Source organism: Microcaecilia unicolor, chromosome 14 (assembly GCF_901765095.1).
Source record: "Microcaecilia unicolor chromosome 14, aMicUni1.1, whole genome shotgun sequence".
NCBI lineage: Eukaryota > Metazoa > Chordata > Amphibia > Gymnophiona > Siphonopidae > Microcaecilia > Microcaecilia unicolor.
The window spans coordinates 43,267,829-43,684,134 of NC_044044.1; the positions used below are offsets into that span (position 1 = coordinate 43,267,829).

At 43.8% G+C, this 416,306-nt stretch overlaps 9 protein-coding genes across 17 annotated transcripts; 5 read left to right on the forward strand and 4 right to left on the reverse strand.

Annotated features, from left to right (window-relative positions):
- Nucleotides 1-31,768: 31,768 nt before the first annotated feature.
- On the reverse strand, nucleotides 31,769-36,210 carry LOC115458381 (ras-related and estrogen-regulated growth inhibitor-like protein). Its single transcript, XM_030188304.1, has 4 exons — nucleotides 35,975-36,210; nucleotides 35,434-35,487; nucleotides 33,971-34,047; nucleotides 31,769-32,778 (listed from the first exon to the last, which is right to left on the reverse strand). Exons 1-4 carry the CDS (start codon nucleotides 36,093-36,095, stop codon nucleotides 32,356-32,358), a joined length of 675 nt encoding a protein of 224 aa, XP_030044164.1. The 5' UTR covers nucleotides 36,096-36,210; the 3' UTR covers nucleotides 31,769-32,355.
- A 25,833-nt stretch (nucleotides 36,211-62,043) lies between these two features.
- On the forward strand, nucleotides 62,044-82,977 carry LOC115458293 (toll-like receptor 2). 3 transcript variants are annotated; one of them, XM_030188156.1, is made up of 3 exons: nucleotides 62,044-62,128; nucleotides 69,982-70,081; nucleotides 77,912-82,977. In XM_030188156.1, the coding sequence occupies exon 3, from the start codon at nucleotides 77,944-77,946 to the stop codon at nucleotides 80,464-80,466; it is 2,523 nt and encodes an 840-aa protein (XP_030044016.1). In that variant the 5' UTR covers nucleotides 62,044-62,128; nucleotides 69,982-70,081; nucleotides 77,912-77,943; the 3' UTR covers nucleotides 80,467-82,977. The 3 variants fall into 3 exon arrangements, with proteins under 3 accessions (XP_030044016.1, XP_030044017.1, XP_030044015.1); XM_030188157.1 differs by lacking the exon at nucleotides 69,982-70,081 and having other exon boundaries at nucleotides 62,104-62,128; XM_030188155.1 differs by lacking the exons at nucleotides 62,044-62,128; nucleotides 69,982-70,081 and adding an exon at nucleotides 69,653-69,680.
- Nucleotides 82,978-116,871: 33,894 nt separating this feature from the next.
- On the forward strand, nucleotides 116,872-166,234 carry ITGA10 (integrin subunit alpha 10). Its single transcript, XM_030187649.1, has 30 exons — nucleotides 116,872-116,991; nucleotides 131,254-131,365; nucleotides 132,558-132,667; nucleotides 132,857-132,945; nucleotides 134,567-134,681; nucleotides 135,171-135,298; nucleotides 139,976-140,124; nucleotides 140,761-140,911; nucleotides 142,333-142,498; nucleotides 142,887-142,960; nucleotides 143,285-143,429; nucleotides 143,727-143,875; nucleotides 144,232-144,375; nucleotides 144,832-145,035; nucleotides 145,833-145,963; nucleotides 146,727-146,893; nucleotides 147,293-147,435; nucleotides 147,980-148,090; nucleotides 148,780-148,865; nucleotides 148,967-149,108; nucleotides 149,211-149,303; nucleotides 149,716-149,792; nucleotides 151,149-151,238; nucleotides 151,737-151,821; nucleotides 159,642-159,755; nucleotides 161,548-161,643; nucleotides 161,867-161,980; nucleotides 163,182-163,277; nucleotides 164,851-164,964; nucleotides 165,356-166,234. The coding sequence occupies exons 1-30, from the start codon at nucleotides 116,940-116,942 to the stop codon at nucleotides 165,422-165,424; spliced, it is 3,516 nt and encodes a 1,171-aa protein (XP_030043509.1). The 5' UTR covers nucleotides 116,872-116,939; the 3' UTR covers nucleotides 165,425-166,234.
- A 5,660-nt stretch (nucleotides 166,235-171,894) lies between these two features.
- On the reverse strand, nucleotides 171,895-221,275 carry RNF115 (ring finger protein 115). Of its 2 annotated transcripts, XR_003940018.1 has the most exons (10): nucleotides 221,098-221,275; nucleotides 205,606-205,664; nucleotides 201,836-201,887; nucleotides 193,191-193,402; nucleotides 190,978-191,049; nucleotides 181,575-181,647; nucleotides 181,115-181,208; nucleotides 179,105-179,220; nucleotides 172,528-174,867; nucleotides 171,895-171,906 (listed from the first exon to the last, which is right to left on the reverse strand). XR_003940018.1 is itself a non-coding variant. In XM_030187652.1 (9 exons), the coding sequence occupies exons 1-9, from the start codon at nucleotides 221,188-221,190 to the stop codon at nucleotides 174,736-174,738; spliced, it is 903 nt and encodes a 300-aa protein (XP_030043512.1). In that variant the 5' UTR covers nucleotides 221,191-221,275; the 3' UTR covers nucleotides 171,914-174,735. The 2 variants fall into 2 exon arrangements, 1 of the variants encoding a protein (XP_030043512.1); XM_030187652.1 differs by lacking the exon at nucleotides 171,895-171,906 and having other exon boundaries at nucleotides 171,914-174,867.
- A 66-nt stretch (nucleotides 221,276-221,341) lies between these two features.
- POLR3C (RNA polymerase III subunit C) lies at nucleotides 221,342-247,741 on the forward strand. Of its 2 annotated transcripts, none has more exons than XM_030187650.1 (15): nucleotides 221,342-221,429; nucleotides 222,386-222,555; nucleotides 223,837-224,092; nucleotides 226,875-227,063; nucleotides 227,836-227,933; nucleotides 229,452-229,556; nucleotides 231,135-231,227; nucleotides 231,591-231,671; nucleotides 233,396-233,447; nucleotides 234,462-234,522; nucleotides 235,406-235,556; nucleotides 236,227-236,328; nucleotides 237,060-237,109; nucleotides 245,171-245,320; nucleotides 247,051-247,741. In XM_030187650.1, exons 2-15 carry the CDS (start codon nucleotides 222,409-222,411, stop codon nucleotides 247,127-247,129), a joined length of 1,614 nt encoding a protein of 537 aa, XP_030043510.1. In that variant the 5' UTR covers nucleotides 221,342-221,429; nucleotides 222,386-222,408; the 3' UTR covers nucleotides 247,130-247,741. The 2 variants fall into 2 exon arrangements, with proteins under 2 accessions (XP_030043510.1, XP_030043511.1); XM_030187651.1 differs by having other exon boundaries at nucleotides 221,343-221,429; nucleotides 226,878-227,063.
- Nucleotides 247,742-249,757: 2,016 nt separating this feature from the next.
- On the forward strand, nucleotides 249,758-257,276 carry NUDT17 (nudix hydrolase 17). Of its 2 annotated transcripts, XM_030188424.1 has the most exons (8): nucleotides 249,758-250,053; nucleotides 250,816-250,938; nucleotides 251,629-251,812; nucleotides 251,990-252,015; nucleotides 253,139-253,231; nucleotides 253,549-253,647; nucleotides 255,269-255,396; nucleotides 255,737-257,276. In XM_030188424.1, the coding sequence occupies exons 1-8, from the start codon at nucleotides 249,979-249,981 to the stop codon at nucleotides 255,897-255,899; spliced, it is 891 nt and encodes a 296-aa protein (XP_030044284.1). In that variant the 5' UTR covers nucleotides 249,758-249,978; the 3' UTR covers nucleotides 255,900-257,276. The 2 variants fall into 2 exon arrangements, with proteins under 2 accessions (XP_030044284.1, XP_030044285.1); XM_030188425.1 differs by lacking the exon at nucleotides 253,549-253,647.
- Nucleotides 257,277-262,599: 5,323 nt separating this feature from the next.
- Nucleotides 262,600-305,935, reverse strand: PIAS3 (protein inhibitor of activated STAT 3). Of its 4 annotated transcripts, XM_030188423.1 has the most exons (15): nucleotides 305,734-305,935; nucleotides 292,530-292,605; nucleotides 281,103-281,568; nucleotides 279,317-279,401; nucleotides 277,453-277,503; nucleotides 277,264-277,354; nucleotides 276,347-276,481; nucleotides 275,664-275,769; nucleotides 275,162-275,235; nucleotides 273,901-274,061; nucleotides 273,164-273,300; nucleotides 266,429-266,600; nucleotides 265,583-265,716; nucleotides 263,556-263,593; nucleotides 262,600-263,357 (listed from the first exon to the last, which is right to left on the reverse strand). In XM_030188423.1, the coding sequence occupies exons 3-15, from the start codon at nucleotides 281,563-281,565 to the stop codon at nucleotides 263,076-263,078; spliced, it is 1,929 nt and encodes a 642-aa protein (XP_030044283.1). In that variant the 5' UTR covers nucleotides 281,566-281,568; nucleotides 292,530-292,605; nucleotides 305,734-305,935; the 3' UTR covers nucleotides 262,600-263,075. The 4 variants fall into 4 exon arrangements, with proteins under 4 accessions (XP_030044283.1, XP_030044281.1, XP_030044280.1 ...); XM_030188421.1 differs by lacking the exon at nucleotides 292,530-292,605; XM_030188420.1 differs by lacking the exons at nucleotides 292,530-292,605; nucleotides 305,734-305,935 and adding an exon at nucleotides 300,281-300,307 and having other exon boundaries at nucleotides 262,600-263,354.
- An 11,386-nt stretch (nucleotides 305,936-317,321) lies between these two features.
- Nucleotides 317,322-368,567, reverse strand: ANKRD35 (ankyrin repeat domain 35). Its single transcript, XM_030188148.1, is given in 29 exon segments — nucleotides 317,322-318,210; nucleotides 319,198-319,264; nucleotides 322,633-322,676; nucleotides 322,679-322,721; nucleotides 327,366-327,514; nucleotides 327,547-328,307; nucleotides 328,309-328,434; nucleotides 328,490-328,574; nucleotides 328,577-328,676; nucleotides 328,769-328,850; nucleotides 328,852-328,936; nucleotides 328,939-329,112; nucleotides 329,115-329,955; nucleotides 330,006-330,205; nucleotides 330,208-330,243; nucleotides 330,246-330,527; nucleotides 330,530-330,599; nucleotides 330,601-330,827; nucleotides 330,830-330,893; nucleotides 330,895-331,059; nucleotides 331,579-331,610; nucleotides 337,340-337,521; nucleotides 339,905-340,011; nucleotides 343,136-343,209; nucleotides 347,750-347,807; nucleotides 349,871-349,935; nucleotides 350,980-351,068; nucleotides 351,545-351,678; nucleotides 368,308-368,567. Coding segments are annotated over 29 exon segments (4,452 nt in total). The 5' UTR covers nucleotides 368,347-368,567; the 3' UTR covers nucleotides 317,322-318,139.
- Nucleotides 368,568-401,019: 32,452 nt separating this feature from the next.
- RXFP4 (relaxin family peptide/INSL5 receptor 4) lies at nucleotides 401,020-402,357 on the forward strand. The gene has a single exon (XM_030186882.1). The coding sequence runs from the start codon at nucleotides 401,020-401,022 to the stop codon at nucleotides 402,355-402,357; it is 1,338 nt and encodes a 445-aa protein (XP_030042742.1).
- Nucleotides 402,358-416,306: the final 13,949 nt, after the last annotated feature.

Genomic DNA, 416,306 nt, shown 5'->3' on the forward strand with positions numbered 1-416,306 from the left:
CTCCAGCCAAACAGAACAGTGATGAGTTTGGTCACTTTGAAGCGGAGATGAAGCTGAAGCTGGTTGCAATTCTTGGTGAACAGATATATGTCTCTACCACAACAGACTGCTGAACATCCCATGGAAAATTTTACATTGGGGTGACTGTCATAAGAACATAAGAATAGCCAAACTGGGTCAGACCCAATCGTCTGTGTAGCCCAGTATCCTGTTCCCAATAGTCGCCAACCCAGGTCACAAGTATCTGGCAGAAACCCAAATAGTAGCAACATTCCCCATGTCTATCTTAATAGTAGACTATGGACTTTTCCTCCAGAAACTTGTACAAACCTTTTTTTAAACCCAGATACGCTAACCGCTGTTACCGCATTTTTCGGGAAAGAGTTCCAGAGCTAAGCTCTTCGTTGAGTGAAAAAATATTTCCTCCTATTTGTTTTATAAGTATTTCCATGTAACTTCGTTGAGTGTCCCCTAGTCCTTATACTTTATGAAGGAGCAAAATAATCTATTCACTTCTCATTCTACACCATTCATGATTTTGTACACCTCCATCATACCTCCCCTGAGCTGTCTGTTTTGCAAGTTGAAGAGCCTTAACCTCTTTAGCCTTTCTCTTATGAGAAGAGTTAATTTATCATTTTGGGTGCTCTTTTTTTTTAACTTTTTCTAATTGCGCTATGTCTTTTTTTGAGATATGGTGACTAGAACTGAACACATTACTCAATATGAGGTCGCACCATGGAGCAATACAGAGGCATTACAGTATTCTCAGTCTTATTTACTATCCCTTTCCTAATAGTTCCTAGTAACCTATTTCCTTTTTTGGCTGCTGCCTCACACTGAGCAGAAGATTTTAGTGTATTGAACCCCCCCCCCCCCCCCCCCTCAGCTTGCTTTTCCAGCCAAGCCATTGCCGTATTTAAACATTCAAAGGCTTCTGCATGTGTTGGTCCCAAATCAGAATTAACCTGGTGATCTTCATCGATTTCTGATTCTTCTCTTGTACTGATGCCACGATTTCATCATCTGTTAAGATCTGACATCCTGGATCATTAGTTTCACTGCATATCCATTCCTGACATTCTCAACATCACAATTGGCGAGCCAAGAACCTGTAAAATATCATTAGCAATGTTTTAAGGACATCCATTTTCTTCTTCTTCTCCCTCTCCCTGTCTTTCTGATTTGTTTAGAATAATGTTCGATGCATTTTTCAGGGTTTGGTTTATAACTTGATTCCAAGTATCAGCAACCATGTAGGATCAATCTTTTATGTTCAGTTCTCTTATGAATTGGATCATACCACATTCATCTTCAACATCAGCCAGTAGAAGTTTTTGTAGCAGTTGTTTCCTGTAAAGTCGTTTCAGTGAAATAACTCCTTGGTCCACTGGCTGCATTATAGTTATCACATTTGGTGGCAAAAAAGCACTTTGAATCTACTTTCCTCTTGCTCTAGGCTTTCAGCCATGGGATGTGATGACGCATTGTCCAACTATAAAATTACATTTCCACCTTTTCTTGTACGAAGCTGAAATTTTTTCACCTCTTGTATGAAATAGTTGACAATAGCATCACTGTCTTTTTATACTGTATATTGTTGATGTTCCAGCACCATATTCTTCTGCCAGATTTTTCCTCCAACACTCCCTTTCTCAACTTCTCCACAAAATCAGTTTTATCTTTTAGTGATAAAATGTGCCTTTTCTTGCTTTGACGCCATTTTAAATACAGCACTGTACTGTTGAAACCTTTCTGCATGGGAGTCTCTGGCCGTCTTCAAATCTAAGCTAAAAGCCCACCTTTTTGATGCTGCTTTTAACTCCTAACCCTTATTTCATCATCCTCACTTTAATATTCCCTTATCTCTTATTTGTCCTGTTTGTCTGGCCTAATTAGATTGTAAGCTCTGTCAAGCAGGGACTGTCTCATCATGATCAAGTGTACAGCGCTGCGTACGTCTAGTAACGCTATAGAAATGATAAGTAGTAGGAGGAGGAGGAAAAGGAAAGGGTAGGGGTTTTTCTCTGCTGCGTCCATGCTCTCGTTGATGTCATTTCCTAAAGGACAAGCACAGGCCGTGAGGATGAATCGCTGGGAAGGTACAGTAGAACATGGTAGATTTAGAGAGGAGGATCATACTGGGCCACTGGCAGAGGAAATGGAGATGGGGGTTGACGCGCTTCTGCTGGGTGGGCCTGTTCCTACCATGGTCCACCCGTTGCTACGCCGTGGTGCACAAGTCTGGATAATTGGACATCCGGATAATCAGCGTCCTACTGTACTTTGAACAACACTGGTTCCTGAGAACTCAGAGTGATGTATGTGATTATAACATAAAGACAGATAACAACAGAATACTGTATATAAAGGGCCTGATATTCAGCTGGCGACAGGCAGTGCTTTTGCTTTCCGCTGCTGGTGTTAAACCTGGATATTCAATGCTGGGCCATTTTCGGCATATCCAGACCAGAGCATCTTGATTACAGATGAGATATTCTCTATTTAGATTCCCTGCATTCATGCAATGAAATTATATCCTGCTTAATACAAAAGCGTCTTCCTGGAAGTTATAGATCCAGGAGTGCATCATCCTGCTTGAATATGTATTAGGGAAGTCAGGAGGATGAAAGTAGGGGATAGTTATTTTATAAATGAAGAGAGAGAGAGGAAGGGAAACTTCATTTACAATAATTCCAGTATTTGGATAGGGTTTTATTTTTTAATTTTATCCACTTCTTTGGATGGTGTGTGGAGGTCCTCAGGGTCCCCATTGGGAATATCTTTGGCATTCCAGATATTATTCAACTAGGAAGTGATCACACAATTCCAGATCTATCATGGGAAAACTGAAAGCCACACATGGCAATATTTGTGTTCACAGTAGCCTAAATATACACCCTCTCCTTCCTCCCCTCTCCAACAAAAAACTTTAGTGTAGTAACACAGCCATACACCCTGGAGCTGCTAGTTCTCCCCCTTTTTACCTCTTACCCTTGTCTTACTGCCATCTCTTTCCCACCCCACTAGTCATACCCATCAATAACAGGCAGTCTGTAGTACAGCTTGTGTTTTGAGGACAACATAGGAAAATTCCATCTGTCTTTAATATGAAGGTGATTAAAATAAGGAGGTATTATGTCCTTACAAAGCAGAGTGTCCTGCTTAGGCAGCTTTGCAGCTGTAGGAGTGCTTGAGAAATCACAGGCCTGCAAAGGGTTTCTCATGCTGTACAAAAGAGGCTTAAGCTGGGGTGGCCCTTTCAGGGTGCTGAGGGCACATTCACATTAGTGCCATCTCCCAACTGTGTGGCCCAGCCTGTTTTGCAGTCTCTCCCCAGAGGCCTCCTGAATTGGTTGCAGAAGGGGAACTACAGTTTTTCTTATCCGTCCCCTCCCCTCCCTCCCTCCTGAAAGATGGACCAATGTCTTTGCAGTAAGGTGGTTCATTGGATATGCTGCTGCGTCTGACTGGCCTAGGAAGGAAAATTTTACAGACTGGAGCCGTACGAATTCCTGAGGAGGAGTTCCAGGAATCAAAGCATCTTTAGGTCCATGGTCTCCATGGAAAATGCCCCTTTCCATGCTCGTTATGTAGCCCCCTCTCTCCCTGCAGTGCTGAGATAGAGTGTGGCTTATGTGTACGGTGGTGGACGTGCAGGATGTGTTGTCCCTTTTCCCCTGGTGCCACCAGTGCTATTTCCTGCCCAATCTGAGATGTGGCAGCATTAATGTGTGATTGATGAGAGAGTGGAGCTTTACTGACAGGGAGATGGGAACAGGGAGAGACTGGTAGGACCTGAGTGATTACTGGGAGAATGGAAGCAGAGAGAAACTGGTAAGGCCTGACTGATGATTGGGAAACATGGGTGCAGGGAGAGATGGGAGCAAGGAGAGACTGGTAGAGCCTGAATGATGACTGGGAGAGATGGCAGGGAGATGCTGGTAGAGCCTGAGTGACGACTGGGAGAGATGGGAGCAGGGAGAGGCTGATAGGGCTTGAGTGACGAATGGGAGAGATGGGATCAGGGAGATACTAGTAGGGCTTGAGTGATGACTGGGAGAGATGGAAGCAGTGTAGACTATTAGTGGCTGAGTGGTAATTATGCTGAACTCCATGCACAAGAAGCAGCTGCTCTGAGATTCTCCCTTCTCCTCCCTGCACCTCTGCAGTTTTCCCAGTAGGAAGGGGACTGGGTGGGGTGTTGGGGAAAATGTCATTCCTTCAAACTCAAAAGGCAATTTTACAAGCAGGTGCCTACATTTTGGTGCCAACAGTGTGCTGAGGGTATAGAACAGGAGCACTTTTGTGCGTGATTGGCAATTGCATGTGTAAGTGCTTGGCGCTGTTCTCTAAATCGCTTTGCGCACAGCTGTAAGAGGGGTGTGTCATCAAGTAACACACACCCCTTATAGAATACTATCACATCGCATGGCCCATTTATGGCAGCCATTGATTTTCTGTACTTGATTACGCCTAACCGACACAGCTTAGTGCTGGACTTCCACAGCAACTTAGGTGCCCCCTGAAGCTAGTCTAGAATTGGCATTAAGTTCACCCCATCGCGGCACTTTCATCCTGGCACCAGTTTCTTGAATCAGTCTCATGCCTGCACTCTGAAAATGTTTTGCCTTTTCAATTTTGAGGACAAATGGCTTGTTAGGGCTGAGGTATGTACAATCTATGATTCAATGGTGATAGTGTTTGTGTGTGTTGGGAGTGGGAATGGGGGGAGGATTCATGCAATTCTGCCCCTAAACAGAGCTCTTTCACCCTTCAGACCTTTATTACTTCCTTCCCTGGGGAAACATATCATTACTGTGAGCTAAAGACATTTCCAGCAGATCTCACTGGGACCAGATGAAGCTGAGTTATGAACCTCAGCTTCTGGAAACAATTCTTGCCACTTTGTTGTTTTTCCAACTTTCTGGTCTTTATTGTGGTAGGACTAAAAAGGAATTAGAGAACACAGATCACTAGCTGTTACCCATCCCGAGGCCCCTCATCGGTCTGAGACCTATCCAGGGCTGCTGTTAACCAACAGCTCTGTACATAAGAATATAAGCATCTTCTTACAGGGACAGACTGATGATCCATCTAGCCCAGTATCCTGTTTTCAACAGTGGCCAATCCAGATCACATGTACCTGGCAAGATCCCAAAAGAATAAAACAGATTTTATGCTGCTTATCCCAGTTAATAATGACTTAGAGATGTCTAAGAACTTGTCCAAACCTTTTTTTTTAAACTCTGCTATGCTAATGTTTTACCACACTCCAGAATTTAAGCCGCATTGAGCCTGCCATGAGTGGGAAAGCGCGGGGTACAAATGTAATAAAATAAAAAATAATAATAATAATTACACGTTGATTAAAGAAATATTTTCCCTGATCTGCTTTACATTTACCACCTAGTAGCTTCATTGCATGCACCTTAGCCTTTGTTTTTTTGGAAATGTAAACAAGCGATTTACATCTACTTGTTCCACTCCAGTCTGGCATTAAATAAATAGAGTGAATGTTTTATTAATATGAGCATACTCCCTTGCAAAACCTCCTTTCCTCATATCTACTTTACATGTCTTTGTAACAATGGGAGTTTAATGGAGGTCTGCTCTTCAGTTGTCTATGCTGTATGCATGCTTTATGTGTATCAGTGTAACACCTGCATGGAGCTCTGATGAAGCTCTACACTTCAGCAGTCTGTGCTGTATGCATATTTTGCATGTATCAGTGTGACACCTGCATAGAGAGCTTTCAGAGGAAGAAGATTACAGTACCATTCCCCAATTTACTCAGCCTCGTAACAGTGGGCATAACAGAGTTGTATTCCCTTTCGGAACAAAAATAGTGGATGGGCGAGGAGTATTGTCTTCAGGATTTTGCATTAAATGCCCACTGAACTATTTGCAAAAAAGGAAGTTCCTCATTTGCTCGCACTGTGGTTATCCTTCACTGTGTCAGTCCTACCCTCTGAAGCGAAGTGGGTACACTTGAAAGAGGTCTCTTGTCTTTCTGACAGAAACAGATGCATTGATTTCTTTTGGCCAGTTGGTGGGTAGTAAACAGAGGCTCCCCAACAGGAGCCTGGTGAGAGACGCAGAACAAAGGTTCCTCCTCATCACGGCACATCAGCAGGTCTTCCATGTGAGCTCTACCACTGACTTCATTAAACCCTTCCTGCTGGTATAACTCGGGATTTATTTCAGAGACTCAAAATTGATATACATTTTAGGAGACTTGGATGTAGGTTTTAGTGTTTGTTTGCCAGTCAGTTCAGCTGGTGGATACTGTACATATAATCCAGGCAGTTGTTTCTCAAAATGGCATGCAGGGCAAGGGCTTCTTGTGGCACCCCTCTTCCCTTGCAGACTCATAGGCTAGCAGGCATTGCCCTGGGCAATTGCTCTGTTTGCTCAAGTATTGTGACAGCCTTACAAGTATGTCACATCACATGCAGTTCTGCTTGTGACTTCTGTGATGTAGATTCCCCTCTCACTGATTCTGCAGAGAATCAGAGAAACCAGAACTACAATTCCCTGCATGCCATTGGACAAAACCAGGACTGGATCACGAGGGAGTTGCTTGCAGGGACATGGGTTTGGAGAGAGAGGTGTGGCAAGGGACAGGTGTATTCCCTCTCTCCTACAAGTTTTGTGGGGAGAGGTGATTGGAACAGGAACATGGCTTTGCAAGTTCCAAAACCTGAGTTCTTCCCCTCCCCGACTTGGAATTTAATATTTTGGTTTTATCTCACTCCTTTTTATTGGTAGTTCAAGGTGAGTTACATTGAGGTCTACAAAATCCTGAGTGGAGTAGAACAGGTAAAAGTAAGCCTGTAATGTTTCTCATATCTCACACTAACACTATCTACTTTTTCTCACCTACATAAGAACATAAGTAATGCCACACTGGGAAAGGACCAAAGGTCCATTGAGCCCAGCATCCTGTCCACGACAGCGGCCAATCCAGGCCAAGGGCACCTGGCGAGCTTCCCAAACATTCTATACATGTTATTCCTGGAATTGTGGATTTTTCCCAAGTCCACTTAGTAGTGGTTTATGGACTTGCCCTTTAGGAAACGTCTAACCCCTTTTTAAACTCTGCTAAGCTAACCGCCTTCACCACGTTCTCCAGCAACGAATTCCAGAGTTTGTTTATGCGTTGGGTGAAGAAATATTTTCTCCGATTTGTTTTAAATTTACTACACTGTAGTTTCATCGCAATCCCCCTAGTCCTAGTATTTTTGGAAAGCGTGAACAGACGCTTCACATCCACCTGTTCCACTCCACTCAATATTTTATATACCTAGACTGTAAACCGCACTGAACCCTGGAAAGGGGATATTAGCGGTATACAAGAATTGAATTGATTTTTCACTCTTTCAAAAAATACAAAGACCAGAGGACACTCAATGAAAATACATGGAAATATTTTTTCACTCAAAGAATAGTTACATTCTGAAACTTGTTGCCGGAGGATGTGGTAAGTTAGCATATGTTTTGAACAAGTTCCTGGAGGAAAAGTCCATAATCTGTTACTGCTTGCTCTGGGATTGGTAGCATGGAATGTTGCTACTATTTGGGTTTCTGCCAGGTACTTGTGACTTGAATTGGCAGTTGTTGGAAGCAGTATAATGGGCTAGATGGACCATTGGTCTGACCCAGTATGGCTATTCTTATGTTTTTAGGTACACTCGGTAATTCCCTGTCCCCAGAGGGCTCATAATTTAATTTTCTACCTAGTAGTAGGGTCTGAACTAGGTTTCCCTAGTTCTCATCCTGATCCTCTAACCACTAGGCTACTCTTCTGCTTTGTCAGGCTTCTAGTGGACTCCGGCATTATAAGATTCTCGTTTCCATTTACCCAGAGTATTTCCCCTATTTTTATAAACTGCCCTTCTCCCAGTGTAGCCCTGATGTTGCAGTGTTTGTTCTTGGCTAGGAGGTGGCTCTGTTTGAAACCCGGTATACAAATATCTTGGGTTTAATCAGTAGGTGTCATCATTGAGCCATGGGAAAAAGCCCCTCCCCCCCAAGCATCCCAGGGAATAGAAATATGACCAAGAAATTGAACCCATGTCCTTTGCATAATAGCCTTTTCCTGCCCTTTGAGCCTCCTACCTGGCTGTCTCCATTCTGAACCCAGTTCTCCCATTGACTCTCTGTGAGTGATCCTGGATAGGCCATTTTCTCTCCTTGTACTACAGGTCTAATCCCACAGCACTGAGGTCCACAGACTGGACCAGAGCATGCTCCTTTTCCAGAGCTTTCCAAACTGCCTTTTTTGGTTACTGGTTTCTGTCAACAGGACCGGAAAGCTAGGAGGTGCTTTGATGGCTGGGAAGTGGCCTGTGATACAAAATAAAGCCCTGGCTGCAGGAAAAGATAGAAGATGTCTTGGTTTCCAGGTATGGAGGGCTCCGCAGAGCCATTTGGGAAAATATCTGCATGTGTATATGTGTGTGAGACAATGCAGTAATACTGAATGAGGTAATTCATGTGGCCAGCACAGGGAGGATACAGTGTGGACAGGCCAGGTGTTGCTTTACTGAACTCTCAGGCACATTGTAAGCCCCTTTTCCATAGAACTTAGAGATGTCTGACATACACACGCGTACACACACACTCACACCTGCACTGCTCCTGTGGGGGTCCTTATGGCATCTTAGGAATGTCCTTCCTAATTCCACTCTGCAGGTAAACAGGAGTCAGGAATGCAGCTAGAGATTGCCAGTTGCACAACACAGTGTGAGCTCATATCCTTCCTGCCCCTTGTCACCCAGAGTACTACCCTTTAACCACATAGAGGGAGTGCCAGGATGGTATGGTCAGCTCTCTTTTCTGGGAGGGGTCCAGCCCAGTGAGAGAAACCATCAGGGCTGGGTGAGATCAGTAACATAAGTGAGATGGATCATGACAGCAGGACACCTGAAGCAGAAAAGCGTGGTCTGCACATTGTTCCTTGTCAGGGAACAGCACTTTGTCTCTTACTATTTAATTTCCTGTCTCCCTGTTTTCACCTCTCATTGCTCCTCTGAGCTGCTGCCAAGCCCCCCTGAGGCAGCTTCAAAATGGTCATAAGCAAGGAACTGAATGAGTCATCGGGGAAATGACCCCTTTCCGCTTCTCTACCCCTGCCAGCATAAGGGACACACAAGAGCATGGATAGCAACTTCTGCAGGTTCAATCTATTTCCATCTTTGGGGCTGTTGATCTGGTCAGCTGTTCAGCTTATCCATAAACAATTATTCTTTGGTTGCAGTCTGCACACATGTGAACCCAAAAGCCAAGCTTATTTTTTGTACTTTATCTTCTGAAAGTGGATCTGATTGAGCGTCCTGAGTCTGCTTTCAGGTAAATTCCCTTTTGGAGACAAGATTCCCGTGGAATAATTCATGGTTCACATTTTCAGCAAAACAGCTGGGCCACTGGAAGAGATTTTATAGTAGGGTAGGAAGGAGAGAGGGGCAGAAAGTTCCTTTGGACCCCTGTGAATAATAAGTCAACATTTCTGTTCTTATCCCTTTCTAAAATCCATGGTAAAACATGTCTGTCATGGAGGGAACATCACTATCACGAAACCATCATGGTTTGGTGCAATATACAAGTGATTGGACCCTCCATCTCTACCAGTTATTTTCAAGTCTAGAACAGGGAGCTCTATGTCTCTGTTTCTCTTATCACAACCAAGAGAGCTGATCTATTTCTGTGAGGGGAGGAAGCAGTCCCTCCACCCCTCTTACTACAATGTCTTCCTCCAACCTCTCCATTCCCCCCACCCCCACCTGTCTTCCAGCTGTGAAACTATGAGATGAGGGAGTGCCACATCCCTGTTGTCTGGTGCAGTCTTGGCAGGTGGGCTGAGGAAGGGGATCAAGTGATGGCAGAGATAGAGCACACAGCCTCTGCGGATGAATAAGCAGGTCACTCTTCAGGAATGCAAACTTCTCGAGCTATGCTTAACTGGTGAAATTCTGGCACCTTTCTCTACAGCACAGGCGCATGCTAGAACGCTACGAGGGGCATTTTCGATATGACGTTTAAATCTGACTTTAGACATTTTGCTTAAAACATCTGAAATTCAAGTAGAGAAAGTAATGATTTTTGAAACAGAAAAACGTTTATCTTTTTGTTTCGAAAAAAAGCCATCTGTGAGATATTTTTGTGCTCTGTGTGTCTATCTTTTTGGACTCTTTTTGAAAAAAAAAACCCCGTTTAAGTGCAAAACACACAACATCAAGCCATTGGGATGTAGGAGGACCCAACATTCTTAGTAGACTGGCCACACAGACATCCCAGCAGAGCAGCGGGGCACCGTAGGGGACACTGCAGTGGGCTTCACATAAAAGGCCCCAGGTACACATCTCACTGTTACCCCCTTGTATGGTGAGCCCTCCAAAACTCACCAAACACCTATTGTACCCACTGTATATAAGTACATAAGTACATAAGTAGTGCCATACTGGGAAAGACCAAAGGTCCATCTAGCCCAGCATCCTGTCACCGACAGTGGCCAATCCAGGTCAAGGGCACCTGGCACGCTCCCCAAACGTAAAAACATTCCAGACAAGTTATACCTAAAAATGAGGAATTTTTCCAGTCCATTTAATAGCGGTCTATGGACTTGTCCTTTAGGAATCTATCTAACCCCTTTTTAAACTCCGTCAAGCTAACCGCCCGTACCACGTTCTCCGGCAATGAATTCCAGAGTCTAATTACACGTTGGGTGAAGAAAAATTTTCTCCGATTCGTTTTAAATTTACCACACTGTAGCTTCAACTCATGCCCTCTAGTCCTAGTATTTTTGGATAGCGTGAACAGTCGCTTCACATCCACCCGATCCATTCCACTCATTATTTTATACACTTCTATCATATCTCCCCTCAGCCGTCTCTTCTCCAAGCTGAAAAGCCCTAGCCTTCTCAGCCTCTCTTCATAGGAAAGTCGTCCCATCCCCACTATCATTTTCGTCGCCCTTCGCTGTACCTTTTCCAATTCTACTATATCTTTTTTGAGATACGGAGACCAGTACTGAACACAATACTCCAGGTGCGGTCGCACCATGGAGCGATACAACGGCATTATAACATCCGCACACCTGGACTCCATACCCTTCCTAATAACACCCAACATTCTATTCGCTTTCCTAGCCGCAGCAGCACACTGAGCAGAAGGTTTCAGCGTATCATCGACGACGACACCCAGATCCCTTTCTTGATCCGTAACTCCTAACGCGGAACCTTGCAAGACGTATAATACTACAAAAGCCCTTGTTTATTAATTATTTATTTGTTACATTTGTATCCCACATTTCCCACCTATTTGTAGGCTCAATGTGGCTTATACAGTGGTGGAAATAAGTATTTGATCCCTTGCTGATTTTGTAAGTTTGCCCACTGACAAAGACATGAGCAGCCCATAATTGAAGGGTAGGTTATTGGTAACAGTGAGAGATAGCACATCACAAATTAAATCCGGAAAATCACATTGTGGAAAGTATATGAATTTATTTGCATTCTGCAGAGGGAAATAAGTATTTAATCCCTCTGGCAAACAAGACCTAATACTTGGTGGCAAAACCCTTGTTGGCAAGCACAGCGGTCAGACGTCTTCTGTAGTTGATGATGAGGTTTGCACACATGTCAGGAGGAATTTTGGTCCACTCCTCTTTGCAGATCATCTCTAAATCATTAAGAGTTCTGGGCTGTCGCTTGGCAACTCGCAGCTTCAGCTCCCTCCATAAGTTTTCAATGGGATTAAGGTCTGGTGACTGGCTAGGCCACTCCATGACCCTAATGTGCTTCTTCCTGAGCCACTCCTTTGTTGCCTTGGCTGTATGTTTTGGGTCATTGTCGTGCTGGAAGACCCAGCCACGACCCATTTTTAAGGCCCTGGCGGAGGGAAGGAGGTTGTCACTCAGAATTGTACGGTACATGGCCCCATCCATTCTCCCATTGATGCGGTGAAGTAGTCCTGTGCCCTTAGCAGAGAAACACCCCCAAAACATAACATTTCCACCTCCATGCTTGACAGTGGGGACGGTGTTCTTTGGGTCATAGGCAGCATTTCTCTTCCTCCAAACACGGCGAGTTGAGTTCATGCCAAAGAGCTCAATTTTTGTCTCATCTGACCACAGCACCTTCTCCCAATCACTCTCGGCATCATCCAGGTGTTCACTGGCAAACTTCAGACGAGCCGTCACATGTGCCTTCCGGAGCAGGGGGACCTTGCGGGCACTGCAGGATTGCAATCCGTTATGTCGTAATGTGTTACCAATGGTTTTCGTGGTGACAGTGGTCCCAGCTGCCTTGAGATCATTGACAAGTTCCCCCCTTGTAGTTGTAGGCTGATTTCTAACCTTCCTCATGATCAAGAATACCCCACGAGGTGAGATTTTGCGTGGAGCCCCAGATCTTTGTCGATTGACAGTCATTTTGTACTTCTTCCATTTTCTTACTATGGCACCAACAGTTGTCTCCTTCTCGCCCAGCGTCTTACTGATGGTTTTGTAGCCCATTCCAGCCTTGTGCAGGTGTATGATCTTGTCCCTGACATCCTTAGACAGCTCCTTGCTCTTGGCCATTTTGTAGAGGTTAGAGTCTGACTGATTCACTGAGTCTGTGGACAGGTGTCTTTCATACAGGTGACCATTGCCGACAGCTGTCTGTCATGCAGGTAACGAGTTGATTTGGAGCATCTACCTGGTCTGTAGGGGCCAGATCTCTTACTGGTTGGTGGGGGATCAAATACTTATTTCCCTCTGCAGAATGCAAATAAATTCATATACTTTCCACAATGTGATTTTCCGGATTTAATTTGTGATGTGCTATCTCTCACTGTTACCAATAACCTACCCTTCAATTATGGGCTGCTCATGTCTTTGTCAGTGGGCAAACTTACAAAATCAGCAAGGGATCAAATACTTATTTCCACCACTGTATAGTTCCGGAGAGGCGTTTGCAGACTCCGGTGTAAACAAATACAAAGTGATGTTGTGATAAGATAAAGTTCAAACAACTACAGAGTGATGTTGTGGCATAGCCATATAAGGGAATCATACAGCAGAAGAGTTGTGTTAAGTCCATTACGTATTTTAGTTTTGTCGTGTAGCAGAGATTGGCATTTATGTTGGATTGGTAGGGTATGCCTTTTTAAGCAGGTGAGTTTTTCTTTCTTCGGAAGTGTAAGTGGTCATACGTAGTTTCCAAGGCTTTTGGTAATGCGTTCCACATTTATATGCTTATGTAGGAAAAACTAGATGCGTAGGTTGACTTGTATTTGAGTCCTTTGCAGCTTGGGTAGTGCAGATTTAGTTACATTCGCGTTGATTCAGATGTGTTTCTAGTTGGTTGATCAAGTCTGTCATGTACCCCGGGGCTTCACCATAGATAATTTTTTAAACCAGAGTGCAGATTTTGAAAGCAATTCGTTCTTTGATTGGGAGCCAGTGTCGTTTTAAGCGGAGGGGTTTTGCGCTTTCGAATTGCGTTTTTCCGAAGATAAGTCTAGCTGCCATGTTTTGAGCGGTCTCAAGTTTCTTTAAAGTTTGTTCTTTGCATCCCGCATAAATTCCATTGCAATAGTCTACATGGCTTAGTACCTTTGATTGTATCAGGTTGCAAATTGTTTCACGCGCTTGAGTTTCCACATTGAGCCTGCAGCCATTTCCTTATGGCTGCAGGTGTCACCTGTATGTAGGTACAGTAGGTTTTTAGTGAGTTTTGGAGGGCTCACACTTTCCACCACAATTGTTAGAATGGGATATGCATACTGGTATTTTGTTCCATTCGGTTGGAGTTGTTGCTGGTATCCCCATTATCCACAATGTTATTGTATAGTAGAAGATCCATGCCTTAGGTTGGCCAGTTTGGGGGGTTACTTCTGCGGCAGTGAATATTTAGGCAAGTGGGAAGATCACATCAAGAGTGCCTTAGTAGCTGCACAGCATGTGAGCTGTGTGATCGCAGGAGTAGAGTTTAAATCGGGCCGTTTGGCGCTCTGTGCAGCTTGGGGAAGAGCACCTTTTTTTTTTTCATTAGTTTGGTGCTCCAATGAGCAAACTACTTGCTTGGAGAGTGTAGGATGCTGTGGTTAATCGTGGCAGGCAAGCGGAGCAGCGTAGAGGACACATACTTTCCGCATCACCCCCAGTGAGAAGTCTTGGTTCTAGGCTGCCATTCTTCAATGGTGGATTGTGAAGCTCCAAATAGGGTGGCTGCAGTGCGGGTGATGGGCCATCCAGTAGCAGCTCACCTTTCACAGTACATCTGCATCCAGTGTTCCCGCAACCTCAGGGTGCACCGCTGTGCTGACTCCACGACTGGTCATTGCAGAGCGTGATGAGAGTGAGACTACGCCATCCTTCTGGGCTTGAGTGCGCTGTGGTGTGCCAATGTTTGATTGCACTGCCAATCCGCGTCTATCTGCTCAGGTCCGCCGGCACCGGACTGTTCTATCAAGCCACGTGGTCTAGTCAGTCCACGGGATGAGGACGGCTTTCCCATTAATTTTGCTCCTAGGTTCCTCTGGACAGGTTGTAGTGTCGCTCTTTGTCTGATTTGACAATTTCCTTTGTTTGCTGTTTGAATGAAGGTTACAAATGCCCAGTTCTCTATTTTAAGTTGCCGGTTTAGAATTAGGAATTGCAGTTATGGTTTCATCATTATGCGGTTCCTGAATCCTGGTGTTTGATGATCCAATTGATGCAGATGCAGATCATTGGAGGCTTTTTCGTTTGTTGTTGATCCAGCTTATCACAGAGAGGTTGCTTGCTTGTATATGTTGTTATTAGGTATGGATGATTTGTTTGTTTTTTCCTGTATTTTATGGCATTCTTTGTTATTAGTTTAATGAATTTTTTTGTTTTGTTTTATGGAATTTAATTTTGTTTTGTAAACCATTCTGATTTGCTTGGCAATAAGTAATGAATAAACGAAATGCCGCTTTATGCCACTTTTTCAATGATGTTCTCTTTTGAAAATGAGCCCCTAAGGCTCAAAGCTAGCAAGGCTACCAGTTTTATTTATTAGGATTTATTAACCACTTTTTATGAAGAGATTCACTCAAGGCAGTGCACAGCAGGTACAGCTTGATGTAAAACGTAATAATAGTAAAATAATAAATATAGTCAATGAGGTAAACTAGAGGATGGCAAATTCAGAATCAGAAATATAAATATTTAACAACACAGGAAAGCAATTATGTAACAGAAATATGATAAATATCAACAGAATACGAATGATACCTTAATAAGCAGCACAGTAGAGCATTCATATAGCGTAGAAATGATACGATGTTAGCACAATACAAGGAACATCTTAATATGTAGTCAAGGGGGAAGTGCAGTGAAGATATATAGATGGGACAGCTGAATAAGATATTTTTAAAAATGGCTGAAGCTAGTCCAGATGTGGAGTGAGTGACTTGGGAGGAGGCGTTCACCTGCTCCCAGAAGAGTTTACATATCCCTCTGGGGGTGAGTTCCAGAGTGTGGGAGCTACTCCTGATTCTAGAGAAACATTGAAAAAGTCAGACAGTGGTGCCCTTGGATGTATTTTATTTTTTGTTACATTTATACCCCGCGCTTTCCCACTCATGGCAGGCTCAATGCGACTTACATGGAGCAATGGAGGGTTAAGTGACTTGCCCAGAGTCACAAGGAGCTGCCTGTGCCTGCAGTGGGAATCGAACCCAGTTCCCCAGGACCAAAGTCCACCACTCTAACCACTAGGCCACTCCTCCACTAGCAACATTCCATGTAGAATCTCAAATAGTAGCAACATTCCATGTAGAATCTCCAATAGTATCTATTTTATTTTTGTTACATTTGTACCCTGCGCTTTCCCACTCATGGCAGGCTCAATGCGGCTTACATGGGGCAATGGAGGGTTAAGTGACTTGCCCAGAGTCACAAGGAGCTGTCTGTGCCTGAAGTGGGAATCGAACTCAGTTCCCCAGGACCAAAGTCCACCACCCTAACCACTAGGCCACTCCTCCATCTGACCCCATTGCTTTGTCTATCTTTAGTTTAGCTAGCTCCTCATGAACAGAGTCTTCTGAAAATTGTTCAGTATCTACCACACTTCCATTACTATTTGTTTTTGTCTTCCGTGAACACAAAACAGAAATATTTGTTAAGCAATTCTGCCTTATCAGCTTCTACATATTGCTCCCCTTCACCCTGGAGTCTCACAATGCCACTTTATCACTAACATATCTAAAACACGTCTCTCTTCCCATCATTTTACCATATTGGTTATTTTTTTTTCTTCCATTTGCATCTTTGCTTTCCTGACTACTCTACCAGCTTTTCTTAGCTTTTCCAGATATTGTCACCTGTCTTTCTCGCTTTGCGATCTTGTGTAATTTATAAAGGCTAACCTCTTTTTCCTTACCTTTTCAGCTAACTTTAAGAACCGAAGCAGGTTCCTTTTTCCTAACAAAAAGGTTTGTGGCCCTTTAAATACCTCCTTTCAGTTTTGCCCACTGCTTTTCTGCTTCCCCAGCTGTTCCCATCCATCTCCTTGAAAACAGCAGGGCCCAGGTAAAAGGTCTGAGAATTCCTTTACATTTTGTCTAGCCTGTTCTGCACTCCACCAATAACACCTCATAAATCCAGCAGCACTTGTTAATCATGCAAAGATAGTACATGAATTTTAGGGCACACGTAACTGTAGTTTCTATGACAGTAAAGTATCAATTGGCAATTACTCTTTGTGCTATTAATTTCAAAGTCTGTGTGGTGCATAAATCCTCCGTGCCAATTCATTCTTGAGTACAGTTGCTGCCACTTGCCTGGGAGAAGGCCAAATTCCTCTTGGTTAAATAGTTACTCATTCAGTATGGAAGAAAATTTGCTGGATTGAAAGGTGCTGAGGCTAGCAAGAAGCTGTCTCTCAGGAGGTTCTTGGGTCCTGCCTGTCACTGGGGAGGTGCTGAGAGTGCAGTGACCATGTGAACTTGTAAGGCGGGTGGTATGTGAAAACAGGTAGCAGTCCCTTGCCAATTTGATCCCTTGGTAGAGTGGGGGCATGAGCAGCGGCCAGGCATGGAGGGGCCTCCCCCCACTTCTCAAAGCTGAGATTCAGCTGGTTCAGTTACCATGTGGGACAGTTGCTGCTGTTGCCCAGTGTGTTGGTTTAGAAATGAGAATTTATATATTCATCAAACCACAAAGAAAGAATATCAACTAGGCTGACTGGATAGACCAGCTGGTCTTTATCTGCCGTGGGACTTGAGGTGCAGGAAGAGACAAATGAAGTCAGATGTAGGAATGGGAGTCTGTTATCTGGAATCCAGCGATATGTCTATGTTACACAAACAGTTAAAAGCCCCTCAACAAACTTTTGGCTCTGCATCCCCTAAATTATGTGTTAGACCTCTCGTTCCCCCACCCCCTCCAAGATTTTATTTCTTCAGCTCAACAATCATGATCACACAAACAGATCCCCTTTCAAAAATGTTTCCGTAAAAATGCCTACTTGGACATCATACTTCTTGCAGTTCTAGTTTGTGTCGTGTACAGACATATTCTCCCTAATTTGATAAATTTGTGCACTCAGTTTTGGCTTAGTGTGCAAAGTTGCCTGTGCAAGTTAAAGAATATTTATTTATTTAGATTTTGCTCACACCTTTTTCAGTTGTAGCTCAAGGTGAGTTACATTCAGGTACTCTGGATATTTCTCTATCCCAGGAGGGCTCACAATCTAAGTTTGTACCTGAGGCAATGGAGGGTTAAGTGACTTGCCCAAGATCACAAGGAGCAGCAGTGGGATTTGAACCAGCCACCTCTGGATTACAAGACCGGTGCTCTAACCACTAGGCCACTCCTCCACTCTGTGGCCTAGTGGCAATTTTTTATTCAGAATTTATTAATTGGACTGTGTCAGCTTTTGGAAATGTGTATCTGTGATATTTTGCATGTAAGTTTCAATTTTTCTGGTATTGCTGCATGCTGAGTCTGACTTCTTGAGTTAACTTTCCAGTTCAGTATTTTGCCTTCATATTTTTTGATTTCTAGTTCCTTGTGTCATGTCTGTTGTGTCATGTGTTTTTCATGTGTGATCAAGGTGCAGTATTCTTCTAGCGTGTAGTATTTGCAGCCCTTTTTGTTTTGCTTTTTTTTCACGAGGTAGTGCTAATATGCTCAGGTCACTTCACTGGCTTCCAATCAGATACCGCATACAGTTCAAGCTTCTCCTTCTTACCTACAAATGCACTCAGTCTGCAGCCCCTCATTACCTCTCTACCCTCATTTCCCCTTACGTTCCCGTCCGTAACCTCCGCTCACAGGACAAATCCCTCCTCTCAGTACCCTTCTCCACCACCGCCAACTCCAGGCTTCGCTCATTCTGCCTCGCCTCACCTCACCCTATGCTTGGAATAAACTTCCTGAGCCCTTACGCCAAGCCCCCTCCCTACCCATCTTCAAATCCTTGCTCAAAGCCCACCTCTTCAATGTTGCTTTCGGCACCTAACCTTTATACCTTTCAGGAAATCTAGACTGCCCCTATTTGACTGACTGTACATTTGTCCTTTAGATTGTAAGCTCCTTTGAGCAGGGACTGTCCTTCTATGTTAAATTGTACAGCGCTGTGTAACCCTAGTAGCGCTTTAGAAATGTCAAGTAGTAGTAGTAGTCTTTTAGAGCCTGGTGTAATTACAGTTCTGCCTTTTCACGCATAAGGTTGTAGCTCATCCTGTCCTTGGAATTAGTGCTGTTATGGTTTGCTAAGGTTATGAGTGTGTTTTTGTACAAGTTTGTGTATAGCGTTTTGCAGTGGAGAGATTGTGTGTTGGCCTTACTGAGGTGGCACCAAGATATCAGTAAGGGTGTAGAGCCTAAATCATGACACACACTACCTCTTGAAGGATCTACATATAGAGCCTATGCATTTCTAAGGTCAACACTGGCATGGTATGGGAAAGGGGGTGGGGAAATACTACTGGAGAGGAAGAAGGAGTGCTGGGTAAGGAGAAAAGAAGCAAGGAAGGGAGAAAGAGCTGGCTTGATATCTCATACATATTCATTATGGTTATTCCCCAAAAAAGCCAGCTCTTTTTCCCTTCCTTCCTCCATATTAGCATATTCATTTGTGTGTGTGTGTGTGTGTGTGTGTGTGTGTGTGTGTGTATATGTATATATGTATATATATATATATGTATATATGTGTATGTATATATATATATATATATATATATATATATATATATATAAACAAATTCTAATGCAACTATTAGTACTTATAAATCTTTATTCCATTATTACACATTTTACATGTTCACATTATTGTTCATTATTTATTAAAACCCACAAATATCACCATTCATTCTTCATTCATACATACATAACTTATACATTTTTAAACATATTCAAATACCCTAATACAAAATATATTTTCTCAAAACTTGCCAATCAAGTCCAACAGTGGTTAACCTAACCAGCTAACAGTGCACTCAATGCGATTATACACAATATATTGCTAAAAGGTTCTTCCAAGGACCCAATCATTTTGAAGTTATCCAAAAACTGGTATCATTCCGATGTAAGCAAATTTTTCATTATGCACCAAAATCCACTGTTACTTCACTTAATAGGCAGAATTGTCCTTAAAATATCTTTCACTCCGAGACCATATACCTCCTGGAAAATTCATGTAATTTTCACCATCTTAATTCAGTCAGCTACTAGCACATAACTGCTTGCACTGTTCCTCGTAACTGAAGACATGAAGACATCACTGGTTTAGATTTGGCAATACAATCTCTTTTTCACCAGGACCCAACACGCACGTGTTTCGCTCCTCCGAGCGTCTTCAGGGGTCACAATCGGCTATCGCAGACTGTTGGGCACTCGAGACCAGTCATTCGCTAGGTCGTCACTTCGGACGCCCACACATGCCCATATATATGCAAATGACTATGCTAATATGCTCTGCCCCATCCTTTGCCCCCCCCCCCCCCCCCCAATGAAACAGTCAAACTACGCCCATGATCCTGATTCTATAAGCTGCTTCATTTCTTTTTATCAAAATAGCTGTATTGATACTCAACAACTATGGGCGTATGATTTGGAAGATACTTCGCCTGATCGGCTTTGGTTCAGTTTTAGTTAAAAGGTCCACATTCTTCTTTTTCTGCTTCAGTTACCCAGTCATTTGTACTGTCGTTCATTATGGACTCCCATTAAATCTTTAAGATCTGGAGCCATGTCATCAGGTTTATGCTGGCCTTGCTCTGAACAAACTGATACTTTTCTCCATGTGATATGTGATTGTGCCATAGGGCGGTTGTTCAGGTCAGAAGTATGGGGGGGAAATTGTGAAATTCTATATATTTATGTAAATATAGATATCTCTCCTAAGATTGTAATTTGGAAATCCTTGGCTTTACCATTTACTTTATCTACTCATGACACTCATTTGATTGATTAACTTCAACCCAATAGAAATAAAATAATTATTAATCACTGGAAAGATAGTTCCTTTCTTTCATGAACATTATAATGGAATTGGATATCTCTTTTTAGGAAATATGAACATATCCTAGAAGTTAAATATCTGACTTGTTGCATGTTTGGTAAAAAATGGAAAACATTGGATGAATATATTAAGTCACATGACTTAACAGTTGTTTAATAATTTTTTTATATTTTTGTATTTAATGATACTCATCTCTCTGATTTATTCTATTTGTTTTATTTTGTCCTTTTTAAAATTAATAAAAATGATTTGAACACAAAAAATAAGCCAAACTGTGCAACTTGAGTAGGGGCAGAATTCATGTTACCAGTTAGTGACATCATTAGGAAACAAGATGGCTTCCACCACGTTAGCCAAGTTGCCTATTGCATAATGCTTGATTTACAGCTGATAAGTAGGCCTTTGCTGGAAAAAGTGGTACCCTGGGCAGAGGCTGCTTTAGGTACTCTCTTCCTTTTTGGGTTCTTGTAGAAGCAGACTTGCAGACTGATTCAGAAGAGCACCCAGGCTTATCATTTTTCTTGTTCATTCCTTGGTACAGTCCTGTTGACAAATGCATCTGAAGAAGGGACCTGAATAGGGGGTCTCAAAAGCTCACACACAGGCTTTTTGGCCGTGTCTCCTGTTCATCAAAACCCGCACAGAATTCCTACTATCCTGATAAAAGGCTAAATTATTTCCACCTGGCACTTTGCTTGAGTTTCCACTGCAAGGATAGCTGTGGGTGAGGATTATATGTGTCTTGTTCTTCTGCTGCCCGTATCCCTTGCGAAAGGCAGTTCAGTGTGGTATAATAATACTGGTCCAGGAATGACTTCACTTGAAGTCATCACCAGAAAGGTCAGGGGCAGGGCGCCAAGTGCAGTCTGCTGTGGGGAACTAACAGGCTTATTTTCGAAAGAGAAGGACGCCCATCTTTCGACACAAATCGGAAGATGGGCGTCCTTCTCACAGGGTCGCCCAAATCGGCATAATCGAAAGCCGATTTTGGGCGTCCCAAACTGGTTTCCGTCGTGGGGACGACCAAAGTTCCAGGGGGCGTGTCAGAGGCGTAGCAAAGGTGGGACTGGGGTGTGCCTAACACATGGGCGTCCTCGACTCATAATGGAAAAAAAGGGCGTCCCTGATGAGCACTTGGACGACTTTACTTTGTCCTTTTTTTGTTACGACCAAGCCATGAAAAGGTGCCTGAACTGACCAGATGACCACCGGAGGGAATCGGGGATGACCTCCTCTTACTTCCCCAGTGGTCACTAACCCCCTCCCACCCTCCAAAAAATAGTTTAAAAATATTTTGTGCCAGCCTCTATGCCAGCCTCAAATGTCATACTCAGGTCCATCGCAGCAGTATGCAGGTCCCTAGAGCAGTTTTAGTGGGTGCAGTGCACTTCAGGCAGGCGGACCCAGGCCCATCCCCCCCTACCTGTTACACTTGTGGTGGAAATGTGAGCCCTCCAAAACCCACCACAAACCCACTGTATCCACATCTAGGTGCCCCCCCTCACCCATAAGGGCTATGGTAGTGGTGTACAGTTGGGGGTAGTGGGTTTTGGGGGGGCTCAGCACACAAGGTAAGGGAGCTATGTACCTGGGCGCTTTTTCTGAAGTCCACTGCAGTGCCCCCTAGGGTGCCCGGTTGGTGTCCTGGCATGTGAGGGGGACCAGTGCACTATGAATGCTGGCTCCTCCTACGACCAAAGGGCTTACATTTGGTCATTTCTGAGATGGGCGTCCTTGGTTTCCATTATTGCCGAAAATCAGAAACGACCAAGTCTAAGGACGACTATTTCTAGGGGCGACCTAAATGTCAAGATTTGGGCGTCCTAGACTGTATTATCGAAACAAAAGATGGACGCCCATCTTATTTCGATAATACGGGTTTCCCCACCCCTCCGGGCGTCCTGCGAGGACGTCCTCAGAAAAATTTGGGCGCCCCTTTCGATTATGCCCTTCCACGTCACCCAAAGCAAGTTAATAAGGAAGAGCAGTACAGAAAAACATCATCCAGTTAATGACTGGAAGTACTGCAGCTGCCCATCTGTGACAAAACAGAGCTGAAATCTTCCTGGTCAGTGCAAAATTATTACCCCAGCTCCATAGAATGTAATAGCAGTAAGGAAGGGAATTTTGACATGATAGCGCAGTTCACGCAAATTAAATCATAGTGCCTTTCGATCTGTGCAGCCACCTCTGCGCTGGACAGTCTGGTGGTAAATTTCCACTGTACAGACTGTGTGACAGCTGCAAGGGGAGCGTAAAAAAAACCCCTCAAAAACAAATTGAAGATACTTCTAGCCACTGGTGAATGGAAATTTTTTAAACCTGCTGAATATAATGAAAAAAACAAAAGCATTGAATTGCTCTCCTGTCAGTGTGGGCTAAGTTTAGCTTGCTGCCAGAGAAGCTTGTCTGTAGTCTTCTCATCCTGCTGTGTTACGGATGTATCGGATTATTCCAACCTCTTCCAGCTGTAATGAGTACAACCCTTGATTTTAGCTCCAGAAACAGGTGTCAAACCACTTTAATTGGCTTCAGCTGACTCAGATGTGCATGAAAGTGAAATAATGTATGATTGTATATGATTTTTATGTTATGTTGGTGCTGTTGTGGAAGTGACAGACTCATCTTTCCCTAAGTGTATGTCCCAGTACGTATACTCCCATCTCCTGTCTGCAGTCATTCCACACAGAGGTCATAACTTGTTTGAGGCCACATAGTAAGATTTGGTGGCAGCAGTGGGATACAATGCTTGATGTTCATGTACACCCCGAAATCCCAAAACGTGAGCATTAGAGTACCCAGCTCTGCACAAGATAATCCACAAATAACAGAGAACATAAGAGTAGCCATACTGCGTCAGACCAGTGGTCCATCTGTCCCAGTATCCTGTTTTCCAAACAGTGGCCAAGCCAGGCCACAAGTACCTGGCAGAAACCCAAATAGTGGCAACATTCCATGTAGAACCCCAAAGAATAGCAAGATTCCGGGATCCTAAAGAGTGACAAGATTCCATGCAGAATCTCAGAGTAGCAACATTCCATGTAGAACCCCAAAGAATAGCAAGATTCCGGGATCCTAAAGAGTGACAAGATTCCATGTAGATCCCCAAAGAATAGCAAGATTCCAGAATCCTAAAGAGTGACAAGATTCCACGCAGAATCTCAGAGTAGCAACATTCCATACTACAAATCCCAGGGCAAGCAGAGGCTTCCCATGTCTGTCTCAATAACAGACTATGGACTTTTACCATTTTATGTTTGGGAGATTAAAGGGTCCTTTTACTAAAGCTTAGTGCAAGCTTAGTATGTGCTAACGGGCATCACTCTAAGCTGAGTTCTAAGAAGCCCATTTTATTCTTGTCTATGTATGTTTTCTATACTGCCCACATTTAAATAGGATTCTTAGCTGTTAAAGGAGGTGATAGTACCCTTGTATAAGTCTCTGGTGATGCCCCGTTTAGAGTACTGCATGCAATTCTGGAGACCGCACCTACAGAAAGATATAAACAGGATGGAGTCGATCCAGAGGACGGCTACTAAATTGGTCAGCAGTCTCCATCATAAAACATATAAGGACATGTTTATGAACCTCAACATGTATACGCTGGAAGAGAGGCAGGAGAGAGGGGATATGATAGAGACGTTTAAATACCTCCGTGGCATTAATGTACAGGAGGACAGCCTTTTTCAAATGAAGGAAATCTCTGGAATGAGAGGGCATAGGATGAAGTTATGAGGAAATAGGCTTAGGAGGAATCTAAGAAAACACTGTCACAGAAAGGGTAATGGATGCAAGGAATGGCCTCCCGGTGGAAGTTGTGGAGATGAAGTCTGTGTCAAAATTTTAGCACCTAGAGATTTTGGTAATGGAGTCAAGATTGTCTCCTACTCTCACCCTTTTATCTGTCATATCCTCAATATCTCTCTTTCCACTGCGACCGTTCCTGATGCCTTCAAACATTCTGTGGTCACACCGCTCCTGAAGAAGCCTTCACTTGACCCTACTTGTCCTTCCAATTATCGACCCACCTCCCTCCTCCCCTTTCTTTCCAAATTACTTGAACGTGCTGTTCACCACCGCTGTCTTGACTTTCTCCCATCTCAAGCTGTTCTTCACCCACTCCAATCTGGCTTTCGCCCTCCTCATTCAACTGAAACTGCACTTACAAAAGTTTCCAACGACCTGTTCCTGGCCAAATCCAAAGGTCTCCATTCTATCCTCATCCTTCTCGATCTATCTGCCGCTTTTGACACTGTTGATCACAGCCTACTCCTTGATACGCTGTCTTCATTTGGATTCCAGGGCTCTGTTCTTCCTGGTTCTCCTCCTACCTCTCGCTTTGCACCTTTAGTGTACACTCTGGTGGATCCTCTTTCACTTCTATCCCTCTACCAATCAGTGTACCTCAGGGTTCTGTTCTTGGTCCTCTCCTGTTCTCCATCTACACTTCTTCCCTTGGCTCTCTGATATCATCCCATGGCTTTCAATACCATCTCTATGCTGATGACTCCCAAATCTACCTCTCTACCCCCGAAATCTCAACCAGCATCAAGACCAATGTTTCAGCCTGCCTATCTGATATCGCTGCTTGGATGTCTCAACGTCATCTGAAACGTAACATGGCCAAAACCGAGCTTCTCATCTTTCCCCTTAAACCCACCTCTCCTCTCCCCCCTTTCTCTATTTCTGTGGATGGCACTCTTATTCTCCCTGTCTCATCAGCTCGTAACCTTGGGGTCATCTTTGACTCCTCTCTCTCCTTCTCTGCTCACATTCAGCAGCTTTCTCTATAACATCAGCAAAATCTGTCCCTTCATCTCTGATCACTCTACCAGAACCCTTATCCACACTCTTTATCACCTCTCGCCTAGATTATTGCAACCTGCTTCTAACCGGTCTCCCATTTAGCTATCTCTCTCCTCTTCAATCAGTCCAAAACTCTGCTGTGCCACTCATTTTCCACCAAAGTCGCTATGTTCACATTAGCCCTCTCCTTAAGTCACTTCACTGGCTCCCTATCCGTTTCCGCATTCAATTCAAACTTCTCTTATTGACCTATAAATGCATTCACTCTGCTGCTCTCCAGTACCTCTCCACTCTTGTCTCTCCCTTCGCCCCCCTCTCCCCTCGGGTACTCCGTTCTGTTGATAAATCTCTCTTATCTGTCCCCTTCTCCTCTACTGCTAATTCCAGACTCCGTTCTTTTTATCTTGCTGCACCTCATGCCTGGAATAGACTTCCCGAGCCCATGCATCTAGCCCCCTCTTTGGCGGTTTTCAAGTCCAAACTAAAAGCCCACCTCTTTACCACTGCTTTTGACTCCTAACCACTGCTCACATGCCCTGTCCTTTTATCCTCACCTCTTTATTCCCTTACCCCTATTGTTCTGTCTGTTTACCTGTCTTATCTAGATTGTAAGCTCTTTGAGCAGGGACTGTCTTTTTGTGTATGGTGTACAGCGCTGCGTATGCCTTGTAGCGCTATAGAAATAAGTAGTAGTAGTTAGGTTATCTGAATACTAACCATTTTGTAAAGAGAAATTTCCAAAGGAGCTTCTTCCAATAGATAAGAAGGGCATGGTTTGTTAACAAATTTTTTCAAAGTCTTCTTAACTGATTCTAAAGAAATGTTATAAAAATTCCACCCTATCCTATTTCCAGGGATATTATTAATTTGGTCAGTCAAAGTTTTCATTTTTAATTCAACAGAAGAAAATGATTGCCTAATTTTGTTTACTTTCGTTTGAAAAAACTGTGCTAGGTCTTCAGCATTAGGTTGCAAAGATTCAGGAGTCATGAGCAATCTGTCTGTATTAGGTAATTATCAAATATTTTAAAAAGTGTTTTAAAGGACTTGTTTGAATTTTGTAAAAGAGCCCCTGACTGAATGATTTGTAAGGGGGTTGGGCAGTTGGGTTTTATTGGGGGTTTTTAATGCTTCATCTGCTTATCTGTAGCTGGACTGTTCACACATAATAATGCGTTTTCAGTGCCTTTATCCATGTTATGCAACACAGATCAAACATCTACCTACGCACTTGGAGGGGGTAGGGAGAGATCAGAGGAGCAGAAGGAAGCCGGGTATGTGTGCATCTTTCTGTGCAACCTGCTACTGGCACCAGACCCCCTGCTGTGTGAGTTCAGACCTCGTCTAGGCTCAGATGTGTTTCGCCTCCTGCCAAGAAGAACAACCTTTGCAGGGGGTGAATCCAGCCCTGGGTGGTCAGTATTTACAACCTGTCAGGGAACGAGTGGGACTCAGTAGAGGAGAGTCAGACACCAACATTTCAAAATGATTGGAGGTGCTAAAGCACTATAGAAATGACCCCTCCCTAGACGCAATGAAGGAGCTTGATCAATATTGGGGTTGCTCAGCAACCACAGAGCTGCCTCCTGTGTATGGTACATATCCTCTCCCAAGATGCGTCATGGAATAATACACATTTTTATTTATTTTAGATTTTGCTCACACCTTTTTCAGTAGTAGCTCAAGGTGAGTTACATTCAGGTACTCTGGATATTTCTCTGTCCCAGGAGGGCTCACAATCTATGTTTGTACCTGAGGCAATGGAGGGTTAAGTGACTTGCCCAAGATCACAAGGAGCAGCAGTGGGATTTGAACTGGCCACCTCTGGATTGCAAGACCAGTACTCTAACCACTAGGCCACTCCACCACTCCACATTAAAGGTATTCTTATGGAATGGCCTGATCAAGAGGCATTTCAACCTAGCTATCTCAACCATAGTTCTCAAGGTTGCATAGTGCAGTGGTGCTGAAAAAGATTAACAAGTTTGGTTTGTTTGTTTTTTGGTGGGGGGCATTAACCTTGGTTGAATGTGTATGGAAATGGGGTTGGTGTTCCCAGCACAGTTAAGTACATAAGTAATGCCATACTGGGAAAGACCAAAGGCCCATCAAGCCTAGCTTCCTGTTTCCAACAGTGGCCAATCCAGGTCACAAATACCTGGCAAGATCCCAAAAAAGTACAAAACATTTTATACTGCTTATCCCAGAAATAGTGGATTTTTCCCCAAGTCTATTTAATAATGATCTATGGACTTTTCCTGTAGGAAGCTGTCCAAACCTTTTTTTAACCTCTGCCAGGCTAACCGCCTTTACCACATTCTCTGGCAAAGAATTCCAGAGTTTAATTACACGTTGAGTGAAGAAACATTTTCTCCGATTCGTTTTAAATTTACTACATTGTAGCTTCATCACATGCCCCTCCTAGTCCTAGTATTTTTGGAAAGCGTAAGCAGACGCTTCACATCTACCCATTCCACTCCACTCATTATTTTATAGACCTCTATCATATCTCCCCTCAGCCGCCTTTTCTCCAAGCTGAAGAGCCCTAGTCGCTTTAGCCTTTCCTCATAGGGAAGTCATCCCATCCCCTTTATCATTTTCGTCGCCCTTCTCTGCACCTTTTCTAATTCCACTATATCTTTTTTGAGATGCGGCGACCAGAATTGAACACAATATTCGAGGTGCGGTCGCACCATGGAGCGATAAAAAGGCATTATAACAACCTCATTTTTGTTTTCCATTCCTTTCCTAATAATACCTAACATTCTATTTGCTTTCTTAGCCGCAGCAGCACACTGAGCAGAAGGTTTCAACGTATCATCAACGATGACACCTAGATCCCTTTCTTGGTCGGTGTCTCCTAACGTGGAACCTTGCATGACGTAGCTATAATTCGGGTTCCTGTTTCCCACATGCATCACTTTGCATGCAGTTGTTCTTTCTTCCCTGGCCTCAACCAGAATTGGGACCTCTCCAATTTCACACATGTTGGCCTGAAATCCAGAGATGTGCAAGGATTTGTGTCCTTTAGTGTGGGAGATTGATGGAAGAGTAATGGCTGCCACAGGATCCAAGACATCTCTGTGGTAGTTCTTCTCAACTTTCAACCCTGGAGACTCACTTAGCCAGTCAGGTTTTCTGGATTTCTACAATAAATATGAGTGAGATAAATTTGTATATATTGGAAACCCATTGCATCCTGATGACTCTGAGCATTTTTAAAAATTGCAGTTCCCCTTGCCATCAAAGGTTATATATAAAACAGAATTTGTATTGACATTTCCTTACCAAATGACTAAATGGTGCAATAGTCTTCCCAATTATATACAATCCTTTTATTAATATTGCTATAGGCTTTTTGAGCTTGTAAAACATTTTTTTCAAGTTGCCAGTTTTGACTGATCCCATTTATATATACAGCATCAGGCTAATTATATGTTGCTTAAAACGTGACTTTTCCAGATCACCCTGTCCTTTATTGATTGTAAAATGTGTGGATCTAATTATTGTTTAGAAAATCACTTAAGCCTGAAAAGACATTGCAAAACTCTTTCTCTCTACGAATCCCCAACATGTCTATAACACGTGAACCTTCTTCGACCACTATAACTGTTTGTACGCCTCTATGGTATTATGTAAGCCACATTGAACCTGCAAATAGGTGGGAAAATGTGAGATACAAATGTAATAAATAAATGATTGATGTTGGTCTTATTTTATGGTATTGTACATTCTGAGGTTATGCCCTTATCTTTGAGTCATGCTGACCCAATCATGGTTTTTGCGGGATACAAGCATTGATTGTAATATAATGTATTCACTGGCTAGTAAGGTGTGCTTCCAGGAGACGGTTTCAGAAGCCCTATGCTGTGATATCAACCAAGGATGGATTAAGGGGGTCTTGGATCCTGGCCATGAGTTTACTGCACTGTTTCTTCCCAGTCCCATTCACATCCCCAAATCAATAAACCTTTATCTTTAATCCTTCCTGTCTAGACTCCTTTAAAGCTGCCACATCCACCCTCTCTACTACTTGACATTTCTAAAGCGCTGCTAGGGTTACGCAGCGCTGTACAATTTAACATAGAAAGACAATCCCTGCTCAAAGAGCTTACAATCTAAAGGACAAATGAACAGTCAGTCCGATAGGGGCCGTCAAATTGGGCAGTGTATGTGGGTTTAACATAGTAACATAGTAAATGACGACAGATAAAAACCTGAACGGTCCATCCAGTCTGCCCAACAAGATAAACTCATTTTACATGGCTAAGTTTCCTGTGCACTCCGGACTCTTCTTAGTGTGGCTCTAAAATGGCTGAAATTCTATTTCTGCCATTAATGGTCAAACGTTAATTTCTACAGTAGCATGTGGCCATTGCTTCCTGAGCCCTTACCTCTTCTTTAGTAGGCAGTAAGGGGCTTATGTGCTGCTCATGTGGTAATTGGACAGCACGAGGGAATGTGCCCGTGCGGCCCGATTACCACTGGAAACGCCTACTCCTCACCCCACCCCCATACTAGAAAATAAAGAGCACCTATCTGTGCAGTGGAAATGAACTGTTTCTCATGTGTTTCTGGTTTGTTTAGTTTTGTATTTTGCACTTCTGTATTATGCAAAGCAGACCACAACATTTAGAAGGAAGGGGAAAAAAACCCATCAAAACAGCCAAAGATATAATGTAACATTTGCAAACTTTATTTTTATCCAATGGAAAAATAACGATTGTTATTTCTTTTAATAAACATTTGAAATGTGCAAATTAGAAAACATAAAAGGTTTTCAAGCTGTAAACAGGTACTGAATTTTATAATAAGTTAACATTATTTACAAATATACAGTGACAGATTGCCAACTTCTCCCTACGATTTCTGACCCTCTGCCGGCAAAGTCAGGAACAGGTCACTATTACTGAAGGCACTAACAAGCACAAAGCCACAAAGCTATATTAGTACATGTACTGATGGGCAGTAAGAAAAATAACAAACTAAAATTGATATGTCCATAAAAGTAAATTATTCAGTAAAAACGTCTTGAGGAATGGGGCTTGTGTCTCCGTGCTACAGTACTTGGCACAGTTGGGGGAGGACAGACTTGGTGAATAAAGGGCCAACCTCAGTAATGCATATCTCTTTCAAACAGTTACACTTGCTGTTCACTTAGGATGGTGGTGTTACAAAGAAAATGTCTTGCTTGAATGAAATCTTGTTCTTAGACTGAAACCTCTGGAAGCTGGCCTGTTCCGAAAGATAAGACCCAGTAGTTTTTCTTGTTCTCTGACCATAAATTAGTGCAATTAATTTTCCCAATTGGCTTCCTTCTCTCCCTCCCCCCCCCCCCCCCCCCCCAATCTGACCTGATATTCTAAGCTTTGGAACAGAGCTGTACTGTATATAAGATGTAATTAAGTGTTAGAATGGTTTCCGGCTCTGCCAACCCCAGAGTGGATTGGAAAGGGTAATGTAGGTCACCTCCAAGAAATTCTTCCTAGCACTAATCTAGGTAGTTTAAATCTGATAGAGAGGGAAAGGGGAAAAGTTTCAACTAACTCAGTGTTCAAATGAGCTGGCTTTGAAGGCAGACATGTCTAATGAATATTTGCTCTGTGTGTGCTGAAGAAAATAGCCTGTCAGAGTTTCCTCATGTCTTCAAGGGGTGGATGTAGGAAATGCCTGGTTTATCCCAGTGCATGTAGGGAGTTGGGGTTCTGAATTCCCTAAGATCAATGGGAATTGCAAGTCTTTGCCTGCTAACAGGAGACTGGTTAAGTCTGTCCTTGATAGTCCGTAGCAGAAAACAGGTTTTTTGTTTGTTTTTTTGTTACATTTGTACCCCGCGCTTTCCCACTCATGGCAGGCTCAATGCAGCTTACATGGGGCAATGGAGGGTTAAGTGACTTGCCCAGAGTCACAAGGAGCTGCCTGTGCCTGAAGTGGGAATCGAACTCAGTTCCTCAGTTCCCCAGGACCAAAGTCCACCACCCTAACCACTAGGCCACTCCTCCACTCGGAAGCCTTTTGGGAAGCCTGTAGCTTCTTGGCTTCTCCCTAACAGCCTGGGTTTTTGAAAGGGCTTTCCCAAAGTATACAACTCCTGTAGTGGAATTAGCTGAAATCCTGACCTCTGCCCTGCACTCTCTTGCAGGGGCTTAGCCAGACAACAGATTTTGGATGGGCCTAGGGAAGAAGTGGGTGGGTACCAATTGTTTTCCCCTCCCCCCCCCCAACCACCACCCAAAAAATATCTCAGCTGGTGGGAAAACGCTTCTTTTCACCTTGGCAGTCTGCAGCAGGCATTTGCTGAAAATTGAACATACGCAGGTGCCGGTATCATGGAGAGTAGCGTTTTCGTTACCATCTGGAGGAAGTCTTCAGCTGGCCGAGCTTGGGATCCCACAGCTACCACTAAACGTGTGCTACTATTGGGTGGGCCCTGGCCCACCTGTGGCTACACCACTGCTCTCTTGTGCTGTGGTACTTGAAGTCCTGAGTTTTGTTGGTTTTTTTTGGATGGGAACAGGACCCCCCCCCCCCCCCCAATTCAAGTTTAGACCTGCTTTGGTAAGTAGTTCATTGGATATTTAACTGCATATGAAGTCCCAACCCTTCTGTTCAACATAGAAGGTCAAAAGACACTTCATTAAGACCAGTCCTTTGCATTTTTAAACAAGTCTGTTTAAAAAGGGCAGGATTACCACCATAACAGAACCATATCGATCCGGCATCGTGCCCTGTGCAATATGCCCCTATCTTGCCCATTGCGCCACTGCCAAGAAGAAGAGACCATGGATGGGGAGCAATTTTGGCATGTCCGCCTCCCTTGTGCTCTGTGTGGCCAAACCAGTCACAGCCCTCGGTATGGTCCTGTACCATAGGCTCGTCTCCCATTGCTCAAGCTCCTGAACAGTCCAAGCTTGAGTTAGTGTCGCTGGTGCTCTCCCTTGATCTATGCCTTGGGAGCCAAGTGCTAACCACAGATAAAATGTGGCTTATGTCCATAGAGTCTGATGGCTGTGCCCTTTAGGTTGGCCATTTTCTTTTTATATGGCTTCGGGATCCAAAGGCTACTTCTTTATTCTGTTCTCCTCCTCCCAAAGACAGCAGACATGCTGCGAACGATGCCCTTCAAACCCACTGCCTTTTTGCTGGCGTTTCTGCTATCCCGGACAGACTCCAGTAGCTGATGAAAGATAACCAAGGAACCGTGGTATGTCTCGGCGGCCGAGGTCTCAAAGAAGCTGGAGTTGGTGGAGAGCGCCAGGAGACGACCCTCCTCGCTGGTCACAGCCCGGCCGTTCTGCAGGTCCCTCTTGTTACCCACGATGATGACGGGAGCCACTTTCTCCACGCCACTGCGCTTCTTCAACTGCCGGATGCACTGCAGCTGCTGTCGCACTATGTTGAAGCTGGCCCGATCACAGATACTGTACACCAAGATGAAACCGTCGGCCCACCTCAGCTGTTCCTCGCTCACACATCCTTGCAGGCTTGGATTCTAGAAAACCAACCAATGGATAACAGAATGAATAAACAGCAACATTTTAAAAACACATTTCTGTACTAAGGACACGGATGCAAGGTTCAACACAGTCTTTCAGCAGGTACTATTACTGCCCTACCAATAATTCCCATTAGAGTAGGGACAGAGCATTGACAGGAATTTGTTATTATGGGATGCATCCATGAGAAAAAAAGGGACCTTCTAGGAAAATGTGTGCTCATGGCAAAGAGAGAGGTGGGATGTGGAGAAAAAAGGTAGAGGAAGGAACTGTGAGTCCAGATTGCTCCTGGGACTCCTGAGTTCAGATCTAGCTCTAAGTACATAAGTATTGCCACACTGGGAGAGACCAAAGGTCCATCAAGCCCAGCATCCTGTTTCCAACAGTGGCCAATCCAGGTCACAAATACCTGGCAAGATCCCAAAAAAGCTCAATACATTTTTTGCTGCTTATCCCAGAAGTAAGCAGTGGATTTTCCCCAAGTCAATTTAATAATGGTCTATGAACTTTTCCTTTAGGAAGCCATCCAGACCCTTTTTAAGCTCTGCTAAGCTAACCTCCTATATCACATTCTCTGGCAACGAATTCCAGAGTTTAATTACATGTTGAGTGAAGAAAAATTTTCTCCGATTCGTATTAAATTTGCTACTTCTCCACCAGCTCTCCCAATTTATGATCTTGGAAAAGGCACGTTACCCCCGCCCTGTGCCTCAGCTAGAGACATGCAATCAGATAATAAAAACAGCAGTTTTGTCTCTCCCCTTTTGCAGCAGCCATCCAAGTCAAGTTTCAGACTTGGCAGCCTGGTTTTCCAAACCGGAGATGGCTGTACATGTGTATCTGAGATAATGCGCTGAGAAGCATGCTGGCATTCTCTTCAAATAAATCAAGTTATTATCGCTGTTCTTGCCAGCGTTGGCTGGCTTTCCTACACTGCGCATGACTAACCTTTCTGTGTTATTCTCCTGTCTGTGACTATTAATATCTCTGTCATTAAAAAGAAATCAATTTCCTCTTTATTGTAACCTAATTGGCCAAAGCACCATGGACAGCATGATATGGTAGGCTGTACTGACTGATTAGAATAACTGGCCGGACACATGGGAGCCCCACGAGCCCTATTATTTCTCTAAGAAGGCATCTTGGAAGTCTCGGGAATGCTAGGTACACCCATCTCCATCCACTCACCTGTGGGTAGACAGAATCCCAGACACTGAAGCAAATCTCTCTGCCGTCCACCATCTCATTGTGGGTATAAATTGATTCTAGAGAAAGGAGAGACACAGGGAGAAAACGTTTTATAGGGTGAGCTGAAAGGTTGTAGTGTAGGTTTTCAAAGTAAGGACTGCATCGGTTTCCGACATTAAGTGGACAATTCCATAATTTGGTGCCAAGGTGTGGGTGCCACCAAGGAGGTTTGATGACAGAAAATGGCATGATGTCACAAGGCTGAAGCAGGTCTCCACCCACTCTACCCAAGGAGGCTTTAATTCTCCCTAATGCAGCCACTGCCATCTTGGTACACCCAAAACAAAGAAATTGGTAGGGCAACAAGCTCCACCTACTGTCTTCAGCCCACATAATGGGCCAGATAGGCTCATATTGTCTCCTGTTATCAACGCTCCTTGGGCGCCAGAATACTAGCACAAAGCTATGACGGTTCACTGTGATGCGCCTATTATGATAGGTAAATGGCCAGTGTAAGTTGGCAGCCCAAGAACGCCATTCAATACGCGTAACTGCTAGTTTTCTATAAATTATATGTGTCACATCCCAGGCCGCCTATGCTTTGCCCACATGCACGCACTCACATTTACATTCTAAGTGATATTGGTATATACATTATACAATAACGCCTCATACTTATACACGTAACTACCAGTTACTGGCTCCTCGGATGCATGAAAATGATTTTATTCTACAAAATATGCGCACTTGGGGAAGATTCTATAAATAGCGCTCAAAAATTGGTGTTAAGCACTATTCTATAAAGAGTTCTCACCTTTTATCGAATCATGCGTAGCACCGATTCCCTCACCTAACATTGGGTGCCAGACTTACGCCTGCTGAAATCCAGTGTACCTGCTGGCACCCAAGTTAGGCGCACTGAGCCAGTTTTCTGTGACTGCATGTGTAACTGTTCGGATTGCCCGACACACCCTTGCCCCTCCCATGGCCAAGCTCCCTTTGGGATACACGCTGTGGGAGTTAGGTGCCCTGCCTTATAGAATAGTGTGAAGCCAGATGCATGTATAAATTTTAATGAATGCCAATTAACATCTGTAATTAGTTGTTAGCACCCAATTATTGATGCTTAAAAGCTTGTTAACCAATTAATTCGTACGCACATCTCAGCAGGATGCCCAGAAATGGGCACCATGTATAGAATCCCAGGCTTGGTGCCTAACATTAGAATTACTCTTTAAAAGCTTACAAGGAGCTGCTGGCATCTTACAGACGTAATGGATTTAGGAAGGTTTGAACTTCCGAGGGCAAGAGGCCAGTTCATTAGATACGACAACGGACCCTTGTACTCCGAAAGTTTATGCCTCACTAATTTGGTTAGTCTGTAACATGGCACTAGCCTCTCTGTTGTTTTTCTTGTTGTACACTACCTTAGCTAACTCTCTGGAAGTTTTTTTAACACTTACCGGTGTCGCCGTATTCCCCGATGAACCTCCGAGTGAGGAACCGGACTGTCAAGGCTGCAAAGAGAAAAATCCAAAAGATTACAAATTTGTCTGACACTGGCAAGTAAATACACAAAGACCAAAATAAAGACAAAGCGAAATGGATCCATCAGTCACCACAGCTGGGTGGCTCTGTATTTTGTGGGACTGGAAGCATTGCAATCCTAGAGGAACCAGTGCCCAGGAAAAGGGTTGCTTTTGGTTCCCCCTCCTTTTCTTTTGGGCTCCTGTGATTGGAAACTCAGTCTGACTGTAAAAGGCAGCCTTGCATTCCTCAGCCCCCTGAGGTTACCACACAGGGTAGATTCTCTGTATACAAAGAACCTGACACCCGAAGGGTTCAAATGTGGGCAGATGTTTCAGGAAAGAGGCAAAAATACTGTAATGGAGCAGAGGAATGACATAAAACCAAGGAGAAAGTTGGAGAGAGAAGGGGAGGTTTATAATTCAGTTCACTGGGGGCTTGGAGGGGAGTGAAAGTGGTTCGGGATGAGAAGCTTACCAGATTTCCCCACGCTCTCGGCCCCCAAGACCAGGATGTTGGCTTCCACTTTGGGCTGGTGGCTACTGCCTTCAGACATTTTACGGGATGGCTGCTGTCTGGCCACGATTTGAACAACCATTTGTAATCCGTTTGAAAAGCTGAGTGGGTGCTTAGAAATGCACAAGATGGATCAAGTTGGGCAAAAAAAAATACACACACAAAAGAAAGAAACTCAGAGATGGTTCTGTGTGCAGTTTTCCTCTGTGCTTTGGAGGGAGGGAAGAGGAGAGCCTGTCATATATAGGGAAGAGGGAGGGCTCAGTCTGCATCTGACTCACCAATCAGCCTCTTTCCTCATTGCAAATGTTCTCTCTCCTGGAGGCAAACTGGATGCTTTCTGATGTCTCAGTTACTGTGAGCTCTCAACCATGAGGGAAGGTGGAGGTGGTTGTGGGGGGTATCTTCTCCCTGCTTCTTCATGCGTTCCTGAAGCATTTAACAGTAGCAAAATAAATAGAGCATGCGGTATAAAAACATAGTGACACTGTGATGGCAGACAGACTGAAATGGTTCCATCTAGTCTGCCCAGTGAGCTGTGTAGTGTTGGAACTGATGATCTGTGCAGGTTACCCCATGCACACATTTAGGGCTTTAAAGTAGGCACGGGATAAAAGCGGTAAATAAATCCTAATAAAGAAATAAATAACCAAAGTCTCGATCATTCAGTTTATGCAAGTATGACCACCAACTTGGAAATTACTACTACTGCTATTATTAATCACATCTACATAGTAACATAGTAAATGACAGCAGATAAAGACCTGTACGGTCCATCCAGTCTGCCCAACAAGATAAACTCATGTTACATGGTATGTGATACTTTAAATGTATACCCGAGTTTGATTTGTCCTTGCCTTTCTCAGGACACAGACCGTAGAAGTCTGTCCAGTACTGTTCTTGTACTAATTTCTGAAGCTAACGTCGAAACCCCTTAAAATTTACACTCCAGCCCATCCCTATCAGTCACGATCAGGGTGTAGATTTTGTTGAATTCCATTACCATTTTCATCTCCACCACCTCCCGCGGGAGGGCATTCCACATATCCACCACCACTACTTCTACTACTTAACATTTCTAGAGCGCTACTAGGGTTACGCAGCGCTGTACAGTATAACAAAGAAGGACAGTCCCTACTTAATGGAGCTTACAATCCTCTCTGTGAACAAATACTTCCTGATATTAGTCCTGAGTCTGGCCCCCTTCTACCTCAATTCATGCCCTCTAGTTCTACTGCCTTGTCTCCGGAAAAGGTTCATTTGAGGATTAATACCTTTCAAATATTTGAATGTCTGTATCATATCACCCCTGTTTCTCCTTTCCTCCAAGGTATACATATTCAGGTCAGCAAGTCTCTCCTCGTATGGTTTGCAACGCAAATCCCATACCATTTTTGTAGCTTTTCTTTGCACCGCTTCCAGTCTTTTTTACATCTTTAGCAAGATACAGCCTCTAAAACTGAACACACTACGCCAAGTGAGGCCTCTTATAAAAACCGTTCTATAAGAGGTATATGGTAGCATAAATTGAAACCAGAGCAGTCAGTTACCCCAGAGTAAGTATAGAATTAAATTTTAACTGCCAGACCCTCAACCATTCTTCAAAACGTTCGGAGATCACCTTCTCATCATTTCTACTCCCTCCAGGGTATCCACTCTATTGGCTATTTTTGTGTCATCCGCAAAAAGGCAAACCTTTCCTTCCAACCACATCAATAGCGCTACTAGACTTACGCAGTGCTGTACACATTATATGCAGGTACTTTCTCTGTCCCTAGAGGGCTCAAAAATCTACGTTTTTGTACCTGAGGCAATGGAGGATTAAGTGACTTTCCCAAGGTCACAAGGGGCTTCAGTGGGAATCGAACCCAAGTTGCCAGGATAAAAGCCTGCTGCACTAACCATTAGACTACTCCTCTCCAGGACCAGCTGATATTCAGACTGGAACCCAGTAAACTTTGCACATAACGTTAGGACCCGCTGTTTTCCTGGCCTAGCTTTTATGTGCTTTCTTTGTTGGCTAGCGGACTGAAAATTGCTGCTAACTGGCTACATTTCTCTTTTCCTTAACTCTGCCCACGGACCGCCCATAAACTAGCCCATTTTGGCATAGGCAGTTAGGATATTCAGCAGCCTCTTTTGGACGTTTAAATCTCTTTATCAACCCCATAGAAAATAATGGCAGATAAATACCATATGGCCTATCCAGCAGCCTCCTATACATACTGTCGCTTCCTCTCCCGTAGAGATCCTCTAGGTTTGTCCCACACTTTCTTGAATTGAGATACAGTCAGTGTCTCCACCACCTCTACCAGGAGGTTGTTCCACGTATCCACCACCCTTTCCATAAAGAAGTATCTCCTTAGATTGCTCCTGAGTCTGTGTCCTTTCATCTTCATCCTATGCCCCTACCCTACAAATTTTATTCTAGCTGAAGGGCATTGTTTGGTGGCTGAGGAGATCTGGATCCTTCACATGCTATTTCAAGGCTGGCTAGCTCCTGTGCATTCCGTGCCCATCCACAACACCCTACCATCCGCCATCCGGCTAATGTCACTGGCCAGGATGTGTAGCTGATTAGAGAAATGAGTAACCAGTTTGGTTATTGCTGCCCACACTGCCAAGTAGAGGCCTGCCGAAACTGCTACTGAAACTGTCTAACCACTTTCGACCGCAACTTATCGCCTGGTTTCAGCTGAAGCCGAAACCAAAACTGAAAACTAAAGTTTGTGTGAATGTGAACCAATGAGGCACACTGGGGATCATCAGAGCTTACAGTTGGTAGCTCTCTGCTAAACCCAAAAGAGATTATTACCTTCCAGTCCCAAGAACTTCAAGCACAGGCTGCCAACTGGGAGAGTCATTTTAACTACGATGTTTAGGTTCCCAAGTAAACGCAGATGTAGTTAAATATCCTTTGAGACAGGAACTTTTTGAGAACATGTAAAAGAAAAATATGATTGCCAGCTTTTTATGCTTACCCAAACTGTGCACAAACAAGAGGAAGAGGCATTGAGATGTTTCCTGTTTCTATTCAGTTACAAAACTGATTTAAGGACAAGCATAATGTAGATTCTTACTAAAATAGGGTAAAGGAGTCTAGGCACTGATCTATATTTCGGACATTATACCAGCCTGATGCACAGTCCAGAATAAAAAAGCACATTGATGTCTCTGAATGCAAGGACTATATGTTCTGAAAAAATTACAATCAAGAGTAATACATTTCTCAAATTATTTTCTAATATTTTAACTCCATTTCATTGTAATATTTCCTACTAACACTATATAAGCTGACCAGTACTTGAAAGCAATCACTGCAAGTTCCTTTCTGATATAATCTAGCTTCTCACACCACAAGTTTGATTAAAATCTTCATCTTATCCAACAGAGCTTGGAAATTCTTTAGAATCATCAGAAATCAAACAAAATAAAACATGGAAAAGAAAATAAGATGATACCTTTTTTTTATTGGACATCACTTAATACATTTCTTGATTAGCTTTCGAAGGTTGCCCTTCTTCGAAAGCTAATCAAGAAATGTATTAAGTGATGTCCAATAAAAAAGGTATCATCTTATTTTCTTTTCCATGTTTTATTTTGTTTGATTTCTATTGATAACCTTTAAGAGTGGACTAACACGGCTACCACACCTCTCTACTTTAGAATCATCCAAATAGTATCCAAGTCAGAATATATATAATAATTTAAATAATGAAAGACCATATTTTACCTCCAAGCAAAATAGCCTCCACACACATTGTCCTCAGCTAAACAGGTGCCAGGGGATCATTAGATAGTTCCAGTTCATTGGGGAACAGGCCGAACCATTTCTGGTTTATTCCTTTTCTTTTATGGACTTCTCTAGGAAGGGCACATCAATAGATGTTACAGAGAAAAATGAGGGTGACGGACTCAATGCCATCTCCAGGTCTTTCCAGCCTGGTCTATGATTCTAGGGATACTCTCAAGCTCCCTTCCAGCCCTGTTTTTCTATAGATCTAGGACTTTAGGTTTTCAAGAGAGCACCCTTGACCATTGTTATGGACAGACCAGATCACCGGGATAATTTTCTTGGGTTCCAGAATTGTCAATATCTACAAGTAGCCAGGAGGCACATTTTGAAGATCTGTCTGCATGGACTATCGTTTCCCTTTCTAATAGGGGCAGAGCGTTGCTGTAGCTAACTGGGTTATGATGTCTCACTACGGCTATAAAACATGAGTGGGAGCTGCAGTGCCTGTATTATTAAAAGCATTCAAAAAGGACATTTTCAGGGGCATTGGGGAAGAAAGAATTTGTGCAAATCTGCTTTTTCAAACCTGCACCTGTGGGTTTTCCCCTTTTCCTGCAGCCAAGTAAAATGGAGATGTGAACTTGATAGCACTTTCATCACTGAGAGCCTACATAAGGGAATTTTCAGAAGAAACGCCATGCCTGGATTTTGCATCTGAAAGTTGCCTTAGTATTTCATTGTGGGATGCATCCATGAGGGCTGTCCCTCGGAGAACATTTTCTGACAGCAAAGAGAAAGAGAATGGATGTGTGGGAGAAAGCATAAGCCCGCTCAGAAATACACCAGGCTTCTGGCAATATTTTATTCTGATCCAACAAAAATCAATCCATTTGTGGAAAAATAGCTGCTATAATGGGGCACTGTCTCTTTGACAGAGGGATGTTAGGACGGTCTGTAGACGCCTGTTATTTTTTAAACTTCTGTTTCAAAATATTCTAGGATCCTACTGCTACCATTAAAAATCAAGTGAAAAGAGACTGTGAAGGAGCTAGATAATAAACTCATATATGTATGATACTAATGTTGTAATGTATGTGCTCTGGACTACTAAATTTCATTCCTAAAGCAACGAGGTGGCAATCCTCAAAGTTACATGAGACTACAAGTTCTTCCTGTAATAAATGACTGGATGGGCAACAGAGGGCGGGTGCTGCCACCTCGTGCTTAATATGGGCAGTGCATCGTAGGCCAGTTACTTGTCTACTGTATCTGTTGTGAGAGTCTTGGCGCACCTGTCAAGAGAAGAGTGGAACCACTAGCCAAAAGATTGCCACCTGACTCCAGGACAACAGAGCAGGCCGATCCAGCCCTAGTTTTGCCCCACTGCCTCCAGGGAACTTGTAATTCTGAGATTCTGAACATGCTCAATGAGGCAATCACAATGGCAAACCCAGGATTCGATTAGCCTGTTTGGTTGGTATGTGGTGAGGTGGTAATTGTATCTAAACAATAAAAAGAAGTCATAAACACTACCCTCACTGACTGTCCCCTCCATGCCCAGCCACCTGGGGCATTCAATAGGGTCACAGAAGAGGCTTTTGAAAAAATCTTGGAAGACCTATGACAAACATCTTCTCCCCTAGACCCTTGCCAACAAAAATAGTGAATTCCTCTCCTCTTGAGGTGTCCATATGCGTTAAACAATCAGCATCACTGATAGAGGGTTGCAAGTAGTGTGACCACATCACACACCTAGGACAAAAACTGCACTGGCCAATTTAAAATTCTATCTCTGATTTTCATGCCTCTAAGGCAAAATGGGCCAAAGTACCTAAAGAATAAGTTAATCCTCTACACATCTTTGATGCCTCTAAGGTCCTCTCAAGGACCATATCTATCTGTACCCTCGTCCAAAGAAATTGCACATTGTGTACCCTCCAGCAAGCCTTCTTGGTAGTACCCTCACATTCTCGAACTTACTCCCAGGGAAACTACGTCTAACTCAAGACCACCTCTACGTCAGGAAGCGGGTGAAAGCCTGGCTGTTCTTCCAAGCCTTTAATACATGTGATGACTGACTATCCACTCACTCTGAACCTGGACTATCTTGCTGCACATTCTGTAACTTAGATTAATTCATGATGTCTTATTCAACTGTACATATAATTTGCCTTTGGTTTAGCCACTCACTTATTTATCTCAATGCTTTTGTCTTACCCATCTTGTCTATCTATAGGGACTAACTGCACTTGTACCCTCTGCTCTCTATTATGATGTTTCATTGCATTGTACTGACTTTGTGAGTATCATATCTATGTTATTATATGAATGTTCTACTGTATAAGGTGTATAATTTGTGTTTTGATGATTTTTACCATATTTCTGTTGTATAAATGTTCTACTGTACTGTTTTAATGTGTACGATACTAGCACTATCATATTATTGCTATTATTAAAAATTGCCTATTTCCAAGTTGACCTCATTGTTCTAATTGTATATTATGTTGTCATAGTAACATAGTAGATGACGGCAGAGAAAGACCTGCACGGTCCATCCAGTCTGCCCAACAAAATAACTCATATGTGCTACTTTTGTGTATACCTGACCTTGATTAGTATCTACCATTTTCATGGCACAGACCATAGAAGTCTGCCCAGCACTAGCCCCGCTTCCCAACCACCAGCCCCGCCTCCCCCCCCCCACCCCCACCGGCTCTGCCACCCAATCTCCGCTAAGCTTCCGAGGATCCATTCCTTTTGAACAGGATTCCTTTATGTTTATCCCATGCATTTTTGAATTCCGTTACCGTTTTCATCTCCACCACCTCCCACGGGAGGGCATTCCAAGCATCCACTACTCTCTCCGTGAAAAAGTACTTCCTGACATTTTTCTTGAGTCATTTGGTCATTTTACTATTGTTATGCTGTTACTGTAATGTCAGTTGCCTGTGTTGGTCTACACCTGTTGTACAGCGTCTTGAGTGAATCTCTTCAGAAGGACAGTTAATAAATCATAATAAATACACAAATAAATTAGACCATTGGTTCTCAACGCAGGTCTCAGTATACAGCCATCCAGTCAGTTTTTCTGGATATCTGTAGTGAATATGTATGAGATAGGTCTACATATACTACCTCCAATGTATGTAACTGTCTCATGTATACTCATGTGGAAATCCTGAAAGCCCGACTGCCTGAGTGTTCTCTAAGGACTGTATTGAGAACCACTGCATTAAACTGTTAGTAGAAACAGTATTTTAGGTGCTCATTACTTTATCATGTGCTTTCCAGCCCAAAAGGATATTACTGTGACTTTCCATAATCTGTTTGTTAACCAGAGTGAAGAGTAACTCATTTCTTTTCAGACTATTCACCTTGGACAATTACCATTGATCCAGCAAAAAGACAAATCCTCCTAGACTTTCAGTCAAGCATTATAAACTCTCCCCTAATTCTTATGGATCCCAAGAATGTGATTGGAACAAATCATTGGATGAGGGGATTTATCAAATGTATCTACCCTGAGAGGTCATTTTATGCAGGAGTATGGACTACAAAATGACCCTTCAAAGACCACATCACAGTCCTGTTGTGTGATTCCAAAATCCAATGGCTTTTGCATGCTCTCAGGGTGCAAATTTTGCCCAAGAGTGAAGTGAATTGGAGTTCTGATCGTATTCTGAAGATAAGATATTTATTAAACACATCTGGGGCTGGTATTTGAAGAATATGAGGTTTGAAGCATATGAAAGAGAAAAACATCTCTTTAGCAAATTCACCTTGAACTTCGAGCCTGTACACAAACAGGTGAAGCTATTTAATTCCAACAAAGAAGAAGCTCTTCCCTTGTTCCACGTTTTGTTGTCTGCTTTCTCTGTAGCAGCAGTCAGGGTGAGGTTATTATGATAAAAATAGGAATGAAAAAAATCCAGCACAGTTGTAGCTCACAGGCTCAAAAGTCCTTACTAGAATCATCACATGTATCGCCATGTGCTGTATCCATGAGCCAAGCAGGAGAACTATTCAGACAACTACATGGATGTGACCCGTGGATAATCAGAAACACACACTTTCTTTTTTTAATCTCCTTTTGGATGCGAGTCTCAAGGTCCTTTCTACAGATGCAGATTAAGAGAGAGGTTTTAGTGAATCGGTCCGTTTATCTTTCAGTTTCTCTTATTTTTTTTATTTTATGTTTCATCTTTCTGTCTCAGACAGGAGAGCTGGTATGTGTTATTCCCGCTGGCTATCGATCACTGAAGTTGTATGAAGATACAGAATGCATTAGCGTAGTCGAGAACACGCGTTGGAAAATTACACTATTAACTCCCTGAGAAGCAGCTGCTTTCAGTGTGTTTACTGGGGATCGTTTTCCCCTCGTTGGTATACAACGTGTAACGCTCTTGCCGCTGTTCCCTGTGCTGGGCTGCGGAAGGGTGGGATGAGTCATGGTCAGCAGGAATCTCCATTCACATTCGTGGCCCAACACGTGGCTGCTCCGTCCTTCCTCCCCACCAAGAAACAAAGAGACGTGTCACTTGTGTAGGACCAACTGTCATTCTACAAAGGTTTCCAATATTTGTTCCTAAATTAGACATTGATAATTGACAAAGGGCAGTTTTGTGATTTAGAGGGGAAATGAACCGTGATTTTCTTATAAAAGTGGGATGATGGTAAAATGGTGCTCCTCTGACTTTGTGTTAATGTGTCTTCATAGCGGGGCTAATTTTGTGGGTGCTAAAACGGAGGTTAACGGTAATTAAGCAGCAATTTGAGGGGGGAGTACAGGACAGAATGGTAGTTAAGTGCCTAAGTGCACTATCAGGTTGATATTCAAAGCAATTTGACCTTCCAGAAATGGCTCCTGGCCAGTTAAATCGTCTCTTCAGGCCTGACGGGTCATTTTTATTGCCACTTATTGAAATAACAAATTACTGCAAACTGGTTATTTTAAGGCCATTTCGGGGGTGGAGTCGGCACTTGACTGGCCTTGATAACCGCATAAATAGAACCACATACAAGTCAGTCTTATCTTTATGTGGTAACCCATGGCCAGTTAGGTGCTGAATATCACACTTAACCGACTACACGTTAGCCAGCGCTGCGAAACCGGAAGTTCAATGCCAGTGCCTGGACATGGCTGGCATTGAATTTCCGAGTTTAATGCCAGCAGCAGGAAGCAAAACACGGATCATCGCTGGCTGAAGGCAGGGCTCTTAGGTGCTAATTCTATAGCTGGCTGCCTAAGTGTTCTAGCAAAGGTGTTAATAAGGGTGGGGCACGGGTGTTCCTTTATTAAAGACTGCCAGTTAGATGCCTTAGTGCTGTATTTAGGTGGTGACATTTACACCTGCCACACAGCAGGCATAAGACTTACACTAGATTCTATATGGAGTGGAAGAGTGGTCTAGTGGTTAGAGCACCAGTCTTGCAATCCAGAGGTGGCCAGTTCAAATCCCACTGCTGCTCCTTGTGATCTTGGGCAAGTCACTTAACCCTCCATTGCCTCAGGTACAAACTTAGATTGTGAGCCCTCCTGGGACAGAGAAATATCCAGAGTACCTGAATGTAACTCACCTTGAGCTACCACTGAAAAAGGTGTGAGCAAAATCTAAATAAATAAATATATATATATAGTGCCAAAAAGTAATACACCTAGGCATATTCTATAAACCATTGCCTAACTTTAGGCACGATTTATAGAATATACCTAGAGCCTGTCCATGTGACTAAATCTAGTCGCAGGAATTTATGCCAAGTAAAACTTTGTTTAAATGCAGATGACTAAGTTAGGGATCGGAGTGGGCATATTCTATAACAGCACGCGTACATTTTTAGTAACACCCACAATCTGCCCATTCCACGCCCATGGCAACACCTCCTTTTCAACAGCACGTGTTAGAATTTACGAGCATCAAAGCCAATTAGTGTAAATAATTCCCTGTTAATTGGCACTTATCGGCACCGATTGGCTTGTTAAGATAATTAAGTTGCACACAGAATACAGAATACAACCTGAATTGCGTGCACAACTCAAGTCACACTCTATAGACTCTGGAGGTCAATGCACAAACTTACATAGGTACATAGCCACACTGGGACAGACCAAAGGTCCATCAAGCCCAGCATCCTGTTTCCAACAATGGCCAATCCAGTCACAAATACCTGGCAAGATCCCAAAAAAGTACAAAACATTTTATACTGCTTATCCCAGAAATAGTGGGGCTGGATCCCTGCACCTAGCTGGTTGGCACAGACATAGTAATACTTAGGGCGGGCCAAGTGTGGCCCCCTTCCTGCTGCCCCCTTCCTGTGAAAGGTCTACCTAACCTCTTTGTGAAGGGACACCTGTGATGGGAACTTTGTTCCAGGCTCCAGCATGGAGCTGGTATCTACAAATGCTTATATGTCACATTACATCCAGCTCCATTAACCCCAACTGTCCCACAGACCAGATCTCTGCAGGCAGCATTAGGCACAGCTTGTGAACCCCCAGGGGAGAGATGGCTACAGAGTGCAATGGTGATGTAGATGGTCAGTCAGCCCTATCCTCTGACCCACAATGCTGTTCCTCTGCACTGCTTTGTCTTCTCATGTCCAGGTTACTGTAGCTACATAGGGGGAGATTGGCATTGTTTGGTTTAGTTGGCCACCCTTCCCCAACTCACTAGAGGGACACTGACTGGGTTGTGGCTGCAGGGCTTTGAGAGGGAGCTTTCCTGAGGTGAGATCTTGGGCCAGATATGCCTCTGCCAGTTCCTGGGGGCACCCTGGCCCCTCAGGTGGTGAGGAGATGCCCAAGGAATCTGTCTGAGAGAGATGTGCAAGCTACTGAAAAACACATTGGGCCCAATATTCAGACTGCTGGAGTTAGCCTGGCTGACTCTTGCGGTCGGTGCTAAGCCCGGGATATTCAATGCTGGGACCTTTCCAGCAACCTATGCTTGGAATAAACTCCCTGAGCCCATACACCAAGCCCCCTCCCTGCCCATCTTCAAATCCTTACTCAAAGCCCACCTCTTTGATGTCGCCTTTGGCGCATAACCATTACACCTCCATTGAGGAAATCTAGACTACCCCAACTTGACAATTCGTCGTTTAGATTGTAAGCTCCTTTGAGCAGGGACTGTCCTTCTTTGTTAAACTGTACAGCGCTGTGTAACCCTAGTAGCGCTATAGAAATGTTAAGTAGTAGTAGTAACCGACATGAATATCCAGGTGGTTTTGATCCAGTTTCAACTTAACCAACCAAGCTGATGTTCAGCGCTGGCCGGTTAAGTTGAAACTGGACAAAGATAGACCTGCTATTTCGGTGGTCAAATTTGTCTGCCAGTCTTAGCCAGCAATGCGTTGAATATTAGCGGATAGCTGGTTATATCACGCAATATAACTGGTTATACGCTAAGCGCTAACCGGCAACTCTCACTGAATATTGCTGGATAGTCAGTTAAATGGTTTTAAATATTGGGCAGTTTTATGCGTTGTGTGGTATTTTGCATGTTTGTGTGTGCTAAGCGCATGTTAACTACTTCCTAAAAATATTTTTTCACAGGTGGTGAGTCATGGGTAGAGAGTAGGCGTTGCCACGTTATCCAGCCAGTACATCCGCATTAAGGTACACTGACTGGATATAGGGTCAATATGCATCTCCTAAGTAGGAGGAAATAAAGGGTCCCACATTATTATTTTGCAGGCGCCATGCGCTAATGGTGAAAAAAAAAAGAAAATGCACAACTTTAATGCCCTGGTAAATCTGGGCTTAGCGCATGGGAAGGTCCTGCGTTAAAATATACAAAGCCCAGATTTCATAACTCCTTAGTAAAAAGGCCCCTTACATTGTAAATCGTCCGGACATGGGGGGGCAAAAAACCTACTGTACCTCGCCTTGAGCTACAACAGAAGAGGGCTAAATACAAAAGCCCACAGGACACCCCCCCCCCCCCCCCCCAGAAACCAAATGATTTGGCTTTAGACTAATTTGTTGGGCTTCACAGGTTCACTTTTTAATAATTTATGTATTATTTTAGGGTGTATTACAGTACATAATTAGATTTTTGCCACATCTCTGGTATTTGATTCTCACTTTCTCTCAGTGCTTAATTTAGTTTGAGAGTTTTGTTGATGTTTAATATGATGACTTGTTGTTAAGATATGGTTTTATTTTATTTATTTATTTGTTACATTTGTATCCCACATTTTCTCACATATTTGTAGGCTCAATGTGGACAAATACAAAGTGATGTGATAGGATAAAGTTCATGTGGCACAGTCACATTTAGGGAAACATACAGCGGAAGAGTTGTTATGTAAATTATCTGTTCTTTATCTGCTTTTATAATGATTATCCTCCAGTTTGACGTTAACAAAATGAAAATTCCCATAGACAACACAGAAAACTAAATAAATAAGACAAAAATATCTGGGCCGCAGCCCCATTGCAGTTCTCCTCTCCCTCTCCCCACCCCCCCTCAATACGTGTTCTTCATGCTAGCATTTGCAGCTGGATAAATATGTTATCTAGGACTAGCCAGTGAGAGTTATACTCCCTGCAGTCGCTCAGTGCCAAACAGGTAGACTGGAGAAAGAGTACACACATGTACGACCTTCCCGAACAATCTTGTGCACTGACTTTTATTTCTCAGCATTAAGTGGAGTTAGCATGTGAAAAACCATGAAATGCTGTTAAATGTTAGCTGCAGATGGCAGTGTAACCCCAGGAGTATAACAGGCACACAGCTGCCAGCCTGTGAATACGACATTAAGGTGCGCTAGTTCCAACCTGAGGGCTTCAAGTGTTTTCTGGATGAGATGCATGGCAGAACTCCAGATGGGTTACTGTACATGAATCTTCCAGGGCTAACGTGGTGCCAGGGTCAGGCAGCTGTGAGCCAGAGAACCTGTGTGACCTTAGCAATGTTTCCTTCTGCTCAAACTCAGATTATACGCTCGTTGGGCTGGGCCATTGTGGACACACGAATGGTCGTGCACAACTGCCAAGTTACCCGGCTCCAGGAGGAGAGACTTTGTATCAAATCCTGGTTTTGAATTTACATCCCAAAGCAGTATGGGATTTGGGATTTTTTTGGATTTACCTTGTGCTTTTCTCAGTTGTAGCTCAAGGCAAGTTGCATTCAGATATAGTAGTATTTATATGGTGTGAAGCCCTGCCCAGCGCATCCCAGGATACACTGGACAGGGCTGGGCGCCGCCATTTTGCAGGTGGCGTCGAAGGAAGAGGAGGGAGGCAGGCTACCTCCCTCCTCCAACTCATGGTAGGAGGTGGTGGGGGTAAGGGGATTGACACTGGACCACCATGGACCCCTAGTTAATGTTAGTGGGTAAGGGGGGGCTGGAGAACCACCAGATCTCCAGCCCTCCCTGAACTGTGTCGGGGGGGACCAGAGGTCCGGCGGACCTCCAGCCCCCTTGTCGCTGGGGGGCGGGGGCGGTCGCCCACTGGGCCACCAGGGACCTTTTAGAAATGCTGAGGGGAGTTGGGGGGGGGCTGGAGACTCACTGGATCTCCAGCCCTCCTTGAACCCGGGGGGTGATTGTTGGGGGGACTGGAGGTCCGCTGGACCTCCAGCCCCCTGTTGCTGGGGGGGGGGGGGTCTTTGGTTCCGGGGGGGTTTGCTTCGTTGGGGGGAATGGGGGCCTGCTGGACAGGACTCACCATTCCTCCCCAATGGTCTGCAAACCCTAACGCAAGCTCGAAGCTGGCATAGGTTTTGCCGCGGCCAGCGACCCAATCTTTGGCGCTGGTCGCTGATCATTGGGGATGAATAGGTTTAGCCCTGTTTTGCATGCATTTGCATGCTAATTGCTTTCAGAGCCCTCGAGCATGTTGTTTCACACGCTCAGGGACTCTGATCATGGGGCAGTAGCAAACGCAGGCGCTAGTAAGTCGCTAATAGTCTCTAGCACTGGCGTTTGCTTCTGATCATCCATATGTAAGGGACTGATAGAAGAGTAGACGGCATGAATGGGCAGAATGGATAGGCCATATGGTCTTTATGTGCTGACATTTTCTATATTTCTATAAATGAGTTTTGGAAATTGTCTTCCTGTAGGGTGATCATGATCATTGAATTTATAATCAAAGTATTGGTGGACGAAGGATGCTTGGACTTGAAAATTGAGGGACAGGGGCGTAATGCTGAAGGTTTGCTTAGGGTGCTCAATATCCTTGCACCAACCCTAGAAACTTTCCTTATACTGAAGGGTGGCTCCTAGTGGTAGTACTACAAGAGTACCACTAGGGGTTACGGCAGCCATTTTGCATTCCAGCACAGTCTTTGATGGGATCAGAGAGGTGCTGCTCCCGCCCGCCTGACCTGAGCTACCAGTGCAAACCCATGGGCAGGTCCAACCCCTGGGGGGAGGAGATATTCAGGCCTGGGGGATGGGGTTTGTGAGTGGAGGAGTAGCCAAGAACCTGGGGAACCAGGTTCGATTCCCACTGCAGCTGCTTGTGACGCTGAGCAATCTATGGAGTCGCAGATTAATAGTCTAGTTTGGAAAGACTATTTTAAATGAAAACAATTGCGTTTGTTGCGTTCTTATTTTTTACAAGATTATTTTAGAATAATTGTGCAATTAGCGATTTTAACACTGTTAGATTATGGAAACGCTTTATATTTAGGTCTAACATCTAAATTGATTTCAAAAATTCAAATGATTCGACATTTGGCTGCTAGACTGATCTGGTAGTAGGAGGCGGGCTGGAGGTTGGGAGGCGGGGATAGTGCTGGACAGACTTATACGGTCTGTGCCCTGAAGAGGACAGGTACAAATCAAAGTAGGGTATACACAAAAATTAGCACATATGAGTTTGTCTTGTTGGGCAGACTGGATGGACCGTGCAGGTCTTTTTCTGCCGTCATCTACTATGTTACTATCTTGCCTGGATCATGTTACTCCTTTGCTGAGAGAGCTACATTGTTTGCCGGTTCAGGCTCGGATTGATTTTAAGGTGCTCTGTTTGGTTTTTAAGTTTCTAGATGGTGCCTGTCCGGAAAGTGGCCACAAATTGATAAGAATGATAAATGTTAAAACAACATCTAGGAGGGGTTATAACTACCTTTGTTTGGCTTTTCTCTCAACTACACGGCAATAAAACAGAAGAACACAAACCCTTGCAGTCACACAAAGAAGTCAAACACAGCCAGGATGGGTGACAAAATCTTTGAACAGCAGATGATGTCCAATGTATTGTAGCTTTATTTACAACATCTCTGATGTTGTAAATAAAGCTACAATATATTGGACATCGTCTACTGTTCAATCATTTTGTCACCCTCGCTGTTTTCCCTCAACTAAAAATGTGAGATTTAAAGCTTTATTTTCTCCCTTCTTTTTCTTTTTAGCCATCTGCTTTATGGAATAATCTTCCTGATGAGTTATGTTGCTTACTAAGAAATTATTATTCATTTCGCAAAGCTTTGAAAACCCACTTGTATACCAGTTTATAAGGTTTGAAGTATAGTAATTTTATTCTTTTTTGTAATTTCTGATGTTCTGTATCAGTACTAAGTTCTATTCTGTGTAACTTGCCTTCAATCTCAAATGAGAGAATTGGTGAGAGACAAGTCCTCCATAACATAACACTTAACTCTCCATTGTCCAGGGGTATAGCCAGTCATTGAGGTGGGGGGGCACATTTTGGTCACCGTCCTGCCGCCGCCGCTCCCCCCTCTGCTGCCCACTGCCACCACTGTACATCTTGGCTGCAGGGCCGCCGAGAGGGGAGGCAGGGAGAACAAAATTCCCAGGGCCTCCAAGGGGGGGCCGGCGCCGCAGTCCCCTCCACGTCCACCACGGGGCCGGGCCCCCCTGAATTCAAATCATAGCGCCTCACCTCGACCTCGCTCCGTGTGAAAGAAGCGCAGCAGCGGCAGTCTACAGATCGCCTCCCTTTGGCCTTCCCTCCCTGTGTCCCGCCCTCAGCGCAAGTTACGTCAGACGAGGGCGGGACACAGGAAGGGAAGGCCCAAAGGGAGGTGATCTGCAGACTTCCGCTGCTGCGCTTTCACAAGGAGCGAGGTCAAGGTGAGGCACTATGATTTGAATTCAGGGGGGCCCGGCCCGGAAGGGGGCGGGTGGAGGGGGGGTGGCGATGACTACGACCTCGGGGGACGGCCTTGTCCCGGGCCCGGACCAGTCCAGTCTCTCAGCAGCCCTGCTTGGCTGGCGGGGGTCCCCAACCCCCACCAACTGAAGACTTCAGAGCTGGTCTCCGGTGCCGCCACATTGCCTGCCCTGCTTTCTCTTCCCCTTACATCCAGCATGCTCCTTTTAATGAAACTAAGCATGCTCAATTTCACTAAAAGGCGCTTGCCTGATGTGAGGGGAAGAGAGAGTAGGACAGGCAATGCAGTGGCGCCACCACAGACCAGCGCTGGATGAAATCTTCAGCTGGCGGGGTTGGGGCCCAGAGCGAATTAGGGGGGAGCCCAGGCCCCCGTGGCCCCACCTAGCTACACCATTGCCCCAGGTACAAAATAAGTACTTGTATATAACATAGTAACATAGTAGATGACGGCAGAAAAAGACCTGCACGGTCCATCCTGTCTGCCCAACAAGATAAACTCACATGTGCCACTTTTTATTTGTACCTGTCCTCTTCAGGGCACAGACCGTATAAGTCTGGCCAGCACTATCCCCGCCTCCCACCACCAGCTCTGTCACAGACCGTATAAGTCTGCCCAGCACTATTCCCGCCTCCCAACTACCAGTCCCACTTCCCACCACCAGCTCTGGCACAGACCGTATAAGTCTGCCCAGCACTATCCCCCCCTCCCAACTACCAGTCCCGCCTCCCTCCACCAGCTCTGGCACAGACCATATAAGTCTGCCCAGCACTATCCCCGCCTCCCACCACCGGCTCTGCCACCTAAACTTGGCTAAGCTCCCAAGGATACATTCCTTCTGACATGTATACTGCTTTAATTGTAACCACAGGAAGGCAGTATATCAAAATCCCATCTTCTTTCCCTTACCTTCTGGGGCAGGATGTGAGCCAGTGGAATGGATCGGAGATGTGAGGTTTGCCTGGAGGGATCAGATGTTGGGGGAGATATGTCATGGTGGTGGGGGGGGGGGGGGGGACAACAGTGCTGTTGAAATCATCTATATAATTAACATCTATATTAAAAAAACAATGGGCCCTGTTTACTAACTCTTCCTCTCTACGATTCCCTAATGTGTCTGTACACATGAACCTTATTCTACCACAACATTACTGTATTTGTTCATACCGGAATTGGCAAAAGCCTTTCCGGTACTATGTAAGCCACATTGAGCCTGCAAATAGGTGGGAAAATTTGGGATACAAATTTAACAAATAAAATAAATAAATAACCGTGTAGATGCCCATAATATTCCAGTGGGTTTCTATTTAGCATGCGCTAAAAACGCTAGTGCACCCGCCCCTTTCATGCCCTCGCTCCGCCCCCTGTCACATTTTTCCCTCCCCCCCTGTCACCCCGTCACTCCACCTCCCCGTCACCCCCCCCTCCCCTTACCTTACTACTGCCCTGGTGGTCTAGTGACCTCTTTGGGTAAGGAAAGAGCCCCCTCTTCCCTGCCCGGAGCGCTGCCCTGCATGCATCCTTCCTGTTCATGATCTCGGCGCTGATTCAAAATGGCCGCCGAGAGTTGCCAGGTCACTTCAACTCTCAGCAGCCATTTTGAATCAGTGCCGAGATCACGAACAGGAAGGATGCATGCAGGGCAGTGCTCCAGGCATGAAAGAGGGGGCTCTTTCCTGCCCCAAAGGTGGAACAGGTCACTAGACCACCAGGGCAGTAGTAAGTAAGGGGAGGGGAGGCTAGCAATCTGCTATAGGACGGCCCGCCCACCAGCCTGCCCCTTTGTCCAGAAATTCAGACAAACGGGCAGATTGGCAAAACCCGCCCGGTTGCCCGGACATGTCCTCAAAAAGAGGACATATCCAGGTAAATCCGGACATATGGTAACCCTAACCTTAGTAAACAGGGCTCAGTGTGTAGAACAGCCTCCCGCTGGAGAGGAGGATTGTGTCAGAATTTAAGAAGGCCTTGGAAGGGCACGTGGGATCTCTTAGGAAAAGGAGGAGTTAGTGGTTACTGAGGATGGGCAGACTGGATGGGTCATTTGGCTCTTATCTACCGTCTTGTTTCTTTCTATGCATATATTCCACAAATGCATACGGCAATGCCAGAGTTCTCAACCCAGACCCGGGGACACACCCAGCCTCTCAGGTTTTCAAGATACCCAAATCGCATGCGGATCTATCTCGTGCATATTCATTGTGGTATCCTGAAAAACTGACCGGCTGGTTGTGTCCCCAGGACTGGGTTGAGAACCCCTAGCACAATTTGCTCTGTATCCAGTCCAGCCCAGCCTTTCGGGATATGCAAGAGGGTCCACGAGAATCCTTCAGCAATAGCTGGTTTATCCTGGCTCCACGGAGGTGCACGCATTCTGGAAAACAGGCTCCATTATTTGTGGCCTGTATGTTTTAATGCACACAAAAGCTTGGTTTACAACTGTTAGTATAACAAGCAGTCAGTGATGGGAAAAGGATGGGAAAATAGTCATCTGAGCTCATATATCTTTCAAAACAAGGCTTGCAAAGGTCAAATTGAACACTTAAGGGTTCAATTAAAACAAAGGGGCCTTATCAAAGGTAAACAGCTCAGCACTACCACTGATTAACCAGTCACCATGCCAGTAAAACATTCAATAGTGGTGTGGGGGCAGGGAATGCAGCCAGCCTGGGACAGATCAGTATAAACCTTCCTTCTCCTGCCCCACCATGATCTGTGCTATATTCTGGTCTGGGGGCAGGGTCTCACAGTTGGCTCTCTACCCACCCGATCTCCCTCACACATCTTAGCTATATTCTGGTCTCAGGGCAGGGTCTTATAATTTATTTAACCCCAGCTCTGCCCCACCCCCCACCCCACTTCTGCTGTACTCTGGTCTGGGGGCAGGGTCACCCCCCCCCCCCCACCTTTTGCCGGAGCTGCCAAGTGACCCAGTTGTAGGCTGGAGACATTTTGGCCAGGCCTGGTTTTGAACTTACATCCCAAAGCAGTATGGGATTTGTAGTGCCTGATCCTGCCCATTAAAGTCAGCACCACAAGTCCCATAATGTAGCTGGATGGGGTCGCTGAAATCCAGGGCCAACCTTACAGCTCCCTCCTGCGTGCCTTGGCAGTTCTGCATTGCCAGTGTGACCTTGGGGAGTGTCACCTAAAGTCCCTGTAAGGTCTTTGGGACAGGGATGTAGGGAACACTTGTGTGGTGCTGTGTATTCTGGCAACTGTGGCTCCTGAAACAAAAAGGCAACACTGGGCCTTCAGGATTGAGATGATCAAAGTTTCTTATTTATTAATTGACGGATAGACCCAACACAGGCCGTGTTTCGGCACACTGGCGCCTGCCTCAGGGGTCAGCTAATCCTGATAAAAAAAATTGTAGGTGGTACTGTCACAGTGTAGCACCTTTGATGTGGAATGGAGTCTCAATTGCTCCGAGAGCCTAATCAGCATGGACAACACTGTCGGTCTAAAAAAACCCGCCAAACTCTGGCTCCTGACCAGGTTCTGCCCAGTAGAAGAGTCTGTCAAGAGAACAAAAGGAAATGAGTAGATCACCCTCAAACCAAGATAAGGAGCCTTGGCAAACACTGTCTGAGCCAAAATACATTGGAAACGGATCCAAATGGAATACCAAGTCTCCAAGAATAAACAGATAGGAAACATTCTGGTATGTGGATATCTGTGCATACAAAGGAAATTTGGAGATATTTGCACCCCCTGCTATTCAATAATGCACACTCCCTGGCACACACAGCTCTGCCAATGCCCCTCAGTGCTGCCCTGAAGCACCTCCTGCTATTCCAGTACTGAGACCCCACTCCCCACAGCTCTGCCAATGCCCCTCACTCCTGCCCTGCAGTACCCCCTGCTATTCCAGTACTGATACCCCCCCCCCCCCCCTAACACAGCTCTGCCAATGCCCCTCACTCCTGCCTTGCAGCACCTCCTGTTATTCCAGTACTGAGCAGGGCTGATGCAAGAGTGTTAGGCACCCTAGGCAAAATATTGGCCTTGTCCTCATTAACTTTCCAGTTCCTCCTGAGATGATAATAATTAAAATCAATGATCATAATCATCACAAAACCACTGTCCTAGAACAATTCTCTAACAATGCAGAATTGGACATCACAATTAAACACTGAGGGCTGTTTATTTATTAATTGTCTATGCAGAACTACTGTATGTCAAAGGCTTTGCTAAAATCTAAATACACCACATCTAGCACTCTCCTTCAATCCAACGCTCTGGTCTCCAAGTCAAATAATTTTATTTATTTATTTGTTGCATTTGTATCCCACATTTCCCCACATATTTGTAGGCTCAATGTAGCTTACAAAGATCCGGTGAGGCGAGTACAAACTCCGATGGACAAATACAGAGTAGAAGTACAATTAATTAGATTTGGCGTGGATTGTCCCATGCAGTTTGCAAGAATGAGATTGTGTGGAAAGGGACTGAGTGTTGTCAAATTTGTCTGCCAAGACCTGCTTTGGGTTCTGTAATGCATTGCACAGGAGCCAACTCTGTGGATGCCAGTGGGTGCTGAGCACCCACAATATTGAGCAATCTCCTTCACCGTGTCTAGGGAGGGATAATTTGCATTGTATTTGGGCACCTCCAGTCATTTTGAAATGTTGCCACCTATGACCCATTGGATTCCAATAATCTCATTATTCTGTATAGATGTCTGATACAGTATCTCTGTAAACCTCGGTATATGATGTGAAAAGGGAACCCAAGGTGCGTACAGCAAGTGTTCTTCAAACAGCTCATAGCAGGGACATTCTTGTACCTGCTTCCTTGCGCAATCAGGAACATTAGGTACCCTGGTATTTAAACTCCCTGCTCTCACACTCCCTGGCTATTAAACATTTCAATAAAATCCACTGTTTACTTCCCTTGCATGCTAGTCTTAACGTGACTCCTAGGGCAGTGGCTATTGCCTTTTCTAGAAACGAAAAAAAGCAACACTGGGCCTTCAGGATAGAGATAAACGCCATCCTGTGAAAAAAAAAACACCAAAAGCGGCATTCTGTTTGATTAAACGACAATCACGATGGAATGGACAATATGCCCTAACTTCGTGGTTCATTTCCATTATTCCATATTATACACCATAAGAACCATTCTGACCCCTGAGGCAGGCGTTTGTACGCCGAAACACGGCCCGTGTCGGGTCAATTTTCAGATTAAAGGACGACCGTTATCTCTATCCTGAAGGCCCAGTGTTGCTTTTTTTCTGGTTTTCGTTTATGCTTGTATGCTGTTTTTACCCTCTCTTCTGTTGACTGTGTATTGCCTTTTCTAAACATCCATTCCCATCAGATTAAACAGTCAGTGTTTCCTGTGAGTTGGACGCAGGCGTCTGAGGACAAAGTCTTTCTTCTTCCATAGCATCTTGGTAGCTTGTCCTGCTATGGAGAAGACGAGAGGAGCTAAATCTTGAGTAAATCTCTCTCAGCCCTCAGACCAAAAGGCCCATCCAGTCCAAGTGACAAACACCCTGAAGGGTCATAATGATCAGATCCGTTCTTTATTGCTCATACCCAGATATGAATGGTGGCTTTCTCAAGTCCACATTGTTAAGAATGGTTTATGGACTTTTCTCCAGGAACTTGTCTAAAACTATTTTAAACCCAGCTATTTTAACTGCCTCGTCTATCTATTCAGGCAACAAATTCTACAGCTTACTTTCTCTCATTTATTTTAAAGTACTACTCATTAGTTTCATGGTGTATCTCCATGTCCCAGTACAATTTGACAGGTTAAGCACATGTTCCCTACTAACCCATTTCCCTCAGCTGTCTTTTCTAACTTTAGCCTTTCCTCATAGGAGACTCATTTCATCCCCTTTATAATTTTGGTTGCCTTTAAGAACATAAGAATAGCCATACTGGGTCAGACCAATGGTCCATTTAGCCCTATCCTATTCCAACAGTGGAACTGGTTATTGGACAGAAAACAGAGAGTAGGGTTAAAAGGCCATTCCTCTCAATGAAGGAGGGTGAAAAGTGTAGTGCCACAGGGATCTGTACTCGGACCGGTGCTATTTAACATGTTTATAAATGATCTGGAAATTGGAATGACAAGTAAAGTGATTAAATTTGCAGATCACACAAAAACTATTCAAAGTTGTTAAAAACATGCTGACTGTGAAAAATTGCAGGAAGACCTTAGGAAATAGGAAGACTGGGCATCCAAATGGCAGATGAAATTTAATGTGCACAAATGCAAAGTGATGCACATTGGGAAGAATAATCCGAATCATAGTTACCTGATGCTAGGGTCCACCTTGAGAGTCAACACTCAAGAAAAAGATCTAGGTGTCATTGTAGACAATACTCTGAAATCTTCTGCCCAGTGTGCGGTGGCAGCCAAAAAAAAGCAAACAGGATACAGGAATTATTAGAAGGGATGCAAAATAAGATAAAGAATAATATAATGCCTCTGTATCGCTCAATGGTGCAACCTCACCTTAGAGTTCTGTGTTCAGTTCTGGACGCCCATATTTTAAAAAGATATAATGGAATTAGGAAAAGTTTAAAAAAGATATAATGGAATTAGGAAAGTTCAAGAGAGTGACCAAAATGGTAAAGGTGGTGGAACTCCTCTCATATGAGGAAAGGCCTGAAGAGATTAGGGATCGTCAGCTTGGAAAAGAGACGACTGAGATCCTGAGTGGTGTAGAACAAGTAGAAGTGAATTGATTTTTTACTCCTTCAAAAAGTACAAAGAGTAGGGGACACTCAATCAAGTTACATGGAAATACTATTTCTTATGAGGAAATATGTTTTTACACAACCAATAGTTAAGCTCTTGAACTCTTGGCCGGAGGATGTAGTAACAAAGGCTTGCGTATCTGGGTTTAAAAAAGGTTTGGACAAGTTCCTGGAGGAAAAGTCCATAGTTTGCTATTGAGACAGACATGGGGAAGCCACTGCTTGCCCTGGGATTGGTAGCATGGAATGTTGCTACTGACAGGTACTTGTGACCTGGATTGGCCACTGTTGGAAACAGGATACTGGGCTAGACAGACCATTGGTCTGACCTAGTATGGTTATTCTTATGTTCTTATATAATCTGAGCCAGTTGATCATTAATTAACAGCTGCTTACTAATTTTATTGATTAATGCCATCAAGATATAGACTGGGTTAATGAAACATCGGTACACGCAAGGGAGGTGAAATTTCTTGATGAAATCAAGGACGGCTTCATGAAACAGCTGGTTCAGGAGCCGACAAGAGAAGGAAAATACCAGACTTAATCATTAGTGGAGCTCATTATCTGGTGCGAGGCCCACTTGATAACAGTGATCATAATATGATCGTTTTGATATTGGCTATGAAGTAAGTGAACTCAGGAAATCAAATACACTAGCGTTTAACTTAGAAAAGGAGACTACAATGAAATAAGAAGATCGGTGAAAAAAAGACGAAGGGAGCAGCTGCAAGGGTAAAAAACGTGAATCAGGCGTGATGCTGTTCAAAACACCATCCTTGAAGTAACAGGACAATATATTCCGCGTATTAGAAAAAGAGGAAAAAAAGACCAAACTTCAGCCGGCGTGCCTAAACAGTAGGTAAAGGAAGCTATTAGAGCCAAAAAACAATCCTTCAGAAAAAGGAAAAGGGAACCGACTGAAGACAATAAGATAAAGCATAAGGAATGTCAAGCCAAATGCAAAAAGGAGATAAGGAGGGCTAAGGAGGACTTTGAAAAAAAGTTAGCGTTAGAAATAAAAACAGATAGCAAAATTTTTTTTAGGTATATTAAAAGCAAAAAGCCGGCTAAAGAATCAGTAGGGCCGCTGGACGACTGTGGTGTTAAAGGGGGCGATCAGGGAAGACAATGCTGTAGCGGACAAATTAAATGAATTCTTTGCTTCGATCTTCACCGAGGAGGATTTGGGAGCGATACCGGTGCCGGAAAAGGTATTTGAAGTGGACCAGTCAGAAAGACTAAATGATTTCTCTATAAACTTGGAGGATGTAATGGGGCAGTTCCGCAAACTGAAAAGTAGTAAATCACCGGGACCAGAAGGTATTCATCCCAGAGTATTAATAGAGCTGAAAAATGAACTTGTGGAGCTACTGTTAGTAATATGCAATTTATTCCTAAAATCAGGTGTGGTACCGGAAGATTGGAGGATGGCCAATGTAACACCGATTTTTTAAAAGGGTTCCAGAGGCGATCCGGGAAATTATAGACCAGTGAGTCTGACATCGGTGCCGGGAAAAATGATGGAGGCTATTATTAAGAATAAAATTACAGAGCACATACAAAAGCATGGGCTACTGAGACAAAGTCAGCACAGATTTAGTGAAGGGAAATCTTGCCTCATAAATCTACTGCATTTTTTCGAGGGGGTGAACAGACATGTGGACAAGCGGTGGATATTGTATATCTAGATTTTCAGAAGGCGTTTGACAAAGTGCCTCCCCCTCCCACCAACAAAATATCTCAGCTGGTGGGAAAATGCTTCTCTCCACTTTGGCAATCTGCAGCGGGCATGTGCTGAAAACTGAGCATGCGCAGGTGCCAGTATAGTGGAGAGCAGCGTTTTTTGTTACCATCAGGGGGAAGTTTTCAGCTGGCGGAGCTTGGGATCACCACTAGCTACTGCCAAACATGTGCTACTGTTGGGTGGTCCTGAGCCCTAAGTGGGTGGGCCCCAGCCCACCTAGGCCGACCTGTAGCTACGCCACTGGGGGGTCACTAGATTACCATGGCACCTTTTTTAATATAGGGTAAAAGAAGGGGTCAGGTTGGGAGGGGAGCCACTGCAGAAACTATCTGGGGCTGGATGGTCAGGTTGGGGTGGGAGAGTGTGTTCCATTAGACACCCACTCCTCACTCTATGCAGCCCTGTATCTGGCATACAGTTTCCCTCACACAATGCACAGGAAAGCTTTTTTTTTTTAATTGCATGACTGCGGAATCTATAATGACCGTATTACCATGCATTTTATGTTGTCTGTGGTAAGGTAGAAACCTTACCACAGACAGCATAAAATGCATGGTAATATGGTGCAAGTTAACACCTGTGCTGAAAACCCTTCCTGTATTGCTTAGCCAGTAAAACCCACGGTTTAACCATGTTAAACCGGTGGGAGCGTAGATTAATTTAGTGTGGATAATCAAAGCACTACTGCACAAAATATATACCAAAATTCACTAAATGAAAAATAACTGTGTGTTATATCAAAAGGAAGGAAAAAGCCTCAAAGAGCTCGAATCTAAGCAGATTGACAGAGCTGCAAGGATCTAGATGATCTCTTACTCTTTCATCATTGGCAAAAAAAACTTCCAGTTTCTGATATAAATACCTCAAAACTGCAGAAAAATTTCTGTATTCAAAAAACGTTTCAATAGGTAAACAAAATATGTCCAGAGACAAAAAAAAAACAGTCCAAAACATGAGCACGTATCTTAAAAGACTAGGTGGTCTGTAGGACGCAGGAACTGAGCCCAACCATTGCTTCTCGGATGGCATGCAGTGCCCTTGGGCCAACGATGACCAGCGTTTCGCTTCACTGCGTCAGGGTCCCAAATGGCAACAAATCTTAGCCTTCATCACAGTTAGCCTTTAATAATCCCTTAAACTTAATCAAAGTGGGTTCCATTCTGAAAGAGAGTGATTCCAAAGGATAGGAATTTGCCCCCAAAAGGCAGTCTGACAAGTTACCTTCCACTGAGCTTTCGTGACCACGTAGAGTGTTAAGCCTTTCCTGGCACGTAAGGAAGAACCAATGACTCTAGGTATGCGGAGACCTGATGATAATGGGCTTTATGAACCACGATAAGCAATTTAAAATCAGTTTGATACTTTATAGGTAAATGTAAAAAGGGGTAACACAATCAAATCTTTGAGCATTTCGTAATAACCTCATGGCTGTATTCTGTAGCATCTGTAGTCTTTTCAGACTCATAGCAGGGAGATTAGCAGCATACACCACTGTTACCAGAATCGGCCCCTACCTTCAAGGAGTAAAGGGCAGGGACAGATCAGGTTCATCTGAAGCAGTGAACTCATTTGAGCTGCTGGTCCAAAAGTAGATTTGACAGCTAAGTAGAGTTCTTTTCTGCCCTGAATCTGGGAATGGCAGTGTGGGCTCAGGCTGTGTTCGTCACTGGAGGGGAGGGATAAAGAAGGATCCAGCCCTATGGCAGTTCAGGAGGAGGTGCTGGGACTCTCAGTAGAGAAAGGTAAAACTTGTGTCAAAAATGTGAGAAATCCAGTCTCCAGCCAGAGGCCCAGAGAGGAGAACAACCCTGCTTCTTTGCTCACCAGGTAACACTTCACAGGCACAAACACAAGCCTTACAAGAAGGAAGCTTGCAGGAAAAGCAGTGCTTAATGCCTCCAGCAACCCCAGGGGGGCGTAGTCAGGAGACAGTGCCTGGGAGGCTTAATCGGAGACTTGACAGTTCTCTCACAGGCTAGGCAGAGACACCCCTTCCTCACCTTTCCTGTCTCTTCTCTCTTCTACTTCTTACATCCCCTATCCCTCACCCCTCCCTTCTCAGAGGTACGGAACTCCCCTCCCATTCTCTTATTCTCATGGTCGTGGCCACTGCAATTCCACCTTGTCATCTCCTCTTATAGCTGGCGAATGTAGATAAAACAACTAGAAGCTGTATTCATGCTTTACAAGGAGAGAGAACTGCTGAAATGGGGGGGGGGGGGAGTAAGTTGTGTCTTTATGCTTGGCCAGACTAGATGGACCATTCAGGTCTTTATCTGCCGTCACTATGTTACAAGGATTAGTGTGATGCCTGTGTTGGGCGTTGAAAAAGTTTCGCTCTTCAGCCATCCATGCTGTGTTCATGGTTTTCATGTATCAGTGTGATATGTTTAAAAGGCTTTGAAGAATTCCACGTTCCAGCCATCAGTGCTGTGTTCCTGATTTGCATATATCACTTTGATGCATGTGACTTAGATGAAGATCAGTTTTTCAGTTCTCCATGCTTTAGTCTTGCTTTACATGTGTCAATGTGAAGTCTGTATGGTACTCTGCAGAAACTCCTCTCTTCAGTTGTCCATGCAGAATTCATGCTTTTTAATGTGCCTGGTTAACACCTGCATGGGACACTGATAATGAGCATATGATTTATACAGCTCTCAGTACTGTATTCGTACTTTCTGTGCAGCCATGTGATGCCAGCATGAGGAGGTTCTAATGACAATCAGCATAGCAGCACCTAATGTACTTAGCGTTAAACAGGAAGAATAGTTAAGGAGGGGGACCTTTTTAAAACGTTTAAAAACTGCAAAAGTGGACCAACAGCTGTTTCCTTGTAAATTAAGTATTGTTTTTTGGGTGAGCTCCTGGCTCAGAGCTGCAAAACCCTTGACTACATAACAGTTTCTGGGATGTGGCCTCTGCTCTGTTTGCAGTCTGCAGTTGCATTAAAGAGGAAGGGGAGATAACTGTCTTTACAGACATTCATTATTTAAGACAGGGTAATCAGTGCACTTAATCTTTCCTGAAAAGTTATTTTAAGCAAAATATAATTTGCCATGTTACTAAAGCAGTTACTTCAACAAAAACAAAATTAGCAAGAATTTTGCTGTTTAGAATCCTGTTTAGAAGAAATGGATCCACGGAATCTTAGAGGAGATTTGGTGGTGATGCCAGTAATTGGGAAGCAAAGCCGGTGCTGGGCAGACTTCTATGGTCTATGCCCTGATTGTGACTGGATAGGGATGGGCTTGAGTGTAAATTTTAAGGGGCTTTGACGTTAGCTTCAGAACTTAGTACAAGAACAATGCTTGGCAGACTTCTATGGTCTGTGCCCTGAGAATGGCAAGGAAAAGTCAAACTCGGGTATACATATAAAGTATCACATACCATGTAAAATGAGTCTATCTTGCTGGGCGTACTGGATGGATCGTTCAGGTCTTTATCTGCCGTCACTTATTATGTTACTATGTAAGAATGTTAGATGCTCCTAAATCTTCTGTAACAAACAACACGAATTAGTAAGTCCCTAAATTGTTTGGTTACTTAGAGGTATCCATCCCAGCTCAGGTTTTATTTCAGATTTACAAACAAATGAACTAGCCAAAGATGTAAAAATGAGATTGGGAAAGCACCGAAGAAGTGGAGACTCAGTTACCACCTGGTCCCAATTGTAAGTACTTTGTTAGTGGTATCTGAGTTCTTGTGTCTGGGAAAGTCGTACAAAATTTAACACAAGTTCAGATTGCTGTAGAACTGAGCCAAGTATTCAAATACCTTAGTGCCATGTGAGAAAAGAGTTCAGTTATTCACACAGAACAAGTTCAGCATTCAGCCCTTGGCAAAGAGGTTCTGGAAAGCTCTGGTGTCTGGCCCAGTTTCACTATTCTGTAGCCTCTGGTATAGTAAATAGCTTGACCAGTACAATGTCTTAACTACCTAAGGGGTCTTTACTAAGATGCGGCAGCGTTTTTAGCTCTTGGTAGAAATCAGTTGGTGGTAAACACCGAGATACCCAGAGGAATATAATGGGCGTCTTGGCGTTTACCCACTGATTTCTACCGAGAGCTAAAATCGCTACCACAGCTTAGTAAAAGACCCCCTTAAGATAAGTCAGACCAAGATCTACCTGGATCACAAGTACCTGGCAGCAGGTTTGTGCGAGTGGTGTGGCCACACAGGGCACAGGAGACACAGAGAAACAAAATTGCTCCCCATCCATTGTCCCCCATGCAGTGACTGGTCTTAGGTTTACTCCATTCATCTTGGTGTTGTGCAAGAAAGCTGGGATATGCATGATGGCTCCTGTATGAACACTAAGTTCTAAATCAAAAGCAAAGATTCTTCTGGTGTCGGTTCAGGCGATCCAGAAGAGAAGGTGGGCATCAGGCTATAGCATCATCAGACCCAGCTCCGACTTTGTAGATTCTCTCCCTGACACGATTATAGCGTGAACCCACCTCTCACCACAAACCTTCAGCTCAACAGATAATCTACTCAAACATGCTTGGCAAGTATCCTATCGTCTCTGACTCAAAAGCAAAGAATTAATTGGAGGAACGTGCGATTTTTCTGTGAATTGTGCAGTGGGAAGAGGGCTGCTGGTGCCTTCCCTTTTGCAATCAAATCATGTACTGTAAAAGAACAAACTTAAAGCTGAGTCATTACAGTTGCCAAAAATACTTTACAGTGGGGGAAATAAGTATTTGATCCCTTGCTGATTTTGTAAGTTTGCCCACTGACAGACATGAGCAGCCCATAATTGAAGGGTAGGTTATTGGTAACAGTGAGAGATAGCACATCACAAATTAAATCCGGAAAATCACATTGTGGAAAGTATATGAATTTATTTGCATTCTGCAGAGGGAAATAAGTATTTGATCCCCCACCAAGCAGTAAGAGATCTGGCCCCTACAGACCAGGTAGATGCTCCAAATCAACTCGTTACCTGCATGACAGACAGCTGTCGGCAATGGTCACCTGTATGAAAGACACCTGTCCACAGACTCAGTGAATCAGTCAGACTCTAACCTCTACAAAATGGCCAAGAGCAAGGAGCTGTCTAAGGATGTCAGGGACAAGATCATACACCTGCACAAGGCTGGAATGGGCTACAAAACCATCAGTAAGACGCTGGGCGAGAAGGAGACAACTGTTGGTGCCATAGTAAGAAAATGGAAGAAGTACAAAATGACTGTCAATCGACAAAGATCTGGGGCTCCACGCAAAATCTCACCTCGTGGGGTATCCTTGATCATGAGGAAGGTTAGAAATCAGCCTACAACTACAAGGGGGGAACTTGTCAATGATCTCAAGGCAGCTGGGACCACTGTCACCACGAAAACCATTGGTAACACATTACGACATAACGGATTGCAATCCTGCAGTGCCCGCAAGGTCCCCCTGCTCCGGAAGGCACATGTGACGGCCCGTCTGAAGTTTGCCAGTGAACACCTGGATGATGCCGAGAGTGATTGGGAGAAGGTGCTGTGGTCAGATGAGACAAAAATTGAGCTCTTTGGCATGAACTCAACTCGCCGTGTTTGGAGGAAGAGAAATGCTGCCTATGACCCAAAGAACACCGTCCCCACTGTCAAGCATGGAGGTGGAAATGTTATGTTTTGGGGGTGTTTCTCTGCTAAGGGCACAGGACTACTTCACCGCATCAATGGGAGAATGGATGGGGCCATGTACCGTACAATTCTGAGTGACAACCTCCTTCCCTCCGCCAGGGCCTTAAAAATGGGTCGTGGCTGGGTCTTCCAGCACGACAATGACCCAAAACATACAGCCAAGGCAACAAAGGAGTGGCTCAGGAAGAAGCACATTAGGGTCATGGAGTGGCCTAGCCAGTCACCAGACCTTAATCCCATTGAAAACTTATGGAGGGAGCTGAAGCTGCGAGTTGCCAAGCGACAGCCCAGAACTCTTAATGATTTAGAGATGATCTGCAAAGAGGAGTGGACCAAAATTCCTCCTGACATGTGTGCAAACCTCATCATCAACTACAGAAGACGTCTGACCGCTGTGCTTGCCAACAAGGGTTTTGCCACCAAGTATTAGGTCTTGTTTGCCAGAGGGATTAAATACTTATTTCCCTCTGCAGAATGCAAATAAATTCATATACTTTCCACAATGTGATTTTCCGGATTTAATTTGTGATGTGCTATCTCTCACTGTTACCAATAACCTACCCTTCAATTATGGGCTGCTCATGTCTTTGTCAGTGGGCAAACTTACAAAATCAGCAAGGGATCAAATACTTATTTCCCCCACTGTATGTTCCTTAATTTAAAAGAAAAAAAAGCATAAAGCTTTCCACAAATGAAAAAAATGACATTCTTAAAAGTGTCTCCTGCTTGGTAGTAATCTGGAGACAAGCCAGCCAGAGTGCTGCTGGTCTGTTTGTCATCAGAAATCAGGCAGCATCACCTATGGTATTCAAAGCATGTAGAAGGCAGACAACAGCTGAAGAGCAGCCTTGGTTGAGGAGATGTTAAACAGACTGTGACAACTATAGTCTTAACAAAAGAAGCATACCTTTTTCTATAGGAGAACTAAGGTCTGATGCCGAACAGACTTCTACAGTCTGTGTTCTACAAATGGCAAAGGACAGGTGAAACTACAGCAACTCCAGTGCTGTAGATCACTTTATTGTCAAGTGCTGTGAGTAAGGGTGCTGTGCAGCTCAGGGGGGAGGGGAAGGCATCTTGACTGGTAAGTTTAAAACTGTCAGCAATACTTGAGGATGAATTAAGGTTATGACCAAGATTCCATCATGTTTGGCTGCCTATATGGCTTGCATGGTGGAGACTTGACAACCAGTGTTTTAAGTGTGGGTGGCTGGGACCCACACGGAGTTGCAAGAGCAGCTCTGGCCACGTTAAGAACATAAGCACCGCCATACTGGGAAAAGACCAAGGGCCCATCAAGCCCAGCATCCTGTCTCCGACAGTGGCCAATCCAGACTTCAAGAACCCAGCAAAACCCATAAAAAAAAAAAAAAAATGTAATTATTGGGCATGGGAATGATAATAGCAGATCAGTGATAGATGTGCAAACTTTATTCATGCAAATATCACTGATCTGCTATTATCATTCCCATCTTGGAGCTTGTGGATCAATCACCTTGTTGGGCAGACTGAATAAACCGTGCGGGTCTTTATTTGCCCTGTTACTGTGTTTCACTGACATGTAACATTAAAAAAAACAGGAGAAATAAAAACAGTTTTAAAAGAAATTAAAGAGGGAGGAGAACTAGTATTAAGAACAGTGGGAGAGAGAATAAGAAGAACCAATAACTTGGAAAACAGGAAGCACATTTTATAATCATCCACTTATTGAAAGTCACTTATTGAAAATATCTCTTAAATTTGTTAGAAAACTCCAGTTTAGTTTTTACACATTTCTGTCCCGCAGCAATAGATTGCTGTGGACCATAGGACATACAGCTTGCTCATCTGGGAATGAGCGGTGGCAATTTCAAAATGATTGTATTTTTGCAAACGTTGCTGTTTGCTGATCCTGTTAGGGTGGGCAGTAGGAGTGACTAGAGTGCATAGGACACCTCTGAGAACAACTGATCCCCCAACTCTCGCCTTCCCATTATGTAAAATTTCACATGACGTAACTAGAAAAAAAATCCCGTTTAAAAAAAAAAAAAGAGAGAAGTCAATTCTGCCTCCTGAATATGTTCTCATTTCTTTTCCTGTTTGCTGACTTCAGTTTCTGTGTGTTTCTAAGTAGCTATTAGTGTATAAACGTTTTGACAACTCCTTCCCCTGAGCCATTTCTCCCTCATTATGGATCTAAGTAAGTTGCAGATGCAGCTTGGCTGTTTGTCATCAGATATCACACTTACACACGCGGAACATGAATACTGTGTGAACAACATTAGCATATCCTTCTAAGGAGTGGAATAGGCCTGTTGCACAGAGTAAACGCCTTTCATTTCTCAAAAAGTAGAAAAAAAACCTTTCAGAAATAAAATCTATCAGGAAGAAAAACAGGAAAGGAGAGCCAGGGATATGATCCAAAATAGGAGTAGACAGAGTGAAGTATATTGAAGGCTTCAGTCAGGTTTGCTGCTTTAAATAGGTGAATAATCTTCTGTATGGTTTCTAGGAAGTTCAGTGCAACTACAAGCCTGGGGCTGGTATTTATTTATTTAGACTTGTTCACACCTTTTTCAGTAGTAACTCAAGGTGACTTACATTCAGGTCAGGGGTGTAGCTATGTGGGGCCACGGGGGCCTGGGCCCCTGTGGATTTGGCCCTGGACCCCCCTGCCGATGACCCTCTCGAACCCCCCCTCCCGCCGTCAACCTGCCGTCGCCTACCTTTGCTGGCGAGGGACCCTAACCCCCGCCAGCCAAGGTCCTCTTCTTCCTTCATTCTGTTTCTAAGTCTGATGTCCTGCACATACAACGTACAGGACGTCAGACTCAGAAACAGAACGAAGGAAGAGGAGGACCTCGGCTGGCGGGGGTTGGGGTCTCCCTCCAGCAAAGGTAGGCGACGGTGGGGGAGGGGGTCGAGAGGGTCGTCAGCAGTGGGGAGGTCAAGGTGGTGGTGAGGGGTGTCGGCAATGGCGGGGGGGGGTCGGCAGTTCCAGGGGGGCTAAAACGTCCCCCCCCTACCTCGGGCTCTGGACCCCCCTCCCGCCGAAGTCTGGCTGCGCCCCTGATTCAGGTATACTGGATATTTCTCTGTCCCATTGCCTCAAGTCTGTACTTGAGGCAATGGAGGGTTAAGTGACTTGTCCAAGATCACAAGGAGCAGCAGTGGGGTTTGAACCGGCCACCTCTGGATTGCAAGACTGGTGCTCTAACCACTAGGCCACTCCTCCATTCACTTTATAGACAGACACACAACACAAGTCTTGTAGCTCTCTGGTCTCAGAGTCGTCATCTGTTGTCAAAGGAGCAGGCCTACAATTTGGTGGAAAAGGGTAGAGCTATTCTGGTTCATGTCTTTTTTTAGTATTTGAAATTGTGTCCAATTCAACCCAATTTAAGGAAGGGGAGGTGCAGAAGAACTGGACTTTGACATTTCTAAAAGCCTTTGAATAGCTGATGTCTTACTCTGCGGGGAATGAATTTTTGCATGTCTTGTTGGGTCAGGGTTAAATTCCATGTTCATTGCAGAAGCCACTCAATGGGCTCCCCCCCAGAACAGGTTGTCTGCCAGGAATCCATCATGTGGTATACCTCTGGGAAGCCAGTGCATGCCTCCTACACACTCGTACATCTATGAGCAACAGCATTACCCAACCAGCCTTAATAATTAACACAGTTCACCGCCAGACTCTACAGCACCATGCAGTGATTGGAATTAATAAGGGGGTGTGGGAAGCACTAGCAGGATGGCATCCCGAACAGAGGGTGAGCATGAGACAGGAGAAGATACTTTGTTTAGAAATAAGCTCTTAATAACTTTAAGATTCTCTGTTACTCAGCTTCTGGGTGATAGAACTTTTATATCAAATCCCAGTCTTTGTCTTCTGAATATGGATTCAGAGGTTCAATCTGGACTATATCATTTGGATGTCAGCATGTATGGGCAGAACACAGATGGAACTTCCGATGCAGTTTAACTGAGTAGTATTACAATCAAAGTCTCGCCTGTCCTGGCTGCTAAGTCCCTCACTATAGAAATGTTTGATTCATTTGTTTTTCCTTCCAGTATGGGATGGGCATAGAGCATTGGCATAGGAGACACGGACCAGGACTGCCCATCTACGACCTAGGGAGCCTGCTGAACTGTGACTGACGTGTTTCACTGAGTGAGTAAATTCTGCAGAATTCAACAGCTTGAGTCAAAGAGGAGGAAGAGCCTAGTGGTTGGTTTCCAAGTGGCGTAGAGCCGAGAGGTTAAGGCGATGGACTAGAAATACATAGGAGCCGATATTGAGACCACAGGAGGGAGCTCGGCTAACTTCCGCGGTTGGCGATAAACCCGCAATTTCAATGCCAGGGCTGTATCCGGCGACCGGCATTGAATTTCTAAAACGTAGCTGATTAATCTGACATTCATCGGCTGACTGGCTAAGTTATAACAGCCAAAAATAGACCTACTACTACTACTATTTATCATTTCTATAGCGCTATAAGGCATACGCAGCGCTGTACACCATACACAAAAAAGACTGTAAGCTCTTTGAGCAGGGACTATCTAGATAAGACAGGTAAACAGACAGAACAATTAAGGGTAAGGGAATAATAGGTGAGGTTGAAGGACAGGGCAAGTGAGTAGTGGTTAGGAGTCAAAAGCAGTGGTAAAGAGGTGGGCTTTAAGTTTGGACTTGAAAACGGCCAAAGACGGGGCTAGACGCACAGGCTCGGGAAGTCTATTCCAAGCGTGGGGTGCAGCAGACCTGCTATCTTACGTGGGTCTGTCTGGCCACTAAACTTAGAAGCTAGCCCAGACACCAGCTATGTCACGCAACATAGCCAGTTAGCGCCAATATTCATTGGCTGACCGACTAAGTGCGGATATTTAGCCAAGATAGCCAACTATCTCACGTTGAATACTAGCACACAGCCGGCTATAGCCTATTCAACCTGGCCAGTTAAATAGTTTTAAATATCGCCCGGCTAGAATGTAGAGATCGGAACTGAAACATCTGGGTCGGGACTGCTCTGTTTCTATGGCAGTTTAGAACAGGGGCTTTGTCTGTAGTATTTTCCCCTCTGGAGCAGCCGCTGTACAAAGATGCACATTGAAAAGATGAACAGCAGCGACCCGGCAGCCTCCACTTGTTTTCATTATGGAGGTGGATATAAGCTACATGAGATTAATAACAATGATTCCCTCAGTTCCTCATGTAAAGTCTCTCATGTGTGCCTTTGAGCTGGTATAAAACTCAGCATGGAATTTTGTTCCTATAACATGCATAACTCCAGTAGTTGGAACGTAAGAACAGGGCCAGGTGGACTTCTATGGCTTATGTTCCAGAAACGCCAAAGAAAGACCATGATCAAGTGTTCTACATCACATTCATTGTTGATTTAATCATGAATTGATAATGAGTATGACAGTTGGGCAGACTGGATGGACTGTTCAGGGTTTTATCTGCCGTCACTTACTTTGTTACTATTCCCTTTATAAAATGGGAAACATGCATGTAGATTTTGGTCCTGCCCGAACCACACCCTCTTGAAATCTTTGCATGCTGTGGACCTCCATGTGTAAAATAGCGGCTTTCTGACATTGACATTTTATACATGAATGTATTATACCAGGGGTTCTCAACCCAGGACTCACCCAGCCAGTCAGGCTTTCAGCAAACTCACAATAAATTTGCATACAATAGAGGTAGGGCATTCAAATCTATCTCATGCATATTCATTGTGGATATCCTGAAAATCTGACTGGCTAGGTGTGTCCCAAGGACCAGGTTGAGACAGTGGTGTACCGAGGGTGGGGACGATCCGCCCGGGGTGCATGCTGCAGGAGGTATGCAGGCAGCAGCCGTGCGGCTGTTGGCTCTGCTGGTTCCCTGCTCCCTCTGCTGTTACTTCCTGTTCTGGGGCACAGGGAGCAGGGAACCAGCGGAGCTGACAGCCACGCAGCTGCTCCCTGCACCGCAGCAGGTAGGAAGAATGCACCCGGAGGAGGGGTGTCGTGCTGCACCCAGGGGGATGGACGACCGAGTGCAGCGGTGATCCGCCTCAGGTGGCAGCCAACCAAGGAACGCCACTGGGTTGAGAACCCCTGTATTATACACAAAATGCTGTTATTTCCGTGTGTCCAGTATGTTCCATGCGTTCCTCTTCAAAACATCACCCTGTCACGCTCAGCTTTACCATTAGGCAGGCCGTGCAGGTGTCTAGCACAGTACTTCTCAACCCAGTCCAGTTGTGTTTTCACAATATCCACAATTAATATGCATGAAGTAGATTAGCATACAATGGATCTTGACTGTATACAAGTTTATTTTAGGTATATTCATTGTTGTGATCCTGAAAACCTGGCTGGTAAGATCTACCTCCTGGAGAGGATTGAGAAGCATTGGTGTAGGGCAATGCTTCTCAACCTAGTCCTCAGGGCAGTGGTTCCCAAACCTGGTCCTGGAGGCACCCCAGCCAGTCAGGTTTTCAGGATATCCACAGGATATTCATGAGATAGATTTGCATACAACGGAGGCAGTGCATGCAAATCTCTCTCATGAATATTCATTGCGGGTATCCTCAAAAGTTGACTGGCTGGGGTGCCTCCAGGACCAGGTTTGGGAACCACTGCCTCAGGGCACACCCAGCCCATCAGGTTTTCAGGATACCTACCAAGGAGGTAGTGCATGCAAGTCTCTATCGTGCATATCTATTCTTGATGTCCTGAAAACCTAACTGGACTGGACTGAGAAGCACTGTGCTAGGGCAGGATTTCCCAAGATGATCCTGGAATATCATCTTTCCAGTCAGGTTTTCAGGATAACCACAATGAATATGTATGAAAGATTTGCATATAATGGAAGCAGTGTATGCAAATCAATCTCATGCATATTTATTGTGATATATACTTATATATTTATTTTAGTTTATTTTATGCTTATTTGAAATCATTTGTAAACAAAATAATTTTCCCATAACTTTTATCATACCTTGTTTTTCCTCCACCAATCATTCTATCCATTCACTCCATTCAATCATATTCTATACATCTTATTAATATACATTCCATATGTGATACATAACTTTACAGAATTCCAAGACCATAAAGTTCAACAAATTTCAACAATCTTTTTCTAACAAGTGTTCATTCCAATGTCCCAGTTTTCCTACTGTAGATCTCTAGGCACTATATGTTGATATGTTCAATCAAATCTTCAGACCACTCTGGTACATCCCCTCCGTATATTCATCAATCCTTACATTAAACCGCTACTTCATGTTGTCCTTTAATGCTTCCTTTAAACAGTATATATGACACTGACAACCAACTAACCGAGAATTTAAACATGTGATCGAAAGTTGGCAAGAAGCGATTGTTATTCTGGATACAAATACAGACCAGGACTGTTAAGGGAAATAACAGTAATTGGAGTGGAGGAGTGGTCTAGTGGTAAGGGTGGTGGACTTTGGTCCTGAGGAACTGAGTTCGATTCCCACTTCAGGCACAGGCAGCTCCTTGTGACTCTGGGCAAGTCACTTAACCCTCCATTGCCCCATTGAGCCTGCCATGAGTGGGAAAGCACGGGGTACAAATGTAACAAAAAGAAAATAGATACTATTGGAGATTCTACATGGAATGTTGCTACTATCGGAGATTCTACTTGGAATGTTGCTATTCCACTAGCAACATTCCATGAGAAGTCGGCCCTTGCAGATCACCAATGTGGCCGCGCAGACTTCTGCTTCTGTGAGTATACGTGCAGGACGTCAGACTCACAGAAGCAGAAGCCTGCGCGGCCACATTGGTGATCTGCAAGGGCCGACTAGGGTGGTGGACTTTGGTCCTGGGGAACTGAGGAACTGAGCTCTATTCCCACTTCAGGCACAGGCAGCTCCTTGTGACTCTGGGCAAGTCACTTAACCCTCCGTTGCCCCATGTAAGCCGCATTGAGCCTGCCATGAGTGGGAAAGCGCAGGGTACAAATGTAACAACAACAAAAAAAAATAATTGTTCCAAAGACATTATAATTACAGATATGTCAGTGTCATATATACTGTTTAAAGGAAGCATTAAAGGACAACATGAAGTAGCGGTTTAATGTAAGGATTGATGAATATACGGAGGGGATGTACCAGAGTGGTCTGAAGATTTGATTGAACATATCAACATATAGTGCCTAGAGATCTACAGTAGGAAAACTGGGACATTGGAATGAACACTTGTTAGAAAAAGATTGTTGAAATTTGTTGAACTTTATGGTCTTGGAATTCTGTAAAGTTATGTATCACATATGGAATGTATATTAATAAGATGTATAGAATATGATTGAATGGAGTGAATGGATAGAATGATTGGTGGAGGAAAAACAAGATATGATAAAAGTTATGGGAAAATTATTTTGTTTACAAATGATTTCAAATAAGTATAAAATAAACTAAAATAATTATATAAGTATATATCATGATAATGGTGGTTACTTAGGCGTAAACTAGATAAGATAATTGGTAACCTTAAAAGCAGAGAGAGCTCAGATTTAAAGACAATGCATATTTATTGTGGATATCCTGAAAACCTAACTGGCTAGGACGTACTCCAGGACTAACTTAGGAAACACTGGTCCAGGGGAAGCTGTAGGATCTATTCTAAAGGACATTTATGTATTTATTTATTTGTTTGTATTCCACCATATTCCAAGGAAGTAAACTTAAAAGCAACATCTCAAAATACTTTTTCACCGAAAGGGTGGAGGATGCCTGGAATGAACCTCGTGGTGGAGGTGGTTGAGACAAAAAACAGCCACAGAATTCAAAAAGGTGTGGGATAAATACAAAGGATCCTTATGGAGCAAGAGGGTGGGATCAAAGCAAAATAAATGACATAGAGGGGAGTAACCTGCACAGAGTGGCAGCTACAATCTGAAAGCGGCAGGTGCAATCCTAAACAAAGTTACAGAGGAGGTAACATGCACGTTCTGTACAGAAAGGCATGTACAACTCTGGCCACCTCGCTGGACAGACTGGATGGAGCATGTAGGTCTTTATCTGTTGTCTGTAACTGTGCTGAGGATGGCAACTTTAGGAGGGTGCCAAAGAGCAGCTGCAATGAAACCAAAACAAGAAGGTCCCGACAACCCCACAAATACGAAAAAAAAAACATTATTGCATTCTTTTATGCACAGTCAGTTTTCAAATTGCCCATTTATCCAGATAAGTAGCCACTCACTTATATAAATGGTTTTTGGGAACGACATTCATAATGGCATCATTTTATAAGGGGTCTGACTATATAGAGACAACATGTTAGATGTTGAAGTAGACATAATGCCATAATTGGAGGCTTCTGTGGGGCTGCATTTTTCCCCTCATCCTATATAATAATTTTCACCTCCAGCGTTCTATGCATCTGGCTGCCTGTGTGCGTGGCTTTCTTCAGAGTTGGTCTGCTAGGCTCCGAAGCCCAGGCTGACGTCACACGCAGCACTGACCAACCGCAGGACAGCAGCATGAGGCCCCGCCCCTGCCGCCCTTGCCACCACGCCCCTCCCCCAAGGTCGCCACCGCTGCTCACCCCTCCATCCCCCCCAAGGTCGCCTCCCCCTCCACCCCCCACGAGGTCGCCGCAGCCTCTGCTGCCCCCTCCACCCCCCCCCAAGGTTGCCGCCCAGGCCCAGCCACTTTCTCTCCATGCCCACCCACCCAACAGACCTGCCAAGTCTCCCGCGAAATACGTGGCGCCAGCTCCCATTTCCAGCCACTGCTGCTTCTCCTGTTGAGCAGCAGCAGCCGCTACAAAAACAAAATGAGCTATTTAAAGCACCAAAAATGCTTTTAAAAAGCAAGCGCGGCACTGCAGGCAGCCATCAGGCATTGGCTGTCGGCTCTGCAGTCGCTCCTCTCGCCTCTCACGTCACTGCCCCTGGAGCAGACCCCGGAGGAGCGCAACGACGTGAGAGGTGAGAGGAGCGGCTGCAGAGCCAACAGCCAATGTCTGATGGCTGCCTGCTGTGCCACGCTTGCTTTTTAAAAACATTTTTGGTGCTTTAAATAGCTCTTTTTGCTTTTGTACAGGCCGCTGCTGCTCAACAGGAGAAGCAGCAGTGGCCGGAAATGGGAGCTGATGCCGCGTGTTTCGTGGGAGACTTGGCAGGTCTGTGTTGGGTGGGCGGGCCTGGATGAAAAGAAAGGGATAGAGAGAGAGGCACGGGATGGAAGAATCGGGAGAGGGGGGTAGATGGATGGAAGGATGGGGAGAGAAAGACACGATGGAAGGATGGGGAGAGAAAGGGGGAGATGGATGAATGGATGCAGAGAGAAAGGGGAGAGACTGGAAGGATGTGGAGAGAGAAGGGACACTAAACAGAAAAGGTTAGAGAGATGAACACTGGATAGAAGGAGGGGGAGAGAGACAGATGGAAGGATCAGGAGAGAGGGTAGATGGGTGGAAGGATGGGGAGAGAAAAAGGGAAGATGCTGGATGGAAGGGTATGGAAAAAAAAGGAGACACTGGATGGAAGGATGCAGAAAGAAAGAGGGGAGACATTGGGAGGGGGTCCTGAGAACAGAGAGGGGGAGGGGGTCTAGAGAGGGGGGTGGTCCCGAGACCAGAGTGGAGGGGGTCCAGAGACCTGAGAGGGGAGGAGGGAAGGGGGTCCTGAGACCAGAGAGGGAGGGGGGGGGGAGATATCTCTGTCACACACACACTCTCTCTCTCTCACAGTCAGTGTCTTTCTCTCTCTCACTCTCACACACTGTCTCTCACACACTCTGTTTCACACCGTATCACATTCACTCTCTATGTGTCACAGTCACTCTCAAACACTCTCTCGGTCTTACAGAGAGTCTGTGTATCGCACACATACTCTCACACTCTATCTCACACACACTCTCTCACAGACATACCCGCACCCACACTCACTCTCTCTGTCACACACACACACACACACACACACACACTCACACATTCACTCTCTCTCACACACACTCTCTCAAACATACACACTCTGGGGAAAACCTTGCTAGCGCCCATTTCATTTCTGTCAGAAACGGGCCTTTTTTTACTAGTATTTGATAAAACATGGTGAATAAAATGAAGAATTAGACTGAGAATATTATGACAATGTGCTGAATATTGTGTTCATTTCTGGTTGCCTTACCCCAAAAACAACTACAGCAGAATTGGAAAAGGTGCGGGGAAAGGCAACCATAATGATAAAGGGGATTGAACAGCTGCCTTCTGAAGAAAAGCTAAAGAAGTTTGGGCTCTTCATCTTGGAGAAGCACTGACTGAAAGGACGTATGATAGATGTTTTCAAAATCATTAGAAGTGTGAGACAGGTAAAGAGGGAACAGTTCTTTCTGCCTTCAGATGTATCTATGGAATTTGATACCAGAGAGTTTAGACAAATTCCAAGAGAAATGAATAAATGTTAGCCAATTAGACCTCGGAAAGCTGCAGGTCATCCATGGATCGCTTCTTTGGGATTTACCAGGTACTTTCTAGTAACCTGCACTGGCCACTGTTGGAGGCAGAATGCTGGGTTTGATGGACCCTTGGTCTGACCCAGCATGTCTTCTCATATCTGATGTTATCTAGTTGTGCATTTACATCTGAAAGTCTCTCACCTGTACAGGTATAGGTGAGAGTATCTTATTTGCAAAGGTATAACAGAAACCTGATAACGATTCAGGTATAACTAAGAATATCTTAGTGGTACCAGTATAGATGACACCAGTGTGTCTCTGGTTTGAAACAAAATTTGGATCATCTCAATGTGTTTTGCAGCACAATGTAGTCTTTCAGTACAACTGTATGATATGCCATATTATGTTGTATTTACAACATTGCCCCCTGAAACAGAAAAAAAAAGTTTTCAAAAAAACTGAATAAAATGAAAATTTGTGTAAGCAACTTGGGGAACCAAACAGAACAAACATTTTGGCTTATACACCTCTGTACTGTATGTAACATCTTTTTTTTTCTTTTCCTCATTCTTCCCTTTTAGAATTTCGGATCAAAAATGTGAAGATTACCAAAATGGTTTCACTGAATGAAGCATGGCTACAGCTGTGTTTTATGCTCATTAGACTTCCAGAAAGCATCAAGGGCGAAGGACCCTGTATCATCTCTGCCGACAGAAAGATGGCTGGGTGCTCAGGCAGGAGCCTAAAACAGGTACCCAAGGGGCTGCCTCCCCAACTGGAACATTTGGATCTGTCCTACAATAAACTTCAGCAAGTAACAGGCAAGGATTTTTCAAACTTACCCAACCTGCAGGTTTTGAATTTAGGTTACAACAACATTTCAGTGATTGAGGACAATACTTTCAAATTTAATGTTCTTCTGGAGGCACTCATAATTTTCAACAATTCTTTACCTGAAATTCCTATGCCAGCTCTGAGGCCTCTGAGAAATCTGAAAAAACTGGATATGTCCAATAATTTATATAATTATTCAACCCTTGACAAGGACTTTCACACCCTCAGCAACCTGAAGGACCTCTCCATGGGTGGACCAATGATCAGGGTGGTTCGTCAGAATGATTTCTTGCCTCTGAAATACATTCCTTTGCAAAGATTTGCTCTGAAAACCACTTCCAGCCTGGCACATTATGAACCAGGGGCGTTCGCTGTACTCAACACCAGTGTTCTTTGGTTTGATATTGCCTTGGACACCAATGCTAAGGCTCTTCGGGAAATCCTGAGGGACCTGCAGAACAAATCCCTAGCATGTCTCCGGTTCCGAAATCTGTTTGAGTTCACCTATTACACTGATTCCTTGGACCTGTTTGCTGGACTGGCAGACATCGATGTGAGAACGCTTGTTTTCTTCCGTGGCAAATTCAATGAAAATCTTCTGCGCTTGGCCTTGTTGAATGTGCAGAAGTCTCTAATCACCAACATGGCCCTAATGTCCATAGATTTTGCCAGGTCCTTGAATTCCTCAATTTCCGAAATAAGGATCAATAGCTTGACCTTGAATAACCTGGTTCTGATGGATATTAGTAATCCTGACATCCTTAGGTTTGACTGGACTTTCACTTGGTTTAACCAGGTCACCAACCTGTCCATCATCAATGTCAACTTCAACTTTGTCCCCTGTGATGCTTGGGATGAAATGAAAAATGTGGTTCTTCTGAATGTGTCTAACAACCGTCTGAAAGATGACAGCATCTTCAATCCAACATGCCTTTACCAAAACATAGTCCCCAAAATGGAAGTGTTCATTGCTAGCAACAACCAGTTGACCAGCCTGAAAGCCGTTTCTCTACTGACCAGCAGTTGGCCTAAAATTACTTATGTCAATCTTGGCTATAATTCCCTTGGAGCTCTCAATGAGTCTTGTGTCTGGAATCCATCAATCACCACCTTTATCCTACACCATAATGTGGTCAACACAAATGTATTCAAATGCCTGCCTACAAGTTTAGAGTATCTGGATATGTCCAACTCACAGCTAGAACGGTTGGACATGGAATATTTTAGCCAAACCCAGAACCTAAGGGAACTCTGGCTGAGCAGTAATAAAATAAAATTTATCCCTTCCACTTGGAAGAGTCTCAGCCTTCAAGTGCTGGCAGTGGATGGCAATTCCTTTGGTGTCATCAACACCAAGTCCTTTGATAACATGCCCCAGTTGAATATACTGAAGGCAGGGAACAACCCATACCACTGCACTTGTGATCTCAACAGCTTTATCAAAAAGATAATGCAAAATGGCCAACTCAGGCTTCTGAACTGGCCTGAGGACTATACCTGCTACCACCCGCAAGCCCTCCTTGACACAAGAGTAGAGCTGTTCTCTCCCAGTCAACTTGAGTGTGATGTCAATTTAGTCGTTGCAATTTCTGTCTCTGTGACAGCCGCTCTGGTCATCCTATGTATGCTGCTTTGCTGGAAGTTCGATATCCCTTGGTATCTGAAAGCCACGTGCCAGATTGTGCAGGCCAAGTACCGCTCCCGCCAGGACACATCAACCAGGACTTACACCTACCATGCTTTTGTCTCCTACAGCCACTCAGATGCAGACTGGGTAAGGGGGGAGCTTCTTTACCGCCTGGAAAACTCCAGCCCCCCTTACAGTATCTGCATCCATGAGAGGGATTTTCTGCCAGGCAAGTGGATCATTGACAACATTATTGAAAACATTGAGAAGAGCCGAAAGGTCATCTTGGTGCTGTCCCGGAACTTCGTAAACAGCGAGTGGTGCAACTATGAGCTCTACTTTGCCCATCAACGAGCTATCGGCCATGCATTCGAGGACGTCATCCTCGTGGTCATGGAGACCATCAGCCTGGATTCCCTGCCCAACAAATTCTGCCGGCTGCGGAAGATGCTCAGCACCAAGACATACTTAGAATGGCCTGCGGAGCCCAACCGGCAGCCCTTTTTCTGGATGCAGTTGAAAAATGTCTTAGGAAAAGCCTCAGTGGCTGTGAGACCACAGGGTGGCTTCTCTCTGGTGAACGAGAATGTGGCCCCTGACCTGCCTACAGTCTCTGGGAACATGGACCCTTCTGTTGGCAGCCTGCCTTCTGGCTTCTCCATAGACATAGCCTAAGGGTGCTACAGTATTACATATGTGCCTAGAGCACATTAACCCTTTGCTCTGTTACTTCCATACCTTGAGCTTCTTTCTGGTGTTCTGAAGTTTGAGGATTTTCTGTGGCAGGTGACCAAACATTTTGACACAGACAACTACACATAGGAAGTCGGATTTGTCATAGATCGCACATGTGTAACTTGTGTTTTATCGGTGTGTTGTTGGCAAAAGTGTTCTGAGCACTGATCTTGTATTTTGGTGCAAACTTTTGATGGTTTGTAACTTTGGGGTTATGACCAGGGTCTGTTTCTTTTGTAAACAGGCCAGTCCTGGTCAAGCCTGGCTGCATAATAATAATAAGACCTGCTTGCCCCATGATTGGTAGAGTTTCTGCCAGGTACTTGTGACCTGGATTGGCCACTGTTGGAAGCAGGATACTGGGCTAGATGGACCATTGGTCTGACCCAGTAGGGCTATTCTTATGTTATGTTAACATGTAATAATTCTTTGCTCACTTTTCCAACTGTTAAGTCAAGATGACTTGTAGCATTTTTAGAATTCAACCGTAAAAGTCCTTGCTCTGAAGACCTTATAAGCTAAGAGAAGACCTGAGCCCATGGATAATAAAGTGATTTGGACCAGATAACAAGGAATATCGGAGTTGAATATTGTAGCCACTGCTTTAACCAGTAGATATCAGTTGATGAATTTAAAGCTCAGGAACAGGGGATCTCTTCTTGGTCACTGCATAGGGTGTGTGTTGCTGCCACAACAAATTCTTCTCATAGATCTGAATGCTAAACCCGGCAAACTCCACTTGTGCAGTGATAGCACAGATGAGGTCCGGCTCCTGGACTATCTCGGGAGGAAAAATCACAGAAGAGAGAGAATGTGTCAGAGGCTTTTTCTCAAAGATGCACTTTATAAAGAGAAGGATTAAGCCTTTCCATTGTAGGAAGGAAAAGTTCTTGCTCTGAATTATATTGCTGTAGTGGAACATGAAACAGTATTTGGTTACTTTTCCTTAATGTTACAGGTGGTTATGCTATCTCTACTCTGTAATCTTTAGAGAGATTATTTAAAGGTCACTGCAAAATAATTTGTTTAATTGACTAAAGGGTGACAGTTGTGTGTCCATTCCCTAAGACCTCCGGTCCTAGAGATGACAGGCTCTGAATCCCTGTGTCTATCCCCTCAGCCCTCCAGTCCTAGAAGTGACAGGCTCTGTATCACTGTGCCCATCCTGTGAGCCCTCCGGTCCTAGAGGTGACAGGCTCTGTCTCCCTGTGTCCATCCCCTCAGTCCTCCAGTGCTAGAGGTGACAGGATCTCTCACCCTGTGTCCATCCCCTCAGTCCTCCAGTCCTAGAAGCGACAGGCTCCGTCTTCCTGTGTCCATCCCCTGAGCCCCCATCCTACATATGAAGAAATGTTTGTAGAACTGGGTGTGGTCCTGATAAAAGTGGCACATCACTTACTCCCAAATGAATTTCATTTCATTTATAGACCACTTGTCATTACATCTAATATATACATAAAAATCTACAACCTAAATACAGGCCAAGCATGTGACTTTTTAGGAAAGTGTAGAAGCCCCTGCTCTGCTCTCAACTCCAGGATCACTCGTTCCAAGTCTGTGTTTCTAGTACTGGAAAAATACCATTACAGACCTCACTGTAGTGAGGGATGGACCAAGTGCTTCTGTTAATGAGATTGCCCAAAACGCTGTAATTAAGCTGAGAGCTTTGTTTGATTAATTGTTGTCAGTGTTTTGAAGCTGAAATTGCACACAGTACATTATGGGTAACCTGTGGAGATGTAGCAGTGTCCGAGCAATAGAATTGGTTTATTGTACTCTTAAGAGATAACACGTGCTGTTGCATTTAGTGTGATATGCAGAGGGTTCTATCAAGTTAACCTATAGACACTGAGGGCTAACATTTAACCCAGGGTGCTTAATGCCGTGGGTTTATTAGCCCTGGATATTCAGCACTGGGTCATACTCGGATACCGGTGCTGAATATCAGATTAGCTGGTGAGTGCCGATGTTCAGCACCAGAGCGAACTCCAGACAAGTTAGGGCAGCTGTTTTGCTGTCCTAATTTGCTCTGACAATTATCCAGGTCCCGGCACTGATTATTGGTGATACCTGGATAACTTCTGGCTCCCCTGGACCATCCCAGCACTGCCGAGGCAATCAGACATGATATTGAATGTCCGTATCTGGGAAACGCTGCGGAATACCACTGCCTGTGCTCGCTGGGCACTATTTATCCCACTACCCGATAACTAATTTTGAATTTCAACCCCTGAATTGCAATAATCTACTGATACCACTAAACGAAACTGTCAGAATTTATGATTGGTAACAGCTGTATATTAAAACACCTCTTCTGGACTTTTTCATTATCTGGGTGTGCAATGATTAGTCAAGATACTGAATCTCTGAGCTTACAAGAATAGAAACTCCATCGATCGTATTGACAGAAAAGTGACACCATGGTAAATTCAGAATGAGCCTATTGGTCGATAACAAAGTCTGAATCATTTTAAATCCCTTACCCTTTATGGAGAAAGGGAAGGGGTTTGAATTTAGCTCACATCCTTTTCAAGGCAAATTACATACTCTGTCTGAATATTTTCTGATCTTGAGGGCTTTCAGGCTAAGGTTTGAGGGTTAAGTGACTGCCCAAGTGGAATTTGAACCCTGGCTTCCAGAGCTGGCCCAACCACTAGGCAAGACCAGGTAGTTGCCTAGGGCAGGCACCTGCTTTCCTTTATAGAATAGGCACCATATAGGTGCACTGTTATAACCCCGTATATGTGGAAGTTGCAAAAGTGTGGTGCTGCATTTTATTTACGTGTAGTGCTGTAACGTCAGTGCATCCCCTGTATGTTCCAGCACATACACATATATTACTGACGTTCTTTTGACCTGATTTTTTTTTTCAGTTCAAGAACTTCATTAGCCTTATCCTCAAAAACATTCCAAAAGAAAAACAAAACAAGTCATATGGCAATATTTCCTAAGATATAAGATGAGTGTGAGCAGAGGAATCAACCCTCTCCCCCCCATATACCCCTTGGGGACAACTATAAAAAAAACAGTCCTTTTACATGTTTTACAAAAGGTTTGGCAGAGCCTTTTATAAAATACCCAAGGACTTGCTATGCAAAGTGGAGCCTCATGTTTTTCCAGATACCCCTGCAAACTTGCTCTATCGCTTTACCCTGCAGGGGGAGGCTGGATACAGGACAATAATTGCTACAATCGCTAGGGTCTGTCAGAGACTGGCATCTCACTTTCTGTAAATGAGATGTAGCAAAACGGAGAGGAATGAGGATCTCATAGTCTGGCTTTATTGATGACACAGAAATAGCCTGTTTTAGCTCAGATGGATGGAGAAATTGAAACAAAAGTTGCCAGCTCAGCAGGGTGATATGTTGTAACAGCTCTTTCATCCACTTTATAAGATAGGCAACCGTGACATCTTACCCCAACCCCTTTTGCACTTTGAACCCAAATTAATAAATCACAACATATACATTTTGTTAATTACATGGAAACAATTTGGCCGCAGCTTTATTAAAAGACATGACTGTGTCAAACAACAATGAACAGGCTACCTGAACTAAACTGTAAGCTCCTACAAGCTACAAATAGTGCACTCATTCCACTTCCAGAAGCAAGACTGAACAATCACAAAAGTAAAAGCCCTTAGAAATGCACCTAGATGTCAACTGAACCATAACGCTTCGGCACTCCCAAAAGGCATGCATAGGAATGGATATCAGCTGCTCCATCCCGTCCAGACCCCGGCTGCAGGCTTAACAATGTTCAATTCAATTAAATTTTCACTGCTCAGTGTACTGGTTCCTTGTGCGTCCACCTCTGCAAGCCAAACCTTGTCCAGAACCTCCTGAGGACAAAATGGATTGACTTCAGAATGAGTACGTAACAACATGTGTCTTCAAGGCACCTCTCTTTGGATTCAGATAGTGACAAATTTATCCCCAGAGTCTGCGGAAAAGGGGTCATATAAAAGGTCTACCCCAATAGGGGATGCTCTTGGTGACTACGGCCAGCTGTATCACCATACCGATATATGTGCATGTATAGACACTTCCATCACTATGAGTCTCTTCTGTCCTGGTTTGACTTTGGAACTGCCTGCTTGGACAGAGGAAGCTGGTACTTCCATACCTTCAGTCTTTAACATCCACCCAAAACAATCAAATCAGGGAGTCATGTACAGAACCAGAAACAGTTTGACGTCTTCCCGTACTTACCTTAATTTACACCTTCCCAACTGCAAAGGTATTAAGTACAGATCCTCTTATGCATCCAATTTTTCCTTTTTGGGTAGCCAGCTTTGGAATGCTCTACCAAGACCCATCCGAACAATCAACGACCATTTGCCCTTCAGAAAAGCATTGAAAACCCATCTCTTCAAGAAAGCCTACCCCAATGTTTCAACTTAGCTAAAGCCTACCCACATGATTCTGTACCGATGATTGTTATGCATTGACCATGTCTCTCATTCTCCTTATTGCTACCCCCTATCTTTTCTTCTCCATCCTCCCTACGCCTACCTCCAAACGCTCAATTCCTTCTACACTCAATTCCTACTATGTTCAATTTACTTATTCATTAACCCCATTATTATTATGTTTACTAAAATTTGTATAATATTCTTAAAGACTTTGTAATTTTTTTTACTGTTACTATGTAAGCCGCATTGAGCCTGCTATATGTGGGAAAGCGCGGGGTACAAATGTATTAAATAAATAAATGGTACTGCGCACTGGTCCTGATACAACCAGCAGGCTGTAAGGAGTTTTGATCTACTGAGGAAATAGGACATCTCCATCCCAACAACCCACAGTGAATATTCTCCTGTTTATTCGTGATGAAAATACAGCCTACTTAAGATCCCTGCAGCACCACACTGATGTCTTGAGAGCACGTACACCCCCACCTGCAAAGCAGTAGCTGCCTGAATTAGGATTTAAAAGAGACCATAAAAAAAAACAAATTTGCTTCACTGGGTCTTGACCTCAACAGAATCCATATTCCCATAACTGCATAGCAAGAAAGAACCACTGACCTTTGGGTTACCACAAGGATCGGTATTGTCACCTATTCTGTTCAATATCTACCTCAAGCCACTAGCCAAGCTAATTAGGTCAATGGACACTCAGTTCTATATTTACACAGATGATGTGCAGCTACTCATACTCACTGAACCTGACTTACCTACAGCCCTGAATAAACAATCAGTTCAAAAATGGGCTAAACACAACAAACTTTGCCTGAATCTAATTGTATATTTTCTAACTGTATTTCCACTTATCACGATGTATTGTAAGCCACATTGAGCCTGCAAAGAGGTGGGAAAATGTGGGATACAAATGCAATAAATAAATAAATGTAAAACCATGCTTCTCTGGGTGAAGATCTTCTAGAAGGGATATGAGGACCGTTTCTGCTCCATAACTGGGTCTGAATCCAGAATGACATGGATCTAGCCAGTTTCTGTCTTCTAGCCAATCACTAAGTTGAACACAGACTATTCTATAAGTTTCCCTAGAAATGAGATGTTAGTTCTCAGTGAGACCAGGTCATCGTGCAAAGTATTATCTGAAAGCTAAGGCTCTCCTCATTGGGGTTTTTCCCTTTTATGATTCATGCTGTTGCCGGGGAAGTCTTTATAGCCCCCTTTACATTGGACATTAGGAAGAATCATTAAGTTCTTCCTCCCTCATCTTTACTGTTATAATGATTCTGCACTTTTCTTCGAAGAGAACATGAGTGGCTGGCTTTGAGCTGTTTGCCAAAAGACAACTCCCCAGTCCCCCTCTCTCTCACTAAGCCCCATACTGAGTTGATGGGGCCATCTGGTTGGTCATCATTCACCCCCCTCTGCCGTACGCACCTGCAGCTGCCTGTGCTGTTTAAATGGGCCAAGTTGAAGAAGCGGTGGGCAAAGGCCAATCATGTAGGGTTTGAGAGTCTGCTGTGTCAGTGGCTTCTGAGATTATCAGTACATGCACATGCAGGGCTAGGCTGTCCCACCCCCACAGGCTTAGGGAGTACCCACTGGGGCAAGGAGCTGCAGTGGGCCACTCTGAAACTAAGTCAGCTCTAAGCAAACAACAGCAATTCCTAAAGGAAACCCACTGCAGGTGAGTGGGGGCAGAACACAAACTTCCCTGGGAGCAGGGCAGCTTACCAGTGATCAGTAAGTGCCTGAGGCAACAGGATGTGTCGGGCAGTGGCGAAACCCACCCCAACATGGCAGGGTTCAGACCACAGGAGGATGGGCCGGGACCCTTGGCAGCACTCTGTGGCTCCTCTTTGCTCTGGGGGCAGCCTGCACACACCATGCCTGCCATCAAGAAGGAGAGACTGGATTGGGATGAGCTGTCCCTCTGGCTGGCTTTAACCAGCCCATGGACACCTTGCTGAGCTACCTGGCTGCCGTGCCAGTGTTGACCCCCTCACCCACCAGCTTACCAGTACCTCTTCAACTATCCTCCCCCTATCACCTGCCTGGGCCTGTCTGAGCCACCCCCCACCACACAACCTGCCCCAAGGAACTGCTGCTAGAGCACTTCTCGTCCATCCTCGACTTCCAGCCCTTCTCGGACAACGGCGAGTCCTGCATTGAAGTAGAGTGTGGTGAGAACAAGATGCATCTCTAGCATCCACAAGTTGTACCAGGGCAGGACTGGAAGCGCAGCGTCCGGCATAAAGAGGAGCACATGGAAAAGGCTGCTCCCCTTCATGTCCTTGGGTACAAAGAGGTCTCTTCCAGTAAGCTTGTGGACTCCAGCACCTTCCTTCCCAGCGAGGAGCCCATGCCACCAGGACTCTCCCCGCAGCTAGGACGTGGGTTCATGGCGCCATGTTAAGGATGGCTTCGGGCACTTCAGCCCTCCACCTTATTACGATTCCTGCTTGTTTGAGTTTCCTGTACTAACACTGTCATAACTGGGTCTGTGTGTGTCTGGGAAAACCATTCAAAATCCAGATGGGATCCATTTGGCTTTCTGTCTCTTTTCTGGACTTTGCTCAGATTTTTCTTACAAACAAGCAAAACAGCAAAGTTCATGACTGTTCTTATGATCCAGCTGTACAAAAACTTGTTTATCAAACATAGTGGGTCTTTCTACATTTTTATACCTTTATAAAAGAGCCAAACGTACAGCAGAGACTTACATCTGGCAGGATTCAGAAATCACGTACACTTACCAGCTGTGATAATGTGAGCCTTTTACCTTATACAAGGGGGTGATGAGGGGGTTGTACTGGGGTTAAAATAAATTTATTGCAAATGGGAGAAATGTTTTAAAACAAGTTTCCTGTGTAGCAGCTGTACTGTTAGTGCCAGTGAATCTTCCTATAAATGTGTGAGGCACAACTTCTCTTCCAGTGCACTGGGTTATAATTGCAGGGGTCTTCAGCACCTTTGGAGTACAATGGATAAAAAACAGACATAGTCCAGGATCAGGAGAAATCTTGCATATGGGCACATTTGGTGACTGGCAGCTGGGATGTGTCCTTAACTGTGTGGACAGGAGAGCTGCACCATCTGGATGAGCCAGGTGGTGTCTTTCTGCTATCAGTCACTATTGGGTCAGTACTGACCCCAAATCAGCCTAACTCTGGCCGCCACGGACTTTTCAATACTGGGTATTGATACCCAGACACCAGCACTGCATATCGGGTTATTAGGTGGCTGCTGGGAGTTACGTCAGCTACCTGGTTAACATAAGAGAGTGCTTTTTTCTGTCCTAAATTAATCAGGTAGGGAGCTGGGTACTGCCAGATCAGCAGCACTTGGATATCTCCCAGCAAAACCCAGATTCTGCATAGCCCAGATAACGCCAAGGCAGTCCGCCTAGAATTGTATAGACACTATCCATGTAAATGGCACTGAAAATCAGGGTCAGACATAATGTAGCTTAACCAGTTAAATCACTCTGAATATGAACCTCTATGTTACTCTGGGGTCCTTTAACCGAAGTGCTTAAAGTATTGCACCTACTGTATGGTAAATACAAGGACCATGTGGTATCCGTTGGTGGAATTTCAAGCATCTTCCCATACAGTTAGCACACAGAAAAATACTTTACCATGCTGTATGTGTACAGTACGATGCCGATTATCCGGACCAATTCGGTCAGAGTGGGAACATGTCCACCCACATCACCCCTTGTCTCATTTCCCTCGCCTGTGGCCCATTATCGTTCCCCCTTGTAAATCTACTCCTGGATTCAAGTCCTCTAAAGAACATGTCACACTGTTGATTGGGGGAAATGCAACCGGTACTCATAAGTTGGAGTTTTTGCTGATTGGTAAATCTAAAAATCTTTGTGCATTCAACAAAAGGCAAAAAAAAAGAAAAGCCTGGATGAGTTTTGAGGTTTTTCTCAACTTGTATGACACTTGATTTATACCGGAGGTGAAAAGATTTTAGCTTCTTACAGAAAAAAATGCAAATGATGCGCCTTCACGTCCTACAGCAGAAAGCCTAAAGCGAGAGGAAGGTAGATTCAAAGTGCTTTTTTTGCCCCAAAATGTGACATGTGTAATGCATGGATCAAGGAATATTGTTTCATTGAAATGACTTTACATGAAACAACAACCACAAAAACTTATTTTGGCTGACAGAGAGAACATAAAAGATTGTTCCTACATGATTGCTGATGCTTGGAATCAGGTTAAAAATGAAACCCTGAAAAATGCATGGAACATAATTCTAAACAAATCAGAAAGACACAGAGAGGGAGAAAAAGAAGACGATGTCCTTAAAAAGAGTTTCTGCAGGATCCTGGTTGCTCTCATAGTGATGTTGAGAATGTCAGGGAATGGATATGCAGTGATGCAAATGATCCAGGATATCAGATCATAACAGCCGCTGAAATCATGGAATCAGTACAGGACAAGGAACGCAAAGAATCAAGAAACTGATGATCACCAAGTTAATGCTGATGTGGGACTGATAAATGCCGAAGCCTTTAAATACAACAATGGTTTGGCTAGAAAAGCAGGAAGAAAGCAGTGCAATGAAGAGACTACATGATCTTTAAGCAGAGAAATGAAAATCAGCCTTGAAACAATTAGGAATTACTTCCTTTTTTAAATAGAAATACAGTACTGCATTACAGTGTACTTCATTTTTTTACATAAATACAGTAGTGCAGTGGTTCTCAGACCTGGTCCTGGAGGCACCTCAGCCAATCAGGTTTTCAGGATACCTACAATGAATATTCATGAGAGAGATCTGCAAGCAGCGTCTCAGCATTTACCGCCAGCTGATTTCTACCAAGAGCTAAAAATGCTACTGTGGCTTAGTAAAAGACCCTCATGGGCGTGTCAGTGTTTACCGCCAGCTGATTTCTACCATGAGCTAAAAACACTACCGTGGTTTAGGAAAAGACCCCCCACTGTGCACCAACTCAGGTGCTCGTTGCTTAGCTCTCATTAGTAAATGGGCCTCCACATTTTCTCAGGATCCAGCTGTGTGCGGGAGTTGTAGAGCACTGTCAGCCTTGGAGCCCTTCATCTCATACTTAGAGGCCTTTTTACCTTCCCCCCCCCCCCCCCCCCCCCCAGATTCTGCAAACTTGAGTGTGCAAAATTGTGCATCATATGCACCTAATGTAATTATTAGGCATTAAGTACCAGTAATGGACCTCAGCCTTAATTGGCGTTAATTGCCACTAATTAGCACCTAAGTTCAATAGCGTATAACTGCAAAGGGGGAAATACATAGGCAGATCTGTGGTGTGTCTCCCATGCGTAATTATAGAATATTACCACTTATGCATGCAGCAGCAACATTTTGGCACATTCATTTATGCCATTCTTTCACCTAAACTGGTTGCGAGAATGCCGATAGCTGCTGGTATTATATAACTGCAATTGTGCATGTATTACTGTTCTAGAATTGATTCTTAGCACCCACAGGCACCTAACGTTTGGGGGGAAAAAAGAAGAAAAAATGGAGGAGGACTAATTAGTAGAGGAGTGGCCTAGCGGTTGGAGCACAGGTCTTGCAATCCAGAGGTGGCAGGTTCAAATCCCACTGCTGCTGCTTGTGATCTTGGGCAAGTCACTTAACCCCATTGCCTCAGGTACAAACTTAGATTGTGAGCCCTCCTGGGACAGGGAAATATCCAGAGTACCTTGAGCTACTACCTAAAAAGGTGTGAGCAGAACCCAAATAAATAAATTGAATTCCAACACAAGGGTAACTTGTTTAATAAAATCAAAACAAATAGGCCCCAATGTGACCAGTTTCATTCTTAAATTGGAACGTCAGACGCCTTTCCACATTGCTGTTTGCAGATAGCGTCAATGTGATTTCTCTGCATGGTTCTTGCCATCTTTTTCACATATTGCTGGTGCTATAGTTGTACTTTTTGTTTGGACTTCTAGACTGAATTACTTGTGATCCCTGAAGTAGGTGCCTTTTGCGCCGAAACACAGGACTGCATCAAGTCTATTGAGTCTGATCGGTTCACTGTCAATAAGAAAGACTATGTGGCTTTCTTGCACACATTTCGGCCTATTTGGTTGTTTTTTTTTTTTATTAAACAAGTTACCCTTGTGTTCCAATTCTATTGGTCATCCCCTATTTTTTCTTTATTGGTTTGCTTGGGGGTATCTTCTTCTTTTTGTATAAATTTGTTGTTCGTTGAAGCCTAACTTCTGGTGCATTTTCTTCAAATTTACCCCTTAATACACATATTGGTGCACTGCTTCTCCACAAATGTGGGGGTGCCATTATGTTTATCATTAATGCGCACTAATTTGCATGTTCGGGGCTAGCCAAGGCATAGGCGGAGAGAGTAAATTGCAGCTAACTAGCTTTCTCTTTTGGGGCATAGGGGGGAGGGGAACCCACTGACTCAGTCCTGGGGCCGGTTTTGTCCTCTTTGCATGCATGATGACTGATGTTCCAATTTCAACTTTTAAAAATAGCTGCAGTGGGATGGGAGGGGTGCATTAAATTAAGACTGGGTCCATCTGTTCCTGGAGCGGGCTGCTAACTGTAAAACTCATCATTAGGTGAGCAAGGGGGAGGGGAGGAGTAAAACCAAGGCTACTGTCATTGGTGCTGATAAACAAAATGAAGCCATTGCGAAAGAGTGAGGGTTTTAAGTTTGGGATATCAAAACAAGGGCCTTATAAACACAGTCATGGGATGCTTGAGGGCTGACTCACTGAGCCACACAGAAAGAGTCTGCAGGGAGTGAGGCGTTAGTGCTTCTGCCCTCTGTTTCTTCCTGAGTTTTAAGAGATTGTTCCTGTTCTTTCTGAATTTCATACATAAGGCACAGGGGCAGCCCGGATAGTTTACAAGTGGGTGTGTTTTGAATGTCTTTTTGGTGGCCAAAAAAGTGAGCACCTACTTTTGGTTCCATAACAGTAATACATGTAGACTGTAAAAAAAAATCTGACTATCGGTATTTAAACTGTGCCAGGTAACTTTTTGTGTGGACCTGGGCTTTGCACCAGTGATTCAGGAGGTGATTATGCTGACTTCTTGTGTTTAAAACCACCTAAAATGGTTTAAAAAAATAAAAATGTTCTTACCTGGCTCTTCCTGGACAGCCCATTTAGTGAAATCTACAGCTATGAGTTCAAACCCGCTAATGATGCCACCATAGTAGCCAGTGCTGTGGGCGCTTAAACACCCCCAATATTGAACAAACTCCTTGACTGTGTCCAGGGAGAGGTCATCTCTGTTCAGTTTAACACCCCCAATCATTTTGAAAAGTTGGCTCCTATGGATACCACACTTCTTTTTGAGTACAGAGATGTGATAGCCGTGTTAGTCCACTTTTTAAGGTATTAATAGAATAAAATAAAACATAGAAAAGAAAATAAGATGATACCTTCTTTATTGGACTAACTTAATACATTTTTGATTAGCTTTCGAAGGTAGCCCTTTGTCAGATCAGAAATAAGGGCTACCTTCGAAAGTCAGTCCCGTGGCCCATCTATACAGTTAGGGTGAACACCTGGGCACCTCTGCAGGAAGAATCCCCAGCCTACATGTACAATCTGATTGACCTTCCTACCAGGAATCGCTCTAGATCTTCTCGAACTTATCTAAACTTACATCTTCCCAACTGTAAAGGAATCAAGTACAAAACATATTATGCATCCAATTTCTCCGTTATAGGCAGCAAGCTGTGGAACGCCTTACCAAGATCGATTCGAATAGTCAGTAACCATTTATCCTTCCGGAAGCTGCTGAAAACTCACCTTTTCAAGCAAGCCTACACATATGACTTGACTTAAATTAGAAATCCATCTGCGATACCTGAATTTGACTACTTGACAGAACTTAAAATATGCTTTTATCCTTTTTTAATTCATCCCTCTTCGAACCATTATTATACATTCTTCCTTATTTATAACACATTATCCCAATTTACTACTACTACTACTATTAAACATTTCTATAGCGCTACTAGACTTACGCAGCGCTGTACAAATTAACATGAAAAAGACAGTCCCTGCTCAACAGTGCTTACAATCTAAATTGGACAGACGAACAGACAGCTAGGGGTGGGGAAATTGCAGTGGTTTAGTGATAAGTGAGGGTGTTGAGTAAGAGAGTCATGGTTAGGAGACGGGACAGGGAGGATGAGAGTGTTATCCACCGAAATAGAGAACGGGGGGGGGGGGGGGAGAGGAGAAGCAGCATCCCTACCTCTACCACCTTCCTCCCTTATCCTTTTTATTGTCCACCTCTTTATATACTATATTTAGATGTTTTATCCATTTTGTGTTATCTTGTAAATCTGTTATATTATGTAAGCCGCATTGAGCCTGCTAACAAGTGGGAAAGCGCGGGTTATAAATGTTACAATACAATACAATTAGGGTAAGCTATGTGGGAGATGAGGTGGTAGTGGGGGGGGGGGGGGGGGGACTGACCCTTCTGGGATTGGTTTAGTTTATTCCCTGAACAGAGGAAGCGACAGGCATGTATCCAGATTGTAAGCTCTTTTGAGCAGGGACTGTCTTTTCTTCATGTTCAATTGTGAAGCGCTGCGTACTACTGGTAGCGCTATAGAAATGATTTATAGTAGTAGTAGTAGTAGATACTCATTTGTATATGATTTGAATAGGCGGCCAAAAAAGCAAACAGGATGCTAAGAATTATTAGGAGAGGGATTCAAACTAAGACCAAAAATATTATAATGCCTCTGTATCGCTCCATGGTGTGACCTCACCTTGAGTATGTTGTTCAAGTCTTGTCGCCGTATCTCAAAAAAGATATAGCAGAATTAGAAAAGGTTAAAAGAAAAGTGAGCAAAATGATAGAGGGGATGGAACTGCTTCCATATGAGGAAAGGCTAAAGAGATTAGGGCTCTTCAACTTGGAAAAAAAGACGGGGGGGGGGGGGGAGATATGACTGAGGTCTACAAAATCCTGAGTGGTGTGGAACAGGTGGAGGTGAATCTAGTTTTCACTCATTCAAAAAGTACAAAGACCAGGGGACACTCGATGAAATTACATGGAAATACTTTTAAAACAAATAGGAGGAAATATTTTTTTCCGTCAAAGAATAAGTTCTGGATCTCGTTGCCAGAGGATGTGGTAATGGCATTTAGCATATCTGGTTTAAAAAAAAAAATTAACAGGCAGGTAATAAATGGTTTACATCAGAGTTAATGGACCTAAAGCATAATTGTAGGTCTTTAGAGAGACTGTGGAGAAAGAATAAAATTAATCTAAACAGATTGAAGTGCAGGAGCACTATAACTGCATATAAGAAAGCTATACTTAATGCAAAGAGGAAACATTACAGATATAATGGCTAGAGATATTATTCACACTGATAAGCTATTTCAAATAGTTAATTCTATAACCAATATAGCGCACATATCTGAAATATCTAGAAATATACTACTCACTTCCAATCAGTTAGCTAAATATTTTAATATAAAGATAAAATTGCTCTATGAATCTTTACAACTACATGACAACTGTATAGACAATCTCTATTTGAATTTATAATCTGAAGAGGGACGTTTAGTAAATTGGGATTGGAGTAAGTTTTATAAGGTAACCATAGATGAGCTGGACATCACGTGCTTGAAATTTGCTAAATCTCATTGTTACCTGAATAGTTGCCCAACATATATGATTAAATTTGTTGGATTGAGGTACATTTTGATGCTAGTAGTTTTCCAGAAACTTTCTCTAAGATTATTCTAACAAATTCAGCAGTTTCAAGGGGAAATACAGCTAAGTGGAGGAGTGGCCTAGTGGTTAGGGTGGTGGACTTTGATCCTGGGGAACTGGGTTCGATTCCCACTTCAGGCACAGGCAGCTCCTTGTGACTCTGGGCAAGTCACTTAACCCTCCATTGCCCCATGTAAGCCGCATTGAGTCTGCCATGAGTGGGAAAGCGCGGAGTACAAATGTAACCCCCCCCCCCAAAAAAAATTAGCCGGTGGAGTCTATTCCCTACTTTGTAAAGATAATGGAGGCCTCGGTGACAAAACAGTTGGTGACTTATTTGGATAAGTTTAACCTTTTACACACATCACAGTCAGGTTTTTGTGCTGATTACAGCACTGAGACTCTCTTAATCACATTATTAGATCACATGAGAAAATATCTATCTAAGTTCAAGTTGTCCTTATTATGCAACTGGATTTATCCAGTGCTTTTGATCTGGTGGACCATAGGATATTACTGGAAATTCTGGATAAGTATGGTATATCAGGTAACGTCTTATCCTGGTTTAAGGGATTCTTAACCTATTGGTCTTATTGTGCAAAGTTCCAGGGAGAAATATCTGAGAGCTGGTCTCTGTCCTCAGGAGTACCCCAGGGCTCACCATTATCACCAGTTTTATTTAATGTTCTTTTTTTTTTTTACTTTATTGAATTTTTTAACAGTTACATAGTAACATAGTAAATGACGGCAGAAAAAGACCTGCATGGTCCATCCAGTCTGCCCAACAAGATAAACTCATATGTGCTACTTTTTGTGTATACCCTACTTTGATTTGTACCTGTCCTCTTCAGGGCACAGACCGTATAAGTCTGCCCAGCACTATCCCCGCCTCCCGCCACCGGCTCTGCCACCCAATCTCGGCTAAGCTCCTTAGGATCCATTCCTTCTGAACAGGATTCCTTTATGTTTATCCCACGCGTGTTTGAATTCTGTTACCGTTTTCATTTCCACCACCTCCCGCGGGAGGGCATTCCAAGCATCCACTACTCTCTCCGTGAAAAAATACTTCCTGACATTTTTCTTGAGTCTGCCCCCCTTCAATCTCATTTCATGTCCTCTCATTCTACCGCCTTCGCACCTCCGGAAAAGGTTCGTTTGCGGATTAATACTTTTCAAATATTTGAACGTCTGTATCATATCACCCCTGTTTCTCCTTTCTTCCAGAGTATACATGTTCAGGTCATCAAGTCTCTCTTCATATGTCTTGTAACGCAAATCCCTTACCATTCTCATAGCTTTTCTTTGCACCGCTTCAATTCTTTTTACATCCTTCGCAAGGTACGGCCTCCAAAACTGAACACAATACTCTAGGTGGGGCCTCACCAACGACTTATACAGGGGCATCAACACCTCCTTTCTTCTGCTGGTCACACCTCTCTCTATACAGCCTAACAACCTTCTAGCTTCGGCCACCGCCTTGTCACACTGTTTCGTTGCCTTTGGATCCTCAGATACTATCACCCCAAGATCCCTCTCCCCGTCCGTACCTATCAGATTCTCCCCGCCTAACACATACATCTCCCGAGGATTTCTATTCCCTAAGTGCATCACTTTGCATTTCTTCGCATTGAATTTTAATTGCCAAACCTTAGACCATTCTTCTAGCTTCCTCAGATCCTTTTTCATGTTTTCCACTCCCTCCCGGGTGTCCACTCTGTTACAGATCTTAGTATCATCCGCAAATAGGCAAACTTTATCTTCTAACCCTTCGGCAATGTCACTCACAAATATATTGAACAGAATCGGTCCCAGCACCGAGCCCTGAGGCACACCACTACTCACCTTTCCCTCCTCCGAGCGAATTCCATTCACCACCACCCTCTGGCTTCTGTCCGTCAACCAGTTCCTAATCCAGTTCACCACTTCGGGTCCTATCTTCAGCCCATCCAGTTTATTTAAGAGCCTCCTGTGGGGAACCGTGTCAAAAGCTTTGCTGAAATCTAAGTAGATTACGTCCATAGCTCGTCCCTGATTCAATTCTCCTGTCACCCAATCAAAGAACTCAATGAGATTCGTTTGGCACGATTTCCCTTTGGTAAAACCATGTTGTCTCAGATCTTGCAACTTATTGGCTTCCAGGAAATTCACTATCTTTTCCTTCAGCATCGCTTCCATTACTTTTCCAATAACAGAAGTGAGGCTTACCAGCCTGTAGTTTCCAGCTTCTTCCCTATCACCACTCTTGTGAAGAGGGACCACCTCCGCCGTTCTCCAATCCCTCGGAACCTCTCCCGTCTGCAAGGATATGTTAAACAAATCTTTAAGAGGACCCGCCAGAACCTCTCTGAGCTCCCTCAATATCCTGGGGTGGATCCCATCCGGTCCCATGCCTTTATCCACCTTTAGCTTTTCAAGCTGTTCATACACACTCTCTTCCGTGAACGGTGCTCTATCCACTTCATTCTCATTTGTACTTTTTGCAGTCCATCGTGGTCCTCCAGGATTTTCTTCTGTGAAAACAGAACAAAAGTATCTATTTAGCAAATTTGCTTTTTCTTCATCATTATCCACATAGTGGTTCGCAGTATCTTTTAGTCTCACAATTCCCTTTTTAGTCATTCTCCTTTCACTTATATACCTGAAGAAATTTTTGTCACCCCTCCTTACATTTCTAGCCATTTGTTCTTCCGCTTTTGCCAGACGTATCTCTCTCTTGGCTTCTTTCAGTTTCATCCTGTATTCCTCCAGTTTTTTAACATCATAGCCAACCAACTCATATTTAACCTCAAATACCATACAAAGGCGTTCCTTTCCGCTAAAAATCAAACACATAACATATCATATCCTGTATTCCCTCCTCCCATCGCTTCTTTCCCCCCCTCCCCCCCCCCCCATTCCCCGGTGGCGATCATACAGTTTTATTTAATGTTCTTATGTCCTTCTTAGGCCATATTCTGGAGAAAGAGGGTTATGTAAGCGCCATCTATGTTGATGACATTACTTTTTTTTTTTTTTTTTTTTTATTTATTTATAGAAATTTATACATTTATAATCAAGCAAAATACTTGTTTGAAAAGCAATACATTTCAATCATTTCAAAGAAAATATAACAAACAAATACTTATTTGAAATTTCTTGCTCAAGTCCACTTTATGAGACAAGATTTAAAGAAATGGAATTATTTATAAACATAAATTTTCAAAGATAGAGCACTAAATGATAGCAGCCATCATTACACAGTGTTTCACATATTTAACGGGACAGAATGTTTAAATACCTCTATTTTGCCTTGAGGTAAGGAATATTGTCAGCTGTGTTGGATCAAAAAACACATACTTGTTTGCCTGGTATCTCACCACACACTTGCAAGGATATCGCAAGTAAAATGTTGCACCCAGTTGTGTTACTGCTGGTTTCATCAAAAGAAAAGATTTCCTACGCTTTTGTGTCTCTCTGGAGATGTCGGGAAACATTTGTATTTTCTGACCAAGAAATGATTTATCTTTATTCTTAAAATACATAGACATTAACCACTGTTTGTCAGGTGCCAATGCCACTGTAATTATTAATGTTGATGGAATTACATTCTCATTGTCTGATGATTCCAATAAATCAGTGACATTTAATGGTTGTTCTTGGCCTGTTATTTTTTGATCACCTTTAACTGGAAGATAATACACTTGGGAGAAAGGAGGAATTAAATCCTCCCCTACACCTAAAATTTCCATTATATATTTTTTTAACATTTCCCTAGGAGATATAACAGTTTGTCTGGGAAAATTTATCAGACGTAAATTATTACTCCTAATATTGTTCTCAAGCAATTCAGTTTTCCTTCTTAATGATGTCAAATCTTTAATCATGACCTCCTGTTGGGTAAGCAACCTTTTCATGTCCAAATCTTTTTGTTCTTGTGTCTGTTCCAGTTTCACAATTTTTAAGTCCATGTTGTTTATTTTTTCCTCTTGTTTTAACATTTCCTGGTTTAATCTATTTATTTGTGGGGTAATTGATTTCCCTAGATCTACAATCAGAGTCCACAAAGAGTCTAGAGTAACTTCTGCTGGCTTATGTATATCAAAAGAAGAAAATGGTGGTCCTACCAGGCTCAAGTTTGCTGAATTCCCCACCGAGTTAGTTGTAATATTCGGTGTAGCCATCAAGGCTTCCTGCCCTCCGGTCAGAGGATGATCTGCCTCCCGATTGAAGCCAGTCTCTCCCCTTCTGGGGGACTGATTCGAAGTCGACTCTGACGGGGTGCTACAGCCCAACGGCTGAGGGGGTGGGTCCCTTGTGTCGGGGCTGAGCGTGAGCTCTAGCCCTGGAGACGCCGCCGTGCCTCCATTCGCACCGGCGCGTATCAGCGGGCTACCTCCCGGCACTCCGAGCACTGCAGTAGATGGAACTGCTGGCGTCTGAAGAAAAGAACGGATGTCATGCGAAGTAGGAGCCGATCGCTGTGGAGCACTGGAGGCGGACTTGCCCCTTCGCTTCGGCATCGTAAGGAAATCAGAGAGCAGTAGTAAATGGTGGCTGCTAGCAGGCACACTCAGCGGCCATCTTGTCTCCCAAGATCTGATGACATTACTTTAATCTTCCCTGTTACCACCACTTTTCAGAGCTTAATTGACACTGTCTCTCATTGCTTTTTCACTATTACTAACTGGATGCTATCTCACCATCTGAAATTGAATAAGGAAAAAACTAAGGATCCCTTTTACTAAACGGTGGTAAAGCCCAACGCGGGCTTACTGCTTGCTAAACAGCAGCCCAGCGGTACTTCCCACCCCTAGGGTGCTGTCATAGCCGGTCCAGTTACCACCAGGTTAGCACAGAAGCCCTTGCTACCACCTCAGTTGGTAGTGGTAAGGACCCCCCCTCAAATGAGTACACGGGAAACTGCTTTACTTGCTGCACAGCCATTTCCTGCAGGAAAGAAAGACTTCCCTTTTACCTGCTACGGTAAAAGGGGGCCTCAGCGCACTCAAAAAACACACGCTGACACCAGCACAGGCCCCCTTTTGCCGCAGCTTGGTAAAAGGGGTCTTAAATTCTTATTAGTAGGGCACAACAGAATAAAGAACTAAGATCAGATTTGCTGATTGATGGGAACTGTTTTGCGTTTGATAAATCCATAAAAATTTTGAGTGTTATACTAGATAATAAGTTATTCATGGGGCATCAAATAAATTCCATAGTAAAGAGTGCTTTGTATACAATGAGAAAATTAAGAGCAATTCGTAAATATCTAACAGTAGATTTGTTTGTTAGTGGTGCAGGCGTTGATTCTTAGCAAACTCGACTATTGTAGCATAATCTACTTGGGTTTACCAAAACATGTATTAAGAAAAATTCAAACAGTTCTAATTGTGGCTTTATGCCTAATATTCTCTCTACATAAAACAGATAGAATTACTCCCTGCTTTATTAGGATTCATTGGTTGACTATTGAGATGAGGATATTTTTTAAGTTGGGCTGTTTGCTATAGAAAATTACATTTGGACAAGTTCCATTATATATGACCACACTTGAGCATTATACATTGGCGAGTTCTTTGTATAACTTCCAGAAATCGGCATTATTTGATCTCCTGAGTCCTAAAGGTATTACCTGAAAGAAGCTTTTTAATTGTTTGCTTTTCAAGTTGCAAAATTTTGGAAATTCTTACCAGATAATCTTAGAAATATTACTAACTATACCATGTTTAAGAAAGGTCTGAAGACGTTATTGTTTCAAATTTTTGTGACAAATAATATGGTTATAATTACTTTCATATTTTATCATTATTATTATAAGATACTGCTTTAAGGTTTAAGTATTATTTTGTATTTACATTATGTAACTTCCTAGACTATTGTAACATAGTAACATAGTAGATGACGGCAGAAAAAGACATGCACGGTCCATTCAGTCTGCCCAACAAGACAAACTCGTATGCGTATACCTTACCTTGATTTGTACCTGCCTTAGTCAGGGCACAGACCGTACAAGTCTGCCCAGCAGTACTTCCCGCCTCCCAACCACCAGTCCCGCCTCCCATCACTGGCTCTAGACAGACCATATAAGTCTGCCCTCTGCTATCCTCGCCTCCCAACCACCAACCCCTCTTTCACCCACCTGCTCCGCCACCCAATTTTGGCTAAGCTTCTGAGGATCCATTCCTTCTGCACAGAATTCCTTTATGCATATCCCACGCATGTTTGAATTCCGTTACCGTTTTCATCTCCACCACCTCCCGCGGGAGGGCATTCCAAGCATCCACCACCCTCTCTGTGAAAAAAATACTTCCTGACATCTTTCCTGAGTCTGCCCCCCTTCAACCTCATTTCATGTCCTCTCGTCCTACTGCCTTCCCATCTCCGGAAAAGATTTGTTTGCGGATTAATACCTTTCAAATATTTGAACATCTGTATCATATCACCCCTGTTCCTCCTTTCCTCCAGGGTATACATGTTCAGGTCAGCAAGTCTCTCTTCATATGTCTTGGAACGCAAATCCCGTACCATTCTCATAGCTTTTCTTTGCACCGCTTCCATTTTTTTAACATCCTTCGCAAGATACGGCCTCCAAAACTGAACACAATACTCCAGGTGGGGCCTCACCAATGACTTATACAGGGGCATCAACACTTCCTTTCTTCTGCTGGTCACACCTCTCTCTATACAGCCTAGCAACCTTCTCACTACGGCCACCGCCTTGTCACACTGTTTCGTCGCCTTCAGATCCTCAGATACTATCACCCCAAGATCCCTCTCCCCCTCAGTACCTATCAGACTCTCCCCGCCTAACACATAAGTCTCTCTTGGGTTTCTACTCCCTAAGTGCATCACTTTGCCTTTCTTCGCATTGAATTTTAATTGCCAAACCTTAGACCATTCTTCTAGCTTCCTCAGATCCTTTTTCATGCTTTCCACTCCCTCCCGGGTGTCCACTCTGTTGCAAATCTTAGTATCATCTGCAAATAGGCAAACTTTACCTTCTAACCCTTCGGCAATGTCACTCACAAATATATTGAACAGAATTGGCCCCAGCACCAATCCCTGAGGCACTCCACTACTCACCTTTCCCTCCTCCGAGCAAATGCAAGATGCAAGACGTAAGGCATCAGAACCAGCTGATCACAGCAGGAACTTCGTTGAACGAAGGCGCTACTCCGGTGCTGAACTGAAGAAGACTCTCTTCGGCTGCAGCAAATGAGGTATCTGAGGTGGTGGCGGGAGGGTGGTTCAAGGGGGTCATCGGCAGGCGGGTCCCATGCAGTGGAGCAGCTGGGGGGGCGGCTAAACAGTGCCTCCCCACCTCGGGCTCTGGCCCCCCCTCCCAGCGAGGTCTAGCTACGCCCCTGGACCTAGTATGGCTATTCTTATGTTCTTATGTTCATAAGGTGCAGAAGGGAGGAAAGACCTCTGCTGGGCCAAGTGGGAGGGTCCTTGGGGGATCTGTAGGGGGTGGGTTGCTAGGTAGGCCCCAACTCACCCTGACTAGAAAGGGGGACTCATTGCAAGACCTCCAGACTACTGAACCCAAGGAATTGGAGATGGTTCTTGCTCCTTCTTGAAGGTGAGAGACCTTACTGGAGAAAGATCGTGGACTACCTGTTGATGGTCTAACCTTTGTCTTGGATTATTGCCTTTATTTTGGGTCTTTTTACCAAGGAATAATGAACTCACCTTGGCTTTGGAATTATTGTCTTTGTTCTGGATTGTTGCCTTTGTTTGGAGTTAAGAATACTCAGCCCACACCTTCTGGTGGACGGTGGTGCAACAAGGATACTCAGCCCACACCTTCTGGTGGACGGTGGTGCAACAAGGATACTCAGCCCACACCTTCTGGTGGACGGTGGTGTAACAAGGATACTCAGCCCACCTTCTGGTGGACAGTGGCGTAACAAGGATACTCATTCCACCTCTTTGGGTGGGCAGCAACGTGACAAGGATACTCGGCCCACATCTTTGAGTTGTTGGTGGTGCAACAAGGATACTCATTCCACACCTTTGGTTGGGCAGTGGCGTGACAATGAGATGATACATTGTTTTGTTTTATTTCAATTATTACTTTTAAAATACTCAGAGGCATATTTTCAAAGCACTTAGACTTACAAAGTTACATAGTAACCTCTGGAACTTTGTAAGTCTAAGTGCTTTGAAAATGAGCCCCTCAGGGAATTGTTCACATCCCAACCTGGATGTTCGAAATTCCTACCTTATGCACAATCCTCCTTAATGACTAGAGAGCAATGAGAAGTATATAAATCCAGTGTATATATACAGCTTTCTGAGATTCCCTGCACAGGGAAAGAGAGAACTAATGTAACCAAATTGGTCAGGGCCTTTAGGTCTCATGCTGTGTTTTCCAACTGTCCATGGGTGCCTCAAAAGAGGTCAACAACACTAACTAATCAATTCCAAGGAGCTCTCTCCTCCTACCCCGCGCATTACTGAAGAAAATCAAAAGGAAAAATCTCTCACATTTTCCTAATTCAGCTCGCATTTGAATGACTTTTCCCCCTGTGTAACCCAACATGTTCTTATGTTTTCCAATGGTCTCTGATTTGGTTTAAAAAATCTTTTTAAAAAATCCCAGTTCTAGGGGATCCACTTTAAATATGTCGACCTACAATAGTCTGGACTTTGGCAGCTTAGATTTAATGCTGAAAAATGTAGGGTCATGCATTTGGGATGCAAAAACCTGAGGGAACAGTACAGTTTAGGGGGTGAAGAGCACGTGCATGAAAGAGGAGTGGAACTTGGATGTGATCATATGTGATGATCTTAAGGTGGCCAAACAAGTAGAAAAGGCAACAGCAAAAGCTAGAAAGATGCTTGGCTGCATAGGGAGAGGAATGGCCAGTAGGAAAAAGTAGGTGATGATGCCCCTGTATAAGATTCTGATGAAACCTTTTTTAGAATACTGTGTACAATTCTGGAGACCAAACCTTCAAAAAGATATAAACAGGATGGAGTTGGTCCAGAGGGCAGCTACTAAAATGGTCAGTGGTCTTCGTCATAAAGTGTAGGGAGATAGACTTAAAGATCTCAATATGTATAAATGTGGGAGATATGATAGAGATATTTCAATATCTATACGGCATAAATGCACAGGAGGTGAGTCTCTTTCAATTGAAAGGAAGCTCTGGAATGAGGGAGCATTGGATGAAGGTGAAAGGGGATAGACTCAGAAGTAACCTGAGGAAATACTTCTTCATGGAAACGGTGGTAAATTCATGGAACGGTCTCCTGGTGGAACTGGTGGAAGAAAACAGTATCTGAATTCAAAAGAGCTTGGGACAAGTACATAGGATCAAGGGAGTGATAGGGAGAGAAGATGGCATGGATGGGCAGACTGGATAGGCCATATGGTCTTTATCTACCTACATTTATCTATGTTTCTCAGGTTCCCCCCAGTTTTTAACTGTGCTCTCCTCACCCCTCCCCAAAAGACTGTCCAAGAGCAAAAAAAAAAAAAAAAAAAAAAACAGTGTCAAAATTAAAAATGATATATACAAAAAATGTCATTAAAAATCTACAAACATCTAGGAGGCAAAGGAGGATGCTCTGCTGGAGTCTGGCATTTTCAACTTTGAATGCCCTTTAAAATATGCAGCCTGACTGGCAGCCTGTGCCAAATGCAGACCTGGGTGACTTAATGATCGCCTCTGTGGTGAGGGTGCCAGAGTCATTCTTCTCTGGTGTTTGCACACAAAGCATTTATCAGACTCCTCCTGTCCGCAAACTCTAATGTTTACTTTCCAGTGTAATAAAAAAGAACTAACATAGCTGGAGCCTCTGTAAAACCTGCTTTCCTCAATCCTCACAAAGGATTAACCGATCTGACAAACAACCCAGGAAGTATTAATGTGAACGTCTCATCCTTTAGAATGGGAGGTTTATGGCTGCTGGCAGAAAGCGATAGCACAGATAAATATGCACTCCATGTGTTATGATTAAGAGATTCGATTCACTGTGTCTATACCATGTGTTGCTTTTATGTCTTCTTAAAGTGCTGTTGACCAAGGAGGTCTCTGAAACCTGAAAACAACAGGCCATTAGGAGGCACACAGCATGGCAAAGTGAGTCCATGAAAGAGCATGAGATTGAGGTTAAAAGTGGTATGTCTCTCTGTGGGACATACCAGCAGACCCTAGTATTTTTATTTATTTGTTTTGATTTTGCTCACACCTTTTTCAGTAGTAGCTCAAGTTACATTCAGGTACACTGGATGTTTCTCTGTCCCAGGAGGGCTCACAATCTAAGTTTGTACCTGAGGCAATGGAGGGTTAAGTGACTTGCCCAAGATCACAAGGAGTAGCAGCGGGATTTGAACCGGCTACCTCTGAATTGCAAGACCGGTGCTCTAACCACTAGGCCACTTCTCCACTCAAGGATTGGGTTCAAAGATTTATTATATTGGCTAATTAATATTCTCTTTTTTAAAATCAAATAGCTTTCTGATCTTTGGTGACTCGGCGTCTCCGTTTTTTAATTACAAAAGCAACTATACATCAAATCAAAACAAACAGCAACAACAACCAACCTATACATCACAGAGCAACGTAGGATGAAGATGAAAAGAAACAAAGAAACAGACTCAGGAGCATCCTGGGAAATATTTCTTCATGTAAAAAGTGGGGAATTCGTGGAATGGCCTCCGGGTGGAGGTGGTGGAGATGAAAACTGTATCTGAATTTAAGGAAGCTTGGGACAAGTACATAGGACCTTTAAGGGAGAGGAAAGGAGAATAGATGGCATGAATAGGCCATTTGCTCTTTATATTTTTATGTAAGAGGCACAAGGGTCCTGTTTTGGGATCTTGCCAGATACTTGTGACCTGGATTGGCCACTGTTGGGAAACAGGATACTGGGCTTGAAGGACCTTCGGTCTGTCCCAGTATGGCAGCACTTATGCACTTATCTACTTAAGGGTATATGTTACTCCTCCAAAACCTCCTGAAAAAGAAGTGCCTTCAGCTTCCTTCCAAAAGACATGTCATCGCTTTCTTCACACAGAACCCCTGGAAGATTGTACCACCATGGTAGAATTGCTGTGCTTTGGATTTTGGTCGCCTGCATCTCCTTATAAGATGGGTGAAAAGTAATTAGTCAGAATAAGAGAAAGCAAATTCTGAACATATTTACGAAATAAATCACACCGCAAAAAGATGGAAAATTAGGACAAGAACTGTAAACCTGATAGGCTAGCATATATTCTTCAGATAATAGGGAACTGGTACGGATCTGGTCAGTAGTATTCTGGACCAGATCTAGGGTTTTCCTCAAAAACCTAGGAAGGGCAAATGACAATAAAGCAGGCCCAACAGTGCAGAGGCCTGGGATAACAGATCTTGATGTAATCAACGGAGAGAGCGATTTTAACCTCCTGAGATGGCACCACAAAGGAGGGTAACTGTATAACCTGGTACTAGGTGAAGATAACAAATGCACCTTGAATGTAAGTGTAAATTTTCATGAGTACAGTTTGCAAGTGCATTAAAGTGTTTTATAACCATTGAGCATATTTCCGAATTCTGCCCATATCCACCCAAACTGAACCCCTGGCTGTGCCTATCAGCAAAGGACACCTCTTTTGACAAGGACACGCACATTTAAGCCAGTTGTTCTTTCACATGCATGTGGGACCACCTACACAAAACAAGACTTTATAAATTACTCCCTAAGAGGGTAATTTGGCTCTTATTAAATTAAGTCATGCCTATAAACCTCCTTGATTTGTAAGTTAGCAAAGGCTGCATAGCAAATGAAAATAAACTAAACTAAACTATAGGTAGAGACTATTATAAAGAACAAAATACAGAGCATATTCAAAAGCATGGATTAACCAGACAAAGCCAACATGGACTTAGTGAAGGGAAATCTTGCCTCGCCGATCTACTACATTTCCTTGAAGGGATGAACAAACGTGGATAAAGGTGAGCCGGTTGATATTGTGTATCTGGATTTTCAAAAGGCCTTTGGCAAAGTACCTCATGAAAGACTCCAGAGGAAATTGGAGAGTCATGGGATAGGAGGTAGTGTTCTATTGTGGATTTTATTTATTTTATTGCATTTGTATCCCACATTTTCCCACCTATTTGCGGGCTCAGTGTGGTTTACAATACATTGTAATGATGGATTAAAAACTGGTTAAAAGATAGAAAGCAGAGAGTAGGGTTAAATGGTCAGTATTTTCAATGGAGATGGGTAGATGGTTCCCCAGGGGTCTGTGCTGGGACTGCTGCTTTTTAACATATTTATAAATGATATCGAGATGGGAATAACTAGTGAGGTAATTAAATATGCTGATGACACAAAGTTATTCAAAGTTGTTAAATTGCATGTCTGGATTTAAAAAAGGTTTGGACAAGTTCCTGGAGGAAAAGTCCATAGTCTGCTATTGAGACAGACATGGGGAAGCCACTGCTTGCCCAAGAATTGGTAGCATGGAATTTAGCTACTATAATTGGGTTTCTGCCAGATACTCGTGACCTAGATCAGCCACTGTTGGAAACAGGATACTGGACTAGATGGACCATTGATCTGACCCAGCGTCCAGGTCTTGCACAGTTTTAAGATGTGTTAGCATTCAATATTCAATTGGCAAAGTACTAAAATATTTTAAAATTTAAAAACTTAAGAACAGTGATATTTAAAAGTTAAAATTGAATTGAGTAAACATATAAGGTAACGGAACCGATGAGGAGGCAGGTGAGTTATAGGCTTACATGCTCATATGAAACAAGTCGCCGCTGAGGTCCATTGAATAATTTGAGAAATGTGCCATTTGGAAAGGTTACTATAAAGATCCTTTTCTTGCTGGGTAAAGTATTTATGATTGAAGGTTTCCACATATAAGTACTGACCATTAATTATATTTATGGAAAAGAAACAACAGGCAGATGAGAATATCAATGAGCCCTTTCTGAAGTAGATGGAGCACTAACCTTAAGGGAAGAGCCAGGTTTTTACCTTTTATGTGAAAGAAAAAGTCATTTTGTTCCAAATCCAGCTTAAAACACTCTCACCCTAGTCTTAATATTTTTCAGGACAGGACAGATGCTCCTTCTTCCTGCCCCCACCCAAACCTGGTTCTCATCCCATGCATGGGTGGTTCACTCTGATGTTTAAGATGTATTTTTTAATTTGTAACATATTTTTCATTGTACTTCATCTTGATGATTCTGGGAAAGTTATGCAATAACTAATTAACTAAATAAATCAAGGAGTGTAAAGTTATGCAATTACTAATTAACCAAATAAATCAATAAATCACTGATGATGTCCCTTCTCAGATCCTCCCCTGTTGCCCATTCCTACCTGTCTCTCCAGAACCTTTCCTGTACTGCCTCTCAATACTTCCATGTCAACTCTTCTCTCAGTTTCCCTCTGTTTCACCCCCATCTTCTCTATCTTTATAACCCCCCCCCAATCCCAGGAAGGATCTCTCCACTATATTTCTCTCACCACCTTCCAATCGTTTTCCGCACATCTCCCCCACCTGATCCCCTTGGCCTGAACAGTACAGTCACTCCTATTTTCATCCTCCACCAATGCACGACAGCAGCGAGATTAATGCTTAATGATGTGCCATCTTCATGTGCCACATGGGCCCAGTCTCATTCCAAGAATACACAGGTCATTTCACAAAATTGGCTCTGCATGCCACAAGCATTGACTGCACCAGGAGAGCAATGAGAAGGGCAGAAATCTTGTGCCAGTCTGTCCCTGCTGGAAATTGAGGACATGAAATTGGGGGGAGAGGGGGATATTTGAGCTGATAACATTGGTCCCAAATCAGAGACCATCCCTGAAAATCAGGGATGTCCAACAGAATCTCATGTAGGCATCACACTGATACACATAATGCATGAATATGGCATGGACAAATGAAACTCAGATCTTCATCAGAGGCTCACACAGGTGTCACTTTGGTATGTCCAAAGCATGAATACAACAGAGACATTTTGTGTTCTTGCTGTCACACTGCACTGGATGGTGTTTTGCATGTGAAAGTTGTCAGTAGATTGCATTCTGGAACTAGGATAATTTTTTTTCAAAAGTAATCAGAGCACATGCGAAGCTGCTGGCTCATCATGATCAGGAAATTTTATGGAGAAATCATGCATGTTTGTTTCTTGGTGCCTTGAGCTACTACTGAAAAGGTGTGAGCAAATCTAAGTAAATAGATTATAAACCCCTGGTGGAGGGGTTCTGGGCTAGAATATATGGCAATATAACTGAATCTGTGCAGTGTGGCACACTGTCCAGCAGGTGGCAATGTACCCCAGGCTGTGCACAGCAGGTCTCTCAGCAGTGCTCCAGGCTCTGTCCCTTGGGACTTTCACATATTTCTCTCCATTCCTTTGGTTTGGAGTTGTTTTACAAAGAATGAACTGAACACCTTTAAGCTGAAGTGGGTTTTCGTTTCTGGTATTCACCTAGCGGAGGAATTTGCCAGAAGCTATTTAGTCACACAAGTGGTACGGTGACCTGGCTTCTGATTCCAGGAAGGTTTCAGGCTTAGCCCCTGCCTGGGACCTCAAAAGGAGAAAAGTGTGCATTTGTTTAAGAAATGCTTTGATTAGGCTGGTTGTTTTATTAATGCTCCTTCTCTTTTCATCTGTTATCACTATATAATTTAATCTTGATTTTATCCACTTTGAACCTATATTTGGGAGTTGGCGGACTACAAGCATCATTACCATTACCAAGTGTACATGTAACATATCCCGCCTATCAGCAATGCCAGCTAGGCGGCTTACAGACTATATAATAATAGAGAAGAAGAAGGAAGCAGGAAAAAGACAAACAACATAAATGCGTAAGGCGGAAGAACTACAATAATCATGATATGAAAGTAGGGGGGGGCAAGAAGCACACATCAGGAAGGGGAACAAACCCAGAACCCTGTGGCACTTGTGTCTAGCATCAGCGAAATGCCTCCAGAAAGAGGTAAATTTTAAGGTCAACCTTAAACCGGTCAAGAGATAACTGAGATCTGAGGTGCTCTGGCAGCTGGTTCCAGAGCTCAAGGCCTTGTACTGAAAAAAATACAGCACCGAATTCTAGCATGAGTGACATTTCTGATTGTGGGGACAGTCAAACGTTGCTGTTTCGACGAATCAGAGGGGAGGAGAAAGGATAGAAGAAGACAAGCAGGCAAGAAAGGCAGGCTCCCCAGTGGACCTAATTTTAAATACCAAGAGCAAGATTTTGTAAAGCTAGCATGAGTGCTTGCACCTACATAAGTAATGCCACACTGGGAAAAGACCAAGGGTCCATCGAGCCCAGCATCCTGTCCATGACAGCGGCCAATCCAGGCCAAGGGCACCTGGCAAGCTTCCCAAACGTACAAACATTCTATACAATCAAGCCTTTGTGACATCACTAATGAGGTTGGCTCTTATTGGTGGAATGAGCCACTATGACATCACAATAGGTTAAATAACTGCTCTATGTAATAAAAGTGAGCCAAGTAGAGGACATAAGTACATAAGTAATGCCACACTGGGAAAAGACCAAGAGTCCATCGAGCCCAGCATCCTGTCCACGACAGCGGCCAATCCAGGCCAAGGGCACCTGGCAAGCTTCCCAAACGTACAAACATTCTATACATGTTATTCCCAGAATTGTGGATTTTTCCCATTTAGTAGCGGTTTATGGACTTGTCCTTTAGGAAACCATCTAACCCCTTTTTAAACTCTGCCAAGCTAACCGCCTTCACCACGTTCTCCGGCAACGAATTCCAGAGTTTAATTACGCATTGGGTGAAGAAGAATTTTCTCCGATTTGTTTTAAATTTACTACACTGTAGTTTCATCGCATGCCCCCTAGTCCTAGTATTTTTGGAAAGCATGAACAGACGCTTCACATCCACCTGTTCCACTCCACTCATTATTTTATATACCTCTATCATGTCTCCCCTCAGCCGTCTCTTCTCCATGCTGAAAAGCCCTAGCCTCCTTAGTCTTTCTTCATAGGGAAGTCGTCCCATCCCCGCTATCATTTTAGTTGCCCTTCGCTGCACCTTTTCCAATTCCACTATATCTTTCTTGAGATGCGGCGACCAGAATTGAATACAATACTCAAGATGCGGTCGCACCATGGAGTGATATAACAGCATTATAACATCCTCACACCTGTTTTCCATACCTTTCCTAATAATACCCAACATTCTATTCGCTTTCCGAGCCGCAGCAGCAAACTGAGCAGAAGGTTTCAGTGTATTATCGACGATGACGACACCCAGATCCCTTTCTTGGTCCATAACTCCTAACTTGAAACCTTGCATGATGTAGCTATAATTAGATGCTAAAGTTAGATGCGTAACTGCAGACTTACGCTAACATTCTGTAACAGCAATTATAGAATTCATGCTTAATAAACATCATCGTGGTACCTAGATTTTGGTGATCTATAGAGAATCACCCCCTATCCCACAGAGTCTATTAAGGACGCCCAAAAAATGGTGCAGATCCCAGATTTAATAATTGGAGCTAACAATTAGCGCTAATTATGATTTGGCCACCAATCCGGCTACACGTTAATCTGTAAAAATGGTGCCTAAATTGGATTGTGCGCAACTCAAAAGGGGGTGTGTCCACGAGAGGGGCCTGGACGGGTCAGGGGTGTTCATGAAAGATGTTCACAGTGTTACAGAATAGCAGGGATCTGCAACCAATTTGTGCACCAGGATTTGTGCCAGATTTCATCTGGCGTTAAGTCCTCGCACCTGACGCCATTTAGAAACTATGCATATATTTACAAAATAAAGTTTAACTTTAAAGTATGATGTCCAAATAAATTTTTATAGGATTGTTCTGGGAGTGGTGGTGTTGGGATGATCCTGATTTTTGAGTTTAGTTCTCAAAACCTTGGGAGTTTGCTTGGAATAGAAAAGTTCATTTAGAGGAGCCTCAAAGCTGGACGTTCACCTGCCTTGCCTCCTCGCCCCCCCCCCCCCCCCCTTGCCCCCTCGCCCCCCCCCCCCCACCGCCTCACCTTGCCCCCTCACAAACAAATACCTTTGCTGGCGGGGGTCCCCAACCCCTGCCAGCCAAAGCCTTCTTCAGCGTGGTCTCTGGCACAGCTGCGTTCACTGCCTGCCCCTACTGTTCTTTCTTCTTGCTCCTGTGCACGCTGATGCTCAGAACAAAAAGAAAGAAGAGCAGGGGGCGGGCAGCAAACGCGGCTGCGCCAGAGACCACTGAGTGTCAGCGTGCACAGGAGGAGCAAGAAGAAAGAAGAGCAGGGGGCAGGCAGCAAACGCGGCTGCGCTGGAGACCGCTGAGCGTCAGCATGCACAGGAGAAGCAAGAAGAAAGAAGAGCAGGGGCGGGCAGTGAACACGGCTGCGCCGAAGACCACTGAGTGTCAGCGTGCACAGGAGGAGCAAGAAGAAAGAAGAGCAGGGGCGGGCAGCGAACGCAGCTGCGCCGAAGATCATGCTGAAAAAGGCTTCAGCTGGCAGGGGTTGGGGGACCCCTGCCAGCCAAACCAGGGGCCCGGATGAAATTTGTGGGGGCCCAGGCCCCATGCCCCCCCCCCCATAGCTATGCCCCTGAGCGGAACCATAAATAGAGAAGAGCTGTCACATTTGACTGCTCTAAGAAACAGAAATTAAAAGCTTATGTGATACATTGGAGGAAAAAGACCTGAGAACTTGCATAGACCCCTTACTCTCGAAGATGTTAACCGGCTTTGAAGCTATCATCAAGGATCATAAAACACCTCCACTATATATATAATTCTGATATAGTATTTTACTTCAATGCTTTGGTCTAAAATCATGAGATTTGTTCATATTTCACTAACACCCGATGATGACCATCGTTTCACTCTAAACTGAGCTGCACTTTGCACTGTTTATAGAGCTTCTGTGCTAGAAAGTAAAAATAAAATTCACATCTGCATGTACAGGGCTGGTTTAACCATTAGGTAAGACTAGGGAGTTGCCTGGGGTGGCAAAGAACAGCTGGAGTCAAAGCAAAACAATAGATTTGGAAATTTTACTGCTGTGCCAGATTGGCTCAGTTTGGGACTCATTCAGCTGAAAAAGCTGGCCACATATGGCTTGTGTCGCTGAGAGAGGGATCTGTCTGTACCCCTAATGTGTTTCAGTTTTTCAATTCCCCATGCAGTGTCAGGCCCAGCTCTGGCCATTCCGTCACCCTTTAGCCTTTAGATTCAAAATGTTAATATTCCTAGGACTTGCATGATGAAAGTCCACAGAGTGCCAGAAGTGGAGGTGGGGATGAGATATCCGCTGTCTGCCTCCAGGATGACAGGAGGGAGTTGCAACTCTGTGTGGTTAATGCATTAAAGCAGCTCAATTCTCCTGCCTGGTTTTGCAATTTCTGATCAGATGCTTGGTAATAGCAGTTATCTCAAGTTCAGGGTGTGCTGCAGTTCCAGTAGAGTGGGTGCTTCCCCTGGCCCAGAGAGTCCTGTTTATAAAGACGAAAAGGGAGAAAACCTTTAGTAAACAGAGCCCTAAATTTGTACCTAGACAACAGAGAGTGAAATGACTTGCGCAAGAGCACACAAAACACCAGTGGGAAACTGGGATTTGAATCCTAGCTCACTGTGCTCATTACCATGCTCTGTCGCCCTGTCCTGAAGATCCTCTGTCTGAACATTGCAGATCTATGAATATGTGTGAGTGTGACTGTGTGTGTGTGTATAAGTAAGCATGTGTGTGTATGAGTGAATGTGGCTGTGTAAGCAAGTATGTGTGACTGTGTGTATAAGTGTAAGCATGTGTGTATGTATGTGAATGTGACTGTGTAATCAAGTATGTATGTGTGATTGTGTGTGAGTGTAAGCATGTTTGTGAGTGAATTTTATTTATTTATTTGTTACATTTGTACCCCACATTCTCCCACCTATTTGCAGACTCAATGTGGCTTACATATTTATTTTATTTTATTTATGTTAATTTATATACCGTATCTTATTGCAACTGCAAAACAGAACGGTTTGCATATGTATAAAAACAGCTAATGTATACAAACAAACATAGGAACTCCATTCATGACAGGAAAGCACAGCAAATCAGAATAAACTGCACAATAAAAACAATACAAATTAAAAATCTAATATACAGTTAAGCTACCCCCTTTTCAATGAAAAAAATACAAAGTGATGTTATTATCAAAGAGGTTCATGTGTTACAGATACGTTAGGAGAATCGTAGAGAAGAGTTATATAGTGATCATTACGGGCTTAGGTTTCATTGTGTTGCTGGATTCAGGCATTTAAGTTGGGTCAGCAGGGTATGCCTTTTTGAACAAGATGGTCTTCAGTGATTTCCGGAAGCTAAGGTGGTCATGGATTGTTTTCACAGCTTTTGGGAGGCCGTTCCATAGTTGTGCACTTATGTAGGAGAAGCCGGATAAGTAAGTTGTTTTGCATTTCAAGCCTTTGCAATTTGGGTAGTGTAGATGTAAGTATGATCTAGCAGAACCAACTCTTGTTTCTTGTTGGTAGATCTATGAGGTCTATCATGTATCCTGGGACTACACCATATATGATTTTGTGGACCAGAGTGCAAATTTTGAAGATGATCTGCTCCTTGATTGGGAGCCAGTGCAGTTTTTCTCGAAGGGGTTTGCCACTGTCGAAGCGTATCTTGCCGAATATCAATCTGGCTGCTGTATTTTGAGTGGTCTGGATTTTTTTTTGTTAGTTGTTCCATGCATCCCGCGTAGATTCTGTTGCAGTAATCTGCATGACTTAGGACCATTGACTGTATTAGGTATCGAAAGGTTTCCCTTGGGAAGAAGGGTTTTAGTTGTTTGAGCTTCCACGTTGCATGGAACATTTTCTTTATTACAGAATTTACTTGGCTCTCGAGAGTTAGGATGCGATCGAGTGTGACACCGAGTATTTTCAAAGTGTCTGATGTAGGGAGGGTGTGACCTGGGGTAGTTAATGTCGTGGGTTTGTATTTGTTATGTTGAGAGGTAAGGATGAGGCAGTGTGTTTTTTCAGTGTTCAATTTCAATTGGAATGAGTTTGCCCAGGAGTCCATGATGTTCAGGCCATCGTTGATTTTATTGGCTATTTCTTTCATGTTATGTCTGAAGGGGATGTAGATACTAACATCATCTGCGTAAATGAATGGGTTAAGTCCTTGATTAGATAGGGACTGTGCCAATGGAATCATCATCATGTTGAAGAGTATTGGTGATAGTGGTGATCTGTGAGGTACTCCACATACTGCTTTCCACGGTGGAGATATGTTTGATTTTTCTTGATAAGTTCTGGTGGTTAGAAAACCTTTAATCCAATTAAGTACGTTTCCTTCAATCCCAAAGTGGTTAAGTAGCCTTAGAAGTATATTGTGGTTTACCATGTTGAATGCTCTCGACATGTCGAACTGGAGGAGGAGGAGTGACTGTGTAAGCATGTAGTATGTGTGACTGTGTGTATAAGTGTAAGCATGTGTGTGTGTATGTGAATGTGACTGTGTAAGCATGTATATATGTGTCTGTGTGTTAAGTGAATGTGACTGTGTGTAAGTATGTATGTGTGTGTGACTGTGTGTGAGTGTAAGCATGTGTGTGTATGTGAGCATTGTGTGTTTGTGACCACTTGTGTCTGTGAGAATATGTGAGTGTGAGCATGTGTGTATGCATGTGTGTGCAGAGATCCCAAGGGTAAGATTTACCACCTCAAGGACTGAGACTGAAGGCTAAAGAGCGAGGTTTGTCAGATGCTACATCCAGCGTATAAATATTTATTTATTTATTGCATTTGTATCCCACATTATCCCACCTATTTGCAGGCTCAATGTGGCTTACATAGTTTTGTTATGACATTGTCATTACAGAATATAAAATGGTTTAATTTTAGTATTGCTTTGCAAGTGAATCAAGGCAGCATTAAATGATACTGTTTTTTCTTTGGAGTCTTTGAAAGAATACAGACAAAGTGGGGATCAATTTGGGTACATTTTTTGAGCTGAAAATTGTCTTCCACCCAGTAGTTAAAAGTATGTATTCAGATTTCTTCCTACTGGTTGGACCACTTGCTTTTTACATCTCTAAGGGGGTCTTTTACTAAGCCACAGTGGCGTTTTTAGGTCGCGATAGAAATCAGCTGTCAGTAAACACCGAGATGCCCATTATATTCCTATGGACATCTCAGTGTTTACTGCCAGCTGATTTCTACGGGGAGCAGCTTAATAAAAGAACCCCTAAGGCTTCCCTCTCATGAAAGCAGTGATCGGGATCAGTGCACTGGTACTGAAGCTCTGACGAGTGAGAAATAGGGTTCAAAGAGTGTGAGAGTGAGAGAGCTTTCAAATGAGTGTGACACACTTTTATGTCTTCAAGTTTTGGTCTTATGCTTGTGTCTTCTCTTATCTTCCTCCCCTAAATATTTTATTTTCTTATATTTTTATTTGCGTGTATGTTTTTTTTTTAAGAGGTACACATTGATGATTATAGCTACATCCTATTTTTCAAACTCTACCCTGTTCCTTCCCCACTTTTAACCTGTCCCTGCCATAGTCCTGTTTTATCCATGCCGGGGGGGGGGGGGGGGGGGGTCCTGCACAGATTCTGATAACCAACAGGGCAGCAGCACCTTGGTCAACTTAAAATTCAGAATGGGCAAAACAGAAGAAGGCCTCCTAATCTTTAAAACATAGGCTATCTCCTAAGGAATACAATAGAATTCAGAATGAAATAGGAAGGTCACAACAGGTTTGTGTCTTTTATTTTTATTTGGTCCTCTTTCCCTCTGGCAACCTCACGCAGGCCCCTGTGTGATTTTGAAATAAGGAAACCACTGAGTGTTTTTCATGGATCTGTTTGTAGGTGAAATACGAAGAAAAAAAAATAAGCAGGAAACTAGTTTCAAACTGTAGCACAGTATAAAAAAAACCCAATATATACACAGAGCAAGACAGTTTACAAAGATCAGAGGGAGGGAGAAAAAAAAAATACAGGGGGAATAAAGGGAACCCCAAAGAAGAATCAAACAGGAACAGGGCTGCAAAAGAAATGCCTTCTACATTGAAAACAATATTTATATAAATCTACACACAAATGTACAGGGCTGGGTTGCTTTTTCTTTTCTTTTTTTTTAGTAACATCTCTGCCCAAAAAGCCCCAAACAGGACTTATTAATAGAAGCCAATGAAAACTTTCTGCAGGGATGGAAAAAAAGAGGCAGTATCCTTGTGCTGAGGAGGAGAGACAGAGGGATCTTTGATGCTGTGAGCCAGGGCGGCTTGTTCTCTGCTCTCCCCAGTCCCACCTTCTGGACCTTGCACCATGGAGCTCCACAGATCCTCACTTCTCTCCTGCCTTCTCCTGCTCCTGAAAGGTAAAAAAAAAAAAAAGTCCTTCCCTGCCTCTGACCTGGGTTTTGCATTTATGCATCAAGCATCCTCATCATCAGGCATAGGATGAAGGATGCCTAAGAAACAAGTTTAAGCTGTTTGCAGGCCTTGAGTAGCAGCTGCAAAAGAGAATTTTCTTGTTTTCTTCTGTGGCTTTTGGCAAATTTAGGGGGCCAGAGCTGGGACAAAAATGTTCCCGTTTTCTTGAGTCTGTACTTGTGATTATGTTTTTGAAAACCATGTGGGATGCTTGGCTATGTCCAGAGATACTTTTCTACTAGGTATGGCGAGGGAGGATTAATGCTTGTATCCGTGCTGACCCACAAATATGTCTCCAAAAATGCTAGGGCTGGAGAAAGGTGATTTTGATGATGATAATAATAAGGAAAGCATATTTTTATTTTCTGTGACTGGAAACAATTTGAAGTTGCAGAATCAGTTCAAATTCCTCAGAATAGCAAGTTCTCCTTTGTTCCCTTTCCCATTCAGATTTTCCTCCTTAGTTTTCTGCTTTGTATGTTTTAATTCTGATTTTAGACTTTTTATTTTCTGTTGGAATAACAGGTGTACACTTTTTATTATGGCCACACCTTCTGCTTTTCAAGGTTTTCCTTCATTGGATCAGCTCTTCAGCTGTCTGTGCTGTGTTCATGCTTTACATGTATCAGTGTGTTAGTGTGACACTTGCATGGGGATCTGATAAAGGTCTATTCTTCAGCTGTCTGTGCTGTGTTCATGTTTACATGAATCAGTGTGACACCTGCATGGGGATCTGATAAAGGTCTGCTCTTCAGCAGACTCTGCTTTTATTTGTGCTATAGGTGCATCACTGTGATGCCTGCACAAGACTCTAAGGTCTGCTCTTCAGCTGTCTGTGCTGTGTTCGTGTTTTACTTGTAACAGTGTGGTAGCTGGAGGTTCGGATCATGATTGGCACAGTTATATCCTGAAGTTATTCATTTCCCTAATAGACAGTGTGACGCAGAGAGAGGAACTTTGCAGAACCCACAGCACAGGAGGGAGGACAATGGTTGTAATGATAAAATTTTGTAAAGAACCTTTTGCTGGTACCACTGCTGTAAGGTGAGGAGATCTTCCTGTGTTCTGCACTGTGGTAAGAGTAGCCGAGACACAGCTAAATTAATAGGAATGTCAAGTCAAAAGCAAAGCGCTGATAAGGAAGACTAAGAGGGACTTCGAAAAAAAGATTGCGTTGGAGGCAAAAACACATAGTAACATTTTTTAGGTATATTAAAAACAGGAAGCCGGCAAAAGAATCGGTTGGACCGCTAGATGACCGAGGGGCAATCAGGGAAGACAAAGCCGTAGCGGAGAGATTAAATGAATTCTTTGCTTCAGTCTTCACCGAGGAAGATTTGGGAGTGATACCGGTGCCGGAAATGGTATTCGAAGCTGACAAGTCGGAGAAACTTAATGAATTCTCTGTAAACCTGGAGGATGTAATGGGGCAGTTCTACAAACTGAAGAGTAGTAAATCTCCTGGACCAGTTGGTATTCATCCCAGAGTACTGATAGAACTGAAAAATGAGCTTGCGGAGATATTGTTAGAAATATGTAATTTATCCATAAAATTGAGTGTGGTACCGGAAGACTGGAGGGTGGCCAATGTAACGCTGATTTTTAAAAAAGGTTCCAGAGGAGATCCAGGAAATTATAGACCGGTGAGTCTAACATCGGTGCCGGGCAAAACGGTAGAGACTATTATTAAGAACAAAATTACAGAGCATATTCAAAAGCATGGATTAATGAGACAAAAAGTCAACATGGATTTAGTGAAGGGAAATCTTGCCTCACCAATCTACTACATTTCTTTGAAGGGGTGAACAAACATGTGGATAAAGGTGAGCCAGTTGATATTGTGCACCTGGATTTTCAGAAGACGTTTGACAAAGTACCTCATGAAAGACTCCAGAGGAAATTGGAGAGTCATGGGATAGGAGATAGTGTTCTATTGTGGATTAAAAACTGGTTAAAAGTTAGAAAACAAAGAGTAGGGTTAAGTGGTCATTATTCTCAATGGAGAAGGGTCGTCAGTGGGGTTCCCCAGGGGTCTGTGCTGGGACCACTGCTTTTTAACATATTTATAAATGACCTAGAGATGGGAGTAACTAATGAGGTAATTAAATTTGCTGATGACACAAAGTTATTCAAAGTCGTTAAATCACGGGAGGATTGTGAAAAATTACAAGAGGACCTTACGATACTGGGAGACTGGGCGTCTAAATGGCAGATGACGTTTAATGTCAGCAAGTGCAAAGTGATGCATGTGGGAAAGAGGAATCCAAATTACAGCTACGTCATGCAAGGTTCCATGTTAGGAGTCAAGGACCAAGAAAGGGATCTAGGTGTCGTCGTTGATGATACGTTGAAACCTTCTGCTGCTGCTGCGGCTAACAAAGCAAATAGAATGTTAGGTATTATTAGGAAAGGAATGGAAAACAAAAATGAGGATGTTATAATGTCTTTGTATCGCTCCATGGTGCGACCGCACCTTGAATATTGTGTTCAATTCTGGTCGCCGTATCTCAAAAAAGATATATTGGAATTAGAAAAGATGCATAGAAGGGCGACGAAAATGATAAAGGGGATGGGATGACTTCCCTATGAGGAAAGGCTAAAGCGGCTAGGGCTCTTCAGCTTGGAGAAAAGGTGGGTGAGGGGAGATATGATAGAGGTCTATAAAATAATGAGTGGAGTTGAATGGGTAGATGTGAAGCGTCTGTTTACGCTTTCCAAAAATACTAGGACTAAGGGGCATGCGATGAAGCTACAATGTAGTAAATTTAAAATGAATCGGAGAAAGTTTTTCTTCACTTAACATGTAATTAAACTCTGGAATTCGTTGCCAGAGAATATGGTAAAGGCGGTTAGCTTCTTTAGCGGAGTTTTAAAAAGGTTTGGATGGCTTCCTAAAGGAAAAGTCCATATACCGTTATTAAATGGACTTGGGGAAAATCCACTATTTCTGGGATAAGCAGTATAAAATGTTTTGTACATTTTGGAGATCTTGCCAGGTCTGGAAACAGGATGCTGGGCCTGATGGACCTTTGGTCTTTCCCAGTATGGCAATACTTATGTACTTATGTAGGTAATATGAATTGAGGCTTGACCTAGACACATGAGGAGGAGTGAACCAATGGTGAGATCAATGGTCTGAAAACCAGAGGAACCAGCGTTAAAATCCCATTTCTCCCAGTGTAACTCATTGTGACCTTGGACAAGTCCCTCTGGGGGTAATTTATAAGCGGCACCTCAGTGCTGCAGGGTGAAGCCATCTCTAAATGGCATTTGGGTGCCCGGATTCTCTTATAGAGAATCTGGTATTGGGTCACCTGGAATCTAGACGCCCGCAGTTATACTATCCATAGACCTCACATAAGTACGACAAGCAAATTTGGACACTGATCCCACATCCGCTAGTAAGCTTATTAGTCAATTAGGAGTCAATAATCAGTTATTGGAGTTAAGAAGCACTTCATTGGCAATAATTAGGAGTTACGCGTGGATCTGCCCTACGCCCTATCCTACAATATGCGTGCAGCTGAAAAGGGGATGTGGCTGTGGGTGGGGCTTGGATGGGTCATGGCCGTTCCAAGAATTTTGTTTGGTGTTACAGAATACCTGCATTTCTGCACCTAACTGCCAACAGTTGGATGCCAGGATTTATACCAGCCTTTGGCAGGCGTCAATGCTGGCGCCCAAAAAGGTACAAAATGCACGCTTGGGTAGTATTCTATAAAGAACGCTTGCACAGAACACCCTTTTAGATCAGTGTTTGCCAAGTCCGGTCCTGGAGTACTTCCTGGCCAGTCAGCTTTTCAGGATAACCACAATGAATATACATGAACGAGATTTGCATACAATGGAGGCAGTTATGCAAATCAAGGTCAAGACACAAAAAGCAGAACAGATTAAGAAATCTATACGAAGATGAACTTATTCAACCAACAAGGCCTTGTCAGTTGAATAAATTCATCTGCATATAGATTTCTTCGTCTGTTCTGCTTTTTGTGTGGCCATCTTGGATCTTGCAGATAGACTGCCCTGTTATTTTCTTGGACCTTACAAATCAAGTTCATGCATATTCATTGTGGATATCCTGAAAACCTGACTGGCAGTGGAGTACTCCAGGACCGGACTTGGCAAACGCTGCTTTAGCTTAGTGCAGGTCATCCCAGCACCTAACTTTGTGGCATAATTTCTTGAATCTGCCCTTACAAAATAACACTTTGCCCCTTATGCGCTAACATTACATTCACACGTGCACATAACACTTAACTGTGACACCCTGTTATAGGATTAGCCCTGAATTCTAATGAGGCGAGGCCCTGTCATGAACATCCTTTGGAAGGTGGACCAAAAATTATTTCTCATGTGGTGCAATGAGCAGCTCATGTTAAACTCACTCTCTTTGCAGTGGTACAGCAGGGTCTTCTTATTTCCGTTGGCTTAATTCATTTAGGGACCCTTTTACTAAGCCATGGTAGCGCTACCACATGAGTAGCATGCACCAAATCGACTCCATCGCCAGGGTAGCATGGGTGCCCGGCGGTAGTTTCGAAGTTGGCACTCACAATTTTCCATGGTGGGGGGGGGGGGGGGAGAATTCCTGGCAGTAATTGGCAGCATGGCCACATTACGGCATGCTGCCTGATTACCACACAAGTAGTGAGTAAGCCCTTACCACCTTCTAAATAGGTGGCGATAAGGGCTCAGGCAGTAGACAGCCACACACTAATTTTAATATTAGTGCACGGCCATTTACTGCCCCATTTAAAAAAAAAAAAAAAGCTTTTTCCTGCCGAGGTAAAAAATGGCCCAGTTCGCACCAATTTCACATGCCAAAACTAGTGCAGGCCACTTTTTACTACAGCTTAGTAAACGGGCCCCTTAATAAACTCAGAGTGTCAGAATTAATCCTATTTGGTAATAGCCGACTGTGGGTTAGTGTTACATTCTGACAGAGGACCACCTGAAAGACCTCAGACATCTGTAAGCTCAGGATCACGCCTGTCCTAACAGTACAGAAACCAGGACTGACTGAGGTGATCCTGCAAGATTTCGGATATAGTGGTACGTACAGATGGTATTTCCCTGTCCCCAGAAGGCTCACAATCTAATTTTATAACTGAGGGAATGCAGGGTTAACAAACAAACAAACAAAAAACTCTGGAAATTTGTACTACAGCATGAGCTTACCATGAAGAGTGGACAAAAAAAAAAAATCTTTTCAAAGGCTGCAATTTTAGTCAGCAAAATGTTGGGTTATAAAGTGAAGCAATAAGGTTTTAGAACATGAGAACAGGGAAGCAACAGGTATCATTGGACCATGGTACCATGACCCAACATCATCAGAGCCCACTGACCCATGGCACTATGACCCAACATCATCAGAGCCCACTGACCCATGGCACTATGCTCTCAGGACTCAATGGTACCATGATTTCACTGCCTCACTGAAATCTGGCATCCCTGCATGGAGTTCTGAATGTGCAATGTATATTGTATATACACTAGGGCAAAAAGTGTTAGTTAATTCTGTTGGAGATTTAAAGAAAACAACCAATTAATACTGCACATCTTCATTCTGACATAGACCTCACTACTAGGAATGCTTTACTGTTTAAATTTACGTTAAAGCCTTCCTGCTAAGCTGTTCCCACCATTGTGAATGAAAAAAAGTCAGAGACTACTGTTGCAGTGTTTGCCATCAGAAACCTCCCCCACCCCTCCTATATCACACAAAGTGTGAAGACAGCACAGACAGCTGAAGGGCAGATCTTCACCAGTTCCATTTGGACAAAACAATGATACATATAAAGCAGGGGTTTTCAACCCAGTCCTCCAGACACATCTAGCCAGTCAGTTTTTCAGGATTCCACAAACGAATATGCATGAGATAAATTTGCATACAATGAAGGTAGGGCATGGAAATCTAACTCATGCATATTCATTGTGGATATCCTGAAAACCTGACTAGCTAGGTGTGTCCTGATGACTGGGTTGAGAACCCCTGATATAAAACAAGAGCACAGCATCAACATCTGAAGTGTGGATCTTCATCAGACTTCCATGTGGAGGTCACATACATATACAGCATGAACGCAGCACGGATAGCTGAAGAGCAGATCTTTCAGAGTCCCTTGTGGATGTCATACTGATACATGTAAAGCAGGAATACAACACAGGCAGTGAAATTGTGGACTAGATTGCATCTTCTTCAAAATACGGCACCTCATTTAATTTTTGGAGCTAAAAAATATGATCGAGTTACTCCACTTTTGCGACAATTGCATTGGCTCCCTATCAAGGGAAGAGATGATTTTAAATTGGTAACATTAATATATAAAATCTTATATGCAATGGGTCCAGAAGGTTTGGTCCACTAACGTATAAATTCTTGCTACCAATCCTTAGCTTTCCTTCAATAAAATCTGTTTGTTTAAAATTGTTATTTGAAGGTGCCTTTTCAGTAGCTGGGCCTTAAACTTCCAGGTACTCAGAGACTTTGTGCAAATGTTTATCAGTTTAAGAGGTACTTCAAGGCTCACTTATTTTGTGAAAGCATTTTTGGAATGAGAGCTAAAAGAAAACCCTTCAGAAAATGGAAGAAGGAACCAACTGAAACTAATAAGAAACAGCATAAGGAATGTTGTCAAATGCAAAGCGCTGATAAGGAAGGCTAAGAGGGACTTCAAAAACAAGATTGCGTTGAAGGCAAAAACACATAGTAAAAATTTTTTTAGGTATATTAAAAGCAGGAAGCTGGCAAAAGAATCGGTTGGACCGCTAGATGACCGAGAGGTAAAAGGGGCAATCAGGGAAGACAAAGCCATAGCGGAGAGATTAAATGAATTCTTTGCTTCAGTCTTCACCGAGGAAGATTTGGGAGAGATACCAGTGCCAGAAATGGTATTCGAAGCTGACGAGTCGGAGAAGCTGAATGAATTCTCTGTAAACCTGGAGGATGTAATGAGACAGTTCTACAAACTGAAGAGTAGCAAATCTCCTGGACCGGATGGTATTCATCCCAGAATACTGATAGAACTGAAAAATGATGTTGCGGAGCTATTGTTAGTAATATGTAATTTTACCTTAAAATCGAGTGTGGTACCTGAAGATTGGAGGGTGGCCAATGTAATGCCGATTTTAGACCGGTGAATCTGACATCGGTGCCAGGCAAAATGGTAGAGACTATTATAAAGAACAAAATTACAGAGCATATTCAAAATGTAAGCCACATTGAGCCTGCCATGAGTGGGAAAGTGTGGGGTACAAATGTAATTAAAAAAAAAAGCATTGATTAATGAGACAAAGCCAACATGGATTTAGTGAAGGGAAATCTTGCCTCACCAATCTATTACATTTCGTTGAACGGGTGAACAAACGTGGATAAAGGTGAGCCAGTTGATATTGTGTATCTGAATTTTCAGAAGACGTTTGACAAAGTACCTCATGAAAGACTCCAGAGGAAATTGGAGAGTCATAGGATAGGAGGTGCTGTCCTATTGTGGATTAAAAACTGGTTAAAAGATAGAAAACAAAGAGTAGGGTTAAATGGTCAGTATTCTCAATGGCGAAGGGTAGTTAGTTGGGTTCCCCAGCGGTCTGTGCTGGAACAGCTGCTTTTTAACATATTTATAAATGACCTAGAGATGGGAGTAACTAGTGAGGTAATTAAATTTGCTGATGACACAAAGTTATTCAAAGTCGTTAAATCGCGGGAGGATTGTGAAAAATTACCTTACGAGACTGGGAGACTGGGCGTCTAAATGGCAGATGACGTTTAATGTGAGCAAGTGCAAAGTGATGCATGTGGGAAAGAGGAACCTGAATTTTAGCTACATCATGCAAGTTTCCACTTTAGGAGTCACTGAGCAGGGGGAGTGTTGAGAAGACGCTCCGAACTACGTACCTTAAATTTCCTTGGAAAAAGTTTATCCTTTTTTCGTATAATGCCTAAAAGGAGGGGAAGGCAGAGAACAAGACCCGCGGTCTCTGCTTCGCTGGTACTTGGTACTTTGGAGCACTTCTTCGGTCTGGGAACGGCGTCGGGTGCAGGAACTCTGTTGATGGAGAGTGCAGGGAGAGGTGAACCACCCCTCCATCTAGAGATAAAAATAACATTAAGCCCCGAATAGCGGTCGGCTCCTCCCATGCCGGCAGACACGCCGAGGAGGGCCTGGGAAATCCAAGTTCCCAAGAGGTGATGGGGTTTCCCGGCACGGGACCCAACCCGGATGGAAGTCTACCGATAGCAACCGCACATGAAGTGCTGGAATTAAGGGAAGGAGAAGTCTTGACTGGGAACCAGCTGATGAAGGAAGCGGGGCCGAAAGAGGAAACTTTGCTTGCAGATTTATCAAGTAAGTTCGTTTTGGGGGAAAAACCAGATAATATTACCCTGGAAGCCATCTAGGAAGTTTTAAAGAACCTGGAAACCTCACTATCACAAAACATTTCCTCGTTATTTGATCAATTTCAGACTCCATTAAATAAAATACCAATACTAGAAGCAAAGGTACAAACTTTGGATAAATCAACGGAGAATAATATGAAAGAAATACAAAATCTTCAACAGGTACAAGCTAATCTAATTAAAGAAAATTCATATCTTCAGAATAAAATAGAAACTTTGGAGAACGCTCAGCGGTCTAATATATTAAGACTGATAAATTTTCCAAAACAGGCCTTGATAGCCCCACTAATAACTTTTAAAAGATACTTGAATTAAGTTCTGAAGATACCAGAGAAGGCATATCTTCCAATATCAAAAATTTACTATTACCATATAAAAAAAGGAGAAGGAGCAATTGGAGGATGAAAGAACTGAAATACCATTTGATATTCTGGACTTGAATTTAACACAAACTTTAGAAGATGACAATTTAGGCTTAATACCAATGCGTTTAATAGTCTCTTTTGTATTACAACCGGACAGAGATTGGATCCTTAAACAGTTTTTCCTCCATAGAGATCAGCTCTTTATGAACTACAAAATAAGAATGTTTCCGGATGTTTCTAAAGCAACCCAGAAAAGGTGCACTTTTCTGGTTAAATTTTCCATGTAAATGTGTAGTAAAATTGAATTCTGTTAAATATGTGTTTTTTGATCCTAAACAATTTAATCTTTTTTTTTTTTACTCTAAAATAGCCTTGTTACCTTCAGAACAGTCAAGACTAATCGTTACATCTACTCCGTGAAATAGTTAGAAATTCCTGGAACTCCCCCCCCCCCCCCCCCCCCCCCCCCAGTTTCCTAATTTACTTTAAGTATTCCTTGGATGTTGTGACAGGCCTCCCATGTTGTGGACTATAGATGAATAATATAATGGAAGTATAAAATATTTTTATTTTATATTGTAAAACCACTAGTATAATTACTTTGATTCTTTCCTTTTATGATACATTACCTGTCAATATAAGATGGAAAATATATAGAATTATTTTTCTTTTCTTGTAAATCATCTTTACTAAATCAAGATTGTATCTTGAAATTATTGTAAAATTTTAAAAACAAAATAATAAAAAAAAACAAGGAGTCACTGACCAAGAAAGGGATCTAGGTGTCGTTGTTGATGATACGTTGAAACCTTCCGCTCAGTGTGTTGTGGCGGCTAAGAAAGCAAATAGAATTATTATTTTATTATTATTATTTATTGTATTTGTACCCCACATTTCCCACCTTTTTGCAGGCTCAATGCTAGGTATTATTAGGAAAGGAATGGAAAACAAAAATGAGGACGTTATAATGCCCTTGTATCGCTCCATGCTGCGACCGCACCTCGAATACTGTGTTCAATTCTGGTCACCGCATCTCAAAAAAGATAGTGGAATTAGAAAAGGTGCAGAGAAGGGCGACGAAAATGATAAAGGGGATGGGACAACTTCCCTATGAGGAAAGGCTAAAGCGGCCAGGGCTCTTCAGCTTGGAGAAAAGGTGGGTGAGGGGAGATATGATAGAGATCTATAAAATAATGAGTGAAGTAGAACGGGTAGATGTGAAGCATCTGTTTACGCTTTCCAAAAATACTAGGACTAGGGGGCATGCAATGAAGCTACAAATTAGAAGGTTTGGACGGCTTTCTAAAGAAAAAGTCCAAAGACCATTATTAAATTGGACTTGGGGAAAATCCACTATTTCTGGGATAAGCAGCATAAAATGTTTAGTACTTTTTCAGGATCTTACCAGTTATTTGTGACTGGATTGGCCACTGTTGGAAACAGGATGCTGGGCTTGATGGACTTTTGGTCTGTCCCAGTATGGCAATACTTATGAGTAGTAAGTGTTAGTCACTGCCATTTGAACTTTCTGAATTTTGTTATATCTACTGTAAGTGTTTATGGTTTTATTATATATGTTAATTTTGTCGGGATGTAAATGTAAAAATAAATATCAGGGACCCAAGCAGTGGAATGAGCGCCAGGCGGATTTAAGACAAATATCTTACTTTCTCTTTCGAAAAGTTGTGAAAACTTATTTTTTTAATCATTATTATGATGTAATTGTCTAAATTGTAACCTGCGATTGTTGTTAATCTCTGTATTGGATCAGATGGTTTTGGTTTGTTATCTGCCTAGAATCTACTGATGAGATTAGGGCAGATTATAAATCGCAAGAATAGAATAGGTGCAGATTCATGGAAGGAGAATTTTTAGCAGCAGGGCCGTGTGACTGCACCACTTAATCCTTCACAAAGTAAAGAAGTGTACAAATTTAATAATTACTGGCACAAAAATGTTAACCCCGGGATAAGACTAAGGAAGAGGCAGTAAGGGGAAGAAACAGACAAGTTGGTGCTCTCATTCTTTTAACTGGTGGTTCTGCTTTAAATAAATAACTTACCCACCCCACCACCGTCCCCCAGGAATCCTGCCCAAAGCCTTTTCTTGTCTGCTCTATAATTCACATGTTTGTGTTTTCCAAACGAAACTGCTTATTTGGAAAGCATTTATGAATGTGTTTAAACAACCCTAACAGGCCAGGATGGCCACTTTCACTGCTCGATTCTTCCCCCCCCTCTGCCTCTTCCAGGCCTCATTTCCACTTTCTTAAAATACCCAAGAATGTTAATGGCTGGGTGAAATCTTATGGCAATTGCACTGTTGGCTGGTGATGTGCTCACCCGCACCTATTATACGTGCATCGAGGAGGGCCTGAGGGTGATTTTCTTTTTCTTTTCATTTTTAGGAGTTGGAACTACTCCCTCTAGTAATTGCTGGTATGTTTTGTCTGAGGTTTGGGTGACTCTCTGGGCTCTGCTATGCCTAAGACAGAGGTCTGCTGTATACAAAGGCTGTGTGGCTTCACCCAGTCTGTGGAATAAAAATGGGTGTGGAGGGGGGGGGGGGGGGGGTAGGTAATCCACCTCGGTGGATGAACAACAAAATCCCACGGAGAGACTAGACACAGAAGAAGTGGACCAATGACTCCAGAAACTGGGGCACCTGCGTTGAACAAAAACAAACTTTATTGCAGACTCGACACAGACTCACGTGAACAACACAACCAAAAAGATGTTCTACTCCATGTGGAAACTGAAAAGAATTAAACCATTCTTTCCGAGATCTGTCTTCCGCAGCCTAGTGCAATCACTCGTACTCAGCCATCTGGACTACTGCAAGTCATTATATGCAGGTTGCAAAGAGCAAATATTGAGGAAACTTCAAACAGCCCAGAATACTGCAGCCAGACTCATCTTCGGAAAGCCAAAATACGAAAGTGCAAAACCCTTAAGTGAGAAACTACACTGGCTCCCACTCAAGGAACGTATCACCTTTAAAGTATGCACCTTAGTTCACAAAATCATTCACGGTGAAGCCCCTGCATACATGTCTGACTTAATAGACCTGCCACCCAGAAACGCTAAAAGATAAGTACATAAGTACATAAGTAGTGCCATACTGGGAAAGACCAAAGGTCCATCTAGCCCAGCATCCTGTCACCGACAGTGGCCAATCCAGGTCAAGGGCACCTGGCACGCTCCTCAAACGTAAAAACATTCCAGACAAGTTATACCTAAAAATGCCGAATTTTTCCAAGTCCATTTCCTCAATCTCCACTTCCCTAAGTGCAAAGGCATAAAATACAAAGTACTGCACGCATCAACCTTCTCTTATATGAGCACGCAACTCTGGAATACACTACCACGCAACCTGAAAACGATCTACGAATTAACCGACTTCCGCAAGATATTGAAGACTCATCTCTTTGAGAAAATTTACTGTAACGTTCTATCGTCTTATCATCTCCCTTTGTTACACTCCATTGATATATCCCCAAATGATATTCTGAATTGACTTTGTCTTCCCTTAACTCTTCACAATGTAACCCAAAATTGTATTGTAACAAATTGTACTTCCATCAATCACAATGTATTGTAAGCCACACTGAGCCCGCAAATAGGTGGGAAAATGTGGGATACAAAAGCAATAAAATAAATAAAATAAAATAAATCTGTGTTTCGGCCACAGGCCTGCCTCAGGAGTCTTTGATGGTCTGTATTCGGATGTAGAGTCCTAGTCTAAAAGGGGGTCTTTAAAAAGACCTTTGTAATTTGAAATAAAGAAACAGCGCTGAGCATAGCTCGTATCCGCAAGTTAGAAGCAAAACAGTCAGTGCCAGGCTTCTTGGCCTCCTGGCTGAAGCTGCAGGCCCGGTGCAGAGGTGGCCAACTCCACTCTTCTAGAGCCGCAGGTTCAGTTTTTAGAAGGTCACTAGGGATGTGCAGTCCTTTGAAAAGAGACATATCCGAGGTTGTTTCATGGCGTTTTCAAAACAGGATGATAGAAATCCAAAATTTTGCCACTGTGTGGTAGATTACATGCAGTACATTAGTGCGTGCTATTTTGAAATAGAGCACATTCCTTGATCAGTAGATGCTATTTAAAATAGCGTGCACTAATAATGAAAAGGGAATAACCACAATTAAAAGCTTCTTAAAACGAACCAAAAAACAGAAACCATGCAAAAAATGAAAGACAAAATCTTCCAGTGTACACCCTATATCTGCTGGGAATATGCATGAGATTCATTTCCATACAAAGGATATTGCCTTCAAACTGCCTTTTCAACTTTCTCTCCATTCCTGGGATTTCTCAGTGGCTTATGTCCATTTGGTTTACTGATGTAAAAAAAAAAAAATTTAAGTGTCAGGAACTGCAGAGTTAAATTAGAGGTGAAAGGTCAGAATGTGTTTTACCTACCCTGATCTCAACAAGCCTGTCACTATTCCTGGATGCCCAGCTGGATGTCTAATGAGAGGGTGGGGATGTGAAAAATGTGTTTTTAAGTAGTAATCTAAACCAATGGTATGAGAACATTGCAGAAGTTCTATTTATTTTGGCCTTTTTCAGTAGTAGCTCAAGGTGAGTTACATTCAGGAAAAAGTAAGTAGTTCTGTGTCCCTAGAGGTCTTACAATCTAAGTTTGAACTTGAGGCAATGGAAAGTTAAGGGACTTGCCCAAGGTCACAAGGAGCCACAGTGGGATCTGAACTGGGCTTCCCTGGTTCTCAGTCCCCCCCTCTGTCCATCAGGCTACCCCTTCTGTATGTGTGAATTTAACCTAAAGCTATCAAACTATAATTCCCATGCACATTTTGGATAGACATGATTAATGAATGAGTTAATATTCCTGTCTGGGGAAGAATGAGTCAGCCTTTTGCAGTGGCTTTGCCGTGTGCTGGGGACTCATTCAGGTCTGACGGTTACCCATCCCTGTCTGCTCTCCATAAATAGCCCCTGCTTCTCACCAGGGCATTGGTGGCAGATTAAAATGGTGGCGTGTTGGCCTCTGCTGGGGGAGGATTCCTCCAGCCTGCTGCCTCACGATTCTTGAGGTCCACAGCACAGTTTGGCACCTTCCAGGCTTTTGTGGATGGACTGAATTCTGTATTTCGTCTAACGCTGTTTACGGTACTATGTAAGCCACATTGAGCCTGCAAATAGGTGGGAAAATGTGGGATACAAATGTACCAAATAAATAAATAAAATAAATTTCAGTAAGGAGGATGAATAGACTGAAATCTGTCTGGCCTGGTGCAGCTCCTAGAGATCCTCCTACCCCTTCTCTTTTTAGACTTTCAGTACTGAATATTTGCCAGACATACCCTATATGTCCATGCATTATATTCATGCCCACTCTGTATGAGTGATATACACAGTGGCAAAACTCTCTCTCTCTTACCTCCCCCATCTCACTATCCCTCTCCTCTGCACCCTAGGACTGTGTTCACCCTTCAATATTGATGTGAAGAAGTTTAAGGTTTTCCATGGGTCATCGGAGGCTCAGTTTGGCTACAAAGTGCTGCAACATGAAGCAGAGGGTCACAAATGGTAAGTTTTCCACCAGAAACCCTTTTGGGCTCCACAATTTGCTTGTGCCAATGGCAGATGCCAGCTTCAGTGGTCAGCTGGTGCGCAGAATAAACCAGGGCTGAAGAAAACACGTATCCACTTCTCTGTCCAGAGTTGCAGCCAGATGCTGTAAATACCTGAGCCAAGTTACGGAACAATATGATTGGGTATTAAGCAGAACTGAGCTCCTTCTGTATAATAAGGGCATGTACTGAGCTCCTTTCGTATAATAAAAACAGGCATTGAGCTCCTTTTGCATAATAAGGACAGATACTCGAGTTGTTTCTGTATAATAACAGTTAGTGTGTTTTTTCTAGCAAAAAAGGTGCCGGTACTCAAATGCTAGGCCACCCTTCAGGAGTGGGATGATCACTGAGGGACCCACCTCACAACAGCCAGGCCCCCTGCAAGCAGTCAGAGAATCTATGAAAAGGCAAAATTAGTGTGTAGAGCCTGAGCTCTTTCATTAAAATTTGGGGTCCATGGGTCAATTTTAGCAGACAATGGAAAAGGTGCCGGTACTCAGTACCCCCCAAGTACCCCCTCAAAAAAAGCCCAGTAGAAGTGAGCTCCTATATTATGAGGACAGGAATTGAGTTTCTTCTATATAATAAGGACAAAAACTGAGCTCCTTCTTCTGTATAATAAATGTTGGGCCAAGCTTCTGTGCACTGACAAAGCTGAGATTTAAACCAGTCCTATATTTCCAAGAACAGTATCCTGATGTATTATGGGACCTGAGTGCTGATTTTAGAAGGCAAAATAAGTTAGTGCAGATACCAGCATACACTGGGATGTGAGTTGAAAACCAGGACTGGCTAAAAAAAAACCCCATATCCTTTCTGGACCCGGTAGCTTGGTAGCTCTGGAATAGAAATAGTGCCAAGGTTGCTACCTAATCCAGGCCCGCCCACTATGCCTGACTGATCCAGTCCTGGTTTTACCTCAGTGCATGTAAGGACTTGTAGTTCCAGTGTCTCTACAAGTACATGGAGACAAAACCAGGAATGAATTGAACTTGCAGCCCCAGTACAGGTTGTGGGCTGAGCTTTCATGAATTGTGACAGGAAAACAGATATCCTAGAGAAATGCAGAGAACTAATGACGTACACTGACTCGTTCTGTATAGAAAGTTCCAGAAAACAGCACTCACTCTTGCTTCCCCTAACAGGATGCTTGTGGGTGCACCATGGGATGGAACAGCCGACAACAGACAAGGGGATGTGTACAGATGTACATTGGAAATTGAGAAGAACAACACTTGTACCAAAGTTGGCTTAGGTAACACAGGGCTGTGGGTTCAGTTTCTACTCCCTCCATCGTTCCTTCCCCTCCCTCAGAGGTTATTACTTATCTTTTTTGCCTCCATCCTAGGTTTGTAGAAATTTTGTTGCTGGCTGGAGGAGGCCAAGGAATGCGCACTATGATAACTTACCCTAGATTTTTCTTTTCTCTCTGGTCTAAATTCAGGTGAAACTGCCCTTCAGAATGTCTCCAGACAAATCACAAACATGCACTTTGGAATGACTCTCATGGACAGTGAGAAGGAAGGTTTTGTGGTGAGCCATTTATCCTGCCAGTAGAAACCAGAAAATGCAGACTAAGGGTTGGAAATATACATGGTAGCCTAGAGCTGTGTTATCTAGGGCTGATGCAGGCTTTCTTCCAACTCTAGAGTAAGGCTGCCAGCTGGATCCAGATTTGCAGGACAGGGTTGATCCAGTCCTGGGTGGGGAGGGGGTACTTGTAGTTCTGATTTCCCTGAGAACAGCAAGACTACAAGTCCCAGCATGCACCGGGGTGAATCCAGGACTGGATCAAACCTGTCCTGTGAATGTGGATCCAGTTGGCAGCCTTACTCTTCTAGGGTTGCCAGTTTACCCCCAAGTTGACTAAACAAGCTGATCCAGTCCCTTTTGCGGTAAAACATTTTATTGAATTTTTATAACAAACAAAATACAACAGAGGAGAAGTATATAAAACATAAAGGGAAGAAATACTACAATCATAATCAGTTTATAATGAACAGAAAAGCAATCATAATACCCATTGATAAGATAATATATTAAATCCGTGAAAGATAAGTTTCAAGAGGTTTCCAAATCTTACACATTTTATAGTATGTATTGTTTTTCCCGCAGCCTTAAGTTCGTATTTATAGATAAGATAATTGTATGCCACCAAAAGATATTATTCAGAGTTGTGGCAGTCTTTCATCATGTTTAATGTGGGATATAAATGTCATAAATAAGTAAATAGATAGATAGCAACTCTGAATGTTGAGCACCTGATTCTCATAACATGATGTCTGTTTTAGTGGCCCTTTACCAGGAGCAAAAAAATCTCTGCACAAATATGACAGTGCTAGGGTGTCCCTATTACCAGCCCCTCCAAATGGCACACTGATTACGATTTATAACAAATTACTACTCTACCTATGAAAAGTTTTTTTTCCATTATTATACTTCCTCTGTGTACATCCGTCTGCTGCACAAGCTGGCATTTTTGAAAATATGAGTGAGATTAAATAAAAATGCTACCAACAGTAAAGAACGACTATGTGGATGCAGCAGCTCATAGGTTTGTTTGTTTTGTTTTGAGTATATGCAGAATGTGCGGGGAAGGGGAAACAGAGATAAATCTAAGTGGCTTCAGTTTTTTGATGTCATGCCGTCTTCTTTTCTCAATCCTCCTTGTCAACATTGGTGCTGAAAGTCCCATAATGCATCATGATAGGGTTGTCAGAAAAACCAGGACTGTTCCTTCTTTTATTGGCTAACTTGGAAGCTCTGTATTCACTACTCTTTCACTGACTAGTCACCCATATTGACTGATCCAGGCCTGGTTTTGCTGCATTGCTTGCTGGGAGTTGTAATTTTGATTATCCACTTAATGGTTATAAGAACATCTCAACTGTAAGTCCCTGCATGCAATGTAGCAAAAACAGGACTGGATCAGCCTGTTTTGGCAACCCTATCTCCCATCCTAGCTTTACCAGTGGGTCCCAAGTCCTCAGGGTGGCCGAGCCAGTGCTGGTTTTGTCTCCTCTGTCTCTGTGGACCTGTAGTCCTGTTTTTTCTTTTGGATACCATTATCAGACACGCAGGTCTAACTTTGATGTGTGTGCTTTGATATGTGTGCCGAGTATACCATTCTGCCTCTTTTTCCTTGTCACAACAGGCATGTGCCCCGCTCTGGTCCCAGGAGTGTGGCACCTCCACCTTCAGCACCGGGATTTGCACCAAACTGGACAGCGGCTTCCGGCCAACTGAAAACATCAACCCCACAGCTCAAAGTATGTACTTTTCTCACCTGCTCTGTACGATCAAAGTTCAGTCATCAGAGACCGGCTGAGCGGGTCCTGATTTAAAGCCCACATCTTGTAATTCCGCTGTCTCTAAACCAAAACACTACAAGTCCATAGATGCAATGGGAGTTAAAATCAGGACTGGCTCAGCCTGTCCCTATGATCTGGAGCAATCAGAGGATTGGCATGATATTGACTGATGTCTATGATGACAAACAGTTCAGCACCACCTAGTACTGGATTTCATGCATATTCATTGGGGAAATTCTGAAAACCCGACTGGGTTGCTGACCTCAAGGACCGAGGTTGCTTACCCCTGCAGTAAAGCACAATATCAAATTCTGTTCCAGAAGGAGTAGTTTTCTGAACTGCAGAACACGCTACACTTTCAGATGTGTTCAAGAAGGAGTGAGAGATTTTACTCCACCTACTGGACGATTTTATCCAGTACTGTGTTTTGCCTTCTTCCTACTTCAGGGTGCTCCACTTACATGGACATCGTAATTGTCCTAGATGGATCCAACAGTATCTACCCCTGGTACGAGGTGCAGAACTTCTTAAGAAACATCCTGAGCAAATTCTTCATTGGGCCTGATCAGATTCAGGTAAGTCCCACATTGCAAGAGAGATGACCCTTCCCTCCTCTCCTCCCCAAGCTTCCAGGCCACAGAAGTGACTGCAAGTGTTAGAACTACAGTACCCAGGATATTGATTTTAAACATTAAGATGATGCCCACTGGAAACTACTCTTTCCATGATGAGCTGCTCTTCAGTGAAGATTATAAGGGAAGAGATTTTGGATTTTGCTCTCACCTTTTTCAGCAGTAGCTCAAGGTGAGTTACATTCAGGTACCCGATGCTCAAAGCTCTGGTGCTGAAGCGAACAGCGCTGGCCCCATACCACGGGAACAGCACGGAGACATAGTCCTCCAATGCTCAAAGCTAATGGAATTGAAATTATAGGCGTGCTGTAAAAGTGAAAGCAAGGGGGAGGAATGCACTTGGTGCATGCGCAGATGAGTTTTGCAGTAAGCGTAGTTCTTGTGCTTCGGGCCCCAGGAGCATAGCCAGACCTTGAAGGGAGGGAGGGCCAGAGCGTGCACAGCGACTGAAAACAGGACAGGGTGCCAGGCAATGTGAGACCAGCACAGGACAAACGCTTTAGCTGGCAGGGGTTGGGGACCCCCACCAGCCAAACTGTAGCTACGCCACTGTCGGGCCCTAAGTTTGTATCTGACGCAACAGAGGGTTAGGTGACTTACCCAAGATCATGAGGAGCGGCAGCAGGAGGAAAAATGTCAGGAAGTACTTTTTCACGGAGAGAGTGGTGGATACTTGGAATGCCCTCCCGCGGGAGGTGGTGGAGATGAAAACGGTAACAGAATTCAAACATGCGTGGGATAACCATAAAGGAATCCTGTTCAGAAGGAATGTATCCTTGGGAGCTTAGCCAAGTTTAGGTGGCATAGCCAGTGGTGGGAGGCGGGGCTGGTGGTTGGGAGGCGGGGATAGTGCTGGGCAGACTTATACGGTTTGTGCCAGAGCCGGTGGTGGGAGGCGGGGCTGGTGGTTGGGAGGCAGGGATAGTGCTGGGCAGACTTATACGGTCTGTGCCCTGAAGAGGACAGATACAAATCAAGGTAAGGTATACACAAAAAGTAGCACATATGAGTTTATCTTGTTGGGCAGACTGGATGGACCGTGCAGGTCTTTTTCTGCCGTCATCTACTATGTTACTATGTTATTTTAATTCTTAGTCCTGTTCTATTAGGCTACTCTGCCATGGATGGTGGTTGTTAAAAACTAGTGCACAGACCTGTCAGCGCTCCCAAATCAAAGGCTACCAGTGGCAAGATGGGTGGGGAAAACTCGGCCCTGCAGGAAGGAAAGGGAATGGGACTTGATATACTGACAGTCTGTGGTTTTTGCAACTACATTCAAAGTGATCTACAAGGTACCTATTTGTACCTGGGGCAATGGAGGGTTAAGTGACTTACCCAGAGCCTCATAAGAACCATGGGTCACCCTGCGTAGCGGAGGAACCACAGCAGAGCAAAAGAGCATATCACCACTGGCTCTTCTAGGAAGATGGGAATCCGTGTGGCCTGGAAAGTTTATGTAAAATCACCTTTGGGGACTCTTGCATTGGTCTGATACAAGGGAGAAAGTGGTTTTCAGCAGAACGGGTCCCCAGTGATACAGCACCCCTTGGTAATCCATGAGTGAGGATGTAAGGGCTTGATGAGGCTGCAAAGCTGAGTTCACACTGTGTGAAAATCTCCTGCTTGTTTCTCCCCACCCTGCTCTTTCTGTTGTTTTCTGAGCGGGGTTTAGATAGGAATTATAGGTTAGCTCTCCTTGTGGGATAAGGCAAGCAGCCTGCCCATGGAAAGGCATTAAAGCAAAATGCCTGTGGGGGCTTGTGTTCCACTTTATTGTGGTCAGAGAGCTGCCAGGTCAGCACATGCTGAGTCTGCTGTGCTCTCTCATAATGAGGGGAAGGCAAGAGAGGGAGAAAGGGAACAGAAAGGAGAGAGAGAGAGAGAAGGAGATTAGAGGAGAAGGGAAGGACAGATGGAAGCAGGGAATGAAAGAATGGAGAGGAAAGGTAGAAGCGAAGGAGGGAGTGGGCAGAGTCAGTGCTAGGGACTGGTACCCCCCTGCAAACTATCAGTCGGTGCCACCCTCCCATCCCAGTATCTCCTTTCTATCTTCTCCCACCCCCCCTTTTCCAAGCCAATTATTTCTTCCACTTCATCTCCCCACCCCCACCCTTTTTCCAGCATCTCCTCTCTTTTGAACTCTTACTCCCCCCCCCCCCCCCCCCCACCTCCATCTGGTGTCTCCCTCACTTACATGGTCTAACTTAAAAAATATTTTGTTCTAAGCAGAGGGTTTCCATCGCGGAGGAGCGATACAAACGTGCTGCCTTTGGCCTCCTCGGCACTCTCTCTCTGCCACTGTCCGCCTCACCTCTGATGCAACTTCCTGTTTCCACATGGGCAGACTGCGGAAGCAGAGGGAGAGTGCCGAGGAGGCCAAAGGCAGCATGTTTGAATCGCTCCCACGCCGGAAACCCTCTGTTTAGAAAAAAAACCATTTTTAAGTTAGAATGGGCAGGTGAGGGAGACGCCAGATGGGGGTAGAGAGAAGGGGACGATATGCTGGCCCAACGCACGCCATTTCTGGTGGCCCCAAATGTTGGTGCCCCCCTGCCGTGCATACCCTACTTACTGCATTCTGCCAGCCCTGGGAGTGGGAAGGAAGGCAAGAGAGCAGGAGGAAGACTGTTTGAAGGAGGGGAGGAGAGAAAGAGAGAGGGAGTGAGAAGGAGGACAGGAAGGAGAAGGGAAGGAGTTGGAAGGAAAGCAGGAGAGAGGGGGAAGGGTGGGAAGAAGGGCAGAAAGGAAGGTGAGGAAGTAATCTACAGAGTGAGGCAAAAAAAAGTAACCCCCTAGAAATTTTTTGTCATTTTCTCAGTAACTACTTTGAATTTCAATGAGAAATTTTACTTACTTATTTAGTCATCACACTTATGTATTACTATTAAACAACATGTAATTATCTTGAGCTATATTGATGTTACTGGCATTTTAGTGTTACTTTCTAACGACTTTTGCGCATTAAAAATGTTTGCGCTAAAACACAGTAAAATAACTTCATGTAAACAATACAATTTATAATGTGCCACAATTTTACAGTCATTGTGAATGCTCAGTGTCCACTCCACCCCCAACTTTAACATAGGTCTTCAGTTGCTTTGGGAAGTTCTTAACAGCCATGTTGATCGGTCCTTTGGTGGTCTCACCAAAATGTCTGTAACTTTTTCCATATTTAAAGACAATCTTATTCCGCTTGGCACATAAATGTAGATAGTAACAATACATAAAGCTGTAAAATTTCACATTTAAATTTCAAGCAGTTGCTAAGAAAACAGCAAAAAACTCTAGGGGGTAACTTTTTTTTTCTCCCATCCTGTTCAGTCTCAATTTCCCTCCCATGCACATTAATTTTTCTCTACAATCTGGACTCCTGAAGGATTTCTTCAATAAAGCTACCAAAAATCATCACATTTTAAAATCCCCGAGTTAGGCTCTTTGTTCATATTACTCTAAAGTGCTTTCGTTAGATGAAGAGCAGTATAGTTATCTAAGCACAAAATATTATTATAACAATCACACGATGGACTCTGTGATTTCAGATCCTGAAGTTACTGTTCTACATGTTACGGATGTTGAATCAGTAGCGTACCAAAGGCTGGGTGTTGGGGGTGGTCTGTCCCTGGTGCAGGCAGCAGGGGGATACATGGAGCAGTTGAGCAACTGTCAACTCCTCCGGTCCCCTGCCCCCTCTGACGTTACTTCCTGTTCTGGGGCAGGGGACCAGCGGAGTCTTGTAACTGCTCCATGCACCCCTTTTGCTAGGAGGAAGGGTGGTGGGGGTGATACACTTCGGGGTGTGGGTGGGTGATGCGCTTCCGGGGGGGGGGGGGGGGGATTGCAGTGGTGACCCGCCCCGGGTGGCAGGCAAGCAAGCTATGTACGCCACTGTTTATAATAAAGTCTGTAGCATCTTGCATCTCCCAAACTTTCTCGTAATGGGAGAAGCTAAATCCTATATAATAATTCTCACCTCCAACGTTCTGACTTGCCTGAGACCGTGGCTCATTCCGAGTTGGTCTGCTAGGCTCCGTAGATCAGGCTGACATCACCGTAGCCATTATGATGTCAACTTCAGAACCCGGGGGAAAAAAAAAACATGCCTCACAGCTGATCAATGTCCAGAGGAGGGTCGCTGGACATGGGTGGCTGGAGGGGGGGCAGGGGGTCGCTGGACATGGGTGGCTGGGGGGGGGGGGCAGGGGAGAGAGGAGGTTCGCTGGACATGGGTGGCTGCAGTGGGCGCAGGGGGAGAGGAGGGTCGCTCGACATGGGTGGCTGCAGGGGAGCCGAAGAAAACCTTACTAGCGCCCGTTTCATTTGTGTCAGAAACAGGCCTATTTTACTACTAAATACATAATGTAGATCCCTTTTCAAAGAATGTGTTGTTATCTACACCCTACATCACGTTGGGAATGGCATAATAGTACTCCAACTTAAATAGTTTACAGTTTATTTACTACTTGATATACTACTAGGTAAAGGCTGACATAGCAGCTTTAAAAAGTATACAAATTTTAAATGAGAGAGAGAGACCATTGTGACACTGGTTTCTCCCAGTTTTACGGAGATGGAGAGAGACCCTAAGGTCCTGATGTCTCACCGCCCTTATGCCCTCTGTAGGTGGGACTGCTGCAGTATGCGGAGCTCGCTGTCCATGAATGGTCGCTCAGTGACTACCAGACCTCAGAGGAAGTGCTGAAGGCAGCCAGGAACCTGAGTCGGCAAGAAGGCCGTGAGACTAGGACAGCCTACGCAATCCATAAGGCATGGTGCGTGAGTCCCCTGGAATTCCATAGGATTCAGCAGACACGCAGAGCTCTGTGCTGGAGCCTCTCTCTTTCTGTCTAACATTTTTATTTTCTTCTCCATGCTAGAACCTGTTCTTCCTAAAGCAGATGTTATTTCAGAGACTCCATTTTCATGCGGTACATTCTGAATGACCTTTTCATAAAGCCGCTCATATTGCAGCCGGTGAAGTTTAAGCACATTTTCACCTGTAATCTTGCTGATAACTTGGTTATGGGTGAAAGCTATCCTAAATTTAGCCAGATATTCCTTGCACATAGTATAAACTGTGTAATTTAGCAAACTAGCCCTGAAATCTCAGTGGTATTGACTGAATATCCCTTGTCCCTCCTTCTAATTGAGCCACTCCTCCCAGATTGTTCAGTTTTAGAGCATCTGCATGTAACCAGGTATGGAAACCAGGCTAGATTTTCACAGTGCTGGATTTAGCTGCCCAACTACCTAAGTTAGGTGACTAAGGCCTTTTCAGAATGCCCAATTTAACTGAATGACACATAATCAATCCAACAGCAAGAACTTTATATGAGAGACAGTCAGATTTAATGCCTAGAGAAAAATACTTTGTGGATCTAAGCGCATCTTTCCTTTAACCCTTTCAGTACAGAAGCCTTCAGCTCTGAGCGAGGAGGGAGGGAAGGTGCCACCCGGCTGATGCTGGTGGTGACGGATGGGGAGTCTCATGATGGAGAGGAGCTGCCTTTAGCGCTGGTGGAGTGCGAGAAGCGGCATATCACTCGTTACGCCATCGCAGTAAGTACCACGGCTCGGTTACAATGGCAAATCTTCCGTCTGGCCTAATGTGCCAGCACTGTTATGAGAGGGCTCCCTCCCCCCTGAGCCACAGGGTGAATTAGCCTGTCATTCTTCACTGCACTGCAATCTTTCATGAGGCATTAAACCCCCTCTGTAGGGTTAAGGATTACAGGACACTTGGTGCAAGAGAGAGAACATTAACATTGCTTCTGCTATGTCTAAATCTACTACTTACTACTTAACACTTCTAAAGCACTACTAGGGTTACGCAGCGCTGTACAGTTTAACAAAGAAGGACAGTCCCTGCTCAAACGAGCTTACAATCTAATGGACAAAGTATGCAGTCAATCAAATTGGGGCAGTCTAGATTTCCTGAATAGAGGTATAATGGTTAGGTGCCGAAGGCGACATTGAAGAGGTGGGCTTTCATCAAGGATTTGAAGATGGGCAGGGAGGGGGCTTGGCGTATGGGCTCAGGAAGTTTATTCCAAGCATAGGGAGAAGCGAGGCAGAAAGGGCAGCGCCTGGAGTTGGCGGTGGTGGAGAAGGGTACAGAGAGGAGGGATTTGTTCTGTGAGTGGAGGTTTCGGGTAGGAGCGTAAGGGGAGATAAGGGTAGAGAGGTAATGAGGGGCTGCAGATTGAGTGCATTTGTAGGTTAGTAGGAGAAGCTTGAACTGTATGCGGTACCTGATCGGAAGCCAGTGAAGTAACTTGAGGAGAGGGGTGATATGAGCATATCGGTCCAGGCGCAAGATAAGATGTGCAGCAGAGTTCTGAACAGATTGAAGGGGGGATAGATGGCTAAGTGGGAGGCCAGTGAGGAGTAGGTTGCAGTAGTCAAGGCGAGAGGTAATGAGAGAGTTGGCGAGAGTTTGGGTGGTATGCTCAGAGAGGAAAGGGCGAATTTTGCTGATGTTATAGAGAAAGAAGCGACAGGTCTTGGCTATCTGCTGGATATGCGCAGAGAAGGAGAGGGAGGAGTTGAAGATGACTCCGAGGTTGCGGACAGATGAGACGGGGAGGATGAGGGTGCCATCGACTGAGATAGAGAGTGGAGGGAGAGGAGAAGTGGGTTTGGGTGGAAAGACGATAAGCTCTGTCTTGGCCATGTTCAGTCTATTTACAGAAATCCTGCCTATGATAAGACAAGAATCCAGGGAACTGCAGAAAGCATTCTGTCCCATTTCTGGCCTAATCACTTCTGCTGGATCCCTGGGATGAGAGCTCTCCGGAGTTAGCATTAATCCAGCCTGGATCTTCATGCTGTGTCTTCTAACATTCCTGTCCGTCACATGTACTTTGGTATTCTACCTGAGCCCTGTGTTATAAGTGGAGCTTCGCCCCAGTTCTCCCAGCACAGAACCAGTGCTGACCGGTCTCTATTCTCTATCTCCTTCCTCTCTCCCCCTCCCACAGGTCCTGGGGCACTACATGCGCAGACAGCAGGACCCCGATGCCTTCATCAATGAGATCAAATTCATTGCCAGTGACCCTGATGAGAAATATTTCTTCAATGTCACTGACGAGGCTGCATTAAATGACATCGTGGATGCATTGGGAGATAGGATATTTAGTCTGGAAGGTAATGGGGGGAGTGAACATAGTTTTCCTGTGGCAGGAGAGAATGTGGTGGAGTGGTTTAGAGTAATAAAATGGGAATCAGTAGACCCCTGTTCAAATCCTGCAACTTTGGGCAAGTTTTTTCTGTTACCTACTTAGACTCATTATTTTTACATTGTCTTCATTCAGGAGCAACACACCTTACAGTTTAATATTTCCTTACCTACAGCCAAATCTGGGGTGAATAGTTTGGGAACATGTTTTTCTGCAACCTGAACTGCAATGTCACAGAGAGGAAAGAAGGACAGAAATATGAATATTCTCAGATCTTTTTATTTTTAGAGATCTCTTTTATTTTGCTTTCCAGACTTTACTATTCCCTTAGGTGTTTGCTGCATTTTTCTCTGCAGGGACTCACGGTTATAATGAGAGCTCCTTCGAACTTGAGATGTCTCAGATCGGTTTCTCTACCCATATTCTTGAGGTAAGCTGGGTTGTAGTTAAGGGAAGCCACTTGTTGAATAATGGTTTTAGAGTTGGAATAGATGAACACATTCTGAGATTTGTAATCCATTGTTGTACCAAGAAGCCAGTGTATGCAGATTGATCTCATGAATATTAATTGTGTATATCCTGAAAACCTGACTGGCTGGCATTCCCCCAGGAGAGGTTTGAGAATCAGTCTTATGTAATAGGTTCCAGGAGGGATCACATCACCTTCTGTGTGCCAGCTCAGCTCTGTCCTCCTGCCTGTCCACTCCAGCTGTTATAATGTTTTTCTACCCCCTCCACCCTATTTTCTTTACAGGATGGGATTCTCTTTGGCATGGTGGGAGCCTACGACTGGAACGGGGCAGTTCTGAAGGAGAGTCAACATGCACGGATCATCCCTTCCAGGGAAGCCTTTCAGAAGGAATTTCCAGTGGAGCTGAAGAACCATGCTGCTTACCTGGGTAATAATATATAAGCCTCCCCTCTCCTGCCATTTAGTTCTGCTGTTCTTTTTCCTTTTTGATGTTAATTTTAGGTGCTCTTGAACAGTGACAGAACAGGTGACCTGCATATTTTGAAAGGTATCATGCTATTGGTTAAGATTTGATGATGTCATGTTGCTCTTTTCTGAGACTGTAATGATCACATGTCCTTTCTGACCAATCACAGCTGATTAATCACAGAACAAATGGAAATTGTAACCCACCTTGAATAACCATCCCTTTCCAGTTAACATCCCTGTACTTTCCTATCTGCAGGATACACAGTGTCTTCACTCAAGCTGAGAAGCGGGAAATGTCTGTATGTCGCTGGCGCTCCCAGGTTCAAGCACAAAGGGAAAGTGATTCTGTTCACCATGAGCCGAAACAGCAGCGTGACTATTTCTCAAGCTCTGACCGGAGACCAGGTAGAGATAGCTGTGGCTGTGGTCATTTCTGGCTGTGCTGTATCCTGCTTTTTGTGTATCAGTGTGAGGCTTTCATGGGACTCATGAGTAGAGAGATGTGGTAGCCGTGTTAGTCCACATTTAAAGGTAATCCACAGCAATAAAATAATATATCTTTCTAATATGGGACTCTGAAAATCTACTTTGCATGTTTCATTTGCGGGGGGGGGGGGGGGGGGGTCTGATGGATTATCAGTAGAGCAATACTTTCAGCTGTCCATGCTGTGTATTCATGCTTTACATGTTTCCATGGAGGTCTGATGATGATCCGTACGATGGTGCTCCCTGGTTTATTTAATGGCTTGTTGCTTTCCCAGATTGGATCTTACTTTGGGAGTGAGGTCTGCCCCGTAGACGTTAATGGTGATGGAGTTACAGATGTGTTACTGATTGCTGCTCCCATGTACCTCGGAGCTCAGCACAGAGAAACAGGACGGGTCTACATTTACAGACTGGGCCAGGTAATCAGCACCCAAATCCCCTCACAGATCTAGGATTACTGACCGGTCACTCCACCAGTCCTATCTGTTTTACCTGACCAGACTGAGCAGGTTCTGGATTTACTATACAGTATCTGTGGACTTTGGATCTGCCTCTCAATGCTGGAACAATGGGGCAAAGCACAGAGTGGCTTATGCTGTCTACCTTACCTGGAACCATTGATAACCCTAAGAAATGCCAGGTTACCCTACAAAAGCTGGTCCTGCGTTTTGCACATCCATCCTAGTGTATTGTGCATCTGCCATTTGACCTCAGCCCAAAGTGTCTTTTTTTTTTAACTACTGGCCCCACAGAGAGAACAGCTGGTTTTGGTTGGGGTTTTATGCAAAGATCTTCCTGCTGAAGTTCTCCCTCCACTACACATGTATGTGTACCTTCATTCCTTGCATCTCATAGGTTTGTTTTTTAACCCCCAGATGTTACTGACCTATAATGGCACCCTTCATGCAGACAAGAAGCCTCAGGACTCTCGCTTTGGGTACTCGTTGGCTGCAGTCTCTGACCTCAACCATGATGGGTTCAATGACGTGGTGGTGGGGGCTCCTCTGGAGGATGATCATCGGGGGGCAGTGTATGTCTACCATGGATACCGGCTCACCATCCTGCCAAACTACAAGCAGGCATGTCTTGGCACAGGGTTGCACCACACCTCAGAGACCTGTTCATCTTAGATCAATTAAGCCTCAGCTCTGATTGAATCTTTCTGAGGCGTGAGCAGAGAATTTGTCCCCTCCTTTTGCTTAAATCATGTTAAAACCCCAGAGTCATTTTACATCTTAAGACTGCTGTATCCAGTCTTGCAAAACCTTTTGTTATAGGCACAGGAGTGAGAAAACCATTAGGGCCTGGTGGGTTACTATTGTGAGTGATTAACCCCCTAAATCTATGAAATTGGGCACCCAACTTTATGCTCAGCGTGCAAAGTTTGTAAAAAAGATCAGTTGCACAAAACTTAATTTAATAATTGGTGTTAACAGCCAATTGGTGTTAATTAGCACCAGTTGGCAGTTGCGCATTCAACTGACTTTAGTCACTATTCTAGAAGCTGTGTGCACAATTTTGCCGTGCGCAACTTCTAGGGGGCGTGGCCATGGGAGGGGCATGGGCGGATCATAGGTGTACCTAAGAGTTACATGCGCGGGTTATAGATTAGGGATTACGCACCTAATTTGTGACAGTTACACTTACACACGAAACGGTGGACTTATGCTAGTATTCTGCAATGCAATCCCGTGCGGAGTTGCCATTCTAGAATCTGCGTTCAGTGCGCAGGCATCCTGGCACCTAAATTTCCGCACCATTTATTAAATGTACCCCTTATTGCTGGTCACTAACTTCAGTTAGCTTTGCTCTTGCACAACAGTAGTTATGACAGGTTCAGTATGACACTGGGCATGTTTGTTATGATTCCTTTCAGAGAGTGGAGTCCTCTGCTTTCCCCCCACGCCTACGCTACTTTGGACGCAGTGTGACTGGGCAGATGGACCTGGATGGGGACGACCTGGTGGACCTGGCCATAGGTGCCCAGGGAGCTGCTATAGTGCTGAGGTCAGTGCTGGGTGATCTAATCTGCTAGGAGGGAACACATGTTTGCGGCAGCCTGGTATATAGGGAGTTAATACCACAGCCCTGGGAATATTTCTTCCTCTGCTGTGCAGCCACCTCTGAGACATGGGGTTTTGGTACAGCTCTGAACTAAACAACTCTGCATTTGATTTACAAAGCATCCTTAGAGGGTGGGAGCACGAGGGCATGCAGAAAGCTGATACCATGTTATAGAACAAGGCGGCTTGTAAATGAAAGGTTTTCGCAAAACCCATGAAAGATGCCAGGCAGCCTCAGTAACTGTCCCCAGAACAGCGCTTCTCAAAACAACCATAACCTTGACATCTGGCATTTTTCAGCCAGAGAAACATTTCGGTCCCTGAGTTCTGATCAGTGGTGGCATGATAACTTAAACCTTGTTGTAAACAGAAAGCAAACACAAGAGGCTGGAAAGCAGGAATTATGTGGGGACTTTGCCAACAAATATAATCTGCACTTATAGTCAATTGCCAAGGAGGTACCTTCAAAAGAAACTTCTTTAGGATGGTCATTGGAGAAAGAGTGATTGAGCTTCAGGGGAGCCGGGACAGCCTGAGACAGGCCTGCATGAAAATATAGCTCGGATTTTCCCTGCTCAAACCCAGGCCTAGCTCACATTGTCCTTCTGACAGTTTACATTGAAGGGCTCTGCTTCTTATCCAAATAATCGTGCCAGACACTCCGTATACCATCATCTGTGCTCTTTTTCTGCATCTGCACGAAACAGGTCTCGGAGCATTGCGCAAGTGAATACTTCCATCACCATCAACCCCTCATCCATCAACGTGATCCAGAAAAACTGTCAGCGGCATGGCAAGGAATCTGTGTGCTTATCGGCTACTGTCTGCTTTAGGGTGCTGTCCAGGTCCCCGGGGAAATGGGACACTCAGTTCGGTAAGTTGCATCGCAGAAGGTGTGTGTTAGCAGTTGTCATGCAGGAGCTCTGGGTCGGCTGTCATTAGACATAGGGCTTCTCTGGTTTTTTGGGGGAAGGTGGGATTTTTATTTAGTTAGGCACTTGAGCTAGCAGCAGCAAAAGAAGACCATCTCGGTGACCATTGTGGTCTCCAAGACCAGAAGTACAATCACTACTCTCTTCCCCCAACCCCCCTTAAAAGATGACAGAGAAAAAGCTAGGAGCCCATCCCCTCAGCGTCCCAGTAGGTAAAGAACTACATGACCCAGAATGCAGTGGGATGAGTGCTTTAAGCACAGCATGGCTGGAGCCTGGGAGCTGTAGCTGTTCTGACTGTTCCCTCCCCCCCCCCCTTTTTTTTTTGCATCTGGGCTCAGACATACGGTACAACGTGTCACTTGATGACAGGAAAGTCAGCACCAGGGCAGTGTTTGATCAGAACTCTCAGAAGCTGCTCCAGAAAGGGCTGCGAGTGCACGTAGGCAACACGACCTGCCAAACGCTGGACTTCCACGTCATTGTGAGTATTGCTTTTTCATCCATCCTGGAGAGAACAAGATACTCGGAAGGATTCGATTTCTCTCCTTTAGCCAATATAGGAACGATCTAAAGATAATGAGGCGCACGAGACTCTTTAGTGATCCTGCACACTCATCATGTCTGCCCACTTGTGGTGGTAGAGCATGCTGTGGCCCAGGACTGGCTTTAGCTCAAGGGCAACCAGCACCTCCCTCTATACCCTTCCACAGTATGTAGGGAAAGGGAAAGGCATGGGGTGGGGGAAATAGCAAGAAGGGGTGCTGGGTAGGGAGAGAGAAAGAGGGAGCCTCTGTCACGACAGGAGGGATTGTGTGCTGGAGCTTCTGTCACGACAGGAGGGAGCGTGTGCTGGAGCCTCTGTCATGACAGGAGGGAGCGTGTGCTGGAGCTTCTGTCACGACAGGAGGGAATGTGTGCTGGAGCTGTCGCTGAGGGAGATTGGTGATGCCCTTTTTAATTTTTGCACAGGTCTTTCATTAGCCTAGAACATGCCCTGCTAAGGCCAGACTGCTCTCTCCCCACAGGACACCTCCGACTACCTGAGGCCAATTGGAGTCACAGTGCGCTTCGTCCTCGATGAATCAGACTCTGGCCCGGTGCTGGATGAGAAGTGTGCCACTATGGTTAGAAAAATGGTGAGACCTGAGCTGATTCCCCAGAGTGGAGGAATAGCCTAATGGGTAGAGCAGAGGGATGAGAATTAGGCCATCCAGGGTTCAACTCTAACTTCAGCTCCTTGTGATCTTAGGCAAGTCACCTAATCTTCCACTGCCTCAGGTAGAAACCTAAGTTCTGATACTGAAAGCTTGCAAGGGATAGTGTGACATCTGTGCACAGTTTTCTAAGTGCATGATGCAGCAAAGAATTGTGTACTCAAGACACCATCACACAGCCTATTAAAATCCATGGTAAAAAACCTATTAGCTTTCAGTCCTGATGCTGAGAAGTGTGCGGAAAACTAGAACTGTGCATTACACAGTAGCTTTAATGGAGACGTAGAAAGGGTTAGTTCACTCTCTTACATTGGTGCGGGCTTCATGAAGTTGAAACAACGTAGGCAGGAGTCGCAGAGGGAAGCTCCGATGCTGCCAACCTCTTTCAATCGCTGCCTGCACCGTTCGTGCTGCCGAGTGCAACGTAGTAGTAAGTAGGGGAGTGAGAAGAAGGGTGCAGGACTCGCCAGGGGGAAAAAAGGTGCCGGCACAAAAAAAGCACTGCCTCTATGTTTAAACACATGGGGTGGGGTGGAGTAAAGCTTGTAGCTGTGCTGCATCTGCTCGGTGGTGTGAAAACACTAACCCCGTATCTTATCGGCTCATTTCAGGTACCTTTCTTTAAAGACTGTGGCAACGACAATGTGTGTGTCACCGATTTAATGCTCCAGGCCCACACGGATATCACTGGCACAAGGTAAGGGACAGAGCATGATCAGGCCAAAACTTTCTCACCTTAATATAGATTAGGCAGAAAAATGGGTAACCTAGGGCAAAATAACTACTCTGTCCTTTCAGGCAGAAGCCTTACACTATCCATCAAGGTAGGAAGAAGCTCGCCATGGACATCCTTTTGGAGAACCGGGGAGAGAATGCCTACAACACCAGTCTAAAAGTTTGGTTTTCCAAAAATCTGCACTTTGCCAGCCTGTCAGTCAAGGTGAGTCAAGCCTCCTGCCTCTCTGTTTTTCCTCTTACGGCCTGGGGACAGTCGAGGTGCACTTGGCACCTCATCTTACCTAATTCTTTATCTGTTTGTTAGGGGGACTCGCAGCTGAAAGTTGAGTGCACAGCCGTTTCAGGCAATACCAGGTCCTGTACCGTAGGCTATCCTGTTTTCCGAGCCTCTGCAAAGGTGAGGGGATCCTAGGTCAGATAGGTTTTCAGGCCCAGCTGATAAGTACCATTGTCACAAGAGTAGTGTTTCATGGGTGAGGAATAGCTTGCAGTGCCTTTAACACTAGGCCCCCAGTTCAAATCCTACTCATTTCACCTATGATATATTTGGTGGCCTGGGTAAAATGAATCAGTTCAGGTCCAGTGGAAAAGTCTCCTATGACAATATTGTGGTAATCTTGGCAGATAGATCAATGATTAGAGGCCTGGGTCTGGGGACCAGATTATCCTCTCCTCTTAAGAGGAAGACTCTCCAGATCTAGGGCAAGGTCCATATCACAAGGGATCAGAACCAAACCAGAATACAGATTCAGCAGGGCAGGGAGATCTTCTTCCTCACCAGGCAGTCACAGCTGCTCATCTCTCCACAGGTGAGCCTCCTGCTGGACTTCGAGTTCAGCTGTTCCACACTGCTGAACCGCCTGCACATAAAGCTAACAGCAACTAGGTAAGAAAGATGCAGGGCTGCTGAGAGAGAGAGCCTGGTCCAGAGCAGGGCCACGGCCACTGCAGTCCCCCCCACTTGGGCCTCCACCGCCCCTCGCCCCCCCTTACCTTCCTGCATCTGCTCCTTCCTCAGTCTGTCACTCTTCTGTTCCTGCGTGCTGGGACCCGGGTTATCGTGTTAACAGAATCAGCCAAGTCCCGACACACAGGAGAAGGAGAGACAAACTGAGGGAGCAGAACCTTCTGGCGTTGGGCCCGGAGAATCATGCCCCCACCTCCACCCCACCCCCACCTCTGCCACCCTGGAAAGAAGTGTCCACTGGCTTCAGTCAAACTTCTATTCTGCAATGAAGCTGAAGTGCATGAAGAATCCTGTAGCACAGCTGAATTTCCCCCAGGCCCATCCCTGGCAGTGGTCATTCGATTTTCAGCCACTGCCATGAATGAGGCCACAATGTCCATAATCTGAAAACAGTGGCACCACACGGTCTAATTCCTTCTCGGACTAGGGTGGGCTTCAGTATAAGCAGATGATGATCCCTGACCTGGGATAGAAATGAACAATTTTCTGGCATGTGGTAGGTTGTAGTGGAGATAACTCAAAATTTAGAGTAAAAGGAATTTATTATATTTTTAATAACAGATAACTAAGGGACCTTTTCAGAGAACTACACTTCCCAGCATGCAGCAGGGTAAAAAAGTTACTGGCCTTGGTATGCAAGCAGGGAAGGCGGAGGGAAAGGGGGAAGCTGAATTTAAGCTTAAGCATTGGTGATGGAATTGGGAGTAAATGGACATAAAGACAGAAACGTTGAAACACTGTGCCATTCTCTGCAGAGAGGGGTAAAACCCGGCCTGGCTCAGCTCAGCCTCTGCCACCAACATATCCTCTGGGAACACACATCCATTCAGGATATTCACAAATGAATATGCATGAGATAGATTTGCATGCACTGCCTCCTTGGTATGTGAATCTATCTCCTGCATATTTGTTGTGGATATCCTGAACCCCTGAGGTCTGGGCTGAGACTTGTAAAGCTGCATGGCTTATGCTATTAACCACTGCCCTATGGTGACACTTGCTCCAAACCAGATGTTTTCTCCCAAGACCCCCATAACAGGACATAGACCTGTTTGTAACTGAGAACGAGGAATTATTATGAATGAAGAACTGGGGGGGAGGGGGGCTGCAGGACATGGAATTAAGATACACAAATATTTCATGGAAACAGCAAGCTGGGAGCTAGTTCTTGCCTCTTGGCTGCATTTTCTTCTGCATATCTCTGTCTTTGCCTCCATTTTCTCAGCTGTTTTTTTGTTTTTTTTTTGACTGAGGTCTTGCTTCCGCCCTTTGCAGTGACAGCACAGAGAGGAACGAGACACTGGCTGACAACACAGCCCAGCTATCGGCCTTCATTCGCTATGCACCAGAACTTTTCATATCCAGGTGAGGAGGAGGGAGCAACAGGGAAGCGCTTACCCCCTCACATGTCCTGGCCATTTCCCCAGGGCAAAGATGGCTTTCACTTTTGCTGAGCAGCTTGCAATGTGCATGGAGGCTGCAGTTCTCCAGGATCCGCTGTCAAGTTTGGTAGTGGGCTGCAATCAAGGGCCATGATGGACAAGCTCACTCAACTCAAGATGGCCTCTCTCCTCTCCTATTAGCAAGGGATGCAATTGGTGCCCACATGCACAATATTAGCGATCAGATGCAGATAGGAGGGAATAGGTCAAAGAGAAATAAATAAAAGTGGGTGATGTGAGAATCCTAATAAGCACAATGGATTGTGTAAACACTAATAGCAGCAGTCAGAAGGCAGCAAACTCTAAACTCACCTTTGCACCTTAAAGAAGTTAAATTTCAGTATAATTTCTCTGCCTCCTGCCCCCATGCCTATTTGTTGGTGTTCATTGAACTAGGTCTATCTGTGTCTTCCCTACACAGTGAATCAACCCTCAACCGCTATGAAATCCAACAGTCTCGTAGAGCACAGCAGGGCTCTGGACCTGAATTCAGAACCACCTTCAAGGTAATGTTTTATTTCTTCCTGCAGCCACCCTCTCTAGCCTGTGAAAGATTATAGGTCACACCTGTGTTTCTTGTACAAGCACTCTACAGTATAAAGTCCTTCCCCAATGGAGTTTTAGGAGGTTGAGGGGTCTCGACCATGGGCTGCTTCATAATTTAAGGTCTTTGGCTTATGTCTTTAAGAAGTCAGTGGTCTGATGATGTGCGATATCTCCATGTCTGATGAAAGGTGGGAGGCTGGTGCACCTTAGGGTCTGCCCAGTAAACCTCTGACAGGCTTGGGCTGGAATTTAACCCCAAAGCAGTGGTCTTTAACCTCTCCTCAGTGACCCAGTTGTGTTTTCAGGTTATCCACAACAAATATCCATGAGAGATTTACACATTTATTACAGATAGCCTGAAAACCTGACTGGTCATGTAGGCCTGAGGTCTAGCTTGAGAACCCCTGCCCTAGAGAACCTGTATCATTATTGGGTAGTCTCCATGGCCTAATCACACTTGCCTGGGTGTGGCCAAGATATCTCTCCATCATGTGAAGGAATGCCTTTACACTCGCAGGAGAGTGTTTTCAACTAAGAGTGTTTTCAACTATGTGCTTCCTAGTCCCTTTTGAAGAATTTGATGACCCTTGATAAAGGCTATTGCCAAAACTTGGCCAAGTTGGGTCCTTCTTCAGTAAAATGTTAATGATTACATTATTGGTTGTTCATCCTCCCTTGGACTACCTGTGCTGTTTTTTGCATGGCGAAAATATCACATATCACAGTCCCTGTGAGGAGGCTCTGGTTGCATAGTGAGCTGGATTCACTAATAGCACGGGAAGGGATCTGGGAAATTTGAAGGTTGTTAAAGTAGTTCAGGATCAAATATTAAAAACTGCATTGATAAATGTTGGTTTAGTTAACACTAGATCTGTGAAGAATAAATTAGTAATGATTCAAGATTTTGTGGAGGATATGGATTTAGTTTATTATGCACTACAGAATCATGGCTGTTAAATTCTGATAAGGTACTTGTGAATCAATGTTGTCCACCTGGCTTTCATTGGGAAAGGGCGGATGCATTTCAGCTAAAACTTAATGCAGAAAAAAACACAATGTTTTATACTCACCTCACAACATAACACAAATAATGTATGTTACAATTCATTTTATTTTTGTTACATTTGTATCTCGCGCTTTCCCACTCATGGCAGGCTCAATGCAACGGGCAATGGAGGGTTAAGTGACTTGCCCAGAGTCACAAGGAGCTGCCTGCGCCGGGAATCGAACTCAGTTCCTCAGTTCCCCAGGACCAAAGTCCACCACCCTAACCACTAGGCCACTCCTCCACTCCAATCTATCACTCAAGAACCAATATACAATACTATAATGTATTCTTCTTTTCCGTGTATGTATGCACCTTAATGCAATGCCTTTGTAATTCTGTTACCCGGAAATGGCAACCACCATTACGGCAAATGTAAACCACATTGAGCCTGCAAATCGATGGGAAAATGTGGGCTACAAATGCTACAAATAAATAAATAAATACTCCACCATAACCACCCCAAACTTCTCCCTTCCCGCCTCAAACACTCTGAAAATTCTTGGAGTTACCATTGATCGAAATCTCACACTTGAAACCCACGTGAAGAATACGATTAAGAAAATGTTCCACTCCATGTGGAAACTCAAAAGAGTCAAACCTTTCTTCCCAAGGGCCATTTTTCGAAACCTGGTACAATCAATGGTACTAAGTCACCTGGACTACTGCAATGCACTCTACGCTGGCTGTAAAGAACAGATCATCAAGAAACTTCAAACTGCCCAAAATACCGCAGCCAGACTTATATTTGGAAAAACAAAATACGAAAGTGCAAAACCCCTAAGAGAGAAATTACATTGGCTCCCACTCAAAGAACGTATCGTGTTCAAGATCTGCACAATTGTTCATAAAATTATTTACGGAGACGCCCCGTCATACACGTTAGACCTCGTGGACCTCCCACCCAGAAATGCTAAAAGATCTGCCCGCACTTTTCTTAATCTCCACTTCCCCAGCTGCAAAGGACTAAAATACAGACTGACACATGCGTCCAGTTTTTCCTACATGAGCACGCAGTTGTGGAATGCACTAACAAATCACTTGAAAACAATTAACGAAATAACTAACTTTCGCAAATCTCTGAAAACCTATCTCTTCAACAAAGTCTGCCACGAGAATCCATAACTAACCACAATACATCACCACTCCTCCTTTATTCTGAGTATCTTCTTCCTATAATTACCTGAACAGATCATCTCGTTATCCTTGTTATATTTGTAACACCAATTGTATCTTTTGTACCCTGAAATGGCGATGCCATAACAGGTCTTTGTAAGCCACATTGAGCCTGCAAGCAGGTGGGAAAATGTGGGATACAAGTGCAATAAATAAAATAAATAAATAATAAAGTACAAATGTGGGGGTGGGTCATTGAGTCTTATGCGGAAGAATCTAGATTTAAAGTTGTGTTGTGCTCAAGTGACTGATTTTTGGAAATCCTAGTAGTGACTGGTACTAGCATGAGTCTATGTGTAGCTAGCCACTTAGAATAATGAAGGGTAATTGCTCTCCTTTTTTCAAAAAATGTTAAGTGGTTTGCCTATTACATTGGATAGGCTTTGTATTCTAGGTGATTTTAATATACCTGTTAAGATGGATGAAGGTTTGTTGCATGGGTCTGAACCAGTGTTGTTGTAGATGCTTAAGGTGTTGTCTTTTTGTCAAGTAATTAATGGTTCTATATATGTGGCAGGGAATATTTTAGATTTTTTTTTTTTTTTTTATCTCCTGCATTTTTGCAGGAACTTTGTCAGCTACCGAAGATTGATGTAGTTGGCTGGTCAGATAATGCTGTTTCAAGAAAGGGGTTAGTGAGACCAAATTTCACAATTAGTGATTTAAAAGAACTCTGGATGCCGTTGTTAAATTTTGATGAGCAGAGTTTATTTTATGATTTGGTAGACGAGTGGTATGATTCTCTTGGTTTAGCATTGAAGGAAGACTCAGGCAGTTTTTCAGCTAAGAAGAGAGTTATGACAAATTGAAAGAGTGTGGTGGAAATAGATTTTGAAAGTTACAAGCTTAGGTTGACAGAATATTTGAAGTTCTGTGAGGAGGAGAGAAATCAATATTTTAAAAAGATTCACACAGCTATGAATAAACCAAAAGAACTATTTTATACAGTAAAACAACTAGTAGAAGGTCATGATTGTGATAACCTGGTCCTGAGGCAGAGACCCTTGCATGGCTCTTGGTACAGAAGTTGGAAAGGTTGGATAGTTTTGTTCTGTTTTCACTGAAGAAAACCCTGGGGAAAGACCGAGAGGGACTGGCAAAAGTACACCTGAGAATGAGGTGCATAGAGCGCCGTTCACAGAAGAGAGTGTGTATCAACAACTTGGAAAGCTAAAGGTGGACAAAGCCATGGGGCCGGACGGGATCCACCCCAGAATACTGAGGGAGCTCAGAGAGGTTCTGGCGGGTCCTCTTAAAGACTTGTTTAATAAATCCTTGGAGACGGGAGAGGTTCCGAGGGATTGGAGAACGGCGGAGGTGGTCCCTCTTCACAAAAGTGGGGATAGGGAAGAAGCTGGAAACTACAGGCCGGTAAGCCTCACTTCGGTTATTGGAAAAGTAATGGAAGCCATGCTGAAGGAAAGGATAGTGAATTTCCTGGAAGCCAATAAGTTGCAAGATCCGAGACAACATGGTTTCACCAAAGGGAAATCATGCCAAACGAATCTCATTGAATTCTTTGACTGGGTGACAGGAGAATTAAATCAAGGACGTGCTATGGACGTCATCTACTTAGATTTCAGCAAGGCTTTTGACACGGTTCCCCACTAGACGGCCTGAAGATAGGACCCGAAGTGGTGAACTGGATTAGGAACTGGTTGACGGACAGACGCCCAGAGGGTGGTGGTGAATGGAGTTCGCTCGGAGGAGGGAAAGGTGAGTAGTGGAGTGCCTCAGGGATCGGTGCTGGGGCCGATTCTGTTCAATATATTTGTGAGTGACATTGCCGAAGGGTTACAAAGTAAAGTTTGCCTTTTTGCGGATGACACCAAGATTTGCAACAGAGTGGACACCCCGGAGGGAGTGGAAAACATGAAAAAAGATCTGAAGAAGCTAGAAGAATGGTCTAACATTTGGCAATTAAAATTCAATGCGAAGAAATGCAAAGTGATGCACTTAGGGAGTAGAAATCCAAGGGAGACGTATGTGTTAGGCGGGGAGAGTCTGATAGGCACGGACGGGGAGAGGGATCTTGGGGTGATAGTATCTGAGGACCTGAAGGCGACGAAACAGTGCGACAAGGCGGTGGCCGTATCTAGAAGATTGCTAGGCTGTATAGAGAGGAGTGACCAGCAGAAGAAAGGAGGTTTTAATGCCCCTGTATAAGACGTTGGTGAGGCCCCACCTGGAGTATTGTGTTCAGTTTTGGAGGCCGTATCTTGCGAAGGATGTTAAAAAAATGGAAGCGGTGCAAAGAAAAGCTACGAGGATGGTATGGGATTTACGTTCCAAGACGTATGAAGAGAGGCTTGCTGACCTGAACATGTACACCCTGGAGGAAAGGAGGAACAGGGGTGATATGATACAGACGTTCAAATATTTGAAAGGTATTAATCCGCAAATGAATCTTTTCCGGAGATGGGAAGGCGGTAGAACGAGAGGACATGAAATGAGATTGAAGGGGGGCAGACTCAGGAAAGATGTCAGGAAGTATTTTTTCACGGAGAGGGTGGTAGACGCTTTGAATGCCCTCCCGCGGGAGGTGGTGGAGATGAAAACGGTAACGGAGTTCAAACATGCGTGGGATATGCATAGAGGAATCATGTGCAGAAGGAATGTATCCTCAGAAGCTTAGCTGAAATTGGGTGGCGGAGCAGGTGGGGGGAAGAGGGGGTGGTGGTTGGGAGGCGAGGATAGGGGAGGGCAGACTTATACGGTCTGTACCAGAGCCGGTGATGGGAGGCGGGACTGGTGGTTGGGAGGCGGGAAATACTGCTGGGCAGACTTATATGGTCTGTGCCCTGAAAAGGACAGGTACAAATTCAAGGTAAGGTATACACATATGAGTTTGTCTTGGGCAGACTGGATGAACCATGCAGGTCTTTTTCTGCCGTCATCTGCTATGTTACTATGTAGCCGATGTGTCTTTATTCCAGAATAATAATGTGGCGTCTAATGATATTTGGACAGAATTTAAATTGCCAACTGAAAGGTAAGTAGAAGGAATTATTTCAGCGTTGACTCCTACTCGACCTTTGGTGGATCCTTGTTCAACAGTCGTGGTTAGGAGTCTAACTTCTTCTGTATCCCTGTGAACTCAACTGCGATTAAATTTTTATATTTGGGGAAAGTTCCTGAAAAGTGTAAGCCTTCTACAGTGAAACCTTTGATAAAGGGAGTGTCATTGGATGCATCAGTTTTAAGTAATTATAGGCCCATCTCTGTTGTACCTGTGATCATGAAGGTGGTTGAAAAATTAGTTCTCAAACAGTTGGTGGAATTTGTAGACAGTGTGGCGTGTTTGGATAAACATCAGTATGGTTTTCGGATGGGCCATGGTGTGAAGATTCTATTCTTGTCAACTTTGGATGCGATTAGAAGAGGAAATGATAAAGGTCTGACATATTGTTTTACATCCTTGGATGTGTCAGTGGCTTTTGACACACTAGATGTTGACCTGTTGTCACAATTGAAAATGATTGGTGTGTGAGATTGGTTTACCTCATATTTGAAGGGAAGGTCTTTTCAGGTGTTTAGTAAAGGACAAACATAACGAGTTGTGACTTTATTTAAAGGAGTGCCGCAGGGTTCAGCTCTTTCTGCTTTACTATTTAACATTTATATGTCAGCTTCAGGTAGAATATAGCATATATGCTGACAATATTCACTTTTTCTTTCCAGTACAAGGAGGTTTGGGTTATGTTGTGAGTAGAATAAACGTATGAATGAAATTCACCAATGGATGACTTCTCACTGACTTATGTTAAACTTGAAAAAAACTGAGTTGATATTCTTTGGAGATGATAAATCTTTGAAGCAATGTAAATTTTATTTTTTTAAATTTTTTGTTACATTTGTACCCTGCGCTTTCCCACTCATGGCAGGCTCAATGCGGCTTACATGGGGCAATGGAGGGTTAAGTGACTTGCCCAGAGTCACAAGGAGCTGCAGTGGGAATCGAACCCAATTCCCCAGGACCAAAGTCCACCACCCTAACCACTAGGCCACTCCTCCACTCCTACTCTCACTCAGTATGTGTGAGAGATTTGGTATTGGAAGTTAAGGACAACATGAGGGTAGTTGGTGTGATATTAGACGCAGAACTATCTCTGAAAAATCAAGCGTTGGCAGTTGTTAAAACTGCTTCTTTTCTGCTTCATTTTCTGAATAGGTTTAAACCTATGTTATCACGGTGTGATTTTCGGTCTGTGATACAGAGCATGGTAGTTTCTCTCATTGATTATTGCAATGCTGTGTATATGGGTATTGCAAAATCTAGATTACAAGCGCTACAAATGATACAGAATGCTGCGGCTTGCTTACTGAGTGGTATTTCTCATTTTCAACATGTAACACCTGTTCTTTGCACTGGTTACCCATTCAGTTTAGAGTTCTATATAAAAGTGCAAGCTTAATTCATCAAGCATGATATGCACTTTTTGTTCCCTGGTATTTGAAAAATTGTTCCCTGGTATTTGAAAAATTCTATTGTTCTGTACAGGCCATTGAGGACCTTGAGGTCAGAGCAGGCAATGTTATTGGTAACTGGAGATTTACACTCTGTATGATATGTTTGTACTTGGAATTAGATCTTCTCACTTGCTGGTTTGCAAATTTGAAATGCACTACCTGGAGTCATTAAATTGTGTAGTAATATGACAACTTTTCGTAAACTACTGAAGACACATGTGCAGGCATGGAGCTAATGTGTTTCAACATTTTACTTTGACACAACTAACTGTTTTATTTGAAATTGCTGAGATTATTTTTTGTATGAGTTATCATGGGGCTAATATGTTATATTTTTATTTGTTTTGATTTGAAGTTTGTTTACCTTGATTATGGATGTGATATTCCGCTTTTTTGTAGGTGGAATATACATTTTTAAATAAATAAAATTATTTAAGCCAACCAATTGTTATTGTAATAGATGTACAATAGCAGCCAGTTCAAGGGATTTCAACCATTTCCTATCAGGGAAAATGCATAAATACATCATTTGACAGAGGAATTTTCTTATCCTAGAGGAGACATAGCCAGATATATTTTGGGTGGGCTTGAACCCAAAGTGGGTGGATGCAGCACCCCCCCCCCCCCCCCACGCTTTCTGCCCCCACTTCCTGCTCTAGCAACCACTAACAAATACCTGAGCTGGCATGGATCCCTATGCCCCACTGGCTGAAGGTCATTCTACTTGCTGCAACCGGTGGCACTATCCACATACTACTACCGCACCAACCTCTCCCCTCCGCTTAGTTTTCCTGCATGTGCAAGCACTGAGCTTGCACTAGGGGGGGAGGGAGGTGAGGATATGGTGACAATGTGTGGATAGTGCAGAAAGTAGGAGAATGACATGTTCTGGCCACCCGAGGGCTTGGGGATTGCCACCAGCCATAACAAAGGTGCCAGAATGTTGGGGTGGGCCGAAGCCCACCTCTGGCTATGCCACTGTATCTTAGTTATATGACTGCTCTGGAGAGTAAAGAGCACCAAACAAATCTTATTAAAACCATTTTTAGAAAGTGGATGTCTTGCTACTTCTAAATTTTCTCTGGACAGATCCAGTATTTGGGCTGCTATCCACTCACAAACCTGTCAGCAAACATTCATCTCCCTGCAGCTGCCTACGGGAGAAACACTTTCTTATCTGTCACCCGAGTGATTGCAGACAATGTAAGTACAATATCAGTACCACAGTAAATGCTGGGACAATCATGTCAGCTTGGTGCATGCTGGAAAGTATAATTCTTCCTCACTGGAGGAAACCGCATCACAGATCCCAGAAATAAGCAGAACAGAATGCCCTGAGTCATTCCTGGCTTTACTTCTATTGAAGATGTGCAGACATAGGCCTTGTTGTGTATAGGGAACTACAGCTCACTGCATGCACTGGGATAAACCAAGCCTAACTACTGTGAAAGGTGCTGATTATTTAGTACGGGGTACTCCAGGACTGGACTTGGGAAACACTGGCTTAAGGTAGTGGTTCCCAAACCTGGTCTTGGAGGCACCTCAGCCAGTCAGGTTTTCAGGATATCCACAATGAATATGAATGAGATTTGCATGCACTGCCTCACTGCATGCAGATGTCTCATAAATATTCATTGTGGATATCCTGAAAACCTGACTGGCTGGAGTACCTCCAAGACTTTGGGAACCACTTGCCTGAGAACACCCCGTGTACAATAAATACCTATGTATAATATGTAAACTGCTTCAATTGCTACACCTCCTCTGTGGTTACAAATCCCATCCCCATCCCCTGGGTTGAGAACTCATGCTGCAAACCATCCCTGGTCCCAGCTACCTTCCCTGCCTGGGCACCTGACAGTCTATTTCAATGGAGTAATGGTACCCTTAGGGCACCTTCCAGCCCTGCCTCTTGCCATGGAGAAGAGAAAAATGGCCTTATGCCAGTGATTCCCAAACCTGTCCTTGGGAATCCGAGCCACTCAGGTTTTCAGGATATCCACAAGAACTATGCATGAGATCCATTTGCATACTCTATTTAGTATGCAAATCACTCATGCAAGGCCAGCACAGGTTTTCAGGATATCCCTAATGAATATGCATATGAGAGACATCTGCATGCCTACTACTCCATTGTATGCAATTTTTTTTTTCATGCGTATTTAGAGAAATTCTGAAAACTTGATCCAGTAGTGGCCCAAAGACACCTTTGGTGCAATGCTTCTGAACCCACTCCTGGAGGCAGAATGAGCCAGCTGGCGTTTCAAGGTTACCTCATTACATATGTATGAGCTATACCCTTGTAAGATGGACCTCCATTATCGGCAAATGGCTCATGTATAGTTATTGTGATAATGCTGAAAAACTAAGAAGCATTCCCTGAGGGCAGGGGTGGGTAACCTCAGTCTAAGGGCCACAACCTAATTAGGTGATCCAGCTTTCTACAATGAATAGAAATATGAGATTGATTTGCATGTACTGCCTCCATTGTATGCAAATATATATCTCATGCATATTCATTGTAGAAATCTAGAAAAGCCCACTGGGTTGTGGCCTTTGAGGACAGTGATTACCCATCCCTGCCTTAGGATGTGTCTCTATGTAGCTCCAGGTTACCTCAGTAAGGCAGGTCCTGGTTTGCCGCCTTGCTTTTCCTACAGCAGCAAGAATTAGTAACCAGGACCAAGTAACTGGAGCTAGTTGGTAACCCTGCACTAATACATCTCCCCCCCCCCCCCACCCCCCAAAAAAAAAAAAATCTTCTAGAATATACCTCACCCCCTTTTCTTCAGGTATTCAGATTGGATTATGAAGAAATTCTGGAACATTCCTTTAATCAAAGCTGCCATGCCTACTTTGTGGAAAGTACCCCTGAGCAGATCTGCCCTGTATACTAAAAAGGTGGCATCTGGGAGCACATCTGGAGTGATCAGGTTTCTTCAGGTCCTCCCAAGCCCTGCTGTATTCTGACTTTGCACGATTTTGTGTCTTAAAGGCCACATGCACTATACGTAACATGACAGAGGAAAAGAGGAGGGAGCATGGGGTGAGCCCCATTCACCCCCAAGATCTCATGCATGCAGACAGACTGGTAAGGAAAATGTTCACAGTTGAGAAATACACTTCAGCTATATGATGGATTTCAACAAATCTACTAATACACAGCTCTACAGTATACACAACCATGCCATTCAGCCTACCAAAGTCAGGTTCACGTCATTCCTAGCAGACATGATTTGAGCATTCTTTGACTCCCCACCCCCCAAAGAAAATTAGCCTAACATGTGCATTCCTATTCCTACCTGTATCCCCAGAACTGCAGCAACAGCTGGTGTGAAACAGTGACCTGCCAACTGCAAGCAGTGGGCCATAAAACAGAGATTACACTGGCTGTCCTCCGGCTCATTCATGATGACTTCTTTGCAAAGGTGAGGTTAGTCTGGGAGAGTGCCCACCACTCAGGCTTCTTCTCCACTCACCCCTCATCCTTATACCTCCTAACCCTAAGTAACTTCAGCACCTGGATCCCTCCCCAACCAGGTAAACCCATTTTCCAGTATATCAACCCTATAATAACCATTCATCATATCAACCATCTTCACATTCACTGTCACAGCAAGCTGGCTGTATAGTGACAGTTCAACCACCTTGTCAATACTCTCTATTCTGCCCATAGGACCTACTTGCATTAGTTCTGGATCTGGCTACCATCTTTAGTGATAACTATAACCTAATTAAAGCAGGAGGGCTGAGAACCAGGACACCTGCTTCAAAGCTTACTGCCACTCCTCGAGCTCTTGAGGAAGTCAATTCTCCCTCCATTGTCACAGCTGCAGTCAAAATCGGCCTTAGCGTGCCCTGACACAGGTCTTTTCCATGCATTAAGGCCATGGTTACAGCAGCTGTAAAAACCCAGATTTTCTATTTTGTGCATTAAGAACCTTGTGCATGTGTTGCCATCAGCATGTGGCCATTTGAAATGGACGCACAACTTCACCACATAAGGAGAACAGACAACCTTTATTCAGAGTTTGGTGCTTTGAATAAAGATTGTCTGTTCTCGTTACACATGTGAAACTGTGTGTCCTCTACTCTTGGAACCCAAGTTGAATAGGATTTTAAAAAAGGAAAGACATAGCACCTGTCCTGAAAGGGCTCCAGTGTTATCCGTGTACTAACCAGTTACCGTGCAGTAATATAGATGAACTAACTACTTAGGACAGGAATACCTACTCTCCACCCAACACGCTGCCTCAAAAAATAAAATAAAATCATTAGAATGCAGTTAGCACATGTACATTTCAAAACTGCCTGCTTCCTGCAATAGCCTTTAACATGTGCCTAATGCAGCTTAGTAAAGGGCCCCTCCCATAACTGAATGAGACTCATTTTGAACAATTAAGAAAGGTGTGGGTTAAGTCCAAATTCACATCTATGGTCCTATACAGCTTATGTACTATGCTATAGCTCTTAGAAAGGGGGGGGGGGGTGCACTTCCAGAACTGCTTGAGCCTGTGCTCCCACGTGGCAGCAGCTTGGTGGGGAGAAAGAAGGGGGAGAGTGTCTGCCTTTCCTCTTCCAAGAGCTTTACCCCATCACCACACCACACTCTTTTCCCATTTGCAACAGGCACAATTCAAGTCTGTGAAAGTGACAAGCGAGTTTGTACTGGAGGCGAGAGACAACAGCGTCCTCTTCCTTATGGAAAGCATGCGGCGGAGAGAGGTAGGAAAGATGGATGATCCTTTGCACCGATATTAAAAATACTTATGAAAATAACATTAAATAGATGACAGAAGGACCAATGAACAGAGTTATTGCAGGTTGATTTATTGTAAGAGCACTGAAATGAAGGTCTGTGATGATATGTCCCCATGCATTCTGGGTACAATACCCAGAATGTTGTACATAAGTACATTAAGTGTTGCCATACTGGGACAGACCAACAGTCCATGACGTCCAGTGACAAGTACCTGGCAAGATCCCAAAACAGTATATACATTTTATGCTGCATATCCTAGATGTAAGCAGTGGATTTTCCCCAAGTCCATCTTAATAATGGCTTATGGACTTCTAGAAGTTAGCCAAACCTTTTTTTAAACCCCCGCTAACTGCTTTTACCACATTCTCTGGCAATGAATTCCAGAGTTTAATTACATGTTGAGTGAAGAAATATTTTCTCCAATTTGTTTTAAATGTACTACTTTGTAACTTCATTGCATGCCCCCTAGTCCTAGTATTTTTAGAAAGAGTAAACAGACACTTCATATCTACCCGTTCCGCTCCACTCATTATTTTATAGACCTCTATCATATCTCCCCTCAGCTGTCTTTTCTCCAAGCTGAAGAGCCCTAGCCACTTTAGCCTTTCCTCATAGGGACGTCATCCCATCAACTTTATCATTTTTGTCACTCTTCTCTGTACCTTTTCTAATTTCACTATATTTTTTTTGAGATGTGGTGACCGTATTCTAAGTGCAATCATACTATGGAGTGATATAAAGACCTCATTTCTGTTTTCCATTCCTTTCCTAACATCATCTCACATCCCTGCACTGAACTGTTTGTGTCTCTACCATGAAAGAGTGGGGTGGGGGGGGGGGGGGGGGGTGGAGTTTGATGGGAAGAGAAATCAAAGGAAAGAAAATGGCAAACACAAGATAAGCCAGACTTGTTAATTTTTTGTGCATGGTGAACAGTTACCTATTTAAAATGCTGTTTGTTGTTAGCCAGTTCAAGTGGGGAGAGGATAATTACAGATGTTATATGGTGAAGCAGCTACCACAAGAATAATGAAGAGGGATGCAAGTTAATGGGCCCTGTCCTCACTGCTGCTGACTGCACATCAATCATCACACAATAATCGTATTTGGTATTGTACTTTTGTAGGTTTTATCTAGAGGTGATTTACAGGCAGAACCACCTTATTTTATTTATTTTTATTAGAATTTATCTAGCAAGGGAAGGAGGCTAGGCTCACCTTAGAGCTACTGTCAAAGATTACAGATAGTGGCAGCAGACAGCATACACTGGCTGAAAAGCAAATGCATTTTTTTCTTACATTTGTACCCCGCGCTTTCCCACTCATAGCAGGCTCAATGCGGCTTACATATTATATACAGGTACTTATTTGTACCTGGGGCAATGGAGGGTTAGGTGACTTGCCCAGAGTCGCGAGGAGCTGCAGTGGGAATCGAACCCAGTGCCCCAGGACCAAAGTCCACCACTCCTTTCTAAAGTTTTCTCCTTTCCAATAAAAAAAACAAAACCCCAACAACATTCTTTTCTTCTGTTGCCAGACGGTTCTGGAAGTCATTCAGGCCAAGATGATCCCCCTGTCCCTGTGGATTCTCATCGGCAGTGTCATAGGGGGACTCCTGCTGCTAACCCTGATAATAATTATTCTCTGGAAGGTAAAATATGAGAAACGTTTCAAAGTTTGTGTAGGAAAAACCTAACTGACAATGCCAGAGCTCCAGCCCAGTAATTGCTGTGGCAAAATTAGATAACTTGTCAGGCACTAAATCTTAAAGCAACCAGGTCAGGGACTGAGGCATTTCTGTGCCTATCAGAACATATTAACAGCTGGTATTAGAACTGTGAGCGGAACCTGTCTTTTGCAAACTTAAACACCATGCCATTATTAGTTCCTAAACAGTGATGCATAAAAAAAAAATGGAGGGAATCTGCACTGAGCATAAGTTACAATCCTTTTAGCCTTATTTAGTAGGTTACACTATACATCCACCAACAGAATTTTTGTTATGCTTTTGAGTGCACTGACAGTTTGCCTCTCTCTAACAGTTTGGATTTTTTACCCGCAAGACGCAAGAGGAGGGGAAGGAAGAAGCAGAGAAAAAGCAGGAACAGTGAGCTGCCAGACTGCGCTGCTCCAATCTTCAAAAACCAGAACAAACATGCCTTAAAGTTCATCACCAGCACGTGCATAAAAATGCAGGGAGGGAGAGTGTTATAGGTCCACTCGGGCCAGGCTGCCAGTACCTTCCTCACAAAGTATCTGAGGCCCAGTCTTCTAGACAGGGCCATGGCATTACCACTTACTTCCAACTGCTTCCAATAGAGGTCCATGTTCAGAAAGTTCACGCCAAGCTGGCTATGAGAGACTGATGTAGCCTCCAGTGTGGGTTCTCGAAGGACACAGGCAGATTGATACCTTGTCCTTAGTATGAGAAGTACGAAAGGCTCTTTCTGACAAAGTGTAGGAGGGTGAGGGTATGCCCGATTGGAACCTTGTCCTGTGAAACAAGAAGTACTGCTGTAGTCCTAGCTAAAAGGGAAAAGCCCCAGCCAGGAGCCTAAACATTCAATGGGCCACTCAAGTCCATCTCTCCTGCTTTCTGACATCTGTGATCAGAAAGCTCCCCTGCACCTTCTACAAAATCATTTCTTAAACATCTGTTTGTAGAGTGCCATCTTCCCCCAAATCAGCTCCCAAAGTCCTACTTTTGTAAATCTGAACATAACAGAACCAGCAAAGGATTATCAAGTGGCAGTGTTTTAGAAGGTGGAGCTGTATTATCTTCTGATGTCAGCATCTTATCCAAGTCTCAATACAGGAGAGAAGACATGGAAGATAAAACCCCCTACTTCAATAATTTGGTGTGGCTGTAACAAAGAGCAATAAAGATTAAAATATGTCACTCTCAGATCTTTAGCTATTTTAAGTAGACTGTGGTTGTACTGAACTGTAGCTACAGGAGGATAACAGACACCTCCCCCCCCCTAGTCCCAATATATGTTTCATCTCATTTGATTTCATATTTGCAAGTATTAAACAGATTCATTTTAGATTTAAATTACAGAAGGGTTGATGAGTAAATACTTTAACTGAGCCAAACCAGATCTTAATACTTTGATAGAGCTTGGCTAGAGTTTTGGATCAGCAACCCAGGCCGAGGGGCAGGGAACAGTGGCGGACACAAGAGCAGATACTATCAACGTTCACAAATTGGAGGGGGGAGGGAAGCAGTTGTGAATACCAGAAAGCCTTTTATTCAACTTTAGTTCATATGTTTTCTTTGGTTGCTCAAGGTTAGTTTCATGCAGATCGAGTATGTACTTCTCTATCCCTAAAGGGCTTGTAGTGACGTGACTTGCCCAAGGTCACCAGAAGCATCTTATAGCTTCCCCGGCTCTCAGCCTGCTGCTCTAACCACTAAGCTATTCCTCAACTTTGTATGACAAAAAACAGATTGACATTCACTCAATTCCAAACTCAGCGGCTGCTAGAAAAGATAGGGTTTCTGAGCAGATACAGCTTAATCAATGTGGTCTAAACACCACTACAGTCAACAGCATGGCTCAAGAGCCCTGGGCCAGTGGTAATGTGCCCTACAACTCGGTTCACTGGATCAAATCAGTCCCATCTGAATGCTGTCAATGCTCACCATCTGGCTATGAAACTGTCTACAACTGGCACTACTTCTGCCAAGAGTGAAGTGATCAAATTATCTTCTTGGCTGTGACTTACTGTGAATGATGTCTGCACAGATGCCATCCTACACCATAAGTACATAAAGTATTGCCATACTGGGAACGACCAAAGGTCCATCAAGCCCAGCATCCTGTTTCCAACAGTGGCCAATCCAGGTCACAAATACCTGGCAAGATCCCAAACAAGTACAAAACATTTTATACTGCTTATCCCCGAAATAGTGGATTTTCCCCAAGTCCATTTAATAATCATCCATGGACTATTTATTCCTTTAGGAAGTCGTCCAAACCTTTTTTAAACTCCAGTAAGCTAACCGCCTTTACCACATTCTCTGGCAACAAATTCCAGAGTTTAATTACATGTTTGAGTGAAGAAAATTTTTCTCCAATTAGTTTTAAGTTTACTACATTGTAGCTTCATCGCATGCCCCCTAGTCCTAGTATTTTTGGAAAGCGTAAACAGACACTTCACATCTACCCGTTCAACTCCACTCATTTTATAGACCTCTATCATATCTCCCCTCAGCAGCGTTTTCTCCAAGCTGAAAGCCCTAGCCGCTTTAGCCTTTCCTCATAGAGAAGTCGTCCCATCCCCTTTATCATTTTTGTCACCCTTCTCTGTACCTTTTCAAATTCTACTATATCTTTTTTGAGATGCGGCGACCAGAATTGAACACAATATTCGAGGTGCGGTTGCACCGTGGAGCGATACAAAGGCATTATAACATCCTCATTTTTGTTTTCCAGGCCTTTCCTGATAATACCTAACATTCTATTTGCTTTCTTAGCCGCAGCAGCACACTGAGCAGAAGGTTTCAACGTATCATCAACGACGACACCTAGATCCCTTTCTTGGTCCGTGACTCCTAATGTGGAACCTTGCATGATGTAGCTGTAATTCGGGTTCCTCTTTCCCACATGCATCACTTTGCACTTGCTCCCATTAAACGTCATCTGCCATTTAGACGCCCAGTCTCGTAAGGTCCTCTTGTAATTTTTCACAATCCTCCCACGATTTAACGACTTTGAATAACTGTGTCATCAGCAAATTTAATTACCTCACTAGTTACTCCCATCTCTAGGTCATTTATAAGTATGTTAAAAAGCAGCGGTCCCAGCACAGACCCCTGGGGAACCCCACTAACTACCCTTCTCCATTGAGAATACTGACCATTTAACCCTACTCTCTGTTTTCTATCTTGTAACCAGTTTTTAATCCACAATAGAACACTACCTCCTATCCCATGACTCTCCAATTTCCTTTGGAGTCTTTCATGAGGTACTTTGTCAAACGCCTTCTGAAAATCCAGATACACAATATCAACCAGCTCACCTTTATCCACAGGTTTGTTCACCTTTTCAAAGAAATGTAGTAGATTGGCGAGGCAAGATTTCCCTTCACTAAATCCATGTTGACTTTGTCTTATTAATCCATGCTTTTGAATATGCTCTGTAATTTTGTTCTTAATAGTCTCTATCATTTTGCCCGGCCCAGACGTCAGATTCACCGGTCTATAATTTCCCGGATCTCCTCTGGAACCTTTTAAAAAAAAAAAAAATCGGCGTTACATTGGCCACCCTCCAATCTTCTAGTACCACGCTAGATTTTAAGAATAAATTACATATTACTAACAATAGCTCCACAAGCTCATTTTTCAGTTCTATCAGTACTCTGGGATGAATACCATCCGGTCCAGGAGATTGGCTACTCTTCAGTTTGTAGAACTGCCACATTACATCCTCCAGGTTTACAGAGAATTCATTATGTTTCTCCGACTCGTCAGCTTCGAATACCATTTCTGGCACCGATATCCCACCCAAATCTTCCTCGGTGAAGACCACAGCAAAGAATTCATTTAATCTCTCCGCTACGGCTTTGTCCTCCCTGATCGCCCCTTTTACTCCTCGGTCATCTAGCGGTCCAACCGATTCTTTTGCCGAGTTCCTGCTTTTAATATACCTAAAAAAAATTTTTACTATGTGTTTTTGCCTCCAACACAATCTTTTTTTCGAAGTCCCTCTTAGCCTTCCTTATCAGCGCTTTGCATTTGACTTGACATTCCTTATGCTGTTTCTTATTTTCAGTCAGTTCCTTCTTCCATTTTCTGAAGGATTTTCTTTTAGCTCTAATAGCTTCCTTCACCTCACTTTTTAACCACGTCGGCTGTCATTTGGTCTTCCGTCCTCCTTTTTTAATACGCGGAATATATTTGGCCTGGGCTTCTAGGATGGTGTTTTTGAACAGCATCCATGCCTGATGTAAATTTTTGACTTTCGCAGTTGTTCCTCTTTCTTTTCACCGTTCTTCTCATAGTCTCCTTTTTTAAAGTTAAATGCTAACGTATTTGATTTCCTATGTGTACTTCAAAGCTAATATCAAATCCGATCATATTATGATCACTGTTATCAAGCAGTCCCAGCACCATTACCTCCCGTACCAGATCATGCGCTCCACTAAGGACTAGGTCTAGAATTTTTCCTTCTCTCGTCGTCTCCTGTACCAGCTGCTCCATAAAGCTGTCCTTAATTTCATCAAGGAATTTTACCTCCCTAGCGTGCCCGATGTTACATTAAATATGATCACCCATTATTATTGTGTTGCCCAGTTTGTTTGCGTCCCTAATTTCCTTTATCATTTCTGCATCCATCTGTTCATCCTGGCCAGAATTTTCAATCTATTTGATTCAAGGCTCTCGTTAATATACAATGCCACCCCTCCACCAATTTGATCCACCCTATCACTACAATATAATTTGTACCCCTGTATGACAGTGTCCCACTGGTTATCCTCCTTCCACCAGGTCTCAGAGATGCCTATTATATCTAATTTTTCATTTAGTGCCAATACATTCTAATACTCCCATCTTATTTCTTAGGCTCCTGGCATTCACATATAGACATGTTTGTTGTTCCTATTTACATGATGCTTAGTACTTGACAGTATTAATTTGCAATCTTTTGTCTGATTTTTATTTTTAAGGACACCTGATCTACTACGGTCTCTTTTTGCAACCTCACTATCAGGATACCCTATCTTCCCTGTTTTGGTGATATCTTTGAAAGATACCTTATCCCGAACCATGCACTTTTGAGCGACTGTTGGCCTTCCCCCCATTTCTAGTTTAAATAAGTGACACCAAGTTTACAAGCTCTGATGCGACACTTCAAACAATGAGCTAAAACAGCAGCACACAAAGCAAAGATACAGATTGCTTGGATCAGAGGGCAGGCTGCAAGGCATGAAACAGGAGGGGATCAGTTTTACTAAATAATTCAGAAAAGAAGTGACCATACAAAAATAAAGCATCTTGCTTTAAGGCTAAGTAGCACTTTGTCTCCTTTTAGAGAGTGCAGACCCAGTTTTAAAAGTCAAGCCTAATTACCGTGGTAGGGCAAGAGGCTCTAAAGCGGGTTAAAAAAACAAAAAAGCCACCACATCAGAAATTCTGAGGGGGGGGGGCACCCCACACACTTCAAGAAAATTCAAATTGCCCTATGGGGGAGGGGGAGTCAGTATCAAAACCCTGTGCCTATAGATACCAGGATGATATTCTTGTGCTAATGTATCACTCAGCAACCTTCAAGAGGCACAACTTGACCCAAAATGGATAGAGGCTCAAGAGAGTCTATATGCTACAACATACCACTTGCTCTTCAGAGGAAGATCTCTAAAATATTCTAAATGTCTCTGAACAAGAGGGAGGATGAGCAATGATCCACATCTGGAGTTCAGAGGTATTCCCCTGCAAAGCCTAAGAGTGGTGAAATTATTTGTGGGCCATGTTTACACCTGGGGGAATTGCACAATGCAGAATTTGCACAGAATATGAGATTTCATCTGCACAGCCACAAGAGTAAGGAAGCACCAAGGTCAGTCAACAATGAGGTCTGCCCGCACAGCTGGAAGAAGAAGCACGGAAGTCAGTCCTACAGCCCACGGATGAAGCTGCAGCTGAAGAGTCAGGGACTGAACCAGGATCAATGAAGCAGATGTGGCTTGAGGGGATTTTTGAGTCCGAGTCAGAAGAGTAGCTGGCAGGTTGGGGTGAAGAGATTAACCTTTTGGGGGAATCAAGTACAAGGTAGAGGGAGGCAGAACAGGCAGGCCTTAAGGTCTTTTTTTTTTTTACAGTACCTGAGTGGATTCTTCCTTTGACTAATAAAGGAAAAAAGGTATTACTCAAAAGACAGTGATTATACTGTATTATGGATTTTGCACATCATCTGAGGCAAGAGATGCATCCAGTCTGAGCAGTACAGATGTTTGATCATGAATCTGTCTTGGAACAGATCACATTGTGTCTCATGAGTGTATTACAGTTATGTCCATATGTAAAGGAAGAATTTCTATGAGAACTTTCTATTACAGGGGTGTAGTTGAGATCTGAAGGTTATTGAATGGAACCATCACTGTATCTTGTTCATTTAAGCATCTTACAGGGACCCTTATAGCATAATTTACTGCTCCTTTAACTCATAAGAGCAACCTACAAGCCTGCAGCCCATTTTATTGATCTAGATAGGACATATTTCAGCACAATTTTTCATACAAGATGGGGGAGTGTACACCGAAAGAGAATGACTTTTATAAGAGTGTAACGGAAAAAGTGTTAAAATATACTTTATACATCCCGTTTGGTGAGGGGGGGGGGGGGGGGGGGGAGAAGAATGACAAGCCCCTTACCTCAGGAAATAAAAGGAACAAAACCCAAAAGTCTATAGCATATTCATCTAAAGAGCCAAAAACAGACATGCTTCATTTTGCAAATCTCAATCAAACCTATCACGCAGATAAACTGCTCCTCACCTGCTGTGGCTTAATCAACCCCAGCATATAAAAACTGCCACCCACTTCAAGCACATCTGCAGATTAAGCCTCAATATAAAAAGACAAAACACACCTAGAAATAAGCATGTGTAAATTAACATTTATTATTACAAATGTACAGGCAAAAAAAGGTATGACGACAGAACCAGTCAAAATGTGGCTCCCGAGTTCACATTCAAACACCTTCTATAGGTCACACGAGAAGAGCTCAGTCACGCCATTCAATGTGGAGTAAGAGGAAGGGGAAAGGACAAAATAAATACCACATAAAAGGGCAGGTGAGAAAAGTGTGGTGGAGCGGAGCAGAGCGAAGGTGTGCGCCTCCTGGATTGTACCAGAAGAAACAAAAACCTATGTCTTTATACAGCTAAGAATTGCTTTTAATGATATACTAAAAAAACAATACTAAAAAAACAAACAAAAAAAAACAGCAAACCATGAAAGCAGTTCTAGTTAGGAACCAGGGGAAGGGAGGGTCCAGAACACACACATACAAATACCTAAAAAAACAAAACAAAAAAAAATTAACTATCATATCACAATCGTATTTTGGAGTGAGGGAGGTAGCAGTAGATGGTGAATCTTACTCAAAAATTAAACACTCCACCCCCCCCCCTTCCCTTTTTGGTCTTCTACCTTGAACGCTATAGATTTAGGTGAAAAGGGCTCCAACACACTGGAAAGAACCAGGGACAAAACGTAAGAATCAAAAACAAGGTTTGGCTCTATATTTGAGACCTTTTATAAATTGCTATGGGATTTGGATTAAAAACAACCAATAAAACAACAAAAGACAAAAAGAAACAACACAACCAAACCAAATAATGTTAAAAAGGCAAATCATGGAGCAATGCTGCCACCCTGTGCATGACTACAGTACTGTGTGCCTCAGAAAGCACAGCAGGGGAATGGTGGGGAGTATGTCAACACACACACATATATATATATTAAGACAACTTGTTTTTCCAGATCACACTGGAGCTAAGGAAGCCAAAATCTCTAAATTACTAGAGTCTGCTTGAAATGCAGATGGAATGAAGAGAATTTTTAAAAGACATTCACGTTTTATTCATTATTTATTAAAAAAAAAAAAATGAAAACTTAAATCTGCAGCAATGACTGGGTTATTTATCCCGATGCCTCTAGAGTTTATTTCTTAGAAAATGGCCGTCTTGAATGGGCAACCATGAAGATGGGGGCCAGGAAGTGACAGTATAACACATTCAACAGCATTATACCTTCCATGTATCACTCACTATACCGAGTACACACCAGGGCCTTAATTTTAAAAACATGCCATTCTTAATCTCTTTCTCCTTGAATCCTGGGATGAGGGTGGGGCTAAGATGAGTATCACAAAATGACCTCACACGGAACGTCATCCGGGAAATAAAGCCATGAGGGCCAGATTTATACCACAGCCAGTATGGAGCTGTCATGTCCAGAGAGCATTAAGTTAGTTATTTTGAAACAAGTGCTTACAAGGATGGGCTGCTACCATGGGTGCAGGGGAAGAGGAATAATTTTAACTTTAAGTCAGTCAGAAAGGTAAGGTGAGCACAGAATAGCTTAAGTGATCCAGAAGCAGCACAGCTAGTTGTCATGCAGCACAGAACACGCACACACACAGACAGCAGGTGCAACTTTCACTTAAAGTTCAAATCTCCTGCACTAATAGTTTTTTTAAAAAGTAAGCAGTGCCCTTTAAACTTAGATCACTGTGAGCTTGCAGAATCATGAAAAACTTTTAGTGCAGGGAATTAAACTGAAAATCAGAGCTGGCAGCATTTCACTCAATGGATTATTTGACAAAAAAGAATGAAAATAACTTGGAAAACAAAAACAAAGGTGGAGGGGGGGGGGGGGGGGGGGGAGAGGAAAGTTTTAGAAAGGGTATAGAGGCTCCAGGAATGCAGCAGCCAGAGAACCAATCCTGTGGTTGGAAATACTTTTTAACATAAGCAGAACCGTGCACTCAGGACACTAGAACAAATACAGAGTGCCCCTCCACCTCTTAGCTAGGCGTGTTTAAGGGGGGGGGGGGTCTCTTGCCCTCCCCCAAGCAGATGCAAGAGGTTGAGAATACAACTAAAACCCTTCCAGCCCCATCCAATCATTTCAGTTCTGATGACCTGGCCAAGCTCTTCCAGAAATATTTTTTTTTAATCCAAAATGACAACATATGGCAAGTATTGTTTTCTTGGCTACGGTACTGGAACATGAAATCAGGAGAGATCCTAGGGATACGAGTCCTAATCCCAAGAAGTTACTTCCTGGCTCTGAGCCACTGCTTACCCATAGGTTTTTATTTTTGCCCCACCCCACCCCCTTAGTTTTTTAGGAGAAGTAAATGCCTGAAATCTCTCTCTGCATGCACTTGTCTGAAAACATCAGGAGTGCAATGAGCTTTAGGATACTGTTGGGATGAAGGGCAGTACATGGACCCAAATTATACCTGGCTGGGTTTCTCTTTACCACCCCCCTTCCACTTTACGTAAAATGCAAAATGAAGGGGGTGGGGAGGGGAAGAATCCCCACCTCATCAGCAAGACAACACCAGTTGGACCTTTCAGGACAAGCCACCCCACTGCAGAACGAGACCAGAAATTTCACATGTATAAAATCAAGTTGAGCACTCGTGATGTAGCATTTTATCTCCCCTTTTTATGGTAAAGGGCCAAGCGTCACTGCTGATGGAATTATGATTTGATCTGTGAACGCTAATTGACGTTTGGAGGAGAGGGAGGGTGATCACCAGTCATAACATATGCCTTCTGGTAAGGGTGCATATTAAGTTCTCTCTCACCCTACTCCCCTCCCCCCTCCCTTTTCTGCTACTTCTGTTCTCATTCTTCTTATATTATTTATTTTACACTGGTGGGCTGAAGGCTCCAGTTTCAGTTCAGAAAGTCCATCGATCTGGGAGCGGGCTGTCGCTGCTAAAGCTGTGACTTGCCATGGCCTCTGGATTCCCTGTTTGTTGGCTGGAATCTTCCCCATTTAAGCTCTTCCTACACACTGGACATGTGTCATGCTGGAAAGGAATTTAGAGAGACAGTTACTACCACATCTGTACAAAATTCCCTCCTAAGTCAACCAAGGAGAAATTAGATCTTACCTGCTAATTTTCTTTCCAGACCAGTCCTATCAAGCAGGTGTATGCTCTCCTACCTGCAAAATAGACAAATCAGCACTGGATGTGTGTCATTATCCTTTAAGGACCCGATGTAGCCCAGCACCTGATGGGGCTGGGCTACACAGGTCCCTTAAAGGATGACATCACACATCCAGTGCTGCTTTGTGTCCATCTGCTGGTAACGGCATATATCCACTTGTCAGGACTGGTCTGAAAAGATGAGGAGGAAAATCTTTTTCATCCACATGCATACATTTCTTAGTAATGAAAGATAGGCTTGAAAGGAACTTCAAGGGAGTGTTTCCAAGTGTATTCCTCACTTCCAGGCAGGCATGACTTCCAGCAACAGATTCTACCACTTCCCTAGGGAGCTCCTTGTGGTGCCCAATACTTGTTTTAGAATTGAAGCTCATGACTTCTTGTGGGGAAGAAGCCCTGAACTCCACCTGCTGTAGGAGCAGATCAACTTGCAGCATCTCTTTCAAGCTGCAAGAAACCCATGTATTTACCCTACCTGCAGTGCTCACATTTAATTAGCCCTCATTTGTGGCTGTTCTTCTCTAGACTCTCTCAAGACATGTGGAACCCAAACCTAAATATAGTGCTCTGACAGGTTGGACACTACAAGTCTTGCACATACTATGTTGGGGGGAGGGGTGCGTGGAACGCAATTCTGCAAAATATGTCCTTCTGTGTTACAGTAGCCCTGGATGATACTTTTGGGTTTCAATGATGCCATCTTTCCTAAATACTTTCTCAGACTACTAAAAATCAAAAAGTAAAATAGTCTAGACTTGGAGAACTGTCACCAACATAATGTCAACCTTAACATGAAATTACTCATTATAGCCAACTGGCTTTCTTCTGCAAAACTAAAATTAAACCCTGAGGGGAAAAAAACAAAGGAGACCAAACCATATGCCTTACTAATTTCTTGCACCAAATCTCCCAGTTTTGATCTTCCCATCTCCACTATAGGATCCCCAGTTTATTTTGAACCAACTTGTACAATCTTCGGTGTCATTTTGGACTCAAATCTCACTTATTCGTACACCTCAAATATAGTACAGCACTCATACTTAAATTCAAAATGATCTTCTCAATACGTCATCTATTTACAAAACAAACACTTCGGGTTTCACTCTTTAGTAATCACTAACAGTGCTGGAACAGCCTCCTACATTTTCAAAGCTTAGATGTTTTCAACTACTACAGAATACAACAATAAAACTACTAACTGGATCAAAACCAAAATTTGGCATTACCCCACTCCTTTCAAGAGACCCATTGGTTGCCCATTATGTATTGGATTATCTTTAATACCCTCAGTTTGGTTCATTAAATTCACCACTCTGGTATCCCACTGTAATGCAGCAACGTGGTTTTTAAACCAGTTCTAGCCAGTCTAGCGAGCAAGTAGTAAAACAGGACATGCACAAAAGGGTTCTCCGAGCCATTTTCCTGTCACGGTAGCAGCTAACAAAAACTGAATGCAAATGATCTAAAAGTTGTTATAATGAGCTAATTAGTATTATAATGCGCATGCAAGGCAGATGCACAGCCGTTTCCCGACCCCATGCCTTTGGTCCCTAATTTTAAAAGCAGAGTTGATCCCAGGTGAAGGTCACACAGCAAATAATTTATTAAAAAAAAAAAAAACCCCGACGTGGCTGTGCTGTGTGGTAAAAATGCTGCCACTCTGAGGAGGATCTGCAGCTCTGCTATTTTATTTATTTAATTAGGATTTATATATCGCCTTTTTGAAAGAATTCACTCAAGGCAGTGCACAGTAAGAATGAAACAAACATAAGCAATAGACAATTACAGCAGTAAACATATTCAAATAATACAAAGTATGGCATAGTATACTACTTGCAAAGTCAACACAATATATAATAGAACATTTTAATAGACAACACAGGATATAAGTAAAGATGAACGTATAGATAGGTAACAGAGTAAAAGGAGTTAGAAAATAAGGTCACTAATTTAAAGAAAGTTGCACATGAGGTCAGAGATGATTAAATGCCATCTCAGCTAGGGTAGGAGTGGATAAGCATATCCTGCTGCAGTATGTGCAGCCTGTGTCACTCCTTCCATTAAAGGCCTTGTTGAAGACCCAAGCTTTCACCTGCTTCCTGAAGTAGAGAGAGTCTTGTGTTAAGCGGAGCCTTTCAGGCAGTGCATTCCAGAGTGTGGGGGCTACTCTGGAGAAGGCTCGCTTGCGGCTATCACATCGTGTAATGTCTTTTGGAGAGAGTGTGGTTAGGGATATCCCTTGGGAGGACCTTAGTGTTCTTGCAGGTGTGTACGCAATGCTGTACACGAAGAGACAGTTCCTGCTCGACAGACTTTACAATCTAACGAGGACTGACACGGGAATTACTAAGGTGGGAATTATATGAGAGAGAGTGAGAAAGAGAGAGATGGAGCTGATGAGACAGGGAGGATGACAGTGTTATAGAGAACGACACGGGGACAAAGCTTGCGGGGATGGGGCAGGGATAAACTTTGTCCCCATGTCATTTTCTTCTTTGAAGCCTGTTAATGAACTGGACTATTATTTATGTTTGAGTGATGCAGACATTTTGATTTTTTTTTGAAAACTCAAGCAAACATGCTGGCTACAACTAGCAAAATTTGCATGGGGAATCTTGTACATCCTGCTACCAGCACATCTTCTATTGCAGGAAGGACTGTGGAAGACAGGAGAGCTAGACTAAATCCTGAGATTGTTTATGACTTCTTATTAATCCACAGAATAAAAAATCATAACAGTGCTTCATAGGGTATATTTCTCCTCTCTAGGGCATACAGAACAGGTTGTACTGTGTACCCCTGGACATTTTAACAGGGTGGATTAGGATTCCTTGGGTTAGCAGAAATCAGCTATTGTTGGGGTTGGAAGGGTAGAGGGTGGTGGTGAGGAGGGTTATTATAGCTGCTCGCTGTTATTATTGTGTTCTATTTGTAATTTATACACAATAGTTGCACAGCATATTGTTCTTTTTTATACTTTAATAAAAAAAATTAAATATAAAATCATAATTGTTCAAGGCTTCTGCTAAGGACAGAACCCATAGGCACGGGGCAGGGACAAACTTTGTCCCCGTGTCATTCTCTATTATCCACAGAGATAGAGAATGAGGAAAGAGGAGAGGTTGGTTTAAGGGGGAAGATAAGAAGCTCAGTCTTGGTCATGTTTAGTTTCCACTTGTGTTAGGGACCCAGAGAAGCTCGTTTTTAATTGGGTCCAGACAAATTTTGTTGCGTTTAGCCCGTTCTTGAATTGATGTTAGACAGGTAATTATTCAGAGCTGTAGGTAAGTCAGGTTCAATGCGTATGAGTAGCTTGCACATCATCCACACAGATGTAGAAACTGAGTGTCCATTGACCTAATCAGTTTTAGATTTATTTGGCTAATAGGGGAAAGTTTGGTATTACCCCCGCTGCAGCCTTTGGGCGAAACATGGCCACTACAGGTTATCTTTTTTTTATTTGCTTTGTGACCTGTTTCTGTTCTTTGGTTTGTGATGATCTTTTATGGATCCATAGTGCCTCTTTTGTTTGGGTTGGCCCTAAGTTTTAGTTAGGCCCTCTGCTGTTGTGACTTTCAAAAGCTAGACAAGGGAATACCTGCATGTTTTACCTCAAGATTTTCTCTGTCAACAGTAGTATCTACAAATGGAGTTCCTTGTTTTTGTTTTTCTTTATTCTCTCTTGTACTTGATTTTATATTATGTAAACTGCAATGAAAGATCATTCTCTAGGGCAGTTATCTAGTTTTAATAAACCTGAAACCAAAACCTATCTATTCAGTTTTCATTTGTACAGTCCAACCCATCCTGGCATATTCAATTTCAGAGAAACACATTTGTTCGTCTCTGGGTCCAGGGAGAGGTTTGGTGCATAGGAGGAATCCACAGCACTGAATTTTATTGAGCTGTGACTTTCCGCCCCAGATGTAACTGCACACGCGCACATTCAGAAAAGGTGATGTAGAGGTTCTGACTGTGACAAACCACTACAGATTGAGGGCACTGAGGAGTAAGGCTGCAGATACACTTTGTGGAATAACTCCTATTAGAGACTATCCATCCCCAAACTGCTCAGAAAGGCGATTAAGACCCTTACCAGTTCTAACCAGGGCACGATGCAGTCGCTGTGGAAGAAGTGACTACAGGGTAGCTGCCGAACCTGTTCCGTTGCTGTGTAATCCTCTTTACAAACAGGACACTCCAACCCCATATCTGTAACACACACACAAAGGGCAGTCGGCATGGTATACTCAGAGCAGTTTGGCACCACTTATCAGTCCAAGGGAGATGCAGGCCTCTTATCTGCATCTCTTTCCTACTGCACACATCCACTGAACATTTAAACTAAATTGACATAAAACAAAGCTAAGTGCTTTTTTTTAAATATATTTAAAAATTGGATATAAGAATTTAATACGTAATTGAATAAATGTTTTATAGATCAATGATGAGTTCAGTGAATCACAAGAAGTGTCTTATATGCACAAAAAAACAAAACAAAAGTCACTGCTGAGATTGGTGTTGGGTTTAGAAGATTGAGTGCCTGGATTAGAGCAGAGGGATAGTCCAACAGTTAGAGCAGTGGGGTCGAATACAGCCCACAGCAGTCGGCACCTTTTACATCTGCTGACTGCCACAGACTGAGTATCAGTGGGACTGTATTTAAAAACAGAAACTAGTGTCTTAGTTGTTCTAACAATTCAGGAACCAGGAAATGAGTAAAATCAGTTGCCACAACACTCTTGGAGAGGCCGATCAAAACTGCTTTTTTCAGTTTCGGCTGAAACAGAAACCTGAAGTTTGGTTGTGTGAATGTGAACCAGTGAGGCTGCTGGGGACTGTCAGAGTTTGCAGTCTGCATCCGTCCACTAAACCCATAGTGTTACCATATTTGCGGAGACAAAAAAAAGGACACAAAAATAAAATGCTGCCCCAGCCCTGCCCTTGATGCACAGTCACCTTGACCCCCTCCCAAAGAAAAACAGATTCTGTAAATAAAATTAGAAAAGATGTACATTTCCAAAAAGCAGCTTGCCCCCTTCTCTCCTTCCCGTCCACATGCAGCTAACCTTCTTTCCCTCCCAGACCTATTTTACAGCCCTGGTGGTCTAGTGGCCTCTTGGGGCAAGAAAGAACCTCACTCTTTCTTGCCCGCTGCTCTCGCTTCTTGAAAATTGCTGCTGAGACTTCAAGAGGTGGCCTTGCAAGACTTCAGTGAAATCTCGGCAGCCACTTTAAGAAGCGGCGGCAGCAGGCAGGGAAAAGCGAGGTTCTTTCCTGCCCCGAAGGTGTGCACTATGGTAGGTTCAGGGGGAGGAAGGCCAGCCTGCCTGCCCAGAAATGTAGGCAAACGGGCTGTCTGGAAAAAAAACGTCTGGACCCCCTTAAAAAGGACATGTCGGGGAAATCCGGACTTATGGTAACTCTATCCACAGTATGCAAGGCAGAATATAAAATGCGGTCTTTTGTTATTTATTATCTCCAAGCAAAATAGCCTCCTCCAACATGAGCTCGAGCTCATGAAAAAGTAAAAACCATAGTGCTTTTATGGTGGCTGACTGTGCTACACTTGAGTAACAGCTGATGCCCTATCTCCACAGAAAAGCTACTTCCTATCATACCAAAATTTACAGACAAATTCCTGCTGAACTTTGTATTAAAAGCATTTGGTGCACTTTACCATATAAACTGTTGTGCAAGATCATAACTACATTACTTGCAATCACAGTATAAAAGGAATGCAAAAAGTAGCTCCCTCCCCCCCACACACACCTTACAATCTGTTAGTGTAATCAGAGTAGAAGCGATACCCCAGTTATCAGTCATTATGACAGCAGTTGGAATGGGCAGAAGTAACTGGGGACCGCTCCTAGATCACCAGGGATTATAAAATAGCCTATGCGTGGAATCTTTCAGCCGAAACCAAAACCAGGTAGAAAAAGGATTTGGTATCGTAATCAAAACCAAAATTCAGTCAGCCTCTAAACAGCTGCTCGGTCCAACATATACCGAAGGCCGCTGTAAGAAAAAACCACCCACTACCATGACAGCCTGGTAAACTGTTGAGAATAAAGGTGGGGTGAGAGTTTAAATATATCCAACCTACCAACTTGTTCCTGAGTTACTGTCACTGTGGGAAGAGAAGTGATCTTGTCCTTGTCAGCTGGGGGAGGGCCGGTGTTTTCCAACTGTCCCAAAAGCTGAAAAGAGAAAAGGCAAACATTCGGTACCAACCAGACTGGAGACTGGAGTGCTCTTCAATATACCCCTACACACTTGGGAAAACGCTGGAGCTGATGCACGCATTTGTCCCCCATCTTCAAGCGACAAAGATGCAGTGCCAGGAATACAACAGAAGTTAAATAAAAACCAGACAACATATCTGCAAGATCTTCAGAGAGTTAATTAAACCAAGCATTTTCCTGAATCCCCTTCTCCCCCCAGCACAGTGCTGACACAGCCACAGCTTCCACACCACCTGTTGGATTGAAGGTGAAGAGACTCGGTACAGTCCTTGAAGGCTCATGGTTAAAATAAACCATAAAAGAAGCAGGCAGTACTATTACCTGGGTTACAATAGCATCCAGACCACTCTGTCCCCATGCATAGTCCCCAGGGTTGGAGTGCAGCATACCACTCCTGTGAACAGTATTAAGTGTAGTTAATATGGCATCGAAAAAGCCTTCATTCAAAAGCAAATACACATTCCTTTAGAAGACACATCACCAAGACAATATAACTCTCACTAACTGTCCTCAGCTCACAGAAAAGCACTGCCCCCGAAAAGCCAGAACATGGTAACTCAAAGTTTTGTCAAAACTAAGCTAACTCACCAGATGTCCTGTAGTTAGCTGTATTTCTTAATATGGAAGCCATTAGCAAAAGTCCAAAACAAAGTTCGCTTGATAAAATGGGAGATATTAAGCCAGAACACAGTACTGTATTACTTTTGGTCAAGAATTATATTGTGGGAATTTATTCAAAGAAATCAGATTTTTGGACTTTTCTGGTATTAACATTCTCCACTGTTAATGCATTTTGGCTTTTCAGGGCAGTTTAGGGAGTTCATGTATTGCTACTGAACCCCTATAATGGCCCTGCAGTGACTCACCAGCTACTGATAAGCAGAGGGAAGTCTTATGGCGCAAAACTGTGGCAGCTTTTCTTGAGGAAGAGAAACCTGCCCCAAACCTTTGGTCATGCCTGCTTCTACGATCATTACAGCATTCTTTTCCCTGTTCCCTTGGCAGGAGCTGGTGCCAACTCAAAAAAGTTACAAGAAGAGGAAGAGACTCCTTTGCATGTCTGGCTCTGCTTTACACTTTTAAAAGCTTTGGGCAGCAGACAAGACAAGATGTTTGTTTTACAGATGTCGATTAACAGGTAAAAAACAAACACACACGTCTGTCCTACAGCTTAAGTTATAGAACAACAGAAAGGTTTACTTCTGATTTGGGCCACTATTGCTCATCCTCTACCTGGCTCAAACTCCCATCCAGGAAAAGAGCATGTGAAGCTTTTTGGTCTGTGAGGTGAGAAAACAAACCTTTTTAAAGCCAGTTTAAAACTCAACTCACAAGGATGAGCTGAGAAGGGCCAACACCCAACGTGTAATTAAACTCTGGAATTCATTGCCGGAAAATGTGGTGAAGGCGGTTAGCTTAGCAGAGTTTAAAAAGGGGTTGGACGGTTTCCTAAAGGACAAGTCCATAAACCGCTACTAAATGGACTTGGAAAAATCCAAAATTCCAGGAACAACATGTATAGAATGTTTGTACGTTTGGGAAGCTTGCCAGGTGCCCTTGGCCTGGATTGGCCGCTGTCGTGGACAAGATGCTGGGCTCGATGGACCCTTGGTCTTTTCCCAGTATGGCATTACTTATGTACTTCTAGTCCTGCATGACAATTTCCTTTCATATGACTCAAGGGACCATTACCCTGGGGATGGAGATTATAGCTCCACAACAGCACTGGAGCCCTCTGTTACACAATTCAAACCAAAAAGGTAGTAACTTCTATAACTATATGTCTCGTTACAATATTAGTGTTCCTTTTTTCTTAGAGGAACTGGAAGAACAAGATTTCCCCAATATCTACACTGACCAGAAGCAATGACATAATATGGAGGACCTAGGCAAAAAAATTAGGAGTTCCAAAGCTTGCTGTACCTTCTTCAGTTTTGAGCAGGGTTGGGGCCCAGACAATTGCTGGCCTGATACAGACTGAAAATAAGCATTTTCGGTGCATTCTGATAAGTCATTTACACATCACGTAGGAAGATGCTCACATGCTTGTTTTTCAGGTCAGACCAGACAGGTTTTCTCTTCTCCAAACACAAATAGGAAGGAGAAATTACGTCTCACCTGAATTTTCTTTCCATTAGTCCTTCCCGCTATTCCAGAACCTGTGGAATAATTGTGTCTATCAACCAGCAGGTGGAGATAAAGACCTGAAAATTGAGCTGAGACATCTCTCTTGGCATCCAGTGCAGCTCCTCAGTATTTACTTAGACGAGCAGTAAGGAGAACCTCAGAATAAAAGCCACCACCTTAAACAATTCACCAACCTAACACTAACCAGATGAGCAAATGTTTGGACCTCTCATCACTAGACAACTTGCAGAGAACGAGATATGCAAGAAGAACCATGCAAGGTGGCAGTTATTTGACCCATTACTTTGTACCCACGAAACACATAAGAAACCTCAGACGGGCCTCTGGAATAGTGGGAAGGACTAATTTCTCCCTCCATTATGTAGCTTCTCACTGTTCCAGAACCTGTGGGATGTTCAAAAGCAACGCCTAGAGTTGATGGGATCCTGGCGCTGCCACCCAGAGGACCGAAGCCCCAAAACAGACTTCCAAGCGTGCTGCAATGTACACCCTGTAGTGTTTGGCGAAAGGTATGCAGTGTTGATCACATCGCTGCCTTGTAAATATCCGCCAGATACAGTAAGGTAGTCTCCGCCCACGATATCGCCGTATACCTTATAGAACGAGCCTGCAAGACCTAGTCGTTTCCCCGCAAGCAAATAAGCAGACGCAAAAGTCTCCTTCAACCATCTAGCAACTGTGGGCTTGGAAGCCATGAGGCCAAGCCTCTGCTTACCAAAAAGCATAAAAACAGTCCGACCAATTAGTGAAACTCATTTGCAACTTTAAGATACCTAATAAGGGGACACTACGCATCTCAAGAAGCTCCAAGGAAGAATACAGAGCCTCTTTGTCCTCTTTTCGAAAGGACGGAAGCACCACAGATTGAGATGATTGCCGATACCAATTTTGGAAGAAAGGACGAAACTGTGCCGTAAAACCAAAGGGGCACGGATCCTCCATGAACACTAGATCTTGCTTCAGTAGGCCGTGTATCTGCAGAGGACAGAAAGAAGCCCGGTTCAGCAGTTGAATCGGGTCAGCATACCACGGCCTCAGCAGCCAATCTGGGACTACAAGAATTATTCAACCCCAGTGCAGTACAATGCAATGCAGTAGTAGTAGTAGTAGAGATGTCCCCTGCCAGGGCTGCACTAGGCATTGATCCCCATCAAGCCCAGTTCTTTCTGATAGCTGAAGAACTTGGGCACGTTGGCATTCCTTTTTGTCACCATCGAGTCCAGAAGCGGAGAACACCATCAGTCCACTATCAGCTGAAAACCTTGGCTGGATAGTTCCCATTTTCCCATATCTAAGTAGAACCTGCTGAAAGAGTCCGCCTCCACATTCAAGGATCCCACGATGTGAACTGCTAGCAAACGTACAAGATTTTTCTTTGCCCAACTCACGAGGGAGGCAGTGTCCACTGCCATTGGACCTTGCGGTCCCGCCTTGCTTGTTATAAGCCACCACCATTGCATTATTGAAGAAAACATGGACCGGGGCCCCCACCAGAAAGGGAACAGAGTCGTGCAAGGCATTCTGCACAGCCCTAAGTTCCAAGTGATTTATCGACCAGATGGAACTTGTATGTAATGAGCTCCCCAACCTGACTTGCTGGTGTCCATTGTCATCACCCTTATTGGAAAGGGAGCTCCGACGGTCAAATTCGTGGGTGACCACCACCACTGCATACTCCTGCATACTTCTGGCAACAAGTGTCCAAGGAAGATGAAGGTCTTAATTCTATGACACCAGAAACCAGCAGCTGAGAAGAGATTCCTGTAATGGCTGCATGAGTCCTTGCCCATGGCACCACTTCCATTGCCACCATCATTGATCCCAGAACCTGGATGCAGTCCCAGACCCTGGGCTTGCCTCAACTGAGATGACGAATCTGTTGAACCAGGTTCAACCTCCTGCATTACGTGAGGAAGATGCTCTCCCATGCTGTGTTAAATAGAATGCTAATACTCCAGCATCTGCGATGGAGTTAATCTGCTCTTTTCAAAACTGATTGCCCAATCCAACTGCAGAATACTTCGGAATTGGAGGCAACGTTCTCAATTAGTTCAAGGGGTTCCTAACCACATGATCATACCAAGTGACATGTAATTCGACTACATCAGCTACATGGATACCTGAAAATTGGAGTTCCACAGGAATCCCCCCTCTCACTAACCTTATTCAACTTAATGATGATACCCTTGGCCAAACTACTATCAAATCAAAACTTTAACCCATACATATAGGCAGACGACGTAACGATCTACATCCCATTTAATCAAAATCTAAAGGAAATTTCCAATGACATCAACCAAAGCCTACATATCATGCATACATGGGCGGATGCATTTCAGCTGAAACTCAATGCAGAAGAAACCCAATGCCTAATATTTACCTCGCAACATAACACGAACAAATCCACCACCATTAACACACCAAAACTGAATCTTCCAATTTCAGACACCCTAAAAATTCTTGGAGTTACTATTGATCGACACCTAACACTTGAGAATCATGCGAAAAACACAACCAAGATGTTCCATTCAATGTGGAAATTAAAAAGAGTAAGACCTTTCTTCCCAAGGACCGTTTTCCGCAACCTGGTACAGTCAATGGTACTCAGTCATCTAGACTACTGCAACGCACTCTACGCTGGTCGCAAAGAGCAAATAATCAAGAAACTTCAGACAGCTCAGAACACTGCAGCTAGACTAATATTCGGCAAAGCAAAATATGAAAGTGCTAAACCCCTACGAGATTTTTAAGAAGGGTTCCAGAGGAGATCCGGGAAATTATAGACCGGTGAGTCTGACGTCGGTGCCGGGCAAGATGGTGGAGGCTATTATTAAGAATAAAATTGCAGAGCATATACAAAAACATGGACTGATGAGACAAAGTCAGCACGGATTTAGTGAAGGGAAGTCTTGCCTCACCAATCTAATGCATTTTTTTGAGGGGGTAAGCAAACATGTGGACAATGGGGAGCCGGTTGATATTGTATATCTGGATTTTCAGAAGGCGTTTGACAAAGTGCCGCACGAAAGACTCCTGAAGAAATTGCAGAGTCATGGAATCGGAGGTAGGGTATTATTATGGATTAAGAACTGGTTGAAAGATAGGAAACAGAGAGTAGGATTGCGTGGCCAGTATTCTCAGTGGAGGAGGGTAGTTAGTGGGGTCCCGCAGGGGTCTGTGCTGGGTCCGTTGCTTTTTAATGTATTTATAAATGACCTAGAGATGGGAATAACTAGTGAGGTAATTAAATTCGCCGATGACACAAAATTATTCAGGGTCGTCAAGTCGCAGGAGGAATGTGAACGATTACAGGAGGACCTTGCGAGACTGGGAGAATGGGCGTGCAAGTGGCAGATGAAGTTCAATGTTGACAAGTGCAAAGTGATGCATGTGGGTAAGAGGAACCCGAATTATAGCTACGTCTTGCAAGGTTCCGCGTTAGGAGTTACGGATCAAGAAAGGGATCTGGGTGTCGTCGTCGATGATACGCTGAAACCTTCTGCTCAGTGTGCTGCTGCGGCTAGGAAAGCGAATAGAATGTTGGGTGTTATTAGGAAGGGTATGGAGTCCAGGTGTGCGGATGTTATAATGCCGTTGTATCGCTCCATGGTGCGACCGCACCTGGAGTATTGTGTTCAGTACTGGTCTCCGTATCTCAAAAAAGATATAGTAGAATTGGAAAAGGTACAGCGAAGGGCGACGAAAATGATAGTGGGGATGGGACGACTTTCCTATGAAGAGAGGCTGAGAAGGCTAGGGCTTTTCAGCTTGGAGAAGAGACGGCTGAGGGGAGATATGATAGAAGTGTATAAAATAATGAGTGGAATGGATCGGGTGGATGTGAAGCGACTGTTCACGCTATCCAAAAATACTAGGACTAGAGGGCATGAGTTGAAGCTACAGTGTGGTAAATTTAAAACGAATCGGAGAAAATTTTTCTTCACCCAACGTGTAATTAGACTCTGGAATTCGTTGCCGGAGAACGTGGTACGGGCGGTTAGCTTGACGGAGTTTAAAAAGGGGTTAGATAGATTCCTAAAGGACAAGTCCATAGACCGCTATTAAATGGACTTGGAAAAATTCCGCATTTTTAGGTATAACTTGTCTGGAATGTTTTTACGTTTGGGGAGCGTGCCAGGTGCCCTTGACCTGGATTGGCCACTGTCGGTGACAGGATGCTGGGCTAGATGGACCTTTGGTCTTTCCCAGTATGGCACTACTTATGTACTTATGTACTTATGTACACTGGCTCCCACTTAAAGAACGCATCACGTTCAAAACATGCACCCTAGTTCACAAAATCATTCACGGAGACGCTTCAGCCTACATGTCAGACCTGATAGACCTACCACCCAGGAATGCTAAAAAATCATCCCGCACATTCCTTAATCTTCATTTCCCCAACTGTAAAGGTCTAAAATGCAAACTAACGCATGCGTCAACCTTCTCCTACCTGAGCACATAATTCTGGAACACGCTGCCGCGCAACTTAAAAACGATCTATGAACTAACTACCTTCCGCAAACTACTGAAGACCCATCTCTTTAACAAGGCATACCAGAAAGATCAACAAATGTGAACTCCTATACATATCTCCAGAACTGTCTTACAATATTTGCTTGTTGAACTACTATCATGTTTTATCAATATCATGTTACCCAAGTTCCTTCTGTAATACTACATGTATATTTTTCTTATGTATTTCCACCATTCATGATGTATTGTAAGCCACATTGAGCCTGCAAAGAGGTAGGAAAATGTGGGATACAAATGCAACAAATAAATAAATAAGAGACAACTTTGTCTGTTGCTGCCACACTGTTCAAATAGAACAACGCACAAATGAGCCAGTCATCGAGAGACGGATGAACTCTTGATTCCCTGGCACGGAAGGAAGGCTGCCACCACCACCACCACCACCATAACCTTGGTAAACATTCTTGGAGCTGTGGCAAGACTGAAGGGGCAAAGCCCTGAACTGGAAGTGACAGCCCAGTACGACAATACATAGAAACCTCTGATGCGGCGGTGAGAAATTCTCCCACTTAAACCAAGGCTATAACTACTCTTAGTGTCTCCATGTGAAGCAGGACACTCAGAGGCAGCAGTCTAGATCTTTGAGGTCTAAGACCGGATGAAAGGTGCCTTCCTTCTTTTTGGTACAATGATGTAGACAGAGCATCTGCCTTGTCCCTGTTTGGCCTAGGGAACTGGAACAGCCTGGAGCGCCAGAAAAGAATCTACGGTGGCCTGAACCTCAACCGCCTTGGCTCCCTTTTGACAATGAGGCTGTAAGAAGAGAGGAGTGACTGTGCGGGAGAAATCTAACTTTTAACCTTCTATAAGAACATCCAGAACCCACTAGTCTGATGTGATTTTGGCCCACTCCTCCTGAAACTCCCGAGGACACCCTCCCACCAGAAGAGTGGACAGCCTCACATCATTGCAAAGCTCTGGAGGCATTGGGCGCTCTGACTGAGAGGACTTCATATCCACACAAAAGGAAGATTGGCGTGCCTGAAAGCGGGACTTCTGATGACCAGGCTGGTACCCTCCGTTTTGAAATAGAAATCGAGAGCCCCCTGAAGACCAGAGGCTTTTGGCTTATTTTTCCCCCAGTTCTTTCACCAAGTTACTGAGATCTTCTCCAAATACCTACCTGCCCTGAAAGGGTAGTTTAACTAGCCACGTCTGATGCTGCATTCACCATCCAATGCCACAACCAGAGCTGCTGACGTGCTGTGATGGCCAAAGATATACTGCAGGCTTTAACCTCTTAGTCATAAATAGAATCCGCCAAATAGGTGGACCCCGCTTCCAGCTGGGTGTTATGGAGCCAGTCTTAGGTTGCTGACACCACTTCAGGCATGCTTTTGCCACAAATGAGCTGTATACTTGTCACTTGAAGGCCCAAAGAGGCCACGTCAAAGGCTTGTTTCAGCAAGACTTCTAGCTTCCTATCCTGTAGGTCATTTCGAGCAATGCCCCAATGGCAAGGTGGTCTTAGTTACTGCTGTAACTAGGAAGCCCACTTTGGGAAGCTGAAATTTATCTTTCTCCTCCAGAACTAACAGGTAAGAGGTAAGCTATGGTTCTTCCCACTCTCAGCCCTGTATCCAGTGAGACCCATTCTGCTGTAATCAGGTTCTGAATGTCTGGATGCACTGGGAAGGCCTTAGAAGGACCTCTAAGCCCCCTCACGATCAACTAAGATGGAACTTCTGATGCTGAAGCAGAAGGCTCCTCAATGGAAAGCACTGCCAGTGCCCCAGAAATACGAGTACTGAGCTCCTCTTTACCAAACAACCTCAGTACTTTCGGATCATCCCCCCTCTTCAGGAGGGAGCTCTTCAACAATGGCTCCTCTGAATAGACAAGAGGCCACATCAGATAAGAAGGTAGAAGCAGAGATAGCCTCATCTGCCCACTCCTGGAGGTCTAAACAAGATCTTAGGAGCTGGAAAGGTAGGTAGTGGGGCGAGAAACTGAAGCACCTTGCAGCAAATCGGACTATCCTTGCTTCAGTAAATAAGCCTGGTGTAAGAGCAATATGAACTCTAGAGAAAAACTAAAAGATCCCAATGCAGTTGAATGCTCTATCAGGCCCTGAGGCTGTAAAACAGCAGCTGTGCTCTGTGCTGCTCCTCATTGCCAGTCGGCCCTCGCAGAATTGCACCCATTCCAATGCTCTCTTGTATTAAACTGTGCACTGGCCCTGCCGGAGAACCTGAAGACCCCAGCATATTCAGATGCTGCACCAAATCCAAATGTGTTACTGCCGTTTCCTCTGAGTCCCACAGGATTCCTAGTTTGCATGCACTGCAATACCCCAACGCCGCTGTGGGACCTGCCAGCAGGCAACACTGCTTAACTGCCACCGTGGAGTCGCCATTCACCCCAACTGTCACAAAAGCAGCACAACGTGCCCCAAGTGGAAGTCAGGATCCCTTCCCTGCACAAGTAGAACTTTCAGTCGGACAGCTGCTCACCTCAAGCTCGGTCTCCACAAGTCTAACATGAGATGAGAAAGGCTCAGGACTGATACTTTGTCCCACGCTCTCCACTCTTCAGCAGCCTCTTTCCTCTTTTTTTTTTTTTTTAAGGCTGTTGTGCAGGAAAAGGAGAGCTCCACAGAAAACAGGGAAGAGAGGGAAAGAGTAAATTCAAGAGGCACCAGAAACAGGGCTCTGAAGATCTCAGATATGACTGCAGACTCAAGCCAAAGCCACCTGCAAAGCTCAACTGGTGACCAGTTACCAACTGGACCGGAGTGTGTTCATCAGCCTACTGGAGACAGAAAATACCGAGGAGCTGGAATGGATATCAAGAGATGTCTCAGCTCAGTTTTCTGTTCTCTATCTCCACTGGCTGGTTGATGGACACAACTATCCCACAGGTTCTGGAATAATGGGCTACGTAATGGAAAATGCCTTTAATATTTCAGTAAGGGCCTGAAGAGGGACCCCCACAGGAAATTATCAAGAGAACATAAGGATTACAGATGTGATGCATATTTCAGGTTTTGTCAAATTAAGATAGAGATGTATAGCAAGGATGGATCAAAGTTCTTACTTACCAGGAAAACGGGTGTGGGGATCCAGGCATCGCAGAGTTTGCAAAAAAGCCTGCAAAGATCTGCTGGAGTAGACTGTCCAGAAAAAGGACAAAGAGTAAGCAGACAAGTTGGTACAAAACATCCACAGTGAAGTGTCAGACATTTGAGGAAGCACATTTTTAATATGTTCAACAGTCATTAATCAGCCTGTAGAGACTCCTACATATCTCATTATCTCGATGCCTCCAGCACGGCCTTCATTTCTAGCTAGTGCAAGGGAATCCTCGGTGGGACGGGAAAAGCATGTTGAATCAAGATCCTCTTAAAAGTGCCTAAGAGCTGACTCTGCTTCAGATGTCAATTTAACTCCCCCTCCTCTTTTCCAGATTTCAAAGTCACAATATGAACTGCCAGTGGGACTATGTATCTGGCTCACTAAGGGCAGGTGTTTCCATGAAAGACTTGGCCTTCTCACAAATCTTTTCCAGTGGCCACAGTACCTGGGTCTTCTCACATATTACATTGTGAGCTAGAGAGCTGCATGGGAATGGCGTTAGCAGAAATCCTGTGGGAATCCCCTCCAGGTCCATAGGTCTCCCGTGGGGAAGGACGCAGGTCCTGCAAAGGTTCCTGCGGAAGTGTAGTGCCAGGCCAGCCTTCCTATCCTTTCCTTGTGTTTCTAAGCTAGTTTATTAATAATAGCACTAAAAAAAATTAATGGATATGATTGATAGCATTGAAATCCCCATAAGCACTGAGAGGAAGTTATCAACATGGTCTACTGTTAAGCTGGGTTATTTAGTACAGGGGACAGGCAGGGATGGAGGGAGATTACTTGTGGAGACGGGCAGGGATGGAAGAGATTCCAGTAGGGACGGGCAAAATATCTGTCCCCATGCAACTCTCTAGTGTTAACGGTAACCATCCCCCTGATACTCAAAAACTATTTAACTGGCCAGGAATGGCAGCTGGCTAAGTACCATTAAACTGGCCAGGTTTTTCAGCAGGATATGACCGGCCATGACCCGCTGAAAATCCACAGCTAGCAGATAGCCGGTTATGTCGCACGATATAACCGTCTATGCACTGATTTTCAGCATGAGCTCTGCGCCCATGTTTGGCTGTGTGCATACCTGGTATTCCTTTGGCCAGTCTGAACTTGACTGGCCAGCGCCGAATATGGCTTGGCAGGTTAAGTCCAAACTGTGCAAAAATAAACTGGATATTCAATGCTGTCACTGGAAACAGCCTGGCGCTTGAATATCTGGTATCACTGTGAACTGAAGAAGTTAGCCGGGCTAATTCCCACTGTCTGAATATCGGCCCCCATACCTTTAAATACCCTAAATCAACTAGGCTCAGTTATACAACACCAGACCAGACATAACATCACAGAGCAGTTTCCATTTATCATGCCACTATGCGTATTTGAACAGAGGAAGAATCTAAGTTAGCACTGAGTGGGTGAGTATGCAGCTCGCCACAAGAGGCATCACTGGAAAACCACAAGGGGAGAGACCTAATGCTTCAGCAAAGCTTGCTGGGAAGTGTAGTTTTATGGAGAAAATGTAGACAGCTGCTAAAGAGGGAAGCAGAGAGAACATTTATACAGCAGATAGAGACCTGCAGTCTGCTCAACAGTCACATTAAATTATCAATTTGTGATTAAAAACCAGACAATCCAACAATGTTAAAAATATTTTACTCGCTAAATTAAACTTCAAGATGTCCTGCCCTCCTCCACCAAGTTACACATTCAGACCAGGAGGTGAGGGTGCATCAGGAAACAGATCACACTCTGCACAGGATAACCTAGTACAACAACAACAAAATGATGGCACAGCAGATGAGTTGCTTATTAATGTACAGGATCAGATGTTCTCTCACTATCAAGCCTACTAGTTTGGTAACCCCTCATATGCATACCTAGAATGCCTTGAGTCATGGAACAAATGGAATTTTGAGTAAAAAAAATTTTTTAAAATGGAGAAACCATGCTTCTGTTCACACCTCATCTCTGCACAGGGGAGAGAAATCCATACCTCCCACTGCTGACTTACTAAGGGAAATACAGAGGTCATACTTAAGCATGGGCCTTAAAAGTGCCCATTACTTGCTCAGGATGCTTGGCAAGACAGGTCCTTGTCTGACACAAGGGCATAACTAACAGGATTTTTATTTTGGGGGGGGGGGGGGAAGGTGCCAACCTCTATAATAATAACCCTGCTACTTACCCTTCAATAGCAGGAGAGCGATCAGGGCGCGAGCTGCCTCGCGATCGATACCTCCGCGTCATGGGAAGCCGCGAGGGTCTAGTGGGCCCCCAGAGGTCTGCGTGAGCTTGGTGCCCCCTTTCATTGTCTCGGCTGTCCAGATCTAGGGCACTGCTGTTCAGGAAGGGTCTAAAATCAGGAAAGAACATCGTGTGGTCCAAATGGTCCCAGAGCTGTTAAAAGGAGAAAATAAATAAAGCATAAGAACCATTAAGACAAAAAAGGTAGGGGAAGGGGCATAAAGTTCAAAACATTAGGAGATAAAGACTGGAACAAAAAACCAAAAAACATTTTAGACAAGGCAGCATGCTATCTGCTATATGCTCCCTGGATTTGAAACTGTTCCATAAAATCACATATGCAAGAGCTGGCAATCTATCTCCATGCAGCAGATTCTCATATCCAGAGAAAGGCAGGAGACACAGTAGCTCTTCATGTATTTTTAATTCCTTACAGTTCCCTTAGTGCCAGGGTTAGTGGCTCATTATGGCCTTACAGATGGGATGCAACTTGAGAGCACAATGCAGTTTACACAGCATGTAGCTGATCCCGAGTTTGGCAGTGGAACTACAGAAAAAGCAGAAGGGACACTGTGCAGGACCGTTCTAGTCCCGCATCCAACCCCATGAAAGGGACACGAAACACAACATGTACAATCTAGCCTGCAACCTGGAAAAACCCAGGGGTGTCTATTTTACTATTAAAAAGGATATGCTCCAGACCCACAGTTCTGTGACGCAGCACCTGGTCATCCGAACACATTCTACAGGCACCAAAACCCAAGTATTAGCTACTTTTTCTTATAAACAGGGCTGCAAAAAAAAACAACTGTTCAAATCTTTTGTACGTTCATGCATCATCCTCTATGTTCACACATTATCTTATAAGGTTTAACAATATTCAAGGTGTCTCAATACAGCAGGACAGATGGACGGACGCATGAACGGACAGTGAAAAAGGATACCTGTTTGTTCACAGGCCTTGGAGGGACACAGTAAGGAAAGCAGGCTACCCAACCCGCTGCTGCTATTTCAACTTCTAAACTGCCTTCTCTTTCCTGATCACAAGCTTGATGGGGGCTCTCTGGACGTACAGCAGAGCCTACCTTCCTATACTATCCCTCCTTTCATTTTTTTTGTAAATTTATTTATCGATTTCTATTATTAAACAAGCAATAATATACTTGTACAAAAAAGTTCAGTTAAATTAAAATGTTAATACAGAAATATAAGAAAAATTATTCTATTAACCTCACTCAAATCCACAATTCGAGTTCAAGATACCTAAACCATGGAGATCAAGGAAATACTAATTAAAATTTTATCGGCTGTGCTATCCCTCCTTTCATTATCAATAAATGTACTTCCTTATCTCTCTCACTACCTTTTCCTTCTGTTCTTTTTAAGCTTTTGATTTCTTCTTCCTCTAATAATGTAATGTAACCTCAAATTTTAATAAACTTGAATTAAAAGCTTAAAAATATATCTATTGTGCACTTGGGGGGTGCTGCTCTACCAGACTGTTCTCTCAACCAGAGGCCATGCTTCAATGTCACGAGAAAGCGCTGACTGGGCATGATGCAGCCGAAATGAACAGTCCTGCACGATGACGTGATCTTTACTGCATATTTCCCCATTTGTATGTACTGAGAGGACAAAGCCTCGAAGAAAGGAGAGGGCTCACCAAGCGACATCCGCTTTCAAGATAAGCACTTATCTAGTCTGGTTCTCAGACCATATGCAAGAAATGCTTTTTGTGAAGGTCCTGAAAACCAGACCCATGCTTGGTCCTTATGGAGAAGCCCCTTATCCAATGGATTTAAAAACAGACTCACAGTGAAAGGAGCTTTCAGAACACAGCAGTTACTATAAGGCTAATATTTTGCACAACCTGTATAAAAGAGAAAAAGGGGGAAACAAATCACATTAAAAAGAAAAGCATGGAGTGGAGGGCAACCTCGGTCCGAAACCCAGTTGGGTTTTTAGAATTTCCCCAATGCATATGCAGGAGATCTATCTGCATACAATGGAGGCAGTGAACACAACTGATCTCCTGCATATGCACTGGGGAAATCCTGACTGGTTTGTGGCCCTCGAGGACCAAGGTACCCACTCCTTATATAGAAGGACCTGCCCATTAGACCAGCGGCAGCTGTGCCTGGCCACACAAAAGGCACCTGGGCTCAATTCCCGGTTCAGCAAGAGATGCAGCGGACGCAACATTTACAGCCCCTGGTACTGAGGAAGTCAGCTATTGAACAACAGTAATATTGAGTGGCTGGATTCAGGGCCCATGATTGCAGGGCTTTGGGAGCTACCCCGATGCACGGCTCCTGTCACTGTTGTGAATGGACTGGAAAGACACCGTAGGAAAAAAAAATCCTCAGGGTATTGCAAACAAAAAGGCTCACAGTGGCAGACCAGAACCTGGTTCCGATTTTCCAATAAGCTCGAAGCCCGAAAGGAGGAGGAAGAGGAAGCAGCCAAGTCAAAAAAAAAAAAACTTCCACCAATCAGCTTTGACTCAGTCTGGATTGCAGGAGGGTCAGCCACAAACCATAAACGTCAGATATATTCATATTCCACCCACCCTGCACCCTACTGCTGGCTACTGGGATCAGAAAGACACAGGTAAACAAACCGTGCCAGACTGTGCTGCTTGCAAACTGGAAATTTGACATTCCCAAACAGCAGAATAAATTGACTGTAGAAAACATGACGTCTAGAATCAACTGAAACAATGCTTGATCTGCTGACCTTTGCCGGCACCCTGGTCGAAGTTGGGAATCTTGGAAGAAACCCACATATAAGCTGAAGTAGAAAAGGATCACTTGCCTTTTCTGCCCAAGAGTTACGGAACAGGCAGAGTCAACTCAGGTACCAGGAATACAACATTCAATATTTGAAGTAACATAGTAAGTGACGGCAGATAAAGACCTGAATGGTTCATCCAGTCACCTTCATTATCAAGATTTAAAAATCAACAATGAACATATTATATATTTGATCATGGTCTTGGTGTTTTCTGAGACATAGACCATAGATGTCCGCCTAGCTCTGTCCTTATGTTCCAATTACTGGAGTCATCGTCAAAGCCCAGTCCAGCCTATCCAAATCAGTCTTCTCATTTGCGGGACAAAGACTGTAAAAGTCTTCCCAGCACTGTTCTCACGTTCCAAACCATTGGTGTTTCGCATCGAAGTTCTCCCCAGCCCTTTATAAACCAGATCGCCATATGCGGGACTCTGACCATACAAGCCAGCCCAACACCAGCCTTAGTTAATGCAGCCAGAGTCACAATCAAAGCACCACTTGACATGCAAACACATATGCAACCCGTTAAGTTTTTTTTTTTTTTATATATAATTATCTAATTAGAGATCCTCTGTATTCATCCCACGTCCCCGTCCCCCCCCCCCCCCCCCCCAGGAGATCATTCCAGGCATGTACCATCCAATGTACCACAGAGAGCTGGAACATCTGATGCCACATAGGCAGGTTTGAAACTGTGGCATACACTCAACTTCTATAACTGGGCCATACAGACCGTTGCTGGAACTGTGCTGGTGCCATACATGGTGATAGAGTAGCCAAAAACACAGCTGGCTACTAGAACAGCACTATATAACTGACTTGGAACACTAGGACAAGTAGGTGACTGCTGAAGGTAAAGAAGAAATTCGGCTATTTCAGCCGCACATCATAGCTGATCGTGCAACTGTATAAAACAGGTGAAATACCAGTACTGTGCAACCCATGTGGTTGTTATAGGCACAGAAATAAGCGGCTGTTTAAGCTGAGTAATACCGGAAGTTGTTGCAACTACACAACAGAGGTGTAAAGCCCTGCCCCTAATCTCCCCCAAAAAGGACCAAGTGCACCTAACTCTTGGATCAGTTAGGGAAGAGGAGAAGGTACACTTAAGCCTCTGGACTACTTATCGTGTTTCAGAAATGTATTCATGAGATCAACAATTTATTCGAGTAATCCTCTGGCACAATATCACATGCCAACCTAAGAAGGCAGCACATCCTAGACTGGCACCCTTCTGCTCCTCTTCTCCCCAGAGATAAGAGTGGTCCATAACATGTTATGTTTATGATTAAGTTTGATATCCTGCTTTAATTTTCAAAACAAGTCAGTTTACAATCTAAAATACATTACATACACACATATACATAACAAAATAATAGAAGTCAGAACTCCATTTCTTACAGGAAAGCCTATCCCATACACACCAACTATTCCTCAATACAATCCATCTTACGTTGTAGCATCTTCAAATTCCCCATCATACTTTCTCAAATGCCTGTTTACAAAACTATTTTTAGAAACACTTTAAACTTCTTAGGATCTGCCTCACCACATAATAAATTTTGGTAGATTATTCCAAAGGAATGGTGCTAACCAGAGGAAAGCTTTTTGTATGATGCAGCATGACAGCAGACAAGCATAAATACAAAGGTCATTGTTAACAGAACACACTATCAGGCTTATTTTCGCAAGATGGGCGTCCTTCTCACAGGGTCGCCCAAATCGGCATAATCGAAAGCTAATTTTGGGCATCCTCAACTGCTTTCTGTCACGGGGACAACCAAAGTTCATGGGGGTGTGTCGGAGGCGTAGTGAAGGCGGGACTGGGGAGTGCTTAACACATGGGCGTCCTTGACCCATAATGGAAAAAAGAAGGGTGTCCCTGACGAACACTTGGGCGACTTTACCTGGTCCTTTTTTTCTTACGACCAAGCCACAAAAATGTGCCTTAAATGACCAGATGACCACTGGAGGGAATCAGGGATGACCTCCCCTTACTCCCTAAGTGGTCACTAACCCCCTCCCACCCTCAAACAAAAAAAAAACCAAAACATTTTTTTCCAGCCTCTATGCCAGCCTCAAATATCATACCCAGCTCCATGACAGCAGTATGCAGGTCCCTGGAGCAGTTTTAGTTCTGTCTTCACTGAAGAAAATCCTGGAGAAGGACCGCGAGGGACTGGCAAAAGTACACCTGAGAATGGATATAGCACCGTTCACGGAAGAGAGTGTGTATCAACAACTTGGAAAGCTAAAGGTGGACAAAGCCATGGGACCGGACGGGATCCACCCCAGAATATTGAGGGAGCTCAGAGAGGTCCTGGCGGGTCCTCAAAGATTTGTTTAATAAATCCTTGGAGACAGGAGAGGTTCTGAGGGACTGGAGAACGGTGGAGGTGGTCCCTCTTCACAAAAGTGGCGATAGGGAAGAAGCTGGAAACTACAGGCCGGTAAGCCTCACTTCGGTTATTGGAAAAGTAATGGAAGCCATGCTGAAGGAAAGGATAGTGAATTTCCTAGAAACCAACAAGCTGCAAGATCCGAGACAAGATGGTTTTACCAGAGGGAAATCGTGCCAAACGAATCTCATTGAATTCTTTGACTGGGTGACAGGAGAATTAAATCAAGGACATGCTACGGACGTCATCTACTTAGATTTCAGCAAGGCTTTTGACACAGTTCCCCACAGGAGGCTCTTGAATAAACTAGAAGGGCTGAAGATAGGACCCGAAATGGTGAACTGGATTAGGAACTGGTTGACGGGCAGACGCCAGAGGGTGGTGGTAAATGGAATTCGCTTGCAGGAGAGAAAGGTGAGTAGTGGAGTGCCTCAGGGATCGGTGCTGGGGCCGATTCTGTTCAATATATTTGAGAGTGACATTGCCGAAGGGTTAGAAGGTAAAGTTTGCCTATTTGCGGATGATACTAAGATTTGCAACAGAGTGGACACCCGGGAGGGAGTGGAAAGCATGAAAAGGGATCTGAGGAAGCTAGAAGAATGGTCTAAGGTTTGGCAATTAAAATTCAATGCGAAGAAATGCAAAGTGATGCATTTAGGGAGTAGAAACCCACAAGAGACTTATGTGTTAGGCGGTGAGAGTCTGATAGGTACTGATGGGGAGAGGGATCTTGGGGTGATAGTATCTGAGGATCTGAAGGCGACGAAACAGTGTGACAAGGCGGTGGCCGTAGCGAGAAGGTTGCTAGGCTGTATAAAGAGAGGTGTGATCAGCAGAAGAAAGGAAGTGTTGATGCCCCTGTACAAGTCGTTGGTGAGGCCCCACCTGGAGTATTGTGTTCAGTTTTGGAGGCCGTACCTTGCGAAGGATATTAAAAAAATGGAAGCGGTGCAAAGAAAAGCTACAAGAATGGTATGGGATTTGCGTTCCAAGACGTATGAACAAAGACTTGCTGACCTGAACATGTATACCCTGGAGGAAGGAGGAACAGGGGTGATATGATACAGACGTTCAAATACTTGAAAGGTATTAATCCGCAAACAAATCTTTTCCGGAGATGGGACGGCGGTAGAACGAGAGGACATGAAATGAGATTGAAGGGGGGCAGTCTCAAAAAAGATGTCAGGAAGTATTTTTTCACGGAGAGGGTGGTGGATGCTTGGAATGCCCTCCCGCGGGAGGTGGTGGAGATGAAAACGGTAACGGAATTCAAACATGCGTGGGATATGCATAAAGGAATCCTGTGCAGTAGGAATGGATCCTCAGAAGCTTAGCCGAAATTGGGTGGCGGAGCAGGTGGGTGAAGAGAGGTTGTTGGTTGGGAGGCGAGGATAGTGGAGGGCAGACTTATACGGTCCGTGCCAGAGCCGGTGATGGGAGGCGGGACTGGTGGTTGGGAGTCGGGAAATACTGCTGGGCAGACTTGTACGGTCTGTGCCCTGAAAAAGGCAGGTACAAATCAAGGTAAGGTATACAAACATGAGTTTATCTTGTTGGGCAGACTGGATGAACCATGCAGGTCTTTTTCTGCCGTCATCTACTATGTTAGTGGGTGCAGTGCACTTCAGGCAGGTGGACCCAGGCCCACCCCCCCCACACCTGTTACACTTGTGGTGGTAAATGGGAGCCCTTCAAAACCCACCACAAACCCACATGTAGGTGCCCCCCTTCACCCATAAGGGCTATGGAAGTGGTGTACAGTTGTGGGGAGGGGGTTTGGGGGGCTTAGCACACAAGGTAAGGGAGCTATACACCTGGGAGCAATTTCTGAAGTCCACTGCAGTGCCTCCTAGGGTGCCTGGTTGGTGTCTTGGCATGTCAGGGGGGACCAGTGCACTACAATGCTGGCTCCTCCCACGACCAAAGGGATTGGATTTGGTCATTTCCGGGATGGGGGTCCTCGGTTTCCATTATTGCTGAAAATCGGGGATGACCATCTCTAAGGTCGAACTAAATTTCGTGATTTGGGCGTCCCCGAACGTATTATTAAAATGAAAGATGGACGCCTGTCTTGTTTTGATAATATGGGTTTCCCCGCCCCTTCGCCGGGATGTCCTGCGAGGACGTCCTCAGGAAAACGAGGATGTCCTCAGGAAAACTTGGGTGCCCCTTTCGATTATGCCCCTCCACGTGTTATTTTCAAAATTAAAAAAATATATATATCAATCCTAAAAAGTAGGCAGCCAGTGAAAATGCTTATATAAATGATCATATTTGCAAACCCCGCCTGACAACTGAATCCCCGCATTTTGTAATGTTTGCAAATGCTTTAAATTTGTCTTTGTAATACTAGCATAACTCATATTTACATAAGTTAATTTTGAAATCAGCAACGCATGTATCAAACCTTCATCAAACCAATGTCCCACCGCCCTCAGCTGTCTCAGAGTATAAAATCCTGTTCTTATCACAGAAGGAATTTGCTCATCAAAAGTTACATTTGGAATCTACGATGATCCCTTTTCACTGGGACCATTGTTTTTCCAAGCAGAATGGTGTCATCTGTGGCAGATTAAGTTTTTTCAATATTCAAGAACCAGCTGATCAACACCTCTAAAAACTATTATACTGGGCTGGCAAGCACCTTGCACCTCTGGCAAAATGGGATGCGATCTGTTTATTCACTCTTACTTTTAACATAAAACCACTGGTCTGGCACAGGCTTTAACAGTCAACTCCCAACACAACTCAGTTTAAAAACAAATGAGAATATGAGTAAGAACAAGTCTTCAGACTTATAATCCGCTATAAAAGTCTAAGCGGAGAACAAACCACATACAAAGTACAGCAAAATAACACAATAAAAATTATTTCTTTCCTCAAAACTATACAGAAATTTGCTATATTACTCTTAAAATGAAACATACTGCAAAATAAATTCAAATATTACTAACAGCTAAGTAATATCATATATCAAAGGAACCAAAAGCCTGAAAAAAAATGAGTTTTTAAAGCTTTTTTAAACTGAACCAAGAAGTTCAATGGGCAACACATTCCATAATTTCGGACCTTTGATGAAAAGAAAAGATGAAATCGACCTATTAAATCGTGAGCTTCAATCAGGTTCTAAACCCAAAGTGTCTTGCTGTCTCAATTCAAAGCTGAAAAACCCTCACCAATGTAATTTAATTGCATCTCTTCACTTTACAGAGCATAATTCGTCACCCTTAGACTGTTAACACATTTCTAAGAAAACTGAGCTGAGCAGAACTGGGAGGACAACAACCTTATGACAACATATGCCCAGTCCAGCTTTTGGGAAGCAACCTCTCCTTCCTCCCACCCAAAAGCCTTGCTAAAGTGCATGCAGACATACATGACGGGAGATTCTCACCTCTGCAAACTGCGCCGTGTTGTCATCTACTCCGCTGCCACCATCTAGGAAACTGAGGCACAAAACAGGACATTAGAAGCCAATTAACACGCTCAGAAATGCCCCATCCCCCGCCAGCAACTCCCAAAATGAAATGCTCTTAGAGACACAGCAAACATGTTTCAGTGCAATAGCCCTTTGTACATGGCTAGTTTATTAAATTTGAAAACAGCCTGTAGTTCCAAACACGAAGTAAATTATAGTTCCCAGCACCTAGATCTTTGAGGCTACAATTTCAGAACCTACTGAAGTTTTGGCTTTTTTTTTTTTTTTTAGATTTTGGATATTTTGTGTGTGTTTTTATACTTTAGCATAATTTTTAATGTAATTCAAGAGTAATGCTCTGTTATTTAATCTTGTGAACTGTTCTGAAATACTGGCTGAAATGGGATGCAAATATTCTTATGTTATGTAAAGGAAGCAAATCTATGAAGATGGCAAAGACAGGGCCCCTTCTCACTTGGGCTGCTGTGAGAAGCGATACCAATTTAAAAAAAACAGGGAAGATAAAAATGCCAAGTAGCTTAATTGTATTACCCTTCCCTTTTTTATAATTCAAAGTAGTGATTTTCCCCTTTTCGGATTTTAATATTACTTATCCAATATAAACTGCTTAGAAAAGTTTTATTTAAAATATCACTTACAAATTGCTTAGAAAAGTTTTATTTAAAATATCACTTACAAATTGCTTAAGTGTGAAGTACGGAGCTGGGTCATAAGCGTGTGAGAGGTTTACAGTAGTGATATCAGGAGTCACAGCCCTGTAGTCTGACGCGTTGTTGTATTTGGGTAAGGGAACTGGGCACATGAGCATGGGAATTTTGACTTAAATGGGGGTGGGGGGGGGGGGGGGGAGGAGGAAGAGCTGCCCTTCAGTCTGTGAGGAGCTTGGGGACAGCATTTTATTATTTAAAGGATGAGCCAGATTTTGGACTGGATTTGGAGTACAGGTAATTTGAGGAACCATATGAGTTCAGTGTCGATGGGGTTGCTAAGAAGTTTTCTGCAGCAGCCTAACAGTTGGATCAGGAAAGAGACGGACCGTGTTTCCCCAATAAAGAGGGGCCTGCACTGGCTGCCAGTTTAAGTTTCAGGTTGTTAAGAGGTTGACATTGGCTAATGAGATTAAGAAGGGCTTGGGGCCGACATTTGTGTGTTTTAATTTCACAAATAACCATTCTGACCAATTTATTTTGTGCACGCTCTCATGTGATGATGAGGAGTGCCATATGTCATGTCTGGGGTGTCAAGAAGAAATTAGACCTTCATTAGTCCTTCCCACTATTCCAGAACCTGTACGATAGTAGCATCCATCAACCAGCAGGTGGAGATAAAGAATCAAAAACTGAGCTGCACCGAGACATCTGTCTTGGCACCTAGTCCAGCTCCTCAGTGTTTATTTTATTTGGATTTATGTAGACTAAAAAAAAAAATCAATCTTAAACAACTCGCTAACCTAACACTAACCAGATGAGCAAACATCTCTGGACAACTTGTAGAAAACAAGAACAGGAAACACCATGCAAGGTGACAGTTGTTATTTGACCTATTACTTTGCACTGACTAAACATCTCAGAAACCTCGAGTGGGTCTCTGGAATAATGGGAAGGACTAATGAAAAGAAAATTACCAGGCAAGACCTAATTTCCCCTTCCATTAGGAAACTTCCCACTACTCCAGAACCTGTGGGATGGTTCAAAAGCAATCCCTAGAATGGGTGGTATCCTAGCACCGCCGTACTGAGGACAGAGCATGCCGCAACATCTGCCCTGTAGCGCTTGGCAAATGAATGCAGCATCGACCACGTCAACATCTTGCAAATATCTGCTGGAGACATTAAAGGTAGTATCTGCTCAGGATGCCACTGTATGCCTCGTAGAATGAACCTGCAAGGCCTGGAGAGACTGCTTCTCTGCAAGTTTTTTTTTTTTTTTTTAAATAGACTATAAACGATCTAGCAATTGTGGGCTTGGAAGAAAGTTAGAACTGTGCACATGGAGACCCCCACCTCCAAAAGTGGAGAAAGGGATCCCAACAAGAGAGCCTGAAGCGCCAAACCCTATGTGCCAATGCAACTGCCATCAAGAATGCTGTCTTTAGTTTAAGAACTTTCAAGGAAGCCTTCTAGAGTGGCTCAAAAGGAGGCTTCGGTACAGCCCGAAAGACTAAATTAAGGTTCCACTCCAGACACAGTGTATGAAAGGGAGGCTGCACGCATTAAATGATATCTGGGTGAGCCGCAAGAAATTTCTTCTGTAGTCAGCCCCTGAAATGATACAAAGCCCAACACCAATCCTTTCTGAAAGTCTGCCTGGAGAAATGCTAGATGTGCACAATCTGAGCAGAGAAGGAAGTCTTGAGTTCAGAACACCAGCCCTCGAATGTTCTCCACACCCTTGCATACCCCATGGGTGTAGAACATTTCCGAGCCTGAAGAAAGGTAGGAATGACCAAATCAGAATAGACTTTTCATCTCAACTGAGCCCTTTCAATGGCCAAGTTGTAAGATCAAAGGAGAATGGATCCTCCATGAGCACTGGACCTTCCTTTAGCAGGTCACGTACCCGCAGAAGATGGAAAGGATCCCCATCCAGAAGTCAAATCAGGTCAACATAACACAGCCTTTGTGGCCAATCTGTGGTTATGACAATTATTTGACCCTGGATCAATGCAATCCTTTTCAACACGCAGTACACCATGGAACAAGGAGGGAAGACATACAGTACATGTGTCTCTATCCAGGGCTGTAGTAGGGCATTAATTCCATTGAGCCTGGTTATTTACTTTACTGGTTTCCCTTGGAAGTGCGCTGCTCTTTGGAAGACAGCCAGCCTCTCTGCAACTTAAGCATACATACTCCATAAATAGTGAGTAATTCTTTACCCCAGTAAACGTACACAGCTATTCAAGCCAGACAGTCCAGTCTGCAGGTCAAGGTCAGGACACTGAATCTATACATGGATTGGCCTTTTTGCCTATTTTTTTGAAAGAGCTTTTCATTTTCCCCTCATTTACATGCCTTTAATTAGCTAAGAGTTCATTAAAGGAAATAAAGGGAGGTGGGGGAGAAGGGGATAATTTACTATGCATATAACATAATACGTATTTTGAGGCCATAGGGGTCAAGCCCAAAGCAGCTCATGGATTTCTACAGGCAGTGTATAAATTCTTAAAAGGGAAACAAAAAAATAAAAAATACAAAATTCTATCATGTGTACCACTAAAAATGGATGTCCTCCCCATAAAACTATAAGACAGCTTTATCCCCACTTCCCTTTTTATTAGGGCCTAAACCATGGCTTTTCAGCCTATTTTTCAGCCATCCGTTTCATATGCTGTACTTACGACTGCAATAGATTCCAAGAAGAGCCCAAATGGCTGAGTCACCAGCCCCCAAAATTATCCCCACTTCCCTTTTTATTAGGGCCTAAACCATGGCTTTTCAGCCTATTTTTCAGCCATCCGTTTCATATGCTGTACTTACGACTGCAATAGATTCCAAGAAGAGCCCAAATGGCTGAGTCACCAGCCCCCAAAATTACTTCATAAAAAGGGATGTTGGCTGAAATGTGGCATGTCATGCCTTTATCATTCCTCCCCCCCACCCCTTTATGTTTGTTAACATGTGAAGCTGATCAAGCAACTTTCCACTGAAAGGACTCCACCACTCTACCCTACCAGTTCGGAGGGTGACAGACTCCAAAACAACAGGGGGAGGGAATACACGCTACCTGGAATCATCTGTCACTTCTTCAATGAAGCCCGATTCACACCTGGGGCAAATGTATTCCTAAAATTAAAAGAGAAAATGGAGAGTATTTAGCAAGATCACCGTTTCCGTTAGAGCACTGAAACCCAGAGATCCTGGGAAGCGACCACAATGGATAATATAAGATTCTCTAGCCCAGCATCTACTGACATTGAATAATTGGCCTTGGTCTCTAGCAGTCTCTGCAATGAACATGAGCCTTTCTCTTACTCCTATTATTTAGGATATTCCCTCCCTTAACATATGCATCACCAGTTTATCCCACACAGCTGTGCTTTACCTCATCAGAATCTAAATAAATGTTATTCACCCAAAGACATTATAGTTGGATATTTTGTATACGAGAGAGAGAGAGAAAGAGAAATTGAGACTCCCAAAATAGTATCAAACAGCAGAAGCCAGAGCTATGACCTTCAGGAATCCATTCCTAATAGAAGGGGAAAACACATCAAAACTAAATTTAATCTAATCTGTTTTTTATATACCAATCATAGTTCCATTAGGATTCACAGCGGTTTAAAAATTAGGGTTCACAAGGAGTGTGTGTCAGGGAGCATGTGGAGGTTAACAGGTAGGGGGAGCGGTAGGATGTGATAAGCACAAGGTCTAGTGCAGATTAGCCTTTGAATAAGTAGGTCTTGAGCAGTTTCCTGAATTGTGTGTAGGAAGGTTGCAAATTCACGGCAAATGGGAGTGCATTCCATTGGCGTGCTCCTTGGAAAGAGAAGGATTTTTAAAGTATGCATTTTAGGTTTGTTTTTCTGGAGGAAGGGTGGCCCAGTGACGATGTCCAGCGGTAACAGAGATTTCTAGTAGTTCTGTCAGACCTTCGGAGTTTGTTCCAAAGAGGGCCTTGTAGTTCAAACAACGTTTTGAAGCCGATTCAAAGGGTGATTGGCAGCCAGTATAATTCCTTCAGTGTGGGGGAAATTCTGTCATAACAACCCAGCCCGGAAATCAGTCTAGCAGCGGTGGAAGTTGGAGGCATATTTTCAGTTTGTTGTTCATTTGGGCATATAGGGAGTTACAATAATCTAGTTGAGGAAGGAGTGTCGCTTGCGTCAGGATTCTGAAGTCTTCTTCCCGGAGGATCCGATTGCTCACAGTTGTTGGAGTTTTAGGAACAACTTCTTGCTCAGGGTCGCCATCTGTTTTTCGAAGGAGAGGATGGAGTCAAGGATGACCCCTAGGACTTTAGTAGCTCCGTCGATTTGTATGCTTTCGCCAGTGGCTAGTACCATGGGGCAGCTTGGCATACTGTCCCTGAACCTGGTGTTCTTCGTCTTTTTGCTTATTCAGGAAGTGGCAGGAGGCCATTTGTCGATGTATGTGATATAGTACTTGATTTTACAAAGGAGGGTGTCCAGGAATTCCCTCACAAGGCAGAGTAGGAATATGTCATCCGCATATGACAGTAGGGTGATGTATGCTTCCAGGGGTAGATTACCCAGTGTGCTGAGGTAGATATTGAACAGTCAGAAACAGTAGTGAGCCCTGGGTACTCCACAGTCTGGGTTCCATCTGGATGAGCTTTCCGATTGCCTCGCAACACTGTAGGTTCTGTTCTTTAAAACTTTTTTGAGCCAGCACAGTACTACTCCAGTTATTCCTATGTCAGGCAGTTTGGCGAGTGGGGTGGTCCACTGTATCGAAGGCGGCTGAAATGTCAAACTGTAGTAGTACCGGTGGTGTTCCTTGGCTTAGCCAATACCTTCAGTTCTGTGGTTTGGCCTGAATCAGTGTTGTGTCTTGTGTAGAATGTTGAAAGCTTCAATGTGTTCTTGGAGTTATTCATGAACTGTGAGTTCCAACAGTTTGGCCATCCAGGGAATGCCTGCGACTGGGTGATAATTCTCAGCCTTAGTTGGATCTGCGGTGTGGAGTTCGGCAGGTGGGTAATGGCGATGTCCGTTAATGGGTCTAGGTTGTTACCATGTTGGAGGTTGGCACTGACGAATTCTGTGAGCCAGAGTAATAATATGTCTTGAGGTATGTCGGCCAGCAGGTATGAGGGACAGGTGTCTAGACTGGTTAAGATCCTGTGCGGGTGTCACTTTACAGCCATTGGGGTGACCTTCTCAAAGGTATTCCAGATTCTATCAGCTGGAACATTGGTAGGGGTCCCCGAATGTTCAGTAATGGCTGGTTTAGAGGGGGTCTGGTGAAGTCTTTGTCTAATTTTCTTAACCGTGTTTTGGAAGAACTGTGCAAGTTCCTCAGCCTTTGGTTGTAGGTTACTGGGGGGAGCTCCAGTATGTTGCTGATTTTGGTTAGAGCCTTGAGGATAGGGTTTTCGATGGGTTGAGTGAGTTAGCAATTTCTCAGCTGTAGTATTCCTGTTTGGCTTGAGTCACTTGATGTTTATATTTGTTTATTTCTCTTCTCCAGTTGATATAAAGTGAGCTGTCTTGAGATCTTTTCCAAATGCACTCAAGGCGTCTGCATGATCATGGTCGCTAAAGCGTTACTGAACCACAGGTTGGCTGATTGTCTTACAGGTTTTATTTTGAGAGGGGCGAGCTCCTCGAGTTGATGGTTGTGTCCCAAGTCCGGAGGTCTTGGTTATTGTCATCTGCTACCAGTTTTGGAAGAACAGAGTCCCAGAAAATGGATGGTTCTAACTTGCGTCTTTGGTACTTGGTGGGGGCTGATAGCCGAGTTTTCAGGTAGAACGAGTGTGAGTAGTGGTCTGCCCACATTAGTGGATCCCATCTCAGATGGTCTAGAAGTAGTTTTTCAGGATCTCTGGGAAAGGCCACAAATTGACTTTGAACCTGGTCCTGAACTTGGGATCAGTCACACATGAGAGAGACTACAGAGACTCTAGGTATTCTGTGAATTATTGTACGTTTGGGTTTGAGTGGTCTTCCAGGTGTAAGTTGAGGTCACCCAGGATTAGGATACCAGAGTTGCACATGATGAGGTGGGAGATCTTTTCAAAAAGTTTCTTGTGCTTTTTGCCATGGATAAGGTGGTCTGTAGATTAGCATAAGTCCAAATGAGCCACCAGGATAGTAGTTTACTTGACATTGATTCTATGCTATCACCACCATAGTCTAGGAATTGAAAGTCTAGGAATTCCCTGTATAAAAGAGGGCAAGCCCTCCTTTCTTATTTTGTCTAGGGCAATTCACTTAGAACCCTGGCAGGCAAAGAGTATGTGTGGTGAACTGTGATCTAGGATCCATGTTTCTGTGATGAAGATTAGGCCTGGAGAGGTGTCTGAGCTAAAGTCTGAATTATCGGAGCCTTTCTGCAGACTGATCTTGCATTGAAATAGGTGCATTCCATCGCGTTGTAGTATGAGTCAGCAGGGTGTTTGTTTATGGAGTCCATCTTTACTGGGTTTTGATAGGACCTACACCAGGGGTATGATTTTAAAGGCCTGTGCGCTGTACTTGGAGTGCAGGAGTGGTCGGATGGCGAACAGACTGGCGAGATGCATTGATGTGTGGGGTGGTAAGTGTTTGTGTCTTGATGCTGAGGACAAGTCCATAGACCGCTATTAAATGGACTTGGAAAAATTCCGCATTTTTAGGTATAACTTGTCTGGAATGTTTTTACGTTTGGGGAGCGTGCCAGGTGCCCTTGACCTGGATTGGCCACTGTCGGTGACAGGATGCTGGGCTAGATGGACCTTTGGTCTTTCCCAGTATGGCACTACTTATGTACTTATGTACTTATGGTGACGTGTGGGCCATATTCATGCAGCTAAGGAATGTTTTGGAGAGTCTACTTTTTGATTCGAGACCCAGGAGAATTAGTATGGTTAGGGCTTAACCATATCATTGTAATAGTACTTTAAAAGGCGCCTCGATTGGCGTCGGAAGGGTGAGCAGAGCACACTTCCATGCCTGCCCTTCGATCGAGAAGTGAAAGGGAAATTGGACTTGATATACTGCCTGAGGTTTTTGCAACTACATTCAAAGCGGTTTACATATATTCAGGTACTTATTTTGTACCAGGGGCAATGGAGGGTTAAGTGACTTGCCCAGAGTCACATGGAGCTGCAGTGGGAATCGAACTCAATTCTTCAGGATCAAAGTCCACTGCACTAACCACTAGGCTACTAGTAGGTGCTGGGAGGCCAAGATGACATCTCCCTGCAAATACATATAACAAACAGTTTGGTTCATGTTCTATTACTGGGTAACTACAAACATGACTAAGTCATACACAGCTGTTTACAAGAAACAAGCTGTGCATATGTATGGGGGGGGGGCAGGGAGAATTCCAACAACTTCAGATTTCAACAGAGATTTATCATATTACCTTCAACAAAGATTCATCATATTACCAAACACACTCCCAAGTCCAGTCCTTTGCACCAAAGTACCCACTTACATGTACCTATCTCCCCCCCCCCCCCCCCCCCAGCAGGACCTGTTTCCCCACACCTTGCATGATGGTACTGCCTTCTCCAATCATGAGTATTTATATCCTGATTTAGATAACCTTCAAGGCAAATATCAGTTCCCTCATAAGCCCAACATGTGACCTTTAGCAGCCAGATGCCTGGATACTATGATCATTGAATTCTGTGGGCTCGCTCTTCTCCTAATTTGTAATGGGCCACATGTGGACAAAGCCCTAGGGTGGCTCCTTACAGCTGTGGTGTGTCATTAGCACAGTTTGGAATAAAACCAGCAGGATCAGTGACCAGTACCATCACTCATTCAGCTTTCACAGAAAGAGTGTCACTTCTCAATGGGTCAAATGGGGGGGGGGGGGGGGGGGGACGGGAGAGAAATGAAAGAATTCTACCCTGCAGCCATTTCCTTACAAAGGCAGGACACCAGGTATGACCTGTGATGCTACCATCTTTTCAGAAGGCACAGCAAGAAAAGCCAATGCAAAGGGCAGGCCAAGGTCAAGACAGAACTGTGAAAGATACAACAGAACCACAGGGATTAAGATAAAGACTTACAGTAGTGTGGGGTGGGGGGAAGAGAAAGGCACAACCATGATTAATCATTTCTACTGAAGCAGACTGGATAATTACACTAAAAAAAAAAAACTTCAGCAACCTTCAAGTTCATTGTGAGCTGAACAGCTGATTATCAGATGACATTGTGTTCTAGGATTGCATTAAGAAAGAATCCTTGCAGTTTGTTCATGCACAAAACATGGTGTGAGAGATACGGAATGTAAAATCAGAGCACTGATCAAATGGCAAAAGTACACAAACAATTAAAATTAAGAACCTTTTCAAAGCTGAAGAAACCAGAAACTTAGCAAAGCAAAAGCAAAATAACATTCCATGAATACCCCAAGAGAAGGTCTCAGTCAGTTTTAGGAGAAACTGAGCAGGCTCGGTGCCATTTTATGAAGGGAGTGGCCCAGGGCTTTAAGGAGGGCCCTGTTTTCAAACAGGCTATGACAGGGCTGGAAAAATCCCCAAAGCCAGGACACCTGGGAGCCTAAAAGTCAAAGAAATGGGGGTGGGGGGGGGGGGGGGGGAATATATGAGAGCACAGCCAAAACTGTGCAAAGAAAACACACCAAAAAAAAAGGGAAAAAAATCTGTTTCACTGGCTCTTGAATTTTCTAACTATATTCCCATGCCTGAATCAGATTACATTGTGCCAGTAAGAGTGTTTCCTCAAGGCAAGGAGCCTCAATGGAGTGGCCTAGTGGTTAGGGTGGTGGACTTTGGTCCTGGGGAACTGAGGAACTGAGTTCGATTCCCACTTCAGGCAAAGGCAGCTTCCTTGTGACTCTGGCCAAGTCACTTAACCCTCCATTGCCCCATGTAAGCTGCATTGAGCCTGCCATGAGTGGGAAAGCACGGGGTACAAATGTAACAAAAATAAATAAATACGGCAATTATCCAGTGCAAAGTCAAGAGAGTGGCCAAATATTAAAAAAAAAAAAAAAAAAAAAGATCTAAGGTGGCTAGGAATAGAAATCTTACAGCACTGCTTAATAGTGCATCCAAAAGCAACACAGAGAAAACCTGCAGATTGTGGTCTTGGTGCAAACTGCTGTGTTTGCATTTTTCTGGGTACTGGCACTGCCCGTAATGTATGGGGCAAACTAGCTGGAGCAGCAGTTCCTAAGTTCCTGGGTCCCCAGTTTTTGGGGGGTTTCCAGGACATCCAATGAATATGCCTGAGAAACCTCTGTGCAGTAAAAGCAACACAGGCACATCTTATATATATTCCTCATGGAAATCCTGGAAGCCCTTTCGGAAGCACAGAATGCCACCTAACCTTTGGCCCTCTTCTTGCTAAAACCTTGACTTTTATTTGGATTTTGGTCCAATACTCTTATTTTATCTCCGCCCCTTTAACTGGCCCACCTTTCCACTGTTATTAGTCTGATCACTGCAGCTACAGACCTAAGACTGGGAGCCAAGTCTCCAGGCTCCTTCTGGGATTCTATCATGGTCTGTAAATCCAGCCACCCAGTGTTATCTTTAACAACCCCCTCCCCTGCCCCAGGGCTCCTCTGCAGCATCCCCTGCCTTGGTTAGTCTGGGATGGAAAAAATCCTGTTCCAAGAAGATCCAGAGACTATCTCTTTGAAGTGCACAGTATTTGCCACTAAGCAACTGGGCCTATCAAAGGCAACTTTTCACTGCTGTGTGTTCGTTACTTGACATTGTGTATATATTTTGTAGAGCAAAATATTTTCTGCACTACTGATACAACAATATATGCATAAATCATTCTACTGGATATTTTGCACTTGTCTTGAGCCATCACTTGAAGGGTATGAAGTGAATGTAATTAAAAGCCACAAAAAACAAACCTATCTATAAGTAGTGCAAATAATGGCCATACTGGATGGTAAAAGGGGAAATGGGACTTGATATACCGCCTGAGGTTTTTTTTTCCAACTACATTCAAAGCGGTTTACATATATTCAGGTACTTGTTTTGTACCAGGGGCAATGGAGGGTTAAGTGACTTGCCCAGAGTCACAAGGAGCTGCAGTGGGAACTGAACTCAGTTCCCCAGGACCAAAGTCCACTGCACTAACCAATAGGCTACTCAAGGGGCAGCAGAAGTCATTTAAAGCAATCCCTTACAAGGATTATGATAGAAAAAAAGTGGGCACCTTTATAGGAAGTCAAGTTTCATCTGTTATCCTCAACATGGTTGTGCCACAGCTTCACCCAAGATACCTTGTTCTCATGCCAAGCATGCAGGAGGAAGTACAGGAAACCAGGTCATCAGGCAAGGATACTCAAAACCTTGTATAGGTTTTATATTCCTTTCATAGATCACCTAGACAGCAAAAGAATCCCCAGGAGAAAACCAAGTATTTCCAAATGTATTACAGAGCAAAACATGCAAGACTATTGCTTGGGTATCATCTACGAAGAGGCCAAAGGGCAGGGTTACAGCAAAACTGGAAAATGAGAAAAGGATTGCCAGGTGCAGACGTTATGCTCCTGTTTGCTCAAAAACGAGAAAAATGTTACGCAGACTTGAGCAATACAACCAGAAATGAAGAGCCAATGTGACACTATTTGTGATGGACTGGCACATTTATTAACTCGTGATCTCAAAGCATGCAAGCAACTTGCAGGAGTTTCACCTACACCTCTGCAAGACGTAGCAGTCATATTGGAATGAAGTATAAATTAATCTGGCATTCGAGGTGTACCTCAAAACTAAATGTAGGCTGCCATTTTACATCTGCCGCTGAATGAAAAGTAGCCAAGGCATGGACTGCTTTTAATAAATGCCCCTGGAACATCACTGCTGGGAAAAGGTCAATGTGCCGTTATCCTACAGTTCAATCTCTTGAGAACTTCTTAGTCGATTGTGACATTTTGACCAATATATTCCATCGATGTGGTATTCAACGTAAAGCATTAAATTGGTTTTTGGGTTTCCTTAAACACCGAAGTTATATTTCTTAAGTTACTAGACCATTTTACCTATGTAGATATTACTGTATTTTTACAATGTCCCATTTTGGGAGGGAACCCTATCTCGGATTCAATAATGTATGGAACAAACAGTTGTGGGTTTCTATTCATCGTTTAAAACTTAAGGAGAAAACCAAGTTTCTTTGGACAGGAGCTAGTAATGATACCAGATAAGCAGAATTTTATTATTGGGGATAATTTATTCACTTTAGATTTGCTTTCAAAATTTTTAGGTGTGGAATTAGAAAATTTGCTATTAATGCAACAACATGTAATAAAGAAGACATTTTATTTTTGAGCAGGGACTGTCTTTTCGTGTATGGTGTACAGTGCTGCGTATGCCTTGTAGCGCCATAGAAATGATTAGTAGTAGTACATTCTCAGGAAGCCAAGAGCCATAAAAAAGTTGTTTTTAATTGGGATATGTTTAGAATATTGGTTTAGTTGCTATTATCTCATTTCCATTATCGTAATTTAGTGTTAATATGTTTTTCCAAAACATTTATCAATCACTTGCAAATAATGCACAATACAGCTGTCTGAATCATTTTGACAAGCCATAAATCAATCTGTTAGGAGTTACCATACTAGGACTAGGGGGCATGCGATTAAGCTACAATGTAGTAAATTTAAAACGAATCGGAGAAATTTTTTCTTCACTCAACGTGTAATTAAACTCTGGAATTTGTTGCCAGAGAATGTGGTAAAGGTGGTTAGCTTAGTGGAGTTTAAAAAAAAAAAAAAAGAAAAAGTTTGGACGGCTTCCTAAAGGAAAAGTCCATAGACCGTTATTAAATGGACTTGGGGAAAATCCACTATTTCTGGGATAAGCAGTATAAAATGTTTAGTAATTTTTTGGGATCTTGCCAGGTATATGTGATCTGGATTGACCACTGTTGGAAACAGGATGCTGGGCTTGATGGACCTTTGGTCTTTCCCAGTATGGCAATACTTATGTATAAGTTACTTTGGATGCCGATTATAGTTGGCATTCATTTTAAGCTTGTCACATTTTAAAGATTTTGTCTGATGAAGCCCCATCCTATATGGTGAATATGGCTACACTTTTTATAGGGTGTAGTGTCTAAGTATAACACCTGAAACCAATTTTCTTTTGCGTTTTCCAGATAAAACTAAAGTCAATTAAACATTTTTCCTCTTCGTTATGCTATCAGATGGACCGTACAGGTCTTTATCTGCCGTCATTTACTATGTTACTGTTGAACGCTTTACCTCTATCACTGAGAACGTGCTGTCATTTATCTAGCATTCAGATATTCCATGATGTTGGCCTTGTATCTGCCAACTAACAGGACTGTATTGCTTATGACCTGCATTTATTTTTATTAGTTTTTATTCTCATTTGTTTTGCTTGTATTATAAATTCCTGGATATTATGACCTGGTCTCTTTGGATGTGATCTGCCCTGAACTGTGGAGGTAAAGGCAGAATAGAAGTCCAGGTGTAACATAACACAAGCAAATGAAACAACAGAAAAGAGAATTCTCATGAAGTATGGGGGGCTTGAAAAAGCAGCTGCAGGAGTCTGCAGAGAAGGGCAGGGAAACCATGTGCAGCACTGTCACAGAACACGAGTACATTGTTCAGAGCATGGGAAGCTCTCCCAGCTGTTCTGATCACATTAAGAACCGACTTCTGCTCTCACATATAGAAATAAAATATCCGCACAGCAAGGAGACCCTTAAACCTACTAAGAAAAAAAAAAACAGGTTTAAATTCGGTATTTATACAGTGCTGGAAACCAAGAGACCTGGGTTCAAATCATGCTTCTCCCACCGATACTTGTTACCTTATGGCAAATCACCATCACCTGTCATCCCAGGGTATAAGTGTAATTTCTGTTGTACAGATACAGAACCCATGCAAACTATGTTCTTTGGGGGAGGAATGCTAAAGACATATGATGAACAATGTTTTCCAAAGTCTTAGTACATCTGGGCCTAAATTTGCTGTATGGTTTTATTAAATTTAAATATACCACCTTTCCTTACCAGATAACAAGGCAATTTACAAGTCAAAATACTATTAATGAACCAACGGAAACACCATTCAATTCTTATATGCCACTAATATCCTCTATTCAGGGTTCAGTGCGGTTTACATCATAAGCAAACAGGTTGGATATAATGTACGGTTAGGGCATAGTTTGTGTACACTCTTGCTGGTTGAATATAATGTTGTATGACATTGTCAACAGTAACAGGATAGAAACAAGCAGAAGGAAGTGAGAATAGTTAAGCTCTGGAACTCGCTAACAGAGGTTGTGGTAACAGCAGTTAGCATATCTGGGTTTAAAAAAAGGTTTGGAAAAGTTCCTGGAGGAAAAGTCCATACTCTTGCCATTGAGATAGATGTGGGGGAAGCCACTGCTAGTCCCTAAGATCAGTAGCATGAATCTTGCTACCACAGGAGATTGTCAGGGTACTTGTGCCCTGAATTAGCCACTGTTTGAAGCAGGATACTGGGCTAGATGGCCCATCGGTCTAATCCAGTATGGTCATTCTTATGTAAAGATAAAAATGACACCAGAAGCAATATGAAAGCTTGAGTCCATCTCCGAGGCCATCATCCACTCGAGCTTCAACACCTGTCTAGTCTTTAGACTAAGTAGGATAGGCCTGCTCTAACAATTAAGTCTTTAGGCTAATTTGAATCTCAAAAAGGACAACTGTCTTAAAAGTGAGTGGCAGAGAGTTCCAGAGCATTGGGGCTGCGCTAAAGAAATCTCTCTGGTGTGTAGTTTCGGGCTAGGCACACCAGTGGAACATGAAGGCTCCTGGCTGCTAAAACCACCACAACCTACAAAAAACTGGTACAAAGGGTACTATGATGTTCATAAGACTAGCCTATTCCATAAAATGCTGTTTCTAAGTGATGTACTGAAGCTTTATATGAGGGTCTTAACCCCTTCCACTTAGGGCATCCACTGTCGTTTAAGACCCCTTTAGAGAACAGTCACATAGGCTGCTATGTATGCACTCTACGTCATCAGAAACCTAAATCTTAACTCCTTAATGCCATTTGTGTGTTAAGATTATAGAACATTAGCATCTGCATGTGTGGCTGCGATATGCACACAGTAGTATTCAATAATGGGAGCATGAAAGTCCCAGAGCCACATGTGCATTCTCATTTACGCTGCAACAGACATGGTGTTAATTGGCACACCTAAATGTTGGCATGTAAATGCCAAACTATGCTAGCATTATCTGGGCACACCAATGCCATAATAGAATTTGCACTTGGCACACTGCAATTTGGCTCCTTTGCCCCCAAAGTTCATGCAAAGCTGACCATCTAAGGTATCCAACCTTCTCACTGTCCAACAGGTCTCCCTCTGCACATGGTAAATTAAGCATGGGGCAGAGAAAGCATCAAAACATCTGTACCTAATTCTGAAGTGAGCACTAGCTCACATACAGCTACACCACACCCACCAATATAGTTCTCCAGAAGCTCCCGGCTTTTAACTCAGCAGACAGAATACTATAGTGTAAGACCACATCGAAAGAGGAATTATTCCTCAGGAACCAGCTGGATCACAGCAAAGGCCGAGGACAATAGAATATTTTAGAAGGTAAAGCCCATGTTTCAGACAACTGGATTGCCCATAACACATTTATTTTTTTTAGCAGGGCTGACAAAACTACGGGGGAAAAAAAGCAGATCTGTATAGATTAAGCAGATGCAAACCCACAAATATCTCTCTACATTTGCAAGTCTAATGCACTTGAGTTCTTCTGAAAAGCATGCTAGTTTCAAGACTCTCATGTCATTCCAACAATACATCTGGAAACATCTGTGTTGTGGGTTTTGCTTACTCCACCCCCTCCGCTCCTGTAGGGGGAGAGGAAATAGAAAATAAATCTCATAAGTCCTGTGGAAAGATATTCATGAGTTGTAATGATGATGTACAACCAGCTTGCAATATATTTCTTTTGCACATACTACACCATCAATTTCACTTGTAAGCCCAAGATAAAGAAATTTAAAAAATAATAATAAATCTTACAGAAGGAATTTGGGTGGAGGCAGGAGATCTCAAATCAAGTTTGTCTGTCCTAATTAGAGCGTAAGCTCTGTCGAGCAGGGACTGTCTCTTCATGTTCAAGTGTACAGCGCTGCGTACGTCTAGTAGCAATATACAAATGATAAGTAATAGTAGTAGTCTTTGGGATTCCGGAATCTTGCTACTCTTTAGGATTCTACACAGAATCTTGCTACTCTTTGGGATTCCGGAATCTTGCTACTCTTTGTCCTTTTCTCTTATTTGTCCTGATCAGATTGTAAGCTCTGTCAAACAGGGACTGTCTCTTCATGTTCAAGTGTACAGCGCTGCGTATGTCTAGTAGCAATATACAAATGATAAGTAATAGTAGTAGTCTTTGGGATTCCGGAATGTTGCTACTCTTTAGGATTCTACACAGAATCTTGTTACTCTTTGGGATTCCGGAATCTTGCTACTCTTTGTCCTTTTCCCTTATTTGTCCTGTTTGTCTGTCCTGATTAGAGTGTAAGCTGTGTCGAGCAGGGACTGTCTCTTCATGTTCAAGTGTACAGCGCTGCGTACGTCTAGTAGCGCTAGAGAAATGATAAGTAGTAGTAGTAAGTTCTTTTGAGATCACCCTGCCATACAAAAAAAAAAACCAAAAACCCAGCGCTGCGTACGTCTAGTAGCGCTAGAGAAATGATAAGTAGTAGTAGTAAGTTCTTTTGAGATCACCCTGCCATACAAAAAAAAAAAAAAAAAAAACCAGCACAAGCGCTGTGTGCATGTCAAAAACTAACAGCCTGGCATGCTTTGGTTATTTTTACCTTGAGGTAAATCCCAGGGTATGTCACAGTTCCAAACTGGATCCCCACTACAAGCCCTGTTCATCATGCTATGACTCCCCTACCTAAACATACCCTAGAGACTCAGTCATATGGGCCTCTATAGCCAAATCAGGAAGATACAAGCAGTACAACAGGAGAGACTTTTAGTGCAGAAAGTGAAAATGGAAGTATGACAGGATGCAAGACTGATGGACTAGAAATGTCTGTCATGCCCAAAATGGTAAAAAAAACCTAAAGGCATTATGACTCTCCATCTGGACCTGATGTACATACCTTTGTAATGCATATAACTAAATACCTTTCCAATGTTAATGTGCTGTATTTTTCTGTAGTAAAAAAGGCCAAAAATAAGTGCAATGAAAAAGTATTCATATTTTTAGAAGCTAATAATCCATTTACATTAGATTTGAGAAAAGAAAGGCCTGTGACATCAGGATAGCGACAGAAAATTATCCTGTAGCAAGATACCTTGAGGAAAGCCACTGAAACCCCCTTCTATTGACCTTACAGGGATATTGGTGCTAAAAGTTGCCTTTACAAAGCAAGTGGAGGAGTGGCCTAGTTGTTAGGGTGGTGGACTCTGGTCCTGGGGAACTGAGTTCGATTCCCACTTCAGGCACAGGCAGCTCCTTGTGACTCTGGGCAAGTCACTTAACTCTCCATTGCCCCAGGTACAAATAAGTACCTAAGCCGCATTGAGCCTGTCATGAGTGGGAAAGTGCGGGGTACAAATAAAAAAAACCAAAAACATATAAATACCTTCTCGGCCTTGGCACCCTGTTATCAAATAACCTTGTCAATATGGTTAAAATGAATTCAGCTTTACCCACTCCCTCTTCCCCCCCCCCCCCCCCCCCCCCCCCCCGATACAGAATCCAGCATTATCCAGGTGGAAATAGCAAAGGAAATGCCATCACTACCTCATTTTCTATGGTTCCTAACTTCAACTTATCCTTTTGAAAAGGATGTTTACCAGCCTTTAATTAGATTCTGCTTGTAGCAGACAAAAAGCGGCTGAACCACCAGAATTTCCCCCCTCGAGAATGTATGACTAAAGGAAAGAGGGAAGGGCAGGGAATTAACGGTATACACCTAGGTGCCTTTATACAATAGCCTTTATGGAAAGTCAGTGCTGAGGCAGGCACAAATGTGCCTGGTTAAACAAGTATCCTGTGGCTCTGTGTTTCGTCACTGACCAAGCTTGGCTTGTGCCTTGTTTGCACTTCACTTTTGATGTTTTTTGATACGGTATTATTTGTTTACTAGACATTGTGCTCAGCATTTTTGGACTCATAACATTCATCAACATTGTTTTGACTCCTGATGCAGGTGCATTGTGGCACTGAAACACAGACTGCATCCAAACTCATTTAACTGTATCTTTTAATAAATATCCTTCCTTGGAACCACTGGTCCACCTCCTTTTTGGTTGTGTTACAGAATTAACCATCACATCTAGTATGCAAATTAGATTTTAAGCATGCAGCCTCTTGCTATACCATTTTGGTGCACTACCTTAGTGTTATAGAAAGCAAAATAGATCTGTGGTCTACAATTTTCACACACTTGACATGGCTTAGTACCCTCCGAGAGCACGTTCTCCACTTCTCACAACTTTTTTTGGGAGGGGGGTGGGGGGGGGGGGGATAGAGATCCACATTCCCAACACTATACAGTATGTCGAGTATAAGAAGAGACATCCATATTCTGTATACCTCACAGTATTTTGGGTGGGGGGAAAAGATCCATCTCTCCTCCCTCTCCCCCCCCTCAAAATACAGTGAGACATGGATGTCTCTGCCCCCTCCCCTTCCCTATACCTCACAGTATTTTTGGTAGGTGAGGGGGAGAAACGCCCATGTTCTCTATGCCTCATGGTATTTTTGGTAGGGAAGGATAGGGGACAGACTTCCATGTTCCCTATACCTCACAGTATTTTGGGTGGGGGGAGAAACATCCATGTTCCTTGCACATCACAGTAATTTGGGTAGGGATTTGGTGCGCTTCGATCCATGGATAAATCCTTCTTATCTGTTCCCTTCTCCACTACTGCCAATTCCAGACTTTGCTCCTTGTCTCGCTGCACCCTAAGCCTGGAATAAACTTCCTGAGCCCCTACGTCTTGCCCCATCCTTGACCACCTTTAAATCTAGATTGAAAGCCCACCTCTTTAACACTGCTTTTGACTCGTAACCACTTGTAACCACTCGCCTCCACCTTCCTGTACACATTAATTGATTTGCTTACTTTATTTTTTGTCTATTAGATTGTAAGCTCTTTGAGCAGGGACTGTCTTTCTTCTATGTTTGTGCAGCGCTATAGAAATGCTAAATAGTAGTAGTAGTAGGGAAGGATGGTGGGCCAGATGTCTATGTTCCCTATAATTTACAGTATCCTGAGTACAGGGAGGGGGAAGATGTCTATGTTCCCTATACCTCACAGTATTTTGGGGAGGGGGAGAAACGTCCATGTTCTCTATGCCTCACACTATTTTGGGTGGGGGGAGAAACACCCATGTTACTTGCACATCACAGCATTTTGGATAGAAGAAAGAGGTCCAGTTTCCTACACTTTACACTATCTTGGAGAGACAGCGACTCCCGAGTATTTTGGCTTGGGGAGGGGCGTCCATGTTCCTACTACCCCCCCCTCCCCTTTAATAGTTATAGGAGTGGTAAACCACCCTCCCCGTCCACTGAGCCCGGTCTGTCCTTACCGGAAGCTTGGGGCTAACCTTCCCTTTACAGCAGTGGCAGAAGAAGCGATGCTGTGACACGGCCGCCGCCGCTGCTGCTGCCGCCTCCGCCATTTTCCACCACCACCGCCGTCTCCTTCCCAGTCCTCTCGTCCTCCGCCGCCTGACGTCAGACCTCCAAGGCCAGCGAGACGGGAGAAGAGAGCGCCCGCGCCGGAAATCGGACGGCACGAGACCCGCCGGCCGCACCAGTGACGTCCCTCCCAAGGAGGTTCCTCCTTGGCCCCTCCTATGCGCGGAGCCAGGTGACCAGAAGTTGCCGGGTGTCACGTGGTATACCCCGGAAGTGGGAGGTAAATGGGGGTACTGTATTCTAAAAATTCAGTACAGTTTTTGCAAGAAAGTGGTGATAAGGTCAAATTCTAGGCTGTGGGTGGCAGCATAAGGCATGAGGTATTAATAGCAAAGAATAAAATGAGCAAAATGCTAAAAATACGAGAAAGGAGAAGAAACAGAGTGTTAAAAAAAGGGTAGTAGTGTGAAATGTTATGTGGGCCTTACAGAATAGCTGAAGTGATAAGAGCATTGCATGCAAATTTAACTCATGAATATTCATTGCGGATATCCTGAAAGCCTAACTGGCTGGGGTTCCTCCAGGACGGGTTTAGGAACCACTGGCTTTTAAAGCGTTGAAAATGAGCACTAGCTCTTCTTGCATCCTGTAATTTCCTTGTCTTTTCATGTTCATTCTGCAATGACCGTCCTGGGGAAGGGAACGGTTGCAAGTGCATTAAGTTGGTCCAACTGAAAAGATCTCCTTAATCATTAATTCTAGATAAAGGAATGCACAGATATAGGATAATAACAGGCCACAGGCACTCCATATGAGTAGCTTCAGCTTTCTGAGTAACTTTATTCAGTGGCAGAAAGAACCTGGTATTCCTTCATCTGCTGAAAGTTGTTGCCTTTGCCCAAAATGCTTGGTGACTTGTTCGCGAGGCTTAGAACCTTCTTGCATCAGATCCATGCTGCTAAAAATTACTGCTTTGGGCTGTTTGGTATTAAAAGTCTGGTTCAGAGATTATATTAGTGTAATAACTGGTTAGCAGAGTTGGAATGGTCTATTGCCACAAATGGTTCCAGTTCTGCCCTGCTGACAGACTACATTGCCTTCCTCAAAGCAGTATCTTCCTTGTGTGTCATTGTCGTGTTTTCACCTTTCCCTGTAGCAGATTTTGTAGTTTCAGATTTTTGATAACATGCCACATTCTGCTATTCATATTTAGTACATATATGCATTTTTTAACAGATATTTAATACGTGCATGATAATATGACACAAGCAGAGATTAAGCTGTGCTCTCTCCTGCTGCAAGAGCACTTTGGAGAAATTGTAGATAAAGTGGGGGCACACATTCTCCAGACAGGTAGTCAGCCACTCCGTCTGATCAGCAATGACACAGGGACACCACTGGATCAGGTAAGTGAGAAAAAAAATACTGATTTTACTGCCTGGCATGCTGAAGGTATTTCTCCAGAATATGTTAATGCATAAGCCCCTAGATTATGAAAATAATCCCAGATCCTGCACCCTAAGGATAGTCAACATCTTTCATACTGTTTTAAGTAGAAGTTTGTGTCCAGCTGGCTGCTGAGGATTTGTATCTGACTGGACTCTGGAGCTAACCTCCTAGGCAGTATAAATATTGTTTTTTTAATTTAGGTATTCAATTGTACACTTACAGATGTGAAAATTAGTTGTATTAAATTGTATTAAATTTCAAGCACCTTGTAAGCAACAGCAAGAACGAGAGTTGAAATTGGAGTGTACTTGGGGAAGGACTTCATTCTCAGCACCGGCCTTTTGGAATGAGATGCCCAAGTTGCTGTGGTTGCTGAAAGATGTTTTTGCTTTTAAAATCCATTTATAAATGTAGGGCACTGTGTAATAAGGTGTATGAGTATTTTTAGTGTGCCTACACTATAGTCAGCACTTAACTGCCTAAGTTTTGCGGTTAAATCGGACCACATAAAAATTAGTACTATCTTTATGTAGTGTCGCTTAGGCAGCTAAGTGCGCCCTTAATTGCATAAGAGAGAGCCAGCCGCATAAACCCGGATGTTCAATCCCTTTGCCTGGAAAGGACATTGAATATTCAGGAATAACATTGGTGGCAGTTTAAAAAAAATGCTCACCACTGCTGGCTGAATATCTACCCTTCTGTTTTGAACCTACCACAGTGGGGGGGGGTTTTCTTTGTGGAACTGGGTTTGATAACCCTGATTCTTGGATGCTTTATTGGTGTTAAGATTATCTGTGTACTATTCTGTTTTGTTTTTGATGCTTAATTTCTCTTTTTGGTTTTTACCTTGTGGGTTTTTGGAGATTTTATTGTTGTTAAGATGTGTGTATTATTGTTTTAATTATGATTGCATTTTTAATTGATGGGACTCATGTTGAGCACCAAGTGGGGGAAAGTGTGAATTAAATTAAAATTAATAATAATAGGATGAAAGATTTTTTAGCAAGGATTAGAGAGTCCCCCCAACATCTATTTCTTCTGAAAAGTGTACATGGTCTAGAACAAAAATTTAGAGTTTCATCTTGGCCCTACTGGAAACAATGGTGTGAATGTCAGTTCTCCATAACTTTATTGAGCAGGGACTGTCTCTCTGTGTCAGGTGTTCAGCGGTAGCGCTATACAAATGCTAATAATAATAATAACTTTATAACTCTGTTCAATATCTCATGCCTGACTAGGTTAAAAAGGCACTCTGTGTGCTCATTCAGCACAACCTGGTGAGTTATCAACTCAGCAAGCGAGGCTTTGTTGAATATGAAGCACACCATGACAGAGTCCTAAGGATCCTTCGATACCCACATTACATTTATACTGCCAAAACATTGTACGGTGACACCGGGGAGCTGATCGTGGAGGAGCTACTGCTGAATGGAAAAATGACCATGAGCACTGCAGTGAAGAAGGTTGCAGACAGGCTGACAGAAACTATGGAAGGTGGGCTTAATACCACAGTTGCCTGAGATACCAGCTTAGTGTGATACAGAAACAAAGTGAAATTTTCCTTCATAGCAGTGGTGTAGCCAAATGGCCAATTTTGGGCGGGCCTGAGGACAAGGTGGGTGAACATGATATTTTCTCTCCTTCTCTGCCCTTCTCCCAACTGATAATTCAGCATCTCCCACAGTTTCTCAAACCTCCTTTCTCTTTTAAAATGTCTCTTCACTTCTGGAAGTTGCTAGTAGTAGCAATGACTCACGCATGCTGCTTGCAGCCATCCTCGAAGCCGTCCCTCTGATATGATCTTGTCTATATGGAAATAGAAAGTTTCATCTGGGGCAGGCTGCGAGCAGCATCTGTAATCCTTGCTCATTGCTAGCGACCTCCAGAAGTAAAGAGATGTTTTAAAAGGTATGCTTGGGGGGATGGGGTGTTTTGAAGGACTGTGGGAACTACTGGATCATTTGGGGGGGGGGGGGAGAGGGGAAGTTGAGTTCCTGGAAAAGGGGCGAACACTGAAGTCTTCATCTGACACGGCTTAGAATCCCCACCAGCCACTGCTGGGTGAGCCTGAGCCCACGGTGGGTGGGTCCCAGTCCAGTGGCTACACCACAGCTTTGTAGAGGCTTTATAGAAACATTTCCTGCTGTGGCAGAATTTCTGATCTGTTTTTTTGTTTCCCAGAATTTTGATTTCTCTGCTCATTCATGGCCTTGACTCTCATCTTTCTGTTTTGGAGAGTATTCTTGTTGGCCTGAGTGTTCTGCCTCTCGGCATCAAAGGGAGACACTCTGACATTGCAAACCACAGGGACTCTTTAACTGCACATGACAGCTTTTTAGCAAATGTTATGATATTAATAAGGTGAGAAACGCTCACATGAAGATTCTTCACCATTATCTGTTTTTAAACATTATCACTGGGCAGATGCAGACAGGCCTTGTTAGTGAGTTCGATATGAGCTGAACAGAGAAAGTTTTATGCTCCTAAACCCATGACTGTGTCAAACTGTGGACCTAGAACATTTTCCCTGACAGACTTTCATAAATCATAATCAATGATATTTGTTTCCCTTTTCCTTTTAATATCCTTTTTGACATATAATAACTTGAAATCTGTTGCACAGGTTATTTTAGGGAGGGAAATTTTCAGAAGTCATTTACCTGGGTAAAAGGCCTTTATGAAAATTACCCACCTCATACCAGTTTTGAAACTTTCCCTGTAAGTTCCTCCATGCAGGTGCATCTACTTCACAGGAGCAGTCTAGTGGTTAGTGCAGTGGACTTTGATCCTGGGGAACTGAGTTCAATTCCCACTGCAGCTTCTTGTGACTCTGGGCAAGTCACTCCATTGGCCCTGGTACAAAATAAGTACCTGAATATATGTAAACCACTTTGAATGTAGTTGCAAAAACCTCAGAACGGCGGTATATCAAGTCCCAATTCCCTTTCCCTATTTGAGATTCTACATGGAATGTTGCTACTATTTGAGATTCTATGTGGAATGTTGCTATTCCACTAGCAACATTCCATGTAGAAGCCTGCCCTTGCAGATCAGCAACACGGCCCTGCAGGCTTCTGTTTCTGTGAGTCTGACGTCCTGCACATACGTCCTGCAGGACGTCAGACTCACAGAAACGGAAGCCTGCGCAGCCGCGTTGCTGATCTGCAAGGGCAGGCTTCTACATGGAATGTTGCTAGTGGAGGAGTAGCCTAGTGGTCAGTGCAGCAGACCTTGATCCTGGGGAACTGAGTTCAATTCCCACTGCAGCTCCTTGTGACTCTGGGCAAGTCACTTAACCCTCCATTGCCCCTGGTACAAAACAAGTACCTGAATAAATGTAAACCGCTTTGAATGTAGTTGCAAAAACCTCAGAAAGGCGGTATATCAAGTCCCATTTCCCCTTTCCCCTTCCTTTCAATGGCAGCTTGTTATTTCTGTCCATTTCATACATCCCTAAATTCTTTAGATTAGTTTTAAGTCTTAAAAATAAACTAGACCTCATACTCTTCCAGTTCAGTCAGATCCAGGGCTTGGATCTGGTGCCGTGAACAATTCCTCACAACTAGCTGAGGATTAATTCCCCCATTTTCACTGTCCTCAGCTGGGAGCCAAAGAGTGGGAACTGTGCAGTCATGGGCCCTAAATCCAGCCACTGCACATCCACCACTGCACCATGACTGGATTTGCGCCTCTAGAGCACAGCTTTATATGCTTTTTAAAAGTCTTCTTTTCAAAATCTCTCTCTTGGGGAATTTGGTGTGCTAGTTTTATAGCACTTCTTTTGGTTTCTGTGACATCACAATCACCAGGATGCTGTGGTTTGCTTGGGTCCTGTGAAACTAAATGCTAGAAGATAAATTCATCAGAATTCTAACCATTTCAGTGTACATAGCCAATGGTAGTCGGTTTTAATTTGAAAGTAGTGGAGGACTATGCTAGTGCTTGGAGCAGTGGCCTGAGAACCAAAGACTCCAGGGTTCAAATCCCGCTGCCCCTCCTTGCAATCTCGGGCAAGTCACTTAACCCTCCATTGCTTCAGGTACGGGCTTACATTTTAAAACCTCTGGGGACAAGAAAATACCTATCGTACCTTGACGTAACTCACCCTGAGCTACTACAGAGAAAGGTGTGATTCAGATAGTGTACTTGAGTTAATTCTGCACACTGTGTAATATCAGGAAATGCTGATCTTGGTTCCAGAAGGTTCTTCTGCTGCAAGAATCTGAAGCCTGGCGATGTCCAGCCAAATGTATCTCATATGTTGAAATGTTTTCAGCAGATGGGAAAGCCATGGACTATGGTGAAGTCTCCAGCACATTTGTGCGGTTGGTGGATACACACTTCATTTATAGATGCCCTGCACCTTTAGAACCTCCAGAGGGAGCAGCCGCACCGGCTCCTGTCGCACCTCTGCTGTTGACCAGTGAAAAGGACATGTACACAGTCCCCAAGCTGAGTATGATCGGTGAGCAGTCTTTACCGTCCATAAAGGTTCTAATGATGTGTTCAATGAATTAAGGGGGGCATCATCAACATGAGCTACCATTAAGACTTATTTTACAATTAACCTCAGTTATGAGTAAACAGGTCTTATTGCATAAAATGGGCCCTGTGCTAAAATACCATGCGTTAGTAAAATAACCCCTCTTAACAGTAGCCCATATTGATAGCTTCCTCCCTTAGTGTGAAGAGTCTGTCTCTGGTAACCAGAGCTGATATTGTGATGTCATAATGCCTCATTCCACCAATGCCTGAGCCAACCTCATCAGTGATCATAATGGCTTGATTGCCCTATATTACTTCTGATACTGTGATGTCATAATGCCTCATCCCACCAGTGCCTGAGCCAACCTCCATCAGTGTCACAATGGCTCGATTGTCGTATACTTGGCGCACTTTTATTACATATAGCCGTGATTTTGATTTCTGGAGACATTTCTTTTTTCTTTAATTAAGGGGGGAAGTTAGGTTATGTTACTGTTAACTAAGTCTCATTGTATAAAATGGGACCTGTATAGAATAGAAAGTGGTAAAGTAACTCATCTTAATGGTAGTGCATTGTAATGGAAATAAAAGTGGGTTGTGTAAGTTTCTGGCTTAAATGCTGAAAGCAGATGGTTAACAGGGTTGCAGATGTGGTCTGGGTTATGGTATTGAATGCTGTAACGTGATTGTGCCAACTCTGTTTCCTGGCTGCATGAAATGTTTCACCTTTCCCTTTTCCCCCATCCTGGCAGGGAAAGGGAAAAGGAGGAGATCATCAGACGATGATGATGATGACGATGCCAGTGAACAGCAAACAAAACGACAGAAGAAAGAGGCAGACAGCAAAGAGGTCAGTGTCATTGTCGACACTCCTGGCTTGACCCCTACAGTGCGCAGAGAGCTGTTTATGTTTATTGAAAGATTTGATGTACTGCTTAGCTTTTTAGGATAACAGCAGTGATGTTTCAATTGAAAAATGTTTGTCGACGGTCGAGCTGGGTAATCTGTCTGGTGTTCATCTGGCCTCGTGATTTATGTTTCTATCTTTTGGGAAGTAAAATGGGCCTATATGTGCTGTGGGGCTACAGCTAGTACTGGCTTTGCCTTGTCCTGAAAAGCAGAGCTCTGATCATGATGCTAAAATTACCCTGCTACCCAAGAAAAGCCCTACTACCCAGGGTTTTAGACAAAATGAAGGTGTTTGTCCATCATGTTCACCTGCATTCCGAGTGCCTCTGAGCCTCCAGGGCTACTGAAAATATGACTTAACCAGTGGTTTTCAACCGGTGTGTCAGGACACACTGGAGTGTCGCCAAGATCTGGGAAGTGCCCGTCAAATTTCTGGTGACACAGCACATTTGTGCTTTCTTTAAGAACCATGTGTGTGGCAAGTCAGGGAGAGTTGAGAATCAGGAAGTCAGATTCTTGAAATCTCCATTACTAGTCCCAACATCACCAGCGCCAACTGGAAATATTGGCCTCTGGCCCTCCCGGTCCTCCACCCTGGCTAGCAATGATGAAATGATATAGAGGTTTTCTTTCTTTGTTTAGCTGAGGAATGTGGTAGCCGTGTTAGTCCACTCTTAAGGTTATCAATAGAAATCAAACAAAATAAAACATGGAAAAGAAAATAAGATGATACCTTTTTTATTGGACATAACTTAATACATTTCTTGATTAGCTTTCGAAGGTTGCCCTTCTTCGTCAGATCGGAAATAAGCAAATGTGCTAGCTGACAGTGTATATAAGTGAAAACATTCAAGCATTACTATGACAGTCTGACAGGGTGGGAGGATGGGGGTGGGTCGGAGGTATGCATGGGGACATCAAAGCATATCATTGATATTCTAACAGGATGGGTGTGGATAGGTGAGGGGTGGGGTGATCAAGAGAGACATACAGTTTTATGGTTTATAATGGGCTCAAGATTTGTTTAGCTGCAAATTGTAGTTTTCAATATGTCTTGCGTATGAATATTGTCTGTCAGGTGTGTTACAACAAAAGAAAGGTTGAGAAGTACTGGTCTAAACCACCCGTTCTATTCTGTAACACTATTTTGTATGGTTCAGTCATAGTTCTTTTCCTGATGTCTAAAATTCTGTGATGTCACACCAGTTCTTTCATTGGCTGTGACATTATAAGCATGGTGACACACAGCAGGATTAACCAATCAGATTGTAGCCCAGAACACTCAGACCAATGATATATTTTCAGTTGGATTGGTCTGTAAGGTAAGAGTATGAGGGGGAAGTCTTGGGAGCAAGCTTAGATCATTTGATTCTTATGTTGATGGATGACGTAGATGTTCTATGCCGGGATGCCTTTGAAGAATGCACAATATCTCTAAATGTAGCATATCTCTCCCCAGACCCTTCCCGATGATGGGATTTACTGGCAGGTTAACACTGAGAGATTTCATCAGCACTTCCGTGACCAGGCAGTAATCAGTGCCATTGCTAATAAGATGGACCAGGTATGTGTGCAGGAATCTGTGCCAGCTTTAAGGATTTTCAGTCCTTTTTCTTGTTGGGCTATATTTTTCTATTATTTTGCCTGTAGTCCCCCTCCCAAAATTGCATGATTTGTATGCTTCGCTCTGGCTGGTGAGCCAGTTCTCTGTTCAAAAAGTAGAGCTGCTTACCTGTAATGGGTTTTTTTTTTTAATGGACAGCAGGATAATGCAGACACATCTCTGTTGATGGCCCTTATAACAGAATCAAAACCCATAAATTTCTATGGGTTTTACTAGTCATGTGTCTGGTTTCCTGTTTGGAGCCTATCGAATATAGAAACAGCACTGCCAGAAATTTTAATTCAGATGACTCAAGCACCCCATATCTTAAGAAACAGATGGGGCCTGTCCTGCCTTATTTCTTTCCTTACAGAAAATGAACCTGCACATCCATATATGATTGGGGTAAAGCAGGGCTGGATCGGCTTGCCAATTGTAATATGAAGCCACCTTAGTACAGGGATTCTTAACCCAGTCACCAGGATACACCCAGCCAGTGAGTTTACAGAATACCCACAAAGAATATGCATAAAATATAGAAATGGAGAAAAATTAGAGCAAATGGAGTGGAGGAGTGGTTAGTGCAGTGAACTTTGTTCCTGGGGAACTGAGTTCGATTCCCACTTCAGCTCCTTGTGACTCTGGGCAAGTCACTTAACCCTCTATTGCCCATGGTACAAAATAAGTACCTGAATATATGTAAAGCGCTTTTTTTTTTTGTTACATTTGTACCCCGCACTTTCCCACTCATGGCAGGCTCAATGCGGCTTACATGGAACAATGGAGGGTTAAGTGACTTGCCCAGAGTCACAAGGAGCTGCCTGTGCTGGGAATCGAACTCAGTTCCTCAGTTCCCCAGGACCAAAGTCCACCACCCTAACCACTAGGCCACTCCTCCACTCCACTTTTGAATGTAGTTGCAAAAAAAAACAAATCTCAGAAAGGCGGTATATCAAGTCCCAGTTCCCTTTCCCAAATAAAGATCACATGGCCTATTCAGTCTGCCCATCCATGCCATGTGTTCTCCCTATCACTCCCCTAGAGATCCTATTTACTTGCCCCAAGCTTGCAGTGCATGCACTGTGGATATCTTGAAAACCAGACTGGCTTGGTGTGACTCAAGGACTGAGCAGAGAACCCCTGCCTTAGGGAGAATGTACAGTCATATGGTGGTTTCTAACAGGGAAATGGGACAACACTGTCTGCTCATTTGCTACCTTTGCAAGGCAGGTAATACAGTATAAAATTACACCAAGTCTTTCCCCACAATTTCCTCCCTGCTCTGTAACACTTTCAGGAGTATGTTTTTGTTTTGTAACATTATTTCTGACCCACTGATGCACTGTCTGGATGGTGCACTCTCTGGAGCAGAGCATTGAGGTAATAGATTTGCAGATGAATTGAAAAATTGATAGGGCAGGGTTTCTCTCAAGAGTATTTAGAGTAATGAGGATTTATCCTCTGTCTCTGCTGGGAACGAGAGGTGTGACATATTTGTGGGAATCTGTCTGAAGGCCCCTTTGCTCTTCTCTGAAACAGATAAGCAGTGAAATTGTACGGACCATGCTCAGAATGAGTGAAGTCACCACATCCTCCAACGCAGCTCACACACAACCACTGTCCTCCAATGAGGTGAGTTCATAGCATTAGACTCCAGTTCCACAGTAGTTTGAGCCATTCCAGCTTTTACATTGAACTTAGTGAGTCCATATGTGAACGAATAAGAAGCTTTAAGCTTTAAATTTGTAGGTAAGAAAAATCCTTAGGTGTTTCTAATTAAGTTCATACTAAAATCTGGAGTGGCTCAAACTGCTACACACAGGGAATCTTAACTTGCAACCTGCTTTTTTGATACATGTCACAAAACAATCACGTTTGCATATCTGTCAATTTTAGGGTCAGGAAAGTAGATTGTGTAAGATGCTTAGAATACAGCTACATTTTAAGGGATCCGATGCATGTGCCGTAGTCCTTTTTTTATTCTTTAATTCACAGATCTTCCGATCTCTCCCAACTGGTTACAACATCTCAAAACAAGTCCTGGACCAGTATCTTTCTCTGTTAGCAGATGATCCGGTAAGAACTTTGAATAGCTGTGCCTGAAAATTATTTCCAAGTTCATGTATAGGGGGTAAAAAGCAGGAAACTAACCAAACTTTTAACTCTTTTACTTAGGGGCCCTTTTAAGTTTAAACAATTTTTATTCAGGATCAAAAGAACCACACAGCAACTGCTGAATAATAGCACTAAGAAAACACAACAGTCGATCACAAAAGAATCATAGGATAGAAGAATACAACAATGGAAAAAAAACATATAAAGCATTCCACAGGAGAAATGTAGGATTCCAATTTATATAAGCAACCACCCATCCCCCAACCCCATATCCTACAAGGGTGGCCCAATGTCTGGACTCTTATGACTTCGGGCTATTTAGGGGCCCTTTTAATAAAGTTTCTGCACATTGATGGTGTGCTCAGCATGTCCTCTGCAGTTACCACGCTGACATGTTCTGTGTCTTGCTTTAAGACTGCTTGCAGTTAGCATGAATGCACTCAAGGAGGCGGTAAGTGCACCCGCACTAACTGAAGTAACAACACACAGTGCGCACCCTGTGCTAACCGTAGTGTGCAGTCCACGCCCATTCTCCACCCTCTAACACAGCATGCATTTAACAGGCAAATTAGCATACACTGTCTTGCCACCCCAGTAACAGTTACCACACTGTGTAATAACAGCATTCACTGACTGCTTAATACATTTTTATTTATTTAATTTATTTATTTATTACATTTGTATCCCACATTTTCCCACATAGCAGTAGGCTCAATGTGGCTTACATTTTAGTAAAAGGGCTCCTTAATAAGGTACTAATTTAAACTTATGTGTTCTGGAATAAACAGAAGTTTGCATGTTCACATGATACTTCAGTCTGAATTGTTCAGGTCCCAGTTGTAGAAACCCTTTTATAGATCTTCGTATAGAAGTCTGAATTGAAGTCCTGGTTGGTTACTTGATTTCTGTATTGCGGACATTATGTAACATATTTTTATGCACCAAATCACAGATACAGACACACACGCATGCACATTGTAAAGGGAGTTTATCTGCACTGCTTACCCCCTCCCCTTTCTGAAGACTTCAACTGCTGTAAAGGATGAGGCCCATTTAATACTGTATCTGCCTGCACTAAGACATAGAATGAACAGCTGACTCTCATAGACCACTGGCTGGGAAGGGAGAGGAAAGACGGGGTACTGGGTCCTTGGTCTGTGTATCGGAAACCAGTTTCGAGAGATGGGTCATGCATTTGAAGTACTGCTTTTCTATGGTACAACCAAAGCAGTTTACTTCTTATATAAATGCACCTTCTGTATCCCTAGTGGGCTCACAATTTAAGTTTTTGTACCTGGGGCTCTGAAGGGTTAAGTGACTTGACCAGGGTCACAAGGAGCCACAGCGGGAATCAAAGCCAGTTCCCCTGGTTCTCAGCCCACTGCACTAACCATTAAGCTACTCCACTCCTGAGTGGCCAACGGGCATTTGATAAGACTGATTGTAATGTAGAATATACTCCAATCAGTTTCTCCAGAAAGGCCCTGGCATGTTTGGCTGTCTCGTAATGTGCTTTAGCTAGTGTAGTGTATTTTCTAGACTGTTCATAATTTTAGGCCTTGGTTGCTGAAAAGTTTAATTTCATTTCTCTCAAGGAATCCAGCAGCCTGGAAATTGGGAACTTTTGCAAAACTTTGTCTGAATTTCAATCCTTTTCATGACCTAATTTTCCCCTTTTCTTGCAGTTAGAGTTTGTTGGAAGATCTGGCGATAGTGGTGGAGGGATGTTTGTCATTAGTATCCTTTTGTAGAATGTATTCATTGCTGATGATGTAGTTCATAAGTCTTTATCTGCTCCCTCAAGTTTCCAGCTCAAATTCCATTGGGCTGAAGCACTATCAGTCTTCAATGACCTGGGGCAATTTTTCCAAATTTTTCAACTCCTTCCTCTTGCCAGCCATCCTGACTCAATGTAGAACCTGCTGTGTGTGCACCCTAAGTGTTGCTGGGATTTGCACCCCTCCCCTCCTTGAGTCCTACAGCTGCTGCCTCCACCGCACCCCCAATCCCAGCCAGCCTGGAGCAAAAGCCATGTCCGGGACTCAAACCCAGGTCTCTGTGGTCACAGAGTCATCAATTAACTCATTTTTTAAAACTCTTGATAAAGGAAAATTGTTTAGGTTCCTATTGTACTGAGATTTAAGTTGCTTCAGTTTTGCTGTGAAAAATTGTTCCCTCACTTACTGAGCAGCTATGACGTCTTTAGCCATTCTTTTGCTTTGCCTAATTATAAAGCCAGAATGATCCAAACTGCCTAACTGGAAAGACTCCTAAGATATTCCCTGCAGAAGGAGCAGCTTTTCTCATTCTTTATGTTTTTAGCTATCCAATTATGGAATAATGTCCCTGCAGAATTACCTTTAATTAGATGTTGTTTTTCATTTTGTAAAGCTGTGAAAACTTGTTTACTGAGTTTAATAAGATATGATGTTTGCTAAGTTTTAATTAGATATGGTTTTTTTATTATTTCTAATTCCTGAAGTCTGTATCGGTATTTCTTTTACTTAGTATATCTCACCTTGAATCTCAAATTGAGGGAGTTGGCGGGTGATAAACCTTGTATAACATAACGTAATGATTGGGAGGGAGGTGTGCAGTAGTTAGACTCTGCGGATTGTCCGCCGACACTCCGATGTTTCGTATCATCTTGGCTCAGCCGCTAGTGGGATGAAACTGTCTCTTTATGCGCCAGCCCGTTGTCTTGAGCTTTAGAGGAACCTGGTTTCTGTATTTTAGCCTTAACACACAGAGATCTCCACAAAGCACTTGCCACTTTGGCTTCGGCGACGCTGGAATCTGTTGTGCAGGAACGGTAAGTGTTTCTCCCCTCCACATCTCAGTTTCCCTGCCCAGAACTTGCTAAATGTAAGAAAGGTGATCTGCTGGCAGAGGATTTTAAGAGCAGATAAGGCATCCCAGGGAAGACATGCCTCCTAAGCACAGTGGATCCTGCAAGGAGGATGAGGACTAGATGATCCCTTGAAGTTCCTTCCATCCTTACCTTTCTGTGATTCTATCATTTTGGCTTTAGCTGACCTTCTTTTGATTACCTGTTGAAAGATCTGATGGTGGTAAGTGCCTTTCCAGCTTGCATAGGTAACTTCCACGGTTACCACGCAGGTTGAGAAGAAGAGTGTAGGCAGTGCAGGGGTTTCAGCTGCTTTTCTTTAGGCTCTCTTGATTCAATAAAGAGAGACCGCATGGAGGAGTAGCCTAGTGGTTAGTGCAGCGGACTCTGATCCTGGGGAACTGGGTTCGATTCCCACTGCAGCTCCTTGTGACTCTGGGCAAGTCACTTAACCCTCCATCGTCCCAGGTACAAATAAGTACATCTATATAATATGTAAACCACTTTGAGTGTAGTTGGAAAAACCACAGAAAGGCGGTATATAAGTCTCATTCCCTTTCCCCTTCATCAGGAAAGTGACACAAACATCATGATTACTAGAGAGGTTCTCTCTTATTCTTTACGAAAGGCACCTTCTCCTTCTATGTTGGTCAGAAATGTTTCTGTGGTCTATCTTCAGAAAGATCTCACCCCTGTGTATTTTAATGAGCGATGGCTGCATTTTAACCCTTCCCTCTATAAGATATTTGGGCTGTGGGCACATCTGGTAGTATCGTTTTGCCAGCTTACAAAAACAGGTGTGTCATTGAGCTGGATGGTGCCCCTGAGTGTTGGCTTTTTCTCGCAGCTTCGGCTCCCGCTGCGCCCGGATCTTTCGCCTGATCCTCCGGAAGAGACACCTGGAGCAGAAGCAGGTGGAGGACTTCGCCATGGTTCCCGCCAAAGAAGCCAAAGATATGCTATATAAGCTGCTGTCCGAGAACTTAGTGACCTTGCAGGTAACCTTTGCGATCAGTCAGATTTATCTTTCATTTATTAGCGTATTAAGAAGCAGCGTAAGGTGAGTTAGGACAGAACAAGATTTTCAGCAAAGCTAGCGAGTAAAGGCAAGTCAAGCACTATTCATCCCATCGCAGGCAGCATTTTTTAAAACGCTGGCCACTGCAGGCTGAATTAGGCTTGGATATTTAGTGCCGGCCTTGTATTCGGATACTGGCAGTGAATATCCTGGTTTTTGAAGGCTTTCAGAATTTATCTGGGTACTTCTGATGTTTAGTGGTGGTATCTGGATTACTGTTTGGGCAAGTTAGGATTTCTGTATGCTGTCCTGCTCACCCAGCCAGTTATATGGATAACTGGCCCTGAATATCAGCCATGCCCTGAAAACGTCCGGCTCCACCTCTGCTCTGGCACTAAGCAGATACAGCCACGAGAATCATTGCTGATATTCAGCAGCAGTCTTGAGTTAAATGCTCCCGAGTGTCAACACTAGACCTGGTCAGCATGATTTATCCAGGTGGGAAGGCTCCAATGCAGTTACATCACACTTAATATCAATCCCAATGTTTTTTTTTTTAATCTCTTCTTTTCATACCCACATTTTTCATTTATTTGCTCTTATATGTGTTCTTTTTATTTGGGCTAATGGGAGTTTCTCTGTCTGAATAGGAAATTCCCAAAACTCCAGATCATGCCCCATCAAGGACCTTCTACTTGTACGCAGTGAACATCCTCTCTTCCTCTCGCCTGTTGCTGCAACGGTGCTACAAGGTACGGCAGCACTCGGCCCGGGTTTGATTTAATCCAAAGTCATTTACGTCTTCGTTTTTTTTTATACCTGTATTTAACCCTTACTGCAGTTAACAAAGAGTGAAGCCGCTGTTTAACCCTTACTGCAGTTAACAAAGAGCAACTCTGCTATTTAACCCTTACTGCAGTTAACAAAGAGTGAAGCCGCTGTTTAACCCTTACTGCAGTTAACAAAGAGCGAAGCCGCTGTTTAACCCTTACTGCAGTTAACAAAGAGCGACTCTGCTATTTAACCCTTACTGCAGTTAACAAAGAGCAAAGACGCTGTTTAACCCTTATTGCAGTTAACAAAGAGCGACTCTGCTATTTAACCCTTACTGCAGTTAACAAAGAGCGAAGCCACTGTTTAACCCTTACTGCAGTTAACAAAGAGCAAAGCCGCTGTTTAACCCTTACTGCAGTTAACAAAGAGCAACGCTTCTGTTTACCCCTTACTGCAATTTACAAAGAGCGAAGCCGCTGTTTAACCCTTACTGCAGTTAACAAAGAGCAACGCTGCTGTTTACCCCTTACTGCAATTTACAAAGAGCGAAGCCGCTGTTTAACCCTTTCTGCAGTTAACAAAGAGGCAGTCAAAACTTCATGCGTAATTTTGGCCGCCGAGCAATATAAGGGGATATTAAAGTTCTTTGCAGTAATTTCTTTCCCCATAGTGATGTGTAACCTCCTTACTTTTCACTTCGGTTTTGCAGACTGTGGCCAACCTAATTGAACGGCGTCTGTTCGAAACAAAGGAGAACAAGTAAGTCTGTCTTTGGTACGCCCTCATCAGTATTCTATATAAAAAGACTTTCCAGAGCTTTGAAAAGAGAGTCACTGGCTTACTGAACGTGAATAACAGGGTGTGGTGCTATTACAGTGTTATCAGGAGTGGTTTAAAAGCTCTGGTCTTAAAATTGGACATACTAGAACACGATTACTAATTTAAACTGACCAGAAAAAGAGTGGCTTTTTTTGATGGGAGCTGCTTGCTTTGTACTGAGATGAATTGTGTGGCTAGCTTTGTTGTGCTTTTATTTATAATAAAATTAAAATCTCTTCATGGTACTAAAATATTTATCTAGTTGTTCCTACAAAATATCACCAAAGGTCTTCAGGAATAAATATGTTTTCAAAGACTTTATAAACAAAACATGGAATAACCTTTGCTCAATCAGTAGAGAGTTCCATATTATAGGCAATTTCTCCCATAACCTTTCCAACAAACTTGTAAAATCTTATTTTCTAAGTACAGGGCAAGACTAGGCAGTCATCTAGGGCAGCAGCTTCTTGGGTGGGTGGGGGGGAGGCAGCAAAAAGCTGCTGCAGTCAGAGCAAAACAGTAGGTCCTGAAAGTGCAGAAACATCAGCACATACTTTAACTTGCATTTCCTTATCTCTCCAGACCTGTCCCGACCAGCAGATGGGTGGAGACTGAGAGCTATTGGATGTGTGACATCACCCCGTTGAGTCCCTTGCAGCCCTGACCCAGTCAGTATTTCTCAGTCTCCTGCAGATATTTAGACAGTAGGTTGATGGCGTGCTGGGTTTGGCCCATATTATTTAAAAAATTAAAATTAAAAAAAAAAGAACCTAATGGGAATTTGTGATTCCATTCCATTACATCTCAAATACATGTGTCCTTGCCTCAAACATCCTCATAATAGGAGATATCAACTTACACCTTGAAGACGACACCTTAACAGGCACACGAGAATGCAAAGAATTCCTAAAACTTTGGGATCTACACGCACCTAACACTCAACCAACACACAAAAAAGGACACACACTAGATATCATCACACACAAATTTGATCTAGACTCAACAATCCTACTTACAGACACAAGATGGGCACCTACACTGTGGTCAGATCACCATAAAGCAAATGTCTCCCTTCACTGGCGAACAACAAATAAAAACGCAATCAGCAAACCTGAGCGAACAACATACACCATGAGAGGAAAAATAGATCCCACAACATTTTGGCAACAGATCTATCAAAACGAATGGCCAACGGATACAGACACCATCCAATTCCTCCAAACATGGGACGATATATGTAAAACAACATTAGACAAAATCGCCCCAATCCAAACCAGAACATCACACAGGAAAAAACCAATTTCCTGGTTTACCGAAGAACTGAAAGACCTTAAAACACAAGTCAGGAAATTAGAAGGCGCTTGGTACAAAAAGAAAGATGAACAAACACTAATTGCCTGGAAACTACTTCGGAGGAAATACAAATACACCATAAAACAAACTAAACGACTACATTACAAAACAATAATCGGACCAAACTACAAAGACACACACAAACTCTTCAACCTCGTGAATAAATTGCTAGACACCACGCCAGTTACAAACAACAACAAAGACGTACCAAGTGTAGACAACCTTGCGAAATACTTCGAAGAGAAAATTATACAACTACGACTGAAAATACCCACTAGCCCTAATGAATACACCACACTCCTAGACTGTCTAGACCCAGAAGATGGAATATACCCAGCAGACAGAACTTGGACCGAATTTGAATTAACATCAGAGGACCTCATCTTTGAAACACTCAAAAGATTCGCCAAATCCTATTGCAAACTAGATATATGCCCAAACAACCTCATGAAATCAGCTCCTCAACAATTCATAATAGACCTAACGAACCATATAAACTCCATACTACAAAACGGACTCTTCCCAAAAGAAAAAGGAAACATTTTACTTACCCCAATACCCAAAGACACAAAAAAAAGTGCAAGCAAAATAACTAATTACAGACCAATAGCATCCATACCACTAATGACCAAAATGACCGAAGGGATCGTAACAAAACAACTCACAAACTATCTAAACAAGTTCTCCATACTGCATGACGCCCAATCAGGATTCCAATCGAATCACAGCACAGAAACAGTATTAATTACCCTGATGACTAAATTCAAACAAATGATTGCAACCGGCAACAACATACTCCTACTACAATTTGACATGTCAAGTGCCTTTGATATGGTCGACCACGAAATCCTACTACATATACTTGAATACTTTGGCATTGGAGGTAATGCCCTAAATTGGTTTAAAGGGTTCCTAACCTTGCGCTCATACCAGGTCACATCAAATTCAACTACATCTGCAGCATGGACACCAGAATGTGGAGTACCTCAAGGATCACCCCTTTCGCCAACTATTTTCAATCTGATGATGACACCCTTAGCAAAACTTCTATCAAACCACAACCTCAACCCACACATATATGCTGACGACGTAACAATATATATCCCTTTCAAACAGGACACTAAAGAAATCCTTAACGAAATCAACCAAAGCTTACAAATCATGAACACCTGGGCTAATGCATTTCGATTGAAATTGAACGCAGAAAAAACTCAATGCCTGATACTCGCCTCCCAATACAACATTAATGAATTCACCGCAATAAACACACCAAACCTAAACCTTCCAATCTCAGAAACCCTAAAGATCCTTGGAGTCACTATCGACCGCCATCTAACACTTGAAACCCACGCTAGCAACACAACCAAAAAAATGTTCTACTCCATGTGGAAACTGAAGAGAATAAGACCTTTCTTCCCAAGATCCGTCTTCCGCAGCCTAGTGCAATCACTCGTACTCAGCCATCTTGACTATTGCAACTCACTATATGCAGGCTGCAAAGAGCAAATACTGAGGAAACTTCAAACAGCTCAGAACACTGCAGCCAGACTCATCTTCGGGAAACTAAAATACGAAAGTGCGAAACCACTACGAGAGAAGTTACACTGGCTCCCACTCAAGGAACGCATCACTTTCAAAGTATGCACACTAGTCCATAAAATCATCAATGGTGAAGCCCCAGCCTACATGTCCGACTTAATAGACCTACCACCCAGAAATGCCAAAAGATCGTCTAGAACTTTCCTTAACCTCCACTTCCCAACTTCCCAAAATACAAAGTGATGCACGCATCAACCTTTTCCCATATGAGCACGCAATTCTGGAACAAATTACCACGAAACCTAAGAACGACCTATGAACTAACCAACTTCCGCAAACTACTAAAGACTCATCTCTTTGAAAAAATCTACCAAAAGGATCAAAGCACATGAAGACCACACACACTGTTGGCAACGCATTAACACATTCTCCTATTACACCTATCCCCATAATTCTAACACACCCAGCCTTTCTCTCTTCAATTTTATTCTTTCCCCTATCGATACCTGGACATTGTTTCAACTCAACTCCTCATAATGTAACCATAATCAAGTAATAACTTATTGTACTTCCATCGTTACAATGTATTGTAAGCCACATAATCATGTAATAACTCATTGTACTTCCATCGTTACAATGTATTGTAAGCCACACTGAGCCCGCAAATAGGTGGGAAAATGTGGGATACAAAAGCAATAAAATAAATAAATAAATAAATCACATTGTATTTGTTCACACCGGAGTCAGCAAACGCCTCTCCGGTGCAATGTAAGCCACATTGAGCCTGCAAATAGGTGGGAAAATGTGGGATACAAATGTAACAAATAAATAAAATAAATTATTAACCCATTAGTGCCCAATGTTCCCATATGGGCACTTATTATAGGAACATTGGGCATTAATGGGTTAAAAGTAAATAATTAAAGAAACAGAATTTGAGTCTTTGACCATGTGGGCTCTTCGGTGTGCTTGACTTGTGTTCTGATTTTGACCACCTTGGGTGATACTACTACTACTACTACTACTTAACATTTCTAGAGCGCTACTAGGGTTACGCAGCGCTGTACAATTTAACAAAGAGAGACAGTCCCTGCTCAAAGAGCTTACAATCTAATAGACAAGTGAACGGTCGGTCCGATAGGGGCAGTCAAATTGGGGCAGTCTGGATTCACTGAACAGTAAGGGTTAGGTGCCGAACGCAGCATTGAAGAGGTGGGCTTTAAGCAAAGACTTGAAGACGGGCAGGGAGGGGGCTTGGCGTAAGGGCTCAGGAAGGTTGTTCCAAGCATAGGGTGAGGCGAGGCAGAATGAGCGGAGCCTGGAGTTGGCGGTGGTGGAGAAGGGTACTGAGAGGAGGGATTTATCCTGTGAACGGAGGTTACGGGCGGGAACGTAAGGGGAGATGAGGGTAGAAAGATAGTGAGGGGCAGCAGACTGAGTGCATTTGTAGGTAAGAAGGAGAAGCTTGAATTGAATGCGATACCTACCTCTTGTGTTCCCTAGCCCCAGGGTGTACACTTCAAGACTTTGGATCCCCCCACCACCACCCCGTCATCTTCTGACTGGAGCTGTGCCTTGGCCTCGTCCTCCAGTTGGCCCAGGGAGGGGTTTCTTAAGTTTCCCCATGGAATTAATTAAACAAAGAGCAAAGAGCTTAGCTTAAGGTATTGGAACAGTCTGACCTCTGGGTCTTGCGGCTGCAGAGGACAGGTGGGGAGTGCAGCCAAGGTATGGTGGTGGGAAGCTTGAACAGCCAGGCAAGATAGGTGAATATTTGGCATGTTTGTGCGCATGTGCCTTATTGGCAAATTGGTCTCAGGTGGACGTGGTGACTTGTCGACTCTTTTTACGGTATGAAGTGAGACTCAGACTGCAGTGGTGGCTGAACTGCACCAATTTGTTGAAAGGCATGGATTTGGAGTCCCTGGAGTGGATTGTGGTGACACTGGATGCCAGCCTCACCGGTAGGAAGTACATTATGAAGGCTAAGTGATGAAGGGCTGGTGGTTTGACAACAAAGGCAGTGTAGCCCATCAGTCGCCTGGGAACGAGAGACATTTGCCTCGCATTGCTGATGCAACACTTGATTCAAAACAAGCCGGTTTAGTTATTGTCGGACAATGCCATAGTGGTGGCATATGTCAGCTGCTAAGGAGGCACCAAGAGTTGTCTTGTGGCATAGGAAGTGGCTGACCTCATGCACTGGGCAGAGCACCATCTTCACCTGCTTTCAGCGGCCCAAGTGGCGGAGACCAATTATCTCAGAAGGAATGTCCTGGATCCATGAGCATGGGCTCTGTCAGATGCCGCCTTTCAGAGACTAGTGGCTTATTAGGGATGTCCAGTGATGGACTTCATGACCACTGCAAGCAATCCAAAGGTCCAAAGATGCTTCAGTTTCTGGAAAGTACAGGTTAATCGAGGGAGTAGATGCATTAGTCAAGACCTGGTCAAGTCAGGGGCACCTGTACATGTTTCCCTCATGGCTGTTGATAGTTTGCACCCTTCAGAGGATTGAGACTTAATCAGGGAATGGTGCCTTAGTGGTGCAGAATTGGCTGAGGTGGCCATGGTATGGGGATCTCATGAAAGTCAGAGTCAGGGAGTCCTTGCCGTTGCCAGTGTCAGAAGATCTCTTGTGTCAGGGCCCAGTTTGGATGTTTGACTTGGGTTGGTTTGGTCTTACCAAGTGGGTCTTGAAAGGGTGAGGTTACTAAAACAAGGTTATTCTGCTAGGGTCATAAAGACCTTGAGTTCCAGGAAGAGGTCCACGTCCCTGGCTTATATTAGGATTTGGAGAATTTTGACAACTGATGTGAAGTTAAAAGGAGTCATTCCACTTAAGCTGTCTATAGGTGAAGTCTTGGAGTTCCTCTAGAACGTCTGGATAGGTTTAGCGATGGCTTCCCTGAAGGTTTAGCTTGTGGTGAGTGCATGTTTCTAAGGTTTGGTGCAAGGCTGGTCTTTGGCTGTTCATCTGGATGTTTTGTGATTTCTTAAAGAAGTTAAGCATATTAGACCTCCATTTCACTGGATTGTTCTGCCATGGGATTTGAATTTAGTTTTGTCAGTCCTGGTTCAGGCACTCTTTATGCTGCATCGTCAGACAACAATGAAGTACCTTAACCCTGAAAATGGTGTTTTTGATTGCTATCACCTTGGCGAGGTGGATTTTGGAGTTGCAGGCTCTTTCCTGTAATGAGCTATTTCTCCTTATGTCCTAAAAGAAGGTGGTCCTTTGCCCGATGCTGTACTTTCTGTCCAAGGTGGTCTCCCAGTTTCAAGTGAGTCATTCTCCTGGTGTTTGATCGGGCAGTTGTCAGGGATCCTTTATATTGTTTAAATGTGTGGGAAGTTGCACAGCTATTTTCAGAGGACCAAGAAGTTTCAGAGGTCTAACAGACTTTTTGTCCTGTTGGGAGACCAGAAAAAGGGTGAGGTAGCCTTTAAAGCTACAGTGGCCAGCAGGATTAAGGAAGATAGCTTCCTTAATCCTGCTGGCCACTGTGCCTTTGCTTATCTGCTGAAAGGAAAGCCGGTTCCATTTGAGCTGAACCCAGGCTTCTTCATGGGCAGAATGTTCCTTGTTTCCAGCACAGAAGATATGCAGAGCAGCAACTTGGTCAACATTGCATTCCTTTTATGAAGCATTACCGATTGGATGTTCAGAAGTGACAAGACGCAACCTTTGGAACTGGATGTTGGCAACTGGGTTGTCAGGGTCCCATCCTTACTGATTACAGCTTTGGTACTTCCCACTCATTTGGACTGATCTGGAGAGATGATAAGGAAGGATAAATTAGGTCTTACCTGCTAATTTTCTTTCCTTGAGTCTCTCCAGACCAATCCAGAACCTGCCCACTATCTGTACCTGACTGTTTTGGGTTGTTATGGTGTCTTGTAGAAGAGGAGTCACGCTCTTAGTTTCCCAGTTTATGGAGAGTCACCTGATTCCGGGTTCTGCTATGCAATAACAAAAAAAGACAAACCAAAGTGACTTGGTTGATTAGGAATGAGTTGTTCTTGTTTATTCTTTCCCTGGGTTTTGGGGGATTGTTAGAGTTCTATCAGGTTGCTTGGTCAATAGAGATATTGACTGGGTCAGGGCTGCAAAGAACCTTTAAAGGAGTGATTAAGAGCTACTGGATGTGTAATCTCCACCCATCTGCTGGTAGGATAGAATATACCCACTTGTTGGAACTGGTCTGGAGAGACTCAAGGAAAGAAAATTAGCAGGTAGGAACTAATTTTTCCTATTTCAGGATGTTTGTATGATCGTTATGACTGTTGAGTTTAATTATCAAAATATTGGAGTGTTAAGTTAGGGGCCTGAAAGTTAATTGGGGGAGGGAGGATATAAGGGTAAAGGTTTTCTTAGGGCACTCACCACCCTTGCACTGGCTCTAAGAGCTGACCTCAGGCCAGTGACTCAGCAAATCATGCCTCATCCCTTTGCCCCATTGAGTGCTTTGTGATGACAGTCATAAATGCTTCAGATGAAAGCTGACTGTACAGCTTGGTTACTGATTCGAGATTTACTTTGATCTTCGCTGTTGGTGTTATGTTGGACTCTGCCTTGCCCTCAAAAGAACATAAGAATAGCCATACTGAGTCAGACAATGGTCCATGTAGCCCAGTAGCCTGCTTCCAACAGTGGGCAAGCCAGGTCACAAGTACCTGGCAGAAACTCAATTAGTAGCAACATTCCATGCTACTAATCCTGGGGCAAGCAGTGGCTTTCCCCCCGTCCATCTGAATAACAGACTATGGACTTTTCCTCCAGGAACTTGTCCAAACCTTTTTAAACCCAGATATGCTAACTGCTATTACCATATCTTTTGGCAGCGAGCTTAACTATTCTTTGAGTGAAAATTGTTTCCTCTATTTGTTTTAAAAATATTTCCATGTAATTTCATTGAGTATCCCCTGGTCTTTGTACTTTTTGAAAGAGTGAAAAATCAATTAACTTTTACTCATTCTACACCACTCAGGATTTTATAGACCTCAATCATATCTCCCCTCAGCCATCTCTTTTCCAAGCCGAAGAACCCTAACCCCTTTAGCCTTTCCTAGAGGTGTGTCTCACCGGGCCACACTCTGTCTTTGTAGGCGTCTGTTGGAGAAGTCGCAGCGGATTGAGGCCATCATTGCTTCCATGCAGGCCACAGGCGCAGAGGAGGCGCAGCTTCAGGAGATTGAGGAGATGATCACGGCCCCAGAGCGCCAGCAGCTGGAGGCATTAAAGCGCAATGTGAACAGGTTAGAGGGGAGGGTGTCCTGGAGGAGCATGCTGGCAAAACCTCTAATATCAGTAATAACGCCAGGACATTTCCTAACAATTAATGCTCTGTCTGCAACAAACAGTAGGTTCAGATAATGCGTAAAGAGTCATGAAATGTGTCAGACTGCAGCGGAGTTATATGTTTAACTTGGGACGAGAGGAGGGGTGCTTGCACAATGGATTTTAAATCCTCTTTTCAGACTTGAGGATCTTTCACTCTTTATGTGTTTTTCTTTTTGTTTGTTGACAGGGAAAGCCACAGTAAGACAAACAGTTTCTTTCTTACTGGGTCTCAGAGGCACAAGGAGATAAAGAAACTCACCCTGAGCTAGCTGAGGGTTAGAACTGATGCATAGGGTGAGGGTGATCAAGTGACTCATGCAGCATCAGAGAATCGGGGCAGAGTTAATTAGAAATGAGGTAGAAAGAGATGAAAAGTCAGCTCCAGGCAGGTCACATGAACTCCTGTTCCAGGACTTATTGTGAATCAGTCCAATGTCTGCCCCCTCCTTGAAGATACCTGCAATTTTCATATGCCCTGCTGTGCCATAGCTAGAAATGTGGAAAGGAGTTGCAGTGGGAATCGAACCCAATTCCCCAACCACAAGGCTACTCCTCCACTCTGAAACCACCCCCACCCTTTGAAATTCCCGCTGGGCCTGACCACTTTGAAATTGAAAGTACTCGTGCCTCTCTCTCCCCCCCCCCCCCCCCCCCCCCCCCCCTCCACAGGCACATTGTAGTGCTGTGCCTTTGCAGGAGGGAAGCATGAGTACTTTGTTTCAAAGAAGTCAGGCCTAGTAGGAAGTTCAAAGGGTGAGGGTGGTTTCGTAGCAGTGCAGCGCACCCACCCCCTCCCCCACTACTTCAACTTCAGAATCTAAGTTCTGGCTTCTTTCCTCTTCCACACCAGGGCCAGCACTCAGCACATGCAAATTCATTTGTGCTGTGTACCGCAGGGCTGCTGGTGCTGATCTGAATGCCACCAGTGGACTTTGTGGTGCTGCCATTGCTGATCTGACTGCCGTGGCGCTGCTAGTGGACTCTGTGCTACGTGCTACCGCAGGCAGACTGAGGGTAACGCCAGGAGCCCCTTGAAGCTGTGAGGCCCAGGGCAGCTGCCGTGTTTGGCCCCCCTAACGCCTACCCTGCTGCAGATGCAGTATGAATACAGTGCATTCAATTTAAAACCTAAAATCCCCTTTTCCAAAGGTAAGATCCCTATGCAAGGTGGCTTATGATGAGAATAAAAAAAACACTTCGGATCATAAGTCATTCTAATGCTGGATCATCTCCGTCACACCACTCTCACAGCCATGGTCCACTAGATCAGCCCTGCCTACATCACCGGTACTGCACAAATCACGAATTAATAAGGCGTCTCCCCAATTAAGCAGCCTGGAATAGCCCAATGCTTAAAGCAGCAGGCTGAGAACTGGGAAAGCTGAGGTTCAAATCCCAGTGACTCACCTGTAATCTTGGGCAAGTCATCTAACTCGCTATTGATTCGGGTGTAAATTTAGACTGTGAGCCTTCTGGGGACAGGGAAATGTCTATTGTACCTGAATGTGGGAATGACATCCACATCCGTTCCTCCGTTTCTTCACAGTGGGGACTCCATCACATCCTGCTGATGCCAGAGTCTAAACAGCGGTTGTCGCAGTGCGTTCAGCTTATCTGTAACATCTCTTGCTCCTTGTTACTGCAGGATCGATGCCAGCGAAAATCAGGTGGATGAAACCATCTTCATCCTGGAGTCTTACATAAGCACCAGCACAAAACCCTGAAGAAAACATGTCCAGAATTGTACCGGGTCTCCTACATGGGCATGAAACTCTCTGCTGCACTGGCAAGGGACAGTGTATTCCACGGACATTTCTTTTACAGAGGCAGGGACTGAATTTTGGTTTGCATGGAGCTGAAAATAAAATATTCAAAAAGATGCTACAACATGCTATCACACTTTACCGGATGTTATTTACCACAGGTCGCACTTTATACAGTGGGACCTATTTTACTAATAGTAGTATTTACTAGTAGTATTTTACTAATAATACACTTTAATGGCGTTAACGCACAGCAGTGCACTTTAATAAATCCATCCCTAACCTGCTGGACCCTGTTCTAAAATAGTGTTCAAAATTAATACCTGTATGTACGAGGTAGATCTTGCGATGTATGTTATATTTTTTATATTAAATTGTATCTGTGTTGATCCTTTTAATCAGAGGGGACTGGCTGTGGGATTCTTAACTCTCCTTCAGGTTGGGTCACATTCCTTTCAAATGGTTAGAGCTAACCCAGTCTCTCTCACTAGGTATGTGTGTACAGTGCAGTTGAGTACATAAGAATAGCTATACTGGGTCAGACCAGTGGTCCATCTAGCCCTGTATCCTGCTTCTAACAGTGGCCAATCCAAGTCACAAGTACCTAGAAACCCAAATAGAAGCAACATTCATGCTACCAAGCCCAGGGCAAGCAGTGGCTTTTCCACGTCTGTCTCAATAACAGACTATGATACGATGTGGTATTTATATGCCAACTCCCAAAATATGGTTCAAAGCGGATTCCAAACATAAAGGTGAAAACAGAGAAACTTCAAGTAAGATTTCTGAAACAAAATAGTCTTCAAATTCTTCTGAAAGGAAAGTGGGAGCTATCCTCCCTGAAATGGGCAAAGAGTTCCAGATCTAACAGCCTGATATGAAAAAGATGATTGTAATGATGTTTTTTTATTTAACACCAGAAAATGGTGGAAAAACTATGACGTGGAGGAGTAGCCTAATGGTTAGTGCAGTGGCCTGCGAACTTAGGGAACTGGGTTCAATTCCCACTGCAGTTCCTTGTGACTTTGAGGTAAGTCAGTTAACCCTCCATTGTCCCAGGTACACAATAAATATCTGTATACAATATGTAAACCAGCCATCCAATTCTTCTTGTAACTCAATCTGAAACCTTTGCATCTAATATCTTTTGAGCACATCCGCATTTAATCTGTGCCCTTCAGGACTCTAGCACTTCTCTGGACTCTTGGCCATTTTCAGCCCACATGTTACGCCATTGTCTCTGCATTCAGGTCATTTTCAGCTTCTTCATTCCGCTAGAGACTCAATCAGATCATTTTAAAATCTGTAGGACAGCTCTAGAGCCTCTTTTCAGATAGATCAGAGGCTTATTTTCTATTTCTACTCTCACCTTCCAAACACTGCTAATGGAATACTTTCCAACCCACCTCTAAAGAGATATCGCATTAGAACAGAGAGCATGCCATGCTGGGTCAGACCAATGGTCCATCAAACCCAGCATCTTGCCTCCAGTCAGACCAATGATCCATCGAGACCAGCATTCTGTGTCCAGCCCAGTCACTCAGGTGAAACACCCAGCATGTCCATGCTGGGTCACGGCAATGATCCATCTTGCCCAGCATCCTCTCTCCAGCCATGGCTACCCTGGGTTACCTGAGGAAGTAGCCAGCAAATCCTATGGGGCAATCTATTTCCTGCTCACTCCCAGCAGAAACAGGTGGTAATCCCCAAGTCTGCCTAGCTAATAATAGCTGTTAGTTTATCAGTGCTTTGGAAACTTTTCCAAACCATATTTGTAAACCCAGTTGTTTTATTAACTTTGACCACAGCCTAGAGCAAAACATTCCATAGCTTAATTGTACATTTAAAAACTTTAAAAAACCTTCACGCTATTTGTTTTAAATCTGCTACCAGTTTATAAATAAATAATTGTTTTGATTCAACTCTTTCCGGTGTAGTTGTAAAGAGGCATTGGCAATATCCATACCAATAGTTTTACAGTTATGAAAAAGAAGGTTCAGATACCCAGGTTGCAAACTCTGACCACTGTTCGATCAGCATTGAATAAGATTTTGTCAGAAATATTTTTTTTTAATTTACACTACGTCTGCCTCACCCTAGAGGAGAAAGAAACCACAAATCGGAATTAAAACTAACAGGTTTCTGTCTTTGTGACATAATGGGAGTAATTTTTTCTCATGTAAACCCTGTTTCATACGTGCAAAAAGGCCTCTAACAAGCTTTCCTCACAGGCTACAGGCTTACAATACAGGTGGTGACAATCAATGGTCAGGTAGATATTGCCTTCAAAAGTTAGTAAAAAATGCATCGATAGTCCAATCATTTTTTTGTTTTATTTCTGTTTATTACCGTTGAGGCCAATACACTGCCATACAAAGTGCACTGCCATACAAAGTTGGGACGCGTGGGCCTTGAGCTATGCTGCAAAAGTGTCCTTTGAAATCTTGTTGGAGGCAGCGAGGGCTATGGTGCTCTGCAGTTCAGGCAGCCTGGCACGAGAGGGCACTTCTCCAGGCTTCCCCTGCCTAGAAGCTGCACTTCCCTTCTCTCCCAGAAGTCAGCCAGCCACTTCCTGTGTGTGACCTGCTATTTCACCCTAGCAGCACACCAGCTGCCACACGGTGGTTCTCCCTGCAGAACTGTAGGTTTGAAAAATGGGGTGGGAGGAAGAAACATAGGCATCCTCCTAACTTTCTCAGCTGGGGGAAAAGCACAGAAAAGGCAGAGCCTGGTTTTTGGAGCTCATCTTGTCCCTATATTCTTTCTGGTGCAAGGAGGGAGGAGATAACCACAGTTGATTCTGGAGAGTTATGGAGGTCTTCAAAAAGGTGTTGGTTTACCTGTCTAGAGAGAATTCCCTGCCACGATGTGCTAACTTTCTCCAGGTAACTACAATGCATTTACTAATGCAGTAAAAAATCATTTGTTTTAAATGCATTTCCAAGGAGTTGACTACGGTTTTCTTTTTTAAAATCATTACTGTTTTAAAATAGGAGAATAATATGTGAAGTTTTTGCATTTTAGAAGAAAATGCTGCCTTTTAGCAGTGAATTATGTGGGTATATGGTGCACCTTGCAAACTGGTGGAATTTCTCACTCTTCTATAATTCTAAGTGTAAATAATTGAAGGATCAAATTAGATTTAGGAAAAAGCAAAAAAATCACATGGCAAATGTTTTCAGAACAGGAAAGCCACCAGGTTTTGCCCCAGCTGTTGTCTGACACATTTAAACAAGACTAAACCATTTAAACAAGGAAAACCATGTGGCAAGCAAAAGATGGTAACTGCCAAATGTTGGCATGTTAAATGTTGTATTTCTTCAGGTCTTTCTCCCCTCCCCCCTTGTGAGACCGGTGAATAAGGTCACCACGTTGGCCCAGGTCCATGCTGACATGGAGGTCCAGTTCCAGGTTTTAATCCATTGTGCAGTAACTGCATATCCATAAATGCGAAGGAGGCAAAATCAGAAGTGGATCAGCCTGCTCAGGACTGGGATGGTGACTATGAGCAGAGCTATAGAGAGGATGGCAGCAAATGTTGGTTTTCGTATGTCTTTCCATTTGTTACAGGCCTTCTCCTTCCTTTTTGCTGCCAAGGTCCCTTTTTGTGACTGCCTTCTCATGCTTGTATCATCAATATGTTGCAGAGTGTCACAGGGGAGTTCTGTGCCTCGCAGGAGGACAAGGCCCTCGTCAGCTGTGGACTAGACAGGAACAGGTTTATCATCTCTGACAGAGAGTTCTGTGGTTCCTCCAGGGTGCTTCTCCAGGTGAGCGAGTGTCAAGGAGAATGGAAAAGGCTTTTAATACGTGCCCTCCAGAACCTAATTCTAGGTGCCTTGTTATATAGCATTGCCCTCTCAGAGGCTCAAGTGATAGAAATCTGTATATGAGAATAAATGATCCAGTGATTTATTTCCTTGTTGTGGAGTTGGCTACAGATACAGAAGGATTTTTTATTCTCTGGATTTCCCCATACAGTCATCTGTTAAGCAGAAGAGCTGGCACTCCATGTGTCTAGTCTTTCTTCAGCCTAGCTGGTTGGGATTTATCAGACTGTTGGTTACATGCAGTGGTATTAAGTTATCAATAGTTGGTTTAGAAATTCACCCAGGTGTAACCCAGTGTCCACTTCTGTGCCACCATTTACTACTTTTAAGGGGTAATTTTTAACAACCTGTTTGAAAGTTACCTCAGCAAAACTACATGTGAAGGTTTTTTTCTTCAGAGAAATGTAATTGCATACCTTTTAATGCATATAAATTAAAAACTAGGTCACTCATCCCTTTTAAAGGGTGTGTGTGAACAACATATGGCCATGCAGGGACTATTACCCACGTATCAGGAAGGCAGTTGTATTGAAAGATATTTCCACACATAAAACACTGTCCTAGTGACAGAAATGCTCTTTAAAATTGCCTTCTGAGCTACCCCATTTTTAATCCTCGTCCCATCCCTAGAGACCCTCATTTTGCCCTATCAAGAACTTCCCTGAGGGACAGGCCTCCTCCCTGCCACAAGATGTCATTGACCGAGGGGTAGACGTGGGGGTTGCTGTGATCTTGCAGTCGATCGACACCAAAGTTCTCCTGACCAGAAGAGCTGCCAATCTCCACACCTTCCCCAATGTTTGGGTGCCTCCAGGTAAGCTCAGAAGTTCAGAGAAGAAAGAGTGTTCACTCAGTCACAAGCTCTGGCCTAGACAGTAACCAAAATCTGCTGAGTTGGAGCTGTGTTTTAAATCTAGTTTTCTGGCCTAGCTTTAGATCTGGAGTAAGCATTGTTACAAATCCTCACCTTCTGCGATTCTTCTTTTCTCAGGTGGACACATAGAACCACATGAGCAGGTAAGGAACAGCTTAGGATTCTGATTCATCTCTGAATTGACCTTAAGAGCACTGATGGAGACATTGCCACAGCCCTTGTTTAAATCCAGCACAGGAGGGACTGGTGCAGTTAGAAAAACAGAGCATCACTCCATTCTGCCTTATTTCTGTTCTTGAATTTGTGGGCATAAAACCTCTGTTTTATGACAAATACCTTGTTTCAAACTATGAAAGGCACAGTACGATTGTGACTTGCCATAGAATCAAACAAGCTTAGTGGTTATTAGATGGCAACACCAGTAATTGGGAAGCAAAGCCAGTGTTGGTAGACTTCATTGGTCTGTGCCGTGATCATGGCTGGACAGATTTGGATGGGCTGGAGTGGGGCTTCAATGGCAGCTTCAGCAGTTAGAGAACAAGGCCAGTTCCAGGCAGGCCTCTACGGTCTGTGCCCTGAAAATGGCAAAGACAAATCAAGATCAAGTATTTACGCTATGAGTTTATCTTGTTGGGCAGACTGGATGGACCATACAGGTCTTTATCTGCCATCATCTACTATGTTACTATGTAATCGTACAGATAGCCAGGGATTAGAACTGAGGAATGGGAAAATAAAGTGATTCAGTCCAGGGTTACACACAGAGAGGTAGTGGCAGAACTGAGGATTAGAACTGAGGCACAAGGAGAGAAAGTGACTTGCCCACAGTCACAGAGTCAATGGCCGAGGGGGTCTCTTAGTCTGATGTTGGGACTTCACATGAATAATCATGCAAATGTCATAAGCCCTTTCTCCACCTTGTAAAATGATGTTCATGCATTTAGAAAATGCACAGATTTAAACTCCATTCACGTGCTGTTGTGTATTGGCTCAGTGTTGGATATATGACTGTTTTAGGGGATGATGGTGGTGGAAAAACTACCTGATTCTTGCCCCCCACCCTGAGCAAAGTTCATGTGCCTCATGACATCACTTGGTTGTACGAAATCCCATGCAGGAAACTGATGATATCATAAGACCTGCAGCAGTTTCTACTGCTGTAATGGTGCGCTAAGAGGGTGGTAGAGGAGGAAGGCATAGAGACAGCCTGCTCCCACCAGCCTCTGCCCTTTCCTGTCACTCTCGCTCTCTCTCTGTCACTTCCAGCTGTTGGATGCAGGGCGGCGGGAGCTGGCAGAGGAGACAGGCCTACAGCTCCAGGAGGGATCTTATTCCTGCAGCCTGCTGGGCCTCTGGGAGGTACGGGTTCCTACCCTGGAAGGAGTCGAGGAGGAGAACGTAGATGGCTGCACGTCAGTAAACCTCAGGAATAAGGGGTTTCCTTGCAGAAAAAAAAATCTGAGTTCCTAAAATTCAGACGGTGAAAGTTTCTAATGGAGGGGGGCTTGCATATGCTGTAGTTTTCACATAGACCAAAAATGGGAAATATCTTTTAATCTATCTTTGCCTGTTTTTAAAATGCTGTTTTTGGCCGTATTGAGCTCTGTGTCGACTATCCGCCACCTTTGCCATCTCACTAGCATCCCTTGTTCTCTCTCTCTCTGCCCCTCTCCCAGTCTGTCTTCCCACCCGTGCTGACCGTGGGCCCGCCCAAACGTCATCACGTTGTGGCGTACTTGCTCGTTCTGTCTCGCGAGCCACAACTGCAGCTACAGGTGAGACCCTTCTATCTTGCCTTTAAATTGACCCAGTTATAGCAGGAACTCATGTGGCCTAAGACAAAAAAAAAAAAAAAACCTTCCCTAATGTCTTGCAGCTATGTACAATAATTAGTTTGTATGTTTAGACTGCCTCTCCAATTTGAGCTCAAAGTGGTTTTTACCTTCCCCAAAGAGCTTACAATCCATGTGGATACTTGAGAGAACAAAAGATGGAGCGACAGTGGAAGAAGCAGCTTCACCACCCACTGCCCCAACCCAGTGTCTTATTAATCTTTCTGTGGCCAGAGCCCCCTTATAGAGGGCCCACCCAGGTCATGACCCCTGCTCTAACCATTCTTCCCCCTTCCTCCTGCACCAGCTGCCACTCTCTGACCAGATTTGTACATCTCAATGTATGAACAGTCTTGCAGATAACATTTTGCCCAGTGAGAGGGTAATTTGAGAACAAGGCCTAGGTTAAATAAGCAGGAAGACATCTATGTTAATGCTATTTTCTAAAGACATATAGGTGCCTATGTGATTTTCTAAAATACTAGCGCAAATCCTGTAGAAATTGCACTGGATTGAAGGTGCGGACATTGTAGCTGCTTGAGAGCAGGTATAAATCTGTGTGGAATATGTCAGTATAAGAGCAGATTACAATATTTGATTACTACTACTACTACTCATCATTTCTATAGTGCAACTAGAAGTATGCAGCGCTGTACACTTGAACTTGAAGAGACAGTCCCTGCTCGACAGAGCTTACAATCTAATTAGGACAAACGAGAAAAGGGAATATTAAAGTGAGGATGATAAAATAAGGGTTCTGAACAAGTGAATAAGGGTTAGGAGTTAAAAGCAGCATCAAAAAGGTGGGCTTTTAGCTTAGATTTGAAGACGGCCAGAGATGGAGCTTGACGTACTGGCTCAGGAAGTCTATGCCAGGCATATGGTGCAGCAAGATAAAAGGAACAGAGTCTGGAATTAGCGATGGAGGAGAAGGGTGCAGCTAAGAGAGATTTACCCAGTGAACGGAGTTCCTGGGGAGGAATGTAGGAGAGATGAAGTGGAGAGGTACTGAGGAGCTGCAGAGTGAATGTACTTATAGGTCAATAAAAGGAAGGGGGTGTGCACATGGGCGGAGTCTGGGCAGGACTGACACTTATGCATGTACCTTATAGAATACTTTGGTAATTTGGCACCCATAGTTCTACCAACACTTTGGCTGGTATTAAGTGCCCAGGTGCACCTGGTTATGCTGCTATTCTGTAAAGGAAAGTAGGCACCTACCAGGCTTCCTGTACAGAATGACCCTTCATGCCTGTGCATACTTTATAAAATATGCACATAAATTGTGACTCTGCCACTGGACACGCCTACTGTAAAAAAATATGCACTTTTCAGCATGACCTTAATTTGATAAAAACACATTTGCATTTTGTAAAGTCACCTTCTATATGCTTTGGCCTCAGCTGCAATTAGATGAACTGCCAGAGACACCACCTCCTGGCAACTTGCAAATAAATCCGCCAGCAGGACCATGGATTTACTGCATGACTCCTAATCACCTTGTTCTCTTCCTACCCTATCCCCCCTCACCCCCCAGCTGATGACACACTGTCTCCCGTTTCAGGCACGACTGTGTCTAGATCGGACGGAGGTGAGTGCCAGTGTCTGGCTGGAGCCTGGGATGGTGGCGGCAATGGTGGATGGAGCACAGAATTCTGGGAAGATCCTGGTCGATCTCCCACCAACAGTTGAGTAAGTACGGCCTCGTAGAGAGAACGTCTGTAACCAGACTTCAGATATTCAGTAAACTAATGGTTTTATTTCCTTTTTTGTCAGTATTTGTGGCAATGACTGGGCTGTTTTTAGCAGCATCTTAAGGCTGATTTGGAAGCAGTATTTTGCTTTGGGGCAAGTTGAAATTAACCCCTAATTTACGCCTGTGGGCATCAAATGTTAAAATGTAGCATTACTTATATGCAACCGGAAAACAGTTTACCTTGATGGGTGTAAAAAATTGGCCTTCATAAGCCAACACAGCAGTGTCATCATTTGGGACCACGGTGTTCAGGGTTATTTTGCTTTCTGCACACAGAGTCGCCGAGTTGTGTGATGGAGCGGTGAAGGCTACCATGTTTCCCGTTTCGAAGTTCCTGAATACCGTACCAGCCGCAGGGGTGGACCGAGAACGTGTCAGCACAGGAACCAGATATGCTCTTCAGCTCTGGCTGAACACCTTACCACAGCTGAACCAATGACATCTTGCATTCCCTCTTTAGATGTTGGGGCTCACTGTAACATCTACACCAGCCCACTTGTGTGCCCAGCCCCAAACCTCCTTCCACCAGCTCTCTGAACATGCAGCTTAATGACTACACTGGAGAGTTCAGGAAACAGGCACAGGGATACAGAGCCTATCACATCTAGGACTGGGGGGCTCAGGTGACAGGCACAGAGACACAGAGCCTGTCACTTCTGGGACTTAGAAGGCTCACAGGATGGGCACATGGATACACAGCATGTCATCTCTAGGCCTGGAAAGCTCAGGGAATAGGCACAGAGATAAAAAGCCTGTCACCTCTAGGACTAGAAGGCTAAGGGAACAGACGCAAAGATACAGAGCCTGTCACTTCTAGGACTGAAGAGCTCAGGGGAAGGGCACAGAGCCTGTCACCTCTCTATGTTGGTTACCTCAGTTTAGTTTGCTGTTGTCCGGTGTCACTTCACAAACATCCACTATTATCTGCCCCTACTGGGGCTCCTTCCAGAGTAAGACAGAGATTTGTGCCCATTGTGGAGCAGATGAGTGTGTGGGCTGTATCTTATCTGTAATATAGAGAACTTTGGAGCCGTCAGTCCCTCAAGAATTCACCAGTAAATTCATAAGCTGACCTGCCTCTGTGTGTTTTGGGGAACTTTTCATTGGACGTGTAGCATAACTTAGTTGAGTCATTCAGAGGCGGATTTTCCGAGTGATTTTACCAGAATAAAAAGTGCAAACTGGCCTGAAAATGGCCCTTCCTCAATGCTTCTAGAAGCCCACAACACTAGGAAGCCTTCTGGGACAGTGGTTATCTCGGGAAAGGAAACCTACCTGTGTAGATGAAAATTTTCCACACCTCACATGCCCTTTACCAGCCAACCTACCTGCACGAAAAACAGTTGCAAGTGCCCAGGAATATTTAATGCCCAGATGTTGTTTCACCATGAGAACGAGCACAAAGCCCGTGTAGAAAAAGTGTGTGCGCTCTTTGTCCCAACATCGTATGGAAACTGCCTCCTTAATATATGAAGGGGTAAAAAGAAAAATGCAAATGACATTCGAGATCCTTGCTACGTGCTGAAAGGTTTGACACATTTTCTTCCAGGGTTTGACACATTTTCTTCCAGGACAAGCTATTTTCATTAGTAGAATGAATAGATGGTAATATTGTTCAATGCAGCGGGATCGTTCCTCAATATTTTATATCGAGTGTGCCAGACTGTGGAACACTCTCCTATTGGAATTGCGTAAAATCACCTCGGTAATCAGTTTCGGAAACAACTGAAAGCACAATTTTTTTGTTCAGGCCTTTACTACTGTGGACATGTTTGCACTGCTCGCATTCTTATCGTTAAAAGAAATAAGCAATGTCTCTGTTTTATGACATTTAAATGTTGTGTTTGTAGTTTTATCATGTGTTTTATTGTAAACTGCCTAGAACTGTAGGATGCAGCGGGTTTAATCCTTAACATTCTCTAAGAAAATCTGCAAACTGCTGGACTCTTCCAGCAGGAACCTGGGAGCCTCTTTCTGTGGCATTCTGGCCAATTCCTTGTGTCTGAGAGCAGACCTCTATGAATCAGACCTTTAGGAGGAAATTCTATAATTCGGAGCTTGGTAGTGCCTTGCTTTTCTTTACAGAATATTTGAATAACAGCGAAAATACACGCCTACGATTTAGGTATGAGCTGGTGGAAGTGTGTGTGTGTCTGCAGTCAGATGATACATGTGTAACAATATTTTGTATGTTATGTGCATAGGTGCGAGTCCCACCTACCTGTACGATATGTGGTATGTAAGATACGCACATATTTACAACAGAAATTCTGATGGTGCAAACAGAGGAGCAAAAGAGAAAATTAGAGAAACAAGTTGTACAACCTACTGGAATACAAGATTTGACTTTATTCTTGGAACAGACTTTGACGGAAGTCCAATCACGTTCCACTTTGTTGGTATCCTTCGTCTTTGAACGAGATGTTAATTCTATTTTCAAATTGTATTTTAGAAATGCCTCAAAAGAATTTCTGGGTGCCCGTGTGTGGATATACCCAGATGTAACAAGAACGACTCAAGATAAGCATAGGAAATTTCTTGCATTGAGGGAAGAGACTAACTTACTAGGTGCTAGTTTCCTATTATCCTATCCTTGTAAATGTCTGATAAAATATAAGGGTATTAAGTATACCTTTTATGACCCGGAACAGCTTAAGAGTTTTGTTGATTTAAAGAAAATTGCCCAGTGATCCCCAGGCGAAAGTTTTGAGAGAAATGTATAAGATACCGTGGTTTACGTTCAGGCCTTTTTTCTTTTTGAAATGTTACGATAATATGTTCTTCTCAACTTTCTGGATTCTCCCCTATTATTTAGTGGTCTAAGAAGAGAATTTAATTGCCTTTATTTCTCATAGTTATGCCTTAATTGATATTGTTCTCATGTTACTTATGCAAGTTTGTGCTTGTGAGTTTAATGGAAAATTATAAATAAATAAATTAAAAAAAAAGAAATTCTGATGGCTATAAAGGGCCTCAAAGGGGGGAAAGGCCCCAGGTGTAGGTGGTTTTTCCGCAAAAAAGTTAAAGCTTTTTGCTGGTGAGGTGAGCCCACTCTTGTTACCTGTAAACCGCTTTGGCATATGGTGCATATGGCATATGGTGCAGCAAGATAAAAGGAACGGAGTCTGGAGTTAGCAGTGGAGGAGAAGGGTGCAGATAAGAGAGATTTACCCAGTGAACGGAGTTCCTGGGGAGGAATGTAGGGAGAGATGAGAGTGGAGAGGTACTGAGGAGCTGCAGAGTGAATGCACTTATAGGTCAATAAGAGGAGTTTGAACTGTATGCGGAAACGGATAGGAAGCCAGTGAAGTGACTTGAGGAGAGGGCTAATATGAGCATAACGACCCTGGCGGAATATTAGTCGTGCAGCAGAATTTTGAACAGATTGAAGATGATGAATGGACCCATTTTGATAGCCTTCTTAACGTTTCATAAGGAGAAAGGGATGATATACCGGCATTCTGTGGTTTTTGCAACTACATTCAAAGCGGTTTACATAGTATATACAGGTACTTATTTAGTACCTGGGGCAATGGAGGGTTAAGTGACTTGCCCAGAATCAAAGTAGCTGCACTGGGAATTGAACCCAGTTCCCCAGGGTCAAAGTCCGCTGCACTAACCATTAAGCTACTCCTCCACTCTGGGTTGGTTAGGGTAGGAGTGTTTGGGGAGGGGGGTGGTGGAAATTGGAGTCTTGTTTTTGGACTGGGCACTCTGAATTCAGAGTCCACTGGGTGCTCAGCGTTAAGATGTGACTTTTTCGGTTCTGGAGGGAGGGGGGTTAGTTCTATGCTGTTTGTGGAAGTTTTTCATCTCGAGTAGCTTGTAATGTTTATTGGTCACTTAATACAAAACCTTTTTCAATAAAAATTTATTGTTGGCAAAAAAAAAATTACATGTAACTAGATAAATAAAATCATGCAACTGTTGTGTGCTATGTCCCCCTTTCAGGGCTGACATGGCCTTTGCTTAAATTAAGAGAAGCCCAGTCTTTGGAACTGTACCTGAAAAGTTCTACATATCATGTAACATTGTTTTCCGTACAGGTACCCATCTGTAAAATATTTTAGGAAGAATCAAACCAATGCTCAAATGAGAGACTTAAGAGGTCTATTTATACAAGTAAAAAGGGGAGAGTGAGTTGGAGGGACGTGGGGGCGGTAAGTCTGCTTTTCTACACAAAGTGGTGGGTTTCCAGCTGGTACCAGACATCTGAGACTCCACCCGAATATAAGATCAGATGCTTAAACGAAGCCTGCACGAGAAGCAGGGTAATGAGCTGTCCCTTCAGTGAAAATGTAGCCTGGCTTTCCTTAGGGACCTCAATGGGAAAAAAGGAACTCTTTCATGCACAGCTGGAGGTAAATGAAGGACTGGTTCAAGGGCTGGGCAAACAAGGAAACTGCCCTAGGCGTAACCATTCAGTTTTCTTGAGTTAGGAGAAAGAAGGACCTGAAAGCAACTCCTGGCCTTTCATCCAGCAACTAACATGACTGGTTCAGCCTGTCCACTTGGCTCTCGAGCTTTGCGCTCGCTCTGCGTACATTCGAATTAGATGTTTGACGCACTAAAAATCTTCCAAGTGCATCCAGTGACGAGGCTGCACTTGTGAACTCGCTGAATGCCTTCACTGGTTCTTTGTATGCTTCCTTTTGCTAATCTCAGCACTGCTGAGTGGACCAATGGAAAGGTAATCTGTGTGTGTGTATATCGCTCCGTTGAGCCCCTCTAGAATCCACCTTGACACCTCGTACAATGCTGTCCTTCTTCCCCCCTTCCCTCACAGTTTCCAACCTGATGTATCAACCTTTTCTCTCAGCAAAATTCACAATCTCAAGGACACAAGCCTTTTGATCATGGTTGGCAACCTTCATATACAGAGGGTTTAATAAATGTCAGTACTATCCCTAGCATGCTGTACACAGAAAATTAACAAATGTGCCATGTAATTCACTGTCAACAAAGCTCGAAGAGATGATTGAATGAACATAAATTATTACCAGTCTGTCTTTCCAAACAGTTGCTAATACTCAACCAAGTCTTGTCCCCTTGTATCCTTCAACGGTTCCACTGACAAAACTCTGGTTAATGACATTTGGGTGGGATGTTTTCCGTGGATGCTTCCCATGGTCTCACAAGCCACATAAAATTTAATGGCAGACCGCAGGTTGCCTACCCCTGATTTAGACTCGTTTAATTGGTAAAAATTGGCCTGTAATTCTCATTATCAATAGTACCTCAGGACTTAGGAACATTTTAAGATTCCAGCTGGGAAGCAGTTTGAGCCATTCCACATTTTACTGAGGGCTAGGCATCCGAGTTGGTGGTTTTCAGGCACAGCCAATTAAGCTCATGGTATAACCCTTCCCCCCCTCCCCCTGGCTCAAAGCACTTAAAACAGCTTCCCTGTGGTCACTTCCTTTTATTATCTGAAAAATTTGGGCCTGGGAACAGGGGGTCAGGCAAACTGTTGACAATGGATCCAGGTTAGAAAATGGAACCAGCTACTTAATACATTTTTAAAAACTCCTGGTCACCTTGTGATTTATATTCCGTCTCCTATCCGCTCCTGCTAGTTCATGGATAGTTTCCATCTCCTGACAGGTCTATCGAAGACCCTTCTGTCCTCTTCAGATAACATGCATATGGACAGAACAAGTGCTCTGAAGCTTTTTTTTTTTTTTTGCTAAATTATATGTTTTCAGAAATTTGCTCTGAAAAGAAACAAATGAGAAAATCAATTTTTATTTATTGATTTTAAATAAATAAATGTTTTAGGAATTAAGCAGTGTATGATTATTTCCATGGTCCTCAGAAAAGCTCTACCCTCATTATTGAGCTGTAACAGCATCTGATCTGCCTGGAAGGGGATTATTTGGGTATAAGCTGGGTTTTTGGGTATAGGATGTCCTTTGTTAGATCAGCTTGCTTAGTAATCGATTCACATGACGAAGCACTCCCTTATGCTGATTTCAAGAGGAAGTGGTGGGACTTCTAGAAGCTTCAGACAAGAAGTGATGTCACAGGTGAGCATGGGGCATAATGCCTCGTACCAAAGAGGTTTAATGGCAGGAGCTGGCATGATCCTATCTCGCCCATTATCTGGGATGAAAGCAGTGGGTGGAGTTTGCAAGTCATATTGGTCACAACAAAACACTAGCAATCACTATTGAAAACGATAGCAAACTTGTGAGGTTTACATTGTTTTATTAAACCTCCTAGGTTTTGCATTCTGTTAGGAGGGGATCAGGGGAGTTTTCTAGGGGGTCTATGAAGTGGGGGAGGGTTATATTCAAAATGTATTTGTCACTGCTCCAGAGCTTGCTTTGTTATTTGCAATGCTGTATTGTGGATTTCAGTGTTGCGCTATATGCCTTTATTTTTTCTTTTTATATAGAAATATCTTTATTGTCAACATAAGGAAAAATGAAGGCATATAGCGCAGCACTGAAATCCACAATACAGCATTGCAAATAACAAAGCAAGCTCTGGAGCACTAACAAATACATTTTGAATATAACCCTCCCTTCTCAGACCCCTCACAAACTCCCCAAACCCCCCCCCCCCCCCCGCTTCCCGATCTCCTCCTAACAGTGAGAATGCAAAACCTAGAAGGTTTAATAAAACCTCATAAGTTTGCTATTCTTTTCAATAGCTATAGCAATTATTTTGTTCTGGCCAATATGACAGCTACGAGGGAAGGGTCACTTCAGCTCTTTCACGTCATGCTGGCTCCTGTCGTTAAGCCTCTTTGCCTCATACCAATGTCACTTCCTGTTGTAAGATTCCATAAAATGGCGACTACCTTTGAATTATCTTTTGGGGAGCCTCCACTGCTGAGCCCCCTGCAGCTACATTTCATTTCACAAGGCTTCTTGGCCTTTTCCAATCCCCTGCCAGGATTCTTCTTTAATTAATGATGGCATAGAGGGGAATGTGTTGTGATTTCTCCATCTTCCTCTTTCTGTGTTTCTCAGCTTGACAGGGCTGGTTTCAGCCTAAAGTGTCCATTCTGATATCTGTAATTCTCCCCAGTTAAATTCACAGTCCTGCTTGGAGAGTGCTCACAGCATGGCCTGAGTCTCACTGATTGAAAGAGATATGACAGGCTGCTGCTCTGCCCTTGTTGCGGTTTTTTGTTTTTTTTTTACTTTACTCCTTTGTGCTGTCTCCACAATTCCTGATTTTCAGGCTTTCACAAGCGTTCACTCCAGGGTTCATGCCAGTCATTGCTTTAAAAAATAACCAGGAACAGAGGAATGGCCAGAAAGTCTGGACCAGCTTAAAGTCGGATTCTTGCAGCCATGCGAGAGATGAGAGCTCAGCAGGTGCCTGGTCTCTCCAAAGCCCTGTAAAATACACAAAACTTGAAAAAAAATGTTCTAAAATGATCTTTAAGAAAGAATCCTAACCTCTGAGCCAAGGCACTCTCCTCATGTGCAGAGATAAAGGATGAATCAGGGCGCACGAAGCTGATAGAGGGAGCCCCGAGATGACAGGGCCTCCGCAGACCACTCTATGACTCAAGTCCTCAAAGGAGCCTTTGTCTTGTACTGCAGAGTGGGGTCTCCCATGGACCCTAACATCCATATCTTGTCACTCTAGCCATTCTCGGCTAGTCTAAGGAGATAATGTCAGAACGACACCCTGGAAGTGCAGCGGTGGTGGTGGTGGTGCTGCTGCTGATCGCCCCGCTGTGAGCGTTGCTGTCTCGGATGGAGGTTGTGGATACAATGCTACTGATCCTGCTGTTGGCGGGGCTGGAAGCACTATGAGATGCTCCCATGAGGGGGGCCAGAGGGTTCATGTAGTGTGTCGGGGTGCTTCTGTATTGGAAGAAGTGGCTCAGGGGGTCCTGCTCGTCCAGGGAAGTGATGACTGAAGGGCTGTAATGCTGCTGGGAGGGAGAGAGAGTGTTCAGAAGAGCAATGATATTGGCTTTATAGCTGCTGGCCTCCACCCTGTCTTAGGGTGCCCCAGCCTCCTCACCCCATACCTTCCCCTCAAGTCCTTCTTATGGTAAAGTACATTTCATCACCGTACAAGAAAACCTTTACCCCTTCTAAATCAAATCAGACAGAATTCTGCAGCTTACCTGATTATCATTCTGAAGGAAAGAAAATAGATCCAGACCTATGGAAACAAACAGTGAGAACAATGAAAAAGAATTTACTGTAATTAGTCCAGACATCTGCATCAGAAAATCTAGAGAACATGACATTGTTTTAATTGTCCTGCAAAAGACTGAAGAAGGTGTGTTTTTAACGTTATACTTTTTAAAATTTTTATTTCTGGTTTCTCATTGGTCAAGATCCTGACATCAAATCCCCTCTTCTCCCCAGTTCAGTTTTCTGGTATCTCCCTGTTCAAATATCTTGTGTCCAGGAATGGCCCAACCATTAGGCAAGACTAGGCAGTCACCTAGGGCTGTAGCTTCTTGGGGGAACCAAAAAGAAGTCGAAGCAAAACAATAGGTTGTAAAGTAAAAGCCTCACAAACTCAAAAGAACCATATGCACATTAAACTGCATTTTTACAGGATGCTTATGTTAACTAATGAGTTTATTTATCAACATTAAGGGGGGGGCTACAGACTAGGGGCCTGAAACTTAATTTGGGGGTGTGAAACTAAGGCTCGCCTATGGACACCCACCACCCTTGCACCGGCTGCTTTCGGAGCTCAGGAGCTGTGGGAGACTAACCTGGGATCATGAAACAAACAGATCCTGAGCCACTTCTGGGTGGTTGACCAGGGCACCACCATTTGAAAGCTTCCAGAAAGAGGGAAGTGAGAAGGAACAAGGCTGGCACTAGTGTTACACAATTACAACTGGATGGGCTGAGGCACAGGGAGATAAGTGCTAAAGATGACACAGGCAGTCAGTGGGAGGGTCTCAAACTTTCTCCCCACCGAGTTTAAAAAGCAAATCCTTGGGGCTTAGAATCAGGTTCATGTATGCAAATGTATCTCAAGACCTTCGCTGCAGGCCTCTTTAAAACCAGTCTGGCTTGGGGTGGAGAGTGAGGGTTCCCAAAGGACTAGGTTCAGAACCATAGCTCTAATCATGAGACCTTTCCTCCCAACCGTAATCAGCAATATACTGGTAGGAAGAGGATCGGTGTGAACACATCCTAGAAATGTTTCAGCAACTCTTCCCCCTCCTTTTCTGACAGCGATATGAGACATTTACGCACGAGTCCCAGGAGGGTATTACAGACAAGGGGATAAAGTACCAGTTAGCCAAAGTCTGTAACTGTTGCTTAGCTGAACTTCTAAGGGGCAGTATTCAGCGTGTCTTTAAAACACTGGCCGCTGCGGACATTTCAACACTTGGATATTCATTCAGTGCCTGGCTGTACCCAGAGACTGGTGCTGAATATCCCAGTATTCAGCAGTTGCCGAAGTATTCAGACTAGTACCTGGATAACTACCCAGATACTCATAGCACTGCCTTTTTGCTGTCCTAACTTTTTCCAGATAGTTACCCAGTTAGCAGACTGAATATTGCAGCTAACTGGCTAACTCCTGGCTCTGTGCCCGGATTGCCCTGGCACTGCCCCAGATAGTAACACAGCAAACTGTATCTAAGTAAGTGCTGCTAAAAATCCAGGTATGACCCGGTCAGCGGGACATCGGGCTAGGGGCTGCTCCTACCTGGACAATTCCCACTGAATATCAGGCTCCTAAAGATCAGAGCAACTTAAATCATTTTGTTTTGGGGAGCAAAAAAATCTTCCCCATCAATCTGACCACTGAAACATCCCCATACCAACACACCTCAAGGCATGAAGATTATATGGGAGAAACATTGGAGCTGAAAGAATGTCCTGTTATCGCCAACATGCCCTTTAATTGCCAACAGCCAATGGCATCATAACTTCTCAGCAGCCAATAAGGTGAAACACATTACAAAGGACCTGTGACATCAGAGACTGGTTCTCAGTGTGGCAAGGCAGACATGGGCTAGAATGGATCATTATGCCATAATGAAAATCCCTTTCTGCCACTGAAGGTATCATATGACTGTTTTCAGCCAATCAGGAGCCACAAATTGCTTCCAAGCATATGACATCATCTAACCCTGCAATCCTTCTTAAGGCCCTGAAATTCATTCTCCTTTACCTTGGATGTCTGAGGGTAGCTGGTAGGAAGGATGGTATTCAGGGATAGGGAGGCTGGACAGGTAATCATTGCTGATGGTTGTCAGGTGAGGGCTTCGAAGCACAGAGGAAGGCTGAAGGTCAATACTCAGCATCCTGAAAGTGAAATTTCAGTTAATGAGGCTTCTCTTGGATGTGAAACAGATCAATAGTAAGAACCCTTTGGAAGAGGTATATAGAGAAAATATTCCTCATTGCATCGCTAAACCATAAGAGCTAATTCATATCACCACATCAAACGCCAAAGAAGTATCTGTGCACCTAGAAAGTTGGTGTGAGGGGGGAAGGAATGTGTATCAACTTTCTTTCACAGCCCCCAATTATAATCTACACTCTATCACATGTGCTCTTTCTCTCCTTCCCCCTAGCATTCTCCTTCGCTCCTTCTATAAATCACTCGCAGTTTCCTGAATTGTGCTCTGGAGTCATGCTGGAACACTGGGTCAGTGCTGGTTCAGAGGGGAGAGTGTCCTCTAACACCATGCTGGGACACTGGGCCAGTACTGGCTCAGAGAGGGAGTTTCCTCTAACACCATGCTGAGACACTGGGTCAGTACTTGACCACCCTGATAGAGCAAGAAATTGAAGGACATTCTATCAGAAGAAAGCAGGAACAGCTTCAAACGCTAGATCTCCTTCCCAATGATGCGAGTGTGTGAAATGAGATATGCAATTCCTACTGAGTAGGATAAAAGAGAAGCCATCCCCAAGGTAGTTTTAAGACCTGAAGGCTACCATCATCACTACTGGAGGAATGCAGACTACACTGAGGAATTTGGGAGAGAGGGTCACAGAGAAATAGTCCTACCCCTTGGGCCCTGTTGTGGTGGAGATGGCTGTGGTAGTGACCAGGCATTGCTTCTTGGAAGGAGGTTGTTCCTCATCTGATGAGCTTTCTAAGGTGAGGTCTATCACCTCCACTCTCTTCTTTCCATCCGGTGTCTGTTTCGTGTCCGAGTTCAGGGTGTAGAGATTGCTGGCTGCAAGGAGAAGAGGCAAGCTGGGGACACCATGCGCTACTCAAGAGACTGGCTATGGCTGTAACTTGACAGTATTTGGCTCCTCTGCTTAAATCTCCCAGTAAAGTGGGTTTAATATCTTTTAATAGCTCTCTAGATCTGGTCTACTGGCAAGTTATTACCCTTCTTCCCTGTTCCTTGGGCTAAACATTTTGCAGAAGCGTACAGGAAAACTGCCCCATCCAACCCAGATACCAGAAGGCTGACAGTCCCTAATGCCATCCTTCTGCGCCCTTCCAACATCAGAGGCCTGCTAGGTGTAAAGTGAATATTACATTTCACCTGTGACAGGCTAAGACTGGGTCAGGGTTATCACACATGTGTAGTTCTTCCTATGAAATCAAGAGCTACACCTCCAAGCAGGAAACAGGCAAAATCAGGACTGTATCAGCCTGTCCTCACTGACATGGAGCCACCTGCTGACAGTCTGAAAAGAAATATAAATGTGAAATTAGGAAAGAGACGCTAGCTATTTTCTTCCTGATGGGGTGTGCAATTCTATGAAGAGCAGAGTAGTAGAGTGCAACAAAAAGAATTTCTTGAATTTGATTCTTTTAACCAAGCCATTAAGTTTCTCCAAGTGTTTATCTATGGAGCGGTCTGTTAAGGTATTAGGAATAATCCTGGATTCTTTTCTTTCATTTGAACCCCAGGTGAATAAGTTGATTAAAACAAGTTATCCGCTCTTATTTTTACAAAGATCATTTTGCACTCCTGGTTCAAATATCTCAACTGAAAGGGGGTTTGGACAGATTCCTGAGGGAAAAGTCCATTGAACATTATTAACTTGGGGTGGGGGTGGGGGTTGCCGAGTTTTTGAAGCCTGGATTGGCCGCTGTCAGAGACAGTATGCTGGGCTTGATGGACCCTTGGTCTTTCCCAGTATGGCGGTGCTTATGTACTTATGTACTAACTGGATTATTGTAATTCATTGTATTCAGAAATTCTGCTCATGCTACTTAGGAAGCTTCAAATTCTTCAGAATACTGCAGCTAGGTTAATACAGAGATCAAAGAGGTTTGATAGGGTCACCCTTCTGCTAATCAAACTTCATTGGCTTCTGGTTGAAGAATGAGTTGAATTTAAATTGGCATGTTTTATCTTTAAAATTATACATGGATGGGTGCCTTTTCATGTAATCAAACTGATTACGTTTGTTTCTCAGCAGTAAGTCAGATACATGAAAGATAGACTTTTGCTTAGTTATCCTGCTTTTAGTTCAAATCTTTTTATTAACATATATACAATAAACAGTAGCAATATATTTTCTCTTTATCCCAAACCTCTCCCACCCTGCCCTTGTATATTGAGCATTTTACTCCAGCAGTCAAAGCATGCAGAACACTTCAAGAAGTGATGTACTATATGGCCGTTGTTCATATAGCAAACGAAAAAGAAGTAGGACAAATAATAAAAAGGAACTAAGAGTCAAGAATTGACAAATACAGCGTTTATTACAATAAAAAGTAGACTGTCGGGTCTGTATAAGATCAATTCCCCAAAACAGCAGAAATTCAGAATAACTTGACGTGGTGCTGTGTTTCGGCACAACCTACTGCAACGGGGGTAACAACAATCTTGGGTAGTTCTAAGTGAATCCTACCCTTGGAGCATTTAGCTGAGAAATCATTCACATAGATACTTTTCTCTTTAAGGATTATTTAACCCCAAACAGATACTTGTGGTTAGAACTACTCAGATTGTTGGGACTCCTGATGCAAGCAGTTGTGCCGAAACATGGCACAGTGTTGAGGCCTTCTGAACTTCCACTGTTTCAGGGGATTATTCTTACATGACCTGAAGGTCTAGGTTTTATTATAATACATTTTATTTTTTTCAGTTTTCGACTCATAGGTTCTTTTTTTTATTAATTTTTTTATTGGTCCTCCCCTACTTCTTTTTTTGTTTCTATTGTGTCATAGGAGATTTTGACTCTTTTTTTTTTTTTTGTATTTTGCTTTGTTCTTATAGCCCCATGGATACCCAGATCCAATAGCTGACTGCCCATGGTTACCCTGCTTTTAATGGTGTATATTTTAAGACAAATTGGAGAAATTAGGTCTTACCTGATACATTTCTTTCCATTACTCCTTCCTGCAATTCCAGAACCTGTGCGATAGTTGTGTACATCAACCAGCAGGTGGAGATAGAGAACTGAAAACTGAGCTGCTACATTTCTCTCTTGGCATCCAGTCCAGCTCCTCAGTATTTACATAGACAAGCAGTAAAGCAGATACTCAGAATAAACACAACATTAAAAAAAATGTGCTACCCTAACACTAACCAGATGAGCAAATGTATGGGCCTCTCTCATCTCTGGACAATTTGTAGAGAACAAGAGAGATGCAGGAACATAGTAACATAATAGATGACAGCAGAAAAAGACCTGCACGGTCCATCCAGTCTGCCCAACAAGATAAACTCTTATGTGCTACTTTTTGTGTATACCTTACCTTGATTTGTATCTTCCATTTTCAGGGCACAGTCCATAGAAGTCTGCCCAGCACTAGCCCCGCCTCCCAACCACCAGCCCCGCCTCCCCCCACCGACTCTGCCACCCAATCTCGGTTAAGCTTCTGAGGAAGCACCATGGAAGGTGACAGTCATTATTTGACCCATTACTTCGCACCAACTAAACATCTCAGAAACCTTGGGCAGGCCTCTGGAACAGTGGGAAGGACTAATGGAAAGAAAATTATCAGTTAAAACTTAATTTCTCCTTTCTCCTTCCTTTCGTAGCTTCTCACTATTACAGAACCTGTGGAATGTTCAAAAGCAATTCCTAGCGTGGGTGGGATCCTGGCGCTGCCACCCTGAGGACTGATGCCCCAAAACTGTCTCCTAAGCATGCCGTAATATCTACCCTGTAGTGCTTGGCAAAGGTATGCAGCATCAGCCACATCGCCACCTTGCAAATATCTGCCAGAGACAGTAAGGTAGTCTCTGCCCAGGATGTTGCTATTCACCTCATAGGATGAGCCCGGAAGGCCTAAAGAGCCTGTTTCCCTGCAAACAAATAAGCTGATGTGATAGTCTCCTTCAGCCATATAGTAACTGTGGGCTTGGAAGCCATGATGCCAAGCCTCTGTTTACTAAAAAAGCACAAACAGCCTGTTTGATTTGCAAAACTTATTTGTGACTTCCAGATATCTAATAAGGATTCTACGCAAATCAAGAAGCTTCAAGGAAGAATACCGAGTCTCTTCGTCCTCTCTGTGAAAGGATGGAAGCTCCACAGATTGGTTGAGATTAAATGTTGATACCAGTTTCGGAGTGCCTGCTGAGAAAGTCTGCCTCCACATTCAAGGACCCCGTGATGCGAGCTGCCAACAAGAGAGAGCCTGAAGCTCCAAAACCCTAGGTGCTGATGCAACAGCCACAAAGAACGCTGTATTTAGCGTAAGGAGAAATGCTAGGATGTGCGCGACCTGAGCAGAGAAAGGAGAAAGTTCAGGCTCAGAACACCAGCCCTCGAATGTCCTCCACACCCTCACATATGCTATGGATGTAGAGTGTTTCTCAGCCTGAAGCAAGGTAACAATAACCAAATCAGAATAACCTATTCGTCTCAACTGAGCCCTTTCAATGGCCAAGCTGTAAGACCAAAGGGGCACGGATCCTCCATGAGCACTGGACTTTGCTTCAGTAAGCCGTGTATCTGCAGAAGACGGAGAGGACCCCCGTCCAGCAGTTGAATCAGATCCAAGTACCACGGCCTCCGCAGCCAGTCCAGGGCTATGAGAATTATTTGATCCTGGTGCAATATGATACTTTTCACACACATGGCCTACCATGGGCCAAGGAGGGAAGACATACTGTCGTCAAGATATAGGTGAACTCTGATTCCCCAACGCCGAAGGAAGGCCACTACCACCACCATAACCTTGCTAAATGTTCTTGGAGCCATGGCGAGGCCGAACGGCAAAGCCCTGAACTGGAAGTGACGGCCCAGCACTGATGCGGAAGCTATATGAGTATATGCAAGTAAGCCTCTTTGAGCTCAGGGGCAGTGAGAAATTTTCCTGCTTAAACCAAGGTTATAACTGCTCTTAGTGTCTCCGTGCAAAAGCAGGACACTCGGAGGCAGCGGTTTAGACCTTTGACTGGACAAAAGATGCCTTCATTTTTTAGGACAATGAAGTAGATGGAGTATCTGCCTTGTCCCTGTTTGGCCTGGGGAACTGGAACAATGGCCTGGAGTGCCAGCAAGGAATCTACAGTGGCCTGAACCTCCACTGCCTTGGTTTTCTTTCAACAAGAAGAGAGAAGCGACCGGGCACGAGAACTCCAACTTGTAACCTTCTGTAAGATTATCCATAACTGTCACAAGCACAGCACAACGTGTCCCAAGCGGTGAGTCAGAATCCCTCCCCTGCACCACCAAGCGGTTCTGAATCAGACATTAGTTGGACTTTTCTACCATTTATATACCACCCTTGTCCAGAGACTTGTACAAATCAAACAACCATATTAATAAAAACATTACTCAAACAAACTCATCACTGTACTGTGTCCATCTACTGCCAAAGCCAGTTTTTAGCCTGCAGCAACAAATGCTGTTTCAGCAGTCTTTTAAATAATCCCGAATTCTTCTGGGTCCTAAGGGCTCCATGGAGTTTGTTCCACTCTGTCGGACCTGCTACAGAAAAGATTCGCCTCCTAGTGTCCTCCAAACGAAACAGCCGAAAATCAGGGATCTCCAACAACAGGTATTGTCAGAACGAAGCACCCGTTTCAGACAGTACAAATGAAGACAGGCTGATAAATAGCAAGATGAATCATGATGCACACAGTGATGAACCATCATCAAGAACTTAAACTTAATTCACTACCTACTGCTCCCTCCAAGCTCACAGTCTCCACAAGTCTTAGTACAGATGAAAAAGGCTCAGGACTGATACTCTGTCCCACAACCCCCTTTCCTTCTCATGTCTTTAATTTTTTTTTTTAAAGGTTGTTGTGCTGGAAAAGGAGAGCTCCACAGGATACAGGGAAGAGGTGAAGGGAGGGTAGAAGTAAATTCACTGGAGCACCAGAGACAGGGATCTGAAGACCTCTAGATATGACTCTGCAGAATCAAGCCACCTACAAAGCTCAACTGGAGACCAGTTGACCAACTGGACCAGGAGCAAATCACTCAGAACCAGAGGCTGCAAAGTGTGTCCACCCACCTGCTGGAGACAGAAAATACTGAGGAGCTAGACTGGATGCCAAGATAGATACGGATCAGCTAAGTTTTCAGTTCTCTCTCTCCACTTGCAGATTGATGGACACAACTATCCCACAGATTCTGGATTAGTGGGAAGCTACGTAACAGAACAGAAAGTTCTTTCTTTTCACAAGCAGTTTCGATATGGAATAACCTCCCACTTATTATTAAGCAACAATCCTATTAAAAACTTATGTGTTTCAGAGACATTTGGAGCATAAGTGACTTCCAGATATCTAATAAGGATTCTATGCAAATCAAGAAGCTTCAAGGAAGAATACCGAGTCTCTTCGTCCTCTCAGTGAAAGGATGGAAGCTCCACAGATTGGTTGAGATTAAATGCTGATACCAGATCGTATGTACTTTTTATTGTACATCACTGTGGACCCATTTATGGAGTTAAAAAGGTCTAAGAATACAATAGAATAGAATGTTTAGTATTACTATTTATTTCAGTATTATAAAGTGTATTTTAGTGAAACCTATAGGGCAATTCTGAAGTTCCCAAAACTTCACCACCAGATCCCCAGCTCCTTTAAAAAGATCAGGCTGATACATGATGATGACATCACTGTGGGCGTGTCTACAGACCAAATAAAGCTATGAATGACATCTTCAGTGATGCTAAAGGTTATCCACTACAACAGCCAGAAAACCCAGCTAAAACTTCAGCCCCTTAAAAACATAAGCATCCCCATACTGGGACAGACCAAAGGTCCATCATGCCCAGTATCCTGTTTCCAACTATGGCCAATCCAGGTCACAAGTACCTGGTAAGATCACAAAACAGTAAAATGGATTGTATGCTGCTTATCCCAGACCTACTTGCTCCACATATACTTTTCCATTTAGGCCCAGTATTAACTGTCACACAAGTAGCCTAGAGGAATTCAGTTACTGTCCGGAAGTCACCAGCTACCATGATATTGCTCTGCTTTGAAGTCTGGATAGCCTGCATATCAGGAGTTCTTAAGAGGGGTTGTGTGTGCTCTGCAGAAAACTGGATTTTATGCAGGGTTGGGGGGGCACCATTTATTGATCCAGTGTAAATATTAAACAAAAATATTGCAGGTATAACAAATTTCTAGAGCACAGCTGAAAAGGGAATCTTGTGGTCTTCAAAGCTCATGAAGATCATCTTTTCAGGATATGGACCAAAAAAAGGTTATGCAGCTCATGGGGCACCCAAAATAAGAAGCGCCCAACTTAAAAAGACACTTCCTGAGGGTTTGTCTGCCGAGATCCTTTACAAGCCCATAAAGAAATTTCCTGTACAGTTGGTTGTGCGAGACAAGTGAACTCTGAACTCCTTTACCTTCGATGCTACTGTACCCCGATGGATGGTAAATATCCTGCATCTCCCTCTTGGGTTTCATGGGACACCAGGAGCCATCTTCCATAAACTGAATTTCATCACAATCCGTACAGGAGTTCAGGATTTCCGTGAACAGCCTAAAAGGAAGAGTCAGGACAGCGTAGTACCTCATACACTCAACCCCGGGGAAAGACGGAGATCAAGCATAAGAAAGCATAGGCCTGAGGCTCTTTATCCTGCCTTCATAGGAATGGCACCTGATCTGGCAGGGAAGGGGCAGACTTTAGGCCAGTATTCTGGTTACTTATAAAGGAAGCAAGACCTACACACCCCACAATGCACTGGGACAGAAATTCAAAAATCCAGGGCTGTCTAAAAATCTTTCTCCTGGAATCTGGGCTGCACTACATTCCTGCATCGTGTGTCTGCTTTGTGGATTTAAATACCAAAGTCTTCAACGACACTGCACAGATAGATACCAACAGTGTAAGGTTATTTACCATGACAATGTAATAAAAATCAGAGGGGCAAAAACAAAACAAAAAAGAGCTAAGCAGTCCCCCTCTGAAAACAAACTCATGACATCATCTCCCCCCCCCCCCACCTGTATCTAAGGTTACAAAAATATCAGATAGCAATTTGGTATTCTTGGCAAGGAACCATCATTTCACACCTTTGCCCACCCCATATCTCTTCATAACAGCTCAGCGCTCACTGGGGATAGGGGGGAGACATACCCATCGATTATCAAGTTGTCATACGGTGCCTTCTTGTCGCACACGGGGCAGGTCCACGTGGCTTTCTTCTCATTCATTTGCAGGTAGAGGGCAGCGTCAAAGCACTGAAGGTGGGTGCAGGTAACGGCTCGGCAGGGCACCGTGAGGCGCATCTTTCCCAGCTTAAATGGAGAGGGAGTAACACAAAGCCAGCGGTCACCAGAAGCACCCGTCAGCATGAAGTCAGCAGCTTGCTTTAAACTGCGAGCTTCTCCTAAGGGCTCACCGATGCCATCAATCCACAGATACTCTCACCGGCTAGGGGTCAAACCTTTAAACGATCCCCTCATCTGAGAATATTATATCTTATTTTAAATGAATTCCTCTTAATATATTTATTAACATTTAAGATACTACTGCTTAACTTTGAAAGACCAAAACAGTTTACAGTACAATAACATAACAAAGAAATAAAGAACGCCAAATTCTTGATAGGAAAGAGCTACCCATACATACAAAGCACACAATCAGTAAAACATTCAGTTAACAAAGGAAATGATGATCCTCAGAAACCCTAGCATACCATAACCTCCCCACAAATATCTAAGTTAAACGCTTCCTCAAATAAGAAAGTTTTCAATGCAACTTTAAATTTCCTAAAATAAAAAAAAATGCTTCCGTTCTAGTGGAGCTTAATCTGGTCCTACGAACAGCTGGAACCACCAATCTCTGATCCTGCATGGATCTGAAGACCCTGGCTATGTATAAGGAATAGTCAATGTGTGTAAATACCCTGGTTGTAGAGAATAATAAGCATTATGAGTTAATGCTCAAAGTTTAAAATGTACTCTAAAAGCCACTGGTAGCCAATGATATTTCAGAAACAAAGGTGTAATATGAATATTTTCTAATATTCCCTAATAGTCTAAGAGCAGTATTTTGCAATGTGAACCCTTTTATCAGTGCTGCATCCCATTCTCAAAAGCTTCCTTCAGGGCTGGCTCATTGGAGGAATATGGAAGGTCTCCAGTTCAACTCTCAGGTCAGGGGTGGGGGTCTGTTGTCATTGGTTAAGGGTGACACGTAATGGCTGGATTCTTGGCCCATAATCACAATTTGAAACCTTGTATGTACTTTACTCTACATCCAAAACCAGCTATAGACATTGGGAAGGGGGGGTTCTCTCTAACTTCTACACTTTTTTCACCACATTTCTCAAGTCATGCCTGTGGTGTAACACGGTGATACCGTTTAGAGACACAACATCTTATACAATACCCACCGGGCACATAAGCGAAACACGTAAACTTGTGGTGGCAATCTCACTGTCAGGATCTGCTGTCAGTTTTTCTTTGACTGAAATCAGAAGGAAAAATGGAAAAATAAGATTTCGAAAGGTGCATTTGGATTATTAAAGAATTAACGGTGATATGATTTTTTTTCTCTTTCTCCTTCAAGTAACTTCTTCCCTTCCCAATCTCTCATTAATGAATCTTCATAGCCCCTCTCTGGCATTATTCTCTGCTTCTGCCCTCCTGCATTCAAGGTCAAAGACCACAACACCTCCCTATGGTTGAGAAAGAGGATTATAGCACCCATAAGAACTATTTCTTTAGGTGCCCAGCAGGAGGCACTGTGGGTGTCTTCTCAGTCAATACCCATATCTGGAAACTGGAGTAAAATGGACGCATGCCTTTGGAAAATCAGGTATGCTGGGAAGTACTCTCAGCTTCTATGAAGTAACCAGAAACTTCAATAGCCTTCTTGAAGAGACTTATACTCACTCAGAGCTCGGGAATGGTCAGGATTACGGATTCCTTTGGCTCTCAGCTTCTGCAGGAGAGTTACTGATGTCAGCTGCTTCACAAGGTAGACGGAAAGAGAGTAGTTCTACCAAAGAGGAAAAAAAAATCAGGATTATTCCGCAGTCTCCCCTAGCCTCTGCCAGATTGACGAACAGGAATCAAATGTCAGAATCAGAGCTGCCCTTCTCCTGCCTCTACCTGCACTGGCTCTCCTGCATGGCGGCTGCAGACAAAACTGCCACTGGGACACCTCAGAAAAATGTATTTAGTGTGTACTGTAGGAGTGGAGGAGTAGCCTAGGGGTTAGAGAAGCTGAGAACCAGGGAAGCCAGGGTTTAAATCCCACTGCTGCTCCTTGTGACACTGGGCAAGCAATTTAACCCTCATTGCCTCTGTTACAAACTTACATTGAAAGCCCTCTGGGGAGAGGGAAATACCTAGTGTAGCTGAATGTAACTTACCTTGAGCTACCAACAAAAAGGAGTGCTCAAAATAAAAAACCAAACCAAACCAAACCTCTCTACTATCACCCCCCCCCCACACACACACACACACACATACACAAAATACTCAGTAAAACTTATTATTATTCTAAATCAAATTCAAGTTCTCACAAACAAATCTCCTAAGTATGACCACATAACATAAAGTGCACATTTTACCCTGCCAAACTCGGAAGACCAGTTGACCACAATGGTGTTGGGCACAGTCGATGACAGGCGGATGAGAGGTGAGATGTTGATAGGCCGGCTCGGCCTCTTGGGTTCAGCACCGTTTTTTGTAGGAGGGAGGTAGTTCTGGAAAAGCCAAGAGATGTCTACCTGAGTCGCCTCACCCCAAAAGGGGGAACCTTTATTGAATTAGCCTCTGCCTATCAGTAATCTGGGAGTATCTTCTGTCAGGATTCTATGCATCATGACACACCAGACCCATTTGACCCTGCCCCCCCTCCCCCCCCCCCCACACACACACATTCAATTGTATAATTAGATGATAACTTTTAAAGTGACAGACAAATTGCACCCGGAAAAAAAAAATCCAAACCCCAAGGGATGAAAGCACAGCTGCAGGCACCACTATCTGAATGAACGTGTGAAAAAAAACAAAACAGGAAAATGCACCATGATCTATCTTCCTACCTCCAAAACCCCAAAAAGGGGAACAGGTCAGCCAGGCAAGGTGGGCAAGTGGCCAGAGGTGCAGGTTATGCAAACCTGTTTCTAGTCAAGGACAACGGGGTCACCCCATTCTGAACCTTGCCTGAACTGAAAAAGGAAGAGATGGGAAAAGCCGGCTTATAGCCACGCCACAAATGACCTCACAGATCGCACCCCATGACATAAAGGAAGCTTGTCTGCAATGTCACAACTAGAATGAAGAAGATCCCATGAGTCGTAAAATCGTAGGTGCCATTCACACCGTAGAGATGTTTCATTTGAGCTTTGAAAGAACACAGCAGTCAAACGTTTAATTTTTCAAGACGTTAACTAGTACACACGGATCAGACTTCAGAAGCATATTGTGGCAGAGAGAGAGAGAGAGAGAGAGAAGCTTCCTTCCACCTTCCGATGCAACTCACCGGCAGTGGGCAGAGTTTTCCATTCACCTTGACAAACAGATTAGGAGGGAAGTAATCTTCCTGTGGACAGCTGGTCTCACACAAGCAAAACCTGCAGTTGTAAAACAAGAGGTTAAATACTCACTACCATGGGACACTTAGCACACACATGCTGAGTGACACATTTTGGGATCGGCCTGGGCGCTTTACCTTAATTGGACTTGCACAGTGTAGTCACACTTGGCACCTGGTAAAATTTCTCTAAAAAGGAAAAGAGAGCATGCAGTTACTCTTTACATTTTAAGCACAGACTGGGAAAAAAATCAGTTCCTGCTCTGTGAAAAAAAAAAAAATTCTGTTCATTAAAGACAGAACTGGAAGCAAACTGGAATCCAGCATAAAGGATAGAGGTAGGAGCCTGCTTTCCTTTCTAGGATACTAGTGTAAAAGCAAAAATACATGCTTATAACTTAGGTGTGAGCACTTCCAACTGTGTACCTGAGTTCTGGAGATACGCACTTAATGACAGCATTAGATTTCCTGTATGTTTTTAATATAAATTTTCTTTTTTAAGATGTAAACCGTTCTGTTTTGCGAATGCAATAAGAAACGGTATAGTAAATAAATAAACGATAAAACGATTCTACAAGTTATCCCCGGGACTGTGGCACCTTAATTTCCATGTGGAAATTCCGATAACAATGTGCATAACTTAATTGGTTAACAAATTGGATATTAACAAGCAATTATCAGCGCTAATTGCCATTAAGAGTTACATACACAGCTCGCTAAGCGTATTCTGTAACGTGATGTGCCTAAATTCTAAGCTGCACAGTTGAAAAGGGGGCGCGGTCATGGACGGGGCGTGGACATTTCTAAAATCTATACACTTTGTTATACAATACCCGCTCTGCGCCTAATTTAGGCATCTGGATTTACGCCCAGTAAAACACAGCGTAAATGGCCACGACCACATTTGGTCGCATAGAGAGGTGCTCGGCGTTGTTCTATATACCACGCAGAAATTTATGCCTATTCTATAAAATTTAGGCATACTTTACAGAATACATCTAGGCATATTTTTTCCTCCGCGGAATCTTCAGGCGTCATATATAGAAACTAGCCCTATACGCATAACTTTGCTCCCTCCTCCTACTCCAGCCATGTATTCGCCTACCTGTAAAATACACAGTATATAAGAAATGTGCATATTTACAAAATAGAGCTTAGGCTGAATTTTGTCATATACACGCAGAATGATTGGTCTTCCCCCACGATATCCGCGAGGAACAATCGTTCACAAAGTTTAAAATTGCCATAAAAACAATTTTTTTCCACAAGACGTTTGGGGTTATGACGGTGCATGCAACTGGGATAGGTGTCTGTGTCGCAAGCACCTGGTTGGTGTGTTGAGGGCCAGACTGTGGAAACAGCAGTGGCTGGGAGAGAAGAGAGCAGGCAGCAAGAAACAGCCCAGCAGAGGAGACGAGGCTACACTAACCCTAACATCGCTTGTTATTTTTTGTAGGTATATTTGTGAGACCTTTCCTATCATCTTATGGATTTCCTTTCAATTATGTATTGTGATGTTACTGTAAACTGCATTAACCCACTTACCGGACTTTGCAGTATATCAAATCATTAATAAACTGTGAACTGTGTGCACACATTATTCTAATGACACTAATTTAGAGGTATCTCTCATCCAATGCAGGGCCACAGCACCCTTTAAGACAATAATATCACAGCAACGGGCATGCTGACATCTCTGGGGTAGGTGGCCTGAAAACTTCCTAACTCCCTATGCCTCCCTTTCCAACCCCAGTTATCAGCAAATTTGGTGATCGGTTTCCACATGAGAGGGAGATGCAAGTATGTTTATGAGGTAAAAAACTGTAAAGCAAGCTGGGTTCTTGTGTCCATGAACTCTCAGTAATTAGATGAACTTGTTAATTCCACAACCCTCCCTCCACTAGGTATGGGGAAACGTTTTAGCAATGAGGTATTTCCTCCCCTGACCACTAAAAAACATTTGGGATTCGCCTCCCTAAGCAGAACTCCTTGCATTGGTCACCTGGATGTGAGGATCTGCTGGACCTGCTGAGGTGTCAGAGCGAAGGTGAAATGGGCTTCCTCGAACCTCTGATTGCTGGTAGATGCTGCAGACAAAGAGAAACATAAGGAGTACAAAATGCCATAGAAAAGTGACTCAATCTCAGTTCCATGATTCTGTCTCCCTCCCCCACCCTACTCTGGTTTTGGAGTCATGTCTCAGAAATCAGAGCCCAGTTTCCATTGCCCCCCTCCCCCTGGCCAAGGCAGCCACCTCTCTTAAATCACGTTCCTCTAACATATGGCATGCAAAAATCCAGACCGCAATAACTCCCAAAAACCTCCAAGTTTCAGGGAAAGCAAACTGTATAAATTAAAGCCTAGTTCTTACATCAGGTCTCAAGAATATTCATGGTGCTGTCCTTTTAGGGAGGGAGGAAGGTGGCTCTCATGGACTAGAGCTGGGAATGGCTGGTTTACTCCAACTCAGCCAGGTGACAGATGGAGTTAGTGGATGACTCTAGGCCAAGGGTCGGCAACGTCAGTCCTCAAGGGCCACAACCCAGTTGGGTTTTCAGGATTTCCCCCATGAATATGCATTAGATCTATTTACATGCACTGCCTCCACTGTATGTGAACAGATCTCATGCGTATTCATTGGGGAAATCCTGAAAACCCGACTAGGTTATATGGCACTCCAGGACCGAGGTTGCCCACCCCTGCTCTAGGCTATCAATGATTAACATTCCCTTTAAGGCACGAGTTCTCAACCCAGTCCTCAGGATACTCCTAGCCAGTTGGGTTTTCAGAATATTCATAAGGAATATACACGAGACGAACTTGCATACATTGCCTCTTGCAAATCTATCTCATGAATATTTATTATGGAAATCCTGAAACCCAACTGGCTGGATGTGTCCTAGGACAGGGTTGAGTGCCATTGCTCTAAGGTGTGCGGGAGTCTGCCGAGCTTTTTACCATTGGAGGTGCTGATGCAGTAGCCACAGTTTCAATTGTGTGCGATAGGCAGAAGCCCTGTGAGTCCTGCAGAACTTGCTTGCCCAGTGCGACTGAAACCATGAGGTTGATGTACAACTCCAACAAACCTTGGAGCAGGGATTCTCAATCAGATAATTGCATTTTCAAGATTTCCATAATAAATATTCATGAAATAGATTTGCATGCAAGAGAGAAAATGCATGCAAATCTGTGTCATGCGTACTCCTTGTGGATATACTACCTTCTTTTAATATCCCTGACACTATTACCAGCAAGCCCTCAGGTAGAGTCCTGGCAACATTTGTAGTGTTCCTCGTGCTTTTCCCCACCCTCTGTCCTATCTAAAATTGTAGTTTCATCCCTCCTGCCCTACTATCCATGTCATGTTTACTCATTGTTTCTGTTTCTTTATGTCTCTATTTTAGACTGTAAGCTGCTCTGAAGCTACTTCTGTACAGCAGGGTAGTAAAATTTTAATAAACTTGGAAAACCCAACAGGCTGGGTATGTCCCAAAGACTCCTGCCCTAGACGGAAGCATGCTTAGGACAAGTCAACCCAGTCCTGATTTTCCCAACTGCATGTGTTAAGGCAGTGATTCCCAAATTGGGTTCTTCAAACTCTCTTCAGGGGTTCCTCAAGAAATTAGATTGTAGAATCCGTTTGTATGACCATATATATAAGTTTACATAAATTGAGGGTTCGTTGGTGTATGAAAAAGTATTTTAGGGGTTCCGCTGGTTTTAAAACAAGAACTGGCATGGCCTGTCTCAGGTGACATGGAGCTGCCTGAAAGCAAGCAGAGACTCACCTAGCGTGGTGGGCTTGATGAGCTCATCGTAGATATCATAAAAAGGAAGCCTCTTCATTTTGACGTCTGGGTGGACGGGGTGAATGAGTGTGGGGAGGTGCTGTAGGTCTGTTTCGTGTTTGGGTCCCAGAATAGGCATGGGGGGCAGTACAGCAGAGGATATGGAGGCAGCGCTAGTGTCATAGGATAGGTGGCACACTGCCGCAGCCCTCTGGGACAGGGCAGCGGTGGAGGGCAGTGCCCCCGCCTGAATGTGGACCATGGGCAGGTCAGACGGGGTTAGCATCTTGCGGGGGAAGCGTCGCCGGTAGAGTTCTTTGATTTTCATCTGGACAAGGGGGCTATTGCCAGACCTCAAGAGAAGCAGGGCCTTGGAGAGCAGCTCGTGTTTTCTTCCACACTTGTTTCTGCCAGCGAACCCTAGAAGTACCTGTAGCTCTGACACCCTAAAGCTCATCACCATATGCTGAAAGAGAGGGAAGAAAGAGCATGGTTAGAAGAATGAGCTGCACTTTCACAGAACCTCAGGTTGGACTCTCTTGCTGTGGTCTGCGGCTCTTACCTAGTGACTACTGGAAAAAATGGTGGTCTCACAAGGGGAAGAGAGACATACAGTCAGGATGTTAAATCCCTGCCTTGTAGGTGCCCACCAAGCCAAAATAAGAAAGGAAGGGTACAAACAGCAAACCTTTATGCCTACCAAATGAGTAGCTAAGGGGTCAGGCAATGCGTCTAGGAAGCCTTGGCTTGCAGGAGAGTTCACCCACTTTCCCTAAAGTAATCCTGCTCACTAGCTGTGTGGTCTTTCTCACTCTTGGGTCTTGAATTTGGCATATTCAGTTGCAATAAATCTTCCCTCACTCTGCAACCATGTGTGTGATTCATTTTTTTTTTTAATTTCATTTACATACGCTTGATATACCACGTGAGCCAGGAATTGGCCTCTAAGCAGTGTGCATTTTCCAAGGGGGAGATGCTTGCACGCTCTCCACCACTGTTTCACCTCTCTTCTCATTCACTATCAGGCTCATTTTCAAAGCACTTAGCCTCCCAAAGTTCCATAGAAACCTATGGAACTTAGCCTCCCAAAGTGCTTTGAAAATATGCCTCTATGTGATCCAACTCTGTCAGTGAGGCCATCTCTTCCTATACTACTATTCTCTCCAGTGCTCTGAACGCACTCGCTCCTCCCATTCCGTTCTGTAAGGTGTACCAAACCCAGGTTTTGGCTAACCTCCAGAATCTGCCACCTACATTCCTGAGCCCATTCTGCTGAGTGCCTCTGGCTAAAAATCCCATGCCTATGATTTCATACATTTCAAATTCTTGCTGACCTTCTTCCAGTCTGCTCTTACACTTGCCAAACAAGACTATTATATCCAGTTGACAAACACTCTTGCCTCCAACCCTTGCTGTCTCTTTGCCATGCTGAACTCCCTCCTCAAAATGACTCCACCTCCAACTCTCCCTTCACTTTCTACCCAGTCTATGGCTGAGTACTTCTATGACAAGCTTCACAAGAATAATCTTGAGTTCTCCACCAAGTCACCTCCATCTCCCCTTCCCCCCACTTCATTCTCACAGCCTTGCTTCAACCCCCTCCACCCATTCTTCCTCACAGAAGAGGAAACTGTACATCTTCTCTCCTCCTCCAAACTCACTGCCTTATCCTCTGATCCCATTCCCATCCATATACTCAGCACTGTCTCTCCCTTCTGTCATATCTACAATCTTTCACTTTCCCAGCAATTGTTCCTGATGCCTTCAAAAATGTTGTGGTTACACCACACCTCAAAAAACCTTAACTGGACCCTCCCTACCCTTCCAACTATTGTCCCATCTCCCTATCTTATCCAAGCAACTCGAATGTGCTGTTTACCACCATTGTCTTGACTTTCTTTCATCTCAAGCTATTCTTGATCCACTACAATCTGGCTTCCACCCTCTTTCTACATTCAACAGAAACAGCCCTTGCCAAAGTCTCCAGTAACCTGTCCCTGGTCAGATCCAAGGGCCTTTACTCAATCCTCATCCTTCTTGAACTTTCTGATGCTTTTGACACTGTTGATCACCATCTACTCCTCGATACGCTGTCCTCCCTTGTTCTGTCTTTGTTTTCTTATTTCTCCCATCACAAATTTAGTGTATGATATAGGGGATCCTCCTATCAGTCAAAATACTTCAGGGCTCTGTCTTGGGATCTCTTCTCTTCTCTTTCTATACTTGTTTCCTAGGAACTCTGATCTCCTCCCATGGTTTTCAGTACAATCTTTAAACTGATGACTCCCAGATCTACTCTCCACACCAGAAATTTCACCAGGAATCCAGAGCCCCAAGTCTTAGCCAGTTTGTCTGACATTGCTGCCTGGATGTCCCCCTAACCCTACCTCTTCTCTTCCCCCATTCTCTGTTTCTGTTGATAACACTCTCATCCTCCCTGTCTCCTCAGCTTGTAACCATAGGGTCATCTTTGACTCTTCTTTCTGTACACATATCCATCAGACTGGTAAAACCTGTCATTTCTTTCTCTATAACGTCACCAAAATGTGTCCCTTCCTTTCTAAACATACTACTAAAACCTCTTATCCAGACTCTCATCACATCTTGCTTAGATTACTGCAACTTGCTCCTCACTGGTCTCCCACTAAACCATCTCTCTCCCTTCCAATCTGTTCAAAATTCAGGCACACAATTTATCTTCTACCAGTGTCGCTACACTCACATAACCACTCTTCTCAAGTCACTTCATTGGCTTCCTATCCATTTCCATACACAGTTCAAACTCCTCTTACTGACTTCAAGTGCACTCATTTAGCAGTTCCTCAGTATCTCTGCCTTCTTATCTCTCCCTACAACCCTCCTCAGGAACTCTGTCCATTAGGTAGATCACTTTTTTCTTTACCCTTCTTCTTCCTCCACCACCAACTCAAGGCTACATTTCTGCCAGCTTGCTGTAATGCATGCATGGAATAGACATCTTGAGTTGCTATGTCATGCTCCATCTCTGATCCTACTCAAATCTTGGCTAAAATCCCACCTTTCTGAGGCCGCATTTAATTCTTAACCCCTTATTTATCTGTTCAATACCCATGTTGTTTTAATCATTCCCACAATCCCTTATTTGTCCTATTTGTCGAGCAGGGACTGTCTTGTAAATGTTTGTGTACAGTGCTGCATATATCTAGCAGCAGTATAGATATTCAAGATATTCTAAACTCTAGCCATGAAATCCTACATTTAATGGGAAACTGGGTCTCCTCATTTCATCTTAAATTTGAATACAGACAAAACTACATTTCTAATTATCCACAACCAAAACAATACTCAAGACCTTACCAGTTGAATCATTATTGGCAAATTCTTGTCTGGTGAAGACCAAGTAAATTCGATGATCGCAAAAACTTTTAGATCAATTTGGAAATTAAAAAGGATAAGTCCTTTCTTTCCCACTATTTTACGTTTATTGATCCAAACCATGATTCCGTCTCAATTAGACTACTGTAATGCTGTATATATAGGAAACAAAGAATCACTAAATAAGAAACTCAGCCCTCAATGCAGCTGCCAGACTGGTCTTTAGAGTCTCAGAATTTGACAGGGCAACACCACTTCTTACTAAGCTTAACTGGTTACCAATAAAAGCCAGGATTATCTTCAAAACACGTACTTTCATCTATAAAATAATCTATGGGATGGCACCAAATATGTTGGACTTGATAGACCTTCCTGCCCATAACACCACTCCTACCTCAAGGGATTATCTCACACTACACTATCCTAGCTATAAGAACATAAAAATCCACACTATATAGAGACATCTCTCATCTGGGCACCAACTGGTAGAATTCTATTCCAAATGAAATAAGACAGATAACTAATTATCTAGCATTCTGTAAATTCTTAAAAGCATTTATCTTTACTAAGTTCTTATATTAATGGCTACCATGAGTAATTAACCATATCAATTGTTATCACAGACCAAACTTCAATATGTTACTTATTTTCTACATATATTACTACCTGTATTCATATTTCAATGATCAAACCTCTTGTATGCATTACAAATTTGTATTCCTGCTCAATCACATACCTTGTATCTATGTTTTCTTATCAATATTGTAAAACACATTTAACTAATAATGATATTTGGATAATTTGGGATATAAGTACCAAATAAATAAAGTAGTAGTAGTATGTCAAAACGATGGAACAGTCTGAAATAAGAACAAACAAAAGCAAGAGATAGAAACTAGATTAAAAAGAGTTCCAAACTGAAAGAGATCCGACTCTAACAGATGGGGTGGATGGGCATGGAGAGGCCCTGTAGGTCTGCATCGTGCTTAGGTCCCAAATGGTTAATGTGGTTGGGAGGCGGGGCTAGTGCTGGGCAGACTTATATGGTCTGTGCCGGGGCTGGTGGTGGGAGGTGGGGATAGTGCTGGGCAGACTTATAGGGTCTGTGCCAGAGCTGGTGGTTGGGAGGCGGGGTTGGTTGTTGGGAGGCGGGGATAGGGCTGGCCAGACTTATACGGTCTGTGCACTGAAGAGGACAGTACAAATAAAAAAAGTAGCACATATGAATTTATCTTCTTGGGCAGACTGGATGGACTGTGCAGGTCTTTTTCTGCCGTCATCTACTATGTTTACTATGTCTGTCCACTAAACCCTTGGCAAACTGCAAAAATCAATTAATCAGACAGCCAGAACGAAGACCAGAAAGGCTAGTAACAGGAAGGACATTTCTCCTTCCACAGGGAAACCCAAGCGACAAAATGTGTTGAAGTCTTGGTTATTGTAACAGACTGTTCTACTGAATTGAGTGGATGTGCTTAAACTGATTGTATATTATATTTCAATTTATTATTTATTTACTATTTGGATGACTGGGTAGGAGTGATGATTCATTGTAATTAATGGTGGTTTCTTTTAATTAGAGATCATAATTCATTTGCATTGGGTGTTATTTTATTTTTAGATTGGGGATTGTAGGGGTGATAGTTGATTTTATCTTTTGTATTGTACCACACCTAGAGATTATTATTTTATTAGGTGTGTAATCAAATTGCATGCATAAAGAAAAAAACAGCTCCGAAAACCATACACCAATAATGACACATTGTGCATCTTCATAATTCTCCTGGAGTGTAATCTACGAAACGTTCATGGTGACCTTGATGTACTCTATGAGCTCAGGATTTATTTTATTTATTTATTTATTTATTACATTTGTATCCCACATTTTCCCGCCTAGCAGAGGGCTCAATGTGGCTTACAGGTTCCGGAGAGGAGAGTACCAACTCCGGGAATATATACAGAGTGGAAAATAGAGTAACAGTAGGTGCAAGGAAGCTGATAAGGTTCCGGAAAAGAGAATACAACTCTGGGACGAATATATAGTAGCATATAGAGAGAAGTAATCCCAATGAGGCTGATAAGACCCCGGGGATGGGACTACAGCTTCTAGTGAGCAATACAGTGTAGGATAAGGGTAGATGTACACTTAATTATATTGTACATTGCAAGGCAATTTATTATCCAATAGTGTGGGATGCTATCAAAAGAGAACGGTGTTGGCAGAAAGAAGGGTGGGGAGGATCAGAGCCAGCCAGTGCTATCTGTCTGTTCGTCCCACAGTCAGCAGCAGTCAGCCAAAGATGTTCAGCTTTAGTGATGATCACGAAGCTGTAAAACTAAGTTCTCTACAAACATGAGATGCGATGCTATCTGGGGGTTACAGTTTAGCTTTAATTCCTAGAGGCATTAAGAATCCCCAGATAACATCCCACAAGCTATTTGTTCAGGACATGAAGCTTACAACTTGAGTAGTGAAGACAGGGCAAGATTAACTTTCAGTCTTTGAGGGCTGCCAACAAATGTTAATTTAAAAAATGTTAAACTTCTAAACCAGACCTCGTGGGACCTGGAAAGGGGGCTTTGCTTTTTTTTTTTTTTTTGCATCTGGGGATAGGTGGGGGGGGGAGGGCAAAGGGGGTTTGTGGACTTTAAGGGGGGAGGGGTTTGATACTACACTTATTGCTAGATTGTAGCAATATAGCATAGGGGGTGGGATAAGGGTGAAGGATGTTAAACGAGAAATAACTTGTCAACGGCCCATTTTAGTGGATTCATGTCTCTGAATTATACTGAGTGGTTCAAACATTTTATTGGCATAAGTCGTCAATAAAAACTGATGAAAGTAAAAATGTTAAACTTTTATATACTGATTCTGTGGTACAAAACTGGAAATGATCGCATATTTTGTTGCTGGGTGTGAAGTGCCAGAAAGGCACATAAAGGTAGCATGATTTATCAACTTAGCCGCTGGAAACTGTATATACACTGTATCAGAAAAATGCTGAAATCAGGACCTTGACAAAATGTGAAGAATGAAGAAACTGTGATCATCTGAGACATTCCAGTTCCCATCAATCAAAAGCTCAACACAAGAAGAACATAACAGCCATACTGGGTCAGACCAATGGTCCATCTAGCCCAGTATCCTGCTTCCAGTAGTGGCCAATCCAGGTCACAAGTACCTGGCAGAAACCCAATTAATAGGAACATTGACCGACTATGGACTTTTCCTCCAGGAAATTATCCAAACCTTTTTTTAAACCCAGACACGCTAACTGCTGTTACCACATTCTCCAGCAACGAGTTCCAGAGCTTACCTATTTGTTGAGTGGAAAAAATATTTCCTCCTATTTGTTTTGAAAGTATTTCCATGTAACTTCATTGAGTGTCCCCTAGTCTTTGTACTTTTGGAACGAGTAAAAAATCGATTTACTTCTACTTGTCCTACACCACTCAGGATTTTATAGACCCCAATCATATCCCCCCTCAGCCATCTTTTATCCAAGCTGAAGAGCCCTAACCTCTTTAGCCTTTCCTCACATGGGAGGAGTTCCACCCCCTTTATCATTTTGGTCGCTCTTCTTTGAACCTTTTCTAATTCTGCTATATCTTTTTGAGATATGGAAGCCAGAACTGAATGCAATACTCAAGGTGAGGTTGCACCAGACACGCTGGTACAGGAAAAAATAAAAATAGAAGAACAGCACTGCTAACAGAAGTATCAGTACCATTCGGCTATTCTGTACAATGTACACAGCAACAAAGAGAACACAGCCTCAAGGGATGAAGCCAGAGACTAAGAAAATGTAGCAGAAACATACAGAAATTTTTCCAAGTACGCTGGGCACCACCAACCTAATTGAAACAAATTTCCAAGCGTTGACCTTGATAAATTGCCTGTGAGGCTCTCTTTAGTGCAAATATGAAGAAAGGGAAATGGGACTTGATACACCGCCTTTCTGAGGTTTTTGCAACTACATTCAAAGCGGTTTACATATAAGCACCAGCAATACATTTGAGAAACTGAGATCATACCCAGCAGTAGCTGGATGGATGTTATTGAGCCCTCGCTGGATCACAACAGGATCAGCCTTTTGTTGAGTCCCCCCCCCCAACAGGCTTCAGCACTTCCCCGTGACTCCACAACAGGGACAGGAGCCAGCACACGGAGCACAGTGCTCTCTGACTGTGTCTGTGCCACCACATGCAAGCCCAGCTGCCCAGATTGACTGTTTTGTGGATTTTCTGGAGATGCAAATGACAGGAGAACGAGTCGGGTCTCATTTGCTGTACAACCATTTGGAAGATTCAATAAAGAAAATTTGGGCACCATCTGTGAAAGGTCCTTTTTGTCTCCTCCACTGTTTTGTGCTTGATGCGCAAAACTAACCCATTTGGAGACCAGGGGTGTGGCTAGACAACAGATTTTGGGTGGGCCTAGGCAAGAAGTGGGTGGGCACCAAGTGTTCTCCCCCCCCCAAAAAAAAAAAATCTCAGCTGGCGAGAAAACGCTTCTTTCCACCTTGGCAGTCTGAAGCAGGCACGACTGAAAACTGAGAATGCACAGGTGTCAGTATCGTCCAGAGTAGTGTTTTCATTATCATCAGGGGGAGGTCTTCAGCTGGCGGAGCTTGGGATCCCCACCAGCTACCGCTAAACATGTGCTACTGTTGGGTGGGCCTGAGCCCACCTGTGGTTATGCCACTGTTGGAGACATCACCCTGACACAAATGTCTCTAGTTTTAACACCCACGAAGGCATCTCTTTGCTAGCCAAAACCTGAGCAGAGCTGGGATCAGTCTTCTAAAGTGCCAAGAAACATCCCAAAATACTACCAAAAACAACAATGGAATTTGGACACCATAAAAAGTAGATAGTGAGTGAGCCCTTAACGCTAGATCAATGGGTGGCATTAAGGGCTCAGACTGGTTTTAAGCAAGCACTGGTTTCAGTTTTACCTCATGCCCTTTTCCTATCCCATTTTAAAAAAATGCCCTTTTTTGCAGATGTGGTAAAAACTGGTCCAGCGTGCGCCCAAAACATGCGCCTACACTACCGCAGGCCAGGTTTTTTTACTACGGCTTACTAAAAGGACGCCTATGTTCTCCATGCATTACAAATCACATAAAACTCTGCTACACGTGTACATGATGTCTAGAAAAAATGGGTTATCTTACATAGTTTCAAAATACTTTGCAATTTTTTTAAACATTTAGTTTGGCTTTTGAAAATACAATACACTAGTATAATGGGTTGGTTTTTTTTTTAGTTAATTCATAATTTGCATTCAAAGTGTCCTCCTTCTACTTAGACACAAACACAAAGTTTTTGACGCCACTAAGCTGTTGGCTCAATGAATTCTAGGGTTTCATTAATTAAGAGCTCAATTGTCTTGCAGGCTCGATGCGCGGAGCTCCATCCTGTTGAAAAATAAAGTACTCAGAAAATGTCTCAAATTTCAGGCAAAAGTTTCTGCTGCAGTAGGACGTTTTTGGGTTATTTGGAAAAAAGTTGGGGGTCCTGTTTTTGCCAGACACTGTGTAGTTACATGCACTTCTAAATCTTTTGAAGTTCATTTTCAAGGAAGCCCCTAGTGATGGCTTTGAATCTCAAAATTTACAGACCAGCACAAGCCTTACCCTCAGCCTAAAAAAATATCTTCTGGATGTACCATTTTATCAAGCAATCGGCCTTTCCTGGACTGCACTCCACAACCTTCTAAGTGATAGGACCACAGTGGTGGAATGCAGTTACTCTTGAGCTCCATAAGGGAGAAACACTAAAACCCAAATAGCAGCAACATTCCATGTCTGTCTTAATGGCAGATTGTGGACTTTTCCTCCAGGAACTTGTTCAAACCTTGATACGCTAATCGCTGTTACCACAACTTCTGGGGACGAGTTCCAGAGCTTAACTATTCGTTGAGTGAAAACATATTTCCTCCTATTTGTTTTAAAAATGTTATAAGTATTGCCATACTGGGACAGACCAAAGGTCCATCAAGCCCAGCATCCTGTTTCCAGCAGTAGCCAGTCTAGGTCACAAATACCTGGCAAGATCCCAAAAAAGTACAAAACATTTTATACTGCTTATCCCAGAAATAGTGGATTTTCCCCAAGTCAATTTAATAATGGTCTATGGACTTTTCCTTCAGGAAGCTGGGCAGAACTTTTTTAAACCCTGCTAAGCTAACCACCTTTACCACATTCTCTGGAAACGAATTCCAGAATTTAATTACACATTGAGTGAAGAAAACCTTTCTCCAATTCATTTTAAATTTACTACTTTGTAGATTCATTGCATGCCCCCTAGTCCTAGTATTTTTGGAAAGCATAAACAGATGCTTCACGTCTACCCATTCAACTCCACTCATTATTTTATAGACCTCTATCCTGTCTCCCCTATCCTACCATATAACTAGATTTTGTACCTAACAGATCCCCCCAAAATGCAACTATTTCCCACTGTTCATTTCCAGGGATGAAAAATGGCTCTCCCAAGTCTACCCGGCTAATTGTTATGGCCTTTTCCTCCAGAAATTTGTGCAGTCTTGTTTCGAATCCCACAGTGTTGGTTGCCTTGATCGCATCCTCCTATGAGAGATCTTAATTTGCTTACTACATGAAAAGAAACTTTCTACAATCTGCTGGTTATTAGTTTCATGGAGGGTCCTCTTGTTTTGTTTTTTGACAAGTTAACCCGTTATCTATTTATCTGTTCTGCCCCACTCATGATTTTTTGCCCTTCTATCATATCCCCTACCAGTAGTCTTTTCTCCAAACTGAAGAGCCCTAACCTGTTTAGCTGCTCTTCATAAGGGTGGGGGGGGGGGGGGGGGTTCCATCCACTTTATCTCTTTATCCTTTTTGAGATGGGACAACCAGTGCTGCACATTGTACTAATGGTATGGACCAGGGACCTGTGTTTTAACAAAACACAGTAAACCAGATCCTTAGGCATGGAACTCACCACACTGGATACTGTGGGTTCTTGCAATTCCAAGAAATAAATCCATAAAAATATTGCTGATGCAAATAAGTACATAATTACAAAGTACATAAGTATTGCCATACTGGGACACACCAAAGGTCCATCAAGCCCAGCATCCTGTTTCCAACAGTTGCCAATCCAGGTCACAAGTACCTGGCAAGATCCCAAAAAAGTACAAACATTTTATGCTGCTTATCCCAGAAATAAGCAGTGGATTTCCCCCAAGTCCATTTTAATAATGGTCTATGGATTTTTCCTTTAGGAAGCCGTCCAAACCTTTTTTTAAACCCCACTAAGCTAACTGCCTTTACCACATTCTCTGGCAATGAATTCCAGAGTTTAATTACACACTGAGTGAAGAAAAGTTTTCTCCGATTCATTTTAAATTTACTACTTTGTAGCTTCATCGCATGCCCCTAGTCCTAGTATTTTTGGAGTCACGTCTACCCATTCCACTCCACTCATTATTTTTATATACCTCTATCATATCTCCCATGAGACGTCTTTTCTCCAAGCTGAAGAGCCCTAGCCTTTCCTAATAGGGAAGTCAGTCCATCCCCTTTTTAATTTTTTCGCAAAGAATAATCGGCAGTCACACTGTCTATAAATCATGTACTAATTCCAAAGGTAATGCAGTCATTATTACGTTGTTCATAAACTGTGATACCTCTTGTTGACTGGACAGAAGATTAATTCAGATGCTATTTTTTGTATTGATGTAAGCCGCTTTGAGACTGGTTATGTAAAGTGAGATATCGAATCAGATTACAAATAAATCAGCATTTGAGGCGGCAGAGAGTTCTGTGTTCAGCAACAAATAATTTTTCAGCTGAAGAATGGTGCTGTGTGGTTTTCTGAAGTTCTGTACAAGTCATCAGGGATGCAGGATCCCTCTCATAAAGAAGGAACTGGTGCACTGGGCCACGATGCCACCTCCCCTAACCACATTCAACCATGGTTATCCTTCTGACTAATTTGTGTGCCCAGATCTCCATGTAGGGGTCATAGTATGCAGGAAGGTCAATATGTAGCCACACTAAGGGGCCTTTTTCTAAACGGTGGTAAGCATTAACATGTACTTACCACACTCTAAAACCCACTACTGTGGGGCACTTGAGCATGTCCCATGGTAGTTCTGGGATCGGCGCATGCACCTGTACTAAAAAATATAAAATATTTTTAGCACAGGGGTGTTTGGGGGAGGACAGTAGATGTTCCCTGCGCTAACTGGCAAATCGCCACTCGCTGATTAGTGTGGAAGCCCTTACGGCCTAGTCAATAGGTGGCGGTAAGGTAAAATTATGTATAATCATACCTGATAATTTTCTTTCCATTAATCATAGCTGATCAATCCATAGACTGGTGGGTTGTGTCCATCTACCAGCAGGTGGAGATAGAGAGCAAACTTTTGCCTCCCTATATGTGGTCATGTGCTGCCGGAAACTCCTCAGTATGTCGATATCAAAGCTCCATCCGCAGGACTCAGCACTTAGAGAATTACACCCACGAAGGGACACTCTGCCCAGCTCACCACCGCCGAAACGGGGGAGGGGAAATAACCCAGCTCATCCCCACACAAGTGGGGGAGGGGAATCCGTCCAGCTCATCCCCGCGGAGCGGGGGAGGGACACCACACCCGCCGGTGCGGGGGGATCTGGCTTATCCTGCAACCGCAACCGCGGGAGGAGCTGACTGACCCTAACACCGCCGAAGCGGGAGGGGTACAAAGCTGCCCTACAGCCGCACGAAGCGGGAGGGAGTGCCGGCAGAATTTTAAGTCTCAATCCAGCCCCGTAAAACGGAGGGGAGAGGAATGCAGCAGCTCACTGTAACACAAACTCGTCTTAACTCTTGAAGAATCCAAGTGAAAAAAAAAACTTGAACACGAAGTCTTTCTGAAGTAACTGAAGACTAAACTTGAACCTGAAATGCAACCAGAATAAAAACAGTACAGATATCTGGGAGGGGCTATGGATTGATCAGCTATGATTAATGGAAAGAAAATTATCAGGTATGATTATACATAATTTTACCTTCCATATCATCAAGCTGATCAATCCATAGACTGGTGGGATGTACCGAAGCAGTACTCACCCAGGGCGGGACATTGAAATCCCTGACCTCAACACTGAAGCTCCAAACCGGGCCTCCGCCCGTGCAGCCACAGTCAAACGGTAATGCTTGGAGAATGTATGAGCCGAAGCCCAAGTTGCCGCCTTGCATATCTCTTCCAAGGAGACGGATCCGGCCTCTGCCATCGAGGCCGCCTGAGCTCTCGTGGAGTGAGCCTTTAGCTGGATAGGCGGCACCTTCCCCGCGGCCACATAAGCCGCTGCAATGGCTTCCTTGACCCATCTTGCCACTGTAGGCTTAGCAGCCTGCAGACCCTTACGAGGACCTGCAAACAGGACAAACAGATGATCCGATTTCCGGAAATCATTGGTCACTTCCAAGTATCTGATGATGACTCGTCTCACATCCAGATATTTAAGAGCAGAGTACTCCTCTGGGTAGTCCTCCCTACGAAAGGAAGGGAGACAGAGCTGCTGATTCACATGGAAGCGAGAAACAATCTTGGGCAGGAAGGAAGGCACTGTGCGAATAGTCACTCCTGCCTCAGTGAACTGCAGAAAAGGCTCTCGACATGAGAGCGCCTGGAGCTCGGAAACTCTTCTGGCTGAAGTGATAGCCACCAAAAAGACTGCTTTCAACGTCAGGTCTTTCAGAGATGCCCTCGACAAGGGTTCAAAAGGCGGCTTCTGCAATGCTCTTAGTACCAGGTTGAGATTCCACGCAGGCACCACTGAGTGCAGAGGAGGGCGCAGGTGATTAACTCCCTTGAGAAAGCGCACCACATCTGGCTGCGAAGCCAGGGAAGCACCCTTCAGGCGGCCCCTGAAGCAAGCCAGAGCCGCTACCTGGACTTTAAGGGAACTGAGCGACAGGCCTTTCTCCAGACCTTCTTGCAGGAACGCCAGCACTGAAGAAATTGGAGCAGTGAAGGGAGAAAGTGAGCCTGCTTCACACCACGCTGCAAAGATACGCCAAACCCTGGCGTAAGCAGTAGAAGTAGAGCGCTTCCTCACTCTCAGCATAGTGGCGATGACCTTGTCTGAGAAGCCCTTCTTCCTCAGACGCTGCCGCTCAATAGCCAGGCCGTAAGACCAAAGGGGGAGGGATCCTCCATCACCACGGGACCCTGATGTAACAGGCCCTGCTCCACTGGCAGCCGCAGAGGATCGTCGACTGAGAGCCTGATCAAGTCCGCATACCAGGGACGCCTGGGCCAATCCGGACCCACCAGGATTACCCTGCCGGGATGCTTTGCCACCCGGTCTAGCACCCTGCCCAACATGGGCCAGGGCGGGAACACATAGAGAAGCTCTTGTGTCGGCCACTGTTGGAGAAGAGCATCTACTCCCAGGGATCGAGGGTCCCGTCCTCTGCTGAAAAAGCGCGGCACTTGGCAATTGGCCGATGACGCCATCAGATCTAGGCTCGGCTGGCCCCAGCGCTTCGTGATGTCCAAGAACGCCTGAGCAGATAGCTGCCACTCTCCGGGCTCCAAGGTATGGCGACTGAGAAAGTCCGCCTTGACATTCATGACTCCGGCAATGTGGGCCGCTGAAAGCTGCTCCAGGTTCGCTTCCGCCCACTGGCAAAGATTCATAGCCTCCTTGGCTAGAGGGGCGCTCTTGGTACCTCCCTGGCGGTTGACATAGGCCACAGCCGTGGCATTGTCCGACAGGACCCGTACAGGCTTCAACACCAGTACCGGGATGAACTCCAAAAGCGCCAACCGAATGGCTCTGAGTTCCAGGAGGTTGATAGACCACTTTGCCTCTGCAGGAGACCAGAGCCCCTGCGCTGTCCTTCCCAAGCAGTGGGCTCCCCAGCCCGACAACGAGGCGTCCGTCGTGACGACAATCCACTCTGGGGTCACCAGAGGCATTCCCGCAGACAACTTGTCTGTCTGCATCCACCAGCTCAACGCCTTGCGCACTGCTGGGTCCAAGGGAAGGCGCACAGCATAATCCTCCGACATTGGAGTCCAGCGCTGCAGCAAAGAGTGTTGACGTGGTCTCATATGAGCCCTGGCCCAGGGCACAACTTCCATCGTGGCCGTCATAGAGCCCAACAGCTGCACATAGTCCCAAGCCCGAAGGGGAGAGGCTACTAGGAACTGGTCCACCTGAGCCTGAAGTTTGACAATCCGATTGTCTGGCAGGAACACTCTGCCCACTTGGGTGTCGAATCGAACTCCCAGGTACTCCAGGGACTGAGTCGGGCGCAGCTGGCTCTTCTCCCAGTTGATGATCCATCCCAGGGAGCTCAAAAGAGCAACTACCCGGTCCACAGCTTTGCCGCACTCTGCATAAGAGGGGGCTCGGATCAACCAGTCGTCCAGATAAGGATGGACTTGTACCCCTTCCTTTCGTAGGAAGGCCGCGATGACCATCATTACTTTGGAAAAGGTCCGCGGAGCAGTAGCCAACCCGAAAGGGAGGGCTCTGAACTGGAAGTGTCGTCCCAGGACTGCAAAACGCAGAAAGCGTTGATGAGGAGGCCAGATGGGAATATGCAGGTACGCTTCCTTGATGTCCAAGGATGCCAGGAACTCTCCTGCCTTCACTGCCGCTATAACAGAGCGGAGAGTCTCCATGCGAAAGTGCCGCACTTTCAAGGCCCGATTGACCCCTTTGAGGTCGAGGATAGGCCGGACAGAACCTCCTTTCTTTGGTACCACAAAGTAAATGGAGTAACGTCCCTTGCCAAGCTGACTTTCTGGCACCGGAACGACCGCGCCCAGGCGGATCAGATTGTCCAAAGTCTGCTGCACTGCCACAGCTTGACCGGAGACTTGCAGGGAGAGAGTACAAACCCGTCTTTTAAGGGTCGGCAGAACTCTAGTTTGTAGCCGTCTCTGATGACTTCCAGCACCCACGCGTCTGAAGTTATTGTGGTCCACTCGCCCAGAAACGAGGACAGCCATCCTCCAATCTGCACTGGGGCGTGGACCAAGACCCCGTCATTGGGTACGAGACCCTGGGGGAGGACCGGAGGGAGCACCTCCGGGACGGCGGTCTCTGCGAAAGAAATGCTGCTTGGGGGAGAAATTCCTCTTGAAGGAAGAGGGGGCAGAGGAACCCGACTTGCCCGGGCGGTACCGACGGGCTTCCTGCAACCGTCCTCTGGAGGTACCGGGACGAGTACTAGCCCGAGCCCTGACCTCTGGTAATTTCTTGCCCTTAGACGTGCCGAGATCGGTCACGATTTTGTCCAGCTCGACCCCAAAGAGCAGCTTGCCTTTAAAAGGCAACCTAGCCAGGCGGGATTTAGAGGCGTGGTCAGCAGACCAATGTTTCAGCCAAAGCCACCGCCGCGCAGAGATTGTCTGAGCCATGCCTTTCGCTGAGGCCCTCAAGACATCATACAGCAAGTCTGCCAAATAGGCTAAGCCCGATTCCAGGGCCGGCCAATCAGCCCTCAAGGAATGATCCGAGGGGGAAGCCCGCTGCACCATAGTCAGGCACGCCCTGGCCACATAGGAGCCGCAAACTGAGGCCTGCAAACTTAAAGCAGCCGCCTCAAAGGACGACCTTAAGGCCGCCTCCAATCTTCTGTCTTGGGCGTCCTTTAGGGCCGTGCCACCTTCCACCGGCAACGCCGTTTTCTTAGTCACCGCAGTGATTAAAGAATCCACGGTAGGCCACAGATAGGCCTCACGTTCACTCACAGCCAAAGGATAGAGGTGGGACATAGCCCTAGCCACTTTAAGGCTCGCTTCTGGGACATCCCATTGAGCCGAAATTAAGGTGTGCATGGCATCATGCACGTGGAAGGTTCTAGGCGGGCGCTTCGTCCCCAGCATAATGGCAGAGCCAACAGGGGCTGAGGGAGAGACGTCCTCCGGAGAGGAAATCTTCAAAGTGTCCATGGCCTGTAACAACAGGTTGGGCAAATCCTCTGGGCTAAAAAGCCGCGCTGCAGAGGGGTCATCCGCTCCATCCGAGCGGGGATCCGTCTCCTCCAAGGAATCCGCAAGGACCGTTGGGAGACCTCAGACACGCTGCCCTCATCTACATCGGAGGAGACAAATTCCTCCAAGGCCTGGGAATCAACCCGAGGGCGTTTACCTCTGGGAACCTCAACCTCTTTACCAGACGAGGGAGCAGGGGCAGCGTTGTGCATGAGGAAGGCCTGATGCAGCAGCAAAACAAACTCGGGGGAGAAACCCCCCAGACTGTGCACTTCCGCAGCCTGGGCAACAGCCCTAGATGCACCCTCAACCGGCGCTCGCAATAGCGGGGGAGAGACATGCTGCGCATCCAAAATGGCGTCCGGCGCGAAACTCCGCGAAGGAGCCGCGCGGGAAGAACGGCTCTTAACTTTAGCATTAATGTCTCCAACCTCAAGGGCGGCCCAAGAAGAAGCCGTCCGAGCCGCGTGGCCGGCCAAGATGGCGGAGGCGAGGAGCGGGGGATGGGCGTTTATGGCGGGAAAAACCGCCACGCCGGAGGAAGGACCGGGACATTCATCGGTCACGAAACTGTCACCCAACAAGGGCGAATCAGGCTTTAAGACCCCCGCATCCCCTCTAGAAGCGCTCAAGCGACCCGGGGAGCGACCCTTTGCGCCCTCGCCCTCCGACGCCATATGCCACGAGGAGAAGAATCGGGGAACCCCCTGCCCGCTATAAAAAGGTAAAAATTACCTGCTGTCCGCTCCGAGTTGTAACGACCTGGTGTCCCAGTGAGTAGCTGCAATAGACGCTTAAATAAACGTCGAAATAAACGCCTTTAAGGACGTTCAAAATTTTTTTTTTTTTTTTTTTTAACGGAGCCAGCGGGAGGGGGGAGAAAAGGAGGGACCTGGCACCGCCAGGTTTGCACTTGCTCAAAAGAGCCCTCAACCCCAGGCACTCAACAAAACCTAAAAATTAGGCTTGGAGGCCTAGCCAGAGCTGCTGCTGTGTGTGACCACCACCTGCTGAGATAGAGAACATACTGAGGAGTTTCCGGCAGCACCAGGGTTGCCAGGTGGAAAATTTTTTTCCAGCCTAAAGGAGCCCAAAATCCAGCCCAAAACCCGCCCAAACTCAAACCCCGCCCCTGACACCCCCGCCCCCGCGTCATCACCCCCGCCCCCGCCGTCATCAACCCCGCCCCCGCCGTCATCGGCCCCGCCTCCCCCGTCATCGGCCCCGCCTCCCCCGTCATCGGCCCCGCCTCCCCCGTCACTAACCCCGCCTCCCACGTCACTAACCCCGCCTCCCAACATCACTAACCCCGCCTCCCACGTCACTAACCCCGCCTCCCAACGTCACTAACCCCGCCTCCCACGTCACTAACCCCGCCCACCGCGGCCAAAAAGCCGGCCAAAAAACCGCCCAAAAAACCGCAACCCGCCGCGGGCAAAAATTTCCCGCGGCGGGTCGCGGAAAACCGCCCAATTGGGCGGTAAAACCGCCCACCTGGCAACACTGGGCAGCACATGACCACATATAGGGAGGCAAAAGTTTGCTCTCTATCTCCACCTGCTGGTAGATGGACACAACCCACCAGTCTATGGATTGATCAGCTTGATGATATGGAAGGGCTCCAGTGCTAATTGGGAAATTAGTGTACGGCCACTAATGGAAAAAAAAAGAAATTGCATCCATTTTACAGCCAGCTAAAAAGTGTTCTCAGTGCGTGTGGAATCCATGCACTAAAAATAACGCAGGTCACTTTTATGCATGGCTTAGTAAAAGGACGTCTAAGTCCTGGGAGGGGGGGAAAGGGGACTTGATTTGTTTATTTTGTACAGCGCTGCGTAACCATAGTAGCGCTCTAGAAATGTTAAGTAGTAGTAGTAGTATATACTGCCTTTCTGAGGTTTTTGCAACTACATTGAAAGCGGTTTACATATATTCAGGTACTTATTTTGTACCAGGGGCAATGGAGGGTTAAGTGACTTGCCCAGAGTCACAAGGAGCTGCAGTGGGAATCGAACTCAGTTCCCCAGGATCAAAGTCCACTGCACTAACCACTAGGCTACTCCTCCAGCATTTGCTAGCTAAGGAGAATCAAATGAATTCTGTTTAGAAAAACTGAATATAGCCCCCAAAGGCAGTCAGTGGCTGCTGTCTGACAGGAGAGGCCCACTGGAATCCCACTACTCATCTGGGGTGGTGGGGGGAAGAAATGTTTCTTTTGGGGGGGGCAAACTGTATTAATTTTAAGACTATATATGCCACTTATTTTATTATGTGCACAATGCAGACAACAACGTAGAGCACAACAGAATATAATTAATTCAAATACAATGATGTAAGTAAACATGAAACATAAACTACCCTCCATATGATAAATATAATAAAACAAATAATGTCTCAGAGCTGTATAGTCCTCAAATTCCCTGCCTTTATCTCAGATATTACCCCTTTCAGTTCAAAATCCTATAATATGGGGTTGGGACCCAGGGAGAGGTGCAGTCCTCTGCCATTAGAAATAAAATTAAGCTGCACACACAACCCTCCATTTCCCCACTGGCTGCACATTTTGGGGTGCTGCCATCCCATTTTTTGCTTGCCCACCCACACTTCTATTACACCCCATTCTGCAGGAGCAGAGGCAACATTTTTGGGATGGGGGCGCGCGCGCACCTCCGTCGTTCTGCTTAGGGTGACCTATTGCTAGAGTTTCGGGGTGCGGCCGCCGCCCCACTTGCATCCTGTTTTCCAGGAGGGGGCGGGGCGCTCTCCCTTGTCGGGTGCTGGTGGCAGAGCCCCAGCTGTGTCTGTGGCGCGCGCGCTCCCCTCTCCTCCCCTTCCCGCCCGCCGGCAGTGGTACCTTCAGCTCGGCCGCCTCCGCCATCTTGAGAGCCGCCGGCAGCGGGCGGGAGAGAGAGACACACACACCGCAACACTACCGACAGGGAGAAATACGAAGACAAACACAGGGAATGAGGAATACACAATTTAAAAAAAAATGCATCACAGCACTACTGAGGGAGACAGGGAAAGAGAAATGCACGCAAACAAAAACTAAACACAGACACGTACCACAACACGCAAACAAATACACCAAAACACATACCTCAAAAATACACACTAACAAATATACTGACACACGCACAGGGAAAGAGAAATTTACAATAAAAAAACAAACAAACAAACACCACAGCACTACTGAGAAAGAGAAATATATACTTAGAACACACCAAAACACTACTGAGAGAAAAGCACACGCACACAGGGAAATACACAATTTAAAAAAAAACTACTGAGAGGGAAAGAGAAATACACACTGAAAAACACAGACACAACACTACAGAGAGAGGGAGAGAGAAGTACACATACACACTGAGACACACACCACAACACTACAGAGAGAGAAAGGGAAAGAAATACACACTAAAAAAAAAACCACAACCTCTCAGTTGTGGTGTGCATTTTGTGTGAATTTCTCTTTCCAAGACACATAACACCACAGTATAGACTGGAAAGAGAAACATACACACACACAAAAAGACAAACTACAACACTACTGACAGAAAGAGAAATGCACATTAAAAAAAAACACTGCGATATACACACACCACCACACTACTGAAAGAGATGGAAAGATAAATGCATACACACTAAAAAAAAACACACACAGAGACACATACCACAACACTATAGAGAACCTGGAAAATTACACTTAAAAAAAAAACCCAAACCACTGAGACATGCACCATAACACTACAGAGAGAGAGAGATGGACGTAGCACTTGATAATGACTGAAAACATCCCATTACAGAATGATACAAACACATACACAACACGACTAAACATATAGCAAGCATACTACAAATGTACACACACACACACAAGACAACTAAAAATACACCCAGGCATACATCATACTACAGAGAGAGAAAGACACACAACATGATTAGAAATACAACCAGACGCACATCACACTTCAGAGTGAGAAAGATGTACATAAACACACAAACATGATTAAAAATACAAAAGAGGCAGAGGAATGGCCAGCAGGAAAAAGAAGGTGATGATCCCCTGTATAAGACTGGTGAGACCTCATTTAGTATACTGTGTACAGTTTGGGAGACAGGATTTAAATCCAGTTTTTAAGATTTGACTACCAGTTTTGCTTCTGCAGCCAGAAAGAAGTGCCTGGAAGTTTAAAAGACTGATGGGAGGTAACAGAGCTTGTTTGCTTGTTGGAACAAAAGCGTCAGCCCACATTGGCACCTGTTCTTCTGAGCATAAATATGATTCCCATACAAATTTTATATGCAAGAAATTTTTATGAGGCTGATATTTATTGGCAGAACAGGTGCCAATGTGTGCTGACACTTTTGTTTTCATTTTGACATGTGCACAAGAAGTCACACTTACTGTGAAACTTCTGTGCACATGCATCTGACAGGCTCCCCTCCCCCTGAATACCATGCAAATTCTGTGTGCATAAAATTAGCATATTCCTGGCGGTTTGCATGGCAAGATATTACGCTCACGGTAATGCCATGTGTGGTCCTACTTTCTGCATTAGCCTTTCTGAAAGAGAAATACAGGGCACAACACAACCATAGCTAGCCCAGTATGTTTATGATACTGTATTGTAAAATTAGATTTGTACAACAAATTACTTTCTTAGGCATTATTCTTTATGTATCCTAAACTGTTTATTGTAAGCCACATTGAACTAACTTGTTTGGGATAATCTGGGATATAAATGTCACAAATAAATAAATAAAATCTCACTGAGACATTTGATACTAAAGCGAGAGATACACACACAAAACTAAAAACACACCAAGACAACTTAGTCACTAAGATCACAAAAGGGTTTTTGAATGTTTTTTTATTCGGTATTCGTTTGATATCTCTGCCTAATTATTTGTTTATCAGTTTGGCAATTTGATCTTACCTAGAAAGATTACAAAAATCTTCACATAAGATAGATATGATGGGTTGAAGGGGAGGTGAGGGGGGGGGGGTTGGGATGGAAATGAAACTTGTTAAAACTATACAACACATGTTTTTGTTTGAATTCATGTATCTTTATTCATTTGTTCAATAAAAATTGTTTACAAACACACCACGATACACCACACTACAGAGAAAGAGAGAGAGACAAGGAAAGAAAAACACAGTACACACAACATGACTAAACACATATGAACATAAGCATTGCCATACTGGGACAGACTGAAGGTCCATCAAGCCCAGTGTTTCCAACAGTAGCCCATCCAGGACACAAGTACCTGGCAAGATCCCAGAACAGTAGAGCAGATTTTATGCCGTTTATCCTAGAAATAAGCAGTGGATTTTCCAACGTACATCTTAATAATGGCTTACAGACTTTTAGGAAATTATCCAAACCTTTTTTAGACCTTGCTAACCAACTACTTTTACCACATTCTCTAGCAACGAACTCCAGAGTTTAATTACACGTTGAGTGAAGAAATATTTTCTCCGATTTGTTTTAAATATACTACTTAGTAACTTCTTTGCATGCCCCCTAGTCCTAGTATTTTTGGAAAGAGTAAACAAGCATTTCACGTCTACCCATTCCACTCTACTCAGTATTTTATAGAACTCTATATCATATCCCCCCTCAGTCATCGCTTCAAGCTGAAGAGCCCTAGGTGCTTTAGCCTTTCCTCATAGGGAAGTCATCTCTCCCCCTTTATCATTTTAATTGCCTTTCTCTGTACCATTTTAAATTCCACTTTATCTTTTTTGATATGTGGTGAACAGAATTGCATACGGTATTTGAGATGCAGTCGCACCATGGAGCAATACAAAGGGATTATAATATTCTCATTTTTGTTTTCCATTTCTTCCCCAATAATTCCTAACATTCTGTTTGTTAGCTTGGACATCGCTGCACACAGAGCAGAGAGTTTCAGTGTATCATCAACGATGACACCTAGATTGTTTTCCTGGGCGATGATTCCTAATGTGGTATCAGGAAGCTATAGTTTGGGTTCCTCTTTGTCACATGCATCGCTTTGCATTTGCGCACATTAAACGTCATCTGCCATTTGGATGCCAAATCTCTTCTTGTAATTTTTCACAATCCTCTTGTGATTTAACAAGTTTAAATAACTTTTTATCATCAGCAAATTTAATTACCTCAGCTGCAATGAATATTCATGAGTTAGATTTGCATGCAATGGAAGCAGTGTATGCAAATCTAACTCATGAATATTCATTGTGGATATCCTGAAAACCTGACTGTCTGGAGTTCCCCACAGGACAGGTTTGGGAACCACTGCACTATGGCCTTTGTCTTCATGCTCAGTTCTTGAGAGCTGCCAATGGGTCAGGTTTGCAGGCTATCCCTAATGAATATGCATGAGAGATTTGCATGCCTACTACTTTCATTGTGTACTAATGTTTCTCATGCATTATCCAAACCTTTATTAGACCTTGCTAACCAACTACTTTTACCACATTCTCTGGCAATGAACTCCAGAGTTTAATTACAAGTTGAGTGAAGAAATATTTTCTCCGATTTGTTTTAAATATACTACTTAGTAACTTCTTTGCGTGCCCCCTAGTCCTGGTATTTTTGGAAAGATTAAACAAGAATTTCACGTCTACTCATTCCACTCCAAGTGGCCTCGAGGACTGGGAGTGAAGACCAAAGCACTACAGAGAGCAGGAACTGTCTCTTTATGTCCAGCGTACAGTGCTGCGTACATCTAGTAGCGCTATAGAACTGATAAGTAGTAGTAGTAGAGACAGGGTCTGAGAGATAACACACAGCCAATAACCCATTGAGATATTATTACATATTACAGAGACAGTGAGAGTCAGTACAGTGTGACAGTCACACACCACACTAACCCAACACAAACACAACCCCTAACAGAGAGAGAAGGAATGGCACAAAAGAGAAACACATTACCTCTTTCACACAGGTTCATTCCTGTCATGGTATATGCAAAACTAACTCACTTGGAGAAACTGACCCAGAGAGAGACAGCTACACAGCACAGAACCCTAACACACAAAGAGACAGGGAGCGGTGTGAAACACACAACCACCAATACACTACAGAGGGAGAGAGGCAGGGAGCTGCTTTGAAAGAGATACACCATATGTACAGCAGTAACACACAGAGAGACACACCACACAACCACTAACTAACCCATTAAGATACAGCAAAAGTGACATCACAAGCTCAGACCCAATGAGTTACACACGCACAGTCTAACACACTGAGGCACATATGCTGCACAATCCTTTACGCACTGAAATACACATGCTCAGAGCAGCCAAGTTACCCAGTTCCAGGAAGGAGAATTTAAGGCCAGTCCTGGATTTCTGACCGTCCCATCCCGATGTACTATGGGACTTGAAGCACTGGAACTACAATCACCACATTGCTTTGGGATGTCAGTTCAAATCTAGGACTGGCCAAAAAGTCACCCTCTGGACTGGGTAAATTGGCAACTCTTCATACTACAGTCTCTATCAAGCTAAGTTCACCACAAACAGAGATACACACACCACATCATACAACCTCCTAGCATCCTGAGATACATACACACCAAGATATAAGCACTGCCACCTTTAGATACATACACACCATGATACAATAACCTTTACACACTGAGATAAAATGCACAAAGTGAGATATATGGCAGCCTATAACGCACATACCATATGTCTCTTAATACACACATAATTCTTAATATACCATCCTCCATGCAGCCCCTGCTACACATTCACACAGGTCTGAAGGATACTGGCTCATCTCCCACCCCATAGAAGCACCCTGTAAAGCAGCATGCACAAAAATTAACATAAAAGCTGAGCACCACTCCCTCTCCCCTTCCCCAGCTGCCCTTTGTGTGCAAAACATGGATAAAATAGGATGAAAAATGTAATCTCAGCTCCGCTTCCAAGCTTTCAGCAAGTAAGGAGAGAAGGTGAGCGGTTCTTTCTTTGTAGATCAATATATAGGATTAGAAACAGTGCAGGCAAGTCTGAGTAGGATACATACAACTCTATCAGGGCTTTGTACCTGCTCAGGCCTACAGTTTGCTAAAATTTGTTGTTTGTTTCTTTCAGCATCTAAATCCTTCATTTCTTCTTTGTCTTTTGTTTTCCAAGTTTGAGGATCACAAAATGCAATTTATTTACTTATTTTTTAATAAAACAATTTCCAGCAGAGAAAGTTGCTGTTAGGAGATCTGGTGCTATCTTTTGGCTCAGACCTTTAACAAAAATGAAAAAAAATATATATACATATAGCCAGAGTTGAGATCCAAGATACTTACCAGAGGCTTGCAATCTAGATTTCTGTAGGGGTCTTGAACTTAGATAAACCCATAGTAAGAACTTTGTACAGGGGTTTGGGGCATCCCTGCCCCATTCCTCTCCTTTGTATGGTTGTTGCAGAAGTTAAAAATCTGCTGTAACTGAAAGAAAACCAGAAGAAAAAGCAATTTCTGACTCTCACTTTGGAAGTGAGATCTCATACAGGAAATACAAAAAGAGAAAGAAAAAGAAACCTTTCCAGTCCCTCTGCTGCCCCATAGAGGAAATAGCTGGTAAGTAACGGAGAAGAGCTGACGCTTCACAGTGTCTGCAAAGAATCCATTTTTCTCCAATACTACTATCAGAACTAGCTGTAATAACATAGGGCAGCATCCATCCAGCCTAGTTTGATCAGACGGTCAGATCTGCAAATGCTCAATTCACACTAGGCTAATCAGAAGCGTTGTCAATGCAGTTCAGAACTTTCTGCCTTTTTTGTTAATCCAATTTTGACTTCTAGGACTATTTGCAAATTTTGTAGTATTTGGAGAGTGTGCAGATCTTCCAGTGTAAATGTGAAAACATATCTGACCTAAAATTATAAGGATCTGTAGTGGAGGAGCTGCTTAATAGAGCAGTAAGCTGAGACCCAGGGGAACCCAGTTCAGATCCCACTGCAGCGGCTTGTGATCTTGGGTAAATCACTTAGTCTTCCATTGCCTTAGGTACAAACTCAGATTATGAGCCTTCCAGGAACAGAAAATACCTACTGTACCTGAATGTACACTGTTTTGATAGCTTTCAGGCTTGCAGGCAGCATATAGGAGGAGTAGCCTAATGGTTAGTACAGTGAGATGAGAACCTGGGGAACTGGGTTCAATTCCTACTGCAGCTCCTTGTGACCCTGGACAAGTCACTTAACCCTCCACTGCCCCAGGTACAAATAACCTTAGATTGTGAGCCCATTAGGGACAGAAAAGTACCTGCAAAAAAATTGTATATGCAAACCGCTTTGCAGAACTGCCAAAAGACAAAGCCGGGCCCAGGGCAAACACCCCCTGCCCCCCCTCCCCACCAGGCCTGCCTACTTGCTTAATAGTTGTCTCCTGCTCCTTGTGCCCGGACTTCATTAACTCTGCTCTGCCACATAGGTCCTTCTGTCCCCTCCTGTGTTTGCAGAAACAGAAAGTACTTTATACAGGAGGTGGTAGGAAGAAAGAGGACCTGTGGTCCACAGAGCAAAGTTAACGTGATAACCTAGCACTGTGGCACACAGGAGCAGGAGACCAATCAGCCATGCTGGCACCGGGCAGGCCCCCCTTGGAGGCCATGCCTTGAGGAATCTTGCCCAATTCCCCTCCACCTTTGGCATCCACCACCCTTTCCGTGAAAGAGTATTTTCTTAGGTTACTCCTAAGCCTATTTCCTCTTAACTTCATCCTGTGCCCTCTCATTCCAGAATTTCCTTCATTTGAAAGTGGCTCACCTCCTGTACATTACTGCCACTGGGGTATTTAAATGTGTCTATTATATCTTCTGTCTCCTGCCTCTGCTTCCAGTGTATACATGTTGAGAGGTTCATAAACCTGTCCCTGTCTGTTTTATGACAGAGACCACTGACCAGTTTTGTAGCTGCCCTCTGGACTGACTCCATCCTGTTTATATCTTTTTGTAGGTGTGGTCTCCAGAATTGCACACAGTATTCTAAATGGTGGACTTTTCTACAGATCAATTTATTGATTATCTACAACATTCTGGTATACCAAGGTTCTCGCCAGAGGTTATTGCTGGAAAGGAACTTCAGACAAGCATAGCGGTGATTAGATGGCAAAATACCAGTAATTGGGAAGTAAAGCCAGTGCTAGGCCAGTGCCAGGCAGAATTCAACAGTCTGTGCCCTGAAAATGCCAAAGACAAATCAAGATTTTCCAGTTTAGAATGTGTAGTTGTTTGGTAAGTATGATGGGTGGATGTCTACTGTTTCCTATCTACAATTAGATTTCTCTTCTTGGTTTTAATTTTATTTGTTTTATTGTAAACTCCTTTGGTTTGTTCACAAAGCAAGCAGTATATTAAATAGTAAATGATAAACGAAGGTAGAATCACATTGTATCTTATAGCATTATCTTATTGGGCAGACTGGATGGGCTGTACAGGTCGTTATCTGTCATCATCTGTTATGTTTCAAAGCACTTAGACTTACAAAGTTCCATAGGTTACTAAGGGACTCGTTTTCAAAACATCTAAAAAGTGGTATAAACCTGCATTTGGACATTTTTTTCACAAAAATGTCCACATTAGTATTTTCAAAACTCATTTTCCAGATGTTTTGCTATGCTGTTCACCTGCAGTGCATCCAAATCTCAAGGGGGCGTGTCAGGGGCATTTTAAGGGCGGGATTTGGGCATTCCTAAGACCTGTACGTTTTTGCTTTGTTCCATTACGACTGAAAAACGTCCAGGACTAAAACTAAGATGTTTTGAGCTAGACCTGTTTTTAGAATGAATAAGCCCAAAAAAGAGCACCAAATTACCAGATAACCACTGGAGTAATAAAGGAATGACCCCCTTACACCCTCAGTTGTCACTGCCCCCCTCCCACACCACAAAGATGTGAAAGAAACAGTACATACCAGCCTCTATGACAGCGTCAGATGTTATGGCCATACTTATTAGGACAGCATACAAGTCTCTGATGTAGCCTAGTGGTCAGTGCAGTGCACTGTAGAGAAAGGGACCCAGGCCTACATCCCACTCTGTTACACTTGTGGTGGAAAGTGTCAGCCCTCCAGAACCTACTGTACCCACATAAAGGTGACACCTGCAGCCATAAGAGCTATTGTAGTGGTATATAGTTGGATACAGTAGATTTTTGGTGGGTTTTGGAGGGCTCAATATGGAATATAAGGGGGTAACAGTGAGATGTGTACCTGGGACCTTATATGTGAAGTCCACTGCAGTGCCCCCTAGGGTGCCCCACTGCTCTTCTGAGATCTTTGTGTGGCCAGTCTACTAAGAATGCTGGCTCCTCCTACATCCCAGTGGCTTGATTTTGTACAGCTTTTACTTGGATGATTTATTTTTAACTAGCTGTTATGCCCGTTAAAACGGGCGAGATTTCCAGCTACCCTCCTCGCCAGGTTGCCGCTGCCCCTCCCCCCCGAGGTCGCCGCTATGGTTCCCCCCCCCCCCCCCGAGTCGCCTGCCCGGGCCCTCTCTTCGCGATTCAACTTACAGCACCGAAACCGCAGCAGGCAGATCAGCTGAGCTGCCGTCGGCCTTCCTTCTCTGCCTGTGTCCCGCCCTCGTGTGACGTAACGTCGGCGAGGGCGGTTCAGAGGCAGGGAAGGAAGGCCGATGGCAGCTCAGCTGATCTGCCTGCTGCGTTTTCGGTGCTGTAAGTTGAATAGCGAAGAGAGGGGCCGGGTGGAGGGAGGGCGGCAGCGGTGACTCCGGTTGGGGGGGAGCGGTAGCGACCTCGGCGGTTCCCTCCCTCCCTCTCCTTTGCGCAGTTTCCCTCTCTGTCCCGCCCCATCATCACGTATTGACGCGGGGGCGGGACAGAGAGGGAAAGTCTCTACTGCGCGTTTGCGGGTGAGTACGGTCACTCGCAATTCATATGTTTGATGGACCAAAAAGATGAAAGCACAGAGCACAAAAACATCTAGCAAATAGCCATTTAAAAAAATATATACGTTTCTTTGTTTCAAAAATGACAATATTCCCCACTTGAATTTGGACGTTTTGAGCAAAACGTCCAAAGTTGGACCTTTGTAAGTCTAAGTACTTTGAGAATACGCCTCTATGTTACTATGATAAAAATGACCAAGAACTTTAAGGCTCTAGGACCTGATGGGTACTTTGGAGAATTTTATATAAACACTACAAATCATAGCTACCACAGGGATCCAATGACATCATCCAGCAGCTGCTGTCAAAGCCAGATGACACGTTGGGCTGCTGCCACCAAGGTGTCCCTTATGTGAGATGGGAGCTTGTATCTTTGCTTGTACCACTCTGCCGCCCCTCAGTGTCAGGTAGGGGGCTGAAGCTGGGACAAAGGGAAGCTGTTCTGGTGCTGGAGCTTAGGGAAGAAGAGGTGAAGGCTGCTGCTGACACTGGGAGATGGGTTGATGTTGTAAAATTGTTTTGGGAATGGGAATTGAATACACCTAAACGGGGAAAATATAAAATAAAATAAAGAATTTTTGTGGTGCAAATACTCTGATCCTGGGAAAGCAGCTAATTGCCCCAAAAATAAAACCCTAACATTCCCAATGATAAACATTGAGGATCAGAAGCCCTAAATAGCACTAATCTGATTTCTTTGCCTGTTGTAACTACTTTAAAAAAAGTAACGATTTATGAAGGGCACATAATTTTCTGTGATCTTGTCTTTTATTAAAATTGCAAAAAGAAACTGAACTTAGGCTATATGTTTGGTAAAATGCCAAGAATGCAATCAGACCTTGTAAAATGTGTGGCTCCCAGAGGCAGCTTGGTGGTGTAGTGCCTGGATGTCAAGGTAATGTAACAAGGGGATGAAGAGATCCTGGCCTTCTACTGGTTCTCCATTCACCACTTACTGCAGCCTCTGTTCTCCTAATACATCGCTGAGCTAGCTGTAAAGGGTCTGTATTAAGCGACTTCAGGAAATGCTTGACTTTAATCTGTGTCTTATATTCCGCCAACTTCCCAAAGATCCAAATAGGATTGCAATAATAAAAAATATACACACTATAATACAAATAAAACAATCCTATAAAAAAAAACAAATTAAATTAAAAAAAAAGTCTTTAAAAAGCTTTGAAAGAATAAATAAGTCTTCAAAGTTCTCAGCTGCTCTAGGTAAAATGTTCCAAATTGCCAGTGTCTGATAAGTAATAGAACCTTCAAGCAATTTTTTAAATATCTTCTTTATTAAACAATCATTACAATAGCACAATTTTACAACCACAAAACAACAAAACGCTTCCCATAGTACGAGCAGACACAAATTATAACTTCTTCAAAGGGAGCTTACATAAAATGAATCATTTTACATCTTTATGCCCAGATCCCCATCTCCCCAGATAGGGTGAATAAAATCCACACTGTCAACTGCAGTTTGTGTCTTCTCTGCAGCTGACCATGCCGAGATACATTTCTTTCCACGTTCCTCCCCCCCCCCCACACAAACACACACACAGCAGCCCCCCCCCCCCCAACCCCAAAGTCTCAAGCCAGTCAAACCAAGCATTTAAGAGCAGGCTGCACGTTGTATGGGAAAGCCTTCCCACAGCACAGCACATTAGCGTAAATATTCACTATGCCTTTGGCAATCCCTGTCTGGCATTCAAAAGTTCCAGTTTCAACAGTTTATAGAGCTTGTTCTTCCTTTGTATGACTGAGGGTGGATCCTATGATTTCCAATTGAGCAATATAGACTTTTTTCCAAACAAAAAGACTTTTTTTTCATGAAAAGACTGCCCCCCCTTTTACGTAGCCTTCGTTTTGGTCTGATATCATCAAATAACTGAATTTCAGCCTTAATAGGTATTATGCATTTAAGCTATGATTTAAATAACTGGTCTCATCTGTCCAAAATCTTTGAATATGAATGCAGCTCTAAAACATGTGCCCCAATATAGCCCTATCAGTTTCACATTTTGGACAAGCTCCATGATCAGCTACTGTATATGAGCCAAGGATGCTCTCTGCAGGAAATAAACAAATGGAGCAGGAACTTGTATTGTTGCTCCTGGAGGGATATAGCTTTAGACTGGGTTTTAATATTTCTCAGTCTTTTCATTGACTCCCCCATTGGTCCTCTTAAGCCCTCTAAATGCCAAGCCCACTTGGCAATGTCACTAAGTTCAAGTTCAGTTTATTCGATATACCGCAACTTTTCAAGGAGAAATCTAAGCGGTTTACAATGAGTAAACTAAATGAGGGAGGGAAAGTAAAATAAGCACACCAAAATATAGAAAACAAGAGAGTAATGGGAAGAGGAAAGATTACATATCAACAAAGGAACAATGGAAGAAAGGAAGAAACAAAAGGAAGGTGGAAGCCGTCATGCCTGAGATTGCAACTCAAGGGAAAGGGGAGCTGAAAGAGACATCAAGGAGGTGAGAAGGCTAAAGAGAAATTTTAGGCCTAACTACTGTACGGAGGAATTGTTCCTCACACTACTTTTTGAGAAAAAGGACAAGAAAGTATTTGTCTCTTTAGACAAAAGAAGTCCTTCCTGTAAACCTTCCCACTTAATTTCATTTAAGTTAGAGGACCCCAAGGAAGTAATACAATGGCATAGCTGCATTTAATCATACCACTCTCCCTCTACCAGAAGGCCCTCTCTCACCAAATCCAGGAGGGGGGGGGGGGGGGTAAGGGAAGGGTAGTACAATCAAAGCAGTTTACATTTATCATATAAAGGTACTTTCTCTGTCCCTAGTGGGCTCACAATCTTTTTATATACCTGGGGCAATGGAGGGTTAAGTGACTTGCTCAGAGTCACAAGGAGAGCTTTACATCTGCCTTCCTTGTCAACAAAATCTAAAACCTTACCACCCGCTTTATCTCGCCATCGTTGCAGAGTCCGCCTTTACAAATCTAACAAAGTCTGAATTTCCCTTTAGGGACAACAAAGGGGGTACACTTCAGATCCACCTGCAACAGTTTACACAACCAAAATCACCCCTTCCTTGTAGTAGAAATCATCAGGGATTTACAAATCCCCAGTAGCAATTGGGTTGTATGTGCATGAAAAAAGGTAGACCAAATTGAAAGGGGAAGTAAATTGCCATTCTAACTCCAGGGCTGTATAATAATATGTCTCCTTAATCCAGTCCACTAGATGGCACATTAAGCAGATGACACTGTACCATCTTAAGTTCGGTAGGGTCACCCACCTCCCCACCCCAGTGCATAACTTAACTGTGATATCTTTGCCTTTGGTTTTTTATTTTGCCAAAGAAACCTGCAGTAAATCTCAACTCTTGAACTCAAAATTGTTTGGGATAATGTGGGATATAAATGTCACAAATAAACAAATGAACTCTTCAGAAACAAAGAGGCAGTCTGGAGGACAGGACCATCTTTTACACTACATGACCCATGGTTTTATGCCCTCAGTATCCAGGAGCCTGGAATGTTACACAATAATAGGTTTATATGCCAAGGATGCTAATCTATTCTTGTGATGTATCTCTGATTTGAAAGTATTTTTGAACTGTACAAAGCACAAGCCAGATCATTAAATTATCCTAGATTAATCTAGCCATGCACATGGTCTGCACAACTTGAGTCCACGCATCATTGTGTATTTTTCTTCTCTGCTCCAGCGTTACAGAACTGTCTTCCATTATCTCTTTGATCCAAATTGTTCTATAGAAAATGTAGGACTCTTCTGAAAACTCATCTTTTTTACCCTCGGGGTAGGGGGGAAATTTTTTTTTTTACTTTTATATTATTTATTTAGTAATTAGTTACTTTTTTCTTTCATGGCTTGTGCTTGTTGGATGCCTATGATTTTTCTTTCCTATCTGAAATTATGGCATTCTTATCGTTTCCCACTGCCTAGACCTGTAAAGGGTCATAGATTTGATATACCCTCTTTCTATGGTACAGTCAAAGTGGCTTACATATTATATACAGGTACTTTCTCTGTCCCTAGTGGGCTCACAATGTTTTATCAAACTGCACAATCTAAGGGCCTCTTTTATCAAACCGGCAACATTGGTAATTGGGAAGCAAAATCAGTGCTGGGCAGACTTCTAGGGTCTATGCTCTGATCGTAACTGAATAGATATGGATGGGCTGGAGTGTAAGTTTTAAGGGGCTTTGACGTTAGCTTCAGAATGTTTAGTACAAGAACAGTGCTGGGCAGACTTCTACGGTCTGTGTCTTGAGAATGGCAAGGACAAATCAAACTCGGGTATATATATATATAAAGTATAACATACCATGTAAAATTAATTTATCTTGTTGGGCAGACTGGATGGACCGTTCAGGTCTTTATCTGCCATCATTTACTATGTTACTATCAGGCTTATTTTCGAAAGAGAAGGGTTCCCATCTTTCAACACAAATCGGGAGATGGGCGTCCTTCTCTCAGGGTCGCCCAAATCGTCATAATGGAAAGCCGATTTTGGGCGTCCCCAACTGCTTCCCGTCACAGGGACGACCAAAGTTCCTGGGGGCGTGTCGGAGGCGTAGCGAAGGCGGGACTGGGGCGTGCCTAACAGATGGGTTTCCTCGAGCGATAATGGAAAAAAGAAGGGTGTCCCCCCTGACGAGCACTTGGCCGACTTTACTTGGTCCATTTTTTCTTACGACCAAGCCTCAAAAAGGTGCTGAACTGACCAGATGACCACCGGAGGGAATTGGGGATGATCTCCCCTGACTCCCCCAGTAGTGACTAACCCCCTCCCACCCTGAAAAAAACAACTTTAAAAACTTTTTTTTGCCAGCCTCAAATATCATACTCTGGTCCATCGCAGCAGTATGCAGGTCCCTGGGGGAGTGGGGGGGTGCGGAGATGTGTGTGTGTCAGCGGAGGCATAGCGAAGGCGTGGACGTCCTTCTTTCAGACATTTTGGACGTCCTGAACTGCGTGTCCCCCCCCCCCCCCCCCACAGGGACGGCCATATTTCAAGGGAGTGGAGTGGAGGAGTGGCCTAGTTGTTAGAGCACTGGTCTTGCAATCCAGAGGTGGCCGGTTCAAATCCCACTGCTGCTACTTTTGATCCAAAATCCAAATAATTAAATAAAGGGGGTGTTGGAGGCATAGCAAATGAATGGACATCCTTCTCACAGAAACATCCACATTTTGGATGTCCTCAACTGCCCGCAGGGACGGAGGAAGGCGCCTAACACTTGGATGTCCTTCACCCATATGCAAAAAAAAAAAAGACGTCCCTGACGAGCACTTGGACGTTTTCATCAGGACTTGTGTTCATTTAAGGTTGTAGACGGCTATTATGATTGATCTCATCATCCTACCTCCCAGGAATACATTTAGACTCTCCCGTTCATGTCTAAACCTTCATTATCCAAACTGCAACAGCATAAAGTACAAATCCACGTATGCTACATCCTTCTCCTTCATCAGCACTCAGCTTTGGAACTCTTTGCCGAAAACCATAAAAACCATCACCAAACACCTAGCCTTCAGGAAATCACTAAAGACCATATTATTTGGAAACGCTTATCCCACGGTCTCTGCATGTGTCTCCGCTGTTGGATGCACATCAATCTAGAGACAATTTTGGACACATTCCCCTTCCCTCCTCTCTCCTGTTTTCCCTGCTCCTTCCGTCCCTTCGTCTTCCTCCCCAATATCTCTTGTGTAGGTTTTTCTGCTGTATTAGCTTCAATTTACTGCATTGGCGTCTGCCTCTGTGGTGCGCTGTAAGCCACATTGAGCCTGACACTGTTGGCAAACTGTGGGGTACAAATGGGGCACCTTCAGAGTACACTCTCATGGATCTTCCTCCACCCCCATCCCGCTCTCTGTTGGAGTTCCCCAGGGATCTGTCCTTGGACCCCTTCTTTTTTCAATCTACACCTCTTCCCTGGGCTCACTGATCTCATCTCATGGTTTCAAGTATCATCTTTATGCTGATGACACCCAGCTGTATCTCTCCACACCAGACATTTCCGCGGAGACCCAGGCCAAGGTATCGGCCTGCCTATCCGACATTGCTGCATGGATGTCCAACCGCCACCTGAAACTGAACATGGCCAAGACCGAGCTTATCGTCTTTCCACCAAAACCCACTTCTCCTCTTCCTCCACTCTCGATCTCAGTTGATAACACCCTCATCCTCCCCGTCTCATCCACCCGCAACCTCGGAGTCATCTTCGACTCCTCCCTCTCCTTCTCTGCGCATATCCAGCAGACAGCCAAGAACTGTCGCTTCTTCCTCTTTAACATCAGCAAAATTTGCCCTTTCCTCTCTGAGCATACCACCCGAACTCTCATCCATGCTCTCATTACCTCTCGCCTTGACTACTGCAACCTACTCCTCACTGGCCTCCCACTTAACCATCTATCCCCCCTTCAATCCGTTCAGAACTCTGCTGCACGTCTTATATTCTGCCTGAACCGATATTTATTTTTATTTTTGTTACATTTGTACCCCGCGCTTTCCCACTCATGGCAGGCTCAATGCGGCTTACATATTGTTTACAGGTACTTATTTGTACCTGGGGCAATGAAGGGTTAAGTGACTTTCCCAGAGTCACAAGGAGCTGCCTGTGCCTGAAGTGGGAATCAAACTCAGTTCCTCAGTTTCCCAGGACCAGAGTCCACCACCCTAACCACTAGGCCACTCCTCCACTCCACCCCTCTCCTCAGATCACTTCACTGGCTTCCGATCAGATACCGCATACAATTCAAGCTTCTCCTCCTTACCTACAAATGCACCCGGTCTGCGGCTCCTCACTACCTCTCTACCCTCATCTCCCCCTATGTTCCCACCCGTTACCTCCGCTCACAGGACAAATCCCTCCTTTCAGTACCCTTCTCTACCACCGCCAACTCCAGGCTCCGCCCATTCTGCCTCACCTCACCCTATGCTTGGAATAAACTTCCTGAGCCCTTACGCCAAGCCCCCTCCCTACCCATCTTCAAATCCTTGCTCAAAGCCCACCTCTTCAATGTCGCCTTCGGCACCTAACCTTTATACCTCTATTCAGGAAATCTAGACTGCCCCATTTTGACTGCCCCTACTTGACTGACTGTACATTTGTCCTTTAGATTGTAAGCTCTTTGAGCAGGGATTGTCCTTCTATGTTAAATTGTACAGCGCTGCGTAACCCCAGTAGCGCTTTAGAAATGTTAAGTAGTAGTAGTAAATAAATAAATAAATTATACATGCAGCATGTCTGCGTGTATGAAGCCATCTTTGGCATGCGCAGAGCAGCCACGCATAACGCTTGGTTGCTCTGCACTGGCTTTCCCTCCTTAGGAAGGAAATCATGTGCAAATGAGCTAACAGCGAGCAGCTCATTTGCATGCAATTTCCTTCATGCATGCCCGTTCCTTTCCGAATCGCTAAGGGATTGGTAAGGGAAGGGCTTTTTCCGTTCAGTTAGTGCATCAGTTAGTCCACTGCAGTGCCCCCTAGGGTGCCTGGTTGGTGTCCTGGCATGTCAGGGGGACCAGTGCACTACGAATGCTGGCTCCTCCCACGACCAAATGAGTTGGATTTGGTCATTTTTGAGATGAGCGTCCTCGGTTTCCATTATCGCCGAAAACCGGGGACAACCATCTCTAAGGACGACCATTTCAACATTTATGTCGACCATCTCTAAGGTTGACCTAATTGTGGAGATTTGGGCATCCCCGACCGTATTATCGAAATGAAAGATGGCCGCCCATCTTGTTTCGATAATACGGGTTTCCCCGCCCCTTCGCGGGACGTCCTGTGAGGACGCCCTCAGGAAAACTTGGCCCCCCCATTCAATTATGCCCCTCCACGTATGTGCACTAGCGGTCCCCGATGCGGTAATGCTGACAAAGCCCAGTACGGCTGGATAAAAGAGGCCCTAAGCTTTTGTACCTGTGTCAAAAGAGGGTTAAGTGACTTGTCCAGCATCACAAGGAACTGCAGTGGGAATTAAGCCCAGTTCCCCAGGTTCTCAGCCCACTGCACTAACCAATAGGCTACTCCTCTGTGTATCAGATAAGGTGGTATGGAAGTTTTAATAAACAATAATACAGTGGCATATACAGCATCTGTGTTAAGGGGTTGGTTATATATTAAGCACAGGGCAGAGATGTGTCTGCCAGTTGCCAGCTTGTGGCTATGATAGATATTTCTCTGGATATTTCTGTTCCAGCTTCCATGCACTAGTGAGGCCAAAAGGTTTTTCTTTCCGCCTTAAGTGTTATCCTGTCAGTAAAATTCAGACACATGCTATTTAAAGCCAAACTTTCCTCTAGTGAACACCTGGAATAGTGTACTTAATCTAAATAGTAAATAGTGAGTGACAGCTGTCCTGTAGCACCTTTGCATGGCCTTATGTCCATGTGAATTTCCTCTACCGCTCCAACAGTTTGTCCAAAATTGTAAAAGCCTTCTCACAAATTTAGAAAAAAATAAATAAACACAAATGTTACTTATAAACAGGCAGTACAATACGTTTGTGAGCATTTGGCTTGATTCTCACTAGTATTTGGTCTGGGAGAATAGCAGCAGCTTTGTCTGAGCTCTGGAGTCTAGGGTTAATTGCTGAGGTGGATCTGATATTCAGAAATACATCAGTGAACACCTGGGCAGTCTCTGTGCAGGCGCATAGGAGAGAAACCAGAGTGGTTGAAAAATACTTAATTGGGTTTTACATAGATTGCTCCAGTCCTTGTTAGACTTGCCATTTCTCTGTGTCCTCCCCTTACCGCTGTTGGGGGAAGGATAGTTCATTCATAGTAATTCCAGGTTCAGCAGACCATCTGACTATGGATCTGAAGGATGCCAGACAGGGTAGAGTGCACATCTCCATCCATAAATCCCTATGGGAGAAAAACAACATGATTTTATCTTGTGTTATATGAATGGATCTCTTGTACTTTCCTGTCATATTTTGTAGTTCCTTTTCTTATGTATACTTATAGAATTGTAAGCCGTTTTGAACTGCTAGTTAGCAAAGGCGGTATAGTAAGTGTGAATAAACTATAAACTATGACCTGTTCATAGTTCTGGCCATTTCACTTTAGGTAGAAAAAAAATACAGAGGGTTCAATATTCAGCCGGCAGCGGTGAGTGTTTTGCTCACTACCGATGGAGTTATTCCTGGATATTCAAAGCCGGGCCCTGTCCAGGCTTCAGCTTTGAATATCTGGTAATTTTTCAGCCAGCTAACACATAGCCACTTAAGTTGATATTCAACACTTAAGCGGCCATGGGCTACTGCATAAAAATAGCAACATTTATATGGTCCCATTTAGGCACAAAACCTGGCTACTTAAGGGCTGACCATCAGCACTTAAGTGGCCAAGTTCTGACTCCACTTCTGGAATGCCTCCAACATAGCCGGCTTTGGGTACAGCAGTAACTGCAAATTTCAGCAGCACATAATTGGTTAAGTACCGCTGAAAATTAGCAGTTTGCCCTGACTAAGCAATTTAAACAGTTAGCAGCTAGCTAAACTTTCAATATCTGCCCCACGGTGATTACTGCACAGGTCAGAGGAGGGGTTGGAATACTTCTGCCATTAATTTCTGAGAAGATCATTTTGTGCAACATTGAAAGTCAGATTCCTGTTCTCTGTAAAACCCCACCACTGATATGTACTGTGTGATCCTAAGAATGTCACCTAATCTCCCTGATTTTCCTTACTTCTCCCTCCCCTCCCCCTCAGTTACTATTTGAATTTTTGTAAGTACACGCTCAATCTCTTAATTTTTTGTAGGGCTGTTGGGCTACCTTCCCTTTAAAAAATCCCATCTAATAACAGAGGTGCATATCCAAAATCCCCTGACAGTTTATGTGCTGGTACCCTGGGCTGCGTTTAGCAGATGGGATCGATAGATAGAAACAATTTGTTCATGCTGCTTCCGAGTCTCCTAGGAAGTGAAATAATGAATTAATGTTTGGAATTATACATACATACTCATACAGGAATGCAGTAGGTAAAAACTGTGAACAGGACAGTGTTGTGTTATCTTCCCAGTTAAATACTTCAGCATCAATTTTAAGAAGCACTTATGTGGTCAGCAGTGGGTCAGATCAACTGTGTGTGTTTTTTTAATAAATCTAGGCCACTTTAACAGATAATTTTGGTCATATAAACCACTATACTGTCAAAATTATCCCTCCAAAAAAGCATGGTTTGGGGCATTCTAGGGGCAACACTACTTAAACCTTGTATCTTATATGGCTAAGAAGCAATATTAAATCGCCAAAAACATAAATTATGTGTCTGGAAGGGCCATGCAAAGAGCATGTCTAATGTAGATATTTCAAGTTATACATGTAATAAATATAAAGAAAACAAAATAAAGAAGATAAGATAATACCTTTTTTTATTGGCCTAACTGTACATTTTCTTCAGGTCAGAAATAAGCAAAAGATGACGAATATTAGAATATATGTGACCGTCTCTGGGAAAAGGTGACTAAAGTCACAGATCCAAAATGTTGAGAATGGCCAATTTTTCATGTCAGGGGTCCATAAGCAGTTCTCAAAAGTTACATATTTGAATTTCTGAGCCGGGAGATGTTCCACTTCACCAACGGATCCATCACATGCCACGGCCTTCTGATCCACTCTCCCCAGTCCCAGCGGAGAGAGGTTGCCGGCAGAGAACAGCTAACCTGCGGCAAGATGGGACTCCTGCTCCGAAGCATGGACAGCCATGATAGAAGAGATGCGGCGCTGGACAACACTCACAGACGGCGAGACTCTGATAGCAATCAGCTGTGATGAAGAGATGAAGACGGCATCACCGGGGTGGCCCGCCGTGCAGGGAAGTCAAAGGCCGCGCAGACGCAGGGAGCAGCAGCGAGGAGCAGAGCTGGCAAATTCAGCAGAGAGCTGCGGCGAAGAAGCAGAAACCGGGAGGCTGCCGACAGTAGACACGGGTCGATAACATGTTTCACTCCATAGTTTAAAGGTTGATTAGCCTGGGCTATCAAGCATATCTAAGCAGTGTACATACTAAATTATGAAGTATCAAAAGGCAGAAAACAACTACAAAAACTTTGATAGGAAAGATTAATGGCGTAAGAACATAAGAGTAGCCATACTGGATGAGACCAATGGTCCATCTAGCCCAGTATCCTGTTTTCCAAACAGTGGCCAAGCCAGGTCACAAGTACCTGACAGAAACCCAAATTGTGGCAACACTCTATACTACAAATCCCAGGGCAGCAGTTGCTTCCCATGTCTGTCTCAATAGCAGAATAGTGAACTATGAACTTTTCCTCCAGGAATTTGTCCAAACCTTTTTTAAACCCAGATATGCTAACCACTGTTACTACATCCTCCGGCAAAAAGTTCCAGAGCTTAACTATTCGTTGAGTGAAAACATATTTCCTCCTATTTGTTTTAAAAATATTTCCATGTAACTTCCTCGAGTGTCCCCTAGTGTTTGTACTTTTGAAACGAGTAAAAAAAAATCGATTTACTTCTACTCATTCTACACCACTCAGGATTTTGTAGACCTCACTCCCCTCATCCGTCTCTTTTCCAAGCAGAAGAGCCCTAACCTCTTTAGCCTTTCCTCATACAAGAGGAGCTCCATCCCTTTTATCATTTTGGTCGCTCTTCTTTGAACCTTTGCTAATTCCGCTCTATCTTTTTTGAGATACGGTGACCAGAACTAAATGCAATGCTCAAGGTACAGTCACACCATGGAGCAATACAAAGGCATTATAGTATTGTTGTTCTTATTCACCATCTCTTTCCTAATAATTCCTAGCATCCTGTTTGCTTTGTTGGCTGCCACCGCACACTGAGCAGAAGATTTCAGCGTATTATCTACAACAACATCTAGATCTTTTTCTTGAGTGCTGACCCCAAAGCTAGACCCTAGCATCAGGTAATTATGATTCGTATTATTCTTTCCGATGTGCATCACCTTACATTTGTCCACATTCAATTTCATCTGCCATTTGGATGCCCAGTCTTCCAATTTCCTAAGGTCTTCCTGCAATATTTCACAATCTGCACATGTTTAACAACCTTGAATAGTTTTGTATCATCTGCAAATTTAATCACCTCACTTGTTTCCGATTTCCATATCATTTATAAATATGTTAAATAGCACCAGTCCCAATACAGATCCCTGCGGCACTTCACCTCCTCCATTGAGAGAAATTACCATTAACCCTACCCTCTTTTTTCTGTCCAATAACCAATTCCTAATCCACACCAGAACCTTGCCTCCTATCCCATGACACTTTAATTTTCTCAGGAGTCCTGCTCTGAGGAACTTTATCAAAAGCTTTCTGAAAATTTAGATACCTACATCAACCGGCTCACTTTATCCACATGTCATTCACGCCTTCAAAGAAATGAAGCAAATTGGTGAGCAAGACTTCCCTTAACTGAACACATGCTGACTCTGTCCATTAAACATGTTTATCTAGGTGTTCTGTAATTTATTCTTTATAATAGTTCCACTATTTGCCAGTACCGATGTCAGGCTTACCAGTCTGTAAATTTCCTGGATCACCCCTAGAACCCTTTTTAAAAATCAGCATTACATTGGCCACCCTCCAATCTCTGGGTACTATGGACGATTTTAACGACTGGGTACATATACTAACAGCAGATCAGCAATTTCATGCTTGAGTTCTTTGAGTACCCTTGATGTATGCCATCCGGTCTAGGTGATTTACTATTCTTTAATTTGTCAGTTTGGCTTAGTACATCTTCCAGGTTTATTGAGATTCTTCAGTCCTCTGCATCATCACCCTTGAAAAACCATTTCCGGTACTGGCAGGTCTCTTACATCTTCTTCCGTAAAGACAGAAGCAAAGAATTCATTCAGTTTCTCTGCTATGACCCAGAACAGGCAAGCATAACTAAGAATTGCCATATAAAATGTAACAGGGGAGGGGAAAGGTAGAGGTGGAGAGGAGGGTGTAAGGATGGCGAGCATCTGGGTACTAACTGTTTATGTCTGGCAGCCACAACCACTCAGTCAGGTAGCCAGGTAGCCTGGAAGGCTTCTTGAAAAAAACAACAGGTTTTAACAGCTGCTTTAAACCTTTAAATGACGGTTCTGCACCAATTATGTAAGGGCAGGAAATTCCAAATAAAAGGGGCCATAAGATGAAAAGTGTGATGTCTGGTGCACTCTAGTGGACACTGAGACAACATAATAGCGAAGTGTATTTTCAATGCGTTTAGATTTACAAAGTTACATAGCAACAAATGAAGCTTTGTAAGGCTAAGTGCTTTGAAAATACGCCTCCATGTGTCTTACCTCTAGGCACTGCTGGAAGGATGCATTTCTATTCCTTAATTTCGTAACTCTTCTGCACACTTCTGCAAGTAGTATAGTAACTCTGAAATCTGAAGATACAAACATGATGCATTAACCGACTATTCAGAATCCCACATCAAAACATTTTCTACTGTCTCCATCCATTTGGGTACAGATCTACTGTGTGTGGTTGCTGTGCTATTCTACTTAAATGCACAGAAATAAATAAAGGGTAACAGGGAAGATAAGATGATAAAACCTTACGATATTCAGTTAGGGTTGAAAAAGGAAGGACTACACTACAGTCAAACACGTCTCAGTGCAGCTGTGCTTTCCAGCCATTCCAAACTCCATTCCCCTTAAAATCTCAACCAAAATCAATTTAAAAATTCATGCAAACTAAACAGGATACATAAAACCTTCTTACATCAAAAACTTCAATGTATTACATAACTTTTAGGGCCCTGTTTACTAAAATGTGCTATAGGCACTCTAGCATTTTCAGAGTTCGCTAAAAATTAGCGCATGCTAATGCTAGAGATGCCCATAGGAATATATGGGCTTCTCTAGCATTTAGCACATGCGAAAAACGCTAGCGCACTTTAGTAAACAGGGTCCTTAATTTATTAACATTCATTTAAAGCACAAGAAAGAAGAGAGAGATCCATCCTTCTTTTTTATACAATTGTATCTAACACAGTAAATCAGAAAAAAAAACCCAAAAACAAGTATGGCTTATTGGGGAAAAAGTTTAAAACCTTTCCATGTGGACTTCAATTTTTTACCACTTGAAAAACTTTGAACCTCACATAGATGTTCAGAACAAGGCAGTTAATTCTCCCTCTTTGCCACTCTTCACAAAAGTTCTGTCAAAATTCTCTCCAGTGTAGCAGAATCAAACATAGAAAAGGATGGAAGAAAAAGACCATAAGGCCTATCCCATTTACCTATCCATACCAACTACTCACCTCTACAATCCCTTCCTCTTCCCTGCAGATCATCTGTACATAGAATCATAGGAAATGTAATTAACGTGTAATTAAGCTCTGGAATTCGTTGCCAGAGAATGTGTAAAGGTGGTTAGCTTAGTGGAGTTTAAAAAAGGTTTGGACGGCTTCCTAAAGGAAAAGTCCATAGACCGTTATTAAATGGACTTGGGGAAAATCCACTATTTCTGGGATAAGCAGTATAAAATGTTTGTACATTTTTGGGATCTTGCTGGGTATCTGTGACCTGGATTGGCCACTGTTGGAAACAGGATGCTGGGCTCGATGGACCTTTGGTCTTCCCAGTATGACAATACTTATGTACTTATGATGACAGATAAAGACCATACGGCCTATCCAGTCTGTCCATCCCTACCAACTACTAATCTCTACAATCCCTTCCTCTCCCTCAGAGATCCTCTGTACATAGAAACATAGAAACTGATGGCAGATAAAGACCATATGGTTATCCAGTCTGTCCATCCAGAATTACTAATCTCTACAATCCATTCCTCTCCCTCAGAGATCCTCTGTAAATAGAAACATAGAAAGCAGAGACAGATAAAGATTATATAGCCTATCCAGAACTACTAATCTCTACAATCCCTTCCTCTTCCTCAAAGATCCTCTGTACAAACATAAAAACTAATGACAAAGAAAGACCATACAACCTATCCAGTCTGCCCATCCACACCAACTACTAAGCTGTACAATCCTCTCCCCTCCCTTAGAAATCCTCTGTACTTGTCCCATGCTTTTGTGAATTTTAGAAACTGGTAATTTCTGCAGTGGAGGCTGTTCCATGTATCCACCACTCTTTACATAAATACATTTCCTTAGATTACACTGGAGTATATTTCCTTTACCCTCAACCTATAACTCCTCATTCCAGAATTTCCTTTCTATTCAAAGTGGCCTGATACATATGTGTTTATATCATAAGGGTAAAGGTAATCCCCTGTACACAAATACCACATCACAAATGACTTGCATGACAGATTTGTGGTAGGCTATTAGCAGGGTGATTTGCCATTGCCTCTCAGCTTGACAAAATTAGTTTTACTGAACCCGTACATTTGAATGAACCATCACTGCTTATATACTGATACTGAACCTGTGGATGATTACCCACTACAACATCAGAAACACTCTTGCCTTAATTAAATACCAGGTTCAGTACTGCCCCCTGCTGATGTTATTCCGTTACCAGTTGCCAGAAGAGTTCTTGTCGATAATCCAGAATCTTCCTACCTCTAAACAAAAGTGCAAAACTTCCCCTTTCCTAGCAATTTATAAATGTCTTTATGTATTTCTGCTTGTAAAGGAGATCTTTATATCACACCAATATAAACAGACATTCCATTCCTTCTGTCTAAATGAACCCCAGTGCCTCCTCCTTATCTCATAAGTCTTGCAGTTCTGTTGGTTAATATTTATGTGTAACACCATTCCTTCCCCTTTCTTCCTACCTTGCTCTTCCTGAATAGAACTACATCCTGTCATAACAGTATCCCATTCATGGTGCTGTGATCTATCAAACTTTTTATGGAGGTCAGTTCAGTAGTAAATCATATCCATCACGATGTTAATGCATTAGCACTACTATACTCCCAAGAAACAAATTTCAGTAGAACCAGCTGCATCTGAAGAAGGGGCTGGATATGTCATTTCTTTCTGGTGTTTTAAATGAATCACAATGTAATAAATTTAGTAGATAATAACCAGCGGTGGTCAGTGACTTTTTCGCTGCAAGCACAATTATGCCCAGAGATTGAATGCTGAGACATGTTCAGGTATGTGCGGATAGTCAGGTCAAGTGTCGCTATCCAGCCCTTAACTGGATAAAGATAGGGCTGCTATTTCTGCAGTTTTTTGTCTGGTTAACTTATCCAGTTAAAGGCTGAATATTGCCACTGAACCGGACATTAAAGGCTGAATATTGCCACTGAACCGGACAAGTGCTGACTCCACCCCAGGATCACCCACAAGATAGCACGGTTTCTGTTTGACCGGTCAGAGAGATTTTCAGCACTAGCTGGGTAAGTGCGCCACAGAATATCCATGGATAGCCAGCTGAGCACCATTGAACTGGTTAAGAACCTCTCCTACCTTGGAGAAGAGACGGCTGAGGGGAGACATGTAGAGGTATATAAAATAATGAGTGGAGTGGAACAGGTGGATGTGAAGCATCTGTTCACGCTTTCCAAAAATACTAGACTAGGGGGCATGTGATGAAACTACAGTGTAGTAAATTTTTCTTCACCCAACGCGTAATTAAACTCTGGAATTCGTTGTCGGAGAACGTGGTGAAGGCGGTTAGCTTGACAGAGTTTTAAAAGGGTTTAGACGGTTTCCTAAAGGAACAAGTCCATAAACCACTACTAAATGGACTTGGGAAAAATCCACAATTTCAGGAATAACAGTATAGAATGTTTGTACTTTTGGGAAGCTTGCCAGGTGCCCTTGGCTGGATTGGCCGCTGTCGTGGACAGGATGCTGGGCTCGATGGACCCTTGGTCTTTTCCCAGTGTGGCATTACTTATGTACTTACTTATGTACTTATGTACCTGGCTAAATGGTTTGAATATTGGGCCCCTAAAGTTTTTTTAATACATTTGTTAATCTGTGATGTTATGTCTCATATAGTTGATATTCTTTGACATTAAAAAACAAAACTCATACTAGGACAAGATGCCATTTACAGCCTTAAAGCTGTACATGTGGTACTTTGGGCTACAGGTGTCCTGAAACATTAAATATGATGGTAGAAAAACATCACATAGCAATACATTTAACACAGCCAAAGCTGATCCAGTCCATATGACCTGCTTCATTGCCTTACTCTGATCCTGGACTACCCCCTTCACTCATGCTTAACTAAGGATCCTTTGGAGTCTGTCTAGGCCCCGATTTCAGTGTCTAATCTGAAATTCAGTTAGTGCTTTAGATATCAAATCCTAATAGAACATGTGTCCTCCTTCTTTGCCTATATATTTGATCTATAAAACACTACAACTTTTCACTGTGGATTAGTGACCCAGTATTCTTTAAAACCACTGATTTCTTCAATAGATTTTGGGATAAAAGAAAGCATTTCCACTTGAAAACAAATTAAGAAATAACATGCGGAGAACAGCTTTCATGGATACAATGCTGACTGAATAATGCTCACCTTACATCCTGCTAGAAGTATGTGCTGTTGTCTTAGCTGTATTTTAAATGGAAGTGTTTATGAGGGCATATTTAAGTCAGGGAATTAAAATAGAACACACACATGGGATTTCTAGAAGTATGCGTGCTGTTCTGCCCACCAAATTCAAAGTACAGGGATACTTCTAATGCATGAACTTCGTACCTGCTTATTTTCAAATGGAAATAAACCAGGTTCTTTCTCTTTGAGAAGTGGTCCCATCTATGTGGTCTAGTCCAAATGAATATACACATTTTCTGGAGCCATATTTAGACAAGGAGCAGACATCACACCACCTGGATCTTGACTGTGTTAATGGGTTGCTGTCACAAATGACATCACACACAATGAAAGAACAACTGGAAACCAGTGTGTGTGTTGTCATGTATGGGCAGCGCTCTTTCAAACATGGCTGCACCCAGTGTTGCAGGGAATCATCTTATGGAATATTAAAACAACTGGGTAAAGTAAATTATACTATTTTTGAAATTACAGTGGCCTAGTTTTTTTTTCATATATACATGTGACAGAATCTCTATAAAGAGAAACCACCTTACTTTCCACTCTCTATCTTGACTTATGGCGGTGAGGTCTTCTAACTTGTCACATTGAGGGTCCATCATTTTCTGTGACTGTTCAAGTGTAGCTTCCATGTTTATTGGCTCCTTAATTTGATTTTCATTGCTTGGACTCTCCACTTCCTTCCAGGAAGAATCATTTCACATATCTCTTTGGTCTTTGATGCTAGGGCCTTTCCATCCTCTTTGGGAGCCTGAACTTGGAAGACCAAAGAACTCTCAACATCCATAAGCACTTGAAGACAGTTTGTTTCCCTCGACTTTGCTCTCTGATCTCATTGGCTGCTTGGTTGATCTGACACTTTAACATAAACAATCTCTTGACTTTGCTTATCAACTTTTGTTTTATCTGACTCTAACTCTTCTGTCACTTCTGTGAGTGCTTCCTCTAAAGCAGTTACTTGTTGCAAATGCTCATTGTAGGGCACATACTTTGTCTTCTGACACAATGGATCTGTCTTTGTGTCTTGGACATTCACTGGTTCCAATAGCTTCTGGTTCACCTGTTCCATTTCAGTGGCTGTGTGGATCACGTTGGTTTGAATACCATCTGCAGACCTCTGGTTTTCCACTTCTAAAAGAGTTACCATGTCCTTTGGATTCTGTATACAGCCCTCTTCTATAGATCTTTGCTTTTGGACTTCAGTAACTTGACATTCCCCATCCAGAAGTTCTGTACTGGGATGGTAACTTCTTTTGAACTTCAGTAAAATCTTTCTCCAAAGTAATTCCATTTTGTACTTCTTTGGTACAGAATTTATTTTTTGGATTGACAATTCTTTCTGCTGTTCTTGGATATCTTTCATGGCTTCAGTCAGCTTGCCCTCTAATTCTTGGATCATAGTGGCTTGGGTTTCTATTGTTTGGGTCATAGCGGTCTTCATAGCATTGTGATCTAGGATGGATACACATTCAATATGGAGGTTTTTTTTCTGAAGAACATATACTTTTCTCTTCAGTGGATGTCATCTCTTTAATTTCTTCTGTTGCTTGGTCAGGTTGGTGCTGTAACATTGACACATCATGATCTTTCCCTTCTATCGTTACCCTGACAGGACCTAAGTCTCCTTCACTGTTGTGGGATCTTTCTCAAGAACAATCACTGGTGTTGGTGCTTCTCATTTGGCACATAATTGTGCTCTGGGTATCATCTCTTTTGCAGTTGTTGAGCATTCTCTGTGGCTTTGATAGCTGATGCTTATGCTCCTGAATTTCGACAGCGTGTCTGTCTTTTATATGAGTCATTGAAGTCTGCTGAGCATTTGATCCTTTATGGCTGTAGTCAGCTGTCTTCCAGTTCCTGTATCACATTGGCTTGGGTTTCTATTGTTTGGACCAGGAGGTCTTCATTGCATTGTGGTCTAGAATGGACATACATTTGCATGATCTTCCTTCAACTTCTGGATCTCCTTTTCCAAAGAGCTTATGACATTCTCATGTTGCTGTAAACATTATTCTCTCTGGACTCATCTCTTGGATCTCTTCACTTGCTTGATCAAGTTGGAGCTTTAACATGTTGATTTCTTGACATTTTTCTTCCACTGTTAACTGGCTGACTCTAATCTCCCTTTCACTTCTGTGAGATTTTTGTCCAGAGAAGTCACTTGCTGTAAGTGCTCCCCTTTGGGTATGGAATTTGTCTTCTGATTTGTCAATTCTGTTTCTAGTTTTTCAGCATGTTTTATGGCTTCAGATAGCTTCCAGCTGAGCTTCTGGATTTCACTGGCCTGGTTTCTAATTCCTTGGTCATGGATCTTTGTAATTGGTTGTAGTCTTTGATGGACACATGCTGACTCTGATCATCCCAGAGACTTTGATTCTCCTTTTCTAGTTTTAACTTCTGCATTACAGCTTCATCATGTTTCCTCACCAGTGTGCCTATGTTCCAGTACAGCTCCTCCAAGACATCTGTGCTGAAATGACCTTCTTTCTTATAGTTTTCTTCATGAATTATCTCTTTTGGGAAATTGTCTATCAGCATGAGAATGTAATTTCTCTGGGCTTCCAGTTTGGATCTTAGTTTCTTTGTGGCTTTCTGCTCTGTGGACAGCTCCTCTGATAAAAGCAGGAAGTTCTTTTCCAGGTCTTCAATCAGGTTTTGCATTTCTTTCCTTGGGAGGAAGTCAGTCTGCACACTCCGCTGGAGGGCCTCCAGGTCTTCCTCCAATTTGTCCCTTTCCATTTCAATTTCACTCAGTTCAGTAAGTAGTGCAGCACGGCTCAGCCCAAGGTCATGGACCTCTTTCTCTAGATCTGCTATCTTCTTGTTCACAGTGTCCTTCATTTCCACACTGTCGATGCCAATGAGGGATTCATGTTCTGTGTCCTCCAGGGGCTGAATTCTTCCTGTGCTCTTTTCCTCCTGCTGGATTATTTTGGATGTGTCATCCTGAATACCAGGGGAACTTGTCTGAAGCAATTTCCTTATATCTTTAAGGACAGCATTTTCTTGCAAGGCCCCTTTATATTCTCTTTGGTGTTTTGGGTGTTGCTTTTGGGTTTTGCCCAGCTGCTGCTCCCAATCTTGCATTCCTGACACTGTACTATGGACAAACACCTCAGATGCATTCTCTTTTACAGATACTTCATTTTGGATAAGCCATTCTCTTTTACAGATACTTCATTTTGGGATAAGTCATTCTCTTTTACAGATACTTCATTTTGGGATAAGCCAATCATTTCTCGAAGCTGCTTAGATTTCTCTTGCAAATTGATATTCTTCTGCTCCAAGTCAGTTAACAACTGTTCCAAGTCTGCCACAGTTTTCTTAAAAAACGTTGCACTTCTCTCAAAGTCTTCTCTAACCAATGTTTCTAGTCTGGTTGTGGTTGGCTCTTCACAACTTCCTCCATTTGCGTTTCAAGAGAACTTGTTTCCCCCATTGTATATTGGCATATTCCTTTCTCATTTGCACCAATAATTGCGTCAACTCTTTGATGACATCATCTAAGACTGCCTGAGAATCCATGGGCTCTATCATAGTGATTCCCCCTGACATTATTCCAATTTTTCCATCTTTTACTTCAACACCATCTTGTAGCTTTTTCACAAGTGCCTGGAGATTTTCATTTTCACTGGTGATTTCAGTGATCTGTTCCTGGAGCTCTTCTATCATGCTGCTATGGGTACATTTCCTCTTGCAAACTGGGAGATGACAGCCCTCATGTTTTCCAAGTGACCCTCCAGTTCCTCTGTCCTTTTTCGTGCACTCACCCATCTCCTCCTGAGCTGATGCCACTTCGCCTTGAAGGTGATCTATCTCTTCTTGGTACTTCTTCACTAGCTTCTTTGTCTCCTGTTCAAATCCTTCTCTTCCAATCACATCCCCCCAGAATGATTTTTGTTCATGTTTCGTTAGTAGATCAAGAAAGTTATTGTCCTCTGAACTATGGCATAAATCTCTTTCTTTTCTTGCACCTGGTTGATCCTCAGCCTTCCTTGCTGTGATCCATCTATCTCCAGAATTTGTTCTCCAGTCTGATCTTTCTCCATCCTACATTCCATTGCAGAGGACCTCAAACTGCTGTGTCTTCCTCATCAGCTCTGCTTGGAGGTACAAGACTTTCTTATGTTCCTCTTCATACCTCCATCTCCATTCTTCATGAGGCAGGGCCTGCCAGTCCTCATCCCAATGTTTCTGGGCCACATCACCAGAGTGGATCTCTGCTATCCCCTGGAAGCACATAAAATCCAATAAGCACCATCAAATAACACTATGGGCATATTCAAGTTTTTGTATGTATTTTGAGAGATGACTAAAAGTGTATCTTCATATTTGATTACAAGAAGAATATAAATGTTATTGAAAAAGAATACGATATAATAAGACAGTGATGGGAAAGGGGATGGGATCTGATATACCGCCTTTCAGTGGTTACAATCAAAGAGGTTTATATGTTATATACAGGTACTTATTTTGCACCTGGGGCAATGGTGAACTGACTTGCCCAGAGTCAGAAGGAGCTGCAGTGGGAATTGAACCCAGTGGTTCTCAGGCCACTGCATTAACCATTAGGCTACTCCTCTGTAGTCCGGGTGGGGATTTTTAACATATTAGTGAATTATGGGCTGATTTGACAACTCTGCAGATCTTCGCTTTTGCCTTCTAGGTCTGAACTTAGTTTCTCAATTAAAAGTTTAAATGGAAGAGGAAATGTAAGTGTTGATAGCTGGACAATATAAGATTGCATACCTGAAAGCTGCCTTCTGCTTTCGGATCACATCCTGCAAGAAGAGAGATCAGACAGCCATGGTTTTACTAATATTTAGTGCTAATTTTGTTGTTAGGCAATTGGATTAGGCAATTAATATGTGCCATCTCATATACGAAGCATATCTGTGCAGTCAAGCAAGTAAATATGGAGTAGGCAAGTAGTCTAGTAGTTGGAGCAGTGGGCTGAGGACAGTCCAGGGCTCAAATACTTCTTCTCCCACCAATATACTTTGTGACCTTGAGTTAATTACTTTACCTTACACTGCTGCAGGTTCAGAACTCAGTTAAAGACACTACTGCAACTGAATGTAACTCACCTTGAGCTACTAATGAAAAGATGTCAAGCTAAGTCCAAATAAATAAAAATCACTAGTTAAGTTATTCTGTCCTCAAGAGCAGAATAGAGTGGAAGGGGAGATGGATTTTATTTTCTTGTAAAATATCAAATAATAGAAATATGTAGGATCTGCACTTGAAGTTAATAGGCAAGCCCAGTGATATGTCTGTAATGGTATAAGAGAGAAAATCTTGCATGTAATGACTTGTGCTTTGTGGTCTTCCTGCCCAGCCAACCTAGGGGACTTTCTATCCCACCCATCAAGCACATGTCTGAGCTACAATCTAGTAATAGTGAAATCAGATAGGCAAGAATAGTGCAGACAGCAGGATAGATACAATTGGAGCCAGGGTAGATTTACAATGGTTGACAGGAAAGCAAGAGAGGAGGCTAGGGTAAAACATTAGGAGGGAGGGGAGAGACTGACTTTTCATGAAACTCTTCCGGCTACGGCCCAAATGCTTCTAAGAAGAGGTAGGTCTTTAGGTCTGTTTTGAACTGAGCGATTGACGATGACGTCTTCAGGTGCTCAGGTAGGGAGTTCCTCAGTATAGGGGCCTGTACTGTAAAAAGGAGAGACAGGACAACTAAAAGGTCCCGCTGAGATGAACGCAGCAAGCAAGGAGGGTTATATTGTTCCAAGAGGCCAAACAGAAAAGAAAGTTCCTGGGTATTATGAACTTAAATACAATCAGAAGCAATTTGTATTGAATTGAGAGTGAACAGGTAACCAATGGGCTTCTTTTAGCAAGGGAGTAACATGATCACATTTTTGTGTCCTGTTATAAGTTTAATTGAGAAGCAACATCTTTCTATGCTAAGAAACATCACCTGAGTTTTAGATTTAATTACTTACCTGTTCAAACCCAAGTTAAGGCATGTTACATTCTGATACAGTAAGCATGTAAAATCAATGGAGAATGAAGTGATTTGCCAAAGCAACAAGAGGCATTAGTGGCAGGAGCTGCATTTGAACCCTGGCTTCTCAGCCTTCAGCTTGCTGCTCCAACTACTCAGCCACCCCATCGCTCCGTTTGCTGAACCAACTGTATTGGGGATGTATGAAGAGCACTTTGGGCTCCAAATGGTACCCCAGCCACAGTTCCCTTTCTATGGCCTTATCTTGCTACATTACCTATGTAAGTAGTGTTTACCCTTCCCCTCAATCCAAACTGTTGGGTTGTTTCTAGGCAAGGGCCTTAGGTGACTGCCCCATTTCCCACTCCCTACACTTTCATCCATTGCTCTGCTGTACCAAAGAAGAGAAATGGGTAGAAAGATTCTGCGCTTTTACCAATATTTGGTTCCGATTAAGATTAAACAGATCACTAGATAAACATGATTGGGGCTGTAACCTGCTACAGAGCTCCTCAACATCTGCTGAACTGGATACACTATTATCCTCAAAGAACCTGAGTTTAACTATCATGAGAAGTATTCAAAGAAATCTGAGTGGAGTGGAGGAATAGTCTAGTGGTTAGTGCAGCAGATGTTGATCTTCAGGAACTGGGTTTGATTCCCACTGCAGCTCCTTGTGACTCTAGGCAGGTCACTTAACCCTCCATTACCCCCAGGTTCAAATAAGTACCTGCATATACCATGTAAACTGCTTTGAATGTAGTTGCAGAACCTGGTGCATTATGGGACTTGCAGCACTCATTTCAATGGGCAGGATCAGGCACTACAAATGAAAAGGTGGTATATCAAGTCCCATTTCCTTTCCTCTTTTATGGGCATGTTTTTTTCTTCAGTGCATGAGGGTTGCCCTTGCCTATGTATGGCCAAGGTGGTACCGATGCTCATCAGTCTTGTAATGATGCACACAGATGTGATGTTTCACCCAATCACTCCAAAATACTTAGTGCAACTTTGGAGACATGAGTCCAAAACTTCAACATCTCAGCTAGCTGAGAGATGTCAGAATAGACAAGTAGGGCCTGATTCTATATATGGTACTCCAAATTGCATGCGCACATTTGGGAGCATGGCCAATTTGCGCTTGCAATTTAATTGGTTAGTGAGCCAATTAGCGCTAATTGGGCGCTATCAACCAATTGTTGGCATTCATTAGCAAAAATTTGAATTTATGCGCGCATCCTGCAAAGTGTTATTCTATAAAGATGCTCATGTACATGCTTTAGCATGCAACTGAAAAGGGGGTGGGGCCATGGGAGGGTTAGGACGTTCACTAGAGATGCACAGTATTATAGAATTTGGGGGTCCTATGCCTAATTTATGCACCAGTTTTCAGTTGGTGTAAATGCTCATGCCTAAAAGTTGGGCGTGGATCCCAGAGGTATGTGCTATTCTATAAATGGCACCCATCTCAGAGCAAAAAGTCTGGACACGATTTCAGCGAATCTGAACTATATTGTCAAATGGCAACCTGAACCCTAATAAACAATATATAAACATGTATCCATATACAATGTGATATCAATCTTTCTTTCTTTTTCTCGCAATCTTTTTTACTTTTTTCTTTTTAATTAAAAAGAAAAAAGTAAAAAAGATTGCGAGAAAAAGAAAGAAAGATTGATATCACATTATATATGGAAACATGTTTATATATTGTTTATTAGGGTTCAGCTTGCCATTTGACCCATCTCAGAGCACCATATGTAGAATAGTGCTGAGCACAGCTTTTGTTTGGCACCCAAATTTGGGTGCCATTTGTAGAATCTCCACCCCCCCACCCCCTATAATAAAGAAGCTGGAGTGTTGGCAGCACCTAATGCACATGCCAGAGTTGCTTCAAAGTGGCTCCTTTTAGCCCCTAGAGTCTGGAGGAACATCATGATCAGGGATAGTCAGCAATTTTTCACCAGGAGGAAAGCACCCTTTGTTTTGGGGGCCAATCAGTGACTTGTTTTTCACCTTCTAGCTTCTTAAAGCTCTCAAGTTTCAACAAGAAATGAAGAAACATTCCTAGCTCTTCCTATTCCCTCTCATTTCTGTGTTGTTGGCGCTTTTTAATGTTGGCCCTATGCCAGGCATTTCTGCTCACATGAATAAGCGTGTTCTCAAGGGATCTCTGGCTGCCTCTCAGCAACCTCACCTGAAGTTTCTAAAGTTTATTTAATACTTGTTATACTGCCCATCAGGTACCATCTGAGCAGTTTACAAATAGTTTTTTTTTCTTTTTGTTAATTTAGCAAAGATAACATACCTATACACCGTAGAGAAAAGGAGGGATAGGGGTGATATGATCAGACATTCAAATATCTAAAAGGTATTAATTTGCAAGCAAATCTTTCCAGAGAAGGGAAGTGGTAGAACTAGAGGGCACGAATTGAGGTTGCAGGGGCATCAACTTAGGAGTAATGTCAGGAAGTACTTTGTCATGGAGAGGGTGGTGGATGCCTGGAATGTCCTCCCATGGGACGGTAGCAGAATTCAAACACACAGCATTCCTATATGGAAAGAGAATGGACTCAAAACAAAAAACTTTGTGGTGCTTGCATAGTAGCACCAGCAATTTGGAAATAAAGGCCAAAGCTGGACAGACTTCTATGGTCTGTCTGTGCCCCGATTATGGCTAGACAGATCTGGATGGACTGGAGTGGCTTTTGACAACAGCTCCGATAGTTGAGGAGTATATCCAGTGCCAGGCAGACCTTTATAGTCTTTGCCCTGAAAATGGCACGGACAGATCAAGATCAAGAATATATATGTTATTTTACATCCTATACTATAAGTTTGTCTTATTGGGCAGACTGGATGGACTGTGCAGGTCTTTATCTGTCATCATGTACTATGTTACTACATTACAATCAACAAAAGCAAAGTAGGAATTCCATTTGTCATATAGGAAAGAAACAGGAAATAAAAGAATTGTTTTGTGTTCCAGAACCCACCATCTGCTCAACAGCGCATTCTGTGGCTCTAACAGGGCATTAACTCCGGGATTCTATATATTGCGCTTAGCGTTCTGCTCTGAAATCCAGGTGTATTCTATAAGAATGCACATAATTTAATTGGCTTAAGGCAATCAGCGTTGATAACAGCACTTAAGCAATTATGAGCACTAATTGGCAATAATTAGAATTTACACACATTACTCGCCAAGAGTTTTCTGTAACACACTGCACTTAAATTCTAATGCGTGGATCCAAAAATGGGCATGGCTATGGGCAGGGAAATGGATGTTTCATGGGCGTTCCAACAAGGTAGGTGCACTGCCAAAATCTATGCGCCGGCATTTATGCCACATTTTCCTTGGCGTAAATGGATGCGTGTAGATTTAGGCACAGGAATAGCACCTAAGTGTATTCTATATACCACTTAGGCATATTCTATATACCGTGCATAAATTTAGGTGTGACTTATAGAATACACTTAGGTGGAAATTTGTTATGCGTAGATTTTTTTTGGCGCCATATATAGAATTTAGTCCTAAAGGGGTAATTAAGCAAAGGTATTCCTCAAGTGGGATGGGACAGCATTATATAGACCTGGACCCACTACACTGAAAATTTTATTCCTAATGTGGTCGTACATAATGGGCCAGATTCTGTATATGGTGTCAGAATAAAGCTCATAGTGCTATTCTATAAACTGCGCCTACATAAGACAGTTTATAGAATAGTGCATAGGCCAGGGGAACGTGTGTACATTTAGGCATGGCCATCTATGTCACTGAAAACCTGGTGTAAATGTTCATGCCTAAATGTACACGTGTTCCCTCTATATAGAAACACATGTAAATTTGATCAACGCCCCAACACCTACACTCTTCCCATGACCGCACCCCCCCTCTTCAGCTATGCATATTAGAATTTACGCACGCCCCTCTTTAGAATGCGTCTAAAAAGAAGCACACAAATTGAGTAGCACATGTAAACTGGCCACTTGCACATTTTAATGCGTGCTACTCATCATACCTTATATAGAATCCAGCCCAGTATATCGGAATATAGGCACCACCTGCAGCTAAGTGTATAGTTTGGTGAGTAGGGGATTAATAATTGTGATAAAAAAGTGGAAACCCAGACTGTAGGATCTTATGGACAAACAATATTATTTTCTAAGAGATGCAATGTGCCATAGGTAGCCAATGGGCTTGTCAAAGTAATGGTGTGACATGGTCATACTCTTTGGCCCCTTTGATAAGTTATCAATGGTCAACACATAATATTATGACCTACCCAGTCTGGCCATATTCTCCCTCCTTTGCCCTTCTAATTATTCCCCGTCTCTGTCCCAAAGCTGCTTCACTTCTGACACTGTTTTTTATTGTTGTTGACAACACCCGAGCTACTGGTGATTCCATATCCTTCTCATGAAAGCCATCCTCTTTCAGACTGCATACCATGCCCAAGTAAGCTCAAATTAAAAGCTGCAATGGTGCAAATTCATCAGCAATTAGGGTTTCAAATATATTCCCTGATAATGAGCAAGGCGTACCTTTTTCCCAGGTCCCCATATGCTCATGGAGTAATCTCCTCAATGCATCATCATGGGAATAACTGGCATAGTACAAAGCATTGTGGCCCTTGCAGTCTGTGGTCTTGACGTTAGCATTGTTGGCCAGTAGCACCTCCGCTGCCTGGATGTTGTTCCTCTCACAAGCAAGGATTAAAGCGGTTCTATGGAAAATGTACAAAGAATTAGCACAAGAGGACAGGTCTAAGGAGGTTGCATGCAGTACAAGGAAGGAACCTCACCATGCTCAGATGACAAAACTCTGTGCCATCCATATTGTGTTTCATGTCTAGAACTACAAATGTTCCAAGTATATAACAGCAAATCATTGGCAACTCAGCAGGCCAAATAAAGGTGAACTGTGTTCTTGATGCATCTTTTAGTAAAGCAAAAATTTATTTATTTATTAGGATTTATTTACTGCCTTTTTGAAGGAATTCACTCAAGGCGGTGTACAGCAAGAATAAGTCAAACATAAGCAATAGACAATTACAGCAATAAAAATATTCAAACAACAATACAAAGTACGGCAATACACAATAAAACATTTTAATAGACAGCATAGGGTGTAAGCAAAGATGAAATATACAGGGGCCCTTTTACTAAGCCATAGGGCTAATGTGCAGGTAGCGTGTGCTAAATCAACACTACCGCCGGGGTAGCACAGGCATCCTGTGGTAGTTTCAAAGTTAGCACGTGCTATTTCTCACAGTAGAAAATGTCTATTTTCTACCGCGGGGGTATTCCCGGTGGTAATTGGCAGCGTGGCCACATTAACGTGCATTGTCTGATTACCGCAAAAGTACCACGTGAGCCCTTACTACCAAGTAAATATGTGGCGTTACAGGCTCAGGCAGTAAATTGCTGCATACTACTTTTAATATTAACATATGGTCATTTACCACCCCATTAAAAAAAAAAAACCTTTTTACCTTCTGCAGTAAAAAATGGCCCAACAAAGCCCCTAAGATAGGTAAGATAGATTAATTGGAGTAAGAAAATAAGGGGACTAATTTAAAGAAAGTTGCACATGAAATCAGAAAGGTGCTTAAATATTATCTCAGCTAGGGTAGGAATGCATAAACATGTCCTGCTACAGTATGTGCAGCTTGTACTTTTAAGCACGTTTTAACCTAGCACTAAGTCCTTGCCTTCTTGCAAAACTGTGCAATAATTTTAGACAGATTTGTTTTGCAGATGTTGGAGCTATTTTCAAATGGGGCATAGTTTTAAGCATCGATTTGGTCTTAAATTTGACGCAAACACAAAAATGGGTGTTCATTTATTTGAGTTTGTGCTCATTCTGTAAATTTGTCTCTCAATTTACTGATTTAGCTCAGAGGTTTCTAGTTTTGGAATGTACTGTAATTCATTCACTATATATGCTTTTTACTACGGAACCTCAAAACCATTGTTGGCCCTCACTTGATTAGGTTAATAGAAGACCCAAGGTCCACAGAGTCTAAAATTTTCGATTTGCCCTAGGGCTCTCTATGGAGTACTCGAGAAAGAGCCCCAAAACTCTATACGGGCAAGTCTATAAAGTGGTGTCTCCATATGGGCACCCCAATGCAGCACAGGGAGCGCCAGCTCTATAACAGAATCAGGACGCCTTGATTTATTATAGAGTGCTAGCGCAAACCTGCACTGGCACACCCAAAAGGAAGTCATGCTGTTTATTCCATGTCAATAGCAGGCATAAATGCGCCACTCACTCCATGCATCTAACAGTAACAATAAGATGCACATGCTGATGGAGGACACATCGATGCCCCTCCCATGCTGCGACGTCAGACTCAGTCCGAAACTGGAAGGGATGCAGGCAGGCAGTTTTCAATAGCACGAGGATGGAAGAACTTCTTAAACAAGACCTCGGCTGGGCTGGCGGGGGTTGGGGGTCCCCCGCCAGCTGATGTAATACTTTTAAAGGCATCGGACCGGAGGAAGTGGACCTCGGCGGGGGTAGGTGACGGCGGTAGGCGGGGGAGGGTTGACGGAGGTAGGGGGGTCCAGGGCGAAATCTGCGGGGGCAGAGGCCCCTGTGGCCCCACGCAGATACGCCCCTGCTATGATGCAGTAAGAACTAGATGATCACTGTTTCCAAATGATGTCATTCAGGAAGTGACCATTAAGATCCATTTTAGCAAAATGGGATTTAGCAAAGAAGATAAAGTTAGAATTAAATGTTTGCAACAAAATGAGGCATATGGTACAAAACGTTTGCTAAGGGAGTTTCCTAATAAAGGTTGGGCTAATGTACTTTCAAATGTCATACTAAATGTTTAAAAAATTGCAAAGTATTTTGAAACTATGTAAGGAGGTCCCGTTTTTCCCAGACACCGTGTAGAATTGCCTTTTGTGTGTAGCCAGTTCTGCTGTTTTGAAAATAATTTTATTCCCCACCCTAATTCTTGGTGACCAACTGAAATCCTTGGATTAATCTGCCTCAGTGGAACCTAATTTTGTCATTAAGCCCTTCTTTGAAGAGCTTGTCTACTCTCCCCACCCACCTTCCCCTTTCCACCCCATCTCCTCTGAAATCCATACCTCCCCTCCTTGTCCTTGAGGTTGACCTGAGCTCCGTGCTCCAGCAAAAGGGAACAAACAGTTGGGTGATTCCTTTGAGCAGCAATCATCAGTGGGGTCCTTCCATCCTACAAGATAGCCATGGGTATGCCCAAAATTAAAGAGATCTAACCATGCCCGACAGGCAATCCTAGAAATTAGATTATATGGTTCTGTACAGGATATTAAGTTAGTACATGTGTATAACTTATAACAATGCTTTTAAGGTTATACAATTTTAAAAAAAATCTATACATTAAAAATACAAAATAAAGGGGACTCTGGGCAGTGGAGGATTAAGTGACTTGTATGCAAAAATAGGAAGATGGAAAAATTCCACTAAACATACCCACAGTGTGACTCTCTAAAAATAATTAGTGGAAAACCAAAGACCTTAAACTACTTTAATTACAGGGAGAAAAGACCTCATCTGGCCAAGCGCAATGACTTTTTTTTGCCTTATAACCATAGGTCAAAAACTCCCAATACACTGATACAAGCAAAACTTTTTCTATTTCTTTCACTTTTAAACTCCTTCAAAATTAAGAATACTCAATACTGCTCAAAATCACATGTCCAAAATTTCTAGGCACTACTGTATCACAAAATTTGCAGCACTCATATTTTGGAGCTTAATCACATTATTATGTCACAAGATTTGCAGCACTTATCTTTGAAAACTTAATCCCAACAGGGATCTCCGTTTCACCAAGGGCTTATGCAGGGGATATTTGGATACTGCTGCAGACATCACTGAACATTGTGCATAAACACCTGGAGCTTGGTGTGCTGCAAACTTAGGAACTCTCTCATAATAGATTGCTTCCTTTGAACTTTGGCTCTGCCTCATCCCATCTGTGGCCCTACACACTGGCCCCGATATTCAGACCATGGGAGATAGCTGCCCTGAACCTAGATATTCAATTTCCGGTGGCCAGCATTGAGTATCTTGGGGGGGGGGGGGGTTCAGCCGGTTTCATGATAACCAGCTATGTCGATACCCAGACATAGCCTGTTATCAGGGCTGCCGAGAGACTGGGCCAGGGGCAAGGCCACCCCCAGGGCCCTGCCACCGCCGCCGCCACCCCCCCCCGAGGTTGTCGTCATCGCCGCCCCCTTCCACCCGCCCCCCTCCGTCCACCACCGGCCGGACCCCCCTGAATTCAAATCATAGCGCCTCACCTCGACCTCGCTCCGTGTGAAAGAAGCGCAGCAGCAGTAGTCTGCAGATCGCCTCCCTTCGAGCCTTCCCTCCCTGTGTCCCGCCCTCAAGCAAGTTACGTCAGACGAGGGTGGGACACAGGGAGGGAAGCAGGGGCTTATCTGCGTGGGGCCACAGGGGCCTGGGCCCCTGCAAATTTCGCTCTGGACCCCCCTACCGCCGCCAACCCTCCCCTGCCATTGTTGTGTGTACCTTTGCTGTTCAAAGAAGCTGGCGCTGCTACCTCAATCCACTTTCGGAGTCTGACGTCGCTGCACATTGTACGTGCAGGACGTCAGACTCACAGAAACAGAGTCTGTGAGTCTGATGTCCTGCACGTACAACGTGCAGCGACATCAGACTCCGAAAGTGGATTGAGGTAGCAGCGCCAGCTTCTTTGAACAGCATGGAGTGATGGAGCCTAGGACGAAGAAGAACTTAAAAGCAGCAGGAGGAAGCAGACCTCGGCTGGCGGGGGTTGGGGTCCCCCGCCAGCAAAGGTAGGTGACAGCGGCAGGGGGGTCGGCAATGGTGGCCCGGGGGGGGGGGGGGTCGGAAATGGCGGCGGTGGGGGTGCTATAATGTGCCCCCTCACTCTGGCTCCGGCCCCCGCTACCGCCGACTTTCAGATACGCCCCTGGAGGGAAGGCCCGAAGGGAGGCGATCTGCAGACTGCCGCTGCTGCGCTTCTTTCACACAGAGTGAGGTCGAGGTGAGGCGCTATGATTTGAATTCAGGGGGGCCCGGCCCAGTGGTGGAAGGAGGGGCGTGGGTGGAGGGGACTGCGGCGCCGAGCCCCCCTTGGAGGCCTGGGGAATTTTGTCCCCCCTGCCCCCTCCTCTTGGCAGCCCTGCCTGTTATGTTTAAATCGGCCAAAGATATACCAGGGTTTGACGCTGCCAAATTTGACCACCAAACCCTGTTTTAAAAAAATCGGCGGATAGCTGGTTATATTGCGTGATATAACTGGTTATCCACCAGCCGCTACCTGTGGATATTCAGCAGAGGATAGCCGGTTAGCCACCGCTGAATATCAGCAGATAGCTGGTTAAGCACCATTTAACTGGTCAGCATCCGTTCTGAACGGTTAAATAGCACTAAATATCGGGTGGACAGTCTTTGCTCCTGCTAAGGTGCAGCCATCTGGTTAACCTTACAGAGTTTTAGGATTAAGGGGTGAATTTTCTGAAGCTTAGTTAAGAGTTACGTGCATAGATGGGCTTAATGTGCTTGAGTAGATTTTCAGCCACACAAAACTCCTTGCACAAGTTCATCATGTACATAAATGTGGTGGCTGTATAAAAAATGAGATGTTCCATATGGATCTGGTATGCTGAGAATGCACCCAGATGTTACATCATTACTTTGAGGTGTTTAAGTTTCACACATACATTGTGGTTTAAACACACTGTGTTGCAACTATTTAAATATACAAAAAATTAAGAATGGAGGAAGAAGGCCTTTGTGTGTCTGCGGTACTTTCCTGCTTCAATAAATACAGTAACCAGCAGAACCTCACTTCATCATTGGCCAAAAGCCCTCCATCATCTCCAGTTTCTTTCTTCTATATCTTTTCCTTCTTCTATATGTCTTCAAATATATTTATAATTTTTTATAAAACAGCACTCTAAGGATAGCTCAATTAGCTAAATCAGCTAAGCACACTTATCTTGTAAGCCCAACGGGGTCCCGTTTCACCCAGAACTTTTCTTGGCTTTCTCAAGGGAATAAATGTGCCCAGCATTACTCACAAAGACACAGCATACATCTTAGCTTGTCGACTTACCTCAGCTAATGTTGTCCTTTGTTCACATCTGAGATCTAGACTTTATCAAGTCATGCCATGCCTTTTTCTAGATGATCAGGAACCAGAAAGTTCACCCTGCTATTTTCTGAGATAGTCTGCCCTAAATTACTGCACATGCTGGAGGTGGGGGAGGGGGGGGGGTAGCTGTCGGACTCCATCAGTGACCATAAACGGATTCACTAGACTTCATGTCACCAATACTCACATTATCAAAGGCATCAATATGAATATCTTCCCTCTCACAAAGATGTATTATGCTGGAGACGCATCCAGAGGAGGCTGCACAGGAGGACAGCAAGCAATAAACACATGTTAATGTGGAAAACCCAAAAGCAAGATATTCCACATTTATCCTCTAATATATAACGTTTGCATGTTAAATCCAAAAACATTAGTTGGGCTTTTATGTAAATGGACTAACAAATAAATTTGACCACATTAAACAAAAGAGGTGTTATGGGGGATGGCCGCATGAGATTGGTGGGCTGACAGCACATGGAACTTGCACCATCATTTTAAGACACATAAAGGAGGTCATTTTATTCATTTATTTACTTATTTGTTACATTTTCCCACCTATTGCAGGCTCAGTGTGGCTTACATAGTACTGTAAAGGCGTTTGCCAAGTTCGGTAGAGAAACAAATACATGGTGATGTTGTGGTCGATTAAGGTTCAGACACAATGGGGATCGAAGAGAGGAGAGGTTATATAGTGTCCATTACGAGCTTTAGTTTTGCTGTATTGCAGAGTGTAGGCATTTATGTTGGGTCGGTAGGGTATGCCTTTTTGAACAGGTTGGTTTTTAGTGATTTCCTGAAGTTTAGATGGTCGTAGGTTGTTTTCACAGCTTTTGGCAGTGAGTTCCATAGTTTTGTGCTTATATAGGAGAAGCTGGATGCGTAGGTTGCTTTGTATTTGAGTCCTTTGCAGTTTGGGTAGTGGAGGTTTAGGTATGTTTGTGATGATCTGGTTGTGTTTCTGGTTGGTAGATCTATGAGGTCTGTCATGTAGCCTGGGACTTTGCCGTAGATTTTGTGGACCAGGGTGCAGATTTTGAAGGTAATACGTTCTTTGATTGGGAGCCAATGCAGTTTTTCTCGGAGGGGTTTGGCACTTTCGAATCGTGTTTTACCAAATATCAGCCTGGCTGCTGTGTTTTGAGCGGTTTGGAGTTTCTTTGTGAGTTGTTCTTTACATCCCGCATAGATTCCATTGCAATAGTCTGCATGGCTTAGTACCATTGATCGTATTAGGTTACGGAATATTTCCCTCGGGAAGAAAGGTTTTACGCATTTAAGTTTCCACATTGAGTGGAACATTTTCTTTGCTGTGGAGTTCACTTGGCTCTCAAGTGTAAAGTTGCGGTCAATTGTAACGCCGAGTATTTTCAGGCTATCTGAGAAAGGGAGGGTGTGGTCTGGGGTGTTTATGGTTGTGGGTTTGTATGTATTGTGTTGAGATGAGAAGATGAGGCAGTGTGTTTTGTCAGTGATCAGTTTCAGTTGAAATGAGTTTGCCCATGAATCCATAGTGTTCAGACCGAGCTTGATTTCATTGGTGATTTCTGTCAGATCATGTCTGAAGGGAATGTATATTGTGACATCGTCTGCGTAGATGAATGGGTTGAGACCTTGATTGGATAAGGACTTAACTAGCGGGATCATCATTATGTTGAAAAGTATTGGTGATAGTGGTGATCCTTGAGGTACTCCGCAGTCTGCTTTCCACGGTGGTGAAATGTTTTAGAAAGAGCTAAGTCACATGTGTAAAAAGCTAATTTATACTTGTAAATAGAGGACCTTATGAAAACAGGCATCCAGATGGCAGATGAAATTTAATGTGGGTAAGTGCAAAGTGATGCACATGTGGAAAAATAATCTACACTGTAACTGTTATCTACACAATCCTAGGTTAAAAGGATCTAGGCGCTATCATGGACAACATATTAAAATCATCTCCTCAGCTATAAAAGCAAAGAAAATGTTAGGGGTTATTAGGAAATGAATAGTGAATAAAGCAGAGATCAAAATGCTCTGTATTGCTTCATGCTGCAACTGTACCTTGAGTACCGTGTGTAATTCTGGTCACCACCAGAGACATAGCCAGACATGATAGTTTGGGTGGGCCTGAACCTGAATTGGGTGGGCACACAATCCCCCCCCCCCCACCGCGCTTTCTGCCCCACTCCTGCTGCTGTACAGGCCTCTCCTCTCACATACATGCTCAGTTGTTGTGCAGTGCCCTGGAATTTGTTGCCAGGATGATGTGGTAAAAACAGTTGGCATAGCTGGGTTTTAAAAATGGCATGGACAAGTTCCTGGAGGAAAAGTCCATAAACCATTATTAAGGTAGACCTAGGGAAAGCCACTGCTTATCTCTGGGAGTAAATAGCATGGAATCCCTCTACTTTTGGAATCCAGCCAAATACCACTTGTGACCTAGATTGTTCACTGTTGGAGACAGGATATTGGGCTTGATGGACCTTTGGTCTGACCCAGTACGGTAGTTCACATGTTAAGTAGCAATTTTAGAAAAGTCACTCATTATATGTGTATATCTGTAGCACATGCAGATTTCAAAGGGACATGTTCTGGGCAGATTTTTAAAATACAAATCTACTGTACTTCACAGTCAAAATTTACACCTTAATTTATTTATTTCCTTAGACATCCAGTGCAACATGAGGTTTAAAGTGATACTCGCACATTTAGCTGTTATAGCACCCTGATATCTGAGCACAGTGTATTTGGGTACCTCGTGTTTAAGAGTAGGGAGGATGTGTGCAGGTTTAAAAGACTTTTGAGAGCTGAAGTGTGCTCCACCCCAAAAAGTAGAAGTTTAGGATACTCTTTCTGTTCAGCTGAGGCTAGGAAAGCTAGAGGCGATCAAAGTGCTGTGCAAAGACAGCTAAATTATTCCTGTGCAGAAATATTATTTTCTGTTTTATGGTCTATATTTCAAGATTTTCTTGAGTGTGGTGAATACATACACCCATCTTGTCCCTATCTATATATCTGTAATTGGCCCCTCAGCTATATGGTAAGATGTATTGTAGAAAAGCATTAGTATCATAGCAGTGTTATTTGAATGTTCTAATTGTGTGCTTATTAGGCATTTCATTAGTATTATGCTGACATATTATATCTCTGTTATTTGATTTTCAGTGCTGTTAATTGTGTATATTTTTGATACTGTTTCATAGTATTTGGTTTCAGTTTGCTGTTTTCAAGTTTACCTCATTTTTTATTTTATGTTTATATTTGATCATTTTGCTATTGTTATGCTGTTAACAAAATTATAAGTTTTTTTATGTTAAACTGTTCCTTCTGTACACCACCTTGGGTGAATATCTTCATAAAGGCAGTTAATAAATCCAAATAAATAAATTATTTGTTACATTTGTATCCCACATTTTCCCACCTATTTGCAGGCTCAATGTGGCTTACATAGTGCCGGAGAGGCATTTGCAGGCTCCGGTGTGAACAAATACAAAGTGATGTTGTGGTAGGATAGAGTTCATGTGGCACAGCCACATTAGGGAATCGTACAGCGGAAGAGTTGAGTTATGTCCATTACATTCTTTAGTTTTGTTGTGTTGCAGAGATCAGGCATTTAAGTTGGATCGGTGGGGTATGCCTGTTTGAACAGGTTCGTTTTTAGTGATTTCCGGAAGTTCAGGTGATCGTACGTCGTTTTCAAGGCTTTTGGTAGTGCGTTCCACAGTTGTGTGCTTATGTAGGAGAAGCTGGATACGTAAGTTGATTTGTATTTAAGGCCTTTGCATTTGGGTAGTGCAGGTTTAGATATGTTCGTTTTGATTCGGATGTATTTCTAGTTAGTAAGTCGATTAGGTCTGTCATGTATCCTGGGGCTTCACAGTAAATGATTTTGTGAACCAGGGTGCAGATTTTGAAAGCAATGTGATTGGGAGCCAGTGTAGCTTTTCGCGGAGCAGTTTCATGCTTTCAAATTGCCTTTTTACAAATATTTATTTGTTACATTTGTATCCTGCCTTTTCCCACTCAAAGTTATTAGTCTAGCTGCCGTGTTTTGAGCGGTCTGAAGTTTCTTTAAGGTTTGTTCTTTGCATCCCGCATAGAGTCCATTGCAGTAGTCTACATGGCTTAGTACCATTGAATGTATCAGGTTACAAAATGTGACCCTCGGGAAGAATTGTTTCAAGCATTTGAATAAATGAAGAGGCCCTTTTACTAAGATGCGTTAGGTGCTAACATGCACCTAATGCAGCTTAAAAATGGCATACTGCAGTACACACTCATGTGTGGTGCGGTAACTGCCAAATTTGCACATGTTAATCCGGGCGCTAATAAATTTTAGTAATTTATTTGTGGAGAGGGCATGTCAGGGGGCGGAGAGTGGGCATTCCTACGCTAATCAGCACAGCTACATTACTTCACACTATCTGGTTAGCGCAGAATTCGCGCATGAGCTCTTTCTGCCTACAAAAGAGGTGATGGTAAGGGCCGACATGCTAATTCTTTTCAATAGCTGCATGCTAATAGAAAAATGACCATTTTACTGCTGCGGCATAAATGTCCTTAGCTGTCAGGAAAAACCCATGCAAGGGCACGCTAAGGCCAATTTTTGCTGGAGCATAGTAAAAGAACCCCAAAAGTTCATTGACACAGAACAGTTCTGCCCACGTACACAACTGAATGTTTTAACCAGCATTAAGGAGCAGCCCCAACTCCTACAGATGCTGGAGAACATAAGGCTTGCCTATAATCCATTTTAGCTTTTCTGATCAGAAATCCTTAGGCTGACCCTAGATCCCCACTTTCCCTCCCTTCCCACTCCCAGCACAGTGCAAGGGGGTCCGACTTCGGAAATCCACCGCGTCCTCATTAGCGCCACGCTAAGAATAAAATGGCCAAATGGCAGAGTAAGAAAAAGTAATAACCCTGGGATTCTGAAGTGGTCTATTGCCAATAACATCTTTCCTAATTATTATCATTGCTATTAAGATACAGCCAGGTTAGCAGAGGGTTGGGAGGGGTAGGGAGATTTAAAATAACCATTTCAATGTTGCAGAGGATCAGAGGTGGCAAAGTGGGAACTAGGACAGAAACACAGGAAGGTAAAATGATTTTGCCCAAGAATACACACAGAGTTGATCCCAGGTTCAACTTCTACTCTGACTAGTTAAAGGCAAAGTAAGCTGTTTTCTAGATAGTTAAAATTGAAAGTCATTAAAGTGGATACACCCATTTTCCAATCCCACCACCACCAACATCCCTACTTCCTTGTCTGCCTGACCCATCCTGATAAATTTAAACCACCACTGGAAAATCATTTTGCCAAAAGTGTAAATGCAGCTTCTCCATTATCAATGTCAAACACCAACCCTCCCCCCCCCCCAAACCCCCCCCCCAAACATGCTACATTTAAGAACACATGTCTTTCATACTGCCTTGATCTCATGCCCTTAGGCTGTCCCTCCCCCTTCCCACCCAGCCTGTGACTTGGAGTCTGCTGTAGTCGCCACAGAACAAATGTGTGGGATAGACATGGTTAGAACAGCAACCTGTGACTGGGACATTATTCCCAATAACTGGAGGCTCTCTTGCTATAACCAAAGGGTTTTCTGACCCTCAAATACATTAAAAAGGGAAGGATCAATTGATTTCTTATAAGAGGGTACCAGGTGAGATTTCTCTTAGGTTAGGGGCAAACTTGTAGAAAATGTATCACCTACTGAGCGTAACTAGAAAAATCTAATTATTAAATGTTCTGGTTCACAGGTTTCCTCTCTATAGTCACAGACTCATAAAGTATAACTTCTGTCCTTGCTTATTCCCACACACAAACTATATATTAATTAAAAGCATTAGAGTTGCCCCCTGTGGTCTCTGAAAACCACCTGGCACCTTGTCCTTATATTTTATGTCAGCCCTGCAAGATCAGTATGCCTGTTCTTCTCTTTCTTCCTACCCCCAACCCAGAAAAACAGATGTTCTATGCAATAACAAGATCTTCATGTACTGTGTTGCTCAGAGGTGGAGTCACCGAGGTCTTCCAGGACCATTCTATTTCTACACCATCACACCCATGGACATGTAAGCCAGATTGTTAAAGTCACTAAAGCTGTAAATCCTAGGAGTGAGGGGGGTAAAATCAGGATCAGCCTGTCCATAATGACAATGCATTTGTCTGCTCACATTGTAATGTCCACATTTGGTTTGATGGACCCCTCATTGGTCATACCTGTTTGTTAAACCCTTCAGCAGATAGGACTTTGCCCACCATTCTTCAGGTAGATCATGGAAACAATATCAAAAAGATAGGGAAACTTCAAACTAAAGAGGGGCTGGATCAGTTACTGGGGAAGCCTTTTGCTTGAAAAGTAAGTATTGTAAGCCAGGAATGAGGGCATAACATTGCTTCAGCAAAAACTGAAATGAACTGTATTACACATAAAGGTATTATCATTTTTACTATGGGGCTGAAGATTTTACTAGAGATTCCAGTGTGAAAGCCCTCAAAACATTGAGCGTGTGGGAGAGTTTCAAAAAGTGCTTGAGACTCCAGCAAAACATGGAGGAGAGGGTTTAGCTCCAGGAAGATACTCGTCCACAAGCCACCTGATACATCAGAGGTGGTCAACCTTGGTCCTCGAGAGCCGCAACCCAGATGGTTTCTGGATTTCTGCAAAGAATGTACATGAGATCTATTGATACAATGAAGGCAGTGCACGCAAATAGATCTCATGCATATATATTGAAAAACACAACTGGGCTGTGACCCTCAAGGACCAAGGTTATCACCCCTGTAATAGATGATACTGCTGGACCAAACATGCGGTGGAAGGACTAAACAGGACAAGAGCAGAAAAAGAAAAATCCCTAAAAAGGTTTTCAAACTCTGTAGCCACTACAACCCCCTCTCCCAATCCATGCCTTTAGAAGTCATCAGTTTTACCTGTAGAAGAAGTTTCACACATTCTGGTTGACAGGAGCAGGCAGCCAAGTGGAGAGCTGTACGACCTAGAAATGAAGAGTCACATTTAGGCTATTGTATTAGTAGTTTAATATCTGCCATCAAGGAGGCAGGTGGTTATGAGAGCTTTCAAAGGGGAAGAAGGAAACGTCTTTGTCATTCCACTTGCTTACTTGATTCTGGTCAAGAATACTCAGACCTAGCAAGATAAAGTAAGTTGTCAATGGTCAACAAGAGAAGCAGTTACAAGTTTTATCCAAAACTAAGAGCCCTGTTTGCTAAGATGCACTAGCATTTGTAGCACGTGCTAATTTTTAAAGTGTGCTGTGTAGACGCCCATAGGAATATTATGAGCATCTACACAGTTAGCATATGCTAATGCTTAGCGTGCACTACAGACGCTAACGCGCCTCTAGCACGGCTTAGTAAACAGGGCCCTAAGTGTGAGAGTAACCCCATTTTATGTTGAGTTGCACTGGCTTCCTTTGAGGCAAGGGGAATTTTAAAATTGTGTACCCTAGTTTTTCTGATATTTACGGGGAAAACACCCAAGACTTGAATAAATGAATTATGCTATCTAATTTTAGGAAGCAAAGGTTGGGGGGGGGGGGGTTATTTGAATTTGACATTTCCCTTTCCTAGAGGGGTTTAAATACAAGGTAGTACATGCAGCTACTTTGCCCTACTTGACAGCAAAAATGGTGGAATATGGAATATTCCTTGTTATAAGATGTTTGGTAAAGCTCTGAAAATGTACTTGTTTGAAAGATATGTATTGGGTAAATCTGAGGTATGGTTATGTATACATTTGTTTTTATTGTAATTCCTGGTATGTCCAGTTTTCTTATCATGTGAAAATCGCACTGAACTCTTCTGGTTTGTTGCGATTCATAAAAAATAAAGTAAAGTTAAGGTCAGGATTGAGTTATTGCCCACAATTTATTCTAACACTGAGTTCAGTGTTGTGATCTCTACATGGCAATGCCTCTCTCAGCATCAACCAGTTGATGCATCTGTGAAAGGCCATATGATTGGAAACATGCATACCATGCACTTTCAGATGTGTCACACTCCAAGGGAGTCAGACTTACCATCATCATTTTTAGCATTGATTTCTACACCATGAGCCAGCAGGATATTTAGGCACTCAGAGAAACCTCTGGAGGCAGCCAGATGGAACCTTCAAGATGAGTTAAGAGAGGTTTTTACCACCATTTAATTGCATACAGAGCATTTAACAGGGTTGATCGGTCTTTATGGGCTCCTTCTCCAATAACTACCTGAATACTCAAGTTCATCTTGGGACAAGCCAGATGTGCCACCGGAAGCCCTCTGAACACTGATTAGAGATCATTGGCCATAAATGCCAGATAAGCAAAAAATGGCCAGTCTTTCTGACCACAGTCTAGTCTGATGAGAGATCACCACCCCCCCACCACCACCACCACCACCACCACCATACCCTACCCATCAACTACATTCGGTAATAGGTCAACTACATTCACATTCAGGGAGTTCTAAAGCCAAAGCTGACAAAGGAAAACCCTTGATCACAGCTTGTAAAGATCTCCAGCAAAATAAAGATTAATTTAAGCAGATGCTTTGGTCAAAACAATATCAGTACATTGACAAGTTATCACCATAGCAAAATTGGACATACGTGGATTGCCCCTTGGGGTGACTTTTGCCGCCTTGATTGGCTTCTTGGACAGAATGGAAGAGACTTTCTCCACATCTCCTTTCTCCACTGCCTGGAAGAGTTTCTGGTCATACTTGTTCCATTTCTCCACCTGATTTGAACAATTAAATAAACAATATCAGTTACGTTTGCACCAGTAAATCCAGTATCCTGGATCAAAGTGTGGCTGGCCATCAAGAAGGCTTTTCCCCACGCCAACGGCCAGAAAGATTCTTCTTAGAGTATTTGCACAGGTGCAGTTCAAACCCTATGCAAACTCTGAAGAAAATACATGCTTTAAGCTGGACATTCTGGAAGCCACTCCCTCAGCTTATTTATTTTCATTTATTCATTGTTTTTATAGTCTGCCTTATAACCATGGTAGATCACAACAATTGACAACACTATTTGTAATACATAAAGACATAAAAAAAAATCAACCATTCTCCCAATAGACCTTAAACCTCACTCTTCTCAGACATCCCAGTAGACCTCGAAACTCATTCTTCTCAGATATTCAGTGACATCTACCCAGATAGTTCTGCTAAATATATTGGGTAGACCACTAGGATACTACCCTGTCAGTTGCAAGTGGAATGTGGGAATTGCTGCTGGAGACCCAATGAAGGAGCCAGATAACTGTGGGGAGTGGGGGAAGAGGTGCTGGACCTGTGTACGAAGGGGGGGGGGGGAGTACAGCAACAGGAGAGGAGAGAATTGCATGTCTGTATGTCAGGAGTAACAGGTTTTAACAACAGAAGGGGAGACACAGGTGTAAGTATAGGGGAAGGATGCAGCAGGAGAGGAGAAAGGTAGGTGCCTGTATGGAGAGTAGGGGGAACAATGTGCTGTGGGAAGTAAGTGTGTGTATGCAACTTTTCATTATATTCACCAGGTTTAAAAAAATCTCCATGCAGTGGGAATTTATTAGTACCGAGCCATCCAGCCCAGAGGTGCGATTAATCATGTGATTACAATTTTTAATACCATGATTAATTTTGATTAAAAATGTTTAATAATTGCCCACCCCTGGTTTTTAGTATTATACCTCTGAAGCAGCCTCGAGTGGGTGAATATGGACCACGTCGGGTGATTGTTTTAATAAAGGAATCTCGTTTTGGAGCATTTGTTTGGGATCTGCTTTTCTTTTCCTACATATCTGTAATACCATATGCATGCACTACCTTCATTGTATGCAGATTTATCTCATGCATATTTATTGTGGGTATCCTGAATACCTGACTGGCTGGATGTGTCCAAAACTGGGGTTAAGACTCCCCGAATTCAAGAAATGCTTACTGCAGTGGTTCCCAAACCTGATCCTGGAGGCACCCCAGCCAGTCAGGTTTCAGGATACCACGGTGAATATTCATGAGAGAGATTGCATGTACTGCTACTGCATGCAAATCTATCTCATGAATATTCATTGTGGATATACTCAAAAACTGACTGGCTGGGGTGCCTCCCGGACCAGGTTGAGAACCACTGATCTATTGTTCTACCATGAGATGGAGAAAAGCCTTGGGAAAGAGAGTTGAGAAGAAAGGAGAGAAAGGGGAATTAAAATTGTGTAGCTGACCCATATGGTGGTATGGTAGGAACTCACTATTAGAGCCCCATATTTTTTTAATACTTTTTTCTATCTGCAGTCTCTCTTTCCCATTGCAATGCGGAAATGATTGGCAAGGTGAAGGGAGCCTTCCTAGTTCCCCTTAATGCCCATGATTTGGCAAACCAACTTATGGAGGAATCTTAGCATCTGATCCCTAAAAGATTTGCTGGGGTTTGATGTTCTGGGGAATATGAAAGTGGCTGCCTGGATGGATCTAGATGTTTTCTGTAACCCCAGTGAAAGGAATCATTCTGCCTTTCTCCCCACCTTCAGGACCATATATAACAGTTGGGCAGGCAGCAATCTTGCTGCATCTGGAAGGGAATTAAGTATCATAGAGGGGGAACGTGCACCAGTGTTCACTGTGCTCATCTGGAAGAAACCCCATGGACAATCAGGGAACTTGGGACTGGTCTGCTTCCTGGGAAGTCATTGTGGAGGGAGAACAGAGGACGAGACTCAGCTTCAGAGATCAGAAACAGCAAATAAGAAGACAAGGTAGGTCCTGGATCGCCTATGGTGAAAGCATGGGCGAATAGGGGGTGGAGGAGGGTGCTGTGCTGTGTTGAAGTATTATAGGATCTGATTTTTTTTTTTGGGGGGGAGGTTGATATTGTGTATTTGTATTGCAAATGTAAAATTGTCTCAGGTCTGCTGCTCCATGCAGGTCCTCCCCTCAATGTCCTTTTTTAAAGTATGATAATTTTTGTTTAGGTTTGAGTAGAAATACTCTGTAATTTATTCTATCTTCACGCCACATAGGGATCCTTTGTATAATATCCCAGGCCTTTTTGAATTCTGTCACTGTTTTCATCCCTACCACCTGTGGACGAGAATTCAAAACATCCACGTGCAGCTTGCATAAAATATATTTTCTGCTGTGCTTTTCAGTTTCCTTCTTTGCAGCTTCATTTCATCTCCTTTAGGTCTATAGCAGTGATGGCGAACCTATGGCACGCGTGCCAGAGAGGGCACGCAGAGCCTTCTCTGTTGGCACACGCGCCCAGCCACTTTCCATTCATCCTTCGTGACAAAAAGAAAAAAAATAAGCAATCGCGGCACCGCAGCCTGGGCAGCCATCAGCTCTGCAGCTAGGGGGGTGTCGCCAGCGTGTACCTTCCTTGCTCACTGTGTCGTCTCCTGTAAGGCTCCCGAGTCCCGCCCAAGGAAGTTTGCTGCGTCTCCAGTCCAGCCCATCTGGACCTAAACGTCACGGCGTCGCGTTCTTCCTCCCCCTGCAGCACCTGTGCGCCAGCACGCAGCCGCCGCTCCGCGACTCCCGCCTAAGCCGCCTTGTGCTTCAGCTGCAGTGCTGCACTCCACCCCCCGCCGAGCCACTGGTATTGTCGGCACTCGGCAGAAGAGAAGAATCGGATTGTAGTTGGAGGAGCAGAGCACACAGAGCCCAGGTAAACTTTGAAGTTTAATTCGCAGTGGAAGTTGAGGGTGGGGGTGGGTAACTGAATTTTGTGCTCATTTTTTCAACACTGTTCTATATGAAGTATAAATGCTTTTTTGGAAGTGGAAGTTGACGGTGAGGGTGCTGCTGTCTTAGTTTGCACTGGGTATACTGGAGCTGTAACAGCTTACAGAAATGATTTATAATGAAAAAAATCATGTTATTTTTTTCTCCTATACTAGTATAATATTTTCAATTATGTCTGTTTATATGCGCCATGGCTGGTGTAAGGGGTGTGGCTATCATAGGGGTGGAGTCAAATGTGGTGACCCCACCCATAATGAGTACCAGCACCTGTTGGCACTTTGCGATAAATAATTAGATTTTGGGTTGCTGTTTGGGCACTCGGTCTCTGAAAGGTTCGCCATCACTGGTCTATAGCCTCCCTATTTTAAGGAAAGATTTGTCTGTTCATTAATGTCTTTCAAGTATTTAAGATATTAATGTATTCTACAAAATATTAATTAAAAAAAAAGCTGAGTGAATGGGGAAGGGATCTTGGGCAGGGGTTGGTGGATTTCTCAGATTTGCAATGGGGGAATTCAGTCCTAGAACACAGCAAGCTTGCCCTGTGTTAGCAATTCACAATATATTTGGTTTGTAGTATTCCAGCAGCTATTCTTTTCAAAATGGGGCCAGTTCTGAATTGCCCCATCTCCATTTGAAAGCTTTCTAGAATAGGGGGAACGCTTCCTTTCTTTTTCAAAGGAAAAAGAGTGTCTCTCTTGCATGAAGATCATAGTTTCTGTATTTGGGAGGAATATTTTAGACCCACTAACAGGAATAGAAATTACATTCTAAATCTAAATTTCCCAAGCACTCTCCCCACTGCACCCAGTTTTTCATGTCACACCCTGGTCTTAGCTTCTGCACCAGGGGGGTTAGTGACATCAACCTTGTGTGGTGTGTGCATTGTAATGAGAGAGCTGCTACACAGTCACCAAAGCCACTTTGCAGAGTGGATTCCACCCTAATTACAGTCTATCCAAAAATGTTAGTCTACACCTTGTACTTTTAACAAGGGAGGAAAACATGTTGATGTTCAGTACAAGTCAAGACACCTGGGAGTGTCAGCACATGAGTGCTTATAAAGCTAAAATTGTCAAGCTGGGCCCTTACAGCTGGGCCCTTCCCCTGCTTCACCCTATGGTCATGTTTCCCACTAAAACCAGCTGACCTCTAGAGATCCAGCTTAGACCTGGCTATGTTTGATCAAAAATCAATCACTCAGTTCATTTTAAAAACTAGTTCTGTTCTGTATTACTCCATCACATATTACTGATTTTAAATTATATTTAGATACTCATTCTACCTTGTTGTCTATTGACAATTATATGAATATAAATAGATGGCATATGTCACTATGGTATAACCCTAAACTTCTCATTGACCATACTATTATTTCTCCGAGGACAAGCAGGCTGCTTGTTCTCACAAGTGGGTCGACATCCACGTCGGCCCAGGAAGCGGCAAAATTTTTCTAGCAAAAATATAAGACTTTTGCCAGAGTCTTCTGGTGCGCAAGCAACGCGCACTGTGCATGCATGGACGACTTCCCACCCGTTGCGAGCGTGCCTCCTCAGTTCTTTTTTGTCCGGACGAGGTGACAGTGTTTTTTTCGGCTCTCCGTTTTTTTGGCCCTGGAACAAAAGCCTGATGACTTTTTTCTTTATTTTTTCTATTTCTTTTAAATTTTTTTATTCCCGTAGTTTCCTTTCATGTTTTTTTGGCCTATTATTAAGTTTACTTTCTTTCGACGCGGCTGGATTTTCCCCTTTTTGTGTCCTTCACTTTTTTGGCACAATCGCGTCGTTTGATTTCGCCAAAGCCGTTTTTCCTTCCATGTCATCGAGGACACCCAGTGGCTTCAAACGTTGTACTCGGTGCAACCGGACCATCTCAGGTACCGATACCCACGCCTGGCGTATCCAGTACCTTGGGCCCGACCATACCCCAGCCGCTTGTAGTCTGTCTTCATACGAAGAAATGGACTCAAGTGTCTCGAGAAGCCCAGCGAGGAAAAGCTTTTTGGGGCTCGGTCCGGTCCCTTGACGTCAACAACGGCATCGGTGTCAACATCGACAGGAGCATCGACGTCGGAAGGAGAGGTAATGTCTGTCCCGAGACCACCACATGCTGGGAGCAGTGAGGCGTCGAGTGTGTCTCCACCTGTCTCGAGGCCTCCTGTTATGCAGGCCCCCCGGGATCGACCTTCGTCGGACCCGGCCCCGAGGAGACGTGAGGATTCCACGTCCTCCTCATCGGTACCGAGGAGTCTCGATGACGGGCGTTGAGCAAAGGCTAAAAGCACCGTCATCGTTCTCCTTCAACACAACGGTGCCGGGAGCTCCGGGGCGTCGAGAGTGTCGGCACCCGAGAAGCGTTGGCATCGAGAGGACCACTCCCCCTCTATACAGGAGGTGCCGATGCATCGATCTCCTGACAGCCCGATACCTCCTCCCGAGCCTCAACAGATTCTGCCACCGACCCTGCAGCCTTTTCCGATGGCGGCTCTAAAGGAATGCATCCGGGCCCTGATTCCAGAGCTTCTGGAGGGATTGCTGCGCCAGTCTGCTTCGGTGTCAGGGGTGCTTGCGCCTTCCGTGCCGCTGGCTGCAGCAGTGTCTGGCCCTTCTTCTGCGGAGAGGTCCCGGCCTCAGTGCCACCTGCAGCATCAACGTCAGCTGCCACCCGGGTTGACTCCCCTTCGACGTCGGTGGAGGAAGCGTCACCGCAATCTAGGCGGGCGTCAACTTCTCGACATCGCCATTGAGGACATCATTCCTCAGCATCAAGGCAGGCTCACTCGGGGTGCCCTGAGGGACGGTCTTATCCGATACTGAAGAGGAGCGTTCGTGGGAGTCAGAGGAAGAGCCCAGGTACTTTTCTTCTGATGAGTCCTTTGGGATTCCCTCCTGAACCTTCCCCTCCACCAGAAAGGAGACTATTTCCACCGGAAAGTCTGTCCTTACATCTTTTGTCCAGGAAATGGCTATGGCTATTCCTTTTCCCTATGGAGGTTGAGGATGAAGCCCAGGGCTGAGATGCTTGAGGTCCTGGATTATCCTTCTCCACCTAGAGAGGCTGTGATGGCTCCTCTACATAAGGTACTGAAGGAAGTCCTTATGCGGAACTGGTCGTTCCCTCTGTCTGGCTCCGTGATCCCGAAGAAAACTGAATCCCAGTATCGGATCCACAGTGGACCTGGATTGATGAGGTCTCAGTTACCCCACAATTCCATGGTGGTGGACTCTGCCCTCAAGAGAGCCAAGAGTACTAGGGACTATGCCTTGGCGCCCCCAGGCAGAGAAGCTAGGACTCTTGATTCTTTTGGGAGGAATACGTATCAGGCCGCTATGCTTGCTGTCAAAATTCAATCTTACCAGCTCTTTACGAGCATCCACTTGCGGAACTCGGTGAGGCAACTGTCCAGCTTGGTTGATGCACTCCCTCTGGAGCAGGCCGAGCCTTTTTGCCAGGTGGTCAAGTAGCAGAAGGCGTGTCGAAAGTTCCTGGCCAGGGGTACGTTTGACACTTTTGATGTAGCATCCAGGATCGCTGCCCAAGGTATAGTGATGCGCAGACACTCATGGCTGTGTGTCTTTGACCTGGATCATTCGGTCCAGCAGCGGGTGGCGGATGTTCCTTGCCGGGGGGATAACCTTTTTGGTGAGAAAGTAGAGGATCTAGTTGACCAGATCAAGAAGCACTATGATGCTATGGATTCTCTCTCCTGCCGGGAGTCTTCTGCTACTACCTCCTCATCTAGGAGGTTTTTTGGAGGGAAGAGGAGTGCTCCCTATTCCTATGCTAAGCGTAGGTACACTACTGCTGCTCGGCAGCCTGCCCAGGCTCAGTCCCAGCGCGTTTGTTCTCGTCAACAGCGTGCGCCTAAGGCCACTGCGGCTCCCCAGCAAAAGCAAGGGACAAGCTTTTGACTGGCTCCAGTTCAGCATAGCCTCAGTAAACGTGTCTGTACCGGACGACTTGCCAGTTGGGGGGAAGTTAATGTTTTTTCAACACAGCTGACCTCTTATAACTTCCGACCGGTGGGTTCTTCAAATTGTCTGGTTAGGATATACCCTCAATCTGGAATCCAAGCCTCCAAATTGCCCACCGGGAGCTCAGTGCTACAGCTCCCAGCACAAGCAGGTACTTGCAGAGGAACTCTCCACCCTTCTACAGTCCCAAGCGGTTGAACCCGTTCCACCAGGGGAAGAAGGGCTGGGATTCTATTCCAGGTACTTCCTTGTGCAAAAGAAAACAGGGGGGATGCGTCCCATCCTAGACCTAAGGGTCCTGAACAAATTTCTTATCGGAGAAAAGTTCAGGATGGTTTCCCTAGGCACCCTTCTTCCCATGATTCAGGAAAACGATTGGCTATGCTCTCTGGACTTAAAGGATGCTTACATACACATCTTGATACTTCCAGCTCACAGGAAGTATCTTCGATTTCGGCTGGGAACACAGCACTTTCAGTACCATGTACTGCCTTTTGGCCTGGCGTCTGCACCCAGAGTGTTTACCAAATGCCTAGCTGTAGTCACAGCGTCGCTACTCAGACTGGGAGTGCATGTGTTTCCTTATCTCAACGCTTGGCTAGTGAAGAGCACCTCGAAGGAAGGTGCTCTGTCCATGCGAATGACTATTCAGGTGCTGAAGCTACTGGGGTTTGTCATCAATTATCCCAAGTCCCATCTCACCCCAGTCCAAAAATTGGAATTCATTGGAGCTCTGCCGAACACTCAGACAGCTTGAGCTTATCTCCCCGAGGCAAGGGCGGGCAGCCTTCTGTCCCTGGTATCCATGGTTTGAGCATCTCAGCAGGTTACGGCTTGGCAGATGTTGAGACTTCTGGGGCACATGGCCTCCACAGTTCATGTAACGCCCATGGCATGTCTACATATGAGATCAGCTCAATGGACCCTAGCTTCCCAGTGGTTTCAAGCTGCGGGGGATCTAGAGGATGTAATCCAACTGTCCACCGACTTTTGGAATTCTCTTCAGTGGTGGACGATTCGATCCAATTTGCCCATGGGGCGACCATTCCAAGTTCCTCAGCCACGAAAAGTGCTGACGACGGAGGCATCTCTCCTGGGGTGGAGAGCTCATGTAGATGGGCTCCACACTCAGGGAGCCTGGTCCTTTCAGGAAAAAGGTCTGCAGATCAACCTCCTGGAATTACGAGCGATCTGGAATGCTCTAAAGGCTTTCAGAGATCGGCTGTCCAACCGAGTAATCTTAATTCAGACAGACAATCAGGTTGCCATGTTTTACACCAACAAGCAGGGGGGCACCGGATCTCGCCCTCTGTGTCAGGAAGCCGTCCAGATGTGGCTTTGGGCTCGCCGTCACGGCATGTTTCTCCAAGCCACTTATATGGCAGGCGTAAACAATAGTCTGGCCGACAGGTTGAGCAGGATAATGCAACCTCACGAGTGGTCACTGAACATGGGCGTAGTCCGCAAGATCTTCCGAGTATGGGGCACCCCCTCGGTGGATCTTTTTGCCACTCAGATCAATCACAAGGTCCCTCAGTTCTGTTCCAGGCTTCAGGCCCACGAAAGACTAGCGTCAGATGCCTTTCTCCTACATTGGGGGACAGGCCTTCTGTATGCGTATGCTCCCATACCTCTAGTAGGGAAGACTTTGCTGAAACTCAAGCAAGACTGGGGAACCATGATCCTGATTGCACCCTTCTGGCCACGTCAGATTTGGTTCCCCTTCTGCTGGAGTTGTCCTCCGAAGAACCGTGGAGATTGGAGTGTTTTCCAACCATCATCACTCAGAACGAGGGGTCGCTTCTACATCCCAACCTGCAGTCTCTGGCTCTCATGGCCTGGATGTAGAGAGCTTAGAATTTGCCTCCTCGGGTCTTTCAGAGGGTGTCTCTCGAGTCTTGCTTGCTTCCAAAAAAGATTCCATGAAGAGGTGTTACTCTTTCAAATGGAGGAGGTTTGCCGTCTGGTGTAACAGCAAGGCCCTAGACCTCTTTCTACACTTGTCAGAGTCTGGTCTCAAGACCAACTCCGTAAGAGTTCACCTTAGTGCGATTAGTGCTGATCATCGCCGTGTAGAGGGTAAGCCTATCTCTGGACAGCCTTTAGTTGTTCGCTTCATGAGAGGTTTGCTTTTATCAAAGCCCCCGGTCAAACCTTCACCAGTGTCATAGGATCTCAACGTCGTTCTCACCCAGCTAATGAAATCTCCTTTTGAGCCACTGAATTCCTGCCATCTGAAGTACTTGACCTGGAAGGTCATTTTCTTGGTGGCTGTTACTTCAGCTCGTAGGGTCTGTGAGCTTCTGGCCTTGGTAGTGCATGCACCTTATATCAAGTTTCATCACACAGAGTAGTCCTCCGCACGCACCCTTAGTTCCTGCCAAAGGTGGTGTCGGAGTTCCATCTGAACCAGTCAATTGTCTTGCCAACATTTTTCCCCGTCCTCATACCCGCCCAGACAGTCCGCCCAGTTGTTTGTTTCTTTTGACCCCAACAAGAGGGGAGTCGCCATCGGAAAACACAGAATCTCTAATTGGGCTGACTCTGGAGGGCCATGTCACGGCTCACAGTGTTAGAGCCATGGCTGCGTCAGTGGCTCACAAAGTCAGCCTCCATTGAGGAGATTTGCAAGGCTGCAACGTGGTCATCAGTCCACACATTCACATCTCACTACTGCCTTCAGCAGGATACCCGACGCAACAGTCGGTTTGGGCAGTCAGTGCTGCAGAATCTGTTCGGGGTTTAGAATCCAACTCCACCCCCCTAGACCCATTTTTGTTCTGTTCCAGGCTGCACTCTCAGTTTGTTCTTTATGTTTTCAAGTCAATCTATGTTATGTCCTCGCCGTTGCGAGGCCCAATTGACCAATGTTCATTGTGGAGTGAGCCTGGATGCTAGGGATACCCCACATGTGAGAACAAGCAGCCTGCTTGTCCTCAGAGAAAGTGAAGATACTAACCTGTAGCTGGTATTCTCTGAGGACAACAGGCTGATTGTTCTCACAATCCCGCCCCATTTAGAGTTATTTTCTTATTTATATGCTTTTTGATTTAACGGAGGAGGCACGCTCGCGACGAGTGGGAAGTTGTCTGCGCTGCTCGTGCGCCAGAAGACTCTGGCAAAGTTTTATATTTTTGCTAGAAAAAAAGTTTGCTGCTTCCTGGGCCGACGCGGACGTCGACCCACTTGTGAGAACAATCATCCTGCTGTCCTCGGAGAATACCAGCTACAGGTTAGTATCTTCGCTTTACTGGTCTCTCTGGAACTCTTTTGGAATTTACTCACTGGATCATCCTATGTACAAACAACAATTTAATGATTTTGATGACCTGTCTCTAAAATACACATTGCCTTCTTCACAATATTTGAACTGGTTGTGACTTACCCAGATGATCAAAAGAAGCTCAACAGACATAAGTACATTACTTGACACATCTTCTATATATGTCATAAGTACATAAATATTGCCATGCTGGGACAGACCAAAGGTCCATCAAACCCAGCATTCTGTTTCCAATAGTGACCAATCCAGGTCACAAATACCTGGCAAGATCCCCCAAAAAGTACAAAACATTTTAAGCTGCTTATCCCAGAAATAGTGGATTTTCCCCAAGTCCAATTTAATAATGGACTATGGACTTTCCTTTAGAAAACCATCCAAACCTTTTTTAAACTCTGCTAAGCTAACCGCCTTTACCACATTTTCTGGCAATGCCCTTAGTCCAAAGCTGATGACCGAAGGAAAAATGATCTCATCTAGCTACAAACTGATAAATCATTCTATATTCAATTTAGACAATAGATTGATTTCCCATTGGACTACAGAAGTGAATTTAACAATATGCTTAATACCATGGGAACGCTTTTGGACCAGAATTTCCAGACCAACACAGCCAGCTTGCTCCAATCTATGTACTTTTTAGCTCATAAAGCTTTATGGACTCCAGAACAGAAATATAAAGCAAAAATTACATGTTAATAATCTCTGTTGGCATTGTAACTCTTCACTTGGAACTTTACAACATTATATGTTCTACAAATGTCTTATCATACATGGCATTTGTTGCTCTATTTGGAAACTATACAAAAGATTCTGATTTTCTGTAATAATTCTTCGATCACTGCATCCTGATCTTAACTTAGAAGATGATCACAATACTTACCTAAACTTGTTTCACTTGTTCTTCAAATGATTTTAGGAGCATGGAAAAATGCAACCACTTTAAATGAAACATTTTGGTAGCATAATGTATGCCTCGTATATAAATACAAACTTAAAGCATCAGAAGAAACCAACAGGGTCCATAAGTTCTGGAGCAATACTTAGAAATTAGAGTATGAATATTCCATCATTGGGTTTTTGTCATTGTCATCATTTTATCCTTCACTATTTTCTTTTTTCCATTTGGTTTTCTTTTCATTTTTGTAATCATATCATTATTCATGCTCATTGTTCATCATATATATCATTATTGAACTGACATGGTTATTTCCAGGCTTATTATTATTATGATTGTATTGGCTACTTCAGCCACTGTTCTCTTTATTTGAAAATTTTTAAAAAATTGTTTGAACTAGAAAAAGACAGTTCTGATCAATGAGGAAGATGCCAATTTAATGGTTTGTGACCCCAGTGACTCCACTGAATGGATTACTGCTAGAATTTAGAGAGGCACCTCCAGTTTGGTCGGATCAACAGTTGATCAAATTGACAATTTCACCCCCTGTGGTATTTATTTATTTATTAGGATTTATTTACCACCTTTTTGAAGGAATTCACTCAAGGCGGTGTACCGTAAGAATAGATCAAACATGAGCAGGAGGCAATTGGAGCAGTAAAAATAATTTGAACAACAATGATGCTTTAAAGAAAATGATGAGATATTGTCACAGTGCCCTTGCAAAACACTCATTGCCTTCTAAGTGGTGCTGCAACCACTAACTTAACCTACCAGGGAGTTTGACTCAGCAGGACTGGGTGAGTTGGGGGGGGGGGGGCAAGAGTAAAGAAAAGAGCAAGAGGCTGCTCATTCAGCTGAAGTTAACTACAAAATGACTTCAACGCTTGGGAGTAAGGCAGGGGTTCTCAACTCAGTCCTCAGAAGACTCCTAGACAGTTAGGGTTTTCAGGATACCCAAAATGAATGTGAATACGATAGATTTGCATATTCATTGTGGATATTCTGAAAATCTGACTGACTGGGTGTATCCAGAGGCAGTGGCGTTCCTAGGGGGTGCGGTCTGCCCCGGGTGTACGCCGCTGGGGGTTACTTCCTGTTCCGGGGCAGAGGGAGCATGGAACGAACGAAGGACAGGCGCGCGCGGCACCTCCCCAGCGGCATGCACCCGGGGGGGTTCTTTCGCGGGGGGGTGTCCTTTCGCCGTGGGGGGGGGGTCGCGCTGCACCCGGGGGGAGGTGCGCAGTGGCAGTCCGCCCTGGGTGTCAGCCCCCCTAGGAACGCCACTGTCCAGAGGACTAGGCTGAGAATCCTTGGATCGTTGATTTACAGTGAGGTAGCAAAACTAATAGGCTGATCCAGTCCTTGGCTACTTGCAGTTCTAATTATCCCATTGATTTCCTTAACTACAATTCCTGCATGCAGTGCGGCAAAACCAAACCTCATCAGCCAGTTCATTTGACCTGAGGTGTATGGGCAGAGCCATACAGTGAGCAGATGGATCTCAGTTTTCAAGGACAACTCACCTCTGGACTTGTAGTTCTTCCTTCTCCTTCTCTTTCCCTTTAACCCCAGTTTACTGCCTTTGATTTCCTGTTTTGTTTTTAACCAAGCTCTATGGACTATGTAAACTTTAAGTTTAATTGAGTTTTGACATATGTTTGTATCCCGTCAAACCAGTCTTCATGGCAGGTTCCAAAAAAAATACTTACTCATTATAAACAAGACATACAAGAACACAACAAAAATAGTTAGACCTGGAAATAAAATACAATGCCCAGGAATATAAAATTAACTGCCACCACTATGATTGTCGGTTCCTTAGGGGCCTGTCTGAGGCTTGGAGTCTGGCCCTTGTTTTGTGTTTCACATTGGGGAGAGATATACTGAGGGCCAAGGACCAACCCTCTGAGTTAGTATATTGGAATGTCACCTGGACTCCCTGAGGGTTAGAAGAGCTGATGTTTGTGATTAAAGAGTGCTATCGGAACTCCACCAGTCTATCTGGGCCATCCAGTCTGTATGGTTTAAGGTTAGCAACTGTCTCCATGTCATCCAGACAGGCTGAACCAGTCCTGGTTTTACTACCACTGCTTGCCTGCATTGACTAGTTTTCTGAGAGGAAGTGGAACTACTTTTCTTCAGATGGAATTGAAATGCATTGAGGACTTACAGAGAGCAGTGAAAGGAAGAAAGTTAAGAGTTTGGGCAAAGACAGGGAGGGAGCTGTTGTTTTCAGTATGGGAACTTGTATGTTCATCTAGCCATCATCATCTAGCACGTCTCATATTCCGCCAGAACCGATATACTCATATCACCCCTCTCCTCAGGTCACTTCACTGGCTTCCGATCAGATACCGCATTCAATTCAAGCTTCTCCTTCTTACCTACAAATGCACTCAGTCTGCTGCCCCTCACTACCTCTCTACCCTCATCTCCCCTTACGTTCCCGCCCGTAACCTCCGTTCACAGGATAAATCCCTCCTCTCAGTACCCTTCTCCACCACCGCCAACTCCAGGCTCCGCTCATTCTGCCTCGCCTCACCCTATGCTTGGAACAACCTTCCTGAACCCTTACGCCAAGCCCCCTCCCTGCCCATCTTCAAGTCTTTGCTTAAAGCCCACCTCTTCAATGCTGCGTTCGGCACCTAACCCTTACCGTTCAGTGAATCCAGACTGCCCCAATTTGACTGCCCCGATCGGACCGACCGTTCACTTGTCTATTAGATTGTAAGCTCTTTGAGCAGGGACTGTCTCTCTTTGTTAAATTGTACAGCGCTGCGTAACCCTAGTAGCGCTCTAGAAATGTTAAGTAGTAGTAGTAGTAGTAGTAGCCAAAGTGATAGAGAACCAGAGAGGGAATATAAATTATGTAGCGTCAGGGCCATCTTTACAAGAAAGTTGTATGTCAATCAGACTTTTCCCTGCCACAAAGGAAATTGATCATAGTATGTTTTGTGTTCCTCCAGCTTATTCACATACCCAGGGATGTTTTTTTTTCTCTGTCTGATACCTTCTAGCAACTTACTTCAGCCCATTCATTACAGCCACAGTCTTTGGCTGTGGGTCACACAGGAGGACTCCTCCTGGAGTTCTGCAATCATGGACCCTACATATGACCACTAGGTGTCACATTGTGTCGCATTGCACAGTCACTCTGCATTGTTGTCTATAACATCTTTAGCCCTGGCCAACCTATGCAGTGGAAACCTTGAGCTAGAAATTGAACCAAGGTCATCCATTTGGCAAAGCACACAGCATTACCACTGAGCACCCAGGATCCATCACAGCGCCCATTTAAATATCAGACTCTGCTATAGAAAGAAAGAATGCCCCAGTACAAGCTGTTAATCAAGATTTCCCATCTGCAGCACTAGTCACTGAGCAGGACATCTAAGAACAAATAGGGTTTGCTCCAGGTCATCAGAGACAGACTGAGCCAGTCCTTGTTTTACATCCATTGCCTTTATGAATTTATAGTCCTGATTTCAATAAGATGAACAGGTAGGGCATGCTCATGAAGACAATTGGATAAAACCAGGGACAGCTCAACCTGTTTCTTGATCAGGAGTCACCTGCAGCCACCCCATTTCTGAACTGTAAATTCCTTCAATCCCATGTCTGAATAAAACACATAAAAATGCAAAACTGACATTAAATAATGTGAGCAATACATTTGTAACCAGTAGGAAAAAAGCTGTAATATACCGGCTTAAAAACAGAAGGGCTGCCAACTAGTTCTGTGGCCTAGGGTATTAGGGTCACTACCTTCCCCACAGCTCCACCCAAGCAGCCTGATTCATTACTAGCTTTGATTCCCAGTTACTTGCAAGCAAACACGTTTCATAGTTTTCATATGATAAATCAGAACTAGAACTCCTGCATGCACTGGGAGCAAAACCAGGACTGGATCAGGTTGACCTGGATGATATGATAACGCTAGGAGGTACATGTAAAATAAAGGTTAAAGAAACCCACAACAATTCAATAAAAAACGCAAGAGACATAACAAACAACTTCTATCAAAAATGCAAGGTGCTGGAGTTATCTAAAAAATATCATCTAGTAGCTAGATAATGTTTACTGATTCTTGAAGACAAAGTAAGTCATTGTGAATTTCAAAAAACAACCAACATGAAGTTTAAAAAAATTGAAGGAGAAATAAGCAATTGGAAACAGGATTTAAAAGAAGGTGAAACCAGTCCACTGGCGATTATGAATAAAGGCCTGTGGCACCACAGCCCGAAAGAGGTTGGTTCTGATGGATCTGGAAGCCCAAAACAGGGTGAAGTAGAGGTCGACCAAATGACGAGCCAACTCAGGAGATGTTGCTTGAAAATCCTTTTACTCAAAGCACCAGGACAAAGACCCAACATAGGCCGTGTTTTGGCAGACAGAGCCACCTGCATCATGGATCATTATTGAGCTAGAGCAACTGGTTGTATGGCTGGTGCAAAGATGCTGGTAGGTACAGTAGTATCAGCAGGAAAAAAAAGATGCCTGTAAAACTCAGAGTGTCCAAGCAACCACCACATATCTGGAAACCCAACAGAGCTCAAGGAAATTACCAAAATAATAATAATCACAATAGTAATGGACCATCTAAATGGCCTCATCTGCTGTCATTTGTGTTCCTCCATAACTGCTCTTAAAATAATGAACTATTTCCTCAGACCACCTGACATGCTGAGTTTTCACCACTTAGGGGCTGTGTCAAGGGGCATAAGTATGTTGCCTTTTTATATTTATAGATAGAAAGAGCTTTTGGATCTCTAAAGCCCAGCTAGAAAGATTCTGAACCTAAAGATGTGGTGCGGCCGTATGCGTCCACCTGAGGGCATCAGAATAGTAGAAAACAGAAAAATAATATAAGGCAACACTTGTTTATCAGAGTAACTTAATACCGTTCAGGGTTAGCTTGTGGGAGTTAGCACTCTCCCTCAGCTCCAAAAGGGAATAAGCAAAAAATGAAACATTAAAAAACACAAGTGAATTATAAAATACATTCCAGAGATTCTTAACCAAATCCAACCTCTTGCCTTTACATTACAATGTAATGTAATGTCTCTTGCCTTTTTCCTTTAGCCAAATATATTAAATTGGCTTTTCTTTCTTTCCTTTTGGTTGGGAATTTACCAGTTGCTTACCTTGTCTTTGTCATTAGGGCAAGTCTGAGCCACTTCTGGTTTTACCTATGGTTTTTGCTTTTCCTAGACAGATTGAAACTACAGGTCCATACATGTACTGAGGGAGGGGATGTGGGGAGTAAAACCAGGTCCTCCTCAGCTGCTGACCTGGAGCTTGTTGGTGACCATACTAAGGAATCATTCTACCACAGGAACCAGTTCTGTGGGTGCTGAGTACCCCCTCCCCCCAATATTGAACAAACTCCATTGTACCCCTGGAAGGTCCATTTGAAACCTATACTTTCTACAGCGTAGAAGAATGAAAAAACAGAAAAGGGAAACTTCTGAAATAAAGCTCTACATACGGCCACTTGAGACATCGAACACGAGAAGATTTTCTTCATGTTTGTCTTCACAGGAAGATGAATGAGTCTTCTGTAGGCTCTGGGGCATTCACTAAGTGCTGTGGCTCAGAGATCTCCGGAGTCCTGATCCTGCCTGGAGCTGTCACTGGGAGCTTGAGGTTCTCCCCCCACTAGACCATGTGGGATGATAGCTGGTTAGCTTGCCTGACTCAGGCTTCAGAAATGAAATCCATTAGAGAACTTCCTTGGGGAGGGGGGGGCACAGGTTTACAGGACAGTAGGAGATGTTGATTTCTTCCAAGTTGCAGACAGGCATGCACCTTTCTCCTCCCCTTTCCACACACCTGTTTTCAGCTCAAGCAAGTTCTGGGCTTGTCCCACGTGCTCTCTGCCACCCACTCTCCCGTGCCTTCATTTTCTAATCACTCTGGTTTATTTGGGGCGGGGAAAGGAGGTGTTAGTTTCTTCCAGGTTTGAAATCTAAAATAAACCATCTCACAGTCCCAGGAAGCATGTCTTAACTTGCTGAGCATGAGGACTGCCAGAGGGTGCAGCAACTTATCTCCCATCAACCTTACCATTCAAAAAAGAAAAAACAATCATGCAAAACAGAGAGCAAATTAATTTCCTTCCTTTTCTGTAATATGTTTGGTCACAGCCTCATCTGAGGCTACCCATGACTGACAACCACTCTTGGACTTCCTAGACACCCTCTCCCCAACCCAGTGCATTCTGGAACTTAAAGTCTTCAAGAGAAGGAAGGCTTGACTTGTTTTCATTAGGTACTGTCACTTCCTATGATTTGTCAAATACCGATTGTACAGCAGTATTGTTCTCATGAACTAAGTTTGTCAAGAGCACCATGTCATAAAGTGACAGGGTAATGGTTTTACCCTGCATTGCATCTATGGACTTGCTATGTGGATTTTTCTAAGCAAAATGGGAGACTTTCACCATCGGTCAGTGTGAGCAACCAGCTGGGGCACTAATGCACCTTAGTGGGCAGGATGTGAACTCTCCCCTTTACTTGCAGGGATTTTACTCCTTTCTATTTAGCTGTACACTCTGCTCACACTCTTGGTTCATTAACTGACAATAGACTAGTTATTCCTCCTCCCTCCAAAGCTAGATGGGAATCTACCAGGACCTCAGCTTTTTACTTTCTTGCACCAGCTCTATGGAACTCACTGCCTCAACCAATTTTGGGTCTCTGCAACAAGAAATATGGAAGAAATATTGAACTTGTTTAATGCTATTCATTGGAATGCCTGACATTATTTTATCTTGTATGAATGGTTTGGTTGATTTTTGAATCGACTTTATTTACCTTGTGTGAATTTGTAGTGGGTGGAATCTGTCCTATAATTTTATGAAGTTCTTTTCCTGTTATGTTTATTTTTTATATATTGTAAACCTTTCTGACTTGCTCAGCAAATAGATACGGTATAGGAAGATTAATAAACGATAAACTATAAACAATATGCAACCACAAGCAGGTGTTTATAAAATCTGAAGGGGGCTGGTCATGTCAAGAGAGGGTTTCTGCCCCCTGGACTGTGTGGAACACCAGCTGGCCTAGGGATGGTCCTGACTATAACACCAGAGATATCATTTAATATTAATTTACAATAATTTGATACAGCACCATTCATACCTTAGCACAACACGATGATTTAAAATATCTATCTATCTATCTATCTATCTATCTATCTATCTATCTATCTAAGAAAATAAAAAGGGAGAATAGAGTAAGAGATCAAGAAAGAATGAGGAAAAGGGGTCAGGGAGAGAAGTTTAAAGATGGCTAGATGGGGGATGAAAAGGAAAAAGGAGGGATGGGACAGGGAGAAAAAAGAGGGTCCCACTAGGAGGTGCACAAATGAAGCTACTAAGATGCAGGATAATGATTCATATTTGCCATGTCTATTAAGGCTCATAGAGAGCATTCATTCCTTACTTACTATGTATAGACCAGAGGTTCTCAGCGCAGTCCTCAGGACACACCCAGTCAGTCAAGTAATGCACGAGATGGATTTGCATACAATTGAGGTAGTACATGCAAATTTCTCTCATGCATATTCATTGTGGGTATCCTGAAAACCTGACTGGCTGGGTATGTCCCGAGAACTGGGTTGAGAACCCCTGGTATAGACCAATAGAACTGTTCACCTGGCCCAAATTCCCCCTCCCAGCTTCCAAAGCTAATTTTAAAAGTTGGGGTGTTTGCAGCTTAATCCACAATCATTTAATGATTGTAAAGTGTGGATGAATTCTCCTGAGTTTGAAGTAAAAAAATAAAAAGAAAGAAACTCAAGCATTTAAGCAAAATATAAAACAGAAAGGCAGAACCATTAATCTATGCTGCTGAGTTGCTTTTATAGGTTAGGGGCAGTGAGTATGCTGGATGTATGTTCTTGCATGAGTGTGTCTGATTTGAATTATTTTTATATTGTGTAGTCCGGTGATTCCCAAACCTGGTCCTGGAGGCACCTCAGCCAGTCAGGTTTTTGGAATATCTACAATGAATATTCATAAGAGAGATTTGCATGAACTGCCTCCACTACATGCATATCTCTCTCATGAATATTCATTGTGGATATCCCAAAAACCTGACTGGCTGGGTGTCTCCAATATCAGGTTTGGGAACCACTAGTCATTTACTATGGGTGGTGCATGGAGATTACTCTTCCCTATCTGCAGTTGGAGTTCTTTTCTTACTTTTGATTGTGCTTATATTATTCAAAAACTGCTTCGATTTGTCCACAAAGTAAGCGGTATATCAAACATATAAACGGCAAGTGACCGACTCACCTGCAAATGCGCAGTAGAGACTGCCCTCTCTGTCCCGCCCTCGCGTCAAGACGTGTTGACGTCAGAGGGTGGAACAGAACGGGAAACGGAGTTGGAGTCACTGTTGGATGCTGCCGCCTGGAAACGAACATCGCGCGCACCAACCTCCACCCTCCCCCCCCATCCCCGCCGCTGCTTCCGCCCTCCTCCACATCAGGCCCCCTGCACTGACCTGACAGCGCCTCTCACCTCCGTGTGGAAGCGCTGCAGGCAGCAGAGCGATCAGCTGCTGCCTGCAGCGCTTTCACACAGAGGTGAGAGGCGCTGTCAGGTCAGTGCAGGGGGCCTGGCACGGAGGGTGGAGGGAGCGGCGGCGAGGAGGGTAGCTGGAAATCTCGCCCGTCTTTATGGGCTTAACGGCTAGTTAAATGATAAATGATAATTTACCCAAGTCCAGGAGGGAGATTTTTTTTTACCAGTCCCAGTTTTAGAGTTACATCCCAGAGCAGTATGATATTTATATTCCCTGGTTCTCTACCATTGAAATCAGTGTTCCAAGTCCCATCATGCATCACGATAGGGTTTTGAACATTCCAGGGCCAGCCTAAAATCTCCCTCTTGGAACTGGGAACTGTGAGGTGGTTTTTATCCCTGTGGCATCCATGAACTTGTTTTTTCCAGTTTCTCTAACAGCAGAAACTAAAAGTCCAGAGATGAGCTAGGGCAAAATGTGGACCGGACTTTGTCACTGATGGCATGAAAGTAGGCACCTGGATAGAGTGTATAATCTGGCAGATGTTCAAACAAAAACGTTTTGAACTAATCTTTTCACCATCTACCAGCTGCTTTCCCTGAAATAAAAGTTTCCCAGAAGCAAAGGAGCTTTGGCTGACCCCGCCCTTCTGGAAGAGAAGGACTTTAATCAGGGGATTTGCAAATGATCCCTTCTGCAGACATGTCAATGACAATATTCAACACCGTGGAGAATAAACAAGCAGTATACACACACCCACACCCATAAAGAGCTGGTGCAAGGGTAGTGGTGACCCTAGGCGAACCTTCAGACTTATAACCTCCCCCCACCCCATTAACTGCCATTCCCCTAATCTGCAATCACTCCTCCAGATTTTGATAATTAAACTCGTCAATCATGATCATTGCACTAAAAAGTCCTGTAAACTTCATATGAAAGTACTGTATGCGCTGATGTTTTTTTGAGTTTGTGTCTCAGGATCTGGTTTTTTGCTTTGACTGCAGCTGCTCTTTGCTGTCCCCAGGAAGATGCAGCTCTAGGCGACTGCCTAGCCTTGCCTAATGGTTGGGCGAGCCCTGAACTCATAGAGCAATGAGAAAAATACCTTCATCTGTCTAGGTTTAAGAAAGAAAGTGGTGCAGTAGTTGTTACAATGCTGGGAAGCCAGGGTTTGAAAGCACCTGCCTAACACTCTTTATGACCTTGGTCAGTTGATTTACATAGTAACATAGTAGATGATGACAGATAAAGACCTTTATCGTCCATCCAGTCTGCTCAACATGATAAACTCATAGCATAAAGTATAATGTGATACTACATATGTATACCTGATCTTGGATTTGTCCTCGTCATTTTCAGAGCACAGACTATAGAAGTCTGCCTCACACTGTCCTTGTTCTCCAACTTCTGAAGTTGTCATCAAACCCCCTCTCCAATCCATCCAGATCTGTCCAGCCATGATCAGAACACAGACCATAAAAGTCTGCCCCGTACCAGCTTTGCTTCCTAATTACCAGTGTTGCCATCTAATCACCGCTAAGCTTCTTTGGATCCAATCCTTCTAAACAAGATTCCTTTGTGTTTATCCCACACATTTTTGAATTCTGTTACCATTTTCATTTCCACCACTCCCGTGGCAGAGCATTTCAGGTATCTACCAATCTCTCCGTGAAAAAGTACTTCCTGACATTATTCCTGAGTCCCCCCCAACCTCAATTCATGTCCTCTAGTTCTACCACCTTCTCATCTCTGGAAAAGGTTTGTTTGTAAATGAATACCTTTCAAATATTTGAATGTCTGTATCATGTCATTTCCTCCAGGATGTACATGTCCATGTCTTCAAGTCTCTCCTCATACACCTTGCACATAAACCGCATACCATTTTGGTCACTTTTCTCTGAACCGCTTTAAGTCTTTTTACGTCCTTAGCAAGAGGTGAAATATCCTGGCTGAGTTACAAATCAAAGGTCTTAGGATGATAGATATCCATGTGGTCCTTAGTGGATCATTGCCCGATAAGCCCACCTGGATTCTCTATGTGAGATCAAAGGATTTTATCAAGGAAAACCAGTGGAATGTGCTGGACATTCTCCGAGGACAGCAGGCTGCTTGTTCTCACTGATGGGTTGACGTCCTCGGCAGCCCCCTCCATCGGAAAGTATACTAGCAAAGGCCTTTGCTAGTCCTCGCGCGCCCATGCGCACCGCGCATGCGCGGCCGTCTTCCCGCCCGAAACCGGCTCGAGCCGGCCAGTCTTCTTTCGTCCGCGCTCGGTACGGTCGTGTTACGCCGTTCGTGCCCCAGAGAGTCGACCTCGCGCGTCCGTTTCGACGTGTTTTTCGCTCTTTTTTCATCAAAAAAGTTCGGGAAGCGCTCCGGAAGTGTTCCGGAAGACCCTTTCGGGTTTTCTGCCCTTCCCGTATTTTTCTCAGTTTTTTGCCCCGTAAGTTTTCTTTCGTTGTCGGGGTAGGCCTAGTTTGGCCTCGGTCGAGATTTTCTCCCTTTAAATTTTGGTGCTTCAATTTTCGCCATTTCGGCTTTTGACTTCGCCGGCGTGATTTTCCGCCCATGACATCGAAGCCTTCCAGCGGCTTCAAGAAGTGCACCCAGTGCGCCCGGGTAATCTCGCTCACTGATCGACACTCGTCGTGTCTTCAGTGTCTGGGGGCCGAGCACCGCCCTCAGAACTGCAGTCTGTGTTCCCTGCTTCAAAGGCGGACTCAGGTAGCGAGATTAGCCCAGTGGAACGTTTTGTTCTCGGGCTCTTCGTCGGCATCGGCACCGGAGGCATCGAGTGCATCGACGTCGTCAGCGTCCGGACCATCTTCCTTGGCTGCCGCTCCATCGACTGCATCGAGGCATCGGACCTCTGCATCAGCGCCGAGGCATCGGCGACTGCATCGACGTCGGTGGTACCGAGACTGGTCTGCTGATGTCGTCGGACGGAGGTGCATCGTCAGGAGTGCAGGTGAGGGCTGTCCATTCCCCTGCTGGTGGCGGTGAGCCTTCGGGGTGGGTCTCCTCCCACCCTGAGGGCTCCTGCGGTACAGCCCCCCCGGGATCGACCCTCTTCGGTCTCGGCCCCGAGGAAGCGACGGATGGATTTCTACGTCCTCCTCGTCGGTGCCGGGGAGCTCCGGTGACATGCTTCGGAAGAAGTCGAAGAAGCATCGACACCGGTCTCCTCCCCGTGTCGGCACCGAGAGCTCTGGGTCGCCGAGGGATTCGGCACCCAGCAGGCATCGGCACCGAGAGGACCGCTCACCCTCTGTTCAGGAGGTGTCGATGCGCTCCCACTCTGGACAGCCCGGAACAGCCTCCTCGCCCGGAAACAGGTTCTGACGTCGACGCCTGCCATCGACCTCTCAGCCTTTTTCCTGCAGCACTCTGAACGAGAGCCTCCGGGCCGTTCTCCCAGAGATTCTGGGAGAGCTGTTGCGCCCTACCCTCCGGTACGGCGGTGCTTGCGCCTCCGGTACCGTCGGCATGGCGCCGGCTGGCCCATCGCCCAGGTTGAGGTCCCCGACGTCGGTACGCGTGCGGTGCCGACCGCGGCCACCTCCCAGGAAGGCTCCCCGACTACGTCGGCGGAGGGAGCTTCGCCGATGCGGGCCAGGGAGTCTACCTCTCGACGCCCCCAATCGTGGACGTGGTTCCACAGAGTCGAGCAGGGCGAGGTTGCAGACACAGGTCCGTGAACTTGTGTCTGACACCGAGGGTGAGGCCTCGTGGGAGGAAGAGGAAGATCCCAGATATTTCTCTGACGAGGAGTCTGAGGGTCTTCCGTCTGATCCCACTCCCTCTCCTGAAAGACAGCTTTCTCCTCCCGAGAGTCTGTCTTTTGCCTCCTTTGTCCGGGAGATGTCTACGGCCATCCCCTTCCCGGTGGTTGTGGAGGACGAGCCCAGGGCCTGAAATGTTTGAGCTCCTGGACTATCCTTCTCCACCTAAGGAAGCGTCCACGGTTCCCTTGCACCATGTCCTGAAAAGACATTGCTTGCGAACTGGACCAAGCCGTTAACTAATCCCCACATTCCCAAGAAGATCGAGTCCCAGTACCGGATCCATGGGGATCCAGAGCTGATGCGCACTCAGTTGCCTCACGACTCTGGAGTTGTGGATTTGGCCCTAAAGAAGGCTAAGAGTTCTAGGGAACATGCTTCGGCGCCCCCGGGCAAGGACGCTAGAACCTTAGACTCCTTTGGGAGGAAGGCCTACCATTCCTCTATGCTCGTGTCCAAGATCCAGTCTTACCAGCTCTACACGAGCATACACATGCGGAACAATGTGCGGCAGTTGGCGGGCTTGGTTGATGCTCTTCCCCCTGAGCAAGCCAAGCCTTTTCAGGAGGTGGTCAGGCAGCTGAAGGCGTGCAGAAAATTCCTGGCCAGAGGAGGTTTATGACACTTTTGATGTTGCGTCCAGGGCCGCTGCTCAAGGTGTGGTGATGCGCAGGCTCTCATGGCTGCGTGCCGCCGACCTGGAAATAGACTCCAGCAGCGGATTGCGGACTCGCCTTGCCGTGCGGACAACATTTTTGGCGAGAAAGTCGAACAGGTGGTAGAGTCTCTCCACCAGCGGGACACCGCATTCGACAAATTCGCCCGCGGCAGCCTTCAGCCTCTACCTCTACAGGTAGAAGATTTTTCGGGGGAAGGAAGACTGTTCCCTACTCTTCTGGCAAGCGTAGGTACAATCCTCCTTCCCGACAGCCTGCGGCCCAGGCTTAAGCCCCAGCGCGCTCGCTCTCGTCAGCAGCGTGCGCCTCAGCAAGGCCCCGCGGCTCCCCAGCAAAAGCAAGGGGCGAGCTTTTGACTGGCTCCAGCAGAGCTAGCCGACATCCAAGTGTCCGTGCCCGGGCGACCTGCCAGTCGGGGGGAGGTTGAAAGTTTTTCACCAAAGGTGGCCTCTCATAACCTCCGATCAGTGGGTTCTCAAATAGTCCGGCAGGGATACACCCTCAATTTGACCTCAAAACCTCCAAATTGTCCACCGGGAGCTCAGTCTTACAGCTTCCAGCACAAGAAGGTACTTGCAGAGGAACTCTCTGCCCTTCTCAGCGCCCATGCGGTCGAGCCCGTGCCATCCGGGCAAGAGGGGCTGGGATTCTATTCCAGGTACTTCCTTGTGGAAAAGAAAACAGGGGGGATGCGTCCCATCCTAGACCTAAGGGCCCTGAACAAATATCTCGTAAAAGAAAAGTTCAGGATGCTTTCCCTGGGCACCCTTCTCCCCATGATTCAGCAAAACTATTGGCTATGCTCCCTGGACTTGAAGGATGCCTACACTCACATCCCGATACTGCCAGCTCACAGACAGTATCTGCGATTTCAGCTGGGCACACGCCACTTCCAGTACTGTGTGCTACCCTTTGGGCTCGCCTCTGCGCCCAGGGTGTTCACAAAGTGCCTAGCTGTGGTAGCAGCGGCACTTCGCAGACTGGGGGTGCACGTGTTCCCATATCTCGACGATTGGCTGGTGAAGAACACATCCGAGGCAGGAGCCCTGCAGTCCATGCAGATGACTATTCGCCTTCTGGAGCTACTGGGGTTTGTGATAAATTATCCAAAGTCCCATCTTCTCCCAATGCAGAGACTCTAATTCATAGGAGCTCTGCTGGACTCTCGGACGGCTCGCGCCTATCTCCCAGAGACGAGAGCCAACAACTTGTTGTCCCTCGTCTCACGGGTGCGAGCGTCCCAGCAGATCACAGCTCGGCAGATGTTGAGATTGCTGGGCCACATGGCCTCCACAGTTCATGTGACTCCCATGGCCCGCCTTCACATGAGATCTGCTCAATGGACCCTAGCCTCCCAGTGGTATCAGGCCGCTGGGGGTCTAGAGGACGTGATCCACCTGTCCACGAGTTTTCTCAAATCCCTGTATTGGTGGACGATTTGCTCCAATTTGACTCTGGGACGTCCCTTCCAAATTCCTCAGCCACAAAAAGTGCTGACCACGGATGCGTCCCTCCTGGGATGGGGAGCCCATGTCGATGGGCTTCACACCCAAGGAAGCTGGTCCCTCCAGGAACGCGATCTGTAGATCAATCTTCTGGAGTTACGAGCGATCTGGAACGCTCTGAAGGCTTTCAGAGATCGGCTGTCCCACCAAATTATCCAAATTCAGACAGACAACCAGGTTGCCATGTACTATGTCAACAAGCAGGGGGGCACCGGATCTCGCCCCCTGTGTCAGGAAGCCGTCAGCATGTGGCTCTGGGCTCGCCGGCATGGCATGGTGCTCCAAGCCACATATCTGGCAGGCGTAAACAACAGTCTGGCCGACAGGTTGAGCAGGATTATGCAACCTCACGAGTGGTCGCTCAATTCCCGTGTGGTGCGACAGATCTTCCAGGCGTGGGGCACCCCCCTGGTGGATCTCTTCGCATCTTGAGTGAACCACAAAGTCCCTCAGTTCTGTTCCAGGCTTCAGGCCCACGGCAGACTGGCATCGGATGCCTTCCTCCTGGATTGGGGGGAGGGCCTGCTGTATGCTTATCCTCCCATTCCTCTGGTGGGGAAGACTTTGTTGAAACTCAAGCAAGACCGAGGCACCATGATTCTGATTGCTCCCTTTTGGCCGCGTCAGATCTGGTTCCCTCTTCTTCTGGAATTATCCTCCGAAGAACCGTGGAGATTGGAGTGTTTTCCGACCCTCATCACGCAGGACGAAGGGGCTCTTCTGCATCCCAACCTCCAGTCTCTGGCTCTCACGGCCTGGATGTTGAGGGCGTAGACTTTGCCTCTTTGGGTCTGTCAGAGGGTGTCTCCCGCATCTTGCTTGCTTCCAGGAAAGACTCCACTAAGAGAAGTTACTTCTTTCATTGGAGGAGGTTTGCCGTCTGGTGTGACAGCAAGGCCCTAGATCCTCGCTCTTGTCCTACACAGACCCTGCTTGAATACCTTCTGCACTTGTCTGAGTCTGGTCTTAAGACCAACTCCGTAAGGGTTCACCTTAGTGCAATCAGTGCATACCATTACCAAGTGGAAGGTAAGCCGATCTCAGGACAGCCTTTAGTTGTTCGCTTCATGAGAGGTTTGCTTTTGTCAAAGCCCCTGTCAAGCCTCCTACAGTGTCATGGGATCTCAATGTCGTTCTCACCCAGCTGATGAAACCTCCTTTTGAGCCACTGAATTCCTGCCATCCGAAGTACTTGACCTGGAAGGTCATTTTCTTGGTGGCAGTTACTCGGCTCGTAGAGTCAGTGAGCTTCAGGCCCTGGTAGCCCAGGCCCTTACACTAAATTCCATCACAACAGAGTAGTCCTCCGCACTCACCCTAAGTTTCTGCCAAAGGTCGTGTCGGAGTTCCATCTGAACCAGTCAATTGTCTTGCCAACATTCTTTCCCCGTCCTCATTCCTGCCTGCTGAACGTCAGCTGCCACACATTGGACTGCAAGAGAGCATTGGCCTTCTACCTGGATGCGGACACAGCCCCACAGACAGTCCGCCCAATTGTTTGTTTCTTTTGATCCCAATAGGAGGGGAGTGGCTGTAGGGAAACGCACCATATCCAATTGGCTAGCAGATTGCATTTCCTTCACTTACGCCCAGGCGGGGCTGGCTCTTGAGGGTCATGTCACGGCTCATAATGTTAGAGCCATGGCTGCGTCGGTAGCCCACTTGAGTCAGCCTCCATTGAAGAAATTTGCAAAGCTGCGACGTGGTCATCTGTCCACACATTCACATCTCATTACTGCCTGCAGCAGGATACCCGACGCGACAGTCGGTTCGGGCAGTCAGTTCTTCAGAACCTGTTGGGCTTTAGGATCCAACTCCACCCCCCGAGGGCCCTGTTTGTTCTGTTCCAGGCTACACTCTCAGTTAGTTGGTAAATTTTTTAGGTCAATCTCAGTTATGTCCTCGCCGTTGCGAGGCCCAATGACCATGGTTGTTGTTTTGAGTGAGCCTGGGGGCTAGGGATACCCCATCAGTGAGAACAAGCAGCCTGCTTGTCCTCGGAGAAAGCGAATGCTACATACCTGTAGAAGGTATTCTCCGAGGACAGCAGGCTGATTGTTCTCACAAACCCGCCCGCCTCCCCTTTGGAGTTGTGTCTTCCCTTGAAATGTATTGTCTTGCTACATACTGGACTGGCCGGCTCGAGCCGGTTTCGGGCGGGAAGACCGGCCGCGCATGCGCGGTGCGCATGGGCGCGCGAGGACTAGCAAAGGCCTTGCTAGTAAACTTTCCGATGGAGGGGGCTGCCGAGGACGTCAACCCATCAGTGAGAACAATCAGCCTGCTGTCCTCGGAGAATACCTTCTACAGGTATGTAGCATTCGCTTTACTGAGGGTCCCCAATGCAGCCAACCTGCAGGAGAGAGAGTCGTCCTGCTAGTCAGAGGCAGGAGACCTGTGTTCATGTTCCCTTTCTGCCACTAGCCCAAGGCAAGGTCGCACTTTATGTCCTGTTACCTCAGGTACTGTTACCCAAAACCAGAGACATTCCAAAAGACGATAAGCTTATTTGGATTTAGCTCCCATCTTTTTCAGTAGTAGCTTAAGGTGAGTTACATTAACATAAGAATATAAGTGTTGCCATACTGGTACAGACCGAAAGTCCATCAAGTCCACTATCCTATTTCCAACAGTGGCCTATCCAGGTTACAAGCACTTGGCAAGATCTCAAAGCATACATTTTATACTGCTTATCCCAGAAATAAACAGTGGATTTTCCCAAGTCCATCAATAATGGCTTATGGACTTTTCTTTTAGGAAATTATCCAAACATGTTAAAAACGCTGCTAAGCTAACTGCTTTTACCACAATCTCTGGCAACAAATTCCAGAGTTTAATTACACATTGAGTGAAGGAATATTTTATCCAGTTTGTTTTAAATCTACTATTTACTAGCTTCATTGCGTGCCCCCTAGTCCTAGTATTTTTGGAAAGAGTAAACAAACGATTCACGTCTACCTGTTCCACTCCACTCAGTATTTTCTAGACATTCAGGTGCAGTAGGTATTTTCCCTGCCCCTGGAGGTCTTACAATCTAAAGGGGTCAATATTCAGCCAGCAGTGCTCAGCATTTTGCTGATTGCCACCAGCATTATCCTGGAAATTCACTGCAGGCCATGTCTGGCATTGAATTTCTGGGTTACAGAGCTAATGAAACCATAGCTGGTTAAGTGCAATATTGAGCCCTTAACTAGCTATGGTGCACTGCATAAAGATAGGACTAACTTTTACGTGGTCCTATTTATGCACTTACCCTGGCCGATTAAGTGCTGAATATCGGCACTTAACTGGCCAAGTACTGACTCTGCCCCTGCAGTGCCCCCAGAATAGCCAGTTTGAGTTGGGCGCTAACTGGATATTTTCAGGAGCCCTAAACAAGCCAGGAGCTGTTTCTGGTCAGTTAAATTGTTTTGAATATGAATCCCTGTTTGCATATGAGGGAAGAGAGGGTTAAGTGACTTGTCCAGGATCATAAGGAGCAGCGGCAGGATTTGAACCCCGGATTCTCTAGTTGTCAGCAAGACGTTCTAACCACTAGGATACTCCTGCACTCACTTTCAGAGTAGCTGCATTTCTCAGCAGGTAGATCCTGCAAGGATGTTTCTTTCTCAGATAGGCATGGATGAATGTGAGACCATAGTTAGCATTTTAGAGTTGCCAACTGGCTCTCGATTTTCAGAGCAGGATGATCTGATCTTTGTTTTATCTCTCTGGGTGCATAATCTTGTAACAGCTGGGTTGAGGTTTTCACATATTGACCATCCCATCCTGTGTTTGCCTTTCACAGGCTGCAGGTGCTCTCGCTCTGTTGCCTCCTCTTTCCTACCTGTGAGTCAGTCCACACCTGTTCCTGTCACTGGGCAAGACATACTCAAAGGTTTTTCCCAAATCAGGGTGATGAGAGAAAAAATTAATGTAACTAGTTCATCCTGTGAGTGGGACATAAAGGTGAACTGCTGCAGTGCAGCAGGTTGAACACAGGGAAATTTCTCCGTGTCACCTTTGCTTGCTGACTAAATATACATCAGAATCAGACCTGGAATTTTGGGCCATTGAGCCAAATACAGACATTTGATGCTATGATAGCTGCCTTGACACTTTTATAAAGAGATTACTATCTGTTTATCTCTAAAATTCATATTTTATTTTATTTTTTTATTTTCTGCATTTATATCCCACATTTTCCCACCTCTTTGCAGGCTCAATGTGGCTTGCAAATACTGTAGTGGCGATCGCCATTTCCGGAATAGAGTAATATTCCAGTCAAGAATATAGAAAATAGTAAAATACACAGTAAATTAGAATAAAATAGATAAGCAGTTTATGTAATACCATTTAGGGGAAAGAAATCCAAACAATCAGACTAGTTTTAATGGTGAAGAAGCATGAATTCATTATTTGGTAATGACTGAATTATTTAGGGTTTATTTTTGAAGAAATTCACCTAGGACAGTGCACAGCAAAAATAATATGGACATAAGCAATAAAGAGTTAACAGTAAACCATTCATGTAACAGTGCACTTTATGTCATGGTAAACACATATATAATTAGAGGCAAGTTACATGTATTGGCAGTCAAAACATGTGAAAACAAACAGCAAAGCGGACAAGCAGAGCAGTGGTGTAGCCAGACAGCCAGTTTTGGGTGGGCCTGAGCCCAAAGTGGGTGGGCACAAAATTTTCTCTGCTCCGCCCTCCCTCCACCACTATACCTACCATTTCTCCCTCCTCTCCACCCCTATGCCTACCATTTCTCCCCCTCCCCACCTATCCCCTCTGTATGCAGCATGTGACCCTCCCCTCCACCTCATACACAGCCAAGACTTCTCCCTTCTTCACCCCTCCACCCCTTTGCTGCATCTCCCTCACCCACCAACCAAGCCTCATCTTTCCATCTTCCCTCCCCCCTGTGCAGCATCTTTCTTTCCATCTTCCCTTCCCCCTGTGCAGCTGCTGTGTCCCCCCGTCTTCCCTCCCCCATGCGACATCTTCCCCCCTCCTTGTGCAGCTGCAGCATCTCACCCTCCTTGCAGGCCCGCCCAGCAGCAAAGTTCCTGACGGCGATTCCAGTCGCAGCGATTCCCACACGCTGCCTGCCGGCTGCCACTCAACAATCTCCTCGCGCTACTAAGCGCTAACCCAGAAGTCTCTCCTGCAGAGGAGAGACTTCCGGGTTAGCGCTTAGTAGCGCAAGGAGATTGAGCGGCAGCCGGCACTGGCAGGCAGCTTGTGGGAATCGCTGCGACTGGAATCGCCGTCAGGAACTTTGCTGCTGGGCGGGCCTGACCCGAAATTGGGTGGGCCCAGGCCCACCCGGGCCCACCCGTGGCTACACCCCTGAAGCAGAGGTGGAGTACATGGGTAGGGTAATAGCACACTGTTCCCTTCCCTCTAAGCTGAACGGGAGTCCTCCACCTACAGTCCTGCCAGAGTATGTGTGTGTGTGTGTGTGTGGGGGGGGTTTGTTCACTATCACATTTTCAATAGTGAGGGATAGGCAAGCTCTGCAGGACTCCAGGGAATCTGCCTGTCCCTAGTGACTGAAAACACAATATTGAAGCACCACCATTACCAGTGGCCATCCCAACCTCTGTTTTGCATAAACTACAATCAGATATATCAAGGTTTGCCTGGGGGGGGAAGACGGGCTAGGATATCGAAGAGTATAATGTGGGCAGGTGTGGAAAATGGGGGAAGAGGACTGCCAAATATCAATTGGTACTATCAAGCAGCGCAATTGAAACAAGTGGCGGAGTGGAGTAAGGGGCAAAGATCAATGGTGGCCACCCTAGAGCAAAATCTTGAGCCCCAGTATAATTTAGAAAGGGCTTTGTGGGGGTCGAGCCCACTGTGTGCCATCGTAGGGTAGTAAGTCCATATATAATTCACTTGGAAGGTGTATGGAATACACTGAAAAGTAAACTCAGACGGGGGGCTAAAACGTCTACTCTGGCACATATTATACAAGAAGCTGAATTCCCAGCGGGGCAAGTGGGAGGAGTGTTTCGGGAATGGTATAGAAAGGGATTGAGAAAATTCCGGGATCTTATGTCTGAGGGGGTACTGAGAGAGTTTGGGAAGTTGCAAAGAAAATATGATCTGCCCGACTCAGACTACTTTTCCTATATGCAGGTCAGGCATTACATGAGAGGGCAAGGGTGGCTACAGTCTGACCCGAGAGAACGAGAACAACTGGAGAATATATGGGAGACTTTAGAAGGAGGGAGGAGGGGTATTTCCAGACTTTATTGGTATATTAGAGGAGACACACAGATCAAGTTCCCATATATGATAGCATGGGAACGGGATTTAAAGTGTGAATTGAGCATGAAAGAATGGGAACGGATATGTGATGAAGTGAAAAAAGCATCCATTTGTGTATTGATAAAAGGAAATGCCTACAAAGTTTTGAGTAGATGGTATTACACACCTGAAAGACTGAAGCACATATTCCCGACAGCATCTGATCGATACTGGAGGTGTGAAGAAGAAGTAGGTAGCTTTATGCATGTATGGTGGATCTGCCCTCTCATACAGTCTTTTTGGAATGGGGTAACTACATCTATGTCAATAATGTTGAACTCTCAATTTCCGACAGAACCAAAATTGTGCTTGTTGGGATGGGGCAATAAAAGAGGTCAGAAGTGGCAGAGGCGGCTGAAAAGACTTTGTTTGGCAGCCGCGAAACTGGAAATTGCTGCATATTGGAAACAACGGGCAGGGCCTACTCTCCAAGACTGGAAAGCAAGACTCCGGCATATAGCAGGCCTGGAGAAATTGACAGATCAGAGAAATGGGAGATATAAGCCAGACGCGACAGAATGGACACACTTAGAGCTGGTATGATCTACTGCTAGAGATATGCAGGGGATTAAGCCATGAAGAGAAGGGAAGGGAGGGGAGAGGGGTTGAGGAAGGGAAGGGGAGGGGGTGGGAGGGATGGGAGATAATCTGTATAACTCTGGTTTCATATTGAAGTTGAGTTTGAGTTATTTATGAAATTTGACAGCCTTGTGGCTGCAGATGTTTACATTGTTTTACTTTTGCTATGCTGAATAAAAATTTCAAGTAAAAAAATATATATATATATTGAAGCACCACCATCCACTGGCAGCAGTGCAGTTGGAGGACTCCTGCTCAGCTAGAGAGGGAACAGTGGTAACAGGAGTTGAAATGGATGAAAAGACAGTGAAGCGCCTTCAGACTCTTCAAAAATCTTCAATATGATTCTTGAGGAAGGCTCTTTTATGGGATCACGTGATGCCTTTATAGATCCACTACCACTGGCTTTCTGTTAGATACCGTATTGATTTTAAGGAACTTACTCTTGTATGTAGTGCTTGTCACTGCAAGTCCTCTCTATGTGCCAGGTAGGCCGCTCTGATCTTCCTCTGCACATAGGATGTATATATCGGTTGTATCTAGGGCTCACCTGGAGGCTACCCGTTCTAGCTCATATTTTTTGGTTGGCAACCACCCTGTGGAATTGTCACTGCAGTTGGAGCCATCCCATAAGAGATTTCAAACATTGCTAAACACATTTTTGTTCTCAAAGGCTTTTAGGTAGGCTGAATATTCATGAGAGCAGTAGGGACCATGGGAGATGGGTAAGACTGCCAGTTGGATCCAGATTCATAGGACAGGGTTGATCCAGTTCTGGGTTTATCCCAATGCATGCTAGGACTTGTAGTCTTGCTTTTCTTAGAGAATGCAATGGGGAAATCAGAACTACAAAAATCCCTGCATTACTTTCTGGTGGATCATTAGAGCTGTCGGACTGATATTGGTTGCTTAGTACTTAGTGGGATTGTTCTCCTTCATGAAGGTTTAATAAACTACCATTGGAACTTTGACCTCTAGTACCTCTTCTTCCTTGGTCACCCATGGTGGGCCATCCCTACTTTCATGAACTTTGTTGACATCTTTATATAGGGTATTTTGTCTCTCCTTCTTTTTGAAAGTAAAATAAAGCCATAGGGGTGGGGTCAGCACCAGTGGCGATCCTAGGTTGGTTGCCACCTGGGGCGGATCGGAAGTTACAGGAAGTAACCTGTTCCGGGGCAGAGGGAGCAGGGAACCAGCGGAGCTGACAGGCACGCAGCTGCTCTCTGGACCCTCCAGCAGCATGCACCCAGGGCGTATTGCCCCCACCGCCCTGCCCTTGGTACGCCACTGGTCAGCACCCTTGATTTTGCAGGCACAAACTGATCAGGTCCTGGGATTACTTCACATCATGCAGGGACTTGTAGTTCAGATCCATGCATGTAATGGAGCAAAATCCACAACTGGATTAGTCTGTTCCTAAAAAATTGGAGCCTGTTAGCTGCTATCCTACCAGATGTTTTTGCCAGTGGTTGTATTTTTTATGTCTTACCACAAGATGGTACTGTAGGCCTATAAATAAATAGTACTTATAACATACCATAGCTTTATTTAAGTAAATTTTAAATTTATTATCTACATAAACTATTCTTTTCCATTTGTGGCTCTTAGAGAAATTTTTAGCACAAGAAGTAAGCCTACTTGGTGAATCCCGAAGTTGGCGGCTGAAAGTACCCTGCTGACTTCCCGGTTACTGCTAGGGTTGCCAACTAGATTCACCTGGCATAGTTGATCCAGTTCTCGGCTTATCCCAGTGCATGCAGAGGCCTGGGAGAGTGGTTTAAAGAGAGTATGCCCCTGTTGCCAGTATAGCTCACACACAGTGCCAAGGCATTTACATAGATCCATATTTTACTTACAATACTGAGTCAGGCAATTCATGGCACAGAGACCTGTCCTTTCCAAACATCCGGTTGTGAGATTCTTCAGAATTAATCCAAGGGAAAGGAAATGACCGGAGCCAGTGGTCTTGAAGTGGCTGAACAAGATAGTAACATAGTAAGTGATGGCAGATAAAGACCTGAATGGTCCATCGAGTCTGCCCAACAGTCACATTCATTATCAGTTCAAGATTAAATCAACAATGAACGTGATATTATTTACTTGATCATGGTCTTTCTTTGGTGTTTCATAGACCGTAGAAGTCTGCCCGGCTCTGTTCTTATGTTCCAACTACTAGAGTTGCCGTCAAAGCTCACTCCAGTTTATCTGAATCTGTTTTGTCATTTGCGGGACACAGACTGTAAAGTCTGCCCGGCACTGTCCACATGTTCCAAATTACTGGAGTTTCAGTCGAAACTCTCTCCAACTCATCCTACAGCCGAATTGCTGTATGCGGGACTCAGACCGTACAAGCCAGCCCAGCACCGGTCTTAATCAATACAGCCAGAGTTAGCATCTAAGCACCATTTGACATGCAAACACATATGTAACTCTTTAAGTTTTGTTTTTCATACCATTCATTTTCTAATTAGAGATTCTTTTTTAATTCTTCCACTGTTTTTTTCTCTACCACCTTTCTTGGGAGGGCATTCCAGGCATCAATCACCCTCTGTGTGAAAAGAATTTTCTGATGTTGCTCCTAAGTCTACCACCCTACAACCTCTATTCATGTCCTCTAGCTTTACCGGTTTCCCTTCTCTGGTAAATATTTGTTTCTATATTAATATCTTTCAAACATGTAAAGATCTGTATTATATCTTGCCTGTCCCTCCTTTCTTTTAGGACAGTGTTTCCCAAGTCCAGTCCCGGATTACCCCCTGACAGTCAGGCCCCCAAGACATCCACAATGAACATGCATGAAAGAGATTCGCATATAATGGAGGCAGGGTATGCAAATCAAGTTCATGCATATCCACTGTGGGCATCCCGAAAATCCGACCAGCAAGGGGCACCTCCAGGACTGGACCTAGGAAACACTGCTCCAGACTATACATATTCAGATCTTCCAGTCTCTTCTCATACGTCTTTTGGTGCAAGCCCCATATCATCCATGCCAAGCAATAACTGAAGTCATGATCCAGCTCAACCAAGGGTTTACAGGCAGAGAGATGAGATTTCTGTTTACTTTGTCATAACAAATAATTAAAGTCCTGTGATTTTTATTATTATCATATACTAACTGTGGGAGGGACTTTCCCATATCACTGGTGTACAATTTACAAACACTGTAAGAAGCTCTGAGGCAGGAAATGACCAAAGCCACCATCATCAATTGTTTGCCTATTTCATCTCTATGTGGAGGTGGATATAAACAGAGCAATTGTGGCCATGTAAGGGACTTGGTCTATGGCCTGGATTATAAATTGTTGTTCTAGGTACAACATGGAAACAAAGGGGTTGATATTCAAAGTGATTTAACTGGCTAAAAATGGCTCCTGGCTGGTTAAATTGATTGTTCAAGGCTATCGGCTGATATTCAGAGGCAGAAACCACTTAGTGCCATTGAATATCATCACAGACTGCTAAACTCAAAGCCAGTTATTTTGTAGACAGTCCATGAGCAGAGTTTTGGCATTCATGCAGTTAGGAGTGGCCTAGTGGTTAGAGCAACAGTCTTGCAATCCAGAGGTGGCCGGTTCAAATCCCACTGCTGCTCCTTGTGATCTTGGGCAAGTCACTTAACCCTCCATTGCCTCAGGTACAAACTTAGATTGTGAGCCCTCTTGGGACAGAGAAATATCCAGAGTACCTGAATGTAACTCACCTTGAGCTACTACTGAAAAAGGTGTGAGCAAAATCTAAATAAATAAATATCGATATTCAGTACTTAACTGCCTAAGTTTAGCAGTTAAATTAGAATATCGCACTTAACCACATAAGAGATAACCAGGTGAATAAATCTGGATATTCAACACCGATGGCCAGACATGGCTCAGCATTGAATATCCAGAAATAACGCTGCGGTAGCTAAAACAACACCGCCACTGCTGGCTAGATATCGATCCCAAAACCTTTAGATATGAAGCTCCTCTGTTATCTGATTAGTTTATCTCTTATTCTCCTCAAAGAGAGCTTGGGTTAGTTGGTCACTGAGAGCGCTGGTCTACCTACAACACGTGTTCAATCACACTTGACCACTCTGGTCCCTGTGAGTCACCAGTGGACAACGCACTGCAACTGAAAGGTCACCCTTCTAAATCAACCCCCCCCCCCCCCCCCAATTAACTTTCAGACCCTTAGGGCCCCTGAAATTTTCATAAGTACTGTAAAAAGGCATAGTTGGACATTATACTTTGAAATATCAAACTTTGCTTTCTCTATATAAAATAAGGGTGATTTCCAAAATCCATATACCTAGTTAAACTGGGTATTTGACGCTTGCTCACCCTTTCTGCTAGTACCGCACTGTTGCTGTTTTTAAGTTTGTGAAGTTGTCAGGATCTCCAGTATTAATGTGCTTTGGCTGTAGTCGCTCAGTGTTGACTCTCCAAAGCTGCCACTCTCTTGATAGTTAAGCCAGCCCTATGTCTGATCCTCAGCACCAACGCTGCACCCAAACTTGACCACTCAACAGCTTCACAAGAACTGTCTATGTCTCATGCCCTGTGTCCTCTTTGGCAGTCTCCTAAATTTAGCTCAGTTCAGTCCTTGTAAGAGAAAGTTTCATAGGGATCTGGTCAGCCAGATGGCCAGCTAGATTCCCCAATGTGAAAACTGCCTTATGCACAACAGGCAACTATAGCATTCCAGGAGGCGTAATTTGGTTGGGAGAGAAAACTACACACATTTAGGTAATATTTATATATGCATGTCTAGTATCCCCTGTCTAATGCCAGCTGGAGATACAGCGGGGGCAAAGCATGTGGGCACTTTTCTACCTGGGTTGTTTGCTTTTGAAAATTTGTTAAAATGTAAGGGGTCAATATAAGAGGGCCAGACAGGCTCCTGCCTGCTTAAACTATGCTGAGCTGGCTGGGCAGAGTTGAAAGTGGGGTTGTGTTATAAATGTCTTTGTACGTGACATCCCCATGTTTGAACTAAGGATGGTATTTCATTTCTGATTTGGTACAATTTGTACATAGCTCTAATTGTGTGATTGTTTGACCTGTAATTGCAGTATATATGAAATGAACTTTAAAAGCCATGATAATGTAGGGAAAATTAGAGTTACAAGGGCCTTGTGTGTAAATAACATTACCTAGATTCCTCCGGAAATTAATTCCAGAATTTAATGAATTTGAGTAATGAGTATGTGGCTCATAAGTAGAAACTAAATATTAACCAGGAGGGCACTTTTAGCCTATGATAATAAAGAATCCAGTATTGAAGATAGAAAACAAAAAAAAAAATGTGTTTGTGTGGTTGCCATGAAGGCAGAGTCTGGTTTTTGCCTTGGTTTGCAAATCAGATTCCTCTCTGTCGGGACTAAAATTCAGACAATGTCTTTGAAGGGCTTTGGCTCCCAGAGAGCATGGTGTACCAGGGCCCCAGATCTCTCTTCATGGGGTCCAATCTTTTTTTGCATTTCCAGCTTCTAACTTGAAATGCATCATCTATCTCAGAGCTCTTCATGCAGTCCCAGCATCCACACCCACCATTCTCAGTCTAAACCTTCTCCTCCCCGGGTGTGCCAGGGCTGGAGATACTATGAAGGCAGGGATTGCAGCCTTTGAGGATTAGGGAGACCTACAGTCATTGTGCAATGATGCCATCTGGTGTGCAGATTTATAAATGATATAGAGATGGGAATAACTAGTGAGGTAATTAAGGGGTCCTTTTACTAAGTTATGGGGAAAAGGGCCCCGCGGTAGCGGCGGGGGCCATTTTTCCCGTGCACTGAGTCCTTTTTACCATAGCTGCTAAAATGCCTCCATACAAAATGGCCACACGGTAAGATAACTCTTACTGCATGGTCATGCAGTGGGGAGGGTGGTGGTAAGGGCTCCCATGGTAACCCAGAGGTAACTGGGTAGTACATAGCGATGTCCGATTACCATCGGGTTTGCACAGTGCTAGGGAAAAACAATTTCCTGGAGTGCCGGAAATGGCACACTCTCCAGCCGGTACTACTGCCAGCGGCCACTTTGGGCCAGCAGTAGTTCCGTTTTAGCATGCAGTAAGCCCATGTTGGGCTTACCGCTACTTTATAAAAGACCCCCCTAAATTTGCTGATCACACAAAGTTATTCAAAGTTCTTAAATCTCAAGAGTATTGTGAAAAACTGCAAGAGGACTTTACGAGACTGGAAGACTGGGCATTCAAATGGAGTTGACATTTAATTTGAGCAAGTGCAAAGTAATGCAAGTGGGAAAGAGGAACCCAAACTATAGCTATGTGATGCAAGGTTCCACATTAGGAATCACAGTCCATAAAAAGGATCTAGGTGCCATCGTTGTTAATATGTTAAAACCCTTTGCTCAGTGTCAGCGGCAGCTAAGAAAGCAAATGGATTGTTAGGAATTATTAGGAAAGGAATGGAAAATAAATGTCATAATGCAGTGGCGTACCAAGGGTGGGGCGGTGGGAGCAGTCCACCCCGGGTGAGCGCTGCAAGGGGGGTGCAGGGAGCAGCCATGCAGCTGTTGACTCCACCAGTTCCTTGCTCCTTTTGCCATCACTTCCTGTTCTGGGGCAGGGAACCGGCAGAGCCAACACAACTATTCCTTCCACCCACCAGGAGGTAAGAGCAATGCGCTTGGGGAGGTGGAGGTGATGTGCTGTGGGGTGGTGATGATGCACTGGGAGGGGGGGGGGGGGGTGATGATGCACCAGGGAGTGGTGATGATGTGCTGGGGGAGTGATGCACCTGGGGTGTGTGCAGCGGCGATCCACCCCGGGTGGCAGTCAACCTAGGAACGCCACTGTTATAATGCCTTTGTATTGTTCCATGCTGTGACCACACCTCGAATATTGTGTGCAATTCTGGTCACCGCATCTCAAAAAAGATGTGGCAGAATTAGAAAAGGTACAGAAAAGGGCATCAAAAATGATAAAGTGGATGGGACAACTTCCCTATGAGGAAAGGCTAAAGTAACTAGGGCTCTTCAGCTTGGAGAAGAGATGGTTGAAGGGAGATATGATAGAGGTCTATAAAATATTGTGTGGAGTGGAATAGGTAGACGTGAATCGCTTGTTTACTCTTTCCAAACTTAATAGGACTAGGAGGCACACAATGAAGCTACCAAGAGGTACATTTAAAACAAATCAGAGAAAATATTTCTTCACTCAGGGGTCCTTTTACTAAGCTGTGAGAAAAAGTGGCCTGCAGTAGTGTGAGCACGTCTTTTGGGTGTGCACTGGACCATTTTTTATGGTGTCTAGGAAAAAGGACTTTTTTTACGGGGCCGGAAAATGGACATACACTAAAATTGAAACCAGTGCACATCCATTTTCGGCCTGAGACCTTACTGCTACCCATTGACCTAGGTGGTAAGGTCTCACACTCTACCTGCATGGTGAGCATGCAACATGCGCCAACTGCTGTTTACTGCTGGTTAAGCAGCCTGCAGTAGAAAATAGAAAATTATTTTCTACAGCAGAATTCAGCGTGCACCAAATTCAGAATTACTGTCCGGCTCACACGTTAGCTTGGTGGTAGTGCCAATTTGGCACATGCTGTATGCTTGTAGGCCCTCCCGTGCCTTTGTAAAAGGGCCCGTCAACATGTAATTAAACTCTGGAATTTGTTGCTAGAGAATGTGGTAAAAGCAGTTAGTTTAGCAGGGTTTTTAAAACGTTTGGCTAATTTCCTAAAGAAAAGTCCATCAGCCATTATTAAGATGGACTTGGAAAAATCCACTGGTTATTTCTAGAATAAGCAGCATAAAATCTGTTTTACTGTTTGGGGTCTTGCCAGGTACTTGTGACCTGGATTGGCCACTGTTGGAAACAGGATACTGGGCTTGATGGACCTTTGGTCTGTTCCAGTATGGCAATAATTATGCTCTTATGTTATAATTTAGGGACAATGATTACAGGGTCTGGATGGAGCTCTGGCCACAGTCTTGAGCGAAGAACTGATGCTGCAGTGACTAGGCTGTATGAGTGCTTTTGAGGTTGTGTATATATGAACCCAGAGATTGAGGGACTCTGTATGAGTGCGTGTGAGAGTCTGTGTATATGAGCACATAGAGCCAGAGATTCCATGTGAGTGCGTGTGAGGTTCTGTGTACATGAGTATATATAAAGTCTGTGTATGCAAGGTTTATTCTGCAAAAACTGCCTCTGTGTAAACTCTAAACCTTCAAAAATTCACACACACCTTCCTTATTCTTCAGGGAGGGGATATATTATGTTGGTGTCCTGCCAGGAAGGTTGATGTGAAATTTCATTACAAAGCTAAGGCTCTGCTTTGCTTGAATTCTCATTTATTTATTTGTTACATTTGTATCCCACATTTTCCTACTTTTTTGCAGACTCCATGTGGCTTACATAGTACCATAGAGGCGTTTGCCATCTCCGGCAGAGAAACAAATACAAAGAGTTATTGTGGTCGAAGAAGGTTCACGTGTTATAGACACATTGGGGATTCATGGAGAGGAAGAGTTATGTAATGTCTATTTCAGGCTGTAGTTTTGTTGTGTTGCCTGGTTGGGTCGATGGGGTATGCCTTTTTGAACAGGTTGGTTTTTAGTGATTTCCGGAAGTTTAGGTGGTCGTACGTTGTTTTCACGACTTTTGGTAGTGCGTTCCACAGTTGTGTGCTGATGTAGGAGAAACTGGATGCATAAGTTAATTTGTATTTGAGTCCTTTGCAGCTTGGGTAGTGGAGATTTAGGTATGTTCATGCTGATTTGATTGTGTTTCTTGTTGATAGGTCTATGAGGTCACTCATGTAGCCCGGGGCTTCTCTGTAGATAATTTTATGGACCAGGGTGCAGATTTTGAAACCAATATGTTCTTTGATTGGTAGCCAGTGTAGTTTTTCTCAGAGGGGTTTGGTGCTTTCGAATCGCGTTTTCCCAAGTATGAGCCTAGCTGCTATGTTTTTTAGCGGTTTGAAGTTTCTTTATGAGTTGTTCTTTGCATCCCGCATATATTCCATTGCAGTAGTCTGCATGGCTTAGTACCATTGATTGTATCAAATTGCAAAATGTTTCCCTCAGGAAGAATGGTTTCACACATTTAAGTTTCCACATTGAGTGGAACATTTTCTTTGTTGTAGAGTTGACTTGGCCCTCAAGAGTAAGGTTAAGGTCGATAGTAAAGCTGAGGATTTTTAGGCTGTCTGAGATAGGGAGAGTGTGATCTGGGGTGTTTATGTTTGTGGGCTTGTTCGTATTGTGTTGGGATGAGAGGATGATACAATGTGTTTTATCTGTATTGAGTTTTAGTTGAAATGCATTTGCCCATGAGTTCATGATGTTTAGACTGGGCTTGATTTCATTGGAGATTTCTGTCAGGTCATGTTTGTAAGGTATGTATATTGTGACGTCGTCTGCATAGATGAATGGGTTAAGGCCTTGGTTGGCTAAGGACTTGGCTAGTGGTGCCATCATTAGATTGAAGAGGGTCGGTGATAGTGGTGATCCTTGAGGTACTCCTCATTCGGCTTTCCACGGTGGTGATATGTTTGAATTTGATTTCACTTGGTATGTTCTAGTGGTTAGGAAACCCTTGATCCAACTAAGTATGTTTCCACCAATACCGAAGTAATCTAGGAGTCTTAGTAATATATTGTGGTTTACCATGTCGAATACACTAGACATGTCGAATTGAAGGAGAAGAATTCTTTTGCCCGTTGCTATTTCCTGCTTGAATTTAGCCAGAAGAGTTATGAGTACTGTTTCAGTGCTATGGAGGGGGCGAAATCCTGATTGTGATTCATGTAAGATTGAGAAATTGTTTATGTAATCATCGAGCTGTGACATCCTCTAACTTTTTGGGGTTCAGTGGTGCCAGAAAATTCCCAGCAAGACCACCAAGAGGAGATTATCCTGTAGACCCTGTAATTCCCAGGAAGTTGTCACTGAATGGGCGATCCAAGGGGGGATTTTGCTGTTGTCGATTCATTCTGGATCATTTGTGCTAGAAGGAATTTTACAGTAAGAGACTTGGCAGGAATGATTGGATCATTCATCATTTGGGGAAATTCTGTATTTTGTAATGATGCATGTGGAGGGCCTGGCACAACTGTGCGCCTAGTTATGGTTTATTTAAAATTTGCTATACCACCATGACTAACTGGCAGCTCGTGGTGGTTTACAGTAAATTTAAAACATTATAAAGGAAAGGAACTACATAAATTGATAGGAAAGAAGAGAAGAGAACACACCCAGAGGGACAGGTAAAACAAATATAAGAGGAGCGGGGAAACTGGTGTCAGGAGAAGAGGGGGGGGATAGAATTTAAATAGAAGATGGGGGGGGGGGGGGTAGGATAGCAGCAATCAATTTCTTCAGTTCAGATTGAGCCAGGTCTTTAACTTGGACTTCAAATTCTTAAAAGAGGTTTCAGCACAGATGTTTAGTGGGAGGGAATTCCAGTGGGAAGGAGCAGCAAAGAAAAAGGCATGGTGAGGGATGGATTCTAACTGGGCAAGTTTAGGACTAGGCAAGATTAAACGATGATCATTTAGTGAACGGCGAAGACAGGCTGGTGAATAAAGAATAGTAAGGGAAAAAAGGTAATGGGGTATGCTGAGCCAAAGTGACTTGAAAGGGAGAACTAGCAGTTTAAAAAGAATTTGTTGGGGAATCGGTAACCAGTGGTAACCTTGCATTCCCTCTTACTCTCACATTTATCTTCCTTAGGCATCACTGGTACAGTTTTTTCTTGGTTTGCTTCCTTTCTGTCTCATCGCACCTTTCAGGTCATTATCTCGGACACAATGTCTGAGTGGAGAATAAGAGTTTATTTTATTGGGCAGACTGGATGGACCATGCAGGTCTTTATCTGCCATCATCATCTACTATGTAACTACATTGGAGTGTACCCCAAGGGTCTGTACTCTGACCTCTTAGATTGTGAGCCCACTAGGGACAGAGAAAGTGCCTGAATGCAACATGTAAACTTTGATTGTACCACAGAAAGGCAGAATAGAATAATAAATAGATGTGTTATATGCTTGCTTTATATCATTTTCCTGATTGAGTTTGTACACTACTCTAGTTCCTTGGAGTCCCTGGTGAAGGGCAATGAAGAAACTCAAACCCTAAGTAGAAACCACTGTTAGGTATCATGGGGTGGGGTGGGGAGTGACAGATGAGCACATTTTAACCCCAAAACTTCAGTTTGAATGTATTTTCTCATTCTGGAGGATGTAAAGAAAATAATAGATTATTATAGATTACATGTTAGAGATCTGTTTTTTATTTACATACTGTATATATTACTACTACTACTACTACTTATCATTTCTATAGCGCTACTAGACGTACGCAGCGCTGTACACTTGAATCATCTGTGAACACATACTTTATGACTAGGCAACACGGATACATTAATATGACAATTACAGGGAGCAATTTTATAATAGGAAGTCTATAAAAAGTCTCAAAATAGTGCCTTTATGACATTGGCTCCTTGAATAACTCCGAGTAATGCACATTTACTCTGGCACAGATTAATTTATATCTGCTTCGAGGCAGATATATGTGTGTACACATTATATTGCACCTCCACTCCTGACCTGCCCAGACTGTGACGCCGGGAACGCCTACTAATATGGCACAGAAAAATAGGTACTGTGTTGCTGTGTGCCCACTTTTATACATGGAAGCCCACGTGTGACTTTTTAAGAGCCATTTTCAGCATGTAAAACATGCATTACTCACAGTAAATACTTTATAAATTGACCCTCTAAGGACCATGAACCCCATCTAGTCTCTGCCCAATTTCATTCCTGTTGCTATTATATGGTAGACCTCATTTGGTCTCCACTATACCTTCCTTGCAGTCAAAGCTCTTCTGTGCTTATCTCATCAAATATACCCTCACACACTTTCTCTGAATCCTCTTATCAGAAAAACCTTGAAAACTTTCTTTTGGCACCAGATTTATTATCACTTGTGTAGCACACTGACCATCTAGGACAAAAGCACGGCAGAGGTCTGGGTTCATTTTAAATTTTGAAAGTTGATGTGCCCAACCACAAAGATTTGCAAAGAATTTGGCAGTCAAAATAGTAGTGAAACCTCCCAATTTAGAAAGTTTGATATTCTTCACCTTCTGCTTTTTGGATGGTTCAATAAGAGTCTGAGATGGCAAATAACTTCAAGAGAAGTTTCACAGAAACCCTTACATAATACAGTATAATATTATAGTCCATGGATTACATATTTATTTTATAGAAACTTACATAAACCGTTCCCATATCACAATGAAGTCTGCATTTTATTTGCTTATAAAAAATTTTTCACTCCTTTTTAAATGCAATAAATGTTCTCAGTTCTGAGTGACACCCTCCTTCAGTCCTTGAAGTCTTAAATTTTGTTGATTAAGGATTGGGCTTTATTGACAAACAGGGACCCAGCAGCGAAATACATCAGCCACCTCACCCCATCCAAGGTTCTTTAGGACTCGCTCAGCTTGATAATTTGAGCCTCCATGAGCATGTAAAAAATGTTTCCCCCTCATAAGTACATCCCCATTGTGTTTGTTTTTATGTGATATAGGTGGAGGCGTTCCTCGGATTGAAGAATAAATGGGAGGGGGAGGATTGCATTTTATCAAACACACATATATATGCCTGGTCTTTCTGTCATTTGCGTGCACACAGTTACACCTGCCTCAGAGCAAGCATCCTGTAAATTGTGTGTCTAGTGTACTTTCCCCAGGGTCATTCTCTGGAGTGGAGCTGTAGCCTAGTGATTAGAGCAGTGGACTGACAGCCAGGGTTCAAATCTCACTGCTGCTGTTTGTAGTTCGGGTAAGTTACTGAACTCTCCATTGTCTCAGGCACAAACATATAGGGAAATTCTATAAATGCTGTACGCTCTATTCTAAAAGGGCATGTTACAGTGTACAAATGCATGGTTGGGGGGGGCACATTGCCCAGTTGCTTGTAGGATCAGTAAGTTATATGTGCATTTGGTGCATTCAGTTACATCAGCTCTATATCATCTTTCTTTGGTTACAATCAAACCAGTTTACATATATATAGGTACTTATTTTATTCACGTGTGCAGTATTATAGAACTAGTAAAAAAGGCCCGTTTCTGAGACCAATGAAACGGGCGCTAGCATGGTTTTCATCGTGAGAGTGTGTGTGTGAGAGAGACTGAGTGAATGTGCGAGTGTGTGTGACAGAGTGAGGCTGTCTGTGTGAGAATGAGTGTGTGTGTAAGAATGTGAGTGTGCGTTTGATATATGTAGACTTTGTGTGTGAGTGATTGAGGGAGAGAGTGTGTGTGTTCGAAAGAGTGTGTGTGTTTCTGTGTATGTGTGAGTGTTTTAAGCAGGCGGTGTATTCCCCTCCCCCTACCATGCCGCTGTTCTTTCCCCTCCTCTCACCGCCCCAGTCACCCTCCAAGTTCCAGGCCACCCTTCCCCCCCCCCTCAGAGTGAGTGTATGTGTTTGAAAGAGTGTGTGTGTGTGTATGTGTGAGTGTTTTAAGCAGGTGGCGCATTCCCCTTCCCGTTCTGTGCTCCTCTTCCTCCCCCTGTGCTCACCGTGGACATTCCAGTCTGCTGTCCCTCCCCCAAGCCCCCCTCTTCATCCCAAGCCCTCCTCCCTCTTTTCTGTGCTGCCTCCCAGGCAGTGCATGCAGCATTCATGCATTGATTTGTGTGCTGTGCTGCTGCTCCTCTCTCCTCTTTCTGTCTCCGTAGGAGCGCAGGTACCAGGAAGTTGTTTTGAAGTTCGTGTTCCTGTGCTCCAGGGCCAGTGAGAGATGAGTGGCTGCAGCGCAGACAGCCAATGGCTGAAGGCTGTCTGTGTTTCGTTTTTTTTTTTTTGTTGTTGTTAAGATTAGCGGCGATCTTTGAGAGGGGAGGGTGGATATGTGAAACGGCAACCTCGGTGGGGGGTGGGCTTGAGAGAGGAAGCTGCGAACTCGGGTGGGGGGTTGTGTTTGAAAGAGGCGACCTTTGGGGGGGGATGGGGGAAGCAGCGACCTCGGTCGCGGGCGTTTGGAGAGTGGAAGCATCGAACTGTGGGGGGGGGTGGAGAATTGAATAGGCGACCTTGGGGGGGGGTGGCGAGGGGAAGCTGCGTACTTGTTTTGAAGCCTCCAAAAGTCCCTAGCAATGTGTGTGTTCGATGTGTGCTCGTCCCTCGCGTCAAATTTGATGACGTTGAGGGCGGAGCGATGCGATTGGTTGAGTGTCATTGCTCCGCCCTCGACATCATCACGTTTGACGCGTGGGCGGGGCAGACACAAAGCGATCTCACCCCCTTCACTTTTAGAACGTTGGGTAAGTGAGGCTTCATTAGAACGTTGGAGGTGCGTTTTATATAGAGAGATATGGGAGATCCATGCCTAATTTAGGGTTTTACACCAGGGTTCAATTAGGGTAAGTCCTTGTGCCTCAGGGTTGGGCACAGGTCCCGGCACTATGCGTTATTCTATAAATTGCACCCAACGCGAAGCGCTATTTATCGAATAACGCTCAGCATGCATTTTTTCAGTGCCCAAATGTGGGCACCATTTACTGAATTTGTTCCAAAGTGGGTGCCTATGTACATAAATGTAGCCACTAAAATCATGCCTGCTTCGGAGCACTGTAACTGGATTTACTTATGTATATTTCCCGTACAAAACTGGTATAATTTATGCACCCAGCAGCCACATATATTTAGGTACCCTGTTGTAAATTACCCTCCCCAAGAACAACAGTAAAGGAGGGAAAGTAACTTCCCTTTAATCTGACCCCCCCCCCCCCCCAACAAGATGTTTTCTGACAGTACCATAGCTAAAGAAGCATTTAGCAGTGTATTTGCTGTTCCCAGGGAAGAGCCACTTTTATGGCCCCAGCAAAGCTCTTTCCCACCCTGAATCAGTAACTAAAACCTCAGCACTCAGCAGACCCCACCCCTCTATCTCCCCTCTGGGAATGCATCTAACAATTACAATATATTTCTATACCACTAAAACCACCAGGTTCTTAGCGGTTTACAATAAGTAAAAAAAAAAACAAAAAACAAGTCAATATCTTGGGAAGAACAATACAAACCCAGATGATTGACATCAAACTAATACTAATCAAATCCCTTAAAAAGATGAGTTTTCACGGTTTTCTTAAATTGAGAGTAAGATGACTGTACAGTAAAACAAATATAAAAATCACTCCAAAGCCTAAATGCTTGAACTGCTAAAAGTTTATTAAATATTGTAAAACTGAAAAACACCCTTAATAGATGAAAAAGCAAAAAGTAAATTATTATTTAGTATTTATTGCATTTGTATCCCACATTATCCCACCTATTTGCAGGTTCAATGTGGTTTACATAGTTTTGTTGACAAAGTCATTGCAGGGTGACAGATATATTTGATATTGTGCCGAGATTAAGTAAGGGTAGAAGGAAGAAGGAAAGGGGTGATTAAGGTAGTTATAGTAGGTGAGCTATCTTGACTGAGTGGGTTGTCGGGTGGATTAGTGTGGCTGTTAGTTCTCATTGTATGCCTTGTTGAAGAGATATGTTTTCAGGGATCTGCGAAAGATAGTTGTTTCGTTGATTGTTCTCAGGACTATGGGCAATTCTTATGGTATTTATTATGGTAGTTCTTCTGTCTCTAGTTTTAGAGATAAAATCTATGTGATCTATTAAATAGCTTGGACATTCACCATTCAGAATTTTGTATAAAAAGCAGAAAAAAAATTAACTTAATCATCACCTCAACAGGCAACCAGTGCAATTCAGTAAGGTATAAAGAGATTTTCTACTGCTTTGGTAAAGAGAAAATCAGTCTTATTTTAATGTTCTGAATTGTTTGCATACACCGGAAAACTTGTTTAGGTGCACCCAAGTAGATAAGGTTGCAGTAATCCAATTTGGGCAATGGGGTGGGGTCTTGGCACCACCAGTATTTTTCCCAACACATCAGTAACTGAAGAACTTAGGGGTGGGGGCCATAGGTTGATTTGTGTGGACCGTCACTCCCAAAAAGTGTTTCAATATCCTTCCCCCATCACTTCTTGAAAAAGTCCAGCGATGCAGACAGGGTAATGCCCCAGAGGCTAAAACTTGTATGAGACCAGATGCCGCAGTTCCTCAGTAAAAGAAACTATCCCAAGTATGAAGAAAGAGATCCACAAAGAGAGGTAACTAAAAGAGAGAGTTGAGGAGGGAGTGAGAGAAAGAGGTAAGCAGAGAGAGAGGGAAAAGGGAGGGAGGGAGGAAAGAAAGAAAGGATGAGAAAGAGAGCAACAGACAGAGAAGAGAATAGAAAGGGTGAGAGAGAGAAAGAGAAGAGAAATATATACAGAGAAAGAGAGAGAGAAGATGAAAAAGTAAGGGAGGTACATAGAAACAGAGAGGGAGGGAGGTACAGGAAAAGAGCTGCCTGCTGAAATGGTTAACTCTGTGTACAGAGGAAGTCTCTTGTAATATAAAGGCAGCTGTCCTGGATACCAGCTCTCAGCAGTGCACCCAGCCCTGTGCAGGGAACACAAGTCTTCCCTTAGACCCTCCAGCTTTGTAAGTACAGCAGGGGAATCAAGTCAGCAGTCCTGGACTCCAGAAGCTAGACGGCCAGGTTTCAAAGAACTCTTTCATTCTTTACTGCAAGCACCTGCCTGCTGTTTAATTATTGTGGCTTTTTTCCTGAAGACCCCAGTGCACAGAATGTATGCTTTGAGCTCACATCCTGAGATACTTCAACCATTCCTAACTATGGCGTATGATGGCAACATCTGTCTACCCTAAAGACTGAAACCAACCATCAGATAACTTTTGATAACAACTTTGCAGCTACACTTGTGCCTTCAGCAACCTATCATGCATACCAATGTTTCCCATCTGGCTGAGCCTAGTAATAACTCTGTATCTGGTTCTGCAGACAACAGCACAGATGATGCTGCATCTATCCCCATGAACAATTTATTGAGCCTGCGCATATGCATCTCCATATGCTACTCCTTGGTGTGCATGGTTGGGCTCCTGGGGAATGGATTAGTCATGTACTTGATCAGGTCAAGGAAAGGTCGCAGTCCTCCTATCGATGTTTTTGTCTTCTACCTGGCTCTCACTGATTTCCAATTCGCTCTCACCTTGCCCTTCTGGGCTGTGGAAACCTTATTGGACTTCAGCTGGCCCTTTGGCAACACCATGTGCAAGATTGTCTTGACTATGACTATGGTCAACATCTATACCAATGTTTTCTTACTGGTAGCCATGAGTATAACTAGGTATTGGTCAGTGGCCTCAGCTGTAAGTCCTAGGTTCCGTCTTTCTGCTCGCACTGCCAAGTGGATCACCTTGGGTCTTTGGGTTGTTGCAGTGTCCGCTACTACTCCCACAGCAATCTTTGCTGTGGCTAAGGATGTGCATGGGGAGAAACTGTGTCTGCTTAAGTTTCCAGATCTCAGATGGCTCGGTGTCTACCACCTGCACAAAATCATTGTAGCCTTCATCTTACCAGTAGTGATTATCACCTCCTCGTACCTGATGCTATGTCAGTTCCTTAACCAACACTACCTGAAAGTCAACCATCTGAGGACACGACGAGAAATCACCAATTCCATCCTGCTCCTGGTCTTGGTATTTTTCATCTGTTGGCTCCCTAATCACGCAGCCACTTTCTGGGGTGTGTTGATGAAGTTTGACGTTGTGCCTTATAGCTCAGCCTATAATTATTTCCATACCTACATCTTCCCAGCCACCACCTGTCTGGCTCACAGCAGCAGCTGCCTCAACCCACTCGTTTACTATTTGTTGAGGAGGAAGTGTAGAAAAACTCTGAACAGCACCATGTTCAAAGCAGCCAACTATTTGTTCTCCTGCTTGTCCACCTCTGGCCCCAAGCGAAGCAAAGAGCACACACAAGCTGCTATGCTTCTGAATCCAAAGGACAGCCTCAGCTGCCCCCAACAGTCATCCCACAGGAGCAGCAAGAAATGTTGTTTGACATCCACAGTAAGGATGTGCATGGAAAAAATTGCAGTTTCTTGTCACTACGTTGCTATATCATTGTGTTTCTGTCGTTTCATTTGTGTCATTTTAAGCTCTGTCCCATTTGTTTCATGTACGTTGGTTGGTTTTCCTTATGTTAAAAAGAAAAATTGTGTTGGACCCAGGGACCTTCCTTCTAATCCCCAACTCCTACCTGACATTTAAAAAAATGGTGCAGGACTGAGGGCCCTCTTTTCATCCCCCTTCTGTCTGTCATGTTTTAAAAATATTCTATCAAGCCTAGACTCCCTCCAACCCACCACCTACCCAATCTATGTAGAACAAAGTGCTCTGGGCCTCCAGTCAGCCTCCTCCCTCAATCCCACCTCAAACATCTCGCAATACTCTGCAAATCTCCTCCCACTGATCTGGCTGCTGGACTCCCCTTACCTGCTTTTGGATTGGTCTGACAATGCTACACTGTGATTTTGAAAGCTAAGGTACCAAACTCTCAGATACTTCATTTCTGGGTCTGATGCAAGCTCCTGTCATCTTGTTTTCTTCACAACGATGCAGTTGCAGAAGCCGTGAACGACAGTGGGTCAGAAGTCGACTTTGTACTTTTCTGAATGGAGCATACTGCACTACTTACCTGGACAAAGTTACCTGATTCACGTCTCTTTATGCCTGTCTTTCATCTGTTGTCTTACTGTATGATGTGTGAATTCACTTGATTCCCCATTTAAGACAGCACCCTCCACTTATAGGAGGTAATTTTGTGAGCGGGTTCCTAGTCAAAGAGCCTCTAAGGTACCTCTTACAATCTAATTAGGATAGACAAACAGGACAAATAAAAGATAAGGGAATTACTAAGGTGGGAATGATAAAACATGGGTACTGAACAAGTGAGTAAGGGTTAGGAGTTAAAAGCAGCATAAAAAATGTGGGCTAGATTTGAAGTCGGCCAGAGATGGAGCTTGACGTATCTTCTCAGGAAGTCTATTCCAGGTATATGGTGCAACAAGATAAAAGGAACAGCGGCTGGAGTTAGCGGTGGAGGAGAAGGGTGCAGATAAGAGAGATTTACCCAGTGAATGGAGATCCCAGGGAGGAGTGTAGGAAGAGATAAGAGTGGAGAGGAGCTGCAGCGTGAATGCACTTGTAAGTCAGTAAGAGGAGCTTGAACTGTATCTGGAAATGGATAGGAAGCCAATGAAGAGACTTGAGGAGAGGGCTAATATAAGCATAGCGACACTGGCGGTATATAAGTGGTGCAGCAGAAGTTTGGACAGATTGAAGAGGAGAGAGATGGTTAAGTGGGAGACCTGTGAGAAGCAAGTTGCAATAGTCTAATATCTTTCTATCTATCTATCTGTCTGTCTGTCTGTCTGTCTGTCTATCTATCTATCTATACTAGTGCAAGTAGCAGCCCATAAATGTCTGCTCCAAGTACACAGGTAAATTATTTTAGAATCTCTGCGCATACTTGCATGCTTTACCTAAACTCGCTCTCTGTGCATGCCACCAGCGGAATATGTGCCATCATTTCAAAGCGTGTATGTACGCACCAGTCAGTATTAATCACTAAGATACCATCAAAGTGGGCACATACTTTATTGCTTACAGTACAGGCCCCTCATAAAATTACCCACTAAAGGTTAGGAGCCAAAAAACTGGGCGCTATGCTAGTATTCCATAATGGCAGAGCTGTGCGCCAAATCTTTTCTAGAATCCTAGTGTAAGTCCGCAGTTATCCATCAAACCTTAGGCATGACCCTTATACCATGTCTATGGCTGGCATAAACACTGGCACTTAAAAGCAGCAGTGGGTGCGTAAATGCTGCCCCTGACACGCCAGTGCCCCTCCCACACCCTTTGTGCCGCAGCAAATTAGTGCCAATTAGTACTTGTTATTACCAGTTACTTGCCAGTTTAGTGCCAATTACTTAATTATGTTACACACGTTAACTGGCCCTATTCTATAACTGCGCACCCAACTGCCAGCCTAATTTTCAGCACCTTTTATAGAATTGGGGGGATAATTTTGTGCCTACAACAGAATTGTGGCTTCAGAAATTCACGGGGGAGGGGTGAAGCATGGGTGGAGTTGCACAATATATGTTTTAGAAAATACATGTGGAGGAGTGGCCTAATGGTTAGTACAGTAGGCTTTGATCCCAGTATCCTGATTTGCACTGCAGCTCCTTGTGACCTTGGGCAAGTTACTTAACCCTCCATTGCCTCTGGTACAAAAACTGAGATTGTGATCCCTCTATGGGCAGAGACAGTACCTGCTTATAATGTATGATTGTACTCCTCCTTGTACTCCTGCTTAACTTGATGGTTAAGCAGATTATAAATGCCAGAATTAAATTACTGTGCCGATACCAAAACACCGATGGCTCCATGTTTGAAAAAGAAAAGACTTGTGTATCCATGCAGGTTTAGACAGAAGCATTATGCTTGAGAGTAGTGTAACTAAAGCAGGAGCTTTTGGGGAAGCAGCTTTCTAAAGGCGCATATGGGCATCTGTTGTCTTCATAACATACTACAAACGTTCACTGTTTTCAAGTAGGTGGACCACCAGTAGCTTTGGGTCTTTGGTATCATTAAAGACACCAATACTGATAGTCATCATCAGTCCATTACTGAAGATTATTTGAAATACTGTTTTACTCCACCTCCCTTTACTATCACGATTGTAGTTCTACCCTTACTGTGTCATATCCTTTTGTTTATATTTCATTTTTGTCTTTTTATCTCTTCCTTTTTTTCACTATATTAGATTGTAAACCGCCGTGACAGCTTCCATAGGGCTGGATGGCAATATATCAAATAAACTTAGAAACTTGGAAGCTCCGTCTACAGTTACTTTTAAGGCTGTTTTGGGATTGGTATTTCAGGAGTTATGTCCCTGATGCAGTGATTTGAAACCTGATGGCATGAGGGAAGACATGTCTTCTGGTTATCTCTGTGTAAGAAGGGCTTCTCTTTTTATATTTAAATCTCTTTATTAATTTCAAATTTAAACAAAGATACATCTCTTTAAAGACAAGTCTGTGGCTAATTTCCTATATATTGCTACTGGTCTCTTTAATGATACAGATATTAGCATAACTTTTTGAATAATGTAGTATGTTTGTAGTGTTCCGTTCGAATGTGTCCTATCCTATTTTAAGTGGTGTTCCGTTCTTGCTTTTTTTTTATAATTGTGTAAATTGCTAAGATTTGGCGATCAATCAAAATCAAAATAAACATACAATCCTGTGGTGTGGGGATATTGTTTGTAGCTTTTGAAGTGTTTCTTCATTGACCTTCTTTGATATTTACCACTTCTCTCTGGTCTTTATAAACAGGCACAACATACACACGTACCTACCCATTATAAAACTACCCTCCATAGTGGACATTACTTCTGGCCCATATGGTTCTGACTGACAGTGACATATTTTACAGTGATCCTAGGTACATGCAAATCTTTCTTTGGGTATCACTGGACAAGTGAGGTTGTCTTATGCCAGACCTAAAGCTGAAAACTAAGATTCTCCAAATTTAGGATTATATTAGACGTCTAATTCTTTTCTAGAAGATGTTATGTGATCAGTGGTGTCACAGTAGATGGATTGGAAAAGAAATAAATGAAAATGATTTTTGAGTTGTTATCTTGGATCAAGAACCTGAGTGTAGAACCAAGATCAAATATTCATCTTTAGTTACAACAGGTGATACCACACACAATTGTCTGTCCTCTTCAAACTTGATTCGCAATGTTTTTCCCCCACAGGCAAAAAGATGGAAGGGAGTGGGAAGTTTTAGCAAATCAAAGTGTCAGTTATCTACCAATAGTATAGCTGAGAACATATTCAGCTTGTCTTCAGCTATAGACAAGATTGATGCATTCACTGTGATCTGAAAAATGTGAATGCACCACACAAGACAATAATGAAAGAATGAGACCAAATCATATCTAGTTCCGTCAATGTTTCCGTGGTAGTGACAGGAGTTTACTGGGCTTGTTCTAGAAGAGTTAAAATGAGAAGGAGCTTCACCATCCTGAACAGACTTGCTAGAGGAGCTATCGCTAAATTGTACAGGAGATTGTAATGAACAGGACACACTTTCCATGGCTGTGTCCATAATGACAGGGTTGTGCTATATCTGCAGATGTCTCCATTGGTCTAAAGTAAACCAGAGCTACAGATGTGACATTAACCTGGAGAACTGTCTTAATGACAGTGTTTTAACATGTGCTTGTGTATCTGATTCTCTGCTAATCTGCATTTTGTGATCTGCATCTGGTTTTTGCTGAGTATTAGTTGATATGAAAATCCATTACCTTACTGAAATTGGATTTGGTTAATATCATTTCCATGCTGCTGCTCATGTTATAAAGTAACATTGAATCACTGCTACAGAATAAAGTCTTTGTACTTGAGACTATTACTTCAAACAGGGCTGATTTCAGATCGATTGCATTACAACAAAGCCCCAGGTGATTTCAAAACAATGCAGATGTTCCCCGAGTAGCATGTTTAGAGCTCACCCCTGCCAGTACTAATATCATGACTTCAACTCATCTCCAGTACCTCTTCTGTGACACTCCTTTCCAAAATCTGAATTAAGCTAAATATTTATAGGGTTGCTTATCTTCCTCAAGGTCACATTATATTTGGCCTCTAGTAGAGCCAGAGATGGGAGGCGGGACTGGTGGTTGGGAGGCGGGAAGTACTGCTGCGCAGACTTGTACGGTCTGTGCCCTGAATAAGGCAGGTACAAATCAAGGTAAGGTTTACACATATGTTTGTCTTGTTGGGCAGACTGGATGGACCGTGCAGGTCTTTTTCTGCCGTCATCTACTATGTTACTATGTTATATATGGTTCCTGTTTCCTTCTATTTCTCTCTTCCTCCCATGCACAGACTAGGTGAGTATTACAGTATTTCTGTAATGACTCCAGAACACCACCTCTACCATGTGTGAATGTGGATCCCACTGCAGTGCTTGTGTAATGACTCCAGAGAACACCTCCAGCATGTCTGCTGTAAATATGGATCCCACCGCAGTACTTCTATAAAGACTCCAGAGTGCCACCTCCAGCATGTGTGACTCTGAAACTCATATTATAGGACAGCGGTTCCTACTTTGTGGTCCAGAAGGACATCACAGGGGATCTATAGGATAGGAAACAACAACAGTTTCACTTTATGAAATCAACAAGAACCTGCAGAACATGGGAGATTATCAGCAGAAGATCCACATAGGCATGAAGCAGGAGCAATGTATTTCCTCTTTGTGTTGGGAGATCAGCAATTACTACATTTATGAGCTGAGGAGAGAAAGAGGGAGGTGTGAGGGAGGGCAAGAAGATGTAGAATATAGACAGAGAAATTGGTGGGGATGAACTGAGGAGGTTGCGAAACAAAGGGTAACTAATGGGAATGGGTTTGGAATGGTGAGGGAGAAACTGATAAGGGAGCATCTGGGAGGAGAGAGAGAGACTTTGGGGATGGGGACAGATCTGTATGGTGGGCTGGGGTTGAGAAGGCAGAGGAGACACTGTTGGGGAGAGGTTAGAGAAATTGGTAGAAAGGAGCTTTAGGAGATAGAGACTAGTGCTGCTGGGCTGAAGGACAGAGACTTATGGAGAGGAGCTAGATGAAGGGGGGGAGAGAGAGAGAGACTGGTAAGAAGAGGCAAGATGGGGGGCAAAAGACTTATGGGGAGAAACTGAAATGAGAGAGCTTGAGATGGTGGAGCTGGGCTATGAGGAACTTATGGGAAGGGACTGGATGAGAGAGATGTTGGTGGATAAGGGCTGAGTGAAGCGAGAGAGAGACTGGTGGGGAGAGGCTGGGGATGGGGAAGAGACTAGTAGTAACTAAATTGGATGGGAACTTGGGTCCCCTTTACTCTTGGAGGTTGAAAAGGGGTCCACCCATCCAAACAATTTGGGAATCCTGATACAGAATGTCACCCAAGCTTAGGTATAATTTTCTAAATATGGTGTTAGATTCTTCTTCTTCTTCTTCTTATTATTATTATTATTAAAACTGTCTTAAATCTCAAAGAAATATACAAAGGAAAATGCAGGAAAACACAAAAGAAGTTAAATAATCTCATAATTAGGCAACATGCCAATATTATGAGAAAACTCTCTAACTCACTGACAAGTGAAAAGAAAAAAAAAAAAAAGAGAGTGATACATAAGCCAAAACATTTAGACCCTCTATACCAACCTGACCTGCAGAAATATTTGAAATAGAATAAGAATATTATATCTACACTTTGTCTTTAAAAATGTTTTCTAAATGAATAGGGTGCAAAAAAGTATATATATTCCCCTTATATGTGACCAGGCATTTACATGGAAATTGTAAGTAAAAAGATACTCCTGTAGCCAAAACGTTAGGCTTTGGCTGTGGGAATGGTGTTAGATTCTAATTTACACTGGGTGTACACACTGGACGTAATGTCCTTGTGTCTGCTATAACTTAGTCATGACATTTACCTTTGCAGCCATAAAGAGTTTACTGTTCAGAACATTTGTGGACTCTGATCCTATGCAAGGTCTGTGGGAGTCAGGCTCAGGCTTTGGTACCTGCCAATACCCAATAAAGAGTTATACCACATACAACACACAATCTTTTTGTATTCTGGCATATGACAGAGAGGTTACTGTAGTGCTCCCTCTTAATAGATAGATCTAAAAAAAACAACAACCTACACGTATGTAGATATATGACTTTTTGAGGCTGGCCATTCCACACTTAAGCCAGCCCACCTGCAAAATGGTCAAATATTTTCTGTTTTTTGTACAGGATAAGGTTCATAGAAATAACATTCCTTTCCAAAATGTGAAATATGCTAAATCTTTCTGGTGCTGCTTATCTTCCTCAAGGTCACTTCATATCTGGCCTCCAGTCTGGTGTCTCCTTCTACTTTTCTCTTCCTCCCATGAACAGACTAGAGGGATGCAGCTCTGCATACAGTTACTTTCAAGGCTGTTTTGGTATTGGTCACAAAGACACCCAGCTTTAAAAAGTGGACATCAATAAAAATGTATTTATTTATTAACAAGTTTTACCTGCAATCCACCCATAATCACTTAAGACCCTTGAGCAGCACATAAAAACCAAGTACACTCTTCTGATAGGTAATCTAGAATTCATCCATAGCATCACAAACATCCCCATCAAACCCACCGACCTCCCCCCATCCCCAGCCACTCAAAAAAAAAAGTGCATGGGATTTATATGTACAAGAAACTTTTCACTTGTACCAGTTCACAAACCCTCCTCCACAGGGCTAGGAGTACTCAGTCCTGCCACCAAAAACCTTTTGCATTTTATAAATGTACTGGTCCATATGACCTTGACTCTATTTGGTAAAGGTGTCAGAAAACCCTTTGTGTCTCCTCTGTGATCTGAAACCGTGTCCATCTCCTCAGAGAACACAATGTTACTGTATCTGTGTGACCATAGGTGCCAACATAAGTACATAAGTATCGCCATGCTGGGACAGACCAACGGTCCATCGAGCCCAGCACCCTGTCACCGACAGCGGCCAAAAGAACAAACAATTTGTCCCGCCCATCCTAGAAATACTGTATTATTCCCTCGTCCATTCAATAACATTCTATGGTTTTTTCCTCCAGGAAGCTGGCCAACCCTTTTTTGAAGTCCGCTAAGTTAACCGCCTTAACCACCTTTTCCGGCAGTGAATTCCAGAGTTTAACTACGCATTGAGTGAAGAAACATTTCCTCCAATTTGTTTTAAATTTACCACACTGCAGCTTCGTCGCATGCCCCCTTGTCCTAGTATTTTTGGAAAGCGTAAACAGACGCTCCACATCGACCCGTTCCATTCCACTCATTATCTTATAGACCTCTATCATTTCTCCCCTCAGCCACCTTTTCTCCAAGATGAAGAGCCCCAGCCTCTTCAGCCTATCCTGATAGGGAAGTCATCCCATCCCCTGTATCATCTTTGTCGCCCTTCTTTGCACCTTTTCCAATTCCACTATGTCTTTTTTGAGGTGCGGCGACCAGAATTGAACACAATACTTGAGGTGCGGTCGCACCATGGAGCGATACAACGGCAGAATAATATCTTTATTTTTGTTTTCAATCCCTTTCCTAATGATACCCAACATTCTATTTGCTTTCCTAGCTGCAGCAGCACATTGAGCAGACGTTTTCAACGTATCATCAATGATGACACCTAGATCCCTTTCTTGGTCCGTGACTCCGAACGTTGAACCTTGCATGATGTAGTTATAGTTTGGGTTCCTCTTTCCCGTATGCATCACTTTGCACTTGTTCACATTAAACGTCATCTGCCATTTATACCCCCAGTCTCCCAGTCTCATAAGGACCTCTTGTAGTTTTTCACAATCTTCCCGCGATTTGACTACTTTGAATAACTTTGTGTCATCGGCAAATTTGATTACCTTACTAGTTACCCCCATCTCTAGGTTATTTATGAAGATGTTAAAAAGCAGAAGTCCCATCACCGATCCCTGAGGGACCCCGCTAACTACCCTTCTCCATTGCAAATATTGACCTTTTAATCCTACTCTCTATTTCCTATCTTTCAACCAGTTTTTAATCCACAGTAAGATACTAGCTCCAATCCCATGTCCCTCTAATTTCTTCTGTAGTCTTTCATGAGGGACCTTATCAAACTCCTTCTGAAAATCTAAATGCACAATATCAACTGGCTCACTTGTGTCCACATGTTTGTTTACCCCTTCAAAGAAATGCAGCAGATTGGTGAGGCAAGACTTCCCATCACTAAATCCATGTTGACTTTGTCCCATTAGTCCATGCTTTTGAATGTGCGCTGTAATTTTATTCTTGATTATAGTCTCTACCATTTTGCTTGGCACCAACGTCAGACTCACCGGTCTATAATTTCCCGGGTCCCTGCTGGAACCTTTTTAAAATATCGTTGTTACATTGGCCACCCTCCAATCTTCCAGTACCATGCTTGATTTTAAGGATAAATTACAAATCAATAACAGTAGCTCTGCCAGCTCATATTTTAGTTCTATCAGTGCCCTAGGGTGAATACCATCCGGTCCAGGAGATTTGCTACTCTTCAGTTTGCAGAACTGCTCCATTATGTCTTCCAGATTTACAGATATTTCAATAAGAATTTCTGACTCTTCAGCTTTGAATACCCTGTCCGGTACCGGTATTCCACCCAAATCTTCCTCGGTGAAGACAGAAGCAAAGAACTCATTTCATTTTTCTGCTATTTCTTTGTCTTCCTTGATCACCCTTTTACACCCCGGTCATCCAGCGGGCCAACCAATTCTTTTGCCAGTTGCCTGCTTTTAATGTATCTAAAAAAAAATTTACTATCAGTTTTTGCCTCTATTGCTATCTTTCTTTCAAAATCCCTCTTTGCCTTTCTTATCAGCGCTTTGCATCTGACTTGACATTCCTTATGCCGCTTCTTATTTTCCTCATTTGGTTCCTTCTTCCATTTTCTTAAGGATTCCTTTTTAGCCCCAATCATTTCAGAATGATTTGAGGCTCTAGACACAATACAATTAACTCCTCCCCCCACACAATGTAAGAGCTTGTTTAATATTGGAGGTGCTTTGCACCCTTTGGATCCACAGAGCTGGCTCCTATGTGTGTGACATGCGCAAATGGTAGGCATGGTATTTATTTATTAGCACATTCAAAATAAACATTTGGCATTTTCCAATTAACTGGGACAGGAAATGGCATCCGAATACAGGGAAAACACCAGACTCAAAAAGTTGAAACATGAAATCAGTGTTATAAAGGAAGAGAGGTGATTCCAATCAACATTTGATCTCCAGGCTTCCCAGTCTAGCTCATTTCTGCAATGGCTGCTTGGAAATCAAGATCAGGTTGAAAGTAACACCTTCTAGTTGGACTAAGCTAAGACATTTTTAATGTGCTTTATGTTCCTTTAATTGGGTTGGGATTCTCATTCTGCTCAGAGCAGAACTGTTGGAATTGAGTAGCCTTTCCTGTTTGACCTGCAGCTTCCTGGCATTCAAAAGAAACTATTTCTATTTTGCCATATTTGAAAAACAAAGACTAATAATGATCCTGTAGCTACCACCAAGTCATCAGTTTTGAAAATCTTTAAGCACTTCACTTTGCCATTCTTCTTAGGAGCAGGGGACAGAGTTTGTACCTCTTTATATGAAGACTTAAGCAGTAAGCCCTACCACATCATACTGGTGCTGGCTGTCATTCAGCCTTTGTCAGCCATGAATCAGGCAATCCAGTCAAACCAAAATGAAGTAAAGGTTGACACAAAAGCTAACCAGACACACTAGACTCGACACAGGCTGTGTTTTTGCGGGTACAATTACCTGCCTCAAGAGTTACCAAAATTCTTGGCAAGACAAGATTATTCTTATAGCTGGTACACAAAAGTAGTAAATGCAGTTAATCCAATAAAAAGGTGTCTTTATATTTTGTTTTCTATGTTTTGATGTATTTCTATTTATTATTTTTTTCTAAGAAAAGCTAGAACTACAAGTTTATAGATGCAGTGAGGGTAAAACCAGTATTGAGTTGGCCTGTCTTTAACTCAGCTTGTAGGGTATAAGGCAAGGTTACCCAATCCAGAATATATTTTTCAGAATATCCACAATGAACATGCATGAGGTAACTGAGGATAAATCATAAAGCTTTACAGAGGGATGCCATTATCCAGAATTTAAGCACCATAGACAGCTCCCAGTGGTGACCTCTGCAGGTTCCACATTCTTACCCCCTAATTCTAGAGTAAAGTGATGTGGTCACGGTTAGTCCACTTTTAAAGGTAACAAATAGAAATAAAACAAAATATAGAAAAGAAAATAAGATGATACCTTTTTTATTGGACTAACTTAATATATATTTTTGATTAGCTTTGAAGACAACCCTTCTTCAGATCAGAAATAAGCAAATGTTGACAAATATCAGTATCCTATATAATAATTTGTACCTTCTTGTTCCATGGCTGGCTGGGTTCGTAACATCTCCTGACGTCAACCAGCCTCCAGCGTTCCATTCCCTGTCCCGCCCTCGCGCCAAGACGTAATGATGTCAGAGGGCGGAACAGTAAGAGGGAAGGGAACGCTGAGGCGAGCTGATATCAGGGGATGTTAGGAATGGAACGGAATGAAGCCAGCCAGAGAATGTTCAGGTACAAAGAACAACAGAATCACAGGACATCGAGGGCAGGGCAGAGCAGAGGACAATCGAGGGGAGGGGAGGAGAGAATCACGGCACACGGATGGGAGGGCAGGGAAGAGGAGAATCGCTAGACATGGAGGGGAGGGGATGGAAGAATCGCTGGACATGAAGGAGAAGGCAGGGGAGAGAGACAAAATCACTTACAAGACAGCCTTCCTAGGGCCTGTTTCATTGTTGAGGAAACGGGCTTGGTTCCACTAGTATATATATATAAGTGAAACACAAAAGCATTTCAATGTCAGTCTCACAGAACTGAGGGTGGGGGTGGGTTAGGTGAGAAACAGAGGGGGGGGGGGCTGGGTGGATGAGATCCTCCTTTGAATTTCCTTATAAATAGTTCAGGGTGAGGTCAACAAATTCAGATGATCAACCCAGTTGCTGCCCTCCCCCATTTTCACAGACCAGCCATTCCCAACCCAGTCCTCAGGGCACACCTTAGTCCCATTGGGTTTTTAGGATATCCACAATGAATATGCGTGAGATAGATTTGCATGCACTGCCTCAATTGCATGCAAATCTAACTCATGAATATTCATTGTGGATATCATGCAAATCTGATGGGGCTAGGTATGCCCCAAGGACTGGGTTGGGAATGGCTGTGTTAGACCCATGAATGTGAGAGGGCTAAATAGAAAAGTGCTCAGAAACTTCAAACACCCATGAGTGTGAACCTTCCCTCCTCCCACCTAAAAATGTTAGTCAAGAAATTAAACTGTCCCATTTCCTTCCTCTTCCCCTTTTGCTCTTACTTTGACATGGGATTATAATAAGGTGCCGTGGTGAACACAATCAGCTCAGATTTATTTCCAAACCAGACACAGTGTTCTAATGGCCTTTGTTTATTGCTTCTAAAGGTGTAATCATTAAACATTTACCAGTTAGTTGAAATTGTGTTTAGATGGGAAAGCCCTACCTTTTAAACTTTACATTTCAATAAGCCATTTACATATCACCCAGGCCTGAATACACCCATCTGTTGTGCGAGTTTCACTCCACATCTACTTTCTGGTGGTTGTATGATCATTTCATTTCTATCTCTGTTGCTGTGCTTTGGGACCACACTTACCCTTTTGGTCACCTTATAAGAGAATGACCAAACTAATGTCTCACAAGAAAGGAAACCTTCCAGGATTTTCTCAGCTGAGTCTAGAGGTAGGAAATGGACTGTGTGAGTGTGTGTGTGGGTGGGGGTGGGGGGGTAGCTGGTTCCAAGTCTTGTCAAGACAGGTAGATACAATTCTGGTTTTCATTAACATTACACATATGATTGTGTAGACTCTGCTTCCTACAGGAAGATCAGAACCAGGACAAGATTTGTCTGTCCTGTCAAAATAAAGCCAGCTGATCACCTAAATTTGTGGACTATGTCTCAGAGGTGAAAAAGGAGCCGGTGCTAGCAGTGACCCCCATACCGAGAAGAAGGGACAATTAAACCCCTGGCTCCAGTACTCCATCTCACCAGTTAAATGTGATGAAGACTTAACTGTGCATTTACTGATTTCAGCATGTGTGTGTGTGTGGGGGGGGGGGGGGGGGGGGATGAGAAGTGGTAGAGAACCCTTGGGAAACTGAGGGGATCATTTGTACATATGTACAAACTTCACAATAAGAAAAGCCACTGTGAACCTGAACACTACAACAACAATCTGAAAAAAAATTGCAAAATCATTTAAAAATATAGAGCAAAGTTGGCAATCGTCTTCTATTCTTATGCATCTGGGCTTTTCTGATAGCACTGGAAAGACATTATCTTATGATTCCCATTCCATAGTGGTTTTAGCCATTCTAGATTTGACCCAACTTAAGTAAGATGCTGTTGGAAAACCAAGACTTTCCTTATTAATCTGTTTATTCATTAATGAATGGAGGGAGGTTCCTTTCTTTGGGTAAGGATAATCACACTTCCTGGGATAGTGATCTGTTATCTCATGTGGGAGATGCTATGCACCTGAGGCATGACTGAACTCCAAAATCAACCTCCTTCCCTGCCACTACCCTCAAAAGTAATAAATCTGAGCACATTTTCTATGGACAGGATTGATCCACAGCTAGTTATAAAACCCACATTCTTGTCCTGTTCCCAGGCAGGAACTGAAAGTTTCATTTCCTCTTTGTTGTCCTTTTTGACAACTGGGAGATTTAATACAGTTTTAACCATGTTAAAGAGGGGGCTGGGGTATCTAACATTGCTCAAGCAGATGTAGCTGGGAGCCTAGTGTTTTAAAGCTGGCATGTGTCATAGGAGCCAACTTTTCACGCATTGGCTCAACAATTGGCACACATTGGCAGTCATGGTAATGTGTGTTCAACTCAGCACACATTACCATGTCTGTAAAAAGGAAACAAAAAGGCAGGGTCATAGGCACGATTGGCCAGGCCAACACTGGAAGGACTGATGGCTAAAAAGAAGAGCTACGGAAGCACTGAATGTCTCCCCAGTCTCTCTTCCTCCCCAACCTCACCTCATCTGCCCCAATTTACTTCACCTCACTTTTCTTCTCCTCCTTCCTCCCCTCCTACCTCCCATATCCCATCTATACCACAGTCATATTCCTTCCAGTTCAGCCTGGCTTATCCCCTACCACCCACACTCAGGCAGGATGACTGTTTTATTTTTGTGAAAAAGGAACATGATGTTCCTCTCCATTTCTCATTCAGTTTGAGACTTGACTATAGGTTCTCTCCATTACAGAACATTTTCAGACCATGGCATCACATACTGCCAGAACTCCCTCTTCTCCCTTCAGTAAAATAACTTGTATAACCTTGTGACCATAGGGCTGGAGAAGAATGGCAAAATACCAGCTACTCCCAATTCTTGACCCAGCCTGGCTAGCATACTTTTGTGTCTATAGCTTGTCTTATATCCTCTGCCTCTGCTTATTCTTGGTATTCTCTTTTGCATCCTATCTGCCTTCATGTTCTTCGTCTTTTATGAATTCT

Excerpts from the sequence above, each read along its gene's own strand:
- ITGA10 (XM_030187649.1), top strand. The coding sequence starts at position 116,940 with ATGGAGCTCCACAGATCCTCACTTCTCTCCTGCCTTCTCCTGCTCCTG. Across the intron at positions 131,366-132,557 it reads GAAGCAGAGGGTCACAAATG|GATGCTTGTGGGTGCACCAT; the intron begins GTAAGTTTTCCA and ends TTCCCCTAACAG. Across the intron at positions 140,125-140,760 it reads TACGCAATCCATAAGGCATG|TACAGAAGCCTTCAGCTCTG; the intron begins GTGCGTGAGTCC and ends TAACCCTTTCAG.
- PIAS3 (XM_030188419.1), bottom strand. The coding sequence starts at position 300,304 with ATGGCGGAGGCGGCCGAGCTGAAG. Across the intron at positions 281,569-300,280 it reads CGGAGGCGGCCGAGCTGAAG|CATATGGTGATGAGCTTTAG; the intron begins GTACCACTGCCG and ends CCTCTCTTTCAG. Across the intron at positions 274,062-275,161 it reads GTGTTTCGCTTATGTGCCCG|CTGGGAAAGATGCGCCTCAC; the intron begins GTGGGTATTGTA and ends TCTCCATTTAAG.
- POLR3C (XM_030187650.1), top strand. The coding sequence starts at position 222,409 with ATGACACAAGCAGAGATTAAGCTGTGCTCTCTCCTGCTGCAAGAGCAC. Across the intron at positions 235,557-236,226 it reads AGAACTTAGTGACCTTGCAG|GAAATTCCCAAAACTCCAGA; the intron begins GTAACCTTTGCG and ends CTGTCTGAATAG. Across the intron at positions 245,321-247,050 it reads TTAAAGCGCAATGTGAACAG|GATCGATGCCAGCGAAAATC; the intron begins GTTAGAGGGGAG and ends TTGTTACTGCAG.
- RXFP4 (XM_030186882.1), top strand. The coding sequence starts at position 401,020 with ATGCATACCAATGTTTCCCATCTGGCTGAGCCTAGTAATAACTCTGTA.
- LOC115458381 (XM_030188304.1), bottom strand. The coding sequence starts at position 36,095 with ATGGTTGTTCAAATCGTGGCCAGACAGCAGCCATCCCGTAAAATGTCT. Across the intron at positions 35,488-35,974 it reads CGAGAGCGTGGGGAAATCTG|CCTTGACAGTCCGGTTCCTC; the intron begins GTAAGCTTCTCA and ends TTCTCTTTGCAG. Across the intron at positions 32,779-33,970 it reads GGGATTCTGTCTACCCACAG|AATCCAAGCCTGCAAGGATG; the intron begins GTGAGTGGATGG and ends TTGGTTTTCTAG.
- NUDT17 (XM_030188424.1), top strand. The coding sequence starts at position 249,979 with ATGGAGGTCTTCAAAAAGGTGTTGGTTTACCTGTCTAGAGAGAATTCC. Across the intron at positions 251,813-251,989 it reads CAATGTTTGGGTGCCTCCAG|GTGGACACATAGAACCACAT; the intron begins GTAAGCTCAGAA and ends TTCTTTTCTCAG. Across the intron at positions 253,232-253,548 it reads GCCTGCTGGGCCTCTGGGAG|TCTGTCTTCCCACCCGTGCT; the intron begins GTACGGGTTCCT and ends CCCCTCTCCCAG.
- RNF115 (XM_030187652.1), bottom strand. The coding sequence starts at position 221,190 with ATGGCGGAGGCGGCAGCAGCAGCGGCGGCGGCCGTGTCACAGCATCGC. Across the intron at positions 201,888-205,605 it reads GAAGTGACAGATGATTCCAG|TTTCCTAGATGGTGGCAGCG; the intron begins GTAGCGTGTATT and ends TTTGTGCCTCAG. Across the intron at positions 191,050-193,190 it reads CGCTCTCCTGCTATTGAAGG|TCTACTCCAGCAGATCTTTG; the intron begins GTAAGTAGCAGG and ends TTTTCTGGACAG.